Genomic DNA, 570,238 nt, shown 5'->3' with positions numbered 1-570,238 from the left:
TCTCTCTCTCTCTCGTTGCTCAGACGCAGGTGGATCCTGGACTGAGAAACTCAGGAGAACCGTGGAGCGTGTGAAACTGGGATTCATCGCAGACGGATGAAGACGGGGAAGATGGAGAGACGTGTGCGAACCGGAGAAAAGAGGTCAAGTCCTCCTCCGTAGGGGTCAAAGGTCAACTCATAGACAACCAGACAAACACCATCAGGTAAGAAGTTTTTAAAATTTGAAAACTTTTTCATATGTAGGTGGAAAATTTAGAAGAAAGTAAATTATTTTAGATTATTAAGCATTACACTGCAAAAACATAAAATCTGACCAGGTATTTTTAGTCTAGTTTATTTGTACACTTGAAATAAGACAAAAGTAACTTTATAGCAACATATAGGAGTCAGTAATTCCTTAATATTAATAAAAAAATAGGAGTATAGCAATATAAGTGAAATAATCTGCCAGTAAAACATACTTTTTCATAAATATTAATGAATTGGCTCGTATATCCAGCTGAAAAGTTATTTGTAGGTCAGTTTTGTCTTTGCAGTAGAAAATAGACGGAAATACTTGATAAAATATGTTTTTCAGGGCAGGTTATCTTAAATACTTAATATTTCGCTGTGACATTAAAGCAAAAAGAAAATAAATCTCTGCGTCTGCAGGGGAATTTTGACCAAATGAGAATAACATTTATCTGATGTCCAAAGATTTAATTTAAACACAATACAGAGCTACAAAACCAAAAATATCCTTCAAGTCTCTAAGATCCAGCCAACAAACTTTATCCTGAATATTATTTATTGCATGTATTTATAGATTAGCCTTTCAACACTTCAAAATGTTGAGATTTAGTGTTGGGAATTATAAAAATATGGTAAAATGTGACGTATCTTTTCATCTGCACCAAACTTTGTGCAGAAAGTAAATCACTGCTGCCGACCTCCTAAATAATCTGGATTTATTCAGCCATGAAAATAACTTCAACTCTGACCTGAAAGGTTTGTACCTGATGAACTGTATCATAGAGCTAGAACCCATAGAACCTAAAATGGGTGAGAAATTTGGTCCAATTGAGATCCTAGACTAGTTGCACGATTTAAAAAATAATTTTTTCCTGATGCCTTTTTGCCCCAAACAAGAAGCTCATTTAGTACCGAGTCCTGAAAAAACATACAATCAGAATACAGATATCTAAAGCACATCTATGGAAACAGATTTAAAGTATTTTACTCTAATGGTGCCACAATAAAGTTACTTTGTGTCGTATTATTCTTTGCAGGTGCTCCGTCTGCGCTGGTGAAAATCCACTAAATCTATAGAAGCAGATGTAAAGTATTTGGTGACATTTTATTTGAGGGGTTAAAATGGACATAACATTGATATGAAGATGAAGGAGGCGACAAAAATGCTTTCAACTGTTGTTATGAAGTGTCATTCATTAAATAATGACATTTTTAATGCCAAGTTCCTTTAAAATTTTAATTAAAAGTCCATTAAAAATGTACATTTTGCCTTATTTGGTGAATAATGAAACTTTTGATGCCAAGTTAACTTTTAATTATTTGGTAATAATGAATGCAAAGTTACTTTAAAGTTACTTTATGTCACATTATTCAATGCAGGTGCTCTGTCTGCGCTGGTGAAAATCCACTCACAAAGTGCAAAGTTTAATTCCCAGAATTTAATCGATTTTATCAGATTGAACATTTTGAATTGCATTGAATCCTGTGTTTACATAACAGGCAGCTACGTTCTGCACTACACAAAAACAGACGTGTGTCTAAAAGAAAATGAACATTTTAAATATTTGTTCACTAAAACGCTCTTCATTTTCCAATGTCATGGCAAAATCCCAGTTTCTGTTTTAATATAATCATTAAAAACCTGAAAGTAAATCAGAGTCACAGAAATAATTTATCACCAGACACTCATTCTAAATTTGGTTCTTTATGTGTTTTTATAGAGAATATGATAATTATTTTGGCAAACGTTTTAATTCTTCTATAAACCTGTAAAGAGTTGAAAAGTTTTTTTTCTAAAACATCTCGTCTTCAAATCACAACAATTAGCCGTGTTAGCATGCTAATTAGCATGTTCTGTTTGCTCAGGGTGTTGAGAAATATAATTTAAATAGTTTATATCTTAATTAAAGTACTTTTACTCTAGCATAAAAATAAAAACTTTTACTCTAATGTTGTTTAATTTGGATTTGTGTAAAATACAAACACAAAGTAGTTTTAGGTTGTGAAAAGAAAGGACAACAATGCACATTTCTGGTGATAATAAATTAACTTTTTTATTGCTGAGAGGTCAGCTAAATAATTAAAAGTGTGTGCAAATTGGATTTTTATTAGTAAATTAATGTGAAAAACTATTAATAATATTAATTACAACAATAGATTCGTTTTTCTTGGTTCATCCCTTAAAATTCAGATAAATAATTCTTGGTTTTAATGTGACAGAAAGTAATTTAAATGTATATAAATTATAACTTCTAGCAATTTAGTTTTATTTGTGTAGTTAAAATATATCAAAATATACCAAGTTTAACCTGAAACTCAGTCAGATCGTTCATAAGGCATGGCCGATTAAAAGTTATCAAAGTTCTGCGTTTTTGTGACTGCTAAAGGGCGGGTTCCAGGGGTCAAAGTTTGTAATAATTTTTTTTTATTTGGAATTGTTGGCATTACTTTGGTAACTTTTAAATCTTCATGTTAATTTATTAAATTAAGAACACAAAGGTGGAAATGTTTTATGCTTGTCAAATATAACAACAGAAAGTTTTAAAAATAGCTTTTTGATCACTTCCTGAACTTGTAAGATCAGATTTAGATAACTTATTTTTCATCTAAGCTGTAGGAAATAAATAGTTTTTGTTTTGTTTATATTTTTGCTAGAAATAAACAATCAAGTTGGAACTGCGTCCAAACAAAACAAACAACCAAGGGGGGGAAAAAAAGGTTTTGGAGCTTAGAAATGTAATAATAATTATTTTTTCAAGCCACATTTCATTTCCACATTAAAACAAACATGGTTCAACATTTTGAATAACTAGAATCCAGATAAAAGCGTCGCATGAAAGTGTGACCTGAGATGCGTAGCAGCCCGACTGTACTGGAAACAATAAGTGGTCTTTGAAAGGTGTGAATATCATGAGGTGTAACCCAACTCCCCGGCGTCCTCCCCTCCCCGGCCCTCAAGTCAAGAACCTCTTTCACACAAAAGCGTGGATAATATTCAATCGTTTCATCTTTCAAGCTGTAAAAAAGGCTCCCACAGCTCCGAGCATTTATAGAAACACCGATTACAATGGAGGAAGAGCCTAAAAAGAGGAAGCTGCTGAGCAAACGGTTCCAGCTATGCAAAAACAACAAAAACGTGACCATTGATCTGAATTTGATTAAATAACTGAGAGTTAAAGGAGGGAAGAAATGTGAAAAGTTGGAAATATCATGTTGTAATGTTTCCAGGAGGATGTTTGGCCTTTTCTTTGAAGCAACATGGAGACGGCGGCTTCGTTTCCATCAAGTCATCTTCTTTTTCCTGGCAGCAGCCGCTCCACCCACAGGTGAGCAAAAGTTTATGTACAATTAATAAAACACCTGGGAAAAAGTTTAACCTGCATTAATATTTGCATATTGGAATATTTACAAAATTATGCAAATCTGTCTCTTCCACAGAAAGTTCTCCTGATCTATGCAAAGCACTTTTATTTTCGTAGCAACTGGCAAAACAACACTTGCTTGGTGTTTGAAAGCAAATAAGGCTGATTCACAGTGATCCAAATATAATCTTTTTATGACAGTCTGAACAACACGGATCGGATGTTTTTGATTCCGACCCAGACAACTTGGATTTCAGGTTATAAATCCGATACGCATCGGCTCTTTTATGCGATTTGAATCTAATCGCATCACCCGACCGAAACGTCACTGATACTCAACACACGTCACTGTTGTGGTTCTGATCCGCTCACGCGGGAAGAAAAACAACTAACATGGCGGACGATAATGAGGACTGAGCTGTTAGTGAGCTGGTTCCGGTCGGACAACAACTTTCAAATCACAAGATAAGCTCCACCATTAGCATCCACATTTACTTCCGCAAACACTGAGAACTTCTTCTTCTTCTTCTTCTTCTTGTTTTTTTATGGCGGTTGGCAAAACACTAAGCACGCGCCTTATGTGTGACGTTAGTTTTTACTGCGCATGCGGGACATTTTAAGGTAGCCTGTAGTTCACACTGGAGATCAAGTCGCAAATATTGTTTTACGGATTGTTTAAGAACTACGCAAAAACAATCCGATTTCACAGAAAAACGGATCTGAGTGTGAACGTAGCGGAGACTCCTGAACTTATCCCTCATCATTGTCTGACAGGGTTCTTTGTTGCCATGGACACAAAACAGCATCCCTTCATCAGCGCACCAATTGACAATTGTCCATTCAGCGTCATTAATTTGAATTGACATGGACCTATTGAGAAAAACATAAAGAGTTACTGTGTTCGATGTGCTCTTCCTTTTAAATTTTGGCATCAGGCGGTGTTTGCATAGATGGCTCCCATGAACTCAGTAGGAAAAGTAGCTTTCTAGCTGTGGCTCAGATGACCAGGAGTTTAATAAAAATAAAAACAAAAGCAGCTTTTTACGCACAATCTGAAGTTCAATCAGAGAAAACGTCCAGTTAGAATTACCAACATTATTTCTATTGGCGAATTGCCACAGTATGGGAGCAGGAATGTTTCAGTGATTTATTTATTTACTTCTCCAAATTCTTCTTGGCCTTTGGTGGCGATGCCTTTAAACTGCTTGGGTCAGATGTTTTGGGTTTCGTTCCACAAGCTTCACACTGTAGTTGTCAGGAATTTTGGCCCATTTCTCCAGACAGAACTGGAGGAACTGGGTTAGATTTGTAGGCCAAGTCGCTCACACAAACGTCTACCCACACATTCTCTGAGATCTGGACTTTGTGACGGCCAAACGTTGATTTTGTTGCCCTTTAGCCACTTGGTAACCACTTTAGCATTGCTTGGGGTTATTGGAGGGGCCATTTTGACATCTGATGATGTCCCAGATGTCTAAAGTTAGCTAAAATGTAGCATGTGGAGTATCACTATCATGTTGACCAATATTGACTTACTCCATGCAGTATTGTAAACATGCCTATTATTGGAAGAATTAGCTGAAATGCTCATTTTAGCTATCAGGCTAGCATTAGCATGAGTGCTATCACCAGCATGTAATGACTGACTCTTATATATTTTTTTGTGATTATAAGCTAGAAAGTTTGGTAGCTATGGAGTAACAAATAGTAATGCCATTTATGTTTTTGCAAGGTGGGTTGAGAGCAGACAAAAAGTGAAACTTTAACTAGACCTGTATCGCTTTTCTATTTTCACAAGCTTGGATAATAACTTTAGTTGCTACGATCAGCCCAATCTAACCCCAATCTTTTATTTTAGCACTTACCATGTCTATTAAAATCCATAATTTTCCATTAATTCTGTCTTTTTAGTGGACGGATATTTCCTGGGAGACATTAAGGCAGTAGTAAATGGCTGTGAAGACCACTGGGCCCTTCGGGACAGGATCTCCATCCCCAGCCTTTCCCAGATGACTGTATGTGTGAATATTCGCCTGGTTGCCCCTGGACCCTGGGTGGCCTTTTCTTACGGCTCAGTCCGGACACCAAACCCCAATTTAGCTCTTGAAGGGGACGACAAAGCAATTTATGGATGGTTACTCCAAGTCCAGCACCGGTTTCCGTTCAAGATGTCCCTGATGACGTGGCACAGGGTGTGTCTAAGGAGGGACATAATGAGAAATGTCTTCAGCCTGGAGGTAACACTGAGTAAAATACGATTAGACTCTTTTAGTTTTATTTTGAAAGTTACCATTTTTACTCACCCAGTATGAGTTCTCCCTGTTTGTTCCTCTTTAGCATAAAGAGTTAGCATAACTAGCTACAGCTTGTTAACAAAGCAGAAACTCAAAAAAAAGTAACTAAAACTAAAACAATGACTCATGGAGCTATATGGTCTCTCTATTGATTAAGATTGAAACATAAAAGAGGAAAAAAAATAAGTAAAAAGCTGAAACGTCTTGCTTCATGTGATGCTAGTGTTAGCACAGCTAGCGGCTAAAGCTAGCTTGACACGTAGGAGTATAAAACTAGTATTATATGCTTTAAAAATTAATGAAATCCTGTTTTTTAACCCATTTTGGTTTGAGGTAGATTTATGTGCTCTTGTGTTTTATTCTTTTGTAATTAGAATAAAACAATAATTAATTATGGAGGGAAAATATCAAATAGGTGCTGAAGTTAAACTGCGTGCCAACAGTAACACTTGTCACTATCGTTTACTCTTGCTGCTATATGATATGGGCGGTTTAAAACCAGGACAGTAAAATAAGGAGACTGTACATACAAGCAGACTGGAGGTAGAACTGAACCTACGTAGGCAGTGACCTACAAATCTGGTGATTACATTACAGTCTTTACATATTCACTAAAACCTGCAGCTTTCTTTAAATGTATTATGTAACGATTTAATTCAGATTTAAAGAAATATTTTCGTTTTACATAATGCTTTTTAAGGCTGTTTATGTAATATTAATATTTTTGCGTGAGAAACAGTGAAGTACTATTGATCAATACCACTATCAAATAACAATGTACTATATTTGAAAGCAACAATGAAACAATAAAGATCTTGAAACTGTATAAGTATCAGACCCATAAACGTATATTTAAGCTAATAGGTGTCAGTTCACTGGAAAAACACAAAATATTACCAAGTATTTTTGGTCCAGTATTTCTTAGTACACTTGAAATAAGAGAAAACGTGCCTACATGTAACTTTTAAGATGTATTTTAAGTCAATAATTCCTTAATATTGATTAAAAATTACTTGTTTCATTGGCAGATTATTTGATTTACAACTTGGGAGAAATATCCTGTTAAAAGTGAAATAATCATTGTTGATAATAAAAATGTAGATTTTAAGCAATATTAAGAAATTATTGATTTAAAACAAGCTCATATTTCTTACTGAAAAGTTATTTTTAAGTTGGTCTTATTTCAAGTGCACCAAGTTACTTGCACTAACTAGAAACTAGGCCAAAAGATTTTGTGTTTTTGCAGTGTTTGCTAACAAACTGAGTGCTAACAACTGGTGAAATAAGTGTTTGAGTAATTGGCAAAAAAGTAAGACTTTATGAAAGGTCAAAAAACAAGATTAGCAAAACAGTTTTAGCCTGGCAGGCTAACTAGCTTAAACCTCTGCATTATTACATCCAACCTAGCTGCTAGCTTACAGGTGCTAACAAGTTGTGGGAAGACATGTGGCTTACTATATTTCAACTTTACATAATACTAAAATGTGCTAGCAGCTCAATCCACTGTAGCATTTAGCTTTGGTAAATTTGACAAACATGGATTTAGCTACAACAGCAACCTGATCTTACAGGAAAAACTTAGAGAAGAGCATAATTTTGAGGTGTAACAAATCCTGGTGCCATGGAAATATTTCATTTCACACACTTTCCTTTTTAAAGTAATATGTAAGGGATACCAGTCAAGGTATCCCTTACATACAACTGGAGGACTCTCATTTAAAATTTTACTGCTTTGAAGATTCAGACAATGAATCTTTAGCAACAATTGGCTAACAAAACATTCAGGGGTTTATCTAAAATAAGTTTGAGAGTGCCCTAAAATGGTTCCTCCATTATCCAAATAATTTAAAGAAATCCTGGTATGTTCTTTAGATCTTATGTCAACAGATTTTGATAGAAAGGTGGATAATCATTTGCAAGATAACAGTTTCTGTCTTTTTTCCAAAGGTTTTGGGGAATTCATGCAAAGAAACTAAAACCACCCAATAGTTATATTTCCACATATTGATAAAATCAATAGGTACAGTGGCCCAGAAGGGTAAACAAAGTTCAAAATTCATAACAGCAAAGGTCACAACGCAACAACAAAAAGCCAAAAAGGAAGTTATGCTAGCATAATTTCCACTTTAGTATAGTTGTGGCTTTTGTTGTAAGTTACAGAAGTTAAGCTAGCGAGTTTATCATAACTTCTCTTTTAGCATAATTTCCATTTTAACATTACTGTACTTCCATTTAAGCTTTTGTTGATGTGTTCTGACCTTTTCAATTCAACTAAGCTTATTTATTCACATGTCAACTCAAGATACTTTAGAAAAAAAAATCGTCATTACAGTTCAATCATACAGTTTTAACAAAACATACTTATGAAGTTTTGTGTGTTTTGTGGATTTGATACAGTTTTGTATCCTGCACTTCCCGTATCTGCGCCCTCTGTCCACCCCGCTTTTTTCAACTGCTTAATCCGTTGCTAACATGTCGTAACGTGTTTTTCCGAGCCGCCTTTAAACGCAGCATGAGCCCTAAAATGTGTGACGCAGCTGCGCAGGTGTGTGTTAGAATCATGGCAGCAAAAGGCAAAGAAAATGTCACCGTTTTCTCACTCAAACTAACTGTTGATGGTTGATTAATGCCGTTGGATGCAGGTAATGTTAGCTAAATGATGACTAGCCAATGCCGATATTAGCTAGTCATCTAGCTAACAGTAGCCTATTCTTGCTAGCAAGCATTCAGCTAAGTTAGCAAGAATAGCTTAGCTGAATGCTAAGCTATTCTTATTCTTGCTAAGATTAGGCCTATCCTTAGCAAGAATAGCCTATTCTTGCTAAGAATAGCTTAGCAAGAATAGGCTATTCTTGCTAGGCTGTTAGCTATCCACCAAAGTGGGTAGTACTCGTTACATTTACTTGAGTAACATTTTGGGGAAAAAAATGCTTATTAGAGTGGCTTTAGTGCTTTTTTACTTGAGTAATATTATTATTTCTTCTCTTATTTGAGTAGATTTATTTATAGACTTCAGAGATTGGAAACATTAGATTTCTGCAACGTATGAGCTAATGTTCATTTAATTTTAGCACAGTAATATTGATTAATTGATAATAGCATTTTCCTGAAGATCAAACCTACCAGCTGCATCTGTCTAAATGCTCCAGGTTGATCAGGTCGTGGTAGCAGAGAGGACGGTCATCGCTCAGGCCATCCCTCCGTCTGGGTCCCTCTGGCTGGGCTGCCATCAGAGAAACCGGTCACCTGGAGTTGCCGTGGGAAAGGTGGAGCTGTACCTTTTCCGCATGTGGGCAGACCTGGGTGAACACAGGTCCTGCGAGGACGGGACTGTGACTGGCTGGGATGCAGACTACTGGGATGTTTCCAGTCCCAACGCCAAAGAAACGGACCATTCTCTTCCATGTGGTGAGAAAACCAGGCATATTTATTAACTTTCGCTTGCATGACCGATTCTTCTTACTAATGTTTGAACTGCATTTGTAACTGAAAGCAGGATATTTTCTAGATTAACTCATCTTACATGAATGTAATAGATGTTTTAGTTTAAATAAGGCATCAATGTAGGGAGCATTTAATTTAGCTACAGCTAAGTTCTTCGTCTTTCTTCTAATCCCGTTCAAACTTTAAGATTTAAAAATAAAAAATAAATACCGTATCAAAATGATAGAATATTAAAACATACCAAATAACACAAAATTTAAGGCTCAGTTGATTTATTACAACAACTAAACTCATGTTTTTAGTTCCAGATGTAAAAGCAGCGACTTCAAATCTACGTTTTTCAAACGAACACCAAATGCATTAATTATTAAATGAAAAACAAAACAAACATTTTGTAAAGTATGCATAAATACAATAAGTGTTAGCTAAACATGACATTTAAAATGAGTGTGAAGCATTTTATTCTCCAATCAGTTGCTAGTAAAAAACAGCGCTAGCTAATTTGGAGTTAGCTAATTTTGAGGAAAGACAGGACAAAAATAACAGATGCAACTAAAACTGTATTAATTTAATATTCATAATGGACCTCACTTTTTATCTTAAGTTATCATGAAGAGCATTTTTAGTAACCCAGCATGAGTTATCTCTGTTTGTTCCTCTTTATATGCCATTGTTAGCATGTTAGCTTGGTACAGCTGGCTAGAAAAGAGAGAAACTAAAAAGAGTAATTTCAGTAAAAGTACAAGTAACTCCTGGAACTGTGTCTGGTCTCTCTACTGGTAAAGATTGTGAAAAAGTAAGTAACAGCTGAAACATCTTGCTTCAGTTGATGCACAAGCTAGTGTTAGCGCTCAGCTTAGCTAGCTGCTAATGTTAGCCTGACAATTAGGAGTTTAAAACACCGACAGCTGAAACTGAATGCATCACTCTTTTATTTCACCAAGTCCCCAACACAATACTGCAATCACTTTCACTCTTTGGTTTCATTTGTTCTTCAAAAGGCGGATTACTGACGACAACAAAGTCCCGTTACGTTTCTCTACAGCGCTGCGTTTCATCCTTTACAGAAAACACTGCATGCAAACCCTCAGCTAGCTTCTTCTCCGTCCTTTATGGTGCATGTTTTTAGAGCATGTTGAATGTTGCATGTCTGTTTGTTTTGTAGACCACAAGAGATTGAGACGAGGTGCAAATCGAAGCAATGCTACAGCTAGTGGTGTGAAATCAGGTGACTTTTTGTACAAGTTTTTTAATGATGTATCTGGAATTTTTTCACATTTTGTCACATTATAACCACAAACGTCAGCGCATCTGACACCGTTTGTGATAAACTAACACAAACAAGTGTGGAAGTAAAATGGTGTTTCTTTCAATAAGTACTTTTTTCGCTAAAAACATTAGATGTAAACTTAAAAGTGTGGTGTTCATCCATTTTTACGCTGATATGGATGAACGCCACACTTTTAAGATTTGAAACCAGGGATCATTTCTTCCAGTTGTGAGCCAGTTTGAGGTCAAATCCCAATAAAATATATTGAAGTTTGTGCTTCTAATATCACAAAATGTTAAAAAAAAATCTTTTAAAGGTGGGATTACTCTTGCAAAAAAGTGTAAATTTGTGAATAAATTACGACATTTGTGTTTATCCCTGCATCAATGTATATATATTTAAATTAACATTTATTTAAAGAAATCTTGACGTATCAGGGAAATATTAAATAATAGACCGGAATAAGAAATAAAGACGATATCTTGTGTTTCAGTCATTAGCAGTGGAGCAGGAACCAGTCGAGTGTTTCCTGCAGGTAAGACTCACCTTTACACACTAACCTTTCACTTAAAGTTGTTTAATTTTCTTTCGGATCTTAGTGCTGACAATCATGACCGTGTACAGCTTCCTGTCAGCAGAGCCTTTAGTACATGCTAATGCTACCTAGCATGTCCACCGATAACGTCGGATAAGCAGTTTTTCTGTAACTTGAGTTATTTCTCCACCATTAGCACTTTTAACAGCGCGTTCACAGGGTTGATTTACAGCGCTAAGACCCGCCTCTTGGCTCTGATTGGTTGTTTTTTTCAGTGTGGGGAACAAATATGTTGTCTGCCGCACTATTCTGAAAGAAGAGCACAGAGATTACAGCTAAAACCAAAAATATACTGGTTGTTTCTTTACAGTTACAAGCTAATGTTAGCATAGCTGCATGCTAGCTGCTACAGGAAGTGAGAACAGGAAGAAGTTTCTTCACCTATAGATTTCTTAAATATTTGAACAGTTTTTAATATCAGACAAAGATAAATGAAGAAAATAAAACCCGTGTTGGCGCTACTGCAGAATTTATGAGAGAAAAAAAAACTTTCACTTTTACATATCAGGAATTTTCTACAAAAAAACATGAATTTAAAATGTTGGAAATTTTCTAGAAAATATCTGAGATTAATCGCAAAATATTTGAGTTTTGTTAAATCTAAATCAACGTCGTAAAAATCCCCTTCAAGTTTTGGATCTACAATAAATTTCTACTTTATTTGCTTGATTTTAGTTTTTTTTTTGTCTTGAAACTAATTTTTAGTCGACAGTTTTGGCCCATGTGGCAAAAAGTCTGGACACCCCTGGTTTAGGTGATGCGTCATGGTGGGCATGTGGGCCCGGGGCACCAAACACGCTAGGACCGCCACTGCTGCCGCAACGTCCATCAAATTAAAGCTGCACACAGTTTAACTGATGATTTATTTGATTTTGGGGTCCGGTTCCTCAGACATCACGTCTCCAGCAACACCTGACAAAAGTCCGACCAATCAGGTCGCACTAGGCACCAGCGTCCATCCAATCACAGCTCTGCCTGCAGAACGAAGCGCAGCTGCAGGATTATTCACATCAGGTTGGTTTACATTCGGCGCGTAAATAAGAAAGCAGGAGAGTTTTTCATCAAATGTTTTGATTTATTGTCTTTCAGGAACTCAAGTCACCTGCGACATCAGTCAATTATGTTCCAACAAAAGTAAGAATCACTCCCTTTTGTCCAATCTCTTCCTCTTAAATGACCATTTGTGCAGCTCTGTGTGTTTTCTTGTCCTTTAGGTGCTTACTACTGGATTCCCATGAGCGTGAAATCTGAGCAAAGCAGTAAAACAGAACAAGACCTCCGTGATCTGGTGAGAAGAGAAACGTCATGCGCGTTTCTGAGGCGCAGAATCTCACATTTAATTACTGCAAACGACACAAACCGGAACCAGATCAGCAGCTCATTCCTGCTCTGTCAGGAGCTTAGAGGCAATTTTACAGTCACAGCTCAGACGGCAGCTGCTGACGTTTACCGCTCTGCTCCTCCTTTTCTGTAAGAAAACCTGAAATTTACAAATAAAATGAATTTTTATTTCAGTACTTAGTGGGAGGAAACATATACCTGTTGCTGTGACGTTGCACAACCTTCATTTTGCTGATGTGACAGAACCTCAGGTGACTTTTTGTCAAGCATATTTGAACTTCTGCGATTGTAGGAGAATAAATAATAAATGGTTTTCATTAGAGGTGTGCCGATCGATCGGCCACCGATCATAATCGGGCCGATTTTCGTGAAAAAGTGAGTGATCGGCGATCATTGGCTCTTGTTGCCGATCACCTGCATCTCATTTCTCAGCCTGCCTGTGCAGCTGGTCTCCTCTTTCCTTCACTCTGCAAACGCGCAGCAACAAATCCTAAGCGATGTGGAACTATAACTATGACGCACTGAGTGAATGGGGACGTTTGCGTGTTGCAGTGGAAAATTGAAGCAGGTCAAAATGCATCAACACAACGAAGCTAATACGACATAAAAACAATGGCATACTTGACGGAGTTTGGCTACATCGAGGCTCACTGCAGTAAAAAAGACATGGAGGATCAGATAGCAGGTAAAGCAGCACAGCTAGAAACACTCACCCGGATTAGCATGACGGTCAGAAAGCTAACAAATAACCCGCAAAATTATTTAAGTCTCTGAGCTGCGATGTAAGACGCTGGTTCTGCTCTCGCTGTTGAACCGCTGCTACGCTACAGGTAGTAATATTTCACAGACGGAGCGCCGCTTCTGCTCCACCTGGTAGTGACTCTCACACTGAACCTCTGCTTAAAGCCGCAGCATCTAACCTAAAAAATACATTTTACATACGTATTAAAACTTTAGCTGTCCTAACATGAGACAGATAATCTCTGAAAAAATAATCGATCTCCTCCCTGCTCTGCATAATTACTCCGCTCAGTCAGAAACAGCCACTCAGAACTAGCAGTAATCAGCTAGCCGCCATGCTAACAGGAAGTTTTCATTCAGTAACTCTGGATTGTTTATTGTAATGGATCCTGTATTTGCCTTTGAATGTTAAGTTTTATACTTGGATTTTTTGGCAATGTTGAGGTTTTATTTTGGTTCTTTGCATAATTTAGCCTCTTCAGAGCCTCCATATGTTATCAGTCTGTTAAAGATAGTTTTACTGATAGCAGGACAATTTGCACAATGCCTGTTTAGTTTAGTTTTCTTCTTGGAAAAAGTTATTAAAAACAAGTTTTTGTCTAAATTAAGGTGAATTCATGGTTCCTTTTTCCACATAATGTAACCGTAGTGCTTATGATTAAAAAAATAATAATTACGTGATCAGTATCGGTGATCGGCCCTCATGGGTGATCGGAATCGGTATCGGCAGGAAAAAACCTGATCGGCACATCTCTAGTTTTCATTATGTACCATAAAAAAATCTGAATTGGATACAGATCCGTTCAATTAACTAGAAAATTAGTGAGAAGTTGATTTATTTCACACAAATTGATGTTTTCAAGTGTTTATTTCTGTGGGTTGTGATATTTACTTGGATTAGAATCGTACATCAGACCAATTAAAACTTCTAATACGACTTTTAGTGTCAGCTTTGCATCAAAAGCGTCGTTATTTCCCATGTTTGAGGTTGAAGCAAAGCCAAATGTTAAAAAGATGGAATAATTTACAATGAAAAAACTTGGAAATGTTCCTTTAATGCTTCTAGAGAGCAAGAGTTCCTATCAATTGTTTTACCTATTAATAGCTCAGTTTATAAAAATCACTTGTTCTTTATTGGTTTATGATACTAAACTTACAGTTTATAGGATCTGAGTGGTTCTATTAAGATTCGTTTAAATTTAAAGTTAATTTTTGAAACGGGTCGTAGTTCCTTCAATCCGCTGCTCGCAGCAGGTTTCAAAGTTTCCAAGACAAAACCACCAAATTTAGGAGAAAAACACAAATATGTGAAGGCATGCAGCGGTTTGAAGCAGAACCAAACCCTGCAGGCTTCAGGTTGTTTGTCTTCATTCAGCTTCATGATTCAATAAGGAAGAAAAATGTTCCCAATAAAAACATTTCCTCTCTGCTGGATCAGGAATGAGGAACAAACCTGCAGCGAGGCAGACGGTGCAGCACGTCAACCTTTTGTGTTTATGCAGATGTTTTGCCTGTAGCTGCAGAAACGCGACGATAAATGACAAAATGGGCCGAAGCCCGCCGTGGAGCGGGGAACCACGTGACATAAGGCTTCGTAATAACACAGACGGCATACCGAGTTTTCATTTCACCTCTGGTGGACAGCACGGACTTCAAACTTTATAAAAGTGGTGTTTTTATATTGGTTTTGTGGTTATTTACTTGAAAATAAAGCCAGGAATATGATCGATCATTTCCGCCTTACTGTGTGGGGGTCTAACTGTAACACATTTCGACACAACCAATGAAAATGTGTTGACGGTCTGTTGCTAGGTAGAACAGAGATACGTGGGGACAAACGAGGGGGGGATACGGCAAGAGACTAGGGAGAATTGATGCTGTGGATTTTACTAAGAGTGTTTCGATAGGTTTTTTATACAGTAAGTATGTTATTTAGAGTTTGTGGTGTGTGTAGTGTTAGTAGTAGTTTTCTAGCGGTCGCTGCATGGCTTCATAGCGAGCGCTGACGCACTGAGAAGAGAAAGACTGGAATGGTCAATTAGACCTTGGCCTACAAGGGTTAATCACACAACAACCATAAAACGAACGTCCTGGTTCACAGTTTCAGCTGCAGGTGGAAACCAACTCCGTTTCTCTTTCACTCAGGTGTCGGAAGCCTTTGATTGTAAAAACACTGGCAGTGAGGGAGGATTCAGACACTTCTGTGAAGCTAAAGGACAACTTCAGGTCAGATCTGAAGATTTAAATCACCTGTTTTTCACGTGTGAAGTGGTTCAGGCTTTTTGGCAAAAGATCTTCATCAGTTTATTCTCAGCCATGGTACAATTAACAGATATAACCATACAAGATGTTAAATTTGGTTTCTTCATCAATGATCACTTCATTGACTATGGAATAAATAATGTTTTATTGTTAGCTACATTTCATTTACACAAATGTCGCTTCTCTAAAACTATTCCCAACTTTAGACAGTGGATGAATCATTTAAACTTGTTCTATAAATCTTTAAGTCTTGTAAAGTCAAAACATGCTTTTAAGTTGTCCAATTTTTTGAAACGTTTCATAGTATAATGTACTGCCCTGTTGTATGTTTTTGTTGTTGTTTGTTTCATTCTCTTTTCCTCTGTCCCAGTCGTCTGGCTCTGTTGTCATTTTGTTCTCTGATCTTATAATGTATACATTACGGTACCTTTATGGAGCTGATTGTATGTTTATATTATAATAATAGTAAAAAAATGTTAAAAACAAAACTTCAGGTCAGATTATCCCCAAACATGGCAACACGTCTTTGTCTTCGTTTCAGGTCGTGGAGGTGACGTGCAGAGCAAAAGCTGCTGCCACTGACAGGTAACGATGAGTCCGTTTAGCTGGCTGAAAATGTTTCCCCGTATTGGTTTGGATGCATTTTGCTTTGCAGCCAGACGGTGTGCAACGTGCTGCTGCTCCTCAGCCAGGCGGTGTCGGCGTGCGACCTGCAGCATGCTGGGAAGGCCGCGCTGCAGCGCGCCGGAGCGGCGCTGCAGGCAAACATCGCCGGAGACGTGGAGAGAGTCGGTGAGCCTGTCAGAGATTTTAAATGTTTGAATCAAACGTGTTGCAGGAGTGGAAAATGAATCTATCGGGTTTATTTCTGCAGGACATTTCATCAGCAAAACCGTTTAAAAGTGATTTATGTCATAAAAACACAGCAATAAAAACACCAATTAGGAAACGAGTAACAAAAATTACATCAAATATGTTGATTCATGTTTCATTTGTTATGGTTCAAAAGAAGCAGCTGAGCAGTTTCATTTAAAGGAACTCAGCGTTTCAGCAGTTCTGCAGTTTTTTGGGAAGTTTGTTCCAGATCTGTGGTGCATAGAAGCTGAATGCTGCTTCTCCAGGTCTGGTGAGGAGCTCTATCTGCCTGGTTTTAGTCAGGACGGCGGCAGCAGCATCTGGATCAGATTGATTTGTTTTTAGTCACATTTTGTTGCAGTAATCAGTGCAACTAAAGATAAACGCATAAATGAGTTTCTGCAGATCTCACTGAGACGTCAGTCCTCCTGAAGATGTTCTTCAAGCGATAGAAGGCCGACTTTGTAACTGTCTTTATGCGGCTCTGAAGGTCCAGGTCATAAATACAAATTATTACAAATATTAAGAAAACAAGAGTACAGTTACTTACTTTTCCACTTTCTCTTGTTTAATTTTAAATCCTCCATGAGGTAAATTCGTTTTTAAACACTTGTAAAAAATGACAGATGAGCTGAGATTTCCTACGGTAGTGAAGGCAGCACAGCAGCTTCTTCTTCTTCTAGGAGAATTCAAACACCTTTTATCAAGGATGCAACTTCTAAACTTCTGATTATTTATGTCTGGACTGCAAAAACACGAAATATTAACAAGTAGTTTTGGGTTAGTTTATACTGCAAATATCTTTGTACACTTAAAAAAAGAGAAAACTACGTTACAGATAACTTTTCAGCAAAAAAAATTGGCTTGTTTTATGTCAGTAATTCCTTAGTATTGATGAAAAATCCAGGTTACATTGTTTCACTTGTAACATAACTATATTTTGCTGTAAAGTTACTTTTAGGGTAGTTTCCTCTTATTTCAACACTCGAAACTAAACGGAAGATGCTTGGTACGGTTTTGTGTTTTTGCAGTGTGCTATAATCGTTCCAGCTGTCTGACCTAAATGAAGCAACGTTTGATCGTTTGAGTTATTAAAGTTCGCATATTGGAGCAGCAGGACTTCACTGTAAATCACTTCTTAAGCTTGAACTGCAGCAGAGAACAGTTCTGGAAGTTTCTCCAGCAGTTTGTGAAATGAAATGAAATGCGGTGTTTGGCAGGCACTTCTCCAAATTAACATTTAGCTTCTGTTCTGCGAACATGAAACATTATGCATGCATGAAAACTGGACCCAAACTTTGCACATGGAAGCACAAACTCTGTAACTTTACACACAAACATTCAGCTCATTCAGTAGCAAGTGTAAATCTGTGAGAAAGTTGACTAAGATGAAAGATTTTGCTGTTTTTCTTCCACATCAGGAAGAACGCTCTGTGAGGACGGGTTGCCCTCTAGTGGTGACTTTGTGCGCTGCACGTCCACGTCGTCTCTGGATGAAATCTGCCGGTCCAACAGGACCTCTGACGTCTCCTGGTGAGCAGCAGCTCCAGTTTCACTCGGTTTAATTAATTCAGTGTCTGTGTTTCACACGTTTCTCCTCCAGTTCTGTCTTAGAGACGAACTCTGTGGCGGCTCCACGGCAGACGCCGAACTCCTGCAGCGGTTTGTGTCATTTATTCTGCCGTGTGGCCAGAACTGTTGCCTCTGATGTTTCTCATCAAGGTTTTTCTGCTTCTCAGGGACGGCGCCTCGCTTCTGCAACTGCTCTGCTTTCTGTAAAACTGAAAGTAAGAGAAGAGAAATATCTTTAATCCTGGTTTTTGTTTTGTTGGGGGAGTTAAAATCAAAGTTGGGCGCCATTTTGTGTTTATTCCTGTGGTTTTTAGTTTTGGTTTACTAAGGAATCGAACTCTCAGTCACTATATTCTCAGGTTCTTCCCCGGTTATTCAGCATAAATGATGAAACGGTATAGCATCAGTTCTGATGGTTCATTAGTTGGGCTTTTAAGATGCTACCCAGCAGCTCCATCTAATTGGTTATAAAGTAAAAATCAGCGAGAATATTTGTCCAAACAATGCTTCACTAAACAAATCTTTTTTTTTTTTGGAGAATGGCAACAAGAATCTTTTTGATTTCCTGCAGCATTACCCTAAAAATCTGCAGCAAAACTTTGAAAGCAATGTTGGATTTTCCTCCCAGTTATTGATACTGGTGTTGGTACAACAGTGGAATAAAGATTAACGTGGAACATTTTCAGCTTTTGAAACTAAGAAATGTCCAGGTTTTTCCAGAAAAAAAAAATATTCTAGCAATTTTATGACATTTCAAACTTCAGGGTTTCTCCCAGTGTTTTTATTATAAGCCTGGCGGGCCACCAGGCTTTACTTGTGTCCCCACCAGGCTAAGCCTGGTTTATTCATTTTAGTTTTTCTAGTTTTTTTAGTTTTTTCTTCCAGTTTTTCAATAATGTATAACTATCAAGTGGTATTTTCACATTTCCTGCCAATAAAAAAATAAATAACTCAAAAACATGGTGGCCATCTGCCTGGCGCCCCAAGCATCAGCCTCTTCCGAGTTTTCTGTGGGAAACCCTGAACTTAGAATTTTTTTCTAGAAAATTTCTGATATGAATTTCTGAGTTTCTTGTGAGGAAATTTTCAACTTTTCATACTTGGACATTTCTAATTTTTTCTGGAAAATGTATGACATTAATCTCAAATTGTCTGATTTTCTAGCACTTTTTCCACTTTTCAGACTTAGAAATTTCCATGTTTTCCCAGAAAATTTGTGACACTAATCTCAACATTTCCAAGCTTTTTCTTTTTTTTTTTTTTTTTTTGACTTTTCAGACTCAGAATTTTTGACATAAACCTCAAAATTTCAGGGTTTTTTTCTAGCATTTTTTCTTTTGTGAAACTCAAAAATGTCCTAGAAAAATTCTGAGTTTTTTGGTGAAATTTTACTCATTTTTCCATTTTAATGCTATTTGTGATTATTTATGAATTCATGATCATAAGCTGAGAAAATGTGAACCAGGCATTTTGCTGCAGATATGCATCTCTTTCTGTTTTCAGGGCAGCTTTATGCCATAAAAATCAATATCACCAGTAATATGACAGTTATCCTCCTCAGACACTTGGTATGTAAAGTTATTGTACTTTTTCATAATTCGTTACATTAAATATCCTCTGAAACTGACTTTCTGCTCCTCAATAGTTATTAAAATCCAACATCCTCTCAGTGTGCGAACCAAACTTACAGTAAGTGACAACGTTTAACTCTACAGATTAAATAATCTGCTCTGAATTGTTCACCAGATTAAGTTTTTATAATTATTGAATTATAAAAACTTTCATTATTGGTTATATAACGTGGTTAAGAGCTAAATATACAAACTAATGTTTGTTTCAGGGGGGAAAACTGTTCAGACATCGTAACAAAACACACGGTAAATTTTACTGCAAATAAACTTAAATTACATGTTTATAAGGTAAAAAATATCATAATATGTTTTTTTAAATTCAGGGCACTCATCTGGAATGTTACGGGGAAATTAATCAGAGGTAAACATTTGCTTTTCTTTTAAAGAGATGTTTGATTTTTTTATGCAGTTAAGTCATATTTAAAAAAAAACTAATATCAATGAAAATGTAATTTACTTTATTAACTCAATTCTTAATTCAAGTGAAATACTGTGTAGATTATTTACACTGAAAGATGTTTTAAGCTGTTATTTACGTTAATTTCTTCTTACAGATCAAGAAAACACGACGTTTTAACTTAAAATATTACATCAGAATAATAAATATTTAATACAGAATTGTGTGGCTTAATAAAAAGTATGAATATATTCTTGAAGGTTTTTTATTTAAATCTGGAAAAGATTCTAATTTATTGACTTTTATTCACAATATGGCGCTTTTTTTTTACCTTTTAGCCTACTTCATGTTGTCAAGTTGTTTTTTTATGAATGCATCTTGTAAGTTATGATTTTCCCAGGAGAAAATGTTATTTTCTTTTTTTCCTGGTATAAATGACATGATCATCTATTGAGGTTATCTTTGTCATATGCAACATATTCGACGATATTAAACATTAAAGTGAGATGAAAAACTGGACATATTTTAAATACGCTGAATCCCTGATCTGGGAATGTGAATCAGCGTCTCTTCCTGGTTTCCCAGGTTCTACAGCTGCATGGTGGTGCTGGAAATGTCCGGACCCGTCAGCAGCTGCTCCCTCAGTAAACTTGTGAAACTCCTCATTGACAAGGAAGAGTTCATAACGACCGACGGCTCACTTTCTCGAATGAGTTTGTGCCTTTATTGTTTTCACATGCATACGAAAACAATAACATATGAATGTGTGTTAATATATTTATTGACGAAACTCTCTGTTGCCCCAGTGGTGTGTGGCGGCGCTCCGGATTTGTCTGGTCCCGCCCTGCTGGCGTCCAACCTGAGCTGGAGTAAAGCTGAGCTGCTTCCCTCTGACGTTTGTCAGCCTGGCTCCACTCTAATAAAATGGTTTGTATTTACACAAAACTCCAGATAAAAACTATAGAAAATGTTTTGTTTTCTTATTTTGGACTAATTCTGGACAAAGTTTTTTCATGCCACCGAGTTTAACATTAAAAGAGCAATAAGTTTCCCGTCTTTGAGATAATTTCTACCATTTAAAAGAACCAGAAACAGGTTAAATTCACTGTTAATAAACAGTTTTTACTTTTAGACTTCACTTATATTCTCGTAGAGGTGCAACACATGATGTAACAGTACATCCAGCTAACAAGAGAAATACATTTTAATGATTTTGTTACAGCCATACATGCTGCATAACGCTGCCATTTCCATACGTACTGTTAAAAGTAGGAGTGCACCGATTGCAGTTTTCTGGCCGATCTCCTATTACCGATCTTTAAAAAGCCTGACCTGCCGATTCTATTTTTGGCCAATGCCAGTTTTTTTTTTTTTTTCTTAAATGTTGCTAAATATAACAAGAAAGTGGCTGAGTTGGTAACTGAAAATGTAGAGAAGGTGGATTTTTAAACTTTTGCTGAGGCAGATAAGATCAGCTTCACATGTAAGTATTGGCTGATCTCCCAAATTTAAGGAAATTGGTGCCAATAAATCGATGCACCCCTAATTAACACTTCCTGTCTTGTTTTGCAATGATCCTAAATTAGCAAAGCTAACTGATGAATTCGCACCAAGTTGTCTGAAATCACTAAAGTGTCTCTTAACTTCTGTTTTTTCTGTCCGCAGTGAAGCTAATGAGACTCTTGCTGTTCTCCTGGCGGACAGTTGCCCTCCAGATCCTCAAACAACAAGCACAACTCAGACCACAACTCAGGCTAACAGCCTCACTTCACCAACATCTGTGACCCACACGACTGCAAACGCTGAGCAAAAACAGCTGACATGGTCTCCAAACACAAGTTTCACTCCACCAAACAACTCAACAATGCACAGCTTAACGTCGGCTGGCGAATCTTCTATGAATGCCACGGTCCACTCCGAAATATCAACCAATCAAACAGTGTTTACTACAGCTAGTTTGAGTGAAACAAAAAACAATGGATCTACAACTGGACCAATCCACAAGCAGACAACAGCAACTACAACAAGCCTCGTTACATCCATTAAAACTACAACAAAGTTGGCCCCCAGTTATGCAACTGTACCTTCAACCAGTGTCCTCCCATCCAGTGAAACAAGAACTTATGGTACAACTTCATCCACTAAAACTACAACTGTACCGCATCCCAGCTACGCAACTGTACCTTCAACAAGTGTCCTCCCATCCAGTGAAACAAGAACTTATGGTACAACTTCATCCACTAAAACTACAACTGTACCGCATCCCAGCTACGCAACTGTACCTTCAACAAGTGTCCTCCCATCCAGTGAAACAAGAACTTATGGTACAATTTCATCCACTAAAATGTCAACTGAACCGCACCCCAGCTACGCAACTGTACCTTCAAGTGTCCTCCCATCCAATGAAACAAGAACTTATGGTGCAACTTCATCCACTAAAACTACAACTGTACCGCATCCCAGCTACGCAACTGTACCTTCAACAAGTGTCCTCCCATCCAATGAAACAAGAACTTATGGTACAATTTCATCCACTAAAATGTCAACTGAACCGCACCCCAGTTATGCAACTGTACCTTCAACCAGTGTCCCCCCATCCAATGAAACAAAAGGTTATGGTGCAACTTTGTCCACTAAACCTGAACCGCACCCCAGTTATGTACCTTCAACCAGTCTCCTACCATCCAGTGAAACAAAAACTTATAGTACATCTACTGTTACACCCTCCACCAGTCGCTTAGCAGTGTCCAACATAACTACACTGAATGTATTTACAAACAGCGAAGCAAAAAACAACAATAAAAATACAGCAAACAATGAAAGTACCAAAAGCAACATAGTAGCAAATACTACAAGTAACACCAGTCCTCCATCTTTGACAAACATACAAAATGTAACATCTCCAACCCATACTCCATTAAAACTGGAGAATATAACTACAGAGACAAACAATCTTTTAACAGCTGCTGTTTCAAATTACACAAAGCCATATACAACACCTAGCAATGATCAAACAACTGCATACAATGATACAACGCCTGACAGAACAGAACATCATGCAGCAACTCCTAGCAACAATAGCACTATAATTCACAATGGTACAACACCCAGCAACAAATACACAACATCGAACAATGTACAAACACCAACCAACAGCAGACATACAGCTGCTTACAATGCAACAACAGTCACTTACAACAACACAGCTATCCCCATTACTACAACACCCAGCATCAATTACACAGCAGTCAGCAAAGCTGCAACACACCCTGAGAATCACACAAATGTGTACAATACTACAACACCTGGCAAGGACACAACAGTCTATGGTACAACACCAAGCAACAATCACACAACCTACAATCCTCTAACACCTAGCAATGAAAACACAGCAGTCTACAATACCACAAACCACAACAACGGTATCCAAACAACAATCCGGAATGCTGTAACATCCAGGGTGAATAATACAACAGTCAACAATGTTACCCAACCCAGCAACAACCACACAACAGTGGCTACGACACTCAGTAACAATTACACAACCACCTACAGTCCTACAACACTAAGCAACAACAGCACAGCCAACTATAACACTATAACACCCAGCAACAATCATACAACACTCTACAATGCTATTGCATCCAACAAGAGTCACACAACAACCAATAACAGTGTGGTTTATAATGCAACCACACCCAGCAACAACCACACAACAACCTACAATCCTACAACACCCAGCAACAATTACAAATCACCCTACACTCCTACAAGCACCAATAGCACAGTCAACTATAACACTATAACACCCAGCAACAATCACACAACACTCTACAATGATATTGCATCCAGCAAGAGTCACACAACAACCAATAACAGTGTGGTTTATAATGCAACCACACCCAGCAACAATCACACAACGCTCTACCATGCTATTGCATCCAGCAAGAGTTACACAACAACCAACAACCAAACAACAGTTTATAATGCAACCACACTCAGCAACAACTACACAACAGAGCTCAAACTCACAAACCCCAACAACACAACAGACGATAGCATTATAACATCCAGCAACAGTCACACAACTGAAAATATCAACCACACAACAGACTCTAATGCAACAGCACCAGGCAACAACTACACAGAAGAGTTAAATGCCACAAAAGACAACAATCAGACAGCAATCCAGAATGCTACAACAGCAACCAACCATTACACAACACCTAGCTATTCCACATCACTCACTGACAATCAAACAACTGTAGATGTTTTCACAATACCCAACAACAATCACACAACACTCTATGCCACTATAAAACCCAACAATCTAACAGTGTACAATGCCACAACACCCAGCATCGATCACACAACACCGTCCAATCCTACAACAACAAGCAGTCATAACACAATGTTCTACAATGCTACAACAATCACTGACAATCAAACAACTGTAGACAATTCCACATTATCCAGCAACAATCACACAACCTACAACGCCACAACACCCAGCAACATTCCCACATCAAACAACAATAACACAACATTCTATAATGCTACAACAATCACAGACAGCAAAACAACAGTCAACAATGTCACAACCAGCAACGATAACACTATGTTTTACAATACTACAACACCCAGTGATAACCACACAACATTCTACAATGCCACAATGCAGAGCAACAATCACACAACGCCCTCCAAACCTACAACAACAAGCAGCAATAACACAACATTCTACAATCCTACAAGCAGCAAGAACACAACAGTATACAATGCTACAACACCCAGCAACAGTCCCACAACACCCAGCAATAACAACACAACACCCTCCAATCCTTCTATAAGAAACAACACAACACCTTCCAATCCTACAACTAGCAACAATAACACAACATCCTCCAAATATATAACAACTAGCAATAATAACACAACACCCCCCAATCCTACAACTAGCAATAATAACACAATACCATCCAATCCTTCTATAAGCAACAATAACACAACACCCTCCAAACCTACAACTAGCAATAATACCACAACACCCCCCAATCCCACAACTAGCAACAATAACACAATACTATACAATCCTACAACTGGCAACAATAACACAACATCATCCAATCCTACAACTAGCAACAATAACACAACACCCTCCACACCTACAACTAGCAACAATAACACAACACCTTCCAATCCTACAACAAGCAACAATAACACAACACCCTCCAAACCTACAACAACTAGCAACAATAACACAACACCCTCCACACCTACAGCAACTAGCAACAATAACACAACACCCTCCAATCCTATAACAACTAGCAACAATAACACAACACCTTCCAATCCTACAACAAGCAACAATAACACAACACCCTCCAAACCTACAACAACTAGCAACAATAACACAACACCTTCCAATCCTACAACTAGCAACAATAACACAACACCCTCCAATCCTATAACAACTAGCAATAATAACACAATACCATCCAATCCTTCTATAAGCAACAATAACACAACACCCTCCACACCTACAACAAGTAGCAACAATAACACAACACCTTCCAATCCCACAACAAGCAACAATAACACAACACCCTCCAAACCTACAACAACTAGCAACAATAACACAACACCTTCCAATCCTACAACAAGCAACAATAACACAACACCCTCCAAACCTACAACAACTAGCAACAATAACACAACACCTTCCAATCCTACAACTAGCAACAATAACACAACACCTTCCAATCGTACAACAAGCAACAATAACACAACACCCTCCAATCCTATAACAACTAGCAATAATAACACAATACCATCCAATCCTTCTATAAGCAACAATAAGACAACACCCTCCAAACCTACAACAACTAGCAACAATCACACAACACCTACCAATCCTACAACAAGCAACAATAACACAACACCCTCCAAACCTACAACTAGCAACAATAACACAACACCCTCCAAACCTACAACAACTAGCAACAATCACACAACACCTACCAATCCTACAACAAGCAACAATAACACAACACCCTCCAAACCTACAACTAGCAACAATAACACAATACCATCCAATCCTTCTATAAGCAACAATAAGACAACACCCTCCAAACCTACAACAACTAGCAACAATCACACAACACCTACCAATCCTACAACAAGCAACAATAACACAACACCCTCCAAACCTACAACAACTAGCAACAATAACACAACACCCTCCAATCCTACAACAAGCAGCAATAACACAACATTCTACAATCCTACAAGCAGCAATAACACAACAGTATACAATGCTACAACACCCAGCAACAGTCCCACAACATCCAGCAATAACAACACAACACCCTCCAATCCTTCTATAAGAAACAACACAACACCTTCCAATCCTACAACTAGCAACAATAACACAACATCCTCCAAATATATAACAACTAGCAATAATAACACAACACCCTCCAATCCCACAACTAGCAACAATAACACAATACCATCCAATCCTTCTATAAGCAACAATAACACAACACCCTCCAAACCTACGACTAGCAATAATACCACAACACCCCCCAATCGCACAACTAGCAACAATAACACAATACTATCCAATCCTACAACTGGCAACAATAACACAACACCATCCAATCCTACAACTGGCAACAATAACACAACACCCTCCAAACCTACAACAACTAGCAACAATAACACAACACCTTCCAATCCTACAACAAGCAACAATAACACAACACCCTCCAAACCTACAACAACTAGCAACAATAACACAACACCTTCCAATCCTACAACAAGCAACAATAACACAACACCCTCCAAACCTACAACAACTAGCAACAATAACACAACACCCTCCAAACCTACAACAACTAGCAACAATAACACAACACCTTCCAATCCTACAACAAGCAACAATAACACAACACCCTCCAAACCTACAACAACTAGCAACAATAACACAACACCTTCCAATCCTACAACTAGCAACAATAACACAACACCTTCCAATCCTACAACAAGCAACAATAACACAACACCCTCCAAACCTACAACAACTAGCAACAATAACACAATACCATCCAATCCTTCTATAAGCAAGAATAACACAACACCCTCCACACCTACAACAAGTAGCAACAATAACACAACACCTTCCAATCCTACAACAAGCAACAATAACACAACATCCTCCAAACCTACAACAACTAGCAACAATAACACAACACCCTCCAAACCTACAACTAGCAACAATAACACAATACCATCCAATCCTTCTATAAGCAACAATAACACAACACCCTCCAAACCTACAACTAGCAACAATAACACAACACCTTCCAATCCTACAACAAGCAACAATAACACAACACCCTCCAATCCCACAACTAGCAACAATAACACAATACCATCCAATCCTTCTATAAGCAACAATAACACAACACCCTCCAAACCTACAACTAGCAACAATAACACAACACCTTCCAATCCTACAACAAGCAACAATAACACAATACCATCCAATCCTACAACAAGCAACAATAACACAACACCCTCCAAACCTACAACTAGCAACAATAACACAACACCCTCCAAACCTACAACAACTAGCAACAATAACACAACACCCTCCAAACCTACAACAACTAGCAACAATAACACAACACCCTCCAAACCTACAACTAGCAACAATAACACAACACCTTCCAATCCTACAACAAGCAACAATAACACAATACCATCCAATCCTACAACTAGCAACAATAACACAACACCCTCCAAACCTACAACTAGCAACAATAACACAACACCCTCCAAACCTACAACAACTAGCAACAATAACACAACACCCTCCAAACCTACAACAACTAGCAACAATAACACAACACCCTCCAATCCTACAACTAGCAACAATAACACACCATCCAATCGTACAACAACTAGCAACAATAACACAACACCTTCCAATCCTACAACTAGCAACAATAACACACCATCCAATCGTACAACAACTAGCAACAATAACACAATACCATCCAAACCTACAACAACTAGCAACAATAACACAACACCCTCCAATCCTACAACTAGCAACAATAACACACCATCCAATCGTACAACAACTAGCAACAATAACACAACACCTTCCAATCCTACAACTAGCAACAATGACACAACACCCTCCAAACCTACAACAACTAGCAACAATAACACAACACCTTCCAATCCTACAACTAGCAACAATAACACACCATCCAATCGTACAACAACTAGCAACAATAACACAATACCATCCAAACCTACAACAACTAGCAACAATAACACAATACCATCCAATCCTACAACTAGCAACAATAACACAACCCTCTCCAAACCTACAACAAGCAACAATAACACAACACCCTCCAAACCTACAACTAGCAACAATAACACACCATCCAATCGTACAACAACTAGCAACAATAACACAACACCTTCCAATCCTACAACTAGCAACAATGACACAACACCCTCCAAACCTACAACAACTAGCAACAATAACACAACACCTTCCAATCCTACAACTAGCAACAATAACACAACACCATCCAAACCTACAACAACTAGCAACAATAACACAACCCTCTCCAAACCTACAACAAGCAACAATAACACAATACCATCCAAACCTACAACAACAAGCAACAATAACACAGCACACTATAATGCTGCAACACGCAGTTACTTAATGGAACACAATACGACAACTAGCAACATTCATACAACAGTCCAAACATCCAGCAGGAGGTACTTACCAGAAAGCAATGCTACAACAACCAGCAGCAGCTATGTAATGGAGCACCAAGTTACAACCAGAAACAATCATACGACAGCCTACGAAGCTACTCAAGCTAGCATCAATTTGACAACCCTACACCAACCAAACAACAATTACACAACAAATCGGAACATGGCTACCATCGGCAGCAATTTTACAAATATGTATGATACCACATCGAGTCATGATTTCACAACTGCATCACCCAATAATAACACAACTAGCAAAGCTGTAGCAGTACACAACACAACTAAACGTGATGATTCCAGCACTTTGTACACTACAACTAAGTCTCCCATCACTTACACAACAGCAACTGAACCTCCTCATAAGGCAACAACTTTATCCAACATGACGACTGCACCAGTTGTAGAACCTCAACAGAGCACGACCTCTGCCAAAACCACAACAGTTGCAGCAGCTATGACCAGCGCTACACATCCACACTTTACTACAGAAAGTAGGACTTCAGTTCCTGACAGCAGAAATCCAACAGACCGGACTGAAAACCAGACCACAGTCAGTGTGACTCCCTTGACAACTGCACACAAAAATGACAGCAGCTCCACTGCAGTTGTCACAACTATTCAAGAGAACGAAGCATTGAGTTATAACTCAGCGACTCCTGTCATTGCTGCCACTGCAACTCCATCTGCAACCACTCACAGTCCAGCAACTGAAACCGTAACTACAACTGAAGCGTCTTCATCTGCTAAGATAACAGCTCTCCCAACAAGCACAGTGGCCAGTGAGTAAAGATTATATCTTCTGACTTTTAGTCAGTTTCATAGAACAAAAAGAAAACCATCAAGGTTTCTAACTTATTGGTTTGATCTTTGTTTTGTGTTTTGAGGGACGGGAACTACTTTGACAGCCTCTGTGAAGTCCAGTACAAGTGCAAATAGTAAGGAGGAACAGGCAAATCAGCTGTTGGGTCAGGCAGGAGACGTGTCCAAGCTAAACTCTTCTCAGGTGAAGCAACTGCTGAACTGAAGCACTGTTACTTTTTGTAAAATACGAGAGCAAAGCTTTATTTGTACATATTTCAGGTGTCTAAATTGGTGGATGACCTGGAGGAAATTCTGTCGGGCCCGACTGTGTCTCGATCAGTGGGACAAAAAGTCCTTAATGTCATAAACAACCTCACAAATGGTGACCCACAGGTTCTGTCTGGATCAGCAACTAGGTCTGACTGATGCACGCCTCAAACACCAACTCACGACTACGGCCCTTTTTATTCATAATGTGTTTTTTGATTTGCTGCTGTCAGGCTGATTCATATGGTGGATATTCTGGCTCTGAAGCTGGAAGTCGCAGAAGACGTCGACGTCTTGTCCTCAACCTCTCTGGTTCTGGCAGTAAGGAAAGTGGACTGGTCCGACTTTCTTGAAACCAGTATTGAGATTTTCGACATTGATGATGTACAGGTAACCCATAAAAGACTTATTTTAAACGTCTACCTACTGCAAAAAGTTTCTAGTGCAGATATTTTAGTACGCTTGAAATAAGACAAACTTACAAATAACCTTTTAGCATGAAATGGAGGCTTTTCTTTTTAAAAGTAAGTAGTTCCTTAATATTGATGAAAAAGTGCTTTTCCATCCATCCATTTTCTTCCGCTTATCCGGGGTCGGGTCGCGGGGGCAGCAGCTTCAGAAGGGAGGCCCAGACTTCCCTCCCCAGCCACTTCTTCCAGCTCCTCCGGGGGAATCCCAAGGCGTTCCCAGGCCATAGAGAGACATCGTCCCTCCAGCGTGTCCTGGGTCTCCCCTCCTCCCGGTGGGACCTGAACTCCTCACCAGGGAGGCGTCCAGGAGGCATCCTGACCAGATGCCCGAGCCTCAACTGGCTCCTCTCGACGTGGAGGAGCAGCGGCTCTACTCTGAGTCCCTCCCGGATGACCGAGCTTCTCTCTCTAAGGGAGAGCCCAGCCACCCTGCGGAGGAGGAAACCCATTTCGGCCGCTTGTACCCGTGATCTCGTTCTTTCGGTCATGACCCAAAGCTCATGACCATAGATGAGGGTGGGAACGTAGATCGACCGGTAAATCGAGAGCTTTGCTTTTTGGCTCAGCTCTCTCTTCACCACGACGGACCGGTACAGCGCCCGCTTCACAGCAGACGCTGCCCCAATCCGCCTGTCGATCTCCCGCTCCCTTCTTCCCTCATTCGTGAACAAGATCCCCAGATACTTAAACTCCTCCACTTGAGGCAGGACGACCCCCCTGACCCGGAGAAGGCACTCTACCCTTTTCCGGCTCAAGACCATGGCCTCGGATTTGGAGGCAACTTTGCCAATGCTTTTCCATTGGCAAATAAATTAAATATTGTCTTATTATAAGTGAAATAATCTGCCAGTGTTGCTAGAACGTTTTCGTTAGCATTGAGGAACTATTTACGTAAAGCAAGTCTCTATATTGCTAAAATGTTGCTTTTATGTTACTTTGTTTTATTTGAAGTGAACTAAAATATTTGCAATAGAAACTAGACCAAAAATACTCGGTAAGATTTTGTGTTTTTTCATACATATATTCCAAATCTAACATTTATCAGATGCAAAGCTTCATTATTTCCAGTAACCAGCAACATTGTTACTACTATTGGTGATTTTACTATTGGTTATTGGCCAGGTATTGGTATTGGTTATTGGCCATTTTTATTCCACTCTTTTGGATACAAAATGTGTCTGATACAAGATATTCCCAGCAACATTGAATACCTACTTGCAGAGTAGAAGTTTTTATGTGTTTTTATTAGCCTTTTAGATCATATCTGTCATTTGGAGGTCGATGAAGGTCCTGATTTAGTTTTAGGAGACTCTAGAAAACACAGATTGACATTTTCACCAGGAATACTTCACAAACACACCTGAGTTTGAGACTGAAGACCATTTTGTTAACAGGTCCAAAATGGAACCATAAAGAGGTGAAACTGCAGAACTTATGTACAAAACCAGATAGGAATAAGCCTGAAGTCCATAAAAACAGTATTTAAATCCTACTAATGGTATAGTTTTAACTGTTTCTGGTTGTTAATTTAAAAATGCTGGTCATTTATGCTAGCATGTGACCCATTTACCAGACGTCCACCAACACTGAGCAGCAATGAGCCTCAAACAGATGAAGTTGGGCTCCATGTGTGAAGATTTACCAGTAATCCCATTTACAACAAGAGAGCAGCAACAGATGCCCTTTTCTTTTTCCAGTTATTGTGAAGTTGGGAAACTTTGGTTGTCCTGGTTTTGATCTTGACCCAACACTGACCTCATGTCTGCGATTTGAACCTGTTAGGAACAGTGTTTGATGCATCAGGTCAATTTAGTATTTTGCTTTTGCCTTTTTTCTCCAGCTTCAACATGTCAGAAGGGTCAAAAGGTCAGCTCCTGCTTTGGGCTCAGTGGGCTTGCCCTCCTCCGTAACATCAGGCCTCAGTCCTGAAGAGAAGCGGCTGGCCAGCAGAGTCCAGTTCACTTTCTACAAAAAAAATTCCCTCTTTCAGGTACATTTCTGCTGATGGGCTCACTGGTTTCAAATTTGTTCACATTTGGTCACCATAAAACCAGATTTCAATGTATTTATTTGGAGGTTTTATAGAATAGACCAACACAAAGGAGTGCACAGTTGTTTATATGAAGGAATTAATTTGCATTTAGTGTCACTGAGTCAATACTTTTCATTTATCTGTGCAGCAGATTCGCACATTTCCAAAGTGAAGCATGTTTGAGATATTAAAGCAGGAACTTAAAAACATATTCTCAGATTTTAATTCACACAGGTTGCCTAAACTCCATGAATACAACATTGAAAGTTGCAGAAACTGCTCCAGATTATTTAAATTTGTTTGCAAACTCTTCAGTTAATCAGTCAAGGAAATATTTTTTTACTCGGTTCAGGATGTGAAAACCTTCTCACATGTTGAACTTTGAGACATGTGTGATGAAAAAACTGGTTTCCTTTTGCAGGACTCCAGTTTAGGCAACCGCACGGCTGTCAGTCCAGTTCTCGGGTCCAGTGTGACCAATCTGTCCATCAGCAACCTGCAGGAGAACGTCACGTTTACCATCACTCACAGCAACTTAACTCAAGTGAGAATTAGTGCAGAACATACTCAGATAAAGCCTCAACAAAAGCTCCTGTTTTAATATCTTTCTTTCTGTTTCTTGGTTTGCAGAATAACGTCACATCGTGCGTCTTCTGGAATTTCGCAAAGAACAGTGAGGACAAACATTCATGTCTGCTAGCAGCTTTAGAAAACTCTGACATTGACATTTAATTTGTTTCAGACGGTTCTGGGGGCTGGGATGACACCGGCTGCTCCGTCGTCAGCGCCACCCCAGAATACACAACCTGCAGCTGCAACCATCTCACCTCCTTTGCGATCCTGCTGGTATTTCTAAACGTTTATCCTTTTGCTGAGTAAAACAAAGATGTGGCCTGAATACGTCTGATTATTTTGTGTCTGTTTGGGCTTTAAACAGGATTTATCCAGAGAGGGAATATCTGACCCTCAGCAGGCAATGATTTTGACTTTCATCACCTACATTGGATGTGGAATATCTGCGGTTTTTCTAGCCGTCACCCTGATAACATACATGTTATTTGAGTAAGAACATTACACTGCAAAAACACAAAATCTTACCACGTATTTTTGGTAAAAAAAAAAAATAAATTATGTTCTAATTATAATCACAAAAAATATTTTATTTATTTTTACATACTAAATAAACAAAATAAGTACACAGTACAATGAAATATGCAAAGTAGTTGGATATCTGTAGCTCTTTCCAAGTTTACCAGATTAAAGACAAAACATAGATACTTACATTTTCCATTTTGAAATTTTAATTGTATCTTAATTTTATCGCCAATGTTTATTTTAAATGTGGATCTGCGTCAACTGTCTGAACTGGCTAACTAATTTTAGGCTATTTATTTACTGTGAATGCTGTAGGTCTTTGCTAGCATTGTGAGCTACCATGCTAGCAAAAACCAACATAATTATGATACCCTTTATGCTAATATCATTTTAACTAATTTGAGCTTTTACATTGTTTTTTTTGTGCGGCATGTCGTATCCTTTTTGTAGTCACTGTGCTAGCACTAGCCTAGATTGCTTACTTTTTTTAGCTTAGTTTTGGCTTTTTAGCAAATTTTAACTTGTTTTTTTTGACTGATTGTAGTATGTTACTGAAGGTTAGCATGCTAGAGCTAGCCTTGGTGCTAGTGTTACCTTTTTAGCTAATTTGGCTTTTTAGCTAATTTTAACTTTTTCATGAGATTTTTTCACTCCGCATGGATTATGTTACTTTAGGCCTAGATGCAATCATTAGTAATTGTGCTTGATAAAATCAGGGAAACCCTCACAGCACTTCCCTATTTAAAGCAGCTTTTTTTAAACCTATTTGACCAAATGAATAAAAACTAGCTAGCGTACCGCCTCTTGCCCGGTACGCTAGCGTGAGATAGGCACCAGCGCCTATCTCAGCTAGCGTACCGGGCGAGAGGCGGGGTCACCCTGGACAGGTCGCCAGTCTGTCGCAGGGCAACACAGAGACACACAGGACAAACAACCATGCACACACACACTCACACCTAGGGACAATTTGGACAGACCAATTAACCTGACAGTCATGTTTTTGGACTGTGGGAGGAAACCGGAGTACCTGGAGAAAACCCACCATGCACAGGGAGAACATGGAGACTCCATGCAGAAAGACCGGGGCTGGGAATCGAACCCAGAACCTTCTTGCTGCAAGGCAACAGCTCTACCAACTGCACCACTGTGCAGCCCTTGATTATATTTTAGCTAGTTTTAGCTTTATAGCTTATTTTACCTTATAAACTGTTGTGACCTTCTAATTTAGCTTCGTAAGCACTGTTCTGCACTGATTTCTTATACTGTTTTGGTGAGATGTTTGCATTTTCACCAAAAACATTCAGTAAATAGCATCCACACTGCACTTTCTGTGAAAATACAAATTTTCTAGTTTTGAACTTAGAATCAAGGACCGCCCAAAATAGTTCCAAGGGCTGCAAATGGCCCCTGGGCCTCACTTTGGACACCCCTGTTCTAGTACAAACACTTGAATAAGACCAACTTACAAGTAAATGTTCAGCAAGACATATAAACTTCTTATGTCACTCAAACTACAGACTTCTACATATCCGTTGGTTATTTCTGTAAGCAGTAATGATGAATCTGTCTTTGCAGAAAACTCCTCCGCGATATTCCAGCCAAGATCCTGGTCCAGCTCTGCTTGTCCCTCCTGCTCCTCAACCTGGTCTTTCTGCTGGACGGCTGGCTGTCCATCTACGAAAACGTCAACCTGTGCATCAGCACTGCCTTTTTTCTGCACTACTTCCTGTTGTCCTCGTTCACGTGGGCGGGGCTTGAAGCTCTGCACATGTACCTGAGCATCGTGCGCGTGTTCGCGCCCTACCTGAGTAAATACATGCTGAAGTTCTCCCTGATGGGTTGGGGTAAGAAATGCTTAAATTAGGCTCCAAAAGTTAAATATGTTTATTGTTAATTGCACTGACAACCATTTTTGCCTAATTACTGTTGCTACTAGGTTTTCCTCTCTTTGTGGTGGTCGTTATTGTAGCAGCGGACAAAAACAACTACGGTCTGGTTCCAAATGGAAAATACGAAGATGGGACGTCTGACAAGTTGTACGATTTTTATTATTTTTCTCCAGTTTCTCCAACATTCAATTATCTAACATGCAAAAATAGCCATAAAATTGCAGCTGCATGTTCTTGGGAAGATTTATGTTAAGATATTGGTACTGTAAGCAAATTCAAAATAAAGGATTCACAGTCGGTCCTACAAACATACAAGTTTTTGCTGCTAAGTTTAATCAGAGTTGCTAATATTCCTTATCCTAAACAACACAGGTGAACAAAAAAACTTAAAATCATTATTACTACAACAACTACGCAAAATTAAACATAATTTCTTAATATGGGCTGTTTTAAAGTGGAACTTTTCTAACCATTGTACCAACTAGCTGTTCTGCTAATGCTAATGCTAATGCTAGGCATTTGTAAGCAAGAACAGGATTTGGTGTTAATTTTAATTCATTCATGAGATACACGTTTAATTTAATTTCAAGCAGCTGTTATTTAATCAGTACATGGAACATAAACAAGCTCACCAGTATGAAAGCAGTAACTTTTGGAAGTTCATTTTATTTTTGCTTCATTTAGGTGTATGAGACGAAAGCTACAAGTTGAAATATGATTTCAGTAAAAATGTTAGATCGTTTTACAGCTTCCTGTAGCAGCTAGTTGTGCTGTAGAGCTTTAGCTAGTTTGCATGATAATTAGGATTCAAAGGGTTTCAACTATCTTCAGCAGAACTTCTTTGCTACTAGAAGTAGCGAGATGCTTCTTTTTGAGCTAGAAGTTAGCTAGCACAAACTTAAACATTTGTATAAAGGTGTCTTTGCGTGTAATCTACGTGCAAACACAAAGAATAATGTGTAAATCTTTTGCTTCATTATTTATAAATGAAGTTTTTGTTGGAATGGTAGCATCACAGCCGACTTTATGTCGTTATGTTTGGCTAGCTTCTCTGCTAGCATACCGTTTTTAACCCACATTTAGCTTGTTTTCGTGTGTCTCTCTAGTTTGCATGATAATTAGGATTCAAATGGTTTCAACCATCTTCAGCAGAACTTCTTTGCTACTAGAAGTAGCGAGATGCTTCTTTTTGAGCTAGTAGTTAGCTAGCACAAACTTAAACATTTGTATAAAGGTGTCTTTGCGTGTAATCTACGTGCAAACACAAAGAATAATGTGTAAATCTTTTGCTTCATTATTTATAAATGAAGTTTTTGTTGGAATGGTAGCATCACAGCCGACTTTATGTCGTTATGTTTGGCTAGCTTCTCTGCTAGCATACCGTCTTTAACCCACATTTAGCTTGTTTTCGTGTGTCTCTCTCTAGTTTGCATGATAATTAGGATTCAAATGGTTTCAACTATCTTCAGCAGAACTTCTTTGCTACTAGAAGTAGCGAGATGCTTCTTTTTGAGCTAGAAGTTAGCTAAACATTTGTATAAAGGTGTCTTTGCGTGTAATCTACGTGCAAACACAAAGAATAATGTGTAAATCTTTTGCTTCATTATTTAGAAATGAAGTTTTTGTTGGAACGGTAGCATCACAGCCGACTTTATGTCGTTATGTTTGGCTAGCTTCTCTGCTAGCATACCGTCTTTAACCCACATTTAGCTTGTTTTCGTGTGTCTCTCTCTAGCTGCTGGCTACGAAACGACATCGCCTTTTATGTGGGCGTGGTCGCCTACTTCATCCTCATTTTTGTCTTGTGCCTGGCGGTCTTCATCGTCGTTATGGTCCAGCTGGCCCGGATCAAGAAGCAGAACCCTCACAACCAGTCTCCCCACCGGAGCACCATGACCGACATCAGAAGCATCATCGGCCTTGTCCTGCTGCTCGGCCTCACCTGGGGCTTCGCCCTGTTTGCCTGGGGAGAAGCCAGGCTCGCCTTTTTATACATGTTCACCATATGCAACTCTCTGCTAGGTGAGCGCTAATCAGAGCTGTATACATCTTTATTTATTTTTTAACTGCATTCTAACCGATTAAAATGTCTTGTGTAGGTTTGTTTGTCTTCATTTTCCACTGCGTGGTAAAGGAAAACGTCCGCAGGATGTGGAGGACGTTTCTGTGTTGCGGAAATTGGCGTCTGGCTGAGAACTCAGGTGAGCTGCGTTGTAGTTGTCAGCGTCGCCACTAGGTGGCGCGGCCGTTTTGTGAGTCATATTATGTTCAGGTAGAAGTTCAAGAAGAAGACGTTTTTCTTAGGTAGTTTTATGGTTTTTATGAGAGTTTGCGTCCATAAGGCTGGTAAGTTACAGTCTATTCATGTTTGAGGAGGATAATGTGTGTATTTTATTACTTTGGATGGTTTCTGTGTGCTCAATTTGCCCAGAACAAGCTATGGCTAGGCTAAGCTAAGCTAAGCTAAGCTCCACTCTAAAATGGTGGATTTTATTATGCTTAGTTGCTCTTTTTCACTTTATTTAACTATATTAGTGACTGAAAGATAAGACCGAAGTAATAAGAATAATGCTTTATTTCATTTACCAAATATAGTTACTTTATAAAGACCTAAAAAACACACAGAAAGCCTGATTTAGATATATTTTCTCCATAGAATGCAGCCGGACTGCCACACACAACAAGTTGTCGGCGGCGGCTACAGCTACGACATCGGCCAACCAGCACAGCAACCTAAGCTCCTCCTTCAGCAGCAACGTCACCAACAGCAACTGTACGTGTGGCAGCGCATTTCCTCTTCCTGTCTGTGCAACATCCCAAATCAGTGCATTTCCTCTTCCTGTCTGTGCAACAACATCCCAAATCAGCGCATTTCCTCTTCCTGTCTGTGCAACAACATCCCAAATCAGTGCATTTCCTCTTCCTGTCTGTGCAACAACATCCCAAATCAGTGCATTTCCTCTTCCTGTCTGTGCAACAACATCCCAAATCAGTGCATTTCCTCTTCCTGTCTGTGTAACAACATCCCAAATCAGTGCATTTCCTTTTCCTGTCTGTGCAACAACAACATCCCAAATGAGTGTTTTTCCTCGTTTGCCTCCCATCAGGCTCTGTGTTTTGGGACAGCGGAATATCGGAACGCTCCAGCAGCGACGTCGTCGTCCAGGAGGCTGGCAGGCGGAGCCAGTCTCTGCAAGGCGAACCCTGAAGGGAAGAGATGAGTGATGAAGTCTGGAAAAGGTTGAGTGAAGGAGAAATGTATTTCACAGCAGAGGAAGACTGGAAAAAGCAAGACGTGTGATTATTTCCTCAATGAAATTAGACAGGCAGATGGGTAAATGTTTATTTTTTTAATAATGCAGGATGAACATTAGCAGAGAGGTATGGCTCTTTTATGACTGAAAATTCAAAGTATTTCACTGTTAGAGCTGAGACTCAATCATTTAAAGACGATGATAGATGAGAGCAACAGGAGCCTTTTCACAGTTTGACCGTCATGATGCTGCTTTGCTGTCAACGAATTTACATAATCATAATAAAACTGTGCCAAACTAACTTTGTGTAATTTATATCTAAATATGCTGTTTAACCGGGAAGCACCAATGCAATGTTCAATACTAATATAGATATCTTAGGTTTAGTATCGCATGATATTGATTTGTTTATTTTTTTAATTCTAAATGACCAAAAACAAAACATTGGATTTGGGTCATTATGGATATAAATGACATATTTATATATGCAGAATGAATATATAATACGTGTATTTTATTACTTTGGACTAAGTGGGGATTAAAATCTGACACCAGGAGTCAAATAATCTAAAATTAAAACTGATCTTTTTTGCATCAGAGTTGCCTGGTGGTGTTTTTTTTAGCTCCTTAAACAGGTTTTAATGGGCAGGTCGGCCGCTGCGCTCCCAGCAGAACCTCACGCCGCCCAGCATCGCCTCATCTGCAGCCCATCAAGGTTGGCAGCTGCTGCAGATTAAGTTTTACAGAGCAGCGTGACCTCTGAGGAAGGACCGACGCTGCGTGAATAATGGATGCAGACGCAGATGTTACGGTGAAAGTTAGCAGAAGTTATATTTGGGTTTTTAAATCCTCCAAACCATCCATCCATCCATTTTCTTGCACCCTTTTTCCCTCAGTGGGGTCGGGAGGGTTGCTGGTGCCCATCTCCAGCCAACGTTTCGGGCGAGGGGCGGGGTCACCCTGGACAGGTCGCCAGTCTGTCGCAGGGCAACACAGAGACACACAGGACACACAACCATGCACACACACACTCACACCTAGGGGCAATTTGGAGAGGCCAATTAACCTGACAGTCATGTTTTTGGACTGTGGGAGGAAACCGGAGTACCTGGAGAAAACCCACCATGCACAGGGAGAACATGGAGACTCCATGCAGAAAGACCGGGAATCGAACCCAGAACCTTCTTGCTGCAAGGCAACAGCTCTACCAACTGCGCCACTGTGCAGCCCATCCTCCAAACCGCCTGCAGGTAATAAGTTTTTTAAGCATTTTCCATTATGAAGAACCTCAAATTCTGCTTGCTAATTGTTTCACCTGTTCTGACTCACCTGTGTGTATAAACACCACCTGTCTGCTCTTTTGTCCTGTAAATGTTCTTATCTTAAAAAGAAAATTGCATTTATTAAAAAAAGTTATTCCTTCCACCAGATGTCAGTGTAATTCCACCACATTTTTACATCTTTTAGTGCATCTCCCTGACAATTTTTGCTGCTTGCAGACAAATACAAGATAAACTTTTGAACATTGTGCATTTAAATTGCACTCTACGGATACAAAATGCTCTAAAATAAAAATAAAAAATCTTGCAGAAGGTCGTTTTCCTGCCAGATTCTGACAAGCTGTGTGCAGAATAACGTTGCTCACTCCTCTAATTAACTTGCAGATAACTAATCACAAGGGAAGATATGTTTCCTTCCCCGTCAGGAGTTTAATATATGAAGGTTAACTTTTAGTGCAGCTGTGAAACCTGAACAATGAAAGCGACTTGGGAAAAGACTTACAAATGCAACTTTTTATTAATAAAATAAGGTTATTATGAATTATTTCTGCTTATGTGTCCAGAAATGAGCTTGTAAAGAACGCCTTTGACTGTAAGTGTTGTGCTGTGGCACGTAAATCTTCCCTCTGATCTCTATTATTACAGGCCATCAATATTTAATGAGGGTCAAATGAAAAGTCCATCAGTCCCTGGGGGCTTCAGCTCAACACCAGAGCCGGTTCCCAGCATGCAGGTCATCATTTGTTTTAAACAAATAAATCCCAACTTCAACATAAAATTAAGCTGATTATTACTGAAAACTCAGATGCTGTAAAAAGGTTTAAAAGCTCAGAGAAACAGCCTGTATTTACTGTGGAAGTGTGAATTGTTTGCAGCTGAGTTGTTGTTGCTTCTGATTTCCCAGCTGATGCTAAAACTCTAAAACTTCACCGACTTCCTCTTCGAACTTAAAGGTGCATTCAGAGCTGCAAGGGAGTTTACAGCACATTTAAGCTTTTAGCTCAGCTTTTAAAAGCTCCGTATTGCAATATGTCAGTGAATCTAACATTAAATGTATGTCACACAACACTGTGATGAGATTTGACAGACAGTGGTTTTCAAAAATATCTAAATCTCAGTTAAAATGGCCTCTTAGTGACGCCATTTTAAAAAGGTTCAATCCAGAAGAAGTCTATTCAGTTAAAAAAAAAAAAACATACGGCGCCATCATCCTCCTACCACTTCCTGTCGTCTTCCTTCGTATTTTCCGCCAGTGGTAACATCTGGTTATTTATCACGACTCGTGATGGGGGGGAAAAGTGTTTCAATTGAAGTTCTGCGAAATAAAACTTCCTGCTCATCTGTTTTAAATTTTGAGTAAATTTGTTAGTTCTTTGAATGTCCAGTAGAGGGCACTAGAGACCCATACGTCTGCTGTTTCAGTCAGAGAAGAAACGCAGACGGAAGAAAAAGAAATGGCAGACTACGTAGAAGGAGCGCATTTCAGCGGAGCTAGAAAAATTTTATTTATTGGAAATACTCGTCATAAATGCTGCTGTTATATGAAAAACATGCGTTTTGTTCCGGGATTTATCTGCTGGTGAGTCTGTTGTTTTGTTTCAGCTGCTTTTTGTTTGGACTGGAAACAACCACTGGAGGACCAGGAGTAGCTCTGTCAGTAACGGCTTTGGGAAATTAACTAACTGAACTGTTACACTGAAAGTCTAAACTGGAGTCTATATTTTTCTTGGGAATTGTTTTGAGTGAGTTTTAAAGCTAAGTGGTTAGAAGATTACCCTGATTTTGAAAAAATAATTTTATTTTTTATAACAATGGATATTAAAGTTTTTCTCCATTAATTGTTTGGTAATTGGTAGAGATGTGCCGATCGATAGGTCACCGATCATAATCGGCCGATTTCCGTGAAAAAGTGAATGATCGGTGATCGCCGATCATTGGCTCTTGTTGCCGATCACCTGCATCTCATTTCTCAGCCTGCCTGTGCAGCTGGTCTCCTCTTTCCTTCACTCTGCAAACGCGCAGCAACAAATCCTAAGCGATGTGGAACTATAACTATGACGCACTGAGTGAATGGGGACGTTTGCGTGTTGCAGTGGAAAATTGAAGCAGGTCAAAATGCATCAACACAACGAAGCTAATACGACATAAAAACAATGCCATACTTGACGGAGTTTGGCTACATTGAGGCTCACTGCAGTAAAAAGACATATGGAGGATCAGATAGCAGGTAAAGCAGCACAGCTACAAACACTCACCCGGATTAGCATGACGGTCAGAAAGCTAAACAAATAACCCGCTAAATGATTTAAGTCTCTGAGCTGCGATGTAAGACGCTGGTTCTGCTCTCGCTGTTGAACCGCTGCTACGCTACAGGTAGTAATATTTCATAGACGGAGCGTCGCTTCTGCTCCACCTGGTAGTGACTCTCACACCGAACCTCTGCTTAAAGCTGCAGCATCTAACTTAAAAAAATACATTTTACATATTAAAACTTTAGCTGTCCTAACATGAGACAGATAATCTCTGAAAAATAATCGATCTCCTCCCTGCTCTGCATAATTACTCCGCTCAGTCAGAAACAGCCACTCAGAACTAGCAGTAATCAGCTAGCCGCCATGCTATCAGGAAGTTTTCATTCAGTAACTCTGGATTGTTTATTGTAATGGATCCTGTATTTGCCTTTGAATGTTAAGTTTTAGACTTGAATTTTTTTGGCAATGTTGAGAGGTTTTATTTTGGCTCTTTGCATTATTTAGCCTCTTCAGAGCCTCCATATGTTATCAGTCTGTTAAATATAGTTTTACTGATAGCAGTACAATTTGCACAATGCCTGTTTTGTTTAGTTTTCTTCTTGGAAAAAGTTATTAAAAACAAGTTTTTGTCTAAATTAAGGTGAATTCATGGATCCTTTTTTCACATAATGTAACTGGTAGTGTTTATGATTAAAAAAAAAGAATTATGTGATCTGTGATCGGTATCGGTGATCAGTATCGGTGATCGGCCCTCATGGGTGATCGGAATCGGTATCGGCAGGAAAAAACCTGATTGGCACATCTCTAATATTAAATATTTTGTAGAAATATATTCTCACTCTGACATTAAAGTTGTTTTTTTTTGTCTAAAAAAGCAAAATTTTGTTAATTGATTTGTAGACGAAATAAAAATGGTAAAAGTTGGTGAATACTTCTGTGTCCTTCAAGTAAAATCCTAGAAGTTTGAGCTCAGGAACCATCAGCTCTTCATGTTTCTGGACTCTATTATTTGGCTCCATAAACGCGTCGCAGCCTAATGTTTGCTCTGATGGAGCGCACACGGATCCTGCCGTCAGCTAATGGAGTAAACGGCGTCAACTTTGACTCCATCTGCATGAACAGGGCTGTTTTATTCAAAAGCAAACAGAACGGCTGGCTAATAACATGCGGCATCAGCACATAGAAACCCCTCCCTGGGGAGCCATCAGATCAATGAGGCAAAACCACTCAATCAGTTGTTGATTGAGAGGAAATTGCTGAATCGGCTGGATATTTTTGCTGTTCTGCAAACTGGATAAGTTTAACCACTAACGGAAGATTAAAACAGACAAAACTTTTTTTTTTCCATTTTAGCTACGCGCATAAAAATAAATCATCCACAATATGAGGAAGAGAATTGGTGCTGCTGAGTTCAGAAGTGGGTTTATGTGATGCTGAGGTTATAAAATGATACCCGACTGAGGGCTAAAATTAAATGTGAAGCTTCGTTCCTCTTCTCTCTTCAGAGTTTGAAGTTGGCACATCTGAAGTTGCCAAAGGCAGGTTTGAGAGGAAATTACATGGTTGTGCAGCCTTTTATTAGGCGTATTACAGTAATTCATCTCTGTCAGCAACTACAGCCTGAAAGATGTCTTCATCAAGTTTTATGGAAACTTAATAATTTAGCTAGTTTTCTTAAGGGGAAACTCTAAAAGCACACTTATCTTTAGATAGGAGAGTTTAACCTCATTTAAAGCAATAACAATGAGCCAAACACCTTCATTAAACTCCGTCTGTGTTTAATGTTTGCTTCGCCTCAGTCTCTTCCTGCCTGAATAAATAAAATTTAAAGATGTTTTTCTCATAAAACAAAAGACGTGAACAACAGAGGAACGTTAGAGCCAGGTGGAACCGCCTTCAGTTGTTTCTCCATAATTAGCATATTTAGCAGTGAGTACATGAGAATGATTGACAGCCCTAAGACCCGCCTCCTGGCTCCGATTGGTTGTTTTAGATGAATTCCTTCAGACATCAATAGTAGTCCAGGAAGTCGGTAGAGGAGGTTATTTTTTTAACATTATCTGTTTCGTATTAAAGTGTAACAACAAGGTGACGGTTTTAACAAATAAATAAAAATCATATATTTTTTAAATAAAAGTTACATAAAAGCTTTAAGTTCAATTCAGAAAATTAATGGGGTTGTAAAAACCTCTAAGTTGTGTATATGGTACATGTTTTTAATGTAAAATGTAACAAAAATGAATTAATACGCAGCTGCAGATGAGGTACATGGAGCAAAACCATAATTGTGAGAAAAAAATATATATTTGCTTTGATTTACTAATATTTTTAACTCTGAAAGCAGCTGGATGAGTAAAGTTTAACACCCTTGTGTTCCCGTTCTGTCACCAAACAGATATTTATAAACTTTTGTTTCTTTTTAAAATTCATCCATTATTCCCCTTTGTGCAGTAATATTCCCCGGGTTCAGAGCTACACAAGTCATTAAAAAATAAAGCAAAAATAACAATCTTTGTGAATGTAAGAAAGAAAATCGTCTCCCGATGCTTTTCGGCACCATTTCCATTCCCACTTTGAAGAGCAGCGATCCGCTCTGCGTCCTTGCAGTGGCGTCTCAGCGGTGCTCTGAAGGCTCATGAATATTTGACCCGCTCCTCTGGACTCCCTCTGAGCTCGCTTTTTTTTGTTTTGTTTGGGAGAGCAGCGTTCCTGTCGGAGCCGCACGCAGGAACATTGTGGAATATTGATTTCACTTTTCAAGTTTCACATTAAAACTCAACCAAAATACGCTCCCTGGTTATTACAAAGCAACGGAACGAAGCCCACCGAGAAGCAACCGAAATTTAATATTTTCAGATTTGTTTCACACAATAAAAAAGAAGGAAGACGGCGAAGTTCTTCATTTTTTGTTGTTGTTTTATTTGAAGATTATATCAAAGATTTGTTTTGGCAACTCTTGTTCTCTGGGGGAAAGTTTGAAATATAGTTTAACAATATTCTGGGGAACTCCAGAAAAAACACTGATGGCGTCAATTAAGACGATAAAAATCTCAACAAACAAGAATAACATTAAATCTGTTAAGTCATAATTTTCAAGTTTCGTGTTGAAATTGAACATTTCCTGCACTTGAGTCCTGCCTTTATCCAATCATGACAGAGAAACTACTGACTACTAATAACTACTTAACAGAACCTCATAAATATTCAAACTGTCCCTTTAAGCCATGTTGGCCAACTTCAGCTCTGCCACAACAGCAAGTCTGACATATATATGTATATACAGTATATATCCATCCATCCATTTTCTAGCATCCTTGTCCCTCAGTGGGGTCAGGAGGTGCTGGTGCCCATCTCCAGCTAACGTTCTGGGCGAGAGGCGGGGTCACCTGGACAGGTCGCCAGTCTGTCGCAGGGCAACACAGAGACACACAACCATGCACACACACACACACACACACACACACACACACACACACACACACACACACACACACACACACACCTAGGGGCAATTTGGAGAGGCCAATTAACCTGACAGTCATGTTTTTGGACTGTGGGAGGAAACCGGAGTACCTGGAGAAAACCCACCATGCACAGGGAGAACATGGAGACTCCATGCAGAAAGACCGGGGCCGGGAATCGAACCCAGAACCTTCTTGCTGCAAGGCAACAGCTCTACCAACTGCACTGTGCAGCCCTTATATATATATAAAAGATGCTGAAGTGTCTCTAATAGAAAACGGTTGAATTATGTGTGCCTTGAAAGCTTTGCCTCGAGGCGAGGCTTTTAAAAAATGGACGATGTCCCTTCGCTTTGCTTTTGAGACATAAATAGATCATCGATTTGACGTGTTTACCATGTCAGTTGGCAGCGGGGGACTTATTTCCTGATGCGCAGAGGACGGGACAGACGAGGACAGCTTACGTCTGAAACGGTTTTCTTTATTATAACCCTTCATCGTTTTGCTTTACTTTCCAACTTTTTACGCAGACTTGTAATTTTGAAACTCCTCATTCAGGACGATGTAAGGAGCTGATATGAAAATCACTGCGACTCATTGATTCATCCAGACTAATCATCCAGTTCTGCGCTCAACGTGATGAGGAGCTATTCTTCACATTTCTAATTAAGAGCGGAATCGATTTGTTAACAGAATCCCTCATTTCTTTAACGAATGGCACCTTCACTTCGCCGTTTCCGTCCCAGATAAATACCACATCCCAAACTTTTAATCAGGCGTGAATACGGTAATGAATATGAAATTAGCAGCCGCTCTATTGATTAGCAGCGTTTTCAGCTTCAGCCTGGAGCTTATTGTGACTTCTTATTTCATTAGGACGAGGTAAAACGTCCTGCGGTTCCCGAGGTGTTGACCCGGAGCAGCCGTCGGCCGGAATGAGCATCAATCGTAGATCCTCATCTTCTGCTCCCCGGAGCGGGTCTAGATGACACAGCTCTGCAGACGTCCTTTCACCTGCCCCTGTTCAGCCATCAGGGTTATTTTATGAGTCGTCTTTGATGATCATGACAGTTTTTCATGCTACGGATTTTCGCCTGGAGAGAAAAACGTGTTTCTGCCCTGAAATCCTTCAGTTTTCACATTAAACTTGCAGACATGAAGAAGGATTTTCCAAAAATGAGAATATTAACCTAAACTCTTTGAGGCTTCTGTGTTGATATTCAATGTGTAATTTAATCTGCGTCATCAACCAACAGTTTTAAGAGTTTATGTGATATTAGAGCTGCACAATATGGTTTTACATCAGTAAATATCAATAATAATTATTTATTATTTCTTTGTTTAAATGTCTGAATTACCACTTTCAGCAAAGAGCTCTTTTTAACTCCAAATTTAAAAAAAAAAAGTAATTTTAAATATAATTGAATAACATTTGTCAAACTTACTTTACTTACGTTCAACATGACAGCTTCATGAACTTGTAACAAATTAACTTTTTAAAAAAAGTTTGATCACCTGTTTAATTATTTCAGTGTACGCTGTAGTTTATTTCTATAGTTATGAAAACGGCGAAGAGTGGCGAAACTTTAAACCGCTGCCAGTTACTGCACAGCTTGTTGCTAGGTAACCGAAGAATGAGTGAGTTGCTAGGTAACCGAAGAACGAGTGAGTTGCTAGGTAACCTCATTCTAGTATCACTGTGACTTCTTTCTCTTAACACTGTGCCGTTATTCTCTCAATACTATGACTTCACTGTCTTATTATTTTTATTTTATTCACATACAACTTTATTCTCGTAATACTGTCTTCATTCCCTGTAGTGTTATGTCTTTAGTCGTGTAATACTATGACTGTATTGTCATTTTATCTAGACTTTTCATAATAGTACAGCTTTATTCTTGTAATATGACTTTATTCTGATATTATTAACACTATATGACATTTCCTAATACTATATTATCATGAATTTATACTCATATCATTTTGTCTTTATTTTCATATGACTTTTCATAATTGTACGACTTTATTCTCGTAATATTATGTCTTTTCATGTTATTTTGACTTTTTTTCGAGTACAACCTTTTGTAATATCATGACTTTATTTTCGTACTTCTTTTATTATAATTTTATTTTTATTTTTTCTTATTAAGGCACTAATACTACATAACTTCATCTGAAAAACTACCTGGAACCATCATCTGTAACAGACAGACATTTTGTTCAGAAAGAGAAATAATTTCAGTTTGCTGATCAAATCCTCCAGTCTCTGATTCTCTGACTGGAATAAATCATCCATGTCAGCCACTTCAACCAGTGTTAAAAACTTAAATTTAGAAGAATATTGTACAACCAACTGCGGACCATAAGCATTTTTAAAGGGGGTTTTGAATATTTCTGTGCGGTTTTAGTCCAGAGATCCATAACAGTAAAGAGTAACCTACTATTAATTAGCTAGCAAGTGCACAAGTCCATATTTGTTACGAGTTAAAATTCACATGCTCCCCCTTTTGCGTCAGACTGCAGCGTTTCAAGCACACTCTACATGTGGCGTAATCCTCAGCACTCCATTTACAGAGGGATTGTGAACAGTGAAGCAGAGCGGCGGCCCTGAGGCCCGTTAATCTGAACCCCTTGGGGGGCTAATTAAAGCTAAAACTGAAGCTTTTAGGGGACATCAGGACGGGTTTGTCTCCTTCAGGCCAGAAAACAGAGGAAGCAGCGTTACAGTGCTGACATGAATTTAGTCATTTTTACCCGTAATTCAGCTTTCCCTCAGAAATAAACCAGCTGCAACTGATTGCCATTGTTTTCATTCTTCTTTTCACTCTGGGAGCTTTTCACCGCTTCGGTGATGACTTCCCAAAACAACGCAAACAGCGGAGATATGCAGGGGTTTTCTGCTAAAGGGGCTCATCAGTCAAACAACATGAAGCAAATCTGATTTTATAGTAATAAACCCTGTAAAAAACAACCTTTCACTGTGGTGGATGTTGCTGTTTCCATGACAGTAAACAGAACAGAGAGCTGTTTATCCACAGTAAATGATCGTCTCTGCCCTGCTGATCGTTGAACCTCGTGTTTGTTGTTTGGCAGAAAAAACACTTGGATACAGAAGCTTCTCATTTTACTCAAACCTTCACTTTTAAAAACGGTTTAACATCCAGATTTTAGACAGACGGGTCAGGAAATACATAACGAATAGTTCTCTATTTCTTCTAACAAGTAAAAAATGTTCAAAATAGTTGCATGTATTTCTGTGTAACTTCTCTGAATTAATGATAAATCAGTCGCCCCATGAATGAATGAATGCAAAATGAATATTTATTTCACAGTTTGCAAACATAATCTGATATGTAAATTCTTGTAATTTTAAGAGCAAACCTGCAATAAAAATAAATGCTACTCTGGATGAGGTGAGACCATTTCAGCCAAACTGCTCATTTCAAAATGAAGCCACACGTTTTCTGACACAACTCCAGCTGATCCGTCTGCACAGTGGCCTGCGTCTGAATCTGAAAGGTCCAGCTGTCCAAAATCCTGCAACCTGGAGAGATTTTGCTTCGAGGCACCTTTCCTGTAAACGCAGTAAAAAATGGTCAGAAATTCAGGGTGTTATTGAGTTTATTAGTTCAACTTAAGTGTTTAAGTTTTACTGTTGAGTTTACCAAACTTTAATTTCTACTTTTATTGTAAGTCAACCAAAAGTTGTACTGTTAGCAAATCTTCAAGCCAGTAGCAATCACCAATGTTAGCTTTTTGGGAAAATGTTTATCATTCACAGCAAATCATTAGGAACATTTAGCACCAGAGTAGCACATTCAATGTTAAACTGAAAAACTATTCCAATAGTTTACGCATTTTACAACAAAAGCACAAAACATAAAAGAAAAACAATCTATGGGGTCCAGGAAACCATCATCACTACACATAGGTCCTATTTTAATAGCTATTTTATTAAATTTGTGTTGCTTTTTATGGATATTATTTCATAACCTAATCCAGTTTTAAACTTCTCTACATTATAACTCATGTGTCTTTGCTGCTCCTTGATGTATTTACTAATAAGACAGCAATTAGTTCAGCTGGATTTTATTTAGGGGCATCGGGGGATGTCTCTATGAATCCCGTAAAACACTTAGTGTTGCATGCAAGGTGATTATAAAATCAACTTTGACTGATTATGAATGTGAAAAAGCTTGAAACACCAGGAAAACAGTTTAGTTTTGGTTGTAATTCACCGTTATTGAACTGTTTTATTGACAGTTCAATAAAAAAAAAAAAATATTTCAGCTGTTGCTACAGAAGCTGCCAAGTAAAAAGATTCATGTATTTTTAAATCTCTTCATCTGAGGGTTGGATCTTGTGAAATCATGTGCAAGTCCAGTCTCACACAAACCTGATTTAAAGTCATTGTGATTGGAAAATGAAGAGGAATGAACTGTAGAAATCATAAAGTGGCCTTTGTTGTCACTGGCTTCCTTTCGGAAGCCCTCTTTTCCATATTTCTGCATATCTATATTTTTATAAATATAAATATCTGTTGTCTCTGTTGCAAGTTCAATAACAATAAAATCCATTGGAAGTGATTCCAAGGTCATCCGGATGGCTCTACGGGAAGTTCAGAGGCTGTTTCATGTTGCTTTGATTTGGTTTGGGGTTACAACGGGGATCTATACGACCCAGATCACTAATCTGATCAGTGCTATGTGAAATATTTAAAGCCACGTTCAAAGGGTCTGAACAGCTTTGTTCTCTGAAGGTGCCCTTTCACTGGCGGGGGAAAGGTGGCCGTGCATGCATGCAGGCCTTTCTCTGGATAAAATGACACACAGGCATGGTAAAAACAAAGAAGACCCTCTGTTACTCCTCTGGTTTTAGGTAGAATGAAGTATATTGATTCAGAAGAGTGCACTGCAAAAACAAAAGTAGTTTTGGTCCAGTTTCTAGTGATAACATCTGAGTAAAGTAACTTTTTAGCAAGATATAGAGTGAACAATTCCTTAATATTGATGGAAAAAGTTCCTGTTCCAATGGCAGATTATTTAGTTTATAACAAGACATTTTTCCATGTTATAAGTCTCCATGGTTACGCTTTGTTTTGTTGTGTAAATGCCCAAAAAGAAGGACGAGAGGCTCACCTTTTGTATCAACATAACTCATTTTGGACTCTTATTTATTTGCTTATGTATTTTTCCGCACTGAAAGATAATACAGCTTAAACATATAAATATGTGCTCATAAGTTCACCCTGGCACAATTTCTGATATTTTTCTGGGCCAATTATCAGACAATACAAAAAAACAAAACATTTCTGACACTCATTCAATTTAAGCAAGCTGTGTGTCCTTGCACTATTGGTTTATTACATGAATAAATGGAAGTTTGTGTTTGCAACATCACAAAATGAGGAAAGGTTTCACATCTAGCTATTGGCTAGAAATTAAAACTAGTTCCGCATTAATACTGTAAAAGTTTGATATCGAAAGAAGGTTAAAAACTCGGCCTCAAAAGACAAAGATGGCGCTTTGTGTTCAAAAAGAGAAAACATCCCCAAAATTCCTGCCTGAACCACACACATCTTCTCGATTCATGTTTTCCCCACGCTTTGCTTGTTTCATTTTGTCGGCTCAGCAACCTCAAAATCGAATGAGTGACAAGCAGATTCCCTGGGCCGACTCCGTGCCGCCATCTTCCATCACCAGAGGGAAGCCAGAGTGTTGGCTGGCGCCCATGAATAAAGCAAGCCGTAATTCTGCAGGAAGAGCTGCACCCACTCATGTGAAACCGTTTCTCTCTGTTTTTAGTTGATGCCAGCTCTCAGTGGTTCCTCGTTTGGTTTTCTAATCTAGCAATGAAGAAACCACATACATGTTCAAATAGGAAGACTGATTGTGATTCATGTCACTGCATCCTGCCACTCACAACATTTCACTGAAGACACAAAACTTAGGTTTATTATATAGTGAAACAGTTTGCAGCTGAAAAAGTTTTAATAGTTGAGCATTTCAGGAGTTACTTCAATCCTGACAGCTTTAATGCATAGTTCCCACAAGTCTAAGCTGGAAGTGATCAGCGCCATGTTGGTAGGCAAGTGCAGCACAAAGCATAGATGAACCATGGAAGCATGGCTTCCAGACGAACAGAAAGAAAGCGTATTGACACACTTGACCAATGTGTAATAGAAATAGACAGCTCTGGGAAAAATAAGAGACCACTTAAAATGATGAGTTTCTCTGGTTTTACTGCTTATAAGTAGTAAAATCAGTGTTCTGCCCTTGAGTCCAGCTTGAGTAAAATGAATATTGTTCTATAAACTGACATGTCTCCGAAATTTCAAGCAAAAATTTAGTATTTATTTGTAGAAAATGAGAAATAGTCAAAATAACAAAAAAACAAAAAAAGATGCAGTGTTTTCAGACCTCAAATAAAACAAACTTATCTTCATTTAGAAACAGCAATTCTAATGTTTTAGCTGAGGAAGAGTTCAGAAATCAATACTTGGCAGAATAACCATGAGCTTTTCAATAGGGTTCAGAGCAGTGGGCTCTTCATGTTTTCCAGAGATGCATAATATCAACTAAATGTCTCGTGTTGGGAATTGACCCGTATGAGGCAGATAATGAAAACGCCTCTGATCTCCAACTACGATATAGTTTGCTACTTGGTGAACATGTACAATATGTACATCATATTGGATTTGAAAAGGGCGTACAAACTCATCACATAAATGACAAGGCTCTGCTGGCTAGCAGAGTAAGTACATGTAGTAACACACATGCTACATGCTCATCTTAGCTAGCAGATAAAAACTACCTTAGGTTATCTAATTTTTTTAGTTTGGCATTAAGTACTACAGTAAATATCTGATATTTATCTTAGTACTACTTGTAATGTACTTATATTGCTTATAAGTTAGGAACGGAGAGCTAGTTCTAAGTTTATATTTGTTGTTGTCATAGCAACTCCGTAGCAACTGCCATGAAGTGACAGTTGCTTCCAGAAGCTTCCAGAAGTGTGACATCACATGACTACAGAGGGTAGTCCACATCTTCACTGTCTCTGATTGGCTGGTTTCATGATGCCAGCCAATCATGTGTCAAGCAGCGTTGCACCTCGGTATTTAAAGTGTTTTCAAATTTATTTTCATGTGCTCTGGCGCAAAAATATGATGGGCAAATTCACAAATAATTTGAAATAGACGGAGTTGCACTGTAAAATTAACCAAAAGTGTAATTTATTCACTTTGTGTTTTTCTGTCTCATTAGTTATTTTTGTTGTTTTGCAACAAAAAAAGCCCTGAGTGAACATCTACCAGGAGTTGTACTCAAACACGCCATTTATTAGATACCTATTAGGGTATAGATTTAACCTGTTTAATTATTCTTTGAGCCAACACAATTATGTTAAAGTTTCTCCAAATCTTTCCGACTTTGGTCAAACCGATCCATCAGAGATACCCACAGGATTGAAGTTTGCAGCTTCCCTGATATGCCAGCATCGACTCATTTCAGCTTTAATATAACGGTGATTGATAAGGTTAGGTTGACCTATCAGATCTATTAAATGAAAGCGAATTAAAACATTGGTGTCTACGGAGCTCTGACCCTTTGTAAATGTCAAAAGATTAGATTCTTGTCAGTCAAGCAGAAGATCAATAGGTGATGAACCTCAGAGGGAATTCATTCATTTAGAAAACCTTCAGTTCAAATCTGCATTTGGAAACCAGTCACTATATATATGTATATATATATACACACATATACATATATACATATATATATGGGAGACTTTATTCATAAAGTATATATATATATATATATATATATATATATATATATATATATATATATATATATATATATATATATATATATATATATATTACAGCTCTGGAAAAAAATGAGACCAATTAAAATGATCAGTTAGAATGATTTTACTTTTTTATATGTGTATGTTTGAGTAAAATGAACATTGTTTTATTTTATTCTATGAACTACTGACATGTCTCTGAAATTTAAGGAAAAATTACGGATTTCTTTGCAGAAAATGAGAAATGGTCAAAATAACTAAAAAGGTGCAGAGCTTTCAGACCTCAAATAATGCAAAGCAAACAAGTTCATGTTCATTTAGAAACAATGCTAATGTTTTTACTCAGTAAGAGTCCAGAAATCAGTATTTGGTGGAATAACCAACAGGTTGGTGCAGCAGGCTCTTCGTTTTTCCAGAGATGTACATGGGTGTGAACGTAAAGGTACACACACATTTAAAAGTACTTTGGACAGTACATATTGAATTTGTGCAGCAACGTTTTCTGTTCTCATAACTGGAAGTATAAACCACTTCATTCCTCAAACTGTAAACGGTCTTATTATGAACAGGTCACCATGTGTTCAGTTGGATCAGAAGAAAACGGTGGGATTATTGTTAATGATGTGATCCTACAAGTGGGAAGATTATGCCAGCTCTTTTCCAAAATGTCAGCGTAGATGTTTACTTCCTCTAACGGCTTCAGGAGCCAATGAAGTATGGCGTTAAACACTATGAATGAATGTCAGCAGGCGGCTGCTAACCAATTTCATGATGTGTTCTTGTTTTCCACCCTGTCGTGCTAATTTTATTTCTTCAGCATAATCCGTTTCTGAAGTGGGCTAATTGAATTTTCATGAGATTAAAACTCGAATCTCAAGAGTGCCTAATTCCTTGATACGCCATTCTCTGCGCACTGTTTGCAAATCTGCCCTGTGCCAGCACTCGTTTCTTATTAATGCCTATTAAGATGGTAATCACAAGCCTCATTATCTGTAAGGGGGAAGAGGAAAAACTCAGTGATGGTTCAGGGAAGTCAAACAGTAAACAGACCTGAGCCTGAACCACTGTTTGATAGATCAAAGCTATTTCACTGAGCGACAAGTGGGACAAAAATGTTACATATTCATTTGCATAATCATTTCCCTTAAAAAAGCTAAAATAAAGTTACAGTCTTTAATGCCACTCAGAGTCTAATGTGTAATTCATGAGGAAAGACTTTGGTTTAGTGTGGAAATTATGTTTTTAACTGGAGTTACAAAGTTGTACAAACTCAGTTGAATTCTGCGACGTTTATAGAAATAATTAAATAAAATTAGGAAGCGAGTTGAAATGGCTTCACCGGCACAAACTGCTGCTTATTCAGACGCTTAAAAATGAATAAAATTTAGTAAATCAGCTGCGTAAAGAAAAAACTAAAGTAGTGTGGGAGGAAACCGGAGTACCCAGAGAGAACCGACACATGCAAATTCCAATTCATTTGTAACAAAAGAAGAGAAACCACCAATAGGTAGCCATGAAATTGTAAAATTTGAGATTAGAAAAATAAATGTGCTTAATGGAAACACTGTATTTTAGAAAAAACTCCTGTTTTTCAATATAAAGCTTTGATAAGGTGGTTTTTCAGCCGTGTCAAATTGGACATATTTCACAAAACTGCAATTGAAACACATTTTTCATATCACAAGAGTCACATGATCAACCTCCAAATTTTACTACTGGCGAAAACAACAAAGAAGACGACAGGAAGTTGGAGAATGTTTTTATTTTTTTATGTGCAGCTGGTTTCACCACAGCTCTTACAGCATCGCACAATTCATAAAAAGTTGTCATTCAAACGTGTTCAATCTGTAAAATCACTGACTACAATTTCCCCAAAATGGCGCCTACGATGCCGCTCACATGTATCTGTTTACGTCTGTCGCTGCCATGATTTTTAACGAACAAATTTATTCATGTGTGATTTTAATTTTAAAAAAATGTATTTGATGGAAACACTGTAATTATGAAATTGTGGGTTTTTTTCATTAGCAGAATATAGACAAAGATTTGAACACATTTGTAATAGAAATCAATGCGGCTATTGATGCTTGGGGCAATAGTTTACTCTGATCTCAGGGCCGGCCAAAGCTTTTCCTGGGCCCTAAGCAGATTTTCACCCGGCCCCTCAGTTTTCACCTCACCATAGCAGCAAAAATAAAAAATAAATGTATTTGGATTTTAAAGTAACAATAGTAGATGAACACTAAATTATTGTTAACACCTTTATATTATTTGTGTAAGAGCTATAAAAATAATATATGAATTGCTTTTCCATTTAGTTTGTGTTATTCAATGTTATCTGCGACAGACTGGCGACCTGTCCAGGATTGAACCCGCCTCTCGCCCGAAACGTTGGCTGGCATCCCTCCCGACCCCATTAGGGACGAGAGTGTACAGAGAGTGGATAGTTGGATGGATATTCAGTGTTTTTTTTAAAAATATAAATATATATTTAACCCTATGTAGTCGCTGCTCGCCGTGCGGCGTACACGCATGTGACGCATTAGGCTTCGTAATAACAGACGGCATACCGAGTTTTCATTTCGACTCTGTTGGACAGCACGGACTTCAAACTTTATAAAAGTGGTGTTTTTATATTGGTTTTGTGTTTATTTACTTTAAAAAAAAAAAGCCAGAAATAAGATCGATCATTTCCACCTTATTTTGTGGGGTCTAAATGTACCACATTTCAAAACAACCAATGAAAATGTGTTGACGGTCTGTTGCTAGGTAGAACAGAGACACGCGGAAAGAGACGAGGGGGGGGATTTGGATACGGCAAGAGACTAGGGTGCAGCGATGCTGTGGATTTTACTAAGAGTGTTTCGATGGGTTTTTTAGACTATAAGTGTGTTAGTTAGAGTTTGTGGTGTGTGTAGTGTTAGTAGTAGTTTTGCTAGCTATCGCTACATGGCTTCATAGCGAGCGCTGATGCACAGAGAAGAGAGACTGGGACGGCCAGTTAGGCCTCGACTGCAAAAGGTTTTAATAACACTAGCTTGTTGCTCTTGGGGCCCCCTGGTGGTTTGGGGGCCCTAAGCAAACACTTATCTTGCATTGCCTTGGGTCGGCCATGTCTTGATGTGATGTTATCTGGTGATGAAACATTTTTACGCATTTAATTTGTTTAGTACAAAAACAATACAGAGAATATTTATGTAGTTTGTTTTAAAAAAGTAAAAGTTTTTGGTTGATTCAGTTCAGAAAATGAACCAAGAGCCCACATTCAAATATTCAAGAATGATTTTACTTATTTTTAAAAGTTTAACTTTGTGGTTTTGGCAATGGATTTCAATGATTAAACCTCAACATGTTTAAGAAAAAACACATTTTTAAGACGATAATAAATTATTTTGCATTTTTTGCCATTGGAGACAAAATAAAACATATTTTTGCTCTGGCAGTTCCTTCAAAATGCTGGATTTTGTTGTTGTGTATCTGCATTTACATGCAGAACTGGTGCTGGCAAAGCCTGTTCTGGTCTTAAAGGTCAGAGCAATCATTACTGATGATTTCCACGAGAACAATACTAACACAGACCAGTTCCTGCAACTATTGGGGGAGGATGCCTCCCTGATGTCAAAGTAGGTCACAGTTCTGCATTTTATTTCATTTCTTTGCTCCAAGTTTAGAGAAAGGGACAAAAAGTCATAGAAAATGTGGTAAACACTGATGACATAAGCCAGAATATAAACCAGAACATCCCATGAATATAAAGTAGATTTACAAATGGTGCGTCTTACTGCAAGCTTCCAGAAAGGAAATGAAAAACAGCTTTTTTCCCCATTGGGATTTTATGGCTTGATTTGCAATTAAATGATTAATTTATATATTGTTCAAAGTTATGTAAAAAAAGAAAGCTTAACAACAGGGTTTCATTTGGTATCAGACGTCTAAAGCCCAGAATTTAACAAATTCCAGTAATGATGAACAAATTAAACAAAAAAGAGCCTCAGCAACAATGTGACGAGAAACAATGTTGGCTTTTCTTCTCTGTCTTGAATTCCCCAGGCAAAAGCAAAAACTAAAAGCTTTTAATGCATTTATGTTCAGAAATAGCTTCATTTGTTATATACATGAAACCGAGGAATGTTTCGTCAAGAGATTTCTGAGACAAAGAAATGCAATGTCAGATGTTATTAGATTAACAGTAAATTATGTGGAAGGAAAGTCATCACTTTACAAAAACAAAGTTATGAAAGTGTGTTTTGATTGAGCGTGTCTGATCAAAATTATATCTTCTTCAAACCGTTTTGTACTCTGTGAATTGTTCAGCTTAAATGACTCGTCTTTGTTGAGATGTAATAAATATCACTCTCCCAATTGACATTTACACTGCAAAACACGCTCAGCAAGTTAAAAAGAAATCAATATAATCACCAGAGAGTGAAATATTTAGCATGTTTATTTTAGGAACCGTTGGATCATTATCTTGAAGCAATCAGTTGCCTCTGTGTGCGCATTGGGCCGGAATGAGAGACAGAATTATAAAAACTAAAAGCCATTATATTAAAAAAGTTAGAAATCATTTAAAATAATTGATCCAGCCTTTAAATATTTAGCCTCAAACATTTATTTTGGGTCAGCTTCTGTTTAATGAGTGGTTTTGGCTCAGTGGGAATCCTTCTAATGAATACCAAATGAGCCATGCCTCCACAGATTGGCTCCACAACAAGTTTTTCTGCAATAATAGGATATTTGGCTGAACAGGGTCACTTGAGAGTCCGGAAATATTCGACTGTTGATGGAAAGAGATCATTTAGTTTGCTAATTCAGCATGTTCTCCCAAATGGGACGTTGGCGATAAAACCCACATTAAATCCTGTTTTATTCTAATTCCGGGAAAAACTGAACTTTTACTGATGGTCTCCGCTGCTTTAAAACTTCAGTTAATTCAGTCAATACTTACCCAGAATTTAATTTGGACTTTCTATAAACTATTAGGAAGTTATCAGGTCTTCTTCTGGGAATACTGTGTATTTCCTGGAACCTTTTAAGGTAATAAAGTTGCACTTTCACAACCAGAAACTCCCTGAAAAGTAATTAATAATTTCTAGAAAGCATCTTGTAAAATCTCGGAAAGTTTCATCTGAGTTTGAGGTTTAGTCCACATGTAGCGGATATCTGGAAAAACTAATATTTCTTTTTGTAAATTTGGCCTTTCATTCACAAGAAAACTCTGCCTAATATCACCAAGAACAATTATTTATAAAAAAAATTATGACCCATGTGGATGTGAACGAAGGAACAACAAAGATTTGGTGTCCCACACATAGCAGTCTACAACAAATAAAACATCCACTTAAAGGTAGTACAGTCTATACATCTGAATCTCCTGGCATCTTGTTTAATTGGAAGTCGTAGTTGTTTTGGAGCAATCTGATTGGCTGACAGGATTTAGCTTTGCGCTACACTGCCCCCTATGGGTCTGGCTGTGTAAAACAACGCTGAGAGGTGGATTTGTGCTGGTCGGTGGGGATGAAAACATTTCTGAAACCGACCCGTGTGCATGATATTATATTTTAAAACAGTATGGCAGAATGAATTAATCTGTTTTGATAAAGACCCGGTGATACAAGGCCGCAGAAAAGTGCCATCTTGCAACAGAGCCAGGTTTTACCAAAAGTAAATTCTTGAGAAATATCCAGTAAGTACAATGAAATGAAAGTACCTTACAAAGTAAATTATGCTGCATTAACAGGTAATTGTCATTGGCTGTTGAAAGGAACTACCCAGGAAGTCTCTGGTATTTCAGATGTCTTCCAGTTCCAGTGTTAAATTATACTATTATAGTACTTGAAAATGGTCTCAAAACAACAATTTTATCGTTTATCTTAAGTTCTGGGACAATTTATCGTCCAGCAAAATTTGCTATTGTGACAGGCATAAATGGAAGTATTTTAAAGTCACAAGATGACAAAAATAAGAGCTGATGGATTCACAACATTGTCGGCAGTCTGGGAAGAATAAAGTAAAACAGTCAAAGTAGTTTAGCATGGATAAAAATATGTTGCTATCTGCCGACTCAGCTGCAGTCTGTTGACCTGTGGGATATTTACACTTCAAACACATCTACCTTCCAACATCCGTTTCTGCTGGTGCGGGTGGTTCCTCCCAGCTCAGATTAGGCCTCTAAAGAGAATAAAGCCGAACATTTCGGATCATCCGCCCTCTGTGGCTGACGCACCAGCCAAACGGGACACGGGGTTCAAAACGATAACTACAGCAGCTGACAGGCCTTTCACTGTAGCTAATTAAACTAAACACTTTCCGCTGGTTGCAGTGCAGGAAAAAATGTGGGATTATTATCGTTACGTAACCTTTTGCCATTCGTTATTTCTTTAAGTATTCCGTACAGACAACCAACCTCTGTCCAGGGGCCATGAAATGTCACTCCTGCTTCCATAAGTGACACCAAGATGAGAGATTTACCTTCCCCAGATGCCATAATGGCTCTCAGGGGGGCTATTATGGGATGGAGTGAGAAACAGCAAAGCAAGGAGAGGCTGCCGTTACTCACCTTGAGGATCAGTTAGTGAGGACCATCGATTGCAGCGACAGAGGTTCAGTCCTCTTAAGTGAGCTTCAAGAAGTCGTGTAGTCGGGTGAATTGTTATCCTCTTATTTCAGGTTATTAACAGTAATGAGCTTCACCTTACAAATGCTTGAATGTGAGGAGGAACACGACCCGGCTGGTCGTCAGATATTGAACAAAACATGGTGTTCAGTCAACAGGAAGTCTCTAACTGAGAAGGACTCAACATTTAAAGGTGCAGAATGAAACTTTATAAAAAGTAGTTATTGAAACTGTCACTGTCATGAAAGTATGGTATGAGATGAATAAACTGAAAAAAATCAAGCTAATCTCCTTTCTTCCAGTGGTCCCAGGTCTAACTTGAAACAACCAATCAGAGCCAGGAGGCGGGCCTTAGCGCTGTCAATCACTCTCCATGTGCCGCTGGTTAGCATGGCCACCAATGGTGGTGGATAAACTGTCTTTCTGTAACATTAAGTTGTTTCTCCGTCATTAGCATATTTACAAGCGAGTACATGAGGATGATTAACAGCGCTAAGACCCTCCTCTTCGCTCTGATTGGTTGCTTTAGGTTGGGAGCAGAGGATCTATTCAGACAGCCGTAGCAGCTCAGGGAGGAACTGGAGTAGATCGATCTTTTCACAGATTATCTGTCATAAACTATCAAGAAATGTGGCGGTTTTAACAAATATCTAAAAAACTAATTTTTTTACAAAATGTAAGACGTTTTTAAAAGTATCCATACTCCTTGAACATTTTCACGAATGTCCACATCACAACCATACACTTCAATGGGTTTTTCTGGGATTTCCTGTGGCAAACCAACACAAAGTTGTGCATAATTTTGAAGTAGAAGGAACATTATACTAACATTTTTGTCCATATATAGTATTCTAAACAAAACCCAGTGCAAATACGGCGCCGTCCAAATGGAAACGTTCTTTTAGCTGTTTGAGCCTCTCTTCCATACAGAAACTGCGTTTTAGGGAACCCAGAGTGTTTTATTTTTCTTTTAAACTGGAAAATGTCCCCTTATGTATTCATGTGAAAAGCAAAAATGCCTCTTTTCTGAAAACGCCGATGTATTAGTCCAACCTCTAACCCCATTTAGAACCTCAAAGTTGTCATATTCATCATTTATAACAGATTAAATGTTCAATTTGCAGTTTTAATTTTATAATCCAGTGTCAAACATAGGAGAAGCTTTACTTTGTCGTCACTCCACTGTTGTTGTTAATTTAATATTAATTGCACATGAATCGTGCTCATGTTGGGATTCTATGTAGTTTTCCTGCAGCTGTCAATTGATTTCTCCAACTCATTGTACAGCATTAAACCTTTTTAGGTCAATGATTCCGTATAGGATGGCTTTTAAGGTGATTCACGTGAGAAACTGAGCCACTCTACATGAAAAGCATCCCTGTGTGTTAAGATATTTTTGAGGAATTTCAAATTTCTGTTGCATTTCAGATTGACTTAAGCAATTTCTCTTGTCTTCAGTAGATGTAGCTGCTGAAGAAGCTGAGTTTATATTTCTGTTTTGACCCGAGTGTCCTGGAGAAAGCACAGAAAGTCCCTCTGCAAGGAGCACCAGCAAGCTGGATTTTCTTTTAAATCCTGCAGGACAAAAGGTTGGCTCAGAAAGCTTTTTTATTTGGCTCGGTGCTTTAAGAATCTATGCAAAAGCTTTCATGAGGCACCCAAGAGCGCCTGAGACGCTCAGTGGGAAAAAACATGAAGGCAGGCGAGTCTTAAAACTGTGCAGCGATGTGAAGTCATATAAATTCAGGTGGACAAGATTAGTTTTAAAACCCAACTCTGTTATATGTTTTTCCTTTTCTGCATTATTTGTAAAAGGAAAAGTTTAACACTGACTAAATGAGTAAAAAAAACACCAGTGGTTGTGTTGTAACCAGCTTTGACATTATCCTCACGTTCAAGTCATCATCATCAGAACGAAATGTCGAACGGGTGAAAGCGGGGAGCCCCGTAAAACGTGTAACCTTTTTGCTCTGCATGCTCGGTTTTTCTACCGGACTCCATGCTGAGCCTTTCTCTGCAGTCCTGGCGCCGGTTTTATCTGACATTTATGGAAGACGATTAGGTGGGATTTTCTGTAATCCGTGACAAACATACCTCTGTATCCCATTATGCTGGATAGGATAAACAATCTTCCAGGTTAAACCCGAGGATCTGCTCTGGAGAAGAACATTGATGCTTTTTGGTGTAAACCATTGCTTTACATTGGATGTGTTATTTGCTGAAAATTGTAAAGTTTCAGTATTTGTCCCAAATACTATCAAGTACATTCGATCTGGTTTCTAGTCCAAATATCACACTTGAAATAAAGCAAAACTAATTTTGAAGTAGCTTCTTAGCAAGATATAGGAGCTTGATTTAAGTCAAGAATTTCTTAATATTGATAAAGAAAGACCAGTTCCACTGGCACTTCTCTTTTTTTTTTACTTATAACGTAAAAAATCAACAATTGTAATGTTTCAATTGTTGATTTTTTATTTGACTTGATAACATTGCCAATGGAACTAGGACTTTTTTATACCAATAGTAATTCACATCACAGCGTTTCCCCCAGAAAACATGAGGTAACACTTTATTTGAAGGGGTGTGAATAAGACTGTCATAACACTGTAATAAACATGTCATAACACTGTAATAGACATGTCATAACACTGTAATAAACATGTCATAACACTGTAATAAACATGTCATAACACTGTAATAGACATGTCATAACACTGTAATAAACATGTCATAACACCTGTCATGAACATGAATAAGCCTTCATGAATATTTATGACTGTTATCATAAAGTGTCATTCGGTAAATTATGACACTTTTAATACAAAGTTGACATTATTCAAAATGTCTTTGTTACGACAACTTGACATTAACCAAGAGATCATTACTGATATAAATTTGTACATTTTTCTTTTGCCTGATTTTATTTTTTGTTACTTATTTGAATTATTGTCATTTTGGACCTTAAAATATAAAAAATTCCACTTAACTTAATGTTTTGGTTCATCTGATTATATAATTTTTAAATGTTAAATGACTGATAATTTAATCAGTACCTGAGTAGACTTTTTTTACTTTTTGAGTAATTTCTTGGACGGCTACTTTTTCTTTTACTTGAGTACAATATTTGGGTAATCAATTAAAATTGGTTCCAATCAGTCAGCTAGTAACGTCCGCTTGGACCTTTTCTTTCTGTTGTAGTTTGGCCGCCGCCCAGCAGAGGGCGCCGTTGGTCACCCTGTAGCGGAGCAAGGAGCGAAAATGGCGGAGCTCTTTCTGAACTGGAAAGATAAGCGGTGTAAGCAGAGTCCGATGTGGGATGTTAGCTACACTTTGTGCGGTTCTGGTTTGAAATATAAACACTCGACAAGCTCCTTAAGTTTAACCTTAATGTCGCTCATTCAGACAAACAGCATGACGTGAAAAAAGAGAAACATGAAGCCGATAAACGAGGTTGTTTTTGAGGGCTGTGAGTTAAAGCTCTTCACGGAGAAAAGTTTATTTCTTCATGCTCAGCTACAGACGGTTCTTCTGTATGAACATCTCTCTGTAAGTGTTTCACATATTTTACTCTTTTCATATTTAATTTTTCTGTTCAGCAACCATCGAGGTTCCTGTTTTGTTATATTTTATAAATATGTCTGAGTTTAACAATGTGAGAGAAGCACAGTTTTCTGTTTATTCAGAAAGTATTTAATACAACTGACGCAAGATAATGTTAAATATTAACTATGTACTATTTAAATTAAGCCTATTATGAAAAATTTAGTACTTTATGTTGTGGGAAGACAGTCGGGTGTTAACCAAATGATAAGATCAATCAGCTTTAGATTAATGCATTAATCAATAACCTGCATTCTAGTTTACAGCTAATTTGGTCTCATTTTGAAACTCAGCTCAGTACAAATCATGGATAAAAACACAACTATATTAGTTGAAAACTAACTTGTACTAATTGTTAAACTCCCTGTAAATAAATTTGGTTTCTCAACATTCACAGTTCATACTGACTTGTGACATCACTGGATAGTTTTGTTGGTGCTATTTATAATTCTTATTGTTTTATTTTTAGCAGTTGTCAGCGTTTGTCATCGTTTCACACTATGCTAGTGTTAATAGCTTTTGAGTTTGTTGATCAAAGTATTTTAAATGCCTTCAGCCATTATTAATAAGTATTCATCGCCACACCAGAACCTGTTGTTGCACAACGCTGTTTATTTTTACCCACCTCCAGGCCTGTGAGGATTTATTTATACCACAGAAATAATATGCCTCTGCCTGCATAGCGCTGAACTTTTTGAAAGTGCCTCCATGAAGTTGAATGGAGCCCAAACGAAGAGCTGTTGTGTGAAAATCTTTAGAAAAATGTCAACAGCTTTCTGCAAGTTTGCAGCCTCTAAGCTGCACTCTTAGCGTCAGAGAAAAGCCTTCAATCTTGAATAGAGCAACTGCCTCACAGGCCACCATATTTTGTTCTGCGCATCCAGAAATGTTGAAACGCTGTCTATCAGCTCCAGCCGCGGCACAACAAAAGCTTGTTTTTTTGGCTGCGGGAACAAACAAATCTTTATGCACTCCTCTGAGGGTGGAAGGAACTGGAGACACAGCAGATTTCTTTCTCTTTTTTCAGTTATTTACCCCCGAAATAAAAATGATTCTTCCAGTTTTGCTTGAAATTATTTAAACGTCTGCTTATTTTGAAGCAGAGACGTTTAAAGGCTTTAAACCGAAGCTTTTCTTCGTGAAATTATTTCAGAAAGAAAATATATCACAGCGTTTTGATCTATAAAGTTTAGGTTTTTACAAATAGAAATGACACAAATCAGTAAAATCAGCATGTTGTTGTGCTTTTGTAACGTATAACTTGCCCCTGAGCGCGGTTTGTGTGGATCTCACTTATAAAACATGCTTTATGCTTTTTCCGTGAGCCCAACAGAGAGAGAAACCAAACCATGGCGCCCCATGAATATATTCTACTTGATATTTTCTGAGCTGCTTGATCTTGATCCTCTGCTTGTTTTCCTGTGCTATGAATATATTACGAGAGCACAAAAGAAAATAATTTCATTTGAAGAAAGAAAAACACTGGGCGACATGGTAAGAGCAGGGTGGGAGGGTTAGTAAGACCGGATGAGGAAGGCCACGGTTTTATCAAAAACTACTTTTCATAAGTAGTTTTTGGACAACAGTGAAACTAGGACACCAAGTTTTATAACTTTATGCTGAAGCCGACAGTTTTGTCTGAGTTTTCTGGTCGTTATCACTGAACATTTTCACCGTTTGTTTGGGTGCCACAGGAAGAAGGCGTCAGGTTTGGTCATGAATCATTTTGTACATGTTTTGAGGTGATTTTGTCTGTTATTTTTCTTCAAGCTTCCAGGATCAAGTCATGCAAACAAAGACAATCTAACAAAAAAATGGAGTTTTCCCAGTTCCTGCCCACAGCTGCACACTAATCCCATTAAAGGAGGAACAGCGAAGGATGTTTTCATGGTGATTGAGGCCACGCTGGCTATGGCGCCTCAAAATGACTGTTTGACTTTACTGAGCTCAAACTCACCAGGGAGAAAAAATATGTCATAATTCTCCTGATTTTTCTTTTTTTTTTTTTTTTTAATAGTTTTTGAGCACTAATCCACCTCTGAAGAAATGGGAATAGATAATGGATGGATCAGCTGTTTAAAACCACATAATTACTTCTACTTGTTGAGCATAAAGTAAAAATAAATTTTAATATACATAATTTTGAATTTAGATTCTTGAAATGGTAACTTTCTCCAAGGAATAGCAGTCTGTATCATCATCATTTCACATCAGTATTTATGTGTGGAAAGTAACTCCAAATTTTTTGTCGGAAACCTGCCTACAATAAATCAATAACATATATTGCGACAGACACATGATCAATATCAACGGATATTGAAATAATATGTGGAATTTGCAATAATTTCGCTGTAGGCAAAGGAAAGGCTTTAGCTGCTCAACGGTTCTCGGGGGTCAGCTAAGCAAAGTTGGTGGTTTTAACTAACTACCACTCTTTGGTTACCTAGCAACTCACTCAATCTTTGGTTGCCTAGCAACGACCTGTTGAGTAACTGGCGCAGCCAGCAGTTTTAAGGTTTTGCCACTGTGGCTCATAGCTGCTTAAAAATACAAAAGCAACGTAATGTAATGAACACTGGATAAAAAATGAAAGGTTTGGATGTATTTAAGATATTTTAAATAAAAAACTAATCAATAGCAATCAGTATTATCGACTGATATGATACCCTTATACTGTTATTTGGTTGTCAGCCATTTCGTTTGGCTCTGTCTAGTTGCAGATTTTGCCACAGAGCACAAATTAAATATTTGAAGACAATGTAGTTTGGGTAGCTAGAGTATGTAGGTGCTACGTTCTTTGACACACTATTGGCTGGCATTTATAAGGCAACCAAATCAGGAGTGCCTTGTATTTTTGTTGGTGCCTATTAGTCCTCAACCGAAGACCAGTATCACAATTTGAAATATCATGTGATTGTAAGATATTCACTGATGTTACACTGGATCAAATCGTTTAGAATAAAATCGGTGGATTTTCCCTAGCAGTAAACTGCTTTTCCGTTACAAATGTGCTCAAAACTTTGATATTCCAAACACAATTTCGCACTTGCTGTGTTTCAATTGAAAACGAAATGCAATTAAAATGACATGTGAATATGTTCGTGTGATAAGTCATTTAAAAACATGCAGCCATCATCCTCATACCACTTCCTGTCGTCATCTTTGTCATTTCTGCCAGTAGTAACATTATGTTGATTATGTGCCTCCTGTGATGGGAAAGAAGTGTTTCCAGTGCAGTTTGTGAAATAAAAAACAAAAAAAAAAATCTCATCCTAGCATCAACACCTAATTAATGAAATTGGCATATTTCAATTAAGTGAATTTATTTTAAAAATGTCAGTTTTAAGGTTAATAGAAATGCAGATAGTGTCTTTACACTTCCTCCCAGATCAAGGGTGTAGGTATATTTGACGATATAATTACATTAATTGCTGAGAAATGCAAAGATTAAAGAGCCAGATGAGGAGAAGTGCCTATTGGGCCATTAAAAGTCACCGTTGGGTGGAAGGAAGAGCTATAAAGCAATTTCCAGATTTCTTGGCTGAGAGAATAAACTCTGAGATTGATGGTGTCATTTGGCATAATTTCACTCCACTGCACAAGCAGACGCCAGCAGAAGAAAGGCATTTTCATCTGTTTGAAATCTGTTACACACCTTGACTGTGTTTTGTGTACGCAGTCTCTCAACAGGAAACAATCCTGGGAAACATCTTCTCAGCATTATAGAGACAAATGTTTCTAAATGCCACTTTCTGACACTTCATTTTCTGTTCCTCTGCACACCTTATGAATGTTTCTCTGGGCTATATCTCCCAGTCTGTGTTCAACTCGGCATGTAAGCCCAAAGATGCATATTAAGGTTCGTCACTATGATTTGCCAATAAAAGTGGTCGGAGTGGAGAGGACTCCAGCGTCAGCCGGTGGCTCTTCATCTCGCCGGAAACGGTGTTTAATTTAAGCCGGCTGCTTAGCGGAGAGCTCGCTCTGCATAATCCATCACTGCTACGGTACAGATGACACCATCATTTGATTTCTCATCAATATCGCACATGAGAACTGCTGAGCCCTTAAAATGCCACGCAAGGAGATCCCACAGCCGAAGGGTTGGGGGTTACAGAGGCGGCGGCGCTGTTTTTATCTTACAAAGAGCTCCGTTTCAGGCACTGATAAAAGCCTGTTTGGATTTCAGAAAAGCTCTGCTTGCTTTAAAAAATGTGCTTTAGTCTAATTTTAGGCTTTACAGTCAGAAAAGTGCTTCTTTTTATCTGAAGAAGGGCATTTTTAACTTACCTTTTGAAGGATATATATAAATCTATGTCCCATCATCTCAAGAAATGGGAAATAAGTGAGACTGTTTAATCTGCGCTGCTGCACTCGGCTCTTATTATGTCCGCCATCAAAACAGTCCTGCAGCACAAATTGAAGGGAAAAGACTTTCACAAGTATCACAGCAGTATGTCAGGCATATTTGCATTGAACTTCTTTTAACCTGGTAAATGGAGTCCAAACAGAGCGTGCAGTTTAGTCTAATTATAAATCCAGCTGTTCTGTGAAGGTTTGTTAGGGAACAAACGGCATCATGAAGACTTGGGGACGCAGCAGAGGAAGCTGTTTACACTTTTAAATCAGATTTAGATCAGAAAACAATATTTTAAGCTTTGGAAAACTCTGTTTAGTTCATCATCTGTACATTTAAAGACAAATGAAACCTGCAATCTAAGCCCGGGGTTTGCAACCCTGCTTTGTAACTTTGGCCAAAAATTCATAAAAAAACAAACTGTTTTTTAAATATTGATTTTAGATGTTAAAACAATATAGTAATAATAGTGTAAGCTGTTTAGGTTTTATAAATTGCAATAAAACATTGTGGCACGAATGTCACCATGTTGCTCATGTTGCAATGCATTCTGGGCAAATGATGTCTAATGGTCCAACAATTTACCTGCTTTGTGGATAAAAACTGTCATCACGGCTTTTATTTTTAGCTCGTTAAGGTAACGATCACCTTTCAGAGCCTTTGTTAGTTTTGCTCATAAAAATGACTCAAAGTCTTCTGGAGAGAAATGTTGAGGGCACAAATGTTGGTCCTTCGGAAGTCGTGTTCAGCTCTTTCCCACTGAGAAAGATCTGAACATTCACAATGATTTCAACACCCTTTGGTTCAAATTAAACAGTTTTTTTGTGTGCGAAATGATGCAGATTCACCTCTCTGTTCTGTTTTTTTTTTATTACAGCCAACAGTGACACATTGTGGTGGCATTATCCAAAATTACATCAGCCAAACGCAATGATTAATAACAACTCAGGTAAATTTAGGCTTCCTGTCTTTACTCTGTCGGTCCTAGTACAGAATGGACCAAGACGCATCATCAGCCCATCGGGTGAAAACATGGCTACCTCCATCGGTGAAAATATAACAATAGATGTACATATTTGACCTTTGACCTAAACGGGCAGACTAAGGAAGGAATAAAGAAGGGCGGAGGTAAACACAAAACAATCCTGGGTCATATTCGGTTACAGTAGAACAGAACAGGGTATGTAGAGGCATTTCAGCTGAGATCAGGTTGTGTTGCCAACAGGTGATTTATTCTCTTTTTCCCTCTTGAATTATTCCCTTTGATGCTGTTATTCCTCAGAAGAGAGGAAACCTGGAAACCAACACACTCTGTCTTTTTGATTCCCACCTACAGAAAGCCGAACACATACTGTACCTCCACATCACAAAATTCCCACTCACAAAATCTGGTTAGAGCAAAGCGAGCACAAAGAGAACGACTTCCTACACCGTGGCACGGCTGTCGGCGCCGGTGAATGACGAAATGTGGGCTCTTGAATATGGGATTTGTGTTCATCCTTACACATCTGCGCCAAACTTCACACAAAAGATGAGTTATTAGCTCATGGGACCGGGTTTTACACCTGTTAGAAGCTGTTTTCTATACCTGCTCATCCTCACATGCTTGCAGGGAGCAGAAGGTTGGAATACCAAGAGAAAACGCAGAGATACGGAGAATTTATGCAACTGAGATTCAAATACAAGTAAATGCGTTTTATATTTATTATGTTTACTTCCACGTAGACCTGGCACAATAAGCGTTAAATCAATTAATCACGTGATAAATTAAAACAAACTTAATCATTTCCATTTCTCTGTCTTCTACCAAAAACTGGTAAAGTCTTCAGTCTGGTGCTTTAACATCAGCTAGCCTTTTTTTCTATTACAGTTTTGTTTACTGAGAGGTTATAATTCATTTTGTTTATTTATTTTAGATATTTAAAATGTCAACCAGTTCCAGTGTCAAATGTTCATTAGAATTTAAAGTTTATTGATCTTTGAGTGTGTTCTTGCATTATTATGCCATTAGCATTATCGTGCGTCGAACATTCAAAATCCTCAAAACGCAACGCGATGCGCCCTGAATGCGCCTCCACATAGACTGAATGTAAACCAGACTGACGTTTAAATCGCGTTTGGTGTGAACGCAACATAAAGCTGGTGTTGAATCAAGGGCCGGATAAAATCGGCCGCCTGTTGGACACCGCCGATGCAGATGTTAAATAAGAGGGGCCCAAGATGGAACCTTGCGGTACTCCGTGTGTGATTTTAGTCAGTTCCTGTGAAAAGTTACGCGATCAGAGGGAAGGAATAAGGACAGTGGGACAGAAACTGATTTACACATACAGATATTAATTTATTTACTATTAGAAGCTGTTTATATTGGACAAGACTGCATAAATTCAACCTGATTATTGGTATTTAGAGCTTACTCTATTTAACTGTTACTGTCAGGTTAGGCCTAAACGGGAATTATAACAAACTCAGTAATTAGCATTGGCATAATTTATCATTTGTCTTTTTCTTCTCTTTCTACCAAAAACTGGATGATAAATGTCTTCAGTTTGGTGCTTTGGACTCAACAAGCTTATTTTTTGAAGGACAATTTTGTTTACAGAGATTTAAAAATGTATTGAATTTGTTTTGTTTGTTTATTTTGGATATTTAAAATGTCGTCCAGTTCTGGTGTTAAATGTTCATTAGATTTTAAATTTATTGATCTTTGATAGTGTTCTCACATTGTTACCGTTATATTACTTAAAAATGGTCTCAAAACAATATTATCGTTTATCACGATACCTTCTGGTACAATCCATCGTCCAGAAAAATGTGTTAATATGACAGGCATGTAGTAATTTTGGTAATTGCATAAAATTTCTGCCCTGCCATTATCCAGATGTAGTAAGAAACCCTTTTCATTGTCTTACACGTGGGAAAGAAGTCAAGTTTAATCCTAGATTTAATCCAAGTACCAAAAGTCGTGCCGAGTTTCTTTGTTGAACTGTGTAAGAATCTCATTAGTTTCCAAATCCTCCTCCTCTTTGTGACAGTTTTCCGACTGGAAAAGCTGCAGATGAGGCAGAGGAACAGGAGGCTTGGCAGCTCAGCTGGTAGCAGAGTGTTAGTTAAAGTGCAACAGCAATCCTAACTCCCCAGCAGAACTGCCTCTGCATCAAGAAGACACCTTTTTTTTTGTTTTGACATTTTCTTTTAAGTAACTCAGAGACATGTTTGAGAAAAATCCCACTTTCACCACAGGTTTTCCTCCTGCGCAGCAGATGATATTAATTACAACATTTTCCTAAAGTCGTAAACTCATGCACTTTTCAGTGAGATAAAGATATTTTTGTTTGGAATTAAATCTCCTGGAAATGGCAAAGCATCAAGCAGCTGTTGAAAAGTCGTTAAGCTTCAAGGACGAATACAGCCCAAGAGATAAAAATGATCACACTTTGCTTTAATAACGCCACATTTTATGTCGCTGACATCAAGCACACGCTGGTGTTAATGTCATTTATGAATCATATTCACCAACTGAGGCCAATATTGAGGATTTACACTTTCATTAATGGACTGTTGCGTCTCTTACTCACAGTTTGTGTCACAGATCTGATGAAGTAATGTAGCTTTGGGCCAGGATGTTTTGTTCTTTAGAGAACATTTTGCATATAGATGCTGGCTTTTGTTTTGTTTTGAAGTTTCTTTGTGTTTTTACTTTTTGCTGTCATCACATAGATAGACAGATAATGATTCTCCAATCTTCTCTTTCGCTGATTTCTTGAATGACAGGCCTCTGATAATCATAAAACTAAAATATCCAAAGCATGGAATTAGCTAGCTAACACTGCAAACTATCTTGTTGCTGTCAAAAACAACAAAACAACCATTTCTGTCGCTATATTCAATGCTATCATCTCTCACTTCCTACGTCTGTCATGGCGCCTCGCGTGAGTAAGTGACATAGTTACAAAGGGCCAATAATGAGAAGATAAAATCTGAGTCGTTATTTAATATCATAACTACGCGGATGATGCACAGCTTTACATCACGATGTCACCTGGTGACTCTGAACCCGTCCAATCACTGAACAGATGCTAACAGATCAATGTGTGGATGTGTCAAAACTTTCTCCAGCTGAACAGAAACAAGATTTAAAAAAAATTATCTTTGGACCTAAAGACAAACAATCGAGAGTCCATGCACCAGCGATCAGAGTAGTGATGAAATCTGTCCTGAACATTCAGAGCCACATAAAGCCAGTTACAAAGATGGCCTTCTGTCACCTGAAGAACATTTCCCAGTGCTACAGTCCCTACATTACAACATTTTCCTAAAGTTATAAACTCATGCACTTTTCAGTGATATAAAGATATTTTTGTTTAGAATCAAATCTCCTGGAAATGGCAAAGCATCAAGCAGCTGTTGAAAAGTCGTTAAGCTTGAAGGACGACAATAGACTTTAAAATACTGCTAGCTTATAAATCAGTGGACGACTTGGCACCACAACACATTAAAGATCTGCTGTTGTCATAGCAACCTTCCAGTCAGGTCTTCTGGTTCTGGTACTGCTGTCATCCAGAACCAGAACCAAACATAGAGAAGCAGCACTCAGTTTCTATGCACCACGAATCTGGAACAAACTTCCAGAAAACTTCAAAACAGCTGAAAAACTGAGTTCCTTTAAGCCCAGACTTAAACCACATCTCTCTGAAACATCATAAATGAAACATTGATGTGTAATACTGCCACCAGACAAAACGTTATGTTTCATTTGTTGACTGTTTCTTTGTATTTTTTTGTGTTTTTATGATGTAAAGCACTTTGAGCTGAACTGTGACAACACATGTCAGATTTTTCACACGGTGTAGTACGATGTAGATATTAAATAAGATGTAACCTGTGGTGAGGAAAACCTGACTGATGTGATTTTTTTGGGGGGGGTAAAATTGAATAAATCTGTTCTCAGCCTGGAAGTAAAGCGATGATACTTCAGAACATTTCTGTTTTAAAAGCCACTCATTTTGTACTTGAAGTCTCATTGAAAAGAAAAAAACGCCCTGAAGGCCATCCGTCTTCATGTCACACCTCTGTGCCAGCCAGTGGTGTGTGAAGGTGGTTAACACCAATAATAATGTGCCTTTGTCTGTTGACGGTTCTCACGGAGCAGAAAAGGCTGACTGATCTGCAGTAATAACTATCCTTCTGCAGCAACGCTGCAGATTGATGGTGCTGATATCACTGTGTCATGGACTGGAAAGATAAATTATGACTCTCAGCATATTGGTGGGGAAATCGGTGATTGTGCTCCTGGGTGTGCAGAGAAGTATGATAATATCAGCGTCTGATGTGGAATAGAGTTGTTTGTGTCGCTGTTTACTGAGGTGCTTGTAAAACAGCAGAGGAGGACATGTTTGATGATCCTCTGCACAGCTAATGCTAAACCCGTCCCAGTATTATGTCTGTAATTCAATTCTTTGCAAAAAGATTCATAACTTTTGATTTTATCTCGTCTGTTTGAGTTCGGAATAAAAATGACGTGCAGTTTTCAACATATTTTATGCAACTCCAGCTGCAAATTTTGGCGGTTTTTCGAGGCTGACATTTTCCCCAACTCCTCTTTGCAAACTGAAGATCAGTCAGATTGAAGGGAGAAAATGTGTTGGCATGTTTTTTTAAAGTGATGCTGCAGATTAAGATGCTTTCATTGAAATGAATCTGAGTTGCACAGCAAAAACAGAAAATCCCATCAAGTCTTTTGATGTACAAATAATTAATAAAACAAACAAATAACGTTTTGTTGTTTTATTTATTTTGGATATTTGAAATGTCTTCCAGTTCCAGTGTTAAATGTTCAATAGAATTTAAAGTTTGCTGATCTTTGTGAGTGTGTTCTCATGTTAGTACCTTTATATTACTTAAAAATGATCTCAAAACAACAATATTATCGTTTATCACGATAACTTTTGAAACAATCTATCATCCTAAACGTCTGAATCCTTCACAGAACAGCCGAATTCATACTGAGGTTGTCTTGCAAATTAATAGTCTCTGGTCCCACTGGATTTTATTTAGGCTTTTCAGAGTAAAATATGAAAAAGTTCAATGGGAAACACGAATAAAACATGGTTTTCTGTTTACCTGAGCCATGAAAAATGAGAAATGTTTACTTTTCAGGCAGAGAAAAACACTGTTTGATCACTTAATAGTCTACAAAAGATGCCAGACAGAATCTATTTTTAATCTGAACTCATTTACCTTTTCCTAAGGTAGCTCTGTTTAAACAAATATACAAAAAGGAGAAAAATAAAGAGGAATATTCTCTGTTACTCGACAGAAAAAGTCCTGAAGATGTCTTGATTTCAGACATCGACTGATCCCAGCAGCAGCTCCGTCTTCTTGCTGTTCTTATTGAAGCTGAAGATAAGATTTATACCTGGATCAGAGCTGCTTTTATGTGATTTATTCTTCGCTGCACTGGACACAGATACGGCTACCTCCTGCTGACAAAAATCTGATACACCTGCACATCGCTTTCACACGTGTTCATCCTGCTTTCTGCCAAGGTAACAACGTCTTTTAATGCATCGGCACTGAAATCAAACTTTTACTTAGCAGGGGAATAAATTCCACACTGATGTTGTTGTTTTTGTGTTTTTTACATAAGTGCCCTAAAGAAATAACTGGAGCATTTTTTAGATTTGATATTTTGGGATAACTTGGAGTTAATTTTCTGTCACTTTTAAAAATGGGCAAAACAAGAATGCATTTAATTCAAGTGAGGCGGTTATGCGTTTTTCATATACAGCCAGTTAATGGGTACAGAAATGTATGGGGTCACATTCCTGCCAAACAATTAAGGCTTTTTATTTGTTTTAAGCAATCGCAATCGGTTGATTTTTTTTGTAGAGAAGCACCGATCTGATAATAATATCTGTATTTATCCAGATGTTGAAAAAATATATAGATTGGTTATCTGTGATAATGTGCCTAATCCATAAGAACAGATCTATTCAGTCTAATTCTATGCTTTGTGCTCTGGAAATGCTTTATTATCTATTTTACATTATATTTAGAGTTCCTAATTGGACTTTCTGAACCATTTGAAAGTTTTGTTGCAGTTAGTTTTTTATATCAGTTTCCCTCAGTGTATTATAAGCCTGGTGGGCCGCCAGGCTTTACTTGTGCCCCCACCAGGCTTAGCATTGTTAATTTATCTATGTTTTTTTTATTGGCTTTTTCTAATGCTTTATAGGTGATGTTTAGGTTTTAATATCCAGTCTTCCAAAAATGCATAAGTATCAATATTTTCAAATTTCCTGTCAACTTTAAACACTTTTTAACCCAAAAACATGGCGGCCAGCTGGATGGATGTCAAATCCATTGAGAGTCTAGTAATAGAAAGTGATGTGGATTCAAAGTGTAGAAGAAGAAATAGGTGAAGGAGGATGGTAAAAGTAAAACTTGCTGATTTCCCTTTTTCTTCTTCTACTATTTGGATGAATCCTGTGCTGCTGCCACCGCTCTCTGATTCACAGCTTGACAGCTTGGTTCAGTTATCACACTGAGATGGAAGCAAAGACAACTTTTATGCTTGTATCTTTCTCACTTCATATCAGATAATTGCATTTCGTCGTTTCGGTTTGATTCGATCTGCACTTATCTGCTGAAACTCACCAGTTGAACTACCAATAAGTGATAAACTCACACACGGCCGCAGTTTAATGTAAATTAAACCTGTGGGGGGCTTTGAATTTCAAAACTGAGTTCAGATTTAGCTCACTGTTAAACATAAATATTTAATTTTAGGATATATTTGATATGTTTTTCTTGTTGCCATTTCAGTTGCTGATTTCTATTAAACCTTTAGATTTAGTTAAAGTTTTCTTGGAGGTTTTCTAGAAAATTTTTAACTTTACAAACTCAAAAATTGTATTTTTTGCTTTTGACTTTCTGAGATAAATATCCAAATTTCTGTTATCTAGAAAAATTTCAAACTCAGAAGTTTTGCATTTTTTCTAGAAACTTTCTGAGACAAATCTCAAAACTTCAGTTTTTTCTGGAAAAAATGTAATTTTTCAAACAATTTTTTTTGTGTTAAATTTCTTAATTAATCTAAAAAAATCAGTTAATTTTCATTTTTTCTAGAACATTTCTGAAGTAAATCTTTCTTTTTTGCTGGAAAGTTTAAAAGTTTTTTGTCTAAATGACCCTAATACACCACTGTAATATGCAGAGACATACAAAAAAAAACTTAAAAAGTGGAATAAGTAGGTACGTAAATCCTAAAAATACATTTAACAATGGAAACGGAAATAAACAGTTTATGTTTATGCAAGTATTTGTCTTAAAAAAAAGAAATTTTCAATGCTTTTTATTGTCCCCTTTTTTCCATTTAATGACTTTAATGACCCAAGAAAATCCTGGTAAAGTCTATTTCAGATTTTGAGACGTTGCCTAAAAACAACACCTTGTTGCCACGGTTACACGTCATAGCAAATGTCTGAAAGCAAAATGGTAAGATGAAAAATCCTTTCTGCTGCATCGCATCCAAAACCAAAAGAGAAATCATGTCCAAATATGAAACGCCTGAACCATTACACCGGTTTAGTTTATCCATCAGAAGTCAATAAATAGCAAAACGGCAGCTTTGCAATCTGGTATCAGTACTTTTATTTATTTCGTGCTTCTGTTTTTCTTTGTTGATGCATTAAGAAAGCTTTTTTTCTTTTTCTTTCCAAAAACTTTGGACATAAAATAAAAAATAAATAACATATTTGATCAAATTAGAATACTTTCTGGGAAGAAAGAGCAAGTCCCAGAATCGTATTATTCCCAGCAAACATCATTATGCATAAGCCTGGCAGTAGCAAAGCAGAAAGTAGCACGTCCAATAAATATGTAAGATACAGTCGGGATGAAGAAAGAAGGCATAAACCTCCCAAGACCTGCATACCAATAGGTTGGGAAGCAAATATGATTTATGAGAAGCCGATGGGGGGGAAAAAATGGGAAGAAAAGCAGCTTTTATTGAAAAACTGACCAAAACTTTTCAAACGGCAAGACAACAAAACTAAACGCTTTCTAAGTTTAATTTAGGTTTTTTCTGTAATTCTTTGCCTCAAACTTCACAATAGACTTACGTTTTGATCAGATAGATAACTAAATGTAAACATTTATTTTTATTCACCAGGAGCCATTAAGTTGGTTAATAAGCATTAAAACTCTGAATGACGGTTGATGCCAGCAAACATCCTGAATTTCAAACATTTGAATAATTTATTATTATTATTATTTGCAGCCTCTGGTTACATTTTACATTAATGGGTTTGATTTAAAGTAGAATCAACATAGAGTTTAAGAGAGACAACCCAAAAACCACTAAACTTCAGCTAGAGGTAGAATACAGAACATCATTTTTGGCACAAAATTATTCTTGAATAATGAGATTTTAGTCCGGTCCGTTTTGCCTCTTTTGAGCTGTTTCAGGGCGTCTTGTCTCTTTAAATCCATTTAAGCTGCAGCTGGCCACACCCCCCAACCTGATGTTTATACTTGCAAGTAGAAATGGTTTCAAACAGTTGCGCAATTATAGAACCGTCCATCTTTGAAAAGCGGAAGTGGAGCCTCCTACACAACAAACAAGAATGCAGCAAGTGGTTTCTGGCTGCTAAGTCAACAATAAAACACTTGTCTTTTCCAGCAGCCATTGTACAGCGCACACAGCAGTAAAACCAGCCAATCAAACATGCTGGAGCTCTTCTTGTGTTGCCTGGTAACGGGAAGAACTCTGCTGGGGCTGCTAGGTGACGGACGGAACTCTGCTGGGGTTGCTAGGTGACCGGCGGAACTCTGCTGGGGTTGCTAGGTGACTGGCGGAACTCTGCTGGGGTTGCTAGGTGACGGGCGGAACTCTGCCGGGGTTGCTAGGTGACTGGCGGAACTCTGCTGGGGTTGCTAGGTGACTAGCGGAACTCTGCTGGGGTTGCTAGGTGACGGGCGGAACTCTGCTGGGGTTGCTAGGTGACTGGCGGAACTCTGCTGTGGTTGCTAGGTGTCGGACGGAACTCTGCTGGGGTTGCTAGGTGACGGACGGAACTCTGCTGGGGTTGCTAGGTGACGGACGGAACTCTGCTGGGGTTGCTAGGTGACGGACGGAACTCTGCTGGGGTTGCTAGGTGACGGACGGAACTCTGCTGGGGTTGCTAGATGACGGACGGAACTCTGCTTGGGTTGCTAGGTGACGGACGGAACTCTGCTGGGGTTGCTAGGTGACGGACGGAACTCTGCTGGGGTTGCTAGGTGACGGACGGAACTCTGCTGGGGTTGCTAGGTGACGGACGGAACTCTGCTGGGGTTGCTAGGTGATGGACGGAACTCTGCTGGGGTTGCTAGGTGACGGACGGAACTTGGTGATTTGTGATATTACATTCCGGAGGTTTTTGAAATCTATCATTTTCCAGACATCAAAGAAACATTAACTTATTGCCAAAAACTGACTATGTGGTTTATTTTTTAAGTAGTTGTGCTGTTTTTAGAAGCAGTAGAAACCCAAGCAGAAGTACAAAGAACGTTCAAAATGTGAATTTTGCATAATTCGTCCCCTTTAAATCCAATGGGTGTGTATGAAAAACTCATTTTCCAATCGGTCTGATCCATCAGAATTCAGACGCCGCCACTTCACCATTGGTATTCTTCATTATCGAGCCTCTTTATTAATTAGTGTACATCACATTAACAGTTTTATTAATCCACCCTATGGATCTTTGTGAAAGTTGGCCTCTTTTGAAAGTGTGTGTGATAGCGGGATAAACCCGAAGGCATACAAATGAGTGTGAACAGATTGGCCCTTAATTAAACGGCCTCAAGCAGCACCAGCTAATTTCACACAAACACTTCCACACTAGAAATCATGCTTCGCAATCAATAAGGTTGTCATGGCGGCCCCTGTTCCCAGCTGGGACCGGGAATACCAAGCAGGCAAACTGTTGTACGTCAGCACTGGTGGCAAATGGAGTGTAAACACACATTGAGGCGCAGCAGAAACTCAGCTCCTTGCATGTGGGCTAATTTTTTTATTCACAGCTCATTGAGTGAATCTTTTGGTTTCTGTGTTTTTTATTTTTTTTTGTCTTGGCCCCGGTAGGAAAACGTGGTGGTGGGTCAGCACAAACTGCAAAATGTAATCCCATTAAACACCAAACAGACAGAAATCAGTTTAATTTAACATCAAACTTGTTGCGCTTTTTGATTAAGCTATGTTCAGTGATATAATAATCCATTTTATTCTTTTTTTGTTTTGTTTTGGACAAAAATAAATTCCAGTTTACCTCAAAAAACAAGTTTTTTGAGGTCAAACTTGCATTATTATCAATTTATGACTTGAAAATGGTCACAAAACAACAAATATTGTCATTTACTGCAATAATTTTGTTTGTCTACATTTTTATATTCAAGGCAGTTGGACTGGATTTTAAAGCAAGGATTGGTCCACTGTAACAGATTTATTCTGCTTTAACGTTTCAGATTATCAAATAAGTTTCATTAAAACACAAATATAACCGGAGTGAATAGAAAAAGCAGTTTTGAAATAATTTCTAAAGTTCCTCCATGTAAAAGACTTAATGGTAGTTAAAGTATAATTATAGTTCCTGTTGTCAAACTGGGCACATCGATTTACCTCCTGAATAAAATCATTTGCCAACTGTATTTTCCAGTCATCTTTGTTTGGTTTTGGGATTTTACTGAAGTACGACGACGTTTTGGGGTTGTAATTTATGACATTTTCTAGAAAAACAAGGAAGTTTCTGAGCTTGAAAAGTTGGAATTTATTAGGAAAACCTCAAAAATTTTAGATTACTTTTAGAAAATTTTGTTTAAAAAAACTTTGAAATTTCAGTTTCAAATGAATGTTGATCAGATTTCAATATTTCTGGTTGTGTAATTTTATCAGTTACTCATTTTATTATTTTTTAATAAGTTTAAAGTTTTATATAGAAAGAAACTGATTTGGAAAATGTTTCTTTAGCCTCATTTTGTTGTTTTTGTTACTTGTATTATTGTCATTTTTGCTTCTTAAAATACCCAAATTTCCACTTAAATTTATATTTTGGTCCATCTGATTATCTAATTTTTAAATATTAGATGATAATTTGATCAGTTATTCAGCACATGCGATTTTTTTATCAAATACTTTTTTCCTCTTGTGTAATTTCTTGGACGGCTACTTTTTACTTGTGTAAAAATACGTTAAAGTAGGGATACTTTTACTTAAATATACTTCTTTTGGTACTCTCCTGTGTTTTATGCCTGTTTTACCACATTATTTTGCAGCTACACATCAGACGGCGCTTTTGTTTTTAAGAAGAAATGAGGGAGGAAAAACCAGAGGAGTTTGACCTGATAGGACCGGCTACATCAAGTAGCTGCTGCTGCAAAATAACAAGAGATTTTCTCAGCTGGAAAGGAAGGAAATGCCACTGAGCTGCTGTCAGTGTGGTCAGGAATATTTCACACTAAAGTATTGAGAAGGCGATGAGAAAATCATGACAGCAAATGGATTTATTGGAGTTTGGAAAGTCCAGTTATTGTATCCGTGACAAATAGGAAACCAATTTGTTTACGTTCTTTGTTTCTAAAGAAAGAAAAAAGTGAAATTTCAGATTTTTTCGCCTTTGATGCTCAAAATGAAGGAGTTTTTCCTCCTCCAGAGTCCAGTCCTCGTTTTGAGATGATCTGAAGGTCAGAGGGACTCTGACAGCAGAGAGGTGAAGCTGCCTCTCTGATGTCCTCCCTCACCTGTCAGGTTGCTTCAGCAACGTCGAGCGGCTGACAGCCGGACGTCCAGACTGACCGGCAGCTGATAGCTTCTGTCAACAGGCTGATTTAAAGGAGTCAGGCTGCAGCACAGAGCTGGAGAGGATGAGCGTTACTCTCCACGGAGAACAGCTCTACACCAAGGTGATGAAATATTTCATATAGAATATCATGTAGTCTTACAGGGCTGGAGAAACTCATCCTTTTATCTTTAGTTGCATTGATTGCTGCAGCAGTTTCGTCCTAAAACAGCCCAGTGACGCTTTATTTTGAAGGGGTGAGACATGACTGTCATAAACATGACGAAGTCTTTATGTTAATGACTGTTGTCATGAAGCGTCATTCGGTAAATAATGACACCTTTAATGCAAAGTTGCTCTAAAAGTTGCATTGAAAGTCCATTAAAAATGCCGACTTTGCATTAAATTACCATAATTTACAAAATCATGCAAAGTCGGCATTTTTAGTGGACTTTCAATGCAACTTTTATATTTCCTTACATTCATAAAGACTTGTTTATGTTCATGACAGATGTTATGTCATGTTTATGACAGTGTCACGTCACACCCTTTCAAATGAAATGTTACCAAAAACCCAAAAACCTCCAGCTGCTGCTGGGGTTCTGACTAAAACCTGGAAGATGGAGCACATCACCCAGACTTTAAAATACTGCTGGCAGTTTACAAACCGGTGAACCTGCTGGTGTCGTATCAACCCTCCACACCTCTCAGGTCTTCTGGTTCTGGTTCTGGTGCTGGTTCTGCATCCAGAACCACAAGCCATGAATAAACTTTGGAAAACATTTTCCGTCGCTCTGATCAACACTCCCATGATCCCTCGCTTCCATCGGCCGTCAGGGTCGAAACCGGAACGATGCAGATATTAATATCAGAAATTATTTTCTTCACATTTAAATATTCATCAAACTTACTGGGTGATTTTTCTGCGGTGCTTTAATTAGGACATTTCCACTGATGATCCAGAGCTTCTCATGCAGCTGGTCTGTAAGCAACATGTTTATTTCTCTGCACACTTCAGAGCCTGGCGGTGAAAACGAGCCGCAGCTCGGCGCCAACCTGTCCAGCTGATTGGCTCGCTTCAGCGGACGCCTGCCGTCCGAACGCCGGTTATTAGCTTCCAAACCGACCCACTTCCTCTCTGTCACTGCTAGTTTCTCTTTTAGCTGTTGGTGTCAGTCATCTGGGCAACGAGTTGAAGCAAACGTGCAGCTTTTTCTATAAAAAACAGGATATTTACTTTATTTTTAATGAACACTTTGGTTCATTAATGAGGCATCTTTCTTTCTTTCTTTCTTTCTTTCTTTCTTTCTTTCTTTCTTTCTTTCTTTCTTTCTTTCTTTCTTTCTTTCTTTCTTTCTTTCTTTCTTTCTTTCTTTCTTTCTTTCTTTCTTCTGTCTGTCTGTCTGTCTGTCTGTCTGTCTGTCTGTCTGTCTGTCTGTCTGTCTGTCTGTCTGTCTGTCTGTCTGTCTGTCTGTCTGTCTGTCTGTCTCTTTCTGTCTGTCTGTCTGTCTCTTTCTGTCTCTTTCTGTCTGTCTGTCTCTTTCTGTCTGTCTCTTTCTGTCTGTCTGTCTGTCTCTTTCTGTCTCTTTCTGTCTGTCTGTCTGTCTGTCTGTCTCTTTCTTTCTTTCTTTCTTTCCTTCTTTCTTTCTTTCTTTCTGTCTGTCTGTCTGTCTGTCTGTCTTTCTGTCTCTTTCTGTCTGTCTGTCTGTCTTTCTGTCTCTTTCTGTCTGTCTGTCTGTCTCTTTCTGTCTCTTTCTGTCTGTCTGTCTGTCTGTCTGTCTCTTTCTTTCTTTCTTTCTTTCTTTCAGTCCGAAAACAAAGATGCTGTGAAAAATACTAAAAATTAATTTATTTTACACAGGAATATGAATTAAATCAAACTGACAATCAGAAAGCTCTCTAGTTGAAAAAAGTAAAATAAAACACAGAAATTATAAATGATCAAAAATCTTTTTAACCCATTTTTTCCTTCCACTCAACTTTCTTTCATTTTCTTGAAAGCATTCAGCTTATTTAGCACAGAGCCTCATTATTCCCGTCTACTTGACTGTCAACTTTTGAGGTTTTGTTTAAGGAAAAGTCGGGCGGTTAAGCTAAACTAATAGTCTAATATTTATAATTTAATTTACAGACTTTATGCAGAAACAGTTTTTTAGTCGAATATAAACAGATGGGAATAAAAAATATATTTAGTGTTTTCTTACTGTTTTTTAAATAATAGAAATCTTCAATACAATAATGGAAGAATAAACAGAAATAATATAAAAATATAAGCAAAAACATTGGCAGTATTTTTATAATGATCTTAATTAAAATAAAGAAAAAGTGAAAAGGATAAAATAAAACGATATGTACCTTCAAGTTAATATCAACACAAATACTTTCTTAGCAAATGAGCAAAAACACATTAAATACAATAAATAAACAATTACAACAAAAATAAAAGATAAGATGCAGTTAAATTTTATGAGAAGAGATCATTAAAGTTTCTGATTAAGTTTTTCAACAGAGGCAACATGTCAGATTCTTTAAAATTATTAAACGAGGGGATTTTTTTTCACATAAAATTTTGCTGGGATTATAATTAGATTTATACGTTTAATCTTGGGGCTGCACAGTGGCGCAGTTGGTAGAGCTGTTGCCTTGCAGCCAGAAGGTTCTGGGTTTGATTCCTGGCCCCGGTCTTTCTGCATGGAGTCTCCATGTTCTCCCTGTGCATGGTGGGTTTTCTCCAGGTACTCCGGTTTCCTCCCACAGTCCAAAAACATGACTGTCAGGTTAGTTGGCCTCTCTAAATTGTCCCTAGGTGTGAGTGTGTGTGTGCATGGTTGTGTGTCTCTGTGTTGCCCTGCGACAGACTGGTGACCTGTCCAGGTGACCTGTCCAGGGTGACCCCGCCTCTCGCCCAGAACGTTGGCTGGAGATGGGCACCAGCACCTCCTGACCCCACTGAGGGACAAGGGTGCAAGAAAATGGATGGATGTTTAATCTGAAGAAAAGGCTGAATTATTAAAGATGAAAATTTTTTGATAAGCTTTCCAACTTTTCCTGTAAGGAGTTTTTGCAAAAATATTCCAGGATGAAGTTAAAAACAGTGGAAATGTGAAAATACGTCACTTTGAGTTTTACTTTTCTGAAACGCCAATCTATAAATGTTTTGGATTATTTGTATTGTTTACGCTGTGTGGCGTTACAGTGGTGCACACTCGCAGCTTTCAGTCGCTGCTGTGGAGTGGGCGCTGATGTTGACAGGCGGAGCCGTCACAGCGGAGATGCGCTTGCGCATTTCTGCGCAATTCCAAACGCGTCTCTCCACCAGCCGGAGCGGCTTGGAGCTCCAAAGCTTCTCCAAACTGCGCGCACGGAGCGGAATTTCTAACCCGGAGAAGTGAACTTATCCACGGATTAAACTCTCATTTATCCAGATCTGAAAGCTGGACTTCATCTTAGCGCACAGGAGGATCAATAAGCGATCAATCAGCCATCAATCAGCGCTGCGCACCTGGTAATTATCACCCAAACTCCGCGGCTCTCTCTGCTATAACTTCATGTTTCTTCAGCGCTTCGCTTTTTATTTTTATTTTTGCAGAACTTCCCAGCATGAATCAAACCGCGGGAGCCACCAATGCGTACCGCAGATGCTCCAAAGGAGGGAAGGTGAGCGGAACTTTCTGTGACAAGTTTGGATCAGGTCTGAACGCGGCGCTAATTAACGCCGCCGCAGCGTGTGGGGGGGAAACATGGCGGAAGCTCAGAGTTGGGGCTTCACGCAGCTTTCGGCTCGGTTTGACATCTGTAATGAATGCGGGCACGAAAAATTTAATTTGGAAACTTTTTGCTGATGAAAACTGAACTTTTATATAAAACTTTCTTGAGGTGTTGTTGATTTTTAGCGATGGGGTTTGACTAAAAGCGATGCCTGTCACCGGGTCTCAATCCTTTTTGATGTGTTTATATCATGTTGTAAATGTGACTCATCTGGTTAGTTTGGACCATTTTTAACAGGAACGTGAAATGATCTAGTCCTGGTTATTTTTTCCTCTTTATTTACTGTCTCTGGTCCAAACTCGTGTGTTTTTCCGGTTTTGTGACCTACATTACTTCTGCTGCTGAGGGGAGAGACGAGGCTGTGGGAGGACACAGAGGGGACAGCATGACGGTCTTTTCCTCAAAGAGCACCAGAACCAGGCTCTTCCTCCTCAGATGTGCTTCAGTCAGCATCGGCACAGATGACGAATGAATGCTTATCATGAGAATACATGACGCCTGCAGGGAGCCTCCGCTGCAGACCCCTCGCTGGTTGGTGGAAATATCGATTTGTGCTGCTGCCAGCATCTAGAGATGATGGAAGAGGTTCTGTGTAGAAAGTCTGCTAAATGGCTGGTGAATGGTTTGGACTGAAGTGATGCTATTGAGGTGTTTAGCGTTCGCTTTGAATCAATGGATTTATGGGGACTTTTTAGATGTTTCCTATAATTTCTGCTTTTTTTATTGAAATATTTTTATGTTGGTTGTTTTAGAGGCTTAAATCTTCCCAGAATTTCTCCCATTTTCTCCAGGAGTGCTCTGATAATCCTGACACTGGGGGCTCAGCCCACTGCAGACATACATTACAGCTGTGAAATAAATTAAGAAACCACTTAAACTGATGAGTTTCTCTGATTTGACTCTTAATTTTACTCAAACATATAACTATTAAAATTGTTCTTTTATTCTATGAACTACTGACAACATGTCTCTGACATTTCTAGCAAATATTTAGTATTTATCAGCAGGAAATGAGAAAAATAAATAATAAACGATGAAAACAAGTTCATGTTAATTTAGAAACAAAACTGTATGATCTGTGTTTTTGCATCCACCTGAATAATGTGTAGTTGCGCCACTGTTCGTATTTATGCATATTTACCTTTTAAGTTTCAAATCTTCTGGACATTTTTGCTTATTTTAATTGTATAAAGTTCTTTATACAATAAATAATTTTGACCATTTCTCCATAACGTCTTTAACATTCAATTTCTGGCAGTTATTTAGACATTTACCGTCTATAAAGAGTGTTTCATCAGATTAAACTAAAGAAAAACATGCTCCCTGCAGCGGCGGGAGGGAAATTACTGTAATAACCTGATACTGGCTGGAAAACGCAACGTCTCCCCTTTCAGAAACTGTTTGAATGCTAAGTATTGCAGAGTTATTTATGGTTCTGCAAAGTTGGCTTGGAAAACTGTCATCAATGACGCCTTCAGTTGAGATATATTTGATGTTTGAACTAGTAAAGGGGCAATATTATGTTAATGTATTGCACAATAAAGTAACTAGTTTGTTAAAATGCTATATATATATATGACTTAAAAGAAATTTGACTTTGTAATTTCACACCTTAAAATTGGCCCTCTGCCTCTTTAAAATTCTTTCTGAAGCTCCGCCTTCAGGAAGTCATCCCAACATGGCTCCTCTGTTAACCCTTTACTAAGAAGCAGCTCCTATAATGAGCTCAGCAGATGCTCAGTTCCACCAGGTGTTTGCTAATCGCTGCTGGCTAGTCTGAAGGAGCTGAATGAGGGTTAATCTGTGAGGTTGAAGCTCAGAGGAGGAGCTGTGTCTAGAAGGCGGGGCTACGTCCACCCAGGCGTTTTTGCTCAGCTGAATGGTTGCCATGGGAATTGAAGGTGCTAAGGGGCAGTCAGTCATCCAGCCGGCAGCCATGTTTTTTAGTTAAAAAATGTTTAAAGTTGACAGGAAATTAAAAAACAAACACTTGGTAGTTATTCCTAATTGAAAGTCTGGAAGATTAAAACCTAAACACCAACTATAAAGTCTTAAAAAAAGGCACTAATTAAAAATAAACAAACAATGCTAAGCCTGGTGGCCCGCCAGGCTTATAATGCTCTGTGGGAGCCCCTGATTTCCCAAACATGAAATGCAGAACCAAAGCAACTCCCCAGCTGAGGGAATAACATTTAAACACAATGTAAAGCTCAAAAAAGTGAATTTTGCACAATACTAAAACTTTTAAAATTAATTTAAAGAGGATCTCATGTATTTTATTTTTGTTTGTTTTGGACCCTAATCCTCATGAATAAGTTTCTCTGTATTTACCAAAAATGGTTCAGTTTATTATTTTAGCTCTTTTAATTTGATTTTATTGTAAAACTTGGAGCAATATGATATCTTTCCTTTTTAGGACACCAGTCATGTAAAAAAGTGTCATTTCTATCACTAAACTGCACATATTTTCATATTATTGATGCTGCCATTGATAAAACATCGGAGAAAATAGTAAAACTAACAATTTGGACATAATTTAAATTAAATTTCCTTTGGGATTAATTGGATAAATGTACACTTGTAGGCAAAAATCTGGTGTTTCAGCGTCAGTAAAATTAAATATTAACGTTTTAATCTATATTCTAATAATGAATTGATGTGTTTTAGGTATATTTTCTTACATTTAGAGTAAGATTGAGAGTTTTGGAACATGTTTCTGAACATTTAGCTTGTTTTGCTGCTGCTGGTGTTTTTCCTCTGCTTCTGTTTTTATTCCCAGCAGGTTGACTTTATTATCCATGTAATATTTATGGTGTCCTTTCTCTCCCAGCTTGTTTCTAATTCCGGTTCGTTTCATCTCATCTTTCCCACCGACGACGTGTGAGGAAAAATAGACGGAGACAAAGCGGCTCTCCAGACAGCACTTTCTGTTTCAGCCACAATAATCCGCAGCATCAAACTCTTTTATTGTTGCTCCTTTTTGTTTTGTAATTGTGCCCAATTTTTAAAGCTTTGGAGAAAGAGAAAATTTCTCCATTGATGAGCGTTTGTTTTTGTCTCTGGGTTTGCAGTCGTGTTGAGACGCTGCGTTGTGGATTATTGGCTCGGCTCGGGTCGGCGTGTTGGACCGGATAAGCCTCCGACGGTCACGGCTCCAGACGGCAGCCTGACAGGTTCATAAACACCTGAGAGGAAACGAGAGCAACTGGGCCGCTTCTCTAGATTATTTTTGGATACTTGAGAAATCTATCTGACAGCGCGGAGAAATAAGACTTTGGTGATGCTTTTGGAAGCAGCGTTGTTGCTGCTGTTGGATGTTTGTAACAGAGAGCGCTGGGATCAACCAGACAATAAACCAGAGTTAAGAGTAGCAACACATTTTTATTCAAGTAAAAGTAAAAAGCAGCTATCAAGAGTAAAAATATTTGGCTAAAAGTCGACTCAATTGCTGAGTAATCAATCAATCAATAAAATTTTATTTTTATAGCACATTTCAGCAGCAAGGCATTTCAAAGTGCTTTACATAATTAAAATAAAAACAGCATGTGAAACAGAAAGACAGAATTTTTTTTTAAAGAAAAGAAAAAAGGATAAAAAAAGATAAAAACATTAAAACCTGCACCCCTGGTAGGACTTCAGTTAAAAGTCTCACACCTCAAGAGTTTTAAGATGTCATTTAACAAGGATTCTCACACCTCAGAGTTTTAGTTAAGATGTCATTTAACAAGGATTCTCACACCTCAGAGTTTTAGTTAAGATGTCGTTTAACAAGAATTCTCACACCTCAGAGTTTTAGTTAAGATGTCTTTTAACAAGGATTCTCACACCTCAGAGTTTTAGTTAAGATGTCATTTAACAAGGATTCTCACACCTCAGGGTTTTAGTTAAGATGTCATTTAACAAGGATTCTCACACCTCAGGGTTTTAGTTAAGATGTCATTTAACAAGGATTCTCACACCTCAGAGTTTTAGTTGAGATGTCGTTTAACAAGGATTCTCACACCTCAGAGTTTTAGTTAAGATGTCTTTTAACAAGGATTCTCACACCTCAGAGTTTTAGTTAAGATGTCATTTAACAAGGATTCTCACACCTCAGAGTTTTAGTTAAGATGTCGTTTAACAAGGATTCTCACACCTCAGGGTTTTAGTTAAGATGTCGTTTAACAAGGATTCTCACACCTCAGGGTTTTAGTTAAGATGTCATTTAACAAGGATTCTCACACCTCAGAGTTTTAGTTAAGATGTCTTTTAACAAGGATTCTCACACCTCAGAGTTTTAGTTAAGATGTCGTTTAACAAGGATTCTCACACCTCAGGGTTTTAGTTAAGATGTCATTTAACAAGGATTCTTATACCTCAGAGTTTTAGTTAAGATGTCTTTTAACAAGGATTCTTATACCTCAGAGTTTTAGTTAAGATGTCTTTTAACAAGGATTCTTATACCTCAGAGTTTTAGTTAAGATGTCATTTAACAAGGATTCTCACACCTCAGAGTTTTAGTTAAGATGTCATTTAACAAGGATTCTCACACCTCAGAGTTTTAGTTAAGATGTCATTTAACAAGGATTCTCACACCCCTAGTTGTAGATTTGTTTAAGCGGGACATTTTCCAGGGGGGCTTTACATAGACAGTGTGAAAGAGAAATTAAAAGAAGTTAATAACTAGATAAAAAGTAAAGATAAAAACATTGAAGACATCAAAACCCGCAATTTAGCCATAAGCAACAGGTGGGTTTTAAGTTGAGATTTAAAGGCACCCAGTGTTTCAGCTGTTTTACAGTTTTCTGGAAGTTTGTTCCAAATCTGTGGTGCATAGAAACTGAATGCTGCTTCTCCTCGTTTGGTTCTGGTTCTGGTTCTGGGGATGCAGAGCAGAACCAGAACCAGAAGATCTGAGTGGTCTAGACGTTTGGTACAGTAATAACTGATCATAGTACCATTTACAATTTACTTCAGACAGAACAAAATATAAAGTTTTGGTATTTTAAGGATGAAAATGAGAATAATAAATGTATAAGTATAGAAAAAGACTAAATCTGTCAAAAGAAAATGTTTCCAAATGAGTTTCTTCAATAAAAACTTGTGAAACTTTAAATCCAGAAACGTTACTCAAGTAAGAGTAAAAAGTGGCCGTCCAAGAAATGACTTGAGTAGGAATAAAAAACGTATTTGGTAAAAAGTCGACTTAAGTAACTGATCAAATTATCAATCATTTAATATTTAAAAACTACATAATCAGATGGACTAAAATATACAGTTAAGTGGAAATTTTGGTATTTTAAGGATGAAAATGAAAATAATTTGTATATAAGTTGCCAAAAAATAACAATCAGGCAAAATAAAATGTTTCCAAATCAGTTTTTATCAATAAAAACTGATTGATAAACTTTATTAAAAGCTGCAGGTGTTTGTCGGTCTGGTGAATTTTGATTAAAACATGTTTGTTCTTTCATTCAGTGGGTAAAAAATCCAGAAAATGTACTCAAGTAAGAGAAGAAATACTTTATAATAAAATTACTAAAGTAGATGTAAGAGTACAGCGTAGTAAAATTCCTCCTAAAAGTATTTCCCCCCCAAAAAAAGTTACACACCCCAACTCTACCTTAAGGTGTTTCCTGTTCAGATTCAGTCATCCTGGCTGTAACATTTACTTATTTTATAAAATTTTTAATTCTTTATTTCAAACATGATGGCAGTATAAATAAAATGTTTGAGTTCATATTTTTTAGTCTTCAAGTTGTTCTTATACAATTAATCAATTGGAATAATCAACTAATTTAATAATCGACTAATTGTTTAAGTACACACTTGAGGAAAAAAAGGGACATTTTCTGAGAAAAATGAAATGAGAGCCAAAACTGTACAATATTTATACATATTATGCATTTAAGATAAAGTTCTTAAAATGGTTTAGGTTTAGATTCACTTATACTCAAATTAAGCACTTTTTGCTATTTAATTAATGCAAAAAACAACAATTGTTGCATTATCGTGATAAAATGTTTTTTTTTAATTTAAAAAATGAATTTAATGTATTTCTGATGTATAAAAGTCAGTTTTATTTCCCCATCTGCTACATTTTTGTGTTTTTACTTTTGTTTTATTTCTACTTTCAATCATTTCACGTGTTTTAAATTCAAATTTTATTCATCCTTTGCTCAGCACTTTTGTGGCGGCTGCTGTTTTTAAATGAGCTCTGCTCGGCAACGACCTTTTAAAACTTCACGGTCTTTCTCACATTACATCCAGTTTCCAAACTTAAACAAGAGGAAGAGATCCTGATTCATCAGCTCTTCGTTAATACGATTCAATACGAGGAATGAACGGATGGAGGAAAGAAAATCCTTCATGCTGTCTGCATATAATCCACTAATATACTGAGATAGTTTGAGTTTATATTTTTTAGATGGCCTCTAATGTTAAACTCAGTATTCAGATAGAGAAGTGGTGAAATATTTATGCTGCAAGTGAGAAAACAAATGAATAAAACAAGCCAATCTTCTCAGATTTCGTCTGATCGTCAGGCGGGATGCGGCGGTAAAAGGTCGCCTGTTGAATCGTCTGATATGACGCCTTCCTGTGAGGATCTACAGAGACGTTCCTGTGAGAATCGGCCCTTTTTGCAGCTGCTGATGTATAAACATGTTTTTCCTTCTCTTTCACAAAATGTACACAAACCAGGAGTTTCTGAGTCGGATCGTCTCCCTGCTGGCTGACCTGGTGACTCGCTGCAAACTCGGATGTTTGTTTTTCCTTACTGTAATTTCATGATCTTCCTGGTTGCCGTTATTACTCATAATTAATTTTCTGTTTCTAAACTATGCAGTTTAAAGTCTTGTATAATGGATTAAATTAAATATATTTTATTATAATGAAATGTTGGCGTTATGTGACTGGCTGCAGGAAACGTATGAACAAGTCGGAAGAGCACAAAGGGAGAAAAAGGTGTGATTTGTTTTCTTCAAAACGTGTCAGTAGAAGTCATAAAGTAACAATCCTGTGCTTTAAATTACACTTTCAGAGGTTTTAAAATAGTTAATTTGTGCTTGAATTCAGCTTGTTTACAAATTTGAACCAACTGTGCATTGCTATTTCAGGAAGTGGAACAGTTTTAAAAAGTGATATTAATTTTACTTGAACACAAAATTAGCCTGTTTTACAGATTTTTAAATGAAACACATACACCCGATAACCGCGTGGACCAAAACCATTCATAAACAACTGTTGTGGTTGCCTGTTTCATTAGTTCAAACACCAAATACACCTTAACGTGTTAAAGCAAACAGGAAACGGACCTGGCTCTACAGCGGAAGCTAATATCACTGACCTATGGGTTCAACCAATCAGCGAAAAGGAAAAGGCACGTAGAAGGCGGGCTCTTTTCTGATTGGCGGTTGAGGTTTATATAGGTTGCCCAGTGTTGAGCTACATAACTGGCTTTATTTTCACTCTCACGTTTAACTTTATGACGCGCAAAATTACAAATGGATCGCCCAAGTGTATTCTGGGTAAAACTCGTCACCAGTTGTCCACCAACGTCATCATCAGTCGCTTGGCAACAGATGGCAAACTAGCTAGAGCATTTTTACGGACTAAGTTAACGCGAGTGGAGCTTCGTATAGCATGAAAGTGGAGCGGAAAACGAAAAGGAAGGAAAAAGAGAGCAAGGAAACTGGACGCATAGTTTGTTCGTCGTCTTGTAGATGAACCGGAAGTTTTGTTGGCAGCGATTCAGGCCCGCCAAAACTGCCCACCAGCCGGGGAGCGGGGCTAGTTACAGGTAGCAACTCTAATTATTCACAATGAGTTAACTGTACACCGATTATTAATTGTAGCAGTTTCTCTCTCGGCGGTTCAGCGGTGATGTCTGGGACTGAAGGATGAGTTATAGTCGGAGCCAAGGCGGCAGTATGGCGTCTATAGTTGAGGCATAAGTTAGAACCGCCTTAAGAGCCTCTACCAGCTGGTCCAGTTTGTGTGACCTGGTCCTCAACGATGAACCTCCAGGCTCTGAGATGAAATGGATAAAATGTCAAAATGATCCGATCGGTATCCGTGGTGCTGATCTGCTCGTGTACCAGGAAATCCACCAAGTAATGACTGAGAAGTCAAAGCCCTGATCTCTTGCTAGCTGTGTTTCATTTGACCAGAACATCGGGAATTACGACAGTAAATTTGATAAATGGAATTTAAAAGTTTTCCCGTAGGATGACTTTGTTTTTCAGCTGTATCAAATTTAGAGTATTTCACAAAAAACGCTATGGAATCACTTTTTTCACATCACCGGTGATCAACATCCGGCTGTTACTACTGCCGGAAGCGACGAAGACAACAGGAAGTACTTCTGATTTATTGGAAACGCCGCCATTGTGATATTGAGTGACATTATGGTAAGATAGAGAAAGTTTTATGCACATTTTTAATGGAAACCTGGCTGCTGGTGACGCTGTGGTTGGACTTGATAAACTAGTGAAGTTTTTGAAGTTGAAGTAATGTTCTACAAATTCAGATCATATGTCATTGAGTTCATCAAGGTACTGTTTTGTTAAATGTTTTACTAAACTATGTGTCCGTTCTTTATTTTTTACATGACAGTTGTTCTTCCCAGCATTTTTAGTCCCTATACTTCCACACAGGTTAACTCTCATCTGTGCGGAAGTCTAACTAGAGCCAATAAACAACTTTATTTATCCCAAAAAGGCAATTCAGTTCACAGCAAAAAGAGAACAAAAATTACAATCTCATGCAGGCATTTCAGGATCAAAACAAACTGTCACTTCAAGAAACATTTAAAGACTTGTGAAATTCATAAGAGACTAAAAAACGAAAACAAAATGGGCTCTTTGGCTGGACACAACCAGAATTTAGAAACCGAATGTTTTCTGTGGGGGAGCAACTTAATTAAAGTTTTGGGGTGCCAGAGTAAAGGGGGTTGAATGTCTGGCATCCTTTTTAAAATACATCTTTCTATCAGTTTTTAACCATAACACCACTTTGTGTTTGTCTTAGTCAAACACGTTGCAATTTGATCTGATAAAATGACCAACCACTATTAAATGTAATGTAGTGTTTCGAATGCAGGAATTGGGTTCATCTCAGAGATGAGATGACATCTGGTGACCAGTAGAGGGCAGTGTTGCACTGTAAGGAAGTGAGCGCTGAGAATCCAGCAACACCGCCATGTTGTTTTTGTTTTTACTCTTTATATTTATCATACAGCAGCTCTACTGGACTGGATCAGACTTTCAATCTGTTTCTAATTCTAATCTGGTAAATATTTAAATATTTGGCTCATTCTTTCTGATTTGAGCACCTTTCCAAATGATTTTGCTTCAAATTTAGATGTATAAATTGGTATTTCTTGGTTTTATATAACCCGTTGCCTCTCCTGGATCATTCCACAGTATAACCTTCCCTCCGTCTGTGTCTCCAGTTCCTGCTGCTTCCTTTTCTTTTCTTTTTCCCCTCTCTCCTCTTGGTCACAGCAGGATAGTTTGATTATCTTGGCCCCTGACAGCCCTGCGGTACTGCATGTGCACACTAAATCCCAATTAGCTCCCTCCGGTTTCAGAACGTTTGCAACTTTGCTAATCTCTGCATCAGCAAAAGCCAAGAAAATCCCCCTGTGATCGCCCGCCGATCGTTTTTCATTTACAGATTCATGATGAGAATATGAAAGTTTCATTTCGGTCCCTCTTACCTGATCGTGCAAACGTTTTAAGCCACCCCTTATTTCATCACGTTTCACTCCCAATCAGTTTAAAAGTATTTATAATTTATACTCTTGTTTTTTTTATCACATTCAAGCAGAGTCGGCCCAAGACATAAATGAGTTAAGAGGCTGCTTAGGTCCTCCACACCACTAGATGGCCCCCAAGAGCACCAAGCTAGCATAATGTATATTGAAAATAGCATGAAATAATGCTAACTAAATGATATTACACATGGACAAACAATGTCCATGTTGTTTTTTATAGTTGGTACAAAATACCAAATATTTGGTGTTGTTTTTTTATATGAAAAACCAAATACTAGTAAAATTTCAAACTCAGATTTCCTCATTTTTTTGCCAGAAAATACCAGATTAATCTAAAAATGTCAGTTTTTGGCAGGAATGTACTCTGTACGCCGTCACGGTTTTGTTCAGTTGAATTCACCACACATTTAATTTAATTTCTCTTTGGGATTAATAAAGTATTTTTGAATATGCAGCATAGATCTTTGTATCCAAATGCTCACTTAGTCATTTGTTTGTTCTTTCACCAACGAGCAGCAACTCATCCATTCATGAAGTAATTTACTATTATTCCTTTGTTAATCGTTTGCTGGTTTCATGAGATGTGACTGAAAGGACTGTGGATGTTTTTAAAATGTTTAAGTGCTACTTGGGTTTTATGCCTCTTAATATCTATATTTTAAAATGTTTGCTGTTGAGTGGTCAGAAAGGAAACTGAGTTTTCACGCCTCTGGATCGACTGGACTCCTTAATTACGGCGGCTCTGTTGGGCCACTGCCATGCAGATTTGCAGAGTATCGATCTCGGCTCTCATTGAACCCGACTCCGCATCGCAATGCAGTTAACACTCCGTTCTTCTCTGGGCTCTATGGAGATTGATTTAGCCTTTTCTTGCCCTACTTTTCATTATTTTTTTGCCTTCTTGGTGAAATAGGAAGAGCGTTTCTGCCTCAATCATCTCTGCTCTTTGATTTCCGTTGCACTCGTCCTCATAAACTCCTTCCTCTCGTTCCCCCGATGCAGCCGCGCCGTCGGATTTGTCATTCGCGTGTTGATGGCGCTTTTTCAAACACAGTCAGTGATGAGATGAGATGATGTCCTGAGTGTGAACATAAAAAAAAAAATACAAATACACCGAGTTCATATGGGGGAAGTTGTTTATGGAGGAGTCGGAGAAATAAAACTCTGAGCTACATCTACCTCTGTGGAATGAATAATGCAACACAGAATATGGATTTTTTTATTATTATTTCAACACCAGGAGATGAAATGTGTTTACTTCCTAAACATGTTCGTTGTAACTCTGCTGCTGCCTTCCTGTTTACTCAAGTACTTCAACATATTTTAACTCAAGTAAAGGGAAAAAGTAGTCGTCCAAGAAATTATGCAAGAGTAAAAAGAGCGTTTGGTAAAAATAAGTCTGGTAAAGTTCTGAGTAACTTTGATATTTAAAAATTACATCATCAGACGGAACAAAATGTAAAGTTTAAAGGACTAGAACAGGGGTGTCAAACTCATTTTCGTTTTGAGCCAAACCGAGATCATAAATACTCTTAAAGGGCCGGTTGTGCCAGAATGTATTGATAAAACTTGTTCACAAACTTTAAAATGTCAATGAATTCTTAAATATTATTGGACATCTTTTCAGTCCCTCCAGGATTTTGTGATTCTTTTTGTGATTTTTTTATTTTTATTTTTTTTTGCAATAAAAATCAAAGTGTTTGTGGTACTAATTTGGAAATATTTGCGCTTACTTATGACAGTAAATGTGACTTTTATTACTCGCCGTTGTTGATTTTACATGAATTTCTACAAAAATTCTCAAGAAACTGGAGGGACTGATTGATATACTTTGACAGTAAACAGATAAAACCTGCATTGACTTGATAACATATTTAAGCTCACTTAGTGTTTAGTCTAGAATCTAGAGGGCCACATGAAAAGCTCTGGCGGGCCGAATTTGGCCCACGGGCCTCGAGTTTGACACGTGTGGACTAGAATAAAATCAGTTTATTAAACTTATTAAACTTTAACAAAAGCTGCAGGTGTGTGTGTGTGTGTGTGTGTGTGTGTGTGTGTGTGTGTGTGTGTGTGTGTGTGTGTGTGTGTCTATGGTGAGTTTTTGGTTAAAACGTGTTTATTTTTCATTCAGTGGGAAGAAAATCCAGAACTTTTACTCCATTAAAAGCAGATACTTTATAATAAAATGACTCAAGTAAAGGTAAAAATTACAGCACAGTAAAAAATACTCTGTCATTTTTTCCAAATAGTTACTGGAGTAAATGTGGTCACTATGAAACTGCCTGTTTGTGTTGGTATTTCAACACTGCAAAAACACAAAACCTTACCAAGTATTTTTGGTCCAGTTTCTAGTGCTTCCCTTGAAATGAGACAAACTGACTTAAAAGTACATTTTCAGCAATATAGAGGCTTGTTTTACGTAAATAATCTCTTAATATTGATGAAAGAAATCTAGCTCCATTGGCAGATTAACTTCTGGGAAAAATGTGATGCTGTAAGTTAAATAATCTGCCGGTGGAGCAAATTTTTCATAAATGTTGAGGAATTATTGAATTAAAACGGGCCTCTATCTTTCTGAAATGTTACTTCAGTTAGTTTGTCTTATTTCAAGCTATATACTTGAAACTAGACCAAAGACACTTGGTAAGATTTTGTGTTTTTGCAGTGTAACTTCTGCAGCAGCTCCTACTACACAGTAAAAATGCTGGTGTTGAATTAACACCCAAAAGTGTCCAAGTCAGCTGGTGTTAAATTCAACAATACAGAGTCACATTAACATTTACAACGGTGCTGGTGTTAAAATATATTAAACGTAACACCAGTGTAGAGTTGATCACAAAACATAATGTGGTGTTAAAGTAAATAATTGATCCACAAGGTGTCAATATCAATCAAATCCAGCGGAAAATAGTCAAAACAATACACAGAAATGGAAAGTTTAACTTTTATTAAACCCATTTCAGTTTTATAGACCAATGATAATTTAACAAAAAAATGGGTGTCAATATTTTAACACTTTGAAAAGTGTTACTTTTCAAAGTAACACTTTACTGGCATTAATTCAGTGTTGAATTAATGCCAGTGTTAATTCAACACTGGGATTTTTACTGTGTATAAAGAGGAAATCCTGCAGGAAACAGGAGCTTCAGAGTGAAACAGAACGTTCAAACACTTCCTTCCTTCCTTCCTTCCTTCCTTCCTTCCTTCCTTCCTTCCTTCCTTCCTTCCTTCCTTCCTTCCTTACTTACGCACAAACAGAAACAAAACACCGCCGTGTTTCTGCGTTGCGATGATTGACACCGCGGGGAGTGAAACCGTACGAGTCGCCGGGACCTACCGGGCCGCTTTCCAGCGAGTGTCGGCTCGGCAAAACGCCAGCCGGGTCGTGACGGCCCATCTGGCGCCGCGTCGCAGGCAGTCAACACGGCCCCCGACGGGACAAACGGCGCCTCGGCGGTAAACAGCGGCGGCGGCGGCGGATCGGAAGATAGACACTCGAGCCGGATCTGAAATCACGAGCACGTCCAGCGTTGCGTCCCCAGAGGCTCTGATGTCCATCAAGCTCCCAAAGTGGCTCCTCCAGGCTGAGGCGCATTCAGTGGACACTTTTACTGCTTTTACTGCCGTCTACTGAAATGAATCCTGAATAAAAGCACAGCTTGGGGGAAATACGTGAAGGAGCTTAAAGCTCCTGTTCCTCCACGCAAGAATCCTGCATCTGACTCAGGGGTGTCCAAGGTGCGGCGCGAGGGCTGTTTGCGGGCTTTGAAGTTGTTTTTGGCGGCCCTTGATCAGAATTCAAGAGTAGCCTTAATTTGGTTTTAGACAATTTAAAATCTTAAAAAGGAGAATGTAAGGTGCGACAAAATTTGTTGTAAAAATCACTTTTACTACAATGAAACATTCTTGCTTAATAAACCTTTCAAAATAAAGCAAGAGTGAACAAAAGGGATGCAAAAAAATTAAGGGTAATGTGATCAACCTGAAAACAATTTGGATTTAATCCTGTTGCACCCAAGTTTCAAACGTCTGACTAAATAAATCTTTATTTTAATTGTAAGTAGTTCTTTAAATGTCCTGTGAGATGATATATTTATCCATGTATCCATAACAACCCGAACTTTCAATAGCCAGCAAGTTATTTTGGAGTGCCCCCGGATTAATTACGCGCTCTGCAGCTGTGAAATTACCGTAATAACCCGATATTGACTGGAAAGTGCAACGTCTCCCCTTTCAGAAACCGTTGGAATTTTTCAGATAGCGCTACTTGTGGCGGAATTACGGTACTGCAAGGGTTAAAAAAAATGGATATGGCACAAGTAAAGCCTGGTGGCCCGCCAGGCTTATAAATACACTGATCAAATTATCAGCACAACAAAAATGGGCTTGTAGAAAAAAACCTAAAAGCTGTATAAATGGTAACAAGATGATCTGCACTGACATTTGACGATCAATCGTCTATCATTTTCTGCTGATTTATCCTTATTGATCAGATTAAATTTGATCTGAAGACTCAACACTGTTTCCTACAAGCATATCGGATAAATGCGAGGCATCGATCGGCGGTTTAGGTGGAACTGCACAAAGCCAGTTTTTGCTTTCATAAGTTTTTGTTCCAGTATCGTGAGACGACCTTTGTAGCGCCGCCGCCGCCGCGGCGACGACTCGGCCGTGACTCGACACCATGTTTTCCAAGCCCCGTCCTTGTATCCACCATCCCAGGCTGCAGCCTTTATTGAAATGCATTGTTTGGCCCTGCAGAGTGGAGGCGATTTCATTGACTCATCACCCAGCGCTGCCGCATGAGCGATCCGGCACGCCGCCCCGTGTCCTCGGATCCCTGACAGCTTAGAGGAAGTTATATGTGCTGTTAAGACGCCGCCGGAGCTTTACAGACGGGACGCTGAACATGCACAGGTTGGACATAAACAACGGTTTCATTGTGTCTGCGGTCCCTGAGCGAGCAGATCGATGCTTCGTTGATCCTCAGGAGGCAGGAAACGCAGATCGGATAAAGGAGCAGGCAGGGCCGGGTACTAACTAGTCACATCTACTCACTGACTGGAGTAACTGTTTGAAAAAATGTACTTTTCACGGGTATTTCTACTACGATGTACTTTTGAGTCCATTTTTGAGTAAATCTTCTGGATTTTCTACCCACTGAATGAAAAACAAACATGATTTAACCAAAACTTCACCAGCCACAGACTCACAGCTTTTATGAAAGTTTTATAAGGTTTTATTGAAACAAACTGAGTAGGAAACATTTTCTTTTGCATGATTTTATGTTTTGTTACTTAAATTAATTGTCAATTTCGTCTTTAAAACACCAAATTTTCAACTATATTTTGATATGATTTTAAAATATTAAACGGTTGGTAATTTGATCGGTTACTCAGGACGTGAGTTTACTTTTTTACCAAATACTTCTTTACTCCTAAGTCATTTCTTGGATTTTTGAAATATGCTGAATCAACGCTACGTTTACCTGAGTCCAGTTTTCTGCAGAAAACCGCCAGCCAGCATCGAGTCTGAAAGATGGAGGATCAACAAAGACATTTCAGCAAGAGCGACAAAAGCCTGACTCTTTCTAAGCGTTTCTGACTGTTGAGCCTCACATCGCTGCTTGTTTGTATTACTCTCGCTTAATGAGCCTGAGCCCCCAGAGACGGTGCAATCTAAAATCGGCAGGAAGCTGTGCAGCAGCTGAAAGTGGGACAGATGAGCAGGTGTGTTGTCCAGAAACGGCCCAGTCAGCGCTGCCGCACTGGGTAACCTGGTTTGTTGTGTGCAGGATGAGTGCAGGCTGCTGCGTGATGATCCTCAGGGAAAACTCGGTTAGCATCATTAACTCGTCTCCTGATGTAAAAGTTAATGTTTTGTGTCCATTGTGGCACAGATTCTGCAGTTTGAGAAGGATTACTTGTTGAGAAATGAAGACTTGATGTTTGAGTTTGTTTGGCATAAACATAATTTTTCTAAAAGACGAGCTGTGTTTTTACTGACCGTGTAATTGCTCAATTTCACATTGTGAAATTGACGTGGAGTTCGGTAAGTTTAGGTTCAGTTAAAAAAAAAAAAAGGCGACTTACGAACCAACTCTGACAGATTATTGGTAGATCAGGTGTTTAAATTAGCTAATCAACCACAGCAGAGTTTGGTTAGCTAATAGCAGCTGTAGCTAATCAACCACAGGAGTGTTTGGTTAGCTAATAGCAGCGGTAGCTAATCAACCACAGGAGTGTTTGGTTAGCTAATAGCAGCTGTAGCTAATCAACCACAGGAGTGTTTGGTTAGCTAATAGCAGCGGTAGCTAATCAACCACAGGAGTGTTTGGTTAGCTAATAGCAGCGGTAGCTAATCAACCACAGGAGTGTTTGGTTAGCTAATAGCAGCGGTAGCTAATCAACCACAGGAGTGTTTGGTTAGCTAATAGCAGCGGTAGCTAATCAACCACCGCAGTGTTTGGTTAGCTAATAGCAGCGGTAGCTAATCGACCACAGGAGTGTTTGGTTAGCTAATAGCAGCGGTAGCTAATCGACCACCGCAGTGTTTGGTTAGCTAATAGCAGCGGTAGCTAATCAACCATTGCAGTGTTTGGTTAGCTAATAGCAGCAGTAGCTAATCAACCACAGCAGAGTTTGCTTAGCTAATAGCAGCGGTAGCTAATCAACCACAGGAGTGTTTGGTTAGCTAATAGCAGCGGTAGCTAATCAACCACAGGAGTGTTTGGTTAGCTAATAGCAGCGGTAGCTAATCAACCACTGCATTGTTGGGTTAGCTAATAGCAGAATAGCAGCGGTAGCTAATCAACCATTGCAGTGTTTAGTTGGCTAATAGCAGCGGTAGCTAATCAACCACAGGAGTGTTTAGTTGGCTAATAGCAGCGGTAGCTAATCAACCACAGGAGTGTTTGGTTAGCTAATAGCAGCAGTAGCTAATAAAACACTGCATTGTTGGGTTAGCTAATAGCAGAATAGCAGCAGTAGCTAATCAACCACCGCAGCTAATAGCAGGGGTAGGTAATCTATCACAGCGATCACTTATTAATAATCGCAAAATTAACATGGAGCCTAAAACACAGTACTGTAAAACAGACTGAATGTTCTGTTGTGTGGGAAATGTTTGAGTATTTTTTGGTGTTTAATCCTGAAATAAATCGTGGTTTAAAGTTGTACTTTAACGGTTTTCTGCGCTATTTTACCCTCTTGCTGTGGCGTAAAGCACTGAGTTAATAATACCTCCAGGTTTCATTTAGCTAACGGAGTTGTTGTACCGCGGCAGCGCAGCCATGTTTTTTCTCTACTACCCGCCTGCGTTGGGGTCCACAGAGTGGTGTTGCCTGTTACGAAGCAGTTTAACGTCATTTATGAGTATAAGCTTTGGTTCAGCTTTACTGAATAGACTAGAATCAGCCTGTGTTGTCCAATAGAAGCACATTTCTGGACATCATGATCAGTTTTCTCCCTTTCAAGAACCTTCATCAGTATGTTGCACGTTGTGTCAGATTTCCACTGCAGACTGCGACTCTTGCATGCGGGTCAAATGTTGATGTGACTGATTCATGGGTGAAATATGGCCCTGATGTTTCGCTCTGGGCTAAATCGAATGCCTCATTGACATATTAGCTCCTTAGAAAGCACACATACTGCCTCATTTTACAGTCCTATTTACCCTTTTTCCCCCTCTTGCGTGCGTTCACTTGCAGGCAGTGTAAAATGTCACAATAATTTGCATGCTGACAACGATTTCTTGCGAGATTACAACCCACCTGATTGATGGCTATGCTGTTGCCCAAGAAACAACCTTGGGTGATGTGATATGACTTCCCTGTTATCACACACTAAAGCATATTCCTGCAGTTAATCTTCTCAAATGGGCGTACGCGGCAGATAGCTGGCATGCACGGGCCTTGACTGGTAATGAAACACGGCCTTTTCCCACACTGAATAGAGTTATTTTCAAAGCAGCAAAAGTCACGGAGGGACGTTTTTAGGTACATTGAGAACCTTTTTTCCCCCCCAGTACATTTAAAGGCAGCACCAGGTACTGCTTTTATTATTCTTAAACATGAATAATGTAAGTTTATTATATCAATTAAATGATGTTACAGCAGGATAATGTGTGTTCTGATACTTTAATCAGGATGTGAAACTTTAACTCTCCTGCCTTTCGTCTCGTGAAAATCATCGTAAAGAAGAGGGAAAGTGTTGTCAGGTTCACTCGGCTGTAACTTCTTGATGGATAAATGAGCTACACGCATGCGGCGCGTTGCCAAGTGCTCAGCGCCATCAGTCATCTTTAATGGTTGTTAGCATTGCTGGCTAACTAGGGCTCATCATTTTTACTCTGTTGACAGTAGACCGGCAAGGAAATGTAAACGATAACGAAGCTGAGATTTCTGTGTTGAAAGTGAAAAGTTTTAATAAAAATGTTGCCCCAAAATCCACTCAGTCTGGAGGATGGCGATAAGAACTGCTAAAATAAATATCAGCCATTTAAAGTCTGGGAAAAGGCAGAGATCCATAAAAGCCACGTACTGCAGCTTTTATTAAAACATAAATATGTTAATGAACTGTGTTCAAGTCTCAGAGGTGAGAAGTTTATTTTTTTTTGTACCTGACTTGTGTTGAGCATCGCTGTGACACGTCTGCCTGTTTTCACTCGGTTCTCTTGCCGTCGTCCGTTCAGACGGCTTCATCGAAGCGCCACCATGCTGCGCAGGTTGAAGTGATCAATCTGATTAGGGCTGTTGTAAACGATTATTTTAGTAATCGAGTAATCTATAGATTTTTCTTACGATTAATCGAGTAATCGGATAAAAACAATTATGAAATAAAATATTGGTAAATCTTCCATAACACCAGTGTTACTATCGGATATCAACATCAGTCTATTTTTTCCACCTTTGAGCTTCCCTACCAGTTACTTTTTTGTAGACCGGGGGAGCAACACGGGATATTTACGGCTCCTCCGTTCAGAAACTCATCTACCAGCCATGTTCCGCCTCCCGTTTGTTCAGTCCGGGATGATATAAGTTTATTGTGCGGTTCGTCCGTAAAGCTGCTCTGACCCTGTAAGCATCACAACCCTCAGCCGCCCGCCGTGTTCAGTCTCTCCGCTCACCTGTGTAAATCCTCCTCAGCTTCTTCCCGCCGTTCAACCAGCAGCTCCGGAGCAGAAAGGCTGCCGAACTCCCGGCATCGCGCCGGTCATTTTAAGGATGTTTATTGGTCCCACAAAAACGATGAAAACCCGGAATTATCACCAATCAGTAAAATCCCCGCGGGCCGAACTTGAAGATTGGACGTTATGCCGCCAACACGTAGCTTCCGTCAACAACTCAGAGGCGGAAGTCAGAGCTCCGCGCAACGCAAATAATGTTCCGGCTGAAACACGGTGCGCTAAATGATAAAACATAAATTAACGAAGCTTCGAGGCAGGAACATTTTACTCGAGGAATTTTAATAATCGAGGTACTCGAATCACTCGAGGAATCGTTTCAGCCCTAAATCTGATCCAATGTCCTGACAAAAGCCTGCTGTTCAAGGCAACCGTTCCATTAATATTCAGACATGCTTAGTGGTTCTGTCATGTTGCAGTGGGAAGCAAAAACCTCTTTAGCTTGAAAATTAACTGCAGTTACTTTTCCCACACTGTCCTGACAGCTGGAGCTGTCGCTACAGCGCTGCTAGGATGGAAACTGCTGTTTAAATTTTAAATGCAAATAGCAGAACCGCTCTTCTGGAAGGAAACTGAAGGCCTATATCGTGCTCGTCGTCTCATCTGTTCATTATATTTCTCACTCTTTGTGCGGCAGGTATGCCTCTGGCAAGCCACCTGCATGGAGGCGGCAGGAATAGTGAGCGCTTTACATATCAGAGCGCCATTTTTTATCACCCTGAATTCATTAAAGATCGTAACGGTCTGGCCAGGCCGCTGAAGGTCACTAAAAAGGCCGTTTTGATGCGCAGACTGTTCATTTAAGACATTTTTTAAAGATGCAAATCATTTAATTATGTTTGCGTTCAAATGGTTTCGTCCTGCTGTTGGGTAGCAGTTTTTTTTTTTATATCTTAAACTGAGCTGAAGTCAATTTTTCAGCTTAAACTGACCTTTACTTATCACCTTCTTGGCCCAAATGAAATGAAACATCAGCAGCATCAGGAGAGGATTTAGCAACCGTCTCAATTTCTTGGATTCAATTTAGTTTAGGAGTGATATAGCTGACAGTAATTTTATTCACCTTTGAAACAAATCCAGTATCTACCAGTTTGTCATTAAAGCACCAGGAAGGAAAAAAAACCCCAGCAGTGCAGAGGATATCATGTTATCAAGTAATTACATTGGTAATGAAACCATTGATTTTCCTGCTGTAGTTCTCAGAGGGGTTTATAGTGCCGGATGACTCTTCGTCACCAAAATGAAGCTTGTTCTCTGGACTCACTCCACCGGGGATCAGGGCCAATCAATCCTGGATTTGGACCAGTTTTAATCACTTTTGTTTAAAGGGCCGCCTGGCCTGTCAAAGACAAACACGACACTCTGATGGCAGCATCAGCTGCTCAGACCGGGCTTTCTCAAACTGTGGGCCCCAGGCGCCCCCCAGCGGTCCGCGGGGTACTGCATGTAAGCGACCGTTTGTCTGCCGTGACGTCAGCTCAAAGTGCGACGCTGCAGCTAGCTTAGCCTTTAGCTAGCTTAGCCTTTAGCTAGCTTACCGTAATTTAAAAGTAATGACGGACTTGAAACTGGGTCACTCAAAAGAAAAGCTGAAGATGTCGGAAAGAAAACAACGCCGGGACTGTTTATGTGACCGGAGGAAGTCTGCTGGGAGGATTAACGTGTCGTTCCTTAAAATAAACTGATTTTGAAGTGTTATTTGGTCTGTTTTTTTTTTTAAACTACTTCCGTAAAATACCAAATTCTCCACTTAATGTTATATTAACGTGTGATTTTGTAAGTTTTAAATATTAAATTGTTTCTGCCTGCAGCCATTAGAACTTTACAATGAGCAACTTAAATGTATGGATTATTTTTAGATTAAAATATTTGCCTGAGTGGTTATGTATTTATTTATATTCAGTTATATTGAATTATTTACATCACTCTTGGGTATATATATATTTTATAAACTTGATCTCTTATGGTTATATTATTGGTATTTAGCACCTTAGCTTGTCATGAATAACCAATTTCCCCTGGGGGATCAATAAAGCATATTCTCTCCTATTGATAATTTGATCAGTTAACTCAGTACGTGAGTAGACTTTTTACCAAATACCTTTTCACTCTTGATAGCTACTTTTTACCTTTACTTGAGTAAAAATATGTTGAAGTAGCTCCCATTTTTGGGTTCTGTGCCGTGGTTTCCTGTCGGCGACTCTCGCTGTAGTTGTCACCACTTGAACATGTTTCTTCTCTCCAGCGGAGCTCCCATGCAGCTCTGGCAGCTGTCTGCTTCCCAGCAGCCAGCTGCCATTTTGTGCAGCTTTTCCAGCCAGCCATCCCTGACCAGCCACTTTCCTGAGAGTCTTTACATCAGGGAGCTATTGTCCGTTTCTGCAGAGATACTTCAACTTCCTTTGATTTGTCTGGAAAGGACACGGGAGACAGAGAGACTCTAAAAGTGCTATCAATGCAAAAGGACAAATTATTGTTCCACCTTTAAATATCTGATACGAGTCTGTTAGCTTCCTGTATCGGTAATATGGACCCTCTCTACTTACTGTATCGTATCGTTCATCATTTATCGTGATACGTTTCAGATAATTGGTATTTTAACAATGAAAATTCATAAAAGTAACAAAATCAGGCAGAAGATCAATTTTTCCAAATCGGTTTCTGTCAATAAAAAACTTATGGAACAGAAACTGTAGTTTCCGTGTCTGGTGAATTTTAGGTTAAAACATGTTTTTTCATTCAGTGAGTAGAAAATCCAGACATTTTACTCAAGTAAGAGCAGAAATACTTCATAATAAAATTACACAAGTAAAAGTAGAAGTACAAGGTAGTAAAAATTCTCCTAAAAGTACTTTTTTTAAAAAATGGAGTAAATGTAACTAGTTATTTTCAAACTCAGTTTTAAAACTGAGTGAGTTTTGGTCATTTTTGACTCTTATTTTAAAATTTTTTCGTCCCATATTTATTATGCACGCCTTCATGTTGGATATTTTCCTCGTGAAGCATCACAAACGAATCCCTCGTTACCCCGATGCACATCACCTGCTGGGTGTTCAAGCTCATCCAGCTTGGAAAACATTCCTGAAAAATTAAAATCTTCCCCTGCTAATAATCGTGCTGTAACTGTGGGTTGTTTTTAGAAAGCAGAAGTTGTGACGGTTCCTCTGAGGGAATCGGTAAGAAATGCAGACTCAGTAATGAAGCCGCCACCTACCTGCTCTTCTTTCTGTCAGCAGTCCAGCTGGTGTCAAGGGAGCCTGATTTCCCCCCATTAGGTTGTTTTGACAGCCATATCCTCTGTAATTAATACCAGGCTCTCTTAAATGAGATTTACGTGAGGCGTGCTGTTTGCACCTCCCAGCTGGCGGGAAGTTTAGGCCTCTCTCTCTCTCTCTTTCTCGCTCTGCTCCCTCGGCTGCATCATCTGTGCCGCTCTTCTTCTTCTTTTTCATTTTTTTCTTTGATTCAGTCCAGTAAACGCATAAATTCAGAAGATTTCAGAGGAATATTGGTCTTGATACTAAAGCAGCCACTGCAAATGGAGTAGAAATCACATGTGTGAAGCATGAAATGTACGGAAGAGGATTGGGGCCACTGGAAAAAAAAACAAACAAAAAAAAACGGTTCTGACTTTAATCTCAGAATTCTGAGAAAAAAAAAATCTGAATTTTGAGAAAAATAGTCAGAATTCTGAGATTAAAGTCAGAATTCTGAGATTAAAGTCAGAATTCTGAGAAAAACATCAGAATTCTGAGATTAAAGTCAGAATTCTGAGATTAAAGTCAGAATTCTGAGAAAAACATCAGAATTCTGAGATTAAAGTCAGAATTCTGAGATTAAAATCAGAATTCTGAGAAAAACATCAGAATTCTGAGATTAAAGTCAGAATTCTGAGAAAAACATCAGAATTCTGAGATCAAAGTCAGAATTCTGAGAAAAACATCAGAATTCTGAGATCAAAGTCAGAATTCTGAGAAAAACATCAGAATTCTGAGATTAAAGTCAGAATTCTGACTTTTTTCTCAGAATTTTGAGAAAAAAAGTTAGAAAAAAATCAGAATTCTGAGAAAAAAAGTTAGAAATAAGTCAGAATTAGATTAAAGTCAGAATTCTGAGATTAAAGTCGTCAGAACTGTTTTATTTATTTTTTCCCAGTGGCCCTAATCCTCTCCCGTATGAAATGCCTTGAAACACGTTTAAAAGTAACAACACGTATCTAATCAGTTAAATTTAGCATTTAAAGGTAAGAAATGAAAATCTTAAGATTTACTCAGTTTACCTTTTTAAAGGTAAACTTTTGAGGACATTGAAGCAAAACATTAAATTTTAGTTCTTTGTTTTTTCCATCACTATAAAAACACAAAATCTTAGCTAACTTACAAAAACAAGTATATTTTTAGAACAATATAGGAGCTTATTTTAAGTAAATAATTCCTTAATATTCACGAAAAAGTATCGTCTCTATTATCAGATTATTTAACTTAAAATTTATCTGTCAATATTAAGGAATTATTTACTTAAAACCAGCCTCTGTCTTGCTGAAAGGTTAGTTTTATTTAAAGACATATTAATAAAATTACTGGTTAAAGTAAAAATTACTTTAAAAATAGTCCTAAATGTAATAAAATAACTGAGTAAAAGTAACTAGTTCCTGCTGGTGAGTTGGTTTTGTCTCAATTTTTGATATTTGCACGTGAATTTAGTTTTGCAGTGTTGAAGTACCAACACACACAGTTGGGTAGTAACTAGTAAATTTCCAAATATTTTCTTTTGACTAATTTTATTTTTTGTTACTTATATGAATTATTGTCATTTTCATCCTTAAAAAATAATAATATTAGGAAATAAACACATTTGTTCTCCTGGTGTTGAAGTAATAATAAAAAAAAATCCATATTCTGTGGAGAATAAGTAAAAATCTTAAGAACAATTGCAGCTTTTATTTCTCAGAAAATCTCTGGTGGTGGTTTTAGATTACGCCGTCGTCTCACAAAGAAAGAAAATCGAACTTTAAACTTTAATTTTCCAAAACTAGTTATTAAAACATATAAATAAAACGGATGATTTAAGTGGCAGCTTTCGTGGAGCCTCTCCTGCTTCCTGAACTCTTCCTGTAGTTCTGCCGTCGGCGCCAGACGAAGCTTTAAACATTGTTATTTGGGTTTTTGTGAACTTGAACTCCAGGAGCTCCTGCTTCCTGCTGAGCTTCGGATTGAAACTGAAGAGAATCGGCTCTTTCACAGGAAGACGGCAAAGCTCACAAAAACATGGAAACATAAAATAAATCACATGTTTCCACCCACTGATGCTTTTTTCTGTTTGTCTTCTGCTTTGCTCTTTGTGTCGACGCTCCTGTTGAATTATTTGTAATGTAAATTTCTAATAAATTAATTTTCTAAAGCTTCCTGATCTGCTGGGGATAATTTTAGTTTTAAAACTTTTTAAAGTGCGATTTCATGTGAAGCTGATTTGGCTTCACTGCTTTATTCTACATCTATTATTAATTCATCAGCTTCTTTCTCATCTTCCTAATTATGTATTATGAATATTTATAAATTAGAATATACATTTTTAGTTATTCACTTCAAAGAGAGACTTAGATGTTATAAATACTATAAATATATTTTACATTTCGATCATTGTGGCTTATAGGAAACTTAATGAAACTCAAAATTTAAGATTCTCTGGATTATTATTAACAGAAATGTTAATTATCTGCTAAAACGATAAAGGATTTTATTGATGTGCTCCATCTTCCTGGTTTTAGTCAGATCGCCAGCAGCAGCAGCAGCGTTTTCGATCTGCTGCAGCTGGAGGATTGATGTATATTTTTATTTCTTTTAAGCAAACCTGTGAAGACGATGCAACTAAAAATAAACGCATAGATGAGTTCCTCTAGATATTGCTGTTCTTTAACCCTTGAAATGTTCTGCAGGCGGCAGAAGGCTGTCTTTGTAACCGTCTTTATGCGTCTCTGAGGGTCAGGTCGGGTTTTTAGCTGCATAAACTGAAGCAAATCTAAATTCCTCTTTACAGCCAAAGATAACTTTGTTTCTGCTCAGCTGTAGGAAACCTTGGCAAATCCACATTGAACTGTTTTTAAACCTCTTTTGGACGGTTTCATAGTCGCCTGGTGTCACTGAAATGTGTACAAAATGTGTCGTTATGGCAACTAATCCCATTTATTCTAATCCAAGCTTTAGACATCATGTAGATCAGGGGTCCCCAAACTTTTTCCTGTGAGGGCCACATAACTTTTCCCTTCTCTGGTCGGGGGCCGGAGTCAGTTTGTAACAGAAAAAGTGTAACACGTTTATCACCTGCGCTGCCGGTTTGCAGCAAAGTAACTTTAACATATAAATTCCTCATATGTTAACATAAAGGCTCGTTTTGAAGTATAAGCTGCTACTTACAGGCTTCGGAAATTGAAACCTGGAATGCGGCGTTCATAACAAACACGTGTGTTCATCTGCTCTACCGCTAGCAAACAACAGCACTGATTAAATAACATGAAAGTCAAGCAGTTCCCTAAAAGTCCAACAGATGGCAGCAATGCGCCATGCAAAACAAAACACCCACAGTTTACAGGACACACTTCCTGCTACAGAGCCCCCTGGTGGTTGAAGAAAAATCCACATATAAACCGGAAAATACAATATATATAAAAAAAATCTGAACGCTCTCTGGTATTGTTCAGGAGGTCGGACCAAATGTGGCGGCGGGCCGGATACGGCCCGCGGTCCGTAGTTTGGGGACCACTGATGTAGATAATAAATAAAACTGGTGTAAATGTGAACCACTGGGTAACATTACATATTATTTTTCTCAGATATGATGTGAAATTTCCTTTTGACGGCTCCTGTTGTTGGATTATTGGAGAAAATGTTTTTGTTTTCTGGGACCTGTTGTCACACTGGTGCTCAAATTAACGCATTTTCATTACAAATGTGGCACAAACTTCACATAAGACTTTAAAAATCCCTTTAAAGTGCTTGCTTTTAAAAAAAAATTGTTAAAATGACTGGAAAACGCAGTGAAAAATTTACTGATTGGAGAAAAATAAAAGGACATTTTTTACTAATAATCCCCCCCGTTTTTTTCGGACAGTGTAAGAAAAATTCTAATTTGATTTCTCTATTTTTATATTCTCGCAATGCTTTGTAGTGCAATAGACTTAATTTGTGGCGAGTGGAGTGAAACTTTGACTCGTTTTCCCGGTGGAATCGGTGATAATTCCTCGTTTTCCTCGCATCCTGACGCGCAGGAGGTTTGTAGGTGTGTCAGATCATCCGGAGGTTATCAGCTGATGGACGCATTCTGAGGTTTTTCCTTCAGGATCCTGAATAAAAGCCTCTCGTCATTGTCTCGTGCCTTCCTGGTCGCGCGTGCGGACATCTCGGTGTTGTTGTCAGTAATCTAATCGCGCCGTCAGATTGTAATCCCACCCCGTCATGAAGATGCTCACAATCTGAGCGGCTCCGTCTGGGAGCGTAGCGGGACGGAGAGCTTGTACACGCAGACGCTGTTTTCTGAGAGGTCCGTGAGTCCAACCCGTCTGGAGCCGCAACATGAAGGAGAAGAACCTGATCGAGACCGCGAAGATGCAGGGCAACGTCCTGGTAAAGCGCTTCCCTTTTTCCCGTTTGACGCTAAATAAGCGCTTTTGTTCCTCGGTAAACGTGCTGATTCTGGTGTCTCTGTGCGTTTTGACGCACATTTGGATACGTGAGTTTCCACCGTTTCTTCTTCTTTTATTTTAAATTCCTTTATTTTTCTTCACGCCCTTTTAAAGTCCAGGTGGAGCCAGTGTGGATATGATGAAAAGTTTATCCTGCTTTGTTTATGGGGAAGTTCAGGATGACGCTCTGACCTTTAGCCCCACAGGGTCCCGTTAATATTTTACTGCATCAGCTGAGGGGTGCAGGGAGATATTACAGCTGCAGACATTAATATAGACACTGGCTGTGTGGGGTGCCTCTGATATTAAGGGTCATAACGCCTCCTGGACGTTTTTTTCAGTTTCATTTTAGTTTTTATTCTCCAACTCTGACCTTTCCTGGTACATGTTGGATTTCAGGGCGATCTGCAGAGGCAGCAGGCATTATTTGGTTTTCTCAGCTTCTTTTCTGAATATCTAGCATTTCATTGGGATTGTGTTTGGATCACAGTTTTTGCTTTATTGAAGGATTTGGAGATTATCTTCATTATTTGGGTTTTCTGGGAATTAAAGAGCTACACAGCATGATATTGCCACCACCATGTTTGGTTGTTTGCACTGCAGATTTTTCTATTAATATCTAAAATAATCCTTGTTTAGTTTGGTTAATCACTGGGTCAAAAAAAAACAAACTGTTCCGCTTAAAAACAATTTTGGTTCGTTTGTTTGATGCTGTTCCTACCAAAGCAGGAAGTGGACTACAGCGCAGTGCATTCTGGGTAAATGCCACCAGATCAAACATGAGTCTAGCGTCAGCAGGAGAAATCACTCGTTGTCTTTTACCAAAGACGAAAGAAAAAACCTGACACTACTCCGTTTTTGTTTACATTTATGCTCAGTCGTTTTCCTCAGTTGCTGTTGCTGCAGCGCCCCCACAGGCGAGGAGGGGAACAGGTTTTCCTGAAGTTTGGCTTGTTTGACTCGGAGCAGTGTGAAAGCGAATCGCAGCTGAAAATGCAACAAATGTCGCAACTTTTGGTCCCCAATCAAACCGAGTCAATAAGGTTGAAAACTATTGATTGGAAGTTTGGAGGATTGTTCACCAGATCCCTCAATAAACACGTTTGGCGTCCAGTTCTTGAGATAATTGTTCTGCTGGTTTTAATAGAAGCTGTTTTGCTGCATTAAAATTCTCATCAGACCATTTTTTTTCTTTCGCTCCACACTTTGAAGTTTGATGTTTACTCCTTGATTCGCCCCTACGATTGCTTTATTTCTGGCTGAATAGGCTTCACTCTGCAAACACTTTGGGCAATTTTTTCTGAAGATGTGGGGCACAGCTGTGTGGAGTCAGGCTTTTTCCTTCACTGAAGCTTGTCTCCTGCACCCTGTGGCCTTATTTTCTGCAGAAATGTGGGTTTCTATCTTTTTTTTTTTTTGTTCCAGAAATAAAAAAACGTAAATGTTTTGGTGTGAGGAGCTTCTGAATTTCTAGCTGGCTTTGCAGAGTGGGATATCAGGTTGAAGCGATCTGTGTTACTTATGCAACCTTCTTCTGCTCGGAGCCAGAAAGTTATTAAAACAGAACGGACGTTTGGCGTCTGCTCGGCCGTTCTGGCTTTCTCCAATCTTTGAGTCGTTTGTCGACTCCGGGAGAGAAACGCTGGACGTTTACCAAAATGTATTTTGTCAGAAAGTAAAAGGTTTATCAGGCTACAAGCCATCGTGGGGATGCGAGGGCTTTATACGCGACCAGTCCGTCACAAGAAAGCATTTAACGACCGCAGTTGCGGCGGCATATTTTCGATTGGCTTCTGCAATGTCAAAACATTTTTTATCCTCTAGAGAGGCATTAATTTTTCATCGAGCTCATGAGGGAGCCGGATTCTTCTGCAGCTCATCCCGAAGAGTCTCAGTGATGCCGAAGTAAAAATGTCTGCCGCTTTCTGAACAGCAGCTTCTTGCAAATAACAGTTAAATATTTCAGTTTCTAGCCGTGCAAAGCTGGAAAAGGTGCAACTTTGCATGCCACACTTTTCAGAATTGTGTTTGGAGAAGATTTAAATCGGGCGTCTCTTTTCAGTGATCTATGATTTGGTTTCACAGTAGGAACAACACGAGTGGAGTGAATACGTTTGTGATGCGCTGCTTTTAATTCATAACTTATTCTAGGTGACCATGTTGGATGAAAAAGGATAAAATGTTCTTGTTGAAAGAAAAGTTTCTGATCCGGGTTTCCCCCAGAAAACTGTCTAAGCCTGGTGCGTCACGCAGCAGATCCAGGTGTTTTTGGGTTAAAAATGTTTATAGTTGACAGGAAACTTGTGTTACTGGAAGACTGGAATATTAATACCTAAACTCCAACTATAAATTCCTAAAAAAATAAATGACCAATGCTAAGCCTGGTGGCCCGCCAGGCTTAAAATGCACTGAGGGAAACGCTGCTGACATTTTAAGTCTTTATTCAAAGCAAAGTCGACCCAAAGATTCAGAGTTTCTGTGAATATTCAGATTCTGGTTGCAGTATTTGTAAGACGTGCTTTGATGAGGAAAAGGATTTGTTGTTTCACGGGCTGCACAGTGGCGCAGTTGGTAGAGCTGTTGCCTTGCAGCAAGAAGGTTCTGGGTTTGATTCCCGGCCCCGGTCTTTCTGCATGGAGTCTCCATGTTCTCCCTGTGCATGGTAGGTTTTCTCCAGGTACTCCAGTTTCCTCCCACAGTCCAAAAACATGACTGTCAGGTTAATTGGCCTCTACAAATTGCTCCTATGTGTGAATGTGTGCATGGTTGTGTGTCCTGTGTGTCTCTGTGTTGCCCTGTGACAGACTGGTGACCTGTCCAGGTGACCCCGCCTCTCGCCCAGAACGTTAGCTGGAGAGGCACCAGCACCTCGTGACCCCACTGAGGGACAAGGGTGAAAGAAAATGGATGGATGGATGGATGTTTCGTGAAGTTTAACGTTTCGTAACATGCAGAAGACGCAGATTCTTGACTAAACGTGATGTTTCCAGTGTTGACCGTGTCCTTTGACTTGACATGTTTGTGAAATGCTTGTTGCTGAATCTGCTATGAGGAGAGTCATAGCGGCGCGTTAGCATCTCGGCTTTGGAGATTTAAACGCACAAATGAGAAAATACTGTTTGTTCGTTTTGATGTGCGACTCGCTGGATGTCGTAAATGTAACGTCACGCTGTGTCGGAGCAGAAGAAGCTGGTGTCCAACTGTCCCACTGTCTGGATTTGGTTTGTTTCCACTCACCATGAAATCGTGCAAACTGGAATTACGGGAATAAATTCTCTTCATGGAAACGAGATGAGGAGGTTTTTCAGCTGCATCACAACCGAAAAACAAACTTATTTTATTCTTCTTTCACGGGAACTTGACATAGAAAAATGTTGTTTTTCGATATTAGTGGAATATCGACAAAGTTCTGCGCACATTTGTAGTGGAAATGCAGCGGCTGAAATTATTTCTTTTAAATCTGAGGAACTTCTCAGTTTTTCTTTTTTTCATTATTTTGCAAAACTCTCCTGAAATGTTTTCACTGCAAAAACACAAAATCTTACCAAGTATTTCTGTCTAATTTCTAGTGCAAACATCTCTGTGAAATAAACAAACTTTGCTCTAATTCTGCTGCTGCAGCATTCCTGTTTGTACTCAAATACGAGAACTTCAACATAGTAAAAGTAAAAAGTAGTAAAATATCAAAGTCAAGCAAAAGAAAATGTTTCCAAATCCGTTTTTCAATAAAAAGTTGGAACAAAATCTTACCAAGTAACTTTGTAGTGCAAATATCTTGTTACACTTGAAATAAACCAACTTAAAAGTAACTTTTTTAGCGAGATATAGAGGCTAATTTTAAGTAAATAATTCCTTAATATTGATGACAAAGTGCTAGTTTTATTGGCAGATTAACTGAAAAATGTCACAAGTTAATTTATCTGTCAATGGGGCAAGTACTTTTTAATAAATAAGAAATTATTTGCTTAAAATAAGCCTCGTTGTTTTGCTAAAAAGTTACTTTAAAGTTGGTTTGTTTTATTCCAAGTGTAATAAAATATTTGCTCTAAAAACTAGATGAAAATAGTTGGTTGTATTTTGTGTTTTTGCAGTGTTTAGAGGAAGCCATCATCTCAAACGATATGGAAAATTAAAATTTGTAATGAAGCTGACGTCACCAGTGTTGATTTAACTCTGAAGAGTGTGGACTATATTAACACTGAAACGGTGTTAATATCGAATCAACACTGGGAATTATGATGTTAACTCCCACAGAGTTGATATTAACACCGTTTCAGTGTTTATATAGTCCACACTCTTCAGAGTTAAATCAACACTGGGCTTTTTGCTGTGAACAGGACAATAGTTTACATTAATAAGCACTAAAATGGCCCAGTCAAAGTCCATGACTCGCATAAAACCCTTGGATTTTGCTCTGTTTTGTGCTCGCCGCTGTAGCTTTGCTCCTGCAGGTGTGATTTATCGCCGACCTGCACGATGAAGCTCTGCAGCTCCGGTTTGAGTCCCGTTCTCTGGGGACGGAACCGAGCTGGATCGGCGGCGCGGCGTTGCGCGGCGCTGCGCGGCGCTGTGGCTGCTGCCCGCTGTTCGCCAGCCGAGGTGGCAGTTTGTGAAAATGGGTGGCAAAACACCTCGAGGTGTTTGCCTGCGCAGGAAATTGCAGATAATTGAGTCTTGGCGCTGATGCCTAAGTGGTACCGACGGGGTAAACGTTGCCATGGGAAACCGCAGCCGCCAACACACTGCTACACATGTTCGATCTTCCGATGAGGTCGGTGTGCAGCGGCGGGGCCTTCAGGGGCGCCGCGTTTTCTCGCCTCACCTCGCAAACGTTCGGTTTCTGAAGAAGGTAATTATTGTCTCACTGCAGGTTCTAGTAAATAAACGGCCAGGAAATGTTTTCTTTCTGCCGGAGCGCAGGTTCACAGAGCAGCACGTTTTTACTCGGGCAAAAAGTGGCGAAAGTATTTAAAGATTGCATCATCAAAATATTGAGATATGTGGAAATGTTGGTATTTTGAGAACCAAAAGGACGATAATTAAGATAAATGACAAAATCGGACATTTCCAAACTCGATCCTTTCAGTATAAAAGCTAAAAAAAACAAACTCCACGTCTCTCTGTGGGGGATTTGGGTCAAAACTAACATGGTTTTCATTCAGAATCCAGAAATTTGACTAAACTAATAATAAAATCACTCCAGTAAAAGTAAAAATACCAAAAAGTTACTCGGGTAAATGTTTCTGTTTCACTCTGCTGGTCTCTCTCACGTCGTTGTGGATGAATCTTGACCCAATCTTTGTTTTGCTCTAACAATCCCAAGGTATCAGTCAGGATCAGGCCTTTTAGTTTGGTTGATATTTGGGGGAAGGATCTCCTCTCCAGTGCCGTCAAGTTAATGTTCAGATGTTTGCATGAGTTAAACGGACGGTTCGGAGAGAGGCCCACATCATCACCCCGTCACTACCGAGCTTCACACATTATCGTCACTTTATAAGTTTATCCTCGTATTTTGAGTTTGCTGTAGTAATAAAATGTCTCCTCGTTATATTATGACTTTATTTTAGTTATGCTGAGTTCATCTTATAAATCTTCTGACTTTATTTTCATATATTATGATTTTATTCTCACACTTTGAGTTTATTCTCGCGGCTTCATTCTTTAAATTTTACAACTTTACTTTTATATATTTTGGGTTTATTCTCACATTTCAAGTTTATTCTTGCGATATTATAACTTTACGACTGTAATTTTATATTTTATTTACTCCGTTTTAGCATTTCGCTTCACTTCCAGACTATTTATTCACATCAGAATCACTTAAATCCAGCAGAAGCTCAAACTTTCACACTCAAACCTTAAAAAAGGGATTAAAAATGTAAATATTTTTAAAAAACAACAGAACAGGTGACATTTGAAGAACAATAATAATCTGCCACCTTTACTGAAGATCAGCCTAATTTGCTGCAGTTCTGGACCTCAAACGTCTGTCTGGGCCGAACTGCAGCCTCCAGGCTGACGGCCGCGTTGTGATGGAGAACCGCTGCTCCACAGGCCGGCCGGTGGGAGTCGAGTCGACGGCTCACTTCGCTTGTTTCTGTGCTCAAATCGCACAAAGAGGAATTGAAACCGGAGCGCAGTTTGACCGCCTCCGCATGCATCGATCGCAGCGCGAGGCCTGCTGCGCCGTGGCTCTGCAGACATCTGATACCCAACATCTGGGAGGGGAGAGCAGGGGGTGGGCAGCGCAACCGTTTGGATGATTCACACCAAAAATCAGGGCGAAATGTTAAAGACGTCCAATGATTATTAAGGCCGTTAGAGATGGAAGAAAATGAGGGAATTTCTGCTAAAAGTGATCAGAAATGTTTAGATTAATCTCAGATGTTCTTTTAGAAAAGGGAATTTTCTGACTTTATAAAGTCAGATTTGCTAGAAAAAACTCAAATTGTGAGATTTCTCTGATGTTTTCTAGAAAAAACGTGGAAATTTCTGAGTTTCAAGTCAAAAAGTTTCAAATTTTGAAAGATATTTTTGGGTGTCCATCCATCCATTTTCTTGCACCCTTTTTCCCTCAGTGGGGTCAGGAGGTGCTGGTGCCTATCTCCAGCTAACGTTCCGGGCGAGAGGTGGGGTCACCTGCACAGGTCGCCAGTCTGTCGCAGGGCAACACAGAGACACACAACCATGCACACACACTCTCACACCTAGAGGCAATTTGGAGAGGCAAATTAACCTGACAGTCATGTTTTTGGACTGTGGGAGGAAACCGGAGTACCTGGAGAAAACCCACCATGCACAGGGAGAACATGGAGACTCCATGCAGAAAGACCCCAGGCCGGGAATCGAACCCAGAACCTTCTTGCTGCAAGAATTTTTGGGTGTAATACAATAATTAGAGCCATCGTAGATAAAAATAGTACATTTCTAATAAAAAACAAAAAACTGAAAAATTGAGATTAATCTCAAATGTTGAAAAAACAATTACATTTTTTATTTTTTAGATTAATCTCAGAAATTTTCTAGAAAAAACTGTAAAAGTGTAAAATTTTCTAATTTCGAAACTCAAAAATGTCCAAATTTTTCTAGAGCTTAAAATCAAATGTTTCAGTTGCAATAAATAGAAGCTAGCTTCTCCGTTTCACACAAAAATTTCAATTATTTTCCCCAAATTTTATTTTTTTTTGTGAAAATTTCTAAGATTAGTCTCAGAATTTGAGTTTATTTCCCCCACAAATTTTCAACTTCAAGACGGTTGCATTGTTTTTTAGGGATTTATTTCACAATAAAAAATTTTCTCGCAAATGTTTAACTTTTGGAATTCAGAAATGTACTTTTTTTTCTAGAATTTTTCAAAGTTTTTTGGCAGAATTTTAAAATGTTATCTCCAGTAATCCTGAAACATCGTCGCACACACGCCATTTCAGAGCAGAGACGATGAGAAAACGTCCACACACTTACTGTGCAATTAGCTGGAGGAGAAACCATCCCCCTGTACACTGGAGACTGAAAAGTACAAAGCAGAAACTTTAATGCAGCCAAAGACGAAGCTTCAGGCAGAGAAATCCCCAGGGTTGGCTAACTGGGGTTCAGGAGACCTCTTCTTCTTCTTTCCTTTGTTTCTTTCCCAGCACCAACCCTCTGGGGTCACCTAGAGGTCGCCGAGCGCTTAGCCGACTCCACAAAGTGGAATATTTGCATACATACATAGCAATGGATTTTATTAAGCAAACGCGGCAGATTTACACACAGAAAGTACCTGGTTTTAAGTTTTACAGATACGCTCTGCGTCAGTCCATCCCTAGCTAACTAGCTAACTAGCTAACTAGCTGGGGATGGATGTTTATTCTACAAGTAAACATTTGTACTGGAAAAGGAGGCTAAGTGTAACTGAAAATCTTCTTATTTCACATTTTTATCCACTTCTCCGTATTTTCTGAATGTGTAAAGTATTTTTAAGTTTAACTTAAAAAATCGCTAAATCTGTTCATATGTCATTTAATTTGAAATTATTTTTATCGTGTAAAACAATCTAAATGTTGCTTGTTGCCATCATTTGATTCTGTTAAACTGTTAAAGTTTATCAGAAGCTAACTAGCTACCTAGCTAGCTGCAGATGGAAGAATTAGCTTCCATCTGTAGCTACGATTAGTTAGCTACCTAGCTATTTTTGCTAGCTAGCTAGGAAGCTAGCTAATCCTTCCATCTGTTCTTCCATATTTTTGTCCTTTTTAGCTACCTAGCTAGCTAAATATTTAGATGGATAGATAGCTCTAGATCTAGCCAGTCTTACATCATTTCCTAGCTCTCCTTCCATCTCTCCTTCCCTCCATTGTCGGCTCTCCATAAATCCTTCCACCAGTCCTTCTTTCCTTTCCTAGCTCTAAATCTCTAGCTCCATCTCTCCATCTCTTCCTTCCTAGCTCTAGCTCCATCCATCCATCCAGCTGCAGTTCATTCCTGTTTACTTTCCTATTCTGTCTTGGTAGCAAAGCGGTATTTGTTTGGTGATAGCCTAAACGGTCGCGATGGGACTCGGCTACTGGTTTATGTTCACTCTCCAGCTGTTAGAAAAAGATTTGAACCTCGACGTTGTCGGCATATGAAGACGGTGGAGGACGTTTTGAAAGAAAATAAAGAAAGAAATGGCGTTAACTTGATAAATCCTGGGTGGATTTGTCCTGCAGAAGCGTTTTTGAAAAACCAGCGTTGTGCTGGAACATACTGGCCTTAATGCTCCTTTAATGGACGGGATAAAGAAAAACAGTAGCTCACCATAAGTTGCTGTCAAGTTGGTGTAAAATAAACACCATTATTTTTCGAAATAATCGTTGATGCGGTGAAAATATGACCGTCTGGGACATTTACGCACTTGAGTGGGATTAGCTCTTTGCCCAATCAGAACTGCTGGAGACCAAGGGACTTGATTTATAGTGACCTTTATGCAGGCCCCAGTTTTTCACTGGTCACAACAGCAGCATTTCATTACCCAAGCTGGAATCCATCATGCTGAGCTTTTTTTGTGTTTTGTTTTTTCTTCTTTGGCTGCGTTTTGTTTGCCGAGCAATCGGGCAGCAGCTCTGGCAGATGGCTGCAGTTATCTTTTACTGACAACTCATGACACGGTGGTTAGCGCTCTAAATTCATTTGCTCTTCTGATGTTGGTGTTTTTTTTGCTTTCTATTATTCAGCAGTCATTTTGTTCGGGCTGGACATTGGGGTGAAGGGTTGAAGACGCTCAAAATGGCTGCAATCAGGGCTTGATGGAGGTATTGATCAATACCAGTGATTTCAGGGTTACGCTGAAGGCTGTTTTCAGTTTCAGTGGAAAACAACCTTTTTGTTCATATTGGTTCTGCTCCACTTCGCTGTCAGGCATCTTTGAACAAGAAAGATCTGGAAAGTTGTTTTTTTCTGTGACAGAATGTGTTTGGTAAAACAAACCCTGTATTGTTCTGAGAATAAATTGGTTGAAATGTTTAATTCAATTCAAAAATACTTGATATATCCCAAAAGGGAAATTAAATTTGAAAGATTTTTTGCTGTTTTTTTTGTCCTGTACATGACAATTTTCAGCTAAATATTTTTAAGGTTCTTGAACGACGAATCACTCAACCTCAAATAAACTCCTAAACGTGACCAATGAGTGTAGTCGACAGAAATTATTTTATTTTAATTAGCATTCTTAGTTAGCAACACTGTTTGATACACTTAATGTACGATTTTAGCAACAACAGCTTGATTTTAAATGAGCTATTAGCCTCAAAGTTGTCATAAACCTTTAGGAGGTATCAACTAGGCTACAAGGTAAAAACTCTTTAGGCTAACTGCTACTAAAACGAAAAGTCACTCAAGCTAACTTGGTAGCAAGGCTAAAAGTTACGAAAGCTAACTGCTGCAAATGATAAACCCTAATCAGGCTAACTGCTGCTAAGGGTGAAATCTACTCAAGCTAAAAGCAACTCAAGCTAACTGCTACTAAGGCTAAAAGCCACCCAAGCTAACTGTTACTCAGACTAAGTTAGTAAAGCTAAATGCTGCTAATCAAGCTTAAAGCAACTCAAGCTAACTGCGACTATGGCTAAAGATTACTCAAGCTCTACCTGCTGCTGGGGGTAAAACCTACTCAAGTTTACTTTTGCTCTGGCTAAAAGCTACTCTAACTACTACTAAAGCTAATGGTTTCCCCAGGCTAACGGCTACTGTTCTTGCTATTTGATTTAATGACTCCAGCTCACATTTACTCAGGCTAATTCCTCCTCAAGCTAAGAGCTAACTGATGAAATGCTGAGTCCAGCTGCGACAGAAGTCACCTCAATGATTATTACTGTTCCTTATAATAATAAAGCAAGATTAAATTAAAGATCCGTTTTAAGTTTCAGGAAAAATAAAATTAACAAATTCTGATCAACATTTGTTTCCACAAAATAAACTTCTTCTGTTTATCAAACGCCAAAATCATCATCTTACCTAAATGTAACCAGACCTCGCTACAACAAAGGAAAAATAAAAACAATCCTGAAGCGTCGACAGAGCAAACTGGGTCTATCCCAATTCAACTGATGGAAAATTACTCAGCTTGGCTAAACAGCCCCAATTAAAGCCGAACATCAATGCTGACAAACCTTAACAAGCCCGGGTTGTTAGTTTCAAACTGCAAAAAAAAAATAAAAATAAAAATCAAGCGCGCTGTATAATGCATTCACCTTGTGTAGACTCATTATTTTGCTGAGACACCGAGTGCGTAAGCCTGGGTAAGTGGGGATTGATTTCTAAGAGCCGAGGAGAGGGCATGACAGATAACACACACCCAGGCTAAAAGCTACTTTCCCCAAGGACATTTGCATGCAGAAAGCATGGGAGAAACACGGCAGGCCACCGCGCCAACACGCTCAACAAATCCAATTAGCTGCTAAATAAGAACCAACACAAGGAGCAACAATGGATACAAGCAAACACTTAAACGTTTTAAACAGATCTCAAGTTTGATGGTTGCTATATGAAGCACTCATTGTCAGAACTAAAAAAATCAGAATTGTATACGTTTAAAAAACAGAGAAATAAAGGGAAGATACCCGATATATCAAGTTTTTAGCTAAAAACAAGAGGAAAACTCCGGACAAGCTGGATGATGGACAGAAAATTGAGTAACTGTCACCTTGAGCATCCAGATTAGCTTGAGAACAAATTAGTCTATAAAGCTTTTGTTTAAGTAGCATCTAGCTTGAGTAGATTTTAGCTCGAGTCACCGTTAGCTTTGTTTGTTGCTAAATTGGGTCTACATAGCAGCTAGCTAAGAAGCTTCTAGGTTCAGCAACAGCTAGACAGTTAAAGTCAGTAGCTCTTAGCTTGAGGAGGAATTAGCCTGAGTAAATGTGAGCTGGAGTCATTAAATCAAATAGCAAGAACAGTAGCCGTTAGCCTGGGGAAACCATTAGCTTTAGTAGTAGTTAGGGTAGCTTTTAGCCAGAGCAGACGTAAACTTGAGTAGGTTTAACCCCCAGCAGCAGGTAGAGCTTGAGTAATCTTTAGCCATAGTCGCAGTTAGCTTGAGTTGCTTTAAGCTTGATTAGCAGCATTTAGCTTAACTAACTTAGTCTTAGTAACAGTTAGCTTGGGTGGCTTTTAGCCTTAGTAGCAGTTAGCTTGAGTTGCTTTTAGCTTGAGCAGGTTTCACCCTTAGCAGCAGTTAGCCTGATATCATTTGCAACAGTTAGCTTTAGTAACTTTTAGCCTCGGTAGCAGTTAGCTTGAGTAGTTTTTAGCCTCACTAACAATTAGCTTGCGTAGTTTATTGGCCTGATTAAATCGTAAGAAAAGATGCCCCAACCGCAAGTAAACATTGGTGCTGACAGGCATTTTGGGTTTCCATGGCAACAGAGACACAAACGATAAAAACGCAGAATAAAGCCCATTTTGCTGCATCAATTTGATCCTTAAAGTTTTCTTGAAAGTATCATTGAAATCTCGTTTTGTTCTGTGTTTTAGGTGTCACACCTCTAGTTTTTTTTTGACATTTCTAGATTTTAGTGCATTTATTTAAATTTTTCAGATTAGTAATTTGTTTCCCAAAACTTGTTTATGTATAACTGATGCTTAGTTTAATTTATAAGACAAAATGTATTGTTTTTAAACTTTATTTAATGAAGACGAATGGTCACTTGGTGATTAATAAAACGATGGATCTTTGTAATTAGGGAGAACATAATTATACACTTAAAAAAAACTGATCCAAAGCGATTAAACCGTTAAAACAGAGGTGTTGCATAAAATGACTCGCTCCTTTATAAAAGTGTTTCCAGGTTTTCCACACCTTTCCACAGCCGCACAACCAATTAACCTTCATAAAAACCAAAAGGTGAGGTAAACGTGATGGATTGTCCCTCACAGGGAACCGTCAGGTTTCTGCTGCTTGATTTACATAAAACTGTGGTGGTCGCCGTGGCGACTGCCACAAAAAACAACGTAAATGCCATAACTTAATCATAGACAATATGCCAAGTGTGGAAGCTTAAAGCTGCATCGCGTCACTTTTACAACAATAAATACATTTAAATTAAACTATTCTGTGTTCTGAGGTATCAAATAACTGCTTGTGGTCCTACTGCCATTTGCAGAAATACACCAATCGGCCAGAAACGACCAATCAGAGCCAGGAGGAAGGTCTTGTGTAACATGCGCCCAACGACGACAACCTAGACGTAGAAACTGAACACAAAATGTTCAGCGAAGACGTCTGAGCCTCAGTTTTCACTACATGATATTTTGGTGGCACTTTCTCGATTTTATCCGCCATCGTACAAACGGAACCGGCAACATAAAGCAGCATCTGGAGCAAAATGTCCAGCGTCTGATTTCAAACTGCACAAGCGCTGAACTTCAAGTGTTAAACGCTTTTCTACGTGCGAAACAAGCAGTGTGAATGCATCCCTAGCGCTGTCCATCATCCTAGTGTACTCGCATGACTGCTGGTAATGGGGGATAAAGTGTTTTCCTGTGACTTTAGGTTGGTTTTCCTCCATTTACACAATCTTGAGCCAATATTGAGCGGTTTCCCAAGGTAGCGTTCGGTTTTCTTATATCTTAATTATTTTTCCTTTTAGTTCACTTCGATCCAAAAATGGTGAAACTTGACTAAGAACACTGCAAAAACTCAAAGTCTTACCAAGTATTTTGAGTTTTACACCAGAAATAAGACAAAGCTGACTTAAAGCAGCTTTTTAGCCAGATATTGGGGTTTAGTTCAGGTCAGTCATTCCTCAATGCTGATTTTAAAAAGTGCTAGTTCCACCATTAATTACATCCAGCAAAGAGATGCAGCTGAACTCAGACTCGCGTCTCCAGGGATTATAATAAAAAGTTATTTCTGGGTCTTTTTGTGGTTTTTATTTTAAAATCTGCCTCGATTGATACGCACTTTGTGATTTCTTTTTATCTGCATAGTCAGCAGCACTAATATGGGGGAATCGTTGTGCCATAATTCGAGCACGGTTTCATTTTGAAAGCAGGATTTCATAACTTTTGTTTCAAAACGTGTAAAGCTTGTACTTAAAACTTCTGCTCTCTCTCAAATCTTCCCTCTGCTCGGATCAAATCTGTGCTCACAAACCTCTCTGCTCGCGTTTGGAACAGAAAAGTCCCGTCGCCTGGCAACCTCTCAGCCAATAGAATGAAAGTGTTCCACTGGGTGCGTTTGTTTTCTTCTAGAGGATGTGCCTGTGTGGGTACTATCGATTGTAGCAACCTGCGCCGCCCACTGGATGTAGGGCAGTGGTGTCGAACTCATTTTCATTTTGGGCCGTATCGAAAATCTAGAATAAATAGATGTTTCAGCATCCAATAAGTGTTTCTTAAAGTGAAATTTCACACTCATCAGCCGAACTTTGTGATTGTTTTTGTGTTTTTTTGCAATCAAAATCATAGATTTTGTAGTGATAATATAGAAATATTTGTCAGAAATGTTTACGATATTTGCGCTAATATATGATGTTAAATGTGACTTTTTATTAATTACTGCATCAGTCACATATATAACTTGACATCAAGTGAGGTTAAATTAATGTTTTTTGCCAGTTTTGAAAAAAAAATGTCAGTAAAATCAGAATAAATGTGGGAATCTGTTGATTTTGTGTGAATTTTGCGTATTTGTGAAAAACTAGAGGGACTTATTGATGTAATCTGGAGTCTGGAGGGCCACATAAAAAGCTACGGCGGGCCAGATTTGGCCCCCGGGCCTTGAGTTTGACACATGTGCACTAGACGGAAACAAGCGCACCCAGCGGAGCACTTTCATTCTATTGGCTGAGAGGTTGCCAGGCGACGGGACTTCTCTGTTCCAAACGCGAGCAGAGAGGTTTGCGAGCGCAGATTTAATCTGAGCAGAGGCGAGTTTTGAGCGTGAGGAGAAAGTTTTGAGAAGAAAGAAACGAAATCCTGCTGTCAAACTGAACATGTGGCTCTCGAATTATGGCAGTAAATTCAAACAGCTCGTTTTGATTACAAACTGCGTTTCCCTCAATTTACAAAAAAAATCTCAACTTGAGGTATGCATATACTTTTTATATGAAAGCAAAATGTGTTCCTGCAGTTTGGCCTGATGAACGTCGTCGTCTTTGCGCTCGGCGTCGGTCATGATTTCCTCATTCAGGGTCCGACACGATGCGCTGCTTTCCACTACTGACCCGTGGCATTGAACGTAATCGCATTTCACAGGCAGACGGGAGGCGAGGAGCGCTCAGTTTATCTGGAATCAGTCTTATTATATCACCACCATTGTTTAGTAAGTACGCACACATATAGATTTAAATGTTCCCGATGCAGAAACAGGCTCCTGATTGGACGACGCGGTTCGATGCGACGCTTTGAGGGAAACACAAACAGGAAGTTTCAGAGAAAAACAGTGAAATTTACAGAGAGAGGAAATAAAACTGGATGAATTTTCATGTTGGCATCTTTCATAATCAACTGGATTTGGATGTTTGACCTGAATCTCCATTCAGATTTTACCCCATCGGCTCGGTGGCCGTTATTGATGACGTCATCGTTCTGATCGGTTGTTCTGGGTAAAATGTCGGGGTTAATAAAATGGAATCGGTGATTAGATTTTTAATAACCTCAATCTGGAGGAAAATATGTTTTTACTTGAATAGGAAATAAGTGGATCATAATTTCACAGAATATTTTTCTTCCTCCCAAATTAACTTCAGTAAAATCAAAGTGGATTTGATTTTTTTCAGTTTATTGAAGTTGAAAGATTTTACATTTTAGTCGACACAGAAAAAATAGAACCAGCGTATAATTTTTAATTCTAAATAACGTACGTTTTTATTTTGGACGTTTCTATTTGGGTCATTGTTGGTGCAAAAAACACTGAAAATTTTATATTATTTTCAGAAATATTGTAGAAAATATGTGGAAATTTCAGAGTAAAAAGTTTAAAATTTTCTTGAAATAACTCAATTTTTTTTTTATATATATATATATAGATCTGAAAATTTCTAAAGGGAAAAAAACATGGAAATTTCTGAGTTTCAAAGGTCAAAGAGTTCAACTTTGAAAGTCGTAAAATTTTAAACAGGCCAAATTTTGACTGATTTTTTTTATTTTTTTTCTAGACATTTTCTGGGATTTCAAAATTTCAGATTTCTTTCGAGCTGAATTCCAACTTTTCAAACTCCAGGATTTCCAAGTCTTTCTCTACAAAATATAGTTTTTCAAGCAAATTTTCTGTCTGTTCAAATTGAAAAATTTCCAAGTATTTTTCTAGAAAACTGAATTTCTTTCCTAGCAAATGTTTAACTGTTCAAACGAAGAAATTTCTTAAGTCTTTCTGAAAAAATTGGGGGTTTTTTCTACCAAATTTCTCCATTTGACAGATTAATTGGAGAAATTCCCACGTTTTTTTTCTAGAAATTTTTTAATCTTTTCTAGCAAATTTTTATCTGTTCAAACTCAGAAATTTCCAAGTGTTTCTCTGGAAAATGTGAGTTTTTTTCCCAGAAATATTTTGCTCTTCGGCTCAGAACTGTCCTCGTGTTTCTGGTTCGCCATTGTCCTCCTGCTCTTCCTCCTCCTCCTCCTCCTGCTCTTCCTCCTCCTCCTCCTCCTGCTCTTCCTCCTCCTGCTCCTCCTCCTCCTCCTCCTCCTCCTCCTCCTCCTCCTCCTCCTCCTCCTCCTCCTCCTCCTCCTCCTCCTGCTCTTCCTCCTCCTGCTCCTCCTCCTCCTCCTCCTCCTCCTCCTCCTCCTCCTCCTCCTCCTCCTCCTCCTCTTCCTCCTCCTCCTCCTCCTCCTCCTCCTCCTCTGCTTCAGAGGCTTTTGGCCTCCAGACTCCAGAGCTGTTTTCCGTTTCGGCCGCGTCTCCATCAGGAAAAGCTCAGATTAATTTGTGCCATTTGCGTCCTGGCAGCGGAAGTCTGGGAAAGCGCCCGCTGGAATCCTGGGTAATGATGTACGGCTCGGTCGAGGCTCGCCGCTCCAGCCTCGGTGCAGCAGGGAGGGCAGCGCTTTGTGCTCGGATGTTCACATGAATTCAATTAGCCCTCCTCCTCCTCCTCTTCCTCAGATTCATGCCGGTCGTGAGGAAGCAGCTCCTGACATCAGAAAGACGCCTGGTTTCCGTCTCGGCTCTGTTGTCGCTGCGCTTCCTGTCGGCGTTGCAGCGTCTAATGACATCATTAAAGCCAGACGGAAAATGAAAAAGCACCTGTTGCAGATGCTGCGTATCCCCTGAACATTAAAGGGATGTTACCTCATTGACTGAAGAGGCGGCTAAATTAACTTAGCTGATGGAATATTAATTACAAAATGAATATTTTAATTTAGCTGCAGTCTCCTTTTCCATACACAATAGAATATTGCATAAACATGGAAGTTATTTAATTGTTTTATGGTGAAAAGTATATTTCTGTGAAAGTATTTGCCCCTTTCAGACAATGTCTAGGCATAAATTAAAGCAAAATATCACATTTCAATATCAAGCAGCATTCAGTTTCTATGCACCACAAATTTTGAACAAACATCCAGAAAACTGTAAAACGGCTGAAACACTGAGTGCCTTTAAATCTCAACTTAAAACTCACCTGTTCAGAGTTGCTTATGGCTAAATTAGGGTTAAATTGCAGGTTTTGATGTCTTTGATGTTTTTAATGTTTTTATCTTTACTTTTCATCTAGTTATTAACTTCTTTTTATTTCTCTTTCACACTGTCTATGAAAAGCCCCCCCGGAAAACGTCCCAGTTAAACAAATCTATTTCTAGGGGTGTGAGAATCCTTGTTAAATGACATCTTAACTAAAACTCTGAGGTGTGAGAATCCTTGTTAAAAGACATCTTAACTAAAACTCTGAGGTGTGAGAATCCTTGTTAAATGACATCTTAACTAAAACTCTGAGGTGTGAGAATCCTTGTTAAACGACATCTTAACTAAAACTCTGAGGTGTGAGAATCCTTGTTAAATGACATCTTAACTAAAACTCTGAGGTGTGAGAATCCTTGTTAAATGACATCTTAACTAAAACTCTGAGGTGTGAGAATCCTTGTTAAATGACATCTTAACTAAAACTCTGAGGTGTGAGAATCCTTGTTAAATGACATCTTAACTAAAACTCTGAGGTGTGAGAATCCTTGTTAAATGACATCTTAACTAAAACTCTGAGGTGTGAGAATCCTTGTTAAATGACATCTTAACTAAAACTCTGAGGTGTGAGAATCCTTGTTAAATGACATCTTAACTAAAACTCTGAGGTGTGAGAATCCTTGTTAAATGACATCTTAACTAAAACTCTGAGGTGTGAGAATCCTTGTTAAATGACATCTTAACTAAAACTCTGAGGTGTGAGAATCCTTGTTAAACGACATCTTAACTAAAACTCTGAGGTGTGAGAATCCTTGTTAAATGACATCTTAACTAAAACTCTGAGGTGTGAGAATCCTTGTTAAACGACATCTTAACTAAAACTCTGAGGTGTGAGACCTTTAACTGAATTCCTACAAGGGGTGCGGTTTTAATGTTTTTACCTTTTTTAACCTTTTTTCTTTAAAAAAAAATAAAATTCTCTTTGTCTTTCTAACTGTTTATTTAATGTCACATGCTGTTTTTATTTTAATAATGTAAAGTACTTTGAAATGCCTTGCTGCTGAAATGTGCTACACAAATAAAATTTTATTGATTGATTGATAAAAATGAGCTTAATATAGAGAAGATGTGATGGCAATTTAGGGCTGTAGTAAGCAGACAAAAAGAATATGCAAAAAAAAGAAAACAAAGAACTTTGAGTTTGAAAAATTGCAAGTTGCCAGAAAAAAACAAAATCTGAAATTTTCAGTTTAATCTCTAGAAAATATTTGGAAATTTCTGGGTTTCAAAGGCTGAAAATTTTGCTTTGAAATTTCCATGTTTTTCAAAAAGTTCTGAAGTTAATCTAAGTTTCTGTGTTTATTTTCTAGCAAATTTTGAACTTTTCAAATTCAGAAATTTCAACGTTTTTTTCTTAAATTTCTGAGATTACTCTCAAAATTTCTGAGTCTTGGTGGAAATTTTCATTTCGTTTTTTTCTATCTGCAAAGATTCTAAAACACGTTGGTTCATAAAATAAATGTAAATATCGCACAAAGATCAACTAAAATGGAAATGATATGATGGCATATGTAGTTAGAAAAAAATTAATTGTGAAATTTCAAGGAAAAAAAAAATCAGACTGAACTTTTAGTTTGACGAGTTGCAAATGTGCTAGGAAAAAATCTGAAATTCTGGGATTAATTTCTACAAAATACTTGAAAATTTCTTGGTTTCAAAAGTTACAAATTTTGTTTTGAAATTTTTGAAACTCAAAAATTTCCTAGTTTTTTCCTCAAAGTTCTGAAATTAATCTGAAAGTTTCAAATTATTTTCTAGCAACTTTTCAAATTCAGAAATTTTCACTTTTTTAAAAAAAATTGTATTTCTGAGATGAGTCTCAAAATTTCTGGCAGAAATTTACCTTTTTTCTATCTGCAGAGACTCTAATACAGTCATTGGGTTATAAAATAAATGTAAAAATCACAGGAACATGAGCCAAGTACACAAAAAGCAGTTTTCAAAACATCTTTTAAAGAAAGAGTTATTTTAACCATCCAAACTCTAAATCTACATTAATGTCCGTTAATTAGTGGAAACTGTTTTAGCTCCATTGAAGCCACTACCTGCAGATCACCTGGTTTTGGGCGTACAACCAATGAAATAAATGGAGCTCCCTGATTGGCTGCTTTGCAAACGCCAACTATTATTCTCCAAAGTTTTAGTTCAGCTTCCCAACGGCATTTTCTTGAAATCATCTTATTTTGACAGGTGAACGGCAGCGTGATGTTTGGATCCAGTTGCTACGGTTACCTGCAAAAGCCGGAGTAACCGACTGAAGGGAGGTAAAACATGGAGGAGGCCTCCATCTTTTACCCGTCAGTCCGTTTTCTGCTAAATTCAGACGGGGTCACGAAGGCCCGGAGTCCATCGGGGCAGCCAGCAGGGGGCGATGTGGTGCTCCATTTTAGAGAAACACTTTACGAAACAATCAGGCACATTTTCACTTACAGCTTAACTTAAGGGCCAACAGATAAACGAAAATGTTTCCTTTTGCTAATATTTCCAGTCTTGTTTAGGTATCAGATACTAAATGATACGCGATGCAGGAGTCCCTGTGTTGGTATCTATGAGGGCCAGCTGGAGGGTCGCTCACCTTTTCACCTGTAAAACGTCTTTCTGTTCACCACCGTGTAATCTGACCTGTTCCTTTCTAGAATGTGGATTGTATTTTACCTGGAACAAACCAGATACTTTCCCAGAACTTACCAGATACTAAACGGCTACCTTCTTAGAACGGATAAACCAGTTTACCAGAACTTACCAGATACTTTCCCAGAACTTACCAGATACTAAACAGCTACCTTCTTAGAACGGATAAACCAGTTTACTAGAACTTACCAGATACTAAACGGCTACCTTCTTAGAACGGATAAACCAGTTTACCAGAACTTACCAGATACTTTCCCAGAACTTACCAGATACTAAACGGCTACCTTCTTAGAACGGATAAACCAGTTTACCAGAACTTACCAGATACTTTCCCAGAACTTACCAGATACTAAACAGCTACCTTCTTAGAACGGATAAACCAGTTTACCAGAACTTACCAGATACTTTCCCAGAACTTACCAGATACTAAACGGCTACCTTCTTAGAACGGATAAACCAGTTTACCAGAACTTACCAGATACTTTCCCAGAACTTACCAGATACTAAACGGCTACCTTCTTAGAACGGATAAACCAGTTTACCAGAACTTACCAGATACTTTCCCAGAACTTACCAGATACTAAACGGCTACCTTCTTAGAACGGATAAACCAGTTTACCAGAACTTACCAGATACTTTCCCAGAACTTACCAGATACTAAACGGCTACCTTCTTAGAACGGATAAACCAGTTTACCAGAACTTACCAGATACTTTCCCAGAACTTACCAGATACTAAACGGCTACCTTCTTAGAACGGATAAACCAGTTTACCAGAACTTACCAGATACTTTCCCAGAACTTACCAGATACTAAACGGCTACCTTCTTAGAACGGATAAACCAGTTTACCAGAACTTACCAGATACTTTCCCAGAACTTACCAGATACTAAACGGCTACCTTCTTAGAACGGATAAACCAGTTTACCAGAACTTACCAGATACTTTCCCAGAACTTACCAGATACTAAACGGCTACCTTCTTAGAACGGATAAACCAGTTTACCAGAACTTACCAGATACTTTCCCAGAACTTACCAGATACTAAACAGCTACCTTCTTAGAACGGATAAACCAGTTTACCAGAACTTACCAGATACTTTCCCAGAACTTACCAGATACTAAACGGCTACCTTCTTAGAACGGATAAACCAGTTTACCAGAACTTACCAGATACTTTCCCAGAACTTACCAGATACTAAACGGCTACCTTCTTAGAACGGATAAACCAGTTTACCAGAACTTACCAGATACTTTCCCAGAACTTACCAGATACTAAACGGCTACCTTCTTAGAACGGATAAACCAGTTTACCAGAACTTACCAGATACTTTCCCAGAACTTACCAGATACTAAACAGCTACCTTCTTAGAACGGATAAACCAGTTTACCAGAACTTACCAGATACTTTCCCAGAACTTACCAGATACTAAACAGCTACCTTCTTAGAACGGATAAACCAGTTTACCAGAACTTACCAGATACTTTCCCAGAACTTACCAGATACTAAACAGCTACCTTCTTACAACGGAAAACCAGTTACCAGAACTTATCAGATACTTTCCCAGAACTTACCAGATACTAAACAGCTACCTTCTTAGAACGGAAAAACCAGTTTACCAGAACTTACCAGATACTTTCCCAGAACTTACCAGCTACTAAACAGCTACCTTCTTAGAACGGAAAAACCAGTTTACCAGAACTTACCAGATACTTTCCCAGAACTTACCAGCTACTAAACAGCTATCTTCTTAGAACGGATAAACCAGTTTACCAGAACTTACCAGATACTTTCCCAGAACTTACCAGATACTAAACAGCTACCTTCTTAGAACGGATAAACCAGTTTACCAGAACTTACCAGATACTTTCCCAGAACTTACCAGATACTAAACAGCTACCTTCTTAGAACGGATAAACCAGTTTACTAGAACTTACCAGATACTAAACGGCTACCTTCTTAGAACGGATAAACCAGTTTACCAGAACTTACCAGATACTTTCCCAGAACTTACCAGATACTAAACGGCTACCTTCTTAGAACGGATAAACCAGTTTACCAGAACTTACCAGATACTTTCCCAGAACTTACCAGATACTAAACAGCTACCTTCTTAGAACGGATAAACCAGTTTACCAGAACTTACCAGATACTTTCCCAGAACTTACCAGATACTAAACGGCTACCTTCTTAGAACGGATAAACCAGTTTACCAGAACTTACCAGATACTTTCCCAGAACTTACCAGATACTAAACGGCTACCTTCTTAGAACGGATAAACCAGTTTACCAGAACTTACCAGATACTTTCCCAGAACTTACCAGATACTAAACAGCTACCTTCTTAGAACGGATAAACCAGTTTACCAGAACTTACCAGATACTTTCCCAGAACTTACCAGATACTAAACGGCTACCTTCTTAGAACGGATAAACCAGTTTACCAGAACTTACCAGATACTTTCCCAGAACTTACCAGATACTAAACGGCTACCTTCTTAGAACGGATAAACCAGTTTACCAGAACTTACCAGATACTTTCCCAGAACTTACCAGATACTAAACGGCTACCTTCTTAGAACGGATAAACCAGTTTACCAGAACTTACCAGATACTTTCCCAGAACTTACCAGATACTAAACGGCTACCTTCTTAGAACGGATAAACCAGTTTACCAGAACTTACCAGATACTTTCCCAGAACTTACCAGATACTAAACAGCTACCTTCTTAGAACGGATAAACCAGTTTACCAGAACTTACCAGATACTTTCCCAGAACTTACCAGATACTAAACGGCTACCTTCTTAGAACGGATAAACCAGTTTACCAGAACTTACCAGATACTTTCCCAGAACTTACCAGATACTAAACGGCTACCTTCTTAGAACGGATAAACCAGTTTACCAGAACTTACCAGATACTTTCCCTGAACTTACCAGATACTAAACGGCTACCTTCTTAGAACGGATAAACCAGTTTACCAGAACTTACCAGATACTTTCCCAGAACTTACCAGATACTAAACAGCTACCTTCTTAGAACGGATAAACCAGTTTACCAGAACTTACCAGATACTTTCCCAGAACTTACCAGATACTAAACAGCTACCTTCTTAGAACGGATAAACCAGTTTACCAGAACTTACCAGATACTTTCCCAGAACTTACCAGATACTAAACAGCTACCTTCTTAGAACGGATAAACCAGTTTACCAGAACTTACCAGATACTTTCCCAGAACTTACCAGATACTTTCCCAGAACTTACCAGATACTAAACAGCTACCTTCTTAGAACGGAAAAACCAGTTTACCAGAACTTACCAGATACTTTCCCAGAACTTACCAGCTACTAAACAGCTACCTTCTTAGAACGGAAAAACCAGTTTACCAGAACTTACCAGATACTTTCCCAGAACTTACCAGCTACTAAACAGCTATCTTCTTAGAACGGAAAAACCAGTTTACCAGAACTTACCAGATACTTTCCCAGAACTTACCAGATACTAAACAGCTACCTTCTTAGAACGGATAAACCAGTTTACCAGAACTTACCAGATACTTTCCCAGAACTTACCAGATACTAAACAGCTACCTTCTTAGAACGGATAAACCAGTTTACCAGAACTTACCAGATACTTTCCCAGAACTTACCAGATACTAAACAGCTACCTTCTTAGAACGGATAAACCAGTTTACCAGAACTTACCAGATACTTTCCCAGAACTTACCAGATACTAAACAGCTACCTTCTTAGAACGGATAAACCAGTTTACCAGAACGTACCAGATACTTTCCCAGAACTTATCAGATACTTTCCCAGAACTTACCAGATACTAAACAGCTACCTTCTTAGAACGGAAAAACCAGTTTACCAGAACTTACCAGATACTTTCCCAGAACTTACCAGCTACTAAACAGCTACCTTCTTAGAACGGAAAAACCAGTTTACCAGAACTTACCAGATACTTTCCCAGAACTTACCAGCTACTAAACAGCTATCTTCTTAGAACGGAAAAACCAGTTTACCAGAACTTACCAGATACTTTCCCAGAACTTACCAGATACTTTCCCAGAACCTACCAGATACTAAACAGCTACCTTCTTAGAACGTAGCAGCAGGTTATCGTTTCCTTAATTGAACCAGATATTTTCCTGTAACTTATCAGCTAGTTTCCGTTAACTGATCAAGATACTTTCTTTGAACTTATCAGCTACTTTCCTGGAACCTGCCAGATACTTTTGTGGAACTTAGCAGCTACTTTCTCAGACCTTACGACACACTTTCCTGGATCTTATCAGCTACTTACCAGAACCTTAGCAGATACTTACCAGTTACTTTCCATGAACTTTACAAGATAATTTACTGTAACTTTAGCAGATACTTACCAATTATTGTCCCAGGAATTTAACAGGTACTTTCCTTAAACTTACCAAGTACATTGCTGGAAGTGCTCCTCTGCTCTCCTGGAATTTACCCGGTACTTTTCCAGTACCGACCAGCTTTCCCAGAGCTTACTGGGTATTTCAGGAACAGCAGTGTACAGACCGACTTATAAGGTGGCACTTTCTGGTACTTACCGGGTATTTCCCTCACAATATTTGTGATAATTAACTGGTAAATTTAAAGATTATATCATGGAAAGTAACTGAATCCTTCCAGAAAGTACCTGGTGAGTAAACGTATGTTACATTGTGCCATCAACCTTTAGCTCTACGGCGAGTGTAGCTGATACTACACACTTAAACTGATCAGGTTACTCATGCGAGATGAAATATCACATGTCTGCACAGATGAAGCACAGAGACGCACGGATCCATCAGTGATGACGCCAGACTTTCTCGTACTGTACATGCTGACCAGTCAGGCTGAATTAATGGATTACAGTGGCACCCTGGGTCCATTTTTCCAGAACCTACTGGTGGAGCAGATGCTCACTGGTAGCTATCCGCACCAGGAGAATAATATGGTCATTGCCTTCAAAATAAAAGCAGGACGTTCTGTTTTGTCTGCAGTAACATGGTCTGCTGTAGATACGGGAATCCCATTTCTGCTTCCGTCTACCTCATCATACAGCATTTAGATGAGGAACAAGAATCATGTTCCGACTTGTGGACCATTTTTCTGTTGTCTAGCTAAGTCTTGTTTACCAGTGATTCTTGAGAATGGGTTTTAATTTTCCCATAATTTTTTTTTATTTCCCAACCTGATGTATGCAAATATGACAAATAATGTTTTGGAAATGTAAAGATGCTAAGGTGCAGGCTCCCAGTAGCAACATTTTTTTTAAATTACATTTTTAATCGACCCGACCCAGAACGATGTCATCACCATCTGACAAAAATAAATAAAAAATCAATTTTAATGATCCTATTAGTGATATTTTTACTCATTTTACAGACAAATGCTTCTCAAGAAACACAATAAATATTATTTAAAACAAAAAACAACAAAAAGGCCATCTGGCGGAGTTGACACTGCATGACGGAGTTGACACAGAACTGAAGGTGGTGAGAAACTGGTGAGTAAAATGAAAAACTTGATACATGTGAAGTGATGCAATTTATGTAAAATACATTAAAATGAATTAACTGCACATTTAAGTGAGATTTGACAACAATTTCACTGAAAGAGTCAGAAAAACTGATGGAGTTGATATATGACGGAGTTGACGAAATGCCAAACTACGTAAATTTTTATGATGTTATTCTGAAGGAGGCCATATTGTAGCTCATTAGGTCCATAAAATCTTTACATTTTACCAAAATTAAGCTTTTATTTCACAAAATTTTATCAAAGTTTTGTAAATTGTCAGTTATGGTGTTGACACATCATGGTTGTGACAAACTTAGGAATAAAAAGAAGAAAAAACTAAAGAATAACTTAAGCTAACCAGAGCTAACTAGCCCTCTTAGCAAAGGAAGAGACAGGAAGTGGTCATGGGGTCCTCAGAAGTTCTGCTGCCCCCAATAATGCCTGATTTATTTATTTTACATTCTTTTCATGTCTGACGGTGTTGACAAAAACTAAGGACAAATTTCAATGGAGTTGGAAAATATATAAAAATGATTTTTAATTCAATTTATTGATACTTTTATAATTATTTATATGACTGCTTATACTTAATTGTCATAATATATAATTTGAGTATTTCTTTAATTGTTTTAAACTATTTTAATGTATTGAGTTCTGCTCCTGGGCTTTTACAGGCATCATCCACCGACTACAATGTTTAAAATAATAAAATATTCAGCAAACACCTGGAAAATATACATTGTTGTGCTCACATGACCCTCTGCAGCAAAGCTGGGCGTCATCAGGACTTTACACAGGTGTGCCTTTACCTGCGCAGCAGAGGCTCCGCCCAGGTGAACCCAGGTTAGGAACCACTGCTTTAAGGGAAGCACCTGGACTTACACGCCTAGTTTGTGATGAACGGCAGCGGGTCGCACCCAGTGCCGCTCCACCGGCTCGATTCCTCACCGTATCGACCTCCATCTGCTTCTTCCTGTCCGTATAGTTTCAGATTAAGGCGACGCGTCCAGAGGATTCATGTGTTCATCACAGGATCCGCGTCGCCAGTCTGAGCCTCTGAGCCTCTGGGTTTGGACTCACAAGAACATTTTCTCCAGCTTTCACCATTTATCTCCCATATTTTACCTTCATCTTTCACACCTTCCATCTTCTTCTGGCTTTAGATTTTCTCCTGAAGTGAAATAAATAAATAAAAGTGCTGTTTCCTGGACTGATGGTTTCCAGCAGAAGGTTCTGACTGTCAGGTGAGAGTTTATCTCGGCGCCCCCTGGAGCCTCAGGAAGGTCAACGTGCCTCTTAATCAAACATCAGCCGGGCCCGGTCCGCCATCAGACGGGCGGTTCTGCTTTCTTTCTCCCCCTGCTGAGTTTAAAGTTTGCCTCCATCTGCTCCCTGAAACTTACCGGAACGTGACGCCAGCTTCGCTCCGAGGAAGACCGAGCTAAATCCGATGGCGCTTGTGCCAGAAACACGGCGGAGTGCATGTTGATTAGCGCTCAGTGCACAACAGAGGTTATATAATAAACACTTTTATTTTAATCGTTCCCTTATAATTGATATCCACGCGTTATGGACAACAATATAAGATTAATATGGGGAATTGCTGCTCCTTTTCAAACACAAGAACGGAGCGGAAAAGGTTGAATGAACTCCAAAAAGGTTTGAAAGTCAAAACTCACTTTGCTGCTACATTTAGCATCAGGCGGGATCATCTGAAAAAACTTCACTTACATCAGTCTGTCTACAGGTGCTGATGTTTCCACTTGATTAGTTTTAAATAGCTGCACAGTGGCGCAGTTGGTAGAGCTGCTGCCTTGCAGCAAGAAGGTTCTGGGTTCGATTCCCGGTCTTTCTGCATGGAGTCTCCATGTTCTCCCTGTGCATGGTGGGTTTTCTCCAGGTTCTCCGGTTTCCTCCCACAGTCCAGAAACATGACTGTCAGGTTAATTGGTCTGTCTAAATTGCCCCCAGGTGTGAGTGTGTGTGTGGATGTGTGTCTCTGTGTTGCCCTGCGACAGATTGACGACCTGTCCAGGTGACCTGTCCAGGTGACCCCGCCTCTCGCCCGGCACGTTAGCTGGAGAGGAACCAGCACCTCCTGACCCCATTAAGGGACAAGGGTGTAAAGAAAATGGATGGATAGTTTTAAATAAATGGACGTAACCTGAAACTGCTGCTGCGCCTGCTACTCAACTGGTTGTTGCTAGGTAACCAAAAAGAGAGTGAGTGAGTTGCTAGGAGACCAAAGAGTGAGAGAGTGAGTTAGTTGATGGATGGGTGTGTTTTGTTTTATATTTCTGAATGTCTTCATCTCAGTGGTGACACCATGGTTGAATAAAACTTTAAAAAATATATTTAACATCCGTTGGAAGGATGTTGATCCCATGTATTGGGGAAAAAAACCAATAAATTTTAACTTCAGCATTAAGTTTTTATTTCTACAACTTGAAGTTGTTTACAAAAAGCCCAGTTCCTAAAAAAAAAAATTATCAAAAGGTCAAATAAAAAAAAAAGTCATGCATTACTTTTACCAAAGCTAATGGTTATTTAAGCTGGTAGCTTATCAAGCTAACTGTTGCTAAAGCTAAAGGTTGTTAAAGCTAATGGATTATCAAGCTAACGTTGCTAAAGCTAAAGGTTTCTAAATCTAATGACCTATCAAGCTAACTGTTCCCAAGCTAAAGGTTATTAAAGCTAATGGCTTATCAAGCTAACTGGTTATTAAAGGTGATGGCTTATCAAGCTAACTGGTTATTAAAGGTGATGGCTTATCAAGCTAACTGTTATGTCGGCTAACTGTATCTCGAGTTAACTGTTACTAAAGCTAAATGTTATTAAAGCTGATGGTTTATAAAGCTGTTACTCCAGCTAGCTCTACATCAAGTTAACTGTTACTGAAGCTAAAGGTTAACAAGCTAGCTGTTATGCTAGCTAACTTTTCTCTAGTTTTCCTGGGAAATGTTGAACTGTTTTGTCTCCATGTTTTGACTCTAAAACATAATTTATTTTATGTAGACATTTCTAAATGCTTTGAAAAAGGCTCTTTATGAGAATCCCTGCCTTTTGAAATAAACCCCAGAATCTGCGAATGTTAGCTTGTGCAAGCGCCGTCTCCAGCCAAATAGCCTCAGAAGTGCCTCTTTGAACAATCAAAGCCTGAAACGCTCGCCTGGGACGCCTCGTCTGAACAAGCGAAACTCATTACACGTTTACCTTTTGACACATTTGTCTCGGGCTCTTCAGGCGCGTTTTGGAAAATGAGTCCACTCCAGTTTGTAGCCCCTTTCCAGATGGAGCGCTTAATATGGAGACAAGTGGTTCATCTCCAAAGCCTGGGCCAGGAGGAGCGATGCATTACTGTGAGGCCTAATCAAGTTTGGTGTGGCTCATTGGTCCTCTGTGGGCTGCAAGCACGCTCCAGCACTACTATTTTCCGAAGGCAAATTGGTCGTGGGGATGATGTCCTCGGTAATGATTGTTTCTAATGTAAAGCTAATGTAGTGGTGATCAAAGCTTGCCCCTGGAATTTAAATAGTGCGTCTGCGAGGTGGAGAGAAGATAATTGCCTCTCAAAGTTTACGGGAAAGTAATTAGGAGTAAAAGTTGCTGATGTACATATCTGTGGAATACTAACCATGGTGCTGACGATGAATGCGCTGAAGAGAGAAAGGAGCTTTTTGTGCTTTATTCGCTTTCAGAAGCGGAGAATGGTAATATGATTACTTGGGGACAAAAGAGGATACTAAATAATAAAACTCTTGTCATATCTGCTGAGCCTGGAAAATTGCTCATTCTATAGAGCTGGCTGCCACTGACTCATCTAACATTTAACGGTATCAGGATCTCAACATTTAAGGACGTATATTACTGTCTTCTGTTTTAGAACGATTCTATGAAAGCAGTATTGTTTAGTAAGCTACCCAGTATGAGAAAAAAATCATAAACCAGCCAGTCAAAAAGGGATGTATTTCTTGGTTTAACTTTTTTTCTTCAGGAAAACAAACTAAATTAAAAAATAAAATTCTCATCCAATGATGTTTTTGTCTGTGAATGTTTTTCTTTGGTTATCGTGTCCTATAGTTATTTTATTTGCATGTTCTGTTATTTTACGATGCACTTAAAATAACAGAACATGCCCCTCTCTTATGTTCAAGGGGCATTGTTGCCTAGCAACCATTCCAGCCAATAGAATGATAGCATTCTATTGGGTGCACTTGTTTGTTTCTAGGGCGGATGGCTACTGTAGCTAACTGGAAGTTCAGCTAACTGTCAGTTAACTAAAGGTTATTAAAGCTGATGGTTTAACAAGCTAACTGTTGCTAAAGCTAAAGGTTATTAAAGCTGATGGTTTAACAAGCTAACTGTTGATAAAGGTTATTAAAGCTGATGGTTTAACAAGCTAACTGTTGCTAAAGCTAAAGGTTATTAATGCTGATGGTTTAACAAGCTAACTGTTGCTAAAGGTTATTAAAGCTAATGGTTTAAAAAGCTAACTGTTGCTAAAGCTAAATGTTATTAAAGCTGATGGTTTAACAAGCTAACTGTTGCTAAAGCTAAAGGTTATGAAAGCTGATGGTTTAACAAGCTAACTGTTGATAAAGGTTATTAAAGCTGATGGTTTAACAAGCTAATTGTTGCTAAAGCTAAAGGTTATTAAAGCTAATGGTTTAACAAGCTAACTGTTGATAAAGGTTATTAAAGCTGATGGTTTAACAAGCTAACTGTTGCTAAAGCTAAAGATTATTAAAGCTGATGGTTTAACAAGCTAACTGTTGCTAAAGCTAAAGGTTATTAAAGCTGGTGGTTTAAAAAGCTAACTGTTGCTAAAGCTAAAGGTTATTAAAGCTGATTGTTTAACAAGCTAACTGTTGCTAAAGCTAAAGATTATTAAAGCTGATGGTTTAACAAGCTAACTGTTGCTAAAGCTAAAGATTATTAAAGCTGATGGTTTAACAAGCTAACTGTTGCTAAAGCTAAAGGTTATTAAAGCTGATGGTTTAACAAGCTAACTGTTGCTAAAGCTAAAGGTTATTAAAACTGATTGTTTAACAAGCTAACTGTTGCTAAAGCTTAAGATTATTAAAGCTGATGGTTTAACAAGCTAACTGTTGCTAAAGCTAAAGGTTATTAAAGCTGACTGTTATCAAGCTAACTGTTGCTAAAGCTAAAGGTTATTAAAGCTGACCGTTATCAAGGTAACTGTTGCTAAAGCTAAAGTTTATTAAAGCTAACGGTTTAACAAGCTAACTGTTGCTAAAGCTAAAGGTTATTAAAGCTGACTGTTATCAAGCTAACTGTTGCTAAAGCTAAAGGTTATTAAAGCTGTTGGTTTAACAAGCTAACTGTTGCTAAAGCTAAAGGTTATTAAAGCTGATGGTTTAACAAGCTAACTGTTGCTAAAGCTAAAGGTTACTAAAGCTGCCGGTTTAACAAGCTAACTGTTGCTAAAGCTAAAGGTTACTAAAGCTGCCGGTTTAACAAGCTAACTGTTACTCCAGCTAACTTTTCTCTATCCTGAAAGCTGCCTGTGAAATGTTGAACTGTTAATGTTATTTAAACACTAAAATTTTAAATTTACTCCATCGATTTCTTCTTTGACTACAAAATTCGTATTTCTAATCTAATATTTTAAATATTTCAATCTTTTCGGATCGACTCCGGCGTCTTAGAACCCGAACAAACGTCACGGTATGAATGAACTTGCAGGATGTTTAGTAATGAAAACACAACTTGTGTTTGTCTTTCTGAGTCAGAGTGACCAGAGACGGCGGCCAGCTGGCGCCGCGGCTGCAGGGAAATGGGCCGACGCCAGGCCTTGCCCTCCTCTCATCCTCCTCTCATCTTCCTCTCATCTTCCTCTGATCGCATCCCTGCAGTCAAGTTTGTAAATAGCAGCTTCTGCTCCTCTGTGCCTCCCACTCTGCCCGCAGCGCCGCCAACACCGTAAAACAATCACACATTGAATATCCGTTTAGCGGCCGAAAATGTCGATTCCTCATATTTTTAGTTTGAAATTGTCCGTATTTCTAGTGAAGGAAACTAGAAATACGGTCGCTTTTATTTTTCCAGTAATTAAATTAGCACAGATTAGCACAAAAGAGAAACATCTAAACATTTCATTACAAGCTCAGTTCGTAAAGTTAAAGAGAAATAATTCTTCGTTTTCCTTACAAATTAAAACTTGAGTTACAAAATAAATGCTTTAATATAAGAGCTCAGGAAAATAAGTGCATTTCTAAAGGAAAGCAACAAGAAATGGCATTTGTGTTTTACAGAAAACTTGAAACTAGGCAGTTGTTGAGGGAAACGAATCAGAAGCTAAATACTAAAAATGTTGGAAACTTTTCTTTGGGGGCTGAAAAAATGGCAAACGAGTGATTTTATATTTTTATTTGTTCCAATAAAAGTCCAGTTGAACGTATAGAATAACAATAAGTGACTGAAAATGGATATGGATAAACAGAAAAGGCTCTCAATGTTGACTCACATCTGGCTTGTTGGGTAATTTTACTTTTATAAGACAAACAGATTTACATGAATTAGAGGGAAACGGGTAAAAACTTCATCCGTTCCCAATAGGATCCAGTTTCTCTGGGTTCTGATCAAACTAAATGTTGGTTCCAGTTTTTCTGGGTTGTGTTATAGATTTGTAGAAGATAAATGTTGGTTCTCCATGTTGGATTCTTGATTGAACTTCCCAAGTTTGGTCTAGAAAGTAAAAAGCTCAATGTTGGTCTAAACCAGGGTTCCTGTGAGGGCCACGTAACGTTTCCCTTCTCTGGTCGGAGTCGGTTGGCCTAAACCAGGGTTCCTGTGAGGGCCACGTAACGTTTCCCTTCTCTGGTCGGAGTCGGTTGGCCTAAACCAGGGGTCCTGTGAGGGCCACGTCACGTTTCTCTGGTCGGAGTCGGTTGGTCTAAACCAGGGTTCCTGTGAGGGCCACGTAACGTTTCCCTTCTCTGGTCGGAGTCGGTTGGTCTAAACCAGGGGTCCTGTGAGGGCCACGTAACGTTTCTCTGGTCGGAGTCGGTTGGTCTAAACCAGGGTTCCTGTGAGGGCCACGTAACGTTTCTCTGGTCGGAGTCGGTTGGTCTAAACCAGGGTTCCTGTGAGGGCCACGTAACGTTTCTCTGGTCGGAGTCGGTTGGTCTAAACCAGGGTTCCTGTGAGGGCCACGTAACGTTTCCCTTCTCTGGTCGGAGTCGGTTGGCCTAAACCAGGGTTCCTGTGAGGGCCACATAACGTTTCTCTGGTCGGAGTCGGTTGGTCTAAACCAGGGTTCCTGTGAGGGCCACGTAACGTTTCCCTTCTCTGGTCGGAGTCGGTTGGCCTAAACCAGGGTTCCTGTGAGGGCCACGTAACGTTTCTCTGGTCGGAGTCGGTTGGTCTAAACCAGGGTTCCTGTGAGGGCCACGTAACGTTTCCCTTCTCTGGTCGGAGTCGGTTGGCCTAAACCAGGGTTCCTGTGAGGGCCACGTAACGTTTCTCTGGTCGGAGTCGGTTGGTCTAAACCAGGGTTCCTGTGAGGGCCACGTAACGTTTCCCTTCTCTGGTCGGAGTCGGTTGGCCTAAACCAGGGTTCCTGTGAGGGCCACTTAACGTTTCCCTTCTCTGGTCGGAGTCGGTTGGCCTAAACCAGGGTTCCTGTGAGGGCCACTTAACGTTTCCCTTCTCTGGTCGGAGTCGGTTGGTCTAAACCAGGGTTCCTGTGAGGGCCACGTAACGTTTCCCTTCTCTGGTCGGAGTCGGTTGGCCTAAACCAGGGTTCCTGTGAGGGCCACGTAACGTTTCTCTGGTCGGAGTCGGTTGGTCTAAACCAGGGTTCCTGTGAGGGCCACGTAACGTTTCTCTGGTCGGAGTCGGTTGGTCTAAACCAGGGTTCCGGTGAGGGCCACGTAACGTTTCCCTTCTCTGGTCGGAGTCGGTTGGCCTAAACCAGGGTTCCTGTGAGGGCCACGTAACGTTTCTCTGGTCGGAGTCGGTTGGTCTAAACCAGGGTTCCTGTGAGGGCCACATAACGTTTCTCTGGTCGGAGTCGGTTGGTCTAAACCAGGGTTCCTGTGAGGGCCACGTAACGTTTCTCTGGTCGGAGTCGGTTGGTCTAAACCAGGGTTCCTGTGAGGGCCACGTAACGTTTCCCTTCTCTGGTCGGAGTCGGTTGGCCTAAACCAGGGTTCCTGTGAGGGCCACGTAACGTTTCTCTGGTCGGAGTCGGTTGGTCTAAACCAGGGTTCCTGTGAGGGCCACGTAACGTTTCTCTGGTCGGAGTCGGTTGGTCTAAACCAGGGTTCCTGTGAGGGCCACGTAACGTTTCCCTTCTCTGGTCGGAGTCGGTTGGCCTAAACCAGGGTTCCTGTGAGGGCCACGTAACGTTTCTCTGGTCGGAGTCGGTTGGTCTAAACCAGGGTTCCTGTGAGGGCCACGTAACGTTTCCCTTCTCTGGTCGGAGTCGGTTGGTCTAAACCAGGGTTCCTGTGAGGGCCACATAACGTTTCTCTGGTCGGAGTCGGTTGGTCTAAACCAGGGTTCCTGTGAGGGCCACGTAACGTTTCCCTTCTCTGGTCGGAGTCGGTTGGTCTAAACCAGGGTTCCTGTGAGGGCCACGTAACGTTTCTCTGGTCGGAGTCGGTTGGTCTAAACCAGGGTTCCTGTGAGGGCCACGTAACGTTTCCCTTCTCTGGCCGGAGTCGGTTGGTCTAAACCAGGGGTCCTGTGAGGGCCACGTAACGTTTCCCTTCTCTGGTCGGAGTCGGTTGGTCTAAACCAGGGTAAACCACGTAACGTTTCTCTGGTCGGAGTCGGTTGGTCTAAACCAGGGTTCCTGTGAGGGCCACGTAACGTTTCCCTTCTCTGGCCGGAGTCGGTTGGTCTAAACCAGGGGTCCTGTGAGGGCCACATAACGTTTCTCTGGTCGGAGTCGGTTGGTCTAAACCAGGGTTCCTGTGAGGGCCACGTAACGTTTCTCTGGTCGGAGTCGGTTGGTCTAAACCAGGGTTCCTGTGAGGGCCACGTAACGTTTCTCTGGTCGGAGTCGGTTGGTCTAAACCAGGGGTCCTGTGAGGGCCACATAACGTTTCTCTGGTCGGAGTCGGTTGGTCTAAACCAGGGTTCCTGTGAGGGCCACATAACGTTTCTCTGGTCGGAGTCGGTTGGTCTAAACCAGGGTTCCTGTGAGGGCCACATAACGTTTCTCTGGTCGGAGTCGGTTGGTCTAAACCAGGGTTCCTGTGAGGGCCACATAACGTTTCTCTGGTCGGAGTCGGTTGGTCTAAACCAGGGTTCCTGTGAGGGCCACGTAACGTTTCCCTTCTCTGGTCGGAGTCGGTTGGTCTAAACCAGGGTTCCTGTGAGGGCCACATAACGTTTCTCTGGTCGGAGTCGGTTGGTCTAAACCAGGGGTCCTGTGAGGGCCACGTAACGTTTCCCTTCTCTGGTCGGAGTCGGTTGGTCTAAACCAGGGTTCCTGTGAGGGCCACATAACGTTTCTCTGGTCGGAGTCGGTTGGTCTAAACCAGGGGTCCTGTGAGGGCCACGTAACGTTTCCCTTCTCTGGTCGGAGTCGGTTGGTCTAAACCAGGGGTCCTGTGAGGGCCACGTCACGTTTCTCTGGTCGGAGTCGGTTGGTCTAAACCAGGGGTCCTGTGAGGGCCACGTAACGTTTCTCTGGTCGGAGTCGGTTGGTCTAAACCAGGGGTCCTGTGAGGGCCACGTAACGTTTCCCTTCTATGGTCGGAGTCGGGTTGGTCTAAACCAGGGTTCCTGTGAGGGCCACGTAACGTTTCCCTTCTCTGGTCGGAGTCGGTTGGTCTTGTTACGGCATCAGTGGGCCCTGCCCTCTTTTTCCTTGTAGGGTTCTGCAGTCAGGCCCTGCAGGTGTTGGGTGTTCCTCTGATTGGCGTCCTGCAGCTTTAAAGCTGCTAGGCGTACAGCAGAGGGGAGGCTTTTCCCTTCCCTCTCCTCAGATCCCCACTTGGTTTGGTTTGTATCTTTTGGTTGAGTTTTGTTAGGTTTTGCATTTGCTCATTTCTGGTTATTTATAGGTTTTGCTCTAATCTATTTTGGTTTCTTATTTCAGGCATTTCTTTTTTTTAAGGTTATTTCTTTCATATAACTTAATAAATTCTACTTTCATTTACACATTAAATCCTTGTGTGGTCTCCATTAATGTTGCCCCATCAAACGAGCCTGGTGGACGTAACATTGTGGGGGCTCGTCCCTTCATGGTTAACATTGTGGGGGCTCGTCCCTTCATGGTTGCCATTGTGGGAGCTAATTATGCTTGATTGGCCTCATTGGTGAGTTCAGGTTGCAGTTACATGCCCCTGACTTTGGTTTTCCTGTACTGCAGGTTATTTGGCTAGTTTAAGGAATTTTACCTTACTAGATTTTGGACATTTTTGATGTTTCATATGTTTGTTGCTGGAGGTCCATGAGGATTTTTGTTGGTAGGGGAGAGAGGGTTGTGTTTTGAAAAAAGGTAAGTGCTGTCTGGTATTTGTTTGTTGCAACTTCATTTTAGATTACCCTCTTTGTTGTTTTGGTTTGTTATTTTTGGGTTGGACTCTGGGCTGAGGGCACCGCCGTGGTTTGCTGCCTGAGAGGTCTTGGCCTGGAGGGATTTGCTGCCAGCGGTATCTTGGTGCTTAAAGTGACTTGGCTCTTGGAGGAAGGCCTGAAGACTAGGCTAAGGTTAGTCAGGGTTTTTGGCACTTAGTTAGTGGTAGGAAAATGGAGGTTTGCCATTTGTTTGTACCAGTCATGCACTTCCTTGTGGTTGTTTAAACAATTGGGTATATTTTGACCTGTATTGTTTTTTTTTTTGAAAGTGGGGTTGTTGGGTTAGTTTGGTTTGAGGATGGACGTTGTGAGTTCTTTCTTGTCTTCAACATTAGAACTCTTGGAAAAGCTTACAAAGGAGCAGATTCGTCAAGTAGCTGAACACTTTAAAGTTGATCTTGAAGATGTAAAAGGATTAAGGTTACCTCCGCTAAGAAGTTTTTTAAAAGACGAACTTATAAAACTGAATGTCTTTCCTGTCTCTCTTTCAGATGCTGATGTGACAGATGAAACTTCCCTCGGTTCAGTTTCTTTAACTGGTGCTCCAAATGAATTGTCGAGCTCAACAGTGTCTCAAGCTTCTCAAGTAAAGTTTCAGTCGAATAAAACTGAGATGGAAATGCAGTTGGAGTTAGAAAAATTACGACTAGCACATGAGCTTGAGGAGAGAAAATTAGAGTTACAGGAAAAGCGGCTAGCATATGAGCTTGAGAAAAAACTAGCTTTACAGGAAAAGCAGCTAGCACAGGAACAAGAAGAGAAGAGGTTAGCACATGAGTTGGAGGTGAAGAAATTATCTTTGGAAGCTGAGCGCCTGAAGTTGAGGTCTGAGGGCAGGTTAAGTGGTGGATCTGTTAATCTGTCTCAAGGTGGTGATGGGTTTTCTGGACATAACTTGGTTAACATGTTGAAGCTGTTGCCTAAGTTTAATGAAAGAGATCCTGATGTGTTTTTCTCTTTGTTTGAGGACATGGCAGAGGACAATGACTGGAGTGATCTAGATTGCTCCATGCTGCTGCAAAGTGTGCTTGTGGGTAAGGCCCAAGAAGCATACGTTTCATTAACTTCAGCTGAAAGAAAGGTATACACATCTGTTAAAAAAGCTGTGTTGAAAGCTTATGAATTGGTTCCTGAGCATTACAGGCAACAATTTAGGAGCTGCAGGAAAGCTGAAAAACAGTCAAACACGGATCTGGTCAGAGAACTAAACACCCAGTTTTCTCGTTGGTTATCAGCTGAAGGTGTGGATGATTTTGAATCACTTTGTGACTTGATGGTGTTGGAACAGTTCAAGAACATTATTCCAGAACGGGTGGCTATATATATCAATGAACATAAAGTAAAAACTGCTGCTAAAGCTGCTGTCTTAGCAGACGAGTATGTTCTGACCCATAAAGCTTTGAGGGATTCTAATTTGAAAGGTGACCACAGCCTTAAGGAATTTCATTATGACCGGTTTCCTGGTAAAAATGGATTGGATCATACACTGAGATCTAAAGCAGACTTGGTTTGTAACTATTGTCGCCAGAAGGGACACTGGAAAAATGAGTGTCCTCTGAATATCAAAACTAAATCAAATAGGGGCAAACAGGATCATCGAAAACCTGTGGCTTTAGCCAGTGTTACACAGTTGCATTCAGTGGAGTCTACACCGCTACCTAAAGTTGAAAGTGTAAGACCAACTGTCTTAGCTGCACCTCTTGACTTTCAATCTTTTTCAGAACTGACTGATTCAGATCCCCAGAACTTTGTGAAGGATGTCGGACAAGATTACGCTCCTTTCATCACACATGGGTTTGTTACTCTGAATGGAAGTTCTAATAAAGTGGCTGTAAAGATTCTGCGTGACACCGGAGCATCTGAATCTTTCATCTTGGATTCTATTTTGCCATTTTCTTCATGTTCTGATACTGGTCGTAGTGTCTTAATTAGAGGTATTGGGATGGAAACTTTCTCTGTGCCTCTCCATAGGATCTATTTGCAGTCAGAACTGGTACAAGGAGAAGTGACGATAGGTGTTCGTCCTTCTTTGCCTGTGGAAGGGGTGTCTCTCATTTTAGGAAACAATCTGGCAGGTGGACGTGTGTGGCGAGATGTTGCACCTCCTCTAGTGGTCCGAGCGTCTCCATCTGTTTCCGTGTCAGACAAATGTGCTCAAGACTTCCCTGAGGCGTTTCCAGCTTGTGCAGTAACTCGTGCCATCACTCGTGCTTTGGCTGATAAGGAGGTTGAGTCTGGTAAGCCTAGTTCTGTTGAGAAGACTGCTTGTTTGCCAACTCTTCCTGTTCCTTTGTCACTCAGTGAGTTGATTGCAGCCCAACAGGAGGACACAACCTTAGCTGTCCTGTTTGACCAAGTCCAGACAGCTGAACAGGACACAAAAACATCATGTGGGTATTTTCTACAAGCAGATCTGTTGGTACGTAAATGGTTACCCTACAGTGACAGGGATATTGTTGGTCCAATTTATCAAGTTGTTGTTCCAGTCAAGTTCAGAAACCTTGTTTTGAAAACTGCTCATGGAGAATTGTCTGGTCATTTCGGAGTCAATAAAACTTATAATAGAGTTTTACATCATTTTTATTGGCCGCGTCTGAAAAAAGATGTTGCTGCGTTTGTGAAAACCTGTCACACTTGTCAACTAACTGGAAAACCTAATCAGACGTTGAAACCAGCTCCACTTTTTCCAATACCTGCTGCTGATAAGCCTTTTGAACACTTGATCATTGACTGTGTTGGCCCACTGAGTCCTTCAAAGTCCGGATCAGTGTATTTACTGACGGTTATGTGTAAAAGCACTCGTTATCCTGCAGCATATGCTCTGAAAACCATTACAACAAAGTCGGTGGTCAAAGCTTTGTCTAACTTTATTTCAGTGTTTGGAATCCCAAAGACCATTCAGACTGACAGAGGTACCAATTTCACCTCACGCATGTTTGGTGAGATTTTGAAACAACTAGGTGTAGTCCATCAACAGAGCAGTGCTTATCATGCTCAAAGCCAGGGGGCACTAGAGCGTTTTCACCAAACCCTGAAGGCTTTGTTGAGGGCATACTGCACAGAGTTGAGTAGAGACTGGGAAGAAGGTCTGCCTTGGCTACTTCTGGCAGCTCGTGAAGTTGTACAAGAGAGCACAGGGTTCAGTCCAAATGAACTAGTGTTTGGACATCATGTGCGTGGTCCTCTTGCTATTTTAAAAACCAACTTGGAGAGGTCTGAGCCACCATCAAACCTGTTTGACTACATCAATGGTTTTCGTCGCAGACTTTTCTTGGCTGGCAAACTAGCTTCTGAGAATCTTAAAAAGGCTGTTGTGGTATATTCAGATCATAACCCTTTGACCTTTTTGCACTCTTTACAGAGCCCCAATCAGCGGTTGATGCGATGGGCCTTATTTCTACAGCCTTACAACCTTGAAATTCGGCACATTCGAGGCACTGAAAATGTGCTGGCTGATGCATTGTCTCGTGCCATTGATGGACCAGACTAGCAGGAAAAAATGTCTACAGAGGTCCTAGTGGGAACCTCTGTTTTAAGGGGGAAGGTGTTACGGCATCAGTGGGCCCTGCCCTCTTTTTCCTTGTAGGGTTCTGCAGTCAGGCCCTGCAGGTGTTGGGTGTTCCTCTGATTGGCGTCCTGCAGCTTTAAAGCTGCTAGGCGTACAGCAGAGGGGAGGCTTTTCCCTTCCCTCTCCTCAGATCCCCACTTGGTTTGGTTTGTATCTTTTGGTTGAGTTTTGTTAGGTTTTGCATTTGCTCATTTCTGGTTATTTATAGGTTTTGCTCTAATCTATTTTGGTTTCTTATTTCAGGCATTTCTTTTTTTTAAGGTTATTTCTTTCATATAACTTAATAAATTCTACTTTCATTTACACATTAAATCCTTGTGTGGTCTCCATTAATGTTGCCCCATCAAACGAGCCTGGTGGACGTAACAGTCTAAACCAGGGTTCCTGTGAGGGCCACGTAACGTTTCTCTGGTCGGAGTCGGTTGGTCTAAACCAGGGGTCCTGTGAGGGCCACGTCACGTTTCCCTTCTCTGGTCGGAGTCGGTTGGTCTAAACCAGGGGTCCTGTGAGGGCCACGTAACGTTTCCCTTCTCTGGTCCGAGTCGGTTGGTCTGAACCAGGGGTCCTGTGAGGGCCACGTAACGTTTCCCTTCTCTGGTCGGAGTCGGTTGGTCTAAACCAGGGTTCCTGTGAGGGCCACGTAACGTTTCCCTTCTCTGGTCGGAGTCGGGTTGGTCTAAACCAGGGGTCCTGTGAGGGCCACGTCACGTTTCCCTTCTCTGGTCGGAGTCGGGTTGTAACAGAAAAAGTGTGACGATTGCAGGAGAGCCTAAATGTAAAAATGTATTGTTTTCCAGAAAGCACAATCAAATAACCCTCTCTGGGTTCTTAGCGTCAGATAGTCGTACGCTTAGCTCAGACATGCCTACGCTGTCATTACCATATGATTTTATTTAATCAGCAACATAGAATCATGACGTAGATTATCATACACTTTGTTTTTTTTAATCAGACACTTTGTTGTTAACAGCTGTATGGCATCCTGACTTGGCAGTTAATGAGTTTTACACCGGCGTGTTGCAGCTGACTGCAGCCAGACTCTGCTTTAAATACGCTTTGAAACCACGACAACGCATGTATGTCTATCTAGTTATCATATTATGTCATATTCTAAACAATTTAATTACTTATTTTCGTCATAACACGTTGCGTATGCTGAACTGACAACTCCACTGACCGCCGTGCTTCTTGGTGCGCATGCGCGGACATGCGCACTGACTGCATGTGTGTTGCCCTGAACCCCGCAGATGATCTCTGCCGCTCCAGGTTTTCCACAGAGGGGGGCGGACAGCCGACATCTGAGTCATAACAGGTCAGTTGAATATCACATTTATTAGGGTTGAAAAACAAAAAGTTGCCAAGTTTAGATTTAACTGAACTGATTGCGGTCGTTTCCGAACTACAGCAGTAAAAGTGATGATCCTTCGTGTTGCTACTAGCTAAATGTGCTAAATGAAAATAGGCGATTTCTTCTTCTTCTTTAGATTTCAACGGCAGCTTGCATCCATTATTGTTGCACTACTGCCATCTGGTGGATTCTAATATCTATACCTCAAATTCTCATAATGATCCCAGTATTATTTTAAAAAAGCGATTTTTTTATTTTTTTTTTCCCCTCAATGCTATTTAACTGATCAACATTCTCAAATTTCAATTTCCTATTAAAACCTAATTCTGATTTAATGGGAGTTTTCTTCTTTTATTTCCAATTTTGACTTCCACTGATTCACTTCCTGCTACAGAGCCCCCTGGTGGTGGAAGAAAAATCCACATATAAGCCGCATGGTTCAAAGCTTAGGAAGAAAGTAGCGGCTTATAGCCGCTAAAATACGGTAGATGAAAAAAAATCTGAATGCTCTCTGGTTTTGGTTCTGTTTTCTGTTTGGACATTTGAATTCAGTGACTCAAAAACTGAATTATTCTTCAGTTTTTGTGCAGTGACATCATTTTGGAGAAGCTTCCAGGCCAGTCAGTCGCTCTGCTCTTATTAAAAGCTCTGCTTCCTGCAACGACGACGACTTTCCTGGAAGTTGCTGACATTTCAGGGAGCAACCAGGAGAGAAATGTAAAAAGTTTGTTCATGTCGCAAAACAAACAAACAAACAAACAAACTTTCCCTCACTACGACCGACTTGGGTGGAAACCTGTGATGAACTGTCGGTGGAGTTTTTGTGTTTTTCTTCAAATCAGGATATGCAGATGACGTGATTCTGCTGGCAGGATTGAACAGATTGTCGACATGTTGAAATGTTTTCCAGTCGCGTCTTCCTCAGGAAGCATCCATGATAATGAGCTGGATGTAATTTGCAGGGATTGTTTTGCATATCTGATCGCTCCACCGCTGCGTCTTCCTGTTACTGTACGCCGCACTGATTGCTTGCCATCTAGTCTGCAGCTTAATTGTGCAATTAGCTCCGAACTGCGTATGGTTTTACTGTAACTAAGACGCTCATTGAAATTCGCAGAAGGGGGAATTGAAAGTCGGGTTTGTTTTGCTTCGTCGCTGAAACGTGTTGTAGGAAAGCGCAGAGAGCCGCGGCGTCTCTGGGGAAATGTATCAACACGACGGCGGCGCGGAGCCTCCGCCGTCCACGCCGCGTCTCGCTGAGCTTGTTGCATCCAGGGATGAATTCATCACTGGCATTTTGCACGTCTCTTTCTGCCGACACAAAAAAATGCGGCCGCCTGGCGGCTCGGTTATCGTCAGTCAGACGGAGACGCTCCGGGTTGTTCCTGAGAAACATGGCGGCCGTCAAAACGCTGAGAAGCACAAACTTCCTGCTGTTTCGTTTGGGTCTCATTGGATGAACTAACACGAATGCATGACTTTCAGTAAAATCTGAAAAGTGTGTTGTGCACATAGATTAAAATCACTGCCATCATTCTGCATTATTTACTGGTAAATCAAACAGTTTTTCTTCTGCTGAATCCATATAAAAACTCAACCCGAGTGGCGTCGCCCCCCCACCTTCTTCAAATCAGACAAAATTGGTGTCAAACGTTTGTGCAGCAAAAATTTTCATTTGTGCCGCTATCATTTTAAAGATATAAAGAAATGTTTCTAGAGGTCATCCAAGGTCAACCATCCCCCCCCACCACCTTCTTCAAATCAGGCAAAATGGGTGTCAATCAACTCGACTACGTTTGCGCTGGTTTGTGCTGCAAACATTTTCGTTTGTGCTGCTTTGGCTTTGAAGATATTAATGAAAGTGTAAAGGTCAAAAGGTCAACCAGCCCCCCCCCCCCCCCCCCACTTTTATGAAATCCAACTTTCTTTATATCTTTAAAATGATGGCGGCACAAACAAATTTTTACTGCACAAACGTAGCACAAGCGTAGCACAACGTTTGACACAAATTTTGTCTGATTTCATAAAAGTGGGGGGGCTGGTTGACCTTTTGACCTTTACACTTTCATTAATATCTTCAAAGCCAAAGCAGCGCAAACAAAAATATTTGCTGCACAAACGTAGCACAAACGTTTGACACCCATTTTGTCTGGTTTGAAGAAGGTGGGGGTCCAACTTCACTCAGGTAAAAAACTCTGGGTTGTTTTTATCCAAACGGTTTTATGCCTCCGATCCCGTTTGACTGTAGGATTATTATTTAAACAGTTATTCTTTACGTTAGTGTCGCTCTCACTTCATTTCAAAAGCACAGCGCCCCCTACAGGACAGGAGGGAAAATTTACTTCTCCGTATTCAAATATTTTCACATTTAAAGAGTTTATTTATTCTTAACTTTATATTCTGGTGTAAAATAACTGGTTGAAAATCGATGTATTCTCTGCATGTCCATGTCTGTTGGTGGAGATGAAAACCTTTATCGACTACAAACGCGCGCACACTACAAACTGCCAGGTGATTTTATTGCACCATGGAAATAGTTTGGATGTTTTTATTTTTATGGAAAGTTTCTGTTTATGTCTTAGACGGGATGGAAATCCCATGTTTGATCTGTTTCTGTTAAAGATAAAGACATAAAAGTCACAAACGAGATATTTTAGATGGGAAAACCTTATATTACAGCAGGAAGCGCGGCGGCGTCCACCGTCAGAGACTTTCAGGACTGTCCTCCATGTCCTGCAGGGGGCTCTCTATTTGTCCCAAACAGAAATGAAATCATTGTTGGCTGGAAGTAGAAAGTTTTCAGCTCTCCTCATGCTTTTGCTGCTGCTCTTTAAACTTCTGCATCGTTAGAAAGGTGTTGGAGTAAAGCAGAGGTTCCCAAACTGTGGGGCGCGCCCCCTAGGGGGGGCACCGTGCCATTGCACGGGGGGCGCGGGAAGCCGTCTGGATGAATAAATAAATAAACATGAACGCTGTATGTGCTGGTTTTTACCTTAGAACGGCTAATTCTCTGTTACTCCTGTCAATTTGAGACAGTGGGTTTTTCCTCACTTCCCATATCCGTCTCCTCTGTCAGGAGAAAAGGTTTGGGAACCACTGGAGTCGGGATGCAGAGAGATGACCGGAACCTCATCCTCTTTTCTCTCTGCCACCATGAAACCTCATTTCCTTCTCTGGGGTTCGGGGTTGTAGTTCATGTCGGGGTCGTAGTTCATGTATTACCTTTTGTCACGTTCATGTGTTTCCAGTAACGCTGTCGTTCTTTAAGTTTCGGTTCATCAGCCGTGTCTCGGTGAGTTTGCAGCACATTCGAAAAAGTTGTTTTCAGAACTTCATCCATCTGGTTTTTCCCGTCACAATAACTCATTTTAAGACCATTTTAAAGGAATATAATGATAGTAATTTCATAATAATGCAAGTTAATCCTCTCAAAGATCAATAAATTTTGATTTTGTACAAAAAAAAAAATAAAAATCTGTAACGGATTTGGATTTTAAAATATCCAAAATAAAACACAAGAAGCAAAAACTATAAAACCATGAAGAAAATGGATTATGAAGCAAACAAAATATGACTCTTCAGAATGTTAATGACGATTAGTTCAGTTTATCACGTAGCTGAATTAACTGATCTTTAATCTCCATCTTGCTTTTTGTTCACTAACAAACCTCTAACTCTTTTACAGAACAGCTGACGTTAATTACAGGACCTCTGAAAGCAAATCGGCTGCATCAGGTTTTATTTGGAGTCGTCAGAGTCTGGGGGGACAAACAGAAAGATTTTAGTTTGTTGAATCCCAGTGAGATCCATGTGGTTTGGTGTTGCAACGGGTTTCTGCAGCTCAGAACCAGCAACCTAAAATCAAAACGACAAAGAATCTGGTTTTATTCACTGTAGATCCAAACCTTGAAAATGTTTTTTTACAGTGGCGCTGCTGTAGGTTAAAAAACAAAAAAAGTTGTTTTCTTTTGCTAAAAATGGTTTAAATTAACGTTTTTTTCTCCAGTTTTTAGAAAAATTGTGGATATTTTGGGGTTTAAAAAATCTGAAGTTTTAAAATTAATCTAATTTTTTTTGAGTTTCAAAAGTTGAACATTTCCAAATATTTTTGTAAAAAAGTTCTGTGAATTCTCTGAAAGTTTCAGATTTGTTTTTACTCCTCTTGTTTTAAAATCTACATCTCAGATTTCGCATGTTTGACGTATTCAAAGAAAAGCGTCTAGTTTCCAGTTTCTTTGATTTGTTTTCAGGATTTGGGTCACGTTCTTTCAAAACCTTTTCTAATAAATGAATTTGATTTGGATCAAAGTTTTCAGTAAAAGTCTCTGGATAAACATGGTTATAAGAACAAAAACACTTTATTGCACATTTTCCACTGTAAGAAATTTACACCTGTAATAATTTTACCAGCATCTATTGGCCGCACAAAACCAGCCAAAGGGCCACAGATGGCCCCCGGGCCTCCCTTTGAACACCCTTATCAAACAGTGCACTGCGAATCGGAGCTCAGATAAATGTGGGATGTTTTGCAGAAAATGAGTTGGTTTACCGCAGCTTGCCTGTAAAAACTGAACGCTGCTCACCTGAACGCCTCCCGGCAGCAGGAAGAGATTTCACCTCGTCGTCGTGCATCTTCAGGATAATCGCTTGTGCAAACAATAAGTGATGGGCCGAGATCACCGGCGGGGCGTCGCGCCTGCAAACGCTTTGATAGGCTGACGGGGAAACAAACAAACAGAAGCAGCAGATAAAAGCGCATAAGCAGCTCAGCGGCTTCGGAGAGACGCAAATTGCTCGACAGAAGTTCGAACAAAGCAACTTAGCCTTTTATTTCTGTCGGAGGCGTTTGAGTCGCCGCACCGAGCGAAGAGCTGTTTGCTGACTCCGACCACGTCTACCTGTGGGTTCTGTGACTGAAATGCTCTTTCATCTGAGAGAGGCACGTCTGTCTGTCTGTCTGTCTGTCTGTCTGTCTGTCTGTCTGTCTGTCTGTCTGTCTGTCTGCGCTCACAGAGGAAGAGACGCAGAGCCGAGGCATTTCTCTGTGCGGCGCGGCATATCCCCCTCAAACGGCTGTAATCTCCAGAGGAATGTGAGGAGAAATGCAATCAGAACCGCAGAGGAGGGGAGACGAATATATCTACGAAACGAGAGGACGGCTGACCGCCGGCCCTCCGCCGCTTTCCTTCTGCCTCATCGTCCTCCTGTCCTCCCTCTGCTCTCAGCGTCTCTCCATCCCGTCGCCGCAGCTCGGACCCGCAGAGCCAAGCTGCTTCCAACGCCGCGCCGTTCTCCGTCCGTTTAAAACTGCAGTCAGTGAAACTATTTAACTGTCTCTGGTGCGTGATCTGGAACTTTCGAGGTTTTCCAGATTCAGCTTGGGAGTAATTGCACAAAGTTAAAGTCGTGTGAAGTTATGAGCCGGGGATGATCTTATTGTTTGTCATCAGTGATGAGTAGAAAGCTTTTCGTTTTATGATGACCTTCAGGGAAAACCCAACTGCACTCTGGGAAAACTAGAAAAATGACAAAAAGATTGAAAATATGACCAGATAATGATGCTTTTTTTGACCTGGAGGTTTTTAAAAACCAACTGAAGACACTTTAACTTCCCAAGGCTTTCTTAGTTTATTATGCTTGTTTTATTGTTGTATAATTTAAGGTTTATTTTTATTGTTTATACCTGAAAATTTACTTACTTCTACAAAAACAGTGACAATACTTAACCACAAACTATAGCCTTAAAAAAGGAAATAGAAACTTTAAAAGTCTAATTTAAAAACATCCTAATTAAGTAATCAGCCACTGCTCATTAAAATAATAATGAAGTTAAAATTAAAAGAAATGTTACGCTTAAATCTCACAAGCTTCCCTATTAATGCAATTCCAAAAAATATATTAAATAAAAATAAAAAAATGCTCCACCAGCCAAACACAGCAGGACGTTTTCCATTCAGAGCATTTGTTGCATTCGCTTCGATAATTAATTAATCACACACAGCAAATTAAAATGCTACACCAGTAGAGAACTTAATACAATAAATATAAAGTATGCATCCAGTGTATTTACATTATTCTTCGTCACAAAGCTCTATTTGCTCACATCAGTCTCACATTTAGTTGATTAACCTGCTGATATGTTTTTATAAAACTTGTTACTCTGTAAAGAGTGAAACCAAGTTGGTATAAATTAATAATCTGCAATAAGGAATAATTTCATTAAGTTTATATCGTCCTATTTTTATTATTATAACTGTAATATGTTCAGATATTACTGTGGCACCAGTAGAAATGATTTACTTTTAAAGGTTTTTAAGAAAAGCTTGTTTTTAAAAGGACATATTTTTACACAATATTACAAAGTTTCGGCCTGGTGGTTGTGGCGCTCATTCATCCGCCGCGTTTATGAGTTAAAAAATGTTTAAAGTTGACAGGAAATGTGAAAATATCAATTAATAATAATAATTATGTGTTATTGGAAGATTAATATACGAAAACCAACACTAAGCCTGGTGGCCCGCCAGGCTTATAATCCCTGATATTATCATAATGACCCTAATTCCACTTTTAACGGAAATATTTCTAAACTGGTGTAAAAATGTAAAATCTTTGTCATTAAAAGCAGAGATGCTAACAGCAGATGTACCAAATATTCAAAGTTGACGCACAGCAGCAGGCGGTGAATAATTAGAGCTACTTTACAACTGGAAAGAAACTCAAATACCGTTTTTGACAAATAAAATGCACATTTTTTGTTGTTTTGCGAGAATCTGACTTCTGCAACATTGAGCAGCTGTGGGAACCAGGACTTGTCACTTTTCATGTGCGAGCAGGAGACGTGTAAATGAAGCAGAATAAAGGCGCAGGATGAGCTGGACGCTTCGGGAGAGGAAGGGCTGTAATGGCCGCTGATTTACTGGGGATTTGTTCTGTCGAGCCGCAGTGACGAAGGGCTTTTGTTGTGCTGCCGCTGGGAGGAAGATGCTCCTAAAAGAGGTTGAGGGGCTTTATGGTGTAAAGCCAAAGTCACAGAGAAAGAAAATTAAATTCCAGCTAGAAGCCAAAGCAGAAAAGAGTTATTTTAATCCTAGCTAGGAAAAATGTTAATAAATCTGATCAAAACCAGATTTTAAAATTGAGCTTGGCTGAAGCAACACTATAGAAAAACAAAGAGAAAATTGAATTTAAATAAGTTTTTAATTTTGGCTCATTGGAATTAGACACTTTTTCCCACTTTGTCAGGTGAAAACTTTCCCATCCTGAGTTTATTACCACCATAAAATCACGCCTAATACTTGCTAATCATTCATTCTCATCATGTTTTTGTACTGAAATTTTTCAGGCGTGCAGAATATTTTAATATGATATAGAATTTTGTACTTTTTTTTGTAGATTAAGATTAAGCATATTAGCAATAATGTACCAATAAGTTGGGCTGCGATGGAAATCTGCCAGTTTTCTCTCAATCGTCTCTAATTAGTAATATTTTTTTTAAAAATCTTAAGTTTTTAATCTTTCAATAAACTTGTCAATTAAAAAAATTAAGATTGTTGCACAGATTGAAATAATCTCGTTTTTTTTTTTTTTTACTACAACCTGCAGAAGAAGTTAAACTTTTCTTTTGCGATTAATGTTTGTTAATAATTTCCCGACGCAGTAAAACCCGACTCATGTATCTTTGTGGGAAAGTTTTCCCAGCCTTTACTTTCGAATTACTTTCTTAATTGCACTTAATTACCAGATAAATTAGTGGTGAAATTAATGCTTTGAAAAATTGATTAGCTGATTTCCATACTACAGTTTTCATAAAGTTTTTATTTCCAAAACCATAAAATTAAAAACTGTAATAATATTTACTGAGTGTTCCTAACATGAGAAGTGAATGCTTTTATTGTTGCAGCAAAGTTTCAAACAATTAGTTCATCTTATTTTAACAATTAGCTCAATCAGATATCCGTCTTTGTTGGGTTTTTATAGAATTGAGCTCAAAAGGACAAAACAAAAACAAATGTTCTCAATTCAGCCTTTTGTTAAGAATCCTAAGTTTGATTCCCTCTGAAGCAACTTCTGCACTGAAGAGTGTTTCTCTTTCTGGACCCTGGTTGCTTCGGTTTGAGGTATTTTCCTGTCTTTGTCGTTTTTTCAAATTTGCACCTAAAAAAAGTGTCAAAAACACTAAACATTTTTATAATTTTCTTATATTTGCTTAAATAAGGCTTTACGTGATTTTTAAAATAAATTTAAATGAGAAAATGTATTAACTTTATAGATGTAATTCATTAAGTTGGTTAACTCTACATACTTTCTGTCAAAGGTGCTTGATTTAAGTGGGTTAAATCAATCAAATCAAAGATTCACTCTACTAAATAAGCTCTTTTCCAGCTGAAGCTCTTGATGTGGATGAGTTTGTGTGTTGTTTTTTTTATTTTCTTCCTGGCTGAAAGTCAACGACGGCCCAGCAGAGCCAGGGAATCATATCAGCAGCTTGTGTCTGACATTGCTGTGGGAAAATTACATTTCCCCTTCTGGTCCTCCTGTCATTTACCTTGAGTCGCTGTGTGACAAGCGCCTTACATTATTAAACAGAGTACACATGTTCCTCCATCTGTCACGATCCCGGCCTCTCCTGGCTGAACAAGCTGATTGGTTCGGGTCGTCATCAATCATGCTCCCAGATTTTTGTCAGATCCGTTCCCAAACGGGGGACAACCACCGACTTATTGTTTCCGTTCAACCCAAATAATAATGTTGGTGAAAAGAGACATTTAATTCCAAAAATATGTGTTGAACATTAGACATGCAAGTCCTTGGAAAAGTATTTGCTCACCCATCCAAATTATCAGGTGTTAAAGTCTCTTCCGTGGCCAAAGGTGTATAAAATGAAGCGGCGAGGCATGCAGACTGTTTTTAACAAACATTTGTGAAAGAAGTGAGTCTCTCTCGTTACCTCAGTGAACTCCGAAATCCAGTCGTCAAAAATGTGCTTCAGGTTTGACGCGTGTGCAGTTTGAATGCAGACACTTGACATTTTGCTCTACTATCGCGTTTCGCTCGTCGAGGGCGTCAGACGCGTCGAAGTCGCTCTAGCCGTTGTTTTCTGTTGCTAGTCTATTTGTCCGACGCTTCAAAATCTGCAAAACGCGCCGTGACGGGATCCTCGACTTGCCTCTGCATAAACGTTAAATGTAAACCGCATTTGATGCACCATAAATATTCCACAGTTAACTGTCAGCTGTGTTGTAAGGAAATGGAAATGTTTGGGAACGACAGGAACGGGTAAGCAGGCGGAGCGCGAAGAGGCCGATCGCTACAGACCTCCAAGCTTCATGTGGCCTTCAGATTGGCCTTCAGAGAGCTTCATGGATCGGGTTTCCACGGTGGAGCAGCTGCACCCGAGCCAAACGGCACCAAGGGCAACGCAGTGGTGCAAAACACGCTGCTGGACGTCAGAGCACTGGAGTCTGGAGTGACGAATCCTGCTTCTCCATCTGGCGATCGGACGGACGGGTCTGGGTTTGGCGGCTGCAGCAGAACAGTCCTTGTGTGACTGCATTGTGTAAAGTTTGGTGGAGTGAAAGGACCTCTGGCTGCTTCAGCGTACCAAGACATTCTGGACAAGTCGCCAACAGTTTGGATCTGGCCCCTTTCTCTTCGAAAGCAAGGCCCATGAAGACATGGTGTGGACGAACTGGACCGAGCTCAACCTGATGAAACGTCTTTGGGACGAATTGGAGCGGAGACCGACAGCCAGGCCTTCTCGTCCAACATCAGTCAGAAATGGACCAACGTCACTTCATCTCAAGGCAGATGAACGAAACGAGTCCAGTCACCAGAAAGGCAGCAAGTTGAGTAGATTTCAGTGAAAAAGTCTTTTCTTCCCTAAATCCTGGTCCAAGATGAGGCTAATGGAGGAAATAGATTAATATCTCAGCCTTTTGGTTGAAGCACCTTATCATGTTTGAGTTATTTGTGGGTAAATTGCTTTGCCCTTCTCCATCAGGCAGAAGTCACTTCAGCAAGCAATTAGTCAAAAGCAGCTTTTCTCATTCTGAAGATGGATTGTTTTATTGAGAGCAGTTTAAAGTTGAGCTCTTTTTTTCCACAAAGACCTTTCAATAAATGAATATTTTCTCACAGCTGAGAATCTTCCTCAACTGGAGCAGAGAAACCTGCGATATTAGATCTTTTAGTTCCCAGTAAGGCTTTACAGTGGGTTTAAAACATGTTTTAATAGGTTGTGCATAGAGTCCGAAAGCCAAAGTTGGCATTTTAAATGTTAAAGTTAGTCATCGGAAAAACAGAAACATGCTTAAGGAGATTTACCCAAGTGGCTTGATGTGGTCGTAATGGTCGACACAATGTTTGAAAACTTTATGCATCAATACAAATGGTAGAAATACTTCTGTGGTCTTATTGCTGAGGATATTATTAAAAAAACTGATCTGCACTTTACTGAAACGTTCCAAAAATCTACAAGAAAACACAGCAAAAAGCCCAGTGTTAATTTAACTCTGAAGAGTGTGGACTATATAAACATGGAAAAAGTGTTGATATCAACTCTGTGGGAGTTAAATCAACACTGGGAATTATGTTAACTCCCACAGAGTTGATATTAACACTTTTTCCATGTTTATATAGTCCACACTCTTCAGAGTTAAATTAACACTGGGCTTTTTGCTGTGAAGGTGAGTAAAAGTAGCTCTACTTCAACATATTTTTACCTAAAAGTAAAAAGTATCCATCCAAGAAATGACTCCAGAAAGAGTAAAAACGTGTTTGGTAGGAAGTCTATTAAAGTACTGAGCAACTGATCAAATGATCAATCATTTAATGTTTAAAGATTATGTCATCAGACGGACTGAAATGTAAAGTTAATTTGAAATGTTGGTATTTTAAGGACAAAAATGATAATTCATATAAGGAAGAAACCAAAAATTATGAAATCAGGCAAAATAAAATGTTTCCAAATCAGTTTTTATCAAACATAAAACTTATGAAGTTAAAATAAAAACTGCAGGTCTGTGTCTGTTGGGTGAATTTTTGGTTAAAACATGTTTTTTTTTTTCATTCAGTGGGAAGAAAATCCAGGAATTTTACTCAAGTAAGAGAAGAAACACTTCGTAACAAAAGTACTCAAGTAAAAGTGTAGTAAAAATACTCCTAAAAGTAATTTTTCCCCTAAAAAGTAAAAAGTAACTACCCAGTTCTGACAGACGGGATGTCATGAATGAGCCACAGTTCAAAATAAAACATCTGCTTTGTAGGAAGCTACAAATTAAAATACGTTTCCATTTCAACCGTTGGTAAGATTTAGTTTTGAACAGTTTCAGGAAACCAAACACACAGCCCTGAGGGATTCCACATTTCACCAGGAGAGTTTATAATTTCACCCAAGTGGAGTTTCTTGGCTTCTTTCTCAGATAAAAGTAAAGAAAATCCTTTTTATTGTGTTTTAGTATAAAATGAGCCTCAAAGTTTCTGTTTCTGCATTTCATGTTGATTTTTTTTACAGTTGAATGATGAGATACAGGAACGTCTACGGAGGTCCCGGTCGGCTTTAATTGGCTCGGCGTGTTTCTCCAAGGCAGCTTGAATTTAGAATAATCCCACTTTTTATCTGCAAAACTCGACTATCCACAGCCGCAAAGGTGTCGTTAAATGTTTATCTCCTCCATTTGCATCGTATAAAAGAACGCGCTTGTGATTCTGTTTCACAGCCTCCAACTGAAATGAATTATTTGTCATGTTGAGACTCGGGAATCGGCTGCATTTCCCCTGGAGGGCGACGCCACGGGCCGCTTCATGTGGAAAACAACGTTATTGTTGAAGTATTACTTTGATTAAAATGAAGAAGTAACGCGTGCAGCAGCGTTTCCCCTGTGTGATGATCTGAAGCTGAACCAAAGCCTGCCGCTGCATTGTGTGGCTCACGTAAAATTATGTTTGTTTATGTGGAATATGGTTTCAAATGATAAAAACTGAGAAATTAATAGGATCTAAGTTTTAATTGCTGATAAAAAATGAGAATAAAACCTGCAGATAATCAGCCTGCAGTGAAAATGACACTTTTTTTCCCCGTTTTGTTGTTTTTATTTATCGACTTTATTGATCTCTGTAATATGCTGCATCCATCAAATTCACCATATCGAAGACTTAAGTGTCAGGTTGCAGCAGCCAGAGGCTTTTTGCATTTAGAGCGCTACTTAATATTAGCACTTCACAATGTTTTCCAAGCATCAGTGGTTTAATATGAGTTAAACACAAACAGGAAGTAGATATGTTATTGATACTATCAGTTGGTTATTTCCCCCTAAATTAGCTTCCTTTGGGTTTTTCTTTTTGTCTCGTTAGAAAACGTTTCCACATAATCTGAGTTAAAGCTCATTAATCTCCTGAACCAAATGATGTTTAAGCGAAGAAAATGGTAATAAGATTACAAAACAGTCATTGCTAGAATAAAGTCGTGATGAAAACAATAACAGAAAAGAGTTGTTTTATGAGAATAAAGTCAGAATGTGACTTTATTCTGGTAATATTTTGACTTTTTTCTCAATTTAACGTTTTCTTTGGTTTCTATGGCCCTGGCGCTCGTCCGGTTCTCGTCCTGGAAACATCTGTGTGTTTCCTAAGTTTCTCATGTTTCTGATTCTCTTACTCTGTTGGACTGAAACGTGTCCAGTCTTCCTGTTGGATCGATGTTTGTGCTGGTTTATCATCAGAACGGATAGAGCTGCTTTGTTTTGCCCTAAAACATGGAGCGCACATCGAGTTCTGCTTTCCCAGCTGGGATTGATGGAAGTGCTTCTCTTCTCTCTTTTGAAAAAGCTCTGCATGAAAAGAGGCCGCGCTGTATTATGATGCTGCTCCACGTTTTGGGATTTTGACACTTCCTTCAGCGTCGCTCTTTGTCCTCCATGCAACAAAGACGAGACGTTTCCTTGAGCGATTCCTTTTTTTAAATCTGCTACCAACTCTGTTAGGTCTAAGTGCTTCTATGTTGCTGAAATGAGCTGCAAAAGAGGAGAAAATGTCATGTTTTATTTAAAACCCCTGACCTGAGTGTTGTCTTTCTAAACCCTCTCACTCGTATAAACTTGCCGTTACATCCTGATGGTCCGATTAATATCAATTCGGACAAAATGCAGCGGCACCGAGTGTTTTGGATGAAGGTTTTATTATGAGCAATGGAGCAATTTGGCCTGGAATAATCTGGGTGTTGAAAGAAGTCGCCTCACTTATCTAAACGGCGCAGAGCCGCGCGCTGAATGTCGAGTTATTAACCGAGGCTGCAGCACAGATTCAATCCAGAAGTCAGATTAAATTAGAACAATGCTGAACTGCCAGCTAATCAAAAACAGGAAGCCTATTTGGAAATGGATTTGTTCTGCATTGTGGCCAGTTTTCACTGAGATGAACTGGAGGAGAGGCTTTGCTTTTTGTTTGGGGGGTTAAACAACAAGAGCCCACTGAAAACCTGCTGCTGGTTTTTCCTCCAGATGTTGGTTCCTGATCTCTTCCTGAGGTAAAACATCAGGAACATCATCACAGCCGTTTTGTTGGACAGTTTCTGAAACGTCTGACGTTGAAACGATGAACGAAGGTTTCCACACAAAGGATGAATCACGGATGGCCGAGGCGGCGTTCTGCAGGGAGAGGGTCACATTTTCTGGTTTGGAGTCGTTTGTTTTACGTTTGGGACACAAGAAAAACCCAACATGCCAAGAATCCGACCGTTATGAAGCGTCACAGTAAACCCACAGTACGGGTTACATTTACTCAGTTACGTAACTTTTTGAAAAGATTTACTTCTAGCGGTATTTTTCCTATGTTATACCGTTTGAGTAGTTTTATTGTGAGGTATTTTTACTCTTGAGTGAAATTTCTGGATTTTCTTCCCACTGAATGAAAAACATGTTTTAACCAAAACTTCACCAGACACAGACACAAACCTGCAGGTTTTATTTTAACTTCATAAGTTTTATATTGAAACAAATTATTTGGAAACATTTTCCTTTACCTGATTTTGTTATTTTTTGGTTACTTAAGTGAATTATTGCCTTTTTTGTTCTTAAAATGCCAACAAATCCAACAAAACTTTACATTTCAGTCCGTCTGATGATCCATCCATCCATCTTCTTTACACCCTTTTCCCTCAGTGGGTCAGGAGGTGCTGGTTCCTCTCCAGCTAACGTCCCAGGCGAGAGGCGGGGTCACCTGAACAGGTCGCCAGTCTGTCACAGGGCAACACAGAGACACACAACCATGCACACACACACTCACACCTAGGGGCAATTTGGAGAGGCCAATTAACCTGACAGTCATGTTTTTGGACTGTGGGAGGAAACCGGAGTACCTGGAGAAAACCCACCATGCACAGGGAGAACATGGAGACTCCATGCAGAAAGACCGGGGCCGGGAATCGAACCCAGAACCTTCTTGCTGCAAGGCAACAGCTCTACCAACTGCGCCACTGTGCAGCCCCTGTTTGATGATGTAATTGCTAAATATTAAATGAGTAATTTGATCAGTTAATCAATACTTGAGTAGACTTATTGACTCTTGTGTATCATTTTTGGATTTTTTTACTCAAACCGTCTAAATCACCTCCAGTTTCTCTTGCTGGTAATTAAATCATTTCTGTTTCGCTCTAATTTGTCCTTGACTGTATTTTCATTAAATTTCTCTCATCCGACGTTCCCTTTATTCACAAACGCCTGAGTATTTGAGACACTTTGTCACAGCAGTCGTTTATTCATCAGCGTTACTCAAAACAAGAAACTCTGTCATCCGAGTCAGTTTTGCTTTTCATGAAATGCGACTAATCACACAGTCGGCTGCGTCTGTAAACTAGAAAATATGAGCCGTTTGGATCCAGCCGCTGCGGGCTGAGCGAGCGCTCTGCGGCGGCGGCCATAACTTTAGCTGTGAAATGAAACATCTGACATCAAAATGAAAAATGGCTGGACGGCACCTGAAGCAGAGGCTCCCAGGGACCAGATGGACACGCCGAGCGTCGAGATTTATTTCCTGGAGTGTCCGTCTGGCGGTGATGATGTCACACATCGGAGCCGCATTCAGCCGGATATTTACACACAAACGTCTTTTTCTCGTCGTCTGAAGTTGAATCAGAACAAACGTTTATTAACAAACTTCTTCCTGTTTGCTGAATGCAGGAAAACGTGGGAAGAAGATTTTTGTAACTTTTCTCTAATGTTGTTTTTTAAACTGCATGACTTGCTTCAAACCTGCTGGGTGCACTGTAAAACATTTCAATTTAAGTTGACAAGAAAATTAAAGCTGATTGAGCAACAAAAGACAAGATTTTTATCTTGAATTGAGACTTTTAAACCAAATAATTATGTCTCAATATGTAAGAAAAGAAAAACTGGATGGATTTTCATTTTTAAGTTTTACAGTGCAAGTCAAAAAAACAAGATTTGAGAAAAGTTACAAAAACTTTCTCACAATGTTTTCTGGTGAGAAAACATGCAAATTATTTCTATTTTCATATTTTTGATAATTCTAATTAAGCTAAAAGAAAAAACGTGTTGTCTGATTTAACTGAGAAGAAAATGTACGTAAATATCTGGTTTTATTTTGTGTGTTTTTGCTTTAAATAAAGACATTTCTAATTGGGAATGAATCATTTTAAATCATGGCATCGGCTTCAACGCTGAATAACCAGGAACGTTGTAATCCTGGCTAAATTCCTTATTAAACAAACACTGGAGGTTTATTTTTGAGCAGTTGGAGAAAATCTCGTCCATTTTTCACTGTTAAACCAACTAAAAATGGAGCTTAGATGCAGAAAAGGAGACCCAGAAAAAGTCCAGCTGCTCAGAAGCTGGAGGTCATGATTTCACCCAACAGGCCAAGAAAAGTTGTTCCTCGTTTTAGATTCACCAGTTTAGCAAATCCGCGTTTATCTGGCTTTAAAAAGCAGAAAATATCAGTTTGAAAAATATCTGGATATGATTTAAATGTTAGAATCACTTTAGCAGCAAAGGAAACTTTTTAGAGTTGGAAAAACTCCCAAACTTTGATTTGTTGATACTAAACATTTATTCTGCTTTTCATAAAACGGCTAATTCTTTTCAGAGCTTTGAGATTTAAAACCTGGAGGCTGATTTCTGCGCCTTGCCTGGTAATTGCTAAACCTTTCTGGGTTTCTGCCGCACCAGAACCCGAGCAGCTTACAGATTCTTCCTCTTAACTCAGGAGTCACTTTACAAGAACTTCTCAGGTTTTTTACTGGTTACTTTTTCAAATCTTACTCAGTTTTTCTGTTAGACTTTTATTTAGAAAAAGAAGTTTATTTTGTACTTATTGTTACAGTAGGGTTAGGGTAGGGTAGGGTTAGGGTAAGGGTGGGGCTAGGGTTAGGGTAGGGTTAGGGGTTTACAGATTATAAAACAGATAATCTGTAAAAAAAAACAAACAACTAACTGGTTCAACACAACATAGCAGGTCACAGATGCTAAGGCTAGTTAGCATTTCTGGGATTTTTCGCAGCAGATAAACGGTTTTCATGAGACGTCAAGTTAAAAGATTAGGAGTATTGATTGTCAGCGGTAAGACCCGCCTCCTGGCTCTGATTGGACGTTTTTAAGCAGGGCGTTTTTGCATTTTGTGACGCTGGGAGAAAGTGGAAGAGCTCAGTTTGTTTGGTTTTCTCACAGATTTTCTGTTTCATGCCGTTTAATCGCGACATGGCGACAGTTTTTAAAAAACCTATTTCATCCTGCAGCTTTAATGCGACTGAAAGTTGTGGTTAAGTTACAGAAACGAGCAGGAAGCTGTGGGAACATAAAGTCTAAGGAATGACATTACACCGAGTCCATTCTGGGTGATGTTCCCTTCACTACACAGAACCATCGGACTCCTAATAAATGTGTCACAGTGATTTGTTTCTCCTCATCCTTTGAATTAGCTAAAAGCCCCCAAGCTTTTCATCAAAGAAAGTAAATTTGATTTTGATGCAGGATAAAATGTCAGGGGATCAATAAATTACTCATAGAGGGGGCCGCCCTTACAAAGAGCCTGAACTGAGACATTTTCTAATGCTACTTATGTATTCCCTCGTTAAATTGGTTTTCTCAGGGGGGATCAAGTTTGCGTGAGGTCATTTGGCGACTTGAGGTTGCTCTGCAGATGCAGATGTTGCCCAGTGACCGCTAAATAAGACGGGACCTTGACCCCTACGTACCTCGGCCTGAACGAAGCGCTGAGATGGATAATTACATCTAAGAAGTACTCAAGAGTGACATGTTTATACTCGAGTAAAAGTAAAAAACAGGAGCAAAAACTATTTGGTAAGAAAATCTACTCAAGTACTGAGTAGCTGATCAAATTGTCATTTGGTGAAAATATAAATTTGGGTGGAAATTTTGGTGTTTTAAGGATGAAAATGACAAAAATTAAAACAAACAAAAGATAAAATGAAGTGAACAGAAATGTTTCCAAATCAGTTTCTTATGAAACTTTAACAAAAACTGCAGGTCTGGTGAATTTTTGGTTTCTTTTTCATTCAGTGGGTAGAAAATCCAGAAATTTTAATCAAACAAGAGTAAAAATACTTTATAATAAAATTACTGAAGTAAAACTAAAAAGGTATTTTGTAAAAATGCAACTTTGATGAGTAACTGTTCAAAACATAATTTAATATTTAAACAATTATATAATCAGACAGATCAAAATAGAAAGTCATGTGGAAATTTTGGTATTTTATAAGTAAAAATGACAAAAAAAGTAACTAAAATCAGGCAAAATAATTTTTTTCTAAATCAGTTTCTTTTAATAAAAAAAACAAAAACTGCAGGTCTGGTGAATCTGTTTTTAAAACGTGTTTTTCATTTTACTCGAGCAGAAATCATAAAATTACCCCAGTAAAAAAGTAATTTTTTTCCCAAAAGTTACTCTAGTAAACTGGTCACTGCCCGACTCATGTTCCAGTTTAAAGTTGATTTGTAAAGTTTCAGGAGTTTTAAAGTCGTCCTCTGACCAACACCAGCTCGCCATCAGTAGCATGAATCAGTATGAGCGCCAACGCAGACCATATTGTGCTAATGGGATTGGGTATCCATGCATGTATTCATCCAGGCGCAGCATGCATGCTGTCCGTTTTTTAGAGCCACCACTCTTCAGCGGGCTTGCTTACACGCTGAGCTGCGTATGGAATATAAATCAGGAGAAACGATATTAGATCTGTGCCGCGTATTGGCAGTTACCCAGAGGTGTTTTCAAATTGCTATTGGGGGGCAAAAAAAAGATGGATTGGCGTTTTGACAAGCATCGCGTGTCGGGCTATTTCCGAGGCACTCGTAATTGTGCAAACGGAAGATACCTGAAGGTGTTATTGGAGTAAATGATTTGTGAATGTGAGCTCAGTTTCTGCTCATTTCTACTGCTGAGGGGAATTTTTCTGAAAGCAGGATTTCATGTCTGTCTTCTCACAACTTCTCCTCTCGCTCACACCGTCTCTGCTCACTTGCAAAACATTTTCTGCTTGCTTCTGGAACAAAATGCACCGTCGCCTGGCAACCTCTCAGCCAATAGAATGAAACTGTTCCACTAGGTGTGTTTGTTTCTTTCTAGTGGGTGTGCCTGTGTGGCTACTATCGATTGTAACAACCTGAGTTGTGCTATTGTAAGTATTTAGTCAATGATAACAATGCTATCGCTAATGCTAACAACAAGCTAACCCATATAATTTCTATGTGCTTGGATCCATTTGCAGCGATCTACAGAAACCCCATCAAAAACATGGTTCCACCAAGTTAGGGTGTAAAAATAATGTACCTTACCGTGTATACGGAGTAACTGTCCAGTAAAACATCTAATTTAAATGATGGGGTCGCTACCTGTTAGAAAGTGGCGCTGCAAACTCTGGCATTGTTAGTTTCCTCACCTCCCGTAGATTGTTGATCCACTTTTTTCCGATACGTTTTTAACCTTCGAAACACAAAAATAACGTTAATCTTTCTCTCTGTTGAACAGCCGAACACGACGCAGGCCTTAGGCCAGGGGTGTCAAACTCCAGTCCTCGAGGGCCGGTGTCTTGCAACTTTTAGAAGTGCCTCTGCTGCACCACACCTGAATAGAATAATTAAGTAATTAGCAAGGCTCTGGAGAACTGAGGAGGTAATTAAGCCATTTGATTCAGGTGTTTTGTACCTGTGGCACATCTAAAAACTGCAGGACAGCGGCCCTTCAGGACTGGAGTTTGACACCCCTGCCTTAGGCGCTTTGAAGCTGGAGAAACAGAAGCAAACGGGCTGCATTGCGCAACGTCGGCGCTGCGTCATCTGAAACCCAGACGTGCTCGGTGATATTTTGTTTTTGCAGTGTTTGTGACAAACCGGCATCAGTGGCTGCCACTTTTCTTCCTCTTGTTCTCCAAACAATATTAACTGGAACTGAAATTTCAGTTGAACTCGCATGGATCCAAACGTTTCGGGGAAACGTCTCAGATGTGTTGCTATAAATATGAATTTAAATTGGTTCTGGTCAGTTTTGCAAAGGTTAATTTGTGCAGTGCGATCTGTGACATATTCACATGTCGCCTCTTTCTCTTCCCGTCACACAGACTGGTTAAATTGATGATGAAACTCCTGAAGCTACTTTTCCACATACAGTTGCTTCTCTGCGGTTCATTCTCTTGCACAACTTGGCAAAGACGGTTTTGTTTCCCGTCTGTTCTTGTATCCGTCCTCTCCCTCCTGCTTTTCTCTTTGCCCACCTGCCAGCTCCAAACACACACACACACACACACACACACAAACACACACACACACTGCTGCACACCTTAATCTCACTGAAGCGATGATGAAGATGTAAAGAGTCCCGGTTTGGCCGCGCTTCCTGGCAGATGTCTCTCTCATGGCCAAACCAACAGATTACGTTTGAACCTCCAATTAAGTTGGGCTGCAGAACCTGACGAAAAGATACGGCCAGCCTCACGCTGGAGGAGGAAGAGGAGAGAAAGGTAGGGAGTAGACTGGGGATGAGTCTGGTGGGAGGGAGTGTGCAGACGAAACACACAAGCTGGACGCAGCCACTACAAGTGAGAGTTGGAGAAGATGACATCTTGGGGACACACTGACTGATAAGCCTCGTAATCGCTGATGAGGAAGATCGAGAAGCTGAGAAAAGTCAGAGAAGACGTCTGCAGCGGTCGGAGGGACGGATCAGCTGCAGGGGAGAGTGATTTCCTGAGTCCATCCCGGTGAATGGATCTCATTGAATCTGTGTCGGCGCGTGATTGATTGGCCAACGTGGGACTGAGCTCAGACTCCGGCAGTCAGCCGGCGGGTCGGCTCTCAGGCTACGATAATCCTCCCACTCCGGCTCGGAGTCTCGCTCATTAAGGACTTCCTGTGACAGGAGAAGGAGCGCTGTACTCTCCAACTCCAGTCATGTCGATGCTAATTGTTACTCAGCGGATCGATCCCACCACCACCTCCAAAATGGTAAGGCGTTCAGAACTCTCTTTAAAGTCTGATTCCTTTTTACTGCCACGTCAGTGTGAGGGTTGTGTCAATGACTAGAGACAGAAACAAGAGTTGGACCCCTGGGGGGTTTTCCTCATACCTCCCTGGGCATTTCTCCAGGCACCTCTGGATAAAATAAACGTCTCTCTCTGCTTTCCATTGCATCACTCTCCCTCCTCTTGATCGCTTCTGTCTTCATCTCAGTGTTTTATTCTGGGGTTTGATGGAGCGCTTGGGTCAAAGGGTGTTTGGAGCGGCCGCATGTTTACTATTGCAGCACATTTAGTCATTTATCCCTCGCTGGGGTTCAGATTATTTGCAGGATATGTGTCAGAAATGCTTCACGGTTGATCACCAGACTCTGAAATCAACAGTTGGAAAACCTCCAGGTGTTTCAGAGCAAAATGTGGGCGATATAATTAAAGGCAGCAGTGCAGCAAAACAGAACAGCTTTGGAGATTAAACAGAACAGCCCCGGCTCAGGTAGGAGATATTTGTAATTTGTGAGAAAAGTTGGTTGTATCTGCTGCAAACTTTCATGCTGAGGCAAGAAATGAAGTTTGGAGTAAAACTAAAACATCTGGTTGACGTCTGAAACTCTTCCATCCGTCTGCTGTTCATGCAAAAACACAAAATATACCAAATATTTCATGTCTGGTTTCAATTGCAGACTTGAAATTAAACAAAATAAACTTACAAGTAACTTTTCAGCAAATATAGGAGCTTGTTTTAAGTCAGTAATTCCTTAATATTGACGGGAAAAAAGTCCTGTTTCCACTGGCAGATTATTTCACTAATAACATGGGAAAATGTCTTATAACTAAAAATATATAAATATTGAAAATAGACCCAGAGCCTAAAATTATCCATCCATCCATTTTCTTACACCTTGTCCCTCAGTGGGGTCAGGAGGTGCTGGTGCCTCTCCAGCTAACGTTCTGGGCGAGAGGCGGGGTCACCTGGACAGGTCACCTGGACAGGTCACCTGGACAGGTCACCAGTCTGTCGCAGGGCAACACAGAGACACACAACCATGCACACACACACTCACACCTAGGGGCAATTTAGACAGGCCAATTAACCTGACAGTCATGTTTGTGGACTGTGGGAGGAAACCGGAGTACCCGGAGAAAACCCACCATGCACAGGGAGAACATGCAAACTCCATGCAGAAAGACCGGGGCCGGGAATCGAACCCAGAACCTTCTTGCTGCAAGGCAGCAGCTCTACCAACTGCACCACTGTGCAGCCCCCCTAAAATCATCAGCAAAGTAAATGTAAAATTCAGGTTTACACACTTTAACGTGAATTAGTGAGAACCAGTTCAGGGTTTCACTCAAATAATTGAATCAGATTCCAGATAATCCTGAGTTTAATTTGTAAAACTATTGAACTACATTTAAATTCCCAAGTGTCTCAGTTGATAATATATTAAAAACCTGTTTTAAAGCATCATCCAGCGCCAAACGTCAACATGTCTTTAACCTGCATTAAGATCTCTGCAGGTTTTTGATTTTAATGACTTTTGACAGAGAAACATTTCCAGCCGTGTGGAATAAAAGCAGAAACCATTCAGAAAATCAGATTTAGAGTCTTGGCATTGCTGAATATTTAAAGAATGAGCATCTGAAAATGGGATTTAATTTCTTCTTAATTTCTTCTTGCAGGATGTTAACCCAACTTTTTCCAGTTTGTTCATCTGGTTTATATTTAATTGTCTTAAATATAAATTAAAAGTTTACAGCATTGCTGTCCAAACTACATTTAGTCGTTCATTTATTGCTTTTAGGATAAAATCGGTTTTACAGTGAAGTATCGGCCGATCGCCAATCATCCCAAATGAAGAACATCAGAGCCGATATAATCTCTAATATCTGTACGTCTGCCTTCCTTCGCAGTGATGTAAAAAGTGATATAATTAAATTACCTAAGCACTAAACTTTCATACACTGCAAAAACACAAAATCTTACCAAGTTTTTTTAAAGCACTGCCAGATTTTTTACGTATAAGATGAGAAAATGATCTTATAAGTGAAAAAATGCCAGTAGAAGTTCCACTTTTAATCAGTATTGACCTAAACAAGCCCTTAAAACCTGAGGAAAAGTTAGTTGTGTTTTAGTTTTGTCTCATTTCAAGCGAGATAAAAATATTTTTACTAAAAACTAGACCAAAATACTTGGAAACATTTTGTGTTTTTGCATTGCAGAGACAAAAATCAAGGCAATAAATGCCTAAATAAAAACGGAGGGATCTGGTTCCAGTCTGTGATCTAATAACCGACCATATGTTGGAAAATATTGATGCAAATCTGGGTAAAATCTGATGCTCACACTGAAAAATGCTGCTTTGACAACTTTTCCTGCCAAGCAACATTTACAAGCCACAGCGTTGAGACGTGAAGCATCAGAGGAGGATTTAATTACGCCGTTAACCCTCCTGTTATGTTCGTTTCTGAGGTACAGCAATAATGTTCGTGGGTCAATTTGACCCGGGGAGAGTTTTATCATGCAATAGTGTCAGGAACCAAAAAATTCCTCCAAAACATTTTTTTATCTGATTATTAACTCTAATACTAACCATCTCAATCAAAATTTGTGCAATTATGTTTTTTATTTCTCAGAAATTAAGGATTAATGACGACAACTTACTCAATTACTCATTTGGACATAAAAAATGGGATTTACATTTTTTATGTCCACTGAATAAAACCTAGACACAAAAAAACAATAATTTCCTTGAAAGTGATCTTTGGTAAATTTTTTTAGATTACATTTAATTTTTTTTTCAAAGGGTGATCTTTATAATTGAACTTGAGACACACAAACTGTTCCGGGTCAAATTGACCCGCCAATTAAAATCAAGATAAATGAGTCATGCAGAGAGTATTTATGTTCCCCTCCACTTCTACTGAGTGTCACTCAGTGTGGGTGGAGTTTACCCACTCAGTGTGGGTGGAGTTTACCCACTCAGTGTGGGTGGAGTTTACCCACTCAGTGTGGGTGGAGTTTACCCACTCAGTGTGGGTGGAGTTTACCCACTCAGTGTGGGTGGAGTTTACCCACTCAGTGTGGGTGGAGTTTGTCCACAGGAACAGAAAAGGTTCCCGTCAAAAGTTGTATGAACACCTGGTTTCTCGCAGTTCATTGCGAAGTAAAGAGAGTAGGGAGAAAGTGGGTTTGTGTGTGTCTGTGTGTGTGTGTGTGTGTGGTGTTGTGTGTGTGTGTGTGTGTGGTGAAATAAGGTTCATAGCTGTAAGGAAACAAACAGAATTGGACATTTTTAATCTTTTTTTGCACTTTAACTTGACTGCGGGGTCAAATTGACCCGAACAGTATCGATGTAACAAGTAGACGCAGGGGGGGCTGCAAATGTGTAAAATGAATAAATTTTAAATTTATATGTAGAGTTCACCTATTAAGACAAATAGAAAAAGTTTCATGCAATAAAAATACTTGCAACTATTTTAAAAATATTTTTAAACTTTGAAACGGGTCAATTTGACCCGCAACATAACAGGAGGGTTAAGAGCCAACTATTGACTTTAACTCTTCACTCGATCGCTTCGTTGTTTAACCACCTCACAACTCTGAGGATCAGCATTAAAGTGGAAAAAACTGCAGCGAAGTTCCACTTTTCTGCAGGTTTTTTGCCAACAACCTTGAGTCGCCTGCGACCTTGCCTCGTCTCCGTCGCTCTCCTCCTTCGTGAGCCGTTTTCTACTGGCGTATCGGTAGATTTAGAGCAGAGGAACCAGCCGCTGGGCCTGTTTGGGATGTTTGATGGGCTGAGATTTAGCACCAGGCTCTGCAGGCGTCTCTGCTCCTCTACATGAAGACGTCCCATTTCCCACCTAATGCGTCTAATTCCAATCGCTCTGTGAAATTAAAACGCGGGTCCCTGATGGAAATCTGTCACTTTAAGCACCAGAGAGTCTCCACAAGTGAAGGATGTTGGAATGCCTTGTAACGCCGTTCAGATGGAAGTAGGAATGTTATTGAAAAGCACTTTTTCTGCCCTAAGTGGCAGATTGGAGCCGGAGAATGAGAAAAGCTACGTTTAGTATCGATTCTTCCTGAAATGACAGATGATTGACTGCAACACGCCGCAAAGGCTGAAACATGAATACATAATTTTCTCAGCGGACATTTGTCTCCGGCCCAGTTCCTCTATGACATTTAAATCCTGCTTCTCCTCAAAGAAATCGATAATTGCATTAAATGTGCACCTTTCCTCTACAACCTTTGTGGTCATTCAGAAAACATTTTTAACTTTTCGAGCCAAAACAAAAATGAAAGATTGGGGAAATGCCCAGTTTTAGATTGAATGCATTGATTATTTTTGTGCTGAATCCTGCAGGAAAACGACGTAAAAAGCCATCAGGTAATTACCTCTGCTTTTTCTTTTCGTCTTTCCCATGCAGTCATGGGTTCGGCGTGTTCATTTATCAGAACGGCTCATCCTTTTAAGTCCCACCTTCTGTTTTCTCATTTCTTTCCCCGTTCAGACTCTGCTTTCATTTCTTGTTCCTAAAGCCAGCCTGCAAACGTCTAGCAGGTCTGGTTTGAGCCGTCTGACGGGAAACAATGAGCTCCTCTGCTGCAAAACAAGCAGAAACACAGCAAGAAGAAGAGCTGCAGAGCTGTACATTTAAATGTTTGTCTTGGCCAACCTCCCTAATGAGGCCAGAGGTGGAGCATTAAATCAGATTAATAAGGAGAAACCATATGGTGTGTTCTTTCCAAACAGCCAAATATTGTAAGAAACGGCTAAATTAAGAACTCTGTTGGGACGTGAGGCGTGTTGCCAAGTAAAACAAATTGATTTGAGGTTTTAATTGGTTTGAATTCAAAGCGTAACCGTACAGAGCCCTGATAGCGCGGCGCTTCACTTTAACTGTGCATCAGGAAGAATTAAAACTCTTCCATTAAAGGAAAGCTGCTGAAATAATGCAGCCGCAATGTTTAGCTTCTGTAGTTACCAGTTCAGTCAGGAGAGCTGATTAGAAACATCTAATTAAGCTGCGAGTTTGTTTCTGTTGAATGGAAACCTACGATAACAGCGCCGTGTTTGTTTGCGGTCAGTAGAATAGAAAAGGATCTAATTTGTCCTAAAGTGTGAAAGTGGATAAGCAATCCGAGCGTTAGAAAATAAAACCTCGACAATAAACGAGAGTTCAAACTGGAAAGTGACCGAAGATATTCTGGAGACTCATATCTGCATATTTTAATACTTCAAATATCTCAATATGCTTAAATAAAGCAGGGCGTCAAACTCAGTTTTATTTTGGGCCAAATCAAAAATCTGAATGTTCTTAAAGGGCCGGTTGTGCCAGAATGTATAAAACTCATCCGTCTGTGAAAACATCGATAAGTTTCAGTTTGTTTCAGTGTTTAGCATCTTTTCATGCTGATCCAGGATTTCATGATTGTTTTGTGGTTTTCTGCAGTCAGAAAATCACAAAATGCCTCAGACTTGAAGTCTTGATGCTAATTTAAAGATATTTGTCAGGAATATTTACGAAATTTCTGCTCATGTGACTTTTTATTAACCCTTTCATGCATAGTGGTCACTCCAGTGGACAGTTATCTAAAAGCCATTTTCTTGTTATAAATGCACACAGACCACTGGAGTGGAGACTAAAGCCTCATAAAATGCACCATCAGCTACTGGCCATCGGCTGCAAACGCAAGAAATTATTTTTGTTAAATCCAATATGGCCGACAGACAAAAAAGCAACCAACCGACCCTTTAAAGCAACCAACCGACCCGGTCCCTCCTTTAAAACAACCAACCGACCCTTTAAAGCAACCAACCGACCCTTTAAAGCAACCAACCGACCCGGTCCCTCCTTTAAAACAACCAACCGACCCTTTAAAGCAACCAACCGACCCTTTAAAGCAACCAACCGACCCTTTAAAGCAACCAACCGACCCGGTCCCTCCTTTAAAACAACCAACCGACCCTTTAAAGCAACCAACCGCCCCGGTCCCTCCTTTAAAACAACCAACCGACCCTTTAAAACAACCAACCGACCCTTTAAAGCAACCAACCGCCCCGGTCCCTCCTTTAAAACAACCAACCAACCCTTTAAAGCAACCAACCGCCCCGGTCCCTCCTTTAAAACAACCAACCGACCCTTTAAAACAACCAACCGACCCTTTAAAGCAACCAACCGACCCGGTCCCTCCTTTAAAACAACCAACCAACCCTTTAAAGCAACCAACCGCCCCGGTCCCTCCTTTAAAACAACCAACCAACCCTTTAAAGCAACCAACCGCCCCTTTAAAGCAACCAACCGACCCTTTAAAGCAACCAACCGACCCGGTCCCTCCTTTAAAACAACCAACCGACCCTTTAAAACAACCAACCGACCCTTTAAAGCAACCAACCGCCCCGGTCCCTCCTTTAAAACAACCAACCAACCCTTTAAAGCAACCAACCGCCCCGGTCCCTCCTTTAAAACAACCAACCAACCCTTTAAAGCAACCAACCGCCCCGGTCCCTCCTTTAAAACAACCAACCGACCCTTTAAAGCAACCAACCGACCCGGTCCCTCCTTTAAAACAACCAACCGACCCTTTAAAACAACCAACCGACCCTTTAAAGCAACCAACCGCCCCGGTCCCTCCTTTAAAACAACCAACCGACCCTTTAAAACAACCAACCGACCCTTTAAAGCAACCAACCGACCCGGTCCCTCCTTTAAAACAACCAACCAACCCTTTAAAGCAACCAACCGCCCCGGTCCCTCCTTTAAAACAACCAACCGACCCTTTAAAGCAACCAACCGACCCTTTAAAGCAACCAACCGACCCTTTAAAGCAACCAACCGACCCGGTCCCTCCTTTAAAACAACCAACCGACCCTTTAAAACAACCAACCGACCCTTTAAAGCAACCAACCGCCCCGGTCCCTCCTTTAAAACAACCAACCAACCCTTTAAAGCAACCAACCGCCCCGGTCCCTCCTTTAAAACAACCAACCAACCCTTTAAAGCAACCAACCGCCCCGGTCCCTCCTTTAAAACAACCAACCGACCCTTTAAAACAACCAACCGACCCTTTAAAGCAACCAACCGACCCGGTCCCTCCTTTAAAACAACCAACCAACCCTTTAAAGCAACCAACCGACCCGGTCCCTCCTTTAAAACAACCAACCGACCCTTTAAAGCAACCAACCGACCCTTTAAAGCAACCAACCGACCCTTTAAAGCAACCAACCGACCCGGTCCCTCCTTTAAAGCAACCAACCGACCCTTTAAAGCAACCAACCGACCCTTTAAAACAACCAACCGACCCTTTAAAACAACCAACCGACCCTTTAAAACAACCAACCGACCCTTTAAAACAACCAACCGACCCTTTAAAACAACCAACCGACCCTTTAAAACAACCAACCGACCCTTTAAAACAACCAACCGACCCTTTAAAACAACCAACCGACCCTTTAAAACAACCAACCGACCCTTTAAAACAACCAACCGACCCTTTAAAGCAACCAACCGACCCTTTAAAGCAACCAACCGACCCGGTCCCTCCTTTAAAGCAACCAACCGACCCGGTCCCTCCTTTAAAGCAACCAACCGACCCTTTAAAGCAACCAACCGACCCTTTAAAACAACCAACCGACCCTTTAAAACAACCAACCGACCCTTTAAAACAACCAACCGACCCTTTAAAACAACCAACCGACCCTTTAAAACAACCAACCGACCCGGTCCCTCCTTCGACTGTAGACGACTCTGGCAGGTAAAGAAAATATTGTGGTATCAGATAATCCCAAAAGAACAAAACTACTGATGTATTTTTCAAATAACATCTTCGTATTTGGAGAATATTACAATTGATCATCTAATAAAATAATAAAAAAAATACATTTTTCTACTTTTTTTTTATGCCTTAAGAAAATAAAAGAAATTTGAATAAAATCCTGACACAAAGGATTATAATCCATGCATGAAAGGGTTAATCGCCACATCTACAACTTGACATCAAGCCAGGGAGGCAGCAGTCACTTAAACCTAATAATTTTGGCCAATTTTGAAGAAAATTTGCAGAAAAATCATAAAGAAATGTTGATTTTATGTAAATTTTGCAGATTTGTGAAAAACTAGAACTTATTGATGTTAGAGTCTGGAGGGCCACATAAACAGTTCTGATGGGCCATATTTGGCCCCCGGGCCTTGAGTTTGACACGTGCATTAATATGGATGAGAATTTAAAAAACCAACTTGGTTTAATTTGGTTCCAATCGCTGCATTTCCATTGACCATAAAATGAAACAAATTGGAATTACAAAAATAAATTAGTTCTATGGAAACAGAAACTTCCCAAAACTTTTCTGGGATTCATTCAAAGTGATGAATCCACAGCTGGCCTGTGAAATCTGCCTTAGTTCCCAAAAACCACAGAAGTTGAAAGTATGAGGATCTCACGTCATGAGATATAAATAATAATCTCATGTATGCGATTTCTAATGTATTATTGTGTTTACAGACTTATTTACGTGTGATTTGTCTTATTTAATATAAACACTGCAAATAGAAAGTTGTTTTTTTTTAGAAATTATTTGGTGCACATTTGAAATGAAATATAAAATGTTTGTATTGTACCTGCCGTCTTTAAAGGACAACATTATATAAAATCAACATTTTTGAGCTTTACATCATGTAATAATATGTTTATGATCAAAACGTTGCTTTGATTCTTTCATTCACATTTCAGAAATCCTTGAATTTCTCGCCTGTTTCCATACAGCTCCTCTAGACTAGCGGCAGCAGCAGTTAGCAAACACCTGGTGGAAATGCAGGTCATTTTGATCAGGTTTCTCAGTCCAATCCTCTGAAAAACATTTGTAGCGGCTAGCTGCCGCTGTAGACTAGCGGCAGCTAGCTGTAGACTAGCTGCTGTTAGTCTACAGCTCCTCTAGACTAGCAGCAGCAGCAGTTAGCAAGCACCTGGTGGAAATGCAGGTCATTTTGATCAGGTTTCTCAGTCCAATCCTCTGAAAAACATTTGTAAATGGCTTTATATTAAAATGTTGTATTAACTTCTTGAAAGGGGAGTGTTGGAAAGAGCAGAAGCTTCTTAAAGGGACAGAAACCCAATTTCAAGTTGTTGATTTTTCTTTTTTTGAAAGTCACATTTTTTCTAACAACTTGATTTTTCTATAAAATGACACCATGTGTCTGGAAAATACATAAAACTTCCTGATTCACAAAGAGCAGATTTGTGACTCTGGATCTCTGCAGCTCCTCCAGAGTTGCCTGACCTGTTGGCGGCCATGTTTGTTTCTGCCGTAGCATTGTAGCCGAGTCAGATTCATCAGCTTTCAGTCTTTCTCACTCCTTCTTAAATCATTTTTGAAAGCTGAACTTTGTGTTTTATTATTCAGTTGAGCTACAAATAAAACCGTTTCATCTGACTGGCTTTTATTGTCTGAAGCGACTCGGTGGTTTGTGACTTTGTTTTATTTTAAAAACATTTTTCACGCTCGTACGGCGGCTGCTGGTTTTCACCCACTTTCTCTCCTCTTTCTGTCTCCGCTGCTGGACTTTGTTGGGTTATTGCCGAGCTGCCAGAATGACAAATCAACCCTCAGCAAACAGAGTTTGTTTTTTTTCCCCTTCTTGGACCGCCATACGTGAAATTATTCTGCTTGGCCCTGTCTGGGAAATAGGATCCAAGTCAACAGAGGAGCAGGAGATAACTGAGAGGCATTTCTTCTTCTTCTTCTTGTTCTTCTTCTTTTCTTCTTCTGTTCTTGTTCTTGTTCTTCTTGTTCTTGTTCTTCTTCTTGTTCTTGTTCTTCTTCTTTTCTTCTTCTGTTCTTCTTCTTGTTCTTGTTCTTCTTCTTCTTGTTCTTGTTCTTCTTCTTCTTGTTCTTGTTCTTGTTCTTCTTCTTCTTCTTGTTCTTGTTCTTCTTCTTTTCTTCTTCTTGTTCTTCTTGTTCTTGTTCTTGTTCTTGTTCTTGTTCTTCTTCTTCTTCTTGTTCTTCTTCTCACCCTTTATGTATAAATGTTCTGAACTCTGCAGAAACACATTTTTGTTTAGTTTCTAGTGCAAAATAATTAATTTGAAATGAGACAAAACTGGCTTACAAGTAACTTTTCAGACAACTCTGAGATTATTTCACTAATCACAAGTTTCTGATTACTCCTTCAACATGTGGATTACTAATTACTTAAAGTAACTAAGTTAGATTACAAGTTACTTTTAATTAAACACCTGAATATCAAAATACCACCAAGCTCTGCCAATACTTAGTTTATTGTTTTAATAGTAACATCAACAATAATGACATTTAAAGTTGACCTGAAAACACATTAAGCAAATTAAGCTTCAGTTTATATAGTTTCATTTTGGGCCAAATCAAAAATCTGATGTTCTTAAAGGGACGGTTGTGCCAGAATGTATTGATAAAAAACCCATTAAATATCAATAAATCGCTCTTTGTTTCTGAATTCAATAAGTGTTCCTTTAAATTAAATAATATTGAACATTTTAGTCCATCCAGAATCAAAATTACAGATTTTGCTGTGCTAATTTAGGATTAATTGTATTTTTGATGTATGATGTTAAATGTGACTTTTTATCAATCGTTGTATTGATCACAGACTATAACGTGACATCAAGCCACTTAAACCCAATGATTTTGGTCATTTTTGAGAAAAATTTGCAGTAAAAATCAGAAAGAAACGTACATCTGTTGATTTTTTTGTAAATTTTGAGGATTTGTGAAAAACTGGAGGGATTTATCGATGTAATTTGGAGTCTGGAGGGCCTCATAAAAACCTGCAGCGGGCCACATTTGGCCCCTGAGCCTTGAGTTTGACACACGTACTTAATATAAAAAGTGACTTTCTTGACTTCACTAAACAAAAACATTTTTTGAATCAATTTTAAGGAATTATTGACGTAAAACGAGCTCATATCAGTAATTAGTAAGACGTCTTACTGGAAACTGGACTAAATTCAGTGTCTGCGCTGGAAGCTGCAGCTTTTGCTCCTCTGCTTCTTGCGCCGCCTCTTTAAATTTCCCGTGGACTTAATCTCGCCCATTTCGAATGCGATTTTGACTCAATTTTCCTCGCCTCACGTCGCCTTGCAGAGGGATTCTGCACCGTAAAGCTGGAGGATGCGTAAAATATTGTGACTTGAAACTTTTTACTACATGCATTTTGTCATTTTTGTAATATTTCTCCTTGGGAATGCTATGAACGCGAGCCGGGGAGAGAGAAAACAACCCCCAGCCCCCATTAGAGGACAGATGGGGGTGTCGATCAAACCCGAGGTGTTGCAGTCGGATTGGTGCCGAGGCGAGTTGGTGGTTTGCAGCAGCAAAGTGACAGCACCTATTAATTTGTCCATTTAATTTTAACTCCAACAGCGTCAGGCTCCAACACCTTCAATCTCCCCCCGTCATTCACAACAAGCCCCCCGGCCGGCAGCCACACACACACACACACACACACACACATTCACTAAAAGGCTTTTAATCTAAAGCTGAAACGTATTCTGCTGCTTCCCTGAAAAACGTGGGGCTTTTAAATCAATCAGACGCTCCACTTTTTAAAACTGCTGCTGCGACATCTCGCCGCGGCTCGGGAGCAGATGTCAGGGTGTGTAAAACCGCTGCAGTTGCAAATTGGGTTCTCTGGCGGCCGAGCACACCCCAGCATCCCGAGTAATGGCCGGATTGATCGGGCCTCTGCGGAGCCGCCGATTGAAGCCGGAGCTTTATGACGCTCGCCTCGGCCGGAGATGGACTGCAGCAGAGAGGGGTCGCGGCGCCGCGATAGAAATTCATAAGTTCTGGCTCTTCCTCGCCCTCGCCGCGACCTTTGCCCCCGCTGCGATGCCCGAGCCCGTCGCAGCTTCAATAGAGGGATTTACTTCTAACGTGGCAAGGTCAAACTTCTTCTCTGGATTTCAGCTGCAGCCGTTTTCTCTGCTTTAACAGTCCAGAACTATTGACACGTCAGTAAATGTTCATAAAAGATTTAATATATTCATCTTTTATCGCAGGAGCTATAATGTCTTACAGGGAAATAAAGATAAAATCCAACCTGTAGTCTGAGTTCTTAGCCAAACACATGAAGAAATAAGAGGCCTAACATAGATTCCTGATTAAAACATTAGTTTTGTTGTTTCTAAATGATTACAATCTTGCTTTCTTTGCATTTTTTGAGCTCTGAAAGCGCCACATCCGTTTCGTTATTTTCACTATTTTTCATTTTCTGCACATAAATCCTAAATCTTTGCTTGGAATATCTGGGACATGTTGTCAGTAGTTCTTAGAATAAAAGAACAATGTTCATTTTACTCAAACATTTACCTATAAAGAGTAAAATCAGAGAAACAGCCCATTTTAATTGGTCTCTTCATCTTTTCCAGAGCTGTTTATACTGAGAATATTTCATTATTCTTAGTATTTGTGTTCGTTTGTTTGGCTCTGTGCTCAAATTTCAGGTCGTTTTCTTCTTAAACTCAGATTTATTGCAATTATTGACTAAAAAATGTAGTAATTTATACTTTAAGGATCTTCTAGGAATGCCTATAGTGGAGGAAAATGTCTTAGCACAGAAGCTAATGCCTTTAGCCTCCTTTGTCTCAGCCAATCAGAGTCCAGAAAAATAAATGGCTGCCGTGCGATTGGAGCAGAAATATTTAAAAATATATCTTTTTAGGGTTATTTGATCAAATACAAAAGTTTGTTTTTGTTAATTAGCCAGGCTTTATTAGCTTCGTTTTTAAAATCATTGTAAATAGAATCAGAAAAAAGCAGCTGCTTTTCACTCAAAAACAGACTCGGTTACATTTATTCACTAAATATTCCACCTTTTAAAGCTGCTGTAAAAAACAAACGATGTTTTTTACACGTGTTAAAACTGTCACCATGTCATGATTACATGAGACGGCAAAAACAACCAATCAGAGCCAAGGAGGCGGCCAATTAATTCCTCTTAATGTGCTAATGTTAGCAAAACAGCTTACCATTCCATTGGCTATGCTAACTAGCCTTAGCATTCATAGCTGTAATGTAGCAGAGAGGAAGAGGAAGGGAGTGAGCATGTACGCAAGGATGATTGACAGCGCTAAGACCCTCCTCCAGAGGAGCTTGATTTTTATAAAAGTTGCTGCTGCTTTAAGGGAACCGTCACACACATTGTTGTCTTTTTAAATCATTTTTAACGTGTTGCTGTTTCACCCGTCTGTCTGGTTTCCTGGTTGCTGGGACGACGGTGGTTTGGATTAATTGCCCCCCGGTGGAAACGTCCTGCCAGTGGCTGCGTTTAATATTAGTTATGTTTCAAAGCGTTCTGGACTGTGGCAGCGCTGCGCTGCTTCTGTAGCGCCTCGGTTTTTATGGAGGAGGAATGGATTTCGGGAGCGCGGCTCTCCTGAGACGTGTTGCAGGATAAGTGCAGCTCTGGACGAAATGAGAGGCGATCCATCATAAGCCGGCCTGACAGCCCGGGACGCACAGGCGCATCGAAACTCAGCCCTCCTGATAGAGGCGTCTGATTGCTCTTTTAAGGCTTTAATTTCTGTGGAGCTGCTTGTTGTTAGCAGTGGGAGAAAAGCAGGATGATGATTCCTGATGATGGATGGGTTTAGGGTGATGAGCGTCTGTCTGTGAGGCCTGCTGGTGAAGGAGGGCGTTAGAGCGTCAGGCAGGGGCGTTAGACCGTCAGGCCGGGGCGTTAGAGCGTCAGGCCGGGGCGTTAGGCCAGCGTCAGGCCGGGGCGTTAGAGCGTCAGGCCGGGTATTAGAGCGTCAGGCCGGGTATTAGAGCGTCAGGCCGGGTATTAGAGCGTCAGGCCAGAGCGTCAGGCCGGGGCATTAGAGCGTCAGGCCGGGTATTAGAGCGTCAGGCAGGGGCGTTAGAGCGTCAGGCAGGGGCGTTAGAGCGTCAGGCCGGGTATTAGAGCGTCAGGCCGGGGCGTTAGAGCGTCAGGCAGGGGTATTAGAGCGTCAGGCAGGGGCGTTAGAGCGTCAGGCCGGGGCTTTAGAGCGTCAGGCCGGGGCATTAGAGCGTCAGGCCGGGTATTAGAGCGTCAGGCCGGGGCATTAGAGCGTCAGACCGGGTATTAGAGCGTCAGGCCGGGTATTAGAGCGTCAGGCCGGGGCGTTAGAGCGTCAGGCAGGGGTATTAGAGCGTCAGGCAGGGGCGTTAGAGCGTCAGGCCGGGTATTAGAGCGTCAGGCCGGGGCATTAGAGCGTCAGGCCGGGGTATTAGAGCGTCAGGCCGGGGCATTAGAGCGTCAGACCGGGTATTAGAGCGTCAGGCCGGGTATTAGAGCGTCAGGCCGGGGCGTTAGGGCGTCAGGCCGGGTATTAGAGCGTCAGGCCGGGGCGTTAGAGCGTCAGGCCGGGTATTAGAGCGTCAGGCCGGGGCGTTAGAGCGTCAGGCCGGGTATTAGAGCGTCAGGCCGGGTATTAGAGCGTCAGGCCGGGGCGTTAGAGCGTCAGGCCGGGGCTTTAGAGCGTCAGGCCGGGGCGTTAGAGCGTCAGGCCGGGGCGTTAGAGCGTCAGGCCGGGGCGTTAGAGCGTCAGGCCGGGGCGTTAGAGCGTCAGGCCGGGGCTTTAGAGCGTCAGGCCGGGGCGTTAGAGCGTCAGGCCGGGTATTAGAGCGTCAGGCCGGGGCGTTAGAGCGTCAGGCCGGGTATTAGAGCGTCAGGCCGGGTATTAGAGCGTCAGGCCGGGTATTAGAGCGTCAGGCCAGAGCGTCAGGCCGGGGCATTAGAGCGTCAGGCCGGGTATTAGAGCGTCAGGCCGGGTATTAGAGCGTCAGGCCGGGTATTAGAGCGTCAGGTCAGAGCGTCAGGCCGGGGCATTAGAGCGTCAGGCCGGGTATTAGAGCGTCGGGCGGGGTATTAGAGCGTCAGGCCGGGTATTAGAGCGTCAGGCCGGGGCATTAGAGCGTCAGGCCGGGTATTAGAGCGTCAGGCAGGGGGGCGTTAGAGCGTCAGGCCGGGTATTAGAGCGTCAGGCCGGGGCGTTAGAGCGTCAGGCAGGGGTATTAGAGCGTCAGGCAGGGGTGTTAGAGCGTCAGGCCGGGGCGTTAGAGCGTCAGGCCGGGGTATTAGAGCGTCAGGCCGGGGCATTAGAGCGTCAGGCCGGGGTATTAGAGCGTCAGGCCGGGGCATTAGAGCGTCAGCCCGGGTATTAGAGCGTCAGGCCGGGTATTAGAGCGTCAGGCCGGGACGTTAGAGCGTCAGGCAGGGGTATTAGAGCCTCAGGCAGGGGCGTTAGAGCGTCAGGCCGGGTATTAGAGCGTCAGGCCGGGGCATTAGAGCGTCAGGCCGGGGTATTAGAGCGTCAGGCCGGGGCATTAGAGCGTCAGCCGGGTATTAGAGCGTCAGGCCGGGTATTAGAGCGTCAGGCCGGGCGTTAGAGCGTCAGGCCGGGTATTAGAGCGTCAGGCGGGGGCGTTAGAGCGTCAGGCGGGGTATTAGAGCGTCAGGCCGGGGCGTTAGAGCGTCAGGACGGGGCTATTAGAGCGTCAGGCCGGGTATTAGAGCGTCAGGCCGGGGTTAGAGCGTCAGGCCGGGGCGTTAGAGCGTCAGGCCGGGGCGTTAGAGCGTCAGGCCGGGGCGTTAGAGCGTCAGGCCGGGGCGTTAGAGCGTCAGGCCGGGGCGTTAGAGCGTCAGGCCGGGGCGTTAGAGCGTCAGGCCGGGGCGTTAGAGCGTCAGGCCGGGGCGTTAGAGCGTCAGGCCGGGGCGTTAGAGCGTCAGGCCGGGGCGTTAGAGCGTCAGGCCGGGGCGTTAGAGCGTCAGGCCGGGTATTAGAGCGTCAGGCCGGGTATTAGAGCGTCAGGCCGGGTATTAGAGCGTCAGGCCGGGTATTAGAGCGTCAGGCCGGGGCGTTAGAGCGTCAGGCAGGGGCGTTAGAGCGTCAGGCCGGGTATTAGAGCGTCAGGCCGGGTATTAGAGCGTCAGGCCGGGTATTAGAGCGTCAGGCCGGGTTAGAGCGTCAGGCGGGGCGTTAGAGCGTCAGGCCGGGTATTAGAGCGTCAGGCCGGGTATTAGAGCGTCAGGCCGGGTATTAGAGCGTCAGGCCGGGGCGTTAGAGCGTCAGGCCGGGGCGTTGGAGCGTCAGGCCGGGGCTTTAGAGCGTCAGGCCGGGGCTTAGGGCGTCAGGCCGGGGCGTTAGAGCGTCAGGCCGGGTATTAGAGCGTCAGGCAGGGGCGTTAGAGCGTCAGGCCGGGTATTAGAGCGTCAGGCCGGGTATTAGAGCGTCAGGCCGGGGCGTTAGAGCGTCAGGCCGGGTATTAGAGCGTCAGGCCGGGGCGTTAGAGCGTCAGGCCGGGTATTAGAGCGTCAGGCCGGGGATTAGAGCGTCAGGCCGGGTATTAGAGCGGCAGGCCAGGGTATTAGAGCGTCAGGCCGGGGCTTTAGAGCGTCAGGCCGGGGTATTAGAGCGTCAGGCCGGGTATTAGAGCGTCAGGCCGGGTATTAGAGCGTCAGGCCGGGGTTTAGAGCGTCAGGCCGGGGCTTTAGAGCGTCAGGCCGGGGCTTTAGAGCGTCAGGCCGGGGCTTTAGAGCGTCAGGCCGGGGCTTTAGAGCGTCAGGCCGGGGCTTTAGAGCGTCAGGCCGGGTATTAGAGCGTCAGGCCGGGTATTAGAGCGTCAGGCCGGGTATTAGGGCGTCAGGCGGGGCTTTAGAGCGAGCCGCTCTGCCCCCTGCTGCCCTGACGCAGCAGCTTTCATCCACACATGAACCAGTGATCTGGAAATCCAAGAATTACACAATTAACAACTAAATTCCTCGTTTTCTGCAACATTTTCTCCTTTTTTTAGACGTTAAAATGACAATTTTTTTTGACAAAATTAGTTTTACTTTAGTAACGTTATTATGAAGTATCTCTATTCTTGATTAAACTTTCATTTTCTTCCCACAGAATGAAAAACAAACATGTTTTAACCCAAAACTCACCAGAATCAGACACAAACCTGCAGGTTTTATTAGTTTTTCATTGAGAGAAACTGATTTGGAAACTGATTTATTATTTTTTCTGTCTTTAATTATATTAATTTCTGCCATCTGTTGTAATTTTTAAACATTAAATGATCTTTTTACCTTATACTTTTTTACTCGAGTCATCTACTTTTTACTTTTACTTTAGTAAAAGTATGTTAAAGTACCTTTACTTGAATGAGAAACACATAAATGTGTGTTTTTCTTTTAGATTGTGACAAATGGATGTTTAATGTTCCTGTTTTCTTTACTGAAACAACCAAAAGTCAGCAAAAATAAACATTTTAAACCTTTTTTTTGTGACATGTGGTCTTAAAAAATGCATTTCCTGGTGAGGAATAAGTTTTTCATCCACGTTTTTCTCACCAAAATTACTAAAATCAAACTGAGGTGGATCATATCAGGTGTTCAGTATTACAACAACGTAGCAATTCAACATTTATAAAGGATTATCTAAACAGAAACAGCATTTAAAGCCATTACTCTTAAATTTACCAATCACGGAATGTCACCAAAATTTAAATTAAAAGTAAAAATAACATTCAGCTGTTTTTAGATAATTCATGGATCAGTCGGAGACGGTAGTTCCTCTCGTTCTGCATCTGATTCCAGCCAGAAAGAGCCGAATCCTTTTTCCCCGACTCGGCGCGAGTCTCTGGCTTCGTCAGGAGGAAGAGCAGCTTTTATGGATAATGTAAGACTTTAAAGAGGCCGTTAAAGCGAGCGGGAACGCTGCCACGTCTGTCTGAGGCGAGCAGAAAGGAACCCGAGTCTGGAAAAGCATTAAAAGAAGTAGATTTCAGCATTCTGTCTTTATTGAAACCTTAAAATGGAGGATATGACAGAAAGTTCATCCTGAAAACAAACCGCAAGATGCTAAAAGAAGTCTCCATAAATGCTACAATTTAAATTGTTTCCTTTTATTTTTTTGCTTTACTTACTCTTCTTTTTCTTCCATTTTTTCTGCACAAGTTTAACAAGCAGATAACACTTTTTTTTTTTACTTCTTTTACTTTTCTTTTAACTGCTAAGTCACTTTATCTTCCAGAAGTTGAATAAACTGAGATTTTACATAAATATCTGAGTATTTCCTATAACAAAACTAATCATTTAAATGGGGCCTGTAACATTTTGAAGTCTGTTGATGGATGTCAAGTTGACTTGGTTTGGATGGATGGACTGATCATTTATTTTGACTGATGGATGATCAATTCCTCACAACAGACATGAATAGTAGCTTCATTTCTTCCTCTTTCTGAATTTTTATGGTTTCATACTCAAAGCCTGGCCACATATATCAACAATAGCATCTTTAAAATATAAAATATAATCAATTTAACGTAGATTATGATCATTAATTTGTCTTTCTGAGTCGGATTGACCTTGTTTTTGTTGCTCCCTTTGTGAATAACCCGCGGCAGTTCGCTGTTTCAGCCACAAGGGGGCACTGTTGCTCTCCCAACCGCTCCTCCACTGACCCAAATGGAAGCGAAAAAGAGAAGAAACTAATGGAGACGTGTTAACTCCTCAAAGTGCGCAGTCACGATAAGTTTGGCGTGTAAACCTTTCCAGTATAAAGTGTGAAGGTTGTGTCCCTGGAGGTCACTTCCCCTCAACCACAGCGCAGGAGGACGAAGAAGAGGTTTTCTCTTCTGATCGGGATTTTCTTTCCCACATGCTGAAATTCTCATCGCTTGTATTTTATGTTTTTATCTTTAAAGTGTTAGACAGACAGCGTCTCCACCAGGAAGCATGGAGGTGCGTGTTTTGACTCCTTAAAATCCCGGAATCTCATCATTTCTTTCTCCTCCAGCCTGCAGAAGTAGAGCAGCTCCACTTCCCCAACTTTTCTTTTCCCCCCTCCTCCCGTTTGAGCTGCAAACTGTCCGACATGGCGTCTCTGTACCAGAGATTCAGCGGTCAGATCAACACCAACAGAACCTTCCCGGACCCCCCGGAGGCGAGCCGCCTCCTGGGGCAGGCCGGCGACCCGGCGGAGAGCCAGCGAGCCCGGCTGCAGCCGCAGCGCCGCCGCCGCCGCTGCGAGGACCAGGACGTAAGAAACTCCCCCCGCGTTTCTTTACGTTTCCATCCGGTTCAGGGTTTGATGTGTCTGATCTTCATCGTGACGTTTAAAGGTGAAGTTGTCAAACTGCGGTGCGTCATCGCTTCAATTGGCGGGATTATCTGTCAGTGCGTGACGCGTCGGTTACGTCTCGATGCTCGGTGGTCGCTTCATGAAGCTTTTTATTGGTAAAATTTATGATTATATACGTGTTAAAATCCGAGTCCGTTTCAGGAATGGGGGTAAAAATCCGGATGAATCCAAACAGTTTAATCTGCTGATGACCCAGTTTTTATCCCCATGTGTGCCAAAAATAACAAATATTAAATGTTTTAGCTCATGTAAGTGTTTTTCAGAGTTTTTCTAAAAACAGGAAATGTTGCAGGAGAGAGTAATAGGCGATGTCCACGGGACTGACCAGGGACACGATGACCCTTCACCTTAAAACAACATGAAGTTCAATAAATGTGATGCAACTTAATGATTTTAGTTGTTTTAAAGATTTTACAGATTCTGTTAATTACAATAATGACAAAAAATATTACTAAATAACCTAGTTTTTGTCACTCTTTCCCTCTGTTCATGCCTCCTACTTCTACGGTAATCCAATCTTGTCAAATGTTTAACATTTAAAAACAGCTTTTATGCCTTTATAAATCAACTGAACACTGCGAATACAGATCTTGTTTTCATTGAACCGATTAGCTTGAAAACGTAACATCGCCATCCGTTTCTGTTTTAGCCGTTTGATTTGACCTGAATATTTCTCAGACGTTTCATGCTGAAACCCAAACATGAGCTGCTGGTGCCGGCGGCCAGAGATGCTTTGCTCCAAAGCCGCGTTGAAGGGAGCAGAAGGTAAAACACTGGTTGAGGTGCGCATGAATTTAACATGAGGTTGATTTATTGACCGGCGGTCTCGCCTTTGTGTTTGTTGGTGCAGAGAACTTCAACATGATCTGAGATCAATACAAACCGAGATGTATAATCCATGCGGGTCAGCTTAGAAGTGTGATTTGGAGCTGGGTGGTGCTGCAGTAGAAAGTGTTTTTTTTGAAGATGCCTGTTTGTGCAGGGCTGATCACAGGATGGATTCGTGATGCTAAGATCCAGTGGTGAGTTTGTTTGTGGTTCAGAGGGGCTTTAATCAATGAGCTTTGCATGCACACGTCTGTGATCCGGGTCAGAGCTTCGGCTTCTTCCCACTGTTTAGGCCTTAATGAGGCTGGACCCCGGTGACACCGTGCTGCGTGAATGAGAACCCACTGGGATAAAGAGCCCGTCTCCGGAGTGGGTCAAAAGGGATTCTGCACTTGGTTTCTCATCGTTTTTGATCAGCTGCTAAAGGTCACTGAGAGGTCAGAACGAGACGGAGCAGAGGAGCAGGTTCCAGTTCTGGATTGTTTTACTGAAGCATCCAGAGCTGCTCTGCTGGGTGAGGTTTAGACTGCGTTCACACTGCTACTGAAGTGACCCAATTCTGATCTGTATCGGATCTTTTCATGACAGTCTGAACACCGATCAGATTTTTTTTGAATCCGACCCAGACTACTTAGACATGCGGTCATAAATCTGATGCCTATCTGATGTTTTTAAATGTGAGTCTGGACGGCACTGGTCGCATTCATCCGACCTAAACGTCACTGATGCTTAACTAACGTCAAACAACAAAGATGGCGGACGATGATGAGGATTAAATCGCTAATATGCTGATTCCGGTCGAACAACGACTTTAAAACTGTAGGATATGTTCCACCGTTCGCATCCATACTTACTTCCGCAAAAACTGAGCATTTCTTTTTCTTCTTGGCGGTTGGAAAGCAACGTATTGATGTGCAATGCTGCCACCTACTGGAGTGGAGTGTGGGCCAGGAAATACTGAGCACTTTCTTCTTCTCGGTCTCTGCGCATCACTTTCAGGACGTTTGCAGTTCACCCTGGAGATCGCATACAAGTCGTTTATATTTGGAGATCGAAAATAAAATCCGACACAGTGTGAACCCAGTCTTACAGTAAAACCCGCCGTGAGGTTTTAGGATAATTAAAATGAAATTTAAAATGATTTTTATTTGCATTTTTGTAGGATTTACACCAGAAGAGAGAGAACTGTTTTGGTTTGTGGCAACAGCAGATATAAGCAGAAAATACCAGGGAGTGTTTTAGAATCCAGTTATTCTGACGACTAATTGGATAAAAAAAATTAGCACATTCTGCATTTTTTCTTTTAACCAGCTGTATTCATAAAATATCAGAAATTATTTTCTTAAATAAGAAAATCATTTTATTGCCTAAAATGCAACATAGCACATTTGTAGCAAAAGAGGCATTTACAGCTGAAAGGAAAATACTTTTTAACATCAACATGTGAAACTTAACATCAGTAAAGATAAAGGTAATTTTATTTATATAGCACATTTTCAGCAACAAGGCAATTCAAAGTGCTTTACATGAGTTCAAAGGAAATACAAACAAAATAACAAACCAAAGGAAATAAAAAAAGAGGAAAGAAAACTAATCTTTGTAAACTAAGTGCTGCTGTTCAGGGTTGCTAAGTATCTAATTCCATTTCTAAATAGTGAAACTACAGTTTCTGATAAAATAACCTAAAGAGTGACTGATCTAATTCCTTTTCTGGGTTAAAGTGAGACTCCACAATTCTCAGTTTGTTCTAAATCCTTTTCTGGGTTAAAAGTAATATAAACTAAGCAGTGACTGTTCCTGTTAAGTCTGGATTCCAAGTTATTCTAATTCTGATTCCATTTCTGGGTTGTATAATATTGATGTAAATGGTGCGTACGCCACAATTTCTGATATTACTAATAAACTAAAATAATCATTTTCTGGGTTAAAGATGTTACTGTACTCATGTAACATCTGTACTGATGTAACATCTGTACTGATGTAACATCTGTTCAGTGACAGAACTGATCTGTTGATATATTTTTGGATTAAACAATAAATAACTGGATAGAAAAGGAGCTTTTCTGGAGAAAATTTACAGAATTTAAATCTGGTGAAGCTAAAAATACGACGCTGAAGGAGTTCTGGGTAGAAAACATGTACAGACAAAAGTGTTATTTTTTAAATCTTGGATGCAGTTTTGACTTAATTACTTTTTCTGACGGCATTATTCTATAAGCAAATGGCCTTTTTCCAGTCTGTATTCTTTATTTAGTAGTTAATTGCATCCCTTTTTATCACAACACAGTTCCTAACATCTTATTTATTTGAAATATATATAAAATACATGAGTTGTTACAACAGTAGGAGCTTCAGAGTGAAGCATAACGCAGAAAACAACAAACCAAAGGAAACTATTTTAACCTCAACCCAGACTCCTGCACAATCTGATTTATAATCAAAAAACCAAATCTGAAGGAACTTCTGTCTTAAAACACTGACTACTGCTAAAAACAACAACGTTCTCTATTTTATGAAGAGTCGTTTATTCATAAAATGTTTCCCAGTGATCGCATGTTGCCCGGGAGTTGAGGTTTTTTTGTAGCTTTTGTGATATTAACCAGCTTCTCCCAGTTGTTAACCACCTTGTTGTTATGGTTACGGATCATAACGAATGCCCCGAAGTATAAAAGTCTTTTCAGCTGCATAGCCTCCAAAACCAGAGAGTAATTGTCCAAAAAAAAGTAATTTTTCTGCCAGAAACGGGGGAATTCATGTTTTTTTAAAAGAAAAAACAAAATGGAAGCAACAGAGCTCTGAAACGTTCCTAAAATGCCTCACAGTGAAAGACTTTTGCTATTTTTCATCCATAAACTCATAATTTTTTACAAAGCTGAAACTTGTCTAAGGTTAGCAAAAATCAGATCAATATTTTAACCCTAAATCAATATTAAGTTGTAATTCTTTTTTTTTCTTTTGGATCAAAACTCCTACATCTATTGTCTTTTTGCACGTGATGTCACGCTCTCAGAACTCCGCCCACTCCGCCATGACGGACGTTAAAACAACCAATCCCCTTCTTTAAAGCTGGTCAAAAACAGACATCTGTGACAAAAACCGCTTCTATGCCCCTTACCAAGCTCAGCCCAGAAACGCCCCTCGAAAGTCCCATGTGACTTCATGTCTCACAAACAAAGCCTCGCGGAGCTTAGCTCCTATATAAACATGGCGTCTTTCATTTCTACTGACTCTCTGCAGAGTATTTCTGAGTCGATTAGCATTTCTGCCGGATTTTCACAAAATATCAGCCACGACAAGGGAACCAACAAGTTCATGTCATCTTTTTTGGACGACATCAAGATGTTTTAGCCACGCGATGCCTCCAGCATTGTCATAGCTAAATGCTACCGATCGATGAGAAAAACAGCAGATCCTCAGACCCTCAGCATAAATATAGCTGTGGACAAGATCACTGATGCCTATTGTTCTTGCAAGGCTGGGTGAGTCGGGCATTCATGGTTTTGAGGGTTACTTTTGAAATCAGTGATTTCTGTTGTTGGCAAATGTTTGAGTGTGCCTAGGACTTATACACGGTACTCGGTGCTAGCATGGCTAACATAATTACAGTTTAGTAAAAGCTAGCGTGGCTAACACGATTACAGTTTAGTAAAAAGCCTTTTCAGGTGAAATAAAATCTTTAATGTATGTCAGATACGGCACACATTGCATATTGATCTGTTCAGCTAACGTAAGGCTGTAACTGACAGGCTTCAGGATGTTGTATCGGTACTGCCATTATGCTGTACTTGGCTAAAAGGTTTTCATAATGGATGTGTTTATTATTGACTTCATTTTTTTCATTCACTAAACACAAAGAAAGCAAAACAATAATACTTACAGCAGCAGACACTTTGTTCTTATTGATCCTATGACGGTTGAGCACAAGCTTTGATCCGAGCAAGGCTTTCCGTTTCAGATTTTGGAAATCTGTGAATTTTAGTTCCACAAACACGATCAGGATACCTGACATCGCCTGTACAGATTCCCCACTGACGGAAAACCATTCTCCATTCGTACCTTTACATTATAAGTAAGCATGATTAGACAGGTATCAAATATCGCGTTGTCGAGAAGACACGCCGTAACCATGGAGACAGTGCCGCACCTTCATGTAGCCTAGCATGTGGAAAAAAACTGGTTAGCATCTCGTCTTCTGAATGTTTTTAATGCCGCTCCGGTTTAAGAGGAAACGCCGTTTCACACCGTTTCATAAATCATGTGGTGTGAAGTCAGACAAAGCCGTTAATTTAATCAACACGTCAGGAGGGGGGAGGTTCGGGTCGGTTTCTAAGCTAGCTGTTTTCAACTTTTTTACATACGGCCGTCTGTGATCCCCAACCAGGTGAGTTACGTTCACAGACAAATTGGCTCGACTCGAACAAACAGAAGCCATGAATAAACGGGCAAAAACAACTTTTGGAAAATAATTTCAGTCGCTCTGTTCAACACTCCCCTCCCTCACTTCCTACGTCCATCATGGCGCCTTGAATGATTTAGTGACGTAGTTGCAAAGGGTCAGTAAACAGTTTTGAGTCAATTTCTTCTGCTTTTGTTGAGAAAATAACGTAAAAAGGGTCAGATGTCAAGAGATAAACTGTTTATTGATCATTTCTTGTAGTAAACTGAGGTCTATTCTCCACTCATCTTCAAGGACTTTTCGTCTTCTAGTCGTTTTGATCACAGATGTGACGCTTTAGCTGCAGTGGAAGTAGAGAATTACATCGTTATCATATCAGGTGTCTTGGTTGTATTTATGATCTTGTAATAAGTTACTGCTTAGCGTCGTCTGATGAATTGAACAGACCAGACAGGAGTTTTTCTCTCTCATTATCGCCTCTGTTGATCCTTTGTTTGGCGTAATCCCTGTCTGCCGATACGTCTGATAGTGATCTCGGGCTCAAATCCGCTTTGATTGTAATTCCAGGCTGGTGGAACAACTCATTAATTTTTAATCAAACCCCTCTTTATGTGGATTTATCATCATGAAATGCATCAGATTTTTTCCCCCCTCGTTTTCCAACTTCTGATTTAAAAGTAACGTGATGTGAAGCTGGTGGTTTTATAGAGACGTTTAGCGCAGGACGCAGGGACATCTGCAGGATTTCCGTTGTCTCCGCAGAGGCGTTGGAACAGGAAGCGGATCCGTTAACCCGTGTTTGCGTCGACTCCGATCGGCAGCGACATAACGAGACTCGGGAGGGATCCGGCCCGGAATCGCACCTTGGGCGCACGAGGAGATGGGATTTGTCATTTTGAGTTTTCTCTCTCTCTGTGTGTGTGTGTGTGTGTGTGTGTGTGGGTGTGTGTGTGTGTGCGTGTGTGTGTGTGTGTGTGTGTGTGCTGCCTAACGATGGCTTTGCTCCCAGTCTTTGCATTAAGAAGAATAAATGGAGCGAAATCAAAAGAGGAGATTAAGATAAACTCTCGCTTTGAGAAGGGTTGAGGTATTTTGGGGTTTTTCATGATGGTGTTCAGTGTTTTCTGGGTTTCCTGAGTTTTTATTTAAATAAATATTCTCTAGTTCTAGAGTTAGTAGTTGTTTTGTTATAGATTGAAAAGACGTTCATGTTTTTGAATTCCGCATCTGAAAATGAACTAAAGTATTGCATTGTGATTATTAGGCATGTGTTGATTGGTCGCCATTTTGCGGGCTAGCATAGCGTAGCATAGGAGGAACATGGATCGCCGTAATTTGCAGAGAATTGACGTGAAACTGTTTGTGGGGAGGAAAAAAAGAAAAATCAATTTCCTAACGGTTAAAAATATATTAAATAGATTCACAAACACAAAAATTAAGGATGTTTTCTATGATTTAGTATGTTTTAGTTAGTTTTGTAAATGCACAGTTTTAGTTTTTCTCTATTAATTACAGTTTTTTAATTTCAATTAGTGAAAATGTGTCAGTTTTTGTTGGGTTTAGTTAAAACAACCTTGGAGGTTGTTTTTTCTTACTTTGGGGTTTTGACTTATGAGCTGGACAAGTTAATAAGCAACACAATATCAGATTCTGGGTTTATACGATCTGAAAAATAATAAACATGGCGGACTGTGAAACAAAACACTTCATATTACATTTTTTTATGGGTTTTTAAGCTGTTTTTTTAACCGAGTCAGCAGATAGTGGGTGTATTTTCTGGAACGTTATGTCATAAATAAGTCATGAGAATCGGTTTTAGCCCAGATATTGCTTCATACCAGAATGTTTTTCCAGTTCATTGCTGAAGGATTCGCTCCTGCTCTGCGAAGGCCTGCCTGTGGCGCCGTGGGACCAAATGAAACCTGCTGCATGCAGAACGTCTCTGTGGTTCCTGAAGGTGATTCAGATGTTGGGAGGATCCAGATCCAGCTGCCTGCTGTTAAATGGAGCAGGTTTCACATTCAGGCTGACTGCAGCGTCTTTCTCTGAGCTGGAAGACGGAAACGGGCGACGTTTTGTTCCGATCGTTCTCCATCTGATCTGTTGAGTAAGATGCCGCTGAGCAGAAGAGACGGGCGTGTTGCCGCTAAAGCTGCACGCCTTTCCTTTTCCTGCAAACTAGAAGATTAGCATTGCTGTCAGGAACATCCACAGCAGAGGCAGCTGTCTCCTTGAACTGATGTCCTCAGCACCAGTTCAGAACCGGCGACAAAGAGCTTCAAACGTTTGAGCGAATGTAAACAGCAGAGTCGGGATCTGTGCGGCTCGTTTTGTTAATCTGTTCCTATCGTATCCGACACTTTTGGAAAGACTCGGAAGAAACCAGACATGGAGCAGAAAGTCTCCATTCAGTGCAACCTGGAGCAACTTGGTGGTTTATGAAAACGTACATTTTCTCACCAAACAGAAATTTAAATTTTCAGCCGTAGTGCAACTAAAACCTATGACTCTGTATTTGTAGTATAGAAAAAAGGGAATAAATTACTGCCGAAAATGTCATAAATCTAGAGAAAATGAGGAAATTTTTGAGTTTCAAGAGTTGAATGAATCCGAAGGTTTTCGACTTTTGAAGCTTCCAAAAATTTCACTTTTTTTTTCTAGAAAACTTTTGAGATTTCAGTTTTTACAGCAAGTTTTAGTCTTTTAGTTCTCAGAAACTGCAACATTTTTAGGTTAATCTAAAATGTCAGTTTTGTGATGTAAATTTACTCCTTTTTTCTAACTTTTTCTCACAAGTTTTATTGGTTTTTCATTTTCCAGGCTTTTTCTCACTATGAACCCAGAGCGGAAGGGGATAAACTATCCAAACATTTATTTATTGTAAGAAATATTATCGCTTGTTGCATGTTTTCCCGGTATTGTGCATCCTAATTACGGCCAAACATTTTTTAGTTTCATCAGGTTTAGAAATGACTTTTTCTCTCATGTGGACGAAGAATGATGTATTTTTTCACATGCCAGGTGGATTTGGACAGATTTTTTTCTTCTTAGTAAATGTTTTCTGGCTAATGTTAAAATGTGTTTAATCTGGAACATTTAGTCGTGACAAGAAAAGGCTCAACAGTTGAAATCCATGAGGTGAAAAATACTTTCTCTTAGGTCTATATGTAACTTTGCGTAACATCTGTTTAGTAATGGGTGCAGTAAAAATGGTTTATTTGTGGATTTGTTGCAGAATTGCCCTTCAAAAAGCTTCAGAATTTTAAAATCACGTAGCTTTAGGCTCAGACTGCTGAAATAAACAGTTTTTCTGCTGTCGCTGCAGCAGAAAAGCAGAAATCTGGACGTGTATTAAGCCAGATAAGCTGAAAAGCAGCCAGTTCTGGTCACAGGCCAAGCATCTGTTGTGTCCTTACAGAATTTGATGCTATTAAGATACTTTAACCAGCCGTTGTGTTTCCCTGCAAACAAAAGTATTTACTCTTTGTATGCTGGTCCCAATGAACTGGTCCTAATTAGTTCAGCGTAATGAGCTGCTGCTGCTGCTGCTCGTCTAATTCTATCTGATTACAGAAACAGAATTCGCCTTGTTTCGTGTTAATTAGTAAATACTCTGAGCAATCAATAACGGCGCTGGGAGGATAGAGTCGTCAGCCTGCGCTCTTGATTCGACGTGACATCTGGAAATGTTGCACATCTGATGTGAGTTAGCGGTGATAAAATCCTGTCAGATTCCTCCAGGAGAAATAAAAGAGGAAGGATGAAAAATGTGGACTCGCTCAGGAAGGCTCCCACCTGTCTGTCTGTGGCTGACAACGTCTCACCGTCATTGTTGTTAGGAGGTTTCTGGCTTCCAGCTCCAGATCTCTCATCCAGCTAATTTCTCCCTCATCCACGTGTCCCCAAACGCTTCATGATGAACAAACATGACACACAGGCACATGCTCTGCTGCCCCCCCACGTGATGAATTATGCAGCCAGCGGCGTGGAGAAGTGGTGCTGCTGTGGTTTATTTATATAAAAAAGCTTTAGCGGTCCTAACCAGGTGCACATGGTGGAGGGGCCAGCAGTGATGCAGCAGAAAATAGACTGTAATGGCCAATCAGGTGATGCCCAGCATGATTATTTTTCCAATTTTAGAGTAAAATTACTCCACATTAGGAAAATGGAGGCGTTAGCATAGGTGGGAGCACATATTCACCGAAAAGCTGCAAAGAAAATTAAATGATAAAATTAAGATTCTACATAAAGGACAAATTTATAACATATGATAAATAATACTGTATAGTTATTAAGTAGTATGTTCTGATTAAAAGAAATGAACACCATAGGAGGTCTGACTAATAAATCAATCAAACAGCTGCAGCTGATCCAGATGCTGCTGCTGTTCTGACTAAAACCAGGAAGATGGAGACATAGCAGCAGTTTTAAAGTCCCTCCTCTGGCTCCCTGTAGCTCAGAGAATAGACTTTAAAATACTGATGTTAGTTTATAAATCACTGAACGGTTTAGCACCACAATACATTAAAGATCTGTTATTACTGTACCAACCGTCTAGACCCCTCAGATCTTCTGGTTCTGGTTCTGCTCTGCATCCCCAGAACCAGAACCAGACGAGGAGAAGCAGCATTCAGTTTCTATGCACCACAGATTTGGAACAAACTTCCAGAAAACTGTAAAACAGCTGAAACACTGAGAGCCTTTAAATCTCAACTTAAAACCCACCTGTTTAGAGTTGCTTATGGCTAAATTAGGGTTAGAGTGCCGGTTTTGATGTCTTCCATGTTTTTATGTCTTTAATGTTTTTAATTTCTTCTTCTTTCTTTTCGACGTTTTAATGATGTAAAGTTGTTTTTTTATCTCTCTCTTTCTCACTGGTTATTTGTGTTTTTATTTTAATTATGTAAAGCACTTTGAAATGCCTTGCTGCTGAAATGTGCTATACAAATAAAATTTGATTGATTGATTGATTGATAAAAATCATTATTGTTTTACTGTACAAAACACAACTACAAATTTTCAAAGACACATTAAGCACAATTACAAAATTTTCTTAGTTTAAAGTTGTGTTTAATGATTTGTTGAAGAAGTTTGCATTTCAAAGCCACAGTAATTTTGCCCTTAAAATAACAAAAGTAAATCATATATTGTAGAAATGTTCCCCGATTTCAAAACTTTGGCTGAAGTGGTGCTTATACTTCCAGTTTCCTGTGTGGCAGCAGAGTACAGATTTATCCTCCAGATCGACGCTATACCAGTGTCTAAATGTCCAGAACTGACAACCTGCAGCAAGCCCCGCTTGTGACATTTGATTACCCACAATTCAGGTCCATGCAGAGCGTGAGGAAGTTGTGTTATCGTGTTTTTACGTCACAGCAGGCGAATCGTTCATAGCTTAAGTGCAGTCATTTAATTGTTTGTATATAGTTATTGGGGTCAGAGTCGGTGGATATTTGTCGCTGCAGAGAAAAAGTTCGATGTATTAATTTATTAAATTGAATATTAACATTTTGATGCCATCAGTCAAAGAGTCTATAAAATCTCTGATAGTTTTACAGCTGCTGGGAGGAAGGATCTGTGAGAATGCTGTCTAGTGCACCAAGGATGCAGAAGTCCTATAAATAAATAAATAAATTGCTACATTTCTCACTGAAAATTTTATTCTAAAAGCATCAGCTTCATTTGAACTGCCCACATATTTACTCCAAACGTCCAAAAACGGCCCTCAGGTCTGCAATATCACATATATTCATACATTTCGGTTTAAATCTCTTCCAGTAAATGAACAGGAGACAACATGAGTCGATAACATTCAAACAAAACAACGAGAGAACTTAATTAGCTCCTTGTTACAATTTCCAAAACAGGAATAATAGTCTTCATCAAAGCTCTCTGCTCCTCTGCCTCCCTGCTTTGTCATCAACAGAAGAGCTGGGGCTCAGTGGATGCACTCCAGACTGTAGATATTTCTGAAAACAGGCCATTCATCAATAACAAGGTGGCGTCATGTGCCTCACTGACGTCTGCGACTCTCCCAACTGGTGCTGCTAGTCCTCTGCGTTGGCGCTTCCAGTCTGGCAGCTAGCTGACGATAACAGATGGCGGGCATTAATAACTTCATCTCAGCGTAAAATGAATTCATATCCGGCCTCTTCATGAGCCGTTTTCACCGCGAGGAGAGGCAGGCAACAGGAGGGGGAGGGGGGAGCCAATTGAAGTCTGTTTTTCTTCATGTTTTTAGGCAAAACTCCTCTTCCCTCCTCTTATCCGTCACGCATCGCCACTGTATGCAAGCGGAGGTCTTAAGAGCTGCACAGCCTCACTTTCATGGGTCAGAAATCCAGAGTGCTGATTTAGTTATTAATGACTGGACCTGGAAAAGAACAGGAACAAGTCGAACTTTAAAGATCAAAAATAAAACGGGTTTGTGTGGAAAGGCATGTGGAAAAGGTTTGGCGGTGTTTGCTTTGGGGGCGGCTGGTTCGGCATCCCGTCTGCTTCAGGTGTGCATCAGCCTGTCTGCAGATGTGGTCAACATGCATATTGATGTGTTTTTAATGTCAGAACGGATGTTCAGCTCGGATTGATTCGATTTGACGTAAATTACAGCATGCTGCAGGCGAGCCGAGCATATGGAGCTTAGAAAACAGAACGATTCTGCTTTTATAGCTTCCCTTGACAGATGCTCGTCTTTAATATCTATGAAATTGCTCAGAGAACCTTATGTGCATTCCAGCGTGTCGATGTCTCCAAGACAAACCCGAATTGGTTGAAGTGCTCCTCGTGCGCCACTAGAGGCTGTCCTTTTCCTGCCGCTCGGTGAGCCCCTCTTAAAGTCGAGGGTTGAATCATATATCGTCCTGAAAGGAGGGTCTGCTGGGACTTGAGGCCAGTCATACAAAGTGAGGTTAAATCAATGATACAGAGGATGAGGGATGATGAAAGGAAAGAGCCGAGACAGAGGAACAGGGAGGCGGGAAGAGGCCGGACATGGAACGATTTTCGCCTTAAAGGCAAAATGGGCCAGCAGAGGGAGGCTCCTGATCAAAACCGGAGCGGATAATTCGGCTGCGCGTAATTATAATGAAAGATAAAATGTTCAGGAGAGAAAGGAAGATGTGACCCAGCACGTTGATACAGCCATGACCTGGTAAATTCAACTAAACTCAACCAAACGATGATGGGAATACGTATGATCATATCGGCACTCGAGCTGTTATTGATCCTTCCTTCATGGATTTTTGCTCAGAGGGAAATGAATATTTGTTACGGCTGCCGTTACAACTCACTATCTCATCCTAATGAATCATTAGTAGAAAGGCTTTTCTGCAGTTATTCAAGTCCAGGGTCTGTTTCTCTGACATGCTTCAGGGTTTGAGTCCTGCATGAAGTTTGCATGTTCATTCAGGGGTTCTCTATGGGTACTCCCGTTTCCTTCCCCAATCCACAAACTGGTTAACTGGTGTTTCTAAATTATCATTAGGTGTGTGTCTCTTTGTGTGTGCGTGCGTTTGTTTGTATTACCTTGTGGGGACCATTTTCCTGACACATACTATGTTGTGGGGACCCACTGCGCGAAACCTGGTGCACACAAGGGGAAACGCTGTTTTGGGGTCATGGGTCAGATTTAGGACTAAGGTGTGAATTGAGTTTGGGTTTCGGTTAGGGTAAGGTTTAGGCTGCAGAAATGAATGGAAGTGAATGGAAAGTTCCTACAAAGATAGCCACACAAACGTGTGTGTGTGTGTGTGTGTGTGTGTGTGTGTGTGTGTGTGTGGTCGTTTGACCTGTCCAGTTTGTACCCCGCCTCTCACCCAATGATAAATGGAGGGATGGCTTTAAAAGGCAATAATCAATGACAAAATCAACATTTCTCTCTGTGCAGTTATCCAATTTTATAATAGTTTTAGTCGATATTGTGATGTTTTTCAGTTTTCATCAGCTGAGTTTAGCTTGAAGACAAAACATATTTAATTGGCTCAACTTTTAGGCTGCTCATAAAACTGGAAGTTTCCTTGTAATTAGATTTACTTTTAATTGGATTAGATTCGACTCTTAGCTGGATTTGATGAGCAGTGGAGGACTAGATGCTGTCTTAATGCTCAATTCAGATTTGTTTGTGTGAAATCTGACTTTTTTATTTTACCTGGTTGTTCACATTTCCAAATATGTGTGACTTGTATGCGATCTCCTGTGTGAACAGCAAACGGCCTAAAGTGTCCTGTAGAGGGCGCCGTAACGTCAGGAGAGGTGTGAATGCGTCATCGAACTCTCAGGACCAAAAAGGCAAACTCCGGTCTCAGTTCAGTTGAAGTGAACTCTGGCACATTTTGAATGCATATGTGAATCCCAAGTGGACCAGAGACCACTCCAAAAGCAGGAAATGAACTTTAGCTCATTGCATTCTGGGTAAATGCAACCTAAATAAACAGGCAATAGAAGAAATGGTTTTTTACCAAAGACAAAGGAGAAATCCTACAATCGCTAAAGTCTCACGCCACTTCGGTTTTGTTTACATTTCGTCATAAAGGAAGTTGCGCTCACAGTAGTGTTCTGAGTTTGTCATTTTCTTCAGTAGTTCTTATTGCAGCGCCCCCACAGGCGAGGAGGTCAACAGGTCTGGTTTGGTTTGTTTAACCCAGCGCAGTGTGAAAGTGAAACAAATACTGCAATCGAACCGAGTCCACCAGACTATCAGGAGTGAAAACACTCTTAGTTCACCTAGAGGAAGCTAAAGTAAAACACTTAGTTTCATCATTGGTTTATTTTCGGTTCAAGCTCTGGCTGACCCAAGAGGTTCCTCTACACCGAGAGGTACGTCGGCAGCAGAAACACCAGAAAGTCGCTCAAATTGTTGGTTCAGTCTGCAGGGGGAGGAGTGAATCGCAGAATGATGTCTGAATCGGTGGAAGTTTTTGAGATAGGATTCTATGATAAATGAGAACTGAATACAGCTTCAATTACAAGCTCATTCAGTGCTTTGGTATGCTTGGGTTTGACTTGTGATGGAGAAAAGGCAATAACTTGCACAGTAATCTTCAGTCATTATGCATTTAAGTGTCTCAATAGATAAAGGCGAGTCTGGTTGTAAAGGGCTCTTTACTCTGGATGATGTAAATCCTGTCCATTTAACAGTCACTAGCAAACCCTGCAAAGAGCCAGAAAGGTGCACTTCCCTGTACTACAGCTTCAGGAAATGAGATTCACATTGACAGCTGCGTTTTAGTGCAGAGGCTCAGATAATGTTGCACAAGTCAAAGTGCATTACTAGAAGCAACGTCTCCTGCATCCTGCAGAAATAGATCCACACGCAAAACCCCAGTTTCAATGAAGCTGGGATGTTGAATCGGACATAAAAATATCACTATATTATTATTATATTTGCAAAAATGTCATATAGTTTATCTGTTTTACATTAAGTATCTTGTCTTTTGAGGGTATTCCATCGAGTATAGAATGAAAATTCAGTTTTTATTTGTTTTTCACCACATCCCAACTTCACTGGAATTGTGGAAACAGTTTTAGAACTTAATTTTATTTTAATTAAATATTACAAGCTTGCAGGAATGAAATATGCGAATCTGTTTTTAATTAAACCTCTTTTTAATTAGTCAAAAAGCTGACTAATTTCCGGATTTCTTCATTAATTTCCAACCAGGGCAGCCTTGGTTTTGCTTTGACTCTGTGGTGATCTGCAAGGTGTTGAAGACGAGTGGGAGGTCAGAGACTGAGGTTTGATGGTTTCTTTTATGTGAGAGAGCAGAGATTATTCTCAGCTCTCTAATTAGAACAATGTTTTCAGACCACATGAAGCCTTTTTTAGCCTCAGAGTACTCACTAGGCCAGAGATCTTCCTGCAACCAGATCCAGACTCTACATTTTACTGCAGATATCAACGTCTGGCTCAAATGATTTGAGGTGAGAAATGGGAAAATGTGATGATGGAGACAAATGCTTCATTTAGGTAAACAGCCTTTGCCCAGAACAGAATATTGCTTTCAAAATATGCCGCTTGGCAAACAGAAATATTTAGGCTACATAAAACCTTTTTTTTTCTTCCTAATTGTCTTTGCAGTAGTGGGAGAAACCACAACACTGTCCCAAAAACGAAAGGGTTTGGTCGCCAACACCACTTCTGATGCTACAGGCAGAAAGAGAACAATATGGAGCCTCGATCTGTAAATATGCTGCTGTTATAAATTTTGATGGACAGAAACGATAATAATGTTGGTTTTGAAACCATTTTCAAGGAATATAGTTATAGTAGCGTAGTAATGCAAGTTTACTCTTATGGAGGAATTCAAAGGTGCTAAACTCATGAATTAAGAGACGATACACAAACTCTATTCTCTCCGGCTCACTGACAACCAGGAAGACATTTAATGCACATCTGCGGAATCACATATTACATTTTCATCATCTCATTTCATCATCTCAGAATCCAAAATGTCTTGTCTTCTGCTTCTGGCTTCGAGCATTTATACCGCTTTCAGTCTGCTGTTGTGTATTGGAAACCATCTGACCAATGGCATTCTGAATCTTGCTTCTGGCTCTGTTTTACATTGAGTGTGTGTTGGAAGTTCCGAGAATTCTGGGCCGACCTCGTGGAAGTTAAATCTGCTCCCTCAGGAGGACCATTAGTCAGACTGTTAGTTCTTATCTGTCCAACAGAGACTCTGGCTGAGTCCCTTGCCTGCTAGGATGTCTCGTACAACACCTTATTTGGTGTTGAACCAGCACAACATAACACATTCCTTTTCAGTAAAACATGTCTTAATGTGAATTAACACAACTTTTAACTATTAACATAATTATATTCCTCAACATTCCCCCCTAAAATAAGTACACTTATTTTCTAGTTAATTTGTATGGCATTGCTCTCCCATGGTCATAGGTTTCATTGATATAGGATCGAAAAACCCTTCATGACAATCCTTTCATCCGAGGGAAAAATTATCCTATGGCCCTCTAGGCAACCACCTTCAGGCACCAGTGAAATCAATGACCATGGTACCCACAATAATTTCTGCTCAAACACCATCATAGGACAATCGGCTTGGTTTGAACCAAGTAGTAGTAAGCTTGACTTCTCAGCAGCGATGTGGTGCAGCGTTGTGTAGTACAGTTCCTGTCCTCGGTCACAGATGCAAATTGTTGTTCCGGTTTGATGTTTCTTTGATTTTATTACTCTGCCTTCTAACTGTTCCGGTTCAGGGCTCCAACAAATTCCCATGTCCATGAGTCTCTGAGTCCAACACACATAGGGTCCCTGAACCGCCAGTCACTCTGGTTGCCCTGAGAAGACAGGAAAGCTGAGCAGTATCTTATAGTACAACATGTCCCAATTAAAGGTCTTCATTGCTTGCATGGAGAAATCCTTGATGCTCCTTATTGGATTCTAAAGTCCTATTAGTAACTCACATGTGACCTGCGCATGATGACCTTCCATATACATTTCATTTAACATACTGTCCAAGTCATATTATTACCACCTCAACATTCCTCCCCACCATCACACAGCGAAATTTCATCATAAATCAGAATTGAACAACCTGTGACAAAACAATAAGGGAATTTGATAAAAAGAAAACAGTTCACACAATATCCAATGTGGTTGAACCGAATCATGTCACTACAGAATCAAATTATCCATCTAGATGCATAATAATGACATCACCTTTGCAACCTAACGGTGTCAGTTCCCCCAGTTATCACAATCCGCTTGTCCACAGTCCCATGGTTGTCCAGGAACCACGACTCCATCGAGACGCAAAATAACAAAAGAAAAATATAAACACATCAATAAAAAAAACTTTCAAAACAACGTCACAGTAACAATCACAACCTTAAGGAACATTTCATGAAGGATGTAACAATTATGAATTATCAATTCTCAACTCAAAGGATATTGTTGCTTCAACTCACTCAGCCAGTACCCAGATTCAGCCATTCTCCTGGGCAAACAGCCCTACCTGATTGCAGTTCCTGAAACATAGTTCTGATGGGAACATACATCAAATGGGATTGAATTATGTATGGGATTATTTAAATTTATTGATCAGGGTTTTCATGCAAGAGAAAGAACAAGTAAAGAAACAAAGGTAAACAGCGATAGAAACAGAAACCCCCTTCTCCTCTGGAAGACTTCCATCTTCTCTCAAAGGATATAGAAACATTTAAGTTGTTTGTATGTATGTAGAAGCATAGTTTGGTCAGATATGCTGGATACCTTTGGTTCAAACCAGCGCTGTGAAGCCTAACTAGTCACATTATCACAGGAGTCATCTCTACCACACAGTGCTTATGTAATGGCTAGGTATAATTGTGAAAATACCCCCCTATGACCATAACTACCCCACCATGGAAAAGTAAATTATCAATTGAAGTGTCCTAATCAATTTAAATTTAAATTTAACTGGTTCGTGATTTGGAATTAAATAAGATTGTTGCAGTTTTATTCTACATTTGACTCTTTTACATAGTCTCTAACTTTCAGTTGTCATGGTAGATTTTATGCCATAGGTAAAAGAAGCTTTAACTTAAGTTTACTTCTTAAATTTCAACCTAGTCTCTCAGCAAGCTTGTTGAATTTCGTTCCTCTGTGAAATGTTTTGCCTCCCCAGCTTAGAAAATGTTAACCCTTCTTAAACTCTCTGGATTTGCTTTTGTGCTGAAAAGGTGCTTGTGAATTAAAATTACATTACCTTGAGTACTTTAATTTAATTCCACTAGAGTAATCTTACCTAATAGCCAACCCATTTACTAAAAATTCTTCTATCTGAAGAAGAACTGTCATAATATTAAATGTACACTGTGTGTCAGAAGTGACTCCAATGTTTGTTCGGTCCAATAGCATAGGTTCAATAGAAAGCTGTTATATTGAGTTTTAATGACCAAACATCAGGAGAGATCTGTTCTAGGTCCCTGCAGTTCTGATGACCTAAATCAAGAATTAACATTATCCATATTTCACTTTGTGTTTCATCATACCGTCTCTCCAGATTTCACTCCTCCTGTTCTGGAGATATTTAGGTGTCTTCCATCAGGAGAAGGCGGCTAGAATAGGACAGATTTACAGCTTCTGAAAGACAGATCTAAAAGCAGAAACAATTAGTGCTTTAGATTAGACAAGGCATGCAATCAAACCCTGGTCCTGTCTTTACTTTGCTATACTAAGGCTGAACCTGTTGTCCTGGTCGGAATATGAAACATTTCTTCTCCCATAATGTAATGCTGACAAAATGTTTGTAATTGACAAATATAGCAAAATCAGATTGATGCCAGATACAACTTATTCATAGTGACAGAACTAATTTATGACCAATCAACAGAAACCCATGATATTTTAACCTTAGAGTAAAATTTCACGTTCTCTACATGAGTTCAAATAAAAATACAGAGAGAAAAATGAACTGAAGTGTACATTCTGTCTGTTGATGAAAGGGTACAAATGAAACACCTACTGCAGAGTTCAAATAAAATTATGAATTTTCAAAACAATTTCCGATTTATGTGTCTCTTAGCATTGTTTTGAGTATGATGTTTATGTAGTATTGCCATATTGAAGACGGAATCTAGTTGGGTTTCTACCAATGGTTTTTTCTCTAACATCAACTGTTTAATGTAAAAACCCTATTGAGACACAGTTCCTAGAATTAAATATATTCTGGACAACCTTAACCTGCTGACCCCCCTTGAAAGTGATCCTGGCTCTAAGATAGGAACTTTATCCTTGTCAGGTTCACTTGAGCTTTTAATTATCTGACTCCTTTACTATCCAGTTGTTTCTTCATTCTTTTTCCTTCACTCCTAAAGGAACAATATCTGTCTCCTATTTAGCAGAGTATAGTGTTATAAATTATTTTGTCATGGGAGAACTCATGACCTTCAATTTTGACAGAATATGTTAGTTTAGTTTAGAACAATTTAGACAAAGTGTTAACCAGCAACCTTGGAACTAGAATTGGGAGAAAAAATTATTAGAATAAAAATAGCATTTACGCCCACTTGTGAAATTGATTCAATTTCCTCTCAATAATTATTTTTGATTCATTTCTATCGTTGGAATGCTCACAGTGATAATCTATTAAATTAACTTCCAGATTGCCAAATTAAGGTTAAGGAAGGTTCAGAGGGTATTAATGAAGACTTATGTAATTAATTGGTAATTTTATGATCTTCCTGATGGACAGTCTGTTGGCCTTGGTTGCATGATGGTTCCTGTGCTGCTGCTCCTTCGTCCAAGGCTGTCGCCAACAGGTGGAGACCGTTTCCTGTGCTCAGCCGTTGTTGTTGCTGGCCTGAGCATCACTCCTTGAGCAGGCGTTGTGCCAGTGCTCCATGGTCCACGCAGGTTTCTGCTGTGGGGAGGAGTTTTGGTTCTCCGTGTTGACATGCTGTGAGGAGCCAACGTCACCAGTCAGCAGCTTTATAGGCACTTTTCCTCCAGTGCCAAAGTCGTCAAGGTTGCCATATGCATCTCTATCATGGGAAACAGTTCCATGTCTTAGTGAATAATATTGTAACTATTTGAGTTGTTGTATTCCACCTGTGATCAATTAATTGTTTTATTAAATTTTATTCACTGCCACACTTAATTTTGATCAATTATAATTGTTGCTTTGTCCATGTCTTTATGTTCCAAACTGCAGAGATCCCCCATAACAAAACAATTCACCCCCATATTAACTATAATTTAAAAAGCAGTAAGTAGTTTATTACAGAAAGTCTTATTTTTCTATCCAGAATATGTTTCCCATAACCTATCATTAGCTATTATTGCACTGATTATGTCGGAGCTGAAATACCATCTAAGGAGTTGTTTTTGCCAAAGGATTCTCTAGTTGGAACTGACCTAACCCCTTTCCTTCCAATTGTGTACAAAGTGCACAGACGGACTCGGAAGGAATGCGGTCTCGACGGATAGCATCAACAAGTTGGTCTATTTGGTACTTCTGAGAAGGAGCAGATGACTAGGTCTGTTGAAATCATGAGGTCTTATGTCCCTATTTGGACTCGTATTAAAGGTCGGCCAACAAACACTGTAGAAAAACAAGCTGAGAGTCTGTTGGCAGAAACAGCACCCTTTCCCTATTGGTTGAAAAAGACTGCTGAATTTGAGACTTAGGAGAGATTTGTTGGTATGGTATTATTTTCCTTACTTATATATTTGAGAGTAGCCACCCTTCAATTCCTCAATAATTCACTGTGTTTCCTGTGTATATTAATGAGTAATGGTAATCATGAGCAACAAATTCCTAATAGTGTATGCTGTTCCATTAACTAATTTCTACGTAATCAACAGTCATTTGCCAGTTAGTTGTTTTAAATTGTTGATTGTATTTCTTATAATTAAGAATCTATATTCCGATTCACTCAAACTGAATGGGTAGGTGAGGGCCCTGTTTTTCTTTGGATCGCCCGTGATGCAGCTGGTGCTAAGCCCCCCTTCTTGCTTTCTCTGCTTTTCTCTCTCTGCCTGAGCTGCGTCCTGTGTGCAGCTGCTGGCCTGTTGCCTCGTGTGACGTTGCGGCGCAGAGACTGAAACACAATTCATAAGACACATTACACTTTCACATGACAATTAACTCAACATAACAAACACTTTCGACTCATCCAAAATGCGAAAATATAAATGTACACATTTGGGTCTCATGATCATAAATCATAAAAATAAAATAATTCTCTTTGCTCAATATACAGCTCAATATTCAGCATTTTTCACAGCTCAATATACAACACATTCTTTCACATTTCGTACGCTTTATGCCCATTTTTCCCCAAAACCTTGATAATAATTATTGAAATAGGAAACAATTTAGATCCACACATTTGACTCTGTCGACCCAGTACTCATATAGGTTTGAAATGATCAATTGCAGAATCTTAAAGGTGTCCTGCCAACCTGCTCTACAGTCCGGACTTTTGAGTACTGCGAAATCAGGCCTGTGTGGATGACTAAAGGCCTTGAAACATATTTAAAATTGTAGTTTCATGTGGATCCGTCAAAGTGAAATTGAAATTGTACCTCAGCAATATAACCAACTATACAGGTTTGTACAGATATTTGTAAGGGTATTTGTATTTGTAAGTGTAAGTGTGTACTTATGACAACAAATCAACACTTAGACAGACGACATGGAAACAATATCATAAATAATCTCGCTCACACTCATCCCACTGCTTCACATATAATCATGGTCGTGGCAGGGTGTGTGTGTGTGTGTGTGTGTGTGTGTGTGTAAGGTTATGGCCACGCGCCAGCAAGAGAGCGAGCAAAAATTCCAATCGTCGGCTGATCTCAGGCTGCCTTATTTTTATTCCTGAGATGGAGACAGAGCGAGGCAGTGCATTTCTGTCTTAGTTTGTATATGCGTTGCCTGTCCTAACTATGCTTTGCTTAAGTTTAACCCTTCATGGAGATAGTTGAGTCTCACAACCCGCTATTCATGCAGCCAAGCCAAAGCATGCACATGTCTACCATATTCATGCATCACACACTAACTGCAGGCGATCACACACTCAAACCTGTTCTGCTGATATATGTCAAGCGAAGCTCTTAGTGCTTAGAGTCAAAACATGCAAACTTCATATGCAGCCACATTTCATCCAACACTCATCCAGACATACATATTTTCATACATATATTCAATATACACCCATCGCACACACATCCACATCATTCACATAGGCCTAATCTCACACACATCCACATAATTTAGTCTCATGGAAGTTTAGTTCATTCCCTAATTTGTGCATGTACATTATTGAAAATTTTTCTTCTTTTTGAACAATTGATTAAATCATTACTTCAAGTTTTGTTTATTTGAGTTAACTCAGAGATCTCAGATTTCACTGCAGCTTAGGCCATTTATTCATTTATTTATTTATTATTTTATTTCTCCCTTCCTTCCATTCTTCCCCGGGGAACTAGTTAATATGAGCTCAATTTGTTAGCATGCTCGTTTATAAGGTATATAAATGTAGTTTGCTTGTGATCCAGCCACTGTCCAATTTTTGTGTGCACACATTTAATTAGATTAGAACTTAAGTTAGCTAACAGAAATACTTTAACTCCTCACCTAAATCTCAACAAAAATTAAAGAACAATCACTGCAGTTTAACTCACAAAATAATCTGTAAAAACTCTATTTTATTCACTTTAACTTCTCATTTCTCATTTTTCAACTTCAGGCCTACTCATTCTTACATGGAGGATTTTACGGCTTCTCTTCCACCAAACGGCTTTTGCTCTGTCATGAATGGAAAATAGGCTTTTTTTCACTCCATGGAGGGAAAAAACACACACGCTCGTCCGCTACGGAGACCATCGTGTCTCCCGAGAGACACGATGGTCTTCACGCAGCAGAATAAACGTCCCTCCTGGCCTCTTATTATTTCTATAGCGCTTTTCACAGAGATCCCAATCTCTCTTCGCAGATTCAGCTGGCTTAGTATTAACTCACGGCCTCTTGCCGTACTTTTGAACTCATGGCCTCTTGCCATACTATTAACTCACGGCCTCCTGCCGTATCTAACAAATCGTGATATATTATTAATTAGTCAGCTCGCGAAAGTGCCTGCTCAGAAGAGCTACACCAGGCTTACTGATATGTGGTAACTTATAACGTGGAATAAAATTCCTAAATGTTACCATCGCCAAACGGGCAGTGCCAGACTGACTAAGGTGCTTATTTTTTTAGGTTGTCTGTGTTTCCAAAATGTACTAGATACCTATGAGTCTAACGTTTTGTGACAACCCCACCTTGCGCAAGGTTCTGTTTGTCAATGAGCAGGAAAGAACTTCATTTCTTTTTTAGCTCTCCAAACCGGCAGAAAACAGGAAACCGTTCTACAATTTAATAGGTAAGAGATAAGCGATAAATTCTTAGCTCTTTCGTGTCTGGGCCCGGTTCCCTGTTTTGCAGCCAGTCCGAAGAGTCACCTTTCCATGCTCCTTAATTTGAATCAGTTCAATCGGCACGTCGGGGTCACCACTTTATGGAGGAATTCAAAGGTGCTAAACTCATGAATTAAGAGACGATACACAAACTCTATTCTCTCCGGCTCACTGACAACCAGGAAGACATTTAATGCACATCTGCGGAATCACATATTACATTTTCATCATCTCATTTCATCATCTCAGAATCCAAAATGTCTTGTCTTCTGCTTCTGGCTTCGAGCATTTATACCGCTTTCAGTCTGCTGTTGTGTATTGGAAACATCTGACCAATGGCATTCTGAATCTTACTTCTGGCTCTGTTTTACATTGAGTGTGTGTTGGAAGTTCCGAGGATTCTGGGCCGACCTCGTGGAAGTTAAATCTGCTCCCTCAGGAGGACCATTAGTCAGACTGTTAGTTCTTATCTGTCCAACAGAGACTCTGGCTGAGTCCCTTGCCTGCTAGGATGTCTCGTACAACACCTTATTTGGTGTTGAACCAGCACAACATAACACATTCCTTTTCAGTAAAACATATCTTAATGTGAATTAACACAACTTTTAACTATTAACATAATTATATTCCTCAACACTCTCTCAAAGACTAAAAAGCCAAAAGCATTTTAGTTATCCAAAACAAAAAACATTAAAGAATATAAACGCAACTGAAACCATAAATAAAATGGATTATGAAGTCTCTCTCTAAACAAAATTGAACTTCAAAAACTATTAATCATCAGAAAGGACGTTATCAAGTTTAATTTATTATGCATCTTTTTTTTTTTACGTATGTCAAGTTTTAATTTAATTACAATATAATTGAAATATTGGACATTAAATTGGGATTTTTGAAAGATATCAAAGCATTTATTTGCTTTATATCATTGAAATTTCCAATTGTATTTAATTCACCACATTTATTACTGAAGATTAATTATGTCTTAAAATAATAAACAGTAACTAACTTTCTGCTATTTACAGAACGCCATGGCTGAGGGGCCCATCTAAGACTATTCTGCCCCGGGCCCAGAATAATCTGCCAGCTTCCCTGCATATATGCACAACAAAACGTCTGCGTTTCTCTGCAGCTTTGTTTTTGTCGTTTCTTTCAAACTTTGCTTTTCCACTTCAATAATTCTCCTGGTTCTCTCTGGCTTTTAACGGCACCAAACATCAATTACTGAAATCTTTGGGGGGGAATAACGCGTTTATGTTTGATGCCAGAGCGGAGAACGGGGCTGCAGTTTTACCTTTCGGCTAAGAGGTGGGCTGGGAGAATGAAATGTTGGGGCTAAAATGTGAGGCTTTCATTCAGCTGATGATGAAAGGCTTTTGCTAAACAAAATGTTGACGTGTCGCGTTTTAGCGGTCATTGTAAAAGGCTGGGAAATGGCCAAGGAGGAGAAATGGAGTTATATAATTCATATTATCTAAATATGCAGGCAGCGTTTTATTCATTTTAGTCTGATTTCACCTCCTTCATTTTCTTTCTTTACATCATACTTATTGTATTCAACTTTTCACCTTTTTTGTGTGTTTTTTTCCTTCTATAAACCTGTGGCATGTAACTCAGGTTGGGCTCGTAGGTTTATTATTAGTTATTAGAAAATAAACAGAAAAGACACAAGAAATTCGAACAGAACTGGAAGTAACATCACAGAATCATTAAGATGAAGAGCTGTGATTTTCACCAAATTGTTTTTTTTTTTCTCACAGGTCAGTTATAATTACCTTTGTTTTGTTTTTTGTGGAGGTTTTGTTTCTTCATTGCTGTGTGGCATTTCATCCCACGTTGGTACAAAACATTCACCGTTGAAAATGACACTATTTCACATCTTCAGCAACATTTATAGAAGCTCTTTCGCTTTTGTTCTGAGGTTAATTTGGAGTTTAAATAATGTTAAATACTTTTGGAATAACGTTTCAGGTGTAAAACACTTCAGCTCGTGTTCTTCCCAGGCAACAATCCGATATCATTTACACATGGGAATTGCATCAAAAAGGGATTCTTGTGTGAAACTTAGTGAAATATTTTTCACATATTATCATGTGATATTAAATAAAAATGAGATAAAAATGTGTGGGAAAATACACCACGCATGGTAGGTCTACCTGATGAGATTTGCTTTTCCGTCTGTCAGCCATATTGGATTTAACAAAAATTCTCTTGCCAGTAGTTGGCAGTGTATTGTAGGGCTGTAGTGATGCAACAATCTCACGATACGACATGATACATGATATTCTGCTCACGATACAATATAGCGTATATATATATATATATATATATATATATATATATATATATATATTCAACAAACGATACAATTCAATACACTTTTGCGATTTTCTGACAGATTTTAGAGGCACAGAGTCATTTTGGTGACATTTTGTGACTGTTATAGAGTTGGATTGAATCAATGTAACTGAAAACTGATTAAAAGCACCAACTACACAACACCTGGCTCTGGTTGGACACAGACTTAAAGTGGACAGCTGGACAAAACGAATCAAAGAAGTGGTGAGAAAACGTTTCTTTTAATTGAAACAGTACAAACTGTAGCTTACATGCATTTGTAAAGTAAATAAAGTGAACCAAGTACCTGCTCTGAATAGTTTGATACCTTTTTAACACTTAACATCTGAAGGAATCACTCTAAGCCTGATGACCTGATCACTCTCCTGGTGGAGCAAGCAGTGAGTGAGCAAGGTGACAGTTGGACGTTACGATACTTGCAGATGAATATCGATTTTTTTATAGGAAAGAAAATATCGCTATATATCGCAAAATCGATATTATTACACAGCCCTAGTGTATTGTATGATGCACTAGTGTCCACTTCAGTGGTATGTGTGCATTTATAACATAAACATCCACAAGAAATGCGAGGAAATGGCGTCTAGTTGGAAAAACCTTTCACATGTGAAACGTTTCCTTGATTGTATTTCACATGTTCTACATATTTTCCAAAAGTAGCGAAATAATAGTGCGAATTGTGTGTTTTACATACTTTACATTTGTTGTGCGATTTGTTTTTTACAGGCATGTGAGGCCACATTCACAGAAAATGACATGTGAAGTGGTTAAACGATAAACAACGTTTCACATATTTTTACGTTGCCATAAATTGAATGGAATAGGAAACGTATCAACAGCATACTTGATTACATTACTGGATTTCTCTGTAAGGGAAATGCAGTCACCAGGTTCTTAATGATGTGTGGAGTCCATTCATCCATTCATCGCGTAATGGATGAACCTGGTGTTATGTTTCACTCTGTTATTGCGAAAATGTTGAGCCCATATTTCTGTTGTTCAGATGAATTTCCAGCAGCTGGCTCTTTTCTGAAAGCGCCAGCTTCACATGCGGCGTTTGTTAACAAGATCCTGTTTTGTCCCTGTTTGTTTTACGACTTCCTCACACACTGGAATTGCTCCCCTCTTCCTTTTCCATTGACCCGTGCCGAGCTCCTGAATAGAACCAGGAATCCTGATCATCACCAGCGCACCGTCCTTCCTTCCTCTGATCTATTTCCCTTTTTTCTTCCTCACCTCTCCTCATCGCTCACCTTTGCCGACCCGTTGTTCTGTTCAATGGCGCCGGCCAACTGAAGCGTGACATTACATCTGCGAGCTCGCCTTTTGTCCGAGACACGGGCTCGGGTCGCGGCTGCGTATTCCAAGCTGAAATGAGTCGCATTGACCAGAATGTCTTTGTTCAGCTCTTGTTATGCTGGACTGCTGCGACTCGCCTCGTTCTTCAGTTAAAACTCTTATTTTCTTCATCTGTTCATGGAAGATGCTCCGGCAAAGGAAGTAAAAAGTGAGAATATGTAGGTAAGCCAGTGTTCGGACTGGTTTAGATCAAGTTTATGAAAGAAGGAGGCACAAACCTTGAAGCCTGTCGAGGATGGTATACAAGTTATAGAACAATGTTAAGTTGTGTATGAAAATGGGCGAATTTTTCTGCCACTAATCGAGAAAACACATTTTCAGTCTGAAAGCTGAGCTTCATGTCTTTTCAAAACTTTTAATGTTTGTACTCAAAACGCCTGCTCTCTTTCAAATATTCACCGTGTTTTCTCAAACCTTTCTCCTCGCGCTCAGAACTTGTCTCTACTCGGAGCCAACCTCTCTGCTCGCGCTTGGAACAGAGAAGTACCGTCGCTTAGCAACCTCTCAGCCAATAGAATGAAAGTCTTGTCCCGGGTGCGTTTGTTTCCTACTAGTGGGTGTGCCTGTGTGGCTACTATAAATAGATCAGTGGTTCTTAACCTGGGTTCAGTCGAACCCCAGGGGTTCGGTGAGTCGGTCTCAGGGGTTCGGCGGAGCCTCTGCTGCGGAGGTAAAGACACACTTGTGTAAAGTCGTGATGATGCCCCGCTTTGCTGCAGAGGATCACATTACATTGCTTAGCCAATCAGAGGATCACGTTACATTGCTTAGCCAATCAGAGGATCATGTTACATTGCTTAGCCAATCAGAGGATCATGTTACATTGCTTAGCCAATCAGAGGATCACGTTACATTGCTTAGCCAATCAGAGGATCACGTTACATTGCTTAGCCAATCAGAGGATCATGTTACATTGCTTAGCCAATCAGAGGATCACGTTACATTGCTTAGCCAATCAGAGGATCACGTTACATTGCTGAGCCAATCAGAGGATCACGTTACATTGCTTAGCCAATCAGAGGATCACGTTACATTGCTTAGCCAATCAGAGGATCACGTTACATTGCTTAGCCAATCAGAGGATCACGTTACATTGCTGAGCCAATCAGAGGATCACGTTACATTGCTTAGCCAATCAGAGGATCACGTTACATTGCTGAGCCAATCAGAGGATCACGTTACATTGCTGAGCCAATCAGAGGATCAGGTTACATTGCTGAGCCAATCAGAGGATCACGTTACATTGCTGAGCCAATCAGAGGATCACGTTACATTGCTGAGCCAATCAGAGGATCACGTTACATTGCTGAGCCAATCAGAGGATCACGTTACATTGCTTAGCCAATCAGAGGATCACGTTACATTGCTTAGCCAATCAGAGGATCACGTTACATTGCTTAGCCAATCAGAGGATCACGTTACATTGCTTAGCCAATCAGAGCTGTGGAGGAGCCCTGATTGAAGGAGCTCCACTCTCAGCATGGATTTGAACTTGTGTCTTTATTTACTTCAGCAAAACTCACAGTTTTTACCAAATTCTGTAGCTTTCGGTGAACTTCTAAATCTGCTCCTTAGTCGCATCTTTTCGGGGTTGCTACTGCCTCTAGTGGCGTGGGGGTGGTAACACAACTAATATAATTACATTACTAAATCAGAATACCGCAAAGTATTTATTATTTATTATTAATTTTTCATTCTTTTAAGAATGTAGAGCTAATTAAATGATCTAAACACCTTAAAGTGGTTCCAGTTTCTCTCGATGGCCAACCTGTTGAAACTGTGGCTAATTTTAAATACTTTGGGTCGTTCCTGAACAGTCGGCTCAACTGAAAACACTGAATATATTTTGAAGAACTGTTCTCAGAGACTCTACCTTTTAAGAAAACTTGGTGATCTTGAATGTCTTGAATTTGGAAGGGAAAAAAAATCATATTTTATTTATCACTACAGAAGGGTTCAGTGAATGTACATATAAAACTGGTGGGTTTGGTACTTCAAAAAAGGTTAAGAACCACTGAAATAGATAGATAGATATGATGTTGTGACTAAGTTGTAACACGTTTGGTTCTGTGGATCCATTTTCTTTGGTTGGGTGAACAAACTCCTGCCTAAGATCAGTGGACTGTTGGCGATCATTAGCGCACTGCTGGCGGATATTTAGTGTAATACGGGCAGGAAGCTGTTGTTTCTCCCTCCATCCAGTGGGTGGCGCAGGCTGCTACAATCGGTAGCATCCAGAAAAACTCCCCCATAGTTGTGAATGGTCAGTAGTTTTAAAAAACACTGAATGTAGCAGCAGATGCACTGATTGAGAGTGGCATCGTACAGGTTCCCCCAAACAGCCTTTAATTCAACACGAGAAATCCGTCCTGACAAGGTTTGCCAAGCATGAAAGTGGATTGTTTGGGTTTTGGCCTCTTGTCTTTTACCGTTTCAGTTCTGTTGCTGTAAAACTTGAGTGAGGCGTCAAACGTGCTTGTGGTGTAAGAGGAAGTTTTGGCCGTAACTTTACGTGAAATCACACCTTGACCATTCTGTTACTGCAGCTAGTTTCTGCTTGTTTAAATAATTAACTGGATAAATTAAAAACTAGCTAACTTTACAGCACACTGGTGAATAATTACTGTCTAATTAGCCATCCGATTAAGTGCTCTTACTTTTTTAATACCTTGTCAAGTCTGTTAGATTTTAACACCAAAGAAAAAAACAGGCTGGATCACTTGTGTTGAGTGAAACCATTTATTTTAGTAGCCTTCCTCTTATTGTGGGGAAACCACAGATGTGCATGATTAAGACTTGAAGTTTGATCCAAAGATTATTCAAAAACATTGTAAGTCCTGGTCAAATAAAAAATGGGATTGATTTCGTCTAATGAAAGCTTCTAGTTTCTATTAAACTTGTTTTATTTACGGAGCCTGAAGTCCCTAAATGTTGCATTGAGGACATTACTGAGGAAGCTTCTGTGCGGTTTAAATTATTATTCGTTCACATAGATATATGCGCTTAGATCAGTCTCACTTCATGCCCAGATTGTTCACTGTGCTCTCATGTTTGTAGCACAAATAACATCGTAAAAAGAGAAAGAAACAGGAAGAAGGTTGAGAATTATTTTACTGTTTAACTATTTTTTTAAATGAACTACTAAAAGAAACACTAAGTGAACAAACAAATGACTAAAATGATAAATACGAACGCGGACATGAGAAATGCTCCCATGTTCAGCCTGTTAAATCTGTCCTGCTTCAAAAGGGATTTACTTGAAACAGCAGCTTTAGTCTGATTGTCTAAAATAATTAGCAATTTAATGCGAAGATGTTCTGCAGACTGAGCATTTTTTGATTTTACAGCTTTTCTCAATCGTTTTGGTGTATTTCTCATATCACCATTAACATTTGCAAAACAGCTTTAGTGCATGTCTTAAACCAGATGGTACACACTGCAAAATCTGGAAACAATCGCGAGAAAAGGCATCAAATCAACAGATTTAAATGCAGACGCCTGACATTTTGCTCTACACTTTGTGTTTCGTGTGTCAGGAGCGTCAGACGCTTCAAATCGCGGCGGGCCACGGACACACCTTCACATAGACTGAATATAAACCAGACGTGTGAAACGCGTTTGGTGTGAACACCAACCAAAGTTTTAGAAATTACTGGGAATCTACCTCAACATGGTGCCATGTAAGCTCCGGCAACATCATCTCTAAATTACAAGAGTACGTTCTACAAAAGTCCCAGGAATGAAAGAGGCCAGTATCGCTTCATAAGACATTAGTCTGTTATCCTGTAATTTCCTGTAAGAGCAAATTAACCCCAACTTACAGGGAAACAACTTCAGTCCTCTGACGGCAACATGAACTGTAAGTAACAGGTCAGTCGAAACATGATGCAAAAGTTCGATGGGTTACTGATTTCTCGGCATTCTGTAATGAATTCCCAGTCTTTGGGAATGTTGTGGTAGTTGCATCTTGCATGATTTCTTTAGAATAGCAGGATGGAGATGATTTACCAGTGGAAGGTAATTATGATGTTTGATGGATGTCTGCTTCACAAATGAGGGATATTATGTTTTTAATGAGAATATTTGACCAGCCAGGTCAGAGTAGAGAGCATCTAAATTGAGTTTTACTCTTCCCCTCATGCTAAATCCTGTGTTGTTGTCATCGGTTTTATCAGCAGTGTGGGTGTCCTGCTTACAGTGATGAATTGAGAGCACAGAGGCAACGGCGCCGCTTCATCACAGGCCTTCTTACTGCCTCCCTCCCATAGCAGCACACAGTGTCGGCGCATTATTCCCACATTTGTTTGAGTCATAGATCAAGATCTCCTGTGGCCTCTCATCAGACATTAATTTCCCCCCCTCATGTTTCATCTCTGTGGATGTTCGCTGCTTTTCAACAGCTATTAATACGCCACCTTTCTGACGACCTTTCTGCTTCTCGCAGACACGTGAACATCTGTTCTGACTGTAACCAACACCTGTCTCAACACGCACGCACGCACGCACACACACACACACACACAGAGGATGCAGACAGCAAGGACGGCCATTGTGACTCACGGCCTGTAACAAACGACCTCGGCTCTTTTATTCGCTCCGCGCTGCCATCACATTACGCTGCGAGGCCGTGTCGCCGCTCGCCGTCAGAGCACTTCCCCGTAAAGGTGCGTGAAGAATTGGTCTCAGATATGAACTGAAGGAAATAAGAAAAAAAGAAGAAATGTTGGTTTTTATTTTCGACTGAGAATATTGCTTTCTTGTGCGCGCTCGGAGCAAAGCTGCCTCAGGGGAAAGAGGAGGAGAAAAGAAAGAAGAAAAAAAAAACACGACTTCACACAAACAAGCAGAACAGAAGATAATTTGATGGATTGGTGAAGGGTGGTGGATTGAGTTTGTTTTCCACAAAGTGCTCTTGGATGCAGTTTGTTTGAGCACAGAAGAGTGGAAGACAGCCTGTGGTGGAGGTTTTAGAAATGAAAAGCTTAAAAGCAACAAATAAGTTAGACATTTTTGCAATATAGACCTGCTAAGTTTTTCTTCTATATTCATGTCCCGAGGGCATCAACAGGGCATTTCTGCTGCACATTTTGCACGTTTTTGTACTTCCGTTTGTGTTTCTACTGCTTCTAAAAACAGCCCAAGCACTTAAAAAAAAGAAGCACCCAGCTGCTTTTTGGAAATATGTTAATGTTTTTTGGTGTCTGGAAAAGGAGCCGTTTCAAAAACCTTCTGAATGTAACATCACAAATCAGCAGGCATAGCTCGTTACCTAGCAACCCAAGCTGAGCTCCAGCACATTTGGTCAGCTTTTCTTACCACTGTACAATGGCAGCTGGGAAAGACAAGTGTTTTGTTGTTGACTTTCCATCTAGAAATCACTTACTGCTTTATTGTTGTTTGTGTTGGAGGCTCCACTTTTGCTTTTCAATGATGCGCTGTTGTGTAATTATCACATCCGTTTGCAGCCATTTTCACTTATGAGTGTAAATGTTGAGTTGGGGGGCGTGGCCAGCAGCAGCTTATTTGACCTTTAAAGTGACAGGATGCCCTGAAACGACGCCTCATTCAGAACAGAAATCAAAACAAGCAGAACTGAGAAAAATACTCTCATATAAAATGTATTGAACATTTTCTGTAAAGCCCATAAACGCAGCAAGAACTGTTCAAGGAAGCATAATAGGCCAACTTAACGTTTATAATGGCTCATTTGTAATAACTTCTCTGCAAACACCAGCGCTTTAACTAGCTTGTGTCCAATCCAGTGCATTTGTTTTTTATTTATTTATATGAATATATTATAAGTTTTGATTTTTATTTCACAGCTTTCAGATGTTCACTGCTAGAACAAGTGAGTAGAGTATCCAGTTTAGTTTTGAAAATAAAACATACATAATTTATCTTAATCAGTTGTGTATGGGATTTTCTTTAATTGTATTATTTAACAGTTCTTTATTTATCATTATTCAGCTTTATATGCAAGCCATTCAGCAGAAGCGTCATGATGGACATTAAAACTATAAAGTGATTTAAATTGTGACTTTCAAAAACTGCTTTGTCAGCATCTCTGCACAGCTTTATTTTTCCAGGATGTTATTAATTAACATCTGACCTCTGCCATAACCCTGAAAATGTCTTTTGTAGGACTGTGATCCAGAACATAAGCCCAAATAAAGTGAAAAGGTTCACCAGACACACAGAAACATCCGGGGGTTGAAATTTCTTCTCTTCTGTTTGAGCAGCGTTTGAAAACAAAACATTTTTTTTTTCTCATGTTTTATTCAGATGGAAAAATCTGAGCGTTCTCGTTCCTAAAGCGGAAGTCGTCCCCCTGGTATTTGGCTTCCTGATGTTTGGCTTCAGAGTTACATTTTCTGATAACAGAGAACAAAACTGGCTGCTTGTTAGCTGCCAACGTTGCAATATGGAGTGTCCTTGAATGCCCCACCAAGGAGAGTTGGCAGGAAGAACCACTCTGGCAGCCTGGAAAACATACAGTAAGTCCTGACTGAGAAATGAAGCTTCACATGTGGTTCACTCCTGAACAGGAGAATATCAATGAGCCCATCTACAGATGTAACTACATCCATGTGCTTTGAGGTGCTGTAAAATGTCAAATTAGAGTCAGGATTTCATATTTAGGGCTGCACAGTGGCGCAGTGGGTAGAGCTGTTGCAGCAAGAAGGTTCTGGGTTCGATTCCCGGTCTTTCTGCATGGAGTCTCCATGTTCTCCCTGTGCATGGTGGGTTTTCCGGTACTCTGGTTTCCTCCCACAGTCCAAAAACATGACTGTCAGGTTAATTGGTCTGTCTAAATTGCCCCTAGGTGTGAGTGTGTGTGCATGGTTGTGTGTCCTGTGTGTCTCTGTGTTGCCCTGCGACAGACTGGCGACCTGTCCAGGGTGACCCCGCCTCTCGCCCGGCACGCTAGCTGGAGATGGGCACCAGCACCTCCTGACCCCACTGAGGGACAAGGGTGAAAGAAAATGAATGGATGGATTATTCCATATTTAAGTCCGCTCCCTCAGGGACTCCAATGAGTCGGTTATTAACTGGTCATAGCGTGTTGTCGGTGTGATTCCAGGGCCATCGGGGGGACGAGGATTTGTAAATGAGCTTTGTGGAGCCTGTAAGAGCTAGATTGCTGCGCCGCCGATGCTCCCTGGTGATAACCGCTTGGCTTGTGTCGGCACAATTTACAAAGACGCGCAGCAGGAAACACGCGGGGACTCTGGGACATGTGCGAAACTTTCACACCTTCACTTAGTTGCTTTTCTTTATTCGTACAGACTTTGAGTGTGTTTGGCCTCGCGGGCATCGCATCTCTTTGCTTGTGATGTGAAGGGAACTAAAGCGCAGACGGGAGGTTAATGGCTGCCTTCGGCTCAGGCAGCGCCTCGGCTTGCTGGGGTTGGTTACGCCACAAGCTTCGCTGTCTGCTGGAGGATGGAAGCCATCCCCGGCGGGGGTTTCTCCCTCGGGGGCGAAGTTGGAGCGATCTGCCTTCAAAGACGAGGCAGGGACCTCCCTGGTGGTTCCCCTTGGTTTGTGTCTCCATCTGATCCATTAGTAATCCATTTCTCCGACAGAAAGCAGCCTGCATGGTTTATGTGTCAGTTTGTCACCTCTGGGCTGACGTTGCACAGAACTGGACACGTTTCTGAATTACACACACCACTGATAAATACTGTAATGTTGTGTGTGTCAAAGGCAAGAAGACTGAGTGGAGTCCTGAGCTGAGACTCTACCAGTCTATGAGTTATAGCAGCTTGTATTTTTGTTGGTTATAAGGTTTTGAAGCCAAACTTATTGTACGTTTAACTTCCTAATTATCAGTAATGAGAGGTTAAACCCTTACTAGAAAAACAGAAAAAGAAATGACCTTTATCGTCTCACAAAGGGGAAATTTAGGTTGAACAGCAGCATCAGAAATAGTGGCTTTTAAAGTTTTAAAAACATATTAATAAAAACCCAATAGTATAACGTGCAAGACGATAACAAAAAAAATACGGAGCAGTTATTAAAAATAAACATTGGATTCATAATCGTTGGGTAACTTTTCCAAAGACGTACATTATGTGCATGTGAGTTGAAAACAGCTGCGTATTCATTATGAATGTGTGTGAAATTTTGTCAATTCTGCTAATGTAAAAAAAATTTTTTTTTAAAAACCCACACACAATTTCACAGTTGCGGTATTTCCAATAAATAACTGCAATTAAAATCACACGTGACAAAGATTAATGCAATATTTAAAAAAACAACAACATAATTTTACCACTTCCTGTAGTTGTCTTCTTCATTTCTGCCAGTAGAAACATCTGGTTGTTGATCACATGATTCATATGAGGCTAAAAAAGTGTTTACAATGCGGTTTTGTGAAATACTCACAAGTTTGTTTTTTTATATTATTATTGCCATGTTTCCGTTACGCAGATTTATTTTTGCAATTCCAATTTGTACAATTTTAAGGTCAATGGAAACGCAGCTAAAGACGGACTATTTACGATGCAGGACGTCGGTGCAGAAAAACTAGTATTACTGCTAGTAGAAGACGAGATGCAGAAAAAAATCGGATTAGAAACTCAAAACTATCACTGACCATCTGGAGGAATAAAAGCAGCAAACTCACTAAGATTTTTAACATTTTGTAGAAGATGTTGTATTGTTCAGTTGTGAATTCGCAGATGTGTAATGAATCTCCTCCCTTCTGGCCAGGAGCAGTGAGGAATACGAGTCCAGTGTGTTTTTGATATGTTCCTTAAATTTGCCACTTTTTATCCCCATATAATCAACCTGAGTGAAGTTGGACCCCCACCTTCTTCAAATCAGACAAAATTGGTGTCAAACGTTTGTGCAGCAAAAATGTTCGTTTGTGCCGCTATCATTTTAAAGATATAAAGAAATGTTTCTAGAGGTCATCTAAGGTCAACCATCCCCCCCCCACCCACACCTTCTTCAAACCAGACAAAATGGTGTCAATCAACTCTGCTACGTTTGTGCTGGTTTGTGCTGCAACATTTTTTGTTTGCGCTGCTTTGGCTTTGAAGATATTAATGAAAGTGTAGAGGTCAAAAGGTCAACCAGCCCCTCAACTTTTATGAAATCCAACTTTATATCTTTAAAATGATAGCGGCACAAACGAACATTTTTGCTGCACAAACCAGCACAAACGTTTGACACAAATTTTTTTTGAACTCACATCAACTATCTTCAGTGTGGGTGGTGCTACTGAATAAAGCCTTGAAGACAGCTCTATAGCTCTATTCTCCTCTGTCAGGTGTTTAACAAAAGAATCTGTCAAAACTAAGAGATCAGCCTTAAACTTTGGGTCTAAAGATTTGAGATCTGACTTGGGCTGCGTTCACACAGCAGACGAATGTGACCCACATCCACCTTTAATGGTCCGACTTCGATTGATTCAACTCACCTTGAGAAGCTTCTCTGATTACTGCAGACCGATTCAGGCCAGGCTTCACTCGAAACATAGATTTTATTCTCAATGAGACTTTTACCTGGATCAATAAAGGATGTAGTAATATTAATAACCACATAAGAGGGAAGTAACTTTTACTGCAGCAACAAGGCTGCCTTAATGATGCCCTTGCTTGACTGTTTATCTCTGGAATAATGATGCAGATCAAATAGCTGGTAGGCGGATCGTGGCTATTTTGTTAATCTAAATAAATCCAAGAACCTCTGAAATGGACAGATAATGGAGTTTAGCACATCAACACCCAGGTGTACCCTGCAGACCAAAATCCCTTCAAGCAAGCGTCACTTCAGCTCAGTGAAAATATGAAGAGCGTTTCCTCTAAAGCGTGCGGACGGCTTAATGATGGCTGCTGCGGATATCAAAAGAAGATTTATCTTAATTTATTGGCCTTGGCTTTGTAAGAAGATTACTTCCTGACAAGACTGGAATAGTTATTATCGGACTTGTGCTGAGATGAGTTCCCGCCGCTGCACATCCTGGGCAGAGATAAGGGAGAAACAAACACGTTTTAATGGTGTATAATAGTGTTTTGTGTTGTTTTAATGTGTTGTGTGACATGACTGATGATGCTAGATTGGAAGTGGAGTTTATAAGGTAGCAGAGTATGATTTTTATGGAGTACAAAAATATATGTGTTGGAGTTTATGCAATTTTAACAAACGGTACAAATATCACTATGACGCTTTAATCCAGGGGTGTCAAACTCCAGTCCTCGAGGGCCGGTGTCCTCTGCTGCACCACACCTGAATAGAATAATTAGGTCATTAGCAAGGCTCTGGAGAACTGAGGAGGTAATTAAGCCATTTGATTCAGGTGTTTTGTACCTGTGGCACATCTAAAAACTGCAGGACAGCGGCCCTTCAGGACTGGAGTTTGACACCCCTGCTTTAATCGATGCACTTTTTTCATTTCATTTATTTATTTATTTCGAACAGACATTAAAAACAGTCAAAAAAGAAAAAGAAAACAAAATAGAATGAGACAAACTTAAGACATAAAATGTAAAACAAATTATTTTGCCCATCTGACATGCAATTTTTATATTTTCTGTTTGAAAAGGAGCAGGTAGAAGATGCATCTTATAATATCCTGCCCCTTTCATATTTGTCAATGTATTACCAATTAACTTTCAGAACATCAACAAGAGACAACTTGTTTCCATTTGTCATTATGTTTAACTATGTACAATTATTTTAAGTACTATTTATATCACCAGTTACATTTTAAACTATTAAACATGTTATGTAGCATATTTTGAAATGAGTTCTGCTTTAATCAATTTTTTAAACTGGTTTACATTTGTAAATTTTTAAAACTCATCATTCAATCCATTCCAGACATTTACTCCACACACTGATAAACACAAACTCTTCCTGGTTGTTCTAATATGTTGTTTTTTAAAATAACCTTCACCTATTAAATCATAACCCTCCTCTCTGTCAAACATTTCCTGTATATTGTGTGGAAGTTTCTGATTTCGGACCTTAAACGTGAATTGTGTAGTTTTAAATTTGACCAGGTCCCAGAATTTCAGTGTATTTGATTTGATAAATAACTGGTTTGTGTTCCCAGTATCCCACTTTATGTCCATCCATCCATCCATCCATCCATCCATCCATCCATCCATCCATCCATCCATCCATCCATCCATCCATCCATCCATCCATCCATCCATCCATCCATCCATCCATCCATCCATCCATTTTCTTCCTCTTATCCGGGGTCGGGTCTCGGGGGCAGCAGCTTCAGAAGGGAGGCCCAGACTTCCCTCCCCAGTTACTTCTTCCAGCTCCTCCGGGGGAATCCCAAGACATTCCCAGGCCATAGAGAGACATCGTCCCTCCAGCGTGTCCTGGGTCTCCCCTCCTCCTGGTGGGACCTGAACTCCTCACCAGGGAGGCGTCCAGGAGGCATCCTTACCAGATGCCTGAGCCTCAACTGGCTCCTCTCGACGTGGAGGAGCAGCAGCTCTACTCTGAGTCCCTCCCGGATGACCGAGCTTCTCTCTCTAAGGGAGAGCCCAGCCACCCTGCGGAGGAGGAAACCCATTTCAGCCGCTTGTATCCGTGATCTCGTTCTTTCGGTCATGACCCAAAGCTCATGACCATAGATGAGGGTGGGAACGTAGATCGACCGGTAAATCGAGAGCTTCGCTTTTTGGCTCAGCTCTCTCTTCACCACGACGGACCGGTACAGCGCCCGCTTCACGGCAGACGCTGCCCCAATCCGCCTGTCGATCTCCCGTTCCCTTCTTCCCTCATTCGTGAACAAGATCCCCAGATACTTAAACTCCTCCACTTGAGGCAGGACGACCCCCCTGACCCGGAGAAGGCACTCTACCCTTTTCCGGCTCAAGACCATGGCCTCGGATAGAATAATGCAGGTTTTAAAAAAAAAGTTGTAATAATGGTTGTGCTTTTGCTCCATATTTTTGAGAATGAAGTCAGGCGCACACAGACTTTCCTCACGCTGAGGTCCGTACACCATCATTTTGAAATTATGTTCATTTCGTTTCAGTCTCTTCTAATTAACGTAAAAGTTAAAAGTGAATGAGACGTTTGCTACCTTTAACTAAAACAGTTTTGTGGAAGCAGAGTAGCAGGTCAGCTAATAAGGCAGCTTATCACGATTCAGCCAAAGTAATGAAATAACAAACTGCAGTCTGATTTTTATAATGTGTTTCTTCCCACTGAGCCGTGAAAGTAAATAAAATGTTCACATGTCTTTTGCTGACCGTATATCCGGCTGGAGCAGAACTACCTGAAGTGATTGGAGCAGAAAAAATTTAAAAAGTCAACGCGTTGTCATGGAAACATTAATGATTAACACACAAAAACTACTCGTTTTCCGACTATGAGCATCTTGTGCCCCCATATGAACCAACAGCAGTAGCTGCAGATGTTCTCCGTCTCTGTAAATGGTTGTATTTTACTACATATTGAGGACATTTCTGATATTTTTAACCATTTGACAGCAAATGTTGAGGAGACGACCTGAACCACAACCGCCTGCAAATAGCTCACATTTATTTCCAGATGCCTTTTATAAACACTTATAACTGCCTGTCTTAGTGTTTAAGTCACCAAATATATTTGAATATGCACTCTTATACACAGTGGAAACGGTCTTAATACTAACAAATACGCTAATATTTTTGTGTTTTTAATATGTGAAGCACTTTGAAATGCCTTGTTGCCGAAATGTGCAAATAAATCAATAACATTTTATTTGTGTAGCACATTTCAGCAGCAAGGCAGTTCAAAGTGCTTTACATAATAAAAACAGAAACACGGAGTCATGTAACATTGAATAAACAGTAAGAAGGAGATAATAATAATAAATAAAAGTTAATAAATACATAAAAAATAAAGATTAAAACATTAAAACCCGACACCTGCACCTCTCTGGGGGCTTTACATCATTAAAAAGAGGAAGAAAAAGAAATGAATGAATAGATAAAAACATTAAAGACTCTAATCCTAATTTAGCCATAAGCAGCTCTAAACAGGTTTTAAGTTGAGATTTAAAGGCTCTCAGTGTTTCAGCTGTTTTACAGTTTTCTGGAAGTTTGTTCCAGATCTGTGGTGCATAGAAGCTCAATGCTGCTTCTCCTCGTCTGGTTCTGGTTCTGGGGATGCAGAGCAGAACCAGAACCAGAAGACCTGAGGGGTCCAGACGGTTGGTGCAGCCAATCGGCACCAAGTAAAAGACCTTGCACTCCCGGATTGTGTGCTTTGCAAACAGCAGCCAGTTTTTCCAGCTCCAGCTGAAGAATATTATAAATATGTTCCACAAATCGGCGAGTTTTCCACAAATCATTTGGAGACGTGTAAATATGCAAAACTGTTTCCTGTTTCAGGATCTAAATGGTTTGCTTATAATTTCACGTCAAATGTTTTCCATGTTTTCTTTTCATCTGTTTGTGTTTTGCACCTCGGGGGCTGCCGTAGCTAGCAGCTAAACGCACAAACAAGAGAAAACAGAGCTAATCAGACTGCGCAGCTGTTGTTTCCCACCAGCACAGCTGCAAACTTCTGATCTCAAATCAGCGCCTCACCTGCCGGGGCTCCATGCTGGAGCTCTAATGGCTGAATAAACAGTTTAGCACTGATTGTTCCCTCAGTGGCGTCTCAAACAGAGGCGTTGAATTACCTCCGCTCACCCTCCATCAGGCCTCTCCTCTCCTGCTGCACCTCCACCCTCCTCCTCCTCCTCATTAGCTTAAGCCCTTTAATCATATTGGCCCTGTGATAATTGTAAGTTATTGTTTAAGAGGACTCCTCTTGAGCAGATGAAAGCTAATACTGGCCTCGCTCCCCGCCGTCCGCCCCATTAAGGCCCGCTAATGGTGACGCCATGCTGCAGCGTTTGCAGATGGCTGATCCTTGAGGGGAGGTTGTTTTTGTTTGTCGTTGCCGGGAAGCGGACGGTGTAATGGTTTTGGGTGTGGCAGCTTGTGCCTGAGTGGGAAACGCCGGTGGGCTGCGGAGGCAGACGGCGCAGCAGCAGGCAGAGAGAGGCTAACCGGGCCGATCCGGACCTTCTCAAAATGATGTTCGATCATCCCATGGCGACGCCTCTGGGCCTTCGCAGGAAACCCTCCCGGGTGGAGACGGCCAAGAGATTTTGGAGGGTGAGTTTGATTGTTTTTAAGCGATTGGAAGGTTTTGGTTTGACTTTGAAAGTAGTGGCTTGTGCATGTTTGCCGGCCTTATTCTCTCTAGAGGTGAAGAAAAGAGCTTCAGTGTGAATGTTGAACATTTCTGGCTGACATGGATTTATAGATTTATCTCAATATTTTAGATTTATTTCTTCTTTTGGTAGCTGTATGGATGACTAATCAATCACAGGCCCACAAACAAAACACCTTCAAACACTTTTGCTCTTAAAATCTTGTCCTTGATAGTTTGTATTATCTTTATGTTGCTATTTATTTTACAGGTTAAGAGCGTTATTAATAAATAAACACAAATACTGCTCTAAAAACATCCCCTAACAGAAGTTAAGCGTGTTGGTTGTTACTTTAATTTTATTCGTATTTTACTGCCAATTTCATTATTTTTTTTTTTATCAAACTTATTTTATCACACAGCTCTGGATAAAATGAAACCACATAAAATGATCCGCTGTCTGATTTTACTCTTTATATTTATATGTTTGGGTAAAATGAACATTGTTTTTATTCTATGAACTACTGACAACACGTCTCTGAAATTTCAAGCAAAAATTTAGTATTTGTGCAGAAAATGAGAAATGGACGAAATAACGAAGATGCAGTTTGTTCAGACCGGAAATAATGCAAATAAAACAAGTTAATATTAACTTAGAAAGAACAAAACTGATGTTTTAACTCAGAAATCAGTATTTGGTGGAATAACCAGGAGGTTTTTCCTGAGTGTGTTCATCTGAGATGTAATTATCGTGAAGCACTTTGGTCAGCTGAGTTTGTTGTAAATGTAAATAAACTTTGACTTTCTTTTTTGTAACGCGTTTCTTTTGGACACCAGTCACAGAAAGAAACTACACACAGTTACTGCATTTAATCATATTGTCAAATTAATGGATATTCACTGATATTGTTGAGCAAACAGTGGAGGAAAATATTAAAAATAACATTCCCAACAATGCAGACAGTCCGAACCTCATTAATTTGCGTTTATTGTGTCAGCGTTATCACGATAAACGATAAACGATACGATAAATACCCAACTCTAATCTCTGCTGCCTGATAAAAGACTCGCCCTTATCACTCTTTTCCAATCTGACTGGCAGATTAACTTCTGGCCTTTCCGGAAAGCCGTCCTCTGAAGGAGGTACAACTTGGATAAAAAAAGTCTGCCTCAGAGTTTGTCGTCTTCCTTGGCGGTGATCCCCTCAGGTGTGTTGAACTCGGTGAAGGACACGACCAGAGCTGCTAACACAGTGGCTGTTTGAAGCTCAGCAGAAGCCGGTCAGTGTTGTACGACGGTGGCTTTAAAAGGGGAAAGATGGACTCTTTCTGCTGGAGGTCAAGTGCTGACTACAGAGGAGTTTGGCTCGCTTTAAAATCTAGAGTTAATTCAGAAGTGCATCTTGATCCTCACCGTGTCCGGGTTGCTCTTTGCTTTCTTTTCCTTCAGCCCGCATCAGTGCTGCTGTCTTTAGATACCCGAGAGCTTTCCCTTCACTTTAATCTCCATCACTCGTCGTGTGCGCTGGCTAAACTCTCCCCATTTCACACTGTCGACCTTTACTCTCTGCTATTTGATTTGCACTTTGCAGCGCTGCACCTCACTTGACTCGCACTCGGTTAAGTGTCAATCTGGACAGGCGTCTGTGGACAAGAGACTCGACTCTCCTGCTCAGACCTCTTTAGTGCCTTTTAGCTGTGCTCAGCTGACATTTCTGCAATTTATGGATGCCTTTGGTTTGTTTACTTCAGGCATTCTGCTCCAAGTTTCGCATATCTTTCCTGTTTGTCAGAATAAAATTGACTCGGATTTTTCTGTGAAGAAAACCCAACTAAAACAGAAGCGTGTGTAAATCTGCAGACTTGGCGTTCGCTGTGAGTCAGGATGCGGATAAACTGCTTTTTGTTGAGCTCAAAAACTTATTTTAAAAATACGACTCTGGCATTCTGCATTAATCTGTAACAAAAGGATTGAACTGCTGGGAAACGGACTGTCCAAGGACACGCTTTGAAATATCTCTGAATCGCTTTCATTCCAAACATTTATTTTGTGTGAACTTTGGCTTGTTGATGTTTGGTGATATTTTTTCATCACCCAGTTAAATTAAAACAATGTTCTAAGAGGCGCTGCTGGAGTCCTGCAACTTTTTGATCGGTTCAAAATCCAACACCACTGACAAATTATTCACTTACCTTTTCAGACGCACAATAACTTCATTACATTATTCAGCAGAATACCGACTGGAGTTTGAAGCCCATTTAAGACGAGTTTAATACGTTTATAAATGGATCTTTCTGCAAGTTTTTGAGGTTTCCAAGCTGATGAGTGGTGTAGAGTTCGTCATTCAAGACTTTACAATCTCAAACAGAAGTCAAGTTGACAACTTCTCTCCTCTCATCCAAAACAGCTTTTCAGTAAAATGCAAAAGTTGTTGTCAGAACATTAATTCATTGAGCAATTAGGACATGTGAGTCACTGACGTGTTGCTCTATATTGTTACAGTTTTGTCTCTTGAGCCAAACGTCCCAAACTGTCCTGTGTCCCATAGATGAAAAACCGCATAAAGAGATGAGTCAGGGACGTAGAGTAGGTGTTAGAAAGATTAAATCCTTGGCCAACTCCCCAGTTAGGGCTGTTTTTATTATGTTTAACATAAACTGTATCTATTTATCATAGACTTGCACAAAATGGAATAACGAAAATAAATTCACTTAATGGAAACGCGCCAATTTCTGGGGGGGAAAAATGCTTTTTAGGTAAGTGTTTAGTATGATGTGGTTTTTCAGTTGTATCAAAAAACTGCAATGGTAACATGTTTTTCGCTTCGCACGAGTCATGTGATCAACAACTGGATGTTACTACTGGCAGAAAATACGAAGAAGACGACAGGAAGTGGTTGGAGGATGATGATGTTTTTATCACTTAAAGTTATTCACGTGTGATTTTAATGGCGTTTCCTATTTATCCGGCATTAGCAGAATATCGACAGTTTTGCACACATTTGCAATTGAATCACAAACATTCATGGCTTCTTTCGTTCTTCTCTCAAACCACGTTTTGCCCGTCCAAAATCTGCACTTTTCTGTTTTCACATTGGTTTTTCTTGTTCTTCATATGTAAATGAGTTGTGAGCCGACGAGTTTGCTCTTCTGTGTTGGGCCATCTGCTGTTTTCATTTCCTCCAATCTAGAAGTTTGAACATTACTTTCTGCAATGGAGAAAACCGCTGCGCTTGTTTTCGGGGGTTTTATCCTGGGATGAACCAGCCTCTGCCTGCGTGTGCTGCTGGGTTTAAAATGCACAGAGATATTACGCTCGGAAAATATCCTCCTTACAAAATGACGATTTTCCTCCGCTTCTTCTTATTTTCCCTCTCAGTGGGCTGAGTGGAGGGTTTTCTTAAAATGTGGGATTGCTTCATTTTTAAAAGTGTGACAGTCACTTTAGATTCCAAAGCTGGGTTTGGAGCGCTTCTCCTGTCTGTGAGGGGGAAAATGGAAAGCACCATTAAATACAGCACATGCTTCTCAGTCATCCCATCTTTCATGTTCTGAATGGAAAGTCAAGATAACGACTCCTCAGAGTACAACCAGTTCCAACGCAGATTTTCCGTTTGAACAAAGCTTGAATTTGAAGTATTTGACGGTGGTTCGTTTTATAAACCTCTACATTGACGGCCTTTTTATGTTGGAGCAGAGATGTTTACCACAAGTGGGCAGAAAGTATAGGATGGTCCTTTTTCTGAACCTACAGCTTCCAAAGATACATTTTCCATCATAGCTGTTGAAAGTTTCTCACACACGATGCCACAGAAAGCTTGTAAGTGTCTCCAGGTTGTGACCAATAACGTTTCCTGCTTTGTGAATCAGTTTGTAAACCTGTTTACATTTCTAAATGGTTTACATTTCTTGTCTGAAGCTAAACAAGTCCAGCTACCGTGTTTCCCCGAAAGTAAGACAGTGTCTTACTTTCTTTTTATTCCCAAAAGCCCCACTATGTCTTACTATTGGGGTATGTCTTATATTGGAAAAAAATTGTCAAATTTTTTGTTTTAACCATAAAATTAACATTTATTAACAACCTGAACAGTATTGCATTACCGTATTTTGAGCAGGGGACGGCGTGGTGACGTATGGAGAGGGGGACGGCGTGGTGACGTATGGAGAGGGGGACGGCGTGGTGACGTATGGAGAGGGGGACGGCGTGGTGACGTATGGAGAGGGGGACGGCGGGGTGACGTATGGAGAGGGGGACGGCGTGGTGACGTATGGAGAGGGGGACGGCGGGGTGACGTATGGAGAGGGGGACGGCGCGGTGACGTATGGAGAGGGGGACGGCGCGGTGACGTATGGAGAGGGGGACGGCGCGGTGACGTATGGAGAGGGGGACGGCGCGGTGACGTATGGAGAGGGGGACGGAGCGGTGACGTATGGAGAGGGGGACGGCGCGGTGACGTATGGAGAGGGGGACGGCGCGGTGACGTATGGAGAGGGGGACGGAGCGGTGACGTATGGAGAGGGGGACGGCGTGGTGACGTATGGAGAGGGGGACGGCGCGGTGACGTATGGAGAGGGGGACGGCGCGGTGACGTATGGAGAGGGGGACGGCGCGGTGACGTATGGAGAGGGGGACGGCGTGGTGACGTATGGAGAGGGGGACGGCGCGGTGACGTATGGAGAGGGGGACGGCGTGGTGACGTATGGAGAGGGGGACGGCGTGGTGACGTATGGAGAGGGGGACGGCGCGGTGACGTATGGAGAGGGGGACGGCGTGGTGACGTATGGAGAGGGGGACGGCGTGGTGACGTATGGAGAGGGGGACGGCGTGGTGACGTATGGAGAGGGGGACGGCGCGGTGACGTATGGAGAGGGGGACGGCGTGGTGACGTATGGAGAGGGGGACGGCGTGGTGACGGCGTGGTGACGTATGGAGAGGGGGACGGCGTGGTGACGTATGGAGAGGGGGACGGCGTGGTGACGTATGGAGAGGGGGACGGCGTGGTGACGTATGGAGAGGGAGACGGCGTGGTGACGCCGTGGTGACGTATGGAGAGGGGGACGGCGTGGTGACGGCGTGGTGACGTATGGAGATGGGGACGGCGTGGTGACGGCGTGGTGACGTATGGAGAGGGGGACGGCGTGGTGACGTATGGAGAGGGGGACGGCGTGGTGACGTATGGAGAGGGGGACGGCGTGGTGACGGCGTGGTGACGTATGGAGAGGGGGACGGCGTGGTGACGGCGTGGTGACGTATGGAGAGGGGGACGGCGTGGTGACGTATGGAGAGGGGGACGGCGTGGTGACGGCGTGGTGACGTATGGAGAGGGGGACGGCGTGGTGACGGCGTGGTGACGTATGGAGAGGGGGACGGCGTGGTGACGGCGTGGTGACGTATGGAGAGGGGGACGGCGTGGTGACGGCGTGGTGACGTATGGAGAGGGGGACGGCGTGGTGACGTATGGAGAGGGGGACGGCGTGGTGACGGCGTGGTGACGTATGGAGAGGGGGACGGCGTGGTGACGTATGGAGAGGGGGACGGCGTGGTGACGGCGTGGTGACGTATGGAGAGGGGGACGGCGTGGTGACGTATGGAGAGGGGGACGGTGCGGACGTGGGCAGGCGGCGGCGCGCAGCTAGATGAGAGGGAGGCGGCAATACCCCCGTGTTGCGGCAACACGGTCGGCTAATATAAGCTAATATAAGCCGGGGGGTCGGCTAATAGCCGACCCCCCTGAAACCCCCAATACGTCTTACAATCGGGGAAACACGGTAGTTAGCCAGCTAATGTTAGCTTCCATTGTATATATTTCTACGAAGCTCACTAGGTGTTTATTTAATTTTCTGCTTCATTTATGCTCCACTACAAAGCATATTGCAATATGAAGTATAAGTACAATTTTTAGAATATTTATTGTCCTTTTTATAGTACATTTTGTTTAGCTAAAGTTGTTAGCTCTGTTCAGACGTGATGCTAGCGCTACTCAAGCCTGGGTCATTACTACTTTGTTTTATAAACCCTTAGACCTGATTTTTTTAAGGCTAACTAAAGATGTATCTTAAGTAGCCATAACAAACGCGTCCCTAAATACTTAAGACCCGTTTTAAATTGCTTATAACTGCCTATTTTAATAGAGCAAACAACACATTTGTGCTCAAAGTTTTTGGCACCACCAAAGCTAATTTCCACAGTCTTCCTTATCGCTTTTCTTGGGGATTTGACCAATCAGCAGCAAGGAAAATAAATGGCTCTCCTGAATTGGCTGCTTTGAAAACACCAAACATGTGAATTTTCTGCAAATAATTTGGAAAAATCTGTAAATAGATTGCGGTATATTAAAGTAAATCGACAACAAACAAGATTTGAAGCTAAATCAAGTTTCAGTCTTGATGGACAACAAACGCCAGTCCCTCCAGTGTTTTATAGAGACAACTTGGATAAATAATAAAAGCAATATTAGGCTAGCAGTGGGTTTTAACATGTACGTTATCATAGTATAATTTGTTCTGTGTTTTTCTTTCCTGCTGGTGTGCACAGTTCATACAACCACGATGTTTTACCCGCAGCAGAAATCTTCATCTGTTTTACACCAAGCACCTTAGAAAGTGTTATTTTCTCCAGCATTATGAATATATGGAGTTCAGAGAATTGGAAATAAAAAGATGCCAAACTAAATCAATATTATCCAGACTCTTTTTGTTCCAGTTAATTTAAGATGCTACAAAGACTTTCAGACTACAATTAATTCAAAAGTGACAAAATTTTCCCACCACATTTCAGATCCCTTTGTTTTATTGTACTTCATGTGAGAAATCAATGAGAAAATCTCAGGAAACCTCCCTGCACTGCAGATTAGCTTGTATATTGAACAAATTGTCAGCATTCTGTAGCCTGTAATGAATTTTGCACATCCAGTGTTTGTTTTTGTTCGCTCTTTCTTGTACGTTTCCAGCGACATTCTGGCTGCTTGTCAGAAATCAACCACATTTTCTTTCCTTTTTTTTTATTCTTAACTTCTTTATTATTTCATTTCTAACTCTGTTCTCCTTTCCCCTACGAAGCAAATGCCTCCCAGAAAGAAAACAGGCTAATTTTGATGTTTTGTGAAGGCAGACGTTATTCTGTGTAACAAGTTGAACTGAACAAAAGAAGCTGGAGTTGATTAATCCAGCAGAGAAACCTGAACGTCTCTGCTTGTAACCAGATCTTCGGCTCGTTCTTGAACATCTTCTTTCTGACAGTTGTGCCAAACCTGGTGTAGAAGAAGAGTTGGAAGTTTTTTGTCGCAGCATAGTTGAGAGAAAGTGAAACACTTGTCTTGTCAGAGTTGTACCTCCCTGCAGAAGCCGATATCTCTTCAGAAAGACGTTGCATTGATCAGAGATCTGTCGATTTGCGTCTTCTCCGTTTCCACCAGTTGCGCGCTTGTTAATGCTGCTCTTTGTAAAACGACGGCGCCAAAGTGCTCCTTCTTCCCCATCTCGTCTTCTTCATCAGCTCATAAAACAGATGCCGTACCTTTTTACCTCATTTATCAATGCCTCTCTGTTCCCCTTCCCAGCTCCCTTTCTTCATATCTCCTCCATCGTCTTTTGTCGGAGTGCCGCCGATGGCAGGAAGGTATTGTGTGTCTGATTGCAGGGAATCACTGGCAGGGTGTCATTGGCTTCCTGCACAGGAGAAAGTACTAATGGTTGGAAAATGGGAGCCTGTGAACCGTTGCTACCTTTGTGAAACGCGCTCCCTGTGACTCCTGCAGCAGTTAGTCAGTTAATTGAACAGTGAAACATGAGCACATTTGTAGCTGTTTAATTGAATTATTGAATTCTCATTTAACAAGGCATTTCAAAGATTTCACACAATTATAGGTTTTCAGGTCATCAAGTTTTGAATTTATGTCTTGGAAGAAACTTGAAGGAATCTTTACTGGTGATCTTTTAGCTTGATTTGAACTTGTTTTAACTCCAAGAAATGGCTTGTTCCGAGTCAACAAATGGGAAAATTGGTATTTTGTCTCATCTCTCGCTGCGTTTCCGTTACAAATGTGTGCAAATCTTTGCCTATATTTTGCTAATGTGGAAGAAAATGACATTTTGCTATTATGGTGGTTTCCATCTACCCTTATCGGCCGAAAGGCGTTGCAGACGACACATTTTTACAAGCCAACTTTGCGGTACCGTAAGTTTGCGATATCTGAAAAATTGTAATGGTTTCTGAAAGGGGAGACGTTGCGCTTTCCAGCCAATATCTGGTTATTATGGTAATTTCACTCCCGTTGCTATAGGGAGCATGTTTTTCTTCAGTCTACTCTCCTGAAACACTCTTTTAATAGACGGTAAATTGCTGCTAGATATTGAAAGTTCCAGTTGTTATGGACAAAAAGCAAAGATATTTACTCACAGGACATTTAAACCTTCAACAGTTAAATAAGAAATTAGAATTGAATCGTGAGTGAGTGAGTAAGCTTTTTCACACGATAAGTCATTAAAAATCATGGCAGCGACAGATGTAAAATTTCAGATTCATCGTGTTCAAATGAAAAGCTTTATGAAATGTGTGATGCTGTGAAGGCTCTGATGAATTCAGCTGCACCTTGTCTGCAAAAAACAAAAACAAACAGTCATTCTCCTACCACTTCCTGTCATCTTCTTCATCATTTCCGCCAGTAGTAACATCCTGGTGTTGGTCATGTGACTTGTGATGCGTAAAAAGTGTTTCCATTGCAGTTTTGTGAAAACCATGTCATCTTGGCACAAGAACTTAATCAGAAAACAGTTTTTCTCTACATTTCCAATTTTCCATTGAGCAAATTGGTTTTCAGAACTTAAATTTGCGTAATTTAATTATTGATGAAAATGCAGCTGCTGCCTGTTGATGATTTTTTTTAAATGCCAAGTTTGGGAGGAAATTCAGTTAATTTGCCATGAAGATGTAGAACCACAAACTTGACTTGATTTACTTTCATGACCTGAAAGTAAATCAAAAATTCAACAAAACAAACCACCTATTTGTCCCTCTTTCCATCAAATTTCTTTCTTGTAAATATTTGTGAATAAACTCCAAATTGAACACATAACCTTTGGCAAATCTTTTCTTTTTCAGCTTTGGACCGCTCAGAAACATTTTTTGTATCAACTGAAAATAATTGATGCCATAAATGAATCATAGCAGAACATTTTTTTGCATTGAGCAATATTTCGTTTGGAGTTACTGCTGGAGGGTTTTATGAAAATAAAAAATATAAAAAGCTACCAGCTCGTTAGCTTTTCAGCGCTGGAGTGAATCGAATCTCTTTGGACGAGTCGTGGAGCCGGTGGTGGAGGGAATATTTCAGGTTTAGACGGATGAAAGAATCAATTAAAGAACAGAAGTCTTTTTGGAGAAGCAGTAAAACCTCCAGCAGCATCAGCAGCTTCTTCATTTTGCTACTGTGAAATATAAAACTGAGAAACAGCTGCATTGCTTGAAACATTAAGATCGATGAGTATGTTTGGGAGACATTATATAGATGATTTATCTATCTTTTTCTTGTAATTGACCAATCCTTTAGGCTTCAGACGTTACTGTATAAAGACACTTCCCCTCCTCCACAGGTGGAGCATCAATCATGTTTGGACTGATGCAGGATTTTGTTGTCCTTTTCTCTTCCTCAGGTCATATTTCATCTGTTGTGGTTGGAGAATTAATGTGTGCATGTAATTTATGACCCACTCAGACAGGGTGCTTTATAGCTTCATGCAATATTAATACACAGTGTGTATTCAGCTGAGGTTACGGTCAGATCGGAGAATCCAGCGGGTGTTGGGATGTCTGTGATGTTGCTGTAATAAAGGCTCAGACCAGGCTGGAGGCGTTTCATTCTGTCTATTTCCCTCTTTCTGTTGCACGAAATAACCCAGGAATGCTTGTTAGGATTTAAGGTTAAAGTTTATATCCAGTATGTTTTACATCAGGTATCACAATATTGTATGGAAAACTTGTAAAAATGCTACCGGAGAATTAACCAGTCAATATGCAGGACTGATTCCTCACTGTTCAGCCAACGGGAGATTTAGACGAGCCCAACACGTCACATCTTTTACAAATATCCCAAATCTCTCTTTTTGCTGGATGCATCTCTTTTTATAGGATTTCATCTCTGCTGGTGTGTATTTGAAGGTTTCCACCAATGACATTGCTTCCCTTCATTTGCGCAGTTATGCTGGTGCAATTCATACATAGACTGTATGCATGTTGCATTTTCTGGGAATCGAGATCTGCTCCATCTAAAGGCGTCGAATAGCAAATTATTCAAGTTGTTATTCCTTATCTGTCCTGAATCCCCTTCTGACTTCTTTTGGCTCTGGTTGGTCGTCTTAAGCAAGCAAAGTGACCTGGATCTGCGTCATAACGTTTTATAAAAGCATTTCTCTCTAACGGTACCAAAGCGGGCACTGAAATTTGACCAAGGGTGACGTGTACAGAAATGGATTCGATCATTTGACCTCAATTCACCCAGGAAGACCACGATAGCATATCTAAAATATTTGGGGGAAAAATATGCAGCTGACACAAAGATACTTGCTACGGGAAATATTATTGGCTGGTGTTTACAAAACAGCCAATCCAGAAGAGCGTTGGCGCTGATTGGATGAAACCCAAAGAGCAGCAATTTGAATTGCCTGAAAGACCTAAAAGTACAAGTTAGAGAAGTTATTTAAAGACAAACACTCCAGGTAACGTCATCTATCTGTTGTCCTACTTTACTCTTTTGCTTTCTATGCCACTAAAGTGCTAAAGGTTCTTACTTTTAACATGTTTGGCCCTAAAAAGTGACTTTGCATTCATGCTGGGAAGTGAAGTCAAAATGCTGATGCAGCCAAACATTGTCATCCCTTTGGCTCAGACACTGAGGAAAATCTGTTGGTGCTGCAGTGAAATAAACACGTTGGAGAAGATTTTTGATGCCGTGGCTTTAGATTTATTTAATAAAACTATTTGTGGGCATCAGTAGACTATTTATACTGACAGAAGACAAATAAACCCTTATTAATATGGATGTCCTGACCTTTAGATTATTATCTGTTATCGCATTGGGATGAGAGATGTCGTCCTCATCCTTCACTTTTCATTTTTTGCATCAGTTTAGTGATTTTTGAGCCTCATCTGTATTTCCTTCTTGGCTCCTTGGGAAAAGTAAGAGTGCTTACTCTTTTCATTATTGTGTTGACAATGAGTGACTATATTGGGACTGCCTGATGGAATCGTCTGTTTTCTGTCATTTTCTCTGTTGAGGACAAAACTGAGTGATGGTGAGAGACGCAGTAACTCCCTATACGGTAATTTCTTTAGACCAATTCCTAAATGTTATTTTCATTCAGTAATGCTCGATAATAATAATGAGTGAGATCAGCTGATTTCCAGCTTGACCTGTGAACTCAAAACATTCATTGTTTTTAAAGCTGGAATAATTCATTTATTGTGAAATGTTTGTGCAGGAAGCTCAGGATTCAGCTGAAACGTTTTGCATTTCAAACCGAGAAACGGAATTATTACAAGAATGGAAAGCAATTTATTCACTTTTTTCTAATAAACATATTAATAAGGACCTGAGCTCTGGAGAAATCTTTGCTAATAGCTTCAGCAGACTTTCTGGGAAATGATGGGTTGTTTAATTCAAACTCAACGGTTTCTCAGCAGCCAAGCTAAATAAAAGCTTTCATCACCTCTGAAAAATAACTGCTGCTTTAATTCGTTCATTTTCTACATGCAGCTCGCCACCTTCTATAGTACGTCTTTATAAACCTGCCTGACAAGAAGACCCAGTCCTTTAGAGCAAATGAATTTGCCATCACCTTGCCTTGTAAGTGACACTTTAATGAAAACTAACTCGGTTGCGACTCTGCTGTGTGTGCAGCTTGGAGACTCGGGGCCCCGGCACCGGGCTCTTTCAGAGTGATATTGCAGTGTCAAATGTTAGATGAGCTGGATGTCTGAGTGAAAAATAGGATCAGTGCAGCCCCCTTTATTATTCATGAGCAGGAGACTCTGGTCACGGCAGAGAAATTTATTAGAGGGCAACTCCTACAACTTACACGCTGAATGCCACAGTGTCTTCAGCTGCAAACTGAGTCGGCTGTTGTGTTAATTTAAAGCGACATGTTCACTTTTTAAAGACTGTTCTTTTTTAAAAATCTGTTCACGAACGTCAGATTTTAAGACTGATTGAACTGTAATTAATATTAGTGAGTTCAATGCATCCAAGTTTTCAATTAATCTTTGCTGTCGAGATGTAAACAGACAACATGGACTAGATTATTTATGTATTCATTTATCGTGAGTCAAATCGTCAGCAGGTTTTATTGTGAAGCTCAGGACTTCACTGCAGTTAGTGACACACTATTACGTCATCCTTATCTTTTGTTTCGGGCCATCAGAACCGGTCTTCATCCTGATTTCTATGCTTTGACATTTTCTTCATGTACACTTGCATTTAATTGTTTGTAGCACCTTCATGCATGTGGAAATTGCGTTTTCTTTTCCACTTTGCCATCATGCAAAGAAGCAGTCACCAGCAAGAAAAAAAAACAGAATGGAAAAAAAAATCTCAGACCAATACAGGACTTCTTTATATAAAAATATAGTGAAATATCTGAACCCACACTGTAAAGAAAACTGTAAAAAAAAACGGGTAAATGTACTGTAGAAATTTGAAGGAAATTTTTAGTTTTACAGGTATTTGTACTGTATTTTCAATCAATCAAGCTGAACTGCATGGAAAGGCATTTGCCCAGCTAGTTTTTCACATCGGGTTGATGGGGTAGCAGGTCCAGAAGGGAACCACAGGCATCTCTCCCAGGCCAGACTAGACACATAGACCATCAGTTCATTTTAAATCCTGAATCGTATTCAAAAACAATCTAATTATTATTAATAATAATGTCACCAAAAGCTGCTAATGCTGCTCATCTGATGGAGACATAAGAGAGAAGCTACTATTCTTTTATAAACAGATATAAACATTTGTTTACCAGTTGGTTAAATAGTTAAAATACAAGACAAGTGAAAAACCAACAGACTCATAACCAGTTTACAGGAAAGCATAGAAATGGACTCATTTATCTCCTTCCCAGCTATCAGCAATGTGGGCTGCTGACGCTGTGCTGCTGTTGGTGTCGAGCTCTCAGTTACACAGAAAAAGCTGGAAGACATTTTGTTCTGTCTATTGTTTACGTTTCCGCACCGTACAGAACAAATGTGTTCAAGTGGGTCGTTTACAACCCATCAAATATGGAGCGGCAGCGTCATTTCTTTGGGATCTTCCTTTATTCTATTTCTATGCTGACGTGTAAAACTATTAAACTAAAATTATTTCTTTGTTGCTCTTCTCCAAGCAGGCAAAATTTCTTGTCACAATTTACAACAGCAGCAGCAGCAAATGTTTATAAGTTACATTTAATTTTACTTTTAAGATATTTTTAAGTCAAGTATGATTCAAAATTTTAAACCCGATAGAATGATGAAAAACTCTACTTAAATAAATGAGTTTAATATATCATTATCAATCTAAACTTAATATTTAGCCATTAAAATCCATGTTTTAATTCCTAGCCTCCTGAAATATACCCTTCTGAAGTCCCTCATGGCGCCTTGAATGATTAAGTGATTGAGTTGCAAAGGGTTAATAGTTTGAGTCATGCAGAACTGATTTGACCGTTTCCATAGCAACCATCAGAAGCGAGATATTCCCCCAGAACTACAGTCGGCTCATCGTAGCTATGACCTCATCTATCTCTTTGATAGTTAGCACCGGGTTGGACAAGTATTTTGACAATGCAACAGATCGGATTCACCACCAGGTTTTTCCCCCTGACGTTTGGAGCAGGTTATTTGATCACGACAGGAGTGAGAAAACTTTTTAACAAGGTACTTCCTGGGATCACTTTTGACATGAGCAGTTACAAGGATGAGAATGAGTGTGATGAATTTGATGCGTACCTCTTCAAGCCTTCCCCAACTGTGAAGCAAACAGCCCCAGCTGGGGCGGCTTGCTGTGATGACTATAAAGAGCAGACGTCCTCGGCTGAGGACAAATGAAGTTATTTTGACCAATTGGTCAAGTTTGTTTGTTTTCAGTTGGAAGGAAACGTGATGAGGGAATAAAAGTTTAAGCTGCTTCAGTTTTCTTTCAAGGCTTGAGTTGGTTTAGTTGTGAAGAAGATTAGCTTGAAACCTGTTTTCCTCCTGAGCCTTTGCAGATAAAAGCTCTTTCTGAACACATTGCTGTGCACTCTGCTCCATCTCTGTAGTTATAATAAATATATTCACTATACATGAGAACAAGAGCAGGATGTGGACTTCACAAGCTGCTGGAAACGTCCTAAATCGGCTGTTCCTGTCTCGTTAGCGGGCTGGAAACAGATTTCAGGGGTGAACCCAGAAGTAATAAGTGTTGATTAGAAGATTTTGCAAAAGCATTGTTAATATTTAATGAGCTCCAGAGAACACTATGGCGTTGTGCTTTTTTAAAATGGCTGGATCCACAGTGGTGCACAGCCCTCCTAAGAACTCCATTGTCTGTTTGCATGCATGGTCAAGCTAACTTACAAGAGACATGCTATGCTGTAATCAAATATTCATGTTATATATGCCTTCCTGCAGCATTAAGGACACATTTGTCTGTTTTTCTGCTTCTGTTGGATGAAAATTAGACAAGCTGTACGAAGTTCAACCATCACATTGCTGAACAGGGAACAGACCTCAAACCCCTTTAGCTTTTAAAGGCAGCATGAAGCTTTGATGAAGACATTTGTTAAAAATGAGATTTACGAATGTTTGTAAACAGAGCAGAGATGGCTGAGATTTTTATTTATTTTTTTGGTTTAATTTTAGAATGAAATGGCATAAGCTCCCCTAGTCAGAGCTCTCCCTTCAAATGTCACTGTTCTCCAGAGAGACGTAGGTGTTTGATTGAATCTCTGTGGGGGCTTGTTTGCACTAATCCGGGTTTTCTCTGAGGGGAGCTTCTGAGTGGAAGTGTGTATTCACACATCTGTCAAACTCAATCCGGGAAAGATTTGACTTAAAATAGCTTTTCTGGCTTTCCTGCTACAATTTTACAAGAGGACTTTTGTGGAGTTTGTTCATTTTTTTTGGGTCGGTAAATTATTTCCTAGAAATCGACATGTTCAAAAAAAGTGTGTTTAATGGAAAGAAGATGACTTCAAACTTTCTTCACTTTTGACAATCCATTTCAGTAGGAAGAACTGGATTGCAGTGAGAACCAGTGGTGGGCGGAGCTAAATGTTCCTTTAGCGCTTTAGCTAACTTTGAAGATGTTTAGCGCATTATTCTTCCTTTAAATAAATTTTTCCATTTGACTAAAGGGTTAACATCAGCGTTGAAGTTTTGGCAATTGACTGTTAGAAATCCTTCAAGTAGCTAAATGTTTATATTCGTGCTCTTATTTTGAAGTGGATGAAAGCGATGAAAACTTAATTTCAGTTGTTTTCACCAAAAATCCTACAGGAAAAAACACAAATGGGCCATAAAGAAGAAGATATAAACATAAAAACATGTGAATTACAATGTCAAGTAAAGTTTATTCGTTTTCAGTTCAAAGTACTTTACTTCATAAAAACTAATAATACATGAATCAATTATGAAATGTCAAACAAATCTACATTATATGTTGATCAGTGTTCAAGTTATTAATAAAAATCAACTCTAAACAGCTGGGTTTTTAGTCTAGAGTTAAAGGGATTCAGTGTTTCGGCTGTTTTGCAGTTTTCTTGAAGTTTGTTCCAGATGTGTGCTGCATAGAAGCTGAATGCTGCTTCTCCTCATTTGGTTCTGGTTCTGCAGAACAGACCAGAACCAGAAGACCTGAGTGCTAGCTGTCGTTATCATTAGCTTCCACTTTAGCATCAACTGAACTAATGTTTGTGATTAATGCATCAGGGTTAGCACAGCTCTGTTTTTAGTTAGCATTGAACAACACTGGTGAGAGCATATGTAATTCAGTGCAATCAAATGTAAATAAACATATATGACTGGTTGTCTTTGCCTGTGTGATGGTGTCTGACGTGTGAAAGCCTGCTGTTCTGAGACTCCTGGTGCTCCGTGTTGTTTGACCCACACAGACTCGATGATTACATTCTCTGCCAGCGCCATCAGCCCGGCTCCAGAAATCAACCTTGTGGTCCTGCAGTGTCATTAAGCTGTCAGACCGACTCAGACACTGACTTTGGCCTCTTAAAATAGGGCTCTGATAGCGTTCGTACAACCCTCCTCATGACAAATTTCCACCCAAACATCCTCTGCAGCAAATATGTTCAGAATATGATTGAGTTTTGTAACACAGTGAAAAAGTTGTGTATGCAATCGCTTTTGGAAGGTAGATAAAGTTCTTCTTCTGCTTTTGCTTTCAATTTGTGACTCAGATTCTCTAATAAATGATATTTTTCCACACCCAGCATTTATTTTTTGTGAGTTTTGGTATGTATCTGACCGACTCTTTTATGTTCATCTCAGGTCCAGAATGGTTGACTTCACGACCGACACATTCAGTGTATAGAATTTATTAGAATAAATCACTGGATTTATTCTAACAAAAGAGGAAATCAAGCATCAGCCCTTTAGCTTCTGCCTCTATACAGTAAACAGAATATAACAAATAATCCTAAAGAAACCAAAGAGCAATATCTACCAATCAACAGTTAGCAACAGTTAGCATTTGTAAAATTAAGCATAGCTAAAATGGACATTAATAATAACAGTTAAAAACGTTTACAAAACACAGCAAAATTACTTATGAAACCCTGTATATGATTATACTTGTCTAAAATACATGTTGAAATATAATACTTGTACAGAAAATACAGAGCTGATCCTAATGCTACCACAGTTTCTAATGGCAGTTGGTGGTTGCCACGGTAACCACCAACTGCCATTAGGTTGGTGGTTACCATGGTAACCACCAACTGTCACAGAGCAGCCTAACGGAACTTAATTCACCAATAAATGTCTGGAGAAACAACTTATTGACTAAACGAAATCAATTCGAAGAATAAACATATTTTGACAAACTTCACATCTATAATACTGTTGAAATAAAACCCTGTTTCGTCTGTCCTTTGCTTTATATCCGTTTGATTCTTGAGTAATTTAGTCATGTTTAATTAGCTTTGACAAACTTTAGGAGATTCTTGCAAATTTTTCGCCTTGCAAGGAAATTATTGTGGCGACTGTTATGCAACAGAAAAATATGCAAATATGCAAAACATGTTGTATATTGTATAAAAATGGCCGTAGGTTCAGCATTTTAATTTTCACAAGTTCAAGAACAAAGAAATAAACCTTGAATGCTCTTACTGGTTGTATGGAAAGCATTGTTGGTGTCTGAGATAACAGAATATTTTCATTTTCATTTCAGCTGCCCAACCTTTTATCGGTGGATGGAAACCCAGATTCAACCTTCGAGCTCTTTTAGTTTCATGTTTCCTTGATATTTTTATTGCTTAGTGTACTTGGGCAATGGATTAAGACGAAGCAATCTGTGTAATTGTGCGTGGATGAAACTGTTGAAACATAATAAGGGCTATAATTCAGACTAACTACATCAATATGAGGCAGTGGGTGGAAATGAAATCTCTCCTGTGGATTGTAAGTTGCATAATTTAATCATTGAATGCAGTTTTTGTTCAAATAAAACAAGAGACAAGATAAAGAAATTATGTTCTTCTCACTCTGTGATAAAGATAATTTTCAGAGAAACCATATGATGGCTTGTCTCTTTGGTTATTCACATCATCTTGCACATTGCTGTGTGGAAAATAATTTAAAGTTGGCAGCATTTTACCTCTCCTGTATGCAGACAGCTGTGCGTATAAAGGAATCAGTTGCCACGTAGTTGCTAATCCGATCTCCAGGAATGTGTTGGTTCTCCCTCTGCTCCGGCGGCGCAGCTGCAGCCTGAGTGTTGAGGGTATAAAACGCACAAAGCCTCCCAACAACGCCATTAGGCACTCTTCTCTTCTGGCGCCAGTTGCTGCTAATTACTGCCCTGCTGCCAACACTTTGCGTCTATCCATTTGATGTAAAGAGCAGAGTGGGAGCGGGGTTTGGACTTTATGTCCCAGTCGTGTCCCCGAATCAACCTGCAAACTCGGGCAGATAGTTTCCCTTCATTTCCTTTTCGCCTCGTCTGATTAGAGTATCACAGCTGGCTAATGGCATTTTCATAATTACTTCAATGATAAGTTGTTGTTGTTATCAGGCTGTTCATGAACGAAGCCTTTTCAGCCGGGTGCTTGTTTGGCTTGCATGTCAGAACAAATACTTCAGTGAAAACAACGGGCCTCTGAACACGGCCATTACAACGTCCCCCATGTCTCGCTGTTTCCTGCTCAGCAATATTTAGCATACAAATAAGAAACGCAAACTTTGTTTTGTTTACTTCTGGTTGCAGTTCTGCAGCCTTTAGGTCTCTTTGAGTCATTTAAATCCTATTTTTGTAAGTTTATTTTTAAAAGCCCTTGTTTTCTCTTGTTTCTTTAGAAGGTAATGTAATTTTATTTATATAGCACATTTTCAGCAACAAGGCAATTCAATGAAACAATACGTGTACTTAGTATTGTACAAGTATTTTGATATTTTGAACACATCTGAACCCTTTAATGCCTAAATTTCAAATCTCCGCCTTCATACTTTTGCTTTTTTTAATTGTATGAAGTTCTTCAAATGCCTTATGAGTAAATATTTTGCCACTTTCTCCATAATAACTGGAACTTTCAAGATCCAGCAGTAATTTCCGCAGTTTACCGTCTAATAAAAAAGTGTTTCATCAGAGTAAACTGAAGTAAAACATGCTCTCTGCAATGGCAGGCGTGAAATAACCTGATATTGGCTGGAAAACACAACGTCTCCCCTTTCAGAAACTTGTATTTTTTCAGATAATGCAAAGTATTGCATCGTTACAGTACCGCAAAGTTGGCTTGAAAATGTGTCGTCTGCCTTGAAGAATGAAGACTTTGACTCGCTCTGGCTAAGCGAAATTAGCCCTGTGTTTGGGTCCATTTCACACCATTTGTCCACAGATGATAATATTCCATTTTCCCCCACAAACCCGATGAAAAGAGGATGTTTTCAGCCTGTGCTGTTGATGTGTCTCTTGACTTGTCCGTCCTCCCGAGACGCCGGTGTCTTCACTTAATCAGCTTGTACTTTTGCCCAGCAGGAAGCGGCACCGTCTCGCAGGTCCTCATTGACACTCTGACTGTTCGACCGTGCCGTGTTTTGATTTCCCTTTGATTTGACAGTCTGGCTGCGCCGCCTCCCTCCCGCTCCCCTCAGATGTACAACTTGCTCGCTGACACGTGCTGCGCGTTGGCATTTCCAGGAGGCTATTTCCAGCACGCAGGAGACAGAACCACCCGAATGCACCTCCAGTTGTCACTTTTGTTTCAGATATTAGTTTCTGATTTATGGACATCATTTTTTTCCCCCCACAGTGAAAGCTCAGATCTGCCAGACAACTGATGTGTGAACTCTCTGTTCTCTGTCAGCAAATCACAGAGGGAGGCAGTCGGGAAAGGCTTGTTGCTTTCTGTTGTTGATTCTCTTTGAGCCAGATTACCAATATACGTTCACCCATTCACCCATTCATCCATTCATCCGTCTAACCAGCCAGCAGTTTTCCATACAGATCCGTTTAGACCACCGTCTTTTTTACACAATAGCTCTACTTTTTGTTTTCACCCTAATAATCCTATAGCTCCGTCCACAAACTAACTTTTTAAATGAGATGGAAATACAATTGGTACTTTAGTTGTATTTCTGAAAGAAATCACATTTTACATGTTTTTGTATTTCCATTTGAGTTTCTACTGCTTCTAAAAAAAATAAATAAAAAAAAAAAGATCACCCAAATGGTTTTTTGCAATAGATTAATTTGGTTTGGTGTCTGGAAAATGAGCCATTTCAAAAGCCTCCGGAATGTAACGCCTCAATTCAGCAGGGGCTACTCGTTACCTAGCAACCCCAGCCAAGCACAGCCCGTCACCTAGCAACACAAGCTGAGCTCCAGCACGTTTGGTCAGCTGGTTTTACCGCTGTACAATGGCTGCTGGAAAAGACAAGTGTTTTGTTGTTGACTTGCCATCCAGAAACCGCTTACTGTATTCTTATTGGTTGTGCAGGAGGCTTCACTTCTGCTTTTCAACGATGTATGGTTGTGTAGTTGCACATCTGTTTGCAGCCCTTTTCAGGTGCGAGTGTAAAAGTTGAATTGGGGGCGTGGCCAACAGCAGCTTATTTGAATTTAAAGTGACAAGACGCCCTAAAACGTCTCAATCTAGAAGGAACTCAAAATGGGCAGAACTGATCAGACTGAAATCCTCACACATTTGAGACCGCTCTAAAAATGTTCATGACTCTTTATTATCACATATTTGTGATAATAAGCACCAAATATTTGCATTTCTGCTCTATGAATAGCAGAAATCTCTACCATTTCATTCACTTACTACTTTATGTTGAAAGTTTTGAATGAAAAGAAGTTATTGGAAGAAATAAGTTGTTTAATATATCCCTACAGTCAAGTACAAAATAATGTGTACATATATAAAAAATATATATTTGTCATAATGCAGCACTCTAATGAGTCAATGGATTAATTCTGTTTTGATAAAACGTTATATTTTTAAATATTTTTTGGTTTCCGATCTAAAAAGTTTGGGAATATATAAAAAATGTCTAACATGAACGGACCTTTGAGCGGAGGGAACCCAACACTTTGAGTTCCTGAGTTTCTAAATCTCTTTGTGACCAAAGACAAAAGCATCTGTAACAAACTCCTGCTGTTGAGGAAAGAGAAGCTTTTAATGTAACGCCGCCGTAAACTCGCTACATGTCCAGTGTTTTATCAAACCTGAAATTGGTTTTCAGTTATTCCGTCTGCGTCCATTCATCTTCGCTGGTATTCAGTTCAAGGTCAATAATTGTGCTGCTCGACATCTTCTGCGCTGATTGCTCCATTTAAGAAGTGTCATCCTGAATGTGCCTGTACACAGCGAGTCCTCGTCATCTGTAATCTATTATCGACTTTTTTCAGGCACTCCTTGTTATTAAAATCCCAGTTATTACTGATATGCAGAGTAGGTTTGACATTGAATCAGAAAAGCCTGATAAAAACGGAGGGTTTCGGAGGCTGTTTGGGTTTTCTTTGTTAGAATCTACCCTCTCTCACCACCTCCACCTCTTCCAGTTTCTTATCTTCTGTCTTAGCAGACGAGAAGTTTTAATGAGTTGTTTTATTGCCTCCTTCAAGGGAGCGCCCCCCTCCTGGCAATCACACCTTTCATATTTCAGATATTTAATATTTCACCTTCAAATCTTCCTCATACAAAGAAAATCTCTACAGGTTCAAGCTGAGTTTCTGGAGGACTTTTATTCGTATAATTACTTCTCCAATAAGATCGTGATTTGGGGCAATTTGTTTCATCTTCAAAGCAAAAAGGAAAGTTGATAAAATTTGCTTTGTTTTCTTGGAATGCAGATGGAAATGATGCAAGCTTCTGTTTTCCAGATGTTTTCCTCGGCTGCACATGATTGGAGTAACTTCCAGGAAACACCGTCTGATTGGTTAACTACAGAACCCAGAACCTAAATCTTTGGTTTGTTTTATATTCCAATGTGTGTATTAATGCATATTTGAGGTTTCAATTATTAAAAATTTGGTCTCACCCAACCAGAGTCGACATGTCTCCTGTGTCCCATTCAGCTTTCTGCTGTAACCAATGTCCTGTTTGCAGATTCTCCCCTAAATCTATGCCACACTTTTCAGATTTCGAGTTTTCATACCTGATGGTCCAATAAACTCGATTCAACTGAGGACCAAAGTTACGACATTTGTCAGTTGGTAGGATTCGCCTTCACAGTGCGTTTCCCTCCTAAAGGAAACAGCAGGCGCAACTTGCTTTTCTCACATTGTGAAACATATAAATGGCATAGATAGATAGATAGATATCATGTTGTGATACGTTTGGTTCTGTGGAAACATTTTCTTTGGTTGGGTGAACAGCCAAAGATCGGTAGCCACACAGGCACACCCACTAGAAGGAAACAAGCGCATCCAGTGTAACACTTTCATTCTATTGGCTGAGAGGTTGCCAGGCGACGATACTATTTAGTTTCATGTGTGAGCAGAAAATGATTTAAAAGCGAGCAGAGAGGTTTGCAAGCGGAGATTTGATCCGAGCAGTAAAAAAATTGAGCGTGAGGAGAAAGGTTTGAGAGAGCAGAAGTCTTGAGAACAAGCACTCCCAGTTTTTTTTTGTTTTGTTTTAAAGGTTTTGTTGACTCTAGTGGCCTTTATTTGAAAGTAGTTCGACAGGAAAGGGCAATGAGAGAGGGGGAAGACATGCGGCAAACGTGGTTTGCTGCATGTCCCCGCATGAGGGGGAAGACATGCGGCTGTGGTGCCGCCCTGCACCACCACAGCACTCCAAGCACTCCCATTTTTGAGAAGAAAGACATTAATTCCTGCTTTCAGACGGAAAATGAGTGCTCTCGAAATGGCAGAAAAATTCCCCCATAGTAGCATCAGATTTTAGCGGTTGTGAGATTTCCCTCTCGTCTTTGGTAAAAGACCACAAATCCATTTCTCCCTCTAGTACTAGAGCACGGGTCCCCAAGCTACGGCCCGCGGGCCGGATCCGTCCCGCCTCCACATTTGGTCCGGCCTCCTGAACAATACCAGAGAGCATTCAGATTTTTATTCATATATTGTATTTTCCGGTTGTTGGGTGTTTTGTTTTGCATGGCGCATTGCTGCCATCTGTTGGACTTTTAGGGAACTGCTTGACTTTTATGTTATTTAATCAGTGCGGTTGTTTGCTAGCGGTAGAGCAGATGAACACACGTGTTTGTTATTCCAGGTCGAATTCTTGGAAGCCTGTAAGTAGCAGCTTATACTTCAAAACGAGCCTTTATGTTAATATATGAGGAATTCATATGTTAAAGTTACTTTCCCTCAATGGAATATATACTAGTCAGTCCCAGTGACTGTTTCACTAACGGTTTTTGCCCATGTGCTTTCTGGGTAAAAATCAATCGAGAAACGCGAACCCTCCCCACCCGTCAACAATTTTTGGCAGCGTAGGCGATAAACGTGTAACACTTTTTCTGTTACAAACTGACTCCGCCCCCCACCAGAGAAGGGAAACGTTATGTGGCCCTCACAGGAAAAAGTTTGGGGACCACTGGTCTAGAGGGTTGTATTTACCCAGAATACCCTGCACTGCTTTTGGGGCGGTCTCTGGTCCACTTGCATCCACATATGCATTCAAACTGCACCAGAGTTCACTTCAACCAAACAGAGGCTAAAGTTTTTAGCCAGACCAGATTTAGCTTTTTTGGCCGATGATGCATTCTCGCCTCACAAAACGAACCAGACTTTCAAGGCAAATGAACTTTAGCCTGATTAAATCTCACTAAATGTTGGTGGTGTGAACAAACATGAATCAATTTCCTTCTGCTTCAGATTGAAGCTCTGTCACATAAAATCTAACGACAGAATATGGACTAGTTTAAGCGGTGTGTAACATTGGGGGACTCTTTCACTCCACCGTGCCGCATGCTTATTCAGTTAGAGGCTTTTCGTGTAGTGGAAATTATCCCTCCATGTCCTCCTGCTCTCCATTTAGTGAGGTTAGAGAGCCCAGCGTCTACCTCGGCTCCACCATGCGCCGCCGGTCCCTATGGGAACCCTAAGGGCGTAGCTAATGCAGCTCAGAGGCTAGCATGGTGATAAATTCACAACAAAGCTTTTTTTTTTTTTCTTTCTGGGAAATGAAACTACCACGGAGGTTGAAGGAATGAGAGGTGAGAGGCAGAGTGAGACGAAGAGAGAGGGGGGAGACCTGGTGTGATGAAAGGACATGTGGCCCACTGTGACAAATGTTCGCTCTGCATGCGATTCATCACGGTCAAGAGGCTGGGGGAGCAACGCAGGCAAAACCAGCGCAGCGCGTCATACAAATGCATTCCCAGATTGGTGTGTTTGGCTTTAAATTTACAGGATATACTCCAGGAGAGCTCATAGAGCGAAGTAGTTGTTGTTCCTTTCCTGGCTTTAATGTTGAGAAAGTTTCTAATAGTGATGTAAGTAATCAGAACTGCTGCGTCTTTGCACAGTGGTTTCCAGCCATGAAAGGTAACGATCCCTAACACGGAGCCGTGATTAATTGTAACAGATTAGGAAGGGTACGCTTCAGGTCCTTCTCGCAAGCTTTTACAGCGACCTGCAGCCCTTTCTAAACTGTAGAAACTGGCTTTTCCACAGGCGACCTTCAAGAAAGAGCTTGGTGCGAGCTTAATTTTAACAAAATGAAAGTTAAAAAGTCCTCAAGTTCTGTGATTTACTCCGTCAAACGCCGCTGCAGCCACCTCACACTTTGCAGCTATTTTTGAAAGCGAAAACATTTGTCACTGTCGTTTCAAAAAGCAGTGGCATGGCACATTTCTCTGCTGTTTAGCTGCAAAGAGCAGCAGCTTTAATGGTTGTTAAGTTTGGATTTTTATGTTTTTGCCGCATTTGAGCTGCAGTTGGGGCTGAATGTGTCCAGTCAAAGTACAAAATGTTTTTAAAGAGACGACCAGGTGACACGACTGGTTTGTGTGTTTTTGTTAATGAGTAAATAAGTCTCCATAAAATAAATGAAGACGGATTTGTTTAATATACATGGAAGTAAATAAGTTATATTTCTATGAAGATGTGATATTTAATAAATACATTGAATTAACAAGATTTAATCAACAAATAAATCTTGGAATAAACAAGTTGTTGTAATACAACTTTGTATTTTCTTATGAAAATATTTCATACTTTAATAAAAATATGACAAATATTTTTTTGATATATTCATAAATATTTTTGTTTAAAATATTTGACATTTATGAACATTTTTTCTGAGTTATGAAAGACGTGGATTTATTTAAGTTTTATTTAATACATAAAATAAAGAAATGCAGAAATATGAAGATGCATCTATTAAGTAGATAAGTTAAATGTGAATGTTTTATAAATAATAGGCATTTAGTTATTCATGACACATTATTTAAATATGAAGATTGTGCATTAATTTTTTTAAATAATTAAATATAAAATAAGAAAAACTATTACAATTAATAAAATGTCCCAAGTTAACTCTTTTCTGAGCTTATTTAAAATAACTCTGTATTTTAATGTAGCCATCATAAAACCGTACGATGGGAACATTTCTCATTTTCTGCTCTTCGTCTGCAGAGCAGCCGCACTAATCTGAACTGAAAGTTATGAAAGTGTGCAGTGAAGTCTCTGAATTGGTTTGGGAGAGAAACGGCCGTATTCTGGAAATGTCTTTGTTTAATAAGGTTTATGAAACCATCGTCAGAATGAAATATGCAGAAACGTTTGACCCGATCAGAAGGAGCAAGTCTCCCGTTTTGAATTTCCTTCGTCTCAATCGAATAACAACTGAATTATTTCCTGCCCACATCTCCAGATGGAGAAAAAGACACTGGCCTAAATTGGACTAGTTCGGTTGCCTTAGTAACATTCTGGGAAAATGTCCTCGATACAAAGTTTTTGATTGGTGTTCTTGCCCTTTGAGCGTTTGTGGTTGGAAAATAAAAATAACTCTGAAATTGTGGTTGAAAATCTGACCACTGGCTGATTCAGAACGCCATCAGAAAATATCCCAACCATTTAAATTAAAGACAACATCTGCTCTCACATGTTGGATGTTCAGAGAAAACAGATTAGAAACGTCATCATCTGCATGTTTCCCAGGATGAATCTGCTGCAGGAGTCTGACCACTGATCTACAGCATTCAGGGTCTGAGGGCTGAAACCTTGAAATGCGTCTCTGATTGAACCCAGAGATCCGTCTGAAAATGGCAATTAGTGGTTTTGGTTTGTCCTAAAATCTTTCTGAATGCATGTGGAACGGAGGAAGCAAATAGACCCTCTGTAACTACGTCACTGAATCAATCCGCCATGATGGACGCAGGAAGTGAGGGACTGGAATTGTTTTCTAAAGTTGATTTTTCCAGTTTATTCTTGGCTTCTACTAGTTAGCGCCAAGCTAATTTATCTATGAAAGCAACACACCTGGTTGGAGCTCATAGTCGGCTCAGTTGGAAACAGCTAGCTTAGAAACCGACCCGAACCTCCTCCCTCCTGACGTGTTGATTAAATTAACGACGTTACCTGAATTCACACCACATGATTTATGTCTCCATGTCATCAACAGCGTTTCCTCTTAACCCGGAGCGGCATTAAAAACGTACAGAAGATGAGATGCTAACCAGTTTTTTCATTCATGCTAGGCTACATGACGGAGCGGCTTTGTCTCCATGGTTACCAATGGTTAGACGCACCTTCTCCTTAATGCTTGATGTTTTTCTAATCACACTTATAAAGTAAATGAACGTTAATCTTCTTGCCTTGTAAAAAGTGTTCGCTGTGAATCTATTATGACTGACGGCTGCTATCCGTCACCTCCGCATCTTTTCTCGTTAAATGTTATGAAATAAAATGACACGTTTGGTTTCTGTCTTTGTCTGTCTGTGCAGCCGATCGCGCTGCATCCTGTGACTATTTTCAAAGTGAAATCAACTGAATAGAAACGGTTTTCGGTTAGATGTTTGGTTTTTTGACAGACTTTAAAGGAGGGGATTGGCTGATTTGACGTCCGTTGCGGCGCAGCGGACCGAGTTCTGGAGGGAGTGACGTCATGTGCAAAGGGTCTTTAGCGCAGGGCTTTCTGGGTAAATACAACCAAAACAAACCCCAGCGTTTCTTTGGCCAACAGGAGACATGGTTCATGTTCTTTTACCAAACACAAAGGAGAAATCCTACCATCATTTAACACCGTTACTCCATTTTGTTTACATTTTGTGAAACAGGAAGTTGCCTTCAGAGATTTTCATGTCATTTCCTTCATTTGTTCTTGGGGCAGCGACATCGGACAATGTGCCCAATCCATAAGGGCAGATCTATTTAGTTCTATTTTTGTGCTTGGAGTGATGTCATGCTTTATAGTTTATTTTACATTTAGATATAATTCCTAATTCTGAACTATTTGAATGAAAGTTTGCTGTAGTTTATTTTTCCACATGTTTGCTTTGTAAGCTATTTAAATGTGCTGAACTGGTGCAGAGTTATCAAGTAAATGTGTAAGTTTTAAGCAAAGATATCGGTATTGGAAATGAAAAAACTGGATCGGTCCCCAACTTTATTCTTATTGTTTAAAAATGTCAAGCCCATATGTTCACTCTTTACCCAACTCTGCCACTTTTTCTACTTTAAACAAACTTCCCCCTGTCAAATACAGGGTAGTTCTTCAATATGGCAATTCCAAATAATAATGGTATTATATAGAAACCGGCATACAGGCCCGAGTCCTCACCCTTCACACCAATTTAAAATAATGACAGGAGCCTGATGACATTTGAGGCCCATTCGGGATCATTTCCTCTCGGCTTTCTGCTCCGACCGCCTCCCGCAGTGGAAGAAGTGCATTGTGGCGGCGATTTTCTCTCCAGGTTCCCACTTCTCCCGGTGAAAGGAGTCGCGGACGTGGCAGTGAAATACTCTGCTGGAGCTGTCCATTTAGCGGTGCTGAAATCCATTTCAGCTCAGCCTGGCTCTTAATGGTGCCCGGATCAGTACTGGGAGCTGTCCTCCTGCCTGGTTGCTGAGACGTGTTAGTCATCTGCCGGCCTTTCAGGCGGCGGCGGCGAGGGGGGGTTTGGCTGCGTTAGCAGGTGCTGCTGTGTGGAAAGCGTGTTATTATTCGTCTTGTACCAGGAAGTGTCGGGCCTTGAAGAGCTGATGTTCAGCCGCATCCGCCGCTTGTCATCTCCTCAAAGAGCGCGTGAGATAGTGCCATTAATCACAGTTTCTTTGATTAGGCTGTGTGGAAATAACAAAAAGCGGGTTAGTGCTGCACTTTAGGCCCGACGCCTCATCGCTGAGATGTTCCTGCTTTCTCCCTCAGATGCGCTTGAAGATAATTTCAAGTAGCTATTCAAAGTGGGATCAGTTTTCGAAGCGTGTTATGAGATGCAAAGTAAAAAGTATGAATCCTGAGAAAATCCAATTTATTTTCTTTCTTTTTTTATTTTTAGCACAAAGCAGCTGTCGTTGTCATGACAATGGAGCCCCTTTTCACAGCGAGACGATGTCTGTGTGTTTTTAAGACCATTTCATTCAACGCAAGGTGAGAATAAAAACAACAAGCAGAAACTGTACAGAATGAGTCTGAACTCAAAATCAAACATTGCTCAAAAATAATTAGTGTGTAATTAAGGTGGTTGTCAAACCAAACAGAAAACTCAGTTTTAGCACCAAATTCATTAAAAGCAAATTAATAAACACAGAAGCCCAAAGTGCAACGTGTCGGGAACAAATCTCAGATTAGTTATGGATTTGTGCCAGCAGGTGGCATAGTTACTATTTTAACCAACTAAATAACTTTTAAAGTGAACAACGCAAATTTTCTACGATTTCTTTCTTGGAATATATCCAGGGTTCCCCCAGGGTATTATGAGCCTGGCGGGCCTCCAGGCTGTACTTGGGCCCCCACCAGACTTGGCATTGCTTATTTTTTAAGTCTTTTTAAAATGTTTGCTTTTCTTAAGACTTTATAGTAAGGTTTTGATGACACATATTTATCAAGTGGTATTTTCAAATTTCTCATACATTTTTTAACTCAAAAACACGGCAGGCCTCTGGATGAACGACTGACCTGACATCCAACCACCAGGCTTAGCAAGTCTTCTGGGGGAAACCTTGATATCTGAATATGTGATAAAAATGCAGCTGGAGGCGTTGAAAGACCCAAAGCTACATAACTACAAGCCAGCCAATCAGGGAACGACATTTATTTTCCTTGATACTTATTGGTTGTATAATCAAGGATGGAAATTTGCCCATTTTACATGCTAACGCATATTCAGGTATATTTGGGCTGCAAACTGTTTAAACAGGTAGTTATAAATGTTTTTAGAGGATGGTTGACTAAGACGTTGTGGTCAGTTTCGCCTGTTTTGTAACGATGCATCCTGGTTGCATATTTTAAATCACTGCAGGAGTTTATTTCCCCTTAAATGACTCCACATTTTTAAGGAAAATGCATTTGCATCCTGAGCAGCAGAGATTATCAGTAGAAGAACTTCTAACAAAGCTGCACGGAAGATCCAGAATGTCACAGTATTTGCATTTATGATTTATTCAGCAGCGTTAGTTGCACCTGAATAACACGGTGAAAACATTTTTACTTCCTTGGAGTATTGGCCGGCAACCAAACGCCACCTGCATCTGTGGCCCTTGACTTTATTTTTCTGTTTTCATGATTTCCAAAAGCTCCATCAAAGGTTTCTGTTTATTGTTTTTATGTATTTTACATTTGTTTTCTTTAAGGTGCACCGATACACAACAAATATCCAACCCTTATCCAGTTAAATTCAGATGTAATTCACATCAGGAAGGAAAATCAAATGGTGAATATTTACTTTCTAGGGTAAAATAATTCCAGGACACACAGGTAATGGCAGCAGTAGCTCGCTTAATGATTCTGTCCAGCCAGCTAAACACAGAAGAACAAATCCAGGAGGAAAAACAAAGGGAACAGAGTTAATGTCGACCACAGCGCCGTCCAGAATGGAGGAGCAGCTAAATGCCAAAGCGCCGAGCCAAGAGTACTTTTTATTTAAAAAAAAAACAGAACGAGAGCACAAAATTAGTGGCAGTAATGACTCCAATTACTGCATAATTGGGGAGTAGCAGGAGAATAACTGTGGTTTCAAAAGCATTTCCATCAAGTGCCTCCATTCGTGAGGTAAAAAAACTCCAACTGGATCTGAAATCTGAAGTTTGCAGAAAGCAGGAAGCCACAGCGGATGATTTCCAAGATGTTTCTCAATCAGTCTGGAGTCTGGAGTGGATAAAAGAAAAACCACAAAACAAATCCAAGTTAGACTTCACAAAAGATGGATTAATGTTTTACATTCCTGCTGTATATTTTAAAGGTAGAGGTGAAGGTTGTATGTAATCAGTTAGTTTCAGAGTTGATGAATTAAATTCTGCACCACAGGCGGTGAATTCAGTGAAGGACGCGCTGAAGCAGAGGATTTTCTTTTAGGTGAAGGCTCCAGCTCTTTCTGTTCCACCGGGACCCCAAACTTAAATCCAACAAAAGAGAAGGAGGCTGGAAAAGTGAGGAAAAAAAACAAGATTGTCCATTTAACTTGAAAAACAGAGTACACGCTTTACTAAATCCCAGCAAAAAAAGTGAGAAAGATGTAACCTGCTGCTGTAAATTGCAGACACGGCGAAGGAGAGTTGCAGAATCGAGCATGAAAAACCGTCAAGATGCTCGTTTTATTTTCGCTCCAGGCAACGAGGATGTTCCCAAAAGCTCTGCAGAGATAATACTGTTAAGACCCAAGAAACACATCGCTTTTATTACAAAGCACATGTCTGTGTTGTTTAACAACCTTCATATTTTACAGAGTATCCATCTCAATCGCAAGGATTGACTCTGCTGACACCATTTATTTTAGGTTTTATAAACCCAATTAGGGGCTAAAAATCGGAATCAGACCAAAAAATGTGAGATTTTCCAAAACCAGAGCTTTTTGTAGCACTTAAACTACATAAAATATTTATTTATCGACAAACCTCTGTCATACGATTATTTATATTCCTTTTCTGCAGTTGTTTAAATAGTTTTTAAAGTCGTCGTCTTATACAAACTTTGAGACGCCTTATCCAGAGGATTATACTGACGAAGAGTCTAATCTGGTTTGAGAAGAAAATAATTAAGTAATTTAGCTAAAAAGAGTGTGACCACATGGGGGCGCTCAAACTGTAGGCTGGTGTTGAGCTTCAGTTTCTGATGATTTAGCAGGAGGAAGAAGAAGAAAAAGGAAACGGCATTGTTAAAGCAGCATAAGTTACGCTCTTGATCCCAATATACGCTCTGGAAACAACAAACAAACATGCTTTAACGATTTTACAGAAATTAAACTTTTAGACATTTAGACTCGCATAAAGTAAGATTTTAGAAACTCAAGTCTGTTGCAAGATCGTATCATTTATCGTGAAAGATTTCTTATAGTATTAAATTATTACAATTTAAATTAATGATGAAGTTATTGTCACACCTGTAATTATTGCCATTCAAAAAAACCCCCAATAAATGTAGATATAGTATTAACGTTGAAGTTTAGGCCTTACTGTACAGTATTTGTATTGTTTTTTCACATAATTTTCTATTTGTTGTTACTCTGCTTTTCTCCGTTGTGGGACAGTAAAGGAAATCTCTCTGCGTTTTCATGAGTGATATTCGTGTTTGGAGAAACTCTGCGCTGCGATTTCAAGATGGAGCAGCTAGCAGGTGCTAAAAAACCCGAGCAAGTCTTGGTGAATTCATCCTCAGGTCTTATTTTCCCATCCTGAAGAGACGTTTCTGCTTCGCCGCCACAGCTGTGCACCTTGGCCTATTCCCGGAAACAGAGGCATGACTCTGTTGATACTTCACAGCTGAGTGGTGTGAAGTATCAGTCATGCCTGGCAGAAAGTGCTGTGTGCTGACGAGGGAAACTGCGCGCTCATGTATCCCGTGTCTGTCTGGCTGTTGGCGCCAGGAAATGTCACAGTGTGCAGGAAGGCTATTCGCGTGGAGAGAGCAAACAGGAGCTGATGGAAAAGAAATTGCTTACTTCCAATATTCTAATGCTTGCCATCATACGTCAAGCAAATACAAGGAGAAAATTGAAGCACAGAGAACCGAACACGCCATTTCCAGACCTCTGGGGTGATGTCAGAGCCAGTGTAGTCGTTTCACTGCAGAGTAGAGTGATTATTTTGGCTGTGTGCAGGTTTAAAAATCGTATTTTAGGGGGAAAAATCATCTTTTCTTAACGTGTTTTAGCCCCGTGTTAAGAAAGGAAAGGCATGAAGAAAAGGCTTTTGTTTCTGAGCCGATCCGTTACGCGTCTCCTTTACTCGCAGCGCTGGGGACTCGCTGCATTGAAGGGATTGATGCAGGAATAAAATAAATCTGATAGATGGCTTCAAACGCATGCAGTGGCAGAGAGTTTTCTGCCAGAGTGTAACTGATTTTCTTTTTTTCCCCAAAAGAAAAGGAAAGGAAGTGTTTTTGGATTTTATTTTGTCGATCAGTGGGTGTGTTGTTGCACGTTTCCTTCCTGTGGACGGGCTCACAGAAGAGCCTGACCTTTGGGCTTTTTGCTACCAAAATCCAGCCCATGCAATCATTTCTGGTGGCTTTTCAGATCCACACATCCTCCATTTCTGAAACTTTCTTCCCTTTTTTTTAATTTTTTTTATCCTGATCCATTTTCTTTTGATCCCCTTCGCCCTCGGATTGAGCGTTCACCACATTCCCGTCACGTAATAGACACCAGATATCCGGCGAGTCAGTTAGGAAATCTCTTGGCTGCACTGAGGCAGCGTAGGTACACAGTCGAGACTTGAATGCTGCCGGGTTAATTGGAGACGCCACTTAAAGCAACGCCAATCATCTCTATTAATGCACCAACCCCGTTTCTTTTTTCTGCTCCCCTTCCAGAGCTGCAGCCCGAGCCAAACAAAGAATAATTGTTCATTATTTGGAAATTAAAGCGACAGTTATTGAGTGCATTGAAGCTTTAATTAGGAAAAAGTGCTTTCGGTTCAGGAGGTCTGGCAGCTGGATGCCGTTGGTGAGCGAATGATGAGGCAGGATGGAGCGGATGGCTCCATTCGCCCGGGCGGTTTGGCACCATCCTGCAGTTAATTCCCGACTTTGCTGGATGGTGTGTTTAAGCGGAGCCAACCCGGCAGCATTCATCACCGCCGCGTCTTCGCCATCCGTCACCATCAGACCAGGGAAGTTTGTATACCGACTCCAACACAAACCACTGAGAGGTGCTTATTGTCTCGCCCGGCCGCCGCAGTCCTGGCGCATTCGTCACGAGCCAAAGGGCAGCGGCCGAAAATGGCCGCCATTAGTTTGGAGCTGATTGATTGGCTGCTGAGGGGCCGTTTTGGATTCATACATCATCCGTACCATGGAGTGTTTCTGCAACTCGGTTGCTTTTATTCCTCCTCGTTCATCAGAACTTTGGTTTATTCTCTTTTTGCACACTGTTGGACCGGATGGTAACATTACAGGTTTTAAATATTAGCATCTGTGGTGTGTTGTTACTGTTTTGCTCTCATCTGATGTCCCCAAGCTTTTTCTTGTATTCACAAGATATTAGAGTCAGACAAAGATAACCTGATTCAATACACAAAGCATTTTTCATGAAGGAAAGAAAATGCCACTCACCATGAATTAGCACATATTTAGAAACCTTTCGCTAGCTAGTCACCTGAGCAGTACCTGTCTGACAACATGAAGTAGGCGTAAAGGCTCACAAAGACATTTCCAAAGCTTCAGGACTCGAAGAAACGTTCAGTTCATTCAGCTTCACTCAATTGACCAAATCCCATGATGAACTTACAACACATGGTTGTACCACACTCCCTAAAAAAACATCACAATCTCCAAGATTTGGGGAAAATATTGTGTGATGAACTAAAGTTGGATCATCTGTTGTGAAACTAATATTTCAGGAAAATATCAAACGTAGTTTTGGTGCGATGGGCTTCATCAGGATAACGACCCAAATCCCAGCAGCAAGCCGGCGTCTGAATCAGTCAAACTCATTTTTGCTTTGGGCCAAATGCTCTTAAAGGGCCGGTTGTGCCAGAATGTGTTGATAAAACCTGATCACAAACTGTTGAAATATCATTGAATTCTTAAAATCAAATATTATTGAACATCTTTTCGGTCCCTCCGGGATTTTGTGATACTTCTTGTGATTTTTTGCAATAAAAATCAAAGTGTTTGTAGTATAAATGTAGAAATATTAGCGCTTATTTATGACGATATATGTGACTTTTTATAACTCGCTGCATAGGTCATGAACTATAATCTGATATTAATTAAAGCTGAAGCAGCTGTTTAGTAAAAGTAAGAAAGTTTTTGACAATTTTTGAGAAAAATCTGCAATAAACTCACAAATATAAGCGCAAAAAGTTTGGGGATTTGTCGATTTTGTGTGAATTTCTACAATAATTCTCAAGAAACTCGAGGGACAGATTGGTATAATTTGGCAGCAAACAGATAAAAACTGCATCGATTTGATTGATAAAACATTTAAGTGTTTAGTCTAGAATCTAGAGGGCCACATAAAATGCTACGGCGGGCCAGATTTGGCCCACAGGCCTCAAGTTTGACAGATGGCTTAAATCAAGGGATTGCAGCTAATTTGCAGTATTCAGTAAATCTTGGTTTGAATCTAAAACATTTATACGACTAACAAACGAAAACAGAGGAAAGTTGTAGAGACAAATAGTTTCCCTAAAACGTCAATATTTTTCTGAACTGTTAAACTAGAGGAACGGAAAGAGTCCCAACTTCCTAATGTGATGTTTCAGTGAGTCTGTTGTAGAAAGAGCGGTTCATGGTCTGACATTTTAATGAGCCGTCTGGGTTCAAAGAGGCGTGTTGCCCAACATGGAGCGAGCTGCAGGATCTATAAGAGCAGACAGAAACCTGCTCTTATACCTTCCAGCATGAAAACCACCGCTGGACAAAATGTTCACAAAGGAAAATCTCACATTTGGTTCACAAATATACAGGAAACATTCTGGAAACAGGTGAGATGTAAGTGGAAGATATGCAGTTTGTCGTTTTTGATGTGAACGCAGAGCTGCAGTTTGCAACTTTTGAGATGATAAAACTGTTTATGAGGCAGATAATCTGTAAAAAGGTTGATTTCCTCCACCTCCTCCCTCAGCTGCTATTGGCCTCTGAAGAAATGCACCAAAAACAACCAGTCAGAGCCAAGAGGAGGGTGGTAGCGCTGTCAATCATCCTTATATACACGCTGCTGAATTACAAATTATCGTTACAAGAAAACTGTTTATCATCGGTGGCTACGCTAACTAGCCTGATGATTCGCAACAAGCTATGCTAGCTGTAGCATCAGGATAGGGGATGAGCAGCACCAAATCAGATTGTGATTGACAGCACTAAGACCCGCCTCCTCTCTATGATTGGTTGTTTCTAGTTAGCACTGAGCTTAATTTTTATTCCCCCAAATTATATGTTTCATGACAAACTGTCATGGTGACAGTTTCAACAAATATGTGAAAAATAAAAACTTTTTTTTATATATAAGATTTACATACTTTAACAGCTTAAGGTAAAAAACAAATACTGCATCTACAATCAAAATTTGAACTATTATTATCAGAACAGGGTTTTTTCATGGGATTCATTCTTGGTTTTGCTCTGTCATGTTTGCAGAACTGCCCATAAGGTCATTTTTATCCAGGCCGTTACGATTTTACATGGAAACCTCCCAAACCCCCGGCGGATTTACCTGAAATGTGAGCCTTGAAGATGAACTCGTAAGGCTTGATTGCATTTTTTTTAAAGAGCTGACAAAATAAAAACATGCAAAAAAAAGCTCGTTATTGTGTCGCTGCTCCTTTATTTTCCTTTAAACCGAGCAGAAGGCATCTGGAAAGCTTGATAGTTTTTCCACAAGTTGACGAAATCTCATCCAAGTGAAACTGAAAGTGCTTGATTTCCGCTGAGACCACCTGGTTTTTGTCAAGAACAGCTCATTTTTACATTCTTGCATGTTTGGCCCCGCTGGTCACATGAAACAACAGATATTCTTTCGGGACTCGGAGGTAATTGACTTCGCCCAGTTTCCACCTGGCTTTAATTAACAGCTGCAGACCTGCAGTATACAGGAGTCGTGCCGGAGAGTCGGGGTATTAATTAACTCCATGTACATCTCAGAACAAATCAAAGTAAGTCATTTCCTCCCTGTGTTTAACGGCGATTGTACAACACCTCCTGCAGATGTAATTAATGGAACGAGCAGTGAAAAGATTATTGGGGAAATGCTGTTAAGATTTCATTTGGTGTTAACATTTTTTTTCTACTTCTTGCCAAGATTTTACAACTTAGCTAAACTTTGTTTCAAGCCGCCTCCTTGTTTTTAATAGTCATCGACTCCCTCCACATGATTTGTTTTTGCTTTTTGGTTCCAATTATTCACAGAAGAGATTTTGAGCCAGCGTGTTGGGGTTTGATTAGGGCTCTGTCCAAACTAACGAGGATCATTTCCGCTGCGTTTCAACCCACAAGCTGAGAGTTTGGTGAAAATAAGCCAGATTTTAAAAGAAACCTCATGTTTTTTAGTGAGCGCATGCAGACTGAACAACCAAGGATTATTGAAATAATTAGAGGTCCAGTACTGAAACGAAACGATACTAAAACGATTAGCTGTTTTCTGCTACACCTCCAAAGTAAATTGAAGAATTCAGAAGAGAATGACGTCTTCTCAAAATTAAGACTTTAATTTTCATTTTTGGTTCTGATTTTGAGCCGGAAAAGGGTAGAGTGCCTTCTCCGGGTCAGGGGGGTCGTCCTGCCTCAAGTGGAGGAGTTTAAGTATCTGGGGATCTTGTTCACGAATGAGGGAAGAAGGGAGATCGACAGGCGGATTGGGGCAGCGTCTGCCGTGAAGCGGGCGCTGTACCGGTCCGTCATGGTGAAGAGAGAGCTGAGCCAAAAGCGAAGCTCTCGATTTACCGGTCGATCTACGTTCCCACCCTCATCTATGGTCATGAGCTTTGGGTCATGACCGAAAGAACGAGATCACGGGTACAAGCGGCCAACATGGGTTTCCTCCTCCGCAGGGTGGCTGGGCTCTCCCTTAGAGAGAGAAGCTCGGTCATCCGGGAGGGACTCAGAGTAGAGCCGCTGCTCCTCCACGTCGAGAGGAGCCAGTTGAGGCTCAGGCATCTGGTCAGGATGCCTCCTGGACGCCTCCCTGGTGAGGAGTTCAGGTCCCACCGGGAGGAGGGGAGACCCAGGACACGCTGGAGGGATTACGTCTCTCGGCTGGCCTGGGAACGCCTTGGGATTCCTGGAGGAGCTGGAAGAAGTGGCTGGGGAGGGAAGTCTGGGCCTCCATTCTGAGGCTGCTGACCCCGAGACCCGACCCCGGATAAGAGGAAGAAAATGGATGGATGGATCTGATTTTTCTCAACCTGAAGTCATAATTCAGACTTTTTGTGAAAAACTCAGAAGTAGTGACTCTTTCGTTCTTCAGTGGCTCTAATCTTCTTCCACGCAGGACGTCGGATGTCCAGACGAAAACTGTAAAAACAATAAAAAATAACCTGGAGCTACAATTATTTGTGCAGGATCTTCTTTTTGTTTTGTTTTCTTGTTGGTAATGTCAGCCTTATCCCCAGAACGATTTAATTAACCGCCCAAAACCTTTTCAGCAGAATGCAGCATCATCAATACTGCAATCCATAATTCAGATCAAAAGGTAAACGTTTCAGGTATTAATTTTGGTTAATTGTGAAGTTTAAGCCCAAAAAGTCCTCAGAAAGTTACAAATATTGCCTACAGCCAAGTTTCCCTGAGAGCCAGATTGTCTCCTGATGCTCCATATTTCATCTAAGATGTTGGTATTTTTTGCAGTGACAGGAGTTGCTGGAAAAATAAATCGGCTTCTCGTAAAGGTTGTGAGCAGAGGAGTTGAGATGTTCTAACATCTGGCAGATGGCCGTCCTGACTTTGGATCTGATGAAAGTGATGTTGAAACATCATTTTGGACTCAAGCATCTTAAATTGTGAGTTCTGGAGCCACGAAAACTCGCAGCTGGAATCATGTTTTAGGATTTCATCCCAGTGATCAGGAAGCCCCTCGTTCAGAGACTCCTGCCTACTTTAAATCACTTCAATTGGAAAAATGTTCCCTGATTTCAAAAGTTTGGCTGAAGTGGTGCTTGTAGTTCCAGCAAAGCGCAGATTCAATCCGACGGCGGTAAAACAGGCTCCGCAACGATCCCACTGGAGACGATTGAAGGAGCATTTCAGGAGAAAGTGAGCCTGTGTGTTCAGGCCACAGCGTGTGAATCATTCGTAGTTACAGTGGAAAAGTTAAACTTTTACTGCATAAATGTACTTAATTCAGCTTGTTTGGGGTTGATTTGTTAAAATGAATAGACATTAAATACTTTTGAGTTATCTTTTTTCAAAATTGAGGGGTAAAAACTGAATTATTTTAAAATCCTGCCAGTCAAAATGGCTGACAGCAAAATAGTCTAGCGTAACTTCTGGTGTTATGTATTATTATGTTGTGGAACTAGTACTTTTTAATCAATATTAGAGTTTCTGACATGCTGAACAGTCAGTTTTGTCTTATTTCAAGTGTACTAGAAACCAGAACAAAATAAATGTTGTATATTTTACAGTGACTGTATTTAGCAGCTTTAACTGTAAGACATGATCATCTAAATAAACGGAAATGATTTAAGGTGTTGATGATAATCTGATTTATTCAGAGTGCATTCACATCAGCCCTGTTTGGTTCACTTCAGTTGGACTCAATTTTGTTTGCCCAGAAATTGTGGTTCGTTTGGGGAGGTGTGAATGTGTACCAAAACTACAAACCTGAGGCTTCAGTTTGGTTGAAGTGAATTCTGGTGCATTTCAAATGCATTATGTGAATGCTCCAAAAACAGGAAGTGGACTTTAGAGCAGGGCATTCTGGCTAAATGCAACCAGAACAAATGTGCGTGTTTAGAGTTGTTGGAATAATTGGATTGCCATGACTTGCTAAAGACAGAAGAGGAATCCTACAGCCGCTAAAATCTGATGTCGTTCCATTTTTGTTTACATTTCATGAAGTTCCTTCCTGCTGTTTCTCTTCAGTGGCTCTTGGTGCAGCGCCACCACAGGTGAGGAGGGGAACAGGGTTTTCAAATATCTTGGATCGTTTAACACAGTGCATTGTGAAAGCTGAAAATATACCAAATGTTCCAATTCTGAACCATCAGGTGTGAAAACACATTTAGATGTAGTTGCAGCGTGCTTAGCTAGCAGTGGGGGGCCCACAGGAAGTTGTGCTTTGGACCTCCAACAACCTTGTTTCGCCCCTGGACGTCATAAATATTCTCTAGGCTAAAAGCATAAACACCTACATGACATTCGTGTGGGGCTGCACAGTGGTGCAGTTGGTAGAGCTGTTGCCTTGCAGCAAGAAGGTTCTGGGTTCGATTCCCGGCCCCGGTCTTTCTGCATGGAGTCTCCATGTTCTCCCTGTGCATGGTGGGTTTTCTCCAGGTACTCCGGTTTCCTCCCACAGTCCAAAAACATGACTGTCAGGTTAGTTGGCCTCACCAAATTGCCCCTAGGTGTGAGTGTGTGTGTGCATGGTTGTGTGTCTCTGTGTTGCCCTGCGACAGACTGGTGACCTGTCCATGGTGACCCCGCCTCTCGCCCGGAACGTTAGCTGGAGAGGAACCAGCACCTCCCGACCCCACTGAGGGACAAGGGTGTTAAGAAAATGGATGGATGGATGGATGGATGGACATTCGTGTGGAGTTTTTTCACTCCCCTCTGCTGATTTGCGGGCCATGCCTGCGCGCGCGCAACGTGCGGAGGCACCGGCTTGTGCACGCGCGCGCAGAACATCGAATGTCTCGCGCGGAGTCCCGCATGAAGCGTTTAAAGCGGAGATGCGCGGCTTCTCCTCTCCTTCTCCTCCTTCTCCTCCACTGACTACTGAATCTTTTCTCCCTCCTCCTCCTTTTTTTTCTTGCTCTCCCTCTTTCCTTCTTGTCATTTCGCACCTTGACTCGCTGCCTGCAGGCTCCGCGAATAGACTGTTTTCTTCTTGAACCTTTCTCTGCCGGTATTTTTTCCCTCTCCTCTTGGCCGAGAGGGGAACAACAGTTTGTCACCCCGCGGTAGGGAACCATGACCACGGCGAAGGAAGGCAATGCGCCGTCGAAAGCGGCTCAACAGCAAGACCAGGTAGAGAGAAGCTTATTTATTGTCCCCCTGCACATTAACCTGCGCAGGTTTTTATGAGTTCCCCCAGCACTGTTGGTAGGTTTTATATGTTACTCTTTATGGTCGTTAATTGTGAAATTGCCCTGCTTATAATCTGCATTTACAGTTAGAGGCAATTTGGAATTGCTGTCTGCGGAGTTGTGCATCACGACTGGATCATTTCCACACTTTCCTATAAAAATGGTTATTTTGTCATTATTTTTTTTTGCCATGCGTTGACGCTTTTTCAGTGACTAATGCGTTTCCATCACCTCTCAGCTGAACACACAAACGATCCCAATCAAGCCAACTTTAATCAGGCTTGCAAAACTGCCACTGACGATAATGCAGCACATTTTAATTACATCCTAAATATGCTTTTCCTTCAATAGAACTCAATTAACCCGAGTTTCCCTCACAGGCTGGAGCCTTTTTAACACTGTTGCACGTCTGTGTGATGCGCTGTGGTTCTGCTCTGCTTTCTTCTCATTCCTCATCAGTCTGTCTCTATGGAGTATCTGTTAATGCCCTCTCCACAGGGAAACCTGAGCCTGCAAAACTTGGCCAAATCACACAGGAAATGCGCTGGTTTCTCTTCATGATCTAGAAAAAGAGTTGTGCTTCGAGGTAGAATATCTGAAAAATAACACAAGTTTTTGCCACATGCTAACTCATCTTAAATATCTGCATGCGAAATGAGCCAAAAAGTCAAATTTGTGCATTCTAATGCGTAACCATGCTTCTCTGCTGATGCATATTCACATAAATCTGTAGGTCAACATGCAAAAATGATGCTTCCAAATTCTGCTCGGCTCTACTGTCATCTGTCAGCTGTGGATGAAATCTGTCACCTGCTTCTCTAACTGTGCAGAACATGTCTAGGAATGACAGAAAAGGTGACGGGGACATTTGGTTTTTTTTATTTATTTGTATTTTTTCTGCTGCCATGTGGGCAGCCCTCCTCTGCTCAGCTGTAGCAGCAAACTGTCAGTCACACCCTCGGAGGCGCTCAGAGATCCAACGATCTGTTCTTGTGTATGCAGCGCACGCCGGCGAGACTTTACAGATCCGGGTGATAGACTGGGAATTCGGAAGACGCCGGAGAAGTGGTGAATTTCCAACTTCATTATTTGTCAGAATTAAACCAGAGCTGCTGGTTTCGATCTCTTTTTGCTGGAAAAGGCACCGGTTTCATCTTCAGCTTAATTTCCAACAAGAAGGAAAAAAATTATTTCTTCCATTTTTGTTTAACTCTAAACTATTAAGGCGATCAAGACACAATTTCTTGTTTTTTTTTATATGGCTCACCACTCAGGGGGGGCAAAAACTGTGGAGCGTCATATCCACTTGATTTAAAGATATGCCAGGTGTTGACCATGTTTTCTATTGCTTGGATGCTAACTGGGCGCCATTTTCCCCCTGTTTGTTTAAGCAATGGAAGAAAATAAGAGCAATCAGCCAATTGAAGCCATATTTTGGTTTCTTTTTCTAAGAAATCTGTATTTTATCAGCTCAAAATCTAAAACCCGTTACCCGGATTAAACCTGAACAGGAAGTTGCGTTTACTGTCTTTTGGAGGTTGGAGTTTGTCTGGGGAATATGGGAAAAGCTGCAGCAATCTAGTGTAAATTCCCACTCAAAACCACAAAATAGCGCTTTTAGAACAGCCTTGAGATTTACCACCTTGGCATGAACACAGCTAAAATTAATATCTACCGCTAATAGTTTGAACAAAAACAGCATTAAGCACAAAAACCGGTGCAGTTTGGAAAATGTAGGAACAAAAAAGACAGCCGTTGTCTGATACGTCTTAAATCAGGTCTGGAAAACTGTGAAATGTTATGGCAGTAAATAGGAAACCAGATCCTACATTTATTACCAATCGATTATTAAAAAGGTACAATAATAAATGTTCTTTAGTGAGCTATAAGGCTAGCCGTTCCAGTTTCATAACAACCTCTAAAAAACATTTTTTCCCCCCATTATCTAGAATGTCTTAAAACCAGTACAATATTTTTATTGTTTTAAAAAATCTGATTTATATTCAGTAAAATTTCTACATTTGAGATTAAAGACTTTTTGTTTAGTCGTAAAAGAGCTTATTCATGTTTTATTTGTCTAATTTAATCCTCAACTATTCACTGATAAATACTCCAACACTGTAATTTTAAATATTACCATCGGTTACAGCGTTGGTTTATTACCCTTTTATGTTGGCAGATATTGGAGGAAAAGCTGAAATTGCCTTTTGAAACAAGCATAAAGTGACCTTTTTCCTAATTACTGGGGAAATTAGGAACCTGGCAGAGCCGCTGCGACATCGGCGGGTCGTTAGAGTAATTGTTGCTTTCTGTGGATTTTTCTGTCAGCATGACCCTGAAACAAAGTGAAAAATTGCCTTAAAGCAACCTTAAGGTTGTCGAATCCACAGATGTCCCTTTGCACACATGTCGACACACCAGGATTCGAAAACATCCAGAGACCCGATGATTGCGTGAGGTCCTGTTGATACCGGCTGATTGATGGTGTGCTTTCAGGCCCTGTGGTCCAGTTAGAGGGAACACAGCGAGAGGGCAGCTCTCTGGAGATAGCAGCAGCTCTTCTGTAATCAACAGAGCTCTAACACTCATTAGTAAAACAAGGTGGAGGGTGTGAAGGTGCGAGCGGTGGAGCTGAGGAGGGTTGGTGATGTATCTGCAGAGGCAAGACGGTTGAGGCCAATTTATTGCAGCTTTTAAAGATCGTAAGACCAAAAGTTTGTGCCTCAAATGTTCCCAAACCAACAGACTTGGGATTAAAGTGTTTGTGCTGCTGGCTAAACAATGACTTTCAAAAGTTTTCAACACAGTTTCCAAAGGATTTTGTTGGGATTTGGGTGATAAACCAGTGCAGAGTAAGTTTGGAACGCCACATAAAAACTGAAAAGGCGTGGCACCAATTTGAATTGCATTTTATTTAGTCTAGAAGCCCTTTATTTATCTAAATGTAACTTTTATCATTCAAGTATCTTCAAAGAGTCATTGTGAGAGAGATGGATCTCCGGTAGCAGTCAGTGTTGCAGGGAATTTGAAGAAGCCTCTGACTGAAGCGTATGAGTGCTATGCTAACAGCTCAATCCACAGTAACATGTTCTGGATGACACCGGGTGTCTAAAAGCACTGCTAATCCACCTCTTTTGCTTTTGTTACTCATCGAATAGTCTGGTTGTATGATTCGAAAGGTGGGCGGGAAGAAGTTGGAGTAGGGGATTTGATCCCGTTATGACGGATGGAAGAGATGGTTTGGGCTTTTTTCCTCCGGACATTGCTTTCACATTTAAGCACCATAGCAACTTCAAAAGTCAAAAAGAGCGAGAGCAAAACCCTTCCAGCTGCACAGCATCCAAACCAGAGGGAACAATTGTTCAAAAAGCAAAGCCTCAACCACAACAAAAGTCTACAAAAAGAACAAATCAGAACTAACAGAGCTACTCCAACACGTTTGGACCCATAAGCAATATTTCTCAGGTCTTTCAACAGATAGTAAAGTCAGTCTCATCACTAAAGGACCTTTTTTTAAAAAAAAAATATTCCCAACTTTGCTTGTGATCAATTGTAAACAATCATTGCGTTAAAAGCAGCAAAGGAAACCAAACCTTTTGCTTCTGTTTGAAACGTAGACCTTTGTGGATTGGTCTAAAGCAGATAACCCAAATAAAACACGTTGAGGATTGTGGTGAGACATGAAAGACACTATAAATTACACCAAACGGGGTATATTCTTAATTATTTTCAACTCCAAGTCCTCTTTGCTTTAAAAGCAGCACTTAATATTCACTTCTGCAGGCAGAACACCTCTATCGTTCAAGCCAATAATCCGCCTTTTCTCCATTTTTATAGCCGTTTATGTGACTGTAAAACTTTGCAATAGTGGCGAATCGTTAACCGCCTGAAGTTATAAACCTGGAGACCGTGGAGGAAGAGCTGAAACGAACAATCTGTCCGGTAGAAGTAGAGTTGTGTAGCATTTCACACCAGCAGAAGAGTAAAGGACTTTGGGAGTGTTTGCAGCCAAACCCTCGCATCGTGCCATGACGGCAGCTTGAGTAACAGCTGAGGGGAGCAGCCTGTGGGTGTTGCTGAATTAAATGGTCATCTCGGGGGCCAGAGGAGGAGAGCAATGATCGACAGAGCCACAGCCGGACTTGGACGCAACAACGCTCAGCCTTTTTTAGGTTTTACTGCTGCCGTGAGATACGTCCTTTATGTTTTATTGCTCTTGCGGCACTTTACCGAGCTCTCGGCTGTCGGGTATTAAGATCTCGCTTTTTTTATGCACTCATACCGACTATTAGCTTTCTTGGCGAAGGCCGACGATGTAAATAAGTTCTGAATACAGTTCAGAATGACAAAGTGTGAGGTGAGTAAAACGGGTCGCAATTTCTCTGCAAAAGCACCAAATCTTGCCAAGTATTTTAGTCGAGTTTCTTCTGCAAATATATTAAATACAATGAAACTAATTTACAAGTAACTGGAAACCTAAACGGTGTGGCACCAATTTGAATTCAGTTTAATTTAGACCAGAAGTCCTTTATTTATCCCAAAGGGAAACTAAATGCTATCATAACAAGACATTTTTCAAATGTTATATGGGAAATAATCTGATTAATCTCAATCGATCCAAAGAACCCAGCGTTTGCCCCAGGGGATTATAAGCCTGGCGGGCCACCAGGCTTTACTTGTTCCCCCACCAGGCTAAGGATTGTTTATTTTAATTTGTTATAATATTTGCCCCTTTTTTAAGACATTATAGTTGGTGTGCAGGTATTAATCTTCCAATAACGCATAATTATCAAGTGAAATATTCAAATTTCCCGTCAACTTCAAACATTTTTTAACTAAAAAAAATGGCGGCCTACCACCAGGTTTAGAAGGTTTTCTGGAGAAAACCCTGCAGCCATGTTGAAAGATGCATTCTGTGGTTTGGAAAAGATGTTTACAGTGGTTCAAATTATTGGCATCAAGTTGAGAAAACATCTAGGAGGATTACAGAAACCAGTTAAATGGAGAAATGTATTAAAAACTGGAAGAAGTTTATTTTAGGAAGAAATGTTGATTAAAGAATCCCGCCAGGCTAGTTTTTCTAAAACTCCTGCTAAAATCTCCTTTTTCTTGTGGACCCAGTATTCCAAATATTAAAATGTACTTTTGTCACAAACTTCAATCTGATTTTCACAGGACTGAAATAGGATTTTTCAGATTTTTCAGGATTTGATCTGCAGAAAAAGGAGAAATCGGCCAACTTATTGGTGGATAACCAACATCCATCCTTCCATCCATCCATTTTCTTGCACCCTTGTCCCTCAGTGGGGTCGGGAGGGTTGCTGGTGCCCATCTCCAGCTAACGTTCCGGGCGAGAGGCGGGGTCACCTGGACAGGTCGCCAGTCTGTCGCAGGGCAACACAGAGACACACAACCATGAACACACACACTCACACCTAGGGGCAATTTGGAAAGGCCAATTAACCTGACAGTCATGTTTTTGGACTGTGGGAGGAAACCGGAGTACCTGGAGAAAACCCACCATGCACAGGGAGAACATGGAGACTCCATGCAGAAAGACCGGGGCCGGGAATCAAACCCAGAACCTTCTTGCTGCAAGGCAACAGCTCTACCAACTGCGCCACTGTGCAGCCCGGATAACCAACAAGTATCTGATTTTATTCCTCCAAAGATGATAAACTGCATAGAAAACTTAACCCACACACACAAAAACCCAGAGTTATGTTTTTAGATTGATCATCTCTGAGTTGCACTGTACATGAATACATGGTAATTGGATATTGGACTTTACTGAGTTCATATTTTCGTCCATTAGTGAAAATGTCCGGCCAAACCAGAAGTCAGGGTGACCCGCTAGAGAACGAGGTGGCCACACACGGAGAGATGTCCTCTGTAGATTAGATGGCTGTGAAAGATTTTCCATCCGGTAGCAACGGTTCGTAGCGAAATAAAAAAGCATGCAAGAAAGTTTCTGCATCTTACTGTAGTTTGAGTTTCTTGTGAAGTGCCAAATTAAGAGAAAAGTCGCCTCAGGGCACATTAAGTTGAAAGTAAACAAACCAATTAAAGTCCAATCAGAAAAGTCTTATTCCCGCCAATTAAAATGCAGATACACATTTAACTGTAATTGAGTTAACTTAAATAAATAAAGCCCAGTTTTCTCAAATTACAATTAAACCCAAGAAAAAGTACAGCCAGGACATTAATATTTATATAAAACCAGATCATTAACAGTAGTCTAAGCAGTGCAGGAAGAAAAGTCCTGCAGAAACAGATTAAAGGAGGATTATCTGTTCCAATCAATTGGAGTGATAAAGGAGCAGACGGAGGCGCAGAAACACAAAAACACTCGACTTGGACGACCTGTGGAGAAAAACGCAAAGCATGAAGAGAGAAATTAACCTGCTGGATGAAAAACCTTGTGCATCAAGCAGACTGACCTTTAACCACACATTTAGTCTGTTAAACGTACAGAATCTGTAATTAAAACAGTATTTCATTTGGTTTTGTTTATTTATATGACTTAATATATACATGAAGTTGAAGCAAACACTTGACAAACTGCAGTACTGAGTTACTACCATGCCCCAAAGCAGATAAAAACACTGGTGACTCAGTGTGTCTGAACTGATGCAGGGATTTATGCAAAAAAACAAATTATCCAAGGTTTTAATGTTACATTTAAAATCCTAGAGGGCGTACCAACCCTTATTTGTAAGCTCTGTTCTCGCCTCAAAGAACTGATTCACTTTATTTAACTCAGAAAATCCCATTCAAGAACCTCTGGATTGACAGATGACACAGCATTGCTTCCTAAGCGTCACTTTTCTCAACATCTGTCAAAGTTGTGTGCAACCAGAAACCTGCAACAGGCTGTTAATGGTCACTATGATGGGTCGATAGCAGGTTTTTATAGAAACACAAACACCCTGGAAGCTGTTTCCAGTGATGCTAATCTTTGTTCACGTTGGTGTGCATGAGTGACCATGTTTACAGGCCAAAGAGGCACATCAGTTTCATGTTAGTAAAAAAAACTTGCAACGTTATATATTACTGGTAAATGTTGCAATGACTATTAGTTGGCTATTTTCTCCTCTGTCGCTTTTAGCTTCTTTGGTAAAGTCATTTTTGTCCGGTGTTGGTATCTACTGCCAACTAAATATTAGATGTGCTTGAAAAATAAAGGGTAATGGCATTACGAATGTATTAACAATTATTTCCCTCCAAGCTGTCCTTCGCAGTGTGGACAACGATAAATATTGCGATATACATGCGAACAATATCAGAAGATAACATATTAAATATGTAGGATATTCACTGAACTCTGATCCAGAACCGCACAGCATTCTGGGAGATGTAGGCAGAGGAAAGGCTTTTGTCGCTCAACCTTTCACGGCTAGCTAAGCTACGTTGGTGGTGGAATCAACTTACTCACTCACTCTTTGGTTACCTAGCAACTCACTCACTCTTTGGTTACCTAGCAACTCTCGCACTCTTTGGTTACCTAGCAACAACCTGTTGAGTAACATTAAAAATTAAGAACAGTGCTGTGGAGTGAAAACTGTGGATTAAACGGGAAAGATCAAGTCACAAAGTAAAAGAAATCAATTATTATTGATATCCTCTGATATGAAACGCTTATGTCGTGATAAGTTTTTCAGCCATGTTGTCTCGTCATTGATATTGTGATGGCGATGCAGCTCCACAAATACATTAGCACTTGGAATGTATTCATGATGAAGAAAATGTTCAAAATATTTAGAACTAGAACTAGTGGAGGTGGTTCTGGTCCGACCTGTCACTGGACCGGACCAATCACAGGGTCATCTGCTCTCTTCAGGTGTTTCATAGTTGGGCGTTTGTGTACAGAGAAGAGTAGCAGGGCGAGAACACACCCCTGGGGGACGCCGGTACTGATTGCTGCTGTTCAGGAGGCGACGCCGGTCCGTCAGGAAGCTGATGGAGGTCAAAGTTGAGTTGAAGTGAAGTCACAAAGTTCAGGTTTGAACACATTTATTCTAGATGGTTGTGCATAACCCTCACCAGATTGACGGGCAGCAACAGTTGCTTCTCTAAGGTCAGTCCTGATCTCTTTCCACCTTTGTGTTGTAACACAAAGCACCTGAATGCTTCTGAAACGTCTGCCTTCACAGACTCGGCCCGAGTTGCTGCTGATTGGATAATCGGGTGAATCTGATTAGCCGCACCTTGCTGCTCCCCTTCCGGCTTTAATCATGTGGAAGCAGTGAATGTGTACCCAGTTTTCCCATGACTTCTGCTAAACCTCTCACTGAATATTCCCAGCTAATCTTCAATCTGTGCTTTGTTTGCCTTTCAAGCTCGGGCTGATTCACTTGAGCACATCTCTCTGATGAAATACACAGGATTCATTTGAAACCGCACATCTGATTGGCCGCATCAGGCTGATTGTGTTTCGTTTTTATTACATCAGTCAGCGAAGGGAAGGAGGAGGGGTGGACAAAACAGATTAGCACAACTATTCGCTTTGGAAATCTCAATAGATAATGCACCAATTGCTCGTGTTTGGTGAGCGCCCTTGACTGATAAGAGGGGATGGAAGATGGATTTAGAGGAGGATTGGATGCCCTTAATGTTTGTGCCGTAGTTCATGCTGAGGGCAATTATGAACAATTGAGCCGTGATGTTGGTGCCTGAAGTGGAGATTAGAGGCGAGATTGCCAGACGGCCACCTCGGCGATCCATCATGATTGTTGTCAGGATTCAAATGTTCTTTGCCGAGACGGCTTATGAGACGCGAGGGGTGCCTTAATTTTCCAATAAATATTCAGCGTTCGCCAAAACGGTCGAACTAAATGTCACGACAATCTTCTACCTCGTTAATAGTCGATGTTGCGGTCAGGTGGGCTGTGTATGCTGGACGTTTTCTGGAAAGAGGGTTCCCAAATATGTGTAAAACTATCTTGTTAAGGAAAAGGTCAGCAATGTTGTCAGGCTGGAGGCCGTGGCTTCAGTGCAGAACATGCATGTATGTGAAACCTGGAGCTATCGGTACTGAGCAATGGGTCTCAGCTTGTAAGTGCTGAGAGTTCATTTTTAGGAGATTCAAAACAATAAGAAATGTAAATGTATTTAATTTAAATTTGTTGTAATAAACCACAACAATAGTGAATGATGTAAAGTGGAATGAAAATTACACTTTTTTGGTTTTTTTAGCAAAAAGGCTAATCTTTACAATGGAGTATTTGGACCATACTATGAAAAAATACAGGGCTGCACAGTGGCGCAGTTGGTAGAGCTGCTGCCTTGCAGCAAGAAGGTTCTGGGTTCGATTCCCGGCCCCGGTCTTTCTGCATGGAGTCTCCATGTTCTCCCTGTGCATGGTGGGTTTTCTCCAGGTACTCCGGTTTCCTCCCACAGTCCAAAAACATGACTGTCAGGTTAATTGGCCTCTCTAAATTGCCCCTAGGTGTGAGTGTGAGTGTGTGTGCATGGTTGTGTGTCTCTGTGTTGCCCTGCGACAGACTGGCGACCTGTCCAGGTGACCCCGCCTCTCGCCCGGAACGTTAGCTGGAGAGGAACCAGCACCTCCTGACCCCACTGAGGGACAAGGGTGAAAGAAAATCGATGGATGGATGGATGAAAAAATACAATAAAATTACGAGAATAAAGTCGTAATATTGCGAGAATTAAAAGCAAATGTTTTCAATCAATGGCGTATTAGGGCCATAATAGAGAAAAATTTAATTATGAGAGCAGTAATAATATCACGAGAATGAAGTCAAAATACTACAATAACGTCATCATACAAAAATTAAGTCGTAATGAAATACAACTTTATTCTGGCCTTATTTAGACTTTTTTCCTGTATAATTACAACTTTATTCTCATAATACTACGACTTTATTCTGGTGATTTTATTCTTTATTTCTTGCACTGACGTTCTAGTCTTTCTAGCTACAGTCGATTGAACATTATAAGATTTTTAATACCAAAGTAAATGCATCAGTTTCCTGAAATCAACCTTTAATTTTCATTTACTAACTGTACCTTTTGTATTCAGCCAACTGTGTGTTTTACAGCGATAGATAAGATTCAGTTTGCAGCTGATCAAATTAATCACCAGACTATTGTGCAGCATCCATTTGCATTAGATGCACCAAACGACGGTGAGTGTTTGTGAAGAAACGTTTGCATTCCCGTCCACTTTTGCTTGTTTATCTGTTCCTCGCCTCAGTTCGTGAGCTTGTGTTTTCTGGCCTTATCGACCGGCTGTAATTAGGGGCCCAGAGCTGCGGAGCAAGGAGGCGATCAGGAGCCGCCATGTTCCGCCGAGCCTCTAATTGATACGCCGGGCATATCCAGGTCTTGCTGTCTGCCCCCCCGCGCGCCGCCTGCCGCCCCCCCAAGCCCCCCTCGGGTCCCTCTTGTTGTCTGCGCACCACCTCCACGTCTGCGACAAACGTTCAAAAGAGCGAGTGCTAGTCACAAACGATAAGCAGGTAATTGCCTGTGGGCCGGGATGCAAATTAGGCGAAGCTTGTGCTCCGGCTTCATTGGTCACGCTGCCAGGGGTTATTTGTGGCGCTGTTGGAGGAGTTATGATGGCTTAAAGTGATGCTCACTTTTGCAACAAGCTAGGACTGTCATTAAATTTGTCTTCTTCAAGCTTCGATTGCAAATTTGAAATACTTTTCTCTCATTTGCAGAGTTATTATAGGAAAACTGCAGAACAATAAACTCGTCCTTTGTTTTCTGATTTCTCCTAATTGCTTCGTGAAGCGGCACACAGAGCCGCTCGATAGCCAGCAGTGGCCTGAAGGCTGTGACCGGAACCTGGCATCTGGAGGAATGAGCTTTCTTTTCAGAGTCCTGCTGACATTTAACGCTTCAAACCTCTGGTGTTATTGTTATGGCTGCAGCGAGTCTCCTGTGAGGAATACTGATATCCTCTCAAATTGACCAGCTCGAGAACTTTAATGTGACAGCCCGTCACATTACGGTGAAAGGAGCGTGAAAGTGAGGGAGGGGTCGCAGCTTGATGCAGTATCATCTTTGGCGAGTTGAAAACCGTGCGTCTGCGTAATCTGACAGCGGCGTTGTCCGCTTGCCTCCCCTGAGTGCCGATCAGCTGGCGCGCATCCCGCGCCGCTGCCTCCTCATGCTTTCAAACATGGTCAGAGGCGACGATGTCAGCCCCCCGCTGATTTCCCATGGTCAAAATATTGGCAGCTATTGCTTGTCTCCTCAGTGGTGCTTAGTGTCCGTGCATGAAAGACCGACTTTCATCATGACATTTGCTGGGCCCACTCCAAAAGCCCAGCGGTCGCCTGGTTTCTATGGCGATGTGTCTGAAAAAGGTTTTTGCAAAAAGAAAACAGATTTGAATAAGAGTTTAGTCTGTAATCTTTGTGCAAGAATATCAGTTTTATGGTTTAAAGCGCCATAGTTTATAGTTTCAGTCGTTTCATTTTAAAACAATTCAGGTTAAAACATTGCAGTAATTGGAGGATAACCTTTGCTCATGGGTGGGAATTTATTATACTGTTACCATGAAACATTCCTTATGAAGAGGATTTGGATTTATGGTGGTAATAAATTATGTTTGAACCATATTTTCAAAATTATTTATACTGTTTTCTCCATTGTTGTTTTTATGAGTGTCAGTAAATTCCAAATGATTGAATTATTATTGATAAAAATCACTTTTTATCAATAATAAAAAGTGATTTTTATCACTAATACTTGTCTTGTTTATAAGACAAGTATTCGTGTTTGTGGAGCTTTGGTGGCAACGACATGCAGATTAAGGCATACAGCTGCACAAGACTGCAAAATGTTGTAAATATTTGCTATCATTCTTATACCCAAGAGAATAAATGTAGATAATGTTGATAGACAGATTTAAGTAAAACATGATTACTTTTCCTGAGCGCTCTAAGCTAGCTGTGCTCGCTAGCTTAGAGGTTGAACGCTAAGCTAGCAATGCTAATTCAAGCTTGTAACTATTGGGCAGAATTGTGCTTACAGTTGTTTTATTTTTGTTTATTTTTTAACACTGATGAGTTATATTAAGACTGGCATGAGTGTTTTGTAGGTGTCCTTTTTTACCTTTGATTTTATTTAGCATAAAGTTTCTGCTAAGCTAAGCTGCTGGGTCGATTAGCTACAAAAAAGAAACCGAACGGCCTCGATAACTTTCTGCTTTTAATCTTTGCATCTATAATCAAAATAATTAACAATATGATAAATTGTATTGTCAGTAATACAAACCTACTTCAGGTAGTAATCTGTGTTTACTTTAACTTGCCAACTATTGCATTAAAGTGTGATTCTAATTACATAATTGTCATAAAGTGCTGGTAAATCTTTACCAGCCAGTTTGCGGCAGGAAAAATCATCATAACTCCAAATTCCCATCATGAGATTTTTTTCATGCCCACCTCTAGTCTGTGCCACATATTAAAAAGCTTTTCGAATAGATCCATCCCATGCAATTAAGCTCAGTGATGCATAATTACAAAATGAGTGTTTTGTGCACTCCATCGCTTCTTTATTTATTACACAGGGTTGTTTTCTTTGCAGAAAAATGTAGGTCCTGTAATCACTCTAATAAGATTTGGCATGCAGTTTTATTGCATAGTCAGACTGACTCCCTCTATTATTTTCAGTGGCGTAAAGCCAACGTGATTAAAAGTCCACACAGTTTTACATGCTGGAATAGATTTTGTCTGCGTTTGCCTTGTGGCCATGTTTGTTGCCTCTGAGTTGCAATATCTTCTATGCCAACTTATTTCAGAAGGACTAAAGAAAGAAAGTTCTGAATTATTTCAAGTTTACTGTCAAACTTGGACTCAACAAACTGGATGTTTGTTTCTAAGTTTGTGATATAGGTGTGAAACCTGGAAACCAGCGAAACGAGACAGGAGCACAGATATGGACGTTCTGGTAGCTGATGTTAATGTTTCTTGGCAGACTGGATGATTAATCCCATCTGACAGGGTTTGGAAAGAAACAAAACACTTAAAAACAAACTGTCAAACCTTTCAAACATGGCTTCATTTTAAATTTAATTCCTCCAAACTTTGGTTTGTTCTTTTTCCAACACTTCCTATTTGTTTTTTCCCCTGAGATAAGGATTGGGAAATTGGGTTAGGTCAAAAATATTTACTTAAAAATGCTTTATTTATTTAAACAAAGTATTACTAATATACTTAAACATATCAGCTTCTTATGACATTAATGACTAAAGTTTATGTTTTCCTCTGTCCATAGACTTATACTATGTAATTCTCAGACATTTTACTGGAATATTACAAAAATCTCTGGTTTTTATATATTGATACGTTTGGAATAAATGACAGTTAATTAATTAATTTTTTTTAACTATATTATCATATTTTGGCTGCCAAAATTAGAATCAAGTTGATGTGCATAAATGAGGAATTTGACACGAGTGACGCAAACGAATTCGACAGGAAGTGCTGCAAATGAAAATTTCTGTAAATACAGGAAAAAACAAAGAATCAAAGAAAAACGAATACAAACTGAAAATGCAGCAAACACAGATAAATGTTGTAACTGCAGAAAATGGAAGTGAAATGGAAAAAAAAATGTTTCAAAAAGCAAAAATAACAGCAACAAAAAACGCTGCAAACTCGCTCCACAGAACTTGAGTACTCCACGCCACCAGGGGGAGCCAACCGCCAGATCATATGAGATCAGATCGTCAGAACATGTCCAGAAGAAATTCATATCTTTTTCAAACAGACTTTTAGAGCAGCAACACATTTTATTATGTAATTTTCAGATATTTTACTAAAATATTACTAAAATGTCAGATTTGTATTATCTAGTGCATAAACACTTTTAATATAATGACAAATAATTTATGTTTTGTTGCTGGTATTTTACTGTACAGCTCTGTGAAAAATGAACTTTTATTCCACCAAGTACTGATTTCTGAACTCTTCCTGAGTGAAAACATCAGTTTTGTTGTTTCTAAATGAATATAAACTTGTTTTCTTTGTATTATTTGAGGTCTGAAAGCTCCACATCTGTCTCGTTATTTTGATTGTTTCTCATTTTCTGCAAATAAATACTGAAATTTCTGCTTGAAATTTCAGAGACATGTTGTCAGTAATTCATAGAAAAAAAGAACAAAGTTCATTTTATTCAAACATAAACCTTTAAAAGAGAAACTGATCATTTTAAGTGGTCTCTTAATTTTTTCCAGGCTGTATTGTGTGGATGTGACCTTGATCATATTTTGGCTGCTGATATTAAAATCTTCTAATATCAGCAGCTGATTTTAGAAGATTATGTTCATTTTAAGTGTTAACAGTTTTCAGCACAACCTGATTTTTCCTCCTGATTTTGCATTGCTTTGTAAATCTTTGAGTATTTGGGTTCGCTCTTCCTTTATGTTAAATCATCACAACCTGTGAGCAAAGAGCTTTACTGCTGTAATAAGTTTTATTTAAGGTGTGCTTTTGCAGGAGAGCAACGGGCTTCTGTAAACGAAAAGAATCTTGCAGCTTGTCTGATGCACTTTTACCAGCAGGGGTCAAAATAAAATGATGAAAATCGATGTCATCACGCTGAGAACCTTTATTCAGATCTCTGCTTTGTGGCAGCAGAGTGCATTAGCAAACATTAGCACATTAAGACCACCGAACGCAGCGTCACCCATATGTTAGCACCGGCATGACGCTCAAAGAGGCTCGCCAGCAGTTTTTAATGGCAGCTTAAACATCTTTTATTCATGTTTGTGACGGTCCTGTTGTGTGTTTACTTGCTTGGAGTCGGACCAGAGATGGATTTGTGCTAGTTAGTATAAGGAATGGCTCTCTATAGCCGCGCTGCAAGGAAAAAAAAACGCCAATGGGAACGATGGTGTCACCACAAACAGCAGAAACATGAGTCATAGCTGTTTATTCCAAAACTCAGAGATACCATCCGTTTGCGGCACCAGAGGGAACGCGGAGCATACAAATCCTGCATTATAAGGACGGGAAAATATGACATCTATACCACAGTGACAAATACTCACCTCGGTGTTCATCAGTCTGTTTCCTCCGGCTCCGCTGGAATGGAAACATCAAAACTCCTGATCCGAGCGCTACAGGAACGAGTTACAGCTTTATTTCTTTTAGAAAAACATTCTAAGGTTAAGCGATTATTAATTTAAAGTGCTTAAATTGTTGTTTAAGAACAGCTTCTCAAGGCAAATGAGGAAATGTTAAGCTAAGCAAAAGCTTCATTTATGCTTCTGTTATCATTAAGACTGTCGCGATAAACGATAAATCAATTAATCGCACGATACATTAAACCTATCGACCTCGTTTTAATTAACGGATTTATCGTCTCTTCCTGCCTTTTTTCCTTTCTGTTGATGACACTGAATGAAAAAAGGCTCAGCTCCGGTGCTCTCCACTGACCCTCCCTTCCTCATTTCCTTAGCCCAATGTCCAGCGCACATTACACGAGTTGTCGGCCCATTTTCAAACCCTGAGAGACACATTAGCGACAGAAATCCCAGGTATAACGGTTCGATCGGGTTTGTCGTGTGGGGTCCAGCCACATGGGCACAAAATAATTTTAAAATCAGGCATTAATCAATGCTTTACTAGAATCTACCTGTGATGCAGGTGGCTCAGCGTAAAGTCCTGACTGAATGAAAATCATTATAACCTATTTATGTCACGTTAACAAAGAACAGCTGAAAACTTACCGGTTTCATCAACTGAGGTAGCAATTTGGCTCCAACTCCTCCCCTTGTCATTTCTATGTTCTTTGCACGAAATGTTGAATAAACATTAATGTTTCCACATATCATCTCCGATGTCCGCTGGACTTTGGGTTGCGCCGTGTCAGCTGTTTGGGATTCCCCTCCGTAATTTCCCCTCAGAAAGCAGGAGGAGAATCCGCGCTTTCTGATTGGCTACCTGTCACATTCAGCGTTAAGCTCCCAGTCGGGGAAAAACCCTGAATTAGGTCGGAGCGGCTACGACGATCTAAATCACACAGCAGGATGATCGGTTACGAATCACCAGCGACAATCGTAGATCGGCCAACGATCTACGATTTTCATAAGGGGAAAATATGGGGGGAAAATCGTGTAGTATGAACGACTGCATTAGGTGGTCGGATGTTCCCGTTTTCTCTATTTAAATCTAGTGGTTACTGAAGGACAATATAGTATACAGACTTCATAATCTGCACTGTTTTGGTTGAATGCAGTATTTATTTCCACTTTGGTTTTATGTTTAGTTTGTATTCAAGTACGTTTTTTGTTAATGAAAACTGAGAATCCATTAAGACTGGAACTGATATAGTTTCAGTTTCAGTGATATGTTCTTTTGAAAATAAAGTATCCATGGCAGGAAATCGCATTATTAGTCATTTCCATTAAATCAGTGTCAAAAGGTCTTGAAACAATATTATCGTTTATCGCAATAATTTTTTAGACAATAAATCGTCCAGCAAAATTTGTTATCGTGACAGGCCTAATTGTCATACAGTTAAATAGGCAAACTTTAAAAATGAACTAACATGGATGGTCAGCTTTGGATGTAATTTGGTTCATACTGATGAAATTAGCAAGGAGCTGAAAATACTAAGATTGAACAAATGGTGGAGAAAACAAAAAAAAAGAGCAATTCTGACAATCTGAACAGGTTTTGCGACGTTTTAAACGTCATTAATGTGAATTTACTGTGAAAATTATAAATCAGATTTCTTAGAAAATTCATTGTGATAAATGTACAAAGTTGAAAAGATCTGAACTTCTGCACCCAGTGGTGAAATGTAAGAACTGCAGTCATCAAAATGGAGGATGGCGTTCAGATTTTTCTGTCATTATTTTTAAAGTTAGCATGACTGCTGACTTTAGTGTCTTTAATTTCTAAAAAACACTCACGGAAAAGCCGTTTAGAAATACTGCCTGCACTAATCTCTAAAATAAGACTTTATAAATAGTTCCAACTATAATTATTTTTACCATTTTAAAACCTCATGTAACGTCACCTCTGGTCCCTACATGAATAATGAATTAGCACTTGAACCCAGTAATTTCTACCATTTATAACCTTGCATGCATACATGTGTGCACTTTAAATGTTATTTAGACCGAAACTAACCTGCTGGAGACACGGTGGAGGTTGCATCATGCAGGATGTGGAACCTCGTCACACCTGATGCTGAATTATTCTGATGTGGAGGTAAACCGAGTTTTCTGCCAGTGTGAACTAAAGTTATCCGTCTCACTGAAAAGTTTTGGGTCTCTGCTCATAGATATTTTATTTAGCAGCACAGTCACCGTGTCACACATCTCAGTTTCAGATTTTTCAAACTTGTTTGTGCCTTCTGGTCATTGCCAGTAGTATAAATAAGAAATAGGCATGTCTAGAGAAACAAAGTCCTTTTTTTTTTTATTATTTAGTTATTGGGTTTTGGTTGCTTCTCCTGAGGATGGGGTGGGGGGGGGAGGTAGGCAGTCACAGCCTCAGGAAGTTTCCTCAGTAAACTCGGAACATGAGTCACATTTTAATGCCACTGTTGGTGAAAAAGAAGCAAAAAAACTGGATTCTGCTCTCATTGGTTTACCGTCTGCTGGAAAACCACAAAAATCAGATGGATGAAGAAGCTACGTCAGATTTAGATCCAGGAAAATTACAATCCAGACTTTGAAAACAACCAGGAGTTTATTTCAAGCATGTCATACAGGTGTGTGCACTAAATCCACAAATTGTACATTACAAATTGTAAGGTAGTTTGCATGTTCTCCCTGTGCATGGTGGGTTTTCTCCGGTTTCCTCCCACAGTCCAAAAACATGACTGTCAGGTTAATTGGCCTCTCCCTGTGAGTGTGTGGTTGTGTGTCTCTGTGTTGCCCTGCGACAGACTGGCGACCTGTCCAGGTGACCTGTCCAGGTGACCCCGCCTCTCGCCCGGTACGCTAGCTGGAGAGGCAGCAGCACCTCCTGACCCCACTGAGGGAAAAGGGTGTCAGGAGATGGATGGATGGGTGGAAATTGAAACGCAGAAAATGACACTCGCCGTTTATTTCAGTTGTTTTTGTTGCCCTTCTGGATCCTGATCACTCAGATCCAAATCCAGAGAGTTTCCACTCAATTCATGATTATATGCATCACAAAAACTTCTCATCATCGTCGTCTCTAAATTTAAAATAATAATGTTAAATAAAACACAAAAACTTACAATGTTATATATATATATATAATATTCAGAGGAACATCAATAAATGTCAGTAAATTCATAAAGTTACAATAAAAATAGTTTTTTATCATTATTATAAATAATACCACAAAATATTGCAATAAAGTTTTAAGTTATTATTTCCCACCTCTAGTTGAATATAATTTACTCCCTTAAACTCTTTGTGCTTTTCTTCTTCAAAGGCTTTTTCTGTTATTTCCGCAAATAAATATCCGGAAAATGGAGTCGTTTCAGTGACTGGAATATTTATTGTTATTTTATTATTGTTGTTTCCTGTGTTTAATGGGGACAATTTATCAAATAAAGTGATTGATTGATTTAGGCCAGGGGTGTCTGGATGTTCTTAAAGGGCCGGTTGTGCCAGAATATATTGATAAAAACCAATTAAAATGTTAGAATATTGACAAATAGCTTTTCCTTCAGGATTTCTGATTCTTTTAGTGTTTTCTTTTTGTTTTTGTTTTGCTAATGCTAACGCCCGGACCAGTGAACCCATGACCAATTCAAAGGACTGCTGAGCTCAAGGACAGTAGACGCTGAACTATATAGTTCAGCGGGATATCAAGATCTGAGAGTTCGAAGGAATGAAACAGAACTGGGTTGGAATAAAACAGACTCATGGGGAAGATACTGTTAGCATGCACCATTACACATATTTGGTACACAACTTATATACAATTTATATACAATACAACACGGGTGGCCCACACATAGTTAACACACTAGGAACATGTGTGAATGAACATGAATTGTAAAACATTATGAGTGAGTGTGAGAGTGCGTGAATGAGCACAAACATCAAGCGACCATCACTTTGATTATTATGATTAGTATTTCAATCACATAATCACTCTGATTATATGTGCACTATGGACACTTCTTCATAATTGTCATCAAGATTATGTATCAATGTTGAAGTATTAGCCATCACCATGAATGTCCGATTTGGTCACTGTGGATCCATGATTGTGTTACATTTGTGCCGTATTAGGAATATTGGCGGTCGCCCATGGCGAGCGGGGACCATAAGGTAATTTATCCCTGGAAATAACACAATTCAACAAAAAGGCCAACAGAGTTTTTGACCTTATACAAATGGAAGAACAATCATGGAAGCAATGTCCAATTGAGTTAATCAATGTAATGAAATTGTTATATTAGTTACAGTTACTCAAGAAAACAATGTTTACCCCCGCTATTCATTATTCCATTTTTAATTGACTTTCTTATATATTTCTAAGGTTATATACAGAGTTATGTTCACAGGTAACCGTGTAAACTTAGTATAGCAAATAGCAAAAACAACTGCTAAGGTTAATTAGGATTCCACTTAAAAGCGGAATAGGGGGGATTATGTTGGAGCTGAAATACCATCTAAGGAGTTGTTTTGCTTAAGGATTCTTGGCAGGCTCTAGGTCAACTGACCCAACTCCCTTCCTTCCATTTGTGTACAAAGTGCACAGATGGACTCGGAAGGAATGTGGTCTCGAGGGATAGCATTAACAAATTGGTCTGTTGGTAGTTCTGAGAAGGAGCAGATGATTAGGTCTGTTGAAATCATGAGGTCTTATGTCCTTGTTTGGACTCGTATTAAAGGTCGCCCAACAAACACTGGAGGAAAGCAGCTGAGAATCTGTTGGCAAAAACAACACCCTTTCTCCATTGGTTGAAACCTTCCAATGAACACTCATGGAGACTTGAGAGTATAAAAACTGTTTAATTTGAGACTTGGGGGAGATTTTTGTTGAGAGATTTTGTTATGGATTTTACGTGTTGAACTGACGAAACTGATTCCGTGGGTGTAATAAATCTCCGGCTCGTCTATGGCCTAGCAGCAAGAACTACGTCTTTGTGTATTATTTCCTTACTTATATTTTTGAGAGTAGTCACCCTTCAATTCCTCAATAATTCTAAATGTGAGTTTTTGTCACAAATTTGATTTTGATTTTGAAAAATCAAAATCAGTTTTGATTTTTCACCAAAATTGGTGAATTTGTTGATGAGGGCCACATAAAAAGCTACGGCGGGCCACATTTGGCCCCCGGGCCTCGAGTTTGACACACGAGTAGTAGACGGTAACTTCTGCATATTTTTTTTTAGCAAAAGTCCTGAAAACAGTTGACGTTTTAAGTCGGAGGATTGTGAAATGTTTGGTTGGCGTTTCACCAACTGATGTTTCTGCCGTATCAATAGATTTGATTTCAGTTCCATTGGAAATCCAGAGACGGTGAAACCCTAACTCACTTCCCCGGCTCATATTTTCCGCAGCCCTCCCTGGATTCTCATTTGAAGATAAGGACTTGTGAGTCCACGGAGTCAGAACCTCTCAGTTCACCTCCACGTTTCAGGGCAGGGTCACTACTTTAATACTTGGTGATTCTTACTGGACAATAATAGTAGCCAAGATACCCAGCAGATGCCTGAATAAACCTTATAATAGAGCAATTATTCTCAAACAAAAGGTCACCTCAGACGTAACGAGAGGTCTGGAAATCAATAAAACGGCCAATTATGACCAAAGCCCTGAGCATATATTTGGTTTCCGGCAGCGTGCCACTCCTAAGGCTGTTAAGTTTTATTTTAGGAGCCTTTGTTCACTGTATTTAAAAATTAAAGACTCTCCTTGGTAGATAGCTGTTGTTTACTGTAGCTTGGCTTGTATCCGTTAAAGGATGTCGTACAGAAAGGCTTAAAGAATAATTTTTCTTGCCGTGTGAGTGCAGCCTGACCATGAAACAAGGCGGCGGACCGTCTCCAAGAGACGCAGCTCCCTGGTTGGATGGAGGCAGCATTGTGTTTGAGATTCTGGAGCTGTGAGAAGTAATGGATTGCATTCTTCATTCTGGGCCCCACATTGATTTTGAGATCAGACTGGATGAACAGGCTATTAGAGTTCAGAGTAAGGCTTTTCATTCAAGATTATAATCAAGTTAAATTTGTACTGGGCAAAGAGAAGAGGCTGTATTCCACTTATTCCAAGGATTTACCACATGGCTCCATGGTCATTAAAATTGCAGGCCAAACTTTACTGAGAGTTAAAATCTGGTTCTCACTTAAAGTTCAGTGGCCTCCACACCAAAGCAACACATTCTGGTTGAACCCAATTAAAAATATCCGTATGAAATAACTTGTTAAAATATATCGGAAAGCCATTTTGTCTAACTCAGCTGCTAAGCTAAGCTAGCCGCAGCTGTAGCTAAGCTAAGCAAAACATGGTGAACTTTTGTGCCCAACATGTGTAAATACAGGAATAATGAAAACTTGGGGGAAACTAAACAAATGCAACAAAAATGGCTGTAAATACAGAAAAAAAGAATAAAAAAACAAAACAAATACAAGCTAAAAATGCAGAAATCACAAATGTAACTACAAGAAATGTAAACAAAAGAGGAAATGCTGCAAACTTTAAGTACTCCACACCACTAGGGGGAGCCACCCACCAAATCATGTATTTACATATGGTTCAGTAAAGAAGGGATTTTATGATTTAATGAAGAAAAGATGCTTTCGGGTATTATTACCTACTCCAGACTCCCCCTTGTGGCCTGGAGTACTTACATTTTGTAGACAGAGTTTGAAGCATTTAGTATTGGCTGCTGTTTTTTCCAGGGTTTTCTCTTTTGACTCCATTTCCTGTGGTGGCAGGAAATGGAAGAGATGCTTTGTTGATTGTAGGTTTTTCTGTTATTTTCTGTGATTGCAGCATTTTTCTTTTCCATTTGTTCTTCTCATGGATTTTGCACCTTTCATGTGTTTACACAGTTAGTCACCATAGAAACGGCTCATTTTCATCTTTATGAATGGAAATTTTGCACCAGCGTTTGCAAGAAGCACATTAATCAAATGAATTTTAAGAAACTTTGGTCTGAATTTCCACTAAACCTGAAAAAGAAACGAGCGAACATGCAGAGAAATACAAACAAGTTTCCATAACCAGAGTTGAAACACTCGCAATTACAAATAAGAGATGCCAACCATATTGTCTCCACATAACACAGTTGGAGAAGTTTTGTTATTTCATTTAAATTACAGCAATTTATTGGGCTTTCCTTCGAGTTGCAGACCAGTATAATAATTTCTTGTTCTGTGGTATTGATTAAAATTTGGACCAAGCATTATCCGCCACCAGAGATGTAGCAAGAACAGCAACAAGTCAACATAGTTCCCTTTAATTACAGCTCCTCTGCTGTAGGATTGTGCAGTGCTGTGTAGTCTTGTATAATTAGATGACAAATTGACAAAACAGCATCAATAGCTTTTCCCTCAAGTAATTGACATACTCTATTGATTCCAGTCCAGGAGGCATTCTGCATGAACAAAAACCTCGTTAAACACTTTCTTTCTGCACATGGTGACATCAACAGTATGCATGAATGCATACAATCCTGCACCACACAGAAACCGTTCCAGGCTTTTCTCCCCCCGTTTCTACTCGACCCTCCTCAACGCCTTCGCTTCCTGACCTCCCTCCCAGTTCTCCTCTTCTTCTCCCTGTGTTGTTGTGAAGCAGGAGAGAAGAGTGGCGCAGTCCAACCCAATGGCAAGCCTCTCTAAGATGTTCTGAAATGCACTCTGGAGGCAACGCTGCAATATTTGCCTCGTCAGGCTCTCTGGGGGTTTGGAGAAGCGGCTCTTTGCCACAAAAGCTTTTCTTCGATTTGTTTGGATTCCCATGTTGATACGTCGGCTAAAAATACACAAAAGCTGCAATACAGTAGCTGAATAATACAACAGGGAGCCGTGCGGGAAAACCGGACGCACGTTCATGTTCAGTTTTTACAACTGTTGAGATATTCAAGTCCACTTGTTTTTGTACAGGAGGGGATGAGGGCCACTGAAAACAAAATTCTGACTTTAATCTCCGAGTTCTGAGATTAAAGTCAAAATTCTGAATTCTACCGATTCCAGAATTCTGACCTTTTTAGATTAATCTAAAAAGAAGTTCTGACATTTTTTTCCTTCTTTTTCTTGACTAATCTCAGAATTCTGAAATTAATCTTAAAATTCTGAGGAAAGATTCTGAATTCTATGGATGCCAGAATTCTATTTATTTATTTTTTTAGATTTGTTAAAAAACAACAACAAAGTCCTGACTTTTTTTTTTAGACTAATCTCAGAAATCTGAGATTAAAGTCAAGAGTCTGAATTTTGACTTTTCTGAGGAAAAAAGTACAAATTCTGAGATTAAAGTCAAAATTTTGAGATTAATCTAAAAAAAAGTCAGAATTCTGAGAAAAAATTCCAAATTCTATTGATTCCAGAATTCTTTTTTTTCTTTCTTAGATTAACCTAAAAGAAGTTCTGACTTTTTTTCTTAGATTAATCTCAGAATTCTGAGAAAAAAATCTGAATGATGAGAATTAAAATGACATTTGACAATATCTGCAAGCGCATCTGATAAAGGCCCCCTTCTAGGGTTCGGGTTAGGGGTGAGTGAGTCTCCGCCATGCGGTCTGCGGCTGTATGAAAAGGTTTTGTGAATACAAACATCCCGCGCCTCAAATGTTCGGCTCCGGATAAAACGTGGAAGAGCCTCGATGGACCAGAACCGCCTGCAAACCATCTGAAAATGTCCATTTCTGCCTTTTTAACAGTTTAAGCATCAAACGAACCTTAATATCCAGTAATACACGCAGTGGAAACCGTCTTGCAGCACCGTTGAAGCTAATATCTACAGTCACTCGTATTTACACTCTTGGGGACACAGAGAAAATGAATGTCGCTAATCGATTGGCTGCTTTTACAACCGCCAGCCAATGGGTCAGGGGATTTCAGCTTCCCAGGCTGCGTTTATTTTTAAAAACACAAGAATAAGCAAATGTTCCACAAACAATGTGGAGCTACTTTCTTAGAAAAATGAGCGCTTAAAGTATCGCCTGCCCATCTGATCTCTGAGTACGTTGGGATCCGGCGGGCCGCCTGCAGAGATCAGCCCCTCATCTCTGCAGAAACCCGTCGTTTTGTTTTTGACAGTTGATCTTCATCACAAAGCGACTGACCACCGGGTGCGTCTCTGATGCCCAGATGGAGGCTTATGCTCGTTTCTTTTCTCTGCTCCCTCTCGCTGGAGACTTGCATCATCCTTTCCCGTTTCTGTAGCCGGTGGGGGAGCAAACTGCTCCCTTCTTGTGGAAGAAGGGAGGCTATTTTCAGACGGACGCAGCGGCGGTATGGATTGTTAGAAGATGGGGAGTGGAATAAAGAGGAGGGTAAAGAATGAATGTTTTTATTGACAAATCGATTCTGTTGCTGCAGGGTTGTGCTAGAATAAAATGTTGAGTCACTCATAACCAGAACATTTTAAGGATAAATCAAGATACACTCAAGTTAACGTACTGCAGTGCATTTATGTTTCCGGTCTACCAATCGGACGGCCACCTTAATCCCCAGGTGTGACAATCAGGGCTCATTATCTGCAGCCCACTGAGCGTGTCCGTCAAAGCCCAGAGCTTCGTCCGTCTCTCTCTTTGCCCAAACTGTTTTGGCACACAGCTGAGGATTTGTTCAGGATCACAGAGTGCTGGTTGTTTTTAGAAGGATCCTTATTTCAGTGCATTCTCCTCACCAATAATTGACTGCTTGGCAACCTGAGTGCCAGGCTTGAATTGAAATGTCAGGCTTTGTGTCGGTGTGGAAAAGCCCAATAGAGGAGCTTAGAGCCACACAGATGGAGATGGTTTGGCCAGCGAAACGACGTGAGGAGTGTAATTATCTTAACGAGTGGGATTGCAACAAGCAAACGGTCTCCTGCAATGATAACAAAGCATTTCTGTTTCACAATCTTCAACCAAAAATTGGGATTTTATGCAGCATAGACTATAATTGAAGTAAAAGGAAAATGTCAAGTTTTTATTATTATTCATAAACGTTTGAAGTGTTGATTTGTTTCACTACCTCTTTTACTCTGATGCCCCTGAATAAAATAACTAACTGGCTCTAAAGGTAATTTAATTGGTGAATAGAGTCCAACTGTACAAATCCGGGGTTTGTTAGAGGAAGTTGGTGAACAAACGGCATCATGAACACAACGGACAGATCAGGGAGAAAGTTCTGGAGAAAATCGAGGCTGTTTTCACACCTGATAGTCCGGTAGACTCGGTTCGATTGGGGATCTAAGTTACAACATGCCACACTGCACTGTCAGATGAACCAAACTTTTTGAAGAACCTGTTCCCCTCCTCGCCTGCGGTGGCGCTGCAACAAGAACCACTGAAGGAAACGACACAAAAACCACTGAAGGAAGCATGAGGGCAACTTTCTTCTTCTTCACAAAATGTAAACAAAAATGGAGCAACGTCAGATTTTAGTGGCTGTAGGATTTCTTTTTCATTTTGGTAAAAGACCACGAGCAATTTTTCCTGCTAGCTTGTTTATTGTGGTTGTATTTACCCAGAATGCCCTGCGCTATCTTCTCCTTCCTGCTTATGGAGTGGCCTCCAGTTCACTTGGCGTTCACATAAGCATTCAAACCGCACCAAAATGGACTCTAATTGAACCAAGACCGAGTTGGATCAGAGTTCTCCGGTTTGGTCTGCATCAGAGTTCGGTTGCGTGTTCACATCTCCACAAACGAACCAGATTTTCTAATCAAACTAAAGTTTGATTAAAATGGACTAAACAGGGCTGGTGCTCATGAATCCTAAAGCAAAGCACAGAGCAACCTGCATCCTAAAAAGTAAATGCAGTAGACCCTCTGGAAGTATAGTTTGAAGTATTTTAATGGTTCAAACACCAAATACACTTTAGCATCTAGCAGCAGTGGAAAGCGTCTTATTGCTACTCTAGAAGCTAACGTCTTATGTCAGCTGTTGGGGGTTCAGCCAATCAGTGCAAAGCAAAACGACGCTCCTGGATTGGCTGCTTTGCCAAAACAAGTCAAGCTACATCTTCCTCAATAAGCAGGTTTTCTGTGTGGAGTTACTCAAATGAGGGGAAAATGGATTGAAAATTGATGTTCAGTCCAGTTTTATGGAACTTGAGCTCTTTTGCAAAGAGAAATTGGCCAAAAAAATTCAGTTTCCTGACATGCAAAGCTGGAATCGGTTCTGCAGAGTCAGAGGGCCTGATCACAGATGCACAGCAAACCTTCCAGTTGTCTTGATTTAAAAAATTAAAACCCTGCATCATTTCACTCCTGACTGTCAGAATCTGTCGGGTTTTTTTATTCTCTGGTTCTGCTTTCTGTGGAGAAACATTCCTGCTAAATTTATGCTGTTTTTTTTTACTTTCTGGGAGCCTCCTTCATACGTTCACCTTTCTTATGCTACGGAGTGGTTAGCATGAGGAAACGTGGAGAAAAATGACAAGAGCGCTGGTTTCTGCTTTGGAAAATGTTAGAAGCAGAAATGCAGCAGGCATACAAAGATTCGCTGTCTTCAATATTTTAATACGGAGGCCTAATAGGAATTCCCTTCCTTGCTGCCACCAGCTCTGTGTACAACAATGCATGCCTCTACTCCTGTTGTTTTATGCATTATTAACGTCGAGCTTGTTTCTACTCCCTTTTTACAACGTCTTCAGAATGAAGCCGCAGAGTAATGAAGGAGAAACCAGAGCGACCCATAAAGGCGCCCAGTTTAAGACAAATTAAAGAGACTTTCGTCATTTCTGCTAAACATTTTGTGTCCAGTAACAATAAGTATCCAAATTGTAATAACTGAAGCGTTAAAAATGAAAGATTTCGAAATCTTTTATTGTTTTATTTTGAAAGGGCAACAGCCTCTGTTGGTTTCATGCCTTGTTTACGTGAATTTCCAATGCGGAGCTTCAAATTACAATAACCTATCCAATAGTAAATTGACACTTTTATTTTGAAAAGAGAGCTTAATTTTTAAATGCTAGAGTATTGTTTGTTTTTTGTGGTAAAAATCTAAGCTTTTATTTTGAAAACTAAGCCCCCTTTCAGGTCTGGTTTAGTCACATTATTATTGAAACAATTGCAAGAATCTTATTAAATTGGACTTTTTAAAGAGTTTCCTTAAGTTTTATTTTGAAAGGCCAATCTAATAACGTTTTTATATCTATTTTAGACCATTTTCGTATATAGAAATACATTTTTGAACATCTAAACTCTGAAATATTAAAGCTTTTACTTTGAAAAATGTTCTTTAATGAGCTTTAATTTGAAAAGGCAGTCACATTAGTAATGCGAAACGACTTTTGTAAGGTCCTACCCAGTAACATCTTTGGTTTTATTTTGAAGGGTTTATTTATTTTGAAATTCCAAACTTTTAAGTTTTACTCTAATATAGATTTCAAATATCTAAACTGTGAAGTATCAAAGCTTTTAATTTGTAAAGTGTCTCTAACCTTTATTTTGAAAGGGCAGCGTAATCACATATTCCGTTCTGGTTTTGTCATGTTAACGTGGCGCCAACCTTTTTAAAGAATTTCCTTTTAAACTTTTAATTTGAAGGCTATTTTGAAGAGAATGTATGAACGCTTTATTTTGAAAGACTAACATTTTAGTTTTTTTGTCTTTGGTTAGTGCAAATGTTTGTTTCTGAACTAATATATACTATAAATTACTAAAGCTTTTATTTTGAAACGGCAACACAGTTCCCCTGAATCAACTTTTTCCAGAATTTGATTAAATTTAATGTCTACGCTTTTATTTTGAAGGTTATATTTGAGCTTCATTGTGAATAACCTGATAAATGTTGCAGTTTGGACCCAAAGGTCAATTTATTTTTGCAGTTATACATTTTTGAAAGTAGCAATTGTTCCATTATTAAAGATTATCTGTTAATCTTTAATAATAATTAACCATAAAGCAATAATAATGAAGGGATTCTAGTTGAAAAAACCCTTTTTCTGCTTTCTGCAGATATAAAAGCGAAGCTGAGAAGCAATCGATGTGGATCCGACAAACCGAGCTGCTTTCATGGCATTAAAGCTTCTCTCTTTCCAACATGGAGGCCAGATAGCTGCTCTCTGACACCGAGCGGCTGCAGAAGTTGCCGAGTTCGTCGAGGCCGTTTGTCCTTTTTTTAAATCCGCGGGATGATTTATTTCTCTACAGGTTGGAGGTCTTTTCTTTCACTTTGCCGGACTTGCAGGCGTCCGTAACATCTGTGCCAAGGCCTCAGAGAGCTCGTTACGTCTTGCTTTTCAAAAGAAGAGCGGCGGGTCTTCGACGTCGGTCTGCCTTTAAAAAATCTTGAATCGATGAAACGGATCACAACGCTTTGGTTCAACATTTCTGTTAATATTTCCTTCTGATTAATGAGTTTTTTTCATGTTTTTGTTAGTTTTACTTTGACGTTTTTGTAAAAATCATCAGTTAGCTCCGAGTTTAGCTTCAGATTCATGTAGCCTGATTATTATCTAATCGGTAAAATTAATAAATCACTTAACTAGAACCTTTCTGACAACATGAAGTAGGTTAGATTCCTTTATTTGGCTAAAATAAAGTGATTGCACAACTGAAACAAAGATGAAAAGTGTTATTTTATCTACTGTGGTGCTAAATAACAAAGTGACACTTTTAAATGCTATGTTTTTAATTTGCATATGTTTCTAAATGAGGGTTGGATCGTAATTGAAAGTATAATTGAAAATTATGGACAACCCTGATCAAAAACAGTGTCTTCAGTCAGAGGCTTCTTCAAATTCACTGTAATACAGACTGCTACAGGAGATCTTTCCTGCCAGCAGTTATCACTACATTTATTTGAGTTAATGAGTTACAACAAGATCCAATTACGTATTTTTGAATTGAATTGATCCCTAATTGGTTTTGCCCGGATCGAAGAAGCTAAAATATTGTCATTTTGTAATTAATCGTGTTTTGCTCCTAAATGGAAAGAACATTTAATAATTTATCACCTGCTCTTATGGATGCAGCTACATGTTTCATTTTCTATTTAATTGTGACCAAATTAGGAAGAAATTAAACTAAAATTTAAATTTTAGGAAAACCCTAATCCTGTCCCCCTTATTGCTCACCGTGTGTGTGTTTGTCTTATTTAGAGAACGAATTGCTCGTTCGTAATATCCGACATTTGGCTCATTTTCTCCTGCGTTTAACGCTTGCAGGTCATTTACACGCGTCTCCTTCACTAATGTCAATTTGGTAGAATAACTTATTCATAATCACGCTGCGATAAATAGTCACAACGTGCTAGCTGATGTTAAGACAACAAGGTCAGAGCGGGTAACCATGGCAACCAGTGAGAGTTTAAAGGCCGGCGTGTGCACGCACAAATAAATCCCTCCATAGTTTATCGGCAAAAAGTAAAAAAAAAAAAGTTGATGCTTCAAAACCGTCTAACGTGGCAGAAATAAAACAATTCTGCAAATTGTGGGCAGAACTTTTTCCACTTCCACGTAAAAAAAAAGTCCAATTTGGAGTCATCACTCCAGTTTTCTCTCAGGCAGCTTCTGGATTTAAGGAGAGGTTGGTTCTGCAACGAAGAAAGAAAATAAAAACAGAAGGAAGTTGTAGTAATGGAAATGTCAACGTTTCCTACCAGGTATTGCAGAAAGAGTCCCAACTTTCTACCGTGATGTTCCGGTGAGCCTGGCGTAGGAAGAGCGGCTCATGGCCTGACATTTTAATGAGCCGTCTGGGTTCAAAGAGGCGTGTTCCCCAACACGGAGCGAGCTGCAGGATCTATAAAACCTCCACAGCAGCAGCAGAGCAGCCTGCTCGTGTTTCCACTTGTACACACACCGAGGTCACTTTAGCTGCAGAGGCTGTTACATTTACCCAACAATCAGAACAGCAAACACTCAAACCTCAGATTAATTTCTCTTCGTCTGTTGAAACAGCTGAGTCGGCTCTCAAACAGAGGGAAGCAGTGGACCGTGCTGGACGCTACTGTACAGGCTTATCGTTCTTTCTTTCAAAATAAAACGTCTTTATTCCTGTAATACCCCCGACAACTGCAGGTGCATCTTAAAACTTTACAGTATAGCTCAAAATGTAGTTTATTCAGTTGAAAACACGATTCCTTCCATGCATCTGCCAATATTAGCGATAAAATTTAATATCGGACTTTCTGTCAAAATAACTCGCTGATATAAAATGTCTTGTTTTTATATGACAAATCAGTGACAATGATGTAAAATTTACACTTTTTGAATGTTCTTATTGTCTTAAAGAGCAAATAACATGAATAAATTTGAAAGTGTTTCCCTCCTTTTTAGCATTTGCATTCGGTAGCAGACTAAAGTTAATGCCACAGCAGAGAAAGCCAGATAGTTTCATTAAGTAGAAAATATCGGCATGAATCAAAAATATCGGCATATCGACATAAAATCCAATATCGTGCATCCCTGATTCCAGCCACACAAAATAAAATATTTCAAGTGTTAATATTGTTTCAATGACTTTGGCTAAGAAAAAAATAATAATTTTGTTGACACGTTTTTGCAGAAATCAGAATTTGAAGTGTTTGCAGACGTCATAATAATTATATCTAAACAGTTTGTGTGATTTTATTTATTTTTTGAAACGCTTAAACTCGTTACCAAACTCTGCAGCACAACTTTCCTGAAGGTCGGCGTGTTTAACGAGCAGCCAGATGCTGAAATGAAGACTGAGCACAGGCGTTGAACGAGTAATTATTTAATAAATACGCCACTTGGAAACCTGTTGAATCCTCCTGGGTTCACTTTTAAGATTTCAAGATACGGCTCTGTTTTTATCTGAACGTCAGCAAAGGGATAATAAGTATTTCTGCTGTTTTAGTTAATTATATTTTAATGAAATTCATGTGATAAACAAATATTAAATACAAGAATAATGCATATTTCTCTACTTTTACACTTTATCTCTTATGGTTATATTTGTATTAATATTTAACACCTTAGCTTGTCGACAAATACGCAAAATATATGCTACTCTATTTATTATTATTATTATTGAGAAATAAAAGCAAGAGTGTGTGCCACAGACTTTCCATTGGATTTACTTCTGGGCTTTGACTGGGCCATTCTTGCTTGTGAATGTGCTTTAAAATGTACGGAAGTATTTAGGGGGAAAAACTAAAAAAATCAGGAGTGCCGTCTCATAACAAGATGCGAAACTTGTTAAAACAAGAATGTTTTTAATTGTAACAAGACACATTTTTATATCTCATGAAGAAGTTTCTGGTTTTAATGAGACATAAAGATACAAAGTGTTAAAAAGGCATAACTGACTCTTCTTATTATATCTAAAAATCCCAGCAGGTGTTGCTGTTTAACTTTTACGACGCATCTTATTTAAAAAATTAAAATATTTTTTGTTTTAATGAGATCCATCCATTTTCTTACACCCTTGTCCCTCAGTGGGGTCAGGAGGGTTGCTGGTGCCTCTCCAGCTAACGTTCCGGGGTCACCTGGACAGGTCGCCAGTCTGTCGCAGGGCAACACAGAGACACACAGAGACACACACACACTCACACCTAGGGACAATTTGGAGAGGCCAACTAACCTGACAGTCATGTTTTTGTACTGTGGGAGGAAACCGGAGTACCTGGAGAAAACCCACGCATGCACAGGGAGAACATGGAGACTCCATGCAGAAAGACCGGGGCCGGGAATCGAACCCAGAACCTTCTTGCTGCAAGGCAACAGCTCTACCAACTGCACCACTGTGCAGCCCGTTTTAATGAGATATAAATTTTATTTTCAGTTTTTCTCGTTTTCTTGTTTAAATGGCTGCTGTAGAAAAAGCATCCAACATGTTTTTCTTCCAGGTTTATGAATTTAGAGATAAAAACTGTAGATATTAGCTTCTGCAGCAGTGAGGACAGTTTCTACTCTGCATAATAAGACAACTTTTGTGTTTGAACTGTTAAAATAGGCAGGTTTAAGCGTTTTTAGTGGAAGTCTTGACTATTTGCAGAATCAGCTCTGAATACTAAGAGTCCAGTTTACTTTCTAACGCTTTGTGAATATTAAACATGACATAAAAGCTGTTTGAAAGCTAAAACTCTCTAATATTGTTGAGAGCTGATCATAATTTATTCATCAGCATCTTTCTGAAGACGGTCGCAGTCAAAACGAACAGGAAGCCAAGTTGGAGGCAGAGCTGAAGAGAAGCGGAGTAAAGTGATTTCAGTAACGGTGCAAAGTGTTTGCTGCATCTTCTCGATCTCCAAAAGGGAGAAAAGGCTCAGCAGATGGAAAATAGATTTAAAATAACAAACTTGATGTTTCATTTTGGCCTTCAACCTCATAGATTTTGAGTTAATTGCAAAAGATAATTTGACCAAAAATAAAAAGAAGCAAAAATACACAAAGATCTGAGCGGCAGCTACAGGAAGTGTGTGATTTTTCTTGAATGTTTTATTTTACTAGTGAATCTCATCTCATTTCCTACCAGAACAAAATGATTAGATTAGATTTCTAAAGAAAATCTGCCGGCGATGAGAATAATTTTGGGTTTTTTCTTGTGAAAGGGGAGTTTTCCCCTCCACTGTCGCCCCATGCATGCTGAATGACCTGCTGCTGGATTTCCTTAAACCATTTGAATAATTAACTGACTAGCATTCAGCTTCTGTGCACCACAAACGTCCAGAAAACTGCAAAACAGCTGAAACACTGAGTTCCTATAAAACCCAACATGTTCAGAGTTCAGTCACCAACATATTTGTTGTGTTTTGATGATTTTGATGATCCATCCATTTTCTTGCACCCTTTTTCCCTCAGTGGGGTCGGGACGTGCTGGTGCCTCTCCAGCTGATGTTTCGGGCGAGAGGCGGGGTCACCTGGACAGGTCACCTGGACAGGTCGCCAGTCTGTCGCAGGGCAACACAGAGACACACACACTCACACCTAGGGGCAATTTGGAGAGGCCAATTAACCTGACAGTCATGTTTTTGGACTGTGGGAGGAAACCGGAGTACCTGGAGAAAACCCACCATGCACAGGGAGACTCCATGCAGAAAGACCCCAGGCCGGGAATCGAACCCAGAACCTTCTTGCTGCAAGGCAACAGCTCTACCAACTGCGCCACTGTGCAGCCGGATTTTGATGATGTTACATAAAAAATTTAAAGTTTATTCTTTTCTCAATTGAGCCAGACCAGTTTACCTGCTGATTGATTGTCCCACCTGAGCTGTGAAACTCTGCAGCTCATCCAGAGTTGCAGTGCTGACTCTTTGTTTAGATAGATGGCTGTGTCAGTCTTTTCCTGCTTTTATTCACAGAATGGCTTGATTTACATTGGGATTCGGTTTTAAATGTGACTTCTGAAGGTCAGAATGTTACGAATACAAACCAGATTTTTTAGATTTTTCCTTGTAAAAACTTTTAACAAAACCATTTATTTGTTATGCGCTGCTTTTTGTTGGTCTGTCTTTGCTTGTAATGAGACAAAATGTGAAGAAAAGCTAAAGGAACATGACTGTTTCTGCTCAGTCGCTGTGGAAATGTGACAATATGGACAAACGGACGTATTGAATGGATCCATGTTTGGACTCTGCAGTCCTGTCCTTTCCCCGTCCTTCGGGTTTTTGCAGAAAACTTGCAGTGCGTATTCGGTGCCCTCGGTGTTGTGGCCGTAATACGTGACCTCACTCATAAATGCGTAAGCAGCCTCCTCTGTGGGCACGGTTTGAAAGCGGAGAAAGATCCCCAAACACTGCTGGTATTATTCTGTCGCAGGTGAAATCAGGTGATTTTCATTTTTATTCTCAGCAGAAAGAAAAATACTTTCTCTTCAGCGTCGGGGCCTTTGTCGCTCTGAGAGCTCTTCAGCCAAACACTCTGATATGAAAGAGACTGGGAGTCTATTCTGTGGACATCAATGGTCATATTTTCCTGTCTGAGGAAGGGATAAAAAACACAGCAGGCCAGAAAGCATTAGCCTGGATAAACATCAACAAGAGCAGCAGCCTCTTTTTATTAGCCCCCCGCTCCTGGAAGCAGTGGGTTGTGGGGCGTTTTATTTCCCGGAAGCGAGCGGCGGCGGCTGGCGCTGCCGCATATTGTTTCCATGACTGCAATTTATTTTGCAGGAGGGCAACAACAAGTGTGAGTTATTGAATGAAGGCTGATAGATAAGAACAATAGGGAAAGATGCTTTTCAATTTGAAATTGTTCTGTAGAGATGCGGCACACGCTGCCGCCTGGCCGCGGTGAATACCAATGGCAGTGGGTGTGGGCTGTGGGGACAAACAGCACTCTGCAGTGAAGTGCTCCCTCCAGTCTGTCTATCCGCTCTGTATTCCACCCCACTCGCCGTTTTCCACAGTGGCTCGGATGACTTTCCAGTTAGTTTGCAGATGGGAAGTTTCCATGCAGAAACACTCGAGTGAGCTTGAGCAGCAGCAAACCCGCATCTCATAAAACTTAAGTAGCAGGTGAGCAGATAAAAAGAGTAAACTGATCTTTATGCAGCCGATGCTCTGAGTGGTGGCAGGTGAATTTCGTTTTGTGCCCTCCTGACTTCCAGCAGCCACAGCTGGAAGGGACCGATTTCTGTTTCGGAGACTCTTTGCTCTTAATTTGGATTGTGAGGTACGGCGGTGGCGGTGGGTGTTATGGGCTTAAAGTTTTACGGCAATATTTTGTCGCACGATTGTGATAACGACGGAAAATGGTAATCGCTGCCCCGCAAGCACAAATACGGCTCTTTAAAAACATTCTCATTTGTAATGCGCTTCTTTAGGACACCAGTCACACAAAGAAGTGTGATTTGTATGACTGTCTTTAATCGTACTTTCAAATTAATTAATATTTATTGACACCTTTAATGAAAAAGCAGAGCATAAAAATGGTAAAAAATAATAATCCAGGCAATATCAACAGTTTCAGGGGCTTTTAAACATTAAAAATTGGAATTTGTCATGACAAGAATAAAAATGTATCACGATAAATGATACAATAAATGCCGGCCTCCGATTCATAAACTATCTAAATATCCAAATTTGTCTCCTCTTCTGCTCACCTCGCAGGTTTTCTTTAGGATTTATGTCTAAGAACTGAAAACATCGTAGAAAAATGTTTTCTTCAGGGTCCTTAAAAAGTCTTAAATTCACATCTAAAATGAAGGCCTTAAAAAGTCTTAAATTCACATATCTAATGAAGGCCGTAAAAGGTCTTAAATTCACATATCCAAAACGAAGGCCTTAAAAAGTCTTAAATTCACATATAAACAAAGGCATTAAATTCACATATATAAAACAAAGGCCTTAAAAAGTCTTAAATTCACGTATCTAGAATGAAGGCCTTTAAAAAGTCTTGAATTCACATATAAAAAAAATGAAGGCCTTAAAAAGTCTTAAATTCACGTATCTAAAAAATGAAGGCCTTAAAAAGTCTTAAATTCACATATCTAAAATGAAGGCCTTAAAAAGTCTTAAATTCACATATCTAAAATGAAGGCCTTAAGTCTTGAATTTGTTAAAAATCAGATCTTTTTTGTCATTATGTAGTGCTTTTTTTCATGCGGGACTTTTTTTTTGTCAGGCGAAAGTTTAAGTCACATGCTAATATACCCTTGCTAGCTTGCTAGCTTTTTGCATCAACAGGCTAATAAGTGCAACTATTTACAAAAAACTTAAATCTCTCGATATGTTTATTTATGTGTAAGCATTCTAGATTTGTTTTGATACAGGTCTTAAATTGTATTCATCATGGTCTTAAAGTCTTAAGTTTAAGTTGCTAAAGCCTGTTTCTGCTTTGTTTAACCAAGTGAAAGCCCAGTTTAAGTCGTCAAGGAGACGCTTTAAGCAGTTTATTTAAAATATTTTTGTATTTCAAAGAGCAAATGATGCCGTGTTGTCTAAAACGTTTCCCAGGGCTTTTCCTAGCAGCAGGGTTTGTCCTCTACTGTACTTAAAAGTGGGCATGGAATAATTTCCAACACACTGATCCTCTGTTTCATAGCAGACACACCTGGAGCGGAAACTTTGTCTCGTGAATAAACTAATATTTTTATAGATTTTCATATTTTTGGTGGCAGGACAGACGTTTTCCTTCATGTTTCATTTCCAACTAAAGGCTTTTCAAAGAGTGGCAGACAGATGTGCGTGCTCTTGGTTTATTTGGAAGCTGTTATTTTTTGATAAAAGCTTATCGGGCTGAGTCGAAAGGCTGCTTATGCACAGTCACCAGTTCAGACCTGCACCCAACTGGAGCCTTACTGACTGTTTCCCTAGAGAAACAGAAACCTTTAATGATGAATCTGTTTGACTCCCAGTCTTTGGGGTAAAACCTGTGCAAACAGTTTGCTGCTTGGTGATCTGTTTATGGAGTGTATGTGTTTAAGTTGACACTTTGGATTTGCCTTCTGAGGCGTATTGAGATGGAAAAACTGCAGGCGGTGATATTGACTTAAGCCACACAGGTTATTGTGGAGTTTGTCGTCTGTAATCTATGTGGATCTAATTTAAACAACAGAGGGAAAGTTTCAGATTTGCAAACCCCAGAGGCTTCTAAAACTCATCATCCTCAGTCCAAAATATCCACAATACTTTCTGTGGACGTGTCAAAAACATTTCAGGCTGTTTTTTAAAGGGCTCAACCTGAGATCATTGATGGTCTCTTCATTTTTATCCATTTTCCAGTTAAATAGTGAAGACAAGTCAGGAGAAAGTTTCAAAACCTGGAACTCAATCCAGGAATTTAAAGGCCATTTGTGCAGTCTGGTTGTTTTTGGAAATGTACATTCAGCTCAAAATCACTTTATTTATCCCAAAGGAAAATGAATTGTTGTTTTTAACTCATCTAATTATCTTGTTGTGGATGGTGAAGATGTGGGCAGGATGGATTTCCTGTAGCACTCAATCATGCAGTGACTATGAATAGTCCTCTGACTGAAGACTGCTTGCTGCTGTGTGACAGTTTCATTAGCTGCTACGGCTAATCCGGCTAAAGAAGAAGAATCGTCAAAATACCGATTCACAGACTCATTGATTTGGTTTAGACACAGGTAAAAAAACATTTATCACTACACTGTATTATGGATAAACATGCAGGAGGAACATTTGGAAAGGCTAATCTAAGTAAAAACTAAAGAAAACCAACATGTTGTCTTATCTGAGGAACTTTATGCTCACAAACACAAATGTTTAGTTTATTTACATTGAGCTGCAGCATCGTCCACGCATCACTTCATTACATCACTAAAACATCTTCAGAATGAAATAAAAACAAATAAACATACATAAACTTTATATTTCCAAATAAGTCGTCACACATCAACTGAGAAAACATCCCAGCAAAAAGGTCTCGTACATAAAAACGTAAATATATTTGCTCTTTAATCTCTTCGGTTCTGCCTCCAACTTGACCTCTTGACCTTTTGTGAGTGGAACCGTCTGCAGACGTATTTAGATGAATAAATTATGATCATTCTCAACAAAGTCAAACTGCTTTAATGTCATGTTTAGTATTCAAAGGAAGCTGAGATGATTTTAGTTTGAATCTTTTTAACCAAAGTAACTTAAATGTAGGTGTCAAAATTATGTCTTTTTATGATATCTTTCACATTTAAGGCAATATTTTCATGAATTACTACAATAAAGGTACATAAAAAAAGATAAAAGTTGAAAGATTTTACTTCTTGGTATATGTAAATTGAGTACTCTCCATTTTTTACACAACACTAAGCAAATTAATTGCATAAACTTAATGTAACAGCAAATTAAAAACCAGTTCTAACAGGTTTTTGTCACTTAATGGTCCTTAAACAGTAGCTGCACAAAAAGTTAAACTGAGGAATAACTCTGGTTATTTCCCACCCTGAGAGGTAAACGTAGGTCTTTTGTCGAGCAGAGCCTCATAAAGTTTTGCTCATATACTTTCCCTCATCTGACGGACGCGGAGACGCTCACCGCTGCGTGGAAAGGTGACGAAACGGGGAGAAACTCACTCCGGCTGTATTGTTTTTGTTTTCCTAAGAAGAAGAATCTGTGTGAGGACTGACAAATTGAAATTTGCCCTCATGCGTTATGCATGAGATGCGAGCAGGGGACGCGCTCCCCATGCGCGTGTGCCTCATCGCTTGCTTAGCTGTGTCATTAAGTGTTTACCATGCAGAAGAGCTATAGCCATAGGGATAAATACCCTGTTTATTTCCACTGTTTCCATAGTGATGATCAAACAGACTAAATGTGATTAATTGCCTCTGCACAATGTGGACTGGCATATAAAGGAGCCCTGAGTTTATAGGGCTGTAAAAAAATCGTATTTATTGGTAAAATATGATGTTTTTCTTTTTATGTTGCTGAATATTCTTTGCTTTATTAAAAACAAGCAGCTGTGATTTCAGACGGCAGAGAGAGGTCAGGCGCTCGCTAATGGACGGGAGGAGATTCATACTCGAATCAAACAAATCAGGTGGAAAAACCTCAAAAAGTAACATTTGCATCTACACACACACACACACACACCCGGTCCGGTTGTAAATTAGCTCTCTCCTGTCTTGGAAAAACAAACAAGACGGCTTGTCTGTTTGCAGCCCATCGCTTCGCCCGGCATGGACAAGAATGACAAGCCTGCCTCGAGGAATCCGGATGCTTTTTGACCTGTGAAACGCAGATAAACCCAGGCGAGTTCGATTTTTAAATCTTTAATTTAAAGAAAAACAAACCAGGGTGAGAGGGGAAACAGAAAAGGAACCCGAGAGAAAAAAAAAATAAAATAAAAGAAGGGAGACAATTTCAGATTAACGTGTTCATGGTTCTGCAGAAATCAAGTCGGTTTGAGGAGGATTAAACAAGCGGAGATACTAAATCCCTCAATTTTGGGCCTGGACCACATCTTCTACACTTTGAGAGAGAGAAACTGAAACCATCAGATAATAAGCTCTGCTTTAATCATGTAACCCTTTCATTGTCAAGCGTTTATTCATTTGCCGTCACTGAGAGGCGGATTCAACTCCCAGCACAAAACATTCAATTTTTATATAACTTTATGTACATGGCAATGTTATTATTTTGTTTTGTAACTGTGTCTTTGTGTAAGAGCAAGAAGAAAGCTGTTGTTGACAGAAAGATGTCAGTCCTCCCAGGAAATTGTTGTAATCAGACGCAGCAAACAAGCTGAAGTTGTGCTGCTCAGATGTAACAATAAATTTAAATTAACAATATTTAAAATCCCTTAAGATGAACTAATCTCTAAATTGGACTTTTACAGTGGCATTTTTATGTTATTGTGCAAATTGTGATATTTTTATGTAAACAATATAAGTGCTAGACTCTTGTGTGGAATAAAAAAATTAATAAAAGTCACTAGAGGGGCCTGGAAAGTTGCTAAACATAACGTATTTAGTCACAAAATATAATCAAGTTGAGAGGTGGGCGATATGGACTTAGATTATTATCGCGATAATTAAGATGATAAAAAATAATTGTAATTTTGTCGGTAACTGTACGGCTGTGACTGCGATATTAACGCCACAAACACAAATGCTGTTCTTGAAAAACGGCCATTTGAAACACTTAATTAAAGAAGGTTGATTTATATCACTGATCTGCACGCAGTAACAGCATTTAATCATATTTTCAAATTTATTGATGCACTCATGGAACCAATAGCGGATTAATAAGCAAAAATAACATTTCGGATCATACTATATATTTTTTTTTATTTACAGTCCAATTAAATTTATCAGGAAAATTTCACAAAAGTTTCACGATAAATGATCAACCATACGATAAATGCCCGCCCCAAGCCTCCACTCATCCCCACTTTGACCACGTCCCTCATTGTATTTTGGCCCCGCCCACTTTTGGGGTATTTTTTTTTTCAACAAATTTTGGGGGCGGGGTTTTACCTCTACATGGATTTAGTTTTACTTTAAAAGCATTTTTCAATAAAAGTCACACTTTATTTTTTATGAAACTGGCGTCCTGATAAAGTTCATTTTGAATGGATGTTGTTTTTTACCTGAGAAGTAAGTTTTTTTATCGTCATTTGCGATCAAATGACAATAAATGACGGAGAAATACAATGGTATCATTTAGATAAAAGCTTATAAATGTGCTAAAATGGTCCAGTCAAAGCCAAGACCTAAATCCAACCAAGAAATTATGCCAGTATGTGGCAAGAAAGTTGGCAAGGACACGATCTCCATTCAGTCTGACTGAGCCAGAGCTGTTAATCAGAGAAAAATCTGCCAGAAATGACAGAATCGAGATGTGAAAAGCTGGTAGAGACATTCCCAAGAAGTTACTTCGTTACTGCAAGATCTCGTTATGCCTCGACTGGAGGGAAAAAAAAAAAAAACAGTGCACGTCTGTGTGTAATTTAATCTATCATTCTGTTTTTGCCTCTTATCGGTACACCTCAGTGTTTAAAGCCATACATCTACAAAAGTTTCTCGAAGAGAAAGCCTTTCATAAACCCTCAGGCGTCCTTAGTTCCTATTAAATTTGTAGAGTAAAAGACTTTTATCTTCCTCCATTTCTCCCAGCTACATGTTTCAGTCTACATCTGAGCTGAGAGACATGGGTCTTATTATTTTATGAGCTGGATCTCTTTCCCGATTGTCTGGGCCCTGTTGCAAGTTTGATCCGTTCAGTTGGCAGCTTGTGCGAGCGAACAGCAGGTGTCTGTCAGGGAAGAAGTCCTTATTCTCTGCAGATCGACTCCTGGCATGCTGCTGCTGCACTCCGAGGCTTCCTTTGCAGAGGAATGCTGCTCTCTTTGTTTGCTGCAGTCTCCTTGAATGGCCGCTCTCTCCTCTGATGTGACTTTCCATGCGTTGTCGTAGAAGCGGCTTAAAATATGAACAATGCCAGAAATCCAGAAGGTTGCAGATATTTTCTACGATTAAGCACTCATTATGTTTTTAGAGACGTTTTCTTCTCGTCTTCAGGTAAAATACATGAAGTCAGGTTAGCATCATAAAGCTAACATTATTGTAGCCGCAGCGCCTACCAGCCTGTTATCAGCTGCGTTTCATTACATTAAGGCTGTAGTGATACAATAATCTCACGATACGATACGATGTATATTGTGATATTCAGCAAACGATACAATTCAATACACTTTTGCGATTTTCTGAAAGATTTTAGAGGGACAGAGTCATTTTGGTGACATTTTGTGACTGTTATAGAGTTGGATTTAACTGAAAACTGATTAAAAGCACCAACTACACAACACCTGGCTCTGGTTGGACACAGACTTAAAGTGGACAGCTGGACAAAACGAATCAAAGAAGTGGTGAGAAAACATGTTTCTTTTAATTGAAACAGTACAAACTGTAGCTTACATGCATTGGTAAAGTAAATAAAGTCACCAAGTACCTGCTCTGAATAGTTTGATACCTTTTTAACTTAACATCTGAAGGAATCACTCTAAGCCTGATGACCGAATCACTCTCCCGGTGAAGCAAGCAGTGAGTGAGCAAGGTGAAGGTTGGACGTTACGATACTTCTGGATGAATATCGATTTTTTTTCTAGGAAAAAAAATATTGCTATATATCGCAAAATCGATATTATTACACAGCCCTACATTACATGTGCGTAAAAAATTTTCAATATTCCGCTAATGTTGAAAAAATATGATTTTGCAATTGTGGCGTTTCCACTAAATAAGAAACGCAATTAAAACCACATGTGAATAAGTTTGTTCATGCAGTAAGTCATTAAAAAACATGACGTCCAATATATAGATTCATGTAAAATTATATATAAATAAAAGACAATATTTTCAAGAATCTGCATGAAATATAAACATTATAAATTTATAAATTGCATTTCAATCAATAGATTGCATAATACGTGAAAATGAGCTTGATAAATTCCATTCTGGTGATTTTTTTATAATAATCATTTTGTCTATGGTTTTGGTTGTATGTGTGTCTTTTATTTCCGTTTTATTTATTGTTTTCTAAATGATCTTCCAGTTCCAGTGTTAAGTTGTTGGTTTTTAACCATATTACCTGAAAATGGTCTCAAAACAACATTATTGTTGTTTATCACAATAGTTTCAGGGATAATTTATCGTCCAGATAAATTAGATATTTATTAATCGATATCTAGTGAGGACCGTCTAATCCTGTCTGAACGGAGACCCGTCACTGAGGTGCAGACAGAGTTGTACATTCAGAAAAGCAGTGGGGCGAGGACACACCCTGTGGGACGCCAGAGCTGATGCTGCTGTCGGTCAATCAGGAATCCGGTGATCCACCGACACATGCAGCACATCAAACTTCAACAACTTGCATCGAGATAACAGACTTCTCTGCACATCATCCTGTTTTCTTCTGACGACTGCGAAGCATAAAGTCTTTATAAAAACAACGGTGCCCTTTCCATTTCCGCAGTCGGAGACAGACAGCTTGACTAATTAGAAACAAAGTTCAGCCGACAGCCAATTAAGAGTAAACAAGCCACTGAAGCTGCAAAACAGCTAAAATAGCTTTTATTTGTAGCTAATGAGCTAAACAGTTTTTCAAAAAGAGAAATTGTACCAACGCAGTATGATGTTTTAAATTATGCTAACAACTGGACTCCTGAAAAAGGAGCAAAATTAGCTTTCTGTGTTAATCCTGAGGGCTAATCACTGAACTCAGGGAAGCAGACAGGCTGAAAACCTTGCCTAACCTTCCCAATCCCGCCTCTATGATCTATAATTATAATAACAAATGGACTAATTAGCCAGGCCTGATGTGCTGAAGTAATGTAGAGGTGATTACAAGCGACCGGCAGGAACAAGAATTAAAAAAAAGACAGATGAGATGGAGAAAAATAAAAAAAAAGGAACAAGTGGCACATCAGACCTTGCTGGAACATTGAATAAATAAAATGTTAGGAGGCTGAAGGGAAGATTCGCTGACGGGAAGGGTTGAAGCGTGACCAAAACATGACAGAGAGGGTGCAGAAGTCTGAGGGATACAGCCCCAAACCTGAATAAAAACAAGATGCCAGTCTGTTTCAGTTCTCACCCACTGTCATGTGCGAATGTGCAGAGTGAGCGCCGACATTACTGCTGTTTATTCAAGCCACAGAGTGTGAAACATGACACTGAGCCAGGGGTGAGTGTGGAGCTGCTGCATGCTGAAAAGGGGAGAATAGAGATCTGTTTCCATCACTTTACAGGTCAACTATAACCTTTATTCTCTACACATTCACCCAAAGCAAGGATTCTGTCATCTATCGCTTTACATTTATACATCGAATCCAAATCAAATTTAATTTGGACTTAAACACTGTAAATAGAAGATATTTTAAATAGCCGAAATAAAACACCGCAACCAAAAACGATAAACGCAAATAAAAGCTACACACAACCCAAACACTAAATGCATACAAATACACTTCTCAAAAAAATAAAGGGAACACTTAAACAACACAATATAACTCCAAGTAAATCAAACTTCTGTGAAATCAAACTGTCCACTTAGGAAGCAACGGGGACCCTCGTCGGGTCAATCAGTGTTGCTTCCTAAGTGGACAGTTTGATTTCACAGAAGTTTGATTTACTTGGAGTTATATTGTGTTGTTTAAGTGTTCCCTTTATTTTTTTGAGCAGTGTACATTCACTCAATTCAATTATGTAACTTTTTTTTCCAGTGTCTATTCTAAGTTTTATACAAATCATATCGCTGTGTATCGTTATCGCCACCCATCACAATATATATCGGGATAAGAATTTTATGCACTATCGCATATTCCTAATATTAAGGCATTTTTGGTATTTGAACTTTTAAAATGAGCGATTTTATGGGTTGGAAGTAGGGCGGTAACGATTCCTCAAATTATTTGAGCACCTCGATTGTTAAAATTTCTTGAGGAAAATGTATCTGCCTCAAAGCTTCTTTAAATTATGTTTTATTATTTAGCGCACCGTGTTCTGGCCGGGTGATTATTTATATTGCGCAACATTCTCACGTTGTTGACGAAAGCTGAGTTTTAGCAGCAAACCGTCCAGTCTGGGAGGATTTTACTGACTCTGGGTTTTTATAGTTTTTCGGGGGACCAATAAGCATCCTTAAAATAACTGGTGCGATGGTTGGAGTACGGCGGCTTTTCTCCTCCTGGAGCTGCTGCCTGGTGGCGGTGAAGAGCGCGGCGGGTGTACCTGTACAGGTGAGCGGATAAACTGAACACGGCGGGGAGCGGTTCTGTAGTCGATGCTTACTGCAAGTGTAGGTTTATGGGCGAACCGTAAAATACATTTCATATCACCTCGGTCTCAACAAACGGGTGGTGGAGCACTTTGTGGCGGCACAGAGAACAAAGCTATAAATGTCTGGGCAAGTTCAGAGTTCATGTATTAAATTGACTGAAGATGAAAACGTAAACTAAAAACTGGAGTATAGATATTTTTTATAAGCGCATTTGTGAGTTTGCCTCTTTATTATTGGATATAATTTCAGATTTTCGTGCAATTTTTCTTCAGGTTAACTTAGAAAGTGAGCTATTATTATTCTAAGTAAATTTTCTGGACTACTAGTCTGAAGTATTGGTGGTTTTTAGCGGCTGTGGTCCTTGACCTCCATGAGCACCAGAGGTTTACCGTGTAAAATAATAATAAACATGTTGCATCAGTCTAGCAGCAGGAGGAATAATTGTTTCTTTTCATTTCAACACATAAAGATTGTAAAGGTCAGCCAAGACGCACAGCTCTAGTTATTAGCCTATGAAAGGAAATCAGACTCGCCGCCGTAAACCCAGCAGACCTCACAGATGTACGGCATCACAATCCAAGTCCCAATAACCTTCTCCTTCTTGTGTCTGCTTGATGTGTCCTTCTTGGTCATCAAACACGCGTACCACTAACGAACTGGTTCTTGGTTTTAATGAATGTGGGTAATGGACAGTCTGGGCCTGATTGCCCTTATCTGCAGACTAATGATTTCCTGGGCTCTTTTCAATTATGTTGGGAAAGAGGTCACTAAAAGGTTTGTTTCTCAGCTCAGCCATTCGGCTTCATTAAAGCCTCGGTGTGTATTCATTAACACCGCAGTCATAGGTCCCTGAAGTGTGTGCTCTGCTTCGACATATTCTCCTTTACAAATAGATTAAAAAACGTATTAATCCTGCTCTAACTGTTTATACCTGATGAGGCTGCTGGCAGATTCCCTGCTATTAATGAGTTGGCACTTTGTTGTTTGGGGATGTTGGGGAGACATTCAGGACTTCTTGTTTCTTCATCAACATCTTGCATAATTTATCATCTTTCTGCCTTTTGTCACGTTACTATAACAAACGTCGTTGTAATTCATCCCTAGCTAAAATATTTTAAACCTCATATAATTTGGTCTAGTTTATAGTTAATTTTGTCTTTTCTTGAAGACAAAACGGTAACACTTTATTTGAAGGGGGGGTGAATAAGACTGTCATAACACTGTAATAAACATGTCATAACACTGTAATAAACATGTCATAACACTGTAATAAACATGTCATAACACTGTAATAAACATGTCATAACACCTGTCATGAACATGAATAAGACTTCATGAATATTTATGACTTGTCGTAAAGCGTCATTCGGTAAATTATGACACTTTTAATACAAAGTTGACATTATTCAAAATGTCTGTTATGACAACTTGACATTAACCAATAAATCATTACTGCTATAAATTTGTTATAAAAGTTTTACTAATTGCACTTTAAAAATTAGGTAACTTTATGTTATTAAAGGTAAAGTTTAAACAGTAATGATTTCTTGGTTAATGTCAAGTTGTCATAAAGACATTTTGAATGTCAACTTTGTATTAAAAGTGTCATAATTTACCGAATAACGCTTTATGACAACAGTCATAAATATTCATGAAGGCTTATTCATGTTCATGTCAGGTGTTATGACATGGTTATTACAGTGTTATGACATGTTTATTACAGTGTTATGACATGTTTATTACAGTGTTATGACATGGTTATTACAGTGTTATGACAGTCTTATTCACCCCCCTTCAAATAAAGTGTTCCCAACAAAACTAACTTGCAAGTGACTTTTCAGCAAGATGTAGGAGTTTGTTTTATTAAAGTTGATGAAGATGTTCTAGTTATAAGTTAAATAATTTTACAGTGGAACTAGTTCTCAATATTATGAAATTATTGACTTAAAACAAGCTTGTATATCTTGCTGAAAAGTTACTTTTGAGTTAGTTTTCTTATTCCAAGTCCACTAAGATATTTCCACTAGAAACTTGACCAGAAATATTTGGTAAAATTTTGCATTTCTGCAGCACAAAAACACAAAATCTAAGCTAAAACAAAGGAATGAGTTCTAACTAAATCCCTGACTTCCTCATTAAAAGTGTTTTTCAGTTGTGAATCTGCACATATTGATGTTGTCCTGATGTTTGCATTTCAGAATGTGAAACACAAACAGTTTTCTTACACACTGTGATTTGCATACAGTTGAATAATATGTTTTGTGTCTGCTGTATTTTTTGTGGCAGTCAAAGATTGCCCTGTACATCAGTTTTTCTTTGGAACATAACTTGTACTATTAGTGGAAAATTTGCAAATTCTCGAATTTTTTTTGTGGAGTATATTTGAAATATTTGAGAGAAAATGAAGACCCAATGCTTCTTGAGATGCCGGTGGTGGCCATTTGCAAGCCAGCCATTTATTTTTTTGGGGGGGTTTGATTGGCTGAACCCCAAAGATGGTTTCCACTGTTTGCGTTAGTTAATGCATATTCAATTACATTTGTTGTTTATTGTCTCAAAGCAATAATTGTACAAGCAAATCTTGAATTTGCTTGTACAAGACATTTTTAAAAAGTAGCATTAGCATAAAATTGGTCAGATTAATTCATTTGTCATCGGCGTACCGACCGATAGCTGGTGCTTAACTTTAGACGAGGTTTGACACCAGGCTTTACGAAGACAAAGCAGAGGCCGAAACAGCTTCCGAATGGAAACTTGGAGCGCGCTCATAATGATCCGTAGCTGCTGACTGCACTGTTTGGAACATTTTCTATAATAAATTGAGCAAATTTACTGCTTGCTTGGTAATTTCCCAGAACCACCTGCTGCAGATCACCATGTGTCAATCCATTTAATTCTGTTTTGCTTTGGGTATAAATACACCTCCTTAAGTTGCTCCCCGTGTTTCTGGGAGAGTTGCTCTGTTTAGTTTCAGCTTTTAAAGAGCCATTCCTCGTAGAGAACAACACCAAACCCCAATCAGCTCGTTGCTCTTTGGATTCATAGGTCAGGCAGATAAAATATGCCTCAAGGTTGCTCATTACTCAGAGCCGTTTTGCGAGCCCCCAAAGCTTCCTCTCTGCACCGTCGCCAAGCGTTGCAATTCACCGACGTGTCGTGAGCTCCATTTTTATCTGTCACATTCGTTTGCGTGTGATGGCTGCTGATGCTCGGCTCATTAAGGATTCCCTCCCCTCCCGCTGCCGCCGCCGCGTCTCCTTGAGGAGCTGCGACTCTGACTCATGTTCGTCCTTGACTCACGCCCCAATCTCGTCTTCCCAGGAGCGTTTACGTATCATCCGCTGTTTTGATGTTGCTCTTTTAGTTTCTCTTGTTCGTTTTCTGTTTTCGCCCTAATTAGCTCCATGTCATCGTTCACTGATGAGCTTTCTTCTCCTCTTCCGTCTCCTGCAGGAGCTGGTGGGCAGCAACCCTCCGCAGAGGAACTGGAAGGGAATAGCGATCGCCCTCCTTGTCATTCTGGTCATCTGCTCGCTGATCGTCACCTCCGTCATCCTGTTGACACCAGGTACAGCAACGGGCGGGGGTGGGGCCCCGCCACAGCGTGCGCTCCACATCGCTCTGTTTACACAGCCATTGTTATGCACAGACATGCCCATTAGAGTTCACAATCAATCTCCTCACAAACAATGCAGCGAACAAAGTGCCGGCGTCTTGCTGACTCCGTCCACCGAGGTGTTTACACTCCCGGTTTCCACGTGAACGCTTTCCCTTTAACAACCTCCTTGAGGTTGTTCTACTCCTCAAGGAGGTTGTTTTACTCCTCCAGGAGGTTCTTTACTCCTCCAGGAGGTTGTTTTACTCCTCCAGGAGGTTGTTCTACTCCTCCAGGAGGTTGTTTTACTCCTCCAGGAGGTTGTTTTACTCCTCCAGGAGGTTCTTTACTCCTCCAGGAGGTTGTTTTACTCCTCCAGGAGGTTGTTTTACTCCTCCAGGAGGTTCTTTACTCCTCCAGGAGGTTGTTTTACTCCTCCAGGAGGTTGTTTTACTCCTCCAGGAGGTTGGTTTTACTCCTCCAGGAGGTGGTTTTACTCCTCCAGGAGGTGGTTTTACTCCTCCAGGAGGTTGGTTTTACTCCTCCAGGAGGTTGGTTTTACTCCTCCAGGAGGTTGGTTTTACTCCTCCAGGAGGTTGTTTTACTCCTCCAGGAAGTTGTTTTACTCCTCCAGGAGGTTGTTTTACTCCTCCAGGAGGTTCTTTACTCCTCCAGGAGGTTGTTTTACTCCTCCAGGAGGTTCTTTACTCCTCCAGGAGGTTCTTTACTCCTCCAGGAGGTTGTTTTACTCCTCCAGGAGGTTCTTTACTCCTCCAGGAGGTTGTTTTACTCCTCCAGGAGGTTATTTACTCCTCCAGGAGGTTGTTTTACTCCTCCAGGAGGTTGGTTTACTCCTCCAGGAGGTTGTTTTACTCCTCCAGGAGGTTGGTTTACTCCTCCAGGAGGTTGTTTTACTCCTCCAGGAGGTTGTTTTACTCCTCCAGGAGGTTGTTTTACTCCTCCAGGAGGTTGTTTTACTTCTCCAGGAGGTTGTTTTACTCCTCCAGGAGATTGTTTTACTCCTCCAGGAGGTTGTTTTACTCCTCCAGGAGGTTGTTTTACTCCTCTGGGAGGTTGTTTTACTCCTCTAGGAGGTTGTTTTACTCCTCCAGGAGGTTGTTTTACCCCTCTAGGAGGTTGTTTTACTTCTCCAGGAGGTTGTTTTACTCCTCCAGGAGATTGTTTTACTCCTCCAGGAGGTTGTTTTACTCCTCCAGGAGGTTGTTTTACTCCTCTAGGAGGTTGTTTTACTCCTCTAGGAGGTTGTTTTACTCCTCCAGGAGGTTGTTTTACTCCTCCAGGAGGTTGTTTTACTCCTCTAGGAGGTTGTTTTACTCCTCCAGGAGGTTGTTTTACTCCTCCAGGAGGTTGTTTTACTCCTCCAGGAGGTTGTTTTACTCCTCTAGGAGGTTGTTTTACTCCTCCAGGAGGTTGTTTTACTCCTCCAGGAGGTTGTTTTACTCCTCTAGGAGGTTGTTTTACTCCTCCAGGAGGTTCTTTACTCCTCCAGGAGGTTGTTTTACTCCTCTAGGAGGTTGTTTTACTCCTCCAGGAGGTTGTTTTACTCCTCCAGGAGATTGTTTTATTCCTCCAGGAGGTTGTTTTACTCCTCCAGGAGGTTGTTTTACTCCTCCAGGAGGTTGGTTTTACTCCTCCAGGAGGTTGTTTTACTCCTCTAGGAGGTTGTTTTACTCCTCCAGGAGGTTGTTTTATTCCTCCAGGAGGTTGTTTTACTCCTCCAGGAGGTTGTTTTACTCCTCCAGGAGGTTGTTTTACTCCTCCAGGAGGTTGTTTTACTTCTCCAGGAGGTTGTTTTACTCCTCCAGGAGATTGTTTTACTCCTCCAGGAGGTTGTTTTACTCCTCCAGGAGGTTGTTTTACTCCTCTGGGAGGTTGTTTTACTCCTCTAGGAGGTTGTTTTACTCCTCCAGGAGGTTGTTTTACCCCTCTAGGAGGTTGTTTTACTTCTCCAGGAGGTTGTTTTACTCCTCCAGGAGATTGTTTTACTCCTCCAGGAGGTTGTTTTACTCCTCCAGGAGGTTCTTTACTCCTCCAGGAGGTTGTTTTACTCCTCCAGGAGGTTGTTTTACTCCTCTAGGAGGTTGTTTTACTCCTCTAGGAGGTTGTTTTACTCCTCCAGGAGGTTGTTTTACTCCTCCAGGAGGTTGTTTTACTCCTCCAGGAGGTTGTTTTACTCCTCTGGGAGGTTGTTTTACTCCTCCGGGAGGTTGTTTTATTCCTCCAGGAGGTTGTTTTATTCCTCCAGGAGGTTGTTTTACTCCTCCAGGAGGTTGTTTTACTCCTCCAGGAGGTTCTTTACTCCTCCAGGAGGTTGTTTTACTCCTCCAGGAGGTTGTTTTACTCCTCCAGGAGGTTCTTTACTCCTCCAGGAGGTTGTTTTACTCCTCCAGGAGGTTGTTTTACTCCTCCAGGAGGTTGTTTTACTCCTCCAGGAGGTTGTTTTACTCCTCTAGGAGGTTGTTTTACTCCTCTAGGAGGTTGTTTTACTCCTCCGGGAGGTTGTTTTACTCCTCCAGGAGGTTGTTTTACTCCTCTAGGAGGTTCTTTACTCCTCCAGGAGGTTGTTTTACTCCTCCAGGAGGTTGTTTTACTCCTCTAGGAGGTTGTTTTACTCCTCCAGGAGGTTGTTTTACTCCTCCAGGAGGTTGTTTCATTCCTCCAGGAGGTTGTTTTATTCCTCCAGGAGGTTGTTTTACTCCTCCAGGAGGTTGTTTTACTCCTCCAGGAGGTTCTTTACTCCTCCAGGAGGTTGTTTTACTCCTCCAGGAGGTTGTTTTACTCCTCCAGGAGGTTGTTTTACTCCTCTAGGAGGTTGTTTTACTTCTCCAGGATGTTGTTTTACTCCTTCAGGAGGTTCTTTACTCCTCCAGGAGGTTGTTTTACTCCTCCAGGAGGTTATTGTGGTTGTTTAATTGGATTCCTGAATTCTCCAAAGTTGAATGTGTCGTCATGTTTTTGTGCTCGCAGACTTATCAACACATTCTTTCTAACTTTTTGAGTTGCCAAGTTTGAAATTTTCGTCACTAGTTTTCATTTGTCGGAATAATTTGAGAAATCCTGAACATATTTGAATTTTGCACCTTTGCGTTGCAAAGTCGTTTATTGGAGATGAAATATGTTTCCTGCTTCTAGGAGGCGTTAAAAGGATGGATGCTTTTTCTTGAAAATATTCGAAAGTGGACACATTTTCGAGGGCGTCAACGTTTTTAAAGAGATTTTAAAATTCTGTTTTCTTAACGGAAGAATATACAATTTTCTCTAATATTTTTTGGGATAAAGGTGGAAAATATAACAAAATTATTATCCAACTATTGCTTCCCAGTACAGCTGCAATATTTTAGTAATAATCTTGTATTTAATCAATTATTCTGACAACTAATCAAGTAATCAGATAAAAAATATTGGCAGATTCTGCAGATTTCTCATTTAGTCATTAAAGTCTATTTTGTAAATATTCGAAATACAAAGCAAGTGAACAAATGTTATTTTTTTAGATATGAAAATAAACATTTAATGCCTAAAATGCAAAAACAAATCATTCCTTTGAACGTTTGATCATTTGTAGCCAACGATCTGAATAAAGATGCTTCTAACATGAACGTGTGAATTTCTCAGACATTTTTTCCTGACCTGTTGACTCTTTTTTTCAAGTAATTAATAATTGAACAGCAAAAGTTGCATCGTAGGAGAATTTTTCATAAGATTTTCAACCAGATGAAGCTAAAACTCGACTCCTTGAGGAGTTATTTTTTATCTTAAATGCAAAATTGATATGTTTTTTGTACAGTTTTGACCTAAACACAGGAACAATGCTGTAACATAATGACTGTAGATTTCAGTGGGCTTATGTCTTTAATGTTTTTTTATGTTTTTAATATTTTTAATTTCTTCTTCTTTCTTTTCGACGTTTTAATTATGTAATGTTTTTTTTTAATCTCTCTTTCTCACTGATTATTTCTGTTTTTATTTTAATTATGTAAAGCACTTTGAAATGCCTTGCTGCTGAAATGTGCTATACAAATAAAGATTGATTGATTGATTGATTGATTGATAACCCAGTTAAAACGCTGAAATGTTGCTTTAAAAAATGTCTGCCAACGTTAAAACTTTATAAGAAACGCTGAGATGTGAGGGACTGATGACGTCAAACAGGAAGCAACGTCTGAGAGCTGCTGGGTGAACTGGGTGAACTGGTTCTGTGGATGCCGGCTGTTCGCGCTGCTTCATCAGCTCCTCCTTTTCTTTTAAAGATAAAGCTTATTTTCTGCCAAGGCTAACTTTTAGGATAAGGAAAAACAAAACGCAGTTGTTTTGTTCTCAAGTATTCAAATTCCTTTAGAAAGGATGCTTCTCTCCGGAGCCAGTGCCGATCTCCAGACATGCAGCGGCAGAAATATTCCCTTCTGTGTGACAAAGGAATATTTTCTGGCTCGTCTCTGGGAGGAAATTATCTCCGCCACTTAAAACGAGTGTCTCCCTGTGTGGTGCTAATTCAGCTCCTTTAGTCTCATCTTTGCTTATTCACCACAAGCAGAAAAAAAAGTGGTTTCAGTCGGAGCGAACGCTTTATTTACAGAATATAGCTAAAGAACGAGAGGCCCACCTGTTGAAATATGAAGAATCCAGTTTTCTGCATGAAGCTGTTGTTAATTTTTATTCTAAAACGTGAATTTTTCTCATTTTTTGGTGGAAATTTGGTGGAATTTCTCCGATGTTGATTGCGCCATTTAAAACTAAAACGCAGACTATTTAAAGACGGAAGACATTTTGTTTTGAACCACTTGTAAACAATAAAAGCAGATTGTTTTTGTGGGCGTAAGGAAAGTGGGCTTTTAAATTAGGTGATTTTCTTTTCCCTTTAAGACAAACATGCTTCAGAGCTGTAAAATTGCAGAAAAGAAATTGAATTTGTTGTGCAAGTGGACCCAAGTGAAGTATTACCTCACAGTTAAAATGCTTTGGGGATGATTTTGCTATAAAAATGCTGAACCAGTGGTTATTCAGTACATCCTGTTTTGCTCCAATTATACTTGAAGAACCATTTTAGAAACAAAGGGAGGAAACGTTGAGCAGCTTTTTGTCTGAGGAGTTGTTTCCACTCGGTTAAGGGGTTAGCTTGATGGATGCTCCCCGTACAGGTTGGCAACCGGTTTCTAAGTGCACCTGACAGCCACTTTGTTCTCCTCCTCACACACACACACACACACACACACACACACATTGTGACTTTTGAACACCTCCTCCTCCTCTGACAATGTGCAACTTCTATACCTAAGAGGTTACTCTCTTCTCGGCACATCTAGGTCATACGTTTGCTGCCACTTTGGTTTTCTGACTGACGGCGTGCGGCTCAGTGAAACGGCGACGTGCAGTCAGAGTGAAAATAAAACAACTTTTTAGATAAACTCACAAAAAGGGGAAACGGTAGCAGGGTGGTTAGCTGTATAGAAAGTCCTACAAAACTGGGAAAATGGGGCAATATTATGCTAAATTGACTCTTTTGAGCTTTACATCATATTATAACATTATTCCCTCATCAAAAACACACCTGGGGATGCCTTGATTATTTCATGTGTGTCTGACAAGTCTTTTAATCTCCATGGCAACCAGTCAGCTGTACAAAACGCCTGGGTGGACCTAGCTCCGCCTTCGAGACGCAGCTCCTCCTCAGAGCTGAAGTTTCCAAGCGACCGAGCTTCCACCTTACACAGCAGCTCCTTCAGACTAGCCAGCAGCAATTAGCAAACACCTGGTGGATCAGAGGAAATCTTTAGCCTCCTTCGAGGTGAGGTTAGAATTTGAAATATGTAATCATGTAATGCAGAATCTACAATATATAAGACAACTTTAAAAATATCTATAATTGTCTAAACACAATTCTTATGAACCGTACGATAGACTGGATTATATATTTTTTCTCTTCTAACCCTGTTTATTAACCCAGAAAGTCCCTGCTTATTACTTTCTGTGGAACCTAGCCCCAAATTATTGATGGAAAGTTTGTCTATTTGTGTATTTTAAAAAGTAAATGCGTCTTGGGAAGCTAAAATAAGTGGCCTCAAAGCTACTTGGCTGGCATCTGCATGGGACTAGTGGGGCGTTCACACCGAACGCGTCCGACGCTTCCAGTTCGACGCGTTTGCACTTTGAAGTCAGACGTTGACAGTTTTTGCATGTCTTTCAAACTCTTCCACCCTCTCCTGCATATTTCGTCTAAATAAATAAATCATTTATTTAATGTGACTCAACGTTTTTGCTGGACGGATTTGGACAGCTCAAATGTGGGGAAATATTTTCAAACTTACCCAACTTTCCAACTTCCTCGCGGATCCCCGCCCATGTCGGGTCCTTTCTCTTCCTGTCTCTGAAGTCATAACTTGATTGGTCGTAGATTAGAGGACGAGAGCAAACGGCGACATTTAGTTTATCCTCCATAGTTCTTTCTTTTTTCTGAGAAAATGCACCACTAGGTGCTGCTGATGCTCCGCGATGAGCAGCGACGGTTCAGATTTTTCAACTTCAGCGTCGGACGACGAAACGTGTCATCGACGCGCCTTTGAATGTAAACCTGAGCGCAGCATTAGACTCGTCGTTTTTTTGTGTACGTTTCTATAAAGGAATTTAATGTTGTTGCTTTTCCATTGATCTTTCAGTTGCTGAAATGTGTTATTTTTAATCACCTTTCAGCAAACATGTAGATTAGAGGCAGCAACTATAAACTTCTTATATTAACCGATTCAGTAAATGTAAGAATATGAATGTTTTGTCGTTTAACAGTTTATATCTGGGACATTTGCATGTAGGAACTATTTTCTCTTAGCAAACAAAGGAAGTTGAAATAATTGGTTCTTAACCAGATGAGCCCATAATAAAAGATTATGTTAATTTCCAACAAATTACTCCTTGATTTAAATTATATCATTGCAAGAAGCTTTGAATGGATGAGATTTTAATGAAATCAAGACAAAGACGCCATTGAGAGGTGGATGTCAGAGAAAATAAGATTTAAAAAAATCTATAATTTGACTAAAAGTTGACGTTTTTAATAAAACATTGCAGGTTGAACTGGTGCTGAAAACTGCAGCTTCTTTCTCTGCCTTCTCCCTTCGCTCTGCAATGAGTGATTTTATGGAGCCGAAGATGATATGATGAGCATCGATGGATGAAATTAAGCTGAAATAAATTGCAGGAGGCACTTTCGGTAAATATGTGCGTCTGTGCTGACAAATAGAACCCATCCCAGTTTTATCAAGAGCCTGAGGGAGTTATACGATGAAGCCTTTGTTATTATGCTCGGCTGTGGCTTCTTCTTTTTTTATTTCTCATATAAGGTATTCCTGTTTGAAAGGTGAACAGCCTGTGGGGAGAAAGTTGTTAAGATGCAGTTTAAGGTAAAAAAAATGTGACAAAAGGACGTTATAGATTCTCTGCTTTTTGTTGTTGAGAGTTGGAGAGAATTTGGTCTTTTTCTGCTTCAAAAAGCTTTTCAAACCACAAAACCAGCCCGGGAATTTAACTTACGCGTTTAATTATCAGAACAGCAAGTTTATTTAGCCCTTTTTGTTGTATTTACGTGACAAATGGAAGGGATTTAATTGTATTGTAGTGCTGAAAGTGAAACGAGGACATTAAATTAAGTTTGGCTTTAAATTTCAATCATTAAAAGATAAAAAAAGTAGCTTTTAGTTATTTATATTCGCTGCTCTCTGCACTCAATTTTATGATTCAATCTGAGATTCTAACTGAGAAAAAACAGATTTATGATATTTATGGGTCTCATTTTCATGCACTAAATGTATTTTTAAATTCTCAGGTGTGAAGCAATAAAATGTTGCTTTTTGGGATCCATCTGTCTTTGTTCTTATTCTGTCACTTTAAATCTGGAAGGCGTATAAAATACAGTCAAATGAAAAAGTTTGGGCACCCCTATTAATATTAATCATTTTTATTTCTAGATATTTGGGTGTTTTGCAACAGCTATTTCAGTTTGATGTATCTAATTACTGTAATATTTCAGTATTGACGTTAGATTTATTGTACTAACAGAAAATATGCAATATGCATCAAAACAAAATTTGCAAAAATTTGGGTGTCCTTATCATTTTATTGATTTGAATAATCCTAACTACTTTTCACTGACTTACTGAAGCACAAAATTGGTTTGGTTACCTCATTACGCCCTGAACTTCATAGCCAGGTGTAGCCAATCATGAGAAAAGGTATTTAATGTGGCCAAATCCAAGATGTTCTCCTACTTGAATCTCTGAAGAGCGGCATCATGGGCACCTCAAAGCAGCTCTCAAATGATCTGAAAACAAAGATTGTTCAACATAGTTGTTTAGGGGAAAGATACAAAAAGTTGTCTCAGATTTAATGTCAGTTTCCACTGTGAGGAGCATAGTCAGGAAATGGAAGACCACTGGGACAGTTCTAGTTAAGCCCAGAAGGCCAAGAAAACTATCGGAGAGGCAGAGAAGAAGAATGGTGAGAGCCGTTGAGGACATCCCATAGACCACCTCCAAAGACCTGCAGCATCATCTTGCTGCAGATGGTGTCTCTGTGCATCGTTCAACAATTCAGGGCACTTTGCACAAGGAGAAGCTGTATGGGAGAGTGATGGGAAAGAAGCCGTTTCTGCAAGCACGCCACAAACGGAGCCACTTGAGGCTCTGTTTGTGAAGTCAGCTTCATTTTGGAATAAGGTCCTGTGGACTGATGAAACAAAGATGGAGTAGTTTGGTCATAAAAAGAGGCCTTATGCATGGCGGCAAAAAAACACAGCATTCCAAGAAAAACACTTGCTACCCACTGGGAAGTTTGGTGGAGGTTCCATCATGCTGTGGGGCTGTGTGGCCAGTGCCGGCACTGGGAATCTTGTTAACGATGAGGGTCGCATGGATTCCTCTCAATATCAACAGATTCTTGAGAATAATGTTCAAGAATCAGTTACGAAGTTGAAGTTACGCCGGGGATGGATATTTCAGCAAGACAACGATCCAAAACGCCGCTTCAAATCTACTCAGGCATTCATGCAGAGGAACAGTTACAATGTTCAGGACGGCCATCCAGTGCCCAGACCTGAATATCATTGAACATCTGGGATGATTTGAAGCGGGCTGTCCATGATCGACGACCATCAAACTGAACTGAACTGGAAAAATACCTTCATCCAGGATCCAGGATCTCATTAAAAGCTACAGGAAGCGACTAGAGGCTGTTATTTTTGCAAAAGGAGGATCTACTAACTATTTATGTCACTTTTCTGTTGAGGTGCCCGTATTTCTGCACCTGTCAAATGTTGTGTTAATGCGTACTGCACATTTTCTGTTAGTCCAATAAAACTCATTTCAATACTGAAATATTACTGTGTCCATACGTTATTGGTTGTTTCAAACTGAAAAAGCTGTTGCAAACATCCAAATATTTAGAGATAAAAATAAATGAGATCATTTGGGGTGCCCAAACTTTTTCATATGACTGTAATTAAAGACATAGCAACACAAATATTTGTTTTTCTCAACATTTCTTTTGCTATCCATGTTTTTATTCAAATCAGCTCCTCAAAATGTTTTCTACTGAAGATGTTTTATTGTTGCAAGTATTAAAATAAAAATACAATCACTTCAGAGTAAAACGCCAGAATCTCTGGGTGTTTTTCTATATTTATATAAAGGAGCTTATTTCTTTGGTTTACCAGAGAATCTGACTTTTTGTGGATACAATCTGAGCTAATCCAGAATTGTGCCTCCTCCCATCCTGCTACTGTTCTGCATGCTAACACCTACCTGCACTAAAACAGTCATTTCCTTTGCAGGTGAAGACGACCGTCTGGCTCTGAAAGGCAAGGTTACGGTTGGAGACCTCTTTCGAAAAGAATTCAAGGTTCATGACCCAAACGCCAAGTGGATCAGCAGTAAGTTGCTCTTATTAATCATTATTAATAAGTGATAGGTTAGATAGTCCTGTGGCTCTTAAAAAGCCAAAAATGAAATGCTTCTCATTAAGAATGAGAATAAAACATGAGTTCTTCAGAAGATTTTCTGCAGGTTCAAAGCATCTCTTTGAATGGAAAAAGGTCGCTGACCAACACAGAGAGAACATTTAAAACTATTTAACGCATAAAAGAAGGTCAACAGAAATGGCAAACGAGGTGGGAGGGGTTCTTCAGCAGAGCAGCCAAGAGTTGGGTTGTTTTAATGGCCTCATTAATTATGTAATGAGTTTTGTTTTATGTTTGGTACTAAACTGGCTGAGCCACGAGGAAATGTTGAAGGTGGATTGATTCAGTAAGTGATTTGTAGGCCACAGTTAAAATGTCCTCAGCGATATAAAACCAAGTGGAGGCGCTACTGTGTTTTTAATCTTGTTTAGTTGTGTAAAATTCACATTTTGCAGGTTTTTGTTCTTCTATTTTGGGTTTCTACTCCGTCTAAAAACAGCTCAAACACTTGAAAGCAAAAAACTTCCCAGTCATCTTTTTGGAAATACGTTCATGTTTTTTGGTGTCTGGAAAATTAGGCGTTTTGAAAACCTCTGCAATATAACGCCACGAATCTGGTGGCACTCCCTGTTTTCTAGCAACCCCAGCTGAGTTCCAGCACTTTACCTAGCAACCCAAACTGAACTCTAGCATGTTTGATCAGCTGGTTTTACCGCTGTACAATGGCTGCTGGAAAAGACAAGTGTTTTGTTGCTGACTTACCGTCCAGAAACCACTTGCTGCGTCCTTACTGGTTGTGCAGGAGGCTCCACTTCTGCTTTTCAAAGATCTACGGTTGTATAATTGCGCATCTGTTTGTAGCCATTTTCCTGTGTGAGTGTAAACATTGAGTTTAAGGCGTGGCTCGCAGCGGCTTATTTGTATTTAAAGTGACAAGAGGCTCTGAAAGTTGGATCAGTAAAATATATCATGCGTCTGGATGTTTTGGTTCATATCACACATTTTGAGCACATGGTGGACCGGCATCGACCCAAACTCTCGCCCGTTGAGTGCTGCCGTTTTCTGCCAGTTCTAGATGTCTCTGGTTCTACAAAGCTCATCCAGCTGGTTCCACTACCTCCTCTGCATGTAATAAAGTTCTGCTAATGAGCCACTGCAAATAAAACTTGCAGCATAGCATTTGACTTTGAGCACAGCTCCTGTAAGGAAACAAGTGGGAGTAGGCATTATGTGGATACAAGAAAAACGGCAAACGAAAGGTTCAATGCATCACCGGAAAAGTTCTAGTTTACCAGCTCCTTAAGTCTTGCAACACAGTAACACAATCCTAATGCAACAGTCAACAAATCTTCCATCTGCGTCTGTTTTTTTTGCAAATTGCCAATTTTCTGCCGCACCTCCAGCTGGTGTGCATCCTCTAATCCGTCCCCTAAAAACAGAGAAATCATGGCTGTCCTCATCCATAATGCGCACAGCACATTGTGTAAGTGAACGCAGCCCTGCTCTCGCCCCTCAACGTGGCATCTTGAGTCACAGCTGCATCCTCATTAGGAAACATCAAGGAAATAAACACAGGATGAGTCTGTTTACATCCACGCTCGACTCAGACTCACTCACAGCACGACTGCCGTTTTATTTAGTTACAATCCAGAGCCGCTAAATGTTTAATTGAACTTAACAAGAAGTTGGAAAAAGAGGAAAAATGTCAATCACCAATGCTGCAAAAACTGCAATGTTACAAGTTTTTCTTTTTAAGTTGTGTTCAGGATTGAAGTCGGGAGAAAGTTGAACTGTAAAAAAAATTTAAAAAGTGACACTGAGCAAAACATAGGCGATAAAATTGTCAAAAGTTGCCAGAGATTGAAGATAATACTTATGTGCACAATGCAACTCTTACACTGAAGAAGAGGAAATATCTTACAGCGGAAGCTTGGACACGTAGCAAACCGGCACCTTTACTACGGATTTAGAAGCGCTCTGTGGTTAGTCACCGCAGGGGTAAATATCCCAAAAACTAATTCAAAAAGCTAAAATTTGGTGGCATTCAGATAAACTCTTTATCTCAATGTGTTTATTGTTACTGTGTGGTACATTTCTAACAACTGTGTTATTAGTAGCTTTATCACAATACAATGTCAAATTGATGCATTTTCATGCCAATATAATGTTTCTTGACATCACAAAGTCTCTTATGATGAATTTTGATTCAGTTCACATCTGCGATCAGGATGATCCAATGTCTTACGTTCAGAGTCATTTTCATACAGCTCTGGAAAAGTGATCAGGTTTTCTCATTTTACTCTTTATAGGTTTGAGTAAAATGAACATTATTATTTTATTCTATGAACTACTGACAGCATATCTCGTTTTGTAGTATTTATTTGCAGAAAATGAGAAATTGTCAAAATAACAAAAAAGATCCATAGCTTTCATACCTCAAATAATGCAAAAAAAAAAAAAAAAACTAAGTTCAAGTTCATTTAGAAACAACAATACTAATGATTTAACTCTGGTAGAGTCAATGTTTGGTGGAATAACTATCAGGTTTTCAATGAGGTTCAGTCCAGTTAATTTTTTCTAGAGCTGTGTATCAACTTAATATAAGAAACTTTATGCTCACAAACAACACCTACAGTCTGGCTGTTGACTCCCTGTTTAAACTGTCTGCCTCATAATTTCTTTCCAATAGCGAAACTGTCTTAAGGGGGAAGGAAGAGATCACGTTTATACTTAGTGATTTCTGCATAGTTGATCTTTGTGAATCTGTTTTTTTTACTTTACTTTCTCTTTTTCACCTCACATCCATCTGCCTTGTTAGAAAACTGATTTTAGACAATGAAACAATCTGCTTTCTGCTTATAGCAATTAGCAGCAGCGCTCTCCTGTGCCATGCGCTGCACCATTAAGATGTTTTTTTTTGTTCCACACCCTTAAAACATCTGAATCGTGGTTATATTTGCCGTGTCATTCACTGTTCAGCGTCTGATTTCTCTGTTATTCCAAACCACATTTTCCCCACATGCTTCAGCAGCTGCTTCATAACCTGGAACTACAACACTAATTTTTCTTAACTTCCTAATGTCGACGCTGTTCCGATCCATCAAACGCTTTGTCTTTTATTAATGCTGAGACGGTAACGAGAGAAACGCACCTCCTCTGTGTGTCGCAGCGTCTCAGGAACCCGGTTTGTTTCTCACAGTCTCCCTGCTGCAGTTTGACCTTAAAGAAGGTGATCAAACGTTTCCCCTTCCAGCTCATTGTGAGATGGCAGGAGCAGAGCATGTTAGCATGTAGCCAGGAAGCTGAAACTTTGCGTTAATTACATTAGTGACGGTAAAACAGCAGCATTCGAGGTAAATGCGTTTTTATCTGCAGAGACACCCTTATGTGCTGGGTGAAGAGATTCCCCTCATGCAGCTGATTTGTCGTTGTTGCAGGCTGTGACCCAAAGGGTGTAAACAAATCGATCATGCCTGGATGAGCACAGGAAGCTGCTGTGCTACTGTACACATCTGGAAGACAACATCTGTTCCTCAGAGTTACCAGTTAAACCAATGGAAAAGAAAAAAAATGGGAAAAATTTATATTTTAACAACAAAATCTCGGTACGAGACAAAAAAAAATACATTTATTAAATAGAAATAAACTCAAACATTAAAAATAAATCACTTTTTGCATAATTACTGCTGCATTTCCAACAATTCCCAACATATAAGTGACAAGGTAGTAGTAAACTTCCTTTTCCAGGAAGGTCTCTGAAAGAGTTTCCTGTAAAGTAATGGTTAAATAAAAATAAAAAAGCACATTCTCTCACTTCTCTCTGTTACCAGACATGCTAATATTTATGTATATAAGTTTATATGCACCAAATATTAAGACAGATGAACCATTGTTCTTACTTTCTGAAGTCAAATCAAGTTTCTCTTGTTTTGGGTCAAATAAAATAAGTAAAATTATTTCTATTTGCTAAAATCCACAATAATGACCGAATATATCAGATTCATAATAATCTTTCTGTATGTAAACTCCTGATTTTAAATATATTAATAAATAAATCATCATTATTGTGGCATTTAGCAAATATAAATATTTTTGGTCATTAAATCAAGAGAAGTGAGAAAAAAATATGAATGTCTTTTCATTTGACGAATGTAAACTTCTGACTTCAGCTGTAACAAAAATTGGAGTTATGCAAGATCATTATTAGTGAGAATAAATTCTGCTTTGCACTTAAAATTTTCTCTTGAACCAAAAATTGACCTGAGCTGATAAAACACATGGTGACTGAAGGGGGTTTTGCAGCCGTCCTCGCACAGGAGCAATCTCTGAAAAACACTAGACCTCCCTGTTGAAAGCTCTTCAGCGCTTCGTCTTTTCTCTTCTTCCATGATATCTGTGTTTTTCTGCTGAATGATTAAGTGTGGCTCACAAAAAGGAGAGAAATGGGAGAGGGAGCTTTAGAGAGAGCCGTAAGCTGATTAGTTTGTCTCCGTTAGCTTTGCTTTTCTTTTTTTCCCCAGAGATAAACCAACATCTGTGCTTTCAGGGCTGCGTCTTGGTTTAGCTGCGAAGGCTCTTCTGGTTGGAGGTTGAAATTGAATTTTTTTTAAAACCTTGTTTTGTTCGTTTTATGATTTCTTCTGAGACTCTCTCCATTTGTCAGTCAGTTCCCCAGAGACAGACTGAATATAACCTGGAGAGGCCATAATCATCACTTATTGGGCCATTTTTCTGCACAGCCGCTTCATCGAGTCGTTTTCTATTCAAACAGACGCAAAACGTCGGTTATTTAATTGGTTTTTATCATTAGTATCAAGTTGGTTGCTACTAGAGGTGTGCTGATCGATCGGTCACCGATCATAATCGGGCCGATTTTCGTGAAAAAGTGAGTGATCGGCGATCATTGGCTCTTGTTGCCGATCACCTGCATCTCATTTCTCAGCCTGCCTGTGCAGCTGGTCTCCTCTTTCCTTCACTCTGCAAACGCGAAGCAACAAATCCTAAACGATGTGGAACTATAACTATAACGCACTGAGTGAATGGGGACGTTTGCGTGTTGCTGCGGAAAATTGAAGCAGGTCAAAATGTATCAACACAACGAAGCTAATACGACATAAAAACAATGCCATACTTGACGGAGTTTGGCTACATCGAGGCTCACTGCAGTAAAAAAGACATATGGAGGATCAGATAGCAGGTAAAGCAGCGCACAGCTACAAACACTCACCCGGATTAGCATGACGGTCAGAAAGCTAAACAAATAACCCGCAAAATTATTTAAGTCTCTGAGCTGCGATGTAAGACGCTGGTTCTGCTCTCGCTGTTGAACCGCTGCTACGCTACAGGTAGTAATATTTCACAGACGGAGCGCCGCTTCTGCTCCACCTGGTAGTGACTCTCACACTGAACCTCTGCTTAAAGCTGCAGCATCTAACCTAAAAAATACATTTTACATACGTATTAAAACTTTCGCTGTCCTAACATGAGACAGATAATCTCTAAAAAATAATCGATCTCCTCCCTGCTCTGCATAATTACTCCGCTCAGTCAGAAACAACCACTCAGAACTAGCAGTAATCAGCTAGCCGCCATGCTAACAGGAAGTTTTCATTCAGTAACTCAGGATTGTTTATTGTAATGGATCCTGTATTTGCCTTTGAATGTTAAGTTTTAGACTTGAATTTTTGTTGGCAATGTTGAGAGGTTTTATTTTGGCTCTTTGCATTATTTAGCCTCTTCAGAGCCTCCATATGTTATCAGTCTGTTAAAGATAGTTTTACTGATAGCAGTACAATTTGCACAATGCCTGTTTGGTTTAGTTTTCTTCTTGGAAAAAGTTATTAAAAACAAGTTTTTGTCTAAATTAAGGTGAATTCATGGTTCCTTTTCCCACATAATGTAACCGGTAGTGTTTATGATAAAATAATAATAATTATGTGATCGGTATCGGTGATCGATATCGGTGATCCTCCCTCATGGGTGATCGGTATCGGTATCGGCAGGAAAAAACCTGATCGGCACATCTCTAGTTGCTACTGAATCCATCCGCCTGTTTTAAAATGAAACTTTATGAATTTGCAGACGTGTGAAACCTTTTCATTCTACAAATCTGCGTAATGCACCTATCGCTTAGTTAAACGGTTTGCTTGACATTTTTTGACTTTTTCAGAAAAAACTAACTGTTTTAATTTAACTTATTGGAACACAAAGAAAACTCCGAGCATAACTCACACCAAGGATGTTCATTCTTTCTCTTTGAGAGGATTATTTATTGATATCCAAAGAAAAGAAACAGCTTTTTTATTTATTTCTTTTGCCTGTTGTACTGACTCATACCAAACCATGTACAATGTGCTGTTACACTCCTATTGCATGGACCCTGTATAACCTGCTGCAACAAGATGTTGAAGCTTTAAATGTTGTATCGAAGTTATTGAATCAGACCTGAACAGCATCAATTATTTACTTTTGAGGTACAGTTCTCTTAAAAGTACTGATTTCTTTGGTTTTTGCTTCATCGTCATACCTAAATGTTTCAAATCAGAACAAATTACAAACAAAATAACGGTGGTGACTCAAGTCGATGTAAGCTGCAGTTTTAAAATGACAGAGTCACTTATTAAAAGAGATAAGCTACCAAAACCAAGCTGGTTTTATGTCTGGCCGTCTAAATCGGCCTGTTTTTGTGCCATTCACAGCTGAAAGTTTGTGTGATTGCACTGTGTCAAACTAATCGCTTTAAATATCTGTTCCCCTCCTCGCCTGTGGGGGCGCTGCACCAAGAACCACTGAAGGAAACGACATCTGAAGAAGACTGAGTGCACCTTTCTTCTTGACGAAATATAAACATGTCATATTTTAGAGTTTGTAGGATTTCTCTTTAGTCTTTGATAAAAGACCATGAACTAGCAGTTTGTTTTGGTTGTATTTACCCAGAATGCCCTGTTCTATAGTTCGGTACGGTCGGTACTGCTTTTGGTACGGTCTCCGGTCCGATTGGCATTCATATATGCATTCGAACTGCACCAGAGTTCACTGAGGTTTTTATGCGGACTTTTTTAGCGCATTCATACCCAAAAGAACCAAACTTTCTTGACAAACAGGCTGGTGTGGATGCAGCTTTAGTTTTGCTTTCTGAGTTTCTACTCGTGATTTCTTTTTTAATTTTTTTTTTTTATCAAGCCTGCATGGTGGTTTTTCACAGAGATCCTGAGTCGCTTATACAGATTCCTGGCCTTCATAATTGATTTTTTTCAAAACATCTTCAGTGTTTAAATGTGCTTTATAACCTGAAACATTAAAGTAAATCTTCAAGGCAGCAAATACCTGTTCAAAGAACAGTCTATAGCATCGATATTCTAATCACGTTTGGAAACCTTCACCAAGTCTGCCTGCCTTGGTTTGGTAATTGCACATTTAGCAGACACACTGATATCGCCCAGATGCCTGTTTTTGTAGCGCTCCATCTGAATCCGACACAGCGTCCCCATCCTTTTCATCCCACCAAGGTGAAAGCTCTCCTCAGGGATGTGATGCCAGCTCTGCAGGCAGCTGTTTGCCATTTTAATGGTCACGCTCCTCTTGTTTGCCACTCCAGGAGTCCCTTTTTTCCCTCCTTAATGTTTGTTAAATATGATAAAGGGGGGAACCTTTTGAGAAGAAATGGACCGGTCGGGACAATGAAAAGGGCCGTTATTGTGACTTCAGGCAGGAATTATGGCTGTGATTAAGAAGGGCGAAGCGTGTTTGTTTTGTTGTTATGTATAATAGAGATTTACAGCCGACACAGAGCCTCTTGTTTCGGTTTATTGAAATGGATTCAGTTTGGAGGGAGTTGGCAAGTTGTAGGGCTGGACAATACGGCTGAAAAACTTGTCACGACATAAGCGTTTTATATCGGTGCCAATAATTATTGATTAGCTTTTTTTTTGTCTGGTTTTATACGCAGTTTTCATTCCACACCATTGTTTGTTTTTATTTTTAAGCAGTTTTCAGGCACAGTGGTGGAACATGAAACTGCTGCTGCGGCAGTTAGTCAACAGGTTGTTGCTAGGTAACCAAAAGGGAACTTGGAACTGCTTGTTACTCAACAGGTTGTTGCTAGGTAACCAAAAGGGAACTTGAAACTGCTTGTTACTCAACAGGTTGTTGCTAGGTAACCAAAAGGGAACTTGGAACTGCTTGTTACCCAGCAGGTTGTTGCTAGGTAACCAAAAGGGAACTTGAAACTGCTTGTTACTCAACAGGTTGTTACTAGGTAACCAAAAGGGAACTTGAAACTGCTTGTTACTCAACAGGTTGTTGCTAGGTAACCAAAAGGGAACTTGGAACTGCTTGTTACCCAGCAGGTTGTTGCTAGGTAACCAAAAGGGAACTTGAAACTGCTTGTTACTCAACAGGTTGTTGCTAGGTAACCAAAAGGGAACTTGGAACTGCTTGTTACTCAACAGGTTGTTGCTAGGTAACCAAAAGGGAACTTGGAACTGCTTGTTACTCAACAGGTTGTTGCTAGGTAACCAAAAGGGAACTTGGAACTGCTTGTTACTCAACAGGTTGTTGCTAGGTAACCAAAAGGGAACTTGGAACTGCTTGTTACTCAGCAGGTTGTTGCTAGGTAACCAAAAGGGAACTTGAAACTGCTTGTTACTCAGCAGGTTGTTGCTAGGTAACCAAAAGGGAACTTGGAACTGCTTGTTACCCAGCAGGTTGTTGCTAGGTAACCAAAAGGGAACTTGAAACTGCTTGTTACTCAACAGGTTGTTGCTAGGTAACCAAAAGGGAACTTGGAACTGCTTGTTACTCAGCAGGTTGTTGCTAGGTAACCAAAAGGGAAACTTGAAACTGCTTGTTACCCAGCAGGTTGTTGCTAGGTAACCAAAAGGGAACTTGAAACTGCTTGTTACTCAACAGGTTGTTGCTAGGTAACCAAAAGGGAACTTGGAACTGCTTGTTACTCAGCAGGTTGTTGCTAGGTAACCAAAAGGGAAACTTGAAACTGCTTGTTACTCAGCAGGTTGTTGCTAGGTAACCAAAAGGGAAACTTGAAACTGCTTGTTACCCAGCGGGTTGTTGCTAGATAACCAAAAGGGAACTTGGAACTGCTTGTTACTCAACAGGTTGTTGCTAGGTAACCAAAAGGGAACTTGAAACTGCTTGTTACCCAGCAGGTTGTTGCTAGGTAACCAAAAGGGAACTTGAAACTGCTTGTTACTCAACAGGTTGTTGCTAGGTAACCAAAAGGGAACTTGGAACTGCTTGTTACTCAGCAGGTTGTTGCTAGGTAACCAAAAGGGAAACTTGAAACTGCTTGTTACCCAGCGGGTTGTTGCTAGATAACCAAAAGGGAACTTGGAACTGCTTGTTACTCAACAGGTTGTTGCTAGGTAACCAAAAGGGAACTTGAAACTGCTTGTTACCCAGCAGGTTGTTGCTAGGTAACCAAAAGGGAACTTGAAACTGCTTGTTACTCAACAGGTTGTTGCTAGGTAACCAAAAGGGAACTTGGAACTGCTTGTTACTCAGCAGGTTGTTGCTAGGTAACCAAAAGGGAACTTGAAACTGCTTGTTACTCAACAGGTTGTTGCTAGGTAACTAAAAGGGAACTTGAAACTGTTTGTTACCCACCAGGTTGTTGCTAGGTAACCAAAGAGTTATGGTGCGTTCACGCCAAACTTGATTTGAGCCCCAGTCGCATCTGGTTTGCATTTAAAATCTCCGTGGAAGCGCGTCGCCGCACGTTTTACGCGCCAAGCGCTGGGCAATTTCAGCGTTTTTGAGCGTCCGACGCTGGAGTTTAAAAACTGTAACTTTCGCCGCTGAATCCGGAGCATCAACCAAGAAGAGAGACTTTGCTGTGTGATGCAGTGGCCTGTCGTTGGTTTCCTGCCAGGAGATGGAGGCACCGATTAGCAGCAGGTCGACAAACTAGGTTTTCATTTTAAATGCGTATACGATCTTCAATGATTATTAGAAGTATAATGATTAGTATGAACACACACAGCCTGATAGTTTTAATAATTGCCACAAAATGTAATAATGGTAGAAAGTATTATTATTTGGCAGAAAGTATTTAAAGGATTTTATTACCGTTTGTGTCAATTGACATAATGCAGTTTTAATGTTTTATTACATTTAAAGCTCAGTTATATTACATTATTACGTAATGCAGCTTCTCTATTAATTATTTAGTGAGCGTCACAGGGAGAGAAATATTAAAGTTTATTTTTGTGACACCTCAATCTAAAATGACTTTCTGGCACAAAGGGAAATTTCTTTCGTCTTTCAAGGAAGCGAGGAAATCTTCTGACAGCTGTGAAGTTCCTTGTTGTTCAGTCATAAGAACCCGGAGAGGAGAAAGACGAATCTGATCTCAGGAGTTGTGTGTCTGTGTGTATCTCATGGTAAATTTATCAGCTTCTTTGCTCCAAAGCTGCGAACGTCAAGGCACAACATCTGAAGCGTTGGGTGTTACCTTTGATCCAAGTTTGAGCTGCAAAGACTTTGCTAAAAATAGTCGACGTTCTCCTGCTGACACAGATTTTATACAAAGGTTTTTACGAATATTGTACAGGTTGGATGGATGTGTTGGACTTCTTTCTTTCAGCAAGTAATGGTCCGTCTTTTGAGTCTTTGTACGACAAAAGAGATGAACCGGGGCAGAAACTGAGGATACAGAACCTTTAAGTCGGACGGGAACCTTTAGCTCCGTGTTTCTTACCAGCGTTTTGTTTCAGAGGCTTCCTGGGAACGTCTGGATTTCTGTTTGTCTTTCTTTCCTCCCTGCTGCGCTTCACTGGCTCCCTCCTTTATTTTTTCATTGTGTCCCTCCATTTTTTATTTATTTATTCCATTTGTTTCCTGCTGTTATTTTGTCCTTTCTGTCTTCTGTCCTTTTTCATCCTTTGTTTCAACCTTTCTTTGACCTTTCATCCTATCTTTAATCCTTTTCATCCTGTTCCTTTTTTCTTTCTTTTGTTCTTTTATCCCATCTCTCATCCCGTCTTTTATCGTTCCGTTTATCCTTTCTTTTGTTGTTTGAACCTTCCTTTCATCCTTTTGTTTTTTCTGTCATTCATTTCATCCTATCTTTTGTCCTTCATCTTTTTCTTTTGTTCTTTCACCCATCCTTTCATCTGTTCATCCTTCCTTTCATCCCATCTTTAAACCATTTCATCCTATTCCTTTTTCTTTCTTGTTATCCCATCTTTCATCCCGTCTTTTATCGTTCTTTTTATCCTTTCTTTTGTTGTTTGAACCTTCCTTTCATCCTTTCGTTCTTCCTGTCATCCATTTCATCCTGTCTTCTGTCCTTTTGTTCTTTCATCACTTACTGTTTCTTTCAACCTTCCTTTTGTCCTGTCATCCTTTCTTTAACCATTTCTCTATTATTTTCTCTCCTTCACTCCTTCCTCTTTCCTTCTCTACTTTTGTGAATTTCTTGCACTTTAAATTACGGCAGAAGTTATTTTAAGTATTAACTCATGTCAGCTGAGAACAAATGACTGCCACACTTTTCAGATTTTTTTTGGAAAAACTTTATAAAACTCCATTAACTCCACATTGATGTTCCACTTTGTGCTGGTTTGTCACTTAAACATCCAGCTACAATCCCAGGGCGTTCATACATAAATGCGTTTGCTCCATGCAGGATAACTGATCGATCTTCACCCGACTGTACGGCTGTAAACCTATAGCTCTGAAATTAGACGATCAATTCAGCAATTAACTTTGCTCTTGTCGAGCTGTTATTGGAAAAAAAAAAAATCTTCTGCTATTATTCTGCTCACACTCTGCAACAATCTGCTTGTGTTTTCATTTTAGCAGTACAGTATTGTTTTAAATTTACTCTTTCAATGAGCTTTCAGCTGCAGAAAAGAACCAGCACTCGGTTTGTCGCACAGTTTATTTAGCAAAATGCAGTTATGTAATTACAAATTTAAATTTATAATCCAATTTAATTTCTTCACATCCCTTTAAGGTACTTTCAGTTGAAGTGTTTTTATAAACTCATCTTGCTTTCATCAATATTGAGATGAAATATGTTTACGTGCTGGAAAACTTAAAATTATCAGAAGTATTTTGATGAGAAAAACAAACTAAATAACCTAAAACCTAAACTGAGGAACCTCCTTATTCTGTTTCCAACTTAAGACTCCCACATACTCGGGCATACTTCAGTCCGTCGGACATTTCCGCGCAAACATACATTTTTATGACCGTGTACTCTAACATCCGAACAACGGCAGGAACTGATAATCTGGTTTAAGCTCATTTTGGATGGCTACATTGTTACGTCGAGCACAGTTGTGCTTCTGGACCAAAATAAACTAAGCTTATTATGACCCCATCGTTTGATTACAGTTAATTCAGCGGGGCTGCGATGCCCTGCTGACTCGGCAGCGGCTCTCTGACTTTGCAGGATTATCCGACATGTGAAAGCCATTCTCTGACCCGCACTGACAGATGGAGAAGAATCGGGGCTAGACGCCTCCAGCGTACTGATTACCTAAAGTTCCTTTATTTACCACAATCCTGATGGATATTAGCAGGTTTGATGAGTAAACATGCAGATTATTTGACTTGTTTCCAGACATTTTCCCCATGTTACAAGTTAATTTATCTGCCAGTAGAACCAGGATTTTTCATCAATATTAAGGAATTATTTCCTTAAAACAAGCCTTTATATCTTGCTGAAAAGTTACTTTTCAGTTAGTTTGTGCCATTTAAAGCTCACAAAGACATTTGCACTACAAACTAGACCAAAAATACTTGGTAAGATTTTTGTTTTTGCACAAGAGAGCAGGGCCAAGTGTCTGCAGCAACCCTTTGATTAAGTGGGGATATTTCTGCAAATTAATGTTTTGCAAAGTCTCTACAAACACATTCAAGTCTGAATTTTAGATCTCATGTATCAGTTTGATGTTTTATTCCAGTTACCAAACGACTTCAGGTCCTTAAATGATCCAGGTACAATATCTTGTACAAGTGAGATCTTGTACAGGATTTGATGGAGAAACCCACGCTCACATTGTGGTTTATATTGTCATTATTGCAGCTATAATTGTTATTTTACACGCAGCAGCCCCGCTAATGATCTCCATTAGGCGCACATGCATGTTTTCTCCGAGTGCATTGATTAGTTTCAAAGCAGAGTTGTGGCGCACAAACACAGAGGGAGATTAAAACGAGCGACCGTAGGAGCGTAAACAGCTGACATGAAGGTCACCTCACTGGTTGTGAGGTAAATCAATTATGCTGCGTTTAAGGACTAATAGCAAGTGGAGGCTGCGAACGCATGGAATCCATTTTATGGTTTGTTTGAATGTTGTGGCTGGCAGGTTTTGCCTAAATGTTTGTGCTGTAAATGTTGTATTTTCCAGTACGGTTAAAGGAGGTTGGAACCTGAGAACGCATTAATCACTGAGATTTTAGTTGCCTGCATAAGTGATGAATGATGTGCAGTGATGCTTTAAAGTGCTTTCACAGTGTGTGGTGACTTTTACAACAATAACTTTAGCTAAATGATTAAAGCAACTGTTCGGTACATGAGGTTGGAGGAAGTTTAGCCTGTTCCTCTGTGTTTTCACCCCTAATAGAGACGTTTTCTGAATGTTTTAATTGGTTTTAACTCAAAGACAATGATGCCAACTCTAAGTGGCTACTGGCTGTCTAAAAGTCATTAAATGACATCATTAGCTAATTTCCATAATAGGCTGTTTGCAGCATATTTGGTGCAGATGGATGGTTTATTTCCCAAACGATTTTCACTGACAAATTACAATCTAAACGAGAAGAAAATGTTAGAAACAACACAAAGTATGTGTCTTTTTCATTTTATCTTATTTTTTAAATTTTACAGAAAATAGAATCTTAATTGATTTTTAATCAAAACCAGATTTGGGCACTTATCCATCAAAGTTAGCTAATTACAGTAAGTGTTTGGGAGGAAGAAAACTCCACTTCCTTTTTGATGAGAATAGCCAAGAAATAAAAAATTCATACCCAGACAACGCAAGAAAAAAATCCAAAAATTCAAGAAATTGTATGTCTGTATATTGACAAAACCAAAATACAAAACCCAGTTTTTACGTTTCAGTCTTATAATTAATGTTAAAATAAAAAAGTACGTACTTCTATAAATTATATCAACTTTTTTTAAATAAGTGACACCTAAATTCTCCTCTGCTTGTTGATTTCTTAAGGAAGTAAAATGTTGGGATATTGCAATGAATCTTAACGTGAAGCAGCGTTGTGCCTTCAGCTGCTGTATTGAAAGTGAATATTTTCTTTTTAAATATTGTCAGGTTGAATTTTTAGTGTGACGACAGCGATATTAGGAGATTATTATCCTGCTGGTGGACCGTTACGTCGTCACGTTTTGACCACTCAGCTGTAAATGTGAAGAGTCTGGATTTAGAGATTTTCTCAATAAGCCATTCAGCCGTCGTCCTTTCACACTTTGAGTCGTTACCCACGACTTGGCGAAGTTGTGACACATTTGAATATCTCCTAATTAAACTGACAACCACACCAAGTCAATCTAAAGAAGATCTCTGCTGAGTCATTTGGCTTCAAAACCCAATCATAAATTAAAAACCTCTCAAGTTGTTTGCTGTGTAATCATTGCATCAAAATGAACGTCTGAGACAGAAACCTCTGAAATTCAATATTATTCTTCACTTCTTCATTATTAAGTTAGAAGTTTTTAAGGTTTTGCTGTTGGAATTTGTTAAAAAGATGTTTTATCATATATATAACCTTAATACTGGATCATTCTGAGCAGTGCAGAAACTGTGAAGCCCCCGCTGTAGATGAAAGAGGTCTTTCTGTTTCAAGCTGCTTATTTGCGGGACCCCGACGCAGAAAGTCTGAGGAGAAGAGGCTCATCTTTGATCACTCTGCTGATCTCACCGAGGTGCCTCAATACGCTACTATTTTATTCCACAAACTCACTATAAACCATGCATACCTCTAAGAAGGCGGCGCAGTGGGGTTGGAGGGAACCTGCAACTTTTTTAAGGTACAGAAGATCCAAGTGAATTAACTAATGACAGGAAAATCATTTGGATTTTGCGCTGAAAATGAAACGACTCGTCTCAGAGAGAGACTAATGAAGGAAAAAATCTGCAGTGATTGACATTTCAGATCAAAACAAATGCCTTCCTGTGTGAAAACCGGCCAGCAGCAGCTCGGTTTCTCTGTGGGTGGTTTTGTTTTGTCAGCAAGCTCAGATTCAAGGTTTTTTTTTTTTTTCTGCTCATTTGTTTGGCCTGTTGAAAACGAAATCCAGGCTCCAACAATGCAGCATGTAGCACTTTGCAACTGGGAAATGTGCAAAGGAAATTTCCTTTTACGAGGAAGAAAATGACTATTAATACGAGAGGTGGATTGTTAATTAAAACGCAGTTTAAATTTTTATGAACCAATATTTCACAGCCCATATAAGCCAGCGGCTGCAACGTTCCCGCACTGTGGGACTGAAACTATTCGTCTTCGGTTACAACTTGTGTCACTTCCATCAAACCGGCCATCATCCGCAGCTGTGGGCAGGGACAAATGACCCGGAACTGACAAGAAAAATCTCATTTCATCCAGAACTTAACACCCTGGCCCGGCTCACCTCACGGCTAACAGCACAGCTTACAGAAACTGGCTATTTCAATCAGAGTACTGTGTAATCACATGATGGTGGTTTATGTGGACGGTATGCTTTGGGATTAGACCCTAAAGTAGTAATTCACCAACAGTCTGTTTCTTTGTTGTAGATTTCTGTCATTTCCATTGGTGGGGGGACGTTTCTGACTGGTCTGTTTCCACAGTTCAGTTTATTATTCCAAGTCAGACATTTAAAATTTTAGCTTCAGGTGACACTTACTTGAAGCTTTAAGAAAGTCTTTCTCCCTTCCAGGTGTCTGCTACTTTGACATTTTGGTTCAATTAAATGTTTCAGACGTTCAAATGTCTTTTAACCTCAGACAGCAATAACCCAAATAAATACAACTCCACACCAATTTGGTCCTATGAGAAAACATCATTGTCCTCTGGTTCAACAATGAGTCAATTGTGAATTTCACTCCCTCTACCAGGTCTGACTTTTGTCCGACTTGTTGGGTCAAACAATTACAAAACTGAAATCTGTCTGACAACATGGAGTAGACAGAAGAACCCAGATCTAATTAAAAACATAAATGTGAAAGAAAGTCTGTATGGAAATGATTACTGATTCATTGTTTGTACTTTCTGACTGCAGTGAAACATACGGAGAATTGCTCTTCAGAAATGACTTCTTCCCAGGAGCAGTTGAGCTACCAAAATTACTCCCCAAAACACAATAACACCTCCAAGAAAGTCCCAAAATTACCCAGAGTGTCATCTAAAGCACTGCAGGCCTCGCTTGCTTTAATTAATTCAACTAAAAGAAAGAGACGCTGCCAAAATGGCCTCTAAGGTAGAGATCTAAGGTCAAAACGACTGCTTACCTAACAAAACAGAGAACAGTTTCACTTTTAGAGTGTGGTCAATAGCAGTAGTCAATAGAACAATCAATTCTGCTCTAGCAGAAAATCCTGAAGGAGAAAGTCTGGCCAAGAACATTCAAGTCATTCAGGACAACGAGTCAAAGCACAGTAGGACGTCGACCTACAATCAAAACCAGTATAAATTAAAGGTTCTGGACTGGGCTAATCTGATTTAGATCCTATTGAGTAACCTTTAGCTGACCATTCTTGCTGGAAAACTCAACTGTGACTGAAGAGAAATGTAAGAGACGAACTTCCTGTTGTCGCAAACACTTGATGGTAGTTGTTGCTAATGGTGGCACATCCAGGTATAAGTTTAGGAGCCAATTTCTTTATTGACGTAGAGCCAGGTTAGTTTGGAGAGTTTTCTTGTTTCCAGAATTTGAAAACTGTTTTAATTTTACTCACATCATATCTGTTTGTCTTAAACCAAAGATGGCAACTTGAGTTTGAGACTCTGACTCAAGTCGCATTAAAGTTGCAAAAATGAATGAATGACTTCAGATTGGACTTGGATATATTAGTCTTTTCACACTTGATAGTCCGGTAAACTCGGTTTGATTGGGGACCAAAATTGCAACTTTTGTTACATTTTCAACTGCCGTGGTTTGATTTCACACTGCACTGTGTCAAACACTCCAAACTCTTTACGCAACCTGTTGTTGAGTGGTTGTTTTTACCCAGAATGCCCTGCGTTATAGTCTGCCACCTGCTTTTGGAGCGGTCTCCGGTCTGTTTGACATTCACATATGCATTTGAACCCTTGTACCGCAGCAGAGTTCACTTCAAGCAACCCAAGACTTCAGTTTGTAGACCAACAGACTAAAGCGGACTAAAGACTTGAGATGTGACTTGGGCTCATAAATGACAAATAGTGCAGATTTAACTTCCTAATCTTCAGCAGTATAGAGTTAGAGAGGCACTAGATGTTGTAGATTGATTAAATGAAGCTTATTTCATTGGTCAGACACCATGACCAATGACCATTTTATTGGAAATGGTCATTTTCCAATGCATTTTGAATGCATTTGGTCATCAGTCAATGACAATGACTGGTCACTGTCATTTCACTGGTCATTGTGTCTGATGACCAATGACCATCAGACACAGTGACTTCGTATGGAGTTGGAAAACTGACATGAATGTTTCCGTCTGAAGGAAAACCGTATCGTTTTATCGGCCACCGTTTCGTGAATCAAGCATCTAATGAGTAAAAGTTATCATTTGTAAATTTCTGACTTGCCAGTCACCAGTCTGGGTTGGTGAAGTTAAGAATTGGCAGGTCACAACGATCCCCCAGTTAACCTTTGAGCGTATGCACTTGTTTTAGGACTGCAGGATATCATAATTTTTGAACCAGTCTTAACAAATTCCAACTTTCCCGGTTTATCCGCCCTATCTTTGTGAGTCTCTATGTGCCTCCTTTTCTCCACCCCCCTACCTGGATGTTCCCCCTGCCTCCCCGCCGTGAGGGTGGGTAAGGGCTGCGCCCAGGGCAGGATGCTGAATTAATAAGACATACTGCTATGAGAGATATAGATCAGAGTGGAAAACAGCGCCCTGGGCTGATGCACAGCGACTGAAGGTGGAAGAGAAGGGAACAAAGACGAAGAGAGAGGGCGAAGGGAAGATGCAGTACCTCGAGAACTGTATGGGAATCTGAAAAGGGAGAAAACAAAGAGCTGAAAAGGTGAAGGAGTGACGACGAGGTCAAAAATGATCAGCTCAGTGGGAGAGCTTAGCTTTAGGTAATGATGGTGGAAATTTGAGATATTTTCTCCAAATGTACTTGTTTTAAGTTGTGTGATCACAGAAAAAGGCAAGAAGTTTGGATTTTAATTCACAACTCAACTCTGTAAATCAAATCGATTCTTCTGAAAACTATCGCGTATCGTTTTAGGTCTTTTAATTCTAGCCCCAAGGTTCTGGCAGTAGAACTAAATCATTAAAGTGCAACTAATTTCTTTTTAGTCTGAAGATGAGGGCTGCTTGGTTCTTGATATAATCTAATATTATACATTTTTTACTCTAAAGTATTCAGATATTTCCTATTGTTCTGATATTTAGTGAAAAAAACTCAGCGTATGCCTATAAAAGGACAGCAAAATAACATTTTCCACAAATGTTGTTTTTTGTTAAAATGAAGAGACAAGTTTCATCACTAGGTCTAGGATATAATGATATCAGATAAAAGACTCTATACTGATATATTCTGTTTTCAATATTTTAAAGAGCTTTAAATCAATAGTTCCCAAGCATTTTCATTTTCCCCCCATTTTTATTTTCTTTTTTATTAATTTTGGCGCTTTTTCACCCAATTTCAGTACCATTAACGTGACCATACGTGGAAGCGGATTGTGTTGCACAGTAGAGAGAACATAAATGAGTCCATTTTCCATCCTTGTTTAGTTTGCCAGGTGTTTTTAACAAGGGGATAAAAGCTGTTGAGAGGACGTTTGGTTGTGCAGATCTAAAACTGTCTAAAAGTGCTATCGCCAGCACGTTCTGCATTAAAGCCATTGTGATGGTAATTCTGTCACCCCTAATGGACAATTAGATATGCTAGCAGATAGAAAGGACTCCGCATAACAATCTCTGGGTTCTAATTACCTCACCAAATGGCGTGGTTGTTCATGTTTCTGTGGATCACAAGAGCAATAAGACACGGGAGCAGTGGTAGATTGAAGGTTAAAGGGGGCAGTTGCCATATTAAACGTGTCCTTCGCGGATAAAGGCCTGATGGATGAAGAGCTGCACCAATGTTCGTTCATACAGCTGTCAAATAATGGCTCCTCTCGAGGATTTCTTTTAGTGGCTTGAAGTCGGTGCGTTGCCTTTCTGTCACAAGAACCTCCGGCTTTTAAAGCTGAATCTGCAAAAAACACACAAAATCTTAGTAATTTTGGTCTTTTTCTAGAATAAGACAAAACTAGCTGACAAGTAACTTTTCAACAAACAGCATGAGCTTGATTTTACTCAGTAATTCCTTAATATGGAATAAAAAGTACTAATTATTATTTGTTTTACCAAGTACAAGACATTTTAAGGAAGGGTTGGTGGCATTAACCAACTGTCACTCTTTGGTTACCTAGCAACTCACTCATTCTTTGGTTACCTAGCAACAACATGTTGAGTAACTAGTGCAGTAGCAGTTTAAAGTTCTGCCACTCTGCCTCATAACTGCTTAAAAACAATAAAACAAAAAAACTCTGGAGTGAAAGCTGAAACCAGTTTGGCAGTATTTCAAATATTTAAATCAAAAACTGATTCATAATTAACAATAGTGACTGATGTGACACCATTATATTGTGATGCATTTTTCAGACGTATCGTCCAGCCCTAATGTATAATAAATCTAAAGTCTGACTTTTGTGTCTGTATCTTTGTGAAGGGAGGAAAATTGTGTTTGCTGTTTAATTAAAGATGAATTACTGAGATTTTCCTCCACTATCTCGTTTGATTAAATGTTTTTAATAACTTTACCCTCATTCCTCATCGCCCTGTCTCTTCTTCTTCACAGGTAATGAGTTGCTGTACCGCAACCGAGACGGCGACGTCGTCAAGTACAACGTCGACACCGACGACCAAACTGTCTTGGTCCAAAACAAGAAATTTGTAAGTCACCTTTTCCAGCTTTTTTTCCAGTATTATCATAATAATGACAAGACAGTTCTGCTGACGGTGGAAGGTCTTAAATTAAATCCTAGCTCTTCTTCTTTGGGTCAGCAGATCCCACCTCCTGCAGCTCCTTCTGTTGGAAAATTTAATCAAACCATGCATCATTTTTTAGTGAAATGTGATTCGAATATGTGGGCAGACGTCAAGATAGAGATGCAATAACATTATATCAGCAATCATACTGGCGAAGCACAAGTGCAAAGATTAATGCAACCCCCATTTACGTCTGAAGCAAGGCGATCTGTCAGAGACAGCTTTTAAGGACTGGTTTAATAAAAACAGCATGCATGGTTAGCGATGTGTGTTTCTGTTCTGAAATCTACGTCTGATTCACAGGAAATGTACAAAGCCAGCAGGTATGAGGTGTCCCCGGACTTGAAGCATGTGCTGCTGGCCTACAACGTCGCGCCGGTGAGCTTCTCATTTGTTTGCATGTTTTTTGAATTGGCAAACTGACAGCCAAATATGTCAGGAGAGAGCGGAGAGAAGGTGGTGGGGGGAAGTAATCACGGCGAGGTGTGAAGGCTTGGCGCACACAGGCAAAGTGGGAGGGGGGGGGTCGGGTTTGGAGGGGCGAGCACAGCTGAGCGGAACTGCGGCGAGGGAGGCAGAAACACAAACAACCCCCTCGACGCCTCGCGGGGCGAGCAGAGCAGCAGATGAGATCGACGTGCGAGAGCAGGAAGTATTGGCTGGGAATATATCATTTCTGTGCAGTTCTTGAATAAAGTGCCCCGCAACTGCACTGGATGATATGGATCAAAGCGCTTTTGCCTCCTAATATAGCTGCATCAGATATATTGAATCATTCAGCTGCTTACCTGGTGTTCGCCTTCGTTCTGGCTTTATTCTGCTGCAGCCAGAGTGTTTGTTCCTGTTAGGCCCTGAATGATGCCTGCAGATATATAATCTGCTGTTATTGCCTGAGATGAATAGAGAATATTATGACGAACTGGATGGTGTTGTAGTGTTTGTATTTGCATTTATTATCCAACTGAACTCCCCATCACTTTGATAGATGGCAGTCATTCCTCCTGTATGCTCATTGAAGCGGCGCACAGTGACATATCCGTGCTTTATTTCTCTGTAACGTGCAGGATGGATGCAATACGCACCAAGAACCGTGAGAGAATAGCAAGATGTGCGTAGCTCTTCCAAATTACAATGTTAATGTTTTTATTACGGAAAGTGAACTCAGATTAGTAGATAATTAATGAATATATCCAAAACTACAAGAACAGTATCTGCATAATATCTTTATTAGAACTAATTCAATGCAACCCTCATTAAAATCAGTTCAGTTGATGGTTTACCTGCATAGTTGAGCAACATTTTATCAATGCTGGTGTGGAAATTATTTAGGAACTACAGTGAATTCACAGTTCAATGTAAGCAGATTTTTCTTTTGAACTCCACTCCAAATTATTTACATGAAATTTGCCTGTTTGGAGTTTTTTCTCCTAAAATAATCAGAAAACCAAAATCAGTAGTGACAATGCTATTTGAGGTGCTATTAGCTAATCCTGAGTTAGCATGTAATGCAGGACTTTTTTAGACTGTAGATAAGAACTGCTGACTCAGACTATTGATTCACAGTTTCCATTTTGTGTAGTTATGATTATTAAGGTTTATTTGGTGTGTGAGCTGTTAAAATAGTCAGCTCTAAGGCTTTTAGATGAGATCTGTGGATTTTAGCTATTTGACTTTGGTTGCTAACGTTTGCAGGTACTTACGATGCCTTTCAACCCTTAAAAATGTAATTTTGTTACATTTAAACCACAGGCTTTAGTGTATTTTATTAGGATTTTATGTGATAGAAAGCAAATGGACATTACTTTGTTCGGTGGTGAAGTCATACTGAACCAGGAAGAGTTGGAAATAGTCCGTCATGATGTGTTGTGGTAAAATCTGTGGTGGGTTTTTGTGCATTTAAAGTTAAATGTACAGTAAAGGCCAAAGTTATTTATACCCCATGCAGATGCAGATTTAAATTCAACTTCATTCAATTAAGATGTCTCTTTCTAATTGGAAATTAGGCTGAGGTTTGTTTCAGATAATTTGTAATGTGATATTTTGAAAATGTATCTTTTCTATATGAGCTGCAGATATTTTAGGTCCCATTAGTTATAAGAAACTACATGAACTTGGTTATTTTAAACCTAAATCTGCCAGAGGAATGAATTATTTTGGACTTGGCTATAAATAATTCCTGCGTCTGAACCTGAACGTTCAACGGATCGGGAGTTACTCTGTTTTTCTATATAAATAAAAAATGAAGTTACAAGTTGGAGCTTGCATCAATATTATTTTTAAAAGTGTCTGTTTTATGCAAATGTTTTAAAAGCTTCTTAGATGTTGCTTGTTTCTTTGTATTATTCATTAACAACTCTGTCTCTCTGAAGGATTTATTAATGTGCTAATCCTGTTTGTGGTTTCTTTAATCTCAAAGAAAACACTGTTGTCCAGTTTAACCTCTGTGGACTTTTAATACTTTAGTGATTTCACTGAGCAGAGGAACAGAAAAAATATGCTTTTTGTAAATGAAAAGGAGTTTAAACAAAGTATTTTTCTTTGCAGGTGTACCAGCATTCCTATACGGCATTTTACATCATCTGCAGTCTGGAGACTCCGTAAGTCGGCTTATGACAGACTCATTGGGTTTTATTATGTGAAATCTCATCTGATCTTCTTTCAAGAAGATTAATTCCAAAATCATCCAGCAAATCACCTCAAATCAACCTTATTGTTTATTTCTGAGCCTCGCAGAAAGCTGGTTGTAAATCTGAAACCACAGCTAGCCGCTTTTCAGCATTTTGTCGCTTCGACATCCTGCTAGAATCTGGGTTTTTTATTATCCTGTTTTGGATATTTTTGCATGTCTGAGATGCTTTTTTGTTCCCTCAAGGTGCCTGTATATGAATATCAGTATAATGATTCAAGTTGGTATGGCCACGACTGGTCACATCACATTACACCATCCTACCACAGTACAACCACTGCAGGTCTCATCAAATCTGTAGCATTTAACCATTTAATATAGCATTTTCTTAAAAATACACAAGTTTTCAGAACCTCCACCATCTGTTTTAGCAAAGCTATGGAGAAAGAAACGGCTGCAATCAATCAATCAAGTTCAAAGTGCTTTACATCATAAAAACATCATACAGTCACCACCTTTTGTCAAGTACCATCATCGATACACATCAGATGTGTTGGTCAATGTTCTAGTGATTGTTGCCTTATGATTCAAAGGAAACTGAGCAGTCAGTCCCTCCAGTTTGTTGAGAATTACCGTGGAAATTCACACAAAATCAACAAATTTGCTACGCTTTTTTTTGTGCCAAAACATAATTAGGAGTTTATTGCAGATTTTTCTCAAAAATGGTCAGAAACGTTCTTACTTGTACTGAACAGTTTCCGCAGCTTTAACTGATCTCAGATTATAGTCCATGGTCTATACAGCGTGTAATAAAAAGTCGAATTTACTGTCATAAATAAGCGCCAAATATTTCTAAATCAGTACCACAAAAATCATGAAATCCTGGAAGGACTGAAAAGATGTTCAGTAATATTATTTAATTTTAAGAATTCATTCATATTTTAACAGCTTTTCTGATCTTAATTTGGCCCAAAACAAAAATGAGTTCAAACTGCGGCTTGTTTATTTTTGTATCCTAGCAACAGTTACTGCTGATAATAGGTGCAATTTGGGGGTGTGCGTACCTTTCACACCAAGTTCAGGCCTACGTCTTTGTGCGAGAGCAAAGGTTGTCAATTTAAGTGAGAGGAGCTGCAAATGACACACATAGATTAGCAGCCGGGCCCCCAAGAGCCACCGCGTGTCTCACTTGGAGCGCTGATGAGGTGGCAGGCTCCAGATCCGCAGGAACCCCGTCGTCTTAATTAGTTGTAAACTGGGCCTTAGGGAAATGCACTAAACAAACTCTGCAACAAAAGTTGATTTAATCTAAATGTTGAGCACTTAAATGGCTGAAGGGGAGAAACAGAAATTAGTGAAGCAACGCAAGTTTGCACTCCCTGCGGCTGTAATTTATTTCCATTAAGTCTTGATAAAAGAGGAGCTATTTAGAACTCCATTTAATATGGCTCCTGCTTTTGATCAACAAAATGTATGACATTAGTTTCAAAATAGTATTTGTACGGAGTAAAAACACTGCAAAAACATAATCTTACCAAGTTATTACAAGTGAAGTAATTTGCCAGTAGAGCTAATACTTTTTTCAATAATATTAATGAATTATTGACCAAAACAAGTTCTTATATTTTGCTGAAAATGTACTTGTAAGTTCGTTGTGTCTTATTTAATATGTACTAAGATATGTTCACTCAAAAATACTTAGATTTAGTTATTTTGCAGTGAAAGTGACCTTATTTACAATCATTTTGTGATGTTTTTTTTTCATTTTGTCGTTTTTGTCATTCATGGATGCACATAACAAGAAAATGAAAATGCTGTCATGCTGCAGCTTTGGCATCCCGCAGTAAAAACTCAAAGCTTACAGACAGATGAATCACTTTCAGATCTCAATGATGGGATTTTTAACCCAGTGAGGTTGTTGCTTTTTGAAGTCTTTCCCCTCATATATGAATTTATATCCCAAAGTTGGATGTTTTTTTTTCCCTTTGGTGATTTATCTGAGCTGCAGATCCCAGTGTGGCAGCATTGTATCTGTTTATATATATGATATAATGTGCTGCCACCCAGTGGTGTCGTCCTCTTTAAAGCCACATTCACATCTCAGTGGTTGACCTCATTCATCGTCAGCACCAGACAAAGACAAAACGTCAGCAGCACCTCTACTTCAGCCGCCTGCACCGCACAGCACTGTTCCCAATAAGGAGAGGTGACACCCTTACACACTGTGGCTATTTATGGAGACACTTAAACCTTTGTTCGAAGATGTTCCACACTTGTTCTGCTGATGCTGCTGCGGCGCTGGGAGCTGAAAGTCATTGTGTTTGTGTTCAGGCGTCTTCACTTAGCTTCTCCCCGTCTGTTTCCCCCCCCAGAGAAACCTGGAACCTGAACCCTCCGGAGGTCCGAAATGCTCAGCTGCAGTTCGCAGGCTGGGGACCCCAGGATCAGCAACTGGTAAAAAAATATATATTTATTTCACCTGTTCCAACCGAGGTTATCTAAAACCAGCAAAATAACTGAAATAGGGAAAACATTTTCATAAAATAGAAGTAATTAATGTGGAAGAACTGGAACTAACTGGAACTATTTTGTGCGTTTACAAAATTAACTAAATCATACTGAAAACATAGATGTTTTTGTTTTGTTTTGTTTTTGTGTTTACTATTCTATTTTTTAACCTTTTGAGTTTATGTTTTTCAATTTAGTTTGACAGTTTACGTCAGCTGTCGGCAAATTACGTCACTCCGTAATCATCCTAGCGGCTACGCTAGTAGACAAAGTGGCGACGGCAAAAGTCGGTAGAAAACGACAACGGTTGGTTGGTCAACAATAATTAAATTAAAAAAAACATTGTTCAGTATTCATCACCTAATTAATGACTTTTTAAAATTTTCCACCCAAAAGTAAAGTATAAAAAAAACTACAACTATTTCCATAACTAAATAAAACTAAAGTAAAATTAAACAACATTTTACTAATAAAATCTTATTAAAACAAAAAGTCACTACGAAATAAAACTGAACTATTATAACCGATTCTGACTGATTATTTTCCAAGATAAATTTATTCAGAGTTAACAAAGCGAACATGAAACTTTTCCAGAGAAAAGAGAAGCCCTTCACTGTCTGTTTATAGTTTTAATGGAGGATAAAACTAATTACATCTGAAGCCAGGGTTTCTCCTCTGGGACTTTATATTGGCTTTTCAGTCAAAGAAATAAGAGTATTAATTAAAAAACACACGCCTCCTCAAGTTGCAGTTATTCCGTATAAAATCTCCGGTATTATTTTTGATGGAGGCTTTAAATTATGAGTCTGTTTGTTATGCTCATTATGCCTGCTTGTGTATTTTAAATAGTTTTAAACCAATTAACTTAACTGGATAACATTTTTTCCCCATTGAGCACAAAAGATGAACTTTAATATTATTTTAGTGAGTCAGTTATAATTTTTATTAAGCGCAGAAAGTGGAAAGTAATACATTGTTTCAGGTCAAGTTCAGCTTTTTTTAGCCCATTTTATCAGATTTAAACTTTATCTTTCTTGTCAGATGTTTTTTCATCTTTCACACAAACATGCTTTGATGGATTTGGTTTCCCATTCTCTAGTTAATTCTTTTTTAAAATAATTTTTGCCGTTTATTTAGTCGGAATATTGATTAAATGTCATGTTTTTGGTCAAGTGATACAATGTGCGCCTCATCTACAGATGTTATCAGTGTCTAAACTAGTTGCAACAAAATTACGATAAAAAAACAAAAACTAACTCTTGCTAATTATTTCACTCACAATATTTCACAAGATGTCAGATTCCTGCAGAAAAACTGATAATTATTGTAAATCTTGCAGATTTTTCTTCTTAAAAACAATGCAAACAATGTCCTAAATGTTTTTTTATCTTGAAAAACGTTCAGTTGGTGATCCTGTTTCTCTATCAAACATGGCTGATGTTGCATTTTCATTTTTAGAAGACTTAAATTTGTCTGCTGCCACAGTGAAAAGTTGCCCTTAATTATTTTAAATGTTTTTGCATCAACTTCCTGAGTTGACAAACCAAACTTGAGCCATTTTTATTCTGTAGTGAAGGGCCGCACAAATTCACTCGGAGGGCCACAAATGGCCCCCGGCCTGCATTTTGAACACCCGTTATGAATCTTCAATGCAGCAGTTTGAGATTTATTTTCCAACCTTGAGACTTTTGCTGCTCCAACAGAAAGATCATTAAGGCTACAAAATCGATTTAAAAACAGTAATGATTTAAAATGATCCAATCAACTTTTCTTCTAACTGAATACGATCGACTGACTTATTAAAGTCAGGGCTACACTTTATAATAAATGGTTCATTTTAGAGTAAAAAGGTAATCTGCCTCCACCGTTCTCTCACTCTTAAGCTAGCTGCATTGTTTAAAACTGGTTGGAAATATCAAAATAAAAGCACTTCCTGTTACATTCACTCAAAAGTTTAACAGTGATTATTTACTTGCTACACTTGCTTCTTATTTATGTTGTAATTTATTTGGATAATATATGTACTATTTGGGAATGAAAATAAAGGTTTTAAATGTGGATTTATGTGGTTTTCCAATATATTTTTTTAATTCTCCATGTCAGACTGACGGGGGAAAAGCCTCCTGTCTTTCATTTGATGGGAACATGTTTAATTCAGCTGTTAGATAAGTGAAGTTTCTCCTCAAAGACTTGGGATTTGACTAGGACCTGAAAAAATGTGAATTTTCATCATATCTGCCTAAAACTAGCTTTGCATTTATTTGTGTTTGTGGTTAATTTGTTAGCTACATCTCATAACTGGCTAATATATCCTAAGTTAATAATCAAGAACAGGTTTGGGAAAACATAAACTTTACAGATCTCTTCTCCAAATGTGATATTTCTACCTTTACGATTGAAAACATCTTGTCCTAAACAAAGAAAGTGAGGATTCATGAGCCCATTTGATCAACTCTAGATGTCTTAATGTGGACAACAACTCCCCAGACGAAAAGCAAACCCTCATTTTCTATCACTTTTTAATGTTCGTTTCTGATTAACTGTATAAAGCTGTTGTTTCTTTAAAGAACAGCGAAAGCAGGATTAGGATTTCTCTCCTTTGTAGTTGAAGTTTGCAGCAAGAAGCTGTGGAGAAACACGTCTTCACCGACTTGGCCGTTTGATTTAAAGCCAGAAGCCAGAAAGGCAACTCAGCAGAAACAAACAGGAGGCTCCATTATTCCTGCTTCTGCCTTTAAAGTTGCCAGTTTGGTGATGTATTGTAAGAGCAAGTCTGCAAACTGGACTCGGTTTAAAATTACAGCGTTTTAGTTCAGTGTTTGTGGGCCACAAAGTTGATATTAGCTTTTTGAATAAACAGCATAAAAACATGGCTGAAAGGTGAGAGCTTAGGTTTTATCGAATGCTCTATGAAAAGATGCCAACTTCTAAGAACCAAGGGGACTTTTAGAGATATTTAACAACTGAAATCTACTCTAAACTCTCCTTGAAATGTAGACAAAGGACAGGGAGGTAACAGCTTATTTCATTTTCCTCCTCTCATTTCTGAACCTGAAACTTATTCATAAATGTGCAGATGTCTTGAGGCTTTAAAGGCTGAAACTCATAAAAGCTGCTTTTCTTATAAAGAGCTGAGAGCCATCTGCTCCTCATCCCTTACGGACACAGACTGGAAGAGAACAAACTAAATGATGCATTAAAATGTTCCTTGTTGTTAAACAATCTAAAATTATAGCAGGGTGGCATGAGGGCTTCCCTTGTTTTAATAGAGACCATGTTGACGTCGCCAGTAAAATAAAGTAGATGCTTCTTGCATAAAAGAGAAGATATGACATATTTAAATATACTGTAGTTCTTGCTGGCTAATCAGTTTTTTTTTTAAGAATGTGGAAATTAAATAAAATGTTATTGAAGAGCTTGGATTTCCTTCTCACATCTCTGTGCCACAGAAATGTGATTTATTAGTAAATCAGAAATTCAGCTTCTTTTTTTAATAACTGTGAAACTTTGCAAACACATAAGAAGAATAAAGAGGTATTGAAGGTATTTTCTATTTTTTGCAAAATGCTTTTCCTTCATCAAATGGTTAGGAGTGGGTAGATTTTTATCAAAAATATTTTGTAGTTCTATTGGTCATTATTTTAGGGTTATCTAGCAGCTATTTTTGCAATTTACCGTCTGTTAAGAGTGTTTTATCAGATTAAACCGAAGTAAAAGATGCTCCCTGAAACGGCAGGAGTGAAATTACCGTAATAACCCGATAAGCGCGACGTGTGGCGGAACCATGGTACTGCAAATTGTAAAACTGTATTGTCGCGGCCATGTTTGAACAAGAATTGTTTAGTTTTTTTTATAGACTTTCTTACTTGTTTGAATTGAAGAAAGCATTAGTTTTACACTCTGCCGTGTATGTCTTGAAATATTTTAGAGCTAAAAGTTTGAGTCCTGTCCTTGCCAAAGTTGTTCTCCAGTTACATAAAATACTCGTGGCCTTCCAACTGGCTGTCAAGGACAAGATCCAAGGTTTTATTCCCAACATCCATAATTTATGGCCTCAAGTGGTTTTCATTGCTTCGGTTCATGAGGCAGATTCATCATTGATTGGTGACGACATTTCTGACCCTCTGGAGACATAATGAGCACATACTTTAACCCTTATGGTGACACTTTATTTGAAGGGGGTGAATAAGACTGTAATAAACATGTCATTACACTGTAATAAACATGTCATAACACCTGTCAGGAACATGAATAAGCCTTTGTGAATATTTGTTGTCATAAAGCGTCATTTGGTAAATTATGACACTTTTAATACAAAGTTGACATTTTTCAAAATGTCCATGTTACGACAACTTGACATTAACCAAGAAATCATTACTGATATAAAAGTACTGATTGCACTTTAAAAATTAGGTAACTTTATGTTATTAAAGGTAAAGTTTAAACAGTAATGATTTCTTGGTTAATGTCAAGTTGTCATAACAGACATTTTCAATAATGTCAACTTTGTATTAAAAGTGTCATAATTTACCGATTGACGCTTTATGACAACTAGGGCTGTGTAATAATATCAACTTTGCGATATATATTGATATTTTATTTCCTAGAAAAAAATCGATATTCATCCGCACGTATCGTAACGTCCAACTGTCACCTTGTTCACTCACTGCTTGCTTCACCGGGAGAGTGATCAGGTCATCAGGCTTAGAGTGATTCCTTCAGATGTTAAGTGTTAAAAAGGTATCAAACTATTCAGAGCAGGTACTTGGTGACTTTATTTACTTTACAAATGCATGTAAGCTACAGTTTGTGCTGTTTCAATTAAAAGAAACATGTTTTCTCACCACTTCTTTGATTCGTTTTGTCCAGCTGTCCACTTTAAGTCTGTGTCCAACCAGAGCCAGGTGTTGTGTAGTTGGTGCTTTTAATCAGTTTTCAGTTAAATCCAACTCTATAACAGTCACAAAATGTCACCAAAATCACTCTGTCCCTCTAAAATCTTTCAGAAAATCGCAAAAGTGTATTGAATTGTATCGTTTGCTGAATATCGCAATATATATCACACCGTGAAATTATTGTATCACTACAGCCCTAATAATGACAACAGTCATAAATATTCATGAAGGGCTTATTCATGTTCATGACAGGTGTTATGTCATGTTGTATGTCACGAACACTTGTCATGAACATGACAGGTGTTATGTTTATTACAGTGTCATGACCGTCTTATTCACCCCCCTTCAAATAAAGTGTCACCACACTTATTGTCTAGGCAAACCGATTCAGGTTGAGCTAAAGAAGCCGTGGTTTCTTCCTGCTGAGCCGTTGTCCATCTTCTCCCTCGTCGCTCCGTCAGATCAGCTGGAGTCTTAATGAGCTTCAGCGTGCTGGTTTACAGGGCGGTCAGAATGTAAGTGATTACGTCCGGAAGCAAAATGCTATTAATTACCCGTTATCTGATCGGAGGATTAATTAGCTCACTGGTAGATTGATGTGGGCTCAAAGTTTGCTTCATCGTTCATGCTGTGGTTTCGCTCCTAGCAGCTGAGATGTGTTAACAGGAAACATGGGACTGAGGGAGAAATGTTGTTAAATGTTACATCTCATCTTTGTAAATCAGTCAATTTTGTATTCTGTTCTCAAATCTTTCATGTTCTTCATTGGGCCTCCTTTTTTTGTCATCTACTCGCATCAAGCTATTTGTTGGCCTCTGAAAATCGTGTAGTCTGGAAAATTCGCAGCATAAAGATTTTCTTGCAGTCCTTTTGCCATGAAAAGTAAATCCCCCTGTAATTTTTTTTCTTTGCACTCTGTAGGCGGCTAATCTTCCACATGGAGCCGATTCTCTTTCACAGAAGTGCGGATACTTAGAGGCCTCAGCAGGCCTGATTCTTCTGTTGCTTTTCAGAGATGAACAAGATGGCAAGAAACTGCAAAACAGGCATTTTCCCAAATTAATTTCTGAACACAGTTCCTGCTAATTAATCACACTAGAAATGTCTGATTTGCATCGTCAAATCATGTTGGTGCCCCACTTTTTATATGAGTTCAATAAGGCTGACTGTCAGTCAAAAGACGTAGAAAATACCTTCCAGTTGGCTTTGGGATATAGGAAGTGTTTTTTATTTAATTTCTGTCCACTGACTATTCTCTATCTGTAAATCTGTGTGGTATAAAAACCAATTTAAAATGCCTTTTGATCCCTGATTTTGATTGGCAGCTCTGCTAAATTGATAGGGTTGGTGTACAGAAAGTAGCATAAAATCATCTGATGAGTTGAGATATCTAATCATAGAATTAAAGTTAAAGTACAAGAACATTTTTATTGGCGGAAATGTGAAAATTAGGTTTTATATTTAAAAAAATATATATCTATATATCCATATTTTACAAAAAAATTACTACAAAATTACGGTGCTTACCAAAAATGTTAACACCATTTGAATTATTTCAAATTTTAGTTTTATTTTCAAGATATTTTCCTTATAATATTTACTTGCGATAGGCCAAAATAAAGCAAGTCATCCGTAATTAGGGCCGGGAAATAAATCATTAACAATATATATCATGATAGACACGTGATCAATATCAATACATAATACACTTGAGAGAACATTCAATAATTTTACTGACCTTTGATCCAGAACAGCACGGCATTCTGGGGGATGTAGGCAGAGGAAAGGCTTTAGCTCAAACTCGGCCAGCTAAGCTAGGTTGGTGGCATCAACTACCTTAATTCTTTGGTTACCTAGCAACTCAGTCATTCTGTGTGGTTACCTAGCAACTCAGTCATTCTGTGTGGTTACCTAGCAACTCAGTCATTCTGTGTGGTTACCTAGCAACAACCTGTTGAGTGACTTGCGCAGGAGCAGTTTTAAGGTTTTGCAACCGTGTTTGGAGAGAAAACTGTGGATGAAACATGAAAGGTCATGCCTCCAGTTCGGCAATATTTTGGATGTTTAAAACAAAAACAAATCTATAATTATCCATTATTGATTAATATGAAGTGATCTTATTGTGATTTGTTTGTTAGACATATTGTCCAGCCGTGATTAAATAGTAACTGTGTCTTTTGGAGACTAAGAAGTAAAAAAAAATCTGGTAAAATGCGTAAGTCACGTTGGCTCTGAAATACACCGAGACGCCAAATTAAGTCAAATAGCAAAGTATAGGAAAACATGAGCCTGCAGTTCATTTTCTCCGAGTCCAGCAGAGTAATGCTGTTTGTTGCAGCTGTTTCAGTTTCACTTCCATAATCCCAACAAACTATCCCCCGTCTTCAAACTGTTTTGTGCTCCAGTTATCCTCAGAGCAGATTTTCACCACCTTCCCTCAGAGAACAGGGCCAGGTCTCCTCTCTTTGTTGTGGCCTAGATTGGCGTCTATACCGGGACTTGGTGTGCATTGGAGTGTCACCAAAGCACATGAGGCCCACAGCTTGCGCCTCCTCAAGAGAAACTAATTGTGACAGATTCTGCTATATTTTTTTCCGTTAAAGATGCAGCATTTGCTGAAGAAACTTAAGTGGCTAATTTTTCACCACAAATGCTAAATGTCAAACTGCAGAGACGGTGTGGCGAGTGGATAGATTGCTGATATCTTGGCTGGTTTTCAATTCAAACACAGCATGTCAAACACAAGGCCCAGGGGCCAAATCTGGCCCGCCCCAGCTTTTTATGTGGCCCTCAAGACTCCAGAGGAATTGCATAAGTAGAACCTTAAATATTGTTTTATTAATCAAACCAAAGCGGTTTTTATCCGTCAATACTTCCAGTTTTACTGAGGTCGTGGAAATTTACTCGAAATCAATAATATTGTGCAGAGAGTTTATTAAAAATTCCCCAGAGCAATTATCAAAAACATTTAAGTGATGCCAACTCCCACCTGCAGGTGGCAGTGTATTTTACCAATACACTTAGTTGCTAGTAATAAAAAGTCTAATTTGTTATCATACCTATATTGCAATATTTGTTGCAAATATTTCAAAATTAGCACCAGAACAAATGTTGAGTATTACTGCAAAATAATGCTAAATTATGGAGGGACAAATGCAGAGACAGTTCTAATAGGATTTATTGATACATTCAGGCACAACCGGCCCTTTAAGAGCGTTCATGATCTTGATGTGGTTCAAAATAAAAGCGAGTTGGACGCCCCTGCTTTAGAAGAAGGAAAAACCAAAGCGGGCTGAAACAGAAGTGGACATCCTGCTGTGCAAAGCTTTATCATTCAGGCTGCACAGAGCGAATAGTTATTCGAGAATCTCTCTGAAACCACTACCAAGACACTTCCTCGAGGCCAAGACATTTACTTCCTAACATGCCAAATTAGTTTTTTTCTGCAACAGCATTGATTTCCATGTGGTGTATTAAAGCAGTAACATCTTAAAATTCTCACCCAAAGGGCAGCCTTGCCTTTCCTCGCTTACTGTAAGGCTCCGATGGTCCATTATTCTCCTTAATGACTGAATTGACCTTCAGTTATCTTGAAAGCCCTGCAGGACTGTGTGGGGTTGGAGTCGAAGTCAAAACCTCGTTCCCTAGGGTTTGCAGTTTCATAAGACTTTTATTTGCATTGTAACAGAACTGTTTTAAAAAAAACTATGTATTTTTAACATTGTGTCATAATATGACGCAATGAATTATCCAAGTTAGACTAATAGGTGCATTTTTTCATGCCAGTGTGTTTTAACATTTTGGCTTTTTATCTTTCTGATAACGATGATGATGATGTTGTTTTGACAACATTATTTGATTTTCAAGTAATATATTGATAATGGCACAATGCAAGCTCATCTCCTCAAACTTTCATTTTGTACAGAACTTTTTAAATATGCAAAATAAAACACAGCAACCAAAGATGATTAAGTCTTTGTAAACAAAATAGCCCTTCAAAAAATATGAATCAACAGAATGGAAATTACAGAGGACGATTTAATTCATCAGGCAATTAATTGATTAGTTGCTTAGTAACACTTCAATGTAATATTCGGCTTTATAAAAGCTCTTCACTTGCTGGGTGGCATCAATTTGATCATCTGTTTTTATCCCCTGTAGATATTCATATTTGAGAACAACATCTACTACCGGTCTAAGGTGGAGAGCCGTTCGATTCGTCTGGTGTCTACAGGCAAGGAAAGCGTCATCTTCAACGGACTCACTGACTGGCTGTATGAAGGTAAAGTTTTATATTTAGTAAATGATTCGTTTTCTCTCTTTTAGCTAAAAAATGCAGTGGAATCTTGGTAGATGAGAGATTCTGTCTTTTTATTTTTATATTAAGTCTTTGTTTTGCGTTTTCTTCATACTGGGAATTAAATGGATATTTAGATAATTTGTTCACTAGATAAATTAGTTAATAGGCTATTTTATATCAATCATTTCATTTATTGAAAAACAAAACAAATATAGTGATATTTACATTTGAAATAATCCATCTGGGACTCAAATCTGATTAAACTAAGGAAGGCTAACAGATGCTAGCTGTGGTTTTGTGTATAGGCTAATGTAGAAATTGACAGTATTCACATACTTCTGTCAATTTCTGTCCTCCTTTTTCCTTATGTTCTAATCCGTTGTAATCAGATATGAAAATAGACATTTTTGGTTTACTTTGTGATTTAAATCGAGCTAAGCTAACCACTGTTAGCCAGGGCTGCATTTCTTCTGCAGAGTCTTGAACGTTTGTGGTAAAAAAAGGTTCATGTTTCCTAGTAAAAATGTAAGGAACATGAAGTCAGAAGAACTTTTTCTCTTTTGACTTCTTGAAAACGTGTAGATGTTAAAGTAGCCCAGTGAAGTTAACAATTTGTTTTATACTAAGCTAAGCTAGCAATGTCGTATGGTTTGAAGCTAGTGGTTGACATTTGTCATTAATCTCTTAAACTGAAGTGATAATTTTAATAAAATTAAAACAAACATAAGGTGCTTTCTGCCTTCTTTCACTTTGCCCTGACTACTGCAATTTAGAGATAGAAAATAGTCATATAGGGGTAATTTATAAAAAGCTACGCTAACCATCGTTAGCCACCTTCAGTGTAGGGACTGAAATGTTTTTTTTTTCCACCACTGTACATGTCCTTGTAAAAATAATAATAAAAAAAATTACACCAATAGTTTTGTCAAAACTATGTAAGGATAAAAAAAACAACTCAATATGAACACTAAAGAATTTATTTTGCTATACTTTACACTTTCGAGACTGACTTTTTCTTTTATCTACTTCTTGGAAAGTGAAACATGTAAAACATTTGCAATAAAGGGACTACTGCCCTTGGTTAAGGTGAAATTAAAATTATAAAATGGCTATGTACGGTTAACTGCCTCATAATAACAAACTGACATTTGCATCTTCTCCTTATAAAAGGAAGCATTTAATCTCCTTAAAAAAATTATGCTGTAAACATGTACACTAAAAGGCTTTCTACGCTTCTCCCTCCTTATGCCCTGATGTTTTTTATTAGCGAAAGCAATAAAAATGTCTGTTGCTTCACTATCATTTCAGACATGCAGCTCTTAATTTCCTGCAGGTAAATTACAATTAAAAACTCTATTAATTTTCTTCCTCTTTACACAGCCTAGAAAATAAATGAGTGTTGTACTCATCGGCCATTTGCATTAATTTAGCTGATGTGTGTGTCCGTTGTCGGTGTAACTCGCCGATCGAAGCTCTCCTGCCTGTTTCTACTTTTAAACTGGAACGGGGAAATGTGTTGGCATTCAGCGGACAGATTTCTTTCTGACATGCTGCAGCAGCAGAGCATCTGTGGATCTGCAGGCCGATGGATGTTGTGATAGAGATACATGATGCCATAATTCACATTTCTGCTTCTCGGTAACATGAAGGTTTATTGTTGGAATCTCTGATGATTCAGGTGACGCTTAATGCATCAAATCCCACCTGAGCATCAAGAAAATTCATGCAAAGCTTTGTTTATTCGTAACTGTCCACCTGCAGCGTAAGAATCCTGGTCCTTCCTTCAGGTTTTTTTTTTTTCTTCCTTCCTTCCTTGACATTTAAACATTAATCAAAGCGATACGGCAACATCTAACCTTGTGACTCCTATTTATGGACCGCTGAAAGCCCAGTAATTTACACTCATCATTTATTGATGGATGAAGCTTTGACTCGGAGATAAAACGCATCTTCAACTTCAATACAAGTCTGGTAAATGTGAATGGTATTAGAAATGTCTGTGAAATAATATATATAGGTAAATGTGAGCAAAATGTTAAATGCAGAATTTTGTGGGGATAAATTAGACACATTTCAGGCTCTAATTTAACTTTAAAGTGGATGATACTTCCAGCTCAGATTTAAAAATGTTTGGTTTGAGGAATACATCTTCTGATCTGTTACGCTGTGAAAATGTCGTAGAAATTACTGTGAACTGGGGAAACTTATTATAACAGAATAATTAGTTTGAATTCAAGCATTACAACCACAGCGGGAATCTTCATCTGACAAATAAGAGTTTGCTCTAAGGATTGGAACCATAATTTCACGAAGAAAACGTTTCATAACATTAAATCTGTGTTTGCAGTTTGTGTGTTGTGACAGTTTTGGTCCTAATTTACAGCAGATGTCCTGTCAGATGTCCTAATAGACGGAAAACTGACAGTGAGAGATGAAAGGAAGACTGTAAATGTCTTAACGTGTAATGCATAGTTTATTCTTGGATTTCTGCTGATGATAATTTATACTCATTGATCAGATGATCTATACCAGTGGTTCTTAACCTGGGTTCTAACGAACCCCAGGGGTTCGGCGGAGCCTCTGCCGACCGCGGAGGTAAAGACACACTTGTGTAAAGTCGTGATGACGCCCCGCTTTGCCATCACTTGCTGCAGAGGATCACGTTACATTGCTTAGCCAATCAGAGGATCACGTTACATTGCTTAGCCAATCAGAGGATCACGTTACATTGCTTAGCCAATCAGAGGATCACGTTACATTGCTGAGCCAATCAGAGGATCACGTTACATTGCTGAGCCAATCAGAGGATCACGTTACATTGCTGAGCCAATCAGAGGATCACGTTACATTGCTGAGCCAATCAGAGCTGCAGAGGAGCCCTGATTGAAGGAGCTCCACTCTCAGCATGGATTTAAACTTGTGTCTTTATTTACTTCAGCAAAACTCAGTTTTTACCAAATTCTGTAGCTGTGGCTGTACTTCTAAATCTGCTCCTTAGTCGCATCTTTTCGGGGTTGGTACTGCCTCTAGTGGCGTGGGGGTGGTAACACAACTAATATAATTACATTACTAAATCAGAATACCGCAAAGTCTTTATTATTTATTATTAATTTTTCATTCTCTTAAGAATGTAGAGCTAATTAAATGACCTAAAGACCTTAAAGTGGTTCCAGTTTTTCTCGATGGTCAACCTGTTGAAACTGTGGCAGATTTTAAATACCTTGGGTCGTTCCTGGACAGTCAGCTCAACTTTGCTGAAAACACTGAATATATTTTGAAGAACTGTTCTCAGAGACTCTACCTTTTAAGAAGACTTGGTGATCTTGGGGTGACCCACTAGTTGGGTCACCCCTGTGTCTTGAATTTAAAAAAAAATAAAATAAAATTATCACTACAGAAGGGTTCAGTGAATGCGCATATGAATCTGATGGGTTCGGTACCTCAAAAAACGTTAAGAACCACTGATCTAGACCAAGTAATTAACTGTCAATGATTTGGGCTGAGTTGTAGTTCGTTCCAAATTTAGACCTTAAAAGGATCCATGATTAGTTGTAACAATAGACTTTGAGTAATATTTTAGATGTAGAAACAATGCAGTAATAATGCTGTAGGTTATTTAGATTTTATAAATTTTAATAAAATATTGTCACAGGAACGTCATCATTCTGTTCAGGCTGAAATACGTTCTGGATAAATGTCTAATGGTCCATCTGCCTGGCTCCGTCTAGCCAAAACAGTGATGAGCAATGTCTTTAAGCCTTTTTAATTCAAACCGGAGCGCGCAGTAGTGCCACCAGTACTACTGCTGCAGAGCTCCGTTAGCGTTTAAAGAGCTTCCAGTGTCAATCTGATGTTTCTCCCAGCATTTTTCACTTCGGCAGCAGCAGGGTTTAGGCGCTTTGTGGATAAAAACTATCAATACGGCCTTTATTTTTAGCTGGTTAAGGTATCTGTTGGAGTCTTTCTCAGTTTTGCTCGTACAAATGACTCAGTCTTCTGGAGAGAAATGTTGAAAGCACGAATGTTGGTTCTTCGGAAGTTGTGTTCAGCTCTGGCTCTCTCCTCTCCACTGCGCTCTTCTTTTTTTTCCATGTGGGAAATGATCCAGAATCACCTCACTGGTTTTTGTTTTTGTTTTTAAATTACAGTGTGGCATTATCTAAAATTACACCTGTCAAATGCTACATGATAAACAAATACTCAGGTAAAGTTAGCCATCCCGTGTTTACTTTGTAGACTCCAGAAGAAAATAGATCTTTAACTTTTTGTAATTTTAGAGTTAATTAAAACCCAGAAATGCTTGGTTTCCTTCCTGTTGCGTAACCTTTTCCTGCTACATTTTTTCCTTTCACTCAACTTTCCACGAGCATGCCATAAGATTTTCACAATATCCTAACTTTCTGAGACACTGAATTTTGAGTTTTCATCAGAAGCGAGTTGAAATATTTCACTCTGAGTAATAAATCTGTTATATGCGCTGTAAAAACACAAAGTCTCACCAAGTACTTTGGTCTAGTTTCTAGTGGAAATATCATAATAAACTTGTATAAGTAACTTCTCAGCAAGATATGGAAGCTTGTTTTAAGTAAATAATTTCTTAATATTGATATAAAAAAGTACTTGTTTCATTATCAGATTATTTATCTAAAAATATGGGGGAAATATCTTGTTATAAGTGAAATATTAAGAAATTATGAATTAAAACAAGCTATTTTTTCTTGATCAAAAGTAATTTGTTTCAAGTGTACTAAGATATTTGCAATAAAAACTCGACCAAAACGTCTTGGTAAGATTTTGTGTTTTTGCAGTGTATGAGTTTTGCTTTCTCAGATGACCAAAACTATTGAACTTTTTCACAGAAGATGAGGTAAATTACGTGCGTGAAAACCAACCGCTCCTCACCAGAGGCTGGTGCTGACAACTGGGTTTGTTTCTTTACCGTTGTAAAGTGTAAGCCCTTTTCTTCATTCCTGTTAGAGAAAAATCCCTCCTCAAAAACTGTATCTGTACGCCTGTAAAAAGATTTGGCTTTGGCCCAGTGGTGATGCAAGTGTCTGCAGGGGGAAGCTTACAAGCTGAGCCAGTCTCTGTGATGTTTACAATGACCAGTGAGACTGCAAGGCACAACATTTTCTATGCTAATGACTCAGCCTCTCCTCTGGCCAAGGTCAAGCTGAGGCGCGGTCTGCCTGTCGCTCGGTGGCAGATTGGGTGCAGAGGGGGCGAAAGGCTGCCAAATAATCTCCCAGGCTCCGATATCCTCTTGGTTTGGCTGCTCTGCTTTAATCCACGAATTTGTGTGTTTGAAGTGAGTTGGGGAGAGAAAATTAAAAGCAAAATTAAAGGCGCGAGGACACATTGAGGAGTAGCAGCAGCAGCAGCAGCAGCAGCTGTGTTACAGTCCAAAACACCTCAGGTGTCCTGTCATCTGTCGGCTGTCTGATTACTGAGGCGGCAGCCGTCCTGACACATCCTGCAGTGCAGCGCGGCCACAGGAAACAGCTGTTTATTGGGCTCTGTCGTTCGCAGATAAAAACCCACTGTTGCTCTGATTCGGCTCGTTCTTGCCTCATAGATGTTTGGCGAGATGGCTGTTTGCGTCGAGAGGCTCGTTCTCTGGGCGGCTTCTGTTTATCGCTCTGTTTGTGTCGGAGCCTGCAGGGCATAAAGTAACTGCATAATCAACACTTGTTTACTGAGGAGGGAAAGATTAACAAAGGGGGAATGGAAATGTGGGGTTTTTTTTTTTCTGTTTCGGGGGGACGTCTCGGTGGATAGGCGCCAGGCTGTTTTGCTGTTTTGTAATTATCGAAGGAATTCAGGTGGAAATGTTTTGGTTTGGACCAAAATCTGAAATATTTTGGTTCAAGGAGAATTGAAGGTTTACAGATTCATGAACGATACAGATATGAATAACGTCCGTCGGTCGGTCCGTCCGTCCTTCCTAGCCACTCTTCAAAATGGGAAAGACATGAAAACATTTCCATTGAACTAAAGGAATTGTTGCCATTTTTCTCACCTAAAGTAACAAAAATGCTAATAGAGGTAAAAACAGTAGAAAACGGTAACATCTTGGGGTCGCTAAGTTTCCATAGCAACCGTCTGATGCTCCACATGCCAGGTGTTTGTTTACATTTCTTTCCTACCATGGCAAATGTAAACATGCAGCGTTGGGTCAGTTCAGTTGAGACTAACTGGAACCAAATGCTTTCCTCAGATGACACTGATGTGTCGCTTATAGATGATGAAGAAAATGCAGCAGGTGAGTTTGAATAAGTGGGAAAACGCCTCACGTCCACTGTAAGGCATGGTGGTGGATCTGTGATGCTGTGGGCCTGTTTTTATAAAACGACTGTGCTGATGAATCTGGTTTCTCAGTTTTCTGTTTCTCTCCTCTCATTTATCTTAAAATAAAATAAAATGTTACTTTTCATATAATTTAAAAACGGCTTTTGTTTTTATTTAAAACATTTTAATGCGAATAAAATCTGTAAGACGGTAAATGCTTGCTCACAACATTCCCATAGTGTGTAAACTTCAATTATACGTTGTTATGTTGAGATGAATCTGCAGACAGTGATCTTTCTCTGACATGCCCTCTAATTAATTTGCACATCATTAAGGCGGCTCGGAGCTCTGCTGTCATTCCTCTGAGCTAAATTATGTTTCAGTATCAATCTACATCATTTGTCAGATGTCTGACGGCAGGATTAATATAAAAATCCAGAACAAAACGAAGCTGCGGTTGGATTACTAAAATAATGGTATTAATATTTCTGTGCTGCACTGCTGCCCTCTGTTGGCCACATTCACAACTGTGGTTAACGTTTTAACTTTTTCCCCATTAAACATGTGACTAGATATGTTCAGGGCAAACTTTTGCACGAGTTGTTGAAAATATGATCCGAAACGTTTGATTTTCCTGATCTCATCAGCTCATTCTACCAAGTCTGTCACCTTGCACTCATTATTTCCCACCGGCCGCTCGACTCATTGTATCTCATGCATTAATAATGCGCTCCGCTCGCTGCATAATGTAGTCTGCACTGCGAGCCGGAGAGCGAGTAAAGAGGAGATGAGCTCACCTTGGTGATCGTCTCAATGAGGCGGCTGTGGGAAAAAAAAAGGAGACAGCCCCATTACTTAGGAGGGAAAATGAGAGTTAGCTCATTAAAAGTGTTTCTCCCACTGCTGCCTTCGTCTCCTCTCACAAACCAGGATGCTTTGAGAAAGGTAGCTGTGTTCTCCTTGACTAGCTAAGGTGACTGGGCGCCAGCCAGACGAGAACATTTGCCAGCCTGCTGCTTCCAGTCCGCATGAAGGACCTTTTAAAGCTGCCGCCGGTGGAGACAGCCATGCGGCGGGGAAATTTATAGATATATATTTGCAAATGTACTTTAGCTTTGGTTGGTGCTTCGCTGCTCTGTCCGTTTCAGATCCTGCTGCGCTACGCCTGCAGGGGGCTTTGCTCTCCGGCTGCCGGCCTTGTTCCTTCGCTTCACACCTCCACAAGGACGGCGGGTGTTTTAATTAGCTTTACAGCGTCCACTGGGAGGGTTTTTTTATACTTTGTATACAGTGCCCTTCAAACATGTCTGTACCTCCTGAACTTTTCCTCGATTTATATTAAAAAACACATTTAGACGTATTTTATTTGAGAGAGCAACACAAAGTGGTGATTGTGAAGTGGAAGGGAAATGATTCAGAAATGCAGATTTAGAAAAGTGTAAAACCTTTAGTAAAAATCCAGGTAATGCAGCTTTGTCTGTTTAATTCAGGGCTGTCCAAAGTGCGGCCTGGGGGCCATTTGTGGCCCTCAGACTGATTTTGTGCGGCCCCCGACTGCAATTCAAAAATGATACAAATTTGGCCCATAAATGCCGATGGAGACTTTTAATTTGTAATCATGATAAAAATTTATACCAGCATAATGTTCTTACAAATTAAAATGTAAAAGTATTCATCTTTGTGTAACCAATGTTTTAATAAAAGTTAAATCCAGAGACTTTAGACTGAAAAAACATATCAGCTTTTCTTTTTCTCTATTAAACTTGGCTAAACAAAGCGAGCGTTTTGAAACTAAGTGACCCAAATCCTGTTAGTATTATTGCCAAAAAAACATTTTAAATCAATCTCAAAATTGTTTTTTGAAAAAACAAGGAAATTTATTGGAAAATATTCAGTTTTCTAGAAACTTTCTGAGAATAACCACACAATTTCAAAGTTTTCAGCAGAAATGTACTCCTGTATTCCCCATTTACAGTAGCCCTAAAACACCATCAGAAAAATCACTTTCAAGTTTTGCATCTTCAATAAATATCAGGCTACTTTATTTGCTTGATTTTATTTTGGCCCACAGCTACTTTTGAGTCTACAATCTTGGCCCACTTGGCAAAAAGTTTGGACACCCCTACTTTAATTTAATGCCAGTATAAACTTAAAAACGGGGTTGAAGTGCTCCATCTTCCTGGTTTTAGTCTCATTGTAATTACTTCAGCACCAAATGCATCGACAAAATAAAACACTAGGATTGTCAAAAGGTTTCCTCGTCCTACTCTTACTTGCATAATTAGCCAAAACGAGTCACCGTCTGCGTGTTTGCAGCACAGATGATGCAGCATCAACCCTACTGTGGTTTCCGGTCAGTCCAGCGAACAGGAACTCCTCTTTCCACAGCGAGCAACAAGCCAAAGCAACCATCAGTGCAGTTGTTGCGCCAGCAGAGAAATAACCGTTTGGGTTCATTTCGAGGAACGCAGCCGAGTTGTGTTTCGGTCAACAGGGTGTGTGGAGATTAAAAGCCGCTGTGATTTATGATCTCAGCCATCGGTGCCGTTTGTGCTGCAGTGTGTAGGTTTCACAGAGACAAACTAAGATTAAATGGATGATGACAGTCAGGAAGATGGTAACATAAAAAATGGCGGTAGAACTTCGTGTTTGTTGTCAACTTGCAGCAGCTAAACCAGATAGAGGGAGTTCTGTAATTTTTTATTTTCCTGCCCAGAACTCGAACTAAATATGCATTTAATACAATTTAGTTGCAACAAAACAGTTTATTTTATGACTGCTCACATATTTCTTGTTTCTACTATGGGAATTGGGCTTTATTAACTACTCACTAATACATTTATCACCCTCAATATAGTGACACGACTGGTTATCTACTGACTTTTTACAAAGTTCCCTCATCTATTTTATTAAATTCTCTAAAATACATGTTGATTTGTACCAATTTAACAGGAAAAATCAGTGGTCAGTTCTTAAAATGGTTGAAAGACAATTTCACCAACATACTAGTAATAAAATTAATTCCTTACAAAGTAACTTTTTAGCAAGATATAGAGGCTTGTTTTGAGTTAATAATTACTTAATATTGGTGAAAAAGTACTTGTTCCATTTTCAGATTATTTAACTTAACACAAGACATTTTCCTGTTTTAAGTTAATTTATCTGCCAACAGCACAAGTACTTTTTCATCAATATTAAGTAATTATTAACTCAAAACAAGCCTGAAAAGTTGCTAATATGTTAGTTTGTCTTATTTCAAGTGTACTACGATCAAAAGTCAAAATACTTGGTAAGATTTGTGTTTTTGCAGTTTAGGTGTTGTAATACAGACATCAAATTAAAGTGGCACGAGAGTGGCGCCTTGAGGAACTCCATGCATGATTTTTGCTTGCTTCTATTTCTCATTGTCAAATTACACAGTGGGATCCAAATGGATTCAAGAATCAGTTCATTTGAACTGATTCACTCATTGCCTACATAAGACCAGTCTATGGTCCACCATATTGGTTCTACTTGGTCAAGACCGACTCAAAAAGCCAGTTTTAGCAGCCAGCCACCCTGAGAAGTAGCCTGGATAAACTTCAGTCCATCTCGAGTTTGTTTAAATGTAAACTTATCCAGACTAAAGTGTGATCAGACCCCTAAGATTGGATATTAATGCCAAAACTTTACTTTATGTAACCCATTTTCTACACCTTGTAAGGTTGTACACCTGGATCGGACTCCAGTCCTGTTCTAAAAACACTCTCAATTTAAACCCAATAAATAAAGGGTACTTCTGCTAATAATGATTACACCCAGTTCTATGTCATCTTGATTGGTTTCCTCCGTCTTCTTCTTCCAGAGGAGATCTTCCACTCGCATATCGCCCACTGGTGGTCCCCTGATGGAGCCAGGCTAGCCTACGCTACCATCAACGACACTCTAGTGCCGAAGATGGAGCTGCCGATGTTCACCGGATCGCCCTACCCTATGGGGAAGGAATATCCATACCCAAAGGTACTGACTCCTACTGCAACACGGCTGCGACACAGTTTACACGATCAGAACGAGATGCTTTCATCCTGCTCAGGCTGGGGAGGAGAACCCGGTCATAACGCTGTACGTTGTGAACCTTAACGGCCCTCTGCACACCATCGAGATGAGACGACCTGACGATCCCCGGATCGGGTGAGACAAATTCAGCTTTCTGGCTGCATCTGTAAATATCATCATTTCAAACTTGGAGAATATAACCAACAGGAATTGACTTGGTGAACTGAACGTGCTCCTTTCTCCTTTTGCTTTTTGAATCCAGAAAAATTTGGCATCAGATGTGCGTCATCTGCTTCAAAATGGACGTTCTTAACTTGCTTTTTAGGCGTCCGCCTGGTGTGGAGTTCGCGGTTAAACCAGTTACAGCAAGCTGCTCGGTCTCTAATGCTGCAAATGCATTTCCAGCCTCACAGCCGGTCAGAAAGCATGTTAAAAAACTTTGTCTAACAAAGTTACTGGAGAACTGATTTGATTGTTTCTTTTAGCTGCAGCGGTAAAACGCCTCAAGTATAGAAGTTTCAGTCGGAGAGTATTTTTTCAGGCCAAATGCATTAAGGTTCACATTTGTACTGTCTGGGTCATTTGTATCGATCCAATAGAGAAAATGTTTATCTCTCTTTTTCGCAGCCTGATTGAACGTCTGTTTCTTACGCATTTTAAATTATCCTTAAAATAATCTCAATAAAACAATAATATTGTTTATCTCAATAGTTTTTGGGACAATTTATCGTCCAGTGACATTTGTTATTTTCACAGGCCTATTTATAGATTATTAAAAACTAACCTCTGATGACAAACGACAACATCCAATTCAAAAAATGTCAATATTTAAACTTTTTAAAGTTGAATTTGTTCTGAAAGTTTTTATGTTGTTACTGTAAACAAGTTTCTTTGCCTCAAATTGTTAGATAAGATAAAAAAAAACACAAAAAGCTTCACATGAATGTCCTCATTTGAGCCCATTTACGTAAAAAGAAAATGTTCTGCTGCTGTTAAGCTGAATGTCTGTCCTCCTTTTAATTTAATGTGCACCTAAATCTTAATAAAGGTAATATTTGTTATGCATTTTCCATGTGCTTCTCTATTATATCTTTCTGTGTGATTTTTGTAATTTAGTTTTGCCATCATCTGCAGTCAGCTAATGGACGGTTCCAGTGCTTTTATCCACTCATGGTTTATTCAAGCCGCACAGCGTGAAGCTGTTAACTGTGTTTTTCAGTGAGTACTACGTGACAATGGTGAAGTGGGCCACCACCACCAAGCTGGCCATTAACTGGCTGAACCGAGCCCAGAACATCTCCATGCTGACGCTGTGTGAGGCCACGACGGGAGTCTGCACAAAGGTACGGTCCGGCGCGCGTCTCACAAGAGCTGTTTGTGCCCGAGGCGGTTTCCGTGCGTCGACTGAAAACTGGCAATCTGTTCTTCCAGAAACACGAAGATGAAAGCGAAGGCTGGCTCTACAGGCAGGTGAGGATGTTCAACACATTTCTAACTCGCGTTTGGGGCTTTTGATGAACATCTTCAGGGATTCATTTCTCAAACTGATGGTTTAATTTGGTAAATTAGAGTTTCTTGCTTTGTTTTCTCGCATTTTCTGCCTGATTACAGACTGATTTAAGCAGCATCGTTTTTTTCTTTCGCTGTTAATTGGGTCATTGTTCTTTTTTTTAAGTCTTTAGCTGTCGTTTGATTGCGGTTTTCTCACTAACAGAAGTGGAAAATGTTTCCTTTCTCTTCAGAACGAGGAGCCTCTGTTTTCTAAAGACAGCCTGAAGCTCTTCTTCACGCGCGCCATTCCCCAAGGAGGCCGGGGGAAGTTCTTCCACATCTCCATGTCCGTCTCCCAGGTCAGGGGTCATAAACTAAGATATTTGCACTAGAAACTAGACAAAAACACTTGGTAGGATTTTGTGTTTTTGCAGTGTGCAAGAGTTTATTAGCTGAAAGGAGTCCAGAAATGTGCAGGTGGTGGTTATTATTAGTTCTGTCAATCAATTGAAAAATGTAATCAGATTAATCACACGCTGGCGATTAATCTCTATGTAAGCTTTAAATATAAATATGTGTGCAGTCGTGGGCAAACCCCTCCTCCTGCTGGATGCCAACCAATTAAAATGCAACCAATTATCAGATTTTCTTTCTTTTTTGTAGCAAAAAGCAGGTGATGTATTCTGCAGCTAAGGGAAACTTACAGACTGATTAACTTACTTTTTTAGTTTCTGATGCCGCCCTGGGTAACCGCCCAAAAACCGTCACCGTTTGCACGTTTTTAAAAAATATTTTATTGTCTCAATTACCAAACATTCATATTTTATTTTCAGGAAGGTTTAACGCTTTAAGTTTCAAATCTCCGCCTGAGTATTTTTGTTTATTTTAATTGTGCAAAGTTCTTTTAATGTCCCGTGAGTAAATATATTTACCCATTTATCCATAACAACCAGAACTTTCAGTATCTAGCAGTTATTTTTGCAATGTACCGTCTATTAAGAGCGTTTCTCAGATGAGAGAAATCACCTTCATTACCCGATACTGGCTGGAAAGCGAAACGTCTTCCCTTTCAGAAACCACTGAAATTTTTCAGAAAGCGCAAAGTGTCGCAGAATTACGGCAACACGCTCAATCTATCAATCAATCAATCAATCAATCAAATTTTATTTGTATAGCACATTTCAACAGCAAGGCATTTCAAAGTGCTTTACATAATTAAAATAAAAACAGAAATAAACAGTGAGAAAGAGAGAGATTAAAAACAACAACATTAAAACCCCTTTAGGACTTCAGTTAAACGCTGTTTAACTGGGACTCTAACCCTCAGGGACTTTAGTCAAAAACACCGTTTGACAAGGACTCCAACCTCTAGGTTTTTAGTTGAAACTCCGTCAACTGGGACTCTAAACCCCGTAGGACTTTAGTTAAACGTCGTTTAACTGGGACTCTAAACCCCGTAGGACTTTAGTTAAACGTCGTTTAACTGGGACTCTAAACCCCGTAGGACTTTAGTTAAACGTCGTTTAACTGGGACTCTAAACCCCGTAGGACTTTAGTTAAACGTCGTTTAACTGGGACTCTAAACCCCGTAGGACTTTAGTTAAACGTCGTTTAACTGGGACTCTAAACCCCGTAGGACTTTAGTTAAACGTCGTTTAACTGGGACTCTAAACCCCGTAGGACTTTAGTTAAACGTTGTTTAACTGGGACTCTAAACCCCGTAGGACTTTAGTTAAACGTCGTTTAACTGGGACTCTAAACCCCGTAGGACTTTAGTTAAACGTCGTTTAACTGGGACTCTAAACCCCGTAGGACTTTAGTTAAACGTCGTTTAACTGGGACTCTAAACCCCGTAGGACTTTAGTTAAACGTTGTTTAACTGGGACTCTAAACCCCGTAGGACTTTAGTTAAACGTCGTTTAACTGGGACTCTAAACCCCGTAGGACTTTAGTTAAACGTCGTTTAACTGGGACTCTAAACCCCGTAGGACTTTAGTTAAACGTCGTTTAACTGGGACGTTTTCCGGGGGGCTTTACATCATTAAAACGTGGAAAAGAAAGAAAAAGAAATTAAAAACATTAAAGACATAAAAACATGGAAGACATCAAAACCCACTCTACCCTAATTTAGCCATAAGCAACTCTAAACAGGTGGGTTTTAAGTTGAGATTTAAAGGCACCCCGTGTTTCAGCTGTTTTACAGTTTTCTGGAAGTTTGTTCCAAATCTGTGGTGCATAGAAACTGAATGCTGCTTCTCCTCATCTGGTTCTGGTTCTGGGGATGCAGAGCAGAACCAGAACCAGAAGATCTGAGGGGTCTAGACGGTTGGTACAGTAATAACAGATCTTTAAGGTATTGTGGTGCTAAACCGTTCAGTGATTTATAAACTAACATCAGTATTTTAAAGTCTATTCTCTGAGCTACAGGGAGCCAGTGAAGGGACTTTAAAACTGGTGTTATGTCTCTATCTTCCTGGTTTTACTCAGAACCCGAGCAGCAGCATCTGGATCAGCTGCAGCTGTTTGATTGATTTATTAGTCAGACCTGTGAAGACGCTGTTGCAGGAATCAATGCGGCTAAAGATAAATGCATGGATGAGTTTCTCTAGATCGCGCTGAGACATAAGTCCTCTAATCCTAGAGATCTAGAAGGTTAGAGGGAGCCATTTTGTTTTAAACACTACTTTAGAAACTCTCCATTCACTCATTTCATGGAACTGGTGCGACGAGGCGCCAGTCGCTTGTCCTCATCCAGCCGAGTGACAGATGTGTGAAATTTTAAGCTCCTGCATGTAGAGGTGCACATGTGCTGCACGTTTCTTTGCAGCACATGTGCTACAAACATGATGCTGCAGTTTGTCGCATCCTGGGTGTTCAGTCCTTAATGCACTGCTGTGAATCAGGTGGCCCACTGCATGAGAGAGGCTTTCGGGTTAAAATGGGTAGTTTGATCTGCATTATGTAACTTTAACCCGTTAACATTTTCAGATGAATTGCTTGCTAGTTATTAGTCTTTCTAAACAGCAGTGAGTGCATGCTTTGTGGTTGTTTCTGCAGTGTGCCTCTGTGGTGCCTCGCCTCTCACTTAATGACTTTTGGAGTTGGGCACTTGCCCCCGCGACCCTGCAGGGAAAAGCTGCTACAGCCACAGGATGGATAGCGCAGCTTCTTCCCTAATAACACTGAAAAAAGGTTAGAGTCAGACCTTGAACTGGCTGTAAACCAGTCCTCTTTCCTTCTTCCTCCATCACCAGCTACATTTTTCAACATATAACGCATTAAACCGCTGAACACTTTAAGGATGCTGAGATTTATCTCTGCAGCACGGCGCAACGTGCAGTAACTGCTGCCAGCAGGTAGATGAATGTGCTTCAGGCTTTCAGCTGCAATAGACAAACAGCAGCTGTGCACCTCCTAAATGAGCAATAAAGTAAAGTGTGAAAGTTGCTCTGCTTTAGACGCTGACTGCCCGTCTGGCCGGTGGCTACGCTCGGGGCTGTATCTGTGAAGGGAACGCAGATATATGGCCACCTGACACTCTCACCGATCTGAAAAATCAGCTGGTAGAAGGAATCGCTCTAAATATAAAGTTACTCTTCCCATTTATTGCTCACATTTCAACTGAAAACTGATTTTACTGCTGGTATAAAGGTTGCCTCCATTATATAGAACGCTCTTATGTCTATATAGCGCTTTATCTTGCAGCATTGTAGGTATACTTAATGTCTTCATATATTCATAAGTATTAAAATAACTAACTTTAATATGATTTTTTGTGAAGGACAAACACAAAATAATGCATATTTGCAGCTCTAAGAGAAACATTATGCAGATTAATTACAGAGACGGATGTTTTCAAGCCTTAATTTCTGTTAATTATGCTGATTTTTCATTAAACTTATTAGATTATTACATCAGGAAATAAAGAACATGTTTTAATACTGAAATGTAGGCTTAATAAAAGGTATGCAACCTTTGCTGGTATTGAAATCTTTCCTTTTTAAGAGATTTTTCCTTCTGTGTTCCTGCAGCCCAACACCAGCACCGACACGCTGCAGTCCATCACATCTGGAGACTGGGACGTCACTCAGGTTCTGGCCTACAATGAGGAAAACCAACTCATGTAAGTTTCTTTTCCTGCTTCTGTTTTAAAAAGGAACCATTTCAAGATTAATGAGGCTATTTGGTCCCTCATATGCGAATCTCTAGTTCGTTTAGATCAGTGGTTCTTAACCTGGGTTCGGTCGAACCACAGGGGTTCAGCGGAGCCTCTGCCGTGGAGGTAAAGACACACTTGTGTAAAGTCGTGATGACGCCCCGCTTTGCTGCAGAGAATCACGTTACATTGCTTAGCCAATCAGAGGATCACGTTACATTGCTTAGCCAATCAGAGGATCACGTTACATTGCTTAGCCAATCAGAGGATCACGTTACATTGCTTAGCCAATCAGAGCTGCGGAGGAGCCCTGATTGAAGGAGCTCCTCTCAGCATGGATTTGAACTTTTGTCTTTAATTACTTCAGCAAAACTCACAGTTTTTACCAAATTCTAGAGTCTAAATCTGTTCCTTAGTCGCATCTTTTTGGGGTTGCTACTGCCTCCAGTGGCGTGGGGGTGGTAACACAACTAATATAATTACATTACTAAATCAGAATACGCAAAGTATTTTGTGTGTCCGGGGAGGGGGTGAGGGGGTGTTAAGAAGGGTTCGGTGAAGGCGCATATGTAACTGGGGGGGTTCGGTACCTCAACAAAGGTTAAGAACCACTGGTTTAAAACCTCAGTATGGTTGTTTTTAGTGCAAAATATGAAAATTTCTACATTTTCTGACTATTTTAGTAAGTAAAATGAAGTAAAACGTTTGAAATTTCCTTCCAGTCCATCCAATCATTAATCTGATTTAACTCTGATCCCTCTTTCTTAATTTTACTCCCACATGAGGACTTTTCTTTCAAGCAGTCGTGATTTCTCGTGCAAATGTGTCAGAAAAACAACTACAAGACTCGACGTGAAAATAAATGTTTGTATAACGAAAGAGCAGCTTTCCCCTTTGAGGGTGAAGATGTGCCCCACTTCTTTTCTCAAAACGACGGCCCCTCCCCTCTTATTCCCACTATTTTTCATCTGTGAAGCATCTATTTCAGTGAGCAGCTGGGCTCCAGGTGGTTTTCTTCTCAGCTCACACATGTAAACCGTGAACGCTGCTGAAAAGTTTAGAGCCGAACTCAACAGCAGCGCATCACTTCTTATATCCCTCTGATAACTCAGATACTTCCTGAGTACTGAAGACGGGCCAAAGCGAAGACATCTGTACAGGTAATGGCCGCTCTGACGACAAACTGTTTAAATCTGTTGAAAATGCTGAACACGAAAGGTTTGGGTTTTGTCTGCGCAGCGCCGACACGTTCGGATCGTTTAACCGGCGCTGCCTGTCGTGCGCCTTGGCCGACAGCTGCGGCTACATCAGCGGCTCCTTCAGCCACAACATGAGCTACTTCCTGCTCAACTGCCAAGGTACGAAACACCCAGAGTGTGTCCAGATTCAGGGTTCTTGATCCACTTATTAGTTGTTTCTGTTACTTTTTAAATATTTTTTTAAAACGGTCGCCATTTTGTGAGAGTTTACGACACAGATAATCTGTGAAAAACATCGATCTCCTCCGCCTCCTCCTTGAGCTATTTCCATCTGTCTGAAGAAATGCACTGCTCCCGGTCAAAAACAACCAATCAGAGCCAAGACGAGTGTCTTAGCGCTGTCAATCACTGTGTGTATGTGATGCTCAATGTGCTAATGGCGGAGAAACGACTTACCGTTACAGGAAACGGTTTATTCGCAAACTAGCTTTAGCATGAGGTGCTAAAGCTTCCTGTATCACACAGTGAGGGAGAAGGGGGTGAGCATGAGAGTGATTGACAGCGCTAAGTCCCTCCTACTGTTTCTGATTGGTTATTTACGAGTGGTTTGTACTGGGAGATGGCAAATATATTGATTTATTCAGACTATCCTTCTTATACTATACATCAATCCATCCATTTTCTTTCACCCTTGTCCCTCAGTGGGGTCGGGAGGGTTGCTGGTTCCTCTCCAGCTAACGTTTCGGGCGAGAGGCGGGGTCACCCTGGACAGGTCGCCAGTCTGTCGCAGGGCAACACAGAGACACACAGGACACCAAACCATGCACACACACACTCACACCTAGGGGCAATTTGGAGAGGCCAATTAACCTGACAGTCATGTTTTTGGACTGTGGGAGGAAACCGGAGTACCTGGAGAAAACCCACCATGCACAGGGAGAACATGGAGACTCCATGCAGAAAGACCCCAGGCTGGGAATCGAACCCAGAACCTTCTTGCTGCAAGGCAACAGCTCTACCAACTGCACCACTGTGCAGCCTTATACTATACAATCACGACATGATGATAAATTTAACAAATACTTAAAAAGTATATTTTTTATAAAAGTTGCGTACTGTAGCTTTAATTCCAACAGTTTTGTTTCCATCTGCATGCAAGTTCAAAAAACCTACATGTTTTCTAAAGAGTGGTGAAAGTTCTGAGACTTGAAAGTTGCCGTCCAACTTCTTTAAACCGTTCATGACGAGGCGGCAGCAGAGGATGATGATGATGATGTGGAAATCTTTGATCTCCGTCGGCTGTGTCAGACATGAACATGCCCAAAGAACGGATAAAAAAAACCGTCCAGAGATCAGAGAAATACCTGGATGTCGTAGGGAACAAGGTTTGAAGACAGTAGCTTCAATATTTAATCACCCACGCAGCGCTTTAGTGACAATCAGCTCTGACTCTGAATCTAAGAGCAGACACAAAATGACCATAATGACATCAAAGCCCGCTCCGCTGACCTGCTCTGCAGCCTGAGCTTGTAGCTCATGGGTTTTTAATCCACTTCACTTCCTCGCAGCCTGCCTGTGATCACATTTGGGGAGGTTGTGATATCATCATCATGAGAGAAAGGCGTGAAAAGATGATTTGCAGCGGATGCTGCCGCAATGTTTCTGTGTTCTCAATCTGCTAAGTGCATCGATCACTCGGTTTGCTGCCGCTCCTCCCTCTGCGTCTGCAGTTTCAGGGCTTTGTTTCTGTTTGTGGCCCAGATACAGAAAAGCTGCACCAAGTAAATCAAATAAGCAAAGATTTGTCTGGAGCACAGAAATCCTGGCATAGATTCTTCTCTTATTGTTTCCATTTTCTACAGGGGTCAGCAAAAGCCTATAACCCTTCAAATGTTTCACATTTTATGTTGTCAATCACAAATATTAAAGTGTTTTATGCTACATTCCCTTTAAATTTATTTTTTCACTGGCAGATTATTTAACTTATACCTACATCTTTTTAATCAATATTAAGGAATTATTTATTTAAAAAAGCTCCTATATTTTGCTGAAAAGTTACTTGTGAGTTAGTTTTGTCTTAATTCAAGTAGATTAAGATATTTGGACAAGAAACCAGACATAAATACTGAGTAAGATTTTGTGTTTTTGCAGCGTTTGGTAAAATCGCTGCACATAATGACAATTTACCAAAAAAATAGTTTGGAGTTATGCAATTACCATCCTTTGGCTATCCTTATTTAAATATTTAAAAAATGGTCTAAGGCTTCAAGAAGTTTATTAAATCATAAACTCCAGGTTATTTGTTCTGTGTCAAATCAGCAGATTGAAACATTTTCAGTGAAATTCTGTTTTGAGATGGAAATAAAAATTGTTTGTTGTTGATTTTAAAAAAACTGGAGTTTGTGTTTGTAATTAATCCATCTTGGAAAGAAATTAAAAATATTTTATCGAGGTTTTTTTTTTCTTCCATACACTAAAAAATGAAACCAGTTGATTCAACTTAAAAAAAAGAGTTGTTACAAGCAATCAAATGAAGTTTATCCAAGTAAATATATTACGTTTATTAAGTTTTCATATTAAATAAATGTAAATAAGTTAACTCATTTTGATTACATGTAGCAAATGACCTCAGTTTATTTAATTGAGTTAATTGTTGAAACTTTATCGCAGCCCCAGTTTGTCATAAAATACATGATTCAAATTGGAAGAATTCAGGGGGTGTTGATGCTTTTTGCAGGAAATTCAGAAATTCTGCAGCTGTAACTCTTTTCATTTGTTTCCAGGTCCAGATATTCCATTTGTGGCCGTGTACAAAACCCAGAGAGACGCAGAAAGTGAGACGCAAGACAGAGAAAGTGAGTACACCCTGCAGGTGCTATTACTAAAGCACCTATTGGATTATGCTCCCAACACTGAGAGTGTTAAAATCACCTTGACAGCAGGGGGTCTTGAGTGCAGAATGACCACCTGAGTCACTGTTTGTCTGCAAGCCAAGCCAGAAATGATGTTGGTAATCACATTATTCCCGCTCATTACATTATGACCAGCCACAACAGCAATATCAGCATACTGTAATGTGATTTTTGCCTTTAAGTAATAGCATCAGCTCTACTGTATTACATTAAAAAGTGTATAGGTTGCTGTAAATCACATCAGTGTCTAATGTTAGTGATTAACCTGATTAGGAATGTCAAACAGAGTCTGAGGAAAAGCTGTAGCTGCTGTCACATGATGCATCTACTAACATGCTCTATGAAGAAATGTGACTTATTTAATATATTTTTCTTCTTTAATTAGCAATGATCATCTTACCGTTACAGTTCAATCATCTTTATTTAGTATTTAAGCGCCCCCAAGTGGCCAAATAATTGCTGAGTAACTCGAGTGTTTTGCCTGTGGAGGTGGGTGACTTCACCAGAACAGGGTGTCTGCAGCGTAGCGTGAGATGAACCAACAGGGTTATTGCTGCAATATTTGAGAGGTAGTTGCGTATATTTTGTAGTGTGACACCTACCTATATATGCTTCTATATCCATTTATGCTTTTGTAAGTTGCAACTGAAGTTTATGTTAAAAAGAATCTGCAGCAGTATGGTTTGTCTAAAGACAATTGATGCTATTGGCCCTTTGCACGTGACGTCACGCTCTCCATAACTCCGCCCACTCCACAGTGACGGACGTCAAAACAGCCAATCCGCTCCTTTAAAGCTAGTCAAAAAGCACATCTGTTTGTAGCCTAATATAGCTTCTATTCAGCTGATTTCACTTTAAAAATGGTCATAGGTTGCTGCGCGGTTGTCTGCATAAACTGACAAGGATAGAAACAAAACTTGTCATTTTATTTTTTAACTTTTAATGAGGAAAGATACGGAGGTGATGAATAGCAGCCGTCAGTCATAATGGACCTTACCAAGCTCCGCCCAGAAATGCCCCTCTAAAATCCCATGTGACTTCATGTCTCACAAACAAAGCCTCGTGGAGCTTAGCTCCTATATAAACATGGCGTCTTTCATTTCTACTGACTCTCTTCAAGATATTTCTGAGTCGATTAGTTTAGCATTTCTGCCGGATTTTCACAAAATATCAGCCACGACAAGGGAACCAACAAGTTCATGTCATCTTTTTTGAACGACATCAAGGTGTTTGAGCCACATGATGCCTCTAACATTGTGCGAGTTGCAGCGAAATGCTACCGATCGATGAGAAAAACAGCAGATCCTCAGACCCTCAGCATAAATATAGCTGTGGACAAGATCACTGATGGCTGTTGTTCTTGCAAGGCTGGGTGAGTCGGGCATTCATGGTTTTGTGGGTTACTTTTGAAATCACTGATTTCTGTTGTTGGCAAATGTTCGAATGTGCCTAGGACTTATACACGGTACTCGGTGCTAGCATGGCTAACATAATTACAGTTTAGTAAAAGCTAGCATGGCTAACACGATTAGAGTTTAGTAAAAAGCCTTTTCAGGTGAAATAAAATCTTTAATGTATGTCAGATACGGCACACATTGCATATTGATCTGTTCAGCTAACGTAAGGCTGTAACTGACAGGCTTCAGGATGTAGAAGTTGTATCAGTACTGCCATTATGCTGTACTTGTCTAAAAGGTTTTCATAATGGTGTGTTTATTATTGACTTTATTTTTTTCATTCACTAAACACAAAGAAAGCAAAGCAATAATACTTACACCAGCAGACACTTTGTTCTTATTGATCCTATGACGGTTGAGCACAAGCTTTGATCCGAGCAAGGCTTTCCGTTTCAGATTTTGGAAATCTGTGAATTTTAGTTCCACAAATACTGTGACGTGAAATGGGCATTAGCCAATGAAACGCGGCCCGTGTGGTAAGGTCCATGACCGTCACCCCTCAATGTAACCACGGATTAGCAGCAAATGCTTTTTACAAGGTAAGAAAACTATCATTCATTTACTTTATAAGTGTGATTAGAAAGATATTAAATATATGGAGAAGGTGCGTCTAACCATTAGTAACCATGGAGACAAAGCCGCTCCGTCATGTAGCCTAGCATGTACGGAAAAAACTGGCTAGCATCTCATCTTATGTACGTTTTTAATGCCGCTCCGGTTAAAGAGGAAACGCTGTTTATGACATGGAGACATAAATCATGTGGTGTGAATTCAGGTAACGTCGTTAATTTAATCAACACGCCAGGAGGGAGGAGGTTCGGGTCGGTTTCTAAGCTAGCTGTTTCCAACTGCTGTAAATACCACCGACTATGAGCCCCAACCAGGTGTGTTTCGTTCATAGATAAATTAGCTGAACTTGAATAAGTAGAAGCCAAGAATAAACTGGAAAAAACAACTTTAGAAAATAATTTCTGTCACTACCTTCCCTCATTTCCAACGTCCTTCATGGCGCGTCGAAAGATTTAGTGACGTAGTTGCAAAGGGTCAATAGTGATTTTTATATTGAAGCACAATTGCAATTAGCACTGAGAGATGGCAGGGGAGCTCAATTTGTCACAGATTATAAGTCTCAGAGATCAGTTATCAACAAACGTAAGAAAAAAAAATCCCAAATTCACACACTGCAACTTTAAGCCGTTTACAGTTCTGACCTGATTCTAGAGCTGAGAGATGAAATTCTTCATCTTGAGGAGGAGATGGTCAATAAAAGCCTTCATGACCTACAGAAATGAGGTCAAATGAGTTCATCTACATGTAGGTGCTGGAGCACGTTCGGTCCCTCTCCCGCTTTACTGGACCGGTCCTTCCAGCAGCTCAGGAACGTTTATCTGAATCCGTAAGCAGGAGCAGCTGTGGCAGCCGCTGAGTTGATTTCCCTCCTGGAAGTCGCTTGTTTCTGGACATTTGAGGACGAACCAATTCCAACATGCGATGTTCGCCCGTTTGACCTCGCCTGCCATGAATAAAAGCAGCTGGTTGTGTTTCAAAGAAATGAAGCTAGCTGTAAAAGCAAATCAAGGTCACGTTTTCAGCAGGCGACAGGTGTTTTACCTCTTCTTTTCCTTCTCGACTTCTGTTGGGAGATCTTGGACAGATGCCGTAACCAGAACCAGAACACTGCATTGGATTGTGTTTCATCCCTCTGATGGTTGGCTGTGTGCAGGTATTTCAGAGGTTTCTAAACTGGAGAGCAACGAGAACCTCCGGCTGACTCTGGACTCCATGCAGATCCCCACAGTGGAGTACAGGGAGATCAACATGGACGACTACAGTATGTCAGAGTCTCAGATACGTTCCTCTGCATCAGAACAGGCAGCTTGAATACAGAGTGAAATGTAAAATAAACTGGGAAAATTCTGGATAGAAGTAGAGTTACGTGGGTGCCAGTAAATGTTGCTGCTGTATATTTGTAACTTTGATGAAGCTTTATAAACAGTTGTGTTCCTCTGGATTTCAGTTTTGTCTTTAAAGATCCTGAAACCTGCCGGCTTCATGGATACGTCACACTATCCGCTCCTCCTGCTTGTGTACGTATCTGTGACATAAACAAAATACTCCTGCTATCATCAGCTGATGATGTTCACTCTTTGGTGCAGTGACGGGACGCCTGGCGGCCAGACGGTGTCGGAGCGCTTTGTGTTGGACTGGGCCACGGTTCTGGTGAGCAGCTTCGGCGCCATCGTGGTGCGCTGCGACGGGCGGGGCAGCGGCTTCCAGGGCACCAACGTCCTGCACCGGATCCATAAGAAGCTGGGCGTGTTCGAGGAGCAGGACCAGAAGGACGCTCTGGAGTACGAGCCTCTTCTCAGCGTTACTGGGCCGGATTCAGAACCTGCTGCATTTTATCTGAGCAAAGAAAAGAGAAAATATTCTAGTTTAATTGGACTGAACTGAGATGTTGCTTTGCATAAAATATGTTGTTTTTTTTCCTGTTATCTTTGATGCATCAATCCAGCAAAATTTAAAGTATAAATGGAAATTTATGCGTCAATTTAAGGTTTTATTTACAGACTTTTATTGCACACCATACTAATAGTGACTTTTCCCCTCAGTTTTATTCTGAAAGAGCCGTATGTGGACCAGTCCAGAGTCGGCGCCTTCGGACAGGTAAGGCGAGCCTGGCTCCGTTCTGCTCCTGAACGCATCTTGTTGGATTTCTGTTTTTGTAAGTCGAGCTGCGATTTCTGGACCAAAACAAAACAACAGTGCCTTTATCCATCCAAGTGCAAAAACTAGATTAAAACTGAATCTGGTTCAGATTTTAATTCCAAACTGAAATCTGGTAAATGTTGAAAAAGGCAGCATGTTGCCTGTGAACTAAGCTTTTTGTCTGTTTGCTGCCTTACATGTTTTACCATCAGATGTGGATTTCAAGCATTTAAATGGTGAAATAAGTTTAAGATTATTCATTGACACATTTAAAAAAAGGCTCAATTTGTTGATTTTTGTGTGAATTTCCACAATCATAATGAAACTGGAAGAATTGACTGATGTAATTTGGCAGTAAACGGATAAAACCACTTTAATTTGATTAATATAATAATATTTAAGCTCTCAACTGTTGACCTATTTTGTAATGTTTTGCCATAAGTTGCTAATTTAACAGCATTTGTAAGGAATTTTTCAGTGTTTGTGCTGTTGAATGATGGTAAATGTGACTTTTTATTACTCGCAAATAATTGATCACAGACTAAAGTGGAGAAGTAAACCACACTGCCACCTGCAGGTGGGAGTTGCCAACGTTTTTGATCATTTTTCTGGAAAGTTTTCAGTAAACATAATTACGCATTGGTTAAAAAAAATGCTACGATTTGTTGATGTTTGTGTGAATTTCCATAATCGTAGTAAAACCGAAAGTGTTGCTTAATTAGATTTGGTAGTAAACAGATAAACCCCTTTAATTAGTAAAACAATATTTAAGCACACAACGGTTATCTTGAAGGTTTGTATTTATGCATAAGTCTAGAGGGCCACATAAAAAGCCTCGGCGGGCCGGGTTTGGCCCCCGGGCCTTTTGTTTGACACCTCTTGGTTGATGTGATTCCGTTTGTAAAAGTTCCATCTTGAGAGAAAAGAAGAAATAATTAGATTCTTCAGAGAATAGCTGAAGGTGATTGGAAAAGCCCGTCGGGGCGATGCTTTCACCAGCCAACTGCTTCGCTGCTTAAGCACATATTGGTGCTCAGAACCAAACAGACTGCGGCGCCGAAAACCCAGAATTCACTTCAGCGTCGCCTCGGCTCTTGTATTTGCTGCTCTTGCTGCATTGTGTGTGATAACAGTCGTCGCTCCTCAGGTGTACGGCGGCTACGTGACCAGCCTGTTGCTCAGCGGCGAGGAGTCTCCAATAAAATGCGGCGCTGTCCTCTCACCCATCACCGACTTTGAGTTATACGGTAAGCCCTCCGTTCCTTTCGTTTTTATCTGCGCTCTGAAATGCAAAATGTTTCCGTCTCGGCTGCACGTGTGGAAGGAGCTCGGCGGAGCCGTCAGAATGTTCTGGGAGGTGAAATAAAGACAGATAGCATCTCTGGCACCTTTACCCCCTTCCTGGGAATCTGGAGCGGGTGTGTTGGAGCAGCTGCACGCAGAACCCAATCATACACCACCTCACCTCATCCATCTGAGGAATATAAAGGTGTGAGGTGTAGAATGAGATGTGTATCAGGAGAGCGATGGTTGTTTCTGCTGCAGGAATATAGAAATGCAGTCGAGAAACTGAAAGTTGGGGAGAAGCTGGGCCATTTTTCTCACTTTGATTTGGTGCAACAAAGGAAAAGGAGGTTTACACAAACACACGTCATCAGTTTTATGCTTTTCCGTATTTGAACTGTTCATTGGATGAGTTGATTTAAAAAAACAAAAAAACAGGCTGGCAGTTTTATATTTCCAAATAGAACCAGCACCAGTATTCAAGAATTATTGACTCTTATATCTAACTGGAAAGTTATGTGTAAGCTGGTTTTGTCTTATTTTATGTGCACTAAGGTTCTTGCAATAGAAACTAGACCAAACTACTTGGTCAGACTTTGTGTTTTTATAGTCCAGGATAGTTTTTTGTCGCCCCCATTAAGCAGTCAGTGCAAATCCAGACCACTTTTCTTTGCATTGTTTGGTTTTATTTCACATTTCTCATGCTTTTTTTCCCAGCCTCTGCTTTTTCTGAACGATATCTGGGTCTGCCTAAACCGGATCCCAGAGCGTACACGGTAGGACTTCATTTCAAGACTCCTCCTGTTTTTCTGTGGCTCTCTCTAAAAGCATCAACTCCGTCCCGTTTCTGGTCTTAGATGGCAAATCTAGCCCACCGAGCGTCTCGGTTCATGGAGAAGAAGTTCCTCATCGTTCACCCGACAGCTGATGGTACAACTGCAGGTCAAAGTTCTCGTTTCTCTTATGTTATAAAGAAACATCAGTGACATTTTTGTCTCCGTGTCCTCAGAAAAAGTTCACTTCCAACACACAGCGAAATTCATTTCCCAGCTCATTAGTGAAAAGGCCAACTACACCTTGCAGGTATGTCGTTTCATTCCTAATTTGGTGAAATCTGTCAGCCTTTGGGAGGTTTCTGATCCCTGCAAATGGACCCCATGTCTTTAATTCATCCATCTCAGAGCTGAGGCAGAGTAATTATCACGGCTCACAGACATCTGGGCTTTTACACCAGATTTTTTTTCCAGTTCCAATAAAAACTAACAAAAAATACTAGTTGACTCTTGATTTCACTTTTCAACTCTGAAAAAAGAGGGATGACAACCAGGGTCATTTCCCTTTGGGTCAGAAAACTCATTATGGAAAAAAATCAAATGCAGAAATTATAAATAATTTTACAAATAGCCTGAAACTTTCTATTCTTGCTCCCCTTGAACATTTTGTAAGTTTATATAAATGTTTTCAGTGTCTAATTGGCTAATTAAAATCAGACAAATATCTGAAGGAGTTCCACAAGGACCAGTTATTGGTTCTCTTTTGATCAACTTGTGCTCAAACTTTTGTTTTTTCAGGCTCAGCAGATTTACTTTCACAAGTAGAGAATTACAGCTTTCACCAAGACGTCCACCTGAGATGAATGTAAATACAACTCTGTAAAAAATGAAGAGCTCACTGCACTGAGCCCCATCGGTTTTTCCACCAAATGCTGATTCCTGAGCTCTTCCTGAGTTTGTTGTTTCTAAATTAATATGAACTTGTTTTCTTTGTTATTTTGACCGTTTCTCAGTTTTTCTTGAAATGTCAGACATGTTGTTAGTCGTTCATAGAATAAAAGAAAAATGTTAATTTTACTCATTTACCTATAAAAAGTAAAATCGGAGAAATGTATCATCTATTTTTCTTTTAAACCTGTTTGAAATAAATAAATATTCAGCTGACGTTGAGGTTTTTTCGCTCCGCTCCTGTCAGATCTACCCAGACGAGGGCCACTTCATCCACAGCGACGCGACACGGCAGCACCTGAGTCAGTCCCTGGTGAATTTCTTCGAGGAATGCTTCAGGCTACCAGAAAGCCTGTTTGAGGAGGATTTGGAAGAGGAGGTTGAAGACGAGGGTTAGATTTTCTCGGACAGGCTGCCGTTCCTCTTTTCTCATCCACTCCATTTGGTCCGACATTCCCTCCGTGTTGTATCCGTGCCCAAGAGAGACCAAGTTGTCCATTATGCAACCCTCATCCTCCGTGTGTTTCGGTTGAACTCGCTGTGTCTACCACGCCGTCCGTCCAGCAGACGACGGATCCGTCCTGCCCTGTTCATCCGGTGGATTTCCAAAGGCCTGATGACCTACAGGAAGTCCAGAAACGGTCTCCTTTACAGCAGGATGGACGTCTTAAAAAGCAACGGGGAGAAAGCTTCAGCCTGCACACTGACTCTCAGGCTGTGAGGAGAAGAAACGTTCTAGCACACGACCTACATGGGCTTGTACATAAATGAAATTCAGAACCCTGGCGCCGATCGGCAGAGTTCGTCAGGAACTGCGTGGATACAGGGAGCGTTACTATTTTTAAAGTTGTGATGAACTTTTCATGGACTGTGGTTGTCTCTGTTGTTAACAGTCTGTAAAATAGCACACAAATGCTCATCTTTTATTTGCCTCAACGACGTTTCAGGTCCGTTTCAGTCGTGCTGGGACGAGTTTTACGGGGGAAGAAATGAGCCATTTTGTTTAGGTTGTACATTTTGACATCGTTCCGTTTTGGTTTCCTCCAACAAAAGCATTTTCTTGATTTATTCACGGTGCCTTACTTTATCAGAAAACATGAAGATAAAATTGATCTAATACAAAAAAGCCAAGATAGTGGTTCAGACCTTCAACACGTTGCCACAGTATCTTACTTTAGTAAGTGATTTAATCGTTTTAAGCCTGGAAAGCATTAATTACTGGAGTTTAGACAAACATAGAAGCCTCCCAGCAAGGGTATAAACATATAAATTATTATAAAAAGGCCTTTTTTCATCTATTGTTCACTTCGTTTTTGTTTTTTTAGAAAAAGTCGCTTATTTCTTTCAGAAAATATTTATTTTATCCCCTTCTGAATGAAACCACATCAGGATGAATACTCCAGATCTTATCTGGGTGGTTTTCAGCGTTAAATTTATTTGCTTTCCAACTACTACTTTTTAAAAACTGACATCAGTTTTTAAAACTGAAAGCAGAGCAAAGCGAAGCTTCTGGATCTTATACCGTTTAGATTTTTTGTGCTAATGTTTAGCGTGGTGCTTGTTTTACTTTGCACAAAAACTTAATGTCCTTTAATAGCATTTCTAATGCTAAATGTAACATTATTATTTATTTTAATAGTATTTGTATTTTTTTTTCTCACATTAGCCGTTTAACTTGGCTGACATCTAATCTATGATTCTCTAAAATATCCAAATTAAGTTAATTTCAATGCATTTGACACAGAAAAAAAATATTTTTGGGAATGGCTTTTAAAACGAGAAATGTTATTTTTTATGAGTGAAATGAACGAATTTGGGATTATTTTCATGGAACAGTAAACACCAGATTACACATAAATTTCACGTTGCATCTGCAGACCAGGCAAAGTGATCACTGAAATGAATATATCCAGGCACAAGTTTATTCATATTGTCTCATGTTGCACTCCCTCCGGTTCTCGTTCCGACGTGTTTGCCACGTTATCCGTCATTTCTCAGTTCGCCATCGTAAATTTTGACATCCTGAATGTTTTTTTTTACAGAACTGCATAAAGTATATTTGCAGTAGTATTGTGATTGAGATCACGGTCTCGTTAGCTCGATGTGTAAATGTTCTAATATTTTATTCTGAGAAGAAGAGGAAGAAAAACAGTGTTACCTGAGTGTTATTAGTGCATAACATACTTTGGACGTTACATTCGGTTGTTCATTTTTGTTCTCCTGTCGTTGAATTGAGCTGGAAGCGACTTTATAAATGGCCAATGGAAACAAACTTTCTTTCTACACATGGAGGACTTTTTTCAAGATGTTCAACTTTGTTATCCAAAGCATACAGGGATGTCATTGGCAGATTGTGGCATGAAAGTAAGTGTTAGAATAAAAAAGTAGATATTTTATCAATGTTTTTTGATCTTTCCTCTTCACAGGAGTTTCCACAATACAAAACTACTTTTTGCTTGAGTAGAAATATGCTGATTAAGGATTATTGAGGATTAAGTTAATTTCAATGCAATTATTTGCATATGAGACAGGTCAACATAAAGCTGTGTGAGTAAAACCACATGAGGTCAATCCTTTAGAAAACCAGATAGGGCTGTTGTAAACGATTATTTTAGTAATCGAGTAATCTATAGATTTTTCTTACGATTAATCGGATAAAAACAATTATGAAATAAAATATTGGTAAATCTTCCATAACACCAGTGTTACTATCGGATATCAACATCAGTCTATTTTTTCCACATTTGAGCTTCCCTACCAGTTACTTTTTTGTAGACCAGGGGAGCAATACGGGATATTTACGGCTCCTCCGTTCAGAAACTCATCTACCAGCCATGTTCCGCCTCCCGTTTGTTCAGACCGGGATGATATAAGTTTATTGTGCGGTTCGTCCGTAAAGCTGCTCTTACCCTGTAAGCATCAACCCTCAGCCGCCCGCCGTGTTCAGTCTCTCCGCTCACCTGTAGAAATCCTCCTCAGCTTCTTCCCGCCGTTCAACCAGCAGCTCCGGAGCAGAAAGGCTGCCGAACTCCCGGCATCGCGCCAGTCATTTTAAGGATGTTTATTGGTCCCACAAAAAACGATGAATACCCGGAATTATCACCAATCAGTAAAATTGAAGATTGGACGATATGCCGCTAACACGTAGCTTCCGTCAACAACTCAGAGGCGGAAGTCAGAGCTCCGCGCAACGCAAATAATGTTCCGGCTGAAACACGGTGCGCTAAATGATAAAACATAAATTAACGAAGCTTCGAGGCAGGAACATTTTCCTCGAGGAATTTTAATAATCGAGGTACTCGAATCACTCGAGGAATCGTTTCAGCCCTAAAACCAGATACTTTGGCGCTAGAAAAAGAAAAATGACAAATCAAAAGCATCTGCTGCAAATTGAGAAAAAATAAACAGCATCTTATTTATTACATTCAATGTTTTACATTCATTGTATAAATAAGCAGTTTCTGATTCAATACTCGGATCCAGTTGGAGTTAAAGTCAAAGCTGCCAGAGAAATTCAACTTAGTGTCTCAAACCATCAAGAAATTAGCAAAAAAAATTAACAGAAAAACTCAAGAAGCTTCAGTCGATTTCCAGTGCAAAACATTTTCAGATAATTGGAAAACTAAAACTATCGTCCATATGAAGGCAGAACAGCTTTGTGAAGAGGAATCTCAGAAGAAATAAATTTGCTCGAAGGCGTTTCCAGTGTAAACAGGATTATAGTTGTATATCAGCGCTTTGCTCTCCTCCTCCTCAGACTGAAACCTGTGAAAGTTCTTCCTCGCTACGGAGAGAGATTAACAGATCAGAGTTTAAGTCGCAAGCAAATACTCAGCATTAGGACTAAAAACCTGCCGTGCTTCCTGACCTTCGCTCACAAAGAAGTGGGCCGTGTAGAAGGTCGTCCTGACCGCCGATGGAGAGTGAGGAATGTAAGGTCTGGACCACTCGAAGGCGTTTTTCTCTGGATGCCACTGCGTCCCATAAACGGGGAAACGGTAAGCTGCACAGAGGGTAAGAAAGCGGCAGTCGTCATGACAACCGTCCCGTTGCGCCGCGTCACTGAGGCCGTTTCAGTCACCTTCCACCGTCGACACAAACTCGGTGTTTCCGTCTGTGTTTGTCGACAGGACTTTGTAGAAACTCTTCAGGTCCTCGTCTGTGTTGTACGTCTGGAACAGGAAACGAGACAAACTGATTGGTTAAAGACTGAAGGTTTATTTTCAGGGCTCTACGTCTCGGTTAGGTCTACAGGTACAGACTGTAGGTCTGTTATAGACGGTCAGCAATTTACAAAAACTAAAGCTGAAGGATGGATGAATGGATGGATGGATGGATGGATGAACGAACGGATGAACAGATGTATGAATGGATGAACAGATGGATGGATGAACAGATGGATGGATGAATGGATGGATGAACAGATGGATGAACAGATGAACAGATGGAAACAGATGAACAGATGGATGGATGGATGAACGGATGGATGAATGGATGGATGAACAGATGGATGGATGGACAGTTGGATGGATGGATGAACAGATGGATGGATGAATGTATGAACGGATGAACAGATGGATGGACAGTTGGATGTATGAACAGATGGATGGATGAACAGATGGATGGATGAACAGATGGATGGATGAACAGATGGATGGATGAACAGATGGATGGACAGATGAACAGAAGGATGTCTGAAGAGATGAGCAGATGGATGAATGAACAGATGGATGGATGAAGACAGATGAACAGAAGGATGTCTGAAGAGATGAACAGATGGATGGTTGTGTCCATCCTCCTGTTCCCTCCTCAGATCCCTGAAACGTTTCCCCCTCAGGTCCCTCCAGTGGGTCGGTACCAGCGAGCCGAGGCTCCACTGGTGGGAGTTTTCAGTCAGCGGCTCGGCGGACAGAGCCGACATGAGGTCAGGAGGGAAGGCCTCGAACATCCTGCTGCCTGTGGCCTCTGGAGAGCAAACAACCCGTCATCAGCTTAACCATCATCTTATAACTTCATGTAATAAACGGTTTAGCAACTGATATTAAACAAACGACCCTGATATTTAACAGGTAGACGCACCTGGAGTGAAGTTCAGTGGCAAAGCGACGCCGCTGGTGTTGGTGTGCGACAGCTGACTCTTTTCACTCGTCAAATACATGAGCTGTTCAAACCCCAGGCAGGTGCCCCACACCGGGAAATAGTCGCCCCTCTTGTTCGCCTGGAGCACCAAACACTGTAAAAACAGCCTGTTCCATCCACACACTAAACACAGCTACCAGCAGGTTGACCTTTCACCTCTATGGCCAGATCGTAGAAGAGTTTGGCAGTTCTTTGGTAGCCGGATGAGATGATGCTGACTCCGCCGCCTGGATACAGGATCCTGCCACGCATTAAACACACAAACACAATCAAAACCTGAAAATAGAGCTGGAAAAATTAAAACAGAGGCCATGGTGTTGAGCCGGAAAAGGGTAGAGTGCCTTCTCCGGGTCAGGGGGGTCGTCCTGCCTCAAGTGGAGGAGTTTAAGTATCTGGGGATCTTGTTCACGAATGAGGGAAGAAGGGAGCGGGAGATCGACAGGCGGATTGGGGCAGCGTCTGCCGTGAAGCGGGCGTTGTACCGGTCCGTCGTGGTGAAGAGAGAGCTGAGCCAAAAAGCGAAGCTTTCGATTTACCGGTCGATCTACGTTCCCACCCTCATCTATGGTCATGAGCTTTGGGTCATGACCGAAAGAACGAGATCACGGGTACAAGCGGCCGAAATGGGTTTCCTCCTCCGCAGGGTGGCTGGGCTCTCCCTTAGAGAGAGAAGCTCGGTCATCCGGGAGGGACTCAGAGTAGAGCCGCTGCTCCTCCATGTCGAGAGGAGCCAGTTGAGGCTCGGGCATCTGGTCAGGATGCCTCCTGGACGCCTCCCTGGTGAGGTGGTGAGAAGTGGCTGGGGAGGGAAGTCTGGGCCTCCCTTCTGAAGCTGCTGCCCCCGAGACCCGACCCCGGATAAGCGGAAGAAAATGGATGGATGGATGGATGGATGGATGGATGGATGGATGGGCTCATTATAAATTTCCCAGTTGGGTGCCAATTTAAATCAGTTTTCATAACTTTCTCAAGGGAAAGAAACTTCATAATTAGTTGTCACCTTTTCTGTCTCTGGTCTAATTTTCCTACAGAGGTGTTCAATACATTTCAAGGGCCCAGGGCTGACCCAGAGATGCATGGGGGCCCACTTCCTGTAAAAACCACCACCGCCACTAACAGACTTAAAATACAGTTTGGTGGAATCAGGATAATTCCTGAGATTTATTTGTGAATAAACTGAACCCAGATACAAAAGATTAATTTCTTTTGTGATGGTAATTAAGTTTGTTGTGATTAGGCAATTAATGACATGATACATTAAAATGAGCTGGCTATTTTGTTTTGGTCAATTTTGTTTACAAAGACATAATAAATTGTATTTATGATTTCAGTTGTAAGTGGTTTTTATTTTTGATATTTAAAAAGCTTCCAGATCTAAAGTTCAGGGTTCCTCACTAAATTAAATTCATTGTCAAGCATTGTAATGCTTGACAATGGTTTAAAAACAATATTTATTACAATAATTTGTGCTGCAAAATTTGTTATTGTGACAAGCCTAGTAAATATGGTAACAATAAAACAATGAAGATGATTTATCACTGTTTTATATAGTAAAATTGCTTTAAATCATACTTTATATGAAGGTTTTTTCCTCTGATGGTTTGATTTCTCAAAGCTTTTATTTTGCCTTGGACTGGCACTGCTGAGAGCCACTGCTTCTAATTATATGATAAACTGACTTGCCGTACAGGTGACTATAGCTATTAAAAGCTTGAAAAAATAGGTTTATAATGTAAACTGTCAAATATGTCAGCAACAAATTAAAAACAGCAGCCAATATGCTTCATATAATTATATTTTACCCATTAATAGAGCTGAACAGAGTCTTGTATTCCTCCAGTGTCTTGTTAATCCTGTAACCAGAGGATATTTAAGTTCATACCGGTGTTTATCACCGCTAAAATGGCCGAAAGAAGCGTCCAGATAACAACAGCTCACATGACGGGTACAACTCTGGCTCCAGCAGCCTCCACAAACTTCACATAGGAGGCAGCGATGTAGGCCGTCTGGTTCGGTTTCGGGGGGTAGACCTCCTGAGCCAGAACACCTACAGCAAGAGACGAACGTTTACAGACACGACTCGACGTTTAAACTCCGCAGGTAGCTGCTGCGCGGTTTTAATAACCGGAAACTGTAACTTTACACAGTAATAAACTCACCGATTATGGGTTCGTCATTTCTGTCAGCTGATGAACAAATTGGGAGACTAATAAGCGAAATAAAAAGAAGTAAAGTAAACATTTTTGTAGAACATGTCACAGCGCCCAGCGAGGAACTAGTTGTTGATAAAATCATTCTCCCTTCCGCTTTTGGCTTTCAGAATAAAAGCGCAGATGTTTGATTCTGGATTTTCAAAAATAAAACCGTGTGAACAAAAACACCTGGCCTACAAGTAAACAAATAATTTGTTTTCCTTAAGCCAGTTCTTCAATAAATGTATTCAATGTTTAGAGTTCACATTGGATACTATTTTCCATCTAAATAATCTTTTTTTTTTCTGTTTGTAGAAAAAAAATTAAGCTAATTTTACTTTAAAAAAAAGTCATTTTATGTAAACTGTAAAAAAATTTGAAAAACTTGAACTTGAAAAAAAATTTAAATGAAACAAAAACTAAAATTTTATTGATTTCATATATATATAATTATAAAAATGATAACTTCAAATGAAATTAACCAATAAAAGTAAAAACATTTTATTGGATCTGAACGTTTTAACGTTGACGTCTAAAATTACGGAATGCTGAAAATGTCAGAATTCAACCTGAAAGCAGCAGCACTGAAAAACAAGCTGTTAGTGAGGAAAAAGTGTGAAAACTTGATTTAGTTTCACTTCATGTTTTTTCACTATCAATTTTTGTTCCAATTTGTTTTCAATATTTTCAGTTACAGTGATATTCCTCAATGCTAATATTCCTTTTCGGTTTCATTTTCAGTCGATTTGGTTTAGCCCCATACGTTTAGTCGTCAGTACTAATTAGTTTTACTAAAAAAGTCTGCAGGTAAAATTTTCCCTGCCTGATTTTTCACTGAATCCCCCTCAAACACACATCCATAACAATTTATGAAAAGAAATAGCTTTATTCCCAAAACCACAAATATTTGTATTTTGTACAAAACATGCGCTCTCACATTTGCACTTTGTTTTGTCCTTTCAAACATTAATTTGTATTGCATGGTTTGATAAATTTATCATCTTCTATTGACACTCGAATACTTTTTTCTTGTTAAAGAACATTGTACAAAAATAGACCAAATCTAGGCGAGAGAGTCAATAAAACACATGATAAATTACATTACATTGTCTGATGTCTAATGTTTATGTGCTGTGACAGCATAAATAAATCAATAGATTTAAATTAAATAAGTCCTTTAAAGAGAGAACTCCTAAAAAGAATGGTCATCAAACAAACAGAACTAGAAAAAAAACAAAAACAAAGAAGTACAGTGCATCACAAATGTCTTTGGTGGCAACATTGGTTGTCTGGTCTTCCATGAAGTAGAAAAAACCCTGAAACAACCTTTTTCTAAACAAATAGAGAAGTAGGCCTCCAGGTTCAGTCACTGATCTTGTATTTTTGATCTAACGTATAAAAGAAGGAATATGTGCTACTTTACATCCATGCAGTGTTGCATGTTTAACTTCATTGTGACTGAGTTTGCATTTATTTGTTCATGGTGTCAAACCTCTGGGTTTTATCCTGCATCGCTCTATGTGCCACCAGGTTGGAAATCTTCGACTTGCTTCGTAATAAATAAAGACATTCTGTGATTCTTGTATTCGGAGAGAGTACGCCACGACCCCCCAGTCCTCTCACTGATCTCAGAAGTCAGGAAACTAAAAGATGACGTTGGTTTAAAACCACAAACGGCTAAAATTATGTCCTCAAGGAGTCTTTAATGTTTACTACGTCCACGTTGGGTTTTGTCTGAGCGAGTTAGGAGTTTTTGTAGGTCTCGATGCAGAGGACGATGAACTCGGTGGAGCAGCTTCGGGTCTGCTGGCCGAGCAGCAGCCCTGAGGTCAGGCTGGACGACTGACCCATGACGGAGAAGTCGTCTGCCTGCCACGTCTCGCAGTGTTTGTCGATGACTCTGAGACCCCTGCTGGTGGAACCGTGCCAGATGCTCTTCTTGGGCCTATCGGACAGAGAATATCACCGCTTTATATGCTGGGCAGAAGTTAAATACACCCATCATGTGGGTTCACGCACCAGAAAGGATCAGCTAAAACATCCCGGCCATCAAAGGAGTAGATGGGTATCCTGGGATTCACTGGTCCGCCGTTGCCGATGAAGATGGACTGCCAGTTCCTGAACATCACGTCTCCCTGAGGGGAAATATTCATTTAATGCAGTTTATTCAGGCTTTGCTCGTTTCTTTGAAGCATGGAGAGCCCACTCACCCTGAGGTTGGTTACTGGCAGCGAGTCCCGGAAACCGGGATAGACGACATGGACCAGGTCCTGCTTGTGGGACGAAATGAAGGCGCGGTAGTTGGGAGCCAAACCCATGGCCTTGGCCTGCTCATAACACATCCGGTCAGCCATGTCCAGCCCCATCATGTTCCCTGAGTGCGGCTGATTCAACGCTACCAAGTTTAGCTAATGGGTGAGGAACAAACAAACAAAAAAAGGTCAGCTCTGAGAAGTTCTGGAAAGAAAATCAGACCAAAAAACCAACCTGAATCTGGATCTTACCCTTTCTTTGACCGAACGGACTCTCTGCATCGTCTCTCCTCTTACTTGATATGCAACTCGAGGCTGAATGAACAGTTAACAAGAGGCTTTAGAAGAACATTACAACACTTGGTAAGACAGAATATTAGGGCCATTGTACGTAGGAAAAAGAAAAGGAAGAATATTAAGGGTTAGAAAAAAAAACGAGAAAATTTATGAGTTTAAAAAGTTGAAAATTTAGTCTCAAATTTTCTAGAAAAATTATGAAAATGTTCAACTTCTGAAACGCATATATAAAAAAAAAAAAAAAAAAAATATATATATATATATATATATATATATATATATATATATATATATATATATATATATATTTTTTTTTTTTTTTTTTTTTTGAAAATTTTTTTAGAAAATTTTTTAAATTAATAGAAGTTTTTTCTAGGAAATTTTCGACTTTTCTAGTTTTTTTTTTTCTAGAAAATTTCTAAAATTCATCTGAATTTTTTGGACATTTTCTCCAGAATATTTTATTGGAAAATTTCAGAAATTAATCTCTTTGGTAAAAATTGACTCTTCCTTTTTCTTCAATCTACAATGGCTCTAATCCGCCAGGTTGCAGTTAATACTGAAACAAAAAGTGCTGCAGGTACCTCATCTTGGGGGATGATGTTATTGGACAGGTAGATGAGGCTGCCCAGCTGGGGGGAGAAACAGATCATATGTTTGGCTCATGTTCGTTCAGGACGACGTCGTTTGAACAACATAAAACCAACATTTCATTTATTGTGCGATTCAACAAGCTTCCAAAGTCAAACTGCCACAATGCTTCATCACACACAGCATATGAGGTCATTGATTTTTATAAACCGGAGCAGCAGCACAACATTAATCATTCCCTCAAACCGGCTGGTTCACCTTCACAAATGTTCTCTGATGATTCACAGCGAGAAAGAAAAGTGTTTGGCAAAAATGCTTCTTTCATTTCATAATAAACCAAAGAGTGCTTTCAGGATTATAGCAGTGTTTAAAACATAACCCACATAAACTTTTTTTACCATTCCTCTTTGCTGGTACCTGTATTTGCTTCCAGCCTTGGGGAACCTTTAGAAACAGGTTTCCTGTTGCTTTGACGTAAGCCAGAGTTCCCTCTTCGTCCCTCGACGTCTGCTGCATCATGCTCTCTCGAGTTGAAAAGGTTTTCAGCTAAAAACAGTTGGACAAGTCGGTGAAAGATTCAGATTCATTTTATTTTGGTAAATTAACAGCATTTCAAAATAAAAAAATACTACTTTACGATTTACAAACCCCTAATTTAAGCAGCCTACAGTAATGGCCACATTTACATAAATGGTTATAAAATACAGTCTAAACCTTTATCATTTTAATATCAGAAAAGTTTTGATCTGATCTACAAAAGTTTATCCAAATATGCCAAACTTTACAATTTGGCAGGCTAGTAAGCATCGCTAACTAAAGCGCTAACCTTGTAATGCTAAACGATGCAACGACATAGCATTTCGCAGAAGCTAACATGCTAAATTGAACCATATCAACACTTAGCATGTATAGAATATAATATATCACCCTCAGTGGGTTAAAATGTGTTAATGTACACACACCTGAATGTTTGCGGTTCAGGAAGTGATTCTTTGGAACAGACCTTTCACTCCAAAGTTTTATACTTGTGGAGTTTCGCTAACTCTGTTGCTGATTTAACACAGTAGGACTTGGCTGGAAATCAGTAGATTTTAAGCTGTTCTTGCAACAGCAATGCATTCTGGGTATAAAATAAACTTTTGTAGCCCCGCATCACAAGTGGAGAACATTAACAGTCTTCACCCACTTCAAAATAAGAGCATGAACATAAACGTCCAACTACCTGAAGATTACTTAACAGTCAGTAACAACTTCAATCAAGTTTATAGATAAAACTTCCAAAAATTATTAGTGCTTTGCAAGTTATCTGGAAAAATTGACTTAGAGGAAGCTAAGTAAGTTAGCAAAAGTGCTAAACGAAAAATTAGCTTTGCTATTAGCGGATTCTATTGCATCTGTATTCAATTAAATACTTAATTTTGCATCTGATTGATGTTAAAAATGAATGAAAAATTTTGCCATGATAGATAAACTTACAAAGGCAGAGTTACTTGAAGTCCCAGGGGCTCCAGGCGGTCCCGGAGGTCCAGGAGGGCCAGCAATGGCCACCGCTGGTGAATCACAACAGTTAGCATTGATTATGAAGGAATCCTTTCTTCATATAATCAGCTACACTAACAGATAGACTTGGTTACATTTGAGTTAATTTCTTACCCTTCGTTGCTCCAGATAAGTATTTCAACGAGATAAATAAATTTGTTTCCAGAGTAAACTATTTATTTAAAAATCACCAACTCTGATAATACTTTAAAACTTTATTCTGTACAATATTTCACAAAACAAGGACATCACACATGCATAAGGTAAGGTAATTTTATTCATATAGCACATTTTCAGCAACAAGGCAATTCAAAGTGCATAATGTCTTCTGCTAGAAGGTTTTTTACCTGAGCCGTATCTTAGTGGTAGTCCAGGTGGTCCTGGAGGACCAGGAGGTCCGACGGCACCGGGTCTGCCGTAGCCTGCAGCCCCAGGTGGGCCAGGCATCCCCGGAGGCCCAGGTGGTCCCAGCACCGACTCCCCTTTAGGTCCCTAAACGACATCAAGAAAAAGATCAATACAATTTTATTTGTATGGCAAATTTCAAGGTGCTTTCTATCATAAAAACTGAAACATTACATTTTTCCAAAAGTCGTCATTAAACATCAAAATGTTGGTTTATTATTAAGAAAATCAACTTTAAACTGGTGGATTTTAATGTAGATTTAAAGGATCTCAAACTGTTTTGCAGTTTTCTGGAAGCTTGTTCCAGGTTTGTGGTGCATAGAAGCTGAATGCTGCTTCTCCAGGTTTGGTTCTGGTGATCCAGAACCAGAAGACCTGAGGGGTCTGGAGGGTTGCTATGACAACAGCAGATCTTTAAGCCGTTCATTGATTTATAAGCTAACAACAGTATTTTAAAGTCTATTCTCTGAGCTACAGGGAGCCAGTGGAAGGACTTTAGACCTCATGTTCTCTAACTTCCTGGTTTTAGTCAGAACACCAGCAGCAGCGTCTGGATCAGCTGCAGCTGGAGGATTTGACATTTTGCAGTAACCAATGAAACTGAAGATAAACGTGTGGATGAGTTTCTCTCCATCTTGCTGGAAAAGAAGCTACTGATTACAGATTTTTTTTTACAAACAAGCAGAAACCCAACAAACGACGACTCACCACCAATCCGGACCTCCCAGGTATTCCTGGCTGGCCCGGGAACCCGGCCTCCCCCTTTTCTCCCTTCATGCCTTGGTCACCTTTAGTCAGCTGTAAAGACACACAGGAAAAATTCACAACTCAAGAACTTCGGCTGGAGAAAACAAGCGACAGAGAGAAACTTACCCATCCACCTGTGGGGAGAAATGAACCTTAAAAAGGAAAAGAAAAAAGCAGAAAACGGCTTTTAAGTCAAGTTAAGTTTGTCAAAATGCTTAAAAAATTATAAAAGAAGCAATAACCATCATCAAAATCACCCAGCAAATACACATCCAATACGCTGATCAATATTATTAATCACAGCTAACTCTGAGCAGGTGGATTTTCAGCCTCGATTTAAAGGAAGTCTGTGTTTCTGCAGTTTTCCAGTTTCCTGGAAGTTTGTTTCAGGTTTGTGGGGGATAAAAACTGAAAGCTGATTCTCCATATTTTTAGTCAGTAAGAGTCCCAGAATATTTCAGAACCCAGTTTAATTGTTTCATCTAAGCCTGTTCAACAAGCAATTAATGAACTAATCAATTAATCGCATGATCAATTAAAATAAGCTCAATAATTTCCCTTTTGATGATTAGTGTTGCTTAGTGGTCAATTTTGTTGACGTTATAATCCATTTTATTTATGGTTTCAGTTGTAATGGTTTATATTTTCCTTATATTGTTCGGTTTCTGTTGTTGGGTTTTATTTGGGATAATTAAAATATCTTTACAAAATTAAACATTCTTGGTCTTTAACAGGGTGAACTTGCATTATTCTGCCATTGAACATGGTTTCAAATCAGCAAATCGCAATAATTACAGCCAAATTAGTAACAGTGATAAGCCTAGGCTGCACAAACAAAATCTCAAACATTTAAATCTCATTATTTGCTTTAATTTTTAAGAAAAAAGTGTTTTCTACTCACTTTGTGGGGCTGGTAACCCTGGTAGTCCTCTCTCCCCCTTCTCTCCTTTTGCTCCCTGATGGCAGTTTCCTTAAACAGAAAAAACTCAACATGACTTCTGTTGTGCTCCCGTCTTTAACTCAACTGTTGAAAAGAAAGTCAAACGGACCTGATGCAACTGTTCCATTGGGATGAAGCTGCAAACAATGATTAAAAATGTGTAAAAATCAAGTAGTAATTGTAATAATGAGAAAATCCGATCTTGCTTTCTTTCCACGATGAGCTACAATCCATGCAACGTCAAACTAGATGTGGTTTCATTTCTACCTCTGTCAACCTGCGGCACTGAACCTTCACCTTCCCGCTGCTCCCATGCAGCATGCAGCAATATGTCAGAGGCATCCTGAAGACTTTCTAAGTGTTGAAAGGTCGGTTAGTGTGAGAAGAACATGCACATTACTGGGAGGATTAATGACGAAAACCAGACAGGCAGCAAACCCAAACGATTAGAACGTGAAACACAAAACGGTTAATTGAGCCACGCTTCGTTCACATGACTGCAACCTACAAGCATTTTGCAGTGAGGTCTGGGAGGGATGGGGAACACCGTCTTCAAAAATAAAGAGAAACATGATGGTGAGCTTTAAAAAAAAAGACAAACAGTTGAGAAAAAAAATCAAATAGTTGGATATTTACTCCTTTGGGGCAGTTGAACATGCCTGGCTTGCCTGGGGGTCCTGGAGGTCCAGGAGGCCCCTGAAAGGGAGCAGAAAGTAAAAGTGGGAACTTTATAGAGTATTTTATTATTTCTTCTAAAACTATACTGAACAATATTTTCAGTCGTTGCTCCACCTCAGGAGTCATCTGATCACTATCTGCGTTTCCATTGCAACCTGCAGGCATTTGGGATTATGAAGATGAATTTGTTCAATGGAAAAACGCCAATTTAAGATTTTTATTTCATTAAACTGTAAAGTAAAGTAAAGTAAACCCTTTTGTCGCATCGCATGAGGCATGTGATCAACAACAGGATGTTACTACTGGCAGAAGCGACGAAGACGATGACAGGAAGTGGAAGGAGGATCATGAATGTCTTTCAATGACTTATCATGTGAACAAACGTGTTCACCTGTAATTTTAATTGCATTTTTATTGAATGGAAAAACTGCAATTGCAAAATTGTGGGGAGTTTTTTTTTCCATTAATGGAACATCAACAAAGTTTTCTGCACATTTGTAATGGAAACGCAGCTACACGTCGTGAAAATGTTACATCCTTGAATCAGTAACGATGTATTTAGTTACCAAAGCAAGAAAACTTTCCTAAAGGATTAATGGCAACATGCTGCACAGCAGTGGTTTCATCATCATCTGTTTTCGTTTCATACGTCCAGAAATCATAGTTTGTTCTAGTTTGAGAATCTGAGACAAAAAGGTGCGTCTTGGCAAAATGTTGCTTTGATTTGGGCGCTAAATGATAAACATCCTATTGGCTGGGTGGTTTTCTTCTACATATGACACCACTGGAGTTTATCAAGCAATTATTGTGGTTTTTGTTTCAAATAATTGACACCAAGGTGCTTTCTGGGATATTCAGCCATCTTGAAATGTTCTGGATTCTTCTCCAAATTTGTACATCAAATATAATTTGCAAAGAGTAGAAATTGTGACATGAAGTAAGAATTAGATGGGACATATTCGGACAAGACGGGATTTAATACGTTTTGGCTTCTTTTTAATCTTTAAATTTTGTTTTTTCTTCTTTTTTTTTCCTCTGACATTTTACATCGTTTGAAATAAAGACATAATTTATCATTAATAAAGTAAATAAATGAGAAGTTTCTCTCCCTCTGTAGAAACATTTTATAAAAACAGTCTTTGACTGTAAGGTTTGGGATTAACAATCTGAACCGGATATTACAGGCAATCGGATTGGGCCTGACAGAACCTGGTTTAGGAAAAGCTTCTTTATCGTTTTAAAACTGCAATTTCTGAGATAAAACTACATTTAAATGAGTTTTAGGAAGTAAAGGTGTGAACACCTTATGGTTGCACTGTAATATGAAATTGTAATCATGCAACCAATTATGGCAGGATCATATCTTAGTGGATGAATCATTGATAAACTGAGCCAAACTCACTGGAAGGCCATGAAGGTCTCCTTTCTCTCCTTTCGGACCCAGTAACCCCGGACGACCCTGCCAACAAAAACAGAAACATTTTCTACAAACTGTTCAAGTTTCATCTCAGACTGAAACCAAATCAATCGCTGGGAGAACTTTAAATTAACTTTAACAGCTGCACGTTTTTACATTTCACTCCTGCTGCTCACCTGTCGACCAGGGAAACCGATTTCTCCTTTTGGTCCTGGAGGTCCAACTGGACCCTGTTGGTGAAAGACCCACAGAATCCAGGGTTACTTACAGCTGCAAACCGAATTTAAGTTGCTCTCTGGGGAAACTTACAGAAACTCCAGGGGCTCCGGGAACGCCGTCATCTCCCTATGGATACACGCACTGCGCTGTGATTTAAAGGTTCTCCAAACATCTCACTCACATCCATTACTTGTGAGTCTAACTTGTTAGAATGGGAACCAAGTGAAATGTTTATAAGTGCTGACAGGACTTGTTACCTTGATTCCTTTGGTTCCCAACGCTCCAGCCAGATCCGACATTAGGGATCCATCTGGGCCGGTGAGGAATCCGGGTTCACCCTTTTCACCCTGCAGACAAATACATCAGTAACAATAAGTGACAGTAGAACAGCAGCATCCATTCTCATTTTTTTAAAAAAGGATTATGTATGAAAATCCACCTTTATCCCAGGAGGTCCTTGTAAACCCTGCAACCCAACGTCACCTTTTGGACCCTATATGAATATTGGAAACTATTAAAAAAGTACAAATCAAAACCTTTATTCAATGTTATCTTATTCAGAACTAACTGATCTTATGATACTCACAGCAGGAACCTGAGTTTGAAATACTCCTGAGAAATTGAAGGCACCATCTGTAGCATTAAGCAGAAGCTGAGAAAACAAGAAAATGGCCGACGGTTAGGCGAACCGGACTCTGTGTTACAATCTGAGAGTCTGATGCCGCTTACATCCTGGAGGTTGATAACCGGTCCTGGCGGTCCGGGCCGTCCTGGAGGACCAGGCACACCGACTCCATCCCGACCACGTTCTCCCTGAAACAGACCAATGGGAGTTTGTTTTATCTGTTATAAACACTGGTAGTTATGCAGCTATTGGTAATTGATTGGTTCACCTTTATTCCTGGATCTCCTTTGTTCCCGTTTGCTCCCTGTGAACGAACACACACACACACACACACACACACACACACACACACACACACACACACACACACACACACACACACACACACACACACACACACACACACACACACACGCACACAAGTCAAAGCAAAAATAAATGTATCTTCATGTATGGTATTGTCATTGTTCTGCTAAATTTTATTGTTTTCTTTTATTTTGATGAGATTCTTACTGTAACTTTCATGATTTAATTAAGTGCTTTTTGTTTTTAAGTCCTATATAAACCAATCAATCATTTCCTCATAAGTCTTTAAGCCACGCCCCTTTTTGGGGCTTGTCACAAAACAAAATAGGGGCGTGGCTTAAGAGCTTAGTCACACCTTTACTATTTGACTCTTTATTTATATCATTTTTGAATTGCAGTCACACAAAATCAGTCCGAGGACCACAAATAAATAAAATCAAGATTCAATAAAAAAAAGAAAGAAAAAATAATAGTACTAATTATAATAATAATAATTTAAAATAAAGGTATAACAAGCACACATAAGTATACAAATAAATAGAATAAAGTTTCAGTCTTTTGGATATGTATGCAATAATTTGTGATAAAAATAAAAACCTTTTCTCCTTTCATTCCATCCAGACCAGGAAGTCCCGGTGGTCCGCTAACACCTTGCTCCCCCTGCAGACACAAAACAACACCTGCATAATGAACAAATCTCCAGAATTTAACGCCGTCCCTCACAGACTAACACAAAACGGAAAAGTTTCTCTGTGCCTCTGTGATTTGGTTTCATTTCTTCCCCTCACAGCTCGGGTCAGACAGCAAGGAGCCAGAATCCGAACAGCATCTTTAGCCGCATGTGGCTGGAATCTGGTGAGCCGTGTCACAGCCAGGGCTCATCTCACAGCGTTTTACTGACACTGTTAAGAAGCTTGTCTGATTTGGTGCAGCAGATATCAGGCTCACCTTCTGACCTGGCTTTCCCGGGTTCCCGTCCGAACCATCGGCTCCCTGTAGCAGGCATGAAGGGGAAAATAAAGACGGGACAAACAAGAAAGTTGAGCTATGTGTGAATAAAAATGTCCGTCTGCAAAAATATTTGTTTCACCGAACATTAAACAAACCCTTCAGGGGGGAAAGAGACGGTTAGATCGCTCCCAGAATCAAATAAGTGTCAACATGAACACACACAAAGATATTTCACCTTGGGGCCCGGAGGTCCGGGGACTCCTGGCGGGCCCTATAAACATAAATAAGGTGAGCAGTCGGCCCGTGTGGTGTGATTATGCTACATGAGGAAATGGATCAGATTTACTCTGTACCTGAGGACCAGGGGAGCCTCCGAAATCCTCCAGCAGGCCAGATCCTTCCAGGTCCTGAGAGAGGCAAAAATATACAACATAAACAAACAGAAACTGAGTTAAAAAATAGTCTGGAGGTATTTAAAATGCATTTCTGCCAAAACGTGGCTAAAAACACATCAGTGTTTGTAACCTGAACTTTGATTTTATGGAGTAAATTAAAGATTTTCAGATTCTTCGTAAAGAAAAGAGAGGATTTCTTTTTTTATTAGGCGAGTTACTGTTAAAAGCATCAACTTAAGAAATTCAGGAATTTGTTCAAAATCTTCATTAAAACAATTTTTAAAAATTCAGTATGATCAGAACATGTGAAAAGTTCATTTTATATGAGTTTCTCATATAAAATGAGAAACTCTCTCAATATAATGAGATATAAATCAACTTAAAAACAAAAGAACGTTTTTAACAGTAGTTTTATATAAAATGGTTCAAGATATAAAACTTGGCCATGATTTAACGAGATATCGGACTCATTTCATTCTATTGAGAAAATTGTTATAACGAGGTGCAAAAGTTGTTAGTTACAAACTTTGTTGTTGCAAGATCCAAAATTTGTGGGCGATATTGGCCAAAAAAATTAGATGACAGACAATATTCCACATTTTCTTTCTTTTCTGGGAGGATTTCACTAAACAAATATGTAACATCAAATTCAAATTCTACTTTCCTTTATGAGAATAGAAGATATAATCATATATACATATAAATGTAAACTAGTTTTGGTCAATAAAAAGTCTGAAATCAGCTACCAAGTGTAAATAAAAACACTTAATAGAATATTAGTTTAAAATGTTTGTTTTTGTGTGTAGAAAATAGTTTTGCACATTTTGTTTTTAACGTGCAAAACTAAGAATCGTGTTTTTGAAATGCTCAGCTGAATTGTTTTACCAAGAGTTTTGGACAGAAACTTGTGAAGACAGAAATCTGAGAGCATTAGAAACAAATGCATGCCACACTTTTCAGATTAAACCTGTAAAATCATTTAAAATGCATTAAATTTGAGGTTAAAAGGGGAAAAAATGGAGAAAAATTCCAGCTTGATGAATTTCTTCACCGTAAGACACGCGTACCTCTAGCGTCGTGGCGAAGCGACTTCCTGAGGGTCCGGGCGGCCCGGGCGGTCCCCTCGGACCAGGCTGCCCCTCGGCGCCAGGTGACCCCGGTAACCCTGGAAACCCAGCCGGACCCTGATCTCCCTGAGAGACAAACTGAGTATTAAATCCCCTCATTGGCTCTCCAGCCAGCAGGGAAAAAAACATCCTAATTATTGCTGCTAATGGTTCGTTATCCTTTCAGACGAGCGGTAAATAGATGGTACCTTTGGTCCTGGTGGCCCGCTCGCTCCAGGCTCTCCCTTTTAACAAACAAATGAACAATAATGAAATTAAATTAGCGGTGCTGCCGACTGCAGACGGCTCCGGCTGGCGTTAAGAAGCAGAGCGGCTTTCAAAGCAGCGCAGACTTGTTTACACTCCAGCTCCCCTGCTTTATTACTCCGTGGGGTCACCTCATTAAGAGCCAGGCTTTTTATGCTGGATGGATGGTAATTGTTTCTTTTTTTAACCAGAGTGTTTGCAGAAGGTAAATTAGGGGCTGCCCTCTGCAGAGGTTGCCATGGCAGAAATTACGCTAAGACAGGTTTTCAAGTCAGGACAGGAATCGTAGATATTTACAACGTAGACATGTGAAAAAGGAGAATTTACAGAGTTAATGGGTTCTCTTAAAGTGGAGCGTTTTATTTCCCAGTGATGAGCTTTAGACTCACCTTGGCTCCTTTCTCTCCTGCGGGGCCCGGGTCGCCGTCTTTCCCATCAACTCCCTGCAATAAAGGCAACAATTATATTTTAACTTTTACTTCCTGACAGAAACAACTCGTAACAAGATAAACTTTTTTTTTTTGTCAAAATTTCTAACTTTTCCTGAAGGTTCTTTAAACTTTATGGTAAATATCCCTGCAGCGGTAAGGCTTTATGCAAATTAAAAAATACTAAAACATTGTTTATGTATAAAATCTGCAAAAACAGAGACTGTAAAGTGGAAGGTACAAACATTGGAATACTATAAAAAAGTTTATTTCAGTAATTCATTAATAAAATGAATCTCATATTATAGAGATCTGTGATAAATTACAACTTGTTTTCTTTTTAATGATTGTGGCAAAAGAAAAACTAATTCTGATTCTCAGAAAATATGAATAATAAACAGAACAGAAGATACAAAAAGATTTGTTTTTAATTAAAGAAATGAAACATGAATGAGAAACAAGCAGGCTAAACCATAAAAGGGTTAAAGAAAGAAGGAAAGGAAGGAAAGAAAGAAATAGAAGAAAAAATTTAGGAAAGGAGTTAAGGTAGGATGGAAGGAAGGAAAAGGGGAAATACGGAAGAAAATTAAGAAAAAAAACAAACAAGGAAAGAAAAGGAATCAATGAAACCAGGAAAGGGGCTCCAGGGGCCCTGAGCTGCGCCGAGCTCCAGGGGCCGAGCTCCAGGGGCCGGGCTCCAGGGGCTGGGCTCCAGGGGTCGGGCTCCAGGGGCGGGCTCCAGGGGCCGGGCTCCAGGGGTCGGGCTCCAGGGTCGGGCTCCAGGGCTGGGCTCCAGGGTCGGGCTCCAGGGGCCGAGCTCCAGGGGTCGGGCTCCAGGGGTCGGGGCTCCAGGGGTCGGGCTCCAGGGCCGGGCTCCAGGGGCCGGGCTCCAGGGGTCGGGCTCCAGGGGCCTGGCTCCAGGGCTGGGCTCCAGGGGTCGGGCTCCAGGGGTCGGGCTCCAGGGGTCGGGCTCCAGGGGTCGGGCTCCAGGGGTCGGGCTCCAGGGCTGGGCTCCAGGGGCCGGGCTCCAGGGGTCGGGCTCCAGGGGTCGGGCTCCAGGGGTCGGGCTCCAGGGTCGGGCTCCAGGGGTCGGGCTCTAGGGCTGGGCTCCAGGGCTGGGCTCCAGGGCTCAAGCTCCAGGGGTCGGGCTCCAGGGCTGGGCTCCAGGGGCCGGGCTCCAGGGGTCGGGCTCCAGGGGTCGGGCTCCAGGGTCGGGCTCCAGGGGCCGGGCTCCAGGGTCGGGCTCCAGGGCTGGGCTCCAGGGCTCGGGCTCCAGGGGTCGGGCTCCAGGGTCGGGCTCCAGGGGTCGGGCTCTAGGGCTGGGCTCCAGGGCTGGGCTCCAGGGCTCAAGCTCCAGGGGTCGGGCTCCAGGGCTGGGCTCCAGGGGCCGGGCTCCAGGGGTCGGGCTCCAGGGGTCGGGCTCCAGGGTCGGGCTCCAGGGGCCGGGCTCCGGGGTCGGGCTCCAGGGCTGGGCTCCAGGGCTCGGGCTCCAGGGTCGGGCTCCAGGGCTGGGCTCCAGGGCTCGGGCTCCAGGGGTCGGGCTCCAGGGCTGGGCTCCAGGGCTCGGGCTCTAGGGGCCAGGCTCCAGGGCTCGGGCTCCAGGGGCCGGGCTCCAGGGTCGGGCTCCAGGGCTGGGCTCCAGGGCTCGGGCTCCAGGGGTCGGGCTCTAGGGCTGGGCTCCAGGGCTGGGCTCCAGGGCTCAGGCTCCAGGGGTCGGGCTCCAGGGCTGGGCTCCAGGGGCCGGGCTCCAGGGGTCGGGCTCCAGGGGTCGGGCTCCAGGGTCGGGCTCCAGGGGTCGGGCTCCAGGGTCGGGCTCCAGGGGTCGGGCTCCAGGGTCGGGCTCCAGGGGCCGGGCTCCAGGGTCGGGCTCCAGGGCTGGGCTCCAGGGCTCGGGCTCCAGGGCTCGGGCTCCAGGGGTCGGGCTCTAGGGGCCGGGCTCCAGGGGTCCCAAGCTGCGCCTGGCTAGCTTTACTTAATATGATCTCCTCTTTCTTCATGGTGGTTTGAGCTGCGTGGTTCTGTTAGTGTTGTGTTTTCTCTGGAAGTCAGCACTGCGGCCCACCATGACCGACCCATGAGAGACGTTAACGACTCTGGCACCAGACGGGCAGAACTTTATAGAGCTGCTCGGATCAGATCTCACTGAATCTCAATGCTGAGATTAAATAATCCCCTTTCAGGTTCAGATCAAAATGAGATGGGGTGAAAAACTCACAGCGAGTCCCGGTTCTCCGTTTGCTCCATCTTTCCCAGCAGGCCCCGGAGCGACACCGCTAGCTGAGGATCCTGGGAGGCCAGGCAGCCCTGGGGGGCCCGGAGGCCCTGGGGGGCCCTGAGGACACACAACATAATGTTGACAATTAATATTTTAACCTATAGTGCTTCCTTGAACATGTTCAGTACATTTTTTGCACAAATGTCATTCTTAGACCATGAAGTTTCCATCTATTTTGACAAAAACGTTAAAATGAGCTGAAAAGAGGCTATGTTAGGGTCTCTGTCACTTTAAATCCTACTGAGCCGCTGCTGGCCACGCCCCCCTACTCGACGTTTGCACTCGCATGAGTAAATGGCTGCAAACAGATGAGCAATTATACAGCCATACATGTTTGAAAAGCATTAGTAGAGCCTCCTGCGCAACCAACAAGAATGCAACAAGCGATCAACTTGTGTTTTCCAGTAGCCATTGTACAGCGCACAAAGAGGTAAAAGTCCAGCTCTGTTTGGGTTGCTAGGTAACGGATGTGTGTGACTCAATAAACGGCTCCAGACACAAAACAGCATCTGGTTGGTTTTTAGAAGCAGTTGAGACTCAAATGGAGGAACAAAAAGTGCAAAATGTGAATTTTGCATAACAGGTTGCCTTTACAGAAAAGCTGATCTCGATAACTGATTTTTTCTTAAAAATAAAGGAAAATTATTGATACATTTCTTACTTTGTGTTGGTCTAAATTGATCAAATCTAAATAAATCACATGACGTTTTGGTTGCTTACCCTGACAACCTCTGTATCGCTGTCAAAGTCTTCGAATCCAGAGCCCTCCTGTGTAAAACACGGTTAAATCCACCACCTTAAAGCGAATTTATGGCATCAACATGTTAAAAAGAGGAGAAATGTAGGAAGAACAAACCATGACAGCTTTGCTGGGTGGACCAGGAGCTCCAGGAGGCCCTGGAGGACCAGGAACGCCCAGACCCGGATCACCCTGAGGAAGACAGCAGCAGCATTAACATCTGCAAAGTGTTTGAACACAAAGTCCATCAGGATGTTTGTCTTTCATTGTTTAGACTTTATTTCCTTACTTTCTCTCCTTTTGGACCAGAATCTCCTGGTAGTCCAGGGAATCCTGCTGCTCCCTGGAAAAGACAAAACAAAAACCAAAATTTCAACCATGCTGAAAACCCAGATTAGAAAATTACAAATACATTAAGCACAAAAATGGAGATCAGGAAGATAAAATGGCGTTTTAAGGTCACTGAAGATGGAATGAAAAGGAATAAATTTCCACCAAAATATTTTGAGAACAAACTGAAATTTCCGAGTTTCAGATGTTGAAAATTTCAAACTTTTTTGACAATATTTCTGAGATTACTCTAAAAATGTCTGAGTTTCTCTAGCAAATTTAAAATTTATCAAGCTAAATGTTTTTTTTTACTTTTCAAACTCAGAATATTTCAAAATTTCAGTTTTTCTAGCAAATTTTAAACTTTTGAAGCCAAGATTTTTTTTTAGCATCTTCTAGAAAATTTCTGAACTTGATTTCAAAATCAGCACATTTTTTAATTTTCAAATTTAGAGATTTCCCTTTTTTTTTCTAGAAAGTTTCTGAGGTTTATCTCAAAATTTCAGAGTTTTTTCTTGCAATTTTTCATTTTTCAAACTCAAAAATTTTCAGTTTTTTTTTCCTACAAATTTTCTGAGATGAATCTCAAAATATATTTGATTTTTCTAGCAAATGTTTGACTTTTAAAACTCAGAAATTTTCATTTTTTTCTAGAAAATTTCTGAGATGAATCTCAGAATATTTGGCATTTGGACTTTTTTGGCAGAAATTTATTTTTTTCTATCTATAATGTCCCTAGTATCCTGTCATAGTGAGAAGAGTGTGCACCTAAAAGCAAACAAAAAATATTTTAACCATTTGTCCCCTAAAGTGATGATGCCCTGGGCAGAGAGCCACATCCTTTATATTTAGAATCCCTGCTGAGTTTCCTACGTTTTGTCCTCCATGTTGGATAATTCCTAGATAATCCCATTTGATTTTACGTTTAGCAGTGAAACATGAGACATCAGTGAAGGAGTTTTACTCACTGGCAGCCCGCGTTCACCTTTCATCCCCTGGAGAACAGATAAAAACAGAAACACATCCATCAGTGTGTACTCTGCTGATAAACAACACATCACTGCTGCTCTGGAAAAAAGCTGAAAGCTGCTGATTGCTGTAACTCAAACAAACAAGAAGATTCAATTAAAAAACTCACAGGCTCGCCATCTTTCCCAGGAAGCCCAGTTGGGCCTGCAGGACCTCTTGGTCCAGGATCCCCTCCCCCACCTACTGCTTGTCCTGGAGGGCCAGGAGATCCTGGAGGACCTGGCTCACCTGGTTCACCTTTCTGCCCTGTAGACACCTGGAGGGACTGAATGTTGAAGAGAATTCAGGCGAACACCTTCACCCACAATCAATCTAATAAATAACACGATCAGATCAATCAGTCGTTTTAATGTTATGATGTAATCAAAGGAAGGTTTCTGCTTTAAATAGGACAGATTCAGCTGCGTGTATCTGGGGACAAACTGCTTCACAGAGCTACACTTTAACGTGCTTAAAGTGCAAAACGTGTCCAGGAGAAGAAGCCAACTTACAGCGTCGGCTCGTCTCTCAGAGGCGTTCGCCCGAGATGTTGCTGCTGTCAGAAAAACACACCGAGAATATTTCATCAGCTCAGTTTCAGCTATGAAACAAACAGACCAGAATGAGAAAGACGTGCTGGTTTGAGAAAGGAGAGAACAGAATACGGTGGAGAGAGAGAGAGAGAGAGAGAGAGAGAGAGAGAGAGAGAGAGAGAGAGAGAGAGAGAGATGAAGCGCCTCTTTAGCACCATCTGGTGGCCATCAATGAAATACAACTCTAGAGAATATTACAGAAAATATTTAAAATTATAATAATAAATACAAATAATACTTTTACTACTATTAATAACATATCCATGTAAATGATTAATGAACTTATATTGGTCAACAATAATATCAAAATATAAATGCATAAATATAAATGAAAAATGTAAATGTATTAATAAATATTAATACTTGTAATCTAATTTTATTTAATAATATTAGAAACATAAAAGTTAATTCATTTCTACAATTAAAAAATATTTGATAACATACATGTGTAAATTAGTAACTAAATTAATTATGATAATAAACATAAATGAAAAGTTGGAACTTATTAATGAAAACAATTGTAATTATAATAAAATATTATTAGTTCTGTATAGAAATCATGGAAACGCATAAATGAATGCATTAATACATTTTAATACTAATTTATTTTTAAACATGTATTTTAACTAACTTAATAATGAATGTCCAATAATAATAAATAAAAATAGAATAAATGTAAAGATTAATAATTACAATCAAACTTACTGATACTGTACAAGAATAATAAATGTAACTTTAAAAATCTATAAAATTAAGTGCAGGTTAATAATCAAACTGCAATAATAATAATAATAATAATAATAATAATGTTTTACCTCTTACGGTGGTCATTTCCATCTCCTGGCCAGATGACTCCTCATCATCTCCCTCTTCATCATCGATTAGTGACGGTTCAGTGGGCGGAGCTTGGACTGGGCCGCCATATGTGGGATCTGGAAAAACCTGCAAACCAGAAATACAACAAACAAACAGACAGACAGACATTAAAATGTGTCAAAAATAACATAGAAATTCTGGAGGACCTCCACCTCCTTCCTACATTAAACTCCATTAAGGTCAAACCTGTATCACACATCCGCTCCAGATTTTACAGTTTAATTGTTTACTGGCTGCAACTGAACGTTTACAAAGCAAACCTGATCTGCTGCATAATTTCCCCATCAAAATGTTGGCAGGAAAGCAGAGCACAGCTTTGAGCACAGATGCAGTTGTTGGTAAACATCAGTAAGACATGGACAATATGGCTGCTTGTGAATTAGCAGGCAGTTAAAAAGATTAAAAACAATCATTCAAGATGACTTTACAAAACGGAAACCACTTTTTAAGCTCCGATGAGGCAAATGAGACCTGAACCTGAAGGACATTCATGTTTGATTTCAGTTTATATGAATATAATATGATGTCAAACTCATTTTTGTTTTGGGCCAAATGAAGATCATAAAAGCTCTTAAAGGGCCGGTTGTGCCAGAATGTACCGATAAAACCTGTTCACTGCTAAAGTATGAATGAATTCTTAAAATTAAATAGTATTGAGTTTCAGTCTGATACTTACTGTGACTTTTTGTAATAAATATCAACTTGTTTGTGGTACAAATTTGGAAATATTTGCGCTTATTTATGACGGTAAATGTGACTTTTTATTACTCGCTGCAGAGATCCTGGACCGTAATCCGACATCAGTTGAGGTTAAAGCAGCTGTTTAGTAGAAGTAAGAAAGTTTTATATAATTTTTGAGAAAAATCTCCAATAAACTCCCAATTATAAGTTTAATAGTTTTGGGATTTGTTGATTTTGCGTGAATTTCCAGGCTAATTATCAAGAAACTGGAGGGACTGATTGATATAATTAGGCATTAAACAGATAAAAACTGCATTGATTTGATTGATAACTTAATATTTAAGCACACTTAGTGCTTAGTTAGAATCTAGAAGGCTGCAATTTATTTATTTTGCTTTATCTGCTCAACAAAAAGCTTTTTGAAATGTATTTATTTATAAACAAAGTCGGAGATCCAAACCATAAAAAGGGCTTCGAAACAATTTCTATTTCTTTTTTTGCCAAAATTATTACCTTTCTTGATTTGTTCAGAAATAATTCTTAACATCATTTCTGAACAACAAAAAATGTGCTAAAGAAAACAAGGAGATTTTGAAATCAATTTCAGAAATTTTCTAGAAGATGCTAAAAATAATTCTTAGCTTCAAAAGTTAAACATTTGCTAGAAAACTGAAATTTTGAAATATTCTGAGTTTGAAAAGTCAAAAAAACATTTAGCTTGAAAATTTTTTAATTTGCTAGAGAAACTCAGAATTTTTTAGAGTAATATCACAAATATTGTCAAAAAAGTTAGACATTTTCAACACATGAAATTCGTAAATTTCAGTTTGTTCTCAAAATATTTTGCTCACAGTTGTGCATTATGTGGCATTTACAGAACTATATTAAAAAAAAAATGCTGTGCAACACAACACTTCCTGTATTTAACAAATGAACTGTCTTTTTATCATAAACATCCAGGAAAAGCTTTATTTTTGGAATATCATTTGATATTTTACAGCTACGTTTCTCCTGGTGGCCACCGACAGAACTGGGTGACAACCAGATTTAATTTAACAAGACACACTTCCAGCTGCGGATTCGGATCTTTTCATCCGGCCGGTGAAGTAAATCCGACAGGTTTCCCTGTGGAGCTATTTCTGGAAGTGTAATAATGTAGCCGACTTCCCCGCCTTGTCTGAAAACCCGGCCCCCTGCGGTGAGTGTTTGAGAGCACCGAATTGGCAGACAGCGGCACATATCAGGGCGTTCCAGTCTCCAGCAGGCCTGCAAGGATAAGAGCTGCTTTCTTTGGTTTGGGTCCAGCTCAGTGAAACGGCAAAAAGCCAGGAGAACAGCGAACGCACCATGGGGTATTCCCTCTCCTCCACAATCTTCTTAACTTCATCTCCTTCCTTTGAGTCGTCATAATCTTCATCTCCGCTCCCAAAACCAGACGCCTGAAGCAAACATGAGAGCAAAGGGAATAAGAGAATTGGAGTCACAACATAAACATTTAGGAGAACAGAGAAGATGGACGGGAGAAAAATCAGAGTTCAGGCTGGAGGATGAGAAAAGAAACGCCGACTCTACAAAAAAATGATTTTTTTAAAGCGTAATCCTAAAATTAAAAGATTATATTTAGGAGAAAACACATTTTAGAGCCAGAAACATCAAACCAACATGAAAATACAGTTATTTTATCACAAAGCTCTTCAAAAGAACCAAGACAGAGAGGAACGACCATATAAGGAGTCCTGACATCTCAGCCGTGTTGCAAAGAGAAAACTGATCATCTTTCTGTCCAAAAATATATTTTTAACAGTAATAGAGGTACATTTACATTCAAAGCTGTGAAAAAGTTCAATATTTTTGTCACATTTCAGAAAACAAACCTCATGTTACATCAATGACAAACTTTACTGGACGATAAATTGTCCCAGAACTTATTGCAATAGGTGATAATATTGTAGTTTTGAGACCATTTCAAGTAATATAGTAGCAATAATAGTGTAATAAAGCAATAACATGTCCTCAAGGATCAATAAAGTTTATATTCTAATGAACATTTAAACACTGGAACTGAACGACGTTTGAAATATCCAAAATAAATAAAGAAAACAACATAAACAACAAATAAAACGAATCATGAAGCCTCTAAAACAGAAATATCTTATTATTTTAGTTGAGACCAAAACACCAGACTGAAGACTTTTATCAGTCAGTTTTTGGTAAAAAAAATTAAAATAATTGAAGCAAATAACAATTATATTGTTTGTAATTTCAAAGTTTATTGCTCACAGAAAGTAATTAAAATCCAAAATTCCGAATTACTCTGAAAATTAAAATGTGTCATAATTTAAATAACACATATTTACTGAATAAATTATTTTGTTTTGGCCGTTCTGATAAACCAAATGAAAGAAAAACAAAACTGGAGTCCACATGTTTTTTTATGAGAAACAAAATCTTAATTTTCTTTAGAGTTAATGAAAATATTTCTTTGCTTCTTGTTTTATTTCATATTCACAGAGCGTACTGCAATACTGCACTCCCACCAGCAGAGGGCGGACTAACCAAGGGTTTTTGAGCAGTTTTCCTGCATGCAGAGTTTTTGAGGCTGACTCACGTAAGGATCGTCCTCCTCACACTGGTCATCTGGAGCCGTGGGGTCAGAGTTCAGCAGCAGCTTCTGGATGGAGCCCTGCAGGCGGAGAGCAGAAGCTTTTTATGGACGCTCAGCTGGGATGTCGAGCCCCAAACCTTCCTCAAGCCTTTTAACATTACGTTAAACCACAAACTTCAACGTAATAGACCAGAATAAGTGCAGCTCCAGGAAATGATTCATGGTTTTCGCCTCATTTACTCTGACAGCTCTAAATTAAATAAAATCGTCACATTGCCTCGTTTTGATTGGCACCGTTTCACCTCCAGCTGGATTCTCACACTGCGCAGGTGGAGTTAAACCTTTCATAGCATCACAAAAACACAAACTCTCACCAGGTTTTTGTCTAGTTTCTATTGGAAATATCTTAGCGTGCTTGAAATAAGACAAAACTAACTTTTCAGCAAGAAATTGCTGAAAATTTCTTAATAATCGCTTAATGAATCTGCTGGTGTAAATTAAACTTTTTCACCAATATTCAAACTTTTTTTTAGATTTTAATTATGATTCTTATTTAATGGAAACACAGCGATTGTGAAATTTAGATTTTTTTAACATTAGTGGAATATCGGAAAAGTTTTGCGCTCATTTATAATGGAAACACATTGAAGGATGGGCCTAGTCAAAGTCCTGACTTAAATCTGCTGCTTTAGCACACAGATGTTCTCCATGCAGCTTTGGCTATTTTGCAAAGAAAAATAGGAAAAAACAAAAGTTTTTATGACGTGTAAAGCCAAGAGAGAGAGACTGAAAGATACCGTCAGCTGTAAATGTGGTTCTTGCTTCACAATAAAATTAACCAACTTTTATTTTTGTACATAGATTTCATTCGTAGATAAAGCTTTGGGGGAATTTTTAGACTTTAATTTGTGAGCCCTTTAGATATCCAGATGAGTCACACGCTCGACATGTCGCTCTAAATCTTCGGTTACAGCGACGTTATTTTTTATTTTCCTCTTTATTTACAGATTCCTGCCTTAGAGGTGGTCTGAGCTGAAGTCCAAAACGTCTTCCTGAAGGAGATCCGACCAAATTTGTTGACGTAAAGATGAAACCAGAAGACAAACACCTGTTTTTAATGGAACAAGGCGCTGCCTGTGAAATCTCGATGTGGTAGAGAAGTGATAAACAGAGACGGATGGAACAAATGGAGAGAAAGAGGAGGAATGGGTGGATAAGAGCCAAATCACAGACATCTGTTTGTGCAGTAAACAACACATCTGAAACAAAGAATGTGCCACGTAATCCACTCTGCAGCTTTAAAATGAGAATTCACTCGTTCACTCCGTTGGTTTGCATGTTCAGATAATTAATTGGACGAATGTAAACAATCATAACACATCCAAGGATCCATGAGGTTGATGTATAAATCTTACATTAAACGACAATCTGAGCGGGTGAAAATATTTGTTTTCTTAAAAAAACAAAAGTAAACTTCATCCGAGACGTTTTCCAAAAGATACAAGATCCATTTCCTTCTAAATACGCAGAATTCCCATTTCATAAATTATGGAATTTTTTCCCGTAATTTACATAATTATTAGATGATTTTGTAACTGAGGTAAAAGTGCTGCAGTGGGATTAGTTCAGGAGTTGGGAAAGTCTTCCTTTTCTTTGTCCTGTAAGCTGAAACCAAATCTTCAAATTGAAAGTTAACATCAGAACTGTTGCACAGCTAGCAGAAGCAGGAAGGTAGAGAAGTAGTGGATTAATAATTTCCACTGCCTCAAAGGCTGATGGGATTGGTTATAATGCATTTTTTTTCCTTAGAGGTGGACAACAATTACATTTAACATCAACACTGCAGCACAGCTGTCTGCCACAGGAATCTAGAAAAGCAGAAATTTAGAAGTTCCCACTGGCAGTTACATTAAAAATGAGGTAAAACTTATGATTGTTTACAAAACATGTATTCCTTAGAGGAGCAGTAAGTGCTAGCTTCATTAGTTTAAACGTCCGTTTGCAATTCAAAACGTAGACAAAGACTAACAGATGGTTGGATGAAAAAACAGGCAAGTGAGCCGATGGATGGATATTTTTCTTTTCTTTTTCTCACATTTTAATACCTGGAAAACCCCTAAATAATACTCTGTATGTCTTCAGGCTGTGTCTTTATCTCTAAACCTAATGTGTCCTTAAGATCTTTATCTTATTATCAAAGCGGAAACACTTTTTACTTCCAGGAAGGAAGCTTTCAGCAGTAGCAACGGGCTCATAAAGTGCTGGACACAGACGTAATCAAACTGGAAAGCCGGAATGAGACCCTGTGTGAGACCAAGTCAAACTTTTATTGTTCTTTCTTCTTCCTGTGTGTTCATCCAAAGCCACGGCGAGGCTACGGCTGCAGAGAGCCGCCGCCGCTGAATCAGGCCTGTTATTGCTCTCTGAGAGATGATCTCTGACTGAGCTGCCAACTCAAACACCGAGCAGCTGAACAGACTCTACTGCGCCTCCTCGTCTGAATGTAGCGGGGCAGAGGAGTGATGAAATACACGGGGCTTACTCTGAAGAGACGGTAGAACCCTGTGAATGAGATTTCTTGTCCTATAGCAGCCATTTTTAATCTGAGCATCTATATGTGCAACCTCTGATTTAATAGGTAGGGAACAGAAATGGTAAAATAGCAGCAGAATCCAGCAGCTAATTCACGAAATGCAATGTAACTTATAGTTTTCATGAAACCAAAGTTATTTGCAAACAGTATTTTACAGTCAGACGTGCAGAAATGTGAAGATATTTTGGTTGGACGTCAGTCTGAATACTTTACATTCTTTCCCTCAAGGTTGGAGAAAAAAAAGATTAAAAAAATCACAATGACGGATGACAAAGAATGACGACTATACAGAGAAAGGTCACAGGGTCCAACTCATAAAAAGTTCGACCTTGTGTTAAAAAAGACGCTTTTTAATATTGTAAGTTTTGAAAGAAAGTAGGAAATGAAACCCTGCATTTGATAAACTTAGGGTCTTTTCTTACTTGATGGTACGGTAGACTATCAGGACCAAAACTACAACATTTATTACATTTTCTGTTGCTGCGGTTTTCTTTCACACTGGACTGTGTCAAACAATAAAACTAATTCAAACTCCAGTTCTCCTCCTCGCCTGTGAGGGCGCTGCACCAGGAAGTATTGCAGGAAACGACATGAAAACCTCTGAAAAAGACACTGAGCTCAACTTCCTTTTTCACAAAATATAAACAAAAATGTTGTAGCGTCAGATTTTAGCAGCTGTAGGATTTCTCTTTGGTAAAATACCACAAGCCGTTCGGTAAAATACCACAAGCCGTTCCTCTTGCTAGTGCTAGCCACACGTTTGTTTTGGTTGTATTTACCCAGAATGCCCTGCACCATAGCCTGCTTCCTGCTTTTGGAGCGGTCTCTGGTCTGTTTGGCGTTCATATAGACATTTGAACCAAACCAAAGGTCACTCTTCTGGACAAATGAACTTGAGTTTGATTGAAACAGATTGAACAATACCAAATTTATTTGAAATAATCAATAGTATAGATTGAAATTATTCTAATTTAAAGCCTGATGTCCCCAGAAAATAAAAGCAGAGTTGTATTTTTAAGGATTTAAAGCGTTTAGAGAACAATGGTGCTGGTTTAGATTTAAAAAAATCAACATAAGTTAGTTTAAATTCCTCAACTGGAAATGAAAGACAACTGCTGGATGGATTGTTCCAAAAGTAAATGGACTCCTGTCTGACTCCAAAAAGGAGCTTTGAATAAAACAAACTCCTATGGCTCTAAGAAGGTCTTTGAAATCTTCTCAGGTTTCTCTAATAACATGTTAACCAGGTAAATCATTTACGTTTTTCCTCCTCTTTCCACTAAGAACTTACAGTTTCCCATCCCTTGAACTTGCTTTAGTGAAATGGCAGGGAAGGTTTCCAGTTTCTCCTGTTTTTAAAATACAATAATGTTCCAAATTCTCTATGAAATAATTATATATTCATACAGGGCTGATATTTTAAATAATAAACCAGAGACAGGAAGGAAACAAGCTGACAGCTGCTTGGACAAATGGATGGATGGAGAAATGAGTCAGAGGATCTGCAGGTTTCACCAAGTCAAATTTAAGACTTTTTAAGACCCTTTTTAATGCCAACTTGAATGAAATTTAAGACAGGAAAGCTAAATATGGGGGATCCTGCTATATTGCACTCATAATTAGCAAAATTACAAATTTCTGGGGTTTGTTTTTGGCTCTTAGCCGCGTCTTTGAGCTAACCTTAAATATTTTTTAGCAGAGAATAATGATCTAGTGGCGAAAAAAAACTTTATCCAGTCAACTGGACATAAATTTATGCTAAAACTGCTCGACAATCGCTAGCTCTCCTTCAGTAAAGCAACCGGTGACATTCATGAAAACGTACAAACGTGAGCTTGTAATGCGACACAAGAAAGTTGAAAAACGTTCAACTTTATTGAAAATATTTATACTGTACGCGACAGTATTAATCGTTCTCTGTATGTTGAGTCAAACACCAATCAATCCTAGACACAAAAATCTAGCTAGATAGCTAGCAAGGGTACATTAGCGGCTACTTAGCCGTAGCCTCAACCGCCTCGAGTCACAGGATGAAGACGACTCAAACTTTTGCCTGACAGAAAATTCCCTTGAACAAATAAGAGATTAAATAGTCATGATGAAATTTAAGACGTGAATAACCAACTTATGGATTTAGATTCATGAATTTAAGACTTATGTATGGATGGATGGATGGATGGATGTATGGATGGATGGATGGATGGATGGATGGATGGATGGATGGATGGATGGATGGGCAGATAGAAAATTGAATGAAAAGATGGATGGACATCTGGATAGATTAAAACTCATTTTCATTTTGGGCCATATCAACAGTCCGACTGTTCTTAAAGGGCCGGTTCTGACAGAATATATTGATAAAACCAATTCAACTGTCGAAATATCAATAAATAGCTGATGGTCCAAGATTTTGTGATTATTTTAAATGTTTTTTTGCAATCAAAATGACAGATTTTGTGGTGAAGAGATTTTTACAATATTTCCCTTTTATTACATCAATTACAGACCATAACCTGCCATCAAGTAAGGCTGAGGAGGCAGTCTGGTGATTTTGACCAATTCTGAGAAAATATGATCAAAATCAGAAAAAATAAAAGAATCTGTTGATTTTGTGTGAACTTAAAGGGCCACATAAAAAGCTACGGCGGGCCACATTTGGCCCCCGGGCCTTCAGTTTGACACATCTGGATTAAAAGACAGAAGGATGTAAGAATGGATGGACAGTTGGGGGACAAAAAATGTTTTAAAATGTGTAAAAATGATCTAATCTTCAAAGGGTTTTATTGGTGTTCATCATATAAACCTGAGATTTTCATGATGATCCTGATAAAAGATCAAATCAGTTCTAGAAAAACTACCAACTATAAACAAACTACTGATATTCAGTTCACCTCAAATGATTTCTCCACACTATTATTAGGCAAATAATGCATTTTTTACTGTTTTATTGTCCTTTACAACAACACTGAGGGCTTATTGCACCTCCTGCACTTCTAACCAGCTAAACTCCTGAGTATTTTTAACAGCTACTGTGGGGGATTGGGCTTTCTATCCCAGCATATTTATCAGCGATTAGGTTCAATTCAACGTCTCAGAGAGACGCTCAGCCGTACTTCAAACCTGTAAATCACAAACAGCTTGCCATTTATGAGCTCTCATCGGAGAAGACAGCACTCAGACACATGTGGTCTTTCATTCTGGGGTCTCTTGTGGTGGCCGTAAAGCTGCCAACAAAGATGACTGTGTTCACATCAGAAAATGCAACAGAGACAACCGCCCAAACATCACATCTGTCTGCATTCTGGGTCTGGATTCAGTCATTGCCATGAACTCGTTGATCCAAACGCACCGACATCAGGAATGAGGGGCGAAGCTAGCCGGATTAGCAGCTGTCAAACACGGCTAAGAGCAAACAGAGCAGGGCCTTCGTACTAAAAATGATGGGCGGGAAGCAGCTTGGCTAAAAGACTCACCACAAACCGAGGGAGACCCGTTCCACCGGCATTCCCCACGAAGATCCCCGAACTGGTCTGGAAGGTCAGAGGCTGGGTGCTCCTGGTGAAGGCCACTCTGTGGTATTCCTCACAGTCCATGTAGAGGCGGATCTAAAGGGACAGGACACACAAACGAGATGAAAACTAGAAACGTTTAAACACAAACTACATAAATATGATACAAAACAGCCACCAGACTGAACTGAATTTTGACTTTACTACACTAGATCCATTATAAGATTGTTATTTCACTATAATGTATTAACTAAAACTCTGAGGTGTGAGAATCCATGTTGAATGGCGTTTTAACTAAAACTCTGAGGTGTGAGAATCCATGTTGAATGGCGTTTTAACTAAAACTCTGAGGTGCGAGAATCCATGTTGAATGGCGTTTTAACTAAAACTCTGAGGTGTGAGAATCCGTGTTAAATGGCGTTTTAACTAAAACTCTGAGGTGTGAAAATCCGTGTTAAATGGCGTTTTAACTAAAACTCTGAGGTGTGAGAATCCGTGTTAAATGGCGTTTTAACTAAAACTCTGAGGTGTGAGGATCCATGTTAAATGGCGTTTTAACTAAAACTCTGAGGTATGAGAATCCGTGTTAAATGGCGTTTTAACTAAAACTCTGAGGTGTGAGGATCCATGTTAAATGGCGTTTTAACTAAAACTCTGAGGTGTGAGAATCCTTGTTAAATGGCGTTTTAACTAAAACTCTGAGGTATGAGAATCCATGTTGAATGGCGTTTTAACTAAAACTCTGAGGTGTGAGAATCCATGTTGAATGGCGTTTTAACTAAAACTCTGAGGTGTGAGAATCCATGTTGAATGGCGTTTTAACTAAAACTCTGAGGTGTGAGAATCCATGTTGAATGGCGTTTTAACTAAAACTCTGAGGTGTGAGAATCCATGTTGAATGACGTTTTAACTAAAACTCTGAGGTGTGAGAATCCATGTTGAATGACGTTTTAACTAAAACTCTGAGGTGTGAGAATCCATGTTGAATGACGTTTTAACTAAAACTCTGAGGTGTGAGAGTCCATGTTGAATGACGTTTTAACTAAAACTCTGAGGTGTGAGACGTTTAACTGAAGTCCTACAAGGGATGCGGTTTTAATGTTTTTATCTTTTTTAAAATCTTTTTTCTTTTTCTTTTAAAAAATTATCTTTGTCTTTCTGTTTATTCACTGTCACATGCTGTTTTTATTTTAATTATGTAAAACACTTTGAAAAGCCTTGCTGCTGAAATATGCTATACAAATAAAATTTGATTGATTGATTGATTGATTAATGTATAAAAAATACCAGCGAAACGTGTATTTTTCTTCAATATTAAGGAGTTATTTACTTAAAACGAGCTCCTACATTTTGGCCTTATTTATTGGTCTAGAAATAGACAAAGATATTTTTGTGTTTTTGCACAAGAAGACAAAAACAATCACAGAAGTACTGAACCAGGAACACTTTCTATAGAAAGAAAACATGTTATGGAAGTCATACGTTGTAAATTAGGCACATCAGCTTCTATAGTATTTTTAAAAATGGTTTTAAAATTGCTTGTGTAAGATGTGAACATAGAAAGTGTGTATAAGGAATCTGAAGAGCCACAATGTGTATAAAATATATTAATCCTGAGGATGTTTTATTGCTTTTATAAGTCAATCATGATCAACAAAAAGTTTCTTTTACTTTACAAAAAACCTTTAATTTCAACTTATTTATACAAAATAATAATTAAATAAAAACATAAAGCGTCTGATAGATTCACCGTCCTTAACATAACTGACCTAATTCAACAGAATTAGTTTCAAAATAAGCAGAAAAACAACAAATCAGAGAAACGTTTATTGAAAAATACAAAAACAAAATCTCTGAAGTTTACTGTGTACATTTGTTGCCATTAAATAATTGATTATTAAAAGCAGTAAAAAGGGGTGAATACTTTCTGTAGGCATTGTAAATAAAAGCACGGCTGAACATTAGTCTCAACAACTGTACTAGAAATAAAGTTTATTGTGTTTCTCTGATATTTATTAATGAGTGTTAATGACTGTTATTGTCACTGTTTTATTAAAAATTAAAGCAGCTTGTGTTTTTTTTTTTTGTTTGTTTCTAAGAAAAAACCCTCAAAGCTTCACGGCTCAACAGGACAACGACTCCGTTTCAGTAAGAATACGTTATATTTCTCGTGTCACATAAATAATAAAAAAATAAAGCATAATTTTCGTCTCTGATAAAGTAATTTATTTATGAAAAGTCTCAAAGTCTCATTATTCCTCAGAGCTAAAGCGGAGCAGGGTTCAGATGTGACTTTGGATTAGTCGGGTTCTTCAACTGAAATGAAAGTCGCTCCATTATTCACTCTGGTTCTTCTCTAATTTCATTTCGGTTTGCTTTATTTCTGAAGACAACATACTGATATTCAGTCCAGGCATAAGAAATAAGAGAGAAACTAAATGGCAGAAAGCAGGACAAACTTTTGAACATGTGAGTTTTTATCCTTGGTGTCGTTAAAACCAGAACCAATCCGCCCCGCTCACCTCTGCTCCCTGCACGGTCAGGGTAAACCTCGCCCAGCGTCCGGTCACCTCCCCCATTTTGAAAGAAGCGGCCTCTCTGGTCCCGCCTCTGGTTTCTGGGTCGGTGTAGTACAATATGACGTTCTGGGCGCCGTCTTCCACCTCCGACAGGGCGACGCCGAGCTGCACGACCTTACCAATGCAACCAAAACACAGAAAGGCATCAACCAGATGGTACTGGTGGGTCAATTTTTGCAAACAGGAATCAATGAAAAGCAAACAGCTGCGTTTCCACAAACTATGTAATTGTGCAGGTTCGAATTACAAAAATAAATCTACTTAATGGAAACAAAAAAGGTTTTTTGCACTAAGATGAGTTGTATTTCCTACGATGCTGAGAAACATTTTTTTAAAACAGAGGAGTAAATTTCTGCCAAAAAACTCTGAAATTAAAGAAACATTAAAAAATTAGGAAATTAAAGAAACTTGGACATTTCTGAGTCTCAGAAGTAGAAACGTTTTGACTTTTAGAAAATTTAGAAAATTAGCAAAAGTTCTTTTTCTAGAAAATTTCAGAGATTTATCTCAAAATTCTGAGTTTTTTCTCGCATTTTTTTTTCACATTTCAGGCTCAGAAAATTCTTATTTTTTTCTAGAGATTTATCTCAAAATTGAGAGTTTTTTGGTGGAAATGTACTGCTTTATATTTGCAACGGCCTTAACACAAATATAATTTTATAAAATTGCAATGGAAACATTTTTTTGCATTCCAACTGGATTTTGCTACTGTTGGAAACGATGAAGAAGACGACAGGAAGTGGTAGGAGCGTGTCTCAGCACGGTTTCTATTGACCCATCATGTGGTTTTAATAGCATCTTGTATTTAATAGACACCACATCTGTGAATTTAAAGAAGATCAACAAAGTTTTCTGCACATTTGTAACAGAAAAGCAGCGACAGACAAAGTCTCACTTTTTGATATGCGTCTGTGATGGCGAACAGAACACCACCGCGCCGCGTGGTCGGCTTCGCCATCACCGTGATGGCGAAGTCGTGATGGAACGGATCTGGGATGAACGACTTGGTGAGGCGGCCCACGTTGGCGCCCGGGCCGAAGCTGTAGGCCGGGTAGCCCTCGAATCCGGTGACAAAGGAGACGGAGGGGGGCAGGGGGACGCCGATCAGCTCCGTCAGATCCAACGAGCTGTGAGAACCCCGGTCTGCCACAAAACACACAGAAGAGGTGGAAAGTGTGTTAGCGGAGGAGAAAAAGAAAGCATTTGTTCTCCACTAGAGTTCAGAGGTCATCTCTGGCCACCTTCACCCCAGAAGGAAACAAACTGGTCGACCAGAAAGCTAGATGGAAACTGGGAACTGCTACTGGGAAAAATGCTGGGAATGAAAGAGACTCCAGGCAGAAGGAAGTGGAGTTTGTATTAACAGCTTCTCATTACTGGGATTCACCCAGTTCACTCCAGACTGGGAGACATGCATTCATGCATTCATGCATTCTTCAAAGTATAAATGTAGCAGAAAAAGACGCAGTTTCCAAAACTTAAAAAAACAAAATGTGAATATAAAAGAGGACAGAAGCTTTTGGGTTGGTGGCTCTATCTGTAAAACCACAAAAAAATTATAAGCAATTATTTGGGTTACTTTGTCATAACAGAAAAAAAGAGTTTTTATTTATTAAGTCGTATTGTCACAATGATATCCATTCATTTATAAATGTCAGTCTCAAATTAAACATTTAATTACTAAACTAAATAGTTAGCTTGATGCTAAATATTAAGCTTACTAACTAAACAGTTATGCTAAATATTTAGCCTAATACTAAGCTTCCCATTTAAGCATTTAGTTTGGAACAAAATATTTAGTTTTCTAATTAAATATTTAATTTGGAGCTAAACATTTAGCTTACTAACTAAACAATTAAATAGCAAGCTAAATATTTAGCTAAACATTTAGCTTACTAACTAATTATCAAGCTATGTACATCACTAAATGTTTAGCTTTCCATTTAAGCTTTTCGTTTGGAACAAAATATTTAGCTCGTTAACTACATAGCTTGCTAACTAGATAGTTAGTTTGGTGCTAAGTAGTAGCTTGCTACCTACTTACTGCGACAGACTATAAGGATTCCCATATGCTAAAAAAATAAATAAAATTGTAAGAATAAAGTTGTACGAGCATAAAGTAGAAATAATACAGGAGTAAAGTCATCAAAATTGCGGGATGCGAAGCGGTCAACATGGCTGCCAAGCGACCGCCAGCAGCACTGAAGCAGCTGGAGTCGTTCTGGTCGCACTAGGTGTTCGACATGCGTCAACAATCTGTTGCTCTTCACATGTCGAAGCTGAAAAGCAGAGCTGGAAGACAGAGGCCTTATAACAACATCCAGAACATTTTTTTTAACTTTTAGTCACAACTTCAAAGAGCAAGTTGGAGCAAAAACAACACAGCACATCACTAACAAAAACTTTACCAACAATGGAGTAATAGCCAATTTCTGCATAAAATCTGCAGTGTTTTGCAAGAAAACAAAAAGTTCAGGATCAATACATCAAAATTTTCTGTAGAGACACAAAAAACACAGATGTGGACAAGAAATGTCCTCAACGTCGGCAAATCAACCTGCAGACACCAACAAACTTTTACTGAACACAACTGAATGATACATGTGAGATTCAGTGGCGAGTTTTTCCCTTTTTTAGTTGAATTGTAAAGATAAATACTATATTGTATGTGACATATCTTTCATATTGCTTCAAAGGAACTTAAAAATATATCCTGAAAATAGCTTTAGCTTATCTAGATATGTAGGATACTGCAATGTAAGTTAGCATATTTTGGGATGAAAAACTATTTTCAGTTGAAAACTCTTGAAAAACTAAGTGTGACATAAAGGAACAATAAATTAAGTCGGTAGTTGTGATGCTAAATATAATTTTGTGAGTTTTCAGTACTTTTATCTCACTACAACAGGTAAGTTATGCTAACTAACAAATGTTAGTTAGCATAACTTTTTTGCTAACTAAAAAAGCATAACTTTTTTGCTAACTAAAAAAGCATAACTTTTTTAGTTAGCAAAAAAGTTATGCTAAGACAGTTTTGCTAACTTTTTTAGTTAGCAAAACTAACTAAAAACCTTACATATTTTGCATGTAAGGTTAGAATACTTTACTACTTTTTGGTCCCTTTTTCCACATGTTTGCCTGGCCCACTATGTAGTTTGTGTGTCAGCCTTTAGATGGGGCATCTTACCGCTTTCCTCCACCAACGATAAATTTGACCATTCAGAATCCTGACATCAAAAGTCAGAATTCTGAGATCAAAGTCAGAATTTTGAGATCAAAAGTCAGAATTCTTAGATCAAACGTTAAAATTCTGACATCAAAAGTCAGAATTCTGAGATCAAAAGTTAGAATTCTGAGATCAAAGTCAGAATTCTGAGATCAAAAGTCAGAATTCTGAGATCAAAAGTCAGAATTCTGAGATCAAAAGTTAGAATTCTGGGATCAAAGTGAGAAATTTGAGATCAAATGTTAAAATTCTGACATCAAAAGTCAGAATTCTGACATCAAAAGTCAGAATTCTGGGATTAAAGTCAGAATTCTGAGATCAAAAGTCAGAATTCTGAGATCAAAGTCAGAATTCTGTGATCAAAAGTCAGAATTCTGTGATCAAATGTTAAAATTCTGAGATCAAAAGTCAGAATTCTGGAATTAAAGTCTGAATTCTGACATCAAAAGTCAGAATTCTGACTTTTGAATGTCAACAAAAATGTCAACAATGTTGTGGAATATGGGAAAGAAAACTTTTAGAGTTTGAAAATGAGCGTGCTACACCAAGTTCTCCTTTTTTCTATTGGTGCTAAATTATTTAATAATCCAGTTATTCTATGAATGATGAATAAACATGTTACCAGAGCCTAACATTGATGCGTAACCTGGCTGGAAGATTCGATAATACAACTTTTGGTTGAGTTATGAAAACGTAAAAAAAAAAAAAAGGATTTCGAATTCTGTCAACTTTGACGGTAGCAGAGAAAGCAGGAGCCAATCGCAGCTTACAGCTCATTTTTCACTCATCAGTGGTTTCATCCTTGTTTGGCGTAAGTATTGCAGCTGGATGCGGGAATCAAACATGACATATTTAACTACTGGATCACCGCAGAACACGCTCTCTAACCTCTCAGTCTCATCCAAACTTGTCCACTTCCATCTTCAGCACCTCTGACATTTGACAACATCATCATCACCCCATAAAGCCAACCAGTAGACCAAGAAGAGTTTCCATCTGTCCAATGCCATTTCATCACCTTCTCCGAAATTAACTGCTACAGATTGTTTTTTTCTCCTCACGAGTGTTTAAACAGGAGCTGCTGTTTTACTTTTACACCAGCAGAGCAGGAATCCTCAACCACCTCTCCTCACCACACCTGGTTCTCCTTATAAGGAAGCCCATCTGAAACAATGGCCTGTTCTTTCTGCATGTTATGCATTGTGGGCACCTGGAAAGCATTAGCCTGCACCACTGCACACATGCTGCGCAGCGGCAGCTCCTGCACCGCATGGCGTGTGCCTGTCTGCGTGCAAACTGGGTTACGAAGAGAAAAACATTAAGAAAGTGGTAAAGAGCCAGAATGTAATATCACCAAGACGTTCGCTTTAACTCTTAATTGATAAGTGTCTGTGGAGTTTAATTGGACTCAAATGGCTTGTGGAAAAATAAATAAAAAGCAACTAACTGTAATTTAAACTGTTCTGCTTTAAACATGCAGCTTTTAGGGGGGATTTTATTGAATGGTTTTTTTTAGAAAAGAGCCAACTTTTGCTGCAGTTATAGCAGCACGTATTTTGAGATACCAATTTAACATTTGCTGTTCTAATTTTCAAAATGGCTCAGTCTCAGTCAAGAGTAAAATATAAGTGTCTCTGAGAAACGGTTGAGTCTCGTCACAGATTCTCAAATGAATTTTGTCTGGGCTAATTTTATAAATTAATGGGATTTGATCTGAAATTTTCATGACCCCAGAGGATTCAGGGATAGAAAAAAATCCGACTTTCTCAAAATGTTCTTGTATTTTTTTCTGAAAATATTATTTTTTCAAACTTTCCCCCCTTAAATTTAGACTCTTAAAAATGTCTGACTTTTTTTTAGAAATCTCACCAAAGTTTTGACTTCTTTCCTCAAGATTCTGAGTTTAAATTCAAAATTGTATCTTTTTTTTTTCTCTTTATAACTCTGACTTTAATACAGATTGCCACCTAGAGCATAAATTTGAGATTTTGAGACTACAGCCAGACTTGCCAGTACCTCTAAGTAATTTGTTCTTCTGGAGGATGAAGCTTCATTTCTCAAGTCTTTTTCAGCCTCAAACAGATTTTCCTCTGGAATTGTTCTGTATTTAGCTCCATTCCTCTTCCCACCTGGATATGCCATGTAGTTTTCAAGATAATGTTCAGTGTTTGTTTTCAGCCACATCATATTTTGCATGTAAGGTTAGAATACTTTCAGTTTTTGGTCCCTTTTTCCACATGTTTGCCTGGCCCACTATGTAGTTTGTGTGTCAGCCTTTAGATGGGGCATCTTACCGCTTTCCTCCACCAACGATAAATTTGACCATTCAGAATCCTGACATCAAAAGTCAGAATTCTGACATCAAAAGTCAGAATTTTGAGAACAAAAGTCAGAATTCTGAGATCAAACATTAAAATTCTGAGATCAAAAGTCAGAATTCTTAGATTAAACGTTAAAATTCTGACATCAAAAATCGGAATTCTGAGATCAAAGTCAGAATTCAGAGATCAAAAGTCAAAATTATGTGATCAAATGTTAAAATTCTGACATCAAAAGTCCAAATTCTGACATCAAAAGTCAGAATTCTGTGATCAAACGTTAAAAATCTGACATCAAAAGTCAGAATCCTGAGATCAAAAGTCAGAATTCTGATGTCAAAAGTCTGAATTCTGGGATTAAAGTCAGAATTCAGACATCAAAAGTCAGAATTCTGACATCAAAAGTCCAAATTCTGACATCAAAAGTCAGAATTCTGTGATCAAACGTTAAAATTCTGACATCAAAAGTCAGAATCCTGAGATAAAATTCTTAATTCTGGGATCAAAGTCAGAATTCTGAGATCAAAAGTCAAGAGCAGACTGTGGATTAAACAGGAAAAGTCACATCACTAGTTTGGCAGTATTTCAAATATTCAACACAAATCCTCTTCATTAGAGATTTGAGGAGATCATGACTAACAGATATTCTATCAACAGATTTTCCCACCTGAAGGTCAACCAGAGTCACTAAGGTCATCTTGGCTGCTACCTTGATAAATTCCTTCATGCTGCCTGGTCTGTCAGCTTCAGGTGTAGTCAAGATAAAAGGTCTGTGGTCGAAACACGATAATGTGAAAAAAAAAAAATTAAGGGTAAGATGTTATCGCAAGAACAATGAATCTAAATATTTACTTTTTGCCAATATGAGCATCTTAAAACCCCTTGGAAGCTGCACTGGCATTAAGAAGATTATTCTGCTGATACTGTAAAATGTATTTAAGCTCAAGCTGAAGTAGGAAATATTTTCCAAGTCCTCTTTGACCCACATCTGATTCCAAACACAAAATCCTGGAATCAGAAACTGGTGACTGGCTTCCTGGCAGCTTTTTGCTTCTTGGACACGAACTTTGCTCAGTTTTCCTCGCAGCCAAAGCGTGTCTGCCAGAATTCCCACAGCCCGGCTCGTCACTTCGAGCTCCGGCTTCCTCGGTGTGACTTCACCGCAGATGTTGCTCCTCTGGGTCAGACGCCGAACGGCCGAACACGTCGCCGTGGAAACGGGGGCCGCTACCTCCGCGCTCGGCGGATTTCTGACAACGCAGCAAGAGTCCGCCCCGCTTTATGTTTAGCTGATGACATGTCAGCGAGTTGTAATGAAGGAATCTGGTGTTGTGGGATTTTATCCTCAATCAAACTCGGGGGCGTTGTCCCTGAAAATAATCAGGCTTGGATGAATTTGTGCACCACCTGCACTGGAACCCAACAACAGAGGGTTACAGTGAAACGCTCTCACGAAACTGTTTGCTTTCATGGGAGTAAGGCTGAAAAGTCACTGAATGACTAAACCAGCATGATAAGGTGAACTCCCTTTTCCTGGGAAAAAGACGACTTGCTTGACCGCCACTCGTTTTCTAATCATTTGACCGCTAAATATGTTGGGCAATAAATCAGAAACAATATATACTGCGACAGAAACATGGTATCAATATCAGCATCCCAGAGATCTCTGATCCAGAAAAAAAAAACCCAAACTCAAACTCTCAGCCAGCTAAGCAAAGTCAGTAGAATCAACTAACTTACTCACTGTTTGGTTACCTAGCAACGACTGCCTCACTCACTGTTTGGTTACCTAGCAACGACTCCCTCACTCACTGTTTGGTTACCTAGCAACGACTCCCTCACTCACTCTTTGGTTACCTAGCAACGACTGCCTCACTCGCTCTTTGGTTATATAGCAACGACTCTTTCACTCGCTCTTTGGTTACCTAGCAACGACTCCCTCACTCACTCTTTGGTTACCTAGCAACAACTCCCTCTCTCGCTCTTTGGTTACCTAGCAACGACTCCCTCACTCACTCTTTGGTGACCTAGCAACGACTCCCTCACTCACTCTTTGGTTACCTAGCAACGACACCCTCACTTACTCTTTGGTTACCTAGCAACGACTCCCTCACTCACTCTTTGGTTACCTAGCAACGACTCCCTCACTCGCTCTTTGGTTACCTAGCAACAACTCCCTCACTCGCTCTTTGGTTACCTAGCAACGACTCCCTCACTCACTCTTTGGTGACCTAGCAACGACTCCCTCACTCACTCTTTGGTTACCTAGCAACGACACCCTCACTTACTCTTTGGTTACCTAGCAACGACTCCCTCACTCACTCTTTGGTTACCTAGCAACGACACCCTCACTTACTCTTTGGTTACCTAGCAATGACTCCCTCACTCACTCTTTGGTTACCTAGCAACGACACCCTCACTTACTCACTTACTCTTTGGTTACCTAGCAACGACTCCCTCACTCACTCTTTGGTTACCTAGCAACACCTTGTTAGAGTAACTTGCGCAGCAGCAGTTTCAGGTTTCACCGCTGTGCCTCATTAACCGCTTAAAAATAAACAACAAAAATTAGAAAATTAAACAGGAAAGATCACATCGCTAGTTTGGCAGTATTCCAGACATCTAAAATAATAAAACTAATCAATTGTTAATGATTTCAACTGACATGAAAAGCTCATATTGCCTCTACAGCATCGTGAATAAATCTTGAATCCTGAGCAAGGGGCAAAACATCTACACAAAGACGATTTGTTCAGGTAAGTCCAATAAATTTAAAAAAATAAAACAGTTTGACGGACAAAATTAGTATTTTATCTGATTTAGTGGAAGCCCTACCAATTAGGTAACTTATTTTAGCTTAAAAGTTTAAGCATCTGTAGCTGCTGCATCTCTCAGGCTACATTTGAGGAATTTGTTGAGGGAATTTTTCTATTACTCAAACTAAAACCTTTTTAAATTAACTGCAACTTAAGAGTGAAAATGAAGCACCAAACTGTGGGACATGTGTATAAGGTTAAAATTAAATAAGAAAACAAGAATAGAGAACAACAAAGCATGACTGGAGAGATGGCAACGCTGAGTTTCTTTGTTTCACTGCTGTAGCTTAAAGAATATGTGACAAAAACATAAAATTTTACCAATAGTTTTTGGTCTCACTTACTTGTCAACTTTGTCCTGTTATAAGAAAACATCAACTTTCAAGTAACTTCAGCAAGAAAAAGGAGCTGATTTTGGGTCAATAATTGGCAACTTATTTCACTTACAACATGGGGAAAATGTCTTGTTACAAATTAAATAATTTGTCATTGGAACCAACACATTTCCATCAATATTAAGGAATTATTGACTTAAAACAAGCTCCTACGTCTTGCTGAAAAGTTGGAAGTTAGTTTAGTCTTATTTAAAGAGCACTAAGACATTTAAACTAGAAACTGGACCAAAAATACTTGGTAAAAATTCTTATTTTTGCAGTGAATTGCTACTGTGACGAATCATTTTAGCTTTCAGCTTGACAATATGTCGGCATGTCAATGAAACGGATCGCCGTTTGACTGGTAGAGGACACAACATGCTGACAGTAATGAATGGGGGAAGTTGTAGACAAACTGCTAAGACCACACAGCGAGGGTATTTAAATTGTAAATGTATATTTGCATGAGTGAGACCTCAGTCAGCACTGAGCTGCTGTGTTTGAACTGAGCTTAGGTGCCAAGCCTGCAAGAGTCCAAAGGAAAGGACAGGAAAAAACCCGTCAGACATGAAGTCATCTGGATCTGGCTGCTGCCACCAACTAAAACACTTCAGAGACTCAGAAGAAACCTGGAGCTTTTTATACGCTTCCCTCATAATCTAAAAAAACAAACAAACTACATGGCAAATTCTCTCCTACACAGTAAAAATGCTAGTGTTGAATTAACACCCAAACGTGTCTATATGTGTCCAAGTCAGCTGGTGTTAAATTCAACAATACAGAGTCACATTAACATTTACAACGGTGCTGGTGTTAAAATATATTAAAGGTAACACCAGTGTAGAGTTGATCACAAAACATAATGTGGTGTTAAAAAAGTAAATTATTGATCCACAAGGTGTCAATATCAATCAAATCCAGTGGAAAATATTCAAAACAATACACAGAAATGGAAAGTTTAACTTTTCTTAAGCCCATTTCAGTTTTATAGACCAATGATAATTCAACAAAAAAATGGGTGTCAATCTTTTAACACTTTCAAAAGTGTTACTTTAACACCAGTTGACTTGGACACATATAGACACTTTTGGGTGTTAATTCAACACCAGCATTTTTACTGTGTACTTGCATAAAAACAGCAGATTTTTAACTAAATATTTTCTAAACAAATTGATTCCTTCAGAAACCTTGGTTTTATCTTTATTAATCATTATTTATCATTTTAATCAATTAAAATGACATATTTCTGAATATAAAGATGTTATTCATGTATGCGTTTTACAAATGAGAATACAGTAAATAAGACGAAGCAGCCTCACCTTAAACAAAGGAATCCATTTTATAATGCAGGAGAAATCTGAAATATTTCCGTATCTTAAACGAAAGATTGTGTCTTTCTTCAACTGATGGAAACTGGAATGTGTTATTTTCATGCTTCATCTATAATATGATTTTTGTAAACATGATCTGTCTTTTTTTATACAAGCTGACCAGGAAGAATAGCTGTGATAAACATAAACATAGACAAACTCTGCAAAAGGATTTGTACAATAATGAGGAAACTGAACGTTTGGACCCTGTGGGATAAAAAGTAATTTAAAAAATCAGAAGAAATTACAAACATTTTTGTGCCGATTGATCACAAAAATGGAGAGAGAAATACAGTAAATCAATCAGGCTGATGAAACGTTTAAAGTTGCAGAAAAAAAGCTAAAATCTCCGAACATGTCAGGATAGCTGCAGGGTTTGTCTGCATAGTTAATTTTCAGATTCATACAATTAACTGCATTCCTGTTCAATCAATCTAGGCTCAATGCAAATTTCCACCATGAAAACTGACACACTAACATTGGGAATAAGCTAAACTCTGGTTCGTCTCGAACGATTTGCCAGTCAAGCACTCGTCAGGGCAACACTTGTGTACGCAGAAACAGAAACACATGCAGAAATTGAGCTCAAGCCAGCCAGCTACCAGATCTGCTGAATTCAATGCAGCTTTTTGGAACAGTTTTTATCTAAAACAGATAGCCTGTGGTCTATATTGCCTCTATTTACTGATCCCAGCGGGGAAGAAGATTACATGGTGTTGCAAGCACCTTGCTGCTGCTGCAAGCGAACCACATGAGCCACACATGAGGACGGAGTTTGCTGTGGGAAAATGTCTCCTACTGTTTCCAATCTTGGTTGCCATAAATACAGTAAAAAACAAAAACCAAGGATTCACATCATCATCTGCCAGCTCATCCTTCTGCTCCTCTGCATTACAGTCTATCAGTTGAACCATCATGGTGATGTTCTTTTAAAAATATACCTGCACAAGCCGTATATGTGAGGAATAGTTACAAAGGAGTCCTTCATCTGCTGGAAGATGCAAACAGAGATGAGGAGCTGCATGGGGGAGCTTTAAAATTCAGCAGCAGCATAAGAGGAGTCTGTTCTCCACCTGCTTACGGTATAATAATGTCATCATGGTGAGGAAGTCAGCGGGATTCTTTGAAGTGAGCTAACTGTCAACCTCTTAAACACGTCGTCCTCACAGCAGTCCAACCTCACACTGAAAAAACTAGAAAAAACTTTTAATTTTTGTAAATTTTAAAAAATAAAATCAGCAAATTTCGAAATCAATCAGCGCCTAACTACTCCTGCCAAATCTAAACGTTTTACTTCCAGGTAATTTCAAATAATTATATTTTATTTCTACTTTGCTTTAAGTTGTTCAGAGTGTCTATGATGTTCAGTTTCACTGAAGTATAAGATTTAACTCTGCTCTTCAAAATACAGGAAACAAAGGAGAGAACACTGCAAAAACACAACATTTTATCAAGTTTCAAGTTCAAATATTTCAGTTCACTTGAAAACGGACAAAACTAACATGCAGGTAACTTTTCAGCAAGATATAATGAGACGTTTACACTGCAACCTGAAGTGACCCAATTCCGATTTTTTTGACGTAATGCGACCTGTATCCGATCTTTTCATGGCAGTGTGAACAGCTCAGGTCGGATTCTTTCAGAATGTGACCCATATCCGATACGTATCCGATTCAAATGCGACCATGACGTCCAGGCCGCATTCATCCGAACTGAACGTCACTGATTCTCAACAAATCTCACTATTCTGCGTCCTGATATGTGCAAGAGGGAAGAAAAACAACAACCATGACGGATTATATGAGGATTAAGTTGTTAATTTGCTGCTCCGGTTGGACAACAACTTCAAATATATAAGCTAAGCTCCACCGTTAGCCTCCATGTTTACTTCCGCAAGCACTGAGCTCTTCTTCTTCTTTTTATGGCGGTTGGCAGAACGCTGAGAACGCTGACGCTATGGCGCCCTCTAGTGCGCATGCGGGACACTTTCAGGTCTTTTGCCTGTTCACACTGCAGAACACATACAGGTCGCATTTACTGGCAGTGTAAACGGCCCCGGTAAAAAAATCGGAATTGGGTCACTTCAGGCTGCAGTGTGAACGCAGCCTAAGAGCTTGTTTTAAGTGGGTAATTCTTCAGTTCTGTCTCATTTTAAGTGCACTCAAAAGTAGATCAAAAAGTTGATAAGATTTTGTGTTTTTGCAGTGAATTGCCAAAAGGGAATTTATGTAGTTATTACAGGGGTACAAATATCAGTAAAACTTATTTTTATTTAACTTATTTTTATGCCATTTACTTTTATTTGACCAGAGTGACGGTTCTGTACGTTCTAGAAAGAAATGTCTTTTGTTCCTTAAAGTCCTGACAGAGCTTTAAATCCGCCAAATCTCAGCTTGATTTGTGAGTCAGGAAATCAGCTGAAAGTAGAAGCAGCTTTTTCAGCATTTGGTTGTCAACAAGTTGTAAGATCTTTTACGCAAACATAAATAAATCATGTAACGCATCATTAATTATGCTGAAATGTGAAGAAAACGTCTCCACTTCTTTGACAAGCCAGACTTTTTGCTCGAATGGCGTTTACTACAAAAACAGTAGGCGATTAGTTTAACCTTTATTTTGTCCCTTTCCTCTGAAAATTTTGGTCGCCACACAACTATTGTATTTATTGACGGAATGGTTTCACAAAGGCTCTCGATGCAGCTGCAAAACATGAGTCACAACAAAGTTAAATAATAACCAACTCCAGAACGACAGAAAATCCTGTCTGCATTAAAGTGCCTCAACGCTGGACATCTCCACCAATCACATCCAAACTTGGCATGAGGGATTTCTTACATCTCTGTTCTGTGATAAATTACATTCCTGGCCTTTCTGCAGCACTGACAAAGTAAAAGTGGGCTCCACATCCTCAGTTAACCCCTGCTAATGGCTTTGGTCGCAAACGCGACTGAAAGAAAACCTCCAGCATTGTGTGAGGAGTCTGGTTGTTCTGGCATGGCTTGTTAATGCTCAACACTGGGAAGTAAATAAATAAAACTTGAAGCAATTGCGCTTAGTGTTAGTGTTTTCAGGGAAATTCCAGAGGAGCCAAACCTTTCGAGATCCCACCAACAGGAAGCAGCCAGACGGAAACCAAATCAAAGTTAAGTGGCTTTTATTCGAGATGAAATCAATAATAAAGGTAGAGCCTAAACAGGATTCTGAGTGTTTTGAGTGTCAAGTGGTCTCCTAACTATTAGCTAGTTAGGATTGTAACCGATTAATTGTATCCTAACTACTGCAATCAGTTCAAGTTTTGGATATTTTTCACAGAGCGAAACAAAGTCATGCACAATTGTGAACGGAGGGAATGAAAATACTACTTTTTGTTTTTACCCTGAGGCTGCTAAATTAAACCCGACTAAACCTACAACCTGGCAACGTGTTACCAACAACGGTAACACAGGAACTGGCCTTTTAGCAGAAAGAAAGTCGGGTTTGGAGTTTGATACAAATCACAAAGAGGACAAAGCGAATGTGGAAGGAGATACTTTGGTAAAATGAGACAAATTTAAAGCTTTTTGTCCCGTGTGCAAAATGCTGCATAGGGATGAAAACCAACATTTGAACAAACCATTGCTGTGGTGAAACATGGAAGTGACAGCATCATGCTGCGGGAATGTTTACATCTGGTTTGGAGGATCAGCTGAGAATCCTTCAACAACCAAACATCGTCCCTCTCCTGCTATTAACTTTTACTTTTCATGAACATGGTATTAATGTTCTATGGTAAAACTAAGACTGTACTTTAAAAAGTAGCATTACAGTTTTCTTGGCAGTAGCTTACTCATAAAGTGAATGCAATAGTAAAACTAAATTCACAGTAAAAATACTGGAACGCCAGTATTTGAAGGTATATTTACTTTCACCACTGTATTTTACGGTGGCCAACAGGTACAAACACCCAGCAAAGACGAGAAAAACACATGCAACAAAAAAAGAGATGCAAACAGAAAGTATTCCTAGTTTTTCTCTCTTTATTGTGACGCATTTTTGCATAAACATGAATCCTTTTCCTTTAGTCACTTTTTTACGCTATTTTGTGTTTCTTAATTGCAAAAAATCCATATCAATCACAAAAATATGATTGTAGCATAAAAAAGTTAGAGTCTAAATGCAAAAAGCTGGAATGTCTGAACCCCCAGTGGATCGATTTCTGATCAGAATATAATGTTCTACTCCCAACTAAGCAAAATGATGTAATGCATAACATCTAATTACTCTTAATGCCCAACTACAGTGTCAAAACCGAATAGCTGGTACTCATTACTGCAGAGGCTTCACGCCGTGGCTGTAATTCTGTTTGGCCGCGATAAGAACGTTCCAACAAGCAGAATAGTTGCCAAATTAGTGACTTCATAATTGCACAACTGAACCATAAATACATATTTTTGCCTCTTTTTTTATGCATCATGACTGAGGTATAGGAGGGGGCTGCAGAGCCAAGTTGTAAGATTTGGTGTGAAAGAACAAAATGTTCCCGCCAAACCATCTAATCCCACTTGGCTGAGTGTTTCCTCTTGTTATAAGTGATTTGAGTGAATCTAGGTTTTTATTTTTTGAGTCGAGCTCCTTTCCAACAGTCGTCAAAGAGCTACATGAAAGATGCGACAGGTTACAACAAAGTGCCAAACAGCATGTTGGTGGTGCATAAACTACCCATACTCAGCAGGTTGTAAACATAGATTTGATATCTGTGGTGGAAGAATTCATCCATCCATCCATTTTCTTTACACCCTTGTCCCTTAGTGGGGTCACCTGGACAGGTCGCCAGTCTGTCGCAGGGCAACACAGAGACACACAGGACACACAACCATGCACACACACACTCACACCTAGGGACAATTTGTAGAGGCCAACTAACCTGACAGTCATGTTTCTGGACTGTGGGAGGAAACCGGAGTACCTGGAGAAAACCCACCATGCACAGGGAGAACATGCAAACTCCATGCAGAAAGACCGGGGCCGGGAATCGAACCCAGAACCTTCTTGCTGCAAGGCAACAGCTCTACCAACTGCACCACTGTGCAGCCCTGGTGGAAAAATTGTGGAGGGGAAATATTTTTTTAAATCCTGACCACATGATATGTTTTTGTCTTAACTTTATAGCTACTTTTCTGTGAAATATCTGGACTCAGAACTCTGGAATTTTACATTTGGAAAAGTACAAGAAGTTCATTATCAAAGCTTGCTAATCGCCAGCGGAGTCGGTGTCTTATGCAGTTTGGTCGAACGGCTGCAGCAGGACTAATCACACCTTTCACTAAACGCAATTTATGCCAACTTTCATTTGCTTTGTCAGAACAATCCTGCTTGTAGTTCCTTGTTCATTTCCACCACTATGATAACCACGAGAGCAAAATGAAGCCATCTTTAAAAAGCATCTCCTTGAGATCCTCTGCACAGACACACAATGGCAGCTTTATGTGTTACAGGTAAAGTGAGGTCTGAACTGGGGAGAAGGGGGCTGGGTGGTGAGTTCAGGGCATTCTTGCATTTCATCCAACTTTCACCTCAGAAGCAAAGTCTACAGTTTCTCAGTGAGACCGATCTGATCCTTCTGTGTCGGTGGTCTTAGATCAGTGGTTCTTAACCTTTTTTGAGGTACTGAACCCACCAGATTCATATGCGCATTCCTTCTGTACCCTTCTGTAGTGATAAATAAAATTATTATTTTTTCCAAATTCAAGACATTTGACCCAATTAGACTCTAGTTGGGTCACTTTAAGAAGATCACTAAGTCTTCTTAAAAGGTAGAGTCTCTGAGAACAGTTCTTCAAAATATATTCAGTGTTTTCAGCAAAGTTGAGCTGACTGTCCAGGAACGACCCAAGGTATTTAAAATGTGCCACAGTTTCAACAGGTTGGCCATCGAGAGAAACTGGAACCACTTTAAGGTCTTTAGATCATTTAATTAGCTCTACATTCTTAAGAGAATGAAAAATTAATAATAAATAATAAAGACTTTGCGGTATTCTGATTTAGTAATGTAATTATATTAGTTGTGTTACCACCCCCACGCCACTAGAGGCAGTAGCAACCCCGAAAAGATGCGACTAAGGAGCAGATTTAGAAGTTCACCGAAAGCTACAGAATGTGGTAAAAACTGTGAGTTTTGCTGAAGTGAATAAAGACACAAGTTCAAATCCCTGCTGAGAGAGGAGCTCCTTCAATCAGGGCTCCTCCACAGCTCTGATTGGCTAAGCAATGTAACGTGATCCTCTGATTGGCTAAGCAATGTAACGTGATCCTCTGATTGGCTAAGCAATGTAACGTGATCCTCTGATTGGCTCAGCAATGTAACGTGATCCTCTGATTGGCTAAGCAATGTAACGTGATCCTCTGATTGGCTCAGCAATGTAACGTGATCCTCTGATTGGCTAAGCAATGTAACATGATCCTCTGATTGGCTAAGCAATGTAACGTGATCCTCTGATTGGCTAAGCAATGTAACGTGATCCTCTGATTGGCTAAGCAATGTAACGTGATCCTCTGATTGGCTAAGCAATGTAACGTGATCCTCTGATTATGATAAATGAGAGCTTTGATTAACTTCTTGTGTGAAAATAATCAAGCTCGTCTTTCAGGTGCAACTGAACACCTGAAATGTGATGCAATTCGACCTCTGATGAAGAAACTTGTTCTTGCAAAGTACAGGTCATCTCCCAAATGGATTTTATGAAATTACCTTTTTAGAAAAACAAAACATTTTTATTACTTTTTATGCACAAAATCATTCTTAGATAACATGATTTCATTCTGCTCAGTTCTCTGTCAGAATGAGCTGTTTCAAGGCGTCTGTTACTTTAAATCCTAACAAGCTGCTGCTAGCCACGCCCCTCCCCCCAACTCAACTCAACCCTTACACTCGTACATGAAAATGGCGGCACAGTTATACATCTTTGAAAAGTAGAAGTGGAGCCTCCTGCACAACAGCCAACAAGAATGCAGCAAGCGGTTTCTGGTTGCTAAACCAACAACAAAACATTTGTCTTTTCCAGCAGCCATTGTACAGTACATGCAGTGGTAAAACCAGCAGAGCAAACATGCCGCACGTCAGCTGGGGTTGCTAGGTAACGGGCTGGGCTTCACTGGTGTTGCTAGGTAACGGGAAGTGCCTGCTGATTTGCGATGACACATTCTGGAGGTGTTTGAAACAGGTAATTTTTCAGACACAAAAAAGATCAACCAATTACCAAAAAGTGCTTGTTATTTGAGGGTTGGTAAAGTGTTCAGGTGCTTACAGACACCACAGATCCTGAATACAAATCTGAGGTCAGGACTCCTGTTTTAATGTCACAAGTTGCCTGCATATTTAGCGTCATTGCAGAAAAATATTTAATACACTTTTCAATCTCCTAATGCTCTTTGGTCCGCTGACCAGCAGCACCCAAAACAAACCGTAAACTGATAGATGAACTCGCTTTTGCCGCATCTGGTGTTAAACTGTGGGACGATCTGTCAAAACGTAACTTAAATATCATTCACCGTCACACATTTTGACGTCTTCCAGAGCAGCTCGACTCTTGTGCACGTCCTCCAGCTCTAAGCTGGGGTTTACGGGAGTTCTCTTGTAGATTTACGAGGGTTAAATGGCTCCATGTGTCTCGGTTGACCGTGAAACAGAAGGGCTTATGAGGACTTTCTAATGAAAACATTCTAAGTGTTGCGTCCAGGAGGGGAGGGCTGCTGTAACGTCATGCAGAATAACCTTCAAGTGTTATCGGTTTGCCATAACAAAATAAAACTCAACTTTATGTAAAAACAGATGGTCTAATAATCTACAGAGAGGTTTTAATCAGAGCCTGAAGAGAAAGTTCACTGGTATGTTTTTTCCTGGCAGATCTGAGGCTGAGGGCGAAAAGCCAAATAGTTCAGGCGGTCAGGTTAGTGGTGCCAAGTGGTTCCTCCTGCCCACCTTCACTAAAACACTGTTCAAAGCCTCTCCAGGATTCGCATTTGCCTTCCTAAAGCGGGCCTCTCAGCACAGCGGCAGCAACAGGACAGGTTCAGCTTTGTAAGACAAAATAATTTTATTTTTTCCTCCTTTTTCAACTCTGAAGACGTCAGTAAGAGACCCTGATACCGACGTCGTCCACCACAGAATCTGTGTCACCTGCAAAGCCGTCGTCTCGTTTTCTGGAGGAGCTAAGCTACATTCATGCGCTCTTATTTTGAAATGTGTGGCACTTCTGGGCCAATCAGAAGAGCCCCAGAAGTTAAAATTAACACCTGGAAGTCAAATTAACACCACCGAGATTTGACTGGGGGGTGTTAATTTGAGCTTTTGGATCAATGGAGACGAGATATTCTGCCTCTGTCAGTGTCTCTGTACAACAGCAAATTTGGGGTAAAAAAGGAGTAAATTTCCACTCATTTTTCAGAAAAAAAAAAACTGGAAATTTTTAAGTTTGAAAAGTCAAACATTGTCAACTTTTTAAACTTTCCAAACAAACGGCGTGGACTCTGTTAAAGTCTCATGGTTTCTTTAACAGATCGCCAAGCAACACATTACCTTCACTTTTACTGGTTTCAGATGCTACATTTAATCTACCAGATGGATAATAAAACAAGTAGAAGTTTAATTATTGCTAAAAATACCACAGGAGGTTCAGACACACTGATTTTAATCTCAAAAATCCTTATTCTTTTTGAGAAGCATATTAAATACTGTGACTTGATGAAGGAATATAAAAATCACAAATGGTTTTTGCGTCTTTTCTAAAGCGGTTTCTCGCGCCACCTTTAAGTAAATGAACACAACCGAGCTCTGATGTGGAAAGAGGCTGTCCGCAAAGGTCAGATGTCACGAGGCTGTGCAAACAGCCAGGTTGTTGCTCACACTGAGCCATGTTTAACCAGCTGTAGAGACCAAGGTGTGAAAAGGATCAACGGTTCAGCAGAACCGGTCCACTGTTACAATCCAATGAAGTTTAAAAACCTTTCAAGTTCAACCTTAGAAACAAAGCTAAGGGTTTGAGTTTTAAAGCTATGAGGCAAGAACTGAAAGACCACCATGGTGTGCAGCTGTGACTTTTAAAAAGTAATGGAAAAAGAAAAAATAAACTCAGGTGTAACTGACAGATGAACACAGTTTATCAAGTCCCTTTTAAATAATTTTCCTTGGGCAGCAGAAAGTTTGCCATGTTTGCTTTCATCACAGCGACGAAAGCTCCTGAAACGGATCCCAAGTGTTTCTGCAGAGACAGGGGAGGATCTGAGTAATACCATCTGTTGGCTCCACTCTCTGAGAGGTTCGCTTCAGTTGAAGACCGGGATCGGAGCCAAAGCACTGGCTGCTCGCTCCAGTCACCAACTCAAACGGGACGCCACTCAATCGTCGGCGTTTAAAGAGGCTTAGCCAGCCTGGACGGCCCAGGTGATGGTTCTTTAGAGCCTCTAAAGAGGATTAATGGACAGAGAATTTTGTGTTTTCTACACACGCAAGAATGAAAGACCAACAAAAACCTTTAAGCTTCCCAAAGTTGCCCATCAGCCTTGATAGAGATTCAGTTTGTGGTGCAAAATAAAAGTAAGAATGCTTTCATCTGGATCAAAGTGGAGGCGTTAAAGTGTCTTGTTCAGACAGGGTGACAGGATGTAGCAACAGATATATGGAGAAGTGAAACTCTAAGTAGTCTGTGTTGGGGGGGGAAACAAAAAAGGCGAGGATCTCAGATTACTGGTCCACCTCTGTTCAGACTCTCACCTGTGGTCCAGAGATGGGAAGAATCGTGGATTCACACCATGAGTTTCCTCCTTCAGCTGGTTTGGCTTCTGCTTCAGATACGCTGCGAAGCCACTGAGTCATTCAGGATTCAGAGGTTTTCCCTCCATGACAGCAAGAAGCCCCAGAACTGACTGGACTTCAACTCTCAAAAACGTACTTCTTGTTGAAGTACGTTTGGTCTGGGGGCCAAATCTGGCCCGCCGCAGCTCAAAACTCCAGAGGTATTGCATGAATATAACCTTCAAGATAACAGTTGTGTGCTTAAATATTGCTACATTAATCAAATCAAAGTGGTTTTTATCTGTCTACTGCCAAATTTCAACAGTCAATAATTCCAGTTTTACTGTGGTCATGAAAATTAATGCAAAATCAACAAATTGCATCATTTTTTTGTGCTTGTGCATAAAGAAGTTCATTGAAATTTTTCCAGAGAAATGGTCAAAAACATTGATTTTAAGTGATGCCAACTCCCACCTGCAGGTGGCAGTATATTTGACTTCTTCACTTATTTGCAAGTAATAGAAAGTCACATTTTTTGTTGTACCTAAGTGCAAATATTGTAACATTTCTTGCAAATATTTCTAAGTTAGCGAAAGAAAAGTTTTGATTCTTACATCAATGAATCAAAAAACTTGTGAATTTCTGTGGACTATTTAATTTTAAGAACTTATCAAATGCAGAGACAGTTCTAAATATTTATCGGGTTTATTGACACATTATGGCACAACCAGCCCTTTAAGAACAGCCGTGATCTTAATGTGGCCCGAAATCAAAACGAGTTTGACGCCCCTGTCTTGAAGGGATCCACAATCTACCATTAGACTTTATTTGAGAAACATTTCAGATGTTAAAGCTGTTTAGTTTTTAGAAATTTAAATCAAATGCCACCTGGATGGAGCCATGTTGTTTACAGATAACACAGCTAGATGCTACAGGCTAGCTCTGTTCCTCCAGCTTTGGATTGTAACAAAGACTGAAAAGTGCTTCATTGTCCCTTTAACATCTATTCATTATATTCCAAATAAACGTTTTCAAAGTTGGCAAAAATGTTAAAACGCTTAGCTAAAAATTGCTTGCAAGACTTAAGTCGTATCTGCAGCAGATGGGTGGTTTCTGTGCAAACAAAAAGATGTTTTTAATATAAAATGGTTCCCACATACAACTGGGAAAAGTGTAGAAAACACCCATTAGACTTTCACATGTGTGTATCTGTCACACAAACCTCTGCAATGTAAATAAATGGGAAAAGATTCAAGATTAATTTTAATTTTCAAGATAATTCATCACTTTGACCTACAATAACTGCTTCCTGTCTAAACTTCAATTTAAGACGCATTTTCAAGTAAAAGTTTAATATTTTACCCATTGCCACATTAGATTCCTTACAGCACGAGAGCGTAAAAACACTTAAATCCCACACATGAATTTTTCCATCGCGTGAGATGATTAATAAAAACATCCAGTCCTGTACAGGAGGAGTTGCGTGATTTACGGAGACAACGCTGAAGTAATTTGAACCAAAAGAAAAATTTTACAGCTCAGTGATGCATTCAGCTGGTGTAGCTATCAGTGTGAGTTTCTGCATGGGGGTTAAAGGCTTCCAGATTTGGAAGTTTGATTCTCTTGTTGCAAACAGAAGCTCTTAAAAAAGAGAAGAGGATTACGCAGGTAGCTGTCCGTGAATCTCCTCTACTGGTGCTTTGACAGACTCTATAGTCTCAATGATTTATATGAAAAAGAACTGACTGCAGGGGCTGCACAGTGGCGCAGTTGGTAGAGCTGTTGCCTTGCAGCACGAAGGTTCTGGGTTCGATTCCCGGCCCCGGTCTTTCTGCATGGAGTTTGCATGTTCTCCCTGTGCATGGTGGGTTTTCTCCGGGTACTCCGGTTTCCTCCCACGGTCCAAAAACATGACTGTCAGGTTAATTTGCCTCTCTAAATTGCCCCTAGGTGTGAGTGTGTGTGCATGGTTGTTTGTCCTCTGTGTTGCCCTGCGACAGACTGGTGACCTGTCCAGGGTGACCCCGCCTCTCGCCCGAAACGTTAGCTGGAGAGGCACCAGCACGTCCTGACCCCACTGAGGGACAAGGGTGCAAGAAAAGGGATGGATGGAACTGACTGCAGCTACTTCACCAAATAAAATAAAAAAATCCAGAACTTACAAGAAAAGCTTACATTTGTGTTTTTAATATGCTAAAAGAAACCTTTGTCAACTTTGTGCAGCAGTGCTATTTATATAAATGACCTCCAGATCTGTTCCAACTCAAATTACTTCCAGCCTTTTATGTGCTCAGTATAAGACCTTTTTAAATAAATAAGTGTGGACGCCAATACTTTGTCATGATAATCCTTACAAATTGATAGCACATGTTTGGAAGACAAAACCACCTGCTTGGGAAGTACCGGTGAAGGCATAAACGGGCTGGACTGACAGTAACAATCAAGACAGTTTGTATGCGATCATAAACATCAAAGGATGTTCGGGTTTTCCAGAGATTCTTTCTGCCAGACCGAAATAATGAGAGCACAGTAGTCCACTATGGAGTGAGTGATGCGTTTTGCAGAGCGGTTTATTTTTCATCCAGAAAGTGCATAGAACACTAGCTTTGGTCACGTCAGTCAAAAAAGCACAGTGGGTTGAGCTGACTGCTCATCCTAACTGCTCATCCTAACAGCATTAGCTAACATATATGTTAGCTAATGCTAAAATATATGTTAGCTAATGCTAACATATATTTTAGCATTAGCAGCTATCACATGGTCATATTCCATAACTAGAAATGCTCTGCATAACTACAAAGTATGAAAAAACTCATCATAATTACCCTTTTGCTTTTGATACTAACATGTACGTAGTTAGCATTAGCAGCTAGCACAATACAATCATATTCCAGTACCAGAAAAGCTAAATATCTACAAAGTATGAAAAAATAATCATAACTATTCTATTGTTTTTTGTGAAAACATGTATGTGTTAGCATTAGCAGCTAGCACAGGGCTATCAAATTCCAGGAACAGAAAAGCTAAGTATCCACAAAGTTTGAAAAAAACTTAAGCATATATGCATTATTATAAAACACTTATCTGAAATAAAAAACTTTTTGAATCACAACTGAAACAGGAAGTGATGTCGTTCATCATGAGGTTGAATTCATCATAGTCTTGATGATTTTCACTCTTTATAGCTGAAAACAAATAATATTTTACTCCTCAATATTGTATAGAAAACCACCTATTTTAAAAGTAGTACGTCAAAAGATATGAGGCAGCACAGAAAAATAAATAAAAATAAAGAGCTTTTGCTAGAATAATAATGGCGGTTTTTGATATGGGCAACTGTCCAGAGCAGCATCTGTAAAGAGCTTTTAAATCCGTCCACTGGGTTCCGGTTTGTTAGGGATCCAAGTTACTCCCCTCCACCAGCTCAATCACTACATAAATCTTCAACTTTTGAACTGAAAGTTCAGTTGATACCACTTTAATCTTGGATGAGCATTGTGTTAAGTAACGAGACTCGAGTTCATCGTTACCGATTCCCCTGTTCTCACTCCACTTTTCTGGTCAAACTTCAACTAAATTTTAACTAAAATGCTTATTACAGATGTTGAGGCAGAAAAGAAGCAGAAAGTGATTAAAGTAGGAGATGTTCTTAAGCCTTAGAGTGGGCCATGGCTTTAGCATGGAACTGGAAACTTCATAGGAAACAATTACTCATGACATCCAACCAAAAACGTTTGAGGTTTTTCTGTTTGCTCACGACGGAGTTAAGCACTTCTGCACAAAAACCTCAAGCAAGCAAAGAGTGACCATAACTGCTTCCTTCTCTGGTTACAACTCTTAAAAGTTTCAGATTCACTGAATAATCTACAGTATAAATCTGGTTTCTCTGTGCTAAGATGAGCTTTAAATCTCATGTTAAACAACAAATGAAAACCAAAGTGGTTTCCCAGTTTGTTCTAAATTGCTGAGGAGAAAGTTGGAGCAAAGTTCTCCATTTGCTGCCAGTGTGAGAGTTTTAAGAGGCAGCGCTGCTTGCTGAATAAGTTAAAGTTTCCTCAGACAAGCACATTCTCCCAAAGTATCGGTTCACTTCTCCCACCAGGTCAAAAACTAGACGATAAAGAGACATTGCTTAAACAAAAACAGGGCCAAACTCCCTATGTGTAGATTTGGATTAATTTAGTCTGAAACAACCGATGCAAAAAAAAAAAAACTCATTCCAAAGAAAATGTTGGGACGATGGCACAAAAACCTGCTGGCGACAGAAATCTGTTGGCATTTTTACAAATATCTAATCAGAAAACAAACTGTCTGCAGCTGTGTATGGTTTAAAAATGCCCTCTAGCAGAGACGCTTCTCAGCCTGCCAGAGAAATCACACAATTACACAAACATTTCAATCTTGCGTTTAATTTAAGACTCTATTTGCCTGATACAGCCGTCCCGCTGCCCACCACATTTTTCCATAAAAGACCTTCGCTTATTGCCAGGCTTCATGCCGTTATGCGCGTAAACGCCTCATCTATGACGTTAATGGCGTTTCAGAACATAAAGCTCTGGATTAAGTGGTCGTCAATTAGCCAACAGCAGCGTTACTCAACATACCGTGTGGAAAAATGTGCAGAGTTCTTTTGTCTCTTGCTGGTTTATTGGTCATTATTCTGACACAAACAATGCAGCACATCACTGCCTCCTGTCTGAGGGAAGATGATCCCCAGACATTTCTTCAAATCTAACATTGGCGTCAATCAGCTGTGCTACGTTTGTGCTGCTTCTGCTTAGAAGATATTAATGAAAGTCAAAAAGTTAACCTGTAACTCAATATAAACAAAATCTAACAAAACAGACATTTTTGCTGCACAAACCTGACATCAGTTGTGTTTGATTTTGTGCATGTGAGGTTGACCTCTGGAAACTTTTTTTCTTAATATCTTGAAATTCTAGTGACAAACAAAAACTTTTGTTTCACAAACGTAGCATTTTGTAAACATGGGGCAGGTTGAACTCTTGAATCTTTTTCTATTCATATTTTTTAAATGACAGCAGCACAAATTGAACATTTTGCTGCACAAACCAGCACAACTGATGGACACCAATTTCATTTCATTTGATTCTGACAGCTAAACTTGCAGTAATAAACTTTTTTTATTACCATCTTTAAAATGACAGCAGCACAAACTAATTTTTTGGTTGCACAAGCTAGCACAAATCGATACACACCAATTTTGTTAATTTCAAGAAACTGGTGAGAGGGCAGCTGGTTGACCTTTCAGGACTCTGGAAACATTTAGTGATATCTTTAAAATCAGAGCAGCACAAACAACATTTTGCAGCACAAATGTTTGACACCATTTTATTAGATTTAAAGGCGACATTGGAGCCAGCTTCACTCAGGTGTAACACCATGTTCCAGCTGCAACATCTGGAGAAAGTGTGGGGGGCGTGACGCCCGATGAGCCCCCCGTCTGTTACGCTCCTGTCCGCCAGATATAAAACATGAACTTCCACACATTTGTAAGGCGGCTCTGATGAGGTCAGGGGTGTTTTGGTTGGACCGGAGTGACCCAGTCTACATCACACACACGTTTTCGTTTTTACATACATGCAGCTCACGTCGGTTACCTTCACATTTTCCAACTTTCCATTGATCTGTGTAAAAGTTACGGCAAACAGAAGTTCACTCTGGGTCAGAAAAAGACTAAAAGGATTCAGGTGTGTGATGGATGGACAGAGAAACCAATGAAACGCAGCCTGATTATGAAGAGACAGAGTGTGTGTGTGTGTGTGTGTGTGTGTCGTGTTTCTGTTCTCGTAACTCTTTACTGTGTGATGGAAACCGTAGAGTATTTCTAGAACAATGCAATCAGTCATTGATGTTTTTCAACTGAAGCCAGTGAGCATCCAGTCACACAACATCATTATTCCTCTGATAGACAAAATGTCTCCAAGTCCTTTTCTGGTTTTATTCTCCATTTGGCTGAGAGTCACAGTTCAAAGCTGCATATTTACAGTTTAATTCTCCTCAACAGAAACTCCAAATGGGATCCATTGATATTGTACAGAAGACAAACTAATCAGTTTGCATAACAAAGGAGTTTGTTTACACAACCTTGTTAAAATGCATGACTTGTGTGGCAAAAAATATTTTCAAAAAGTTTTTCACCTTCTGTAAACACATTGTGTGTAATTCAATAAAAATTCAACTAAATTCATTATAAATTGCACTTAAAGTTTGTCAAAACACCTTTTGAACAAGGTAGTTTTTACAAACTAGAGAAGCCGTTTAGCATCTCTAAAGCTAATCGCACCTGATAAATACATTTTGCATCCCCAACTCCAACATCTAAACAACAGTCAGGAGCGGCAAAAGCAAAGGAAATGGATAAGCAGTGCCTGCCAACAGCCGGCGGTGTCATCCAGGACAGTTTGAGCCGTTAGCATCTCATAATGGTCTTAATACTGTCATAAATTAACAATCTTCAGACAGAATCCTCAATAATGTGGGTTACAGTATGTAATTTCTCTGGCTGATACTTTTTTATTCAATTTGAATTGAAATAATTTTCCAAAACATATTTAAAGTTACACTTCGAATCCACAAAATCTTACCAAGTATTTCTGACTAGTTTCTAGTCCAAATAACTTCGTATATCGTACTTGAATTAAAACAAAACCAACTTTTAAGTAGCTTTTCAGCAGGTTATAGGAGCTCGTTTTAAGTCAACAAGTCCTTAATATTGTTGAAAAAGTTTCACTGGCTGATTGTTTCACTTAAAACATTTACCATGCTGAAAATTAGCTTTGCTGTTTTTAAAGTGTACCAAGATATTTATGCTAGAGACGGGGAAGATTCTGTGCTTTTGCAGTGTGAAAATGATCTCCACTTCAAGTTTGACAATTTTATTCCTTCAATTAGTTTTAAAAATTGTGTTTAAAGATTTGAACTGAGGTTTAAAGAGACGAAGCAGCGAACGACGGCTGTGAAGGAGGTGAGGAGAGAAATCAGACAGACGTTTGTTGACGTTCATCTGCCAGCTGTGGTGAAACAAAGAGGTAAATTAAGACCAGGCTGTAAATTAGCTTATTGCCGAGACGTTGGGGAAAAGCATCGGCAGCTGCAGGCCAGCTGACAGCACACATAAGACAGCCTGCATTAGAAATCCCACCTGCCAAGGAGAAGAGAAAAAGCCTGATTCCCCCCGTCACATCAGAGCTGATTCCTCTAATAAGGAGAAAAGTCATCCAGCGCTTTCTGTCGAAATATCGATCGAACATCAGGGAAGATACGACAAAAAGAAACAAATCTGTAATTGAGAGAGAGAGTTTCTGTGGTGGAAAGTTTAAACTTGAGACTTTGTTTGCTCTGCTGACTTCCAGAAGTCGTCCATCACAGAGACAGGAGACGCAGCTCCAAGCTGCATCGCAGCAAACTGTGAGGAGCTCAAAGGTCAAAGGTTAAAGGTTCTGTTGTGTGGGCAATGATCTTATGACCCAGCGCAGTCGGGAACCTCAGGGTAGTCAGGTGTGAAACCAAAGTTAAGGTTTTCTGGGGAAACAAAAGGCGCAAAATAAAGAAAGAGAAAAAGATTTTCCTTGGAAATGAACTCAACTGGAGTGATGAGCAGAAGATTTGGACGTGTTGCTGAATGTAAACTAATATGAACAAACACTTCACAGCGTTTACTGAAGCAGAACATTATGACCGTTTAGTTGGCGCTCGATTTACCGGTCGATCTACGTTCCCACCCTCATCTATGGTCATGAGCTTTTGGTCATGACCGAAAGAACGAGATCACGGATACAAGCGGCTGAAATGGGTTTCCTCCGCAGGGTGGCTGGGCTCTCCCTTAGAGATAGGGTGAGAAGCTCGGTCATCCAGGAGGGACTCAGAGTAGAGCCGCTGCTCCTCCACGTCGAGAGGAGCCAGTTGAGGCTCGGGCATCTGGTCAGGATGCCTCCTGGACGCCTCCCTGGTGAGGAGTTCATGTCCCACCGGGAGGAGGGGAGACCCAGGACACGCTGGAGGGACGATGTCTCTCGACTGGCCTGGGAACGCCTTGGGGTTCCTGGAGGAGCTGGTAAAAGTGGCTGGGGAGGGAAGTCTGGGCCTCCCTTCTGAAGCTGCTGCCCCCACGACCCGACCCCGGATAAGAGGAAGAAAATGGATGGATGGACGGATGGATGGATGGATGGATGGATGGACGGATGGATGGATGACGCTCAGATCACAAAATACAGACCTGAAACTGAGCACTTTTTTATACAAGTAATGTGGCTTCAGTGCTAAACTTTCTCCTCTTGAACACTTGGCTCCATTTGAAGCTGCAAAGAACAGATTTTAAAAAACAAGTTCCACATCTTAACGTTTGATACCGTCAGGTGATTTTTCATCCCGTAAATGCTCACATTTTGACAAAAGCAATGCTCATCATCATGGGACCATTTCAGAAAACAGGCTGATTCCTGAGTGATCAATCAGTTCAGACAAGAAATGATTTGGTAGGACAATAAAATAGTTGATACAGCAACTATGTTTGTGAATAGATGAAATCCGAAAACACTTATTTCAGATAAACTAGACCAAAAACACTTGGTAAGATTTTGTTTTTGCAGTGCGCTTCATTTTGTTGCACAACTGATTTCTTGACGTTTGCAGCTCCTGAGCTTAAACTCTGCTTTCCAAGAACCATGGTTAATCATGAATTTATGATTTAACGAAAGGTCACAGAGAGATAAACAGGCTTTTGATTTCTAGATCTTTAAAATTGTTTGGTGATCCTAAATAAATAAAGATGTAACTGGATAAGTTCTAGTCAGACTGCAGATGCTGCTCCAACTTTGCTCTCATTCCCTCCACTTCACTCTTCACTCAGCTGCACTTTGCCTTTTGACACATTTTCCCCCAGATGCATTGTTCCAGCTGGTCTGGGACTTATTTCTCTCTCAGCAGGCATTTGATCACGAAGGAAAACACTGGATGGACGGCGGCGAAGGAAAAGAATGTCACAAGATCAAATCTATAACCAGTTTTTCTTTAAGGAGGAATGCAGCAAATTCACAGCTTGGAAACAGAAAGCTTGTTGTGGACGACGGGAAAACCTCCAGAGATCGGGAACGCTGGTTGGATCGCTCTGGGAGAAAGGAATACCAGCAGCACGTTTAACCTACTGGTGTCCTTTATGTCTGTAAAAGGTTTTCAGTCAGCAATTTTGTTGTTTTTATAGAGAAACACAGATTTAAAGTCTGTCACTGCAAAAACACAAAACCTTACCAAGTATCTTTGGTCTAATTTCTTGTCGTGATCCGTGTTTCTATGTGTTTATTTTTGAGTTTCTGTGTGATCCTGTTCCCTGTTAGTCCTGTCTCTGCGTCTTTCCCCATTGATTGTCTCCCAGGTGTGTCTCGTTCCCGTGATTGCCCCGTGTGTATTTAGTCTCACCTGTTGTCTGTGTTCGTCGTCGGGTCCTTGTCTATTACTGTCTGTCTATTGTCGTCACGCTCCAGTAGAACTGCGAAGTCCTGGTTTGTATCCGCTCTTATTTAGTCCTTCAAGTCAGTTGCTACCGGATTTAGCTGTGTGCTTGTTTTCCTGCTGAGCTGCCTGTCCTGGACTCCGAGCATTATTTATCAATAAATTCATCATTTCATCTATATCCTGGGTCCCGCGTTTCTCCTCACCACTTCCAACCTACCACACCTTATGACATTTCTAGTGCAAACATCTCAATACAAAACAATCGTTCAACAGGTTATTGGAGCTTGTTTTAAGTAAGTGAATTATTTCAGATTATTTCACTTTAACAAGGCAAAACTGTCTTGTTAAAAGTGAAATAATCTGCCAGTAGAACCAGTACTTCTTTCTCAACTTTAAGGAATTATTTACTGAAAACAAGCTTGTATATCTTGCTGAAAGGTTACGTATAAGTTAGTTTTGTCTAAAATATTTGCACTAGAAACTAGACTTTGTTTTTGCTGTGATTTAGCTTAATTGCAAAAGCTCAGGAGATGAAAGCAGCATCCTGTAAAAAAGCTGCTTTTAGCAGGAAAACTCTTTGATGGTCCAAGTTTTGACTTGTTGATGGACGTTATGATAAAAAGAGAAGAAATTAAGCGCAGATAAGCCATCTTTGGAATTTACAGATTCAACGCAGCAAAGATTTAACGCATGAAGCTTTTACGAGTCGCAGGGCTTCCTCTGGTCGCTTTACGACCAGCTTCAAGAGTTTTAGGTCAAACGAAAAGGAGGTCAGGGCGACATGTGGCGTCACACCTTTACCCTCTGCGCCCCAACCTTCCTATAATTACCACATCCTGTGTTTGTCGTCCGGTTTCATGCTTTTGAGCAGACATCTGTCAAACTGGCTCCATGTCCTAAAGTATTGACTTCTTCCTGTCCAGGACAAGTTTGGCTATTTGTGTTTGATGGCTCCTGTGTGATTGGTTTATGCATTTTAGGTCATTTTGTCACTGAAAAGCAGGTATCTGCATTTTTAGTCATGTTGGTTTTCATCGGATTTCACGTCTGTGTGGGGTTTCACTGCTTCATTCCCACTGAAAAGTACCAACAAGACACTATTTTCTTACATGTTTCTCTGCAAAAACACAAAATCTTACCAAGTATTTTTGGACTAGTTTCTACTGCAAACATCTTACTACATTTGAAATAAGACAAAACTAACTTACCAGTAACATTTCTGCAATTTAAACAACAGAATAGTGACTCTGCTGAGAAATGTAGCATTTAGAAAAGTGAATTGCCAAAGTTTTGACAGAAAACACATTTTGACTTTTATGCTAATAGATCTTTGTTTGTTTTGTGGTGGTGCCTAAAATACACAAATACAAAACAGCTTGATCTAGTTTGTCGACTCAAAGTCAACAACCACAGTTGTCTGACTCAGATTATTAAAGACAAAAAGAAAACAAAAAAATTGCCAAGGGAATAATAATATCGATTATGACTTTAATAAGCTCTAAAAGGGAATCATTTGAGCAGAAAACATGACTGAACTCTGCACTAAAGGAAATGTTAAAAGAGCTGATCTGCGTTTTATGGACAGCTTTGCTTGAAAGACGTTTTATTATAAACAAACTGTAAGAGATCATGTCTGAAAGAGTGCGACTGATTTGTTATGAATCTCATGTTTGACATGAAAATTAAAGTTGATAAAAAACAAAAGAGACATTAGGAAACATCTGATTCCACTTCCTTAGCGTTAGCAAACATTTACTGGTTGTCATGGTAACCTCTCATGTTTCAGAGTTCGGTTCGCATTTTCCTCTGAAACCTGTAGAAACTGGATGGATTCTGACTCGGTTGTGTATTATGTCATGAACTGGAGGATGGAAACAAGAACACAGGGGGGAAATTCAGCCTAGAAAAGCCTCGAGAGGCTTTCTTTTTCTTTTTCTTTTTAAATTGTTGCTTATTCATGAAATCATAGTTGGACTTTTCTCTGGATTCGACTCTGCAGGCCAGGTTTCCAGATGACCTACATCAAAACCGCTGCCAAGAAACAATCATGACCACATGGACGAGAATGGAAACACTTTTATTCCCTAAATCTAGTCGGCACTAAACTGCTGAATCTTTTACCGGGAACTCTGGCGATTACTGCAGGGTTTTCAGCTGTTTGATGGGAAAAGCTTCAGTTAACATCGTTTCTCCTTCTGCATCCTCTGCGCTGGTCTAAACCAGATAATCTGCAACTAAACTGTCTATAAGTTATTACCTTTTTGCTTCGCAGTTTCCACTGCCGTAAACCAGGTTATTATTACCACGGTTCATAAGAGTTAGCAGTGTTGGTCTGTTTTATGACAAGAAGACTGAAATCCAGATGCAAGTTGTCACAACAAAAGCAAAGAAACACAGTTGGGAGGAGAAAACATCTGCAAACCTTCCTCAAGCAAACAGATAAACAGCGAAGTGATTCAAGCCCGAATATCAAAGAACCAAAAACCGCTTCACGTTGGCAGGAACATCAGTTTCTGTTTTAATCTGAATTAAGCTCAGGTTTGGGACTAAGAAGTAGAAAAGGCTTTCAGTCCAGAATGGGGGAATGTGGATTTAGTTTTAGATGGAGGTTTTGGTCGGTGTTAGCGTTTTGCTAAAATCAGAAGTTTCACACAGGATGATTACTGTCTCTTTAACCCTACCGGGCCGAAGCCCGCTGTGGCACGTGACACATTTATAAGGCTTCGTAATAACACAGACGGCATACCGAGTGTTCATTTCACCTCTGGTGGACAGTACGGACTTCAAACTTTATAAAAGTGGTGTTTTTATATTGGTTTTGTGGTTATTTACTTGAAAATAAAGCCAGGAATATGATCGATCATTTCCGCCTTACTGTGTGGGGGTCTAACTGTACCACATTTCGACACAACCAATGAAAATGTGTTGACGGTCTGTTGCTAGGTAGAACGGAGATACGTGGGGACAAACGAGGGGGGGGGGATTTGGATACGGCAAGAGACTAGGGAGAATTGATGCTGTGGATTTTACTAAGAGTGTTTTGATAGGTTTTTTATACAGTAAGTATGTTATTTAGAGTTTGTGGTGTGTGTGTAGTGTTAGTAGTAGTTTTGCTAGCGAACGCTGCATGGCTTCGTAGCGAGCGCTGACGCACTGAGAAGAGAGACTGCGCCGGAATGGCCATTTAGACCTGGGCCTACAAGGGTTAAACAATTAGATGGCTTTGGATAGATTAATATCTGTGGATGTATTCTACTGCCACACCTGAAACATTCATTTCTGCTCAAAATGAATCGTCAGGAAGAGAATCATGGAGCTGCACAAGTCTGGTTCACCTTTGGGAACAAGTTACCAGAAGGTTCCCAGTTCATCTGTTCAATCAATTACATGCAAATGGTGGGAAAGTCCAACCATGGAACCACTCAGGAAGGACGTATTTTGGTCCAAAACGCACAGATTGACTCCTGAATAAAAGCCAGAAGTCTTGTGAAGACGCTGCTGAAGCTGGCAGGACGTCATCGTTACCTACAGCGCTCGGTTTCCTGTATCGATATCGATATGGGACGAAATGTTGATCAGCAAGGAGGAAGTCATTATTCAAAAGATTGCAGTTTTCCAATGCATACAAGAACTTCATTTCTGTGGAAGTGTTTGTCCATAATCATCTTTACATTTGAAGGAAAAACAAGAACATTTTGTGTAGCACAGTGGTGGCAGCATCATGCTGTGGGGCTGTTTTGCTGCAGGGGGAAGTGGTGTACTTCTCAAACCGGATGGCATCAAAATTAAAGAACATTATGTAGAAATATTGAAGCAACATCTAAAGACAAGCTTTTCCAAATGGACCAAAACCCTGAACGTGGTTACAAAGTAGCTCAAGGGAAACAAAGTCCATGTTTGGTGCCTGACCTCAATCTGATGGAGAAGTTAGGGGAGGCAAACCGCAAACCTGACCCGGTTGCTCCGGTTCTGTCAGGAAGAATGAGTCCGAACGGCGAGAAACTTGTGGAAGGAAACCCAGAACATTTTGACCAAGGTCAGAGTTCAAGGCAATGTCAACAAAAACCAAGAAAATGTACGAAAAATTCTGGTTTTGAAGACATGAATAAATAAATGTGATATATTCTCTCATCAATGTGTCGGGTTTAACTGCAAAGTGTGAAAAATCAAAGATGTATCTTTCTTTTCAGCGTATGTAAAGATCTGGATTCAGCTGTAGATCCGACACCGACTTCAAAATGTCTCAGTGGTGCATCCAAGTTCTGTCTCACAATCCTCCGGTTGCACTGCAGAGAGGTCCATTTTAAAACAAACATCCATCCATTTTCTTACACCCTTGTCCCTCAGTGGGGTCAGGAGGTGCTGGTTCCTCTCCAGCTAACGTTCCGGGCGAGAGGCGGGGTCACCCTGGACAGGTCGCCAGTCTGTCGCAGGGCAACACAGAGACACACAACCATGCACACACACACTCACACCTAGGGGCAATTTAGAGAGGCCAATTAACCTGACAGTCATGTTTTTGGACTGTGGGAGGAAACCGGAGTACCTGGAGAAAACCCACCATGCACAGGGAGAACATGGAGACTCCATGCAGAAAGACCGGGAATCGAACCCAGAACCTTCTTGCTGCAAGGCAACAGCTCTACCAACTGCACCACTGTGCAGCCTAAAACAAACATATCATTGATAACTAACTGGATGAGCATGATTTCAATATAAAAGCCCACAGACGTGTTTCCCAGCTCTTCTCTTCACGGTACTTTGACCTGCTCGCCTTAAACATGAGTATTTTTGCTCCATTACTCCTGAATCATGAGTGATTTACAGGCTGTAATTGATAACAAGCCTTAGAGGTAGTTAAACTCTTAGCACTAAATTGCCCTCCATGGTGATTGGTGTCCGTATAGAGATGTGCAAAAAGCCTGGAAATAAATTCAGCTTTTACTGCTGCAGCATAAATCTCACACAGACACAAACTATAAAAATCCAACTCTTCATTTCAGGAAGTTCATACAGAGGAGAAAAGAAAATGTTTTGATTTTTTTGCATCTATAAAATCACCCAGCATCTTATTTACTGATATGTTTAATTTGTATTAAACGCATTAATGCTGAGTTCACAGGGAAAGATTTTAAAAACACACATTATGTGGCTCTCACATTGCAAAAATAAAATCTTAGCAACAATTTTTGGTCAAGTTTCTTATTACACCTGAGATAAAACAAAACCAACTTGCAAATAACTTTCAGCAAGATATAGGAGCTTGTTTTAAGTCAAAAGTTCCTTCATATTGATAAAAAAGTACTAGATCAGTGATTATTTCACTGTCTTGCCATATAATAATCAACCAATTAAGAAGCTATTGACTTAAAATAAGCTCCTACATTTTGCTGAAAAGTTACCTGTGAGTTAGTTTTGTCTTAATTCAAACATACGCAGTAAGAAATTATCTGTGGTATACTGACAACTATGCATGATTTTCAGTGTAAACAACCACAGACTTGTTTCCCAGCTCCAGTCTTCATGGCACTTTAAACATTATTTTTGCTCCATTGCTCCTGAATCATGAGCGATTTACAGATTTCACTCATATCAGATGGGAACTCTCTTAAAACCAAGCTGCAACGTGGGTTTAGTGTAAACAAACATGGCCGACAAGGAAGAGGAAATAGTTTGTAGACCAGTTTTAACAGAGAAAAACAATACAAAGACATCTGGTGACTTTGTTTGTCTTTTGTATTTTGGATTCCCGTCCATGTGTCCATCATTTCTGATTGGTTACATGTGCAACAGACTGCGTTCTCATTTGCTACAATCCGACATGCTGACTGTCCCAACGTCCCTCCAAGTTGACCACATCACTCTTCACACACCAATTACAGCAGGAATATCTCATAATATTATCTAAAAATAGTTGGAATGGGAAAATGGAGCCAAAAACATCAGCATAAGGACCTGAAAGATGAGCACATCAGCATTTCATTTCCACTTAATCAGGTTAGTTCCTGACTTTCCTAACTGTGCAACACTGGTGCTGCTAAAATCATCTGCGTCTCTGTCAATTTAAAGATATTAGTTTTAAACCTTTAGATCAGATTTATACCATAAAACCTGCAGTGGCAAAAACAACATTTTAGCATACAAACCACCAATGACCCCGTTTATTTCTTTTTGACTTGACTTTAGATGAAAGACTTAGTTTTAAAATAAAAAGAACGTTTTTTGTACATTTGAAGGTGTGTGTGTGTGTGTGTGTGTGTGTGTGTGTGTGTGTGTGTGTGTGTGTTATTGGGTGAGACAGACAACAGGCACAAGGGGAGGACCATGCGCAGTGCTAATTTTTTATGTAAATCGAACATATTGAGGCTGTTGTGCCAAATTCCTTCAACCACATTGGAAGCAGAGGGAAAATCTTTCTTTTCCATATATAAAACGTTGCCTGGGTTTGCTTCATTCGGGAAATACTGACTTCTCATGGTGACAAATTCTCTGCATTTCTTCTGAGCTAACTCAGACAGCAGTTAGGAGACTGTTGATAGATAGCAGCTCCACTTTGAAACAAATACCCCCGAGTCATTCTTTTACAAGACATCTGGGCATTCGATAAGGTACGTCACTACTAAACGACATGAAGGCCCTCCGCCGCGCACACAAATAGTTTCCTCATTAAGCCCAACATGATGGTCTCATCAGCTGAGGGTAACCATTTCAACCCCAACATCTTTTTCATTTTCCCCACAAACCAACAGCGCCATCCACGTCCCAGATAATTATCATCATAATCATTTGGAAATAGTTATCATGCGTAGAGCAGATGGAGAGCATCACCGCTGATGCTGCTGCGTTTGGCCGGTGCAGGTGTGCATGTCCGCTAAAGAGCCTGTTTGTCTGCATTAATGGAGATTCAAAGCACCGGGACGCTTTATGGTTTCCCATAAACAAGCGATTTTATTGTTTTATATTGGCTCATGTTGACACCAAAAACATCCCACATATACATTTTTGGTTTCTGCACACCAATAAAAAGCTTTACTCTCATGTTAATATGTTCTCTTACACCATTTGTTGCCGTTTTTTAATTAGATTTCTTAATAAACTCAGTAAAATCACACCAATAATGTATTAAAACATGCGTCAGTCCTCTCTGAATGGAGTTGTTGTACATTTGTGTCAAAATTAAAGCCAGAGCTTTCAGGGAAAATGTCCTGCAGGATTCGCTGCTAACAGACAAACCTGTAGGAAATTATTTGCTCTTTTTCCCGACAAAGGGAAATCATTATACCACCTTCTTCTCAAAAATCAAGCCCAGAAATGGGAATGTTGCTGTGGTGACAGCTCTGTTTTTAGGACTATTTACAGCAGGCAGCCTGGAAATATTTGTCCCTGGTGCTTTCCCTGGCAAGCCAGCCTGCATACTCCAGCACACACACACACACACACACACACACACACACACACACGCACACACACACGCACACACACACACACACACACTTGGTTTTTTTCCTCCCTCTCCGTCTTGAAGAAACATTGGGATCATGGCAGTGGATTATAAATATGGCAAACAGACAAACAGCCTGACAGTGGAGCCACCGCTCCAACCCCACATCTGTAGAGACGGAAACCCAGAGGCCTGCAGCCTTGCATACTACACAGAGCCTGGCAAACGTTTTTACAGCCTCGTGCCCACAGCATGATGCTATCACCGCCGTGCTTCACCATTAGGGTGCAGTGCGTGTTTAATGCTGGGAAGTAGCTCGATTTCGGGGTCATCTGACCAGAGCGACTAAGTTTTCTACTCGTTTCGTGGAAAATTAATTTTAAGCAGTTTTCTTTCAAAAACTGTTTTATATTTCTGATTTGTGGGACGACAAACTTGGCATTCCACCTGAGCTGTGGCTCTCTGCTGCTCCTCCAGAGTTACTTTGGACCTTTTGACTGGTTCTTTGACTAATGATCTCCTAGTTTTCAGAATAATGTGCTAATAATCTGTGCTGGTCGACATCCAGTGGTTACTTTACACCCGTTACTTCGCTACTTAATCAGATTTAATTTTGGGTACTTTCAACTTTTACTCCATTACATTTTGATAATGTGTTGAGTTGCATTTATGTCACATTATGGTTTTTTTTTTAAAATCTGCTTACTAGTTTAAATGTAATCTGTGACTTATTTGAGTGAACTAGTTCAAAAAGAGACTTTTGTTTTGAAAATGCAGCCAGGAAATTAAAATTGTATTTGCTTGAACGTGTTTAATGTTGTTAAAATAACGCGTTGGTTTAGCTTAATGGCATTTAGCTCTGCAGGTTATCCATGATGCACAGAACAAATCCAAGTGTCACGGACGTTAAACACAATAAAAACAATACAACAATCTGCAGGATTGTTCATTAAAATGGCACATTAAAAGAAATACAGTATGCAAACAATTATTTTCTACACCATTGCATTAGCGAATAAGTTCAGAAACTATTTTTACCTTCAATAATTTAAGCATATTTAAGAGCAAGTACTTAGTTTTACTAGAGTACGTTTTTGTCTTTATTTGTACTTTTACTAAAGTACTGTGTTTGAGTACTGCATCATGAAATGCATTGATTTTTGAGCTTTAACAGAACAAAATCTCTTTCTAGAGATCATATTCCAATCATCTCATAATTTAAGACAAAGTTTTCTCTATGTGCCTCCAGTTGTTGAAAGCTCCAGCCTGAGTGGTGCTTAGTCAGACCCTGCAATCATCTGTCGAGTTCTGGACAGTGGTGCCTCTGTGACATCAGAGGTCAGAGGTCAAAACAGCCGAACAGAAAAGCAAAACCCACAAAATGACGATGTGGATTCCAGCCTGGGTGATGAAAGCGATGACGGCGTATTAGCCATGATGGACTCAGCATCATCTTCTCCAACCTTAAGTCACACAATGAAACTCTTTGTAGGGTTTCGCTGCTGCAGTGGGAAAGCAAATGTGTGCTTCGTTCCGTCTTAATTGGGAACATGTTGAAGTGATCAACGCTCGAGGTTTGAAAACGTGTCATAAGCTGTGAAAACACTCCGAAAGCAGGAGCTGGGAAAATAATTAAAACCAGATTAAACCAACAGAGTCAACGAGGATTTCAACGAACTATCCAAGTTGGCAGAAAACTTTCTGAAGCCAGAGTTCCAGCATCCTGCAGAAGACCTCTTAAAGTGGCAGTATTATGGTTTCCAGGCACATAGTGCCACTTCATTGCATAATCAAGTAACTATGTTAATTATATTGTTGTAAAAACGCTACACATATCAAATATAACTTAACTTGATGATTTGACACCATGAAATTGGGCCCCTGTCTCTTTAAAAACTCCTGCTCTTCCTGACACTTCATGGCTTCTCTATTAAACCTTTAAAAATGTTTTTATCAGCATTTTCCAGAGATGAAGCTCCTATAATGAGCTCAGAAGATGCACAGTTCCTCTAGGGGTTTGCTAAATGCTGCTGGCTAGTCTGTAGGAGCTGAGTGAGGGGAGAGGGCTGCTCTGTGAGGCGGAAGCTCGGAAACTGCAGCTCCAAGGAGGACCTGCGTCCTCGGAGGCGGGGCTACGTCCACCCAGGCGTTTTGCACAGCTGAATGGTTGCCATGGAGATTAAAGGGTTTCTCAAACATGCATGAAAGAATCAAGACAAAACTCCAGGTATGGTTTTGATGAGGGAGTAACATGATGTAAAGCTAAAAAAAAAAAAGTAGATTTTACTTAAAACATCTCATTAAAAGCAGTGAACTACAAAGTTTTCAAAACTTGGCTCAAAAAGCCCATAAGCACATTATCAAACCATCACTGCCAGGCATGTCGTCACACACTCTGCTGTCAGGGTGTTGGGTTTAAAGCAGCGAAGTTCAAATTCTCAGGAGTCTGGAGAAAACACATCAGCTCATAAATACTTAAAACTCTCATAAAACTGGACGCTGCTTCATCATTCACCCTGTGGTCAGGGCTGGAGCTCCAACCTATGAAGTGCAAACTTTCCAGAGCTTGATGAAGGCTTTGTTTTACCATCCACACACTTATTTTCCATTGCAAACCTTTGCTTTGTGCAGTGAGACCAAAGCCAGTCCAAATGTGGATCCTCAGAGATCCCTAAATCTCTCCAAGACTTGCAGAAAGCTTTAACACCTTCAATTAAAAATACATGAGGTGGTTCCAGAGAAGGAAAACTGAGGTTTTGGTGAGATTATGCAAGAAAAATCTGAATTTGTGTAAACTGACACCTTTGCATGCTTTTCTATAACTCCTCTGTAGTATAAATGTTCATAGTGCCAGTTCCGGTTCCAAAGCACAAACAACACAGTTTTCCTCAAAAGGTGAAGTCAAGCTGCACATTTTTACAAAAGCAAACTTCTGAAGCTGTAGTTTTTCCACCAGCGGGGTAAAATGGGAACTTTTTCCAGTAGCAGAGCGAGTGCACATACCGTCCAGCAGCTGATAGGCAGAGGAGTGATGGCAGCACAGGAGAGATAATCCAAAGAACCAGGGAGGAATGCTGCACAAAAGCACATCCAGAGAGTGAGAAAACCAACTAACGCCATTTCAAATCAACTTATTCCCAGAAAATATGCCGTGTTTCATTTACCGTGAAGCCATCTTCACTGATGGGGAGCTTAAATCCACACTCAAGTTTCCCTTTTCATTTATTTGGTGGAGACGGAGAGAGAGATGGAGCCCACTCTGTCGCTCTTTCACTCCCTCCAAGCTAAAAACTTCTCCTCCTCCTCCTCACTCTTGCTCTCCCTCTGGTTCCCAGTCAAACAAAGGCAGCTTCAGTGCATCGGGACTGGGTCTGAAACCCGACTCCCCCCTCCCCGCTCCTCCACGGACCACCGCTTTCTAATGCAGCCCTCCCCTCAGACTTCACAGCACCAGATACAAATTAACACACTCCGGTTGAGCCGGCCCTCCTCCCACGGTCTTCCTGCTCCTCCTTTCACCGGTGCGGTTTCTCTCACTTCTCCGGAGTTGCAAACCTTTTCTTTTTTTTCCTTGTGTGGCCTTGGCTTGTTGTGGGAAGAACACATAATGTTTGCAACATCAGAAGCGTTTTTAATGAGGGGTATGTTCAGTGCAAACTCCTACACTGAATCAGCATGGGAACTGCAGGTCGCTGAAACACATGCAGAAGTTTCCCAAATAAAGAATCTGGACTTAAAAATGAAAACTAAAACAGATTTAGCTTAGATCTGCTAGCTTCTTATTGTAGAAACCTTAAATAGGGATTGACTAAATGCTAGATTTTGTAGCATTTTTTGGGATTTAAATGCATCACAAGACATTTGATTAAGCCTGAATAAACATTAAACCAATTAATTACATGATAAATTAAAGCTTGATCATTTCCATACGCAGCATTGTTTATTTTTCTCGTCCGTTTCTCTTTCTACCAAAGAAAAAAGAAGCAGAACAGGAACGACTCAAACCAAAATACCATTTTGTTCCCTCAAAAAATGTGGCAGAACAAATAAGTTTCCATTAAAATGAACCACAAGTTATTCAGAACAATGTTCTCTGTAATGTTGTAAAACACCAATTCTGGCAAAAGCAAAAAAAACGAAAAAGCAAATTACAGCTCTGGAAAAAATTAAAGAGACCAATTAAAACGACCAGTTTCTCTGATTTTACTCTTTACAGGTAAATGTTTGGGGCTGCACAGTGGTGCAGTTGGTAGAGCTGTTGCCTTGCAGCAAGAAGGTTCTGGGTTCGATTCCCAGCCCCGGTCTTTCTGCATGGAGTCTCCATGTTCTCCCTGTGCATGGTGGGTTTTCTCCAGGTACTCCGGTTTCCTCCCACAGTCCAAAAACATGACTGTCAGGTTAATTGGTCTGTCTAAATTGCCCCTAGGTGTGAGTGTGTGTGTGCATGGTTGTGTGTCCTGTGTGTCTCTGTGTTGCCCTGCGACAGACTGGTGACCTGTCCAGGGTGACCCCGCCCAGAACGTTAGCTGGAGAGGCACCATAACCCTCCCGACCCCACTGAGGGACAAGGGTGTATAGAAAATGGATGGATGAAGGTAAATGTTTGAGTAAAATTAACTTTATTTTATTCTAAGAATTTCTGACAACATATCTCCAAAAATTCCCAGCAAAACTTTAGTATTTATTTGCAGATAATGAGAAACGGTCAAAAGAACAAAAAAGACGCAGCACTTTCAATTAGAAACAAATTCATATTAATTTAGAAACAACAAAACTAATGTTTTAACTCAAGAAGAGCTCAGGAATCAACATTTGGTGGAAAAACCATCAGGTTTTCAAAGGGGCTCATTTTTTAGAGCTGTAAATATAATACACTCTTTTGTAAATGAAACCATGTAGAGGAAAATATGGAGTCGTCTGTCAGATGACTGAAGTTCGACCCAAACTGGACGGCCAACGGGACAAACGCCCTAAATAAAGCAGTAAATATATAAATGATGGCTACAAGTGGGGAAAATAAGTGTTTTAATGATCCAGATCAGAGCTCGGCCCGATTGAAATGCTGCGGTGGGACCTAAGAAAGCAAACACCAACAAACCTCAATGAACTGGAACAATGCGGCCAAGGAAAGTCTGCAAAAATTCTTCCGTGATGATGTGAAAACCGATGACGCCTTGCACAAAAGAACTACTTCAAACTGAAGGTTCCTCTACAAGCTACTGAGTCATGGTGTCCGTTTAGCTTTTCCCATGACTGCAGGGCTTCTCATGGAAACATTTTTCCTCCCATGGCTGAACTGCAGGCAGACAGAACAGGACTGATGTCCGTTTTCGTGGCTTCACAGCAGCTAGTTTGGATGTGAACAACCACCGATTCCCCTAATCACTACAACAACCTGCAATCAACAAAACTTCTCAAACAGCCGCATATTGAGAGCAAAGTAGACCAACATCTTAAAAATTGCTTATAGTTTTAAATGGGAGACTTTCAATTTGATAAAATGAGGTTTTGGTGCCAAATGGGATCTGCCTGGAAATGTAGGAACAACCTCAGCAGCAGGCAGAGTGGAGGGCAGATAAGGATGTGTTGGAACCTCGACTCTGACAGCTCAGACGGATAAGAGCCATCACGCTTCATGAGCGACGCCGTTCATCCGTCTTCCTGACATCCTGACCACTGCTGCTGCTGCTATCTACCGACATCCCAGTGACTGCTGGCACCTCACTGACAAATGGCTCTCTGAGGGCAAAGCTGAATGGGAAATGATGCTTATAGCGTCTGCAGTTCTCAGCTTCATTCTGGAAGCTTTTGGTGTCACACAGTGGTTAGAATCAGTTTGGTGTTGTGCAAATTCTGCACAACACCAAGTAGTTGAGGTTTGAGCAGGTTGGTGGATTTTAAATAAAGCAGAATTTGGGTCTGTGTCTGGCTTTAGATATGTTAGGTCATAAATGTAGATATAAAAAGTAAATAAAAAAGGAAAAAATTTCGGCAAAAAATAAAAAATAAAAATTTTTTTGAGATTAATCTAAAAAAAATTTCCAGAAAAAAAAACGTTGACATTTCTGAGTTTGTAAAGTTGTAAATTTAGGAAAAAAACTGAAATATAAAGATTAATCTCAGACATTTTCTAGAAAAAACTTTTACATTTCTGATTCTCTAAAATCGTTAATTTGCTAGAAAAATATTTTTTTGGAATTAATCTCAGAAGTTTTCTAGAAACCCCCCCAGAAATGTCTGAGTTTCTAATTATTAGTTTGCTACTAAAAAACCTGAAATTCTGGGATTAATCTCAAATTTTCTAAAAAACAAAAAAACAAAAAACATAAAAACAAAAGGACATTTCAGAAGTTGAAGCTTTTCAACTTTTGAAACCCAGAAAATATTTTTCTGTTTGCGCTGATCACCAAATCAATCAATAAACTGTTTTCCTGGAACAGTAAGCTGCTTATCCTCCAGTAGCGCATACCTGAGCCTCATTGACAGCTCCAAGACTCTCCTCTCGGCTCTGATTGGTTGTTTTTGACCGGGAGCTGTGCATTCCTTCAGACGTCAATAATAGCAGCTTGAGGAGGGAGAGCAGATTGATCTTTTTACATGTTATGTGTCTCATTTCATTTTATATAAAAGTTACATACTGTACCTTGGATGGAACCAAGAATTGTAAAATCTCTACTTTTAAGAATTAAAACAGGGGAAAATAGTCTTTGTGGTGAGAACAAGACACAAGAAAGGCAGGTTGGAGCTTCTTTGCAAAGAAAACGCCAATGCAAACGAGAACGTGGAAAGGATTTGAGCCTGTGGGTGGCAACAGATTAAAAGGGGTCCCGTCTCAGGGCTCGGCAGTGTGAGTCACAGATACCAGATCGTCGCTGCTTTTCAGCTGACGGCTGTGAGAAAGCAGACCGAGTCGACCCGGCTGACATCAAAACTCAGGAACAAAAGCAAAAACATCTGCTGGCGGTGCAGGAATTCAAGCTGAAGCAAAGGCACTTTTAAGGTGGTGATTATCGCAACACAGCAGCGTTTTCAAAGAACTTCTTGGTGTTTTTCTACATCACTTTTCACGTCAAGCAATTTCAATCAAAGTCAGACGAGTTGTTTAGTCGTCTGGACTCGTTTTACTGGCTTCCTTCACTGTAAAAACCCCTTCTTTGGTTTGATTTGAGCTTCTTTTGCGACCCATTTGTTTCGCCCTTCTGGATCCGTTTGAAGAGTTGATTGTTGCATTTTCAAGCTGCTCAAAGCTCGCCACCATTTTTATCTTAGCTCTGTCATTCATTAGGTCTATCTTATTGAAATCACATGAATTTCCTCCATAAAATCTGTGCTAAAACCAGGATGAGTTATGCTTCAGCAAATTAAGCAGCTTTACTCAAACAGCTTAACCATTCTAAAACTTAATTTTGGAAACCTCCACCGTTGAATAAAAACACAAGTTTCCCCCCCAAACTGTCTGATATGAAATCTGGTTTAGTGAGAATAACCACATTTATTTGTATTTCTAAATTAGAGGATTATTTCCAAATCATTTTTAATAAAAAATTTTAATCCATATGTGCAGAGATTACAGTTCAGAAGAGCCGGTTCAGTATGATGACATCATGGTTTTCAGGGTTCAGGGGTCACACGTTGTCTGAGGGGTCAGGATAATGGCAGAACATCAAAGTGTGTCTTAAGAGAAACAAACAAACAAACAAGTCGTCTAAACCAAAATTTAAAATGTGGAACAAAGAGAAGGTTTATCTTTTCAGTGAATGCAAAGCAATAACATTATATTAAGACCAAATATAATGTTAATTTCTTTCAATAAAAAGCTTTTTTTTCTTTTCAGAATGGGATACATGAAACTAAATTGTCTTGAATAATTAAAAACGCTGTTGGTACCAATTTGCCATAAATGTCCTGACAGTCGAGCTAAGAGATAAACATGGCCGCTTCTGTTCCTGGCAGCCTGACTGCAAACTGTTTGTCACCCAACGCTTCCTGACAGCGCCATGTCTCCACGGGACTGAGCTGGATGGAATAATATGGAGTCTGAAAGTGTTAAGATTTTCCCAAGAACGGCAGAGTGAATGAGGGCATGCAGGCCGTAATGGAGCAGTCAGTCTGCAGCAGCCAGGTATTGTTCATTCATCCAGCGCAACGCAGCAGCTGCAGAGGAAAGTCAGTCGGTCCAAAACACGACGGCCCATTTAATACGTATTCATCACTTCACCAGTATACACCCAGTTACTTCTCCTTACTTCTCTCAAATGTATTTATTTTCATTAACTTTGCGCAAATTTCACTGAGCTTAACGTAACTTAATAAATCTGAATGTTCCTGACTTCTGCTTTTTATTTGCTTCTCTTTTCAAACAGAATCTATAGAAAGCAGCGACATTTTGCCCACTTTTTTCACTGAAATGATCACAATCATACGCAGGGCTTCACTGTAAAGCAGAGCTCATTAGACTGCGAGGAGTTTGAATGTTTGAATCTCCACTGAAATTCTGGCCATTTGAAAAAGTACGGACTACACCTTAAGTTTGAAAGCTCACAAATCAGCAGCACTACACATTTTTCCACCAACAAAAAGGGAAAAATACATTACGAGTATGTTTGGACACCAGAGTGTGTACTGGGCACAGGTGTCGACCTCCTCCTGCCTGCTGCTCATTCACAAAATAAAATCAGAGCTTCAGTCATAAACATCTGATGTGAGTCTGTGTGCCAATGACTCCATGAAGCAGAGAGAGTTTGGATGTTTTTATAAATAAATCATCTCCTTCGCAGGTTTAAATCTCTGCATGTTCCGCTTTATTTTAGCACCTGCTAACTTCCTCTGTCAGTGTTGACCAGCACATGTAAACAGGCTGATCAGCAGGGCAGGGCTCCTGCTAATAACGAATCCTGATCTCACACATCCAATATAATCTACACATAAAGACCTGGGAGTGAAACAACAGTTGCATTTGACGGCTCAAACATCCTGAATCCATCATTTGCCACGAGCCGCAGAAAAAGAAACGTGAATCATAAAGCGGTTCTCTGTGTAGGTGAGGAAATGCCATCAGGGAACTTCTATTTCACGAGAGTGGGAGTTCTGGTATCAGTTCTGTTCAACCGTCTGGTATTAACATCTGACTCTGGACAATTGTTTCCTGCCCTGACAAAACCCACTGGGTCGTAAAAACTCAACTTCCATCACTCGCTCCAGCTCTTCCAGTCGGACCGCCGGCAGCCGACGCCGTGGCTGGTGGTGAATCCGATTCTTCGGACTCAGCCGAAAAGCTTTTCCAGATGGACCACGTCGCAACGTTATGGTTTTCACTCAGTTTTTCATGCCCTGTTAGTTCAGAGCATGAAGCTTCGATTTGTGTGGACCAGATTCAAATCTCAACTCTAACAACATAATAATGTTTTTTTTTTTACTATGGTGGGAGTGGCGGTGACTAAAAAAAATTCATGGGTTCAACTTTATGGTAAGCTGTTGGATTAGATTTTTATCTTAACTGCATAATATAACATCCATCAGGTTTTTTAAAGACGTTAATGTCCAACTGAAGATTACAGTGAGAAATATGGCATCAATATTGTAGAAAACAAAGGTGTAAAGAGGAAAGTTAGAGATTTTATTCCCTTACAGAAACAGAATTCTCAGATGTGAGCAACAAAGCAAGTGATCCACACCCACAAAGATATCAAAGCTGGTTACACAGCAGATTAATATGGGTAAAAAAAAAAAGGAGGGCATTGATTAAGTTAAGGAAATGATGTGCAGAAAGCCAAGAAACCATCCCTGAAGCAGATTTAAAGACAAACATTAAAACAATCATTTTTACGATCAGTTAAAACTTTCTCAAGATAACCCGATTCACTTCTGTGACGATACAAAACTCAGCAACGTAATCTAACGTCATGAAGACCACAGAGGCGCAATTAAATGCAGGATAAACCTAAATGATTCACCAGGGACCAAGATGCAGCCAAAAGCACAACTAGCATCAGATGCAAATAACCACAGAGAGATGTACAAATTACGTCGGACAACCAAGAAGAGGTGTATCCTGACTTAAAAATGAGAAAAATGAGGACGCCAACCAAAGATTGGCTCTTTAAATGACCACAAGGATGTAATCAGTGCAAAATTACACTAAGTGACCATAAAGTGAGTGAAATGATGCAAAACATCTGCAACATCCGCTGCTCTGCTCGACACACAGCCGCTCTGTAACTGTGGCTGGTCTGAGTCTGCTCAAGACTTTTGTTTCCCAGTCCGACGATTAGTTAATTGAGAACGCGCATAACTTAAAAAATCTCCAGTGAAGGAGATTTTGTAAGATTAATGTTTGCTTCACGTCTTTCCAGACAGGCAGGCAATCTTAAGCTAACATGAGCATCTTTTATTTCAAACCCACACAGAGGAAGAGGAAGGGAAAGAATAAGGATCTGCAGACGATGATTACTTCACGTCTTGGTGGGCGTTAGCCGAGTCCTGCACCAACCAACACCCTTTACCTCACTGTGATCACATTCAGGCCGGATCCAGATCAATCTAACCGCTTTATTTATCCTGAAAGGAAATTACGTACTGTTGGAACATGACATGCCAACAGCTAAATATCCAGGCAGAAGAGATGATTTTTCACAGCAACGTGTCCTAAATAACACCATCAGTTGTTGGCAAGCCTGGCTAATCCTCCTCATTTGCTTTTGACACTCAAACTTTCTCCCTCACACACGTACAGATGTGGAAAAACTGAAGTGAATCCCACTGAAAACCTCCACCAAATACCCATTTCTGAACTCTTCCTGAGTTAAAACATTAACATTGTTGTTTCTAAATGAATATTAACTTGTTTTTGTTGCATTGTTTGGGGTTTAAAAGCTCTGCGTCTTTTTGTTATTTTCTGCAAATAAATATTACATGTGTTTGGAATTTCAGAACGATGTTCATTTTATTCAAGCATAAAACTGTAAAGAGTAAAATCAGAGAAACTGGTAACTTTGCAGAGTCTCTTTAATGTTTTTCCAAAGCTGTGCATTCTTAGCCTTCTGGTATAATTTATATATATTAACATTATTTTTAAAACAAGAAAAAAAGATATACATACAGACATTTCTCAGAGAATTTGAGATTCTTTGGCAATTACCATTTTGCTAATTGTTATTACATTATAACAATTTATAACATCTAAAATATTTAGAATTAGACCTAACTGTGGGTCAATTGGTCAGTTACTGGTTTTGTTTGACTGGCTTGACCTTCAAAAACAGATTTTTGTCAAATAAACCTAATCATAAATGAGGAAGAATTACAGATTTTAAACAAAAATTGGTCAAAAAGTCAAAGAAATGTGGTAAATAAAGTGGATTATAATCAAGAATCCAATTTGAGATTATGCAAGCAGCTGTCTCAAGATCTGCTTTTCAGCTGGGATGGTGTTTACTTTCCAAGTTTACAGGAAACCAGCAGCCTGACCACATGCTATGCTAACTAAGGCTGGACGTCTTCGTGGCATCATTCTTTAAATTATTACCAGCCTCTGACAAAACAGGGATTTCGCTTTTGAGGAAGGACATTATAAACTTTTAATGGGTGTGCAATTAGAAAGCATCTGCACTTTCAAATATGACTAAGACACTAAATCGTGCATTGCAAATTAGCCAGGGCCGTAAATGTTTTAGTGTTCCGTGTCTGTTTATAGCACTTGTCCAAACAAGAAAGGAAGGAAGAAAGTGAGCAGAAACAAAGAACCGCAGAACTATATGGGGTGCAGAGATCCTTCTTTCAGAAGGAGAATTATAGGCTAAAAGTGTGTCTAACCATCCAAACTCAGGTCTTAGTCTTCCTGACTGACGCCGTCTTTGTTCTTTGTGTTGAGCAAATACCTCAATCAGCTCTCTGCCAACAGAGCATTGCAACCCATTATCCTCGATCCTCTTCACGGACACGCCTGAGGACAAACGGAGGGCGATGTCGCTCCACAAACATCTGCGGAGAGAGAGCATATTGAAAGTCACTCAGCGTTCAGCGAGGGGCCGCCGCCCTGCTGGAGTCCACACAGCCACCGCTTCCCTAAATGGACAGGTGATGGCTTTTCCAGTCCTCCTTTGGCGGCCAGGTGAGGTGGGGTGTGGGGCTCTGATGGAGAAAAGACCTGACAGAGATTACACAAACAAAGTCCCACTACAAGCTTTTCAGCACTTCAGAAAATCAGATGTGAACCGTCTAAACGATAGAGTCTTGACCTTTATAAAGACTTACGGTCATTTTATTTATATAGCACATTTTCAGCAACAAGGCAGTTCAAAGTGCTTCATATGAATTAGAAGGAAATACAAACAAACCAAAAGAAAGACAAGAAGGTAAAAGACGAACCAAAAGTATTGGATCCCCATGTTTTATATGAATAAAAAGTCCATAATTTATAAACCGACACTAGTTTCTCTGGATCTTAAGTTTGTTCTGGATTAGAGGAGTATAAAACTAAATGTTTGATTCTTGTTCTGAGTTGCTAAGTAAACTAACAGGAGTTTCTCTAGGTCTTTCTCCAGTATAGAGCTAAATGTTGGTCTAAAGCAGCAAGTACTCAACAATTTATAAAACCATCCATCCATCTTCTTTCACCCTTGTCCCTTAATGGGGTCAGGAGGTGCTGGTTCCTCTCCAGCTAACGTTCCGGGTGAGAGGCGGGGTCACCCTGGACAGGTCGCCAGTCTGTCGCAGGGCAACACAGAGACACACAGGACACACAACCATGTACACACACACTCACACCTAGGGGCAATTTAGAGAGGCCAATTAACCTGACAGTCATGTTTTTGGACTGTGGGAAGAAACCGGAGTACCTGGAGAAAACCCACCATTCACAGGGAGAACATGCAAACTCCATGCAGAAAGACCGGGGCCGGGAATCGAACCCAGAACCTTCGTGCTGCAAGGCAGCAGCTCTACCAACTGCGCCACTGTGCAGCCAATTTATAAAACCAATAAACTAAAAAGTTTATTAGTTTTTAAATCAATATCAAACATGGTTCTCCATGTTTGATTTTAAATCCAAATGTTGATTCCAGTTGTTAATACTTTCCAAGTTTGTTCTGGATTCGAAAGGTATAAAACTAAGTGTTGGTTCTCCATGTTTGATTCTTGTTCTGTGTTGTTGCCAATTAATCCACAATTTAAAAAAATAAACAGACATTTATGAGGAAGGACAGGGAGCAACAACCAGCATTTAATAGACTTTAGATTTAAACTGTGGGATTTCTTTAACATGTCCAGAGTTTCAGCTGAACATTTCTGTTTATGTAGCTATAAGATGGAAAACCTAATAAAGTTTTGATCCGACTTATTTTGTTCTCCGTTTTACCGTTTGTTTTCTCAAATCTTGACATTTTTATTCCCACAGTTTTTGCGTTGGATTGGTTTTATTAATTAGTATTCATTTCCATTTCTTTCCATCCTCATCACCTCAGCAGTTTATAAGCTGTTTTTCTCTTCTTTATTAAAACTCTTCATCATCCACTTCCTGGAGGTAAATGATGTGAATGATGATGTATGAAGTGGATCCAGCTTCCATTTTGGATCCACTTCATACATAATAAAGCATCTTATGCAAATTCAAATAGGAGAATTTGACACATTTTGTGAAAAAATAATAAACAAAACATGCTTATGATTTATGATGCACCTGGGTTTGTACACTGCAAAAACTAAATCTTACCAAGTATTTTTGTCTAGTTTCTAGTCTCTTACTACACTTGAAAGAAGAAAACTGACTTACAAGTAACTTTTCAGTAAGATAAAAAGTTGTTTTAAGTCAATATGAAAAAAGTACTAGTTCCCCTTCAGATTATTTCACTGTTCTCTTTCTGAAAAGTTACTTTTAAGTTAGTTTTGTTTTATTTTAAGTGTACCAAGACGTTCAAACTAGACCAAAGCTACTTGTTGATGTTTTGTCTGTATATTGGGATGAAAGGTGTAAAATTTAAACAGCTTTTCAAACCAAGTGTTTTCCAGACCATCTTGGGCTGATTCTTCATTTCTACTCAATCTGATCTTAAAAATTACTTTTGTGACCCTTTCCAGACAAATCAGACTCAAGTGTGGCTGATGAATTGAACCAGTCTTTCCAGAAAAAGTAGTTAATTATAACCAAGGTTAGTTTTCCACTTGGTTTGGATATAGTTTTTCTCCATAAATGGCTTCAGTATTGTGAAAGTGAATTTTCTACATCTATTCTGTCCCAAAAAAAGATCGTTACAGAAACCAAACGCTTAATGTTCTCGTGGCGTTTGAGATGAAATGTGAACTGTTCTCCAGGTTGGATTCATTTTTTGTTAGTTTGAAGGAAAGCAGTCTGGATCCAAGTGAAAGAGAGGAAATAAAAAGCATGCAATCATAACAAAGAACAAAAACGACAAAAAAAGGAGAAAGATATTGGAAAGTTTTACAGTATTTTGCCTGAAATGCATAAGGTAGAAATTAGAAGCAGAATGTGCTCCAAAAGAACTTCCTCCTGATTTTAACCAGAAGGAAACTCATGTTAAATCGGCAGCAGCTTATTAATAAATAAATAAAAATATTACTCCGAGATAGCTGAACGATTCAACATGCAGACGGCAACACGAACACCGAAGGTCGGTGATTAAGTTTGAACTCTTTTAGCCGCTCTTCAACGTGGGGAAAATAAAAACATGCTCTTCATGTACAGATGGATTTTGATGGTGATTATAAAACACAAATCTCACTGTGGAAATCCACTTGAACAGCCGCAGTAAAACTTAAAGACTGAAAAAACTATTGAGAAAAAAAGAGCAAAATTAAACTGGTCATCTTGATTTTATTCCTGTAAGCTCTGGGAGTCGGCCATATTTTGTCTTTAAGCAGCAGTCATGAAAAATAAAGGCTGTTTCCATTTTAATATGGTGAAAAAAATAACAGTTTAGATTCATGACAGGATAATAGAGGAGAAAAAAAGATGTCCAGAAGAAAGCCTCCTCTCTCTAAAGTGCGTATGACAGTCCGCCTGTGCAAAGCTAAATCAACGTCAAACCTTCTAGAACAATATGCTTGCGGAAATAACATTTTCGGCAATAATTACAGCAATATGTCTGAAGAAAACCAACAGCATATCAGCACAAACGCTTCACACAAACTGTCAGGAGACGTGTTGGAAGGATCGTTTAATATTCACACGACCTGGAGGATTTGCAGTTATTGAATTGAGTATGAACGCCACAACATACCAGAGTCTTCAGGAGTCTAACAAACGTCTTTCTGAATGAAACAGAAAGAATGAAAGACAGAACTGCTGACAAAAAGAATCAAAAAGGCTAAAAAAAAGTAAATTCAGGTGTTAGAATGACCAAAATGCCGTAGTGCAACTTTAAGAAAGCAGAACGTCTCCAAATCTTAATGACCTGAAGTAACATCTTACACCTGAGGTTAGGTTATAATATAAATAATTAGTGTGACTAATTTTACACCAGTCCGTTTCCCATGACTTCATAATCCTGATTTCCTCGTGCATCTAATGTCAGGACTGCTAAACGTTTTACCTCAGTGGAAAACAACCATCACTCTTTCAGTACCGGTTTTGTTTGAGCCATTTCTCTGAGGCTAATTTGTCTTCAACTGGGCTCTTTTTGTCAAAGTTTATGTCTTCAACTGGGTAGACTTTTTCCAGTAAACCAGAATCAACCCGCGCTATGTTTCTGCCAGACATTACTGTTCTGCCAGGCATTATGTAAATCTGTTTCCATTACAGCTCAGAGTTTAAGGATTGGGGTTCAGTGGGCGTTTCGTCAGAAGATGAGAGGATGTACGTACGCCTTCGTGCTGGCAGAGCGCTCAGCCACCTCACTTCCATCACACCTTTCAGTCTTTGTTTTGGGAGATTATCTGTGAGGTTGTGACAAGACGAGACTCCTGGAATAAATCTGGACGTAGACACCACGCACCTCCCACTCCCCACGGGAAGCCGCACTGCTTTTTGTCTCCTGTAATCAAACGGCATGCCTGCGGTTGCTGGTGTTTTACCATCAAACACACATGGGCCCACTTACTGAACAGCGTTTCCACACAGACTCATAAAAAAGAACAATCAATGAGTTCTGCGTCTCGTTTTATTATTTCTTCCTGTCCTGCTCCCAGTAAGGGCCGAGCAGATGTTAACTGCTCTGCTTGAATTTATTCGTTTCCACCTGCAGACCTGAAAGTCTGTGGCCTTCAACTGTAAATTTATGATTATGCTCCTGAACGACTGCCGGCGGGATTCCCACACATCCTTCAGAGAAATAGGAGATCATGGAATTTGCTCTTAGCATAAATTTGGATATTTAAACAAAAATATCCATTTTCAAACTTTTCATATGAAAAAAAAAATCAACTTCCTAAAAATAAATCTGGTTTTGAAAAAGCAAAAAGGAATCAATTTCAGCCTGGTTATGGACAGATGTACATACTAGGGAGATTCAGGTATTCGAAACCACATGGATATTGGAGATCTTTCGTAAAAATGCTTTCAACTGTCCATTTTAATAGTTCAAACACAAGATTTTCCTGAAATCAGACCAGCTTTTAGAACAGAGTGGCCCGCACAACGGAGTCGCCTTTGGTATCTTTGGGGTGAATAGCCAATTGTTAAGCTAGCCGTTAGCCTGTGTGTAAACTTCAAGGCTGCCTGACACTATGGAGGAATTTTTCTGCCATAATTCTACAGCGCGCAATTTCAGTCTGAAAGCAGGATTTCATGTCTTTTGTTTTCAAAGCCACACAGGCACACCCACTAGAAGGAAACAAGCGCACCCAGTGTAATGCTTTCATTCTATTGGCTGAGAGGTTGCTAGGCGACGCTACTATTTTGTTCCAAACGCAAGCAGAGAGGTTTGCAAGTGGAGATTTGATCTGAGCAGAGAGAAGTTTGAGCGCAAGGAGAAAAGTTTGAGAAAGCATAATGAACATCTGAAAAGGAGCAAAAGTAAACATTACAAGTTTCGAGAAGAAAGACACAAAATTCTGCTTTCAAATTAAAAATGTAAACATGTATTAAAAGTTATGACACATAAAAAGTAAAATCCAAAGATATGATGGATTCTTAAAGGACTTTTCCAAAATATCTGACAAATTGCTTGATAGTTTCTTATTTCCTGACATCATGAAGAGTCCCATCATGCTCCTAATTAATCTCTGAATCAAAGAAAAACCTTTGATTCAGAGATCAAAAGATACACTTCTAACAATTTTCCTTTTTCCATATCCTTTACGTCATTTGTAAGCATTTATCACTGTAACTTTGATACATTTGTTCTGTTCATTGAAAAATGTGGCCAATCTAATTGATACTTGTGTCTCCTGCCACAAATTTTAACAAATCATTTTGGAAACTTATTGCAGCAACTTAAGTGAAATCGACATGTTGCTTCCAAGTCATTTTCCAATCCCAGGAGATATTTGGTTAAACGGTGGTTAACAAAACATCCGACGACTTTTGGATGAAATAGATGTGGATTTTTACCCATAATATTCACCATCAGCATAAACACACAGTAGTTATGAGGAAAAGATGGATTAAATCTCTGTCTCAATTTAAAGATAACACAGACTGATGATATAATTCCAGCCTAATGAAGATGAATAGTGTGAAGGAGGACAGAATGCCGCCATTTTTCCCCACGTCTCACACACACACACACACACACACACACACACACACACACACACACACACACACACACACACACACACACACACACACACACACACACACACACACACACGCACACACACACACACGCACACACACAGCAGGATGTGGTCACTGTGCCATGAGCATCCAGCCTCTGTTGGGAGAGATAAGATGGGATTTAGGAGATTAATGACTCTGTTATTGTTAGAGTGGTGGAAAGTCTGGGTCACAGCAGAAGCTGTAACGTTGCTGGACTCTATGGCCATCTGCATCTGCGACCCGACTAATTCTCTCCATCAGCTGCATCAATATTCCAATGGCTGCACTTTAAAAAATCTTTTCTCTCATGAAAACAAGACTTTTGAAATTGTTTATTAGATTTTTACTTGGTGTGGCGTTTACACCCAAAGGTCCTGTTTAGAGTTGCCTTTGATTGGTAAAAGGTGGAGCGTCGGTTGATGTGTATTTGTTTGGTAATTGTGATGATGGCATTTGTCAAAATGCATTGTTTGATTGGATACTGTGTTATGTTTTTACAGAGTAAAGCTCTATAAACTGCCTTGTTGCTGAAATGGGTTATACAAATAAACTTGACTTGACTCAACCAAAGGCCACACGGTTGTAATCCAGGGTTCAACAGCTGAACCTGGTTACCAAACTGAGTTGTTGTTGCTCTGCTGAACTGTATATCAAGAGTCATGTCACTTCCTGTTTCCTCACTTCCTCTGTCAGACTGAGAGGCCTGTTTGGAAGGGTTTTGAACTTTCTGTTGAGAACTGTGGGCTCTAAAACTATGGATCTGATGCAGCATTTTGAACTTTTTGAAAGGCCTTCCATTTAATTTGTTTTTCTTTTGCAGATTTGTTTGCATAACTAATCGTTTTGATTTGAATTCGATTATTTTCTCCCGTTAAAACTCGTTTCTGTGGTCAATGGGGTCCTTTTTCGTTTTCGCTCTTCCTGAACCTAGACTGTGAAATTAAACCATCCCGTTTGGTTTACACTGTTCTATGAGTAACTATGGTCTAAAGTCATCAGCTACCTAAGCTAGCAACTATTCAATGAAAGGCCACAGGCTAGCAAAGCCACAGGTTATTTTGTTCTAAGGGTTATTCCATTTCAAGTCTACTTTGGACAATATTTATTCATGACAACACTTCTAATAGCTTCTCTGAAGGCTAGTGGAGCCGTCAGCTACTTAAGCTAACGACTACTCAACCCAAATGATACTCAAGTTACCTGCTAATTAGATTAATAGCTGCTCATGTCAAAGGTTAGTTAAATTGCTATTTAGGTCAACAGCCATTGAGATGAGCAGCTCAAGTCCACATCTCAGCAAACTAAAGGTTTCTTCATTCATGGTTGGGTGGTGTAAGATCTGGACTAGAAATTAGTAAAGCAGCAGCACAGGTCCAAATAAAAACTTCAAGACCTTTAGACTGAATTATTTATCAATACTACTGCCAAAGATTGGCTCTTTGTAAGTTAAATCTAAATCAAAAGTTGCTTTTGCAGAGCAGCAGCAATGCCAAACTGTGTTACAACGTAAAAAGAGAGAATAATTAAAGGCCAAGCAGAAAACAAGAAACTTTGAAGGAGAAACTGATGTTCTTTCAAAGCTAAGAAAATGATCTTCAAAACTGTACAAGAGAATGACTAAAGCTGGCAGCAGGCAGATTTGCATCAATGTTTACTCTCTCAGCCTCCTTACTTAGCGTTTGTTTCCCACTTTGGCTGCATTTTGCTCATTTGTTGGTAAGATTACTCAGGATGATGCGCCGCCTCCCCGGTGAATGATCCACTGCCCTCCAGGACTACTCAGCAGCTACTACTGTTATTAATATTTCAAGAACAGACTAAATCCGCTTCCTTTGAGACTTTTATCCACTCTGTTGAGCTTAAAATTTCATTGCCTGGTTCATAAAGTATGCAACGTTCACTAAGAGTTTCATTTGTAGATGCCAGTTCCTTTACATCTCTCTGAAGATTTTAAAGTTGAAACCCTAATATCAGAGAATTTCATTTATGGTTTATTAAACCACTAGTTGACACATTGACCCAATAAGTGAATGTTTAAAAACTGCAAAGTTTAAAACTCTACAATCAGAGCAATGGAGCCAGAAGTAAAGACCAACTACAAAAATAATTGGGTTAAAGATAAAAAATAAAGGAAAATTTAACTAAATTAGGTCAAAAAGTGACCATAAATTTCAGAAAAACAATGTCACTCTTTCCAAAAGCAAAAATAGAGGTTTTTAATTCATCAAAGCAGCCATGATTAGTCTCCATTCTACATCCTCCATCCCTCTCTTTTGCCGTTACAGACCAAAAATCTGCGTAGGACCTACTTTTAGTGACAGAAGAATCCAAACCTCGCAGACCTAATAAATCTGTGCAGATAGAGATAAGCGGGGTGCTGATGGTGCCAACTGTCTCACAAAAGCCTTGAGCTTCTCCAGATGCAGAGCATTCCTTTGAACTGTACAAAAGTCTCCATCCTTGTAATCTTAGAGGCATGAATATAATTTATTTTGGAGGACAGAGATTACAGTTGTAGATGTATAAAATTAAAAACGATTAACTGTTTCCAGACTTTATCCCCAGTCCCATTGGTTTTATGATGAGCTTGAAAAACTGTAATAAAGATGACATGAAAAAAATAAATGTTTGTTTCAAAGGTATCAAACAAATTGTTTGTTACCTTTGTCAAATTGTACAATTTGACATTTAAAAAATAGATATGCCTAATGGAAACACGGCAATTTAGAAAAAAAAAAATTATGTAAAATTTCATGAGTAGAAAAAGGCTATTTTGTGGAAATATTGAAACTTTATCAAAAACTGCATCACACGAGTCATGAGCTCAACAACCGGACGTTACTACTGGTCGAAATGACAAAGAAGACAGAAAGTGGTGAGGATGATGGCGCGGCCCGTTTTTAAAACACTTTTCACCTGAACAAACTTATTAACAAGCAATTTTAATTACTTTTTTTGATCGAAACGCCGCAGTCAAGGAATTGTGGGTCTCAACAAAGTTGTGCACACATTTTTAAAGGAAACGAGGAAGGCCAAGTAAAGAGCTAAAAAAGGAGGACAAAGTTTAAAATTCAGGAAAAATAACCCAATAGAAACTGCAATGTCATGCGACAACAGAGAGGAAATCTTTGGCTTCACCTCCAACCCATCCATTGTTTTCTCACCATCTGGTTGTGCAGACGGCTTCGTCATAGTGGAGTTGGATTGAGGAAAATAATCCCCATCCTGTAAATGTGTGTGACTCAGCAGGATGTGAAGGGAATCCCCAAGTCAAAGCCGAACATCAGCTGTACGGATCTATTTTAAACTTTTCACTGTATCGTTTAAAAACGTAGACATTAAAAAAAAGGGCAATAACAACCCCAGACATTCCTTTCCTAACTATATTCAAGTTCAATATTGTATATATATGAACACATTGGTCACCAAACGCTCCATGACCACATACATTTTTCAATGTTTCCATTCTAGCTGCAGGTTTTACCAACAGTACATTATTTAGACATTGTGCTACAAGGCAATCCAGTTTTTTATCCTTCTTTTAAAGCAAATTTCAATACTTTGATAGAACTGCTTTGTGAGCTGCTAACATTGGGAAAATCCCTAAAACCATAACAGGACAGCGTTTCTAAGCAGATTATCAAACGCCTCAATGTTTCGTTGCAGATAAGCAGATGTTTATCCATAAATAAGCACGGGGGGGAAAAGCCTCATCACTTGTTTTACATTCTGATGGGAGCTTCAAAGAAATCCGTGGCAGCTGGTTTCACTTGACATTAAGTCTTAATAAATAAAAGATGATTAATGAGCCCCGTCTCGTTATCAGCCTGTACAGTGTGGTTCCGTTTTTCCTGCAAAATCTTTCCAGCCCACCTCTGAAGCGAGCGGCAGGAAAAGCCGGCTCTGCAGTCGATAAGGACAGAGTGGGAAGGGACAGCTGTCCCTCCATTTAAGTGTGGGTGGAAAGTCAACACAGCTAAACGCATGGAAAACAGGCGACACTTGAATCGATCAAATTCACCTTAAACAGTTACCTTCTCGTCCTTTTAAAGGGATAATGAATACCGCCTGCTGATACAACCTCCTCTGTTACAGAGTGGGAACGATCTCAGTGTTGACATTCACTTCCATTAGAGGGGTCAACCCGAGAGCTTACAGTCCATTAAAACGGTCTTAAAACAAAGCTAAACTTAGCTGAAAAAACTGCCGCTGCTACACGGAAAATTGGGAAGAGATCCAAGTTCAGTGAGCGAGAAACGCTGGATTTTATCCAGAAAGATCAGAGCTGAGGTAACAGATGCAACTGGGAAAATCCGACCTTGACCACAAGTGAACAGAATATCAAGACTATTAAACTTTTATTTTAAAAAATGCTCTGCTCCGGACCAAAAACAACCAGTCTTAGTGCTGTCAATAAGCATCCTGTACACGCTGCTAAATGTGCTAATGGCAGAGAAACAAGTTACTGTTACAGGAAAACTGTTTGGCTATGCTAACTAGCATGAGCATTCACAACAGGCTATGCTAGCTGCAGCATAACACAGAGCAAGAGGGGATGAAGGAGGTCGGATGAGCAGCACCATATGAGATTGTGATTGACATCGCTAGGACCCGCCTCCTGGCTCTGACTGGTTGTTTCTAGTTAGCACTGGGAGAAGGGAGAGGAGCTTGATTTTTTCACAAATTATGTGTCTCACGACAGTGACCGTTTCAGTAAATATGTAAAACAAAATCTATATTTCATAAAAGTTACATACTGCAGCTTTAAATACCAACTGAAAACAGGTGAGTGCAGTCAACAGAAACACGAAGAGGTGAGGATCATGACACCCATTAATCTGACTGAATTGAAAATAATCAAGTTGTAAATGTATTCAGTTTCCTGTCTGCAACTTAAAATAAAACTTAGGATTCTGGAGTCAGATTGAAGTTTTATTAGGAGCACTTTTCATATAAACCAGTGCTTTTCTATAGGAACCCCAGGCAGAATGACCTAAAGAACAAACCAGCAGGACCGTGCAATCATAACAGGAAATGTTTGTTTTGGACAGAAGGACGACCCTCTCTGAGATGATATTCAGATTTTCAAGAAGTTAATAAGAAGGGACAGTATTGTTTAATCTGCCACAGTAGCTCTCAAACTGTTTTCTCTGCCTTGGGTCAAAGAACCAACACCGAGTAACCGTTTTATCCGACGTATACATCTTCACACAGACGAAAAGCCTGAATACATTATGGTTCGTCATTGAGCAACAGTTGGTGCTATTGTGGCAATTCAACCTTTAAATTCAGGAATGAAGTTACACAATGTTGTGTCTTAGCTGTCAGACAAAAACCTTGATTATGTAAAAATTAAACTCAATAAATTTTGATCATTTTGCTTAAATAGTAAAAGAAAAACAAGGACAAACACCCAGAAATGCGACACTTGTGGTGAGCTGCATCCACCTTTATCTCCCAAGATCCGTGTTTAAAAATGTTGACTTCAAATGAATCAAAGAGGAGAAGAAGCCGGCAAAGTGAGGAAAAACAGCTGTTTATGAATCTGGAAGCCTTTGGAGAGGACGTTAATGAGGCATCTGGCTGTAATCCAGACAGTTTATAGGAATTTGGGCGTCAGTTGGTCAAGATCGTTACTTATCCGTCTTTAATCTGTTTGATGTCCGAGGAAAGCATATTCCTCTTTAATGGGCTGTGAACTTTTGTTCCCTTTGTTTGGAATATTTTTAGAACATTACACCGAAACAAAACACTATTGGTGTTTCATATCCAGGAAGAGAATTAGAATCATTTTTGATTAGATTCACCTCTCTGACAATCCCATCTATTAAAGGAACATGAAAAAGCTTGGCCTTTGGGATAAACTTTAAGAATATTGCTCACAGGTAATAACTACCCCCCATCTTCTTAAAAAAAAGAAAAAAGAAAAGTCATCAACCCTGTAATACGTTTCCCACAGGGATTACCGAGTGCGTTTTTGTCCACAACTTTGTGTATTTGTGATTGAATCCATGTGTGTGTCTGCAGGCTAAAGCAAACAGCAGAGCCGGATTATCTCCAAGGTAACAGCAAAGTACTTCTGGAAAACCATCAACTAACTTGAGGTGAACGAGTTGTGTCCTTGAATTCACATGTCTGTGGAAACAAAAAGCAAAAAGAAATAAAGCAGTGAATCAGCAGGACATTAATGACAGGGTGAGAAGTGAGTTTCTATGAATGTGACGCATCGCTGATGATTATGTTCCATTTGCCACAGGAAATGTGCAAATTAGTGTCGTTGCAGGCTGAGTGCTAATTAGTGACAGCTGAAGATGTTTGACTGGACACATAAAGAGGAAGCTAATTAGCGTTTTCCCTTAAATTAAATGACATAAAGCTCAGGTTATGCAAGGTCGAAGCAACATTGTGAACCCAAACTACTAGTGGAGTGAAAAATATGCAGCACACTGCATTTGTTTCTGGTTCCTGAATAATTGAGACCTCCTTCAAACACACCTGGACTCTTTACTCCCTCCTCCTGGCTTCTGGTCGTCCTCTGCAGGCAGTAAAATCATCCTTTGAATCTCACTTTGCAACACGCATCATATTAATAACTCTCACTCGTCTCTCAACCTTTTCCTCATGGTATCCCTCAGCCAGTGAGATGCTGGCTTCTGAATTTCAATAAATCTGTTAAAGGTGACGCATTATGCTTTTCTGACCAGATTAGGACTATGGCATATACAAAAGATGTCTATTTTTTGCACAAAATCATTAGATAATGAGATTTTAGTTTGCTCAGTTCTGCCTGTTTTGGTCTCCTTTCAAAATGCGCTGCTTTAGGGCGTCTTGTCACTTCAAATCCAAATAAGCTTCTGCTGGCAACGCCCCCAACTCAACATTTACGCTCGCATATGAAAATGACTGCAACAGATCCACAATTATTCAACCGTACATCTTTGAAAAGCAGCAGTGGAGCCTCCTGCACAGCCAACAATGCAGCATGTGGTCTTTGGATGATGAGTGAACAACAAAACACTTCCATTGTTCACTTTTTCCAGCAGCCATTGTACAGCACATACAGCAGACCAAACATCCTCCTTTCAGGAACACAAAAAGTAGTTTTGGTCTAGTTTCTAGTACATTTGAAATAAACCTGACTTGCTAGGTAATGGGCTGGGCTTTGCTGGTGTTGCTAGGTAACGGGGCAGTGCCTTCCGATTTGGGACAAGGTTTTTGAAACAAGTCATTTTCCAGACAAAAAAAAGAATCGACTTGTTGTCAAAAACCAGCTGCATGTTTTTTTTTTTTAGTGGCTGGGCTGTTTTTAGAAGCGGTAGAAACCCAAATGGAAGTACAAAGATGTGGAAAATGTGAATTTTGCATAATAAATGAAGTCTTTCCTCATGCCCTGCTATGCTTTTACACCCAGTTACCATCGTCTTAAAGGATAATTCAGCATTTTAAAACCTGAAGTAAGAAAAAGTGACATAGCTTAAAAAGTTGCTGCCATTTCTTTTAAATTTATGAACAATAATGAACCAAGTTTATGGCAGTGGTTTGAGTTTTCCCTGGAAGGCACAGGTTTCTGCCAGGATATGGAGAAACCAGTCTGTGGGAAAAATAAAGAGTCATTCAAGAGTCCACAGGGACATGACTCAGCAAGAGGACCAAATTCAGATAAAAACTCAAATGAACTGGCAAATTCTGCGTAGTCCGTTTAAATTGTATAAATAAAGGCTAATTGCTGCATGAGCAATATGGTTTCATATGTTCGACAATGGCACGTTATACTTGCCGTCACATTCAGATACTAATGTTCCTGACAGTTACAAGGAGCTTTATTTTTAGACGGGATCCTGTGAGACTTTTATTGTGAGGGTCGAATAATTCATGTCAAGAAGCTTCTTAAGAGAACTTCCAGCTGGACTTCTGGGTTCTAGATTAGTTTCCAACACAAGCTAAATGTCCATGTTGTTGAACGCAAACAACACACGTTTCACAAGTTCAATGAAAAACAAGAGGACTGATGTCTTTCGATCAAAGGCTTTACCTAGAAACATCAATGACTTGCCCTGACTGCTGCTGTGCCATTTCGTCCACAGCAGCCTAATGAGCAGCAAGAGAAGCACAAGCATGAGTAAAATAGTTCAGATGGGAAAATATACCAAAGGCTAAAAGTAAAACCAACAACTACCCCACTCTACGGAGCAACATGAGACCAAAATGTCTGCTTTCTTCTCAGCCTTCATCCAGATTCATCTGATGCTTGCATGCAAACGTCAACAACTTATTTTGAAGAAGTTATGCGAGACTTAATTGGGTCCCTATTAATTTTTGAAAAAACAAAACAAAAAAAACTTTACATGGATGATCCACACATTGAACTTGAAACAAACTTTCTTTAGAAAGTAAATAAAGTGTGAACCAGTTTGTTGTAACTTTAGAGAACATTAAAATGTAATTTGTTAAAAATTATTGATGTCAAATACATGAGCATTTACGTATTGATTAAAAAGGGGCGGAGCTTTGTGCAAACAGGCGGGGCTTTGTGAGAGGAAGTGTTTAGGCACCATGCCAAACGAGATTCCTCAAACAAGTGAAATGCAACTCAATAAAGTCGACTTTAAACACCTTCCCATTGATATTTAAACTAAATGTACATAGCCTAATATACAGAAACACAAAAAAACAAATGCATAAAAAGACTTAAGCGCCCTCCGCTAAATGTTACGGTTTTATGACTAAATATTGCATTGTGAGTCCGTTCTGACATAAATACCCCTCAGGGAGCTTCTACTGGTCGCATTTTTCACATGAGTCATTCTTCTGTTTAAATGTTTTCTTTTTTTATATCCTTTAGCAACTAGGAATTATGGGCACCACTGTAGGAGTAGTGCAAGAACAATGGCATATAGATTAGGTGACACAGTCTCCCCACAGCTGGCACAATGAGGCAGCTCGTTCCCGTGGAGCGCTGCTATGGCGACAATGAGAACAATACACTCGTACCGGCAGGCAGGGAGATTTTTATGGCAACAAACAAAGAAGAAAAACAACAAATGACTTATTTCAACCTTATGCTGTTTGGAGCACATAAAACGTCAAAAACAACTAATCCAGAAAGGATTCAAGTTAGAGAGCCAGTTCTTAGTAAAACATTGATTTGAATGAACAGGTTGTCTAAGAAAATGGCTCCAAAAGCAACTTTATCTGACTGAAATGAAATTTGTCAACAATGTCTGGTCATTTTCTTCTTTTTCTGGTATTTGACATGTTGGCCTCATTCTGCTGTGTAAAGTGAATTCTGGTTACCTGGTAGTATCATGGCTGCACAGTGGCGCAGTTGGTAGAGCTGTTGCCTTGCAGCAAGAAGGTTCTGGGTTCGATTCCCGGCCTGGGGTCTTTCTGCATGGAGTTTGCATGTTCTCCCTGTGCGTGCGTGGGTTTTCTCTGGGTACTCTGGTTTCCTCCCACAGTCCAAAAACATGACTGTCAGGTTAATTGGCCTCTCCAAATTGCCCCTAGGTGTGAGTGTGTGTGTGCATGGTTGTGTGTCCTGTGTGTCTCTGTGTTGCCCTGCGACAGACTGGCGACCTGTCCAGGGTGACCCCGCCTCTCGCCCGAAACGTTGGCTGGAGATGGGCACCAGCACCTCCTGACCCCACTGAGGGAAAAAGGGTGCAAGAAAATGGATGGATGGATGGTAGTATCATTGGCAATCCTACTTAATGCCAAAAAACATGTTCACTTCTCACTTAATTAGTGGATTCATGGTTGTGTATGAAACTGGGCTTATCCCCAGTAATGGAAATGAGGGAGGATTTTCATTTTTTACCTTCCCTCTGGTTTTGACAAAACATGAATTCTAGGATGTACTGTAAGGAAATGTGGTTTCGCAACTTCTATAATTATTTCCCATCAACAGCAGGTGGCTTTGGCTGCATTTGATCAGTCACAAAGGGTTATGAGAATCATTTGAATGAAAAAGAGATTTATAGGGTGTAACGCAACAAGTTCAGAAAATATAATGTCTCGATACAAGTGCCTTCATATCAATCGATATTGATAATTACTTAGGATTTTGGTTTTAAGTATCTGCAATATTCCAAACCGATGGGGTGACCTTTCCTGTTTAACCCAGTTCTCACTCCAGACCATTGTTGTTGTTTTTTTTTGTTTTCTTTAAGCAGCTATGAGACACAGTGATGAAACCTGAAACTGCTGCTGCGCAAGTTACTCAACAGGTCGTTGCTAGGCAACCAAAGAGTGAGTGAGTTGGTTGATGCCACCAAATTTCCTTAGCGGGCTGCGAGAGGTTGAGTCCCTTGGATCAGAGTTCAGAGAAATGATTGAACATTTGATCAGACGTATTATCTATTGGTATTGATCAGGTGTCTATCACGATGAATTTCTGATTTATTGTCCGTGCATTTTTTTTTTTATGTTTTGATACACTGTGATTTGTTTATGTGTACAAAATGGAAGCAGGAAGGAACAAAATGTGAACAAACTGGTGTAAAATAGCAGTAACGTTTTATATGTATATTTTACCTTACTCAGTCCCACCGGGGGTCTGGAGGCTGTTTTAGCACTCAACAACCAAGAGAATGGGATACACACCCCCAACAGGTCTCCAGTTTTCCATACAAACACACAAAAAACAGCTGTAATTTGTGTTAAGGCTGCTGCTGTTGGCAGGGGATGCATCCCGTACTCCACATTCATTTCACAGCTCTTGTGACATTGTGGAAGAGGCTTGCTGTAAACTTGAATTGAACCCAAGCTTTTCTTGGAATAGTCATTAAACAGCTGAGCGATGTACAGTAAATGGAGCAAACATCATTGTTAAAGGGAACCGGTGAATACCAGCAGCGTTGCTCTAAAAACAAGGAAAACATTCAGCTGTGTAGACCCCCCATGATGTGAATACTGCTTCATAACGAAACCATGACTGCATTTGGCTTCATTGTTTGAAATTCCAGGTTTAACCAGTTTCTTTTATTGTTGCACAATTTGCTTCCCAGCTGTCGAGGCTTTGTGTTCCTCATCTTTATCGTAAATGATTACAATAAACACAAAAACACTACATCAGTAATTTTCTTATCTTCAGCTCAACGGTGGTTGAAGTTTATTGCTATGGTTTGTCTGTTGGGAAGGGCGGGTTGCCACAACACCGGGGTTTCCCCAGAACCCAATCAATAGAAAAACTTTTCAGCTTTCAGGCTCCAAGGTTAATTGCTAACTTGAACACAACAGGGGAGAAAAAAAGTGTAAATTAATAAGCAAATCCATTTCACTTATGCTTTTAAAATTGGTCTCAGCTACACCAAACCTTTTAGTGGAGCTGGCTATCTCCAGTTTTGGATTCAGAAAGTTTCACTTCATCAAATATACATTGTGTTCTAAATTTTTCACACTTTTGGTAACGATTTATTTAAAGCCCAACATCAAATTAATCGTCGTTTTTTTGCAGTAGCATTCAAACTTTAATTTGAGTCCATTTATTCAACACACAAAATGCCAAATGCACAACAAATAAATTTAAGCAAAAGCATATTTAAAAAGTAAAGATTGTCTTTAAGGTAAGCTGAGTACTGGTGCAGTTTGGTACTTTATTCTGTTTCCATTGTAAAAGTGGCCTATATAACTTGGAAAAATCAAGAAAACATTTAATTAAAGTAAGCTGAAATTGTGACAAACATAACTGGGCAAATGTTCAACCAGGTTTTCCTGAAGGTCTTGAGGTCATCAAGTCTCTACAACAGGGGTGTCAAACTCCAGTCCTCAAGGGCCGCTGTCCTGCAGTTTTTAGATGTGCCACAGGTACAAAACACCTGAATCAAATGGCTTAATTACCTCCTCAGTTCTCCAGAGCCTTGCTAATGACCTAATTATTCTATTCAGGTGTGGTGCAGCAGAGGCACTTCTAAAAGTTGCAGGACACTCGAGGACTGGAGTCTGACACCCCTGCTCTACAACGATGCCATCTCTGCAGGTTCTGACATGGAAGCCAATCATATCCCTAAAGTACAGCTGCGGGTCTGTGATTCTGTAGCCCTACTAGAATACAAGTTATTTCAAATCATGTAGACTAAGAATTTATCATTTGGATAATCAAAAAACTATGTCCGACTGAGAACAAAAATCAACCTGTCTCCATAGCCACATTAGTTCCCAGCCTTAAATCCTAATGAAAACAGACTAAAGTTGCATACTTTCAAAATACATGTAAGCATAATAAAGTGGCTGGATGGATTTAAACCAGAAGTTTTAATTGGCAACAAGGCCATGCTTCTTTGTGTAAATATAAAGAATGAATAATGAATAAAAAGCCTTAATGGGGAACTTGTTTTCCCTTTCATGCACAGCCCCCAGATGGGCTTTTATTTTTAACAATCCTTTCTTTTCTATTAAGCATACAGTTGAACATCAACTGCGTCTCCACGATCTGCTCAGAACCAGAGGCTTTCCTAACATTTCAACACAGATGGACCAGCATTCATTTACAAACTCTTGACACCAATTTCCTGTTAAGGTGGACTATGGAAGCAGCTGATGTCTAAAGGGAAAATGTGGACCCTATTCCAGGGATAAATGCGTCAGACCGGGTCAGTGGCAGACCGTGCTCAGCTCCATCCTGCGTTTCTCTTGCAGTCTGCAGGAAAGTAATGAAGCCGAGTCTTCAACAGGAAATCCACAACCTTTGGATCAGGGGCCTTTTTCCAGTGTTGCTATGACAATTATGGCCACAAATAATGTCTGACTCACAAGAAGAGTGGAGAAACGCCATCATTTATGAAACATCATCAATCTCGTTATGGGTCAGATAAGAATATGGAGCCAGTTTTTCTTCTTTGGGTTGCTGTGCACCGACTCGTGCTTCGTCCAACTTTGTTGCCCACATGTCTTCCACACCCTGCTGAGTCAACACTTCCCCTCCTCAAGTGGATGCAAATGTTACACTGCTGAAAATTAAATTATGTTTGCATAAACTGCAAAACAGAGAAAACAGCAGGTGATAGGATTGGGGTTACTCAGTGCATCGTCTCTCCACGGCTCCATTAAGCACTGGCCAACTTACTCTGCTTTACAACAGAAACAATACATGTGTACTGTAAAAACTTAAACAACTTAAAGAAATGAACAGAAAGTATTTTGTATTTCCGCTAATAAAAAAAATATGTAGTGCAGCTTTAGACCAGAAGTAGCTGTATGGATAATACAGGCTTTAATCACAGCCTAACAAGGTACCCCACATGTGGGGTACCCCAAGGTTCAATCCTAGGACCCCTTCTTTTCAATGTTTATGCTCCCACTGGCTCAGGTTATAACAGGAAATAAGATTAGCTACCATAACTCCGCGGATGATACACAGCTCTACATCACGATGTCACCAGGTGACAGATCAATGTGTGGATGATCTGTTCATCCACACATTGGATGAAGCATCAGGCCTGATGCTCAATTTGACTCCACATTTAACTCTGTAGTTCGGTTTTACACAAGCGCCTCATAAAATTACACATTTACTCCATTTAGAATAGTTACAGTCATAAACTCATGCTTTAACTGATGCTACTTACATATTTCGGTAGTTGGTTTTCATCTATTAGCTCACCGCGACCGCCTCGGACCACGAGTCCGCCATTTTCACCGCAGCGACACAACTTCACAAAGGCTTAAACGTGTGATTTCACTCTTTAGCTTTTTTTGTCTGAGACTTTACTGCTGTTATCGATCACCTATTATCATTAATCACCCAGCTTACCTGTAAAACAGAGTAAACAGCAGGTTACAGGAGCCACTCGGTGAATGGCCAACTTCTTCTGCCCGCCAGAGCGTCCATCAGCTACTGTAGAATACGGCACCGAGCGCCCTCTGCTGGCGAAAGTCGCATCACACGTTTAAATAATAAAATAAACCAAGTAGTTTATCAACAGAAAGTGACCTCAGATATAAAATAAAATATATCTGAGTATCTACTTCATAGTGCCACACAAAGTAAAGTTCAATCCGTTCTGGAGGGAAAACTAAAACATCATCACTATTTAAAAACAATACGATACTTAAAATTATTTATATCATTTTGATTGTCTGAAATCCCACAAATATAAAATGAGCATTAAATCATTGTCACTTCATTTCTAATCTAAAAAAAAGTGTTTTACTTACGTCTAAATCTACAGTAGAACACACTTCTAGAAAACTGCACAAGTGCTGAAACACAGAGAAACTTTAGCCCAAAACACCATTTTGCAAATTGTAGACATTTTCAACCCCTCATGGTTCAAATTGTACAATATTTTTTATTAGCAGGTGTAAGAATGCAGTGGTAGTATAATTTATGTTACAACATTCTGCAAGCAAAGATTTGCTTGGTGAACAAAGGCAGAGCTTGAGACAGTTTGCAAATATCACTGACAAAATGATATGCAGAATTGTTTCAGCTATTTTTTTCTATCTATTCCCGAGGCCAGAGAAGAAATTCAAATTACCATCTGACAGATACAAAACTTTAAGCTAGATTCAATCAGATGCTGGTTTAGCTTTTTCCAAGTAAACAGTCCAAAGCATCAAATGTATTTTCTGCTCTGTTTGGATCTCTCTTCCTCATGCAAACTGAGTTTTGGACAGAAAAAAAAAGCCTCCAGCTCGACTATTATGGAAAGTTTTAAGTGTTATTTTCTTTTCCTCCATTGTTTTGTTTTCAGAAAAGAAAGCAAAACCAGACCTGGTCAAAGTGAGTGTCTATGTCTAGATACCAGAGGCTTAGCATCAATGGATGCTAAACCCCAACTGGCCTGAATCCAAGACTTTGGATCCAGTTGAGGTTTCTGCCTCACTTTCTGGTCCAGAAAGATGCCCACCATGGCAGGGCGTCTTGCTTTGGCATGGTTGGTCTACGGTGTCTGGTACATGTGTATTTATTTCACAAGTAAATAAAAAAGTAGGAGATTGCTAATCTTTTAAACACCACGATGAGCAGAAGAAAGCTAATCATTGTAAATCTGAACTAATTTTTTCCCCCCATTGTACTAACCCAAAGTTTTACTTTGCCGTCCGTATAGCTGGCAAATGATGCAAGAAGGTGGATAAATATGACGTTTGAATATTTAAATCTGAACCAAGAGGATGAATTTGAGGACAGGGATGAAACCTCTGCTTCTTAACTTTACGGACACTGCCAAGAGTCCCTGCTTTTACCACTAGAGGGAGCTATATAAATGGTAAATTGAATATTTTGTTCTGAGAATAATTTGACTGGTCAAAACTTTGACTTAATCTTCCTGCCACAAAAGGAGATTTAGTTTCTTTGGCATTATTAAAATGTCTGTCCTTGTAGATGTTTGGAATGTTTTTTGGGGGGTTTATTGGCACAAAAGCCTCTGGAGAACAATAATCTGCTCTTTAAGATATGAGAAAGTCCATTATCTTTTCCCCAGTGATGGGTATATTGGTACATATTGGGATTTTTCTGATTCCTGTTCACACAATGAAACAGATGGATAATACCCAATTGAATCAGCTATTCCCACGTTCCCCACATTTACTGATACATTTTTTCCCAATCCACAATGAGTAGGAGGGGAGAAAAGAAACAAAACTTGAGTGTGTAGCATGAGTCACAGCCTCGGGGGGTTGAGGAGGACGGTGAACTCCGGAAAAAGGACGATGGAGTAACTCTGAGATGGATAAAGTGCACTCCCATTGATGAGCCCAATTCATTATCGGATGAAAAGTAGAAGGTGGGGGGGCCGGGTGAAGACGCGTCCAAGAGTGGAGGCAGAAGAAATGAGGACGATGAGTCAGAGAGTGAGAGGAAAGCAAGGGATGAAAGGAAAAGGCCATGAGTGGGAGTTATAAACACTGGAGAGGAAGAACAGACAAATGAAATGAGAGGAGACAATAATGACAGCCAGTCAGAGGATCCAAGGATACCTGGAAGAGGAAAAGAAAAATAATTGATAACAGAGAAGACCTTTAATGGAGGAGTGGAGGATGAGACAGAAACATAATGAGCAGCTCAAAGCCTCAGTGAGACTAACGCACCATTTAGCTTACAGTTGCTTAATAGCAACAACACACAGAACCAGCTGCTTTTGGGTGCGACAGGTACTTTGTCTCAGAAGCCCTCATCGCCAGGATCTGAATACAGCTACATCTGCAAAATAAATATTTTCTAAAAAAACAATTTAATCCATTGGGTCACAACAAGATGCTGAATTTTAATGTACATTTCTGTTTCTGGAGAGCTGCATGGTCGAGGGTTGTTTCCAGTGGTGAAGCTCCGACTCCCTCTGCTGGCAGTGCAAACAAATGCGCCTCTGCTCACGTCAGGAATGTGCAGCAGGTGCAGAAGGTGGACTGACAATTACCCAAACTGACCTGACAAAGAACGTGCTCTACCTTAAATGACCACCAGCCTAACACCAAAAGTGACAAAGAGAGAAAAGTAATAACTTAAAAAAAAAAGAAAACCAAAGCTAAACAACGATCAAGAAATGCCACAAAGAAGCAAAAAAACATTTTTCAGAAATGACCTGGAGGTAAATATGGGTAAAAATATCAACCTGGGTAAATAAAATATGATAGCAGCAGATCAGGCACCACAGAACCAATAATCTCCAACTTATAGAACCTACAAAGGGTAAAAATACAAGTATGACCCTTTAACGAGCTACTGAACTAAATAATACCTAGCATAACTCGTAATACAGTTTATAAACTGAGTCTATAGAAAGGTGATATATTAAACTTTGATTTAGTGCACATCATTAAGCTGAGCCTTATACTGTATTTGTACCTCTAATAAGCTCAACCAGACCACAGTGGAGGCCTGGCAAAAAATAAATAATAATATTAATAATATGCCACCAGATGATGAAGCATAACAGATGGAATAATACAGATACAATCAGAAAAAACAGGTTTTAAGGCCTTTCATACATTATCCCCACTTTACTGTTAGCACCACTGCTGGCTGACTTATTTTATTATTATTTTTGGTTTAAATTTGTCCAGATTTTTTAATTTTCTGTGATTTTTTAAAATTCAAGTTGTTTTTAAAGGAATTAGTCCAATTAAATTTTGATTGTAATTGAAAATAAATTTTTTAAAATAAACTACCATAACTACACTTTCTCCACATTTCCTAGATTTGAAATAAATTGAGTGTTTAACTTCCTCAAAACCCTCAAAAAATAAAGAAAAAATATATAGAGGATGAAGAAAAGAGACTTTTAGAACTACAACTTGCATATTATTATTTTGAAAATGAATAAAATATTTGCTATGTATGGTGAAGACTAATAATATTGACTTTCATTACAAAATAAACTGTTGCAATTCTTAGAAAGCAACTCCAGTAAACTCAAGTGGAGTAAAAAAATAAAATCATACAATAAAGACCATAATCTACTTTTTGAAGAGAGAGAAATCAATTAACCTTTATTGGAAAATTAGAGCCATTTAGTTATTTTATTAGAACTTTTAGGTGCAGTTCCAATCAGCTCCATGTGGTGGCGCTCTAAATCTGAGATTTCATCTGCTGATACATTAAAAGTCAGCACCAAGATTTAGAAATGCAGAAAAAAAGCATAAAATCTATTTGGTTATTTCACATTTTTACAGAAAACAAGAGTTTTCCAAAATCCCTACTTTAAACACTATGACATATCTGGAAACATTTTATTAACTTTGAAATCATTTAGTAAAAGTAGAAGTCTGATGAATATAAATGGACGGCAACACTAAAGAAAAATCTGCAGGTACTTTACGGAGAAATTCAAGAAACTAATGTAAAGTGTTAAAATCCAGTGTTATTTACAAATTGAAAATTAATCCATGAATGTGAAACATTTTCCTAAACAAGAATATAGGTATTAAAAACCACAAGGACAGATTTGAATTGTATTCTTTTGGATCTTTGTTTAATTAAACATAAAAGGTAGCAAACCAGTCCAGTCCCACTAACAATAACTGGTGCAACTTCAGAGCTGTTGGTCATTGTTAAGCAACTGGAATCTTACACTGACAGACTTTTCAAAACATTTCTTTCTGCATATATCAATCAACTTTTATTAAAGACGCAGAATAGGTCCATAGTGTGAAGATCTAAAAGAAAAACAATAATAAAATAATAAAACACAGTAATAAAACAAATTTAAATACAGCAAGCACAAAAGCAAGTCACTGAGTTGCCATAAGGCTACATCGCCAGTGAGTCCACATCCTGGACTTACACCTAACTGAACTCTGTGAGATATCTGATAGTGACAAGATAATGTTGTTTGTAGAGGCACAGAGCCTCCCCATGAACCTGTACATAAGAGATCGCAGCACAGCATGAAAAGTGGAGACCCCAACACCGATAAATATCTGACTAGCACTAGTCCATCTCGGCATCCTGAGCAGCATCCTCATTCCGTCATTGTAGGCCACCTTGAGCTTCTGTAGAGTACTTTGTTTATACTGTCGCCACAGGTGAGCAGTATACAGTGGGGTGCAGAATGCCTTAAAGAGAGCCACTTTGACTGAAACTGAACACATCCGAAACTTGCGTAACAGCATGTTGGCTTGTGCATACATTAGACGCCGTTGTCTGTCGATGTCCATGTCATCAGTTAAATCATCAGTTATATAATGACCCAGATATTTCACGGCAGTACAAACTTTAAGAACAGCACCTGATAAGAAGAAATCTGGAAGTCCCAGCTTCTGATCCTCCTTAGTCCTTGCAATCATAATATTACTTTTCAGTGCATTGTACTGAATATCATACTCCTGGCCATAGTATGAGCAGGTCCTCAATAATTGTTGAATTATTGAGGATATATAAAAATGAATCAGTCAAAAGAAAAAATAATGTTTTTGTTATGTTAACTTTACTGATTCCTGACATACGAGTCGTGTTTGTTAAAGTAGAGCTTACATTTAATATTTGGATTTTAACACACCTTGTTTTGGGTAGAACCATGAGAGCATCAAGGTGGTTTAATTGGATACCCTGCAGGCATTATTATGAGTTCATCCTTACAGTCTTTCCTGCTCAGCCATTGGTCCATCACTGATAGTTTGTAGCAGATTAGCCATTAGACTGAGTTTGTCTTAGTGCAGCAGACATAAGGAGGCTCAAGAAACAGTTAATTGGTTTGTTCACTTGAGAACTGATTGGAGTTAAGAAGGCAGAACCACTATTTCTTGCTTCTACACTTTTTGCTCTGTAACTTTAAATACTTATTAAAATAGCTTAAGCACAGAATCAGCTTTTATTTATAAGAATCCAAAAATCAAGAAGTTAAAGCTAAGCTATGCTAGCGTCCTCTCAGTTAAAGTTGTTTTTAGTAATAATTCTGTATTTCATTTGTGTTGGAAGTCAGAGCTCAAATCTGGTAATAATGTTAGACCAAAGTTTTAAGCACTTTTCTAGTTTAAAGTCAGAAAAACAGAGGAATTTTCTATCTGTTGTGTTAGCTTCTGTTAGCATAACAAGCTAGGTTGTACATTTCCTCTACTTTATATATTCAAGGACTAACGCGACGTGGTCACAAATACATTTATCGCAGCTTTGTGTGCCTCAAACTGACAGAAGTGCAAATAAATTGTTTATGCTTGTAATGCTTAGACATGGCAGCCATTTTGGATATCAAACTTGAGGCTTCATGGTCTTTAGCAGTCAGAACTCTTGCTTTCAGAAATGCTTGATTTAATTTGGTCCAAATTGACATAACATTACACAGTTGCTACAGATTCATTCATTGTATTGCCATGAAAAGTTTAAGAAAAGAAAAGTACTATGAGGTAATCAGAATACTGGTCAGAAAGGACCAGAAGCTTCTGTTAAGTTCTACATTTTCTATGCAGAGAATAAGGAAGCTTTTTAATTTGAGAAGCTAGTTTACTTTTTTATGCTAAACTGAGACAAGCTAAGTTAGCTTAGCCTCTTGGCATTAGCTATACTTAGAGGCCAAAGAAAATGAGCAACTGTTGTTCCACTTTTAAACTAGCCTGCATTAAGCAGGGACTAAAATAAGGTTTGATCAATGGTGTAAAACTGTGTTTATTTGTGGAAATTATGATTCAACTGCTACTGACAGTTTTGCGGCAGAGCAAGCATGTTATGGCTGTTGGACTGACAAAAAAATAAAAAATAAAACAAAGATGAAGGGGTAATGGAGACGTCACCAAGAGGCTTTAACGAAGTGGGTAGGAAGTTGGATGAATAGGATTTGGAGGGGTGACAAATTGAACAGGGGATTAGGTGTGTGTGAGTGAGCTACACCAGCTGGCAGAGTCCTCCCCATTAAGCTTGTGTGTGTGTGTGTGTGTGTGTGTGTGTGTGTGTGTGAAGTGCACACTTCATTCGTTATGATTATAAATCCTCTTCAGATGATCCCCTCAAAAGCATATGTACATTTCTAGAGCTAAGATATACTTACCAACACCGATGCCAAAAGGTACAAACAACAGTTTCATTTTTAATGTTGCAAACAATCCATGATCTCCAACAGTGCACCACAAATAAATTCAGTTAGTTTATCTATGTCACCTCATTTCTGTTACTGCTGATATTAATTTTCCATCAGATAATAATGAAGAAAATGTTGCTGCGTCTCCGTATCCATCTGCCAGTCTCCATGGTGTGAAATTGATGTTTTTTGGTCAAATCTGCTTCCAAACCATTTATTCCATCTTACTCCTGTGGCCTAATTAGAGTTTTTAATGGAACTGGCCTGTAATTAATGTTATTAGTTCCATCTGTGCCTGTCAGCCTCCTGACAGTCCACATTTCATTTCCAAAACAGTCTTTTTGATTGTCTCCTTTTTGAATGCAGCCTTTTCAAAGCAAGAGCTGACATGTTTATAACTTCTCTGCTCCATGAACTCAAAATCAATATCTGGCAATTAAAACAAAAAGTTTTTGATTCTTTGATTTTTTTTAAATGTGTGTGCAGAACTTTCACATCCTTAATAGGATTTAAAATACTTCCTGTTATCAGTATAGCTTGTATTTTATATCTCTACACAAAACAAAGCCAAACTGTGTAAGAAACAAAAACCTGTTGGACATTTTTCCAGATAAGGTAAACACTTGGCGTTAGCAATTGCCTCTTCACAGTAAGATAGACTATCCAGGTCGAATTGCTCAGACCCCTTCAGAGCAGGTAGGAGTTTTTAGACCAACAGACCAACAATGTATTCTGATGTTTATAAAGACAAGATTTTAGTGTTTAATCCATACAAGGTCAAAATAATACATGTAGGTTAAAATATGAAGTTTACAGGTGCTAATGAAGATCATAGTTTGTTTGAAGTTGACGAAACCAAGGAGTTATGATTGATTGAGCTAGTAGTTTCCGTTTGTCATCATGCAATTTCTCTGTATTCATGAAATTCTCAGGAGCCAAAAGTCCAAGAAGTCAGGATCCAAAGAATGTCTGCAGATTCCCAGATTATCAGTTCAAACAGCCGAAACACTGAGCCACTTTGTTAAAGTTTGGTTATAGACCAAAACAAGCGCGGATATCAAGTCGATTTTATAAGTTGTAGCCACTCCACAAAGCAGTTTCTTTGTGTTTGAGATCATTGACCAAGTTTTAACTGGTCAAACTGTCTGAAATCAGGGAAAGAGGTTCAGATGTCCAGAAAGACACAATGAAGCTCATTTGGTTACATCTTGGGCAAAGACAGAGACTGGAAGACCCAGAAAGATGGAGCTGTCCAAAAGGAGAAGCCAAATGCCCTCTGGAAAAAAGTCTGTTGGTCAAAGGAGACAAAGCTTGTGAACTCTGACCTCAGTTACAAGAATGTTTGTTAAAGTGAAGATCATAAAACACTAACAACTATCAGACTTGATGACAGAAAGTGAACCAAGTAATAAAGGAATATTGCCTCAAAATTGTGTTCCAACAGGAAAATAATCTCAAATGAACATCCCAACTGGCTCTAGAGTAGACAATCCTTAGAAATACCCTTAGAAAAATCCCAACCTTTACATTTAATTTGCGGATTGTGCTTCAATACTGGGTCAGTGACTCCCTAAAACAACCAGGGGCCTCAAATAAAACCAGAAAAAGTTACGCCAGAAGCTTGTTGATGGCGACAAGAATCCTGTTTTGAGATGCGACTCGCTAACAGAAATGTAATCAGACATTAGTGAGGATAGTGTTTGATCCACCCCCTCTATGGATTAGACAAAGTTTGTTATAAATCCAAACTTATGCATCGAGTTCTCGCTTTTAAAGCCAATTGTAGATGGAATTGAAGCCTTGGAAAACCGATGGATGTGACGTAAATCTAGCTACAGATTTACATCTTTGACTTTGTCCCTACTGCTCAGGTTGGGATTTCACAATTACTGAGAGTACCATTAAACTCAGTCCTATTTTCATAAGATAAGCCATCAGTGCACATCTGCTTTAACTGCACTCACAGCTCAAATACAGGGATCCTTATGAATCACGCGTCCCTGGACAGCAGTGACTTTTACTAATGCCGTCCAATCAACAAGCCAATTACGCCACAAAGGCCACTTGTAAAAACACAGCTTGCCATTGAGTGATGAGGGGATTAATCCCTGCAGAAAAACTGCCTTTCAGAAACCCCCCTTTGTTCCCTTGCATTGATTTTCTTGTAACAATAGGACAGTCAATAACAAATTTAGGTTTTACCAGTTCTCATTTAAAGCAGGCCGTGAAGCGAAGAAGCGCTTGATTTAACAAAGAAAACCTCTTGAATCTCACAAGGTCGAGTTTTGTTGCGGCATTGATTCAGGAGGTCTGCCGTCTGAAAGGCAGACTTACCAACACATTTTGGCAACTTGCCTTGAAGCTACAACAAACGGCATGCTTGACCATAGGTTCGCATTTAGGATGTGCTAAACCCTCAAATACCTGAAGATGTAAAAGTTTTTGTGAAGTTTGTAAACTGAAAATTAAGCATGGGTGAAAAAGTAAAGCAAGCAAGATATATTCCATTTCTAAAGATTAAAAGCACTTGTTTAATGAACAGTATTTAGCTTTTCCTGGTGGGAACCTACCTACTCGGACAGTCAAAGACTCTCTTTGTGATGCAACACTCTTGTATATGCTTGTGCATGCGTACATGCACAGACACCCAAACAACCGTCCCCCTTTCTTTGAGTCCCCCGTGCTGTGGCTTTGAGAGGCTTTCTGTTGCAGGGATATGAAGAGGAGGGAGGCGGTGAGGCAGGTGCTGTCGGGGAACAGTGGACCACTTGTGATCCCTGCTGAGAGTCTCTCCACACTCATTTGTGTCGCTCCCTCCCACCTCAAAATTCATCACAAATAAGCGTGTGCGATTCCACGTCTCCCGTCAGTTTCTCCTGTTGGGATAAATGAAAAAAAAGATTGCCAGTTTAATTTCGATGTAAATTTGAATTTAGATGCAGTGAAACGTCACAAAACGTGCAGCTCCATTTGATCTTTGATTAGACAATTTATCCACACAAAGCCGTTTGTGCAACAGGTTTAATGATTATAGGTTTTAGCCCTTGACATGGAAACACTATTAACGCCAGGAGGGAGTAAAAACCCTGCCAAACAAGATGCTTTCTTTATTGTTCTCCATCTAACAGGAGGTTCTCGTCCATCATTACGGACATCAGCCAATAAGACTGTTAAATCCATTGTTGTGCTTCTGATAGGTTCCAGTAATGGGATCTGGAAGAGCCAGTCAATCATTGGTCCCAACCAGTCCTAGGCCCTAAAGGCCCAAACAAGAACCGATCACCTCTCAGCTCTGCTTTCTGTAAATCAATTTGAAGATATGCAGCCATTGTAATTCTTGGTCACACCATTAAATTTTAATATAAAATTGGTCTTTTAAATGGCAAACCTAGATTTTACTTTAAGTCACATTTTGTCAAGTGGGTTAACATCCATTTGGTGCGTATGAATTAAGGTCGATATAAATATCCTGTGGCAGTTTGCAGCATTTAGCCCAAAACAAAGCTTGTTCTACTAAGGGAACCAAAATGACAGCGGTTGAAAAAGCACCAAAATCAAAATGCTCTCATCTCCATTTCATGATTTAAAGCCAGTGTTGAACACCATTATTCACATAAAGGACAGCTGAGGTCAGAATGAGGTCAACATGCCTGCAGAGAAAACATCAAGACCACCAGAAAAAGAAACTGAAATGACTAAATATTGTTGACAAATTTCATTTTAATCAGTTAAAGATGGTTTTAGAGATGTTTTATTAAAGATCTGGATAACCTGTTTGTTTAAATTAATGTTTACATTAAAACTGGCTCTGGATGGATGGATGGATGGATGGATGGATAAGTGGACAAAACTACCAGGAATTGGTCTCAGGTTTATCTCAAGGACTTCATGTTTGCTGGAAAACAAATGAGCTGAAATTCATCAAAAATCACTTCAAATGTTTTAAATTCAGATGTAAATCATGTTTCCTTAGCGGTGTAGAGGGGGGAAACTAGGCCCCGCCCATTCTCATTAACCAAACACATAAAGTGGATTGGATTGGATTTTCACCACATCCAACACTTGAAATGACTCATACATACAACATGAAGGTCACATTATGGAGGAGAAGAAAATTATAAGTGAAGCTGAGGCGAATTTAAAGTGCATATTCATGAATAGTTTTCCTTGACACACACACACACACACAGATCCGCCCTAAAGCGAAGGCCATCCCGCCACAGCCCCCCTCCTCTTCCTCATCTGAAGCGACCAGCCGCAATCTCTTTCTCATTCTCATCTCATTGTTGACACACTGTCATTGCAGGGTCTCGCTGCCTAGCAACAAAACCCGAGCAAGGTCCCCCCCCAATCTTCTGTCAGGGAGAAGCTCCGCCCACTTGCGTCCCTGAAGAGATGACTGAAAGGTCACTTCAGTCTTCGTCTGGTCTGATAGAGAAAAGATTGTGTTTCCTGAACATCATTAAAATTCTGCGTTTGTGCATCTGAGCTGGATTCTTCTGCATATCGCTTTCGGCACGCTTTAATTGGAGGTACGGCCACTGATCAATAATAATCCACTCGCTTTAATTCAGGTGGAATATGCCGCCGATTGCATTTCTTTATTGCTTTCTGAATAGTCAGGAGGGTCCTGCGAAGTGCTACTACTATTCAGCCCTTCCTTTTTGTTTCCAACTGGGTCATGGGCTCATATTTTTGCCCATCTTCTATATATGAAAACATATTACTCACCCACTTCAGGCGGACTACTCCTGAAAAGCTCCACAATGGAGCCCACATGGGAATCCACTCGAGGCCACACGAGCAAATATAGCCCAAACAGCAGCAAGCGAGGCTTTCTGATGTGAAATTGCTGCTTTTCAGCTCTGCTCTTCTTCAACCAGTGAAATGTTTCCTGCATTCGTTTTCAATTTGGTGGAAGGAATTTCTTTTTCAGCTCTGGCTCTCAACTTTCCCTTTAATGTGAAGCTCTTTGACCAACAAAAAATTGTTTTATTTGTATTGCACAATTTATGAACCAACAATATTGAGAACACATGTATAAATTAAACAAGATAAACCAAGTTTATGTGATTTGTGTGTGTAAATGTTGCAGAAATGGCTAAAGCGAGTGCAGCAAATAAAAATGTAAATGGGCAACTGAAAAGATTTTGGCTGGTTTGAAATATTCTAAGGATTTGAAACAAATAATTAATCCTGTAACGGGTTATTACAGTGGGATTAGAGACCCCCTCTTAAAACACTTAACTATTTTAATAGTTCAAACACCAACTATATATTCATATAATTTCATTTCTACACCAGAAGCTAATATACTCTGTCTTCCTTATTTCCGCTTTTGGGGGTACAGCCAATCAGTGCCATAGTAAACGAATGGCGATCCTGGATTGGCTGTTTTGAAAATGCCAGCCAATGGCGTGTCAGTAACTTTCATCATAGGTGAATATAATACAAATAATCTGTGGTTTACAGCAAAATGAGTCCACTGTACTAACTGTGACATTCTTGGTTAGAGTCGCAGAAATGATCAAGCAGAGAAAACTTGGATTCGTATCTTGAACTACCTTTGGAGCAGGCATGTCTGTATTTCTTACCACTAGGGTGCGGATCGGTACGCCATTTTGTATGTTTTGATCGTAAAAGCGGCTCTTACAACCAACCTGAACCGCACCATTTCTGGGCGTCCTTCAGTTGTATGTCTGGTTCGGTTCAGTTAGGGTGGATCTGCTAGCAAAGCACAACACAGTCCATTAATTTGGGGACAGAAAAACATCACTGCTTGCAACAAGCATGACACATACAACACATTTGTCATCGCAATAATACGGCACCATGGTAAGCGTTTGGGTTTGACCCAGTAAGAGTCCAACTGTCAGTGAAAACATCTCCCTGAATATCCCATAAAATAAACCAAACCACACCAACCTGGGCCTCAGTGAAAATGAGGAATTAACATCCTTTGAAATTTAATGCATTTTGTAACCAGCTTTGAGGCAAAACATGATTAGAAATGTTAAGTAAATGGTTAAACAAGAAATTTGTGATGCTAGCTAGCCAATACATGCAGTTTCCAGGGAAAACAGCAGATTGAGACAATAAAACTTTGCAAAATAATTTGATTGACTCAGGTCAGACCCAATCAAAACTCCATGCTAACAAAAGAATAGACACAGAAAGAAATGTTAGAGGAGTAAACAAAAATGTAAGGATAAATTTGAGCAAACTATAACTAGTGTTATCAAAATATTCAGCATCTCTGACTGGGATTGTGTAGAAGCTTTAATTATCAGCGAATGAAAATTGATCAGAAAAATCACCAGCAATGAAATTAACTACAGAACAAAAGTACTGATGCAAAATAAACAATCAACACCTAATCAAATGCAAATCATACAATCTTAACCTAACAAAAAACTTCAAGCAAACTTTTAACTGGTCCAGGTAAAAGACATTTGCTGAAGCTACAATATAAGAAAAGTTTTTGTTGTTTTTCCATCTGAGCCTACCTTGCATCTTGAACGTTGTCCTCATGTTTTCCCTCCTCGCATTCATTCAGCTCTGCAGAGGCCTGATAAACAGTCATTCATTGGATTCAGGTGTGTAGGAAGAAGGACGTGTCTAAAGGTTGGACGACAGCAAATCTGAGAACTGGACTTCTGTTTCAGAGACGCATTCCTGACTGGTTCTACATCTCCTATAACAAAACACAAGAGTTCTGATCCATATTTTTACTCTGCCTTTAAAATACTCATAAAGTGCAAAATTTCACATCATATTCAGACTTCAGTGCAAAGATAAGCGACAACAAAAACACCACCCCCCCTCCCAGCTTTAATTTGTTTCCAACCTGTCTGATTAAATTACAGACTGCTGTAAGAATGTATAATAGATTTTTCAGACGACGTAATGAGTATTTTTAACTTTTTTCTCAACAGAAAACTATTCTAAAAAAATAATGTGATGGAAATTGAAATGAAACGATATGCAATGTTGACTCTGCCGTGCTGGTTTAGAGAGAGAGATGCTGTCAGCTGCACCGTGACGTCCATAATAAAATGAGAATGAGGATAACGGGTGGAGCATCACATGTTTATTTAGCTGATGGAGCTGAATACATTCACCGTGTCACAGCCTGGGAGGGAGGATGTGACGTGACTGAATTTCCAAAGATCGGGGGCCGGCTTTCTGCTGTCCCAGACGCTAATTGCCTCTTCAGAAATGATGAACATCGACTGTTTGATACCAGAAATGAATGCCTGCTAATGTTTATTTTCTGTTAAAGGTCTTTATAACCATCACAAAGAAGATTTTGATTTAGGTTCTGGACTCCAGATTTCAAATTATTTATGAAAAACCAAGCTATTCGTGATTTCCCCCCCCCCCAAAAGAGCATATCTAAAATATTTGAAAGAAAATGCAGCTTTGGAAGATGAAATATATGGGAGTGATGTTACGTGACAGCCAATCCAGGAGCAATATTTAATTTCCTTGGCGCTGATTGGCTGAACCCCCAAGAGAAGAGACAAGGAGAGCTGTACACATCACCCTCTGCTCCATTGTATTAATGACTGTATTTGATGATTGACTTATTAAAGTAAGCAATTATTATCATTTTACTCTCAAGTATTTGCGGATTTTCTTTTATCTGCTAGAAATAAAGATTTTCAAATTGATCTTAGAATTTTTGAGTTTCGAAAGTTGAAAATGTTAGACTTTTGAACAATTTCCAGTTTTTTTTCTTGAGACTAAAATCAAAATTTCTGATTTTTTATGTTTTTTGGCAGAAATGTACTCTTTTTTTCTACCTACAACAGCCCTAATACAGTGTCGTACAAATGTGCAAATCTTTTTGACGGTTAAAGTTTGACACATGTGGACATGGCAGAATTTCATGCAAAGAGAATTAATCCATGTGTTCATGTGGCCTAGTTAAAGTTTGCATTTTTGGTGAAAAAAAAAAAACAAAGGGAGTAGAGCAAGAACAAATTTATTTCCAACCAAAACTTTATGGTGAGACACTGATGCTGTTCTTGCTGCTGTAGATGAACTTATTATTATTATTAGTTAAATTTTGCAACATATTTAGTTTTTTTCACGATTGAACTGAGATTCATGGAAACCTTACAAAGTAACTACCTCAGCTGGGAGATCAAAAAGAAAATGTAACACTGATCTCTGACATCATTTTCCTTTTTTCTTCTACTTTTAATACTTGAGATACTTTCCAGTATCATATTTGCATTTAAAGTGAGTCTTTCTTTGCATGACTTTGACTCATTCTGGGATATTTTTAGAGCGTTACAGTCAATCATTTATTCTTCTTCTGCTGTCTAGATATCAAGAACCCTCCAAACTCTCTTTGATGACCAGTTTTAGTTTGACCAGCTCACCCTTTGTGCCGTTTCTGCCTCACTGCAAGGCACGGTGGGACGTTAAGGGCGAAGATAAACTCTGAATACAAAGTTTGACTTTTTGTTGGTAAAAGGTTATTTGATGATACTTTAATCACAGTTATCCGCCACCCCCCATCCTCAGATCCTCTCTCTGTGAAGAACAAAAACAGCCTCCAAAGCCAACACCTCCTGATGCATAATAGAGGAGAACTAACACGCTTGCACCTCATTAGCATTCCCCAACAGTTACATTTGCTCGGCTGCGAGTGGCAGCAGTCAGTGGGGAGACGGACTTCCTCTGTTCTCATGTCAGAATATTTTTTTTGAATGTGTAATCAAAGTGGCAGCTCGTTTCTGGCTCAGAGAAACACTAAACCCGAGCAAACACAGGAACCAGAACTTTGTTTGAGGGGGTATTAGCATAAACTACCCCTGTGGTTTGATCCAGAAAGACATTCAGGCTTTATTGACTGTGCTGCTGCGTCAGTGGTATGAGGGGCCGTTTAGGACAAAATCTATGTTTTGTCTCTCACACACTACAAGAAACTCACGCACACTCCAAAAAACATCACGCACACTCTAAAAAACATCACGCACACTCTAAAAAACATCACGCACACTCAAAAAAACATCACGCACACTCAGAAAAACATCACGCACACTCAGAAAAACATCACGCACACTCCAAAAAAACATCACGCACACTCTAAAAACATCACGCACACTCTAAAAAACATCACGCACACTCTAAAAAACATCACGCACACTCCAAAAAACATCACGCACACTCCAAAAAAGCATCACGCACACTCTAAAAATACTCAAATTGCGTATACATACTACTAAAATGTCTCACGCACACATTTTATCTTTCTTGCACACATACACTGTACTAACATCTCGCACACACACACAAAAGCTATCTTTCTCGCTCACATACACACTACTAACATGTCGCACACACACACACAAAAGCTATATTTCTCGCTCACATACACTACTAACATGTCGCACACACACACAAACGCTATCTTTCTCGCACACATACACGGTACTAACTCGCACACACACACAAACGCTATCTTTCTCGCACACGTACATAAATGCTATCTTTCTCGCACACATACACTGTACTAACAACTCGCACACAAATGTTTCTCTCACATACACAAGACTAAAGTTGCGCGCACACACTCACACACTCGTTTTATGTATGTGTGAGAGCGAGACTCTTTTTTTGAATGTGTGAGAGCGAGACTCGTTTTTCGAATGTGAGAGCGAGACTTTTTTTGAATGTGTGAGAATTGTCACGGAAGAGGCGGGGCATAATTTTTTGATCAACTGCGCATGCGTTGATCCTAAACTATAAGCTTCGATTGTTGACTCACTGTATGTTCTATTACTTAGTATATTTGTGCTTTTAAATATATATAGAACTTTAAACTTTCTTGTAACTTAAATGTACTATAGAAATAAATAAATCTGATTGATTGATTAGAAATAGCAAAATTGCTGTAGTACAATCTGTCCACTGGGTGCCAGCATTACAGGAATTATTAACCGGCGCCAACTAGTGCCGAAGAAGAAAGAGTAAACCTTGGTGCGCTGCGGCCGGGAGTTGTGGAGAACCCCCGGCCGACATTAGCGTTCATAAATCGGATCAACCTTGTGCTAAACGCCCCTACTCCCCGGAGCTCGAATATCGAATATCCAACTTGAAACTAACTTCACTGCGGTCCAATACCGCCTCGGTTTGAACTAGAGTTAGCCATGTTCGGTATAGCAGACTCTTTCTTCTTCGGCACTAGTTGGCTGTAATGCTGGCACCCAGTGGACAGATTGTACTACAGCAATTTTGCTATTTCTAATCAATCAATCAGATTTATTTATTTCTATAGTACATTTAAGTTACAAGAAAGTTTAAAGTTCTATATATATTTAAAAGCACAAATATACTAAGTAATAGAACATACAGTGAGTCAACAATCGAAGCTTATAGTTTAGGATCAACGCATGCGCAGTTGATCAAAAAATTATGCCCCGCCTCTTCCGTGACAATTCTCACACATTCAAAAAAGTCTCGCTCTCACATTCAAAAAAGTCTCGCTCTCACATTCGAAAAAAGAGTCTCGCTCTCACACATTCAAAAAAAGAGTCTCGCTCTCACACATACATAAAACGAGTGTGTGAGTGTGTGCGCGCAACTTTAGTCTTGTGTATGTGAGAGAAACATTTGTGTGCGAGTTGTTAGTACAGTGTATGTGTGCGAGAAAGATAGCATTTATGTACGTGTGCGAGAAAGATAGCGTTTGTGTGTGTGTGCGAGTTAGTACCGTGTATGTGTGCGAGAAAGATAGCGTTTGTGTGTGTGTGCGACATGTTAGTAGTGTATGTGAGCGAGAAATATAGCTTTTGTGTGTGTGTGTGCGACATGTTAGTAGTGTGTATGTGAGCGAGAAAGATAGCTTTTGTGTGTGTGTGCGAGATGTTAGTACAGTGTATGTGTGCAAGAAAGATAAAATGTGTGCGTGAGACATTTTAGTAGTATGTATACGCAATTTGAGTATTTTTAGAGTGTGCGTGATGCTTTTTTGGAGTGTGCGTGATGTTTTTTGGAGTGTGCGTGATGTTTTTTAGAGTGTGCGTGATGTTTTTTAGAGTGTGCGTGATGTTTTTAGAGTGTGCATGATGTTTTTTTGGAGTGTGCGTGATGTTTTTCTGAGTGTGCGTGATGTTTTTTTGAGTGTGCGTGATGTTTTTGGAGTGTGCGTGAGTTTCTTGTAGTGTGTGAGAGACAAAACATAGATTTTGTCCTAAACGGCCCCTCATACAGTGGTGCAGTTATGGTGAAGCAACTGGCAGTAAACACAGATAACATCACAGCCTGTGTGTGTGTTACATTGTTAGCTTCCTTACTTTAATTCAGGCAAAACAAAGAGCTTGGTTAGCTTATCCATGGTAGCTTACCAGGCTGTTGTTGCTGGAAATCAATGAGCAAAAGCTAATTTCAGCACATCGGCAAAACAACCTCTGAACTCCTAAAAACAAACAAAAAAGAGGAAGGTTTAGATTTCACTGGTAATTATAACAAATGCAGGCAAGGATGGCAGAACCAGCTATTTAGGACTGGATTCTTATTAATACAGCCTTACTCTGTTCAATTAAAGAATAATCTTTACAAAAGTTTTTTTTTATCGTTCTATGAAAAAAAAAAAAAGTCAAAAAATGTTTTTTCTTCTTTATCAACAAATGTTATTGTTCTGGTCGGAACCTTTGTATTTGCGTGTTTCTGGTACGCCCATAAATCTGATGCACAAGAGGCAAAAGCAAACAACGGTAAGAAAGCCGCTTTACTTGCCCGCTTGCGCTTATTTTTTGCTTTAAAAACGATCTGAAGGGACAATGGAAATGACTATTGTGTTCAAGTTGTGCTAAACGGAGTTGGCATATTGCTGAAGCCTAAAATAGCATCTTAATGCTAATGTCCACATTATGTATTTAATCAAATAATTTAATAACTGATCAATAGTTTGTAAACTGAATCAGTACAACAGCACTTTGCACCAGATTTGATGGCCATTTCAATTTAGCAGTAAAAACTTCTTAAACATTTAGTCGATATATAGTTTTAGACCAAACTGTGATTAATTACAAGCTCTGAAATTAAATTATCAGTGTTTTATTTCCTCCTCAGAGCTTCTGTTGCCACCAAGAAGAGGCGATGAGGAAAAACGAGATTCTGTCGGATCTGCAGTGAAAAATGGCTCCGTAACGAGGGTGGGAGAGGCCGGGTTGACGCCCACCCTGCAGACCGCTAGGTGGGCCGGCTGTCTGTCTGTCTGTCTGTCTGTCTGACGACTGATTGCTCTTCTGCAGCATGAATGATGAGACTGAAACAAGCTGGGAGCTCCGGAAAACACAAAGAGAAGCAAGTTGAAGCAATTACTGCTGAGGGAACGATGGTGTTGGGCCTCAGAGAGGAGCTTGATGTGCTTTATGCATTCTTAAACATCCATACAGCGAGTATGGAAGTTAGATTGTGATTTAAAAAAAAAAAAAAATGAAGCAGAAAAAACGTAACAAATACAGAAATGTGTTCAGGTGAAGGTCAGAAAGGTCTTAATTTTTCATTTCGTTCACAATGTTGTAGACACACTTCTGTTTTGGTACTTCAAAACTACTTCATCTTAAAGGGAAAATAAATGCAAATCATCAAAGTATCTTCAAAGTTGCTGTGGGAAGGAAGGATTTCCAGTAGCAGTCAGTCTTGCAACATATCTGAAGAAGCCTCTGATTGAAGACAATGCTGCTCACCTTTAAATCTGTCAGCAGAGGTGTTCGAGTCAGAGATATTCCAAATTAAATTCCCCTCCTACATAAATAAAATCTCAAACTGTGTTTTGTGTTCACACGGTTTTTTTTGATATTGTTTTGGATCTGAAATCGTCTGGAGACAATCGGACAACTCTCAGCATCATTTTTAAACTACAATACAAAAATAAGGCATCTTCAGTCAGAGGCTTCTTCAAAACTGCTGTAATACTGACCACTACAGGAGATTTTGTGTAAAATACAGGAGGCACAATCTCAACACAAGCAGAGAACCAGGCACATAAAACAGGAGTCCAAACAGTTCACATTTAATGCCCTGGGCTTTATTTTCTTATTTTAGTGAGAGTTCTGTCACATTTTTTAAGTCTTTTCAGCCTCCAGGTGGGACAAGTAAACCTCAAAGATATATTTTGCCATTGGACTGGGCATTCAGGTTCTGACAAAGACAAGAAGCACTACTAAGTAATGCTGCCTTTGTGCCTCTTAACTCTTCACGGAAGAGACGACGTACATTTTCCCCAAAAGGAAGGCACCAAATACTTGTGGTTTTTGGCCTCGCAGCCATCTGGAGATTCTTTTTACCAAGAAGAAATAAAAAGAAGAAGAAAAAAAAAAAGAAAACAAAGAGGAAGTGAGAAAAGAAATTCTCACAAACGCCCCTCATTGGGATTTTTTCTCTCTCTTTCCGATATTAAAAACTGGAATGATGAAACAGCGATTACTGCCCGTTCACCTCCCTTATCACCTATGCATGAACAAGTAACAAATGAACAAAAGAATGAAGTCTTAAAAAAAAGCTTACAATCAATTTAACCACAAGGAGAAAAACAAAATACAAAAATAGCTTTTTTTGTTTTGTAAAAAATAAAATAAAATAAAGTCAGATAAAACAATTAAAGGAGACGCCACTTGCATGAAAATGACAGATGACTCCTTTAAAAAAAATAAAAAATACAAAAGCAGCATTGATATTTATATAAAAACAAAAAGTCACAAAACAATAGTGCTTAAATTAGAAGCAGAAGCTTCTGGGAAGAGACTTCATCCCTGTTTTGTTACTTGTGTTTGGGACATTATACGAAGAGGAAGAGTTGCTCCTCCTCCTCCTCATCATCACAGCTCACGTTAATGTGATCCAGGGGGAGGAAAAAAAAAAAAAACGAAGCAAAAAATAAAGTGATATGAGGGTGATGGTGGTGGTGGTGGGGTGGGGGGGACCTGCTTTGTGTTCACAAAATACAAAAATACCCAGGAGTCCGTAGCTATCAAACATACACAACAGCACAGGAACCAACAAAGGTACAGTGTACAAATAAAAAAAATAAACTGAAAGCAACAAACAAAAACAAAACAAATTGTAAACACAGCACAATAAATAGATAAAACCAGCAGGCTCCGCACCATGCACGTGATAAAACTCTTCTCTGTACATCTCCTCTCACACTCGCCACAAGTCAACTTGGCTTATTCTTTTTTTTTTTCTTTTTTTTTCCTTTAAAGTTTGACTCCCAAGTGCAAAACATCACAAATGGACAGTTCTGTATTCAAGTAATATATATACACGTGAAGAGGGAGGGGGGGATATTACAAATATGTAGTTGCTGTACAGATACTAATTTATGTCATATTTATAGTTTACATGAGTCAATATTTTCTTGACGGTAACAAAAACAAAAAAAAGAAAAAGGGTGTAAAAAGAGATGAGTCGCCGCTCCGCCCGCTTCCAGTCCTGCCGTCCCTTTAGCGCCCCCCGATGCTACGATGCACAGCACCTACAGAGTGGAGCCGCCGCCGTCGTCATGCCAACGCCGCGTCGACACGCCGACACTACGTCACCTCCATGGCCACTGTGTTGTCTGCTATACTGTTCAGCGCCGGCTTGTCCTCGTCGTGGTTGTCCCTGAGAGAGACGAGGACAGAGACGTTATCTCCCGGGTCAGGCTTAGGATGGGCGGTTGCCCAGGGCGACAGGTTTTTGAGGGGTGCCCAAAGATTTAGGATTTCTTTGTAACAAATGTGTTTTCTAAGCATTTTACTTTATATAAAACTCAGGCTCAGATGAATTGTATGTAGACCCATCTATTAATGTTTTGTAAGTTGCATGACTAAAATGTTTACTTTTATTTATTCATGTAAATGTTTAATTTCATGTTAGGCACCAAAACTGGCTCTAGACTAGGGGCCCTCATCTTTCTGAATGCTTTTGGTTGTTTTGTTAATGCTAATGAATGTAACTGTACAGGAATCTTTTGTGGATAATGAGCATGGTTTGGACAAAGAGTTGAAACTGTGACATAAAATAAATAAAATTTAGATGTGCAAATGTGAGATATGGCTTCTTCCTACTTCTTTTCAACTTCTTTTTTTATTTGTAACTTTGTAAATGTTCAATCATTTCATCTTCTCAACAGATCTTATTTGGATTTGTTGACATATTTCCAAGTATATGCAAACATAACTTAACAAAAACAAAGAAAGTGGGATGTGTGATGAAAAACTACCCTGAACACATCAGAGTGCTTTTCAATGTGCAGAATTAACCGAGACGGATGAGAAGAAAATCAGCCTGCTAGAAATCAATTCCAAACATTTTAGAAGAAAAAAGTGTTTGGAAGCATCTTACACACTTCTGAGTCAGTGGGAAGAATGATATGTTGACTGCAACTTATATTGTCAATGTATACTGACATACAGATTAATTTTGTAATTATTAAGGGACAGATTTATACAAGTTGAAACAGAGAGAGCTTCACCTTCCAGGAGGATGGCAGCCATAAATATATCGACTCAGAAAAGCTGAATATCATCTTGGATTTCCAACTTGCAAAAAACTGATTTCATCATTTTTCTCCCTGCTCCCATCTGGATGCAGATATCTGGATGCCAAAATGTCAAACTTAGTGACATTTTGTTATAAGAGGACATTTGTTCCTCTTATAACAAAATGGGTTTTGTTATAAGAGGAACATAACCCATTTTGTTCCTCTTATAAGTTCTTAAAATTCAATCTGGAAGAGCTTTAACAATTTTCTTAATGTTTTTATTATTTTTTTAAATCTTGTCCTAATGAAGATGCCATATTCAAGTCAGTGTGTTTATTGTTTTTAATATGTTAAAGAATTGAACACTTTTAATTATGTTCTATTTATTGTGTTTGTGTCAAATTTCCTGTTTGGCACGAAAGCTGCCTCACCTCACTGTGACCAAATCTACCTAATGGTATAAATAAAGTTGATTAAAAGCTGGCGTCTCTTCTCTGAACATCATTAAACTCTGGATGACTGGTTTACAAGGCCCTTCTTGGCTCGGTTCCTACTTATAAATTAACTTTTCTTGAGAGAAATGCAGCCGTTACCGTTTACGATCAGACATTCTGGGTCTCCTTGTTCCACATGTGGGAACGGGAAAGAAAGCTTTCCGTTCCTCTGCCCTCTGTGCTTGGAGCTCAAACTGTCACAACTTGTTTCACTAAAAGCTTTCGGCTCCATCTTAAAGTGTTACGTAAAATTGACTTTTTGAGCTTTACATCATGTTATTCCTAATCAAAAACATACCTGGATGCTGCTTCAATTCTTTCATGCACGTTTGAGAAATCCTTTAAGTCTCCACGGCAACCATTCAGCTGTGCAAAAACGCCTGGGTGGACCTAACGCTCCTCCTTGGAGCTCAGTTCCTTCAGACTAGCCAGCAGTAATTAGCAAACACCTGATGGAACTGCACATCTGCTGAGCTCATTATAGGAGCTACTTCCCAGTGAAAAGCTGGTAAAAATTTTAGAGGGTTAACAGTGGAGCTACGCTGTGATGGCATCCTGAAGACGGAGTTTCAGAAAGAGCAGGGGGCTTTTAAAGAGACAGCGGTGCAATTTTTACTTCGTGTAAAAACACCCAGTAAAATAAGTGTTTTAAGTAAGCAGTTTTAAACAACTGTTACTTGGTTAATCTATAAAACTGCACTGGAAAATACATAATACTGTCCCTTTAAGAAACTGAAAATGGGATTAAATCGAACAGTGCCTATGTTTTATAATAACTCTTGTACTTTGCGTATTTTTTATGTTTATTTAGTTCGTATCCAGTTATTTATTTCACTGTTGTGTGTTGTGCTTTCCTGGTCAGTTATAAAAGAGGTTTTGATCTCAGTGGGTTTTATCTGGTTCTATAAAACTCTTAATAATAAACGATGTTTATTTGCCTGGTTATGTAGCTTCTTCTGACTGGAACCGTTGAGGAATTTAATCTGTTCAGGAAATATGATTTCTCCAACTTCCTCTTGGAAAGCGTCCTCACCTGGAGCTCATGTCCATGGACGACGCTCCGGAGACTTTGGGCATCTGCAGGTTGGTGGAGGTGGACAGCTTTAAGGCAGAGGCTGGCACGTTGCCGAGGGTCCGGGGGATGTGGCGTCCCGCCAGGCTGGCGGCCGACTGCACGCTCAGACAGATGTTGTTCCCGATGAGGACCTGAGTGGTTGTGGGGGCTGCCCCGGCGGCGCCGCATCCCAGCAGCCCCAGAGCCGCTGCGGTGGCGGCCGTGTGGGTGCTGGGGGTGGCGTTGATGGAGGCGGGGACGACTGTGGCGGGCGCGGGGACGGCGGCGTTGATGGAGGGCTGCAGGAAGGTCGGGGCGGCGACCGTGGTAGTGTGTGTCGACTGGTTGGTGGTGTGGAGAGTGGAGGCGGCGCTGCTGAGGTGCAGGTTTTTGTAAATGCCTGGTGAGGAAAAATGGAAGAAACGGTTGAAGATCCACAAGAGAAATAGACGCTTCCAGTTTATCTGCAAACTACCGCACTGAGTCATTAGCAGAAGAAGAGAAACACCTAAATAATCTAATGCAATCCACCTCCAGCAGTGCTGCCACACATCCAGTGTTTATCACGCTTATTATTCAGTCTGGTTGACACTAAACGCTGATGCAACGACTAATTGATGAGCTGCCAGCAGTGCTGGAGGTGAAGGAGGATGGGTAGAGCTGGGAGCCATGAACTTAATCTATGGTGTAATCCACTGAAATCCACATTTACATCATGTCAAAAATCCATCATTATATTCCCAGAGCGCTCCATCCTTTTTGCCAACTTTTAAAGTATAAAACTAATTATAAATAAACAGCAAAAGGAGGTTAGTTTAAATATTGAAATCTAGAAAAAGATGGCTTTAATGGAAAAGGTGTAGATACGGAAAGATGATAAATGGATGCCTGGCGGATTGACAAATTAACAGTTGATGGTTGGAGAAACTGAAAGTCTGGTTGGTTTAATGAATAAAGTACTGATTTGATGGATAAGCTAATGGATGGATGATCAGTTTGGTGGGTGAATGGGTGGTTTAGTGTAGCGGTTCTCAACGTGGGCGGTACCGCCCCCCAGGGGGCATTCAGAGGACGGCAGGGGGCACATTTTTACAAAAGGGGGGCGCTGGGATGCCTTTGTGGGGCGTTTGGTTGAAGGTAAACTTTACACCTTGAATGCACAACAATACCAGTTTAGACTTTGAGCAACTTGGTAAAACTGTATTGTGTAACATTAAATCATGCCTGGCTGCAACTGTATCGATGGCAGCTCTTCTTCTATTCAATGTTTGTTAGCTTCTGTTAGCTTCTTGGCGCAGCTCCGTTCTCCTGCTACTGGTAGCTAAAATCACGATACCCTCACTGTGTATCCCTCTGAAAATGAACCAATTTAAATAAAGAAATAAAGAAATCCCTCCATGGGTGATACCACGATAGAGAGCGTTCATTTTATAGCGTTAACACGGTGCTGTAAGTGGTCCGGTATGAAACGGGGGTGATAGAACAACAAAGCACTTTTAAATTTCAATAATCAGAATGCAGAAATTGTTTCCGTTGTTTTAAAAGGTTTATGTCAGTCTGCCTTTTCCCCATCGATATGTTTCCTGACCGCCCTGCACCTTAGGGGTTAAAAAAAAAAAAAAAAAAGACGTTCACATTGCACAAAACTCTGAAACAGGAGAAGCAGGACATAAAACGGAGCGACGAACTAGATGTGAATTATGGCATAAAAACAGAGAATCCGACACTGAACAGTGAAAAATCAACACATGATGTGAAACATGACGATTAAGAGGCGCAGCAAGTGATGAGTGAAGATTACTGATGGTCAATAAACGATAAAATAAATCTAGCAACAGGAAAGAAACTAAAGTGGACATAGCAATAAACCAAGAGAAGATAATACTAATCAAATGAAACTAAATGGAAATGAATGAACAACAAAATTCAAGAACAAACTAAGAAACTAAAGTAAATACAGAGGAATAAACTGGTATGGCAAGACCTTTCGAGCAATAATTAATACAGAGGACTGTATGGCAAGAATAAACAGACACTATTTCCAGATAAAAGGTAAAATAATATTGTTGAAGTGTGATGGGTTTGTTGAGACCATATCTAGTACTGATAATAAATATATCTTACAGACCATAACAGTAAAGAACTGATCACTTATTTATGTTTTTAATTAGATTTGATATATTTATTTCTTCAATATTATTTTTTATGTCAGTGTTAATGTCATGAGGCTGATGACTTCATGTACTTCAATTAGACTCATTAGGATTTGATTAAGAACCAGATTTGTTCTTTGTAATTTCTGTCCAGTAAAACTACTAATCTATAATCAATAGCCAGGTCTATATAAAGATATAATCCATGTTTCTGTCTCATATTTGTTTGGCATTAAAAGGACCTGGAACTTTTGTTTTTCCACTGAAAGCTCTGGTTTGCACAATAAATGCCATGTGGGTGATATTTTATGGTTGATGCTCTGATGTCCCATTCTCCTGAAGGCAGCACAGAGCTGCACCACCAGAAACCGACAGAAACACCGAAGAGAAGAAGAGCCATGATTAATGTAGTTACAGTTCTATCCATGTTTTAATGTTGCAGAACTCAGTCGTTTGCAAATAGTTCAAAGTTTAAACTGGCATGTTGAGCATCTTTTATCTGGTCATTTTGTGGAATATTTAACAACTAGAAAATGGCAAAGAATAAGAATATTTTTTCCACTCTGACTGGCTGCTGTTAGGCCTACAGATTTTAACTTGAATGTTCATTGCATTTTTCATAGACGCCTGTGAAAATAATTTCTATTCCCATAGCTTTTTTGCTCTCTGGGAAATTAGTTTTGATGATAAATACAGAAACAAGCATAAAAATCAAAACATCTACAATAGTGACAGTAATATTAATAAAATAATGGTCAGTGCAAAGTAACCTACAAATTCTTTGGTGGGGGACGGTGAGGGACCTGGATAAAGGCCAGGGGGGTGCTGGCCCAAAAAAGGTTGAGAAACAGTGGTTTAGTGGTTGGAGGGATGAATTGGTTAGCTAGATGGGTGGTTGGATTAACAAATGGTTTCGCAGTTGGATGATGGATGGAATCCCGAATCCTGCAGAAAGCTTGAAACCCACCAGAACCGGTCAGAACCCCGTTGACTCCGGTCGCCAGCACCAACTCCTCTTTGGATTTGAAGCCGAGCAGCTGATCTGTGGTGATGAGGGCCGAGGCAGCAAACTGGGCGCTGGCCTGGTCCAGCGTTTTTGACACAAGGGTCTGAAACCAGCAACACACAGAGAGAAAACATGTGTGATCAGAAAGTACTGAAACAGCTGCTCTCAGAACCTCTGATACCAAACAGGCGATTCCCTCACCACCCCACAGCAACTCCATCTGCTCAGATGAGATCAGGTGGAGGCTTCCTACTGACCTGTGTGTTTGTGGTGGTGGTGGTGGTTGTCGGATTGTTGACCGGTTGTTGCTGCTTCTGCTGCTGGCTCTGCTCCAGCTGCTGCTTCTGCATCAGAGCCAGCTGCTCCTGGTGCTTCTGGTACTGCTCGGCGGTGAACGCTGCAGACACACAGAGCCGGAGATCAGGACCAGATGATGGCAAAACAATGGCTTTACGGGCACATGTTGGTACAATGGATTGTAAAATAAACACCGCTGATTCACAGACACCTGCTTAAAAATCAGTGAGTGATCAACAATCCACCGTAGCAAATGTGATCACTTTCATCTGCATCTTGGAGAATAAATTCTGAAAAATATTAAAACTTTGCAGGTTAAAAATGAGATTAAGAGGCTTCTGAGGGGTGCTGCAAATGCAAATTTGCGCTTCCTTTCATTAAAACAGTCTGCTGAAGGTTGGTAGATTTTATAATATGTTTGATTCAAACTCTGTGAAAACATCTTTATGAAGGGTAGCTGGGTCAGGAATGTGTTTGCAAACAAAAATACAGAACCAGAGAGAAATGTGTGGCATCTACCAGAAAACTCCAGCTTTAATTCTAAATGTGCGGAGGTAAGAAAAACTGATTCCTGCAGAGGAAACCAAGCTTTGGAGGATCTGTCTGGAATAAGAGGTCTGACTGTTTAAGAATCCGTTATGCAGATAAAAAACAATCCTGAATGTTTGCCAGCAGATTAAAAAAAATAATAATTAGCTGGTTTTACTATTCAACAAGAAAATAAACTTTCAAACTGGAGAAGCTGAATTCAATACGACTCTAGAAGAAGGTCCCAGCTTTCTCTCTCTAACTGCATGGAAAAGCACAACAAAGAGCAACTGGAACAGTCGGCGATTCATTTTTGGTATCGGAGTCACAATTATTTCAATCAAAATAGGTGAGAAAACGCCAGGCAGGAATCAATGAAACTCAGAACAAGATTTCTGAAACAAAACTCTCAACTTAGACATTAAACTCTATTACTCAAAGCTAATTCAACAGGTCAAAGTTCAACAGAAAATCTACATAGAAACATTTAGACAAGACAAAAGCATACCCATCCCATTCAACAACAGCAAAACTATTTTTTTTTAAATAATTCCATTCAAAACACCATCATGTTTTTTGCTGTGGTTTCAAACTTTTATTTAAAGTTGTGATGTTTATAATCCAATATATATATATAATCCAATATAACTGACTTGTACTTCAAGGTACATGTGAAGCTTCCATCACAACTGACATGATGCCGGCTCCGCCCCCAAGCTGACGTAGAGCAATCCTCCTCCAATCATTCTAGGGCTCTTGTCAGCAACTGACCAATCAGTGTTCCAAGTACAGTACTCTGACAATATTGACTATGTCTGCCATAGAAAACACACTGGAGTCAGAGATTTTGAGGAAAATAATAGATAATCATGGTCCCAGTTGTCAGTGGGTAATAAGCATTCCCGACAGCCGTTACCCAGAACGTATAGAGGGCGGAATACAATTTATTACATTTCCAAAACCAAAAAGGAGCCTGGAATAACGCAAAAAACGGACCATGAACTGCAGCCCACCTCACATCCAGATGAATGAAAACTACCAAGTGCCTCACCTCACTGCACCACGAAGGCAACTGGTAGCAAACATCCCAGTTTTTGTCATACCGACACTTACTGATAGCTCCGTGCTAACGACTCACGACTCCTTACAAAACGATTCACGGCTGACGGCTACTGGTCAAATAAACACAACTCGGTTAAATTAAAACAACAATGCTAAACATCTAATCATTTCCAGATCAATAAGTGAAGGTAGTTATGCTGGATTTTATGCGTGTAGATTCCAACAGTAGCTCTGGCAGCATGAAAACAGACTGCACTAACTGCTGTATTGGCATTTAAACACAGTTTCATGCTACTGTTTATTTCTAAGCATTTTCTTGAAGGCAGATTTTCACAAGTTGGTTTTATTCAGTCATTACTCACCCATTTTGTACGTGCAAAGTGCGTCACATCCAACCAGACTTTGTGTCCCTCTTGGGCTTTATCGTTGATATCTCTGTCATTTCCCACTAATAACCTTACAGACCTGACGTAGGACTAGTTACAGAATTTTCTTGCCTGCCGTCTTTGTCTCAGTGTTGGTTTATAAGACAAAAATGACTCAAAAAATGTCTCGGATAATGCAATGAGCTCCGTTAGTCTGCATTTGTCTCATCTACTTCTGCAAGGGGGCGTGGCCTGAACTGGCGTCACGTCATTTGATATTCTTCCATATTTAGAGTATTAAACTATAATAATTTTTACTTTGAAGTATAATGTAAACAAAATATTCTGTTGTGCTGTTTTCAATGGAGATAACGTAAAGCTTCAGTAATTAATGTGGCCTTCTGGCTGGGAGTGCACTGATTGCAGTTTTCTGGCCGATTATAGATCTTTAAAAAGCCGATTTTTCCTGATGCCTGCTATTTTATCTGGAAAGTCACTAAATGTACCAACAAAGTGGCTAAGTTGACTATTGCTAACAGCACTCATGCAGACGTTACCTGGGCAGCAGGTCAGTCAGTCAGCTCTCAGAAAAAGGGGACGGAGTGATTCTTAGACCTTTGCAGTTTGTTAAGACCGGCTTCACATGCAAATACAGACTGATCACTGAGCTCACAAAATTAAGGAAATCAGAGGAGATTTATCAGGACATCCCTACTTTCAGCTGAATATGCTGTTTACGGTAAAATAAATAAAAGCTTCTGAAGCTCAACATTTTTATTATTTCAGGTCACAATATACCAACAAAACTGTTGAAAACTGATGTGTGACTTCTATATTGAAAATCCAAGCTGGAAATGAAAGTAATTTTGCATATTATTACAACACACCATCTCAGATTAGGAGACCAGGTGGTTTATAAAACGCACCAGAGCATTTACTGGATGCTCATCACTCTCCTCCAAAAACAAGCTGGAAACAAAACCCCCAATTCATTTCCACGCCAAAAAAAAAAAAAAGATAAACAGAGTTGACCCTTTTTAAAGGGTTTGGACATACGGGGGGAAGGCTGGTAGCTTTTGGCAACATCAATATGTTCTCGGCTCTAAACTGTTCCAACAGCTGCAACGCCCCTTTGTGTTTTGTCACATACATCAGTAATATTCCTTGTTGCTTTAATCTGTGGTATATCAATAAGTTGGTCTAGTCAAAGTTAATTCAGGAAGAAACAAAGCCAGTCGCATCGCATCACTGTAGCTTTGTATATTTGAGAAAATCATTTAGAAAAACTTAAATTTCTCTATACTTACAAATAAAATAAAGTTGTTTAAATATCTGATTGAACTGCTTTAAGCGTTACATTCCAGTTTAGAACTGAAATTAGGAAAACAAACTTTATTAACAGGTGTGAAGCTCTTCTATGCGACTCCATCATCAGGTGCTGGTGTGTAAAACGGGCCCAGCTGCTGTGAGCTCGTCTGTCCTCCTCCAGCAGTTCAGGCTCAGCGCGTTCTGACAAACTCCCAAAAGGAAAATCTGGAAACTAGCTCATGAGTTCATGTTTCTGCTTTACGTGTTTGTTATGGAGGACGGTGGAAGAAAAAGTGGAGAAAACAGGAAGAAAAAAAAAGAATGTTAAACTTCAGGACAACTACTGCTACGCAATTAGCATACAGACTGCAGCAATCTTTATTTTTAAGCCGATGTTTTTGATTGGCAGAAAGTGGATAAAATCTTTCTATCTAGGTGAAACACTTTTCAGTACCTTTAAATCGCCAAATGAATAAATAACCAGGTTTCTGCTGATGCAATGAACAAAACCAGACAATCAACTGGATCCAAACAAATATCTGTGGAGTAAATTTGGATTTGCATTTTAGTCACACTGTTCAGTTTTGCTACATTTCCAGCCCTGACAGTAGAAGTTAGTGCAGCTCAGAGGAGAAGCTTGTCTGTCTTCAATTTGACTCGGAAAGACTTTCAGGTTACCACAGAAAACGTTTTGGAGGTCAAAGAGCTTCAGGTTAGGTTGGCATTCAGTTCTACTGTAGGAACCTGCAGCAGACGTCTGCACTACGTGATAAAACACAAACATAAGAGCAAAATCCTTTCCAAGGGTACAAGATGAACAATGACTAATGTACTAGCGAAAGGAAAAAATGTTTTTACGATGAATTGGGACGCAGATGAGGACGATTCTGAACATTAACCATAGTTATCTTAACGGCTTAAAAGTAATTAGTGACCTGGGTCCGAACATTTAAGCTTGGAAAGTGTGGCACCAAGCAGTTAATGGCAAATATCACATGTGAAAAGAAAATAAACACTCATAAGCTCTGTGTCATGCAGGACTTGTGAAAACCTGAGTGAAGTTGCCCCCCCACCTTCTTCAAATCAGACAAAATTGGTGTCAAACGTTTGTGCAGCAAAAATTTTCCGTTTGTGCCGCTATCATTTTAAAGATATAAAGAAATGCTTCTAGAGGTCATCCAAGGTCAACCATCTTCAAATCAGACAAAATGGGTGCCAATCAACTCGACTACGTTTGTGCAGCAAAAATTTTCGTTTGTGCTTCTTTGGCTTTGAAGATATTAATTAAAGTGTAAAGGTCAAAAGGTCAACCAGCCCCCCCACTTTTATGAAATTAAACTTTCTTTATATCTTTAAAATGATAGCGGCACAAACAAAAAATTTCGCTGCACAAACCAGCACAAACGTTTGACACAAATTTTGTTTGATTTCCTAAAAGTGTGTGTGTGTGTGGGGTGGGGTGGGGGGCTGGTTGACCTTTACACTTTCATTAATATCTTCAAAGCCAAAGCAGCACAAACAAAACTTTTTGCTGCACAAACGTAGTCGAGTTGATTGGCACCCATTTTGTCTGATTTGAAGATGGTTGACCTTGGATGACCTCTAGAAACATTTCTTTATATCTTTAAAATGATAGCGGCACAAACGAAAATTTTTGCTGCACAAATGTTTGACACCAATTTTGTCTGATTTGAAGAAGGTGGGGGGGAGGGGGCAACTTCACTCAGGCCTTGTGAAAGAAGGAAATCTTTCAAAATACATGAAACAAGAGATAAAATAACACCAGGAGGAAAACAACCAGATCATCAAGCTAGCAGTAAAATTCCCTTTCTGACTAATCTGGTAATGAAGTTCTTCCAAATTATTAAATAAGAGCATAACTTCTGATTGGTTAGCAATTGATTGCAAATATTAAAATACTAAACAGGATGATGTCTGTGCTTCTTCTGGCCCATCTACAGCGCTTCACATCAGAACAGTAGCATCTAGCCTCAAGGCTCGTTCTATTGCTGTTTTATTGTATAAGGGCATCATGACTGCATCTCACCACATCTAACTAAAACACAAAGCTGCATGAAACGATAAAACAAGTTAGTGATTCTGTGGAAACCTTGAATCTATTTGTGAAAACAGAGAGATTGGTGCTGAGAATCTGCAGTAGAAAACTGAATTATTCTACACTGACAGATAAACAGACTGGGATCTTAAAACACATTGGATCAGGTTCCAACAGAAATACTGAATACATCTCGTATTTACAAACGCAACATAGCTGAACGCATCGTTGGACTCTTAAGCTTATTGGGTTTAGAGTGTAGTGATAATGCCACAGTGTTTTGTAATACATCAAAAAAAAAAAAAATATATATATAAATAAATATATATATCTATCTATCAAAACTATCCATCCTGCTCCGTGGCTGAAAACCGGCTTCTGGACATTTAGTGGTTGTGGCTGTTTGCTACATAAACACCAAATTCTGACCAATCACACCAACGTTTCAAATGCAGGTGGAGGTAAAAAGTCCACCAAGGCCGTTGTGGCATGAAGGGCTGAACGACATGAGGCTGAGAAAAACAAGACGTGATTTTCTTCACCTCTGCGACAAAAATAATTGATTTTAGCCGTTTAGCGGTCCGTCACTCTGCTGCAGAAACTAGACACTTATTACACATCTTTCAATTTTACCAGGAATGTGCTGCTATAGTTTAATTCACTTCTTTTTTCTTAGTTTATGTGAAGCGTAAATAAAACATCCACAAACCTTTTTTCATATCTTTTCCCTCCTAAGCAGCAAAACCAACCCAGTTAGGAGCTGAATTACAAAACCCCCCAAATGTACTGGATAATATATTTTATACTATTCAGGTTTTAAACAGTCAGATACAAATATCTGTAGCTTTTGAGTCCAAGAGGGAAGTGTGATTATGTGTCAGTAAGACAGTTTAAAACAAAAGTTCTCAGTTAAAACAACCAACAACGTCTAAAGAAGCAGGAAATCACCAGGAGAAGTTGCTCTGAATTCATCAGTGTCGTCACCGTTAGCTCCAAGTAAAAGTGTTTCAGTATAAGAATTAAGTTTTGAGAAACCCTAAAGTTTCTTTCCTGGATAAATCAAATCAGAAGCCAATGAGAGACTAATCCAACAGCATCACCATTCATCCAGTAGGTCACAGAACAAAACAGCTGACTTTCCTCAGGCTCGTTCTTCACGATTCAACCGTGAGGGGGAGAAACTGGACAACATGGCCGCTCGATGTGCTGCTGTGACACATTTCCCAAAACAACTAAATGATCCAAGATTTTTAAGTTACTCTGTGAACTGATGGCAGGACAATAATACAAAGCAAATCTGAAAAGTCTACCTCTGATTAGCTCAAATAAAACAAACCATAACAAATGGACGCCTTTCTGAGTGGCCTCTTCGAAAACAAGATACTGATTCAGATTCTGTGGTTTTAAATAGGCCGTTAAGTACTCGAAAACCCACAAATGACGCTCATTAGGAAATGCATGAATATGTATCCAGTTTGTCTCTCTGATATTATCAGAATTATTCAAGAGTGACAAAAACAAAAAGCAAAAACAGAAAAAAATCTACAGCTTTCAGTAACGCCACCATTTTCCACACATTTCAGCAACTATAAAAAACAAATCAATTTACCCAAACTTCACACAAACACTTTCTGACTAAATTAATACACCCTAATAAAGCAAACTGCAATCCTCTCCATCTACACAAAGCCTCAAATTTACATCAAAGTATGAACTCAGGAGATAAAAAACATCTTAAAAGCCGGAAACCCAAGAAACAGCGATTATTAAACCCGACCTATGGCAGCAGAAATATGAAACATTTAAAGCATTAATAAACAATAAAAGATCAGCCTGAAGTGTGCAGGCTGGAGAAACAACAAAGGATGTCCAAATTAATCCAAATTAACATTCAATTATTTCTTAATGATCCTCAAACTAAAATCGGTTTTTAATTATCCCAGGAAGAACGAAGCGTTTGCACACAATCAGCAACATTTCTGGGTTCTAAGTGAGATTAAACGAGCTCTTTGTGAGGAAAACAAAACTTTCTTTACCAAAATAAAACAAAACAAACAGACTCACCGTTAACAGGAGTGGTGGTGGGTCCAGTGCGGTTCTGGGCTCCAGAGCCTCCAGACAGGGTTCGAGTTAATCCCGACACAGTTCGGCCAAAATCCCTAAATCCACTGCGGGAAATATCCGCTCCCCCGGCGGGGTGCTGGGATAGCGTCCGTGGTCTGAAGTGCCTCCAGCGGCACGCCTTAATGTTCAAAAGAATCCGGCTGAGGTCCACAGGCGTCGCCGACGAGGGCCGGGGCCCGGCGGGGCCTCCAGCGGGGTCCGAGGTATTGGTTTCTGAGGTACTGGTGTTGGAGCTGCGAAGCGGCGAGGCGAGCGGTTCGGACTCCGGGTCGGAGTCGGCGCTCTGGAGGACGCCCTGGTCGGTGTGAGCTCGGTCCATCAGAACCCTGGAACAAGACACAGGAAAGTCAGTGGAAGGACGACCTGGATGGAGTCGCATGTCTACCCCACGAACCCAACAGGTAATCCAGTAACTGTCATGCGTCTCATTAAAGGTGGAGACAAAAATGATTTTAAGCATCTACTTCTTTCACATGATGTGTAACGGTGCATTTGAAAAGTGTTCATACTCCATGACGATAGTAAAGAGGGGAAGCTGCCAACATTGAAGAAGTTCATCTTGTCAATGAAAAATGTAACCTACTGTATGAGGTGGAAACACCAACATTCTCATGGTTAAACACGGTGGTGGCAGCATCATGCTGCGCAAGGCTTCTCACTACATGCTTATCTACTAATGCTAGCATGCTAACATATGAGAGCGTCCATCTGAACTTCGTGCAAACAATGAGGTTAGGAACCAGTTAACATTACAGCAGTAACGGCCTAGTCAAAGTCCAGAAATGTCAGTGACAATCAGCAGTGAGTTCACAGAAATCGATCCAATACAGGATTTTTTTCCTGACGATTAATCGGAACAAATGCCACATTGTGCAGGTTTTTCACCATTTAAGCCATTTTTAAAAATTAAAAATATATTAAAAGATGCAGATGATTCAATTCTTTTTTTAAATAAATATTTTATTGCCTAAAATAAACAAAATATTCCCTTAATGGATACTTCTATGGTACTTCTAACATTAACGTGTGAAAAGTTCAACCTTTTCTGCTCGGTTATTTTCTTGATTAACCAAATTAATAATTTAATGGCAAAAAGTGTTTAACAGGACATTTATTTAGCAAAATAAATCAATTGCTAAATTAGCCATCATTTCAATAATTGATTAATCACAATTAACGGTTTAATTCCCAATCCAGCATTTCTGACTTGGAGAATTTTATTTCAACTTTACAAACATTAATAAAAAACAAAACACGCTTTTCACTGTTTCAACATAAAACTCAAACAGCCTACAATAAAATTTAAGGTTTGGTGTGAAAACGTGGGACATCTGAAGCACCTGAGTGCATAAGCAAACGTACAGGAAAAAAATGTCCGGATAAAATATTCCATAAACGCTGATTGAGAGATCAGCAGTCAAAACAAAACAAAATCATTCAACAGCTTTGGACATTAATGCCAAACACAGCAAGATGGTTATTTTTCTAATAAATCAAGAGCAAATATCTCCTTTCACCAAGCAGAACGTTTTAATTGAGAGACTGCATGATCACTCAGTCCCTGGGGTCGGCTGATAAGGCCGCTGTAAACAGAAATGGAACCCCGCCTGAGAACAAGATAATAAATAACCCAGATGCTCTCGTTAACAACACCTGGCACCGAGACAGAGCTCACTAAAGCTTCACTGGACGCAAACAGACCGAGCTGCAGGATGCGTCTCCCTGCAGCTCCGATCTGGGACCAGCCCATAGCAGAACCCCGCATTAGGACCGTCACCTCAGTCGCAAACGGCCAGCTGGGGCTGCTGGGAGGATGCTACAGAGACGCTACGCTAACCCTCAGCTCATCGTCCCTGCTGAAAACAGAAAGCGGCTCAATATTTGGTATTTTAATCACAACTTACAGTTGTCTGCTCTACATTTGTAGGTTTGTTTTTGGTTAATCAAATAAATAAATTAAATCAGATTTATTTATTTGCATCCTTTAATGTACTTCTAATATTGTATAAAAAGGTTTAAATGAAAAATCTTCAGTATACGCCATTTTTATCCAATTAATTGATTCATGTTGTGAATAATCGCTGGACTAATTGATAACTAAAACAATTGTTAGTTATGTTGCCCAATTTTTCTTATCTGTGCAGATTTAAGGGATTCTAGCATGAAAAATGTTTATGGTCTGCCTCCAATAATCAAGTTGTATGTAGCCGAATCTTTAGTTTCCTTGACTGGAAAAACGGCATCCCCACAGCATGACTTTGCCACCACCGTGTTTACCATGTATTATGAACAATGTGCAAAGCGAGTCTTCCACCATATTTGTTTTGGTCTCAATTGAGCAACTTCTTCCACATGTTTAAGGCATATGAATCCCACATTCTGGTCATAACACCATTTTTCTTATTCTGAATGCAACAAATAAGTTAGAATGCTAAAATTAGCATATTTAATTTAGGTAAAGGTCATCATATCTGTGTGTTTCTTTGCAGCCATTAAGTGAGGAAGCTCAGGATGGAGTGGTGAACCCACCTGCCCCCTCTGCCCACACGGCGCCGTGCCAAACCGATGCAGCGCCACGGCGCATTGAGCGAGGTCAGACAGTAGCGGTAGCGCGGCTCACTGAGCCCACCCTCTGACGGGCTGACCCAGGGCCAGCTGCCAGTCTTATCTGGATGACACTGGAGGAGGAGGAGAAGAACAGAAGATTAAAAACGAGAAGAAAACAAATCTACACTTCTACAGACGATTGGAATCCAGTGGTTTGAAACTTTATTCATAATTTATAAAGCTGGAGAAACTCAAAATGACCTTTTGGGAATTATTTTAGCCTTTCAGCTAAACGGGCCTTAAATTAGGAGGATTTAGATCAATATGCTTAATGTTAAGGTCCTTTAAATGTGAACTACCATTTACAATCAACAACCTGGAACATTTTACCAAGTAGATTGCCATTGATTTTTGAAAAAAAAGAAAAAGAATAATTTTATTCTACAATAAAATGTTTGTGAAGATGGTAAAAACCTCGAGGGCAGAAAAATGTCAATATTTTTCAGCCTAACCCTTTATCATTATAAAAGTCAGAAATTGGCTGAAGAATCTCAGTTTGTGCATCTCTAGTTCCATTCATTCTTGTTTTGTTGCGTCGCAGCGAGGGAGCCCAGCAAGCGGGCAGCCTGTTGTTAGCGCTATAAATAGAAACAGCCAGGAGTCACAGGAGGGCACTTACAGCGTAATACTGACAGCCAGCCTTTCTCCTGAACGCGTAGCAGCCATCTGGGTCATTCTCCTCCTCTGCCTCCGAGGAACCTGAATGGATCTATAAAAACAACGATAATCAAGTCAGCTACAAAAAAAAGACTTGAAACCGTACCATTTCAGACCAAAAACAACACGAATAGGAACAGTTTACATGATAGCAATCGCAGCAGGTTTTTTTTTTTTTAAAGATAAATGGAGATTGGGCTTGACTGGAGTCTAAATACCTGTGAGAACGGCTCTTCGTCTGAGCTGGGGAAATCATACTGGTTGAGGTCCTTAGGATTGAACACAGAGGGCCCTGAATGTTGAGGCGCCAACATCGGAGCCATTTTGGGTTTCTTCTCATATTTCCTTTTGGTCCGAACTGCCTCTGCTTTCTCAGGCTAGAAAAAAAAAAAAAAAAACACAGACACAAACAGAAATGACACGTTTATCCTCCAGACTGAGCAAACCCTGCGACATTTTCAAACCAGGATCAATAATAGCTGCTAGCTCAGAGGGGAGAGTCTCTGCACAGCCTATTAATAGTCAGCAGGAACAACAGTGAGCCAAGCAGGCATTGATATGCAGATGGAGGCACGTGGCAGATGCCGCCGCCGAGCCAGATGGCAGCTATTCGCCCCGTGCCACCTTTCACCCAGACTCCCCCAGCGGGAACACACTTCCCCGTCTGAACAGACTCTACCGGGATTAGTCGGATTCCTGTCAGCCTTCGTAGTTTGGAGACAAAGCAAACAGAGCGGGGAGAGGTTCTGTGATGGAGAATGAATCACGGAGGGGAGAAAAAAAATGTTTGTAGATATAACTCGAAATGAGACGTCGGGCGTCTGGTGGAGAGGAAATGTTGCTCTCTGAAGCTGATGGAGCATTAATGAGCTCACAGAGGTTCTGACTAATGAGACGGTGAAGAACCGGAGTGCTCGTCAACATCGTTTTACAATAACACACCTCGAAATTCAGCAAATTTAGAGTTAATCAGCAGAGAAACGTGTTTGTTGTCATTTATACCATCAGCTCCAATAATAACATATTTACTTTGAATCTCTAAGAATGTCAGAGTGCAAATAATTAACCATAATTAACTGTTTCCTTTAAAAGAACCACAAGTTGCTAGTTAAAGTTGCCTTTAACAACATTCTGGGTCTGGTGTTGGACCCAACCTCCTCAGAGAAAAGTTTGTGAGTCATGTCAATCACCAGAGACGAGGGGTGCCCTGAAGTCTGCACTGAAACCATTTTACATGCTTATTTTGGCACATAAAAGTAGATTTGCTTTCATTTATTTCGTTGCATCTATGGAAAAGGCAGTAATGAATGCTGACTAAAAAGCTTCTGTGGAACACCAACATCATTTCTAGAGGTTTTCATTGAAAGACTGAACGTGAAAGTGACACATTGACTTACTTTAGTAATAAAACTTCCAGAAATGAGGCCAAAACTGTTTCAAATAACTATTTGAAACCTGCTAGTTTCAAACAAGGAATCAGGTTAGAAATATATTTTAGTCTCTGATGAGTCTCAAATAGTGTTTAATATCACCAAATGTGTTAATTTTTATTAATTACATTAATTCTAACATGTAAAAATAATTATATATTATACAAAAAAAGAGACAGGAGCCAGAAATGTAGTTGCGCGTTTCTGGTATGTCTGTAAATCTGATGCACAAGTGGCCTCCACTAACAGCGATGGAGGACAAAGCCGCTTCTCTTGTCCCACTGAGGTTAATTTTTGCTTCAAAAATTGATGTGACAGAACAATAAAAAACACTATTGTTGTGTGCAAGTTGTACTAACAGGAGTTAGCCTATCAGCAAAGAAGCCTAAAATAGCATCTCAATGCTAAACATGCAGCAGCAGCTAGCTAGATGAAGTATTATGATAAACTAATCACATTCAGAAACTTGTGGGCATTCAGTTGCAGCTCCTCTGATCCTGAGGTAAGGTGGGGTTAAGTGCCTTGCCGATGGGCACAGAAAACAAGAGGAAGCTGGAGCTGAACCCAGACAGGAGGTCTGCTGTCATTACGCAGCAAATAATTCCTAGATACTCATGCTGCTGCTTCACCCTGTTCTATCGTCATCGCTCTTCAAGGATGAATGCTGAAACTTGCATATTTTGAGTAAAAATAAACGGGAGCTGAAATGATTGCTTGTTCTGAAATAAAGTGCTTACTGAACGCTGATTATTCGTACTTGGCTGCCATTTAGAAATGCCGAAATGTGGGACTGAGTCAGCGCAAACCAAAACAGCGACCAGTAAGAACTGTTGTGTGAAGTGATGAGTAAAAAGCAAAGAGATAACATTTGTTATGCAGCGACTTCATGAACTAGAATATGGTGGAAACTACTAGAATATGCCACTTTAGCAGTAATCTTTGTTTTTTTCCTTACTCTCAGTGAAGTCAGCCATCTTTTCTTCTCTAACAAACCAGGTCTTTACAGAGACGACCGACTGCTGACTCAGGTGTGTTGGAGCTCTCCTCAGCTCAAATGTAGGTCATAAAAATCACATTTCTGGACTTATTGCTCTAATTTCCTATGACTAATAATTAAAATCAGCTGAAAATAAGCTAAAGATATATAATTATGAATGATGAATCAGTAGAATTGAAGCCAAGAGCGGCGAAGGTGGACTGGCTTACTTTCTTATAGTCCTTCATGTCCATGTGGTGGTCCTGGTGTCGGTACTGGTTGCTGTTTGACAGGGGGATGATGGGGATGGTGTAGACGGGCTTCACCAGCGCCCGCTGCTGAGCTTCAGCCATCACCTCAGAGCCAAAGTCAGGCATCACATTCCTGACGAGAGAGACAAACCAAGGACGTTAGGAGGAGGAGGACTTCCTGTTCCTAGTGGCGTCAACAACAGGAACACGGCGCTCTACAAGCATCCCATAATGAAGTGGTGGGCAGAGCGGGCGTCTAATGGGAGCAGAGTGCTGCGGTCAGGGAGGGAACACTAGCTGTGATGCGCAGACAGGAAGCGGATCGGGGGAACGGCAGGAAATTGAAATGTCACTACGAATCAGAGCCACTTCAAGGAGACGGCTCCAATTTACGCCGCGCCTGACAGCTGCTTTCAGAGGACATTCATTCTGGTTACACGTGCGGACGGATCGCAGCGGAGGGAGGAAAAATGTATACGACTTAAATGGAAGTCGGGGGAAGAATATTGTTTTTATACAAAGTAAACATTTTATGACAGAGCCGTGGAGCCGAGGGAGAGGAGAAAACTTCCCTGGGAGGAGAGAGGAAATGAGCTCAGAGTCCTGAACGTAAGGCTCAATAAACAAACTCTAAATCGATTACACTGAAACAAGACTCCTGAAGTTCCCCAACAATTAACAGGAGCAGTGAAGCAGGAGTTTAGAGTCAGCACCGATTCCCAAACTTCTACAAACTTCCAACAGATCCTGATTAAAGCTGCTAATCTAAAACAATTAACCTGTTGGGAGCCATTAGGGTAAAAACCAACAATCCATTAATACACAGCTTCATCCACCTACCACTGGGAATCAAAGATCCTTTGAAAGTAATATTTAGATTCAAGTAGCATTTTATATAAAATTATGGGAACTTATGAGTGTTTCTACATACTGAAGTTCACTGAGAATTTATGGCAGAAACTTCTGCAGTCGGCAGGATTTTAATAAGAAAACTGCAAAAACATAGAAGGTTTGAGGGACAAAGACAAACCTACAGATTATAAATAGGACAGACAGACAGACAGACAGACAGACAGACAGACAGACGGGAATACGATGGGAAAACAAACGGATGGGAAAACTGATGGATGTAAAGATTGTGGTACTGATGAACAGAGGTGGAAAAATCTGAAGTTTGGATGGAAGAAAAGATAAAAACAGACTGATGAGATGACGGACACAAACTGATTGACGGAAAAATAAATCAGGGAAAGCGATAGAAACGGGCTGGATCTAACTGTTAATATAACATCTGAAATTCAAACTTCATTCTTTTTTCCAAACTTATGCAGATCTGGAAAAGAAATCGAGTAAAATTCCATATTTTTCCAGATGGCTGCAGGTCCCAACCTGAACACTAGGAAGCACTGATGGATTTTAGATGGAGGAACTAAAATCTAAAAACAAACAAATCAGCAGCTGAAAGCCAGAAGGAAATAATCTGACGGCTTTCCTGACAGGAAAGATTCCTAAGCCAACTTGTTCTTCCACATTATTCTCAGAAAAATAAGGCGTTTAGTTTCACAAACAACTGACTGAGGCCAGCTATGCGGCGTATAAGTAAAGCAGGCTCTGACCTTTTCTCCACCACCTCCAGGGTGAGGTGCAGCAGCTCCCTCTTGACCTTCTCCCTCTTCTTGATCATCTCCAGGATGGTGACGGCGCGGCTCAGGTCCCTGCGCAGCTTCAGCATCTTCTCATACGACGCCTCGTCGTTCTTCCGATTCTGACAAGAGAGGAGTCAACAAGCCTATCTGTCAATCCCAGCATGTTGCCGCGGAAACAAAAACCCATTAGAGCAACGAGATTCTTCTGTACAACCTTCCTGGTCTGCATCTTCTCAGTCCGCCGGCGGAAGGCCACATAGGGGTCGCTGGTGCTGGAGCCGTCCCTCTTCTCCTGCTTGACGGTGGGGATGAGCGAGCCGCTCTTGCAGGTTTTCCTCTTGCGGCTCCAGTAGTCAAACACCTCCTTGATCAGATCGTCGTCCTCCTTCAGCAGCAGCTTGGCTTCCTGCAGACTGACGAGCTGCAGAGGAAGAGGAGAGATCAGCGCTGTGACACGTTTTTAGGTGAATTATGTTAAAAACCTTAAAGGTTTGAGAGGAAAAACAATCAGATTACAGTCAAACTACCACAAAACACTTTTCAAAGATGCTGTGTTGCACCAATAATGTTTAGCTTCAATAATGTTCCAGACTCCTGTGGTGCATTCAATGACCTCCAATTATAACAAAAAAAAAAAATGTCTTGACTGGATCAAGAAATTTGATCCAGGGGAAATTTGATCGAGGGGTTAATTAGGGGTTGACACCCCTAATTAACCTGTTAAAGTGTTTGCACCAGCAGTGTTGTGTTTTACCTGCTGCCCGCTGCCTTTCTCCAGTCGATCGATCATTTCCTCAAACTGCAGCGGCGTGATTTCCATTTTCTTCTTCAGCTTATTCACAAACGTCTCATCCTCCGTGTCCAGGTCGTAGTCCGGAAGCTCCGTATCCAAACTGAAAGCTGGGGAAACACAGGGAACATTATTATTACCACCTGTTAAAAACGATCAAGAGCATCTGAAATTAAAAACAGATGCATTAGTCACCTTAAAGAAAGAAAAACAAACCCAACTAAATATTTGAAACAGATGGATGTGACTCAACATGTCTGCACTTGCAGTTCTCAAAATGTCAGATTCATGCTGTTAGATTTCCAAACTTTTCCAGGCCTTAAGTCCCAAATTTCCCAGCCTGTCTTTTTTTTTTAATTTACTTAATTCACTTTACTGTGAACTTACAAGAGATATTTCTAGTTTCCACAGACTTTAAATATGAAATCAAACAGAAGATGGATGACAGATGTATGGATGGACCGAAAGACAAAGACAACATGAATGAATGGAGGACAGATAGGTGAGGGACAGACAGGCGTGGGAACAAATGAATGAAAAATAGATAAGCTGTATGAAATCTGGAAATATTAATATTTTTCCACTTTTCTGAACTTCACTGGCAGTCTGTCAAACCTCCATAACTAATCAGTCTCCGTCTATCAGAAAACAACTACTGAACGTCTGAACCAAAGTCTTCTGACAAGCAGTGACGTCTGCACGTGCTCAGACCACCAGCTGAACTTTGACCCTTCTCTTGCTACTCACGCTGTATGTGAATAAGCTGCTTTGGCATTTTGAAGTCCCCGGGGTAGAGCAGCTCGTAGTGCGGGATGTTGCGCTCCGCCTCGGGGACCGGGATGACCATGCTGTCCCGCTTCTCTCCGTAGACCTGCTGCGCCGAGATGGCTCTCTGGAGATGGTGCTCCTGGAAGGGAACAGAGGGTTAAAACACAAACTTCCTGGTTTGCTTTCAAAATGTTTAACAAACCACCTTCCATAAATTCAACTCCTACAGATAAACATTGAGAAGGCACTCTTAATGCCTTGGGAAAGTAAGAAGCAGCTTAAGTTGTAGTTTGGAGCCTTTTGGGGCTTTTCTGAGCTTTATGCAACAGATGGCCGACGCAGTCGCCGTGATTTGGGCCAATCTTGCACCAACAAGTCTTCTCGCAAAGCTCCTACTCATTTTACACGTCGCACGCTGTTCACAACCAGTTCTCTGGCTTGATTTGCAAATGTGGGTCAGCATTAAGTAAGACACCCTTTAACCGAGTGGTTTTCCATCGATTGGAAAGTGGTTAAAAATCAGGAGGAAAATTAAGCAGCTTCTTGAGTCAAATCGAAGGAGATCAGACGAGAATCATCGAATCCATTTGTAACATGGTGGGAACTTGATGCATGTAAGCATTTAGATGTGACGGAGAGGAAAGGTGGCCAAAGTGCGGCGTGGGGGCCGTTTGTGACCCTCTGAATGGTTGTGTTCATCCCCAGTCACGGTTTTAAGAATGAAGCCTGCAAACAATGGTTTGATGGACAGTTTTGTTTTTTAATGAGATTTATCACAGAAAAATTTTTTCATTTGATATTAACACGAAAAACAGAGTGGCACAAGAAGCATCTTTTAATCTCATGCTGTTCTTGTTGCCAAGAGACGCCCAAAAACTAAAACAATTGACCGCAATAGTGTAAAAATTATACACTAGACTTTTAATAAAGCCATAACTCAGGATCAGCAGTCAACAGTTGTCCACAAAAGTGTAACTTTGTTTCATCTAATATATTATTGGGAAAAGAAAAAAGGCCACAAGAAATGTAGTTTCCCATTCTTATTTTAAAACTATTGCACTGGCTTTTAGCTTAAGGATTTTGGGTCCTACAACTAAAATGTACATGGTGTAGAAATACTCCATATAACAGCTGATCCATCTTTCAGCTTTATAGAGAAAATGGTTTGGAAGAAATCTTAATAAAACTGCATGAGGGGCAGCTGAGAGGGGAATAGACAACTGGATCTGCAAATATAATCACCTACTGCATTAAAATGCAAAGTCACAAGCTACAGTGGTGATTTTAGCGAGTCGATATATTGGAAAGCTCAATCTTGGATCAGCAGAACAATTATAAAAATTTCACTCATATAATTTGATCCCAAAGTGCAATTTTACACTTCAGACACTCAGTATGTGTAACATCTGGCTGAGGAACAAGCCAAAGACGGATTCATCTGCTGCTCCATCAGTTGTCAATATTCACTTCAGTTTCAGAAATACACAAACATATTAACCAAACGTGATTATTCAGGTTAAAACGCTAAAAGACCAGGTTGAACATTGAGTTTGGGACATGATGTGCAGAAAGCCTTCATATCAGGTTAGTAGTAAACAACAAGAAACCCACCCAACAAAACCTGGGTAGAGACCTTGATGTGAAGTGATGAAGTTGAGTTTTTTGTGTCACATTTGATTCTAAAACTAGTAAACTATAAGTCAAACATGTGATCCGCCAATGTTGTCACTATGTATGGCGTGTTTGGGGTTATTAGTAAGGGTAGAGATTGGGCTAACATCAGTATTTTCACAAAGCAGGCATGAATACGCTATGAGAAACATTTTCCCTCTGGAACCATAAAACGCTGTTTTCATTTTAGATAAAGACGTCACTATTCCTTTTGTTTATTCTACACAAAAACACTAAATAGTTCACACCGTAAACGCATCAACCAGTACTATGTTCCGGCTTGTATTTTTTGTTTTTCAGATAAAGGTAAATATGGGATTTAACATTTATGTGGAGAAAATCTGGGAAAGGCTTCATTTTCTGTTGGAATAAATAACTTCCACCTCATGGAACCAGGATACAAGACAGACTTTGTTGTATTTAATGGCTGAAGTAAAACAGAATGATAAATGGGTTTGGGTAGGTAATCTTTAGTATAAAATCAGAAATCAACACAGAAGAGATGAATAATCCAGCAGGTTTCAACACACACATCTCAGAGTTTGTGTTTGTCTTTTAATTAAACGACATTTATTCCAACCTCACAAATCAACATGCAGGTAAACCATGTGGTTTCAGAGCGGAGTTACCAGCATAAATAGCGCATGTACAGAGGCAATTAAGTTCAAGTTGCCATGGCGAGTATCAGCCAGGCACTGTAACCTTCCTCTGACCTGAAACACATCCTGATCTTTCCCAGCTTTGATCCTCACCACGCTTCACAGCCCAGGGATTTCCTCTGCCGAGCGTAGATTAGGGGCTTTTGTGAATGGCACATGGAGGAAAACTCAAGTGGTTTATTTTAGAAGCAACAGCTACAGTTTCATCGTTTAGATTTACATCCAGGAGTGACACATCCCAACTCATCTGCACTGCAGTCTGAAAACGGGAGAAAACGAGTGGGACGTTTATAGGCTGCTTCAGTTGAGCCAAACGTGTTTAAACTAACAGCTCTCGTACTTCGGCAGTAGAATTCAAATGCAGCTTTAAAAAAAACCCGACCACAATATTTTGAATTCATGGAGGCTTTCTAGTATAGAGTTGCAATTTAGTAGATGACAAGAATGAAAATTCAGACATTAAATTGGATCTTCCCTTCAGTTATGCAACAATGTTACCCAGCAGCGCATGTTATTAGCAACACTGACTAGACGACAAGGGAGCTAATAAGACAAACATGTTTCCTTCAATTCATCCACAGATCAGAAATTAAAGACTCGTCTCAAAACACGGCTGTTTAGATTCGCCAACATCCAAACTAACACACCTCTGGCTATATTTTGCATGTATTTCAATAATAATGTAGCTTTGTGCGGACATAATATAAAGGTGACCTTGAGAATCTCTAAAGGGCATTTACAAATAAACAACCGATTCTTTTCCCTCCACACATCCCACCTCCTATCTGTGAGCTTTGTCGTTTCAGCCCCAAGTTCAGCCATAGAGGGAAAATCCATCAGACAAAAACTAGTATCGATATGCAAAACTTGAATGCATAGAAAATGAATTATGTATACAATATTGTGTCCACACTCCTTTATGACTGATATTGCACAGACTGACTGCAATTAGCCTTAAAGGAGCAAATTAAGCGAATGCCAATGACCGATTCTGAACACAGCGTTAATATAACGCCTTAGAGAAGGTTCTGTGGCTTCAAAGGACATTTTCCTTTAATCCTTGCATCATGTGAAACTGCTGCTGTGAAAAATCCTTGAGGTTAGCATTGCATCAAGTGTTTCCACTGGAACGCAGGCCTGAAAAGCAAACAGCCCAGTTTTTCCAATTATACTGCCTGAAGCAACAACCTACTAGGACAAATACTTTCTTGCATTCTTTGAAAATATGCAAATATTATTCAGTATCATTGGTCTTTTCACAGATGTACATATTAAACACAAAACAGAATATTAAAGTTTCCCTTCACAGAAGCGTCGCTCCAACAGGTTCAATATTTTCTCCACGTAAACATCCTGGAACAGCAGCAGCTCCATCATTTTTCTCTTCAGTCATAAATGCAGATAGGCTGGAAGAACAATCCATTTTTCACATCACACCTTCCTAGTAATAAATATACCCAAGAAAAATGGATGAGACTAGTAAAGGGTGCCATGGCAACAGAAATGTGGCCTCCTGCCGGTGTTTCCAGCGCATGCCAGCCAGGAGAAGCCGAGGAAGTCTTGAGGACAGCGATATGTTTCAGCATCTAAAGTACAGAAAGCTTCATTCATGGAGGTTTTGTTGTTTCCCGACTGAAACAAAACTGGCAGCATCACTGGCTGAACACAAACAGTCCAACTGATAACAGACTCTGTTCCTTCAGGCTGAAGCTGAGTTTCTCTGGTACCAAACAGGAAATACCACGGTTACATAACTCACCATGGAAGCACGCTTCCACTTCATCAGCAACTCGAATGAGTCAGTTTTCCTTCTCAAGACGTCCAGTTTTGACTGTAACAGGCAAATATCACAGACCAGGAGATATGTGGGGAAATATTGTGTGTAATTTGTGTGTGGAAATTCATTTTAAGGACTAGTTTCACTGTTAGTTTCACGGACGTTTTCCCTTCATCCATAAATGGATAAAGCATAAAATTATAAATGGAATCTGAAAGATTAAAATGAGCTGATGGAAAGATGACTGAGTGATGGCCAAATGAATAGATGAAGGATGGTGTGATGGACAGAAACTGATGAATGGATGAACGGGTGCAGGGATAGAAGGATGCATGGATGGATGATAAATGAAGGAGCAGACAGACTAAGGATGGATGGCAGAGATGGAAATATGGACAAACAGCTGGATTGGCCAATAAATAAGGAAAGAGCGACAGGAAAAGAGAATATTTTCCATAAAATACACTGAATTTACTTTTTATTCAGTATAACTGGGACCTAAGATTTTAAAACAAATAAAGTTTTAACCCTAGGATGTTCTCATTTAATGCTTTATCATCTAACACCTTTAAATCAGTTGCTAAAGTGCCTAAAAAGTCAAACTAGTATCAAAGTAACTCAGCTCCACGTGCGGTCATTTAGCTGACTGAGAATAGAAACAACCCTGCTGCTGCTGGAGAGGATGTGGGTCAGGGAGCCAAGCCGCGGCTGCCTTGTAGTAAAACTGTCCTCTTTATCTCTTCTGTCACACTGTTATGTAATGACACCGTGTGGATGTGTACAGTAGGTGGGAGAGGGCCAGCATGGGGGTGAGACGGGGTTTCTGCTGACTTTGCACTGTGTCAGTGTTTTCCTTGTGTTTCTGTCTGCTGTGGCATCCCAAAGGAGAAGTCTCCGAGCTCCGAGTGGAAATGAAACTGAAGAAACAAACGGCTGTTAAAGTAACGGCAAGGTTCCTACAAACCATGCTGGATCAAAATGCTGTTATTTTCAAGTCTAAAAATTCCACATTTTTTCCTTTAACATTTAGCTTGTTAAGTTTTCTCTGTTTCTCCACATCACATAAAACACAGCTGAAGTTGACTAATGAATAGCCGAATAGTAAAAGGTCTGTTTCATTCCTTTTGTGGCATTTGGATGAATTCAATTTAGCTATAAAATGCTATAAGACTTCCGAAATACAGATAAAATTAGACCACAAATGCAGATTCTTTAAAGCAGTTTGGAGTCTACTATTCTTTTCTTGTAAAAAATGAATAAATGTTTTAAAATCATAAATCTATCTTGAAAAAATAGATTTGAAGTTGTTCATTTCTATTTTTGCATTTATTCTCTGAATATTCATCAGTTTGGGGAAAAAACTGAAGTGTGATGTTATGAAAAATTCATATAGAAAACAGGTTATAAAAACTAGCATAGAAATAAAAACATCTTGAAAATTGTTTCTCCAGTTATTCTAACTTGGAAAATGATCACATTTAATTTTAATACCAATAAAGACCTCATGACTGGACGGCATGTGGTTATGGGATGTAGTTCAATAACCTTGTTTAAAACTTGACGCCTGTACACAAATAAAAATACTATATTCCTTTATCTGAAATCTAAAGCCAGTGTTTAACTTTGTATTATACCTAAAAACAAACTTGATAATTTTATAGTAGTTCTAGTTCTTTCCAAATAAGGAATTATGCCCATCTTGTATGAGAGGGAAAGGCATTAAATAATTGTAAAGGACTATTTTACAAAACTATGTTGGTTGTCATGACGACACGTTTTGCCTGGCATCACAGATTGCCAGCCTGTTGGAGTATCACTTCAGTAAATGGCCCTACCTGACACAGATGAAGCAATTATGTTTTTAAGTGCCATGTATTCACACTGTCTGCCAATAACATGTTTGGCCAGTTAGATGAACTCCAATTGCTTTCAATTTTCATATCCAGCCATTGTTTTAGTAGCTGACATGCTAAAACCTAGAGGTTAATTATAACAGTGATGCACATTGTGCAATATTATTGCATTTGTTTTATTATAATGATAAATCAATCCCATAACTACCTATTTCTATCCAATTTCCAAACGGTCTAGTATCATACATTTTACATTTAGAAGAATACCAATACTTTTTTCCCCCCTTTACAAATTGTTTTTCATGACATGTGAATCAGAAGCGGCATTACACTAACTTATCAATTATAATTTTGGGGGAAAATCAGTTCAACCAATATTCGGGGTCATCCAATACTAGTTTATATGAAAGAATGTTCTGTAGGCTTTGAGTTTAAGTATCAAACGTAAATAACTGTAAAAGTTGTACAATAAGAAATTTAGATATACGAGATTAGCAAAATCCCCAAGCATAGATCAACTATTTTAATTGAAGCTGAAAATGGGTGACAGTCAATGAATATTGAAGCTAATATTTCTACCACCACTTAAAATATATCCACAATCATAAATATAGATGAACTACATGAATTGAAACTTCAAATAAACGTTTATTAAAAATATATTGTGCAAAATTACCATCACAAATTACAATCGCTATAGACAACACCCTACACGTTGGTTTTACTAAGTCCAAGACACTATATACAAGCTTAAAATCAGCTTTTATAAGTCGACAAATAAACGCTGAATAAAGTTTTGCAGCAAGTTGACATTACATATGAAATTTCAAGACGTTTCTGCCTGCAGTTTCCACCAAGTCACCAAGTGCAGCACACATGGCACGGCTGCAACTGTCAACACACCAATTCCTAGCTGTCAAACCGAGCAGGAGGCCCGCTGTCTCCCCCTGCTGTTCACGCAGCGGAATTGCACATAAACCAAGGCCTCTGCCCGCCTTTAGCAAAGAGAAAAGTCAACAAAATGGTGGCGCCGACACAAGTCACGTGACTTCTTTGTGCCTTCGTGCGCCGTTTGCAGCGTAGCAGACGGCTAAAACACGACTTTTCAGTAAAACACCACAATATAGCGATATTTTGATGCCCCTGGTATAGGTAAAGTTTAGTAAATTAAAGTCTTCGTCGAGATCTGTCGTGCGCACAAAACGGCAGCAATGGCGGCCATTTTGCACAAGCTTGCGCAGGTAACATTGTGGCGCCGAAAAACACGGTCAAAGAAATCCAGCGGCGGCCGAGCGCCTTTTAAAATAACGTACCGATTCCTCCTCCTTTTCCATCCCAGTTGGCATCTGCGGCACCGCCCGGTTGATGGAGGCATATTCGTGCAGGTCGGGCAAATCCTCGCAGCGGAAGACGGGCAGGGGCTTACAAGCATCCAACGCCCGCGCCCGAAACGACAGTTTACTCATTTCTTATAATAAAAGATGCAGCATAAATCTCTGGGAACTGCCTGGAGTAACAGCACGTCTGCTTCGAGTTCTCATTGAGGAATCTGTCGCGGTCTCTTTTAGAGTCGGTTCTGAGGGCAGTCGTTCAGGTCCGGTTAGCAGCGCGAACAGAGCCGGGCAGGCCCGGGTCTCAGTCGCCGTCTGTCGGTCTCTCTCGCTCCTGCGCTCCGCTGTTCCTGCCCGGTTCAATACGCCATGGCCAACATGGCGGACATTACAAACTCATGCAGCTCAGTGCTCGCTCCGAGCGGCCCAGCCCCCTCGGTCACACAAACAGCCATTCCCACGCAGCTTCGCACGCGTGCGCGCTCGAGAAACGCTTGGGGTGCGAGGGAAAGAGGAGGAGGAGGGGAAATGATGCTGGTGATGGGTTCGGAACTTCCAGCTTTCCAGACTCGGGATGTTATGCTGTTATTTACCAGGGTGCTACTAGTTTGATTTAAAAAAAATAAATGCATATTTAAAGCAAAACCAGGGTAAATCTCCCACCATATTATTGTACAAAAACTAACAATGATTAAAAACTATACACACGGTCAGGAAAAAAATCAAAGTAAACTCATAAAAATCTGGTATAAAACTACTATATATATTAGTAATTTTACATTATGAAGGTTAGACAACACATATGTTATTACCCAACTGATTCAAATGACTAGCATATATCGCCACCAAGTGGAACAAAAAGAACGGGACACAAGCGGATCAAAAGAAAAATGCCTGCTGGAAATTAAAATTCACTAATTCATCATATCCTATATTTAGAAAGAGGAATTTTTAGGAATACATTAAATCATTCCCACATTTCCAAGACTTGTTTTTGCATTGCCCCATTTTTTAAAAGAATAAACAAACTTCTGTAGGAGTGGGATGTGGAATATTATTGAAATAATAAATCTAAAAAGTTACTTTCTGCAGTGCAACAAGTTAATAAAATATTGTAATAAAATTACCTTTCATATGTACCTGTATTTTTCATTGAGGCACCAAATTTCTAGGAAAGCAAAGGTTATCAACTTACAGAAAGTTATTTAAAATCATGAAGCAAAATCTTACAGAATGCAACAGGAAGCAGACAGACCTACATGGATGAACATGGGTCTCAATGTGTGCCCTTCCCAAAAATAAAAACATTTATTAAAAAGCAACAAACATTACTTAGTATTCTGCTATTGGATAATTAATCTGGAACACAAACATGTCAATAAGCAAGACAAATGTATGAATGCTTCTCGAGTTTATTTTGCAGCAGCTGAACCATTCAGTGAGGAGTTGAAAGAAGTTTGTCTGAAACCAGAATGAAGCTCAATTCTAAATCAGTTTTCTATTGTGAGAAGACATACAATAATTCTGTCATTGGGCAGCAACTAATGATTAATTTGGTTTTTAACTTTCAAATTAATAGATTAGTCAAAAGCTTTTCTTTCTGTGTCTGAATTTTCACCAGTACAGATTATAGATCATATTCCTGCAGAATATAAAAAACCCCAACTGAACCATAAAATTCAGAGTACTTTCTTTTCTTCAATTCAAAATATCACACTTAGAAAGGCTGAAGCTAAATTAATCAGTCTTCTTTAATTACACATTCTTTAAAACCAGCTTTACTTGCCGTGGAGACCACCTTAGATCTGTTTAAACCTGAAAAACTCTTGTGTCCCTTAATGTTTAGTTTGAATCCGACTCCAGCTCGTTTGCATAGAAAGTCCGGTTGTGATGCGAATGTGCCATCAAAGGTGGAGATCAAAGAAGTGACCTGGGTCTGCCTAAAACCACAGGCCACTTAAAGTGAACCAAATACAAGGGGTGGGCTACACCACAGGGCATTGTGGGTCAGCATAAAAATAAAAAAAAACTCTTACACAGCAAAATTACCAGGAAAAACAGATCATGGTTATATGTGGAGGAAGAAATGAAACAAAAGCTCTGGTTGGAAGGTCTATCCTACCTGCTGTCAGCACTCACTAGATCAATTTTAAGGTAATTAACAAGAAAATGGAGATTATGGCAACTCTGCAAATACTTTCAGAAAAGATTTAAAGTTGGTGTGAATGACGGTAATGTGGATCAATGTTCTGTGTAATGCCATGCAGTCCTGGGTTGAAAGTAGGAGCTGGCTAATAATACCGATGATTAAATTTGGATATTTTTTACTTATTGCAAATTCTTTTTGAACTTTGAGTTTATTTAGATTTACCTGAAGTTTTTTTGTTTGTCAATGCACATTAGTCAAAGGTAAATCTAATTTGTTTCATTGTACGAATGACTTCGACCCTTTTAGTTAATCAAAAACAAATAACTACTCAAGTTTGGTTTAATTGTTGTCTTCTATGCTCTATTTACATGTTTTCTACAAGTTCTGCTACAATTGAAAGTGTTGTTCAAGCACATTCCACAAAGATAAACTTTTGTTTAATCCCTATGTAATTACAACTGTTTATTCATCTACTTTTCCTGGAGAATTTTAAAGATTATTGTAAAAATATATTTCTATCTACATTTATGGGTAGTATATTCTTGTGACATCTTATATTCCAGCATAAACAAAAGTTGCTACAAAGAGATTATTCTTTTTATGACAGTCACAAAACCCCCACTTTCAATACTTTGACTGCACTAGATTACCATCATAGCATCTTAGAAGACTCCTAAATGTGAATACAGCACAGCAGAACGTACAGGGTGTACAGTCGACCTCCACCTGTTCCACTAATTTTTCTGTGGAACGTAACCCCAGATTTTATTTTTTTTATTGTTTTTTCATACAGCAAATGTAAAGAATTCAGAAGACCTATGAACAAAGCTACTTGTTGACCTGCTATTGTCTGGGGTTTGCAAAGCAGCCAATCCTGGAGAGCCATTCATTTGAATTTCTGTCATTACATATTAGCAACTGCTGTAATGCTAAGATGCCTATCAAATGATAATGAGGTAAATTTTGGTGTTTTAACAATTAACATAAGCGGTTATAAGTGTTTTCAGATGAGTTTAAGCTGCTGGGAGGCAGCTGTGGTCTCCAACTCTTGTGAATGCCAGGGATCCACCGACAGCACTTTATTGTCTTCACAATAGTCTGGGTTTTAAGAGGTAAACAAAAATAATGCCCAAACTGAGAATACATTAACCAGTAATTGACTTTTGGAGAGCTTTGTTCAAACTTATGTACTTTATGTCAAAGAACATTGATTAAAAATGCAAATAACCTGCAGGAGTGGTTGATGACTGCCACAGAAACCAGAATGATCCAGATGTAAGAGGCGACATCGTCATCCGTTTGGAAGGAACACAATTTCTTCTAAAGTCCATAGTCGAGGCCTTTTAACAAAAAGATAGGGGGTGACAAGAGATAAAACCACAAAACAGAAAATATAAGATTACAAATTCATCAAAATTAAAATACAAATTTGTTCACTAGGTCAGGAAATTTTTATTCAGTTTCCAAAATCTTATTCAATCCTTATATATAAGTTTAAACAATCATGATTATAAGTTTTTGAATTGGGCCATGTAATAAGTTTTGCTGCAACAATACAAAGAACATTCCAACACAACGCCATATACGGAAAACTGATGTGAATTTGAGGACATTAAAGCAAAAAGTGAACCAACATTCGCCTTATCAAACGTATATGTGTGATATTTGTCACTAGGAGGTCGATTGAGAGGCATTTACATTGGAATTAGGGACAGTTTGACCAACAAAGATTCCCTACAGCTGTGTTTGCACAAGGAACAGCGACACCGCAGTTAGCTGACACACAGCTGCTAGCAGCCTTAGCTCACTTACCCTGACCCTGAACTCTAAAATTATTTTATCCACCGTTGAAATACATGATATAAAGCCGACGCACGGCTGAAATCACCCCAAGTGTTAGTTTCAACTTACCCGCTGCAATGAAAATCAGAAGGAAACATACTGACGATGGTATTTCCACTGGTTGTCATGCTAGCCCAAATGCTAACGCTGGTTAGCTCCCAATGGGACGACTAAATACAAGACACTTTCAGCTTCTTTCTAGCTCTAAAAGTGCCATTAACTTAGCCTGACAGGGCAATGGAAAAGAAACATCTTGGTAAGTAAAAGTATATCGTGCTTCTAAAGATAAATTAGGGTAGTTATTTATGATTTTTTTTCGAGGAGGTGAAAAAAGATCCAAACTGACCAAGAAGCCACTTTCAAGACGAATTGTGATTGGATGACAGCTTCCACCAATCACCCGTGGAGAACTGTAGTGGAACATGAGCTTATTGGTTGTCCTCTGCTTGGTATAGTAATAACAACAACAACAACAGCAACAACAATAAAACAATAAAAATAAAATAATGATAATTATAAAACAAAACAAAAAAAAGTTTACTACAAACAAAAATAACAATTACTAAAACTAAACATAAAAATATTAGTGAAAAAATATTTTGATTATGGAAAAGGTTATTAAGACAACAACAATAATCCCCCCAAAAGAAATGACAATAATATTAATAACATTAATTGACAATGTTATTTTTGACAATTATTTTTATTATGGTGATGATTGTTATATAAAAAAAGCAACATAATAATGAAAACATGGAAGGTCAATATTGTAATTAGAAACAGGAGACTATGGATAATATGGCTACAATAGTATCACAAATTTAAATAAAATGCATTTAACAAGGAATTCCAACTGTAAATACTTATTGTCGCAACATAGGGTTCAATAAGCAACACTGTTCTTGTAAAGAAAGTCTGCAGTTTTTGTTATGTAACCCTCACTACGCTTCATGCCTCATCGTGCCCCTTCAGATGAGTCCTGTTGCAGGGCAGGGTTGCCCCTGCTGCCTCCTCTGATGCTGTTCTGACTGCATCACATGATTCTTTTTCCTGTTTTTTTCATGCTCACACACAGTTGAAACAGAATGCTGCATGGTGTAGGCACACAAAAGCTGCAAAGCTTTACCCTCTCCTTCTGTCAGCCCCTTAATGTCAAAGCTGCATGTGCACCTTGCACAAAGAAAGACTTCTGCATCAGATGTATTATAGAGGGAGGTTTGCTCAGCCCTCCCAGCGAGGTCATCAGCAGCCATCTCTTGGCTGAAGAAAATCTTAAAACAGCCTTTATGTTGAGCCCGCTGCATTGGAAAAGCGCCAGTGCACAACCAGGTTGGCTATGTTTGGATTTTGCAATGCATTAGTTTTAGAATGAGCAAGTGTGTCTTACAGCTTTATGCAAGATATCTGTTTCTTGCATTGGTGTCAAAAATAGCATATTCTGCGGCTGCAGTGAACTGTAAAGGAATAGTAAGATGCTTCATGCTTCTAGATATGACACTTCCCTCTCCAAACATCCAGAGGGCAGTGGAGACACGTGGAAAAGCTTGTGCTTCCACTTGAATTACAATGCATAAAGCAGATTGCTCACTTCACTATCTCTTACCTTCTGAGACTGAAGTTACACATCTGAGCCAGCCGGCAGCGTTCAAGCAAGATTTTTCTTAAAACATATCAAACAATATTTAATTAGCCTTTGTGAATCTTTTTTTAATGTCAAGACATTAACATTGAATGTGTCCCGCAGATAAGTAGCCTTTTATCAGGAGGCAGCTTATGAGGGGTTTGAGTCTGTGTGCGTGAGGGGAATGCATTGAGCGGACGAGTTCAAGACTGCCAGTCTGGGTTGAGATCAAAGGAGAGTAAGACAGACATTTGCCCCTTTGCCATACAATTTGGATCCATCTGCTGACAGCGTTTCAGATGAAGGATGCTGCTGTAGTGTTCTTCACAACAGGGGTCCCAATTGAAAAGCATGCCTCGTTTCAAGGATGCTATCATCGTTCTTTACATTGGGTTGACTGCTGTCAAGATTGTACTCTTCTAGATGGAACTGCAAGAAGAAACAGGTGTCATCCCTTAATGCCGTTAGCGCCCAACCCTACCAGGCTTAATCATTTACTATTTATAAACATTTACTAACATATCATGTCTTTCCTTTCATATTGCCTCTCTGTCAGCTTGCTTTAATGTCTCAGTTGTCAGTGTGTCCATGTAGAAGTGTCGCCGAGACAAATTCCGACATTTATTGCACAGTCTCCTTTGACAGACAGCCCCTGACAGATGGATTTGTTTGGGCTCACCCTGTTCTTGTGTCTCGGCTCCAGCTCTTACTGGAATTACACAGACTCCCTCCGGTCATATTTGCTGTTGAGCAGTTGCCATAGTAGCAACATAAGCCAAACCCAGCATCACAACAGAGCCCGAGACCTGTGCAGCGATCAGGATTATGTCTGGACCTGTGAGCATTCTCGACAGACAAAACAAGTCATGGCTCTTTATCAGGTGGTTGTCGTCTTTTCAAGACAGTAATTATGTTCTAATTCAGGTGACTGACGTTGCAAGTCACTTATTAAAGACAGATAGGATACAGGTAGTAGGTTGGGGAATATGCAGACACTTGAAGTGATTATATTACTATTGTTTTAAAGGGGAACATCTCTTAACCTGTTTCTAGTTCTGGTTGAACTCTGCTAGGGCTGCCCTTCGTGACTCGCTATGTTTGGTTTGCTGTGTTCATGGACAGGATCTCAAGTTAGTCACTAAAAGGGGGTGTCTAGTTGAGATCCTCGGGATTTCACTCCTCCATGCTTTTTGCGGAAAATGTGGTTCTGTTGAGTGGACTGGCAACGTCTCTAGGGTGTACCCCGCCTCTTATCCGTTGACCGAAGAAGATAGTCACCATCCCACACTAAGTCCCTACAGGGGTAAAGAGGGCACAGGAAATAAATGGATGGATGTGGTTCGGTTGTCACTTTAGTCCATGACCTTCAGTGAGTTTGCAGTCGAGTGTAAAGTGATCGGGATGAGAGTCTGAGCTCAAAGTCTGAGGTCATGGTTCTCAACTGGAAAAAGGCGGGCTGCCCCCTCCAGATTGGGGCCTTGTCTGCAGTAACGGGGGTGCTAGTCCGGCCCATCACAGTTAAGGAACTGAACCAAAAAGCAAAGCTCTTGATTTACCGGTGTGGAGCTCTGTCATCCCAGGGGATCTCAGAAAAGGGTTGCTGCTCCACTGCATCAAGAAGAGTCAGCTGTGTTGGTTCAGGCATCTGAGCCGGATGCCCCCCTGGGGATCTCTGTGCAAAAGTTTTCTGTGTATGATCCACTTGAGATCAAGAACTTGCTGGAGTTCCTTAGTGACTTGTTCATAATTGGGTATAGGATGGACAGATAGATTGGGGTCTGCTGCTGCTGGTCGCTGAGACCAGCAGCAGACTGGTTCCCATTAGCACAGGCCTCACCTGGAAGCAAAGTCAGCTGGCTCCATACTTCTGCATGACCTAGTGAGGACCAAACAGCTTCCTCTCCATGTATGCATCACTGAAATCAGGAGAAGCATTTAGCAAAAAAGTTAATGAAACACAACAACATTTAGCAACAACTTAATGATTAAAAGCTACAACATGTAGTTGTATATTCTGCTGGAGATTTGTTTATTTCAAATTAAGTATTTTCCCTATTCTTGCTCAAGCTGAGTGAGTATTTAAGTGAAAATTTTATCCCATCCACTATTTCTTTATATGGACAATCTTTCACTAATTTGCCTGATTGTAATTGTTAGGAACTGGATTTTAAATTTGTTTAATTTATTGTTAATATTAATTAACTTTCTTTCAGTAGAAGGTGTTCCTGTCCCTCTACATCTGAGTTAGGCTCTGTGAACTCTGATGGAGCTGTTGTTGTATTAACTCTATATAATTAATTTGTGTTTTGTTTCCATAGAAAGTAAACCTGGTGTAGCGTTTTCTGAACTGTCTCTATTTACAGTAGGGATTCAAATCCCCCAATAGAGCTATTGCTGCCATGTGTGCTTGTGTTTTTCTCCCAGGGAACCTACAGTACTCTTTGTCTTTCAGTATTCACAGATTCACCTATTTGCGGATGTTTACATGGAGCACATCTGAAATATCTGACAGAAAATGCAGCCTGGGAAGCTGAAATAACTGGGTGTAATGCTGCTTTATGTTATTGACTGGCGTCTGCAAAGCAGCCAATCCAGGAGCACCATTCATTTCCATTGGTACTGATTGGCTGTAACCCCAGAAGCAGAGATAATGACGACTGTGTGTATTTATGCATATTAATGCATAGTTATAAAATAGTTATAAACACTTTTAGAGGAGGTCTGAGGTATTTGTGGATTCCATCTGTTAATGAGTAATTGTATTCCCTAAACCCCATGAATACCGTGGTTTTGCTGTATTCCTGCTTTTGTATTTTTCTGCACTTCTTTCCTAGACAAACTAAAAGACAGTCGATACTATTATTTAGTTTGTTGTTCTTTTTCACAGAAAGAACTCCTGGCCCAGTGTGTTTGTGTCTTTCTTCTTCTTGTCCTCTCAACCTCCAGCCAGCTACAACAAATGGGCACGCATAGTAAACCAGTTTATTCTCATTCCTTTCCACTGTCACCACAAAGACATTCAGGATGAGGGATTGCTGCAAAGTCAATTCCTTATTGCAAGAAGCTGGGATTCCTTTTTTACCAATTGCAAGGTGAGATATACCCTGGACAGGTCGCCTGCACACCAGTTGGCATTCACATTTGAACCAAATTGGACCTGCACTAGGTGTAGTGCCAAGACGTTACTTGGGATTGCTGGGAATTTGTGTCATAAAAGAAATAAATCTTGAAGTGAAGAAAGTTTCCAAAAATACACATGACAGAAAAGATCCAGCTTCCAAGAAGAAGTGCTACAGTCACATCTGTTTTTCCTAAAAAGAACTAGACTCCATGCTGTGAGGACACTGCTCAGCCACAAAATTCAGTCTTCATCACATCACACACCCTTTCATCAAACCCCGCAGTCCTGGTGTTTACCTATAGCGCCACACACCCAGCCCCCCTCAGGATGCTTGGCTTTTATGCTGCTTGTTTGACACAGATACCCTTCACCAGCATTCCATGTCCCCTCCAAGCGTTTTGCACATTATCACAGCAGCATATGTGCAAATTAACCTTACCGCACATCCTGATGGCATTCACAAAATGTTAAACTCTGCCTTCTTTACATTTGCAACACAGATACAAACATCTGCTGCTTGCTTCCTCTATTTAATAACCTGAAAATTGAAGTTGTTAGCCAAAACTGGAGCTACTTCACCTGCCTGCATGTGCCCCACTTCAGACGGCTGTTTCCATAGCTACATGACGGTCTATGTAGGGACCACGTCCTTTTGACACAAGCTCTCACGTATATAAGAGGGCTCAGTGAATCCTCAGCCTCCTTTCTGCAGCCTTAGAGCCTAATAATAAACCGGGATGGTCTTTGTGAAGCAGGCCCACACTGTGAGGCTGCATTGCTTACATGAAAGCTCACCTTGAGGGGAGGTGAGAATTCCTTTGGCAGAATTAGAATGCTCCACTAATGAGCTAATCATAATTAGCACTACCGCCGCCTCAGCGGCAAATGGCCGCATGCTAACAGCAGCAGTTACACAATTTGCCACACACAGAGCCTTTCATGGTCCACGTCTCGTCACCCAACAATATGTGGGAGTACCTGTGTCCCCTCTCCTTTCCCTTACTCTGTGCCGTGCCCTGGCCTTTGGACCCAGACGTGTGAAATATAGTAAATGCGACAGCCCAGCAGCAGGTTTTTGCTCGCCATAACTAACTCGGGGGTCAGTGTCTGCAGTCAATGCAGCAGTTAACCTCCTAAATTCGAGTAATGTCAGCAGGTCACACGTATGGGGCTAATGACGATTTGTTGGAAGGGAGTTTAGCCCTGCTAACAACATACGCTACACCAATTACCTGCAGGGCATTGTGGAAATTGAAGAAAAATGTTCTAACTGGACATGTAGGGGACATTTTTCTTTTGACCTGTGAATAAAGCAACTATATATCTTTGGCATGTATTAAATGTTCTTATTCTAACAGCTTCTGTTTTCAGCAGGCCTTCCATTAAACCAGCAGCAGAAGATACATTTTAAATGCTTGTGAATGTAGTCCAGAAATCCTTTACATTTTGCTAGTTCTCAAAAAACATATTTAATAATTTCTTAATCCTAATCATCTTTTCACCTCCCAGTCCAAAGGAAATGATGGTAAAATATTTCAAAAACTGCTTTAAGCCTGAATCTGCTGGGGCTAAGAATAAATTTACACTTAACAGATGATGTTGATTTGACGGTTTTTTTTGTTCTACCTCATTTTTGATTGTCAACATGTTTTATGGTGGCAGGGAAACAACACCTCACCATGATGCTGCCAACACCATAGCAACCGGTAATTGTCTTACGGTTAAAAATCTGACTTGAACTCCGACTTTTCATTCAGGGTACCACAACCACTTACAAATACCCATCCATCCATCCATCCATCCATCCATCCATCCATCCATCCATCCATCCATCCATCCATCCATCCATCCATCCATCCATCCATCCATCCATCCATCCATCCATCCATCCATCCATCCATCCATCCATCCATCCATCCATCCATCCATCCATCCATTTTCTTGCACCCTTGTCCCTCGGTGGGGTTGGGGGGGTTGCTGGTTCCTCTCCAGCCAACGTTTCGGGTGAGAGGCGGGGTCACCTGGACAGGTCGCCAGTCTGTCGCAGGGCAACACAGAGACACACAGGACACACAACCATGCACACACACACTCACACCTAAGGGCAATTTGGAGAGGCCAAGTACCCGGAGAAAGCCCACGCATGCACAGGGAGAACATGCAAACTCCATGCAGAAAGACCGGGAATCGAACCCAGAACCTTTTTGCTGCAAGGCAATAGCTCTACCAACGCTGACAACTGAATATTTTAATAGTCAAACACCAAGTAAACCTAAATATGCATTAATGCAGACAGTCAGAAGTTTCTATTGCAAAAGATAATCTCTTCAGTCTTCCTTATTTTGGGGCCACAGCCAATCAGTGTAAAGGAAAAGGAATGTTGTTCTTGGATTGGCTGCTTTGCAAACGCCAGCCAATAGCGTGCCAAGTAGCATATTGTCGTAGTATTTCAGCTCCCCAGGCTGTATTTTCTTTCAAATATTCAAGAAAAAAGATAAATGAATGTGCAGATTTCCCACAAATAATTTGGATTTAAGATCCTCAGAAAAATCCACGGATACTGGACTGGTGGGGGTTCACTGTACATCCATCTCTCATCTGGCCTCGTAAGAAAGACTTAGAAGTTTGGTCCGCCCATCATTAGGCACCCAAATCATCATCGTCCCACTCATCCTGTCTGGCATAACATAAGGACAGCAACCAATAATCAGATCTCCCTGTGAGTTCTGGATTCCCTGGTACCGGTTCCTGTTTGAACACTTTCTAACATGAACTCTGATCCCTTCTTCCACAGCTGAGCTCTTCACCCAGCCAACTTTCAGAAGAATCTCAGATCAACCCTCTGTACTCATGATCCCGATCTTTTGGTGGGCAGCCATTGGTGAGAGCTGGAACAGAGACAAACAGGTAAAGCTTCACCGAAACTCTGAGCATTGTCTTTTCTTTTAAATTGTGAATATTATTATGAAGGAAAACAAACACATGAATAACAGTAGTTTGGTCTCTTTGACAGATTATCTGATTTATGGTATAAATCTCTGAGACGACATAGATGATCTGGAGCGTCTCCTGTATCAGCATGGTGCCAGTATAAACCACTGACAGGCAGCTCTGACAGAGGGAAGTCAAACCAGCCGCAAAACACGACGCCTAACATTCAGCCATGAATATATGTGAGTAATCAGCACTTAAGCATACTTTTCCTCTTTCCTCTACTGCTGCCTTCACCTTTCCCGCCCATCTAACGACTCTTTCTGTTGCTCATTTGATTGAATCTCCCTGACAGACCTTCCATTCCCTAAATAGATAAACAAGTACCGTTCAGAGAGGAGCGGCGCCCGCATTTTACATGTCCATTTTCAGTCTTGAGCGGCAGTTTATCTGGACAGAAACAGATTAATAATGCATCCATATTCACTCCATCTGTCAATGGCCCGGACTAAAACGAGGTCAAGACACTCTGCTGAGTGTAATGAGAGGGACAGGTGGATGTCTAACACTTAGGGTTAAATATATACACTCACAAACAGGAGAACAGGCTTGGTGCTCTTTATTCCACCCCCACACCATCTAAAGTGCACCTGCACGCACCCATGATGATGTTAAGAGATGAAAGCTTTGGTTTGAATCACTCCATAAACACTCCAGCTGTTTCCCACAGGGGAACGCTGGTCAGCGTCTTCTTCACTCAGAAAAGCTGACCTTTAAATCTCAGTTTTTTGACTTCTTTCTGCAGCAGAACGGACCTCTATTACATCGCCAGCTCTGCAGACAGGAATCAATTTAACACGCGCCTCAATATCTGGCTCATGGACACTGCAGACTCTGTACACAGCGCATGCAGTGACTTAGAAAAGTGCTGGTTCCTTGAAATATTTTGCATGTTGTCAAGTTTTTTGTATTGTAGAGATTTTATGTGACAGACCAACACAAACTGAAGCACAACTGAGGAGACAAAGGAAAATAATAGATGGTTTTTGGAGTCTTTTTACAGATAAAAACCTAAAAAGTTTAGCATGCATTTGTATTTAGCCAAATAGAACAACAATAATAATAAAAACATTGTAAAAACATCATTTGTTTCAATTATAGCTGAGCATCTTTTCCAGCCTCTGGAAGCTTTGCACCTCTAGAGATTGATATTTTTGACATTTGCTCCTTGAAAAATTACTCAATTTAGCAATTTCCAAGTCAGTAGCAGAAACAGTTTCTTGTCAACAACAAATAGCCTTTTTATTTTGGTTTTTGTGTTTAATATTTACTTATAATGTGTAACCTGTTGGGTTTTTACAACAGCAGATTGTTCTATAAATTCGCGGTGACACAGACTGCTACAGGAGGTCTTTCCTGCCCACAGTGTCTACAACCCTTTTATTTTTGTTTTTTTAAGAAAATTGTATTATGCAAGTTACAACATTTCATTTCCATCCGGGATTAATGAAGTATTTTTGAACTGAATTGACTTTTTGTACCTCTTAGTTCAAAAAGTCAGTTCAGATGCAAATCATTTTAAAACCTGGTGCAAATGGCTGAACCCTGCAGTCAGGTTTATATTAGTAAGTGTATGTAGCCTAAGTGAAGGGAAAAATGTATAATGCACTGAGATGTCATGTTGGCGGAGCTGCTGCTGTATGAAGGGACACGTGAGCAGGAGCAGAGTGAGCTCCGTCAGAGTGGAGTGACATTTGAGTTACAGCACAAAATGTACCTCTGTCAAAGGAAGCATGTGGTTTCTGTTTGTGTAGAAATAAAATGAGTGGATAGACCTCCATGAAATCCCTTTGGAGAGGTTCGGGGGGGCAAGGACACTGCGATCCTGTTGTTAGTTGGGCTTCAAAAGAATACTGATACTATCATCTGTGCACTGGGACTTGCAAACCATTTATTTTGTGGAGAATATTTTGATTTTGTAAAAAATACAACCAGAGAAGCAGAGGGAAAAAAACCGAGAGACCGGCTGCCGACTGTTTGGAAGTCATTTTATTTGTTAAAGTTCATCCCTCCTGCCTTTTTGTCCCACTTCGCTCCGTAATTTCTCCGAGCTCTGCTTCCGCAAACCTTAGCTCAAACAAAAATGCTCTAAAACTCAGAAGTTCTGTCCAAATAGTGGAAAATCTGAAAAATATTCAGGCCTGGCATTTGGAAATAAATGAATGCCAGGAGATTCATCACATCTGCAGCTGGGATTACTGAAATACTCATGTCCGACTGCATGTGAATTCCCCTTTTTTTGAATGTCACATAACGTAATTTGCATAAGCTGTGAAAAAGTTTGGAACCTTAGAGATTTCTTTCGATTTTGTTTTTATTTGTCACTCTGAAATGTTTTAGATCACAAAAACAGTTTTAAATGTGAATACAGTTTTGCACAAATACGGTGCAAAGAGATGCACATGTATTTGTGTAGGATTTATTCTAGAGGGAATACTGCATATTGGGCCAAACACAGAACCTTGAGGAATCCCATATTTTAGGCAAGTTGTATTTTAGAGGAATTGACCTGCCAGATTATAAACCCTAATGTTTAATGTGCTGTAATCAAGTACGCCAAAGACTGAATTAAAGAAACAGAAAGTCTGATTTAGTGTTAGTTTTCTTTAAAATTAAAAGATAAAACCTACATTTATTCACAAAGTTTCTTTAAAAAGTTTACATTTTTTCTGCTTAGAGACGTCTGCAGAGTTTGGGAGCTGGATTCTCCCGCGGGTTGGAGACTTCAGCAAACACACCTGTTGACAAGCGACGACCAAACGAACAAACGCATATCATTTCACCCGTCACCTTTCTGGCTGCACACATGAGTAACACTAAATGTGCTTCGGGTTTTTTCTGAAAGCTTCTTGTATGAAATGATTACGGGCAAAACTCCATATTTGAAAAATCATAATGATTTGAAAATACTCTCCAAAAACTGGAGCAGCATCCCTGGAGGAAGCTTAGTGTTCTGAAAAGCCCTCTCATCTATTGTCTGCAGTCTTTCCACTTCCTCCACACTACGCCCACTTGAATGAAAGCAACAATCTCCGTATTGCAGAGCCGCTCCCCGCTGAGCTTCCTTACAGTACCTCACACACGCCTGGTTGCATCGGAGCATCCAGCCCACCGCTCTGCTGAATCCAGGTTACTGGGATCGCTGCCCCTCTCCTGCCGGCTCTGTGAAAAGGCTTCTGTTTGGGCTCAGAAAGGGGTGGCAGGGGAGGGGAGGGGTGCTGGGACGGGTCTTGGCCCTATTATAGAGATTTCTCAGCTTTTCCTTTTTTGCGGGGATGATGTACGGCATCACCTTCATCCTCGCAGGATGCGGCAAAGCCTATTGAAGTGGAAATAAATGCAGGGGAGTGTGAAGCAGCCCAAAGTTTTGATAAGTGATTATGTTGCTGACAGGAAAGTGAATAACTAATGCCCTTGCTTATTTTATTGGCTACCAGTTGTCCTTGAGCGAAACACTTAATCCTCGGCTTGCTCCATTTGTGCCGGTAGTAATAGTAAAGATTATGATGGCGCTGGGCTGCTGCTCCCAGGTGTGCGGCTGTGAATGGGACACAAGGGGCTTCAATGAAAGGAGGGCGCAGCCATGAAAAGTTGGGAGAAAATCGAGCTGGAATTTTATTTCAAAAGAGATTTTCTTTTGGCAGACGGTGGACGAAAGTGAGGAATGTGAATTTATTTAGTCCCCTTTAAATGTGATGCCCCTAAATGAAATACTGTGTATATTTTAAAACTGCATAGAGTTCACTTAAAGTAACAGACTAGTATTGATCAGGTTCCCATTAAATACAGGGCCAGTATTACCGATACCGGTACCAATATCAATATCAATATTAATACCTTGACGGATACTTTTGGTATTTTTATTTTGTTGTCAATTGAATTATTTTGTTCAGAATTTGGACAAAGTGTATAAGTGTCTTCAAAACACTTTAATAATCTGGACACAACAAACAGCAACAGTTAAACCAAAACAAAAAAAAATAAAAAATAAAAATACTGCAAGGTGGAAAGAACTTCAATTTGAGAGCAAATCAAAACTAATTTATTTTAGGTAGAGCTAAGAAACCACAACACAACTGAACATTTGTTTCAAGTGTTTCTACACCAGGCAGGATTTGTTTTAAAGCCCACTACTGTTCGGTTCTTGGTTACCATGACTTCAGCAAAAATGTTGGTGGTGGATGTCACCTTTTTGTTTCCAGACAAACAAAAATGTGATGCATGTGTGTGCCATAAATAACCACAGTTTTGTTGCTATGACAGTTTTATGTCAATTTCAAGCGTGAGTAAAAGCAAATGTCCACATGCCAATGTTTTGGTCAGCATACACCTGGAAGCAGGGATGTCTGGAATGAATTTGTAATCAAGTTCACTTTGCTTCTTTCCCTCCAATTGTTTATGTTTTTGCTGTTTTAGGTCAAAGGTGACGGTCTTTTAGAAGGACACTGGTTCCTCTGGGCCCTTCCAGGACGGCCGTCTGACTCACATCGCTCCCAGATGTCCTGGCCCACTTCTACAAATCTCTTCCAACACACACAGACGTTCAATTTGTCACTTTAACAAACATCCTTCTGAAAGAGGGCAAAAATAATTGAAAAATCCTTTTCTATTAGACAGCTTTTCCTAAATAAGGCTTTAGTTTTCTGCAAAACAGTAATTTCTGACAAGAAGTAGCAGCAGAGCAGCTATTGACAGAGCTGGAGAGAGGATGTGAATGCCATAATGAAAAGCAGCTGGTCTGTGTGTTTGTTTTCACACAGCACAGCTGTAAGAGTAAATATGCAAATTTATTGAATTAAAAACGCCTCGTACATCCAGCATCGGCATGCGGATACATCTATGCTTCCTTTAGTGCAGTTTATGTCGCTTTTACATGACGGCTCAACATTAAGCATGCAAATGACAGCAGAGATTGTTCCATGTAATTCAAATCTTTGTCAATAGTTTGGTGGATTGCACTATGTTAATGGCTTTTTGGTGTTGCTTAGAAAACAGATTAGGATTCAAGTCAAATGCGTGTTTGCAAAAGCCTGATGAGGATTTCCTTAGCATATTTAACAAGTTCTTAGCTTTTGCAGTATAATGACAAATGGCAATTAGCAAATGAAGCATCATCCTGATTAAACAACAGACATGGGCTCCTGAAAAATCTCCTTCCAGGTCTAAATTAAACAGAGCTGAGAGAAACATGGGAGTAATTTTCCTGACTGACTTTAGCTGAAAACTGAAAGTGTTTTTGTCTCAGCAGAGACGGTTCTGCCACCACCCTGAACTGTTTTTGTCTCTGTATTTGATACGTACTACTAAAATAATGCTGAACGTCATTTCATTGATTTAATTTGGCAATATGCAGATAAAAACTGGTTTAATTTGATTGATAAGATAACATTTAAAAACACACAAGTGTTATCTTGAAGGCTTTCTAGAGTCCAGAGGGTCACATAAAAAACTGGGCCGGTTTTTTATGTGACCCTGACCTTGAGTATGACTATCTACTGTGGTTCTTTATAATATTGGCTAAAAATACTAAAGAATTTGTGTTTTAGACATAAAAGTACTAAAAAATTCTACCTCTAAATCATTTAGCTAAATAATGACATTAATAGTGTAAGGAATGCGCTTTTTCATGAAGTAACTTTTTTTTTTTGTCTTTCGGTTGCAACAATTTTTTCATCAAAATTTTCAACTAAATTGAAAAGATGTGTCCAATCTTTTTGTGTAAAAGTTTGTCTTTATTTTAAAAATGAAATACAAAATATTTTCCTACAAAACAAATTTGTTTCACGAAGCTTTTGAAACTTTAAAAAACAGTAGTTTATCTGGACCAGGGGCAGAAATGCTGCTCAGGGTTGTAAAAGTTACTGACTCTTTGACTTATGTTTGTAGAATCATGTTTATGTTTTGCTCCTACTTTGCTGTATTGTTAAAAGGAATTGATCTTAATAGTGAATATTATTATGTATTGTTTGAGAAGTTCACACTGCAGCCTGAAGTGACCCAATTCCGATTTTTTCGACGTAATGCGACCTGTATCCGATCTTTTCATGGCAGTGTGAACAGCTCAGGTCGGATTCTTTTAGAATGTGACCCATATTCGATACGTGTCCGATTCAAATGCGACCATAATGTCCAGGTCGCCTTCATCCGAACTGAACGTCACTGATTCTCAACAAATCTCACTATTCTGCGTCCTGATATGTGCAAGAGGGAAGAAAAACAACAACCATGACGGATTATATGAGGATTAAGTTGTTAATTTGCTGCTCCGGTTGGACAACAACTTCAAATATATAAGCTAAGCTCCACCGTTAGCCTCCATGTTTACTTCCGCAAGCACTGAGCTCTTCTTCTTCTTTTTATGGCGGTTGGCAGAACACTGAGAACGCTGACGCTATGGCGCCCTCTAGTGCGCATGCGGGACACTTTCAGGTCGTTTGCCTGTTCACACTGCAGAACAAATACAGGTCGCATTTACTGGCAGTGAGAACGGCCCGGTAAAAAAATCGGAATTGGGTCACTTCAGGCTGCAGTGTGAACGCACCATATTTGTATCTTATGAAGCTTTGAAGGAATCAAATCAAACCCGAAGAAGTGAAGCTGCATCCTCCATCTGTCTATCTGTGCTGCATTTTAGAGCAGCGGCGCTCAGCCCCCGATCAGGGGAGCCGTGCAAATCTTCACCGGCAAACGCAACCGCTAGGATCTCGGCTACAATCTAAATAAGAATTTCTGAAAAGGAAGAATAATGAGACAGTTTGCTTTCATTGCATCCACAATGAGAAAAGTATTGACCCACCTTGGGTTCCTGTGGCTTTGTATCTGCAGCACAATAACAGGAGAACAGCAAACAGCGGGCTCGCCTAGAAGGAGGGGGGAGCAGGAAAGCAATTTACGGACTAAAACGTGAACCTTTCTTCCCGCTCCAATCATTAAGGCAGAGTGGAGTTGTAATTGCTGTTTAAGGAAAATAATCTCTACTGAGAAGCACACAAAAGAGCGCAGGTTTGAGCCACTAGGTGTTTAGTTTGTACAACAGACTAGAGAGGCACTTGGCTTGACTGATTCAATTGTGCGAGGAAAAACATGACGGAGAATAGGGTAGTCTTTCTTGCTGTGGCCAAAGTGGATCTGCTGGCTTATGTTTCTGGGTTCTGAGCAGCAAATGATCTTTTCAGGCAAGGCCAGAGATAAAAAGAATAAGTCTCCGGCTTTCTGCTGAGAGAAGGCGAAAAAACAGAAAGCCACTTTCGGCCAAACTTTTCCCTCATGTACAAGTGGCCGGGTGTTATTAGAAAAGGCTATCAGCTATCTTTGCTTTGCTTTGCTTTCTCGATTGTTTGGCCCTGCTGACCCTGCAGGAGACTAAAGCTGGGAGAGAGATCCAGCTGCGCAGAGGCTAATTCCCTTTTCTTGGACAGCGTTTTTTATTACACAGAAGCATTTAGGTTCTACTTTAAAGTGAAAGCAATAAGTAAATATTATAAAAGTTCTTTCTGTTGCTGGGAAATCATTTCTGTTAAAATAAGAACAACCATTAAAAAATGACTCAAGCCCAAGTGGCTTTCAGTCATTGCTTCTACAACAACTTGATTTACAGGGATATAAAATGAATAAATTAAAGTTGGATCACTCCACAGCAATGTGAGTTCACTGGTAAACAAAAAGGAAAGAGCAACAGACGCTTCAGAGGATTCAGGTTCACACAGGACTAGAACAGAATAATTTTATATTTTCACTGGGACGTAAACACTCACTGAGTAGTGATGGTTATAAAGTCCAACAGTTTCTGAGAGGAAGGATCTTTGATGATGCTCCTTTGTGCTCCACGGATGCAGCAGTTTGTCACTGAAGGATCTCTCCAGCTGCAGCCGTTTCATACCCATCATCCACTTTTTGACTAAACTTGCATCTAACCAGGCTTCAGCCAAATGTATAAAGCACAACACTGCAAAAACACAAAATCTAACCAAGTATTTTTTGTTTAGTTTCCAGTGCAAATATCTTAGTACACTTGGATATTGATATATATGAAATGGTACTAGCAGATTATTTCACTTATAACAAGACATTTTCCCATGTTACAAGTGAAATAATCCAATGGAACAAACTTTTTCATCAATATAAGGAATTATTGTCTTAAAAAAGCTCATGTTTCTTGTGGAAAAGTTACTTGTAAGTTAGTTTTCTTTTATTTGAAGTGCACTAAGATATTTACACTAGAAACTGGACTGAAATGCTTTGTAAGATTTTGTGTTTTTGCAGTGCAGCCATGTGACACTTTGAGTTAAAATCCAGAAATTGACTCTTCACCCGTCAAGCTGTGTCTGTCTCAAAAAACAAATCAGTTTTCAAATGTAAAGTAGTTCATTTTTGTTTCACTCTGCTATGCATGTGTGAATACGATCAAATTTTGCTCTGCGTTCAATATGTCATAACAAAACACATTTGAAAACACTTTGCAAAGCAAAAATATCTAAAGCTGGCATTTAAAATCAATTGCTTGTACTTTCATTTTTAGCAGTGATCAGTACCGCCATTTTGGATGTCGCAGTTACAGCGAAGAGGCGCAAGTCAAAGATGTAACTGGTATTGACCCAATTTCCAATTTTTCCATGCTTGTTATTTGTGCACCTGAAACCGTAAGAGCACTGTGGCTGAGTACACACTTCATGGAGGGGCGCAGGGAGAGGACTGGGACAGAGCCAGCATCCAACATGAATGTTGTTTGAGACACACAGT

General features: G+C 39.7%; 5 protein-coding genes across 15 annotated transcripts in view; 2 read left to right on the top strand and 3 right to left on the bottom strand.

Moving 5' to 3' along the window:
* Positions 1-39,216, top strand: part of LOC103456930 (uncharacterized) — a 39,219-nt gene extending 3 nt beyond the window's left edge. Inside the window, exons 1-36 of one of the 2 annotated variants that reach the window (XM_081601571.1) lie at positions 1-205; positions 3,462-3,559; positions 5,507-5,832; positions 9,039-9,297; positions 10,499-10,561; positions 11,097-11,139; positions 12,076-12,212; positions 12,288-12,332; positions 12,413-12,486; positions 15,426-15,506; positions 16,084-16,127; positions 16,198-16,334; positions 17,819-17,930; positions 18,001-18,059; positions 18,137-18,184; positions 19,473-19,537; positions 19,615-19,658; positions 19,810-19,846; positions 19,924-19,961; positions 20,583-20,710; positions 20,804-20,924; positions 21,663-29,590; positions 29,696-29,814; positions 29,892-30,028; positions 30,113-30,269; positions 32,190-32,339; positions 32,803-32,925; positions 33,012-33,054; positions 33,124-33,227; positions 33,319-33,443; positions 35,052-35,320; positions 35,413-35,512; positions 37,101-37,387; positions 37,465-37,566; positions 38,022-38,138; positions 38,473-39,216. The exon at positions 1-205 is cut by the window's left edge and continues 3 nt beyond it. In XM_081601571.1, coding sequence (XP_081457697.1) covers positions 3,466-3,559; positions 5,507-5,832; positions 9,039-9,297; positions 10,499-10,561; positions 11,097-11,139; positions 12,076-12,212; positions 12,288-12,332; positions 12,413-12,486; positions 15,426-15,506; positions 16,084-16,127; positions 16,198-16,334; positions 17,819-17,930; positions 18,001-18,059; positions 18,137-18,184; positions 19,473-19,537; positions 19,615-19,658; positions 19,810-19,846; positions 19,924-19,961; positions 20,583-20,710; positions 20,804-20,924; positions 21,663-29,590; positions 29,696-29,814; positions 29,892-30,028; positions 30,113-30,269; positions 32,190-32,339; positions 32,803-32,925; positions 33,012-33,054; positions 33,124-33,227; positions 33,319-33,443; positions 35,052-35,320; positions 35,413-35,512; positions 37,101-37,387; positions 37,465-37,566; positions 38,022-38,138; positions 38,473-38,573 — 11,817 coding nt within the window. In that variant the 5' untranslated portion in view covers positions 1-205; positions 3,462-3,465 and the 3' untranslated portion in view covers positions 38,574-39,216. The remainder of the gene's footprint in view (positions 206-3,461; positions 3,560-5,506; positions 5,833-9,038; positions 9,298-10,498; positions 10,562-11,096; positions 11,140-12,075; positions 12,213-12,287; positions 12,333-12,412; positions 12,487-15,425; positions 15,507-16,083; positions 16,128-16,197; positions 16,335-17,818; positions 17,931-18,000; positions 18,060-18,136; positions 18,185-19,472; positions 19,538-19,614; positions 19,659-19,809; positions 19,847-19,923; positions 19,962-20,582; positions 20,711-20,803; positions 20,925-21,662; positions 29,591-29,695; positions 29,815-29,891; positions 30,029-30,112; positions 30,270-32,189; positions 32,340-32,802; positions 32,926-33,011; positions 33,055-33,123; positions 33,228-33,318; positions 33,444-35,051; positions 35,321-35,412; positions 35,513-37,100; positions 37,388-37,464; positions 37,567-38,021; positions 38,139-38,472) is intronic. The other variant, XM_081601572.1, reaches the window with a different exon arrangement.
* A 44,862-nt stretch (positions 39,217-84,078) lies between these two features.
* Positions 84,079-394,588, top strand: dpp6a (dipeptidyl-peptidase 6a). 6 transcript variants are annotated; one of them, XM_008396391.3, is made up of 27 exons: positions 84,079-84,314; positions 84,399-84,466; positions 320,281-320,395; positions 330,258-330,356; positions 350,421-350,515; positions 350,915-350,989; positions 353,156-353,208; positions 355,610-355,691; positions 364,802-364,922; positions 375,073-375,227; positions 375,301-375,398; positions 376,483-376,606; positions 376,695-376,733; positions 377,006-377,113; positions 380,786-380,877; positions 382,023-382,070; positions 382,150-382,268; positions 384,893-384,964; positions 388,202-388,309; positions 388,496-388,565; positions 388,635-388,829; positions 389,091-389,145; positions 390,335-390,434; positions 391,189-391,247; positions 391,329-391,401; positions 391,481-391,554; positions 392,440-394,588. In XM_008396391.3, exons 2-27 carry the CDS (start codon positions 84,410-84,412, stop codon positions 392,587-392,589), a joined length of 2,436 nt encoding a protein of 811 aa, XP_008394613.1. In that variant the 5' UTR covers positions 84,079-84,314; positions 84,399-84,409; the 3' UTR covers positions 392,590-394,588. The 6 variants fall into 6 exon arrangements, with proteins under 6 accessions (XP_008394613.1, XP_008394616.1, XP_008394614.1 ...); XM_008396394.3 differs by lacking the exons at positions 84,079-84,314; positions 84,399-84,466 and adding an exon at positions 110,775-111,136; XM_008396392.3 differs by lacking the exons at positions 84,079-84,314; positions 84,399-84,466 and adding an exon at positions 172,036-172,435.
* A 994-nt stretch (positions 394,589-395,582) lies between these two features.
* ggh (gamma-glutamyl hydrolase (conjugase, folylpolygammaglutamyl hydrolase)) lies at positions 395,583-399,658 on the bottom strand. 2 transcript variants are annotated; one of them, XM_081601540.1, is made up of 9 exons: positions 399,491-399,652; positions 399,270-399,378; positions 399,134-399,184; positions 397,488-397,572; positions 397,272-397,410; positions 397,051-397,157; positions 396,274-396,364; positions 396,061-396,195; positions 395,583-395,976 (listed from the first exon to the last, which is right to left on the bottom strand). In XM_081601540.1, the coding sequence occupies exons 1-9, from the start codon at positions 399,624-399,626 to the stop codon at positions 395,864-395,866; spliced, it is 966 nt and encodes a 321-aa protein (XP_081457666.1). In that variant the 5' UTR covers positions 399,627-399,652; the 3' UTR covers positions 395,583-395,863. The 2 variants fall into 2 exon arrangements, with proteins under 2 accessions (XP_081457666.1, XP_081457665.1); XM_081601539.1 differs by lacking the exons at positions 395,583-395,976; positions 396,061-396,195; positions 396,274-396,364 and having other exon boundaries at positions 396,395-397,157; positions 399,491-399,658.
* Positions 399,659-400,389: 731 nt separating this feature from the next.
* Positions 400,390-470,677, bottom strand: LOC103456685 (uncharacterized). Of its 3 annotated transcripts, none has more exons than XM_008396396.3 (45): positions 470,427-470,677; positions 470,266-470,336; positions 431,370-431,617; positions 430,418-430,588; positions 427,860-427,991; positions 421,797-421,871; positions 420,535-420,627; positions 418,447-418,573; positions 417,551-417,591; positions 417,169-417,324; positions 416,999-417,025; positions 415,990-416,043; positions 415,818-415,892; positions 415,682-415,729; positions 414,902-415,018; positions 412,648-412,701; positions 412,201-412,236; positions 411,953-412,078; positions 410,844-410,897; positions 410,726-410,761; positions 410,488-410,532; positions 410,137-410,199; positions 409,502-409,537; positions 409,338-409,421; positions 409,195-409,260; positions 409,048-409,101; positions 408,866-408,955; positions 408,699-408,734; positions 408,566-408,619; positions 408,375-408,431; positions 406,931-406,990; positions 406,803-406,844; positions 406,562-406,648; positions 406,404-406,431; positions 406,256-406,324; positions 405,481-405,506; positions 405,316-405,405; positions 404,550-404,694; positions 404,140-404,213; positions 403,081-403,209; positions 402,657-402,704; positions 402,028-402,090; positions 401,734-401,931; positions 401,543-401,658; positions 400,390-401,468 (listed from the first exon to the last, which is right to left on the bottom strand). In XM_008396396.3, the coding sequence occupies exons 1-45, from the start codon at positions 470,435-470,437 to the stop codon at positions 401,267-401,269; spliced, it is 3,714 nt and encodes a 1,237-aa protein (XP_008394618.2). In that variant the 5' UTR covers positions 470,438-470,677; the 3' UTR covers positions 400,390-401,266. The 3 variants fall into 3 exon arrangements, with proteins under 3 accessions (XP_008394618.2, XP_008394617.2, XP_017157504.2); XM_008396395.3 differs by having other exon boundaries at positions 417,551-417,594; positions 470,427-470,676; XM_017302015.2 differs by lacking the exon at positions 406,562-406,648 and having other exon boundaries at positions 417,551-417,594; positions 470,427-470,675.
* A 47,774-nt stretch (positions 470,678-518,451) lies between these two features.
* On the bottom strand, positions 518,452-554,133 carry LOC103456686 (enhancer of polycomb homolog 1-like). Of its 2 annotated transcripts, XM_008396399.3 has the most exons (15): positions 553,836-554,133; positions 553,153-553,264; positions 542,464-542,623; positions 541,681-541,826; positions 541,141-541,347; positions 540,897-541,045; positions 539,260-539,413; positions 536,842-537,000; positions 536,586-536,675; positions 535,889-536,037; positions 533,300-533,685; positions 525,877-526,016; positions 525,581-525,722; positions 522,440-522,860; positions 518,452-520,050 (listed from the first exon to the last, which is right to left on the bottom strand). In XM_008396399.3, the coding sequence occupies exons 3-15, from the start codon at positions 542,561-542,563 to the stop codon at positions 519,978-519,980; spliced, it is 2,316 nt and encodes a 771-aa protein (XP_008394621.1). In that variant the 5' UTR covers positions 542,564-542,623; positions 553,153-553,264; positions 553,836-554,133; the 3' UTR covers positions 518,452-519,977. The 2 variants fall into 2 exon arrangements, with proteins under 2 accessions (XP_008394621.1, XP_008394619.1); XM_008396397.3 differs by lacking the exons at positions 553,153-553,264; positions 553,836-554,133 and adding an exon at positions 549,758-550,252.
* Between the last annotated feature and the right edge of the window lie 16,105 nt (positions 554,134-570,238).

The sequence above is a fragment of the Poecilia reticulata genome, chromosome 20 (assembly GCF_904066995.2).
Source record: "Poecilia reticulata chromosome 20, P_reticulata-male-v2, whole genome shotgun sequence".
Classification (NCBI taxonomy): Eukaryota; Metazoa; Chordata; class Actinopteri; order Cyprinodontiformes; family Poeciliidae; genus Poecilia; species Poecilia reticulata.
This window is presented reverse-complemented; position numbering and strand designations above follow the sequence as displayed.

Excerpts from the sequence above, each read along its gene's own strand:
- LOC103456685 (XM_008396395.3), bottom strand. Across the intron at positions 417,325-417,550 it reads CTGAGAGACGAGCCGACGCT|TCCCTCCAGGTGTCTACAGG; the intron begins GTAAGTTGGCTT and ends TTCAACATTCAG. Across the intron at positions 416,044-416,998 it reads AAGGTGAACGCGGGCTGCCA|GGAGCAGCAGGATTCCCTGG; the intron begins GTGAGTAAAACT and ends TGTCTTTTCCAG.
- dpp6a (XM_017301887.2), top strand. The coding sequence starts at position 191,330 with ATGGCGTCTCTGTACCAGAGATTCAGCGGTCAGATCAACACCAACAGA. Across the intron at positions 350,990-353,155 it reads TGGCCTACAACGTCGCGCCG|GTGTACCAGCATTCCTATAC; the intron begins GTGAGCTTCTCA and ends TTTTCTTTGCAG. Across the intron at positions 355,692-364,801 it reads GACCCCAGGATCAGCAACTG|ATATTCATATTTGAGAACAA; the intron begins GTAAAAAAATAT and ends TATCCCCTGTAG.
- LOC103456686 (XM_008396397.3), bottom strand. The coding sequence starts at position 549,910 with ATGAGTAAACTGTCGTTTCGGGCGCGGGCGTTGGATGCTTGTAAGCCC. Across the intron at positions 541,348-541,680 it reads AGAAAGGCAGCGGGCAGCAG|CTCGTCAGTCTGCAGGAAGC; the intron begins GTAAAACACAAC and ends CTTCCTCTGCAG. Across the intron at positions 526,017-533,299 it reads CACCACCACTCCTGTTAACG|CGTTCACCGCCGAGCAGTAC; the intron begins GTGAGTCTGTTT and ends GTGTGTCTGCAG.
- ggh (XM_081601539.1), bottom strand. The coding sequence starts at position 399,626 with ATGATTTTATCAACAACTAGTTCCTCGCTGGGCGCTGTGACATGTTCT. Across the intron at positions 397,411-397,487 it reads TCTACGATCTGGCCATAGAG|GCGAACAAGAGGGGCGACTA; the intron begins GTGAAAGGTCAA and ends TTGGTGCTCCAG. Across the intron at positions 397,158-397,271 it reads GCCACTGAACTTCACTCCAG|AGGCCACAGGCAGCAGGATG; the intron begins GTGCGTCTACCT and ends TTTGCTCTCCAG.